At 34.8% G+C, this 576,716-nt stretch overlaps 2 protein-coding genes and 1 non-coding gene across 20 annotated transcripts; 1 reads left to right on the top strand and 2 right to left on the bottom strand.

The window, feature by feature from the left end:
• Positions 1-11,404: 11,404 nt before the first annotated feature.
• On the top strand, positions 11,405-122,861 carry LOC138711792 (uncharacterized). Its single transcript, XM_069843021.1, has 5 exons — positions 11,405-11,777; positions 48,279-48,602; positions 77,444-77,628; positions 105,854-106,026; positions 119,082-122,861. Exons 1-5 carry the CDS (start codon positions 11,501-11,503, stop codon positions 119,212-119,214), a joined length of 1,092 nt encoding a protein of 363 aa, XP_069699122.1. The 5' UTR covers positions 11,405-11,500; the 3' UTR covers positions 119,215-122,861.
• Positions 106,497-106,569, bottom strand: TRNAT-CGU (transfer RNA threonine (anticodon CGU)). The gene has a single exon. It is a non-coding gene; the product is annotated as a tRNA-Thr (tRNA).
• A 70,210-nt stretch (positions 122,862-193,071) lies between the features above and the next one.
• On the bottom strand, positions 193,072-456,340 carry br (broad-complex core protein). 18 transcript variants are annotated; one of them, XM_069843018.1, is made up of 7 exons: positions 454,977-455,125; positions 454,183-454,384; positions 453,789-453,974; positions 452,572-453,340; positions 452,190-452,249; positions 248,638-248,885; positions 244,848-244,980 (listed from the first exon to the last, which is right to left on the bottom strand). In XM_069843018.1, exons 2-6 carry the CDS (start codon positions 454,372-454,374, stop codon positions 248,668-248,670), a joined length of 1,425 nt encoding a protein of 474 aa, XP_069699119.1. In that variant the 5' UTR covers positions 454,375-454,384; positions 454,977-455,125; the 3' UTR covers positions 244,848-244,980; positions 248,638-248,667. The 18 variants fall into 18 exon arrangements, with proteins under 18 accessions (XP_069699118.1, XP_069699112.1, XP_069699119.1 ...); XM_069843017.1 differs by lacking the exons at positions 244,848-244,980; positions 248,638-248,885 and adding an exon at positions 193,072-201,530; XM_069843011.1 differs by lacking the exon at positions 248,638-248,885 and having other exon boundaries at positions 235,949-244,980.
• Between the last annotated feature and the right edge of the window lie 120,376 nt (positions 456,341-576,716).

The following is a 576,716-nucleotide window of genomic DNA, read 5'->3' as shown; positions in this document are numbered from 1 at the left end:
TCTATTGTCTCTGAGGATAGATTTATACTGACTAAAAGAGCGTTCGACGTCACAAGAAGTAACTGGTACATAATTCAATTTCACAATGTCTGCTGGGGATAAGTCCAAGTTAATCTTCACTGTTGATTCACCACTCATCACAGCAACAACCTTTTGTAGTTCTTCATATCCAGGGTTTTTTGAAAGTACAGTGTCCACCTTAGCTCTTACTGCATCTGCAACTTTACCTCTACCACGATTCAGTTGTTCCACAGTACTATTTATAATTTCAAAACTTTCAGATAGTGAAAGGTGCCTATTTTGGAGACTTTTGAGCGTTTTTATGATGCATGAAAATGTATGCTGAATGTGAGCTAAGTCATTCTTCACACTTATGTCACAGGTAACTGTTTTCGCAGTATCAATTGAGACTGCATCTTCAGAGTCCAATGCAAGGAGAACATTGTTAATAGAGTCTATATGTTCGGCATAATATTCAACTGCTTCTAGCCATGTACCCCATCTAGTTAAAATTGGCTTTGGTGGCAATGGAATTTCAGGGTACATTTCTTTCAACACGTTAACTCTACTGGGAGCTTTGAGAAATACTTTTTTCACTGATGAAATCAACAAATCTACTTTAGGGAAATTGTCTCTGACCACTTCTGCCACACGATGAAATGCATGCGCCACACAAGTAAAATGAGTCAATTTAGGATATACAACAGATAATGCTTGTCCAGCTTTGACCATATAAGGGGCAGCATCGCTAATAAAGAATAACACATTATCGTACATAATACCCTTTGGCCACAGGATACCCATAGCTTCGTTGAACAGTTTAACTATAGTTTTGTTATTGCACTTTTCTAGAACATCACAATGTAAAAGAATTCGTTCAGAATATTGTTCACTTAACAAACCGATAACTACATTACCAACAAGTCTACCTTCTTTGTCGGGAGTCTCATCAATGGAAACCCAAATTGAACTATCTTTAATTTCATCTCTTATCTTCTGTATTGTCTCATCGTAGATGGATGGAGCATACGTCTTCCTAAGTGTTGACTCATCCGGGATTGTATGTTGAGTATATTTTTCAAGGAATTCCCTGAAGACCTTATTCTTTAGTTTGTAGAGAGGAATATCAGCAGAGATGAGAGAACGGCACAGGTCGATGTTAAACTCAGATCTTACATTCGATGTTGTTGGTTGTGTTAAAAACAATTGTCTCTGCTTGGAATTTAGTTGTTTGTTGGCCTGATGTTTACTAGTTGTAATGTGTTGTTGCACCAGGAACTTTTGTGTAGATGATACTGCACACTGACACAAATTACAAAATAATATTTTATTGTCAGTTGATAAACCATCTTCTTTAAATTCTGAAATGTAACTTGTTAGTTTTGATTTTAAATTGACTGAATGACGTACTTTTGGCATATTTACCGTCTTTATAGTATGATTTACAAAACTGAACCTATGTGTACTCTGACTGGCATTTAACTGTTGAGCTGCACAACTGAAGTCTGTTAAAAATTTTAAATTAAATTAATACAGTTTTGTAACTTACTTTCCCATTGTTGATAGGACTGCTAATTTTCAAATAACTCTGATGTTAAAGGGATTACTGAACATGTGTTTAAATCTCTATTGTTGAAATGTATTTTTAAAAGTTAATGGAATTTTGTTTTGTTTTATTGTTAAACCTAATATAATATGGACTGTTTTATATGAAATATGGAAAATATATGGAAATTAACGAAAATATGTACTAAACTCTAAAATATGGAAAAATATGGAAAATAAAAGTAGGATTTTTCAACCCTACACATTGTGAAACATAAAGATAATGCAAAATATAAATTATATTAGCTTTATAAGTAAATATGTATTTACATATAAATCCTTTCCCTGATAATTACTAATACTAAATTAAATTACTACAAGAATGAAACACACAAGTATAACGGTTCTGACATAAAATCTCACACATTTCTTTTTATAGAGTGAATGTTTTAATATGTCTTGTGTGGAAGCAAGTTTTGTTATAAATTCCTGATGTCATGGGAAAATTTGTGATGACCATCAACATGGATCTGAACGTTTCTATACATAATCTTGAATGTTGTGATGTCCACATCATGTTCATTGTTCATAGCTGTGAAAACTAATTGTTCCCATTTTTTCCCTGGAACACGTGAACACACAGACCTTCTTCACTTGTCCAACTGTACAGTCCATGGATTTGATACTCTTGAAATCCAACGTACCTCCTTGCAATATAGTTTCCATGTTATTCTTGTTTTGAAATAAAGGAAAACTATAACAACTATGACTGACAACAATGCTTTTTGTATAGGTATTAGTTATGTGTTCGGTAACAGAAGTTCTTCTGCCACTGACAATGGTCAAGGGAGTTTAGCCAGAACCTTTAACAGAAGGTGGTATGGTCGTCAGACGTTTCAACTTCAACAGCTTATCACTTACATCACATTATTTACTTTTCTATTTTTCTGATCTAACTTTTTTTCATATTATACAGAAGGTCGTACTGAAAGTCATGAGCAACACATTGTTATTATTTCAATTTCAACAATGTAAGAAAAACGATTATGCGATCATAATCTACAGACTTTATATTATGTATTAACATATTGTGACGTCATTAACTTCTATCATGTGATCCCAGGCAATGTTTGCAAAATGGTCGACAACGATGGTTCGTTTCGACAGCATGCTGTCATTACATTTCTTGTTAAAGAAGAAAAATCTGCTGCTGAAATTCAGCTCAGACTTCAGTGTGTATACGGAGATGTGTGCATGGGCGCCAGCACTGTTAGGACATGGGTGAAACATTTCGAAGATGGGAACACGAACCTCCAAGATGAGCCTCGTAGCGGTCGCCCTCGAACTGCCTTCACGGATCGCAACAAAGAAAGAGTTGATGAGTTCTGGGATGCATTTTGGTTGAATTTCAAGAACCTTGACAGATCATAAATGCTGTCCGCTATAATCAGACAGTTCTGAAGCTCCGTCGTGCATTGCGCGAGAAACGCCCTGGAAAGATCATCCTGCAACACGATAACGCGTGGCCTCACACTGATTGCGTCACCGTGGAGAAAATCAGAACATTTGGGAGGGAAACTCATCCGCAATGTCCCTACAGTAGCGACTTGGCACCCTCCGACTACCATCTTTTCGGTTCTGTGAAGGAGCAGCTGCGAGGCCAACGCTATGAGACGCTGGAGGACATCCGGAAAGCAATGAGTCAGTGTCTTCGGGAAGATGAAAACGGAGTTCTACAGCAAGGAAATTTTCAAACTTACAGAAAGACGGGAAAAATGTGTGCAAAGAAATGGAGGCTATGTTAAAAAGTGACAGAAAAGTCTGTAGATTAAGATGATGTACTTGGTTGGTCTAAAAAAAATAAGATTTATAACAATGCGTTGGTTATGACATTCAGTATGACCCTCGTACACACACTACACTATACAAAACTCACCTTGTTTAGCGTGCATAGTTGTTACCATTGCTAACTACCCAACAAACTACCTACTTCCACAACAAGCAATTCCACTGTTTCGAATTTAGAACTCTTTGTTTAAATCGGAATTAATAATGAAGCAATACAATATATTTAATTGCCTATGGTAGGCCTCAGTGGCGGCTCCTATATATTTCTTAAGAGGAGCCAATGACACATTCTTGAGAGAAACATGATACAAATTACCCTACATGCATACATGTAAGACCAGATAGTGTTAGAGTTGGCCTTCTCTTTTGTATAGCAATAATCTATTCTTGTAAACTGAGTTTCCTAAATTGTCCAAAATATGTTTTCACTTCCATTCATTGTTGCATAACTGCACAAATTAACAATTACAAGGAAATTAACAAACTCGCAGCATTTTTCGCGCACACTACACCATCATATATGTTGGAAGAGACTAGCTACTAAAACAAAACCAGAACCGTTTTAAGGAAGTGGGAATGGGAAATAATCTGTTAGGAAAGCGAGAACTCTGCACACACCCACGTGATCTGTGTTGCCACATGTACATTTTACAAGTTCAGTAACACATGCTTTTGAAGAAGTCAGTTCTTGTAGAGTCATACTACTATTCTTGTTCAAAGATGCCGGTGGCCGATTAATTTTTTTATGTTAAAAATAATGTAATTTGGAGTACTTTCAATTTCAAATATATCTGTACAAACTGACAACTTGGCTGTTGTCCTGTCTAATAGACAATGAATGGAAGTGAATTTCAGGGGCCAAAAAGAACTGCGATACTAACGTAGAACTACTTCCTCTTTGTTTTATATAAATCTAACTTCAACTTTCAGATATCCGCGAAAGTTTCAAACCATGAATAGTAGCTTATATAAAGTGCAATGAATAATATATTTTGTTTTATAATTTAAAAAAAAGTCTATGTTGTCTTTCATAGCTTTGCGTTAAAATTGTTTTTATTTTGCCTCCTCCTAGATATGTTATAGTCCGGTTGAATGCAGCATCGTTAGATGGCAGCGGTAGCGAGCTTGCTGCACGACCAGTCGGTTTCTATATTTCCTGCCCATGCGCTGATTCAGAGGAGGATCTCTTGAATGAATTCAATTGGAAGAGGAGAATTGGGAGGAGACATTTAAAAGGTACGCAAAACGCGTCCTTGCAAGGGATTCGGGGCTGTAAGAAATTAAATATGTGAGTTCCAAGCCTGTTGGCCACTTGTCTCACTCCGGATTACGCAGCTCCACTGAAGGAGCTCTAGAAAATTTTGGAGGGGAAAAATCGAAAATGGACCTAACCTCTTAGGTACCACATACGCGAGGGGACGGAAATGTGATCAAAGTGATCACGGGACGGGTCGAGGAAGAGATGGCTGGTGTAAATCTGCACATTGAAAGGAACTGTGTCATTTCGCAGTGCAGGAGTCGAGAAGACTCGTTTGTTTGCCGTTAGGATGGCAGGTGTAATCTTGCACATTTAAAGGGGCTTTGCCATTTCGCAGTGCAAGTGGAGTCGAGAAGACTCTGTCGTCTGTTGTTTGATGACAAGGCAGGTGAAGGCCGTCAGAAGAAGCGCCGTGAAATCTAATTCTGCAATTTGAGAGGTTCCCTGTCCTTTCGCATTGCGACTAATTGAGTGACCTCGCACATTTAACAGGCAATTTATAGATTCTGAACTAGGGCATTATGTCGTTTGTTAGAAAAGGGGGAATTTATGGGGAAGGGCATATAGGTCCATGGCCCATTCTCTTAGGGCTCATCCCGACATTTGTCTTACCGCCTTACGAAAACCACGGAAATACCTTAGGCAGGATGAGTTGAAGAGGATCTCCTCCCTCTCCGTTCATTTACTCGCTTTAAAACTCTGCTCTGTCTCTCGCCGCTAGTGCGCTGTTGTCTGTGTGTGTCAGCTGCAGTAAAGGAGGAAAGGATTGACTTTCCTCCACACAAACAATCTCGCATCTTTCTCACAGTTTTCTAGCAGCACGTGAGTGCGCGTCGTTTAAAACTCAATAAACTGAGGTACTTTTATAGCTGTGAACTTAAAAATTATCGAATCTTTCTCGAATTTTAAGGCATATATTTAATTTGGTATTTACTTTCAAAAGAAGAAAAATGTGAGGAGGACGTTCCTCCCTTCCCTCCCCCGAGAAACCGCCACTGATAAATTTGTCTTATTTTAAGAACATTAAAGTCCAAAGCAATTTTTGAGATGGAAAATCAATAGGTTTATGAAGACATATTTTAATTGTTTTCTTCTGTAATAAATAAAGTGGATTAAAATTGGATTTAAATAAGCTACCCCATCCTATAATTCCATACATGATTACCGATTGAAATAGTTGTGCGTAATAAACTTACTGACAAGTAATTCCTCAATAAAACAAAATATATTATTTTATGTACTTTATTACAAAGGTAATTAATATGTTGGTTCCATTTTAAATTATTGTCGAAAATTATGCCTAAGTACTTAACTTCAGAGGACTCCTTAATAAATAATTGGACATTTACATTGTTTAAGGCAACAATGAGAGTAGTCATGTACTTTAATACTTCGTATTTAGATGTAGGAGTTTTGTTACATTTTCAGATAATGAGAATGGAATAATTATGGCTTTATTTTCGTTGATAGAAAGATAATTTACATCAAACCATTTTTTTATTAATTTAAGTCCATTATTTGAATCATTATATGCATTATACCAGGTTTTTCCATCTAAAAGTAAAACTGTGTCATCTGGATATGAACACCATTGTATTGTTGGAAGTCAATTTTTAATAAGTCATTAATATATATTAAAAATAAAATTAATTCATTGTTTCAAACAGTCCATACTTTTGATTCCTTTTTGCATTGCGCACCACTTAATTTAACTATACAGTCTTTCATAATTACATAACTAATCACTAAATTACACACCAACTAACCAATCTAACAGGCTATCATCACTCCACATAATGCAACTGCAAACAAACGTAATAGTTCAAGAGTGAGCACTGTGCGATTTTGAAAATGAGTAAGGATGTTTTGATTCACAATTGGTTGAACGGGTATGCTATATTAAATTCTAAACACACGGCCGAATTGTGCGTGTGTCAATCCTTTTCCATTATTTTATTATAACATTATTAAATGTTATTATCTCCAATTTTTTGTCCTAAATCCATATCACTGACTGTTGTAATGTTTATTGTTTATTGTTAGTAAAATAACAGGTACAAAAATACAATCTTAGTTCTTCCCTGAATGAATGAATGAATGAATTAATTAATTAATTAATGCTACATTTTTATTTTTATTTTTTCTTTGAGAATGAAAAAGACACCGCGCGCAATTTCATAGATGTATTGGTAATCGCTCTTTATAGCATCAAAAGTATTATTTTATTCGTTTTGGGCTTGTTCCAATGTCATAACGGGATATATTTTTTCGAAAAGAATTACATGATACAAATGTTAATACCGATTAAAAGTTTTTTTCCTCTCTCATATCAAAATTCGCTAATGTTTCGGAGGCCCTTAGGGTAAAGAAAATGCAGCCCCCTAAATACTGTCGCCCCGGAACATCTGCTCCGGTCTGCCAAATGGTAAATATGGGTCTTTGTTCAATACCTTCGTCAAAGTATAATTGAAGGGTGAAGAACCAGAGTGGGCCAAGCGCCATTTACTAAAACCGTAGAAAGCAAGTTTTAAAATGGAGTTATTACCATAATTCAATGGAAACATATAGCAAATAATATAAGTATAAACATTCAAACTAAATGATATGTCAATCTTCATTAAACTATGGTAGGCCTATTCATTTAAATTTAACCCTTGCTTTCTCCGATTTTAATAAATGGCGCTTGGCCCGCTATGGCTCGGTATGGCATAGTTGAGCCCCGCGGTCAATTGGGAGGCCTAGGCTTGGTATAGTTGCGCCCCGAAGAAATCAGGTAGTAGAATGGACTTGGCATAGTTGTGCCCCGAAGAAATCAGGTAGCAGAATGAACATGGCATAGTTGCGCCCCGAAGAAATCAGGTAGTAGAATTGACATGGCATAGTTGCGCCCCGATGGGCATAGTACACACGAAAGTGATTTTCATAAAATAAATTACTTTAAAATATTATAATGGTAGCTGCATTGAAATCAGCTAGCATAATGGAGAGGACATAGTACACACGGAAGTGACTGTCATAAAATAAATTAATTACTTTAAAATATTAGTGGTAGCTACATTTTTTAAGAACATGTATCTGTGTCTATTTTACCGCTTCTGAATTCCTCGATCACGTGGTTTAAAAAACGGAGTCTTTCACGATATGTCTTATTATTGCAGTTCTTTTTCAAATTTAAGTTGTACAAAGTTATAGGTTTTTGTTTGTCTATCTTTTAAAACAGTTAAAAATACTGGAAGGTTGGGATGTTTTTAGTAGAATTAGGGCGGGTAAATCACTTTTACCCGCCCTGGTAGAATGATTTGTTATAACTAGCGTGGAATGATTCACATGGATTTGTCGTCAGTTCATTTGATGCTCTGTCACACGCCCAGATTTCAAGAGGAAATGGAGCTTCTGGTGTAGGCCTAATGTATATTTCCAACAAATAATCGCTGTAGGCATCTATTTGTTCATCCACTCATCAAGTCTTCAGTAAATCAACTTTCCACTTCATGTGGAAACAGGAACATCAAGCCAAACGTGTGTTTCAACCATTTTCCTATAAAATGAAACATTATACATAACCTCTCCTGCAATAGGAAGGAAATACTATTATTTATATTAAACATAACAGAAGTAAACTCACCTTTTTCACTCTCAGGATTTTTGTATGCGCTGGTAAGGCCAAGGCTCTGAAATTTTCTGTACCAAGATGTACGATATGAAATCTGTATCCTCTCAGCTTATAGTGCGGCCAGATTCGACGAACTGCAGCGTGAATACTATTTCAAAATCAACAAATGCTTCCTCTGGTTCAAAATCTAATCCAAATTCGGCATATTTACCTTTCACACTAGCCAGAACTTCAAAATAGGCATCAGTCTGTTTTGTAGCTAAAATGCTAAATACTAGTGGGATGTAATGTCCATTTTCGAGTCCGTGGATCGTAAAAAGTTGAAGGAAATATTTTGGGCAACATTTAAATATTCCGTCCATGTAAACGTTCCTCGATTTACACAAAAACTGCAAGTTGCTTTCACAAGAGAACACCACTAACTGTTTTTCTTGGTTATTAACTAATAACGTATCTTCAATTCTGTACGATTTCACTTGCATTGTTTGTAATGCAGAATGAAATTCTTCAACGTTCTTCGGTAATGGCGGTAACGCCTTTCATCTTGTTGAATATATGCATTTCCTAATATTATATATATATAATCAGTTTTATTCAAATTTGTTGTATTTTCATTTGAGTTCAGTTCACAAATTATCAGTTTCATGGGTCTCTCAGAAATGTCGTCCGTAGCTTTTCTTTTAACACTGTTCGATAAACTTTGTCCATCAATGTGTAAGTCCGTAGCGTGGTTATGATCAATTTTGCTATTTAGAATAACACTTTTTTGTCTATCACACACAATAAATGAACTGTATTGTTTGTTTGTACACAGATATCTTAATCTTACGGTACAGGGTTTCACAAAACGAAACTTAAAACCATTGTGAATTATTAACTCTTTACCCTTTTCACTAAACATAACATTCATTTTAAATTAACCTCACTGTACGCCAAAGACGGTATGAAAATCACTAATAAAATGTCAGGACTGCTAAGACCCCATATTCCAACGACTCTCATTTGAATATGTCAGTTAATAAAGTACTGCCAACTTCATGGTGTTCATTTTCACGCTAGGCTATCAATAATCACTGCATAAACACTAGGAAAACAGTTAATAAAATACTGCCAACTTCATGGTGTTCATTTTTACGGTAGGCTATCAATAATCACTGCATAAACACTAGGAAAACAGTTAATAAAGTACTGCCAACTTCATGGTGTTCATTTTCACGCTAGGCTATCAATAATCACTGCATAAACACTAGGAAAACAGTTAATAAAATACTGCCAACTTCATGGTGTTCATTTTTACGGTAGGCTATCAATAATCACTGCATAAACACTAGGAAAACAGTTAATAAAGTACTGCCAACTTCATGGTGTTCATTTTCACGCTAGGCTATCAATAATCACTGCATAAACACTAGGAAAACAGTTAATAAAGTACTGCCAACTTCATGGTGTTCATTTTCACGCTAGGCTATCAATAATCACTGCATAAACACTAGGAAAACAGTTAATAAAGTACTGCCAACTTCATGGTGTTCATTTTTACGGTAGGCTATCAATAATCACTGCATAAACGCTAGGAAAACAGTTAATAAAGTACTGCCAACTTCATGGTGTTCATTTTCACGCTAGGCTATCAATAATCACTGCATAAACACTAGGAAAACAGTTAATAAAGTACTGCCAACTTCATGGTGTTCATTTTCACGCTAGGCTATCAATAATCACTGCATAAACACTAGGAAAACAGTTAATAAAGTACTGCCAACTTCATGGTGTTCATTTTTACGGTAGGCTATCAATAATCACTGCATAAACACTAGGAAAACAGTTAATAAAGTACTGCCAACTTCATGGTGTTCATTTTCACGCTAGGCTATCAATAATCACTGCATAAACACTAGGAAAACAGTTAATAAAATACTGCCAACTTCATGGTGTTCATTTTTACGGTAGGCTATCGATAATCACTGCATAAACAGTAGAAAAACAGTTAATAAAGTACTGCCAACTTCATGGTGTTCATTTTAACTGTATCGATAATGAATAAGAAATCAATAAAGTTGGTTGATTACGAGGCTCGAGTTACCCTAATGTCTTTTTCTCTATCTATTTCATCGGGGCGCAACTATGCCATGTCCTTTTCTCTACCTGATGGGAACGGGGCGCAACTATACCATCCCCTTTTCTCTACCTGCCCACAAAACAAGAACCCTTTTTATCTGCTGCATCTAACCTGACCGTGGGGCGCAATCATGCCCTGCCCCTATGGCTCTGAACCCTTCAATTATGCTAAATAAGATTGGCGACAAGGCACACCCCTATTTAACACCTTGATTTGTTTCTTCCGTCTTCTTCCAAATCAATCAAAAGCTCTATAACCAGGAACTTCAATAGCAACATCTATTCCAGGTTCATGGAAATGATACGCTCATGTTTTATTGTAATATAGGCCAAATGAAGACTATAATAAAATATCTTTTACAAATGCTCCGTAGCATGCAACGATTTATTCTCCTAGAACGGACGCGGATGCGGACACGAGAGTACAATGCCCATAGTGCGAGTGTGTTTATTTCGGAACAAAAGCTCTACAATCCGCCAACATTCAATACAACATGAAACGAGAGTAAACAAAAGGACAAATTTTACCAATTCCACGTAGTACTCATAACTTTCCGTATATTCACTATTGTGGTTACAACTCTGTATTTCCGCGTTCATTGTCTTATATTAATAGAGAGAAAACAAGAGGAAAGACATTCTTGCTGTTATAACCCAGAAATTGATCAAAGGAAAGTGAAATTTATGACTACCGAAAGGGAGCGTAAATTACATTTTCGTTTCGCAATATAACGCAATACTTTTACCTGTATATGACAGAAAAAGCATTGTTGTTAAATGCGTTGCTGTAACTTGTCACAAATCGGTACGGTACATATGTGTGAATATGGTTTCAATTGTCATCAAGACAAATAAAGGACTAAATTGCTCATTGTGTCATTACTGTTAAAATTGTCCCCGCAAGCGTGAACTATTGTCTCGGTCTGAATCAAACAAAGATGTCTCCAAGCGAGACAACCAGGTTGTATAAAAGACAAGAACAGTGAAAATATATCAACATTTGAAGACAGTCTCCAGTAAATTCAGTGCAGAGCCGAGTGCAGTGATAAGTTCATCGAGTGCAGACAGATCTTAGTGTTCAACACATGCGAGACATTGAGTAACATCAAGAAGTTACTATGGCAAAGCGATTCAGATTCATCCCGGCTTGTTTATTCATATGTTACTGCATTTCCGGAAGTGGTGCCATCATCACGAATGGAAACAAGGGTGAAAGCAAAGGTCAAAGCAGCAATCACCCTCCTGCACACTTGATTTCTATCACAGAACCACCGCCGGAGCAAAATCCAACAAGACGAGCCGAATCGAAAGTGGATGCGTCGAGGGATGGCCAATTAGGAGAGCAGAGCGTGGAGAGACAATCACTGTACTCATCACCGTCACACCATTACCCAGGTAAATGAGTAATCATCGAGGCCTCGTCTACTGAATATTAACGCTTTTCCTCCCTTGCGAACTTCGTGCCACTATGCGATGAGCACAAGAGAGTCAAATGAGTTGCTCAAGTAATCTATAGTAATAAGTTACAAATCCAATTACCGCAGCTTCAATAGCCTGCAGGCCAATGGCATTCCTAAGGTAGTTTGCATGTTTACCTGTCGATTCGAAGCTACGCTTGAGCGTCGGTTCGATTCCCACTTGGGCTGATTACCTTGTTGGGCAATCATGAGATTTTTCCCAACTGTAACGTAAATGTTAGGCAATCACATGGCGAATTCCCCGACTCATCTTGACAAATGATATCTCAGCAATTAAAACTAACAATGACTTGTGCAGATAAATACTACTACTACTACTACTACTACTACTACTACTACTACTAATAATAATAATAATAATAATAATAATAATACTTCCTTACTGGATTTTAAAGAACCCTATATGCATTTCTGGATTCGCCCATACGTGCTACATGCCCTGCCCATCTCAAACGTCTGGATAAATGTTCCTAATTATGTCAGGTGAAGAATACAATGCGTGCAGTTCTGTGTTGTGTAACTTTCTCCATTCTCCTGTAACTTCATCCCTCTTAGCCAAAAATATAATAATAATTGTCATATAATCTGCTGTCAAAAAATCTGAAAGTTAGAATATAGAAAACAATTACATTATCGGTTGTTCTGTATGGTTGTGAGACTTGGACTCTCACTCTGAGAGAGGAACAGAGATTAAGAGTATTTGAGAATAAGATTCTTACGAAAATATTTGGGGCTAAGAGTGATGAAGTTACAGGACAAAAGGAGAAAGTTACACAACGCAGAACTACACGCATTATATTCTTCACCTGACATAATTAGGACCATTAAATCCAGACGTTTGAGATAGGCAGGGCATGTAGCACGTATGGGCGAATCCAGAAATGCATAGATAGTTAGTTGGGAGACCGGAAGGAAATAGACCTTTGGGGAGGCCGAAACATAGATGGGAGGATAATATTAAAATGGATTTGAGGGAGATGGGATATGATGAGAGAGAGTGCATTAATCTTACACAGGATAGGGACTGATGGAGGGCTTATGCAAGGGCGGCAATGAACCTGCGGGTTCCTTAAAAGTCATTTTTAAGTATACACAGAAGAAAAGGTACATTTAAATGTAATAAAATAGTGAAAAATCAGTTTCCCTCTTATATTACATTTAAACACAGAAGAAAAGGTATGCATTTAAATGTAATAAAATAGTGAGGAACCAGTTTTACTCTAATATTTCATTTCTTACACAGAAGAGATTCTACGAAGTTCCTTAAATAAACACATTAACCTTTTTAAAATTCTTCACTTTTCATTGCGTTTATAACATTGGACTAACTGAGGAACTGTATAATATTGTGCATTAACAATTATTTCATTCAGAATAAAACCATTTGTTACAAATGAGAAACTAGTTACAGTCACTCCTACTCTTCTTTTCTCCTTCTGGTTGTACTGCCTCTCTCAGGCATTGACCGCCCAGACGATTTTCCTCCATTCATCTTCTCTTCAGCGTCCTCCCGCTCCATCGTGTGACACATGCAGATTTAAGGTCTTTTTCAACCTCTTTCTCTTAGTGGGATCATTCAACTCTTTTGATTCCTTATGGATGGGTGAGGGCATAGTTAGCTTTTTACAAGGACCATTTCCGTAGTCTCTCATGACATGTTGCAGCCGTGTAACTTTTCTTACATTAAAATCAGTAACTTATAAAATATTTATTTATTTAATTAATAAATCTGATAGGATGAAGGCCATAAGGCCTTCTCTTCCATCCTACCAGATAGCACATATAAATATAAAAAAGAAATACAGACGCTGATGAAAATAATACAAATTAAATTAAAGCCCTATAGAGGGTCAACAGGGTCAAAAGAACATTATAGAGCTGTCATCGAGCTAATACAAGAAAAAAGAAAGAAAAACAGAAATAGCAATGATGATAGTAATAACTGATAACTAATAATAATAATAATAATAATAATAATAATAATAATAATAATAATAATAAATGCATTACATATTAATTGTAAATTTTACAACAGCATAGTTACAATATTTACTGTATGTCGTGGATTAAGCCAAAGTTGCGCAACCCGACAGGTGTTGAACAAGCAATTCCATGAACTAGAATATGATTTTTTAATTTAAATTTGAATTTAGATATTGTCCGACAGTCTCTGATATAGTCAGGGAGAGAATTACAGAATGCTGAAGGATGATGAATAGAAGGATGTTCTGTACAGAGGAATAGAGAGAAGGTACATGTTCCGGGTTCGAGGTAGTGAAAGGTAAACAAAACGAGATGCTGGGTAAGAGGGTGTGGAGGTGTGGATGATTTTAAATAGTAATAAGAGGGAGTTGAAGAATCTTCTTTCTTTAAGTGGATTCCAAGACAACAATTCTAGTGACGGTGTTACATAATCGAATTTTCTAATGTTACAAACGAAATGAACGCAGGTATTGTGAACACGCTGTAGTCTATGGGCAAGATCAGTATTTAGATTCGTGAATAGAGAATCGCAATAATCGAATTGGGGCATCACTAAAGTTTGAATCGGGTTCTTTTTAAGGCTGAGAGGTAAAACGTTGGTTAAGTGTCTGAGGGAATGAATTATGTAAAAAGTTTTCTTACGTATGTAGGTCACCTGACTTTGAAAATTTATATTTGAATCTAAATATACCCCTCAATTTTTTACAGTTAGCCAAATCTAAAATACAATTTATTATTACGGTATTTTATTTTCTACTCACAAGAAAAGTACTAGAGTTGTCATAAAGAAATTTTGGAGACTTTTAAGTCATTAGCAAGAGCTACTGATATAGCTGTCGAATATAAAGAGAAACATCTGATTTTTTACTTCCTTTATGCTAAAATCATACTTCCATTTCGGCACGTTTTGTATAAAATTATGCTATGTAATTGTTACAATAGTGAGACGTCAAGCCACTCGAAGTATCATTGTTCAGAAAATGCTTCAAACAACTGGGAACATCGAATTCGTGCCGGTGACTCGCAATGAACACCTTCTCGCAAAACGAATTGAAAACCGAACTTGTTTGGCGATTCGAATGCAATATAGTCCTCTGACCTCATGCCTGGTTTATAGAACAAATACTACCGACTGAAAAGGTATTCGACTAAAACAACGAGAAAGCAACAGATACAAGACCGTCTTCACAATCAGCCAAGTCTCTTGCAGAAGAAGGCGAATCTTCACAATCAACCAAGTTTGTTGAAAACGAAGACGAATCGTCCCAATCAGAATACGTTACCTCGCCGGAAAAGGAAGATCGATCAACTGAAAGGAAAGATTGTTGCTTTTTTTTCAGGAAAAATGATGGAAGACTTAAAAATGTGACAAGAATTCAAGGTCGATTCATTTACATACAGTAAGTAGCTTAGGACAAATCCATCGCTGGAAAAGCAACTCGTTTGAGGTGGTACAGAGGAGATTTGCTGAACAGGTTGCGCTATTTGGTATTCTCGAACTTCGAAAATGCAGTAGGCCTAAATCTTGGTCATCCGATTCATGAGGCCGTCATTCAAATTTGGGCAAGAGATTTCCATATCATTAGCAAGAACTAATGACGTAGTTCTCGAATCTGATAAGAAAAGTCTGATTTCCAATTGCGTTTAAGCAGAGGCGACCTTCACACTTGTCACTTTACATATAAAACAAATCGCAGTGTATGAAGAATTCCCATTTGTTTACGTTCATGCGTTCGACATAGGACTCCAAACATCGCAGAGGTCATCATTTGTAACAGTTGTCATAAACTCATAAAGTACACTTATATAAACAACTTTTTTTTTTTACTAAAGGTGGATACTTAACCGTTGATCGTTTACCCATATCAAACCAGTTGAATACTCAATTTAAAGTCAGAATATTTGTCTAGGGTGCGTCATAGGAGACTGGTCTACGCTCTGACAACTCGAGTACTTCTCTTGTCAACTATCATCTCACAAACAAAAATGTTGTGCTATTGTAACAAATGTGTTTCAATTTCTACTGACACATCTGTATGTCCATGACAAAGCGTTTGCAGAATAATCGCGTGCTAGTTCTTTCACGTCGCTTCTCTAAGTCAAGCTTTCTCAAACTTTACGGCACTATAGAATTTTAATTACAGAGGAATACACGCGAAGTCTATTATTTGTCATGAAACAAAACAATTAGCAAAATAATAATTAACTTCAAATTGTCTAATGATTTCAGTAAATTTCAGAAATAACAGTTATACCTCAAAACTAAATATTACAGAGTGATCCGTTAGGGTATAGATAAAATAAAAACACCGTAAAATATTTACTACTGAACTTCATTTGTTGAAACTTTGAGCATACAACACTGATAGATGGGAGATTCCTCAGAGCTCAACATGACCCTCATTGCGCACCCTGCACAACTCGTAACGATGATGCAATTCAGCCCATGTCCGTTGTGACATAAGAGGGGTGATTTGTTGAAAAGCTTGAGTAAATTTTACTCTCATATCATCAATGTTTCTGGATTTCTGTGAATAGACAATGTCTTTAACAAAACCCTACACGAAGAACTCAGGAGGGGTTAGATCTGGCGAGTTTGGAGACCAAGCCAACAGATAGCTGCTTCTCGTACTGGATTCGCCTGCGACTTCCTGCATGTTCTTTAACATAGAACCTGTTTCTACAAATGTTCCATACCACAACATTATGGAATCGGTACATTACGCACACCATACGCAAGTCGAAATTCCTTTTGAACTCTTTTACCACTCTCAAATTTAGCATACCGTAGAACACATTGTGCCCGCTGTTGATTTGTAGTAGCCATTTTAATCATCTACGATTTTCATTTGTCCTTTCAAATTATGCATTGTTGATTGTCATATATGGAAACTCCCATCTTTTAATCATAACATAACCAGAAAGATATTTTTCCTACTATCATAATAGCTTTGTAATAATAAATTAAAATTATCCATACCCAAACGGATCAGACTGTATATCTTAGATCCTATTACAATTTAAATAAGAAATAACACCAGAAATGCAACCAAATCTGTAAAACTTATATGTTTGGTTGGAACGACTGGAAACAAGTGTGCCGATGAGTTGGAAAAACTAGCTGCCGCTTCTCATCTAGAATAGGCCTGCACAAACAACAATCAACGAGCGCGCACGCTCCTTCAGAGCGGGAGAGCGGTGTTTACCGCTCGACGAAACGGAGAGGAACATACGTCAGAATGACATAGACTTGCTATACGTAGAGGAGAGGGAAACGACCACTCAGTTATCTAGTGGAGTGCAGTGTGTAGGCCTATTCTCAGTAACTGTTTCACGTTGCTTACCTACTGCTACAGTACAGTATGGAGGAATCTAAAAGACGGAACAAAACATTTAACGATTTACAGCTCGAACTTATTGATCTTCAATGTGACCTAAGGGCTAAAAATCGTTTGAATAATACTACTAGCCTGGTTGAGTTTTACAAGACTAAACATTAGCAATACAGTACAGTATGAAGGAATCTAAAAGACGGAACAAAACATTTAACGATTTACGGCTCGAACTTATTGATCTTCAATGTGACCTAAGGGCTAAAAATCGTTTGAATAATACTACTAGCCTTATTGAGTTTTACAAGACTAAGCATTAGCAATAATATCCACGACTACACAGGCTGGCTGTGAAAATGATTGCTATGTTTGCTCAACATTTATATTGAAGAGTCCAGGGGAAAAAGGGGGGATGTCCACTTTTAAACAATTCTCAGGAAATCAATTTTAAAATTTGAAATTCTATCATTCCAAATATAATACTGATAATTTAACCAGCAGTTATTCGGTAACTTAGAACTTTCTTCCCCTTTTCTAAGTGTAGAATGAATACACTTCATATGAAGTACATAAGCGAATGGAAATCTGAATTTTACCTGAAAGTGGATATCCCCCCTTTTTCCCAGCAACTGCTTTCTATAATCAACTTTAATAGAGGCAGACATCGAACATCTGTAACTGATGTTTCATTATGATCAGTAGGCTACTGTTCCTTTCAGCTGCCAACAGCATAAAACCTCGTTTTCATGTACTGATAAATAAAAATATAACAAAATGATATTGTACATTTAAGTAGCTATATAATTTCTATTATTTCTGTAAAATAAATATTTCTTTATTAATTAATAATAATCCAAGATAGTTTTCAAACACTGAACGTGAATTCATTTCATAAGCACTCGTAATAGTACTTCCTTTTGTGTACATTTTGTACGAGATCACTCCTTCGTCCAGTCCACCCTTATACAGAGCGCAGCTAATATCTGCATTCCGTTCATGAGCTGTGAGCCGGCTCGGAGAGCGCAAACCTTGCGCAGGTCTAATGTAGAATTTTTAGTGCATACATTTTATCTTTCCACGTTCGCATTTGAGTACCTCTCGCTGTGTACTGCCGCCTCTGCTCTACTCTCGCGAATGTGAAAAGACAAAATGTATGCACTCTAGTATGTACACAAAGTGCCCTATGACCTATTATGTATTATGTGAAGAAGCCTTTAAAAAAGCGCCTAATAAGAAATGGAATGACTATTTGCTTCTCAACATAAAAGGAGACCTGACTAAAGAATTAGGCTATACTTCCCTATGATTTACAATAAATTAAACACTAAATTAATGCAGTCAAACTTCGTGCAAATTCGATTCTTATCGGGTTGTGGCAAATATGGTAACTATTTCGAAAGGTTCAAGGTAGAAACAATACATTTGTACAAGCAAACAGTCAAATAAATAAAAAATTGTTATTTTCAATGTCAAAATTTATTATTTGAGTGTCACAAATTTGAACTAGTTTGTAGATTAGGTAGGTGTAACACCAAATACTCTCCATCAAAGCATTGCAAATGTTTCGAAGCAAATGCTGTTATAAGGATTATTTACGATGTATTAATTATGTTCGCAAAGTTTGTAAATCTGAACATGAGCTCTCATTTATCTATGTGATTTACCGTAAACTATATCATAAAGTATATTATACTCACTGGATTTATAAAGTTAAGCAGAAGCTTCAATCACCTACTCTAGTAATATAAATGTCATACTATATATATTTAAAAATAAATTAATTTAACAAAATATTAATATATATATATATATATATATATATATATATATATATATATATATATATATATATATATATATATATAAGCGAGTTTTTTTACAGCTGTTGCTGCCCTCGCACCCTAATGTTCATCTTTTTTTGTAACAAAACTTTTAATTTAATTTATTTCAGCAATATTAATTATATCATATTCTATTTATTCAACAAAGATTTATAATTTTAAACATAAGCTTCCATTAATCAATGTAACATAAATTTTATAATCCAGAAAAAGGAAATTTTAAGGTGCGTGTATCTCACAAAGCAGAGTTGAGAGTTCGATGTTAGGCTGCATTAAATTTCGTGAAGTTTACGTCCTACAACATATGTACAGTTATAGTGCAGGCTATAAGGCTAGATAATTGCAGGTAATTCACACTTAAAGCATCATGTCATTAGGAGAAACCCTTTAGAAATAGTCTGTGGACCACATTATTAATATTTTTATTGTACAGTAGTGGCAAAAAAATCGGACCGACCCTTGTAGCTGACTTCAGAGCCTTGTTCACTCCAGAGCACGATAGACTGGTAACTTAGGGTGCTATGCATAGACATTTCGCTAGCCCGCGCTACGAGCGTGCTAAACTAGCCCCGGCTATAGGCTGATTACTTGTACAGGATTCATATCATATCACATCGCTAACACTGGTTTATGAATGCGAAAAACGTTAGTTCGCTGATCATCCACCGGAAGCCCGCGCTAAGAATGTCTATGAATATGGCCCTAAGACTTTCGTATTTCGAATCCTGCCTGGGAAGGAAACTTTTTTTTGTTCCTTATTCAAATTTATTCCCAATACATTTCGATTGCTGGTAAAATTCATGTTCTGGGAATAATAAGTTAATTAAGTAGTAAAATATCGCTGCTATCGAAAATTATTGGGAATAAATTAGATTAAGGAACAAAAAAAGTTTCCTTCCCAAGCAAGATTCGAACCACGAAAGTCTTAGTTACCAGTCTATCATGCTCTGGAGTGAACAAGGCTCTGAAATCAGCTACAAGGGTCGGTCCGGTTTTTTTGCCACTACTGTACATGTTTCGACATTTTGAAATGAAGTCTAAATTATTGTCCTTGTTCCCAAATTCTCACTATGTTAGAAGTGTCCGTTCACTATTTTTGCACTTTTACTTAATAAATCAGGCCGTAACGAAAAATCGATCGAATCGTTTGAGTGATCAAATACGGGTGTAGCTCTTCTGGTTGCTTAGAAATGGCTGCCGGAATGGCTTAAACGTGGTCATTTCTATCTCGAGTTCGTCCGCATTCCTCTCATATTACGCGACACCACATTCTAATACAGTACAAGAAGCAAACATTAACAGAAACTCATTGACCGATCAATGATTCGATCTCTTTGCTTGAGTTAGAGTTGTGAGAGGTGACGTAGTCATAGAAAAATTATACAGCCTACTTTTATGTTATCATCACCCCCAAAGGAGGTCGACAATAAACCGAGAATGAGAACCAAAACGAAAACGGGAAGCGAAGAATGTGAGCGTGAAGATTTTTTTATCCACAATAAACCGAGAACGGAAACGACTATGCATATCGATATGTGTGTCAGTAACGAAATGTAAGATAATTATGAAGACAGCATATTATCCTTGTCTGCCTCAACTTGTAGTGTTTCAGACAGAAAATTCAGTGGATTCGAAATTTAATCCACAGCAGTCCCTTGTAGGCCTACATGGACAAGGTAACTGTCCCCTGTCTTGTGGATTTCGTACGTTTCAAGCAGTGGCCATACATCGTGCTGACTGAAATATATGAACAGCGAGTTTCCCTATTTGTTAGTCTAATATCTAAGGTAGAGGACAAACCAGGGAAAATCTTAAACTTTTGACGATTAATGATAATGATGATGATGATTATCGCTGTAGAGTAACGGTTAACATGAGTGGCCATGAAATTGAAATTAACACACCTCTCGTTAGAGTAATTCGATGGTGCTCGGGTAAAGGGAGTTAAATAATTGTTGTGCAAATGGAGTTTTGTTTCCCATAGAAATACACAAGTTAAATTCTACAAGTGGGTGTGCAAAAAACAAAAGAGTACTAGCATTTGATGTGTTTTATTTGTGTAGAAAAATATTTCCAATTGGGTCCAACGTTTAATTTTCATTTATACGACTTATCTCCCTTTACCCAAACAGCGTCAAATTGATATGAGGATTTTTGTTGAATTGCTGGTCATTAGAAAAGAGAGGATTCCCTCAGTAGGCCCGGGTTCAAATCCTGTTTTGGGCCAGTTACTGGTTGAGGTTTTTCCAGAGTTTTCCCTTAACCCATGAAGAACAAATGCTGGATAACATTCCATGAAGGACCCTGGGTTCATTTCGCTGGCATTATCACCTTCATCTCACTCAGACGCTAGGTAATCATCGCAGTTGATAAAGCATCATAAAATAAGCCACGTGAAATGATATTGATGATGATGGTAGTGGTATTAATAAAGAAGAAAAATATAACGTTGAAGATGAGGAAGACATTTTGCTTTTCAAATTTTAAATAAGTAAAACAAGGTAGTAACTGTGCGGTTACCGAGTATCGATATAAATCGTAATAACGAAATGAGTCCAAAAATTCGTCATGTATTTACCTGACATTCGCCTTGCAACTGGAGAAAATCTCGGAAAAAACTCAAGAAGTCGTGGGATTCGAACACATATCCAAATACAACCTCGGAGCACGAATCACGACCTATGACAGTGGCTGAAAAATATTTTATAAACATGCATTTTGTAATCCTGTACATTTAACTTTAGGCTACGTAGACTACAAGATACGAAACGGTTCTAAAATATTAGACTGAACTCTTGAATCACCGCTTTTGCAATGTTATCAGAATACAGACAGTCATTATGGTGCTGCAAAATCACTTGATGCAGTCTTCCCGGTCGTTTATCTTGAATTGTGGCCTCAAGGCGATTGAATTGTTGGTAATAAATCTCAGCAGTTGTCGTTACATTCCTCGACCAGATGACATCTTCTTTGTCCTGCCATATGCACATCGTTACCTTACGTGGATGGACAAGAGTTTTTTGCACGAGGAGTTGCCTTTTTGTTTGGACTCAATCATTCATATCTGTTCTTGATGTTGCTGTAAAGGCATCACTCTTCGTCATTAGTAACAATCAGACAAAAACAATCGACGTTGTTGACTAGCTGAATGATGACGAGCAAGCAAAGAAGCACAAATGGTAACACGTAGATTTTTGTTGTTTTCACTCAAAACATAAGCCATTTTTTTTAACTTTGCTTACTATGGTTGATTGGTCACAATTCATCTTAATGACAAATTCCCGAGTTTGTTGATCATGGTGAATTATAGAGTTTAAACAGTCTATCTCAACGTCGGACTGTCTTCCTAAACGTGGAAGCTCATTCATGTGAAAATAGTTCTCATTCAAACGAGAAAACCATATTTCGTGCGGTACTTTCCCCAATGGCGTTCTCCCAGCAAATGGCACAAATGATTCTAACGGCCTCTGATGCCTTTATTCCTCGCTTAAACGCAAAGGATATATTGGAAATGTTCTTTTTTTCTACTTGGCATTACCTTAGCCCATTTAACACAAACATTCCCAAAAATTGAAAAATTCAAGAAATATTCTTTAACATAATATCACAGTCTAGAATATACAGGTCCACGCCTGTGGAGTAACGGTTAGCACGTCTAACCGCGAAACCAGGTGGCCCGGGTTCGATTCCCGGTCGGAACAAGTTACCTGGTTGAGGTTTTTTCCGGAGTTTTCCCTCAACCCAATACGAGCAAATGCTGGGTAACTTACGGTGTTGGACCCCGGACTCATTTCACCGGCATTGTCACCTTCATCTCATTCAGACGCTAAATAACCAAAGCTGTTGATAAAGCGTCGTAAAATAACCTACTAAAAAAAGTATATACAGTCACGAAGCTTGAGTTGATGAGGGACTAGAAACAATAGACTGTGCCGGTACTGTTTCATATTGTATGTGATGAGGCGATAGTAGCGATCCTAGTGGTTAGCAACTATCTATGGATGCATATTCCCTATGTACTGAGCTTCGTGACTGTATACTAGATTGTGATAATATTATAATATTAAAGTGACAAATGGCAAATCCAAAAAAAAAAAAAAAAGTCTTACAAAGAGATCCTATTGGCATGGAAAACAAAGCCGCTACAAATTCATGCACCAAGCTGTTAGCAACAAATTCTTGGAGGGAAGAAGAATAAAAAATAAACTTTCACCGCAAGTGTTTCATATTTGTTCCTGTATTAGAGTCTTGTTATCATGTGTACTCCCCCAAAACATGTATCCAACTTTATACATATTTAAGCATCCTAATTTCAGTAAAACCTGAACAAGTCTAGTAGAAACTTCCATCTCGCAGATTTTGTAATAACTTGTTAATAGTTTAATGAAACAGTAATTAGAAAACATAAATTACTTCATGATAATAGTGTAAGAACGGCACATGCTTAACGTATACATGGATACACTTTAAAATTTTAATACGCTGGTAAACCATCAAGTGATATTGGAAAGCAGCCTCTAGGCTATCAATTAGGTGGATTGCTAGTTAGCAAGGCTCGTCTGCATAGTCCAATATGTCCTGAGGCATCAAATGAGATCAATGGCGGAAACTCAATTTCAGAGCCTCTAACAACATTGATTTACCCTGACATTTACTTCCACCAACATGATGCTGATATTTGTTCTTATTACCAACCCCGAGTTTACTCATTCCTGTCTATTTATATTTTAAGTTGGTAACTACTTGACTGACCACTACGAAATATGATTAAAACTTATCATCTGAAGTTATTTCGACGTGTGTAACTTCTTTCGAAATAGCAATGGAACAAAATAATTTGTAAGTCTATATTGTTATTTATAGGATTTGCTTTTGATTACCGATTCTATAAAGAGACTATTGGGAGAAAAGATATGACAGCCATTCGCGGTGTTGCCGACAAGTAACTTGAACCGCCACGTGCAACTGTCTGAACCTTTGCTCTTACCCAAGTCTCAGGCGTAATTACAGTACACGAATTCGGAAATAAATAAAACCTCGTTAATCCGGACCCCGATAAGCCGGACTTCGCCTAATCCGGGCAGGCAAAAAAAACGATGAGTTTGGAAAAATTAAAGAACTTTGTTTTAAGGCTTACTTTTATACATTATAACTATGGAATTGCTGTCCCAAAAGAATATAGACATGTACTTCAAATCAATTTCCGCAGCAATAGTTTCGAGTGATATAGAGCCAGGTCCTCGGGCACATCATCACAATTTTATTATGTCTATCACGTATGTACTGCATTGTATGTATTGCTTTACATTTTACTGTACTGTGTAGTGTATTTAGACCTATGCCCTTTAAACACACCATAATAATCGTGGTTTGTTGCTATAAACGGAGTTTTAATGCGCTTTCTACTATTCTTTTAGGTTATTTTAGTTAATCCGGACTTCTGTAAAATCGGTCAACTTATTCCCTTCCAATTAGTCCGGATAAACGAGGTTTTACTGTACCACATACATAATTAAAATTGTCTATATAAATTACAGTTCACAAGACATGAAGGAATGACATACACTATATGATTGCTTTGCGTTGTCTCAGCAAAGTGATTAAAGAACTTGTTTCCATTCCTTAGAAACACGCGACAATGCCGGAGAATAGTCCGTAAAAAACCTGTAAAAATAGGCAGAAAATTTTCTTTTTTTCAAATGGCAAACCGTTTCTCTAAGCGATCTGAATATTGTACCGCAGCGGCTCTCAACCTTTTTCAACGACATACCACTATTTTGATTTAGGACATTAGCTGTACCACAAAACAAATTTATTATGAGAAAACGTCATATGTTGCTCCCAAGGTTATACTGAACGTTTCTGTGCTCCAATACCAATAATTGATTGCTTTACAGTATTTAGGCCTGTTTAATTAAGAATTTATTCAATGGAGCTCTCCATAAAATATATAGAAAAATGAACAAATGTAGCCCTACTTGGTATAGGCCCTAATTATGAGTATAATAATAGCTGATTGAATACTAAAAAATTACATCATAGGCTAAACGCACAATATCCCTGCTGGTGCTACAATCTGTAACAGAAATAGACATTAAAGACTGGTTCACAATAAACCGGAAACGGAAACGACGAGAACGGGAACGGAAATAATGCTAAAATAAATGTATCTATAGTCCCGTCGCTCTAATTTCTGGCAGCCAATCGCGTTGCAGGTCTGTTACATTTAAACGTGTGCGTCTTGTGATTCGCTGGTGAAGACGTTATTCATTTCTTAAGGCTCAATAAATACTTAATATAATCGCCCGCCATTTTGGCTCTTTCGTTGGCGTTCGCAGAAAGCACACGAAGACGTTATTTGCCGCTCAATTATTTGCTGAATTACAGTGCGTTTGATTTATTATCATAGGAGCTACGACATGATAATGTTTAACGGCGTGGCAAATAGATTCCTCGTATGGTAGCTCGGCAACGAAAGAACAAAAATGGCGAACGATACTATCTACCTAGACTTTATAGAGCCTTCACTTCCTAAGACGTAAGCAAAGAGGAGGAGTCACGCCGGGAATAATAACGTCACGACTATAAATGTGAGCATTCACAATAGTTAATTATGCTCACATTTAAATACATTTATTTAGCAACATTTCCGTTGCACCCTACCCCATTATCTCCTGGCCTAGTTGCCTCATAAGTGGTGCCTTCTTGGTATCACTTGTAAGGTTCATATCTGTCTTCGAACAGTTGTCTAAACAACAACTTGATAAATGTAGCCTAAAGGAAAGGAAATACTGCAATAAAATTAGCATTGTCAAGTGACGTCATTGGATCAGACTCCTCACTGCTTGTGCAATACAGGATTTCGCATAATTAGTTTCTCTATCAGCTGCTTCTACTGACATGCGATAGTGAATTACCGTGACTTCAAATGATATTGGTCCATAACAATTTGAGCCAAAAAGACGTTGATAGTAAATTTTTCCTGTTTTGTTAATCGGTTCATTAAATTCTCATAGGAAGTCTTCTCCAAATCACCTGTCACCATCCCCTTCTGCAATATACCAAAACCAACTTAATAAATTTAATACTTCGCTGAAAATCCAAGGAGTCACATTGGCAGTTTTCTGTTAATCATATTAATTTATCATCTCTTAGTCAATCGCTGTGGAGTAATGGTTAGCATGTATGACAGCGAAACGAGCGGGTTCGGGTGCAAACCTTTGTTCGGAAAAATTTACCTGGCTGAGGTTTTTCCTCGAACTCGTTTCTTCATCATAATTATACAGAGTCTTTCATAAATAACGAGTCCATCGAAAAATCAACTATTTTGCATAATTTTTTTAATTATGTTCATCTTCACGAGAAAGAACATTTCCCGATGCCGTACAGTCGAATTGGAAACAACACCTCCTTCCCCCGTCGCCAGAGGAAGCTATTTATCCATGTATAATGTGCATTTGATGCCAACTTAAAATGACCTGGAGCATGGCCTCCTATACACCAAGGACAATGGCACACGGCCATGCCTGTACACATTGTTGTTATAGACTGGAATGATAAAATTCTTAACGTTATTGCAGAAGAGAAAAATTGCTGCCTGGTTTAAATTTGGAAACAGTGTCGCTCAAATTAAGCGTTTATTCCTTAAACGAAGTGTTTCCAGGCAGGTGGATCGGTCGCACAGGCGCAATCAGTTGGCCTCCGCGAATACTTGATTTGACTCCCTGGACTTCTTTTTCTGAGGATTCATCAAGAATCGTGTCTATGCGACTAGCCACCCATCATTCCTGAACACATGATAGAAATGGTTCTCGGACAGTTGACTAAACAACAAAAAAACGTCTGACATGCTCACCAGAGTCCATGAAGAGTTGATACGTCGCTTACATTTGTGCATTCAGCAGAGCAGAAGACATTATGGAAATTGTACACCATAATTTGTCAACAATTGAAACCGTTTTTATATTTATTTGTTTTAATAAAGGTTTAAAACACTAACCATTCTTTCGTTTAATAGCTGTAGCGTCGAGGGGAGAGGGTGTTTGTTTCCAAATCGACTGTATGGCACAGGGAAGGGTTTTTCCTCATGAGGATGAACATCATTTTAAAACATTATCCAAAATAGTTAATTTTTCAATAGACTCGTTACTTATGAAAGACTCTGTACTTCCTCTCTTTATCACTATCTCCATTTCTTTCCCATATTTCTAATAAGAAAGATAAATATGTAGGCTACTCTGCAGGTAGAAGTTGCAAAAACACAAATTTTTGGAGAAACAAACACTGCACGGCCAGTCGCACGTTAACTATGATCATAGACTTTTATTTGCTCTTATCACCAGTAAACTGAGCTGCATTTGTACACAGGAAGTGTACTAATCTGTACTACTCAACTTCTAGATTATTTTAAGAGCAACATGATTTTTGTGTTTTGATGTCCTTTAGCAAATTTTGCAGGCTATTTATTTGTCCTTGTATGACCAAAAATGTGAGAGCAGCCTATAGTAGAATTAATTTCACTTCTGCTAAATATCCATTTTCTGTAACCGTAGCCATAGATCAGCACTGGACACGCCAAAACTTCAGAATACTGTAATACTAATGTTAGGGCTGTTTAAAAAGTTCATGACCTGACATAAATGCCATTGGATTCGTATCAGCAATAATGTCATTGTCAGCGTTCGTTTTTATTAGATCATGCGCTAAAATTATAATCATCTAGTGAATACATCAAGTGACACATAGGCAATGACAATAGATGTAGGTTTGTTCGCCATATTAAATATGCAGGAACATGGATTTTCCCTTACAGGGACCGATGTCTATAGTCTCGCTTCCATTTTTGCTGAAGAACTTGTCAATATTCTCTGACTGGCTGACAAGCAAGCATTCTGATGGGAGCAGATAAAAAGTTATTTTTTTCACCATGTTAATAACGTCAAAAGAAGTGCTTATAAAACTTTTGGCTACTTGACCGCAATTAAGAGGGCCGTAAAAAAAGTTCGCCAGGGGTCGTTAACAGAAAGAAAACACAATTTAATTAAAAAAATTATTGAACAGACACAGCAATTGTTGAGCTATTTTTTCAACACATTCCACACCGGAATGAGACATTTGTCATATCATGGGATCGGTAGAGAGGTGCAGGCGGCTGTCCAACGCTGGTTTCGATCCCAGGAAGCTGACTTCTACGACACAATGGTACAAAAATTGATCCCATGGTATGACAAATGCCTCAATTCCAGTGGGAGATACGTTGACAATTAGCGCAACAATTGCTGTATCTGTTTCAATAAATCTTTCCATGTAATTGTGTTTTTTTCTGTAAACGGCCCCAGGTAAAATCACTTTCTGGATGGACTCGTAATTACGGTCGAGTGGCCAAAATTTGTATAAGCACTTCTTTTGAAATTGTTAATATGGCGGAAGAAAAAAAATAACTTTTTTATTTGCTCCCATCAGAATGTTTGCTTGTGAGACAACGCTTTCTATCCCGGAAACCAACTGGAAAAGATACTGTTACTTTGACCTTTCAGGATTTTGTTTCATTAACATGTTCATAAGATCCCGCGTCGTAGCCTAAGGCATCCTGCTTAGGACTCGCGTTACGGAATTCGCGCTGGTTCGAGTCCTCATGGGGGAAGAAATTATCTCATGAAATTTGAGCTCGTGTATGGGACCGGTGCCCACCCAGCATCGTGATGCACTTGGGTAACTACGATAGGTTGCGAAATCCGGTTAAGAAAGCCTGCTGTAACGGCTGGGGTGATCATCGGGCTAATCACACGATACCGCCATTTGGTTGGATGATTGTCCATCTCTGCTTCGACATGTAGACGTGAGGCCAGCAGCCGGCTGGTCGATCATGGTCCTTCATGGGCTGTCGTGCCTCGGATTATTATTATAATGTGTTCATAAGCGTTTCAATTTATTTCTGTGTTGTTTTAAGGAAAATTTACTAAAAGAGGAAAAAACAAAAAATAAAGTTGTTGAAAAGTTTCAAACAATCATAATTATGCACTTAGACACTATATTTATGTGTCCAGTGCATAAAACCTCATTCTTTTACAAAAAATTGTTATGAATTTACTTAAAAATAATGGTGGCCATCTATCCCTATATCCTATGGCCATCTCACCCACATATGTTGGGTGAGATGGCCAGTGGCCTATTATATTTCAAACGTATTTTTTTATTATATCAGTGAATTCTATGCGCCCTGAGGCACTGTAGTGGAGAAATATAACCTAGAAGGAACGTATTTGATTTGTTTCGTATTTCTTTACCAATCGGTTACCCTGTTCTAAGTGATTTAAAAAACTATGGCCATCTAACCCGGAATTACCCTAATTGTCAACATTACAGAGGTTATTCTGCAGGACAAATTAATATATCCATAATATTATGTGTAAACGTTAATGATTCATGAAGAACGACTGGCTTGACAGGATTTAAGAATGTGGTTGACAATTTCTTGGGAAATAGGAAACACCCAAGTTTCAAAAACATTATAGAAAATATATTGGTAGCTATGAAAAATTTAGGATGCAATATCAGCATTAAAATCCATTTCCTTCATAGCCATCTTGACTTTTTCTCTGACTGTCTTGAAGATTACAGCGAAGAACACTGAGAAAGGGTTCATCAAGACATGAAAGAAATAGAAAAGCGTTATCAAGGCAGGTGCGATGAAGTGATGATGGCTGACTACTGTTGGTTTATGAAAAGAGACAATGTGGAGCTGCAACATAGAAGACAATCTCGAAGACAGAATTTGCTGAAGAAGAGGAAGCGGTATTGAAAAATGAAGTGTCTACATGATACTTGGACTGAATTGAAATTAAATTGGGATTATTAACAATATTGTGCTGCTTGATTTTGTTTACTGTATAGGCATTTTCAAACATTATTTGATGTTCTCGTATGTATTTAAATGTGTTAATATTGCATGAATGGAGGTTTAAATATGACAATTCTTCATATCATTATAAAAATCTGTGACCGGTAGGAAAAAGATCTTAAGTAAAAATGTTATACTTTTCAGGAGAGCAGTAGAAAGATTGAAATTGGTGTCAATTATAGAGTTTTTTTAATTAGGAGGTTTTCCTGTATATTATTTGTTTAAGTTATATTTCTTCTAAACTAGGTAATGTTGCTCATTTAACAATTTTCTTGATTTCCAAAAATTGCCGCACTTAAGCCCTTTTAAGACTAGAATCCAAACTGAGTAGAAGGGACTATTTAAACATAAAATCTTTTTCATGTCAAAATAAATGAGAAATGTAAACTATTAGGAATGCAAAATGGGTCTTAAACAATTATAGGACTGTTTGCCCTGGTGCTTAAAGTTTTAAAAGGAAAGGGCATCAGTATGTGATAAAATAGCTAAAATATAAGTTAGAATGTTATGTTTTATTTAACGACGCTCGCAACTGCAGAGGTTATATCAGCGTCGCCGGATGTGCCGGAATTTTGTCCCGCAGGAGTTCTTTTACATGCCAGTAAATCTACTGACATGAGCCTGTCGCATTTAAGCACACTTAAATGCCATCGACCTGGCCCGGGATCGAACCCGCAACCTTGGGAATAGAAGGCCAGCGCTATACCAACTTGCCAACCAGGTAGACTATAAGTTAGATCTTTTTAATAGGGAAACATGGAAAGTAAACATGTGATGTTTGTAAGGAATAAAATATTAAATATTAAGTACTTTATTCTGTGTGTGCTCGATTCAAAAAGTACTTAGGACATTTGGTAACGCTCTATAAATCCAGTCAGGAGTCTTATTTGACTTCAACCGTTTTACCAGATTGTAAAGAATTGTTTCCGCTTTCAGAATATATAAAAATCTCATTTTCACAAAAAACTGACTTAAGCCCTTTTCCTCCCGGCCACAGAAATGTTTTCATACGTTAAAGGCAAAGTCTGACTTGAGATCCTTCAACATAAGCCAACAATTAATCAAAATCGATCTCTTTGAACCAAAATTTAATTTAGCAACCCTGTGTAATATATATATATATATAATTTGAACTGGTAATGAAAATTACGGAAAAACGGCTGAGCCGATTTTAATAAATGACCCCTCATTTTGAAGCTTGGAACCCAAAGTTTTTTAGAAAAATAATAGTTTTCAGTGAAATGTAAATTTTCCTACATAATTTTCCTATTTTCCAAAATCCATCTGTCGTCAGTTTTGAGAACTAATGGATTTTTAGAATAAAACAAAACACGCACACTACAATAAACAATATTACACTAAGGCCATGACCTGCAGGATTGCTGACATATTTAGAGCTCAGATTCTCTGACACCATAATTCCAATAGCTACGTCGATCTTCATTTGTGTAATTTTTTTAGAACATCTCAAGACTTACTAAAAATAATTTACAGGTCTGATTCTCTGGCGCGTAATTTTCTGAGTGCAGCTGTGTATTGGATTTTAGAAACTACAAAACTTAAGAAGGTTTGATGACATTATTACATTAAAATTTGAATATTATCACAGTTTATGCCATGATACATTTGTCACTAATGATATACATTAATGCTATTGATATATCGATGATATGAAAGCGAACCCTTTTGAGGTTATATAAGTAGGCGTAGAGATTATCTTAAATTAGTTCTATAATTTACAGAGTAACGGCTATAGTATATATAGAGTTCCTGAAAACTACAAAACTTACGTAACATAACAATATTGCTATTAAAAATTAAATATTTTTACAGTTATTACTGACGTGGTGTGGGTCTTTTTGATATATTTAATGCCTGAGCGGTATAGATACTTATTTGTGTGATTCTCTAATTTTTCTAGGATGTAGTGCAGTAATATGGAAGAGGCATTAGTAAATTGAGCCATGCTTTCTATTTTAGCTGCATCTTATCAAAATTAATTTCATATTCATTTGGTTTAATCGATTAGACCTGAGATCGTTGCCAAGCATATCATTTTGTTGTAGGGAGAACTCAAAGAACTGAAGATAGATGTGTTCAAGGAAAAGTATTTAGCATAAAAAACATTAAAGAGGAAGTTTTTTAAAAGAAATATTTTTGACAGGATTATTGAGTTATTATGTTGCTTTAAATGTTACATCATCATCATTACGGAAGCAAATACATTTCAAAATGTCTGGTAATCTTTCTGGAAAATAAATATGAAAAACTTTTATTTGAACTTATAATTAACTAAATTTGCAGCATTTGTTACACAAGCCACTACTACTGTTATAAATCTTTCCGCGGCTTTTCAGCAAATCAAAACCGAACTGTGCAAGCAAGAGGTTCAGATTGAGTGTGCATCTTTGTCATTTATCCGCCTTTTTAAATCATACATACTGAAGCAGAAATATAATGCACGACACCAAATGTACCTAATAACCAAGTTTCATTACAGTAAGCTAAGACGTAAAATCCCACACAAAACAAATGTTTGTTCATTTGTTTCCATTGCTGTGCCCTGCTCAACGGCCAATGTTACGAGCCCAGCAGCTCGTTCGTTACGATTTAACGGCGGGTCTGAGCGAATATGGCGCAGATTCAACAAACGCAACCCCACAAATCCTCTCTTTCATTAAGAAGTAGTTTAATTGTGCACTTTGGCATACAAAGAGGCACTCGTTTAAAAGCATCCATGTCCGTGTCGATGGAAGAATGTGGCTTAACCAAACTGAAAATGTAATGCCACATCAATTGGACTTACCGACCACGGATTTATTCCAGACAAACTGTTGCGCTTATAGCATGAGTAATACCACGTATTTGGAGCGTGGTATGGATCATATTTTCAATGACGTGCGGCCTTTAAATTATTCGGTATTAGCAAATGTTTGCCTAAAGACTTGTATATAGGCTCTCAGTGTTACCAACATATAAAGATATTTTGTAAGTAACTTTCGAACTATTTGCTCAATTTCTTTTTAACAAAATTCTCATGTAACTGAATTCATTATTCTGTAGTGACATATTATTATGATAATGATACCGATAATGGGAATATATCAGAATAATTACTGCATTAATTTTCACGTTTGCCGTGATTTCGGTTTTATTTTAAAATTTGCCATTTGTAATGGATGTTGGAAATAGTTGTCTACATTTTGTCGATGAATTCCATCATCATCAACAACGTATTAGATCTGACAGATCTAGTAGCCTTTCCATAGATCACCCTTTTCAATTATAAACTTTGCTTTGTAGTGTTATTATCATCCTATTATTATTATTGTTATTATTATTATTATTATTATTATTATTATTATTATTATTATTATTATTATTATTATTATTATTATTAAATTCCTAGAGAAGAATAAAGAAGTCTATATAGTATCTGTAGACCTAGAAAAGGCGTTTCACATTGTGGATTGGAATAATCTGATGGAAATCCTAAAGAAAATTAGCGTAGATGAGAGAGAGAGACAGAGAGAGAGAGACGAGTCTGTTCAGTAACCTTTATATGAAACGAGTCAAAGTCAGGAGAAGATAAGAAATGTCAGACGAAAGTGAAATTGGGTGAGGAGTACGACAAGGATGCCCTTTATCACCTACCCTGTTCAACATCTACTTGGAGGATTTAGTGAAGAACAGTTCTGAGAACATGGGAGGAGCGATAGTAGGAGGAAGAAGAACAAAGTGCATAAGATTTTTTGATGACATGGCGTTGTTAGCAGAAGAGGAGAGGGATATGCCACTAGAGCTAAATGACAGCTGTGAGCAGTATGGAATGAAAATAAATGCCAACAAGACGAAGACCATAGTCATAGGAAGAAAAGTAAAGAAGATAAACTTGCGAATTCTAAATGAGGCAGTAGAGCAAGTGGAAAACTTCAAATACTTGGGGTGTACTATAACAATAACATGAGCTGCTGCCAAGAAATGAAAAGGAGAATAGCAAGAAAGCTTTTAATAGAAAAAGGAACATCTTCTGCGGACCTCTGAAGAAAGAACTAAGGAAGAGACAAGTGAAGTGCTTTGTGCTGAGTGTGGCATTGTATGGGGCAGAAACGTGGACTTACGACGAAGTGAAGAGAAGCGACTACAAGCATTTGAAATGTGGATATGGAGAAGAATGGGGCATGTGAAATAGACAGGATAAGAAACAAAGCAGTGCTGGAAAGAGTGGGTAAAGAAATAATGATGCTGAAACTGATCAGAAGGAGGAAAATGAATTGGCTGGGTCACTGGTTCAGAAGAAACTGGAAGGAATGGTGAACGGGAGAAGAGTTCGTGGCAGAAGATATCAGATGAAAGTCATTGAGATATATGGATCATATACTGTGACTAAGAGGAAGGCAGAGAATAGGAAATACTGGAGATTGCTGGGTTTGCAGTGAAAGACCTGCTCTTGGGCAAAATACTATTAATGAATCAATGAATTATTATTATTATTATTATTATTATTATTATTATTATTATTATTATTATTATTATTTGTGCTACTATGATACGCAATCTGACTTCCAATATTATCCACATTTGTCTTTTAGACTTAAAGTTAGTTACTGATTGGTCAGATGATCTAATTCTTGAACTCTTTGGCGAGAAGTCTTCAGTTGATAAACCAACTACTGAACTTCAATACAGCTTACAATGAATAAACTTAAAAGCACGTTAAATACAAGGGATATGAGGTGGACTTTTTATATTGGGTTATCTTAAGACGCTTTATCAACTGCTTTGGACCACACCTGTGGAGTAACGATCAGCGCGTCTGGCCGCGAAACCAGGTGGCCCGGGTTCGAATCCCGGTCGGGGCAAGTTACCTAGTTGAGGTTTTTTCCGGGGTTTTACATCAACCCAATACGAGCAAATGCTGGGTAACATTCGGTGCTGGAACCCTGACTCATTTCACCGGCATTATCACCTTCATATCATTCAGACGCTAAATAACCTAGATGTTGATACAGCGTCGTAAAATAACCCAATAAAATAAAATAAAACCAACTGCTTTGGTTATCTAGCATCTGAATGACATGAAGGCGATAATGCCGGAAAAGGAGTCCAGGGTCCACCGCCAAAAGTTACCCAGCATTTGCTCTTCATGGGTTGAGGGAAAACCCCGGAAAAAATCTCAACCAGGTAACTTGTCCCATCCAGGATTTGAACCCGGGCCTGCTCGTTTCACGATCAGGGATGGAGATGGAGTAAGATGGGTAAGAAAAATAAGGGCAAATTTCGAAGGACGCGAATCGGTTTGCCAGAGAGTGAGAATTTTGCCCACATAAGCCCAAACTTTTTCCTTCTACTCTTCAATTTATAATTTATTATGGAGACGGTAAATGGGAAGTAACCCAGTTGAACATAAAATATACCAGTTCTTATAAACGCTATCTTTTTAGGAAATGAGACATTGCCGAAACAACACTGGAAAAATATAATAGATACCTACTAAATTTTCTATGATTAATGCATAGGCCTATACGAAAATATTAGTATAACATTCACTCATTCATAGTACCTATACTGCCCAAGGGTAGGTCTTCCACTGCAAACCAAGCTTTCTCCAGTCTTTCCTATTTTCTTCCCTCCTCTTTGTCTTCGTGTATGATCCACATATCTTAATGTCGTCTATCATCTGATATCTTCTTCTGCCCCGAACTCTTCTCTTCCGTTCACCATTTCTTCCAGTGCATCCTTCAGTAGGCAGTTTCTTCTCAGCCACTAAACTAGCCAATTCCTTTTTCTCTTCCTGATCAGTTTCAGCATCTTTCTTTCTTCATCCATTCTTTCCAACACAGCTTCGTTTCTTATTCTGTCTGTTTATTTCACACGCTACATTTTTCTCCATATCCACATTTCAAGTGCTTGTAGTCGCTTCTCTTCACTTCGTCGTAATGTCCATATTTCTGTCCCATATAATGCCACACTCCACACAAAGCATTTCACTAGCCTCTTCCTTAGTTCTTTCTCCAGAGGTCCGCAGAAGATGTTCCTTTTTTATTAAAAGCTTCCTTTGGTATTGCTATTCTTCTTTCGACTCCCTGGCAGCAGCTCATGTTACTGTTTATAGTACACCCCAAATATTTGAAGCTGTCCACTTGCTCTACTGCCTCATTTCGAATTTGTAAGTTTAGTTTCTTTACTTCTCTTCCTATGACTAAGATCTTTGCCTTGTTCGCATTTATCTTTATCCCATACTGCTCACAGCTGTCATTTAGCTCCAGTAGCAATAATTAATGAGCATTATTATGTGTTTCTTTATTTACTTCTATTGCACTATAAATTTTAAAAACATACATACAATATAATATATTGCTTTATCCATCAAAATCTACTACATATTCAAGTTTCTGTAGTATCAAACTCCAAATTTTGTTGCCAGAACTGTTTGGTTATTTTCGCACCCTGTAGTTAAAGGGTTTTCAGTTCAGTCAGATATCAATCTTTTGGTCTTTGCATATAATTATTAGAGTTGAAAATGTTGTTACAATATTTTAGAAGTTGTTGCAAAATGATTTAAAATTCGTCTAATTGTTATCCACATATTAGGAACTAGTAAGCTGGTGCGAGATATTTTTGCAGCGTGTCATAGGCTAAATACAAAACCAACGCTTTCGAGTTACGTACTGTAATAGGAAAGGCACCTATAAGCATCTAACAAGGAAAACTCAGTGCGCAGAAACCAGCGGGCGTGACTGTCTCGCGCAGATGACGTATGCCCCCGTTCCCAGCATGCTCTCATGCCTACCGCAGGGGAGTAAGAGGGGTATAGCATGCGCGAAGCGAGAAGTCCGAGCTGAATTTTGTTTGTAGGATACCTACAGGATGTATTACCAAGACTGTTGTCCAGTATTGATAACGAATCTTTCATTTCCTTCCATGCCTACGTTGGCTCAACAATGTGTTAAATCATTCCGAACTCTAATTTCACTGAAATATTTAGAAGTTCATAATTGTGAAAAAGTGACAAAACACAAATGAGGAACAGATTTGCCATGTATTTTCAGACGCAAATACCTACAGACTATTAAAAAATTTATACAATCAGTAAAAATAACTCCCTACGTTGGTCAAATCAAAGGTCAACGATCCCATTTGGTATTCATGGACCTATTATAACGTGGTGAAAAAAATAATAAAATAAATTAAGTTTGTACTACAGTTATAATTGAAATTGAGTTTCCTCATTATTTGCCACCTCTCTTTCACCCATCCCTATAAAGCTCAATAATTTCGTCCCTTTTCTTCATCGTGTTTGTGCAGATTTTCTTTAAATTATTCAAGCATTTCTTGTAATACAGGATAGTTAGTCCACATTTTTCATTTGCGGATATCTAGTTTTATACGCACAAGTGACGGAACAGTCTCTATTAAAAATATTGATTTATTTCTTGTTTTAATGTCAGGCATCATATTAAAATATGCGTTCCATAAAAGCATTAGGGTACGGCAGGGAAAGAAATTTTTAGGTCATTTTCGCTACTTCTAGAAACATGAATTCAAAGTTAAATTTTTGGCATTCTTTAATTTGTCTCCAGTATTCCGAATTGTTAACTTTAAATAATTATGAAGACTTTTTCGGCGGAAGAAAAATAGGAAAAAGTGTAAATAACACCGTTGAAAGATCAACCATTTCACTTGAGACCCTAATTAATAAATTTAAGCCAAAAACGAATTCTGAAATGATACAAAATGACTTTTATCTCTAACCGACTCTAGGAATAGAGAAGCAGAGAAGCTCTTGTGTGACTGTATAATCATGAATGAGAGACAGAGAGGGAGAGATTCCTAAAAGGCTGGTGAATCCACGAATGCTTATTTCATCACTCTTCAGCGTAAAAATGAAGGCAATTGTGACCATAGAACAATAGAACATTAGCTATTTCGGAACACGAGCTTAGCGTTTCTCATTGTTCATTAATAACAATCGGGCAAAAAAATCACACACACACTGAAAACTGAACATTCCTATATTTCTGCCAATTTTTTTCTATACCCTTCTTTGTGTGCAAAAATCCTACGCCACTATACGTGGCAACACTACTGAGGATTAAAGTTCACATTCACAAGTTACTGAAATTACGACTACCGTTACTACCGTTCCTATGTCGAAACTAATAATAAGTGACATCCAGTAATTAAAAAAGGATTCAGTTGAGCATCTTTCTAAATTCATATTAGGCCTATATTCTTTTATTAAGCATACGTAGATATTATGGGAAGAGTCCATAATTGTACCTATTTTTAAAAAGGGAGACAAGACTAACTGTGGTAACTTTCGAGAAATACCACTTTTGTTGACGTTGTACAAAATTTTGTCCAATATTCTTTTTAGAAGATTAATTCCGTACGTAGATGAAATTATTGGGGATCATCAGTGCGGTTTTAGGCGTAATAGATCGACTATTGATCAGATTTTTTGTATTCGACAGATAATGGAGAAAAAATTGGAGTGTAAAGGTACAGTACATCAGTTATTCATAGATTTCAAAACGGCATATCACTCGGTTAAGAGAGAAGTTTTGTATAATATTCTTATTGAATTTGGTATTCCCAAGAAACTAGTTCGATTAAATAAAATGTGTCTCAGTGAAACTTACAGCAGAGTCCGTATAGACCACTTTCTATCTCATGCTTTTCCAATTCACTGCGAGCTGAAGCAAGGAGATGCAGTATCACTTTTACTTTTTAACTTTCCTCTAGAATATGCCATTAGGAAAGTTCAGGATAGCAGGGAGGGTTTGGAATTGAACGGGTTACATCAGCTTCTTGTCTATGCGGATGACGTGAATATGTTAGGAGAAAATTCACAAACGATTAGGGAAAACACGGGAATTTTACTGGAAGCAAGTAAAGCAAGTAAGTTAGGAAGTAAATCCCGAAAAGACGAAGTACAGTATATGATTATGTCTCGTGACCAGAGTATTGTACGAAATGGATATATAAAAATTGGAGATTTATCCATAGAAGAGTTTGAAAAATTAAAATATCTTGGAGCAACAGTAAGAATATTAATGACACTCGGGAGGAAATTAAACGCTGAATAAATATGGGAAATGCCTGTTATTATTCGGTTGAGAAGCGTTTGTCATCTATACTGCTGTCAAAAAATTTGAAAGTTAGAATTTATAAAACAGTTATATTACAGGTTGTTCTGTATGGTTGTAAAACTTGGACTCTCACTTTGAGAGAGAAACAGAGATTAAGGGTATTTGAGAATAAGATTCTCAGGAAAATATTTGGGGCTAAGAGGGATGAAGTTACAGGAGAATGGAAAAAGTTACACAACGCAGAACTGCACGCATTGTATTCTTCATCTGACATAATTAGGAACATTAAATCCAGACGTTTGAGATGGGCAGGGCATGTAGCACGTATGGGCGAATCCAGAAATGCATATAGTGTGTTAGTTGGGAGACCGGAGGGAAAAAGACCTTTGGAGAGGCCGAGACATAGATGGGAGGATAATATTACAATGGATTTGAGAGAGATGGGATATGATGATAGAGACTGGATTAATCTTACACAGGATAGGAACCGATGGCGGCCTTACGCGAGAGCGGCAATGAACCTGCGGGTTCCTTAAAAGCCAATTGTAAGTATAGGCACCGTGCAAGCTCCTCTGGTGGCGATTGTTGTTATTAACTGCGGGACAGCAGCGATAGAGTTGTGCTTGAAGCGTATGAATATACTTAACATCTCAGGTTAAATGATTAGAAATATGGATAATCCTAAAAAGCGGAAAGATAATGCAAATTGCTGTGTTCTTGAATGTAGTATTGCTTATAGGAACACACCAACCGATGTTGTTTTTATTCATTCCCAAAACAGAAAACTCAGGCGCAACGACGCTAATTGTGGATCCATGCAGTACGCAGACGAAAGTAAATAAGGCTACACTGCTTGTAATCATAGTATTATTAGTCCAGACATCGGATTCTAGGGCAAATGCCTATTTTGTTTCTTTAGGAGAAAAGTAAAAATAATTATTAATATTTGTGTTTCATGGAAATTGAAAGGTATTCAAAGAGTTTTATAGTGCCCTAAAATTCCCTAAAACGGTTATTAGAGCCTAATTTGTTAATATTCGCCTAAAATGCCTAACTCACTGTAAAGTTTCGCATTTTACTCTTACTTTTTATAATTTATACATGCATTCACTGCGAAATTTAAGGCATTTAAAAAGTGGAAAGTTTGCTTCACACCATCCATGAAACCATTGATAAAGGAAATAAAATGTTTTGAATCTCACGACACTCGCAATAGATTTCACCGAATTTAACATGTTTGGAGGCATACATGCCGACAAAGAACCAACCTTAGTTTTGAAGCAGGCAACAATCACAACATGTGCTGCTACCGATTCAGAGATATACTATACTATAAAAATGACTGTTTTCGGTCTGAAACCGATTAGCTGTACTGCCCTTCAGAGTGTCATAAAATCACAATTTTTGGAGAAAGAGTGTTTTTGAAATATTTATGAAAAGTCGTAAAACTGCGAATTAGTAGGGTAAACCATTACAAAATATTTAAAAGAATGGCCCTCCTAGTGTTAACACTACCAGGAAATGCAACAATAAGTGGAACTTTGTATTTTTGTCCAATTGAATCTCAATAACAACGGTTCATTTGAATGCTCGTTAACAGTTGCTCTTTCCCTCACCTTATATGTGTTGAGAAGTTTTGAGCGGTAGGACGTTTTCCTGTGAAGTTTAACGCGATAATGCCGAAAAATATAAGTGCAAAATGTACATTGATCCGGCAATGGCTAACAGAATATTCAGAATTCACTTATGATGGAAAAATAATATTCTGCAAGATTTGTAGCAAACAGGTATGTAACAATAGTTGAAATATATAAATTCTATTAACTTTAATGAGTAGGCCTATAATATTTACGAGTATACATTGACTGAGCTATCCTGAGGTATAATTCTTTTTAAGACCACTACACTTTAACCTTTTAAATTCCGATAGTTAAAGTATTTGCAGGTCATTAAAATTTTGATTGTTCGAACCCACAAACTTTGTGATAGAAATACGGCAATACAACAATTAGGATTTATTTTAATTCAGTTTACTTTACATTTTTAGATTTCGCAAGAAAAGAAGTGCCACCTAAAGCAGCATGTGCAAGGAGCGGCTCATAAGGCTAAAGCTCAGCAGAAAAATCAACTGCAACAAACTTTATTAACACAGCCTACTTCATCCAATCTCAGCAGCAATTTCTATGCTGATTTAACCAGAGCGTTTGTTGCTGCTAACATTCCCTGGAATGCAATTGAAAATCCGGTTTTAAGACAGTTTTTACAAAAATACTGCAAACAAAATATCCCATCTGAGTCGACCCTAAGAAAAAATTACTTAGACAGAATATACAATGAAACTTTAGCTTCCATTCGGGAGGATATAGGTGATTCTTACATATGGGTCTCTGTGGATGAAACCTCAGATCCTATGAATAGGTATATAGCAAATATGGTAGTAGGAAAACTTAGTCCTGATGGACCTTCGATTCTACACCTCGTATGTGTTAAGGAACTTTCGAAAGTGAATAGCCAAGCCATTGCTTATTTTGTAAATAAAGGCCTACAGTCTTTATACTCAGGTAATATAGACGATTCTAAAGTTCTGTTGTTTTGTACTGATGCTGCCTCATACATGGTTGCTGCAGCTCCACTTCTTAAAACATTTTATCCTAACCTCACGCATGTAACCTGTCTAGCACATGGCCTTCACAGGGTTTCTGAAACAATCCGGAATGAATTTCCTCTTGTCAATTCGTTTATTTCTAACACAAAAAAATGTTTTTGTAAAGCCCCATCCAAGATTTCAATATTCAGAGAGAACTTTCCAGATATCCCACTCCCACCTCAGCCGGTTGTTACACGATGGGGAACCTGGATTCAGTCAGTGGTGTATTATTCTAAGTATTTTAAAGAAGTGGTCACAGTTATTGATAAATTACCTGAAACTGATAGTGCAGCGTGTGTGAAAGCAGTGAAAGATTGTCTGAATGACTCACGAGTGAAAAACGATATTGCCTACATAACATGAAACTTTTCTTTCATACCTGCAAGCATTGAACAATTAGAACGTGAAAAACAATCTCTTTGTAGCCAAATAGCAATAGTAAAGGAAGCTCAAGTGAACATACATTCTGCTTTGGGCGAAACTGGGAAAAAAGTTAAAAATAAGTGGGACAACGTATTAAATAAGAATGTAGGATTTTCATTGTTGGAAAAAGTATCAAGAGTGATATCGGGGGAAAGTGTAAATGTTCCAGTAAGTATTGATGTTTCTATTGCACCTAATTTAAAATTTGCGCCTCTCACATCAGTTTCGGTTGAAAGAAGTTTTTCTCCTTTCAAAATGATTCTCAGTGACAAAAGGCAAAGGTTAACTGTGGAGAATTTAGAAAAAATTCTGGTGGTGTACTGTGCAGATAATTATAATAAAGTCTGAGCATGGAACTGAATTTCAATAACTTAAAATGAGTAATCTTGATATCAATAATCATTATTTCATTAGTTTCAACATATTAAATTTGTGCAGCTCTGTTTATAAATATAATATAGTATTCTTTTTTAATGTTTAAACATACTTTTTGTGCGTATTTTAGTGTATAACTAAACATTTCAGTGAAAGAAATAAGTATGATACCTTGATGTGCCTAAAATGCCTATTTCCATTAAAATAGAGCCTAATTTTACAAATTTTGAGCTTATTTTAGGCGCCTAAAACTGCAATTTTTAGTGCCTAAAAATCCGATGTCTAATTATTACATACTAGGCCTGATATAAAAAATAGAATATATATAGTATTATGTTTATAAATAACCATAAAGTTAACAACGACAGGAATTTATCATTTAAATTTCAAAAAGTGCATAATTACTGAGATCTTTACATATATATTATGTATAATATTAGCAACAATAAATAATAATATATACTTATTTTTAAATGTATTCATATCGATATTTAATTCTTAATTTCAAGTCCTGATGGTTCACCTTGCAAACCAACACCCTCAGCAAGAAGTTGCGGTATTCATTTTATTGGGAACGAGATCAGAACGCCCCCAAAACTAGCATACGGTTCCCAGTATTTTTTATAAAAGATTACAAGAAAAAGACTGCCTCATCTCAACTAGCTCCGGAAAGGCACGAAAGAGACGCATAAAGAAGAAGAAAAGAAGAAAATTTAAGTTTTTATGGAAGGCGAATGCTCAACAAGTGTTATTTCGAAAAATGAAGTAGCCATACAGGCAGAAGTAAATGAAACCATTCTTAGTGATTTTGTTTTTTCTTTCACAATTGAATTGTGTGAATTGTCTACTCAAGTGTCTATTCCATTACATGCCGAACTGAAGTCACATAAGAAATGTTATGACAAGCGTTCAGGAACAGATGATATGTTTAATGAAATGCAAGGTTTCCGAGATTATTCTGCAATAAAATATGAGACAGAACTACCAGACTTAATGGGAGTGACATTTGTGGTTTCGGATATATTGTTAAAATTGCTGCCAATTGAAACAGAATCATACCCGTAGAATCAAAATAAGAAATATTTCCAATTCTATCATTCAACCCAAAAATAGCTACCATAGATAGTCGAAACGCCCCAAGATCTAGACCACACATATTATTTTTGCCATTTTTATTAGTGAATCTCACATCGAAAGCTTTCGAAAAATTCTGTCCAAGAGTAAGATTAGTAAAGAAAATCATCTACTCATATTCTGCTATGAGGGTGATGTTCGGAGTTAATCGTACAATTATAATTATAATGTATTTTTACCGCCACTTTAATGTTGTTGACATCCAAAATGGTTACTGTAATTTTGGGTTTAGGCCTAGCAGAGAAAGTATTCAGGAAACAATGCCTGCAATATTGAAAAATGTAGAGTGACAATTAATTGTTCAGAAGTGGAACAGCCACCCAATGTGGACCAGATGGTGGCCTTCAAATCTAAATGCTACCGAGGCAGATCGAGTGACACATTCATAACAACTGATTGCGGATTATTGACTTTATTAGAAGGTGGTGATGAAGTCAGGTTTTCCTGGAATAATAACAAACCTCTCCGATAAAGGGATCATTGCTGTTACTCCACCGTATCTGCACGATGGTAAATTAACAGCTGAAGAAGTCTAAACTACTTACAGCGTTGCCAGTGTTCGAATTCATGTTGAAAGGTGCATTCAGCGAATTAAAATATACAGTATAACATTTTACACAAACTATCAATTGAACTGCTTCCGCACGTTGATCTTGTTTTTTATTCAACTGTCCAAAGAGAAGTCTGAACCTATAAGTGATACCAACAAGGCACCACTTATGAGGCAACTAACTTAGGCCAGAATATCATGGGGTAGAGTGACCAGTTCCTTTTCCCTTCCATTGCATATATCGCCAACTAGCTACAAATTACACTAGTCAGACTTCATATGCATACAAACAATTATTGTTCTTCCTCTGACACATATCGTCGAGATGTACAGCCTGATAACAGATGTACATATCAGCCAGAACCTCAATCAAAGGTAGTATGTTGATGATATTGTTCATTATGTGTTGTGTTTTAGAGAATTTGCAGTCGCCCATTATTCAGGAAGTGTAATTAAGACTACTTTTAGAATTAAATCACATTAAAATACGTAATTTATAGAGACTTTATACACACAAATATTACGTACATCATGACATCAAATGTAAGTATATCAATGTTTTCGTAATATGACTGTTCGCCCTCATTCAATGGTCTGAAATCTGATTTAAATGCCAAACAACTTCACTGATATTTCAGGAACTATGTAGTTACAGTTTTACACTCCTCTAGCAGTACTGAACTTTCCACTGAGTCTATAAAATAATTAAAGGTTGGAGATTGCTGGGTTTGCAGTGAAAGACCTGCCATTGGGCAGAACACTATGAATCAATAAACCCATTCTTACTAATATTACAACTTTTCATCGGCAGAAAGCCGCATGTAATTTCTATATCACACATGACTAGTGAATGACTGCGAGCCTGTAGTTAATTAGGAATTGAGACACTGCGCGGCGCCACCAATACGATTTTGAGACCCATGCACGGTGCCTATAGATAGATGTTATGTGTATGAAAGACATTTAATCAAACTTAGTTGTATGCGTTCGCCTTGAAAATGTAATAGGATAAACAATTGCACAACGAATCTTTAGACATACAGTAACTCTAGACCGTCAGCAAAATCATTCATTCTTTCGTGTGAATGTCCCGGTCATGAATATTACATTTAGTAGGCACTGGCTGGCTATATTGTACAGTACGATAGAAGGCAGGACACGAGTCGACTGCCCAGTGCATATTGTGGTTGTCTCGTAAACGACTTTACAATGCAGTGAATTAAGGACGGAAACTGTTGAAGACTATTCCCTCTACAACACATGGGCCTATTCGAGTTCAGTCCAGGATTTTTTCAGGCATGGATGAGTTCCGTTCCAAAGTATCAAGTAGTGGCTGAATTCCGTCCCTATGCAAAATTAAGTTTTCTTTCCATTTTTCAGGATTGCTAGTAACTTACCATGTACAGTCCATTCACTGCCTTTTCAGCTGGTTAAGACAGAAGGGGAGGGAGTTTGCACCTCTCCTTCCTCCTGTTTCTTATACTCCAGGAGGCGCATGGCAATGCCAGCCTGTAACCAAGAGAGTTTGCAGCGTTGCCAGATCTCGTGTAGTGTGTTCTCGAAATGGATTGTTTTACATCCATACATTGTTACCAAAAATTCAACACAATAACAAACAGATATAGGTATATCTTCGCAATAATACACATAATTCAGAGAAATGCATATTAATACTACGTATATTTAACTGAAATATGTTTAAATTAAATAGTACATTATTGTTGGCGTAGTTGTCACAACACTCAATATCGTTAAATACTAGTGTAGGATTATTGTTGTAAAATGTATTAAGTCAATTTAAATAATTAATTATTGTGAGCGTCCTTCATCAGATATATATATGGCACACAATTCAAACATGTTTATGGCAGTAATGTTAGAATTTATGTATGTATGGGTACAGACATAGACATTGAATTACTAATTCCGTTACAAATAATACATTCGAATCCTTTCCTTCCTCCAATGTGCAAAATCAAAAGTATTTCCCCCTTCCTGGTAGGAAATATTGCGTCACACGAATTAGTACCATCAGTCCATCGACGAAATATACCAGTATGCGTATCGTATCATGTGTCATCTAAGTACAGATCTTGATACTTTTCTGTCCATAAGACGCAATTTTAGTTAGGTACTCGGAACGCCACATTTGTATTTTTCGGGATACAATTGAAGGTATTCGTCTGTTCTTTGCCTTGAATTTAATACCCATAGATCGTAGAATTTTATGTAGCGTTGTCCTGTCATACGGAAATTCATATCCCGTATCGTTTGTTTTGTTCTGAAAGAATGTTATCAATGGTAGGCGCTGTCTGTTGTTAATAGCGTTGGTACATGGTTTACGGAATCAAATCACGATCGAAATCGTCTACTTTGGACAGTTTTTTACACACCCGGTATTTCTTTGTCGGGGTTTCGAAGCCTGACAAGTCTAGAGAAATTATTCTTTTCAATGTCGATAATGGTACTCCTGTCGCATTAACTGTCTCTGTTAGTGGTGATTGGTTTCCAGCATTTTTAAAATATGTGAAAACATTTTGAATAATATGCGCAGTTTGTTTCTGAACAGGCTTTCCCCTACCTATGGGGAATGCATTTGATTGGTACTATTATTTACAGCTACTACTGTATTTCACTTAACGGGTCTTCTCACGGACGCCACATGTTGCACCCACTTCGACTGTGTGCACTGAGTATCACCACAGGACTGCACGTCGCAACGCCGCCTGCTCTGTTTACTACTGTGTTCTTGTTGTGGAACGAACTTCCTAGTACAGAACCCCCTTCAATGTCTTACGCACCTTGTTCGTACACTTATTTGAAGCTGAAACGACAGTGAATGGACTGTACAGTATAACAGTTACGGAATTCTGTTATTATAAATATTAAAAGTATATTCAAAGAAATGTTGAAGCTTATTGAATGAAATATAAATAAAATGAAAACGAAAGTTTACTGTTCGTTATAGGCGTCGTTAATTGTTAGGTAGACAATTTTGAAATTTGCTGACTTTCCTTTTTTGCAACTCCACTTTTTTTTTTTAATTTCTTCTCTCTTGTCTTCTTAATATTAGTAACAGACATATTACGTAGCTTAAATGTGATTGGTTCTGAATATCTTTGAGATTATTGTATAAATACGGATATATCGGGGTGGTCGGAATTGAATAGACTCTACAATTGGAAATGGAAAGATTCACATTCAATTATGATCCTCATTGTATTTCTTCAAAATTCAGCCCAAACTATTGGAGAAAATGATGAATCAGAAAATTAACTAATTTCCGACAATTCATTCATTCATAGTGTTCTGCCCAAGAGCAGGTCTTTCATTGAAAACCCAGCTTTCTCCAATCTTTCCTATTTCCTACCTTCCTTTCAATCTCTGCATACGATCCATGTATCTTATGTCGTATCATCTGATATCTTCTTCTGCCCGAACTTTTCTTCCGATCAACATTGAAACTGCATCCTTCAATAGATGGTTTCTTCACAGTCACTCACCCAGCCAATTGCTTTTTCTCTTCCTGATCAGTTTCAGCATCATTCTTTCTTCACCCACTCTTTCTAGCACAGTTTCGTTTCTTATTTTATCTGTCCATTTCACACGCTTCATTCTTCTCCATATTAACATTTAAAATGCTTCTAGTCCTTTCTCTTCACTTCGTCGTAATGTCCATGTTTCTGCCCCATATAATGCCACTCTACCACACAAAGCATTTCACTACCGTGAATTGCAGAACTATGTGGTTTTGCGGCTACAATGGCTTTATATCTTCTGTGAAGAAATAGTCAATGGCATCGAGAAAGGGCAATTTCAAAAGTCAACTTCAGTTAGTGTCCAATTTCGAGTCATGAAGGACGTAACACATGTCCCCTCTTTTTCCTTAACATCGACTCCATGCTTCTAAATCCAAGCATTACTGACGACTGAATTGAGAAGTGGATCAGATCCCAGAAGGTGTACTTCAGGAAAGAGATTGTAACTCTGTCAACTGGGCAGGCAGGCCAAACAAAGGGACCAGAATTCCACCATAACTTCGAAAGAATGGCACGGAACTCAACCACATGATTTTTATAAAAATGCAGCGAAGACGTTGGCAGTACAAACCTAACCACATCTGTCTCTATTTGCCTAGAATATCATCACTCTGGCCTGAGCTACGGCGGAGGATATGATTTCGGCGGTGGACTGGGTGGTCACAGTGGTGGCGGTGGACTAGGTGGTCACAGTGGTGGCGGTGGACTAGGTGGTCACATTGGCGGCGGTGGACTGGGTGGTCACATTGGCGGCGGTGGAAACAGCTTGGAAAGCAGCATCGGAGGAGGAGAAGGAGGGTATGGGGAATTTCACAAACACCACTACATACCACACCATCATATGGAGCACGGCAAACAACACAACCCGAAGGCCTTGGCTCTCAAGGGGCTCCTTGTGCCTCTGGCTGGTGTGGCATTGCTTGGTAAGTAACTTTAAACTATCCTCTTAGATATATATTATAAATTTAGACGTGGATATGAGGTTTACTACTTTAATTTACTTTACTATTTGGGAGGGTGGCCACTAAGACATAGCACTGACATCTCTATTGCATCTACCCTCCATTTAGGCGTATTTCCAACACCATGATTGGCAAGGTAATTTACTAGGTTTATATGTAAATTACACGTAATTTATTTGACGAAGAAATCAGTCTTGTACACAGATATAAAAATCTAATTTTCTATAGTGCAGGAATAATATAAAAACTATTTTAATTATATTACATTTTAAACTTTAATTTTCTTACATATTTCAGCACGAAATCGTTTTCTAAAGATTATTTATACAGCCATCTACTAATAAATTAAAACATATATGTGTCGTTTTACAGTTTTTTTAATTGAGAAAATTTGTAACAACTAGGCCTACGTCTTGCAGTAGTACTTATAATGACAATTTATTTGGATAGCATTTCAAAATTTTAGTAACAGCTTTAAATTCCTCTAGTGAATTTTCATATACTGTACTGTATATCTGACTTTAGAAAAGAAACAAGCTTGACTGTTACTACCAAAATAATAAAATGCTGATAGAACAGAAATCTTACCTACTTATTTTAAATTTTATTTTCCAACACTAAAACTGCCCATAACAGGTTAACAGTATGTATTTTTTTAATTTCCACTGAAAATGTTGTTATACATTTTAAATATTTAAAATTGAAGGAGTTCCTGCTTGAAGGGGTTGGTTCCAATTTTTGGTCAAATTAATGTTTTGCTTATGATCTTTTAGTGCAAGAACATGTGATTCCGAGAATTTCGTAGTAAGTTACAGTGGAATTGGAGATGAGCTGCCAGTCGTTTCGTTGCAAAAAGGAGGCTATATAGGCCTACAGAAAGAACCGAAAGTAATGTCATCAATTTCAGGGAGTTATTCTTTGAGATATTTCATACACAAAAGTTTAATACAATTTTGCTCGTTTGTGCTTCCTTTTCGAAATAAAAATGATTTTATATGAAATATTTCATAGCATGTTTTGGGAAACTCACTGATTTAATTCCCAGTATGATCAGACAATTTAAGAGAGCACTGTATTATGATAATATGTGATTGAAAGAATTTCAGTTTAGTTCTTCAAATGTGCAGAAATTTCATCCGAACAAACGTAACTTTTCGTTCTGGAAAGGAATTTCAAAATGTTACATTTGTTCCGATCAAATTTCTACACATTTAAAGGAAAAGACTAAAATTCTTTCAATCATTAATTACCGTAATACACTGCTCTTTTAAATTGACTGAGCATATTTGGAATTAAACCAATGGCTTCCCCAAACCACACTATGAAATGTTTCATTTAAAACAATTATTTTCTCGAAACATTTATAATATATCTCCTATGTCTCCTGTTGTAGTTTATGACATTCACACAGTAAATGTTTGTTCAGTACAAAATGTGGCTAATTATATTCCATTTTATTTGCAGAGGGGTAGGTCCATTATTTGTTCATATTTCACAATCCTAAATTGCTGATTGTTGGCCTAATAAATGAGTGAGTGATGAAATGCAACTCCTAGGTACCTAGGACGTACTCCGAAAAAGGAAAGAAGCTCAGTTAAAATTTGAATTTTTATAATGTGTTTTATTGTTTTCCACAACTTTGTGAAAATGGAGCTACCTCGTTTATGCAGAGAGTTCTTCAATTATTGCCCTCACAAGCCTTAATCACTCTAATATCCATCACTAGTATGGTCTTTTTAAGTTAGGGCCTAAGTGTGTAATATATTTGAAGCAGTTTCTTAGAACATTCGAAGCTGAGCCTGTTTCTTCTTATATTATGGAGAAAAGCGTTTCAAGTTGGGCTGAAGATGCTGGGATGTAAAACAACTTCAAAGCAACTTGCGACAACCCCTTATGTTGCCGTTTTGACATCCTTTGCTAACCGCATTATGGAAAAGGACTTTTCCTGTGTGAAAGTGAGGATTAAAACATAGAATAAGACGTGCAAGCATACGAATCGTGATATTTACATAATTATGACGTGGATTTAGTAGTTTGTAATGATTCGCTAAAAGTTAAGAACACATGAATACACGAAAGGGAAGGTTTGTTTCTAAACATTATTTGTTTTCATACAACAATAACAAAAAACCACTGCAAAAGCCATGTTTTGTTTTAATGTTTTCTTATTTTATGTGCTTTAAGTTTCCTACATATTTTACGCTTAATTTACGTGTCACCAGAAAACTATTTTACGCGTAATTGCACAAACTACTCAACCTACACCAGCTGACTACACTACTAAACACGCAGGTTCCGAAAAGGCAACCCCACTAGTCCCCAGACCAATTGAACTTCAACCAATTGAAAGAGAATTGGTGGATAACTTTTGGCGTTGAGTCTCGGATTCATTTCGCCACAATTTATTCACATTTATCGTTATCATAATTATTGCCATAGCCAGATTTAAGTACACGGTGCAACGTGCTGTATTCGTACAAGAGCGCAACCGTTCGGCGACAAACATCATTTTCAGAACAAAAGTGGTAAGCACAATAAGCCTCAGGTTGCGGTGCAAACCTTTGAACCCTCTTCCATAAAAGTAAAAAACAAACCTCGAGGGGGAGGTATCTAGTAATAATCAGATAATTATCTACTCGCTTTATCATTTGTACCCCCAGAAGATTTCGAACAAAATGTTGAAAGCTTGTATGAGATTATAAGTGAAGAAGTTGAGCCAGCTGCTTGATACATGGACATAATGTAAATAAAAGAAACATTGAATTGTGGTAGACGACAAGGTGTTCGTCTCATTACCCACATAACGTCTGGAATGTCTTCGATCTTTTTGTAAATACACTCAGGGACAAAAAAAACCGGACACTTTAATATTTGCTGGTATTTTGCAAAACATTATCTTCTCATACAATATTATGGTAGCCATCTGTTGTTATGGAGACGTGTATACATTGTTGATTGTTTTTTGTTTTATAAACAAGCCATTACAACCAAATATTCCAATTTTGCTTTCGGAGTCTCAGCTATAACAATTTTGTCTCAACCATTTTGTGCTTCATTATCGTTATCATTCGTTATTTCTTTATTTTTACATTTTCTGAGTTTAAGTGGGGTTGTAACATTTGTCTTAAAACAAGATGCGACCTGAAGATGTGGCTCGAGCTGTAGCCCTTTACGCTGATGGACGCAGTGTACGTTACATTGCAAATGTTATGAATATGGCTGGAAGCACAACCCATGATGCCATAAAACGGTATAGAGAGACCCTAGAATATCCCAGAAGACCAGGTTCGGGTCGTCCAAGAGCTACAAATCCAAATGAAGACAGGTATATGGTGTTGAGAGTTCTTAGGGAGCGCAACCTGCCAGCTACTAGTGTAGCCCAGCAATTTGTTGACATGCATGGACGCCCAATTTCGGCCAAAACAGTTAGAAGGAGGTTGAAAGAAGTGGACTGATATCAAGTAGACCTGCAACTGGTCCCAGACTTCTCAGGATGCATCGAGTTGAACGACTGCGTTTTGCAAATGATCACAGGGATTGGAGAAATGGACAGTGGAGCTGTGTTCTGTTCACCGATGAGTCCCGTTTCAATCTGTGCTCACGTGATGGACGTGAAAGAGTTTGGAGAAGGAGGGGAGAACGATTTTCACAGTGTTGCATTTCCGAAAATGTGCCGTATGGAGGTGGTGGAGTGATGGTTTGGGCAGGAGTGTGTACGGATGCTCGAACAGAATTGGTTTCTGTTGAAAATGGAAGACTAACAGCTGATAGGTATATAAATGAATGTTTGGCTGATCATGTTGTGCCATTTGGCCAATTTGTAGGCGATAATTTTGTTTTAATGCATGATAATGCACGGCCGCATATTGCCCATGCGGTCGGAGATTATCTCCAAGAAGTGGGAATCCATGTTCTTCCATGGCCAGCAAGGAGTCCAGACATGAACCGAATTGAACACGTGTGGGACATGCTGGGACGACGTGTTAAGAATAGACACCGAGACCAGAATCGTTACAAGAGTTGAGGTGAGCACTTGGCGAAGAATGGGAACTTATTCCTCAAGAAGACATTGCTAACCAAATTGAGAGCATGCCAAGACGTATGGATGCAGTTATTCAAGCCAGAGGGGGTAATACCCGTTACTAAAACGAGTTTTTAATGTTTAAGGCACCATAAAATGAAAAAACAGTTAGACCAAACGATGCCATAGTTATACGCCCTTTTTAATTTTTTGTAAATTTTCTCATCAGAGATTTTTATTTTTTTCAAATGTTGTCGTATAAGGTGCTAAATGGAACATTATTTTGTTTAAATGGGTTTTGTTTCATTTTGAAATAATTGGCAACAAAATACAAGCAAATATAGAAGTGTCCGGTTTTTTTTGTCCCTGAGTGTAGATTAGATAGGAACGCACTATTGTGTCGAACGGCTGGCATTCTAAGTTCCAGAGATAATGCTGGTGACACATTTTTCTTTGATATGAAAGTTTCTTGAACACAATACAGAGCAAAACTCAAGTATAACGAATTTCTAATAGCACAACTAATGAACAGGACTTCAAAAAATGCGTCATTGATCGAATCAACGGCAGGTCGAGAAAATAGCTTCTGAAATCAAACATACAAGGAACGTGGTGAAATTAACACCCATTTAAATGTTCTTAAGTATGGGTTAAAACTGTGGCGACTCAATGCTAACGATAATGAAGAAGCTTCGTTGTAACCCATCACTGAACTGTAATACCATGCATTTAATAAATGTTCAGACCAGAGTGCTGCAGAACAGCGCTTAGAACCGGTTTATATTCGACCGGTTGCAGATCAACCGGCCAAGTTTGACATTCGTTCGAATATCCGGCCTTGAAGCGGTTGCGCCTGGCTAGACAGAACCACAGATATATAGGACAGAATACCAAGCGCATTTCACCATACAGGAACTCTGATGACATTTTGTAACTGCACAAATGGAGTAACAAATGAAGGAAATTTACTTTTCCTAATTAAAAAAAGTGTTAGCTAGAAATTCTTAGGAAAATATTTGTGGCTAAGAGGGATGAAATTACAGGAGAATGGAGGAAGTTACACAACGCAGAACTGCACGCAATGTATTCACCTGACATAATTAGGAACATTAAATCCAGACGTTTGAGATGGGCAGGGCATGTAGCGCATATGGGCGAATCCAGAAATGCATAAAGAGTGTCACTTGGGAAGCCGGAGGGAAAAAGACCTTTGAGGAGGCTGAGACGTAGATGGGAGGATAATATTAAAATAGATTTGAGGAAAGTGGGATATGATGATAGAGACTGGATTAATCTTGCACAGGATAGGGAACGATGGCGGGCTTATGTGGGGCGGCAATGAACCTGTGGGTTTCTTAAAAACTAAAAATTAAGTTAGCTTGAAATAGGAATGTAATAATTGACTGGACACTTCGGTACATTTATCTTCATAACTAATATATAAATCAACTAATGGACACCGGTAACAACAAAGGAAATATGCGTAATTCTTAGGTGAACTTTGACATGTAAATAAATACAAGAACAAAATAAATTACAATTACTTACAAAATAGAAGAGCAAATATGTACACACTTACTATTGTAACGTTCATACTTTAAACTCAAAATGCATAGGCTAACTCTGAAACAGTAGTTGTTAATATAGCCTACGTCTTTTAATTATTATAAGTGGATGTATTATTATTTCTCTAATAAATCGTTTTTAGGGAGATAAAAAGTTATTAACGAAAATAAAGGCACTCTCAAGTCTAATGATTGCAGCTTCATGTTGCGTGTTTCAATCATTGAGGAGAGAGGAGGAAATATTAATTGATAATCGAGTCCTTGCAACAATTCTTGGAACTCCTGGATGGCTCAATATTATCTGTCTTTCATGATCCAGAGCCGTCCACCCGAGTGAAACTCGGACATTCGTTAAACCGAACATTGGACCACTCCGCGAGATGCAAGAGCTTCGCATACTGTCTATAGCGCCAGGCGTTCAGTAGAGATTGTCTTTTCTATCTTCCGTAACCGGTTGTGCACGACTCTAGTTCAGACATTAGAAATTTTATTCTTGTAGACATTGTGTATAATATGTTGCTATTAGACCTTATATCAGATCAAATTTACTTAGCCGACATTTCATAGACTCTCGGTGAGTAGGACATTACGAATCATTGGACATTGTCCAAACTTACGACCGAATTCAAGAACGTCACTTCAACTTCACTTCATCTTGACTTCAAGTCAGAAATTAGGTCATATAAAGTGAAGTGCCGAATCCGTATTCAGAAGAAAGTCTTATCTTTTCCTTGACAAAGTCAAATGTAGGTGCATTTTTTTTATTACACGTATATATCTCTGCCGGAGAGTGACCAGTAAATTTCAAGTGGCTTATTTTCATTATGGGCGTCAGAACATTAAAAGCATTGCAAATTCTTGCTTTCTCTCTTCCCCTTCCCGCAAAATTGTGACGTAGCACAGAGGTAGAAATGTTATAAAAGAACTATGAAAAGCAAGTGAACTTGGTATTCGACGTCATCATATAAGAAAGTAGAGTTCCATCCACAGCTGCTCCACGCGAAAAGTGTGGAAATCATTCATTCATTCATTGCGGGCTGCATTACATTATTTTCAAAAACATCCAATGAAATGGGAGGAAAATCAGGTGGAGCTATAGCCCTATAACAAAGAACTTGCTTGCAAATATAAAGACGTGGTGAAAAATAAAGGAAAGTCGTTTATGTTTCAGCAAAGAAGAAAATATATCACGGTATTTAGAGTACAAAAATATAAGTAATACTGATAATAGTAATTACAATAGGTATGAAAATTCAATTAGAATCTTCATCTTTTGTTGAATACAGTAATATAATTAATATCAGGCACTACATCAGAGGTTCCCAACCGGTGTGTCGCGAAATTTTGGAATTGGAAAATTAATTTTATGCTATCCAGAAAGTCTCTTTACAACGCATTTTTTTTTTTACAACGAAGTTTTTGATGTGGTACATTTTGTTCTGAGACAGACTTTACCAATGAAAAGTGAACATCTGCAACAATGCTTAGTTTAATATTTCTGTCTGGCGATAATTCGAATGAAAGTGAACATTGAATATTTAGTAATTTGTTTAGTCTTCCCACTTAGTAATAAAAAGAGTTTAGAATCATCAGAACATATTGGTCAGTTTCAGTATATGTAGGCCTACGTGTGAGTAGGTGATAGTGCGAGTATTTCAACAAAGATGCTTTATTTAGATTTTATCATGGACAAATTTTTAATTCGAAGAAGACAATCTCAATCAAGTTCAAAGTTATATGAAGGAGTTCTAATTCAAATAATGTGAGCGAAAATTCCCTTCAGGGTTCACAAAAACGTAGGCCTACTGCACTTCGTAAATATAATGATGAATATTTGCAATATGGTTTTACGTGGCTTAGATGATGAATATAAACAAAATAACGAGTGCTTTATATGCGGAAATGTTTTGTCAAATCAGTTGATGGTGTCGAATAAACTAAAATACATTTAGGCCTAGAAGTGCCGTTTTCAAAGTCATATTTGTTTGAGTCAGCATTCATTTCCTACCATGAAAATAATTAAGTCTAAACAAAAGAACAGACTGCTGCATTTTGAAGATGATTTACGTGTTGTCCAGTCAACCATAAGACCACATATAGAGGAACTCTGTGCAACCCACCAAGCGCAGACTTCGCATTAATTTAAATTTGGAGAATTTTCAAAAAAATCTTTTATCGGACATCCAGCATAGATAGTGTGGGATTTTTGACACATACCTTTGTTTTCCTCTCATGCCACTCAAGTTGCTGCTTGTTCTTTTAGAATTTTAGATTGGGTATTAACATCGATCTATCTATAATAATGAATGTCCGACACTACATAGATGCTATTATCAGTGCTTTTTTCTGACGGAACGCACTGAAAGGCGTTCCGGCATCTTTTTGTTACATTTTGCATCATGGAAACGAAATATGTGTGAATGACTACGTTTTTAATACAATTTTTCTTTGAATTCCGCTTAGACCTTGAAAGTCTTAGTTAGACGAAAAGGAGGTTAAAAACGACAAAATTCCCGTCCAGTGAACAGTAATCATCTTCCCGTCCGCTATGGAATATTCTATACAGAGTTCCTACCTTTTTCTCCAGAAGGGAAGTATTGGTTACTATTATAATATTATTACTATTAATAAAAACAAAAAGGTGCGTCGCGATATCGTGGGCGTTCAGTAAAGTGTGTCGTCTATGAAAAAAGGTAGGGAACTATTGCAATATATCACACTTGACGATATGTGTCAGAGGAAGATGAATTGTTGCATCATCTCATATCTTAGTACGATTAGTGAAGTATGTTACTACATAGTGAGCGATGTATGCAATGGAGGCGGAAAGGATTTGACCACTCTAACCCATTATGTCCTTACTTAGTTGCTTAATGAGTTGATTTATTGGTATTACTTATAAAGTTCCTAACAGTCTTTGGAGTGCCAACTAAATAAACATAAATTCAATATAAGATAATAAAAATTTTTATTCTAAGATAAAATCTTAGTCGAATTAATGCTGACACATTTTTTTAAACTCTACTATGTTACATAAATATTTACAAGTTAAAAAAATAAACAATCAAATCTTCCTTCTTAAGGGGAGTTGGTCGTTATCGCATGCACACTAATGGTAAAAACAGCCTAACTTCAAGCAGTCATAAATGTAATACTATTTATCAGAACTCTTTCATTTTTTAGTGATGTGTATATACATATTAAGCTTTAAAATGAAAAAAGAATGGGTACTCTAGAGCAGGCCTGCACAAACAGCGCTCAACGAGCGCGCGCGCTCCTTCGGAGCGGGAGAGCGTGTTTACCGCTCGCCGAAACGGAGAGGAAGATACGTCAGAATGACATAGACTTGCTATAGGTAGACGAGAGGGAAACGACCACTCAGTTATCTAGTGGAGTGCAGTGTGTAGGCCTATTCTCAGTAACTGTTTCACGTTGCGTACCTACTGCTACAGTGTAGTATGGAGGAATCTAAAAGACGGAACATAACATTTAACATTTAACGATTTACAGCCCGAACTTATTGATCTTCAATGTGACCTAAGGGCTAAAGATCGTTTGAATAATACTACTAGCCTGGTTGAGTTTTACAAGACTAAACATTAGCAATAATATCCACGACTACACAGGCTGGCTGTCAAAATGATTGCTATGTTTGGCTCAACATGTATATTTGTGAGCATCTGTTTTCTATAATCAACTTTAATAAAGGCAGATATCGAACTTAAGTAACAGATGTTTCATTACGATCAGTAGGCTACTGTTTATTTCAGCTGCCAACAGCATAAAACCTCGTTTTGATGTACTGATAAATAAAAATATAACAAAATGATATTGTATATTTAAGTAGCTATAGAATTTCTATTACTTCTGTAAAATAAATATTTCTTTATTAATTAATAATAGTCCAAGATAGTTTTGCAAACACTGAACGGGAATTCATTTCATAAGCACTCGTAATAGTACTTCCTTTTGTGTTTATTTTGTACTAGATCACCCCTTCTTCCAGTCCACCCTTATACAGAGCGCAGTTAATATCCGGTCATGAGCTGCGGGCCGGCTCGGAGAGCGCAAACCTTGTGCAGGCCTGTTCTAGAGTAAATCTTTACCCTTAAATTAATTTTTTAATTCAAAAATAATTTTTTATAAATTCACTACATGCCTGTGATTAGGTACACTCTAAACACTTATCATAGCAGACACTGAATTGAAATTTTAGCCACCTACTGCTAATAGATACTAAAACATACTCTACTAAAATTAGTAATATATATCTGTAATATTACGGGCATAGGGCTTATACTAATCATCTCACCAATAAATTTAAAAAACTCCTACTCTGTTATATCAATAAAAAATGAAAGACTCTGATAAATAGTATTACATTTATGACTGCTTGAAGTAAGAATATATTTACCTTTACTTTGCATGCGATTATGACCAACTCCCCTTAATTGATTTTCAAATGAAAATAAAGTAATAATAATGATAATAATAATAATAATAATAATAATAATAATAATAATAATAATAATAAAACAGTAATGAGAAATTTAAGTTACTTTTAACGACATAACTTCGGAATAAACTAGTAACACTACAGATGAGACTGAGGTTATGACTACATAGGCAGAACTTGAGACTAAAGAAACAAATAATATGACACAGAACTCATAACCCATGAATTCTTGGAAAATGTCATCTTCTAAATCCATTTAACTTTATCGTAGTAAACAAATGTCTCATTCTTTGCTCATCAGTGGTTACCTTAAGCCTCCAAGTAACCCCCAGCAGTGTAGGTATATATGGAGTATAGATCGGCGGCACTCGATCCTACTACACAGTTTAGGTCAGCTGTTCGGTGAACATGTGAAAATAAAACAAAGCTGGGCGATTGGAGATCAATGCCCTAATAGAAGAATATGGTAGCGAGCACTACATTAGGAAAGAAGAAAATGTATTTTATTAGAAAGAAGGAGAAATTGTACGTTTTAAGCACTTAAAATGTTTACAGTCATTGATTGTAATGTGTAGAGACTCGTAAAGCAAGCACTCAAAATTTGCTTTATTTTAAGTTTTTACTGATATTAATTTATTTTCATTTGTTAATTTCAGCCTTTAATCTCTAGTTCCCTCATAAATGATGTCATGCTGGTATCACTTGTGAGTTTCAGACCTGTCGTCGGACAGTTCGCTAAACAACAACAATCAAATTTAAAGTATCTTAATGCTTTTTACTTATTAGGCCTATATTAGCGCCATTTATTAAAAACGGAGAAAGCAAGGGTTAAAGTTAAGTGAATACCATAGTTTAATGGAGATTGACATATCATTTAGTTTGAATGTTTATACTTTATATTACTTGCTATATGTTTCCATTGAATTATGGTGACAACTTCATTTTAACCCTTGCTTTCAACGGTTTTAGTAAATGGCGCTTGGCCCACTATGGTTCTGAACCCTTCAATTGTTTATGACTTCGATTTCTTGTCACTACGACTAATACATAATGTTAATAAAACCGGTTGTAGGAAGAAATTTGAATGTGCTTCTTAGATTAATATTGTTACATTTGTTGCGTATCTCAAGATATTGTTACTACATAGTTTCAATGAAGAGCACAGGGCGACTCTGAGAGGGTGTGTTTGCATTGCATTGATATTTAATATTGTTAAATATATTTCAATAAATGTATCATCTTAGATCGAATGATTTCCTCATTGCATGTGTGGGCAAAATGTGTTGCCTCCCGAAAATAAAAAGGCTGGTTCCTGAAAATGTTTAGTTTTGTTTAATTGTAGTAAAAAATTATCCTTTATTGCATATAAGCTGCCTTTAAATAAGATACTGTATACGAATAGATGTAAAAACACAGTACCAGAGCATGCGGGGAGAGATCCCAGCGTGAAGCTAGTATGATCGAGGTACACCTAACTTGTAGTCAAAGTAACAAAACGCAGGACTCTACAAATCAGACAAATTGTAGCATTACTAGCTTTTGGCTAAGTTACAACTAAAGTGTAAGTTAAGTTGTAATTCTGAATATAAATTCTGTGTTTTATACTTGCTGAAATCGGATGTAAGTGAAAGTGAAGGTGAAGTGACGTTCCTGAGTACGGGCCTTTGTATACTATATGGAGAAACTATTAAAAGAGTATAACAGAAATAATCGGAAGAAGAAAAAAGCGACAAACAATGAGGAAGATTAGAATTAAAAGTATTAGCTATATGAAGTATAACGATTATGTTCGTGTTGTAATAGAAATTCTTACAGTGACACTCTTCTCTTGTAACCGTGTCACTAGCCTCGGTGGCAAGTCATGCATGTGAACAAGCGTGACTGTCACGCTGTTGCACACATTTAAGTCATGCAAGTACACTTCTTAAACGGTGCTAGGGTAGAAACTACGCACTTTTAAACAGATTTTTAAGCAGGATTAAATATTGAAATCCAGTAGCCTATATAAGTTTCAAACGCAATTTTCCCAGTGTAGTTTCTTAGGCACAAACTTGTAAAAAGTGTCAGTAAATGACAAAATGCTATCTCCTTATATTTATTTAGTGTTCTCCGCAAGGAGAGGTCACGGAACTACGACGATCCGAGTGAGCACAAAAAGCGGTACACGTAGCAACGATTTGAAGTCAATATTTCGTAAACGAAGAAAAAGCGAAACGAATGACTATCACCACGTTTCTTAAAGAACAAAAATTAATTTAAATATGTATTTTCATTAAATTCAAGCAGCATGACCTGGGATGGTTTCCTTGTAAGAGAAATACATAGACATGAGTTGATAGTTTTGGACCTTCGTTGTAATTCATAAATAAAAGCGAAAACGGTTACTGTTGAAGAGAGTATTTTGTTTCGTAAACACGTATTATTCCATGTCTGGTGATAAAAAGTTTTTAAACAATTCTATACTGTGAATTTTTTAAAGAACACAAACCTATGTCACATAACAAAAATCAATTTTTAGTTGGTGATGAAGTGCCTATTTTTCAAGGGTGGTCCGACAAAGAAATTTATGCGCATGTGATGGAAAAATTGAGAACTGCCTTTGTATGCCTTCATAAAAAAACTGGGATGCAGAATTTTGAAGAGAAATAACAGGGACCAAAGATGAACACCATGTTGGAAGTCCTGTTTCTGTGACCTCTCAAGAAAATGTTGATACTGTGCAAGATATGGTTTTTTCTACGATAGTGCATAAAGTTGCATTTTATTAACTGTTATCAGTGCCTAAAGTAAGCCTTTAAAACACTAGTGCGTAAAAAAGTAAGTAATCACTTTAGGCACTGCTATTCATTTTACGCACTGCCAAAGAAAATGTAATATTACATATACAAACTTCATTAAGTAAGGAATTAATGCATTACCTCAATCTTTCATTACCTAAATATTAGGCCTACACATAACGTAGCTCGGCCGGACCACTAAAACATTCAAATTTGACAATTTTACTTTCAATAATTGTTCCTTTTAAACTTATTCATGTTTATTTTTTATTTCATCATCCTTAATTAAAAGTTTTCTTGTTTATTTCATCATCCCTAATTAAAACTTTTCTAACACTTGTTTATATTATTTAGGTTATGTTATAACTGTCCGGCCGAGCTACGAACGCACTGTAAGTAGGTAACAAATTTCACTTTCAAATCCACATTTCTACCCTTTATTATTCTGAACTTGCATGTAGTATTCATTGTAAAAAGATGTATCATTCAACTGTTCCTAACCGCTTTGCTGATTACATGGCCAGCTTAGACGGCCATGAAATCGTGAACATGAATAAAACAGGCTGCCATTCCATGGATACTTATTTCTTATTGGATCTGAGTTTAGATGACCATGACATTGTAATCTTATAATCTCTCCAACTTGAAATATTTATTGAATGTGAATTTGTGCTATCGTAGAAAAAACATTGTATGACATATATTCGTAAAGTCATATTTTTTACCCTCGTGTGTTTGTAAAAATCGGTTTCGCTCGTTTCACAAACTTTATACCCGTGCCAAAAAATAACTTTCACGAATTTATCTCATAAATACCGTAACTATTGGAGGATCGACAACTGAGCTCAAATGTGAAATTTTCTATGAAAGTATCTTTCATATTATTGTACATCATGATTTGGTTTAAGAAAATTATCTGCTAAATGAAATCCTAGTTATCTGAATGCTGTTCAGAAATGATGTTATGTTCAGTTGCACATCATTTGAAAAACAGGAAATATTACAGATATCCTTACATGATTATATACTGTATTATGTTCTTATTTCTGTAGATAATGTATTTTATTTATTACGAACTGCCTCCCAACGAAGGTAGATTGTTAAGCCTTAGTATTATCACACGTGATAAAATACAAAGTATAGTAATAGTAATAATAATAATAATAATAATAATAATAATAATAATAATAATAATAAATTTATATAAATACACTAAAGGGGTGCTTGCATTTTTTAAATTTTTTCTGAAATTCAAAATAGCAAAGAATTTTATAACTGGAATGAATATATTCCAATAGCTGAAAAAAAAACGACAATAATAATAATAATAATAATAATAATAATCCAGTAAAAGATACGATATTCCTCAGAGATGGTAACATGACAATAGAGCGATGTTGAAATGAGAAACCCATATATAAAAAAAATGATTTCGCTACCGCTTATTCCATTACAAGCCACAGAAAAACAAATCTTCATGACATCATTAAAGAAGTATATACATATTTATTTAAATTCTTGTCAGTATACGCTGGATTAGAGTACGGTAGTCACAGAATTCATATTATAACATATCATCCTCAGAGTAAATGAAGCGGGAGTTGCAAGGAAACTGCAACCTGATTAGCGATGTGCAGGTTTGGGAAGTTAAGCATAAAAAATTAATTTCTAGACGATGCGCAAAATACGCCTGAAAGTGCGTCATTTATGTCATTAATGTAATAACTGCAATAAATTCAAAAGTTGATTTAATACTTACATTAAATAAACAAAATGTTAAATAATTACTTGAATTCCCAAGTTGCCAGCGTGCATTACCCGCAGTAATTCATTCGAGCTCTTCATATTAAATCTTCATGTCTTCTATCGTTTGAAACAATACTCTCACATCACACTGTGTTTTCGCGTGATGCCTAGCTACTCGCCGCACCGATAAAGACCACAGAATTTACTAGTATGCAAAGAGCGTATTCCGAATCTCAGCGCTGAGCAATCTGATGGCATCACGGTGTTCCGAATTTCAACGATGACGTCACTGATTCTCCACCGATGTCGCACCGTGCCATCAGCGTGCAGATCTGGTGGCAGTCTCATGAGCCGCCATCAGTGAATCTGATTGGTTCTTGTATAGGGCGGGAATTAGCAGACGAATGATATCGTGTACTGTTTTGTCATGGCGGTGTGTTCTGCTGTATTGTTCGCAATGAGCACAACGTAAGAACAATATGATAATGGCTTATGAACGAACATGTCAATGGACCACTTATTACTGCTGGTTCAAGAAATAAATTGTTTATGCTCTCTTTTCTTTGAACGAGATGACAGTACGGAAATTTCGCAAAATCTTGCTAGTGTAGCACAGACAACAACTTGTACAGCCGCCATGAGTCATCGAATCTTTCAGCAGTTTTTTTCCTATTTCGCTGCAGCGTGACGTCATTGTTGTCCACCGGTCCGGTGAGATTCGGAATACGCTGAAAGGCTGCCAACGATTTTCATCATGTGCATTTTGTCATTGTTTCCCGCTGTTCTCACCGGCATCTTTTGTTTTTATATTTTATGTCGAACTTGCATCATTCTGGTATTGGATAGTTTCTTTGTGCTTAATGTCGACTTCGTCCTGTTTGCTGAGGCCATTATTAACAGAGAAAACACAAAATTTGTTTTCCTTTTGAATAAAATAAATTAAAAATTTGTAAGAAAATGGTGAAATTAAATTAATGTGAAAAGACCTGGCGGTTGCACAAACCTACAACATGGTCTAGAATATGAAGTGGTTTGGTGATATTATCACAGGCCAACAAAAAAAAATTTTCTTGGTGCTTTGGTTTTTAGACCTGTTCTTGGGGTTATTTGATGCGCTGATTCAGAAAATGACATTGGTTAGGCCGTATCAGCTCTAGTTTCTTAGATATTGTTGAATTTATATAATAACTAGTGGCTTGTGCAGCAAATGCTGCTGTAAACTAAGTTCGTGAGACGTTCAAATAAAAATTTTTCAGTGAAGAATACTTGACTTTTGAAAGTTATTTGCTTCCATAATAGTGAATCATACTCCCTCTGAATGTTTTTTTATGCAAAATACTTTTACTTGAACCTATCCGTCTTCAGTTCTTGAGTTTCAATGCGAAATCGCAAGTAACAATGTCAGGACGATCAGCGAGTTTTTCATGTGGGAGTAATGAAGTAGTTATTTCAGGTCATTGCGGATTGTAGGTGAAAGTTAAGAAAATGTAAGGTTTGTCATGCTTTGAACAAAAGACTTAGCATCTTGGTATAGCTGCTGCATGTTTCGTGAACTACCCTGAAATGCAGAGGGCAGAATCACTTTTTCCCATTAAGAGATCTTGCTGAGGTGATCAAGAGACTACAAAATCTTGAAGGCCTCTTATTTTATAATTAAGTCTTTTCTTAGGAATTGTAATTTTTGCGCCTCCTCCAGACAATACTGATCTACCAAATACTGCCGGATTAATTTGTGTAACAATGAATGTTATCCCGTATATTTTCTGTAATATAGGCTATTGTGAGGAATTTATTGCTGAGATGCGGAAAATGAGGCGAATGATATGTCAGAGTTGTAGAATCTTATATGTGCCCTAAATAAAATTGTTCATCGTAAATCGTTAGCAGTTTCAGTGTTTCATTTGTTGCTGGTTGCGGGAAATAAACTTACTCATCACGGTAGCAAGAAGTGAAATGGTCTGCTTTTTTCCCTACAACAAAATATGCTTGGCAGCGATCACAAATCTAATCGATTAAACCAAAGAAATATTAAATTAATTTTTATGCAGTTTAAAGACACAGCTAAAATAGGAAGCATGACTCATTTACTACCAAGGAAAATTAGAGATTCAGACATCATATACATATCCATACCACACTGCCATTAAATATATGAAAAAGACCCACACCACTTGATTAATAACTATAAAAGTATTTCATTTTTAATAACAATATTGTTACCTTACATAAGTTTTATAGTTTTCAGTAACATGTATATAGCCGTTACTCAGTAAAATATAAAAATGAAGATCTACTATAAAATATTCTTTCTCTGCGTCTACTTACTTAAAGCACCAAAAGGTTTCACTTTTATATCATCAATATACCATTATGTGTTGCATTAACTATAATATTATTTCATTTTTAATGGTAATAATGTCATCAAACATTCTTAAGTTTTGTAGGTCTTAATATCCAATACACAGCTGTACTCAGAAAAGTACAGACCAGAGAATCAGACCTGTAAATTATTTTTTATACGTTATCAAAAAATTACACAAATGAAGATCGACATATTGACATTATGATGTGAAAGATCTGAACCAACTGAACTCTATGTCAGCAATCCTGTAGGTCATGGCCTTCGTGCAATAGTCTATTGTTTATTGCAGTGTGTGTTTCGTTTTATTCTGATATGCAATTAATTACTTCTCAAAACTGACGAAAGATGGATTTTGGAAAATAGGAAAATGATGTAGGAAAATTGACATTTTACTGAAAACTACTATTTTTCTGAAAAACTTTAGGTTCCAAGCTTCAAAATGAGGGGTCATTTATTAAAATCCGCTCAGCCGTTTTCCCGTAATTTCTATTAATAGTTAAAATTATATATACAGATTATATAATATATATTATACGAGTAATTCTGTTTTGTTACAAAATTATCTGTAATAATGTCTGGATGGTTTTCATGGAACCAAAAAATCATTTTGATGACTTATTTTTTATTGCTAATATCACAGAAATCAATTAAAATAATCATATCCTGATCTACCTTTAGCTATGAGATCTGTGCCGTACTCGTATCTTTTACTATTCCACTCTTCCATGAGGTACCACAGCTCTCAAGAGGATGGATCTTATACGTATGTCTGATGTAGCACAAAGTAAAGAAAATGGCGACAGCGACAGTGATTTTCAAACAGCTTCACATATGAACGCTTTGACCAGAACGAGTTGAGTGACCTGATTAGGAACTGATTCTTTCTAAGGAGTCTTCTGAATTGCTCGCCTACAGACTAAAGGAAAATAATGTACTTCGGCCAGGAATGAAAATTATATTTTACCGAAGGAGAGAAAAATATGTTCTGTCATTTCTTTTTTACTGAAGACAAAAACATAGTATTCTACAGCAACTTCGGAGAACTTTTGAAGAAAATGGGTATATCATAATATACCCCAACTGAATGGCTCCTTTTAATCGACAGTTCAAAACGTAGTTTGAAATGTGTTCTTTTAAACAATGGCAACAAATACGCCTCCATTCCAATCGGTCACTCCATCAGATCAAAGAAGACTACAACGCCTTTTCGTTAGTGTTGGAAAAGACAAAGTCCCAGGAACATCTGTCTAGACTAGAAAATGGTTCATTTTCTGCTTAATCAACAAAGTGTCTAGACAGAATATGCTTACTTTCTATGCCTTTGGGATAGTAGGGCCAAACATGTGCATTGAATAAGAAAGGATTGGCCTCCAAGGGAAGGTATTGTGATTGAGGAACACATTGTAATAAATGCACCTTTGATAGCGCTAGACAGAACCATTCTGTCACCATTACACATAAAATATAAATTAAAGGCTGTGAATAAAAATGGTTCGTGTTTTGAATACATAGCGCATAAATTGCCTGGACTTACCACGGAAAAACAGAAGCAGAAAGTTTCGATAGTCCACAATCAGGCAGCTCATAAATGGCCCACATTTCATAGAATCAATTAATGAAATCTAATCTTGTGTCTGATCTTCATTTCTTCTTGTGAGAACTTCCTTGGCAACAAGAAGGCAGGCGACTATACTAAATTAGTAGAGGATATGCTCTTTCATTTCAACAGGCTTGGATGTAAAATTAGCACTAAAGTCAATTTTATGCACAATCACTTAGATCGTTTTCAGAGAACCTTGGTGACTTAAGCGAAGAATAAAGTGAAAGATTTCACCAATACATAAAAACAATGGAAGGCAGATACCAAGGAAAATGGGATGCACACATGATGGCAGATTACTATTGGAACATTAAACGTGATTGTACTGGCAGATACCACTCTCGGAAGTCTTACTACAAAAGGAGCCTCTTCTGTGGTGTCGAATGATTAGAATATTTGTATCATAAATTCGTGCTTTTCGTTTCAAATAAGTAGATTTAGTGTATTTCACGTTTATTGTAAGTTTTAATGTGTTTCTTTCATGCTACAAAGAGATTAATTGAAACAGTACCATAAACTATTCTGAATTTTGACGAGACCAGAGTGAATAGAGGTATATGGCATTTATGCTGTATCTCAAGAACTAGAGCTGATAGGGAAAAACTGGTGCCATTTTTGGAATCAGGGAGTCGAATATACTCAGGAACAGGTCTAACATTGGAGGCACCAAAATGTGTGTTGGCCAGTGTTATGAATATATTCCCTTTAGTCTATATACCCATATATGTTTTGATATTGTTGTTGATAACAAGAAGGCACCACTAATATGCAGAGACCTGCACAGCGGCCCAGTCCATGGGCTGTTTCCCCATTCTACAACACTGGGCTCCACAGTGTCGCACGGAACAAACTCGTGACGACACCGCACTGGCCGGGCAGGCTGCTTTGCGAATCGGTTCTGTGCGGTGGGCTGATATGAAGCAGAGTCCTGTACATCAGTCTAGCCCATGGGCTGGTTTTGCACTTTAGCGCACTGGACTCCACAGTGTCGCACGGAACAAACTCGTGACGTCACTGCACTAGCCTTGCGGGCTGCTTTCGAATCGGTTCTGTGCGGTGGGCTGATATGAAGGCATCGAATCCGAGTCCCCTCTATTATCAGCTTATTAATTGAGCTTTCGCGGGCTTCTGCTTGCCTATGCATATTTATGCCTACGACATACAAATCTATCTGCATACTCGACCTAACTACACAAATGACGCTATAACTAAAGTTAATGATGACTTGAATTCAATATCCATTTGGTCGAAAACGCATAGACTTAATTTAAATGCAAGCAAATCGCAGGCTATCTTAATAGAACATCAAAGATCGAAGTGTGTGAAACAAAATTTGCCACCGATATTGTAAATAATACTACTATTCCATACAGCTCGACTGTGAAGAATCTTGGTGAATTGTCACCTGGAATGGAATAGACAAGTGAATCACGCTTCTAAAAACATTTTCTATTATTCACTCATTAAAGCGACTGAAGCACTTTCTTCCTGATAAATTAAAATTAATCCTTGCATAAACACTCGTGATGCCACACTTCGATTACTGCGATATTATATTAAGTAACCTACATGCAAATGTGAGCAGCAGGCTACAACGTGTGCATAATGCGTGCGTCCGTTATATTTGCAATATTCGTAAGTATGATCATGTTTCCCCGTCTTTCCAAACTTTGTCTTGGCTAAGGCTAAGCGATCGACGAGCCCTGCATTCTCTTATTTCAAATTCTGCGCACCGCTACCCCAATCTATTTGACTTCTTGTTTTCAAAATTTATCGTCGACCTGGTTGACGAGTTGGTATAGCGCTGGCCTTCTATGCCCAAGGTTGCGGGTTCGATCCCAGGCCAGGTCGATGGCATTTAAGTGTGCTTAAATGCGAAGGCTCATGTCAGTAGATTTACTGGCATGTAAAAGAACTCCTGCGGGAAAAAATTCCGGCACATCTGGCGACGCTGATATAACCTCTGCAGTTGCGAACGTCGTTAAATAAACATAACATTAACATCAAAATTTATCCGCATATCATCAGCTAAGTACCAGGTCTCATCATAACAATTTACTCATTATACCCTACCACAAGACATGTTTATATTCTTCATCCTATACAGTTACAGTTGCTAGAAATTGGATCTCGCTTCCAAGTGATGTAAGGGGTTGTTGGACAATAACTTCATTTAGGTCAAAATTACGTAAATTCTTACTTAACAGATTAATGTAATATTTGTTACTTATAATGAAACTAATATCTGTCCATTCTCATTATTATCATTAATTTCTCTCAATATAATACAAAACCTCTAATGGTAAAATTTCATTACATTAATATTCTCATTATATAAATATATTTTAGATTTATACTTTTTCTCCCTGTAACATAGTTCTAGTAAACTTATATTAAATTAACTCTCATCATTTTACTAGCTATCTCAACTTAATTATAATTGATTGAATTAAATTAGCTCATAAATTAAGTTATTACTTTATCTTATCCCCTTCAGGCCTGGTGTACATTGTAGTGTACATTGTTCTTTCTCTTTTTTGGAATGTCTTCCATACTTTTAAATATTTTGAAAAATTCAATGTGATAGAAATGAAGTATATTATTTTTGAAACATTTCTATACCTGAATTAAAAATAAAATTTAAAATTTTGGGGTCCCAGGAGTCAAAATTGTCCCCAAATTTTGACTTTCTGTGAAGATTTGATTTGGGAATTTTGGATCCCCAGAATGATTATGTGACCTGTTTTTTTTTTTTTCAATTTTTTAAAATATAAATTCAGGTCTGAAGGGGTTATAGGTTTATCTAAATTTAAATAAACATTACTAGTCGTTAAAATTTAACTGAAGAATATTGCTGGAGAATCTTTTAAGTGTAGTGTAAATATTCGTAATTTAAATATGTATTGTGTTGTATTAAGGCTGGTTGAGTGGAAGAGAAGGCCTAAAGGCCTTAACTCTGCCAGCGAAAATAATACATTCTATTCTATTCTATTCTCTGCGGTTCGATCAACGATCATCTACTGCTTCAAACATTTTTGTTTTAGATTGTGATTTTTGTTTTTAAAGATGAGCTCAAATAATAGTGCATCGCAAAGAAAATACAGTCTCTCTAGAGAAAAGTAGTGAAGGAGAAAATCGTACTAGAAAGTTTAAAACAACTGAGCAGGACGGAAATTAAAAAGGACCACTGGGTCAGTTTTTAAATCTGTGTTTGACAGCAGTGGAAAATAATTTAATTTTTGTGTGTTGTTCGGTATGCTGGAAACTGTATGCTTATGCCAGATTCCAGCCCGCGGACTGCCTCGTTACTAGATGCACTGGCTTCACAGCCTCGAACGAAACAAGCCCGTCACTGCACCGCGCGTAACGCATATGTGCCGTAGACTGGTATCATAGCATCGAACCCAAGTTTCGTCTGTAATCAGTCACTCATTTGCATTCGAGCGGGCTTGTTCTTATGTACGCTGTTCAATCAACACCAAATTACTATTTAAAACATTTTTGTTTAGCTTTTTATTTGTTGTTTTTATAATGAGTACAAGTAGTGGTGTATCGAAAAGAAAAGACAGTCTTTCTAGAAAAAAAGAAGTGAAAGAGAAACTCGCCGGAGAGTTCAAAACAGCAGAGCCAAATGTAAATTTAAAAAGTGCCATTTGGACTGTTTTTAAACCTGTGATCGACAGTACTGTAAATACAGTCAATTTTGTTCGTTGCTCAATATGCGGGGAACTATAAGATATTCGGCATAAGTAAAATGTCGATTTTTTTTATATTATTTACTTTTTCTGAGATTAGAAGTTATTTTTCACATCATTATTGAAGAGCATAAATAGTGTTAAAAGTTCATACAGATCCCGTTACCACATTTTCAGTGAATATTACAATAGACGTGAATCGGTAAAGACGACAGGAAATACAACACAAAGGTATTTAGTGGGCCTCTGATCCACTGGCCACGCGCCAAACGTCACCCAGCGGACTGCTTGAGGAGCGGTTTTGTGCGGTGGGCTTGTATGATGGCTCGAGCTCAAGTTTCCGCTTCTATCAGTTACTTATGAATTTAGTTTGCGCGGGCTTGTGCGGTTCGATCAACGCTCAACTACTGTTTCAAACGTTTTCGTTTTTGATTTCTGTTTTTCAAGATGAGTCCAATTATGGTAGGCCTACTGCCCGTGTCTCACGTCCTGAACCGAGAGTTCCCTAGTGCTTATAACCACGCCTCTTAGGTCTGCTCGGAACGTCACGGGAGGTGCAACGTGACGGCACGGCAGCATATTACATGTTCTGAAAACATTATCCTACGCCATCGCAGGGATCTTTACTGGTTATAATACTGCATACTCTAATCGTGGTTACCACTATCGCTATTATCTCTGATGGCGATTTCCTAAAATGTAAGTACACACTAGGCCACTCTTCGTTCAGTTTGGACAACTGCTGAATTACCATAGAGCAGCATTTCTCAAAGTATGTTCTGGGGTTCCGTGAGCCTTATATGATTTTACTTGGTTATTTAACGACATTGTATCAACTACTAGGTTATTTTGCATCGATGGGATTGATGATAGCGAAATGGTATTTGGCGAGATGAAGTCGGGGATTCGCCAAAGATTACCTGACATTCGCCTTACGGTTGAGGAAAACCTTGGGGAAAAAACCCAACCAGGTAATCAGCCCAAGCGGGAATCGGACCCGCGCCCGAGTGCAACTCTGGATCGATAGGCAAACGCCTTAGCCGACTGGACTGCTCCGGTGGCTATTTTATACTTAGTGGATACTATAAAAATATATAAATGTTACGGAAATATGAATCAATAATAACATGAAACCACCGATAATAATGATGATAATAATAATAATAATAATAATAATAATAATAATAATAATAATAATAATCCAAGAATATGCGTAATAATATGTTTAATGCACATCTAAAACGGAAAATACCCATAATATTTATCACTTTCATCACTGGATTCTCTGCGCATCTGTTCACTAAAACAAAATATCGAAAAGACAAAATGCAGAAGTATAATAGAAATGAGACTACAACTTTCCGCCATAAAACCAGATTGCAGGCTTAAAAAGCAAATACATTCGTCCCACTGAACAGAATTATTGAGATACTAGCTTTCACTTGTCTGTCAACTTAAACACTAATAAAATATTACATGGATTCCGCAGTTACACTTTAGATTAAAAGGGGTTTCGCGGTGGAAAAAGTTTGAGAAACACTGCCATTGAGGAAAGAGTATATGGATGTGTACACGTGATAACCGTAATCGCGATTAGGTCTATAATGTCTTGTAGAGACTATAGTCTACAACTGGTATTAGTGTTTAGTTACAGGAATTGATGGGGACATAATCTGTTTCGTGAGGGGACAGCCTATACATTCGCTTGTCAATGGCTGATCTTGCTCCATAGCTGACGAAAGGAATCCTGAAAAGGCCGATGTGTTGAACGTAGGGTAGTAGGCACATGCGGTACGCAGCTCCTCCTACCCTGTCCCTCTGCGTCTCGCCCCGCAAAGAAACAGCTCAGGAAGTGAGGCACGGGCAGTACATGCAAAGAAAATATTATCTCTGTGAGGCTACTTTCACACTATCAAAGTTCTTTGACAAAGAATATGATACAATATTTTATCTACGATCTTTGATAAAAGATAGGATTTGTTGTATATTACACTACATAAAATCTTTTATAAAAGATTTTAGGAACAAAAGCTCTCCCAACACTTGTGCCACAACAGTGATTACTGATTACGTGTTCCGAGGATTTGTTGATACTAATATGTACGCGTTAAGTTTAAAAATTTAAATTATGGTTTATTTTACGACACTCGCAAGTGTATATCAACGTCGCCGGTGTGCCGGAGTTTTGTCCCGCAGGAGTTCTTTTACATGCCAGTAAATCTACTGACATGAGCCTGTCGCATTTAAACACACTTAAATGCCATCGACCTGGGCTGGGATCGAGTAACCTCGAGCACTGAAGGCCAGTGCTATACCGACCACACTACCGAGGCCGACCGTTAAGTTTATAACACCATGAATGAAGAACAGTATTACGCTTGTTTAGCTACAATTAGTTCAATTATTACAATATGCATGTTATTGAAAAAGAAACGCCTGTGAGTTAAACCCCTGATCACAATACAAATATGTGATCAGGGCTGAAACCATGGATTGCAAAACGTGATAAGAGATATATACATCAGAACTTATTGAAACAGCTACTATGCGAGGACTTGAAGAGTTATACAAATTATTACAAAATATTATTATAGAATATTAATATTATGCTATACAAATTATTTATTTACATTTTATTTCCTTCATACTCCGATATGAGAATTTTTGTGGTGGCAACAGTCCAGTTATATTTGCATTCCGCCATATTTATTTCAAGGTATAGAAATCTTTTATGAAAGATAACAAGCTGCACTAACACTTCATAAAAGATTTTTTATCAAAGAAACTTTTATAAAACAAAACCCATTATACTGTCATATATTTTATTATATATACATATATATAATAAAAGATCTTTATCAAAGAACTTTGATAGTTGTAATAGCAGCCCGGAAAACCTTCATCACAGACACCGGCTGTGAAAGCATACATTTAAAAAACAGTCTCTCTAGAGAAGTAGTAGTAAAGGAGAATATCGCTGCTAGAGAGTTAAAACAACAGAGTCGGTTGGAAATTTTAAAAAGTACCATAGAGACAGTTTTTAAATCTCTGTTCGACAGCAGTGGATAATAATTTAATTTTGTAATGTGTCCGGTATGCTGGTAACTGTATGCTCATGTAACATGCCAAGCCAAAACGCAACCAATGCGCGCAAGCAGGAAAGGAGTAGAATGCATCAACTGGTGCAGGCTGAGCAGTGCGGCGGGCTACGCCGCAGAGTGATGGGCTATAGTAAGCGGCAGCGTGAACCAGTGTTGGTCTTGGGTGGGCTGGGCTGCTGATGCATTAGGACTAGCAGTGCTGAGCTGTGGGCTAGTCTGCAGGACTCTGCTTGGAAGCCCAGTGCACTGGGCTAGGAAGCGGCCGCGTCAAGCAGTGTTGGTCTTGGGTGGGCTGGGCTGCTGATGCATTAGGACTAGCAGTGCTGAGCTGTGGGCTAGTCTGCAGGACTGTGCTTGGAAGCGGCCGCGTGAAGCAGTGTTGGTCTTGGGTGGGCTGGGCTGCTGATGCATTAGGACTAGCAGTGCTGAGCTGTGGGCTAGTCTGCAGGACTGTGCTTGGAAGCCCAGTGCACTGGGCTAGGAAGCGGCCGCGTGAAGCAGTGTTGGTCTTGGGTGGGCTGGGCTGCTGATGCATTAGGACTAGCAGTGCTGAGCTGTGGGCTAGTCTGCAGGACTGTGCTTGGAAGCCCAGTGCACTGGGCTAGGAAGCGGCCGCGTCAAGCAGTGTTGGTCTTGGGTGGGCTGGGCTGCTGATGCATTAGGACTAGCAGTGCTGAGCTGTGGGCTAGTCTGCAGGACTCTGCTTGGAAGCCCAGTGCACTGGGCTAGGAAGCGGCCGCGTCAAGCAGTGTTGGTCTTGGGTGGGCTGGGCTGCTGATGCATTAGGACTAGCAGTGCTGAGCTGTGGGCTAGTCTGCAGGACTGTGCTTGGAAGCGGCCGCGTCAAGCAGTGTTGGTCTTGGGTGGGCTGGGCTGCTGATGCATTAGGACTAGCAGTGCTGAGCTGTGGGCTAGTCTGCAGGACTGTGCTTGGAAGCGGCCGCGTCAAGCAGTGTTGGTCTTGGGTGGGCTGGGCTGCTGATGCATTAGGACTAGCAGTGCTGAGCTGTGGGCTAGTCTGCAGGACTGTGCTTGGAAGCGGCCGCGTCAAGCAGTGTTGGTCTTGGGTGGGCTGGGCTGCTGATGCATTAGGATTAGCAGTGCTGAGCTGTGGGCTAGTCTGCAGGACTGTGCTTGGAAGCGGCCGCGTCAAGCAGTGTTGGTCTTGGGTGGACTGGGCTGCTGATGCTTTAGGATTAGCAGTGCTGAGCTGTGGGCTAGTCTGCAGGACTGTGCTTGGAAGCGGCCGCGTCAAGCAGTGTTGGTCTTGGGTGGGCTGGGCTGCTGATGCATTAGGACTAGCAGTGCTGAGCTGTGGGCTAGTCTGCAGGACTGTGCTTGGAAGCGGCCGCGTCAAGCAGTGTTGGTCTTGGGTGGACTGGGCTGCTGATGCTTTAGGATTAGCAGTGCTGAGCTGTGGGCTAGTCTGCAGGACTGTGCTTGGAAGCGGCCGCGTCAAGCAGTGTTGGTCTTGGGTGGGCTGGGCTGCTGATGCATTAGGACTAGCAGTGCTGAGCTGTGGGCTAGTCTGCAGGACTGTGCTTGGAAGCGGCCGCGTGAAGCAGTGTTGGTCTTGGGTGGGCTGGGCTGCTGATGCATTAGGACTAGCAGTGCTGAGCTGTGGGCTAGTCTGCAGGACTGTGCTTGGAAGCGGCCGCGTCAAGCAGTGTTGGTCTTGGGTGGGCTGGGCTGCTGATGCATTAGGACTAGCAGTGCTGAGCTGTGGGCTAGTCTGCAGAACTGTGCTTGGAAGCGGCCGCGTCAAGCAGTGTTGGTCTTGGGTGGGCTGGGCTGCTGATGCTTTAGGACTAGCAGTGCTGAGCTGTGGGCCATTCTGCACGACTCTGCTAATAAGGCAACTAGACCAGCATATAACGAGGTAGGGTGGCCAGTTCCTTTCCCCCTCCATTGCAAACATCACCGACTAGCTACATATTACATTAGTCAGACTTCAGATGTATACAAACAGTTGTTCTTCCTCTGACACATATCATAAAGTGAGATGTACTGTCTGATAAGTAATAGGTGTAGGATACATGTCAGCCAGAACCTCAATCAGAGGCATTTTGATACGTGACTGTTGTATATTCATTGTTGGTGTTCAGTATATAAGGTTTGTTTCAGCAAGCAATTTAGAACGCGTTCCGAACACTGAACTTTCGACGCATGCGCCAGTTGTGTACGATGTCAGAGTTAGTTCGGGATTTTAAGTTGTTGGAACGTTTCTTGAATTCTTCTTTCACGGCCTACGGAGTCTCTTCTCATATTAAAATTATATTCATTTTCCGAATTTAATTCTTCGTAAAATATATCGCTATCGGCTTCCAAGTCACTCATGATGGACTATTTATTTTTTTAATGCTTCCAGACTAGGCAGGTTAAGTATAACTTTGCATTAAACAATCTGCGCATGCCCCAGAAGTTCAGAATTCCCAGTTTCTGCTCTTAATCAAGAACCAATTTCATTATTACCGAACGAGTTCTATAGCACGTTGAAACAGGGAACAGAGAGTTCAGTATCGGTTAGGAATCAGTTCTAGTCTTGTTGGAACACACATTGAGCTGCTGTGCATGAAGAGGCAGTTCAGACTAGATTCTGAACCGTGCTTAACAAACCTATAGATTTATGTTTTGTTAACTTCGAATTAATAATTAAATTATCAACTATAAACCACGACGCAAAGTTTCTAGAAAATCTTGACACAAGCAATTCAGACATTATATCACCTCTTATGCAATAAACATTACAGTTTAAGTAGGAAAATAGTTTAGTAACAATTACTACATGAGCCGTTCAGAGCAGAAGTGGTGTAAGTCAAAAATTGGTAATGAGGGTTAAAGTAAACATTCTGTAAAATACAGCGCAAAGTAGCAATTAATATTCAATCTATTTAAACTATTAGTAGTCAGTGGATAGCAAGAAGGCTATATTAATTGCTACTTTGCGCTGTATTTGACAGAATTTTTAGTTTAATCCTCAGTACCCAATTTTGACTTACACCACTTTTGCTCTGATCGGCTCATATGATGGCTGCTATGGAAATTTCAGTAACACAAGCAATCCGCAAGAGACAAGGTACCACGAAGAGTGAAAGCGTTGAGTACATTGCTTATATAAATCCCAATAAATTATTTCGCATATTTTATTTATTTACGAAAAATAATGTTCTATTTTTTTAAATAATTTATTTTTATTTTTTAGAAAATAGCAGTAATATAAAAACAATAATATAAAATTAATTAAGACCTTTACATCATAACCCACAGATTGATTAGATCATTATAAATTCTATAACTTTCCCATATTTTCTTAATCAGAGATTGGAACGTAAATAAAGAATTAAAGTTCGAAATTACCAATAAAGGAATGTAACAGATTCGAAACTAAGATTCTCAAGCTTCGTGATGACTAAAGTAAGCACACTATCATTTAAAAACATCTTGGACCTTCACAACTCTACACTGGTTTTGGCTTGCAGGTGCTGCAGCTGCCTTGGTATCGAACCCAATTCTTCTGCAACTTGGAGTCATTACCGGCAAGAAGAGAAGGCGCCGCAGCAGCGATGCCGACGCATCCCAAGTGCCCAACCTCAGCCCAGAGGAAGCAGATGCTGTGCAACAGAAATTAAACGAGATCGCCTTGCTGGAACGATTCATGGCACAGGTAACCACTTCCAATGTACTTCTATATAACTGCCAACCACGAGCACATGTCGATGAACATTTTGTAGCAGATTGTAAAAAAGTAATGATTTTTATTTAAAAAATAAAACAATAATGTTTATTTTAATCAGATTTATTTGATTTAAATCGAATTTTTTAAATTAAATGTTTGCTTATATAAATCATTTGAAATTATTCTCAGATTGGTGTATACTTCAGTCCTTATGAAGTACCTAGAATGAATAATGAAGAATCAATCTACATGCTGTGTTTTAACAATAATTTAAATTGGGATGTGATACGTTACAACAAATTATTGAACCAGTTCTTCTGCCTTATAGCTAAATATACATAAGGAGCTGTTTGTAGCATAACAGAATTTTGCAACTTGTTTATCTAAGTCAGGGGTCGTCAGCACAGAGCACGCTGGGGCTAGCCTCGCTTACCCGCGGAAAACGCAGTGCACTATAGTGCTCTCTATCTCTCCCTGTTGCACGACGGTACACACGGGACGGCACCGTGTATACCCATTTCACATTTCAGCGAGTGCTGAAAGTTCTCTTCCTGTTTTACACTTGTTCAGACGACAAAGCTGACTTCGTTTAATTTTCAGAGATGGACTCACAATGGATAGGAGATCCGTAACTAATGATCTCTTTTGTTTTGATACTGAAGATGCAACTATCTCTAAATTTTTATCTTCATTGTCAGTTATTGGGGTAGGCTTATCCTAGTATCTTCTTTATTTATTTTTATGCTGTTACATATATACTAATAATAAATCTGTAACCAAAATTTTTCTGGTAATTTTCGCTTTTCCAGAAATAATTGGTGTTAACATGTATAATTAACCATCCTGAGTCCGCAAATCGCTTTTTTTAATGTTTGTTTGTATGTCTATCTGTCTGTCTGGATGTTTGTTACCTTTTTCACGCGATAATGACAACCGATTTATATGAAAATTGGAATGTAAGTTTGTCCTAACTTACAAGTAAACATTCTGATGGGGGCAGATAAAAAAAGTTAATTTTTTTTTCTACGATGTTCATAATGTCAAAAGAAGTGTTTATACAAATTTTGGCCACTCGACCGCAATTACAAGGCTGTCCAGAAAGTGATTTTCCCTGGGGATGTTTATAGAAAAAAAGCACAATTGTATGGAAAGATTTATTGAAGCAGATACAGCAATTGTTGCGCTATTTGTCAACATATCCCCCACTATAATCGAGACATTTGTCATATCATGGAATCAGTTTTTGTATCCTTGTGTCAAAGAACCACCGTTTGACAGCCGTCTGCACCTCTCTGTTGACCCCATGGTATGACAAATGTCTCAATTTCGGTGGGGATATGTTTACAAATAGCTCAACAATTGCTGTGTCTGTTCTAATAAATTTTTCCAATGAAATTGTGTTGTCTTTTTGTTAACGGCCCCTGCAAACTTATTTTTTACGACCCTCGTAATTGCGGTCGAGTGGCCAAAATTTGTATAAGCACTTTTTTGACATTATTAACACGGTGGAAGAAAAAAAATTAACTTTTTTATCTGCCCGCATCAGAATTGTTAGATTTTAGGCTATATATCATTCAAAATACTTTATTTAAAGGGGAGTTATAAGGGGGCCTGAATTAAGTAAATCAAAATATCTCGCTTATTATTGATTTTTATGAAAAATATTACATAACAAAAGTTTCTTTAAAAACGATTTCCGATACGTTTTACTCTATACAAAATTTTGATAGGACTGATATTACTATGATGTACCGAAGTACATAATATTTCCGTGCAGGAATTCTGCATTACCATATGGCGAGATATATCTGTTTTAAAATAACAATGCTTTTTATATCACTGCCGCCTCAGATAAATATACGAGTAATAAAAATAAAACAAATGACTCTGCATTTATTTAAGGCGGCCTTGGGCAACAATCGGATTAATATTTATTTAACAACTCTTTTTATACGATGATATTCATACTGTATATTTTTATAAACAGAGAGTGTTTGTGTGTTTGTATGAGGATCAACAGAGAGGTGCAGAGACGGCTGTCACACTGGTTCCGATCCCAGGCAGCAGACGACACAGGTTACAAAAGTTGATTCCATGGTATGACAAAATGAATGTCTCTATTCCGATGGGGTATATGTTGAAAAATAGCTCAACAATGGCTGTATCTGTTCCAATAAATCTTTCTATGAAACTGTGTTATCTTTATGTAAATGACCCCAGGGAAACTTATTTTTACGGCTCGTAATTGCGCTCGGGTGCCAAAACATGTATAAGCGTTTGTTTTGACATTATTAACATGGTGGAAGAAAGAAAAATAACTTTTTTATCTGCCCCCATGAGAATGTTTGATTGTGAGAGGCAGCTTTCCCTAAAGTGTATTTAATCTTTGTTTTAAGATTATCAATATTCTGGGTCGCTGTGTATAGACATCATTCCTCACAAAACTCCAAACAAATAAATCCGGTGGCGGTGGATCTGGAGAATTTAATGCCATGTAATTAGTCACCACAATCTAACCAGTTGATGTCTAATTTTATTCACGAAATCTTTTCCTAGATAAAATGATGAGTCATCCTCCTGGAACACCATGCTCATGTTGTTTTGCTATTGCAGTTGTAATATGAGAAATGTTATCCGTTTCTGGAGATCCACATCGAATAATGCTTGAACAAGTTGCATGCGATATACATACAAGGATTGGATAAAATTTATGGCAACACTTCTGCCACATGACGATGGTGCGTTCGAGAGCTGCCAGCAGTGTGGACATGGACAAGGACTGTTAGATGAGTTAGTGCAGCCAGCGGCGACAGTACTCTATCAATCTACTGCAATGTGTAAAACGCTGACTTTCATAGGAATAGTGCGAGTGCCCTAAGACATGTTTGCAAAACTAGAGCAACGTTCCTGCATCAAAATTGAAGTGCCATGAAGTCATAGTGCACAAAATGTTATCAGAGACTGCGTGAAACACCACCACCTTCGTCCACCGCTCAGGAGAAAACGACGACACTTGGTGCTACAGAACCCCATCATTCTTCATGACAATGCAAGGAGTCACACCGCTGCTGCTGTCAAAGACCTTTTGCGCCATTGGCAATGGAAGATTTTGTAACATCCACCGTAGTCACCCGATATGAGTACATGAGATTACTATCTCTTCGCCAAATTGAAAGAACCACTGTGAGGGACCCGGTGCAATACCAGAGATGAACTTATCTATACTATAGGGCTGTCAGTATGGAACATCAACAAACATGGACGCGCTGATGGTGTACGACGCCTTCAATCATTTGGCAAAAGGTGATAAATAAGGGGGTGACTATATTGAAGGTACGTAAATGTTGTACCCTTGTGAATAAAGCCATGTCAGACTTATCGAACTGTTGCCATTACTTTTTATCCAACCTTTTGCAGTTTTCAGATACCGTTCACAAGTCTGGCACAGCTATCTCTGCGGTCAGTCGTATAAGATTCTTTTTGGGGTTTGCTGTCGTACCAGTGTTATAGAAACTTCGGTTTCGAAAACATGCACATGGTTAATACATTCTGCCATGTTAACAGATCCACTTTCCTCAGACATGGGGTAACATAACCTTATCGACTTATAATTTGGACTCTCCAAACACCATAGTCATGGCTAAAACGACCTTGAACTGGTGTCACATTTTAAAAATTTGAAACCACAACTCACCTTTCGCTAGCTGCCTTGCAGTACACTGCATTTAGTTTATTCAGTCGTTGCTAATGACAATCTGAATTCTTTTGTTCGTAAAACAATGATAAAAACTTCCGTATATCTTTAAGTTTATTAATACACAACTTAACATTTGTAGTCATATGGCGTGTTAGGATCTGTGGTATACCAGTAGGCCGTTGTTGCTGTTGTTGAGTTCCAGTCTCTGTTGTGTGTTGTAGATGGCTTGTGTTCATGTAACTGATTTAGATGTTTTATTAATGTTTATGATATTGGTGAATGAGGCGGTGATGAAACGTGGTGTGTAAATTTCCAACCCGGCATTTGCCTTTGTGACTGAGGGAGACTATTAAAAACCCCAGTCAGATTGGCCGGGAGACTATTAAAAACCCCAGTCAGATTGGCCGGGACTTTCCGAATACGGCCACAAACAACGCTGCCATCAGCGCCAAGTCGTTCGGTAACTCCCGTGTTTTGACGTCATATTCGAACAAAATAATATTGTTGTATCTCTCCCGATATAATTTCATACAGATTTTACTTTAACACTTCTAAAAAGGATCAGTTTGTATAATTTGTAAAGTGTAAGAACTAACATGAAATTAACTTTTCTCAGACTTGCATATAATAGTTATGTTTTGTCCAATATTCTTTTTAGAACATTAAATCCATATATAAATGAAATTATTGCGGTTTCAGAAGTAATACATCAACTATTGATCAGATTTTTTGTATTGGACAGGTATTGGAGACATACCGGGAGTATAAGTGTACAGTACAGTACATCGGTTTTTCATAGATTTCAAAAAGACATACAGCTTCGCTAAGAGAGAAGTTTTATATAATATTCTTATTGAATTTGGTATTCCCAAGAAACTAATTCGATTAATTAAAATGTGTTTCAGTGAAACTTAGCAGAGTCCGTATAGGCCAGTTTCTTTCTGATGCTTTTCCAATTCATTGCGGGCTAAAGGAAGCAGATGCACTATCACCTTTACTTTTTAACTTCACTCTAGAATAAGCTATCAGGGAAGCTCAGGATAACAGAGAGGATTTGGAATTGAACGTGTTACATCAGCTTCTTGTCTATGCGGATGACGTGAATATGTTAGGAGAAAATCCACAAACGATTAGGGAAAACACGGAAATTTTACTTGAAGCAAGTAAAGCGACAGGTTTGGAAGTGAATTTCGAAAAGACAAAGTATATGATTATGTCTCATGACCAGAATATTGTACGAAATGAAAACATAAAAATTGGAGATTTATTTTTCGAAGAGGTGGAGAAGTTCAAATATCTTGGAGCAACAGTAACAAATATAAATGACACTCGGGAGGAAATTAAACCCAGAATAAATATGGGAAATGCCTGTTATTATTCGGTTGAGAAGCTTTTGTCATCTAGTCTAATGTCAAAAAATCTGAAAGTTAGAATTTATAAAACAGTTATATCAACCGGTTGTTCTGTATGGTTGTGAAGCTTGGATTCTCACTTTGAGAGAGGAACATAGGTTCAGGGTGTTTGAGAATAAGGTTCTTAGGAAAATATTTGGGGCTAAGAGGGATGAAGTTACTGGAGAATAGAGAAAGTTACACAATGCAGAACTGCACGCATTGTATTCTTCACCTGACATAATTAGGAATATTAAATCAATACGTTTGAGATGGGAAGGGCATATAGCACGTATGTGCGAACCCAGAAATGCATATAGGGTGTTAGTTGGGAGACCGGAGGGAAAAAACCTTTGGGGAGGCCGAGACGTAGATGGGAGGATAATATTAAAACGGATTTGTGTGAGGTGGGATATGATGATAGAGACTGGATTAATCTTGCACAGGATAGGGACCGATGGTGGGCTTATGTGAGGGCGGCAATGAACCTGCGGGTTCCTTAAAAGCCATGTGTAAGTAAGTAAGTATCAGTCAGTCAATAAATGCAAATATCATTTTTTCTCTTTCCTAACATTTGTAAGACTTTCTATGCGTAAATTTCTAATAGCTCTATTATAACACCTGTTGAAAATAGGACACATGATTATATCAACCTTTTTACTCGGTATAATTTGCTCGTATGTAGAGTGAGTACTTAGTGTTTTTTCTACAATATCTAAAATAGCGTGCGTGCTTACGTGCTGTGCGTGCGTGGGCGTGTATGTGTAGCAAAATCTCTAATATGATAAATAACGATCCAGCTGGAACAGTAATGTGTATATGAGCTGTTATTTTCATGGTTTCAAATGATGTAAAAATTTAAGAATACTGGATAAAGCTGCTAACAGTATTTTCGCGTATAAATATTAATATGTAAATTATTTTTTCTTCTGTTTCTATCAAAAACAGACTAATGTCCTTTACACTGTGTGATAAACAAATGTTTGTCATATAAAAATATGACATGTCTATCTACATTTTAAAATAATAGACCATTCATTTTGAAAAAGAATACAGGATAGCCCAATTAACTCATTCACCTCCGATAGCGTATGAAATATTTAAGATATACGCAAACCGACAATTACAAGTTAAATTACATAGAAGGGGACATCTGATATACGTAATGTATTATTTGTACATGAAATAATTTTCAATATATTAGAGTTAACTTTCTTTTTTTAAATACCAGTAGATACAAACTATGTTTTGTAGTGTAAATGTTGCGTTAGCTCTTTCTAATAGCAAGTGGCTACTTCACTGAGGCCCGGTTTCTTCAACCTTTGTTAAAATGCACCTAACATAGCGTTAATTAACTGTACGTTAAAAGTATGAATTGCTGTTAAAAAGTATTGCGTTTCTTCAACTTTACATTTCACATTTTAACATTCTGTTTGTTAACTCTCTATTAGAACCACAGATTCTAGAGTTTAACCATAACCTATAACCAAGTATAGGCTCACTTCTGTTTTCTGAACTCTGACAATTGCGATTCTCGCTTGTTTCCGTTGTTTTATTCATAGAGGATAGAAGTCTTTCTATTCTCTCAGGTTTGATTTCTGCTTCTTTCCGTCGTCTGTATCACAGTAGCGTGGAGCGGCGTATTGGTATTGCTATTATGAAATGGAAAACACTGGAACAAAAATAAATCTTGGGACTAATTTTTTCTTCGTTCGAAAGAAACCTTCTGCTGGAAATTATTTCGCAGTATAAACCAATTAATGAGAATAAACAAATGAATCTAAGTTGAAAGCGAAAAGTGAGGATTGGAAGTAAATAGCCTATACCTTTGTATGAACTTCTTGTCTGTCAAATCACAGAAATCATCCGCTCTGTTTATGTATTCATGGATATCATTTTCTAAATAATCCAGATATATATATATATATATATATATATATATATATATATATATATATATATATATATATATAAGTTCAGCATCTAACGCACCAGCCATATTGGATACTTCTACAGTATTCTAACAGAGAGTTAAATGATTTAACTGCATGAAATTGGGCAGTTAAATTAACATAGGTTTTAACAGCCTGTTAGTTCTAACAGTAGTTGAAGAAATGCTTCAAATGTTAAGTTTACAGTTAAAATGGAATAACACACTGTTACAATTTAACAAAGGTTGAAGGAACCGGGCCTTACTGTTTGAATGTCACCGGTAAGAGTAAACATAAACAATGTCTGATCAAGAATCGAACAGAGCGAGGACAATTCTGGTTAAAGTTGAGCGTTAATTAAATCACAATCACAATGTACTGTACGTTTTAATACTATGGAAATGTTGCACAAGGTGAAGTGAGACATAAAAGTAGTGTACAATAAAAAATAAACCATTATTCTCAAAAAAACTAAACACAAAATCTCCGGTGCAAACAGAATCATTGTGTGCAATCAAATGCTTAGAAATGATTGACAGGTTAAATTGATTTCACGTTTAAAACATTCATACCAATTAATTGTACAATGCACCAGTGAAATATAGCTTAACGTACCTTCACATATGTAAACTTTCTAAAGAGCCGTTCCCAAGTACATCGCCGATGTTTTTTAGGTTATTTTACGACGCTTTATCAACATCTTAGGTTATTTAGCGTCTGAATGAGCTGAAGGTGATGATACCGGTGAAATGAGTCCGGGGTTCAGCACCGATAGTTACTGAGCATTTGCTTTGCTCATATTGTGTTGAGGAAAAACCCCGGAAAAATCCTCAAGCAGGTAACTTGCCCTAGTTTCGCGGCCAGACACGCTAACCGTTACTCCACAGATGTGGACTCGCCTATGTTTTATCGTTCAATTGTCCAGTACAGAAATAAATAAATAAATAAGAGTTAATATTGGATAGTGTACAGTAGTATGGGTGTGTTCCATCTTCAATTACGTCAACATTATGAACTAGACACAAGGAAGGGTGCGTCAGATATTGTTTATGTTTACTCTTACTGGTGACATTCAAACAGTCGGTAAAGTATTTCAGTTATTATTAGACAAAGCAACATTTGCAATACAAAACGTAGTTGTTCCTATTTAAAAAAATAAAGTTGACTCTAATATATTGAAGATTATTTCATGTACAAAAAACACATTACGTGTATCAGATATTCCCTTCGATGCAATTTAAATTGTAATTATCGGTTTGTGTACTGTACATCTGAAATATTTCACAAGTGAAGTGAAAGAGTTAAGTGAGCTACCCTGTATAGTTTACATTAGCATACAAGATTTCAGTCCTTTACCTTAAGTACCTAGTTTCTGAGTAAATGGTTCCTGAATTTAGAACATTATTTCTTTTAGATAATCTATTTTTGCCATTCCTGTATTAAAACAATGAAAGATAATAATTTGTTTCTTTGACCAGCTCACAAATCGTCAACTTTTGTTTATCACACGGTACAAAGGACATTAGTCTGTGTTTGATAGAAACGGAGGAAAAAATAATTTATATATTTATATTTATACGCGAAAATACTGTTACCAGCTCTACCCAGTACCCTTAAACCACTACAAACAAACGCTTAAAATTACACTGTAATTTAGACCCAAAAGAAATGCATACAGAAGGATGAGATTTCATTTAACATGGTTCACGTATGATAGACATATGAGAGAGTAATTATATTATCATGAACAACTATACTGTCTTCATGCAGCCAAGTGCAAACTGACACCTCACTCTTTTCGTTTTTACTTTTCAAATCCACAAACTGTGACAAAGTTACAACTCACGACATGAACAATTAAAATAACTCACGTGATGCATTCTATGTCGGTTGCGCTAATATTAATTTCACTTTACTGCCAGTTTCTCCATAACTTCTGTCACAACAATTAGTCACACTTTTTCTCGTCACTCTTCCTAATTGTCCGGAATATTTCTCCATAGGATACAAACTGTACAAGACATTTACATCAAATTATCACCCCCTATTTTACTATAACCGGTAATTCTATTAATATCTTCTTTCGTTCAAGTTTACTTTCTCATTAGCTACACAAAGAATTTTCATACTGCAAAAATCGATTTTGAGATTTTAGAAGAATTACACTTTTCAGCATCTGAAAACTTTCTGCTAAACTATTGGGACGATTTCGTTAATATTCCTGTATCTGCGAATTTCATTCACTACCTGCAATGGAAAATGACCAATCTGTACTTCTCAAGTACAGAAATATTAGTAAAAATATCTAGAGTTCTTTATTTGAAGTGAAAAATACCTAATAGCGATTCATTACATGTAAAACTAGATTTTTTCATGATTTTATGAATACCTTACAGCAATGATTCTCAATATTATATCGCACAAATCCATGATTTTATTTTAATAGTATCGCACATTTTCATGGTATTATTTCAATAGTATCACACATTTCCATGATTTTATTTTAATAGTCTCACATTTCCGTGGTTTTATTTTAATAGTGTCGCACATTTCCATGGTATTATTTTAATATTATCACACAATTCCATGATTTTATTTTAATAGTCTCACATTTCCGTGGTTTTATTTTAATAGTATCACACATTTCCATGATTTTATTTTAATAGTCTCACATTTCCGTGGTTTCATTTTAATAGTGTCGCACATTTCCATGGTATTATTTTAATAGTATCACACATTTCCATGATTTCATTTTAATAGTCTCACATTTCCGTGGTTTTATTTTAATAGTGACGCACATTTCCATGGTTTTATTTTAATAATATCGCACATTTCCATGGTATTATTTTAATAGTATCACACATTTCCATGATTTTATTTTAATAGTCTCACATTTCCGTGGCTTTATTTTAATAGTATCGCACATTTGCAAGGTTTTATTTTAATAATATCGCACATTTCCATGGTATTATTTAATAGTATCGCTGATTTCCACGGTTTTATTGTAATAGTGTCGCATATTTAAATGATTTTATTTTAATAGTATCACACACTTCCCTGGTTTTATTTTAATAATTTCACACATTTCCATGGTTTTATTTTAACACTATTGCACATTTCTATGGTTTTATTTTCATAGTGTCGCACATTTCCATGGTTTTATTTTAATAGTCTCACATTTCCATGATATTATCTTAATAGTGTAGCACATTTCCATGGTTTTATTTTAATAGTATCGCACATTTTCGTGGTTTTATTTTAATAATATCGCACATTTCCATGGTTTTATTGTAATAATATCGCACATTTCCAACCTTTTATTTTAATAGTATCGCTGATTTCCATGGTTTTATTTTAATAGTGTCGCATATTTCAATGATTTTATTTAATAGTATCGCAAGCTTCCATGGTTTTATTTCAATAATATCACACCTTTCCATGGTTTCATTTTAACAGTATCGCACATTTCCATGGTTTTATTTTAATAGTAACTTATCGCACATTTTAATGGTTTTATTTTAATAGTAGAGCACATTTCCATTGTTTTATTTTAATAGTATATCAAATTTCCATGGTTTTATTTTAATAATATAGCGCATTTCCATTGTTTTATTTTAATAGTATAACACATTTCGATTGTTTTATTTTAATAGTATCGCAGATTTCCATGGTTTGATTTTAATAATCTCGCAGAGTTCCAAGGTTTTATTTTAATAGTATAGCACATTTCCATAGTTTTATTTTAATAGTATAAGACATTTCCATAGTTTTATTTTAATAATATTGCACATTTCCATGGTTTTATTTTAATAATATCGCACATTTCCATGGTTTTATTTTAATAGTATCGCACATTTCCATGCTTTTATTTTAATAATATTGCACATTTCCATAGTTTTATTTTAATAATATCGCACATTTCCATAGTTTTATTTTAATAATATCGCACATTTCCATGCTTTTATTTTAATAATATTTCACATTTCCATGGTTTTATTTTAATAGTATCGCACATTTCCATGCTTTTATTTTAATAATATTGCACATTTCCATAGTTTTATTTTAATAATATCGCACATTTCCATGGTTTTATTTTAATAGTATCGCACATTTCCATGCTTTTATTTTAATAATATTGCACATTTCCATGCTTTTATTTTAATAATATTGCACATTTCCATGGTTTTATTTTAATAGTATTGCACATTTCCATGCTTTTATTTTAATAATATTGCACATTTCCATAGTTTTATTTTAATAATATTGCACATTTCCATGCTTTTATTTTAATAATATTGCACATTTGCATAGCTTTATTTTAATAATATCGCACATTTCCATAGTTTTATTTTAATAATATCGCACATTTCCATGGTTTTATTTTAATATTATCGCACATTTCCATGCTTTTATTTTAATAATATTGCACATTTCCATGGTTTTATTTTAATAATATTGCACATTTCCATGGTTTTATTTTAATAGTATTGCACATTTCCATAGTTTTATTTTAATAATATTGCACATTTCCATGGTTTTATTTTAATAATAATGCACATTTCCATGGTTTTATTTTAATAGTATTGCACATTTCCATAGTTGTATTTTAATAATATTGCACATCTCAATGCTTTTATTTTAATAATATTGCACATTTCCATGGTTTTATTTTAATAATATTGCACATTTCCATAGTTTTATTTTAATAATATCGCACTTTTCCATGGTTTTATTTTAATAGTATCGCACATTTCCATGCTTTTATTTTAATAATATTGCACATTTCCATGGTTTTATTTTAATAGTACCCTATAACACATTTCCATGGTTTTATTTTAATAGTATCGCACATTTCCATGCTTTTATTTTAATAATATTGCACATTTCCATAGTTTTATTTTAATAGTATTGCACATTTCCATGATTTTATTTTAATAATATTGCACACTTGCATGGTTTTATTTTAATAGTATCGCACATTACCATGCTTTTATTTTATCAATATTGCACATTTCCATGGTTTTATTTTAATAGTATCGCACATTTCCATGCTTTTATTTTAATAATATTGCACATTTCCATGGTTTTATTTTAATAGTACCGCACATTTCCATGATTTTATTTTAATAATATCGCACTTTTCAATGCTTTTATTTCAATAATATTGCACATTTCCATGGTTTTATTTAAACAGTATCGCACATTTGCATGATTTTATTTTAATATTGTTGCATATTTCCATAGTTTTGTTTTAATAGTATTGCACATTACCATACTTTTATTTTAATAGTATCGCACATTCCCATGGTTTTATTCTATTATTACCGCACATCTCTATGGTTTTTATTTTGATATTATCGCACATTTCCATAATTTTATTTTAATAGTTTCGCACATTTCCATGGTTTTATTTCAATAGTGTCCCACATTTTCATGGTTTTATTTCAATAGTATATCTATATCTAGAAGACATGTTCTCATCCAGTCTTCTAAGCTGAATTACTTCAATAAAATAAAGAAAAATTTGACGTTACCTTTGTCGCATTCATCAGTTTCCACTGATAAATAGTATGCGTTTTTAACCATTTCAGTTAGGTTCAAAAGTGAAGCTATGCTGAGACATTCTCACGAACTACTGCAGCGTTGCTTCTTCTTAGGGTCATTTCTATAGCTATCTTAGGCTCGTGAAACTCTTATTTAGTCTGGCTGTGTAATCCAAACTTCGGAAATAATGACAATCCTTAACGGAGTGATACATCTATGTCAATTCTGATGCTACTGTTTCATCAGCAAGAGTTAAAGTAATTGACTTCAAGAACAAATCAATGCATGAGCTAACCACACGATATCTCCTTTCTGGTTGGATGATTGGCTATGCGGCCAGCAGTTGGCTATTTGACCCTGGCTGTCAGTGGGCTATTGAACCCCATATTTACTTATTTTTAAAACGACTCGATTATAGATCAAGTCTGGATAGCCTATAACATTTACAATATTCACATTAAAATTAACGCTATCAGAACAGGTACGTCAAATAACTTTCCGCATATCTCTCAATCTCTTTTTAAACACATTATTTGTCAGTTTTCACAGTCAGCTGACCGTTCTTTATGACTAAGTCCTGAAGACTCTGCTAGGGCCGTTGCGTTGGTACAGATGTACGCAGTCTATGTTGCAGATGTTTCACAGTAGTGTATACCAGGCTGTTCAAAGATGCAATATGCATAATTTATATACCCGGGTGCCACGTACTGCACGTAAGACATTTGTGTGTGATAGCCGTTTTCTCGGGTTTCAAATTCTTCGTCATCGCCATAAAACAGTCGTGAAAGCAAGGAATCATCTGCAACAGGTACGTCGTGTCAATATAAGCAAAATCACCGCAAGACGAATGTGAAGGCTACCACACAGAAAGCTAAGTTAAACTAAGCTAAGCTAAGCTACGCTAACCAATGCTAAGCTATGATGTGCCATGACAAGAAATGGTAGCTAAGCTAAGCTAAACTAAGTAAAACAGATGTTTTAAGATGGCTGGATTACATTCAATTACAATATTTGAAGAGAAGGCAATTTTATTGGCTGTTGTCATTGAAAACAAAGAAAGAGAAAGAAACAGAACTAGGAGACGATTTTGGATATGTAAAGTTACCATTTTACAGTGATCGATGTGGGTGCCGAAGGAAGACATAATGACGGGGCGTTTTCTCAAATAGTTTACTCGGGAATAAATTGAAAGTTGGGTCTTTAAATCTGCAATGGTTGGGAAAAGTGACATAAGTCAGTTTCAACAAACATTTTTTATTAATTTATTGACAACTTATGGAACATCTGCTCACTTGGGAAAAGATACGGAAGTATTTCTCCCATTACAATAATTCAAACAGAAGAAAATCAAATTGACATAAACCAGTGTGAAGACTGTTTTTTTTTATTCTCCTGTAAAATGAACATTTTTTACTTGTGCCACTTTTTCCGAGCACTACAGAAATATACCTGAAGATAAGCCATTGGTATCACATTTGGTGAGGATGAGGCTTTCCCATTGAAGAGATATCTCATGCGACCTTTTCCCCATGATCAGGTTCACAACAATGAGCCAAAAGGTGTGTTCAACTACCGACACTCAAGAGCCCGCCGTATTGTTGAAAATACATTTGGTATTCTGGTTCCACAATGGGGGGTTTATGAAGAACCTTTTACATGCAGGGCGGAACTAGTTGATAAAATTGTAAAGGCAACGTGTGTTCTTCACAATAATGAGGCAGAATATATACGTGACACCAGTTGAACAATGTGAAAGTGTAGGATGCAATGCTACGCAAGAGGCTTTCAATGTTAGGCAAGAGTTTATGTGTTATTTCATGAATGAAAGAAGTGTACATGGCAAATAGCTTATGTTCATAGACGAAGAAATCAATATTGACTGATCGAAATGAACTCATTAAGTTAACAAGATATGTACAATCAATCTCGAGTGTTTTACTTATTTCTTGCCAACAGTTATTTCCTGGTTGTGTCTCTATAGCCTGAAAATTTGAGGTTGTGTCGTAGAGACAGGGATATATTTGTATTTCTTCAATCAATATTTTTCTCCTTTGGTCTACCTTTCATGGTAATTAATACACAGCACACAACCATCTGCTAGATGTCGGGAAAACAACTGATTATGCGCATGCGCAGAGCCAGTTACAACTATGAAAATCGCCTCCTAGGCGATCTGTGAAATTTAGCTTAGCTTAGCGTAGTTTAGCTTATCTTAGCTTAGCATAGTGCTCTGTGTGTGCCAGTCCATGTAACTACATTAGAGCTATTCTTTTCCTTAGCTTGCATAGCTTAGCTTGTCTTTTTGTGAGTAGTAGCCCAGATCACATTTATATAACAGATTGCTCATCCCTATGTTAAAATCGGTAGCACTTTGAACAGAACAACTGCCAGGATCGCCACCCGTCCGCCGTAAACGAACACGAGATGGCAGTACAGTTGCTAATGGAATTCAAATTGGAGTTATAACGTGACTCCTTATGTAAAAATTAGATGACAGCATAGTAAACCTGACAAAAGTTGTTACCGTCAAAGCCTACAAGGTCGAGCAATCTGGGATATATGATCTAGGGCAGTAGCCTTAAAGGTGGAAAATTTGCAGCCAGAAGATCTGCCACAGCGTCACATCTCACGAGAGAATATCGCACGACTTCAGCTTGCTCATGACCATGACCATGAGAACTGGAACTTGAAGCGCTGGGATGCAGTACGGTACTTTTACTGATTAGTCTAGATTCTGCCTTAAATCTGTAGCTGGGAGGGAGAAAGTTTAGAAGAGGCTAGGGGAACGTTACTTTCCTTGCACTTTCAAGTACAAGAAGATTCTGTTTAGAGGAGAGTCAATTATGGCCTAGACAGGGATTTTGGAAGCTGGTACGAACATTGTCTTTATCGCGAATGTCTGTCTAACAGCTCCTCGCTAGTTGAGGAGATTATGTGATACTTTTTGCTCCTTTCATCGGAAAGAAATTCCTCCTGATACACGATAATGTTCGACCTTCGACCTCATGTTGCTATTATAGGCCTGTGTCACTGAGTATCTGGACAAAGTAGGAATTCAGAGTGTGATATGGCCATCCCTCAATCAAGACCTAAATCCCATTGGGAATCTGTGAAACATGATTAGTATTAGTGTTATTAGTATTATTTATTAATAGTTCAAAAGTATATAAACTTAGTATTAAAACTGATACATGCACAAATAGTAATAATACACAATATTTACACAATTTAATAACAAATTTTCTATCATATAACTATTCAACTTGGTTTAACTTACACTTACTTCTGGGTGAAACATGATTAGAAAACGTGTTAGGGAACATGTGCCTGACAAACTTGACGATCTCCGAGAGAAATGGAAACTCATCCCACAAGATGATAGCGCAAACCTCGGTAATATGCATGAAAGTGAGTTTGTACTCATGCTCAATAAAACTGAAATCTACACTTTAAACTGTATGAATAAAAAATTGAAGTTTAAACTCACTTCAGAGTACAAAACAATTTCTGGAGTCTATACTCGAATAAGGAGCATAAACATATAAAAGCGAGTTTATGCTCATGCTCAAGATAATTGAAGTTTATACTTCAAACTGTATGAATAAAAAATTATTTCCAAGTATGAAATAATTTCTGGAGTCATTACACGAATAGGAAGCATAAACACAGAATATGTATGAATAAAAGAAAGTATAGGCTACATTCTCAGCGGTGAGTTTATTCTTAAGTTCGATTGAGTCTAGTCATTAGCAGACTCAACTTCACGCTATTAAGAAGTGTTTCATGTGATGGCTGAATTTATGACTGACTTACGTGCCAAGAAAATGTATTCTGTGCGTCGTGATGGAAATGAATTTACAAATAAGACTTTCTACAGATTTGAAAGACGAAATGTTGAATGGTTGGCAGAACATTTTTGGGTGAAATTAGGGAAACTAGAGGAGGTGTTTATCATCTGAATAAAGACTATGCACTTTTCTGAGGTATTTGGGTGACCCAGAGTTCCAGACGTAGCCTATACATCAATCTACTAACAAGGAGAGGACGTGCTCTGTATATCACAGAATTAAATGAAATTTTGTGACATGAAAGTATAAGACGTACTGTTTAAAGTCATACCTGGTATGGGTGGCCAATGACCCCTCGTTTTGAAAATATTGGCTATTGTTTGTGACATAATTCCGTTAGGTTTCTACTGTAATAGGAAAACATTAGACTGTCTAACGGCGTAGCTCATATGGCTGGATGCTGAGTTGTCATCCAGGCAACTTGAGTTCGAATCCTAATGCCTTCTCATTTTTTAAAGCTTGATATTATTATTATTATTATTATTATTATTATTATTATTATTATTAATTTTTTTTATTTTTCTTATTCGCTATATTCAAAGCCATGTTGAAATATGCGTGGTATGTATCAACATTAATAAACGAATGAGAAGTGTTTGTGAATGTGAATTATATCTGTTTCGCAGTAGAAGTGCGGAAAATGTGTGTGACTGTGGACAACCTTCTTTCATTTGCTGTGCATGGTGCAGGAAATATGTATGTTTTGTGTGTTTTTATGACATTTATCATAATGAATCGGGACACAATGAAGTGGAATATCTGCTACAGAAACAGAACAGACACCAGTGACACATCTTACCTGCCTACATGAGCAATATTTCATTGTTTATCCTTTACAATACAATGTTAGCTAATTATAATTTGTTTAAAACATGGTGAAGAGTTCAATACATTGAGAAATATGATATATGTAAATAGATTACTGTGATCACAATATTAATCATTATTAAAAGAAAAAAAAAATAGGACCAGTCAAGATTCGAACTCAGGTTGCCTGGATAACAACTCAGCATCCAACCATATGGGCTACGCTATTACACAGTCTAATTCTTCCCTATTTAGCACCTAACGGAAGTATGTCACAAACAATAGCCAACATTTTCAAAACGAGGGGTCATAGGCCACCCATACCAGGTATGACTTTAAACAGTACGTCTTGTACTTTCATCTCACACAATCTTATTCCATTCGGTGATATACAGAGCGTTCCTCTCCTTGTAAGTGTAAAAAAATGTCTACTAATGTGTGGATTAGATTTCTCAATACTGTCGAAGCTGTTGAAAATGTCAAAGAGTGGTAAAGAAAATATTATCTTCCATGTGCTATAGGAGCTCTCGACTGTACTCATATTCCAATTCCACGGAGATGAGTACGTAAATAAGAAGCAATTTACTGGGATCAGTGCTCTCCTCTTGTGAAAGTAAAGATACATTCACAAGTATAGATGCCTCATGGCCGGGATCAGTACACGATTCCCGCAAATTTAAGAATTCAGATGTATATAGAGTGATTAAAGGGAATAGAGCTCACGTTCTCTTAGGTGATGAAGAATTTGGTGTAACTCCTTCGCTAATGATACTCTTCAGATATAATTTAACTCCACTGCAACATGCATAATAATGCACTGCACACAAAACAAAGGATCATTCTCGAAAGGACAAGTGAAGCAGAGATTTCCCATTCTGAAGCATAAAACGACAGATATGTATCTGATATTTTTATCACGAATAAACACAGACTTGACTTGACTCCCTTCAATACAACAAAGCGATACAAAGCAAACTAGTGTTAGTAAACAGGCAAGCAGCAACATAAAGGAAGCAATAACAATGCAAACGCAGTCAGGTTTTGAGGCTGTGCATTGACTTTAAACTATTCATTAGTGAATTAAAGAAGCATAAACTCTGAGTGTGAACTTATACTCATATGAAATAGGGACATTACGACGAAGCGTTTCAAATGTAGATGTGAGAAAAATGGAGCGTGTGAAATGGACAGACAGAATAAGAAATGAACCTGTGCTAGAAAGAGTGGGTGTAAAAAGAATAATGCTGAAACTGATCAGGAGAGGAATAGAAGGGTAAGCAGAAAACGTCTATTGAGGAATGTACTGGAAGGAATGGTGAACAGAAGAAAAGTTCGGACTGGAGAAGATATCAGATGATAGACAACATTAAGATAAATGGATTATAATTATGCGGAGATTAAGAGGAAGGCGGAAAATAAGAAAGATTGATGAATGCTGGGTTTGCAGTGGAAGAAGTGCCCTTGTGAAGAAAACTATGTATGAATGACATTTGTATTCAGTCATTTTTTAGTTTAAACTAAAACAAAATGCTCATACTCTGGATTTATACTCTCAAGTTTAAACTCATTTTTATTCATATTATCCAATGTCTCACAGAATTCAACGAGTGCTGAAATCTCCAGTACTGAATTTAAACACGTGTGCAGACCGAATACTTTATTTTCACTGTTACAGTTTCCAATGTTTCCGTGGCTCAAGTTTCGTAAGTGTTTCATCGTTTTTATTACCGTTGTATTGCATACTGCAATTATCCTATGAAAATAAGAAGTGAGAGACTGCTAAGAAAGCATGTAACATGAACATGATGTCTTAGTTGTATGATGTTACCATTACGTTAGTAATATTAGACATTTGAAATAGGTAAATTCTAAATTTTTCAAGATTCAAGGTGCTTCAATTTTTTCTGAACATCGGAGTAAGAACATTTAAACTGGTAAGTTATTCGGACTTCTGAGATATATGAATATTTTAAATTTGCATTAGCAAAATGAATCAAAAGTCTGGAACCATATAAATATCTTCCATATGCTTGATTTTCGATTACTATTGGTGTTACCAGTATCGCGGCCAGATGCGCTAACCGTACTCCACAGGTGTGGACTACATACATACATACAGAAGAAAATGTATAAATATATTGTTTAGTCAATTGTCCGTAAGACAGGTCTCAACCTCACAAGTGATACCAATATAGCACAACTTATGAGGCAACTAGCCAAGAGATAACGGAGTAGGGCGGCCAGTTCCTTTCCCCCTGTATAAATATATAGTGATATATAATTTAAGACAATAATATAATCAGTCTGTAACATCTATTAGACAGAATCTTTAGTATTGTTTATATGTTTATCTAAAAAATGTTTCAAAATGGCGTAACAATGGAAAATTGTCGCAATTCTCTCCTGGAGAACGAAATTCTTGTCATAACAGTTCGAATTAGCTGCTCAGTCAATTGTTGTCCGTGGTGTTAACAACAATCATGGAAGCGCCTGAATTATAAGTTCGTGTACCTTGTAATATAGACCTAAATGGTATGTCTGTATTTCATTTAATTACGTGTTTGAATATTTCATGTACTTCTTTGGCAATGCATTTCCCTTCAACGCAGGAGGGAGGGGGAGTGTACGATAGTTCTGAGCTGCTAGTACGATACTTTGGTCGTGTGAGTGTGGCAACAGTGGTTGTGATACGTAGGTTCAACGTTCTTTTCTGACTGAATGTGGAAGGAAGGCTCCAACTAGAAAGCGGATTACGAACTGACATAACCAATTTGTCACTTCCGGACGTTTGTGCTCACAAAAAAGACCGGAAGTCCAGTTTCAGATTAGTTTGTTGAGGGTGTATATCCTATCTTAACATGTTCGGGTTGGTGTCGCAACTGAATGGCGATACTGATCATTATCTATACCAGCAAGATGTAGCACCACCCCACTAATACAGTCAAGTTCGTGTCTATCTCAATCACGCACTTCCAGAAGTTTGGATAGGAAGAATGGGAAATGAACCAACACGTTCATGACTTGGCACCGCGATTTCCTTGACTTAACTCCATGCGATTTTTGTGGGGTTATATAAAGGAGGTGGCTGGGTTGGTGGAGCATCTAGTTACGAACTGGGAAGTCCGGGCTTCGATCCTGAGTAATGACCAGGCAGCGCATTTTCGTTCCCAAACAAGTTAGAGAAGTTATCGGTTAATACATCCTGGCCGTTCAGAGTTCAAATTATGACGCTAAATGCTAACGTCAGGACGCTACAGTATATAATAATAATGAATCATGACAACAAGTGGATTGCTACTAAATTGAAATGGTCTGTACAACTACTTTTTAACCACATAAACGCACTAACACTGCGAAACTAGTGCTTCACAAAATATTAGTGCTACATATGACAGAAAATATAATTATAGCCCCGACGCTGTTATTTCCGGCGTGACTCCGCCTCTTTGCTTACGTCTCAGAAAGTGAAGGCTGTATAAAGTCTATGTAGGTAGTATCGTTCGCCAGTTTTGTTCTTACGTTACCGAGCTACCATACGAGGAATCTATTTGCCACACCGTTAAACATTATCATGTCGTAGCTCCTATGATAATAAATCAAACGCAATGTAATTCAGCAAATAATTGAGCGGCAAATAACGTCTTCGTGTGCTTTCTGCGAACGCCAACGAAAGAGCTAAAATGGCGGGCGATTATATTAAGTATTTATCGAGCCTTAAGAAATGAATCAGCGAATCACAAAACGCACACGTTTAAATGCAGCCGACCTGCAACGCGATTGGCTGCCGGAAATCAGAGCGACGGGACTATAGATAATAATACTGAACTAGTATATAGAAGATATATGTATTATACAATATAATAGTAAATATGATATACATTAACTGTAAATACTTTATATACAATATATACAATTAATTCATGTAACAAAATCAGTTGTGTTATGGTGAACAAAACATATATTCTGAATTATGAAATTCACATATTTTACCGTAATAATTGTCAGAAAAAAATAGTTTAAGCTTAGAAAATGTTTTTCCTACGTTACATGACGTTACAGGAACACAATTATAATAACAAAAATCAATGTACAAATTGATAATATTTATATTTTACACAATATATACAAATAATTCATTTATCAAAACTAAACGCATTGCAGTGAACGAAAACATACATTCTGAGGTTATTAAATGCAAATCTTTTACGAACGTCACATAAAATTTGTTTGAAATGAAAGAATATTCTTTCTGCGTCACATGACATTACAGGGGCATATTTATAATACATTACATCACAGCACAGATCATCATTTCACATAAATCTCAGTACGTTTCCATTTCTTATGCTGAAATAGTCCTTCCGAAATTCGAATATAACCAAATGTAAGGTAGATCTTGCTGGAGGTATTCTATTGAAAGAGAGAAAATAAAGAAGAAATAAATATTGTATATTTTACAAATTGAGTTAAATTAATTTATACTCTATGGAATGGGATAAACTTGTGTTCAGAAACGAGTCCACTTAGAAAATTATTTAAAAAATATAAATCAAAATTAAACACAGTATAACATAGGCTGATAAATTAAAATAATATTAACACAAAAGTCTGAATGAAAATTTAACTTACTCAGTATTAGAATCAGGTCACAATGTAGTTGTAACTTAGTGTTTTACATAAACATGCAGTAATTGACTATGGAGCGTATGTATTGTACATACTATAATTCATAGTCTATGCGTACGTGTTTGCTATTCTATCCTTCTTATGAATCCACGTGACGTAATAGATGTACCAGAAGAAACTACTCGATCCTCTGTACGTTTGGAAACACAAATGACAATTTTATCTTTGCCCAACTTCCAGACCGGCCCCAAAGTTCATTCAAACGTCTATCAAATTGAGTACCGGGTCTTTCTCGGGAATAAAAAGGCGTTCGGATCATAGTGGCGGTCGGCCTGGGAGGCGTAGTCGGTAGAATGCTAGTCTTCTGTGCCCGAGGTTGCGGGTTCGATCCCGGCCCAGGTCGATGGTATTTAAGTGTGCTTAAATGCGACAGGCTCATGTCAGTAGATTTACTGGAATGTAAAAGAACTCCTGAGGGACAAAATTCCGGCACACCGGCGACGCTGATATAACCTCGGCAGTTGCGAGCAACGTTAAATAAAATATAATTTTATTATTATTCATGGTGGCGACCACACTAACTCATTCTATTGCCGAGATCAACAAAGCGTGGTGTTCTACCACCATGCCCCCAAGTGTCTTCTTGGCATGTATAGGATATACTTTTATTCATGCAAAGGACTGTCTCTCTTTGTCGATTTTAGGTAACCTGCGCGAACTGGAAATGAAGACTGAAGAAGCCACAGCTATGTTGATACTTAACATGTTATCAAAAGTTTGGCAGGTGTTCGAATACCGCGTCGATGTTTGTCGTATCACCGCGGCACTCACATAATATTCACTGATATATTAACGAAACTTGGAGACTTTCTACATCATATGAGTCCCAAAACAAAACCTAATGCTCTGTAGCATTTGAATAATACATTTCTGAAAATGGGACTTTCTTCATGGCATCCGGTATTTCTGTAAAAATTTGTGTAAATTGTAACATGATTTTTTCAAGTTACTTTCTGTACACAGCATGAAATCAAAAAATAAAATGCAGATCACTGGGAGTTCCTTTGTTAAGAGCTTACTTCACTTTTAAGGCTGCTATTACACTATCGAAGTTCCTTGACAAAGATCTTTCATAAAAATAATATATGACAGTGTAATGGGTTTTCTTTTATAAAATTTTCTTTGATAAAAAATCTTTTATAAAATGTAAGTGCATCTTGTTATCTTTGATAAAAGATTTCCATACCCTGAAATAAATATGGCGGAACGCAAATATAACTGGACTGTTGCTACCACAAAAATTCTGATATCGGAGTGTGAAGGAAATTAAATGTTGTGAATAAATAATTCTTATGATGCAATATTAATATTATATAATAATAATATTTTATAATAATTTGTATAAATTTTCAAGTCCTCGCATTGTAGCTCTTTCAATAAGTTCTGATCGATGCCTCTCTTATCGCGTTTTGCAATTCACGGTTTAACCCACGGTTTCTTTTTTCAGTAAAATGCGTATGTAATAATTGAACTAATTGTAGCTAAACAAGCATAATACTGTTCTTCATCCATGGTGTTATAAACTTAACGCTAAGTATTGGTATCAACAAATCATAAACTTAACGCGTAAATATTACTATTAACAAATCCTCGGAACACGTTTTAACTGTTGTGTAACAAATGTTAGGTGAGCTTTTGTTCCTAATTTTAGGTTATCTTTTATTTTATAAAAGATTTTATGTAGTGCAATATGCCCCAAATCCTATCTTTTATAAAACATCTTTGATAAAATATTTTATCATATTCTTTGTTAAAAATTTTGACAGTGTAATAGCAGCCTAAGAAACAGTCTCTATTGACTTAGCCAAATAAGATGCATAATATAAAACATTTTAAGGAAAAAAATCAATCAAAAGCATATACAAATCAAATATTAGAACAGTCCTAGGCAACTCAACCTACTTGTGACGTACAGCTAGTGACGTCTTCTGAGTGCACTTGCGGTTACGGTACGATGTAGGGAATTCAGTGTAAAGACATTGCGAGTGTTCAGTCGTTGTAAGCTACGAAAGTAGACATACCTTTGTGATGGCTTCTAACCAATCAGTGCCTAGTTTCTTGTCAATATGGCAGAATCTTTTCCTTGTTGTGTTGTGTGGTGCAGAGGCAAAAATGTTTAGTTTGTGGCAAGGAAATGCACTGTGTTAAAAAGTTTAATCTACAATGGCACTATTTTTCATGTCACGCAAGTGAATATGACAAATATCAGGGAGATGAACGTGATGAGATGATAAAACAGATAAAGGAGATTGCTGATCATCAAATTAGCAGATATTCTGTTCGCTTGAGCTTCAAAATTACTCTACCTATAGAGTAAAATCATAAACATTAAAAAAAAAATTCCAAGGTCATTTACTGATGAGAATTTTACTAAAGTTGTTATTGTGATGGCTGCAGAGGAGAAATGTTCAAATCTTGTAGATGATTTTGAAAGTGTAAGCTTGTCTTCAAAGACAATAGTGAGAATTTAAAAATCCAGAAAATCTTCGTAATGAAGTTCAACTGGTGTATTAATTAATATAAGAATTTAATTCAGTCAATACTTAACAGTGAGAAATACATAAAATTTATGTTATACCAAAAGTAACATTATATATATATATGTATATATATTAAACGACAAACGTTTTCGCCAATTATATTGGCATCTTCAGGTCGAATATAACATGTTAACAAATTGGTGCCTTTGAAATTGGTTTATTAATGTTTAACAGTCACACTTTCTTGAAACAAGAAGCCAATAGGCCTATTTATTTTAATTTTGCAAAGAAAAATTTGTTTCAGTATTGCTGTGAATAATATCATGTGCTGTATATACAATATATACATGATTAGATTTACCTTATATTCTTCAGTTCATTTTTTTTTAGAAAATTTCGGACAGGAATATTTATTTAATTTAGCTAGTGAGTAAAAATTAAATTTATAAAACAAAAATGTTTCTAGCTACTACCGTAAGAGCCAGGCTCATGTACGGTGTGGTCTTAGCCAATAATATAACATAAAATTTACAAGAACAGTTTACTAACTACAGTAAGTAACTTAATTCAAACCAATAAATAACACACAAGTGCAAAAAAAAGAAGAAGAAAGAGAAAAAGAGAGAAAAACATATTTAATATAAATTGACAATAAGACAGAAGCCAGTGATATTCAATAAAAATATGAATATAGTCGACAGGAAAAAAGGTAAAAAAATACATTTGTTAATGTTATTTATCATGAACAGTTATATAAATTTCTTTTCTAAAAGCTTCAATTTTAAAATATTTCAAATTTGGAAAATGGTTTTTAATTGTATTATAAAGTCTTGGGCCGAAACTAGCACCATGTTTAAGAGCTGCACTTTTATGACATTTAGGCTCAATTAATGGGAAAGTGGACTTTTGTCTTCGACTGCGATATTCATGTCGATTAGATTTATGTTTTATTTGATTTCTGTGGTAGTAAGTTAGTAAACTACATTTATAAATTTCTTCAATAGTTAATACTTTAAAATCTGTATAAATTAAATTTGTTGCGTAATCTATATTTATTTTTTGGTCAGGCAAATTTTTATAAATCTGCTGTGTAATAAAATTAATGGATTAAATACAGATGATGCTACTCCACCTCAATTTATTATACCATATTGTATTAATGATTGTACTAAAGTTAAAAATATTATTCTCAATGCCTCCTTAGTGACAAAATTTCGAAGTATTATGAATTTATAAATTGTCTTTCTTATACTTGTACACATGAAATCAATTTGTTTATCCCAACGTAAATGTTGATCTATAATAATTCCTAAATATTTAACTTGTGTGGAAGGTGTTGGATGTGGACCACTACAATAATTATTTGTTAATTCATTATATGAAATATTATGTTTTACTAAGTGATAATTATTCATAGGAGGAATTAAACCTTTTGTTGTTAAAGAAAATGGAATATAGGTAGTTTTATTACTAGTATTTAAGGAAAGGAGATTAGAGTCAAGCCAATTTTTCACTACTTTAATTCCATTGCTAGCATTTAAATAAGTGTTATCCCAATTTTCCCCATTAAATGTTAGTACAGTATCAACTGCAAAAGAAAATATATTACCACCATATTTCTTTAGATCAATTTTCAACAAATTATTAATATATAGACCTATTATAAATAAGATTGGTCCTAACGCTGCACCTTGTGGAATTCCATTATCGATCAATTTATAATTGCTATTATAATTGTCAATTTTTAAAAATATTATCATAATTTAATCCTTATTATTAGTTACCCATTACACAAATTCAAACAGTTTCTTTACAATTAGTTTTATTTGTGCTCTGTCTGGATTAACTTGAGTGCATATTTTACAGTTCGAGTTGTAATAATTTTAATCTCCTGGACAACACTAATGCAAGTCGTATTCTCAGTTATTACATTCGTCCTTCTTTAGATCCGTGCAGACCTTGTCCTTATCCCTCCTTCAATCACCACCCCTACACTACTTCATGTCAAGCCTTCCTCAATCACCACACCTGCAACGCTCTTAACTCGTTCATAAAGCGCAGAGTGAGAATAAGTACAAGGTACTGCCACAGTTTAGTATATACAGTTGCGAAGCTCAATACTTACTAAATATGCAAACAGACAGTTGAAATATTCATCCATAGATAGTTGCTAGCCACCAGGATCGCTACTATAGCCTCATCACAGACTATTTCCCTAGCAGACGATAAAATGTATTGTACTTTCGATATCGTGTTCTTTTGAAAAATTAACACCTTCCTTCCACGATTGAAATACGAAATACAAAAGGTTTATATATTATTTTCATAAAGTATATATTATATTTTATAAACTCATCTTCCTGGATCTTTCGGAAGAAGGATAACTCTGACCTCTTTTTCTTAGAATTTATAGTGCTACAAACGTCTCCTTGTCCCATATTATTATTCAAATTATTGTATTTTAGCCATTTACAGTTATTACAACGGATAACAAACATTTCACAGTTTACACAACTTTTCACAACAATGCGAAATACGGCACAGTCAATGCCTTTTCGATCTAGACCAGGCCGTAATATATGTTCGGGTTTTCTATTTCAGTGTATGGAGCTCAGTGAATTATTATATTATAACTTTATTGCGCATCATAGCTAAGTTTTATTTAGTGTAATGTGTCCATAAGTTCCCTCTACTTCTTGTTGCATAATAGCCTAGTTGCAGAAATAATTACAAAACTGTGTTATTTTAATGTGAAGAGAATTTTACATGTTAATATAATCTTTTCGCATCAACATTTTAAGTTTAGAATGGAAGCTATTTTGAGGTTTAATAAAAAAGATGGCATAATCGCAACGACCGATGTATTTATATTGTGATTTAATATAGCACATCTACCTTCCTTAATAAAGACAGAAAATTTATCATACCACTCTTATGAAATTAGTGTACGTACGATTGTTACTTCGTCTCTTAGGTAGTAGATAAATACAATAATTCAATACTCAATTGTAATATTAAAATACAGACAAATTGAATGTGCGGAGTATCATACATGACATTATGCTTAATTATAATGTATAATTGCGAATTTAGGAATATAAGATATAGTAAACATAACCTATAATATTTCCATATGAATGGCAGGGCATTGGATACCATTAAAATTAGACAGAAAGGGGCAACTGGGACAGTAAACATAACCTATAATTTCAACATATTAAATATTCGTGCGGTGCAACTGAAAATTATTGAATCGTGCATAAATTAATGTACAAGAATTTCGCAATATTTAATCGAAATAAAGGCAAGTAGGCCTATTACACATACGAACAACGTAATTTTCACACCAAAAATAATATTTCATCTTAACTCGCAAGTGATTTATGTCTGAAGTGTCTCATAATCATTGTTTTAAATTTTATTAATGCAATTGCACTATATTTTAGAGAAATATATGTTACTCTTTATGCATTCCAACTAATTTATATTGTTGAAACGCTGCCCTTCGTGATCAGGTTAAGCGAGTTACATGGTCTGCCTTACGGCCTGTATTAGATCACAATGGCAGTGACACAGTCTATTGTTCCTAGTACTCACAGCGCTCCAAGCGGCTAGCAACTATCGCGAGAAATGCAAAAAATCATCCCAAGCTTCGCAACTGTATATACTAAACTGTAGTACTGCAAAAGAACAGAGCATATAACTTCTTCCCCTGTATTAGAACAACCAGGAGGAAGAAAAAATCTATGGCCATAATAATTAAGTTACACTAAATTAAAACTAAAATAATCACAAGTTTATATCATAAATTGCGTATGTATTTTAACAGATTCCGAAAGAACAAGCAGTAACTCAGGAGAAACAGCTGTTGGCTAACTACCTGTCGTGTTCGGGGTCAATGAATGCGAACAGCACCTCGGGCACCTGTCTGGAGAGGCTGACATGTGAACTACACCACCCCGGCTCTGACGTACCTCAGCTCGAGAAGCACGTAATGAGCATGTAAGTATGGAAGTCTCTTCGCACGTGGCTTTCTCGGCAGAATTCCAGATTGAAGTGTCGTTTAGTTAACACAGAACGAAACTCCTTTCTCAGCGTACTTCAGTTTGTCGGAGATTTGATCTTGAACATATTCTGTGATAAAATGACTGAGGCAGATTTTTGGTTTGTGGTATATAAATCCCACAAAATTGAGCAAAATATAATTTTAAATTATCTACAGATAAAATCATAGTAATAGCGTTGAGCTGAAAACGTACTATCAGAAAAAATTGTACCGGTACTATTAAATGGGACGTCTTGAGAGGAAGCAAAAATATGCACCATCTTATTTGGTGAGTGTGGATTTCAAAGGTAGACATTCAAATACAGAACTTAAAGAACTAAGCAACAAAGATTATTACAGATTTATTAATTTGTCCTACAGAATTTATCTGTAATATTGACACTTAATATTTGAGGAGAAAAATTCGCTCCGGCGCCGGGGATCGAACCCGGGTACTTGGTTCTACGTACCAAGCGCTCTGACCACTGAGCTACGCCGAATTCAATCCACAGTACCGGATCGAACACTCTTCCTTCGATGTTTCCCTTTGTGGCCTGACTCCAAGTTAGGCATATATATGTTGACGTGTATATCCAATGTCAACTGCCATTATACTAGGAGCGCACTCAGCTGAGTGACTTGTTGGCCGGGAATCCGCAGTTATTACTGCACTGCTAGCTATGAGAATATTATAGATATATTAATTTGTCCTACAGAATTAATCTGTAATATTGACACTTAATATTTGAGGAGAAAAATTCGTTCCGGATTGAATTCGGCGTAGCTCAGTGGTCAGAGCGCTTGGTACGTAGAACCAAGGACCCCGATTCGATCCCCGGCGCCGGAGTGATTTTTTCTCCTTAAATATTAAGCAACAAAGAGTAAGTAATGTGGGTGATGGATGGAGTACTTACGTAAACTTTGAAATACTGCAAAATATCTCATTATTATTTCACAGGCATTGCAATGACCATGCAAACAATACCTAATTCTAGATGCAATGGAAAGGGTGAAAAGCACTTGAAAGTGTAAAATACTGACACACTAAAGATTGGTCGTTGCATTGCCGAAGAACAGAAATTGAGGAGTTTGACGCCGTACTCACCTGACCTAAACCCCTGTGATTTTTCCTAGTGGGAGTATGTTAAGGACAATGTTTACTTTCCTTCTTTGGCCAATAATCTACAGAAGCTACAACGCCGCATCATAGTTGCGGTGTAAGCAGTAGACGATGACACACTGCGCAGAGTGTGGGAGAATTTAGAATATCGCGTAGATATGTGTAGTCTGACCAAAAGTTCACATATTGAGAACTTGTAAAATATTACACAAAACCTGGAAAGATCAACTGTCTAATGGTATTTACTGTGTTGTAGGATTAATAACACTACGGAAAAAAAATGCTATACCTCCGGAGTGAAACTAGCTAGTTCTTATGGGAATCCATGTGCTGATTCTGAAATTCCTTTGGATTTTTCCTAAAACTCATAGGATACTAAGAAAAATGGAATAAAATAAAAGTATGCAATTTTTAATTGTCAATTTAAATGTTAATTTAAATTTTCAAAATTTTAAAGACCAAATGAAAGGTCTTTGTTAGACAAAATAGCAATAAAATGAATTTATATAAACCGCTTAAAATAGTTTCAACAGAAATAATATAATACCTGCATAAGTCCTAAAATGCTTGTTATTGGTGGCTTTCTCTTGTAGTCAAAATAAATGTTCCTCTTCAGAAACTAGCAACAATTCCCGAACATTACAGGATCCCAAAGACCTTGATAACGTTTTCCATTGTAACAATGTCCTGAAAAATTCTCTTCCAGTTCATTACTAACAGCATCCAACATTTCAGGGGAAACGTCTAAGTGAAAATGTATAAAATGCACTTTCAGTAACATCATACAGCTCATTTCCTTATAACATTGTAGTAATGCGTCCACTAAAGAGTTACATTGCACATCCTTCCTATAGCAAAGAAACCCTTTCACCACGGCCTTAAAAATATGCTAGGCCGCCAGTTCCACATTTTGTTAACTTCCAAAAACTTCGTCTTTTAAAAGCTTCCTTGTCTGTGGGTTAACGAAAATACTCTCCTAACTTTGCACATGCTCAACTGGTAAATATTCCTGCAGATAAAAAAAACCACTACTTTCTCTTTTTAATCCTTTAATAAACTGTTTCATTAATCCAAATTGCATGTGCAGAAGGGGTAGGAGAGCATTTGCGGGATTCACAAGTGTGTTATGCTCCACATTACATTGATCAGGAATGCATTCCTGTCTAGTTTCCAAACGTTTAATGTTAAAATCTCTTGGAACACAATTTTTATCTTGATCACCAAAGTAATGAAAGTAAGTTTTAGTAATTTTTATTGATTTTTTTTTCATTTAGAATTTTTATGTGAACTTTCCACAAACATAACAAAAATTGTCTGGATGATTACGGCACTGGCAGGTATTTTTACCCATGTTGAGCACAGAAATAAATAAATGTTCCTCTTCAGAAACTACCAATAATTCCGCAACATTACAGGATCCCAACGACCTTGATAACGTTTTTCATTGTAACAATGTCCTAAAAAATTCTCTTCCTGTTCATTACTAACAGCACCCAACATTTCAGGGAAAATGTCTAAGAATAAGACACTACTATCTAACTTCAAAGAGCAACAGCACTAGACTAATTCATCAATCCAAACGTCCAAATGAAAATTTCACCAAGAAAAATTTTAAAGAAGGCAATCAAATATTTATTAGTATATTTATATTTTAAGATAACATTTCTTTTAATACAAAACAATTTAGTTCTTCCCCTCTGGCGCTCCCATTTCAGGCAAAGGATATCCGGTAATAAAGAAACTTTTTCCTTACATTTTTATTGTACCTTGTTTCTTGACTATACCATGCAGACACGTGCTTATAAACCGAGGTGACCGTCGGAACGCTCTCGCTGTGCTGTGTGCAGTCTGAAGGGACACAACATTCAGTTGCTGTGTGTCTGTTGCCGTCGTAACATAGAGTGGTATAGTGTGTTTCGAAGACATGGTTGCTTTTTATGTGCAACAGAGAGCTTTTCTTATTGAAGCATACTTCAAGGATGGAGACGGAAACTGGAAGTATAACTTTGAAGACTGTGAAGAACAGTTTGTTTCTCGTTTTTCTGATTACGTAATCACTGAAAACTTCCGCATAAAATAAATATTAATAATTTGGTTAGTAAATTTAGAGAAACCGGATGCGCAGAACGGAAAAGGTATGTTGGAAAGGCTACAAAACTAATAGAAGATTTAGTTGCAAAAGTAAAAGAAAAAGAAAAAATGCAGAATACTCCTCGTAAATCGTTAAAGAGATTGGCTGCAGAAGCGGGAATTTCTTACGGAATTCTTAAATTAATTCTTAATTCTTAAATTTATAATCTCGAGAGATTCATTTTGTTTGTTTACGTAATTATGTTAAACTTTTATTTCATATCCACATGTCGATTTGAGGCACATAGCTTTTTCGGTTTCTCCAGACTTAAATGTTTGTGGATTTTGCTAACATAAAATAAAATGTGTTTTGTTGATTTCTTAATGACTCACTGTATCACTGCATTTTTATTCCAATATCAGTGACATACCTTTTGCTCATCCTATACTTTCATCGGACGCTCGGCCTCATGCTCTATCTGTACAGTAGCTCCCACGAATCGTGTGTAGCGCATGCAGATAGACAGTATTCCCTATGCTAAGGGGTGACACTGAATAGGTAAAATAAGGGAATATAGTAGTTAAAAATGCAAGGAAAAAGTTTTTGATATCACTGTACCTGCCTCCGTATATGACACACACACACACACAATAGGTGTAGGGATTAGTAAACCCACCAAGAACAAACATTATGAATTATAATAATTATTAGAGCCCGGATATTTAGGCATTTATAACAATTAAAATAGGCAGGCAAAAAAGCAATAAAAGGTAAAAAAAAGGCACAATAATCTTTGAAAAAGGCATTATAAATTTTAAAAAGATATATTTTAGCAATAAATTTAAATCATATCAACATAACTCTGTTTTTAACCTGTCATTACTCAAGGGGTCAAATACAGTAACTCGGTTTAGAATACAATATTATATATTTATATATAAATCTGTTACTGAAAAGATACTATATAACCACTTTTTATAACGATTTTACGTCCATTATATCGTATAGACGTGGTTAACGCCCGCCATATGTAGACAGTATGCAAAAGACAATCCCAGCATTTGGCAAGGGAGCCGTTTGGCAACAAACGCACGAGATGTGGTAGTTGCAGATAAACTCTTCTTACTCAATTCTAAGATACAAACTTTCGTAACTATTTAGTTTTGACACTGCAGCTTGATGGCACGATTGTAAGTGGTATTATTATTATTATTATTATTATTATTATTATTATTTGAGATTCATTCTCTGGAAATCATCTTACATATTTATGGCAGGAACTGTACATGGACACATCAGTTACGGTAGCTAAATCGCTTTGAAGCTATCTTGTCAGCAATTATGCGATGTTTTCTTTCACAGCAAGCTTAAATGCTCTGCGTCATTCGCATTGAAGATCTTACGATCTTTGAAGTCATGCTATGAAGTCAGTCTGTTGAACCATGCAACATTGTAGCCGGGTGTGTTTCGTTCCACTGAACTGTGTTTTGCTGTGTTTGAAGCTGTAATTATTCAAGCTAACCTTGACACGGCTCAAAACATAAAACTCTATATCGGCTGTGGTGTATGCAAACACCTAACACACAGCCATGGTCGAGGGCTCCAGTCATTTGTCGGACATGAATAAATCTCCAATTACGATGAGATGTTGCGTGTTGTGTTAAGCTTTAATGAGCTAACCATTACGATGCAATGTTGCAGCTGCATAGATATTCCCATATTAGTTCTAAAGTTGAGAAGCAAATAACATATTCAAGACATAATCATGTTCGAAATTGCGCGAATAAATGTCTATTTGCTATGTCGTGTCACATCCTAATCAGCGCTACATTATGTTACAATGTCTACTTGCAATGAGATGTGTTGTTGTGTTGTGTTACACTCTAATGAGGTTACATTGCGTCACAATGTCGCCAGTGCATACATATCTCCCTATTTTATCTAGAGTTGTGAAGCAAATAACTTGTTGAAAATGTCTTTCTTAAAATTGCAATACTGTACAGCAAATGCCTAAAAAAGAAGCGAACTCAATTTCCTTGCTGGTGATGGCAAATAGACGAAAGCACAACCAATTCCTTGCCATTCTTACCTGTAGCGTTCATTCATTCATAGTGTTCTGCCCAAAGCCACGCCTTTCACTGCAAACCCAGCATTCTCCAGTCTTTCCTATTTTCTGTCTTCCTCTTTGTCTCCGCATATGATCCATATATCTTAATGACGTCTATCATCTGATTTCTTCTGCCACGAACCTTCTCCCGTTCACCATTCCTTCCAGTGCATCCTTCTGTATGCAGTTTCTTCTCAGCCAGTCACCCAACCAATTCCTTTTTCTCTTTCTGATCAGTTTCAGCATCATTCTTTCTTCATCCACTCTTTCCAACACAGCTTCGTTCCTTACTCTGTCCACTTCACAAGCTCCATCCTTCTCCATATCCACACTTCAAATGCTTCTATTCGCTTCTCTTCACTTCGTTGCAATGTCCATGTTTCTACCCCATACAATGCTACACTCCACACAAAGCACTTCATTAGTCTCTTCCTTAGTTATTTTTCCAGAAGTCCGCAGACGATGATCCTTTTTTTATTAAAAGCTTTCTTTGCCATTGCTATTCTCCTTTTGACTTCCTGGCAGCAGTTCATGTTACTGCTTATAGTATACCCCAAGTATTTGAAGCTGTTCACTTGCTCTACTGCCTCATTTAAAATTCGCAAGTTTACCTTCTTCACTTTTCTTCCTATGACCATGGTCTTCGTCTTGTTGGCATTTATCTTCACTCCACTCTTACAAATACTGGTAACACCTATAGTAATCGAAAATAAAGCATGTGGAAGATATTTAAATGGTTCCAGACTTTTGATTCACCCTATATTTTAAGAAAACTATATTACTAAGGACAATGAAGTTTCTCCATGCGTCTGGACAGAAAAGTCATCAAGCTCAATGTTCAGAACGAATGCCTGTGAGACATTTCATTCATACTTAAGTAGCATGTTCTATCATTCTCACCTCAACATAGATGTTCTTTAAGGTATGCCAACAGACACATCAAAATGAAAGAAGTCACAATTACGAGGTGCCTCGCAACGGCAAAGTAAGGAGATGTCAGTGCAGGCAGTCATCAGTGACGACTCTAGGGCAGTGATGTCAAAGCAGGCGCATTTTTCTGACCTTGAAGTCGTGCGAGGGTACGGAAGATGGAAGGAAGGATTATGTATATGAATAAGCAGCCTGTTGGATTAAGAAAACAGTAGTGTGCAAACTTCAAACGGAACGTGAAATTTTATGTCGTTATTTTTATATGGCTTCTTTCTGTTTGAGATTATATATATTGTGTGTAAAACAAAAGTACTAATATTGCAGTTGTGTTTTAAATGTTAATAGCATAATAAATAGTTAAGAAGGAATATTCACATAAATCCCATAGTAGTATAACTGTACTTTACTAAGTGAATTAAACACATCATATTTTATAAAGTGATATCCCAAAGAAAGAGATTGAGTATGACATAATAAGTTGGAATTTATTTTGATGGTATCTTTAGCCTTACAAAAGTAATCAAACTAATCAAAACAATATTATAGTATAAAGCAAACTTACCTAGGTATATGTTTTAACTGTACTAATATTGCAACAAAACTCGTATCACATTATCCTTTTAAGGTGAAATTGTGCGCAATTTCCTATCGTCAGAATATTAAATTATTTTCTCGAATTCTCCTGGACCTATTACATAGAGCTGACGTTTTACCAACACATGGGCACATATCACGTTCTTCTGAGATACCGCAGTGGTGAGTGTGTTTTCTTAACACAAAACAATGTTCAAAATGTATAGCGTTATTTCTGGTGGGGCTTTTAATTGGAATTCTTAAAATCTCTTGTGGAATTTGAATCATTTGTCTGTGTCAACCTGTTTATCTAAACACATTTCCCCCCAAACCTCTCTTTGTCACGCGCTCGCTTTTTCTGTCTTGCTATTCATCTCTCTCTCTCTCTCTCTCTCTCTCTCTCTCTCTCTGACTCACTTCGACTACGGAGTGTTAGCTAACTGTTTTTATAAAAGTTCCAAGTTTATCAGTTACATAAAAGTAACAGTTAAGAGCAGCAGTTACAAATTATAACTTTTGTCACTACAGCATATTATAGGGCTATTATCGAAACAAGGTGCTTACGGTCGAGCTCAAACTTCCTGAACAATTAGGGAAAAACATATTCTTAGAGAGAGAATGGAATTTTTGCTTAAAAACGGGATTATCAAGCACATAAAACTTACTATTATTTTAAGATTCATTTTAATATTAATAAATATGAAAGCATGCAAGTATTGAAAGTTTAAAGTCAAAAGAGATGTATTGTCTGATAATAAATGTTGTTGTTTTCTAATGACAGGCGTTTGACAATAAAGTCATTTGACCTCTTGCACTCCAATATTTTTCAAAGATATTATCATGGTCAGCCACTGAAGCACAGATTTTGAGGTGTTCCCAATCCATTTCTTGGTTTGAGTTGTACAATGGGCAGTTTGGGGACTGATATATTCCAATTCTATGCAGGTGTTTGGCCAAACAATCATGGTCTGTTGCCAATCTAAATGCAGCTACGGACGATTTTCGTAGTAAATCGGGAATTAACTGTGGATTATGATGCAGAGAGTTCCATTTTTTCCCTTGACATTGTGTTATCAAATTTTGTTTGTTGAAGTCTAAATATGTAGATTTAATAAATATTTTCACAGAGTAATACGTAGATTTAGTAATAGGTCTGTAAGTAGCAGTGCTGCCTTTCTTTGCTGAAGCATCCGTATTCTCGTTTCCCAGGATTCCACAATGGGATGGTATCCATTGGAATCAATTCTTTTTTTGAGTGATATTAATTGAGAGAGCATTTTAGTTATTCCTGCTGTTTGAGATGAAGGTGTGTGTTTAGAGATTACTGATAGAATAGCTGCTTTGGAGTCTGACAATATAACGGCATTCTTAAATTTATTGATGTGGCATAGAAGATTCCTGAGACTTTCACTTATTGCAATGATTTCTCCATCAAAACTTGTTGTTCCATATCCAAGAGATCTATAAAGTGAGAAGAGACAGCACGTAACACCTGCACCGGCACCTTGTTCTCTGGAGATCAAGGATCCGTCGGTGTATAAATGAAGCCAGTTTTGTGGAGGGTACCTAATATTAATTGTCTCTAAAGACAATTGTTTCAGTATTTCAGTGTTTACTTCTGATTTCAGTATTTCTTCTGTTAAATTTAGATTATATTCTATATTAATAGAATTAAAGGGTTTGGTTTAATTTGTAAGTTTTCTTTTAAATTCGGGATATTGATTTTCTGTTTTAATTCTGATAATAAATGTAGACTATATTACATTCAGCATTGCATAGATGATCCATGCGTCGCGACGCGTTATTGTCGCTCGCGGAACGTCTGGAGATTTCGACTCACTGTACATGTAGTTACATTAACTTGGACTAGACCGCTAAAAGAAACGGTTCTATGAAGCTGTTGTAATTATATTCTGACAAATATTGAGTTGACAACTGTTAACATCTCACAGCGAAATATGTTCCTTATCTCCTTTGTGTGGTGCATCGTTAGAGCGAATAGAGCGTTGGCTTTCCACGTTTGTAGCCAGGACTCGAATCCTGGTGGATTCAATGAAATTTGTGGTACAAAAAGGTTCTTGGTGATAGGTTTTCGCAGGGTAATCCCGTTTCCTCTATCGGCGTTTCATAATTGATTATCATGCGGTGTTATGTGTGACATGATGCACCGAGCAACGCTTACGATGACTATTTCATTTATATGACGTCATTTCATTTTCGACCAATGAAGTGTAATGAAATTTTGAATTCCAACCAATCACAGTCACACTTTGCGATAATTTTTGCAGCTAGATTTATCGATATCAATTAATGGCATGGTCGTTCTTTTGTTTAGTCGTTGTCACCAACTGTTTCCCTGTAAATTGATGATCATGAATACATTAAGCTGCAACTACACGGTTAAACTTTTCTTTCAACTTTAAAGCAATGATTGCAAGATTGATATTTAATATTAATTAATATATTTACGCAGTGAAGACGACGTTCAAAACAGCGCACCACGTAGACACAAAATCTTCATGCATCTTAATTGAACGTACCTTTTAAACTTGATTCTTTCAATATTCTTCCCAGATTGCACGCATACGCGATTGGAATATTGAACTGTGTAGATACAGCTATAGTTCCGTTACACACTACAGCGAGAATGCGTTTGTCGAGCTATAAAAATGCTTTCGTGCAGCACTGATTGTAAGTAACTGTCGAAATAAGGAACACAACTGACATTGGTCCTGCTTCCACAGGTAACAACCTATAATTGTAGCCTATAAAATTGTATTTTGTGAATGAAATGAAACAATTAATAGAAAGTCAGATGTTCAAATTTATGTAACATCATCGCATATCAAACACAAAGATCTTGCATAGTAATAATAAGGTCTTTGATCAAACTGCCTTCCGCATGGCGTAATAAAATTCGTGTTTTAATTAGGTCTATCTATACAGAGATGGCTTCACTGTGTAGCAACATGTCTCGCTGTGAATACATAAGCATTGGTATATAGCTGTCCTCACTGTTACTGTTAAATTAAATTATGATTTCAGCAGATAATGAAAATGTATTTGTTATAATAATAAGAGAAAAGTGCAATACATGTAATTAACATTGTTAAACCTGTATTTCGCTTTTCGCAATTGGCATTACTGAATAATAACATCGAATTTCTTTATTGCAGTAACTGATATTCATCTACGAGTATTTCAACTTCACAATGTCTGAATAGCTTAAGTATTCGTTAATATACAATTATTAATATTTTGTGATCGAATTTTAGGTATATATTATTTAAATTTTTATTTTATTCACGAAATAGTCCTAATAAATGTCACTTGAGGTCTGAGATTTCCCAGATAAATATCAGACCTCTCATAACATTACTACAGATAAAAAACTAGGCCTACTGCTTTAGGACGTCGCTCATAGATTAAGAACGTTGGGTGAATGACGCAAAGTCAAGTACCTTCTTATGTTTTTAAGCAGCAAGGATATGGCCACAGCATGAGTTTATATTTATTGCAATACTTTAATACGAAATTTGTAAATATTTAATGTTGTTTTAAAGATAAATGTAGACTTTGTCATAGGAAGATTAGTTTTTTTACTTCGTTATTTAACGACGCTGTATCAGCTACTGATTTATTTAGCATCGATTGAATTAGTGATAGCGAGATGGTATTTGGCGATATGAGACAAAGGATTCGCCATAGATTACCTAATATTCTCCTTACGGTTGGGAAAACCTCAGAGAACCCCAACCAGGTAATCAGCCCAAGCGGGAATCGAATCCACGCCCGAGTGCACTTCCGAATCAGCAGGCAAACGCTCTATCGCCTGAGCTACCCAGGTTGCTGGAAGATTACTTAACGATAAATAACATTGTTAAAATCACTAATAACATCAGTGATTTTATTTAGGCCTACATGTGAATTTATGTTTACCACAAGACATCTTTAATACAGTATATTCTTCATCCTATACATTTTCAGTTGCTAGAAATTGGAATTCGCTTCCGAGTGATGTAAGGTGCTGTTGGACAATAACTTCATTTAGGTCAATATTACATCAATTCTTGCTTAACAGATTAATTACTGATTAATATTTGTTACTTATAATGAAACTAACATCTGTTCATTCTTATTATTACCGTTAATTTCTCTGAATAGAATACAAAACCTGTAATGGCAAAATCTCATTACATTAATATTCTCATTATATCAATATATTTTAGATTTATATTTTGCTCGCTATAATATAGATCTAGTAAACTTCTATTATATTATTTCTAATCATTTTAACCAACAAGCAACTTAATTATAGTTCTTTACATATTGGATATAGACTCAATTGAAATTAATTATTAGCTCATAAATTAAGTTATTACTTTTTCTTGTAGGTTTTCTCTCAATTTAAATAAACATGTACTAGTCATTAAAACTTAATTGAAGAATATTGCTGGAGAATCTTTTAAGTGTAATGTAAATATTCATAATTTAAATATGTATGTCATTATTGTATAGATTAAGGCTAGTTGAGTGGAAGAGAAGTCCTTATGGCCTTAATTCTACCAGCGAAAATAAAACATTCTATTCTATTCTATGTTTATATGGTTAATTTTAAAATTATTAGTAGAATTTTTATTTTAGGTCTTAATGTGACGAGTAACCGTTAACTTGCCAAAAACCTATTGTTAATTATTTAATAATTTAATTAACCGTAGTCGATTTCTTCGAGCACTTAAAATATTATCTTCTTTCCTGTTTAGTCTTAGCGAAATTTAAAGAAATGATGCCAAATATATTCCGGTAGAATTACTCTTTAATCGATACGCAATTACTCTCAACCGTACAACGATCTGTTTATATTCGTTACATCTTGTAACAATCTGAGCTATTTGATTATGTTGGTATCGCCGTGAAGATGGTGACCGAATTTGACTGTGACAAGAAAAAGACTTATTAAACGAATACACAAAAAGTAATGTATCGCCACAAAAAAAGCAGTCTATGTCTGTAGAACAATTTAAGAAATGAAAAGCAAAAGCCGAAGTAAGAAGCTGAGTGACAAGTTGTTCGTTGCTATGCTGCTCATCTTTTAAAACACCAAGGGTGCTATGCATAGACATTTTGCTAGCCCGCTCTACGAGCGTGCTTAACTAGCCCCGGCTATCGACTGATTACTTGTACAGGATTCATATCATATAATATCGCTAACACCGGTTTATGAATACGTAAAACGTTAGTTCGCTGATCATCCACCGGAAGCCCGCGCTAAAAATGTTTATGAATATGGCCCTAAGCCTCCAAATTGAAGTACAGTTAACTACCAACAGCTTTTGTAACTGGTTGTACCAGTCTTCTACAATACGTTATTAGTCCTACAATCACCGTCCAGAACTGTTGTATAGACATTATAAGTCTCAAATGGAAATCTTGGAGCTTCAGGTTTTCTTCTGTCTCTGTCATTCCTTCCACAGATATTCACTCTCTCAACATAACCCATTAAGTCGTCTCAATTTTCTTCCGATCCCTCAACAATGTAGTCTACTCAAGGATTTCATTTCCATTTTCCAAAGGAACAAATGGAAGTCCGAACAATGTGGATGCACTCTATGATTTTAACCTACTTTCTCTTGTCATGTACTCGCGTGTTAGATTTAAAGGAAATATTTTTCGCTACAGCGATTACCAGAAGTGAAATAAACACCATAATTGAGCATTAGGAAATAATTGAAGAGTGCGATCCCAAAACGCGTTAAGTCCATTTGGACTGAGTGAGTTTTGGGATTATGCTCTTCAATTGTACCTTATAATTGCATTCATATTTACCAATTCAAAATCCTGCATGCATGCTGAAGAATTTAGGTAATTTTTTCTCGACAAAATGTTATGATTTATCATATATACATAATACACAAGGAAATTTAAAAAGACGGAAATGTAATTAAAAATATTATAATGAAATAACAGTCCGTGAAAATGTGTTTATTGTGTGAACATAATGCTGAGGAAAATGTTAATTATTCCACAGTTTATTGTTACGCTAATTACGTTGGGGTGTTCATTATTTTGTATGGACACACTACAATTTCTAATGCCGTCTAAGTAATCTTGAAAAACTGGCACTGAATGTTGTACTGTACATTAGTGAGCTTCGCTTTTATTAGGCCTACACTGTGGAAAAATATTATTTTCTCTGTTTGTTTCATTTCAGAGTAACATCAGAAATCCTTACAAATGAATATGTTCCCGACTCCGTGAAAGAAAGAGTGAAATCGGCTGCAACAACTGGCTCACAGTCTGGCAACTGTAGTGAATTTCCTTGCAACGACTTGGAAGGAAATTAGTCCAATTTCATAAATGAGTTTAATCATGACACATGTTCTAACAATGTCTGTCATAATATTCATAGAATTACGTGTACATACATACGTTAATGTTAGGTACCTGGACGCCAAGAAAATTAAAAGAACAATACACCTTCACAAGACAATTATTAACGAAGGAGATGTTTATTATTAGGAAAGTGCTCAACTATTCCTGCCTATCCCCAGTGCTACTACAAGAATATATTTGTTACGAATTAACTTGAAAAATTCAATGTTAAATATTACTTAATAATAATAATTAATAATTGCAATACAGAAAATAATAACATTCAATTTATGAATTTAAAGAATATAGTTTATAGTAGATTTTATACAGAGTATTAAAATAAGTATCCAATATTTTAGGAGGTTATAGTATGCATCCAAACAAGAAAAAAATGTCTAATAAACATAGGTCCTACAACACATACTTTCTGAGATCTGAACACTTGTTCATAGAAGGTGCTCAATGTGACGTCCATTTATGGCAATCCATTTTTCTGCCCTACAATACAGCAGGCTACCAGATAATCAAATCGTAGTTGACACCCCTGGCATGGAATACTGATACGTCGCAAAGAATACTGAAAAGTTTGGTTGCGGATATAAGCGGGGTTCAGCAGAGATGATGATGTGAATTTTCGTAATCAGCATGTGTGGGCTGATGAAAATTCCCATGTATTTCAAGAAACAGGTCATCAGCACATATTCTCAATCAACGTATGGGCAGATGTTCTTGGCGATAGATTAAGAGCCATACGTGCTACCACAGAGATTAACTGGGGCTCGTTATCAGGACTTCTGCCTAATTAATGTATTGCCTACCTTGCTGGAGTATGTGCCATATCACCAACGACTACAGATGTGGTTCATGCATGATGGCACACCAGCACATTTTTTTCCGCAATGAGCGTGAACACCTCACGCTGACATTTCAGGACCGCGGGATTGATTGGGGAGACCTCACCCCTAGGCCTGCTCGTTCCTCAAACCTAAATACCCTAAACTTTTGGCTATCAAGAACAACCAGGTAAGTTTCAAAGAGTGTGTGATTCCTTACGCCGAAGGGCAGAGGAATGCATTGCCATGAACGGACGTCACATAGAGCACCTCATATGATTAAGTGTTCAGATCTCAGAGAGTATGTGTTGTAAGAACCATGTTTATTAGGCATTTTTTTCTTGTTTTGATGCATACTAGGATCTCCTAATACATTGGATACTTTTTTTAACCCCTGTATATTTATTTATCTGCTATAAAGCATTATTATTTCATCAATTGATAGTAACAATTTTTCACAAAAATTCAAATTCAAAAGACAACTATACTAATAAACTCATATGAAAACCTCCCGTCAAACTACACACATTGTTAGATCGCCACAGCAGACAAATAGACAAATTCAGCTGCCCATACTAATTAGAGTCACTAAATTAAATGTTAAATAAAATATTATAGAAAAATTTAGCAAACTCGTAGCTTGGGCAGATAGTGCTTATTCAGCTGCTATTAGCTGACGAAGCATGTTGAGTGTATGAGCTTATCTCGCATATCACGTGACCTGATTGACGTTCATGAGTATGGCAACTCAACTATTTTCTTTAAGAACGTGCCCTGATTTTTTAGTGGTAACATTCAAAATAAGTTCCCACATCCTTAAAGTTAGCATATGTAGATATTCCTTTTATATTTGTCTGTTTTCTGTGGACATCTGTGTGGGCAGTTTAAAGAGAAGTTTCTACACCAGGTCATTGGCAGTCCCTTTGATTGTCGCGTGATTTCTAGCAGCTTAAAAGTAGACATTTAACGATATTATGCCATAGTTCTTCTATAGATATCCAAGACATTGTACACCTTCATCAACACTGTAATTTATGTCTGTAGTTACTTACTGGCTCTTTTAAGGTACCCGAAGGTTCATTGCCGCCCTCACATAAGCCCGCCATCGGTCTCTATCCTATTTATGTCATGTAGCTACTTTAATACAGCCAACCGAGGCAGATCTCTACAATATCAGTTGCTTGAAAAAAATACGTATATTTTAACGTTTATGCATCTAAAAATAGATATAGTGAAACCTTTATCTACTGTTCTGAGATGTATCGTTTTTAAAACTGGTATAAATTATTTCTCGATTTACAATTTTCCCATATTTATCAGTCAGGGCTCATTCAAGGCTTATGGTTCCTAAGAATGTTAATTCCGAACTGATCGATATTAAGAAAGAGCAACACATGCACACATACATAGGTAGTAAGTATTGTATTGTATTGTATTGTATTGTATTTGATTGCCAACATTTACATCCATGTAATGTGGACCTCACAATTTTTGTATCCGGTGCCACAATTACATTCATTACAGATATACCTTTTGTAGACGCTCTTATAATTTGACTTTAGACCCTATTTAAATTGATCATTATTCCCACCTTTAAAAACCTAACAACTTGATTTAGATCATTCAAAATTGCCACTTTTACGACTTTGTTCTTGATTTTCAATACACTTATATCGAACACATACTGTTTCTAATAATACTTGTTACTAAAACATACTACCCCATTGTCCAAAAAGTTCATTTTTATGTCTGTTTGTTGTGTGCATTTCATTTTCAGATCTCACTAATTTTCTACATATTATACTTACTATCCTAGCTAGCCTCCCCCGCCATACTCCTCACCTATTTTCGGTTATCTCTATCGTTTTACTTAACTTCCTGTTACACTTCTCTAATTCATTCACAATTGACACTTCTATCACTCTGTTCTTGATTTTCAGATCAATTAGACTATATCGAACACACACTGTTTCTAATAATACTTGTTACTAAAACATATTACACCATTGTCCAATATGTTCGTTATTATGTCTGTTTCATGTGTACATTTCATTTTCCGATCTCTCTCATTTTCTACATATTATATAGGTAGTAAGGAGTAACAGCGGTTGATTCCATGTGTCCATGTAGGTCTCAGCGTACTCTTCGAAAAAAATTCAAGTAAACGTAATTGACATTGAAAGTTTATTTTCAGTTTGAAAAGTAAATGTACCGGTATCACTAAACATGAAGATCAATGGCTCTTTTTAGAAACGATGCAAATTCGACGTGACAATAGAAAACATAATATTTTTGGAGAACTTTTTTAAATAAATAGATATAGGTAAATCTGAAAGTTTTTATTTAGTTTATGTAGGCCTCTACAGCTATCGTTTCCTCGTACCCATCAATTTATTCTTCGTCTCCTGGCGAAAACGGTGAATTGAAGTTTCACTGTGATACAAGTACAGTATTGCAATCACTCTTCAGCAATAAGATTAGATAGATTTTAGAAATGCTACATGGAGCATAACTTTTAGGCACAAAATATACTTTATGGTACATCATTTTCTTCTAAACTGTATTTGTATCAATTTGGTATGGTAGAAAAATAGTAAAAAGTCATATTTTTTGTTTAAATTGAGTATTTTCATTTGTTTTTTTTTTCATTAATCGAGAATCATATAAATGCTCTGTTAAAAGTATGTAATATTATGGAACTTAATTGTTAAATAAAATTAATGAAAGCATTTTAAATAAAATGTTATTTTCATTTGAAATAAAATGTTATTTTCATTTTCAGCTGCTCATCAAAATACACTAACCAGCCTATACATATATCAGACGTATTGTCATCATACAGATAATGATTGCAACTGGACACAAAGGTTTCAGTCTGAGTTGATAGTAAGTTATATATCTGGCCTGGGCACTAATAACTCAATCGAGTCATTGCAAATTTCCCCTTAAATCCTGCTCCACCTTCCCGGCTCCGACGAGTAAACAGGAAGGTAAGTATTGCTCAGTGACGGATTGTATGCAGGCATCATAGCTTTTGCGAACTTTCGGCTCTCGCTGGTTGCCTGAAATCCATCACTGATGCACAGTGCCTATTGTGCGCTGTTTATAAGACAGTGTACTGCAGTGATGTCAAAACAAGCGCATTTTCCTGACCTTGACGTCGTGCGTGGGCATCAAGCGCTGGGTATGGAAGGAGAAAGGATTACGTATATGAATAAGCAGCCTGTTGGATTAAAAAGACAGTGGTGTACAAACTTCAAACGGAACGTGAAATTTTATGTAGTTATTTTTATATGGCTTCTTTCTGTTTGATATTATCTATATTTCTGTAAAACGAAATATTAACACCAATGTATTAATATGGTAGTTGTGTCTTAAACGTTAATAACATAATACAAATTTAAGAAGCAATATTCACATAAATTCCATAGTAGTATAACTATACTGTACTATCTCTCCCAAAGAAAGAGATTGAGTATGACATGATAAGTTGGAACTGATATTGATGGTATGTTTAGCCTTATAAAAGTAATCAATAAACTAATCAAAACAATATTATAGAACAAAGCAAAGTTGCCTAGGTATATGTTTTAACTGTAACTAATATTACATAACAAAACTCTTATCACATTATGCTTTTAAGGTGATGTTGGTGCGCAATTTTCTATCATCAGAATATTAAATTATTTTCTCGAAATGTGCTGAAGCTACGAAGCTGACGTTCTTACAACACATGGGCACATATCTTTTGTTTATGATGTAACAGTAGTTGCTTTGTTAATTAATTTTCTTACAAACATTTTCCATGCGAATATTTTCAAAATTTTCAGTACACTATCTTCAGTAATACGTATTTACGTTATATTACATTTACAAAAACATTGTTTCAGTACCTGTAAGGCTACTAAATAAACATATCTGAAAATTTCACTTTTCTGTAAAAAAAAAAAGTGAGAAAATATTCCTTTTGAATAAAAAAGCAAACTTGTGAAAAATGAGCATTGAAATTAAAACTTACATTCTTATAGTGTACTTACAGTTCTCAGACAAATCTAAAAATTAACATGAATACAGTTTTAGTAAATTCTCTTTTCATTATCCATTGAATCAGTGTTGGCCATCCCTGTACACAACTCGACCAAGCGGCATATACCACCTCTTTCGTCTGTCTCTTTCCTTTCCGCTGTAAAGCGCTCAGGCTCTCCTGGGCTCTAAAGCGCGCGCTTGCTCCTATGGGCATCAATTGACATGACTGGCGTACTGTAAGCGAAAAGACATGAGGGGGGTTCCTGAGTTCCGTTTAACTTCCCCGTTGTGCCCAGGACAGGTATACATAATGTAGGTTGGTGTATTCCAGCCCCAACGTAAATGAGTTCTTTTTTTTCGGCACAGTATAGTACACACTTAAAATGCTGATGTAGATATTATCTTTTTTTATTTTCAATAGATTCACTTTAATTCATAACATACTCTTAATTCCCTCTCTTTTGTTTATATTCCTCAGTCGCGGTCCCTCGGGGGAGGGAAGGGAGGAACGTACTCCTCACATTTTCTTCTTTTGAAAGTAAATACCAAATAAAATATGTGCCTTGAAATTCGAGGAAGATTCGATAATTTTTAAGTTCACAGCTATAAGAAAAACTCGACTGATAGAGTTTAAAACAACGCACACTCATGTGCTGTAGAAAACTGTGAGAAAGATGCGAGATTGTCTGTGTGGAGGAAAGGCACTCCATTCCTCCTCTACTGCAGTTAACACACATAGACAACAGCGCACTAGCGGCCAGAGAAAGAAGCAGAGTTTTAAAGCGAGTAAATGAACGGAGAGGGAGGAGATCCTCCTCTGAATCAGTCATGGGCGGGAAATAGAAACCGACTGGACGTGTAGCAAGCTCGCTACCGCTGCCACCTAACGATGTTGCATTCAACCGGACTATAACACATCTAGGAGGAGACACCATGTAAAGACACCATGTAAACTTTTTTTAATTATAAATAAAAAATATTCATTGCACTTTATATAGGCTACTATTCATGGTTTGAAACTTTCGTGGATATTTGAAAGCTAAAGTCGAGTTTATGTAAAAACAAAGAGGAAGTAGTTCTACGTAGTTGGCCCCTGAAATTCACTTCTATTCATTGTTTACTAGACAGGGCAACAGCCAAGTTGTCAGTTTTGTACAAATATATTTGAACCTGAAAGTAAGTACTCCAATCTACATCATTTTTAACATAAAAAATTAATCGGCCACCGGCAGCTTTGAAGAATAATGATAGTATGACTTTACAAGAACTGACATTCTTCAAAAGCATGTGATACTGAACTTGTAAAATGTACATGTGGCAACACAGACCACGTGAGTGGGTGCAGTATTCTCGCTTTCCTCAGATTATTTCCCATTTCCATTTCCGTAAAACGGTTCCGGTTACGAGTTAGTAGCTAGTCTCTCCCAACACGTGTGATGCTGTAGTGTGCTCGAAAAATGCTACGAAGTTGTGAATTTCCTTGTAATTGTTAATTTGCGAAATTATTCAACAATGAATGGAAGTGAAAACATAATATATTTTGGACAATGTAGGAAACTCAGTTTACAAGAACAGATTATTGCTATACAGAAGGGAAGACCAACCCCAACACTATTTACATGTATGCATGTAGGCTAATTTGTAGCATGTTTCATTCAAGAAGGTGTCATTTCATGCTGTTAACTTCTTTCCTCCTCTTAAGAAATATGCAGGAGCCGCCACTGATATTTCTCCACCCGAAGGAGTAAATCTGAGTTCAATACTGCACAAGACGGACCACGATGGATTTTCCGTCAAGTGAAGCCGTACGACTCGGGTATTCTAAGACAGTAGGAAGGATCACACTGACATGGTCTTTTCTGGATTAGAACAGACGACCATGATTCCCATGCACAGCCAAAACAGCAATTCAACCGTGCCGTAGACGATGACTGAAATTAACCCTTATTATAATATACACACGGGGATAATATTCTGTTTATTTGATAATTTGGGTACCAAATTAAACGAATAGAATTATCTCAAGTTATACTATAACAATCTCGAATTCTCAAGTTATGCTGTAACAATGAACTATTCATAATTCGTCATATGTATGACTGCAGTCCGACGAAAAAAAGTTAAAAAAGATCTATATTTAATCATTCGAATAATTATGTTAGAGGTAAATGAATATTTTAAAAGTTTTTGAGATGAGATGGGTTCTCGTGAACATTATTCATGTTTGTACATTAATTTAGTTTATTTCACTGCCCTGTATTAATTTCGATAAATTATATTGCTGAACAAAATATTTTACCACCGAGTTTGCTTAAATATTCTTTTGGGTAGATCTTTCACATCTACACTGAAATTTCATCCTGGTAGTCTACTAAGTTACCCTTAAAGATAACTTAATACCTACCTCGTCGCGGTCTAAGGCATCCTGCCTAAGACTCGCGTTACGGAATGCGCTCTGGTTCGAGTCCTCATGGGGAAAGAAATTTTCTCATGAAATTCCGGCCAGTGTATGGGACCGGTGTCCACCCAGCATCGTGATGCACTTGGGGAGCTACGATAGGTAGCGAAATCCGGTTGCGAATGCCAGTTATAACGGCTGGGGGGGATCATCGTGCTAACCACACGATACCTCCATTCTGGTTGGATGATCGTCCACCTCTGCTTCGACATTTGGGGTGAGGCCAGCAGCCGGCTGGTCGGTCTAGGCCCTGTAGCGCCACGGATTATTATTAATACCTACCTCGAGAGATCTGCGTATTAAAAATTACTGATTTATTCAGACGCATCGCATGAACAAATCTATCAATCAGTCCACCCGTCTATATCTGGCTATTATTTTAGCCGTTTCCAATCGTTACTAAATTTACAATAAAAGCGCTGAGAGAGAATTTCAACGGCGAAATTATTACGTGTTCACCCATAGTTTTGTTGTGCGTGATGCCTAAACCAATATATGAACGGCTTAAGTCAGACACACGGTACATAAATGGCCAATACAATGGAACAGAGGTTCTCAACCTAAGGTACGCGTACCACTGGTGATACATGAGCTACTGCTGGGTGGTACTTAAAGCATGAAATAAAAATATAAATTACTATAATATATAAACATAATTATAAAGGGTAATTCACAAGGGGTTACCGCCACTTACGAAGCTTTTATCTGAAGACATTCTGAGCAAAAATTTGTCATGTAAACATGTGTCCTATTCTCATATTTTCAGAGTTACATTAATTTGAATATGTTAAAAAAATACATTTTTTTTAGTTTTAAGGGTAAAAGAATGTTACAAATAGAGAACTACAGTACCAGGTGGCCCGGGTTCGAATCCCGGTCGGGGCAAGTTACCTGGTTGAGGTTTTTTCCGAGGTTTTCCCTCAACCCAATACGAGCAAATGCTAGGTAACTTTCGGTGCTGGACCCCGGACTCATTTCACCGGCATTATCACCTTCATTCCATTCAGACGCTAAATAACCTAGATGTTGATACAGCGTCGTAAAATAACCCAATAAAATAAAAAAAATATATATATATTTTAATTGGTTAGTATTCTGAAGCTAAAAATGTGTTTTTAATTCCCTAGCTGCTTCGTACAGATTTTTAACTAAAAATTACATCGGAATATGTGTAAGAACTTTCTTGTGTTAAATTTTAACGTATCTTGTTAACATGTTTCGACCTATTTTGGGTCATCTTCAGAACTGGTCGTTGTTGGTCCTGGCGCCTCTTGTTTCCTGTAAGGGTGCGTTCGTAGTGTAGAGTCAAAGAGTGTATGTGTTTTGAAATTGAGTTGTGTGTTGAGAATATCGTTGGGGTGTGTTTTCATGTGTCTGTATATTTCATATTGTTCTACACACACACTAGAACAATATGAAATATACAGACACGCGAAAACACACCCCAACGATATTCACAACACACGACTCAATTTCAAAACATAATGTACACTCTTTGACTCTACACTACGAACGCATCCTCACAGGAAACAAGAGGCGCCAAGACCAACAACGACCAGTTCTGAAGATGACCCAAAATAGGTCAGAACATGTTAACAAGGTACGTTAAAATTTAACACAAGAAAGTTCTTATCATACATATTCCGAAGTGATACAGTGTTAAAAGTTGTGTAATCAAGATGTATAAAAATTACATTATTTTTACACACTTATCACAACAATTGTTACATATCACGCGACTTCTAGCAACTTGATTCTTTACAGTTCAATTTTGCATCCTAATCTACAGTCTTAAAGAGTTTAAAAGAATGATGTGATTTGTTGCAATTTTTCTGATAAATGCGTAAAAAAATGTAACTTTGTGGTTAAAAATTGAACAAAATTTCCGTACAAAGCAACTACGGAATTAACAACACATTTTTACCATCAAAATACTACCCAATTAAAGAAATACAGTAATTATACTTCTTAATAGTTAATTCCCTAATTGTAATACTCTTTTACCCTTAAAACTAACGAAAAAAGGCATTTTAACAACTTCAAATTTTGTAACTCTGAAAATATTGAGAATAGGACTCAAGCTTATAATTATGACCTTTTTTGCTCAAAATATCTTCGAGAATATGCTCCATAAGTGATGGTAACTTCTCGTGAATCACCTTGTATATCATTGTTTTCTCTTTATTTTATGGAACACTCCATTAAATAAATTCAAATAGTCGTCGTCTTCCTAACAAGTATTAGGCCGAGTGGCCTGTTCGGTCTCAAACTAAAATTTTCAGTCCATCTCTTCTTCGGACGATCTAGAGATTTTTTGCCATGGGGATGGTAATGAAACAGTGCTTTTGGAAATGTGCATCGATCCATTCTTTCGAAATGACCCTTCCACTGATATTTGCTGATGAACTGCGTAATGGGTTCTATTTGAAGTTCTTGCATTATGTCCTCATTTTTTTATGATCCCAGCGATTATATCCAGCTGTTGCTCTCATGAACCTCATCTCACTTGCTGTTATTCTACTGACATCTTTATTCTTCACAGTCCACGCTTCACTACCATAGCTTAATACTGGCTGTGCTAAGGTTTTATACAAGCCTATTCTTGTACTAATGAAGGTTTCATGATTTTCTTAACGATCCTCATTGTTTTATTATATTTACATATTTTTTCAGCAATATCTATTTCATCATAAGGTGATAGTGTCTAGCCAAGGTACGTGAAAGTATTTACTCTTTCTATTATTTTATTATTCAAACAGATTTTACTTGGTACAGGGAATTTCCCACAAAATGACATGATTTTCGTTTTTTCAATATTAATTTCCATGTTATATTTTTCACTGACCATATTTAAATTGTGTACTGAATATTGTAAATCATCTTCAGTTATTGCTATGAGAACTAGATCATCAGCGAAAAGTAAAGCATCAAGCTGCAAATTTCGATTAATTGGAATAAATCCATGGCGTGTCTGTCGCCAATCTTGAAGGATTCTGTTTATATATATATATATAATATGTATAATAGTAACTTCCTTAATTAAACACGCCTAATAAAGCACTCAATTGTCGGTATTGGAGCATAGAATAGTAATATGCGTTACAAGAGCGGTATGTTGCAGTTTTAATGTTCGAGGAAAAGTTTGAAAAAGCGAAACGTAGTTGAGCTTTTTAATTTCCGAGAATTGAAAGAAAACATACCGCTCGTGTATCGTACATTATTTTGTGCGAAGATCGCTTATTACATACCTGAAAGAGGAATTTCTAATTAGTTGCAATGAAATCTCCATCTTGGTTTCTGTTCAATGACGGCAAATTTGCAAAACAAAAATATCTATCTTCAACATTGTTGCTTTAAAATGTTTTCTGTGTTTACTATACTCCAGCAGGCCGTGATATACGTCTGTCTTTTTTTTCCCCCAGTCTATGATGAGTCTGGAATCTTGTTGATTTTTTCACGGCTTCCTTAATGTTACTTGCATCACGAATGCAGTAACTTTAATGGAGTTGTAGAGTTTACTTAATTTTTGCAAATATTTAAAAACAATAATTAACAGTGCAATTTAGGTGAAATTGCAGTGGTAAGTTTCCAATTTATAATTATTACTATACTGAACGTCTCTAAAAATAATATGTTAAAAGCCTAAAGCAGTAAAATCAATATGTCACTTAAGCGGTAAGAAGAGGGAAATTGTTATGTGTGTTGGTTGGGAATACTGAATGTGGAATTTTAGACTTTCAGCGGATTGGTTTTGTGCGGAAACCATGCAAATACGCACGATCTCGCACAAAAGTTTATTATGACCATGGGAGCGACAATAGACGATTTTCCATGACAAATTTGGTTAGTGATTCAGCTAATGTCCTAGATTGAAAATAGTGGTACGTCACTGAAAAAGGTTCAGAACCGCTGTAATAAAATAACCGTCTTAAAATACATCAAACCGTACTGTGCATATAATTACAAAAAATATAATTAGCAGGAAAATAAATGTACATAAGCAGAAAATATGGATAATTTCTGTATGAACAAGCTGAAAGAGAATAGTAAGGATAAGTAGAAGAAGATGAAGAAAGAGAAGAAGGTGATGCTGATGAAGTCGATGATGATATAGTATAGAAGATGCTCTCGACAGAAGAGAATTAAGACCGACAACAAAAACAACACTAAATGGGTAACACACTTCGTAACAAATACATTGTCAAGTTACAGAGCTCGTACAAAAACATCTCGAACGTCACACAAAGAAATCTAACAAGTGATAATGTAAGTAAAGAACTTGTTGCTTTGCCACAAAACAGATATTCGAAGCAATTCCATTCTCCACGGAAGCTTTGTTTCAGGAAGTGTTAACTAAACTACGACGGTCTAGGAGACTTGCCAAGTTTGAGCACAGCGACGTTCGTCGACTGTTAATCGATATTTGAAACTTTCTCAATTCAAATGGATCCACCATGACTGCTACGCAAAAGCAAGAAATGAACTATAATTCCAACAAATTATAACTGTTGCCATAAATTTACTATAAAGTCCCTTAGTGTTGTCAAATGAAGTGAAATTTCTAGATCTGAAGGCAGAAAGGGACGGATGGAAAATCAGTATCCATACAGAAATTTTCGGCAAATTGCTAAAACCTTTCGAGGATCAAAACGCCTTTCATCATTTCGTTTATCTTCTTTTTTTCTTTCCGAGAAGAGCCCGAAAGCTAATACACCCGACATTCTTATTATGGATTTTTAGTAGGTTATTTTACGAGCTTTATCAATATCTTAGGTTATTTAGCGTCTGAATGAGATGAAGGTGATAATGCCGGTGAAATGAATCCGGGGTCCAGCACCGAAAGTTACCCAGCATTGCCCATATTGGGTTGAGGGAAAACCCCGGAAAAAACCTCAACCAGGTAACTTGCCCCAACCGGGAATCGAACCCGGGCCACCTGGTTTCGCGGCCAGACGCGCTGACTGTTACTCCACAGGTGTGGACTCTTATTATGGAATAATTGCTGAAGTCCTTAGGACAGCAATCCCGTAAATACGTGATTCACTGCATGGTAACACGTTATCGATTCAGCTACTGCAAACAGGTATGACGAAAACCTCGTGAAGAGGAACTTATCTCCGTTTTCCTGTTGGTATTCTGCAGCCTCCTCACATGGAATACATCTGTTCACAAATCACATATTATTCCTGTTGCATATTGTATTGACCTGAACAGCGAGATAATGCTGGGTAACTTTCGGTGCTGGACCCCGGACTCATCTCACCGGCATTATCACCTTCATTTCATTCAGACGCTAAATAACCTAGATGTTGATACAGCGTCAGTAAAATAACCCTATAAAATAAAATAAAATAAATTGAACTGAACATCGCAGCACCGTAGATATCGTGATTCACCATTGTGCCATATGTCCGAGGGAGTTACAGACCTCTGATAGCCCTTTGGTCTACAGTAGTTTACCATGGATGAATATATAATAGGATGCGAAACTTACTGAGTTTCCCGTAACACATACTAGAGGCGCTGTTGTAGAAATTGATCTTGTTGGGAGGAGGAGCGTTAATACATCTAGCAGCGCACCAAGTAGCGAAAAGAGTAACTAATTACTCCATGCATTTAGCAGCAAAATGTTAAACTGTGCAGCAAGTATTCCCTCCCACCCTCATCGATATTCAAAACTAACCCAATTTAAAATAAAACATTTACATTTTTATTCCTCATAGCATCTTCTACTGAAAATTCTTACCGGAGCCAATAGAAAGATAAAAGAGACGATCTATTTTACATTACCCAATTAAAATATAACCAGACAGAGACAAAAAATAAAGCAAAAGGTTAGGTAATTGGGATTGTATTCTTTGGGTATTTATTGTACAGCGCAATGAAAAAGCCTGCAAGAGCTACTTAGATAGTTCTATTTATTATATTACTATTACTTTACAATACATTCAACAACACTATTTTTACATCACTGTTTAACATACACTGCTTATACACACGTAGTATTACTTTATGTTCACTTATTAGCTTCTGTCTGCCATCTTGTCCTTCGAGCAATATCTCGAATGGATAAATAGAGAACTCTGGGTAATGTACCTAACACGTAGTTCTAATGTTCACCACCTACGACGTTGCGCGCTGATTATCTTATTTCAGCCCCCCGCCGCCAGATGGTACTGACCTCAGTTTCGCATCCTATTATATAATTATCCATGAGTCCACTGTGAAAGCCCGGGATCTATACAGCTCCCCAGGATGTCATCTGTAGGTGAATCACGGTACCACGTCTACTGCATCTGCTGGCCGAGTTGAAACTATTGTTTCCCTCATGTGCTGGTGGAGACTAGCAAGGATAATGCATGCTGGGCTCTGTGTTTTACGAAATCTCTCGCCATACAAACGCAAGGCTTCTCTGCTATTACACAGCTCCGCCGATTTACTACAATGCGATTGAGTCTAAAGAGAGCAGCAAAACGGTACAACGTGCTCTGATGTTGTGAGGTGAATCCAAGCCCCTGCATTCCGGTAAGGCATCATGTCACAAACACGTTCACGTCTGAGTATTTCTAACAAAGTAACGTGTTATTCAACGCCTTGAAAACGGCGCAAATATTAAGGATATTAAGATGAAACTTCTGCAGTGCTTGGGAAAAGTGACATAAGTCAGTTTTCACAAACTTTTTTTGATAATTTATTGACAGCTTACACTGGTTTATATCGATTTGATTTTTTTCTGTATGAATTATTGTAATGGGAGGAATACCTATGTATTTTTTCCAAGCGAACAAATGTTCCGTAAGTTGTTAATAAATTATCAAAAAAGGTTTGTGGAAACTGACTTGTATCACTTTTCCCGAGCACTACAGATTTGTTTATTTATTTCCTTATTCATTCATTCATTCATTCATTCATTCATTTCATTTATTAATAACTCATTCATTTACCTATTTACTTACATATCTGCCTTTTTTTTTTAAGAAGGCCCGCAGGTAAGTATCTCAGCCTTAGGAATATTGTGCAAGCTTCTTATGTTGGAATGATTATTGAGTCCTTAGGATCGTTTCTTTCACGCACATGATTCACTGCATGGTATCATCGTATCGATACAGCCACAGCTTCCCTTTCTGACGGGAGACCTGATCCTCTGCCTGCCTATCATGTTATTCTGCGTCCTCCTCAGATCAATGGCATCTGGTCGCAATTCATGTGCCTGAATCTGCTGTATCCTCAACCAGAAGAACATGTCGCCGTCGATTCCACGACTCACCAAGGCGCCATCTGTCCAAGGGAGCTACACTCCCGGTCACCCGCAGTCCGCTTACTAAAGCTCCTGCGGTTTCGCTGGATACGTGCAGCTCCTGTACACAGATGCCAACTATAGGCAGATCCTGGAATCACGTCCGCCATGTCCTCCTTTTTTTTATTTTAGTAGGTTATTTTACGACGCTTTATCAACATCTTATGTTATTTAGCGTCTGAATGAGATGAAGGTGATAATGCCGGTGAAATGAATCCGGGGTCCAGCACCGAAAGTTACCCAAAATCTGCTCATATTTGGTTGAGGGAAAACCCCGGAAAAAAACCTGAACCAGGTAACTTGCCCCGATCGGGAATCGAACCCGGGCCAACTGGTTTCGCGGCCAGACGCGCTAACCGTTACTCCACAGGTGTATGTCCTCATGATCAATCTGTAAATTACTGAGATCATTAATGGAAATGATGCTAATGAAGACGAAATGAGTCCGAGGTCCAACGCCGAAAGTTTTCCAGCAATTCCGCTTAGAGTGGTTGGGGAAAAACCTGTATTTATTTACCTACTTATTTATTTATTTATTTACCTAATTATTTATTTATTTACCTACTTATTTATTTACCTACTTCTTTACTTCTTTATTTATTTATTTATTTACCTACTTATTTATTTATTATTTACTTATTTATCTACTTATTTATGGGTAGCTCAGTTGGTAGAGCAGCTGACTACGGAATGGAAGGTCCGGGGTTCGATCCCAGATGGTGACAGGATTTTTTCTCGTTGCCAAACTTTCAGAACGCCCCCAGGTTCACTCAGCCTCCTATAAAATTGAGTACCGGGTCTTTCCCGGGGGTAAAAGGCGGTCAGAGCGTGGTGCCGACCACACCACCTCATTCTAGTGCCGAGGTCATGGAAAGCATGGGGCTCTACCTCCATGCACCCTAAGTGCCTTCATGGCATGTTACGGGGATACCTTCACTTTTTTTTACTTACTTATTTATTTATATACTTATATATTTATTTACCTACTTATATATTCATTTACCTACATATATATTTGTTTACCTACTTATTTATTTACATATTTATTTATTTACCTACTTATTTATTTGTTTATTTACGTACTTATTTATTTACCTATTTATTTATTTATTTACTTATTTCTTTACATATTTATTTATTTATTTACCTACTTATTTATTTATTTGCCTACTTATTTATTTATTATTTATTTATTTACTTATTTATTTATTTACCTACTTATTTATTTATGTATTTCCCTATTTATTTATTTACCTACTTATTTATTTATTTGCCTACTTATTTATTTACATATTTATTTATTTACCTACTAATTTATTTATTTATTTTTCTACTTATATATTTATTTACCTACTTATTTATTTACCTATTTATTTATTTATTGACCTACTGATTTATTTATTTACCCACTTATTTATTTACCTATTTATTCATTTATTTTCTCATTTATTTATTATTGTGTTTTACAGATAGATATAATCTACAATGTAAAATTAATTCGTATTAACGTTGTATCAGATTCACTTTTCATAATGAATTAACAACAACTCTTAAATGGCCATTCCCGTATGATGCATTTTTTACTGTGCATAATATTCCTTAACTTTCATTCTCTTCCTAAACATGATGCTTCCCGATTGCAGGGGACTTGCTCCGTGTGTTATATTATCTAAGTAGGTAAACATTGGCTTTCTCCTATATCGACGGAGCAGTGTACTACGAGCTTCCCCGTAAACAAAATGCATTTCGACACATTCTATAATATTATGTGAACCTCTCTATTTCTACTGTAGAATAGAAAAACTATACACAAACTTTGCGTAATCGCGTGCATCACAAGTACACTAGGCAAATCAATTAATATTTACGTAAACTAGCGTTGCAATAAATCGTACAAATGTGTAAAAAGAATTGCTTAACATGTCAAACATCTCAAGTCGCCTTACAAAGATAAAGACGTCCCAATGGAGCGACGCGACACCGAGTATGGTTCCATTGGCGAAAGTTATCCTTTGTCACATCTTGTCTGTGAATGCCTACATTTCTTGAATACGCAGCTATCCTTGTTCTAAATTGAGATATGAAGCTGAACCCAAATTGGCGCACAAGCTCTCCGTGGTGTAATTCCTCGTCACAAAATATGAGCAAGTGTAATGCAACGCATATCCTGTGGGATCTGGTTTTTAAGATCAGGAGCCGGCAAATGGGGGTAACTATCAAATAAAATGCTATGCGCATTAAGAAATTGTAAGTTTTCAAAGCGTCCTCCGTCCATTTCAAGTCATTTGGAAATGCTACACTTTTAGTATATAGTTAATGAAACAATGGGCACGAAGTTAATTCTCATCTTATAGCATTCCTATATAAATACAGTATATACAGTCTAACCTCCGTACAACGAAAAAACAGATATAACGATAAACCCTGTTCCAACGATAAATTTGATCGGTTGCGACGTATTTCCTATAGTTTCAATATGTTTTATCCATCATTTCAATGATGGTCAAGTTTTGGATAAACCTGAACTCCGGTGGAACGATAAAAGCATTGTAATTTTACCTCTTGATTAAACAAATTTTAACACTATAAAGTATATAATATGGCTTTCATTTCAAAACTTCCCAGTCTAAATAAATAATTATTTAAATTGAATGAATTTAAACAAAAAAACACGTAAATTTAGATATTGAGGGGAAAGTCTGAAACCAGGCTTAATTGCATTTTACATTTTATCCCCACCCCCCAGTCACTCCCACTTTGAAATGATTTAAAATGGCATCCCTATATTTTTATACTTAAATATAAAAGAGTTGTTTATACACCTCATTCATTTATTTCTTTTGCTTTATTTCCTTGCCTGGCAACGTTGATTGTTGTTGCTGCTGATTAGAGCTGAATCTACATATACCATTGAACATTTCTTGTAACAGTTGTGTTGGTGTATTAAATTATTGTAAAATGGTGTATACCAGAGTGCTGCATTGGAGTTAAATCGCTCGCCTGAACTCGGTCGAGTGTTGCACCCTCGAGTGAGATACGATCGGTCGTGATACGCTCGTAATAAATAGAAGCACAGTACAAGGTCATCTCACCGTCATGTCTTATCTTGTATGGAAGGCGACAGATAAGATACACATATGTTTTGCTCACACGGTAAAAATAAGGCTTTATTCTGCGTTTATGACAAACGTTTAATGGAACAGTCAATGGAACGTACCAAAACAGGAACATGAAGTTATAAATAAAATAGTATGAAAAACTTCGATATACAGTTATTATTGCTAATTAATAATTATTCAATATTTCATTTACCACATAAGTAATATGATAGGTTCATACATAGTGTTCCGTCTATATGCTGCGACAATGTAGAAACGTTTTACAAAATATTATTGATACAGCAGTAGATTAATAACAATATTAGTACAGAGATAACATCACAGAAAATATAATAAAACGAATAATCATGCTGCACAACTGTTACAGACGCAAAGATTGATACACTAATTATTAGAGATTATTATTATTATTATTATTATTATTATTACTACTAGAAAACTTGATACAGTTCTTGCATTATCGTGATTGTGTTGTTACATTTATATCCAATAACATCTATCAGATGTGGCACAAACAAAATCACTCCTCTGTGGGGGGGGGGGGGAACATTTACCTACAACATTTATATTACATTTTAAAGCAAGTTTTGTAGTTGTACTATGGAAAGGTTAGTTAAACACTGCAAAGTTTTGAAATAATAAACATCTATGATGTTACTACACAGTTCATCACTGTAACAAGAACGAATGACTAACGCTCGGCTTATACCGTTCGAGGATTTATCGCTCGTGACAATTTTACCCATCATGCATGTGCGCTACCTATCGGATTATGCTATGAACTACTTGGCGCTCGAGCGAAAACGTCCGATGTAGACCTCTGGTGTATACCCTTCAAGAGAGAACAGAAATCATTTATTTATGGAGCTGAAAACCGTTGTGCTCGTAGAACTTCTAGAGCTTTCAACGAGAGGCATCCTGGGAAAAACGTAAGTCACCTATATGTCTATGTTCTTACGGAATTTGGAAGAAACTGGTTCTGTGTGCCATGAAGCAAAAGGCCAACCTAGAAAACTCGATTAAACTTCGGAGATTGAAATACTAGATCATTTCATTAATGAATCCACCACCTCCATTCCAAGAGTAGATGCTATAACAAACATTTCGGTTGGTTTCATGCATAAAGTGCTACAAAATACAAAGTCACCAACAGCTCTGCGAAGACGATTTTGATAGAAGAGTAGAATTTTGTGAACAGACGTCTCAGAGAATTGAAGATGATCCAAATTTGACACATATTTGCTTTAGTAATGAAGCGACTTTTTTCTTAAATGGGTTTGTCAACAAACACAATTGTAGGTACTGGAACATTGAAAATCTTCATGTGTTTCCTGAAGATAATACCCAGTTTCCTCAGAAGATCAATGTGGGGGCTGGAATTTTTGGGGATGATAATGTTGGACCGATTTTTATTGAAGAAAACCTCACTGGAGAGCTTCATTTCAGTTAAAATTTGAATTTTTATAACGTTTTTTGTTGTTTTCCACAACTTTGTAATTCCCGGTCGGGGCAAGTTGCCTGGTTGAGGTTTTTTCCGGGGTTTTCCCGCAACCCAATATCAGCAAATGCTGGGCAACTTTCGGTGCTGGACCCCGGACTCATTTCACCGGCATTATCACCTTCATATCATTCAGACGCTAAATAACCTGAGATGTTGATAAAGCGTCGTAAAATAACCTACTAAAAAAAACAACTTTGTAAAAATGGAGCTACCTCGTTTTTGCAGGGAGCCCTTCAATTGTTGTGAATATTTTGTGCTCTGATTCTGTAAACGCCCTGAAATTCTTTTAATATGAAATGGGGTATAGAAGGAAACGCATTAAAGGGGGGGGGGGAAACACTGACTTATTGGCGATCAGTTAAGATATACTTGAGAGGTACCTAGGAGTTGCATTTCATCACTCACTCATTTATTACAACATCAATTTAGGAGGATAAAATATGAACAAATAATGACGCTAACGTCTTCTTGCAATAAAATTCGATATAATTAGCAATATTTTGTACTGAACACACATTTACTGTGCGAATATCATAAACTACAACAAAGAGACATGACAGATATTTATTTTATGTTTCGAGAAAAAAATTGTTTGAAATGAAACATTTTTCATAGTGTGTTTTGAGGCAGCCATTGATTTAATTGCCAATAAGCTCAATCACGTTAAGAGAGCAGTGTATTACGGTAATAAATGATTTGAAGAATTTTAGTTTTGTTCTTTAAGTGTAGGCTTACAGAAATTTGATCGGAACAAATGTAATATTTTAAAATTCCTTTGGAGAAAGAAAAGTTACCTTTGTTCTGATGAATTTCTGGACATTTGAAGGACAAAACTAAAATTATTTCAATCACGTATTACGATAACACATTGCTCTCTTAAACTGAATGAGCATTTTTGGAATTAAATCAATGACTTTCCCAAAACATGCTATGAAATGTTTCATATAAAACAACTTTTATCTCGAAAAGAAAGCACAAACGAGCAAAATAGTACTAAAATTTTGTGTCTGAAATATCTCAAAGAATAACCCCTTGAAATGAATGACATTACTTACAGTTCGCTCTGTGTATAGCTCCAGGAGCTGCCTCCTTTTTCCAACGAAACGATTCCACTGTAACTTACTACCAAATGCTTGGAATCACACCGTTCTTGCACTAAAAGGTCGGGCATATTTTTTAAAGTATGAAAGAAGCAAAACATTAATTTGACCAAAAAGTGAAGCCACTTCTTTTTTGCAGGGCGCACTTCCATTACATTAAATATAAGTGATGGAATGGATTAGGTTGAGCCATTTATATCAGCCCCGCAAGGAAATCATTCTCATCATCTTCTCCCGTCTCTTAACCAGATCATGGATGCAGATTCACTAAGAATCTGGAACAGGATGCAACCAAAAAGAAAATATACAGTAATATTAAAAGAGAAAAAAATATTACGAAAACGTAGTTTGTTATTCTAATAGTTTAATAATGTAAGAAATTTGAACAAAACCTCTTATTAATAAAATATTTAGCTATCAATACAACAGGAAATATTTTTATAAAAGAAATTGATGCTGCTTCTGGCTAAGTCTTTAAAAACTATTTCAGAAATAGGACTTTTCGATAGTCTATAGCGGTGATGTCAAAGAAAGCGCATTTTTCTGACCTTGACGTCGTGCGCGGGCATCAAGCGCTTAGTATGGACGAAGCAATAAGCAGCCTATTGGATTAAGAAAGCATGGTGCACAAACTTCAAACGGAAAGTGAAATTTTATGTCGTTATTTTTATATGGCTTCTTTCTGTTTGATATTATCTATATTGTATGTAAAACAAAATTACTAACACTGATTTCGTAATATTGCAGTTGTGTTTTAAATGTTAATAACATAAAATAAAGAGCTAAGAAGGAATATTCACATTAATTCCATAGCAGTACAACTATGCTATACTAAATGGATGAAACACATCATTCATAAAGAAAGTGATTCCAAAAAAATAAAAAAAAAAGATTTGAGTATGACATGATGGGTTGGAATTGATATTGATGGTATCTTTAGCCTTATAAAAGTAATCAATAAACTAATCAAAACAATATTATAGTACAAAGCAAAGTTACCTAGGTACTATATATGTTTTAAGTGTAACCATTATTCCATAACAAAACTCTTATCGCATTATACATTAAGGTGACACTGGTGAGCAACTTCCTATCATCAGAATATTAAATTATTTTCTCGAAACCTGATGAAGCTATAGAATTTACGTTTTTACAAAACATGGACATTATCTTTTGCTTATGATGTAACAGTAGTTGTTTTGTTAATTCATTTCCTTAAAAACATTATTCATGCGAATATTTTCAAAATTTGTAATACACTATCTTCAGTAATACGTATTTACGATATATTAGATTTACGAAAGAATTGTTTCAGTACCTAGAAGGCTACTAAGTAAATAGGCCTATATCTGAAAATTTCACTTTTCTATAAAAAAACTTCAGAAAATATTCCTTTTGAATAAAAAACAAACTTCTGAAAAATGTGCATTAAAATTAAAACTTACATTCTTATAATGCACTTATGCTTCTCAGACAAATCTAAGAATTAACATAGATACAGTTTTAATAAGTTCTCTTCCCTTTATCTATTGAATCAGTGCTGGCCATCCCTGTAGATAGCTCGACCAAGCGGCATATACTACCTCTTTCGTCTGTCTCTTTCCTTCCCACTGCAAAGCGCTCAGGCTCTCCTGAGCTCTAAAGCGTGCGCTTGCGCCTATGGGTATCAATTGACATGACTGGTCTATAGTATACGGGAACAGCTTGAAGTCTCAATTCAAATGGACAGGTAAAAACCTCTGTATTTTCAACACACACACAGATGAAACTAAAACACATTACTGAATTAATATTTGAATAATTATTACGACCACTACTTACTTATGGCTTTTAAAGAACCCTGAGGTTCATTGCCGCCCTCACATAACACCGCATCGGTCCCTATCCTGAGCAAGATTAATTCAATCTCTGCAATCATATCTCACTTCCCTCAAAGCCATTTTAATATTATCCTCCTATCTACGTTTCGGCCTCCCTCCGTCTTCCCAACTACCACTCTAGACCTATATGCATTTCTGGATTCATCCATACGTGCTACATGTCCTGCTCATCTCAAACGTCTGAATTTAATGTTCCTCATTATGTCAGGTGAATAATACAATGCGTACAGTTCTGCGTTATGTAACTTTCTTCATTCTCCTGTAACTTCATCCCTCTTAGCCCCAAATATTTTCCTAAGCGCCTTATTCTCAACTACCCTTTACCTCTGTTCCTCTCTCAAAGTGAGAGCCCAAAATTCACAACCATACAGAACACATTATGGAGATCAAAGATGAACAGACTCAAGACTCTTCGTTTGGACGAAAATATTTTTACTTCGTAAGAGAAGTAGCTGACAGAAATGAGATTGTAAAAAGCTGGCCAGATAAGATTTGAACACTGATAATGTCAAATTCCCATTCATATTTCGATTTATTTTCGTAACATGACATAAATGAAATACACTACAATTGCTTTGCTAAATTTATTAGAAGCTTTCTTTATTTATGACAAAATCAGCCAATATTCTAAAGAATTCCTTCATGTACACATGCGTAGACCAAATACTACATCTGCTTTACTCTTCAGCTTCTTGTTTCATTGCCAAAAGAGAGGGGCTTTTTAGAGAAGAAATCCATGTCTTCTGATATATCGCCGCATGGCGCCAAGAGTTCGATTACAGTAAAGGAATGGGCTCAGAAATAGAAGAGGGCAGGAAATATTACACAAGAACCTTTATCCCTACAGTTTCCTCTCCCAGTGCGAAATAAATAATTCTGCGATTGATCAGATACAGTTAGTTCAGTGATTATATTCACAGGGCACTCTTTAAAGGGTATAATTGATGTTCTGTTATGTGAGGTATTGTATCAGTGAAGAAGTGTGTTGTGTCAGTGAAGTGTGAAGTGTGTTGTGTAAGTGAAGTGTGTTCGTGTCAGCAAAGTTTTATAGTTTATAGTGGTAGTGCAAAGTATTTGAACAGTGAAATGTTTTTGAAGTGTTAGTGAAATCAGGATAGTGTCAGTGAAATGTGTCGTAGTTCCAGTGCAGTAAGTGACTTGACAGCGAAATGAGTGTAGTGCTGAAAGGTAGCCTACTTGTGCAGGTATGAACATATCATACTCGTGGGTTTTAGTTCGAACTTAGGGTTAAGATACAAATTAGATTTACTTTAGATGTTATTTTAAGTAATCGTGCTTCATTTAATTTAGGATGCTGTTGTTGTTATTATTATTATTATTATTATTATTATTATTATTATTATTATATTAATTGTGTTTATTATTAATTGTCATTATTTAGTGTAATTAGTTACCACTGCCACCGGGTATTTACCCATTTGCAGTGTGAATAAATACATACACATATATATGTGGTATTTTTCTTGTTCAATTCTTTGCAGTGTCTCATATTTTTATAACTAAGTCCACTTAAAATTATAATAATAATAAATATACAGAGTGAACCATAATTCGTGAATCACGTACGTCGTTGCTTTCATAACCTCGTGGTAACGCGAACGTTTTCATATCAAAGCACTTGTCCATTGACAAGTAAATTAAACAATATAGCCAAAGTTTTTACTCGGTCCGTAACATGTGTTCTCTGTCGCACACATTCACTGTCCTTGTCGCACTGCTTCCAAACGTGTATCCCCACTGCTTTCCCCTCCACGTGCCTCTTGCGCCGGTCACCGGCCATGGATAAATATATGATAGGATGCGAAACTGCGGTCAGCACCATCTGGCGGCGGGGGGCTCAAATAAGATGATCAGCGCCCAACGTCGTAGGTGGTGAACATTAGAACTACGTGTTGGGTACATTACCCAGAGTTCTCTATTTATCCGTTCGAGATATTGCTCGAAGAGACAAGATGGCAAACAGAAACTTGCTAATAAGTGAACATAAAGTGATATTACGTGTGTATAAGCAGCGTATGTTAAACAATGATGTTTATGAACGTTGCAAAAATAGTGCTGTTGAATGTATTGTAAAGTAATAAGCAGTAATATAATAAATTGAACTATCTAAGTAGTTCTTGCAGACTTTTCCATTGCGCTGTACAATAAATACCCAAAGAATACAATCCCAATTATCTAATCTTTTGCTTTATTTTTTTGTCTCTGTCTGGTTATATTTTAATTGGGTAGTGTAAAATAGATCGTCTCTTTTATCTTTCTATTGGCTCCGGTAAGAATTTTCAGTAGAAGATGCTGTGAGGAATAAAAATGTAAATGTTTTATTTTAAATTGGGTTAGTTTTGAATATCGATGAGGGTGAGAGGGAATACTTTCTGCACAGTTTAACATTTTCGTCACCAGGTGCTCTGCTAAATGTATGGAGTAATTAGTTACTCTTTTCGCTACTTGGTGCGCTGCTAGATGTAAAAACTCCCCTCCTCCCAACAGGTGGCAGCAAGATCAATTTCTACAACAGCGCCTCTAGTATGTGTTATGGGAAACTTAGTAAGTTTCGCAACCTATTATATATTCATCCATGCACCGGCCTTGACTATGCTCTCGGTCTGTACGTCATGCAACATATTCCTATTCACAGTCGTTACAGATGCATGAAGCCGTGTAACAAGATCCACCGGGCTCTGAAGGGGTTTATTATTTAAATTAAGTACATAAAAAAACAACTTGTTAGCGGACTCGAACCACTGAACCTCATGTTGCAGTTCTACACTCCATCACTTTATCTCTAGACCAGTGGTTCCCAAACATTTTGAAGCAGCGACCCACTTTCGGGCAGGACTTCTGCTTCTGTATGCGAACCCCACTACCGAACTGGCAGGGCACTTAATCCTTTTCGAAAAATAGAAAGTCCTGTAAAATCGAAAACAACGATAATTTTACTCAAAATTTGTGGAAACGACACAAAAAACGACCAAAAATACAATATATATATGTGCAAGCACGACACAAAATATTACATGAATCTCGTAGTAGCCTACTTAGCTGACATTTTCGAACACTTAAAACACTTTGAATAATAATAGCAGCCGGGATAAAATCAAAGTAAACCTGAATTCTTGTCTATATCGCTTGAAAAAAGGGAATGTGATGCATTGCAGTACATTAAGTGAAAAATTTATCTACGTATGATTCCACAAATATTGAGTTTATTCCGGCGAACATGTAGTTAAATTCACACAATTCTAAACAACAGCTTTTTTAGTATTTTCCGGAAGACACTCAAAAGAATACTATAGTTACAGGTGGATACTAAATCCATTTTTGGATTTTTGCCTTTAACTGACTGTAATAAAAAAATTTGTACTTATATAGCGATGGAACATTGAAAATAGGCCTTTTGCAGAGTGTAGACAGTTGCCAGTTGTGGTTCAAAAGAATACATCAATGCCTAGAGCTTGCAGAAGAAGTACCTACATTTTTTATAAAATTTTCAACCTCATATTTATGCAAAATAAGCCTCTCATCTATGATTGCAATTAAAAAAGATGAGAAATCTCATTGAACTTGAAAGTGATATCGCTATATGTGTACCGAATACAGAATCCAGATCTGAGAGATACTTTTTTAAAAACAGGCACATTTGTCACAGTATTAAAATTATTTTTTACTTTAGTGTATAATTACTGAAACTTTTTTTTTTGTTGAATATTGTTTCTACACACATAGTATGTGTTTGTTAATAAGACAGTTTTTGTTTTATTTTGTAAATAATTTCGCGACCTCCTCAGCTCTTTACATGAAACTTATGGGGGTTGCGATCCCCAGTTTGGTAACCACTATTCTAGACTATCAGAACACGTAACTGAAGCAGGTAAGTAATGAATAATGATAGGTTGACTTTAAATTCATGCTGGCGTTTATCCAGCGTTGCCAGATTGTGTAATTTGAACTCAATTTTTCTCTAAAAATTAGGACCCGGACGCAATTTTCAGGAAGAATAATTTGAACATAATTTGCAATGGTAAAGTGCGTGGTGGCTTGCATATGCGCGAATTATAGTTCACCTGTGTAAAGGATATTCAAACTAATGTCTACGAACATTGAGGGCAGAGAATAGTCATAAAAACAAGAAAAAATTCTTAGTAATCATTGATCCTAAAATAAATAGTCCACCGCTGTGGAGTAATGGTTAGCATGACTGACCATGAAAAGATCGGAATGGGATTCAAATCCTGGCTGGGACAAGTTACCTGGTTGAGGTTTTCCGGGTTTTTTCCTCACTCCATTAAGAGCAATACCGGGTAAATTTCGGCGCTGGACTCAAAACTCATTTCGCTGGCATCAACTTTATTCCACTCATAAGTAAACATTCTGATGGGGGCAGATAAAAACGTTAAATATTTTTCTTTCACCATGTTAATAATGTAAAAAGAAGTGCTTATACAAATTTTGGACACTCGACCGCAATTACTGTACGAGGGCCGTAAAAATATAAGTTCGCCAGGGGCCGATAACAGAAAGAAAACACAATTTTGTTGGAAAAATTTATTGAAACAGACACAGCAATTATTGAGCTATTTTTCAACATATTCTCCACTGGAATTGGGATCGACAGAGAGAAACAGACGGTTCTCAAACTCTTGTTCCGATCCCAGGCGGCTGACTTCTACGACACAAGAATACAAAAATTGATCCCACGGTATGACAAATGTATAAATTCTAGTGGGGGTTATGTTGACAAATAGCGCAACAATTGCTGTATCTGTTTCAATAAATCTTTCCATGCAATTGTGCTTTTTATCTATAAACGGCCCCAGGCAAAATCCCTTTCTGGATAGCCTAGTAATTGCGGTCGAGTGGCCAAATTTGTGTAAGCACTTCTTTTGACATTATTAACATGGTTGAACAAAAAAAAAAATAACTTTTTTATCTGCTCCTATCAGAATGTTTGCTTGTCAGACACTCTCATCGCAGTTGATAAAGCGTCGTAAAATAGGGTATCAGTTATCTTGTTGTTTGGTCAAACTTTTTAAAACAATTATTTTACCCATATCTAATCCAAAGCAAGCTCTCATTCATCTGAGCAATATACAACGGTAACGGTTACTAATGGTGATAAATTCAGCTTCATTTTGAAAATAATCAAATAAAGAATCTGTAGTTTCTAGAAAGGCTTCTTTCACCAAAGATTCTTTTTCTAAAGGTTTTTTTCTTTGTTTGTGCAACAATTTCGGAAAAGGTACTCGATAAAACGAATAGTAGCGGCTTAAGTAATGTGAGTACAGCTTGTTGTGAGCTGATTTTTTTAATTACATTAACTTATCTTTTCTTATCTGACTAAGGGCCGTTTGTATAAACCATTTAATCTTAGATCAGAAGTTAAATTGATCCTCGTTCTAGCTGAACTTGGAATTTTGTGTTGTATAAAGTCTAATCTGAGATTAATTTGTCTTAAACTAAAGTCAACTTTGACTGAAGAAATTTCTCCGATTAAGTTAGATGATCCAAGTTCAGTTATTTCTTTTCTGTTTGAAATATACGAGTGGCAGATTGTGAAAAAATAATCATTATTATTAAATTTAATAGATATGGTATGTACATTTATATATATATATATATTTTTTTTTTATTTCTTGCCTTAATACACAAACATTCTTATATTTTATAAGGCTCCATCATGTTCAGCAGTATCAAATAACATAACCTATAATTATATTATGTTTATAACAACCATTAATTATTAATGGATATGATAGGTACATTAATTTTCAATTAACTGTTTTACTAAACGAAAATTGTCGTTTTATAAAGCTTTATTATGTTTAGCAGTATCAAACACCATAACATGATGACAATTTGGAGAACGGTCAACCTTCTTATTGTCCGCTATTATTTACAATGCACAAAACAAACCAGTGTCTCCAACAGAGTGTACGGAAAGTCGCCAAAAAGTAATTGGAAAGTCGCTAGATTTCTCACTATCAACAAAGAAAGATTAAATTTTGTCACTATTGGGTGCTAAAAGGTCGCTAAATCCCTATTTAAGCCATATAAAAGTTAAAAAAAAAATTGTCGTTGAAAAAGAGTTAAAGTCGCTACATTGGCAACACTGAACAAACCTGTACAACATGGCCCGCGCATCACATACTTCCTGTTTATGCGATGTTGCCAAATCCTTTTCACTTGAACTTAGATCGCATTTGAATCAAGGTAATTTGATCGCAGAAAAGTTTTAGATAATAGAAGAAGTGTCTGAACTTGGTTCACTTTCCGATCTTCGATTTTATACAATTGGGCCTAAGAGAAATACGATGTTTATTTTATAATGAGTTTCTTTGAAATGTCTCTCAACATTATCTTTTCTAGCAAGAGCAAGAACTACTAGAACTGCATAATAGACAAACAAAGTGTCCCTTCACTTCAGTAAAAACACAATAGGATCTAATGTTCTCATTCAAAATAAAAATGACGAGTCTTTTAGTTTTGCTTGAAATCATTGTTGCATTACACTTAAATTATGTAACTAACAAAATAATAAACGCTGAAACTTATAGAAATAACTGGGAATTTTAATTTCGTCACTAGACAACCATAGGCCTAACATCAAGAAAACAGACTACTGCCACAGTCTAGTATGCAGTCACGAAGTTTGAGTTGTGAGGGTGCTAGGAACAATAGACTGTGCCGGTATTATTTCGCATTGTCTGTAATGAGGCGATATTAGCGATCCTAGTGGTTAGCAACTATCTATGGATGCATATTTGCTACGTATTGAGCTTCGTGACTGTATATACTACACTGTGCTACTACGTCGATATCAACTCTCTCTTCCGTCAGCCAGTTGTTCTCTCTACGAAATTCGTAATTCGGTCAGCAGGTAGTGCCAGTTATCGGGCGCAAGATTCTCTTAAAGAGATCGTCACGCTCTGGGAACACTAACTACAAACATTCCAGGAAACTAACAAAAACAAGTCCTCAACATTGACTAACTGGAAATACAATTTCAATACATTTTTGCTGGAATCGATTAAGTGTTTTGTGATCTGCCAGATCCACCTCCGCGATCGACTGATAACCGACCCCTGTTCCAGTGCAAATTCGATTAATTCTGACTTCACATTGCGCTACCAGCTAGGTAATTATAAGTATGGACACTTCGTGTCGGTACCTTTGATGTAACAGGACTGATTTCAATGACCTTCAAACCAGTTTGAGCGTGAGATTCTGCTTTCTCCCTAGAGTTGGCGCTGACATCACACCAGCTAGCAGTTGATACAGCAGAAATATAACACATACAATTAATATAAGTAGGTACATTATGTTCTGAAATAAAATAAATTGGACCGATGAAATAATAAATCCGTCATTATCTGTAATGTCTAGACTCTAGAGCAGCGGTCATCACAACACTGCACCCTCGGGGTAGCGTCTCTTACCCGCGGACAAGACACTGCCCTAGCGTGCATTCGTGGCTGCTGGCGGGTATGCTGTCTCCCTATTCGCACGACGGAGCATATTTCCTTACCCTCCATGCGCTCTACCCATTTCAGCGAGTACTGACGACTAGAGATGGGAACAATATATCGGTTTTTACGAAATACCGATATTTTCGTTTTGATATATCGATATCGAAATTTTGATTCAATATATCGGTTTTCTCATTAATTTATCGGTTTTATTTATATTTGTTTTTGTGGAATTATAATGAACAACAAAATCCACACTAGTTAACTCCTATAATTCCCTGAGAGATGGCGTTAATGAAAGTAGGCAGTTACATAATTGTGCAATCTTGATATATCCAATCCAATCAATGCCTTTCTCTGATCGGCTGGTCTAGAATTCGAATTCAAACTATTTAATATGCAATACCAAATTCAAAATTCAACGTGTGCGAACGTGAGACTGAGACGGGAGGTTTATCTACTATTGTTTTAGTATTAATTTCTCCAAGGCAGGAGCAACTGCCACTCTGAAAAGGAACTGTTTGACTTCAAAACTTTTATTTCTATGTTTTTAAATGGAAAGAGAAACAAGGATGTAATACTGGTTTGAGATTTGTTTACGGCTAGGATTTCTATGCACAACCTAGTACTGACATTGTTTTAGTAGATAAAAATTTTATCCCCATAATCACCATCATCATTATCATCATTATCATCATCACCACCACCATTGAGATTTTGAATGTTGGAGTGTAACAATAACTTGCAATGGGAACTTACTATAGAAGGTTTATATCAAATCAATTGTGAAGTTTGTTAAAACTTGTAACATTCTAAGTACTATTAGTTACATTTAAAAATGAATACAAGTACTGTCTACTGACATTTAAAAATGAATACAAGAACTGTTTACTTACATTTAAAAATGATTACGTTGTTATTTAGAAAAGAGCATTATATTTGTATCCTCGATTGAATCCTATATAAAATTAGAATAATTGAATCGTGGATTGGAAAAAACTGATGGGGATCCTAAAGAAAATTGGAGTGGATTGGAAAGAGAGAAGACTTTTGAGTAACCTACAAATGAAACGAGTCAAAGGAGAAGAAATGTCAGAAGCAAGTGAAATAGGGAGAAGAGTACGACAAGGATACCCTTTATCATCTACCCTGTTCAACATCTACTTGGAGGATTTAGTGAAGAACTGTTTTCAGAACATGGGAGAAGTGATAGTAGGAGGAAGAAGAATAAAGTGTTTAAGATTTGCTGATATGGCGTTGTAAGATAATACTAAAGCAGCTATGGGGACTATAAGCAAAGTAGGGAGGGAACGTTCCTACCCACCCCACATTCGTTTGATTGACAGGCGAGGGGTAAAGCAGCTGTTTTGCTAAGGCAAGTGCAGTGGTGGATTCGACACACCTTGCGCGTCAGTAATTTCTCCGCTCTTATTTCTTGTTTCAAAATCTTTACAGTATTTTTTTATAGGAAGTACACGTATCATACAATAATAAATTATGACGGCCACCTACTATCATTGGGCAAATTACATATTTTTCAATTGTATAACTACTCCTTTATCATGTGCACAAAAAATTCTTGAACTGCCTTGTGATCGACATAATAAAGGATTCCTTTTTAAAAAACAATAAAGAAAAAAGCAAAGCTCCCTTGTCATTTAACTGCACAATATATTAAAAGATACAATGCTCAACATAGTAAATGGTTTCTTTTTAAAACTAATAAAGTACTAACTAAGCTCCATTGTCATTTAACTGAAAAACATATTAAACACAATATAATGATCAACAAAATCAATTGTTTCTTTTTATAAATACTAAAGAAAGTAAAACTAAGCTCCACTGTCATTTAACTTTAAAATATATTAAACAAAATACATGAGATATGAATGAAATGAAATACTACTGTAGGCCTATACTGCTGGTTTTCATTTTTTTTTTTTTTTTGTTCATTGCCCTCGAAATTTCTTGTTATTAACTAAAAAGAATATATTTGGCTCTAAAATAGAACAACTCAACCGTAATACTGAAACTAAATGCATGTCTGTGATCCTAGACCTGGAGATACTTTTGGTCATATTCATTTTGAAAAGAAAAACAGCTCACAACAGTAAGTTGAGCCAAACATAGATACCATACGCATTGCAAATGTGCGCAGATTAGGGAATTGCTCCTCTGGTAGGTAATCCATTTTTTCCTAAACACTTTAGTGGCGTGCTCTTTTGCATCTCTATAGTGGCTCTGATGCTTGGGTAACATCAAATACAAATGGATTATTGAACAGACACATTTCCATGTCCATTGCAGTTCTTTTGAAAATCTTTCTTGGAAAGAGAACGCATCAAGTATGCCTAATATGAACTCAAAGTTTTAAATAAGTTCAGTTCCAGATACTACTTAATAAAATAACAAGTATCTAAATCCTGAAAATACCATAAACATATCTTGTTTTGTATCTTTTCACAAATATTACGAAAATAGCTTTCAAAATTGTAAATAAATACTTGTAAGATCACCGAAGTCAGCTTTAGCTTATGCTTCCGATGAAAGTGGCGTTTAATATTGAAGCGTTTTATATGCGCAATTTTAAACCCACATATTAAGCAACAGACTTTCTTCTTTTTGTAAGTAACAAAAAATTCTTTCTGCCGCTCTTCCTGAAACTGACGTCCCGAGATCGAAGCCATACCCACCACTGAATGAAGCGTGTCTAGGGAAGCACCAGGCGGAGGAGAGAGTCGGTGGAGTGGGGCAAGGCGGCTTTGAGTGCAGTGGCCCTTCGGAGCCATTTTTCCCCATGGTTGTACTAAAGGATAAGCTACTGGAGCTAAATATGACAGCTGTGAGCAATATGGACTGAAGATAATTGCCAACAAGACGCAAACCATGGTCACAGGAAGAAAAGTAAAGAAGGTAGACTTGTGATTTCTAAATGAGGCAGTAGAGCAAGTGGACAGCTTCAAATACTTGGGGTGTACTATAAGCAGTAAAATGAACTGCTGCCAAGAAGTCAAAAGGAGAATAGCAATGGCAAATGAAGCTTTCAATAGAAGAAGGAGCATCTTCTGCGGACCTCTGGAGAAAGAACTAAGGAAGAGACTAGTGAAGTGCTTTGTGTGGAGTGTAGCATTGTATGGGGGCAGAAACATGGACATTACTAAGAAGCGAATAGAAGCATTTGGAATGTGGATATGGAGAAGGATGGAGCGTGTGAAATGGACAGGCAGAATAAGAAACGAAGCTGTGTTGGAAAGAGTAGATGAAGAAAAAATGATGCTGAAAGTGATCAGGAGGAGGAAAAGGAATTGGCTGAGAAGAAACTACCTACTGAAGGATGTACTAGAAGGAATGGTGAACGGGACAATGGTTCGGGGCAGAAGAAGATATCAGACGATAGACGACATTAAGATATATGGATCATATGAGGAGACATAGAGGAAGGCAGAAAATAGTAAAGACTGGAGAATGCTCTGTTTGCAGTGAAAGACCTGCCTTTGGGCAGAACACTATTAATGAATGAATGAATGTTTCAATGTCAAATACTGACCCATATACAGTTCACTTTACACTTTCCCATGGTATCATTTAAGTTCATCTTACCTCCACCATAATTTTGATTTAGGTTAGGAACTATATAATAATAAAATTATGATATTGAAAATGTATTGTTTATCGTTGCAATTTTACATTTAATCTTTTGATTGTTATGATGTTAATTTCAATTCCAATAAGGAATAGGGTATTAAAATTTAAGTTTATTGTAATAAATGTACGCCCACAAATTTAATTGCATTAGTAGGCCTATCTATTAATTTGCTAACGTGATAGCGATATATCGAATCGTTTCGATATACCGATATATTTTATGCAATATATATCGTTTATCGAAATTAGGTTTGCAATATATTGCAATATCAATATATCGATATTTAAATTATTTCCCCCATCTCTAACGACCACTGCTCTAGAGTTCCTTTATAATGAGAGTTGAGACGTTGACCCCATCATCAATTAAAATATGTAATGATTTGATAGCACTGGCAATGGAAAAACAAAACTCCTATGAGAGGTAAAACCATATTATGCCTATATATTACTTACGCACTTAATTACAAATGGCTTTTAAGGAATCCACAGGTTCATTGCCGCCCTCACATAAGCCCGCCATCGATCCCTATCCTGTGCAAGATTAATCCACTGTCTATTATCATATCCCACTTCCCTCAAATCCATTTTAATATTATCCTCCCATCTACGTCTTGGCTTCCCCAAAGGTCTTTTTTCCTCCGGTCTCCAACTAACACTATTCTGAGGTTTATTGTATGGATTCGTAACAAGCTGTTTTTTACGGTGATGGGTTGTCAGCCCTTCGCCCAACCCCCAAGCTGGAGGACCACTCCTTATCGGCTGTCCACGACTGCTTATTCAATATAATCGCAGCTACCCTCCATATCTGGAGGCCGTCTCCTCTATCCGCAACCTGAGGACGCGCCATGCCGTGATGATAGGGACCCACAATATATGGCCTATATATTGCATACAAATATTAAATGAATTTGATAAATAATTTGATAATATATTTTTATAATATAATTTATTATATATGAAACATAAAAATTATTGTTACAACTAGTTTATCACTGAGAAATAAGGAAAAGCTGTTAACTTGAATTTATTTGAAGCAAAGCCATTACTAGATTATGCAACAAGGTAGACGATGTTTGGATCCTGTGTCTCAACTCTTATATTCAATTATTATCGAGGAACTCTAGCGTGTGCTCGATTACACTAAGCTCTAGCGCTTGAAAGTGGAACTAAACGCCGATGGAGCATATGCGCACAAAAAACAGGACAGGCAAATTCGCTCAGTGTCCATTATATGCAATCGCTATTCGCTGGCGCTACTGTGACAATTGTCAGCGCATTTCGAACTGGCGGATCAAGGTCAAGCAATGGACTGCATTTGCCAAGCGTGTTACCCCATTCCTGGACCATTCTCCTCAACTAAAGTCAGCTGGGACAGCCGGGATTACCAGTGTTTCAGTTCATAGTTTTCAATTCAGTGACGCGTGCATGGTTTGTATGTGATCTTGATCCGCCATGCCAGTTCAAAATGCGCTGAGTTTTTTTTTAGAAAAGCTGTATCAGCAGCAGCGTAATACCAGCAGGCCTAAACATGACGCAGGTGTTGCCAACTTTAGCGACAAGTCGCTAGATATAGCAGTTTTGAGGGGATATCTAACGACAAAAATTACGAAATAGCGATCAACGACTTTTTTTGGAGTTTTTATTAATCATTTGGCGACAAAGTTAGAGATTTTTACGTTTTATCTTTTTAACTGTTTTTAATAAGATGTATTTGGAAATATTAATTTTGTGTTTTGACATTTTTAATATTATTACAAAGAAAATATTTTCCTTGGTACAATTTCAAAAGTATATAAGAACAACTCTGCAAAACGTATCATGACATCTTGGGTAATCCCCTGCATCATCTTTCCTTTAACGAATTCTTGGCGTTAAATGGTGCAGTATTTCATTAACAGTAAATTTTTGGGGTGAGGTATACCAGTACTAGAGAGGAACAAAACTAACTGTCGCTCTCGCTCGCTGTGTTCGTTGCATTTGTCATTCGAGTCTCTTTAAAGGACCCACAAAGCAGAATTATTTTTGTTTATATTTATATAACCATGGGTAATATGTAATAGAACCAGAACATTTTGATAACTAAGATCTAAGATACTGTTCTATTTTGTCCTTTTGTCACATTTATAATGTTATTTATATCAATGATGTATGTTATTCAAAGTTACGCAATCTTTCCACGCCGACAAAATGCTATTTCGAGAATGATGAGCGAGACTCGAAGCGCACGAGAATGACAAGACGAGACAAAGTCGGGAACAGAAAAAGGAATTGGCTGGGTTACTGGCTAAGAAGAAACTGCCTACTGAAAGATGCACTGGAAAGAATGATAAACGAATGAAAATTTCGAGGCAGAAGGAAGTTTCAAATGATAGACAACATTAAGATACATCCAATCGGCCTGGGTCGCGCAGTCGGTAGAGTGCTGGCCTTCTGTGTCCGAGGTTGCGGGTTCGATCCCGGCTCAGGTCGAAGGCATTTAAGTATGCTTAAATGCGACAGGCTCATGTCAGCAATTTACTGACATGTTAAGGAACTCCTGCGAGACAAAATTTCGGCACACATGCGATGCTGATATAACCTCGGAAGTTGCGAGCGTCGTTAAATAAAACATAATTTAATTTAAAAGATACATCCATCGCATATGGAGACTAACACGAGTCCACACCTGTGGAGTAACGGTCAGCGCGTCTGGCCGCGAAACCAGGTGGCCCAGGTTCGAATCCCGGTCGGGGCAAGTTACCTGGTTGAGGTTTTTTCCGGGATTTTCCCTCAACCCAATACGAGCAAATGCTGGGTAACTTTCGGTGCTGGACCGGGACTCATTTCACCGGCATTATCACCTTCATTTCATTCAGACGCTAAATAACCTAGATGTTGATAAAGCGTGGTAAAATAACCAAATAAAATAAAAAATAAATAAAGACTAACACGATGGCGGAAAATAGGAAAGATTGGAGAAAGCTGGGTTTGCAGTGAAATACCTGCTCTTGGACAGAACACAGTGAGTGAGTGAGTGAGTGAGTATTGAAATAAAAATGTAGAAATTTCTTACGTATGTTTCTTCGAATAATTTTTTGGTAGGCTATGTATTGGTTGTGAACAAATTTCGTTCAATAATTTCAGAATAAAGACTGCTTGCGGATATACGTAATTATATAATTCTGTAGTAATTACACGAGTGCTGTTTCACACGAAAGGTTTTTAGCTACATATATTTATTACTTGAAGTTACAGTTATTGAAAACGCAATTTTCGAAGTTAAATTTTGTTTGCATTTCTTGATTTTCTGTGATTGACCACAAAGTATTGTAAGACGCTGGTGAGACGCTTTCTTACATAGCATCTTATCAAGAAACACAACTGTGATTGGTTGATTTTAAGGCGGTTCTGAAACGTTATTGGCCAATATCGCAAATTCATCTTGCAATGCAAAATGCCAAAAATCTTTTTTATATCAGGGTAATCAAAAGTGGAAAGATTTCCGTCAAAATCCATAAATCCATTTTTTTTCACAATAGGCCCTACTTGAACATATTCAGTAGGCTATATAATCAATCCGAGTCATATGTTTACATTGTTAATTCCGGAATACCTCAAGGTTCAAACCTTGGCCCACTATTATTCTTGATTTATATTAATGATTTGCCTAAAGTAATTACATATTCAAAATGTTTACTTTATGCTGATGATCTAAAGACACTTAAATCAATACAAAATGTATCCGATTTAGAATTTCTACAAATTGATATCAACAATATTTATCACTGGTTTTTAAATAATGGGTTCAATTTTAATACAAAAAAAAATGTTGTTATATGACTTACACAAGGACTACATCTTATTTAAGAGGTAATTATACAATGAATGATGAATCATTACAACGAATATATTTTGTAAAAGATCTCGGTGTAAATATTAATCATAATTTGACTTTTCATAATCACATATTTAATATAACAAATAATGCTTTTTAAAATCTTGGTTTTATTGTTAGAAATTCTAAAACTTTATAAAACACTTCGACTTTGACACTCCTTTTTAATTGTCATGTTCGCGCTGAATTGGAATATGCATCAGTAATTTGGTCATCCACTTGCAAATCATATAGTAATCAAATTAAAAAGATTCAAAAACGATTCTCAAGATATCTGTATTTTAGAAAAATATCATTATTCGGCCCTCCGTAACAAAATTTCGTACAACAATCTACTTGATGAATTTAATTTAATGTCTCCTGGAAGTCATAGATTAATTGCTGAGCAACTTTTTATTATATAAAATATTCAACGGTCTACTGGATAATAGCGAAATATTGTCACAAATCCAGATTAACGCTAGAACATCACATTTAAGAAATCGTCAATTGTTATAAGTTATAAAAAAATCAAACACTTCAGCACATAAAAATTCACCAGTGTTAAAAATGTGTTCAAATTTCAATGAAATATGTAAAACATGGGATCTAGATTTCAGCATTTCTTACATGAAATATAAACATTTTCCTATTAATATACTGAAAGTAGTTGATTTTAAATAATATTTCTATCTATTTGTTATTCTGTAATTTGCCATTTATAGCTGCATTTTACATCTGTTGATTATGATATCTATACTTATCTATTTTTCAGTTATTTTTATTTTGTATTTTTATTTTATATCTACATCTGTGTCTTTTATTTAGGTAGTATCTATTTGTCTGTTCTATTTTTCATTTTTAATTTGTATTTACATTTGTATCTTGCATTTGCATCTGTTTATCTCTTTTTTCATGTTATCTCCAATTTTACATTTTAAGCAAATACTTGTACTGTCTATTGTAATTGGGGCTTTGCCCTGTTATAGACATAAATAAATAAAATAATTAATTAAAGTGACAAAGCTTCTTTCTTGTCCTGAAAAATCTTTAAAAAAGACGTAGTATATTTTGGAGGCGCAGCGATGATATATATATATATATATATATATATATATATATATATATATATAATGCAAACATTAGTAATCACTAGTTTAAATCGAATGTTTACCACAATATTTTCACTAACCATTACGATTTCCCGTCGCCTGCACCGCGCTGTCTTTACGGTTTAATGACCTACCGCAAGGCCTCTCCAGTTTTACATTCAGCGTGCGAAGACTTGGTCATTGACTGCAGCCAAGGTTGCATCGGAAACACATGAATTACCGTGTCACAAAAATTATCTCTCAAAAAAACTTTTAACAAGCCTATATGCGAGTACATTCTCCATAACTATGGCACAATCGTTTCTATAACCCTGTACAATCGTATGAGAGCTATACATTCTGTATTATACTTTCCTAACATTTGTACTGCCGGTATGGTATAAATATATTTCTCCTACATTACAACTTCTTTGTAAAATTTAATAACGTTTTAATAATTGCAGCACACGATAAATATTCAAATATAAATAGAAATTAATCAAATGTAGAACTTAGGTTGTTCTAGTAGTTCACGTTCTTGTACTCATACGCTTGTTGAATAAATCATAACTACAGACTAGCTTTGTAATAAAATGGGATTAATAGAACAGCCGGCTTCGAAATTGTGAATCATGTCAATCTTCACACTAGCAATCGGATACCAGTGATGTCTTATTTAATTGATAAATTAATATTAGGCAGATTAAGCATTTTACAACCATTACCATTAAAGTTATTTGGTTAGTTTCAAACGAAAACCTACTCATGCCTGCAACCGCCACTGATAACGTGTCGAAAAAAAAGTTGCAATCCGAATGCAATTGCTCCTTTTGCTGACACAGTACACTGAAAAATAATGCTGTTTTCAATAGTTGTTAATTTATAATATCCTTTATAGATTATTAAGTCGTACTAACACTTGCTTTACATACAGACGCGGGAATTTCATAACTCTAACTTAATGCAGCAAATAGGGTGTTAGTTATCTTTATGTGCAACTACACACAACGTGAATTATTTTTCAATTGGTGGTTTGCTGTAAACGTACAGTAATATAACCATACATCAATTGACAATAACAATATATTATGTCAATTTCATACTACGAAATAATTTCAAAATTAAATTGATAAATCTCTTACCTGGATGGAGTGTGCGGTACGTAAAAACTATGTTGTCTTCTACGGTTCCACATATATTGGCACTTATAACACTTGTAACATTAAAAACCTGTGTTTAGATTGATTGTACATTAATCAAATAGCTAAATATACTATTTATATAATGTAACAACACTGAACATGTTTTAAACACAATTCGACACCCAGTGTTTTGACAGCTGCATTGACAGCGACCGTGTTTTGTCTAGATTTGCAATAGTACCAAAAATTGCCACTGTAGTTCATGGCGTTGTCGTGGTAACGTTGGTATGACAAATTCACCTTTCAAACAACGAGCAAGGTTTTTGCCGAGTGGTATAGATTTTCGCATCTCTCTAGTTGAATTAATAGGATCCACGACTCATAATAATAATAATAATAATAATAATAATAATAATAATAATAATAATAATAATAATTAATGACAATTGCATCTGCAAAATATTACTAAATTCGTGGGCACGTAACAACACGAATACGACTTTACTATATTTATTTAATGGACAACAATAAATTAAAAAAGTGAGGGGATTCATAGAATCCGTGTAATATCGTGAAACATTTTATGTTCTCGGTTGGGTGTTGCGAATTTAGATTTTTAAGGAAATGGCTCTTACTTATAAGGCTTGTGAATATGATTGAGAATGAAATTAATATAATGCAGTTAAATTTGTGTTGTATTTATTTATTTATTTAATATATACCATATATCCAGGGCTCAAAACTCACGTCTTCACGAATCGGAACGCTGGTGTGGATGCCTACAACATAGGAATTAAGGGGTTAGGTACAGAAAATGTATTGAGATATCATATCTAATAAAATACCAAATTAAAACGAACAGGAACGGACCATTGGCATTTCTTGCGAGACGGAACGGAAATGTTTCTGAAATTCACGAACAGAGTTCCGGTCTGACCCGATCTATTCCCTGCATACATCTATACAAGTATTTAAAATGTAATTACTGTTTCATCTGAATTGATCTGTTGGAGAGCCGTTAATTTTTTTTTTTTAATTTTATGTTTTATTTAACGACGCTCGCAACTGCAGAGGTTATATCAGCGTCGCCGGATGTGCCGGAATTTTGTCCCGCAGGAGTTCTTTTACATGCCAGTAAATCTACTGACATGAGCCTGTCGCATTTAAGCACACTTAAATACCATCGACCTAGCCTGGGATCGAACCCGCAACCTTGGGCATAGAAGGCCAGCGCTATACCAACTCGCCAACCAGGTCGATTGAGAGCCGTTAGTATGGATCTATGATAAGATAAATAAATTATATTTCAAGCAAGAAATTAAGTTTATCCCTCTAACAAACTCCATATCAATGTAAGAGTTTAATCCGTTGCTAAGCAAGTGACGTCAGAATAGTACGACCTACGTAACTCATTGCCGTTACTAAGCAACTGACGTTAAATGTTGAAATTTTCGTAATGTTTTATTTATTTGACACTCGAGTATAAACGTCCCACTTTAAAAAATGTAACAAGAGAGTTATGAAATATCTTGGGTTGTTTGAAACGTCTCTGTAGCCTATTTGTATGTTGAATAGAACGCTTTTGTTCTTGATGTGTAATTTTTAGATTAGGTAAGGATGGACTGAAGGATTAAATAACTCGTACTATCATAAGCAGGATGAGGCAATGAAAGAAGGTGAAATTGGATGAAAAATAAATGAAAAAATATGAGATCGCGCGTCCTTGTAAAGGAATTTGGAGCTGTGAGCAGGAATCTATGTGAGCTCCAAGCTGTTGACCATTTTTCTCACTCCATTGTTCACCGCTTTGTACCATAAGGAAAACTTCGAGGCCGCATGGAAAATTACGTGACACACTTCTGTTTCCATGGTACCACAAATGACGTCAGAGTGAATCTTTCATGTCAAACAGTTTTTCTCTGCTGGTAGTTCGAACACAGGCATTTCACATCAAAGACATGGACATTACAACCCCAATGCACAGTGGTCCAAAACGTAAATACAGCATGCCAAAATTAATAACTTTTCTCTTAAGTAAAAGAATCTCATGAAACTTTGTACAGTAGTTACAAACAACATATTTGTTTTGCATATAAACACTCATTACGTTTGCGTAAAAGAAACTACCCCATTATATGGGTGAATTTACACAAAATTATCAAATCTTCTCCTATCTAACAGATTCTCATCAAAACTTTGTACAGTAGTTACAGACAACATATTTGTTTTCTATACATACTTTGGTCTACCCCGAGACATCTCTTTGCTAGTACCAGAAATTGGTTCAGTATGCCAACTAATGTCGAATATTATGCTTTCATTCAGCCATTAATAGTTATATTTCAAAAAAGGACTACCTATAGCAACTTTTCGCCCACCGTTTTGTTAAACTTATTGTCAAATTAAATGGGTGTAACAATATTTTATTCTTGCCAGCTTTATAAATGGATAATAGTTCTCCATGTTTGTTTTTCGAAAATTGATATAAATATTGACGGGACTCAATATTCTGTGGCTGTAGTTTGCCTCTGCTTCTCAGAACGTCGAAGAGTTCCTTACGCATCACAGAAACCTCGACTCCTGAAATGCGGGGTAACTGCTAGGAAAGCGACTAAAGACAAATGAAACTTATGGCAACATGAAGCAGAGATATCTCCGAATAAAATAGTAGGCCTATATAGCTTATTAGAGTAAAATTGAATATATATATATTAAATCTCAATGTAAAGTTAGAAATGTAAGAACACCGTGCTGCACGGTGAACATGACTATGTTAATGATTAATAATAATAATAATCCGTGGCGCTACAGCCCGTGAAGGGTCTAGACCGATCTCCCGACTGCTGGCCTCACGCCCACAAGTCGAAGCAGATGTGGACGATCATTCAACCAGAATCATCCAGTGTGGTTAGCACGATGATCCACCCAGCCACTATAGCTGGCATTCGCAACCGGATTTCGCTACCTATCGTAGCTCCCCAGGTGCATCACGATACTGGGTGGGCACCGGTCCCATACACTGGCCGAAATTTCATGAGAAAATTTCTTCCCCCATAAGGACTCGAACCAGCGCGCATTTCGTAACGCGAGTCCTAGGCGGGATGCCTTAGACCGCGACGCCACGGCGAGGGACTTGGTAATGATTACAATGGCATTTTAATTAGTGCTGGCGAAATGGTTCCGAGCATTGGGTTGTAACCCTCTCATAGCCCCGATCTCACTCCATGTTATTTTTATTTGTGGGCCACCGCTGTAGAGTAGGCCTAACGGTTAGGAGGTCTGATCGTGAAACGAGCGGGTCCGGGTTCAAATTCTGGTTGGAAAAAGTTACCTGGTTGAGGTTTTTCCGGGGTTTTCCCTCAACCCATTAAGAGCCAATGCTGGGTAACTTTCGGCGCTGGACCCTGGACTCATTTCGCTGGCATTATCACCTTCATTTCACTCCGACGTTAGATAACCATAGCAATTGATAAAGCATCGTAAAATAAACCAATTATAATTTTATTTGTAGGCGAACTTAAAAGACAAGGTTTCTAAGAAGAATAACCCTCACAGAACAGAGAAACTAAAAGAATATATCAGTTGAGAAATTGCTTTAATCACACTTGAGGACTTATGTGTGTTAAGGAGAATTTTGTACGCATATGTCGAGAATGTGTCGTTGCTAAGGAGCATAAGTTTCAATAATTCTTGTAACACAGTAGCCGTAACACAGGTTATTTCTCAGCATTATCAGTTCTAAATATCAATTTACGCTTTCAGTTAAAATATAGTTATATTACGCGACATCATTATCAGCGATGTTGGCTTCCTTTTCCAAGTTGCAATATGAAATATAGCTCAGGCATGAAACGAATTTTGACTGTCTCGAACGCTACTAACAGTACAACCGTACTATATACAGGTGTCCTATTTTTCTTGTGCACCTACTATAACTTTTTTTGTTTGGATAGGTATTGGCATTTTTGTTTTTGAGCATTATGTTAGAGCAAGGGGCTAACATGAGTGTGGAGATTTGGTGAATGTAACTACATTATGGTAGAAGATACACGTGACATCATCAATTTTTCAAATAACACTACATACTTTAATCATGTTACATTGATTACACACATTAAGACGAGTTCAAACATGTATCACAATGAACCGTAAGTAATGTCACTAATTTCAAGAGGTTATTCTTTGAGATATTTCAAACAAACAATTTTAATACAATTTTGATTCCCTTTCGAGAAAAAAAAAATATTGTATATGGAACATTTCATAGAGTGTTTTCGGAAAATCATTGATTTAATTCCCAATATGCTCAGTCAATTTAAGAAAGCAGTGTATTATGATAGATGATTGAAAGAGTTTTATAGTAGTTTTGTCCTTTAAAGGTAAGCGTTCATTACATCGTATCGCACTCATCGGACGAATCGCACGGATCGGAAAAAGACAATCTTTGCTGTAATTGTTATGTAACCGCGTTCACTACATCGTATCGCACGCATCGGCTCTCGGCAAATCCGTCCACGTTTCTCGGGTGAGCAACTTTTCCGATGCGTGCGATCATAGCCTTCTTTAATAAATCAATTTTAATTGCTCAACTGTTACTATTATGTTGTGCCATGTTTAGTGTCGCGCCAAAATGACAGACGGAAAACTTATTTCGCTTGTAGAAAATTGCCAAGTATTATATAATTTGAGGCGTTCCCTTTACAGTAATCAAGTCGTTTCTTACATATATATTATTATGTAACAAATATCTCTTTTCTTTCTCCCTCTTCAATTAAGACGCATGAAGCAATCACAAATTCTTCATTCGCTTATACTCATAATTAATAGACCTAACCTCTGTTTACAGCAATGTCAATACCGTACGACGTCATGTTTTAAACGGCTCATAGGGAATCCGATGAGACGATGAGGTAGAGCCGTTATAGTGAACGCACTGCACTTAAAATATCCGTTGCGTGCGATTCGTACGAGGAGTGCGATACGATTTAAATGTGCAGAAATTTGATCTGAACAAACGTAACTTTTCGTTCTGCAAAGGAATTTTGCAATGTTACATTTTGTTCACATCAAATTTCTGCACATTTAAAAGACAAAACTAAAATTCTTTCAATCATTTATTATCATAAAACCCTGCGCTCTAAAATTAAGTGAGCGTATTCGCAATTAAATCAATGGATTTAGCAAAACACGCTATGAAATGTTTCATATAAAACAACTTTTATAATGAAAAAGAAGCAAAAACGAGCAAAACTCTATTACACTTTTTTTATTGAAATATCTCAAAGAGGAACCCTCTCAAATTAATGACATTACTTACGGTTCATCCTGCATATACAGCCTATATAAGGACCCATGAATTGGACTCCACGTTCTCCTGACATCACGTCCTTGGATTTCTTTTGTGAGACTACGTGAAGAACAGGTGTAGATACGCCACTAAGTGCGGGACCTTCGAGTTTTAATTTTGTCCTTTAAATGTGCGGAAATTTGATCTAAACAAACGTAACTTTTCGTTCTGAAAATGGATTTTAAAATGTTACATTTGTTCGGATAAAATTTCTGCACATTTAAAAGACAAAACTAAAACTCTTTTAATCATTTATTATCATAATACAATGCTGTCTTAAACTGACTGAGCATATTAGCAATTAAATCAATAGCTTCCCGAAAACATGCTATGAAGTGTTTCATATAAAACAAATTTTATCTCGAAAAGGGAAAACGAATGGCTTATTTGTAACCCACTTCTGAGGTTGGGGCGCCTGGAAGGCGCAGTTACGCTGGCCAGATGATGATGATATTATTATAGGATGATTATGAAGTGCCAAGAGAGGTCTTACCGAAGCCTAATCTAATTTCCAGAACATAGACGAACACAGGAACATTCCTCTTTAAGGAATATACCGGTACATTAATATAAGGCTGTAAAAATGTCACCAACGTAACTCAGGCGGCAAGTACGTTTGTCTGCTGAACTGGAGTTGTGCTCGAGCGTGGGTTTGATTCCCGCTTGGACTCATTACTTAGTTGCGTTTTTTCCGAGGTTTTCCTCAGATGTAACGCGAATGTCAGGTAATCTATGGCGAAATCCTCGACCTCATCTCGCTATCACAAACTCCATGGACACTAAATAACTAGTATCTGATACAGCATTACTAAATAACCAACTAAAAATGCTGTAGAATAAGTAAACATTCAAGTCACGTGTAATTCTTTTGTAAAAAGTTTATTTTTTAACACAATGTAATTTACATTGCTTTGTTTGTATATCAGATATAAATGGCGAATCTAGGAACTAAACAATGTAATCTTCTAGCAATACATTTATTCTAATGTAAGTAAACATATATTAATTTTCAGTAATTTAGCAATAAAAATAGTGCTTAGGTATACGAAGCATCCAATTATTGCAGAACCTTTGTAATGTAGTACCAAATAAAAATAAGTTTACATAAAATGTTAATAACTTCTAACTCTTAAAACACAGTTCACAAATTTTAAAATATCGTCATTGGTAGCCTATATTACAGTACATGTCGAAAACTATCTTCTGAATTATTGTTCCTCCTGTTATAGAACTTCTTCTTAAATGATATGTCAATTAAGTGGCCAGTATAATATAAAATGCTGTTCTCAGTAGCTATGCTTCGCAAACATTTAATTTATTACACTGAGAGAGAAACTAGGTTGTTATAAGCTTAGTAATGATCCTCTAAATATATGCCTATCTAGGCTATTCATGTTATCATTGCCATATCATTAGAGTAAAAATAATCTAACAAACAAAGCAGCTTGGCGGGCTGAGGTTTCACGAAATGAATTGTCCTCGCTCATAACAAAGCAAATACATATCCGCAATTCTTTAATATCTTCACTAGTGGCTTGTGTTCAAGGCTGCATGTACACTATACCGTGTTAACAAGCTTAAAAATGGATAATACGTGAAAAGAAAATATCTGACACTCCATTTTTAACGCAGATTTCCTCTCATGCTTCCCTGCGGCGTGCAAGTTGGTTCCTGTACTCTTTGTCTAATGGATAGTGTATGGTGTAGACCCCTACTTCCTCACATGTTCAATAAACTTCTCTATCTTATTCATATTCACGATACAGGATTAGACAACGAACAGAACACATCTGATGCTTTAACACGTCTGACGAAATCTGGGAATCTAATTTTGATCTGACGTGTTATATGGTGTGTTGTGCTAGATGCCGCAATAACACGACATATAACAAACTCAACTTTAATATTAAAAAATGCTCACACATTACCTTCACTCGTAATGCTAACTCTCTGGACTATACATACAGCATAAATAACACAAAATTAGAAAGGGTCACTTCAGTAAATGATTTAGGAGTGGTAATCTCTCATGACCTATCCTTTTTAACGCATATAAAAGCAATTGCGAATAGAGCCTTCAAACCTGTAGGTTTCATCTACAGTAACTCAAAAGATTTCAGGAATGTTGAAACTGTCTTAAAAATATATAATAGTTTAATACGAAGTAAATTAGAGTACGCATCTATAGTTTGGAACCCTCACTATCACTCGCACTCGGTCATTCTAGAGAGAGTACAGAATACAATCCTAAAACTGCTATATATGAAAAAACATTCATGTTACAACATATTCCAATCTTATGAATCCATGCTGGTTGAATTTAATGTACTATCTCTCAGTAGTCGCAGGATAAGAGCACAACAAATGTATTTGTTCAAAACCATAAATGGCTTAATAGACAACCCTGATCTTCTACAGCTAATTAGTTTCAATATTGGTAAATCAAATTTGAGAAAGCGATTTCTCTTTTATTTACAGACAACAAAAACAGTATCTCATAAAATGTCTCCACTTTTATTAATGCTTCGAACTTACAATCATCTATCAAACAAACAGGATTTAGATTTTTCGTTATCGTACAATATGTACAATAAAAAGTTATGTGAAGCATTTACTTGAAACACATGTTCTGTGTTGGTGAGTTTTTTTAATAAATTAACTGAGCCTATTGGGCCTGCTGTGTAGTGCTGCATATTGAATTTATTAACATGGTGTTGTATTTGCTCTGCAATTTGCCAATTATAGCTAAGTACGCCTACATTTGCATTTTTGGCTGTGATGTCTGTACTTGGCTCTTTTTGATTTGTTTTTTTTTTTTTGTGTTTTTAATTTACATCTGTATCTGTCTTTTTTATTTAGATGGTATCTATTTGTTTTTTTTTTCCTTCTCTTTTCCATTTTTAATTTGTAATTACACTTTTATCTGTTTTACCACTTTTTTCGTGTTGTATGCAATGTTTTTTTTATCTGTATTGTCTATTGTAATTGGGGCTTTGCCCTGTTATGGACATAAATAGATAAATAAATAAATAAATAAATAAATAAATAAATAAATAAATAAATATCAGAGCAATATAAACACTCTCATTGAAATATAGGGACCGGTATTTTTCCTACATACAACACGTGTTAAAACGTTACGTCAAATGACGTGTTAACACGGCATTTGGGGTTCAGGTGCTTACACTGCTCTGACGTTCTGTCGTATCAGTTGAGTAGATTTCACAAGATGTGTATCATCGTATTGGAATGGAGGAGATATTGCTGGATGAACTTGATCAGGAGACGAAGTATGCAGTAGGCTACCAATGTGCATCATCATTGCAGCTCAATATGAAAGAAGAAGGATATGTGTATGTCTTATAAGTTAATGCAGACAGGCGGGTTTATAGCGAGCTTCATCACCTGATTAAACTTCTAGCAGATGAAGAGAGATCTTCATTATAATTTAAGATGTCGGAAGATCCGTTCTATGTCCGTCTGGAAATAGTTGCAACAAATCTGGAGAAATGTAACATTTCTCTGCCTTATTCATATTTACGATAATATATACGAGTGGATAATAAAGCCTTAAAGCGTCTGACGAAATCTGGGAGTCCAGATCTTGATCTGATAGGTACATCAGATGTCGTGTTGTGTCAGATTGCGCAATAATCCGCCATAACACGACATATAAGAGCAATATAAATACTCTCTTTGAAATATAGGGTCCGGTTTTACTATATGACACTTGTTAACATGTTACATCAGATGACGTGTTAACATGACATCTGGGGTTAAGGTGTTTACACTGCTCTATCATGTTGTGTGGGTTGAATAGATTTCACAAGTGCATCATCGTGTTGGAATGTTTGAGATATTGCTGGATGAACTTGATAAGGAGGAGGGGTGTGTAGCAGCAATGTGTATGATTACAGCTCATTATAAAACAAGAATGATGTGAGTGCATCCTACAAATGCAGACAGGCGGGTTTATGGCGTGTTTCAATTTCAACACTTGACGCCTCAACTTCTCGCAGATGAAGAGCGACTTTCATTGTATTTTCGGATATTGAAATATCAGTTTCTGGAAATCGTCGCAGTAAAGCTGGAGAAATCTAACACTCAACTGAGAGTATTTCTACCGAAGAAAGACTCCCAGTATGTTTATAGTTATAGAAAGCACCATGATAATATCTTCGAAAAATATTGGAGTGCAAGAGGTCAAATGACTTTATTGTCAAACGCCTGGCATTAGAAAACAACAACAACAGTTATAGAAAGCAATATATTTTTTCGGCAGTCTTGGTTCTTATATTCCTTGTCAAAAAGTAGCTACAAAATGGTGTACTTCCTCACAAGTTCAATAAGCTCCTCTCCCTTGTTCATATTTACGATACAAGATATGACAATGATGCCTTAATGGCTTAACACATCTGAAGAAATCTGGGAGTCCAGACCTTGATGTGATATGTCAGATGGCGTGTTATATCAGATGCAGCAATAACACGACACATCAGAGCAATTTAATATTCTCATTGAAATATAGGATCCGGGTTTTTATATAACATGTGTTAATGTGTGTTAACACGTCAGCATAGTGTGCACGCAGCTTAAAAATTAAATTGAATGTCAGTTCAAGATTTAGATGAATAGGTATAAGTGATAGTTTATATTTTGCTTCAACATATAGGCCTATTTATATTGTTATTATTCGATAACTAACTGCGTCATAATATCTAACATGCTGGGTAACTTTCGGTGTTGGACCTTGGACTCAGTTCACTGGCATTATTACCTTCATCTCATTCAGACGCTAAATAACCTAAGCTGTTGATAAAGCGTCGTAAAATAACCTACTTAAAAATATATATATCTAACAAAATTACACATTGCTTTCTGTATTAAAAATATTTTTCTAGAATAAAAAAAAATGCACATTTGTACACTTTTCAGTTTATTAGAATACCCCAAAAACTTCATGTTAATTTATATTTTACATCATGTTAATTATTTATAGTTTATATGAAGCAAACAACAAATCTAGTGAACTAGTAGGAAGATTTTATATCATTACAAGATTAATTAAGGAACTTCACTTCAATGTTCATATAATGATTACAGCACAGAACATAATTAAGTCAACCAATATAACAGGCTAGTACAGTAGTATTATAAAATATATCGTACACCTATTTAAATAACTTTAAAATTACTGATCAGCAAGAAATATGGAAAGAGATCAAGTATAGGAAGTGGAGATGGATTGGGCATGTGTTGCAGAGAGAAGAGAGTAATATCGCTAGGACAGCTTTTGAATGGAATCCACATGGAGCAAACAGGAAAGTTGGTAGGCCTAGAGTCACCTGGAGTAACACTGTTAGAAGAGAAGCAGAACAACTTGGATGGCATTGGAATGAAGTCAAACAGCGTATTCCGAATCTCACTGGACTGGTGGACAACAATGACATCACGCTGCAGTGAAATAGGAACAAAACTGCTGGAAGGATTGATGGCTGTCATGGCGACTGTATAAGTTGTTGTCTGTGCTACGCTAGCAAAATTTTGCGAAATTTCCGTACTGCCATCTCGTTCAAAGAAAAGAGAGCATAAACAGTTTATTTCTTGAACTGATAGTAATGACTGGTCCGTTGACATGTTCACTCATAAGCCATTAACATATTATTTTTACGTTGTGCTCATTACAAACAATACAGCGGAACACACCGTCATGACACAACAGTGCACGATGTCATTCGTCTGCTAATTCCCGCCCCAATTCCCATTAGATTCACTGATGGCGGCTGATGGAGATTGCCACTACCTCTGCAAACTGATGGCACCAGTGCGACACCGGTGGAGCATCAGTGACGCCATCGGTGAAATTCGGAACACAGTGATGCCATCAGATTGCTTAGCGCTGAGATTCGGAATACGCTCAAAGCTATGGCTAAAAATAGAGTAAGATGGCGTGTTTTCACAAGGGCCCTATGCTTCCTGGAGGAGTGAAAGGACTTTACTACTACTACTACTATTTAAATAATATTTTACATTTATCTAGCACTAAGATTATAAATAATATAGGTATACTAGTAGGACACGCTCATCATGCTGATAAAAGTGCTTATATAGTACATATGAGACTGTTCGTACATAACTCCAAAGGGAATTATAATCAATAAAACGTAGAGCTTGTTAAATTTATAGTGAAGAAAGTGGAAAGTGACGGAGAATAGCTCAGTGCTAGAGTGAAGAGCATATCATTCCGCTCAATTCCATTCCCAATTTTCACTGGAGTGATATTTGTGGTGGAAATGTTCGAAGGGTCAAATTTTATAGTTTCCATAATAATACCAGACGTAAATAGGCAGTCAGACACTGGTACAACTTCCTCTGTAATATTCACAACACTATGGACCAATGCCAGTCAGGGACTTCTTAAGCAAGACCAAATTTCTCTATTTGGAGTTGTTCAGTAGATCTGGTGACTGTTAGGATCCTATTGATATTGATATTTCTGGCGTTACAAATCTGCATGCTGAGTACATTTATCTATTCCATATCCTCCCTAAGTGAGTATCTACAATAGACTATACTATCACAGTCAGTGGCGATTTCTCTTAAGGAGCACAGGAGCAGTGAACCACCTGTTCAAATAACACATATTTTTACATTTATATCAATGAGCTGCAGTAGACTATGTGAGTGACATAATTCTTTATTATAATACTATGTAAAAATAACATTGCATGTGTACTGTTCTTATTGACGCCTGGGACTTACGTTTACCGCTCAACACTTGCGGCACACTGTTCCATTCGAGCATGTGCAGTAGTACTGTTTCACTGGCAGGCTTTGGAGCATGGTAGAGAGGCAGTACAGTGTGCGTAGGAGGGGTTAGGAGCACTTTCAGATGTGTTCTCAAGCTCGTTCCATCATAAATGTTACAATGAATAGTGTGCAAAATCTTTTAAATGTGTAATTTTCTATAAGACCTTTACACGAAAAGATCAAAATAAAGAAGATGGGTAGACCTACACATTAATTAAAATTATAAGTGACGAAGAACAGTAATAGAGAAGTGACAAGAAAATTCAACATTCGGACTTACGAAAAATGCAATATGCGGCTGCAATGTAAAAGACGCTGTATTTTGTTTTTCTTGCCTGTTGTTCGATGGCGAACATTTACAAAAATAAGTATGTTTTATGAATTTTATTTTATTTTATTTTTTTTTTGAATTTAGGACTGTGCGTAGTAACTAAATAATTTTGATTATCGTTCTTCAAATATGATTGATTTGAAGCACATGAATGAAAGAATTAAAAAACACGATTCTTCAGCTGCCCACATCAACAATAATGTTAAATTAGCAGTGTTGGGTCAAACAAACATATAGACACAATTGGATTCAATTGGATTGTTGCACTTCACAATGATAAAGTTGCCAAGAACAGATATGTGCATGCGGTTTTGTGGAGCTTTTGAGTTCGCTAAAAGGTCACGAAGATGGAAACTCATCTTTAAACGCTACCGGTAGTATTTTTCTTGGCCTCATCAATTTCAGTTCTGAATTAGACGCACTCTTAAGGAACATTTGGAAATAGGAACACTGTTTAAGAGCACATCAAACACTATACAGAACGAAGTCCTTCAAGCCATTTTGATGCATGGCATGATGAGATTTCAAAGAAATAAAGAAAGCTGCTGAGACAACACACGTATCGAATGCTTGTGAACGTGTGAAATGTGTTATAAAACGCAATATAGCGAAAATAATATTATTAACGGTATGCTGCAATGGAAATTGAACACTATACTTTGCTATTACTGGACTTACATAGGAAACTGATTAACTGCAATTTCTTGACTAACAAAATTATGTAAAACTATACCTACATAACATATATTAATAGTTATGTAGTAGTTAGTACCTATAATAATAATAATAATAATAATAATAATAATAATAATAATAATAATAATATGATAATCATAATCATAATAAATATTTGTGCACCACCAGGATTATTTATCACCACACGCCACTGATCACAGAGCTTTGTCCTCCCTCTCTGTCAGACAAAAGAAAAAGTGGATGAAGGCAGATTTTCTTGTGACATTCTTATTCTACTATTGCTGAATTATCACCATAAGACTATGTGATCGATTCTGATTACTGATTGGTATTTGAAGTTAAACAAAAACTATCTACCTATCTTTAAAAAAATAAGATAAGATATTATTAACCAATAACTTCCTGGTTACATTTTTATTTTCCTTCACAACTGCTAATAATTAGAATTTAACTATTTTCGTATTAACTGCCTCATTTAAAATACATACTGGTACTGTTTACTAGTTGTATGTTACAATGTTGATGCGTTGGGCCAAACGGTCTGTGTTATAATTAAAAAAATCGAATTTTTAATGAAATAATGCTATATATGGTCTTACACAGCTGTCACAAAAATTGTTTTCCAATATCCGTACCAGAGACGTTTTTACACGAGTAAATACAACTAACAACAACAACAACTTCTGAAACATAATTTCCATGTCTTCATATTCTTGTGCAATTACCATCTGATTGTCTGCAGACAGTAATATATACAACATATTTATTGATTCATCTCCAACAGGTATTCCCATTCCTGAACATTTCTTGGTCTAGTTTGACAATGCTCTCTGTAGAAATATCTTAAATAATGTAGGTGTCATGCAACATCCTTGACAAAGGCCCTTTGTTACTCTAATTTCTTCTGACCTAGATTTTCCTTTTTTTACTTTAGATACAGCTTTCTTATATACGGTACATTTTTTATTGCATTAATAATTCTTGTGTCAATTTCCATATCAATTACTCAATCAATCTGTCAAAGGACATTATGGAGCATGTCGACTCCATGTCGATTTCACAAAACACTTCCACTCTGTTCTGTCTTTTGCTAGTTCCTCTTAGTTGGTAATTCCCATTTCCATGCATTCTTTCTGAATTTCATCTTTCCATCTACTTCGAGATCTTCCCAGTGACCTTGTGTTGTTAAAGGTGTTAATATATATTCGTTTTGCACTGCTGGAGTCATCCATATGTGTAACATGTCCTGCTCAATTTAATCTTTTGTCTGTATTACATCTAAAATTGATGGTTGATTATAAAGTTTGTGAATATCATTATTATGTCGAATTTTCCACTTGTTTTCAAGTGGGTAAAAAATTGGTCCAAAAATTTTCAATACTGTGTTTTCAAAAACCATTAATTTGTGTTTTTCCTTTCTAGTTAAGATCCATGTTTCTGATCCAAATGAACTAATGTCTCCCATAATTTTTTTAGTAGTACATTGTGGTTTGTAAGCCTTTTCTAAATCTACGAATATAAAATGAGTATGTTGTCCCACACTATTGATTTACTCAATTAACTGTTTCATCACAAATACATGATCTATTGTAGATCTTCCTGACCTGAAGCCTGCCTGTATTGTAATAATAATAATAATAATAATAATAATAATAATAATAATAATAATAATAATAATAATAATAATAATGATGATGTTGATAATAATAAATAATAATAATAATAATAATAATAATAAATTTAAATACTATTATAGTCACAATCATGCCATGGTATGAAAGAAAAATTTCACAACCTCGAGCGGGAATCGAACCTGCGACTTCCTGTTCTCCGGTCAGGCACTCTACCACTGAGCTATCGAGTTCGTCTCACGCCAAAGGCTTGGAATTATCCTTTCATACTGGCGACTCTGTTATAGAGTACTGTCCATAGCGTCTGATCTAGTCAGCACTGCTTATGGCTTGAAAGAAACTTTACAAATGTAATCTTCATCTTACGATGTTTGGTGACGTATACACGTCCGTTGATGTGACATATTAATGAATTTAAATACTATTATAGTCACAATCATGCCATGGTATGAAAGAAAAATTTCACAACCTCAGACGCTATGGACAGTACTCTATAACAGAGTCGCCAGTATGAAAGGATAATTCCAAGCCTTTGGCGTGAGACGAACTCGATAGCCCAGTGGTAGAGCGCCTGACCGGAGAACAGGAAGTCGCAGGTTCGATTCCCGCTCGAGGTTGTGTTTCATACCATGGCATGATTGTGACTATAATAGTATTTAAATTCATTAATATGTCACATCAACGGACGTGTATACGTCACCAAACATCGTAAGATGATGATTACATTTGTAAAGTTTCTTTCAAGCCATAAGCAGTGCTGACTAGATCAGACGCTATGGACAGTAAGTACTCTATAACAGAGTCGCCAGTATGAAAGGAGAATTCCAAGCCTTTGGCGTGAGACGAACTCGATAGCTCAGTGGTAGAGCGCCTGACCGGAGAACAGGAAGTCGCAGGTTCGATTCCCGCATGAGGTTGTGAAATTTTTCTTTCATACCATGGCATGATTGTGACTATAATAGTATTTAAATTCATTAATATGTCACAACAACGGACGTATATACGTCGCCAAACATCGTAAGATGAAGATTACAATAATAATAATAATGCTCAACAAACGTGCAAAATGTTAATACAGAAATGAAAGTACTCTATAACTTCTTGACTCAACACAGTCCCCTTTTATTGTTTCTCTTTCAGGGAAGCAGTTTGAAATCACCACTAGTAAATGAAAGCATGCCTGAAAACGAAGAGTAAAGAAAATATCATATTGAAATTTATTCGTCCTATGTTCAGCCTCTGCAAACTATTCAGCAAGACTAGAACGAAGAGGGCGACCAAAGCACTGAACGAGAACCAACTCCTTGAGCAGGCAGTTTTGCTCAGGTTTCAGAATAAGAGAGTATATCCAATGAGTGAACCAAGTACTTGAGAAAGTCCAGGAATTCAGTCTAATTCTCTACATTGCATTTACCGACTACAAAATTCATTCGACTTACAGTCAGTAGAACAAGAAAAATTACCGAATGCATTAAGTAATCAAGACCATAAAGGAAAATATATCAGTATACTAGACAGAATATACACAAATTCGCAAGCTAAAGTCAGGCAGGACACAGAGGGAGACGAATTTCCACTAGAGAAGGGAGTCAAACAAGCAGACCCAATCTCACCAAAGCTATCCACAAATTACTGGAAGACCTCTTTCGAAAACAAAAGTGGGAAAAGCACGACAGAAAACTAACAAGCCTCTGCTTTGCAGATGACATTATCTTGTTCACAAAATCTACTAAAGTGCTGACAAAAATACTGGAGAACCTGAACAATATAAGCCAAGAAGCTGGGCTAGCCATGAACCCGAGCAAAATGAAGTCAAAATCAGTGACGTAACCCTGGAGTAGGCTATGTCATAAACTACACATACGAGTACCTTGGACAGACGGTGTCCTTTCACAACACATGCACAAAAGGAAATCAAAGGGGCCATAGCCTCGGCTTGAAAGACATTTTGGAGTTTTAAATTCATAGTAACTGACAAAATACCAAACTCTGACAGTGAAAAAATAATTTCTGGAGAAATTTGTGATCCCTGTTCTCCTATATGGTTGCTAACAGAAAAGGAGGAGAAAATTCTTCACAGATGTTAACGGAAAATGCAGCACATTATTACAAACCTGAGGAACAGAATATACACTAGGGTGTAGTGAAATTTTTTTTTTACTTATATCAAAAAGCTTGGGCGTGCAAAAGTTGATGCATTATGAGAATATTTACCAGCTAAATTTATTTCTTAATGGAGTCATATCTTCAGTTGCCACAAGAGCCCCAAAAATTATATATTACATTATTAATATTTTAATTTTTTACGTTCATTATCATTTCAAATTTCATGTAGGTACCTTGGGTTTTAATAATGTTAGTGGAAGTGTAACTAGTAAGAAAAATTATCTTCTCTGAAACTCAACTTCCAAGTGCTAAGAGAACACTGAAAAATCAGGATTTTTTATAAGAATGTTAAAAAATCACAAATATGGTACAAATGTCTATTGGATAATTGGTTATAGTTGAAACAATATCGTTTTTGAAAAGAAAAGATATTTATTTAAATTAAAACTAATTTATGAACATGAAAAACAAGTATGCTCACGTCAGAGATCAAGTACATTACAGTTCTTAAATGTAATTTGTGATCCTAACTGAATAACAAATAAACTGTAAAGAGCTATTAACTTTGATTACATTAAATATGATATTCAGTTTTTTTGTTGAACTGAGACATGACAGTCCTAGATTTCAGTCTGACCCTGATGTATCAGTCTCTTTGTGGTTCACAAGCTGCTGAAGTGGCCTCAGTCACTAAACGAACACATCGTTCTACTGCTTGTGCATGACTTTGGAAATGTCAGTGGCTCATTATCACTGATATGGCTCTCGATATTTTCTCCGCAGATCGACTGAGTTAAGGGTGATTTAGTACCGATGTAACTCTCATGACTTATCATTTCATAGTAGTCCGAAGTATTGAAGTTCAGCTTATATACCTTAAATTTTCTTATGTTCTTTCTGGGTTGTTAGACTCTGGTCCTAAGTATACGAGAAAAAGCTAGCTTCCTGATAGCTTCCCTTGCATCAGATAGCATAGCTAACTTTTCTTGATTTTTCACAAACGCATCTTTCATATGTGTTGCATTTACAGGCCGCAATATCAAGTAGTTCTTTTTAATTAGCTTTAAATTCTGCTACCTGTTTCATGTGTCCTGCGCCATGGCGTCGTGATCTAAGGCATCCTGCCTAGGACTCGCACTACAGAATGCATGCTGGTTCGAGTCCTCGTGGGGGGAGAAATTTTCTCATGAAATTTCGGCCAGTGTATGGGACTGGAGCCCACCCAGCATCGTGATGCACTTGGGGAGCTACGATAGGTAGCGAAAATCCGGTTTTGCAAACCAGCTATAACTGCTGGGGGGATCATCGTGCTAACCAGACGATAACTCCATTCTGGTTGCATGATCGTCCACCTCTGCTTCGGCATGTGGACGTGAGGCCAGTAGCCGGCTGGTCGGTCTTGGCCCTGTAAAGGGCTGTAGCGCTATGGATTTTTTATTTTACCTGTTTCATATAATTCGGAATCACAGATCTTTGTTTGTATGGTTCTAGAAGATTGCGATATTTTTTTATGATAGTCACGAACTATTTTCAGTGATTCTTTCCTTGGAAAGAGTCCGCACAGAAGCTTTTCTCCAAAATCCCTGGAGTCATGGTATAACAATTCCAGCCACTTCAGAAAATGTTGGTTCCTTCTGTTGTTCACTGATTTTAATATTGCATCATCGTCTTCTTAGGTGGGTAAAATATTCATGTTGAATGATGCTCCAACTCCAAATAAAGGACAGAAATCCTTTGCACGAGTTGAGTATTGATTGGTCGCCATTTTAAATTAATTAAAAACAATTGAACTGCATGAAGCATGAAGCAACAAAAGAAAATCAATTAAAAAAGTAGCTAAAAAAAAAGTAACCAACTTCACGATATCAGTGTTACGGGATTGATGTTTGGAGCAAGAGGAACGATACCCAACTTCTCTTCTCAATTCTGTAAGACCCTAGGACTGCACAAATCTTTTCTGAACGAACTGGCCCTCCTCATAATTAGAGAGTCAGTCAAATTTTTACGGAACCACGTATATGGACTCTAATTCAGTGTATGGAAAAAATTGACGCACCATTATCATTTTTCTTTTTCCTTCTTAGCTTTCATTGATTCTTTACTTGAATTTTTTTTTTCTTCTGTAAACTACCATTGTTTGTTTGTGTATTTGTTTGCCTTTTTTTTTTTACTCTTTTAGCTCTCATCATCTATTTGTTCTTGTATTGTTTTGTATGCTTTGTCTAATGGCAGCCTCTAATTTGAGGAAGCTCTGATAAATAAATAAATAAATAAATAATTATAATTCAAACTTATAGTTTTAAAATCGAATAACCAATTTTATTGAAAAATAATGAAAACTCTATGGTATTGTGAAACCTCAAAATATTCAATTTGAGATGAAATTTTTTTGTTTAGGGAACAACAGTATTGTTATAAAGACCTTAAACATCCAAATTTATTAAAATACAACAAAATAAAAAATAAATAAAAATAATAAGAGAAGATATTTTTTTGTATTATTTAAAAATTTTAAGGCCATTGTGGCACCTCAAGATAGCATATGATTTTCATAAAATTTTCAGGTCATGTTAGGTATAAAATGCAACAAGTTTTGCACACCCAAACATTTTCAATTTCTAAAAAAAATGAAAAGTCATACATTTTCACTCCACCATAATACACAGCACTGATATAAGGAAGAGGGCGAGTATGACAGCTGTAGTGATGGCAACATGACTGACGTAGAAGTGGGGTGGCCACGTATGCAAACTTCATCCGACAAGGTAGGTGCTGACAACAGCGTGGGAACCAAAAATGGGAAAGAGAAATATCAGAAGTCCACAAGCATGTTTGGCGGACCTCTTCAAAAAGGAGGCAGGTGGACAACGGACCCAAGCAGCAGTAGTGGCTCACCATAAAAGAAAAGTGCTGTTCACAAACACAAATGCATAAACAGTTTTACCAATACAATGAGTAGGCCTACTATTCGTAAACTACGTACAATTTTAATACTTCTATAACACATGCAAACAGAAAAACTAATTTATTTCAGGACTCACCCAATTTCTTGCATACCGAGTCAATCCTCCTATCTTTTAAAGTAGCAAACCTGTCGATGATGTCTTCATAAAATGTCTGAGTTTAACTGAGGGTGGGCAGTATACATCTATGCAAAGCTATGGGGCTAATGAGGAAAATCTCTCCTGTGATGTAGCATTCCGAGTGTAATTTTTAATCTCTTCAAACAGAAAATATTCTTTCATCGAAAATGTTTTTAAAGTTATTTCATACAACTTCTTTATTGTCTTAGCACTTGTTAAGACAAAGAACAAATGGAACTGTAGGTCGTCCAGAATTTAAAACATTTTTCTTATCCTCATATTTAAGTCTACATAACGGCATTTCTAATAACAAACAGTGTCATTTTCGGGATACATATTTCGCACTCATTTATCAATATTTTCTATGTACTGGTACCGTAAAATGGGGTGAATAGGATCAGTGGGGGTGAATAGGATCAAAACTTTATTCTTGGTTATAAAGTTTGTTATAAACTGCAATTGAGTGGGAAGACAGTCATTGCTTACTAGAACAATAATAGTAACCAATGACTGTGATCCCGCTCAAGTACAGTTTATAACAAACTTTATAACCAAGAATAAAGTTTTGATCCTATTCACCCCCACTGATCCTATTCACCCCATTTTACGGTACCTAAGTATTTGTATAATAGCACTATAGTGATTAAACATATAATATGCACTATGATGTAGGATTAGTACAATATGTACACTTATCACTAATATGCTCTAAATATATTAAATAATAAGTTAATATATACATACACAGTATTAAACTACATGTTTACATTTACGCGCGTGTTAAACTTTCAAATACAAGAGCTGGAACAAAACTGGCAAATTGATGGTAAGAAATAATACACGCAGCGGAAAACAACTTTTAAACTTTGCGAATGTATGTTGGGTGTATTTCTGATAAAATAACATAGAGCTAGCTAATTTACCACTGCAGAGATGTCTGCTTCGACACAAGGAATGAGGATAGTATTTTCGAGTCAGGTAGTACATACTCTAAAATTTCGTAGCCCTTAAACAATAGCCCCCGGCCTTGGAGACCAGCTGCAACCCTTCTCTACCGTTAGATCTGCAAACTGGTTACTCCACCTACAACAAGTCTGACAGTTCTCCGTAACTGACTCAGAAACGCACTTCACTCATACAATCTTTCTTTAATGCGTGACGTCACGTTACCATGGAAACCAAGTGCTGTATGAGAATGGGAGCCCAAATAATTTCACCTTTACAGTATTGTAAGTTCCAATAGCCACTGCTCGGTGCTCGTAACAGTTGACATTATTCTATTCAGCGGACGGTTACAGGTACTATTTATACAACTAAACACTATTCATAACAACTAAAAATAGAATTTTTTTTTATTTTATAAATATGGTACCAGTAATAACTAGAATTAATTATTAGTACGAGAAAAAATTGTGTTTTACGCGTAAATAGGTGAAGTCGCACTTCACCTACTTCACCTGAATAACTGCCCCTGCCAAGCAGCTAAATGCAGAACATTTTCGAGAAAACTGGAAGACAAGTAGGCAAATTAAAATATGCTAGGGTCTACAAACAATACTGAGAAGACTTGCAGACAGAGTTAACAGGAAAGTGAATAAGCCTTACTAGGAGTAGCTTCCCTGGCAAGTAACAAAGAAAGCTAGCCCTGCGCATTCAGGAGGCCCTTGCCCTAATGAGATACTGTGGACTTATCTTTTTTTTATCTTTATCTTTAAATTTATCTGTCGTTATTTAATTGATTTGGTTACAGATCCTTACCAAGGAAACTAATTTCATTCAGCTATTGCTACATTATCATAATATAATATGCCGGTACATATTCATGCATACATTTTTGTTTTCCAGAACAGCGTTCCAGTCCAACTAAACCATTGCTCATTCATTAGTAAGAGAACACAATGTTATGAAAATATCCACATAGCCAGGGTCTAACATCTCCCCAAATTGCAATAAGTGAAAGTCTCAGGAATCTTCTATGCCACATCAATAAATTTAAGAATGCAGTTATATTGTCAGACTCCAAAGCAGCTAATCTAACAATAGTCTCTGAACACACACCTTCATCTCAAACAGCAGAAATAACTAAAATGCTCTCTCAACTAATAACACTCAATAAAAAAATTGTATTCCAATGGATACCATCCCATTGTGGAATCCTGGGAAACGAGAATGCGGATGCTTTAGTAAAGAAGGGCAGCACTGCTACTTACAGACCTGTTACTAAATCTACGTATTACTCTGTGAAAAGATTTATTAAATCTACATACTTAGACTTCAAAAAACAAAATTTGATAACACAATCTCAAGGGAAAAAATGGAACTCTCTGCATCATAATCCACCATTAATTCCCGATTTACCACGAAAATCGTCTGTAGCTGCATTTAGATTGGCAACAGGCCATGATTGTTTGGCCAAACACCTGCATAGAATTGGAATATATCAGTCCCCTAACAGCCCATTGTGCAACTCAAACCAAGAAATGGATTCGGAACACCTCAAAATCTGTGCTTCAGTGGCTGGCCATGATAATCTTTGAAAAATATTGGAGTGCAAGAGGTCAAATGACTTTATTGTCAAATGCCTGGCATTAGAAAACAACAACAACAACATTTCCCCAACTATTTACAATTATATAATTCAGAGCAGTATTGTCTTCTTCATCTCGATGAATTTTCCATTTCAAAAGGTGGTTTATAACGCTCTTATACCTCAGTATGCATCACAGATTGTCCTCAGCAATAATATTATGCCTTGGTAATGATTTCGTTCTTAACCCTGGTCATATCCCAGGCTGTTGCTTAGTGGTACTACAATTCTATAGACTTCTCAGTCAGTTTGAAACTAAAGTTTGTCACTTAACTTGCTTTTTTTAAGTTCAGAAGAAGCTACAGTAACAATAACTTATAATGAAGTATGGGTAATGTATTTCTGTCAATGACTGACATTATAGAATTATTGCACACTGACGCTACTGTTCAGAGAATATTCCAAATGTGCAGAGATCCGAACATTTTCTCTACAAGTTCTAGTACAAGCATCAGAAAAGGAAAGGAATATATAAGTCGGGGACTATCAGACTTTCTGAAAGTTTAATGGAATCACCATTCTGCATGTTGGGAATATTTTCTGACAGTAAAAACCATTGACATCAGACACTCAATACACTTCGCTCTTTTTATTAAAGAAATTGCTATTGTAACTTCTTCTGGACTTAAAGCATGTAACATAACAAACATCATATTTATGGGATATGCCCATTTCAAGCAGAGATGGGCAATAGTCACTTATAATAGTATCGATAGTACTATCGACTGTTGTTCCTACTATCAATAGTTATAATAAAAATTATCAATACTATTGATAGTCATTACAAACTTTTTTGTTAATTGGTTATAAACTGAATATATATCTGAATTTATGTCTAAACACGTACTGAACTATTAAGTTCATAATATATACTGAATTGAATCTGAATTACATACCGGTACTAATAACACACAATATCATAATCTGTCCTTAAAGTCCCAACATTAGCCATCATTATAATGTTTTTTTTTTTTAAATATGTGACCATTACTTCAAGGATAGTCTAAGTTGCCCATTAAAATAGCATTTCCACTTTGTAGGGATGCAGATGGTTTTGCTTTTCATTGATTAAGTTTTCAGTTTTGAATAACAGTCTTTCCAAGGGAACTGAAGATCCCAGTGAATACAGATACTTCCTGACCAAATTACTTAGTTGTGTGTATGATTAAAGAAACAGATAAGTGGAAACAAAATACTGGATTTGCTTAGTTAAATATGAAAAAATGAGTTAATGCCTGAAATTTGCGTAGTAGTTAAATTTAATGTAAAAATTGTACTTTATAGTAAGATTGAGTTTATAAAATTGTTGTTGTTCTCTAATGGCCGCAATTTGGGTCATTTAACCCATTTTGCTTCTTGCTTCCTATTAAAGGAGTTTATAAATTATAATTGAGGATAACTATGAATATCTTCCATAATTTTGTAGATTAATGGAGGTCATGAAAACTGGTTCCAGCCAATCAAAAAGAGACAATCCAATGTCTCAACTCTCATTATAAAGGGTCTGTATCCTTCCTGGCCTACTCTTCAATCTATGCGAGATATGTAGAACCCTTTTATTCTACCCATGTTTGCAAAGTGCAGAATCGTGTGAGTTGTTCGTTTATGATTAAAAAAGTACTTGGAATCATAGACTGAGATGAGTTCTGAACAAACCATGAATGAATCATTACAAATGATTCATAATGTCTGATAGAATCGCTGAAAAATAATCGTGTGCCCAGCTCCAGTTTGAAACACATACAGTGTAATATTATGAATGATCTTCTCATTTTTCGATACTATCAATAGGCGCCAGCAGTGGCGGCTCGTGAACTTGTGGATTGGGAGAGCTGCAGTAGATTTCGGTACATACAAATTTCACTTCTTGATACCATTACTAATAAGTATAGGACAAAAATAAATGCACTACATATCGAAAAACCAAAACTTCCTGACTTAGTTGGGAGATGTCTGTAGGACCATTTGCCAATCCCTAAGAAAAACTAATACCATCGATTTCAGTCTGAATTTCAGATCGGCAGACACTCAACTTACAATCTACCAGTTCATTCTGAATTGTCTTAGAATAACCTTAAACAGTGACATGTTCCAAATGATTTTTGAGAGGCTCGTTTAGATTACTCACGAATTGTAGCAACCCACGAAACACATCAGGGTTCTTCGAATCGTTTTTTCATCATGTCCCCTAAGGGGAAGTTCATATTGGCCACAAAATTGATACTGTATAATCATTTTTTTTTAATAGTTTCACGATTTTTTATCACTTCTTGATTATGTTTGAGAATGTTTGTTCTGTTCGTTTCATTTAATTGCACAGCAGTATGAGTTGCGTAACATAGCCAATGAAACAACATTTTTCAGGTGAGATTACGAAGATTCGTGCATTTTGCTTTTTAGGGGCAAATGTCCTAAATTTGTCACACCACTCCTAGTCCATGCAGTATCACCACCGAAGAGGAGGCAAGGAAAACAAAATACAGATTTTTTTTGTTCACATCCACGTAACCACAAATGCTTAGCGTAAATTTAATTGTTATACTTCCTTACATATATGCACTATTTTGGCTGGATGAAGCTTAAGTAAGAGTTAAGTCGGGTAACAGACGACCCTTTAATTTCACTTCATTACATCAATATTCTCCGCAAGGGAAAAATAAAATTAATATTCTGTAATTCACACAAACTCATGCTTGCACATTTGCACTGGTTAAGTTACGGTATTAAGACGTCACACCAAAGCAACACTCAGATATACTGATGGTCAACAATTTTCTAAAACTGGAAAAGAAGTCTCTTTCCTATTTTGCGTGCTATATCAAAAGGATTCTACTCGTGCAATCATTTTGAGTTAAGGCAAATATTAGGTTCTGCTGGAGGCTGGATATATACGTAATAATAAGGCAAAAGAGAATATTAATTTCGTTATATTAACTCGATAAGATTTTACAACAATAAGTATGTGAAAAGAAAAGAAAAATTTTGTCATTAAGTTTCAAGGGAATAGGAATCCATTTGACGCAGCATTACAATAGCGGTGTGGGAGGAGAGGAAAGATCCCTTGTTGCCTGGCTCTGCAACCACTCCAGCGAAATATGGGTTTTAAACAGCGGTAGTTTTCCTCTGCTCCCCTTCACCTCTCTACCCCCTGACCAAGCAAGAGACACTCTCTATGAGCTGACCACCCTGCAGATCCCAGGACGACTTTGAATGCAGTGTCAATTCCAATACAGTCGACGCGCAAAAAGATTATGCATAAGATAATAGTACATATTCCCGGCCAGATGAAATATAAAGCAATTTACCAATAAAAACTGTAACAATTCTTCTAAAAATTAAAATAAATATTATTTCTATTTTCCTGTCAAAGCAGGGAGTGCTGCAGCTCCGCAGCTCTTATGGACGAGCCGCCCCTGGTCACCAGATCTATCGACAGTATTGTAAACAATTTAAATATCGATAGTTGAAGTCATAACTATTGACAGTATCGATAGTGCTGTACTATCGACTATTGCCCATCACTAGTTTCAAGAAAAGAAATAATTTCTACTTCCAATCTACTTTTTAACAATTCTAAGAAATATAATTTCATGTACCACCTGCTGGCATTTCATCATTACCAGTACTCCGTTAATCATCATTATCATCATCTTCTTCTTTATGTGATGTTGTCTAGTTTTCCTTCCATAGTGCAACAAAGGCAATGCTAAAGCAGCAGAAACAAAACTACATCTTTGGTGCCTCACTTGTAGATGGAAATGTTTGAATGAATGACGTAGAGTCAAGTCATCATTAGAGGAAGGAGGAAGGATAGCATTTACTGCAGAAACAGTTTGGGTTATAAGAGGATCATAAACCACCATTTGAAATGGAAAATCGTTCAAGAAGAAGATATTAATAAATACTGATATTTTCCTACTAGTCAATGTATGCTGGCATACCTGAATAAACCGTCCATATGATTATATCAGCTGTAGATGGCCATCTTTCCGTCTTATGCTGCTGGAACTTATAAGAAAAACACTATTTGGAGATATTGGCTTTCCACACAGTTCCCAAGTTGTGAAAAATCATCTCTTATGAATCTCCTGCTTATTAAATAACAAATTTAAAGTAGCATCTCAAATTTCTTATGAAAAACCTTGCAAAAGAAATTTGAAAATGCGTAAGTAAATACAGTAAGTTTCACTGGTATGATAAATACATAGTTGCAAACTGACATATTATGTGAAACGTACAGGGAACAATATCCACCACAGCTCTGCTATATTTTTCTTCACAACCACATTGATATTCAAGTATATACCGGGTGATACAATATTCCAGGAATTGATGTCTGATAACATTATGACGAAAAAATTCATTTAAATGTTATGGCATATTTTTAAAATTGACTAAGTTACACACTTCTGAAAATTGAACATGATAATGGAAATTATGAAGGTATAAGCATTAAATATCTAGGAAAATGGTAATGCATGAATTATAAATTAAGGGTCCACAGAAAGAATATGCTAAGTCACTTTTCTTAAATTTTACAGGGGTGCATTTCTTAACTCTAATACACTGATAAGATATCATTAGTTTAGACCTCATTTAGTTTAAGTTATCATGTTACAATGCAGGCGTTTTGCTAGTCTGATTTACTTCTAAAGTTGTTGTTGTTGTTTTCTAATGCCAGGCATTTGACAATAAAGTCATTTGATCTCTTGCACTCCAATATTTTTCAAAGATATTGTCATGGTTAGCCACTGACGCACAGATTTTGAGATGTTCTGAATCCATTTCTTGATTTGAGTTGCACAATGGACAGTTAGGAGACTGATATATTCCAATTCTACGCAGATGCTTGGCCAAACAGTCATGGCCTGTTGCCAATCTAAATGCAGCTACAGACGATTTGCGTGGTAAATCGGGAATTAATGGTGGATTATGATGCAGAGAGTTCCATTTTTTCCCTTGAGATTGTGTTATCAAATTTTGTTTGTTGAAGTCTAAGTATGTAGATTTAATCAATCTTTTCACAGAGGAATACGTAGATTTAGTAACAGGTCTGTAAGTAGCAGTGCTGCCCTTCTTTGCTAAAGCATCCGCATTCTCGTTTCCCAGGATTCCACAATGGGATGGTATCCAATGAAATACAATTCTTTTATTGAGTGTTATTAGTTGAGAGAGCATTTTATTTATTTCTGCTATTTGAGATGAAGGTGTGTGTCTAGAGACTATTGATAGAATAGCTGCTTTGGAGTCTGACAATATAACGGCATTTTTAAATTTATTGATGTGGCAGAGAAGATTCCTGAGACTTTCACTTATTGCAGTGATTTCTCCATCAAAACTTGTTGTTCCATATCCAAGAGATCTATAAAGTGAGACGAGACAGCACGTAACACCTGCACCTGCACCTTGTTCCCTGGAGATCAAGGATCCATCGGTGTATAAATGAAGCCAATTTTGTGGAGGGTACCTAATATTAATTGTCTCTAAAGACAATTGTTTCATTATTTCAGTGTTTACTTCTGATTTCCGTATTTCTTGTGTTAAATTTAGATTATACTCTATATTTAATAGTGTTAAAGGGTTTGGTTTAATTTGTAAGTTTTCTTTTAAATTCGGGACGTTGATTTTCTGTTTTAATTCTGGAACCATGGATATGAAACTTTTTTGAGTTTTTAATCTACGGAGAGGACTGTATGAATGCCAATTGTTTCCTGGTAATCTGTTACTTCTAAAGTAATTCACTTTATAAGCTAGTAGATGGGACCAAAAAACAAAAATTAACAAAAAGTGACTTACTGGTACCTTGTTCTTTCTGTGGACCATTCAAATGTATTAAAAGACATTCGCATTATTACTCACCAGAAAATTTCGTATTAAAGCTGGTTTTCAAAGACCCTTCCATCTTCTGCAGCAATGCATGTACAGTAGTAGTGTGAGAGTGAACAGCATGTATCAACATAGTACATATGAGGCATATAGTATCAAAACCGGCCAAGTCACAAAACTTAAGAAAATGAGTTTTAATTAAATATATTATGGTTTATTTAATGACGCTCGCAACTGCAGAGGTTATATCAGCGTCGCCGGTGTGGCGAAATTTTGTCCCGCACGAGTTCTTTTACATACCACTAAATCTAAATGCCATCAACTTGGGCCGGGATCGAACCTGCAACTTCAGGCATAGAAAGCCAGCGGTATACCAACTCTGCCACCCAGGACGACGAGTTTTAATTATAAACTGAAAGTAGTAATGTATCTCTATTTGGTGAAACAAGAATTTGCTACAAAATCGGCCATGTCATCGTATTACAGATCACTGGATATAGGGTCATCCAACAAAACAGACCAAGTCACTCAGATAGTGAATTCAAAACTGACCAAGTCAAGGAGCTACTTAGCATCATCCTACTGCGATGTTGTTTTGAATTCTATATTGCTGGATTACATAACAATGTTACCAAATCAGTAGACAATATATTTGCCTATTCTTGAAATCCTTATATTTCATTTTTGCGAAGTTGGCAACAAAAATTCTGAAGGTTTTGCATCTTCCAGAGTTTTGCATTCATTATTTGGAGACGAGATTTGTTATGTATGAAGGATCTTATTGGAATCACCAAAACTAGCCGAATGGCTCGGTCTTAGAGGACTCTCATCTTACCTGCTTTCTCTCCGTGTTTTTTCTCAGATGCAATAATTAATTTTGAGGTATTTTGCAGGAATATTGAACTTCAGATCCACTTGTCTTCAATGACCAAACTAATCTTTATTACCTTCATGGTTCACAAACAAATTAATTTTTTAGCTGACAAAATCTTGCCATGATAGGAACGATTACATTTGCAATGGTGGAACTCATTTCAGTCGTTGATTTGAGTTCCAATGACTGTGGTAGATAGCACTACCTACAGATGACCAAGGCATGCCTCAACTCTGCGACTGAAGAAACTGTGCTTCATAGACTAGGTTTAGAAATTGGCTATGCCACTTCTATGTTTCAATAGATTATAATTTCTGTTAGGTTTTTTCCTTCAAATTGTTAGTGAATCACGTATTTAGCAAATTTAATACTGTCACACAAATTCAGATCATTTTACCAATCACAGGCCATTCGTTTCTATTTTTTTATTTTTGTAGGTTATTTTACGACGCTTTATCAACATCTTAGGTTATTTAGCATCTGAATGAGGTGAAGGTGATAATGCTGGTGAAATGAGTCCGGGGTCCAGCACCGAAAGTTGCCCAGCTTTGCTTATTTTGGGTTGAGGGAAAATCCCAGAAAAACCTCAACCTGGTAATTTGCCCTGACCAGGAATCGAACCCGAGCCACCTGGTTTCATGGCCAGATGCGCTAACTGTTACTCCACAGGTGTGGACCATTCGTTTCTACCTCCAGACCTTGTTTTTGGGAGGATTGAAAAAAAAAACAAACGAGATCCTTAAAACCCTAAAGAATATGAACAACTATTATCTCATAGTGGAACTGTTTTTCATCTGGGTGTGGCTTGTAAATTTTATGATTGTAAATCTAAGACTGAAGCCTCCTTGTGATTGGCATTTTACTTTAGTCAAGGCAAAAGGAATTATTAAGAAAACACAGACAACACCATTTACTGTCCTTGCAAGAGGTGAGGTATTCTACAACAACAATACTGTGAAGTATCAAAGTTTGTGTAAAAGAGGTAAACCGTTGGCTGAAATGAATTGTAACACAGTGAGTGAAAGAATTTCTCTTTCTGTATCTAGAACCAAAGACATAAAAAATCACATGGAGAAACATTTTCGTCTAACATGGGAAGATCTCCCCAGTCATTTCAGTTTTACAAGGCCATAATCTTATCTAGTGTAAGATTTTCCACTGGTCATGAGAGTTCCAGTGCTGTCTCTGATGTCCCTAATGTCTTTGCCATGATTCATGTGAAATACCAGATATTGTAATCTAAGTGAGGGCTAGTTGAGAACTTAAAAAATATCAAGAGTATGTGTAAACAGTGTCTATCATATACTGCTACTACAGCAGACTATTCTCTGTTTATATGCAAGTTTTTAACATTGTGTTTAAGTTTTAAGTGAATTGCGGTTTTAGAGAAAGAAAAATCTTCTGTGAACAGTAGGCTTATTTTTCTAATTTTTATAAAGTTTTTAGTCGGGGTTGTTCTGGTCGGAGACTTGAAAGCACATACATGTCCTACTAACTGGTTGCTAGCCGAGGAGTAGTAAGTTCAGTGGTGGGGTTGCCACCTTATAGCCTCTGAACCGGCTTTGGGAATGGCATTTCCTCCATTCTAGATGGAACGGTTATACCGCCGTGACTTGGTCCTCAGAGTCTCGTTAGTATTAATAGGTTGCACCTCGAGAAGGTGAGGGTGAGAATTGGGTAGGAGAGGTTATAGACATCACATCACTACCCCTTGCAACCACTATAGACAAAAATGGCTTAACCATGTCAATAGGATCGACCGTTCCAGACTCCTGAGACAAATTCTCTGCTATATACCACATGGAAGACGATCTTTGGGATGCCCCCTGAAAAGATGGACAGAAACAGTAACAGGCCACTAGGCCTAATACCTGCAAGGACGATGATGATGATGATGATGATGACGATGATGATGATTATGATGATAAAGTTTTTAGTAATGTTTCAATAGTAATTTTAATACTATAATACAGTTTTTATTATTATTATTATTATTATTATTATTATTATTATTATTATTATTATTAAGAAAAGTCAAATGGTAATGTATAATTCGTGTAATTTAAGGAAATATTAGCCTTTTTTCTTTTAGAATGTTATTTAATGACGCTGTATAACCTATTAGGTTATTTAGCGTCAGTGAAATTGGTTATGACGAGATAAGACCCAGAATTCGCGGTAGATTACCTGACATTCTCCTTACAGTTGGGGAAACCTCGGAAAAAACCCAAACAGATGTAATGAAACTAACGATTTCACTTGCATTTATTGATATTTTAACTGTACTAGTAACGTTGAGCTTATGGTCTAGACAGAGTATGTGAAGATTTCAGTAGTCTAGTCCACAATATTTCAAATTCACGTCCCAATTATTCTGTTTTCCTTAGCAAAGAGTTTTGTCTCATTCCTCATTTAGAGTGTCTGTTGTATTCCATTTAAAGGTTTCACCCCATCTGTAGAACCATAAAATATCTTCCACACCTGTGGAGTAACAGTTAGCGCATCTGGCCGTGAAACCAGGTGTCCCGGGTTCGATTCCCGGTTGGGGCAAGTTACCTGGTTGAGGTTTTTTCTGGGGTTTTCTCTCAACCCAATATGAGCAAATGCTGGGTAACTTTCGGTGTTGGACCCCGGACTCATTTCATCAGTATTATCAGCTTCATCTCACTCAGATGCTAAATAACCTAAGATGTTGATAAAGCGTCGTAAAATAACCTATAAAATAAAAATAAAAAATGAACTATCTTTATTGAGTCTAGACCCTAACAGGAGTCTAACCTCTAGATCAGGGAAAATGACGATTCAAAGGTTACTTTAGGAATGGTGCTAAAGGCAAGCTTCTCCCACTTATCAGCCTGCTGAAATCTATAAAATAGCTCAACACAATGTAACAACGCTTACTTGGATAGAAATTTCAGGCAATAAAAGTTGTACCGGTATTTGTCCATGCTATCACATTAGTTTCTGCATGAACTCAGTACCCACGTCTGTCTGTCTGTCAACTCGAGGGTTACAGACATGACACAGGCAGGGCTGGGCAAAATACTGACATCCAAGTATTTGAAATACAAATACAAAATTCTTTAAAAAATTGTATTTGAAATACAAATACAAAATACTTTTAAAAAATTAACCAAAATACATTTGTATTTCAAATACTCAAAATACATTTGTATTTGAAATACTCGATACAATATATAGGCTAAAGAAATAAGAATATTACTGAAAATCTAAAATATTATATTAACATTAAAAGTATTTTTACCTCGAAATTTTATGTAAACACTGTAACTGAACATTCTTTCTTTTCCCAGTCAGCAATGAAATTATGCTACATATGAATAATTACTGCTCCCTTTAAAAAAAAAAAACAGTTCCTCAAGATGTTTAACAGATAAGGATCCCCTTGCTTGTGAATGAATAAATCCTGCAAAACAGAACAGTCTTCCTATAGGTGCAGAGGTACACAAACTTGTATTATACTTTATAAAAGCTTGTTTCACTGTTGGGTAATTCTCTAGAGTGCACAGGGTTGTCCCTTTGCCATTGAAGATGTGATGGCTCTCTGAAACTGCCTCACCAAATGATAAGAAGAGGACATAGAATATGTGTGTGAAACCAGATGAACAGTTCTCTGTTACACCTGTTTATATCATGTTTGAATTGCAATATTTGAGAGACTGAGTCATGAAGAGAATTCCATCGAGTTGGGCAAGGAAACTTTGATGAATATTTCAAGACATCTGATATTTCTGAGGATTTGGGTCTCCTAGACGCATTCCATAATGCTGACCATTTAGCAAGTGTTGGGTGATCGATCCTTGATGTTGTTGGAGATTTCTTTAAGGCATTAAGGGAATCAATCAGTTGTGGCAAGAAAACTAGCAGATCTGAAATGGATAGGCAAATAAGACAAAAGTTCATTCTTCAAATCCAAATCCAAAACTTGAAGGACAAGAAAAAAAAAAAGTATTTTAAGTATTTGAAATACAAAATACATCAATTTTATGTATTTAAATAAAAAATACAAAATACTTGCGAAAATCCTTACAAATTACAAAATACAAATGTATTTCAAATACTGCCCAGCCCTGGACACAGGTAATCAGCCCAAGCAGGAATTGAACCCACATCTAAGCGCAGCTCTGGATCAACAGGTGTGCTCCTCTGTCGACTGAGCTATGCCGGTGGCTGATTTAGCCTTTTTCAGAAAACTTGTAAATAAAAAACAGTAAAATTGTATAAATTTGCAACAAAACCAGGTAAGTCAAAATTATAAACTAATAAAAAAGTATATAAATTATGAAATAGATTTTAAATGTGAAGAGAAACTAAATGTACAACAATTAACTATGTAACAATAAAGAAACAACTCTTCTGATTATTATCAATTCGTCTCTGGAGGTTTTTGGTTTTTGCTTAATACTGAAAAATTTACCTTCAGTGACTTGGTTGGTTTTGATACTACACATCTCAGATACTTGTAATAAATCAAACAGAATTGTCAACAAGGGATCCAATTCGTAATTCGTTGTGAATTCTTACGAAATACTCTGTCCTTTGTTCCAAGCAATGTGAGTTATTTACAGTACAGTACATTCTAAACAATGGAGTAAAGTTCACAACATCTATGTTATGGCAGCAAGAACCGTGATTATTTTCAGAACTATTCAAAATCGGACACATGTATATATGAACTATTTCCTTCACAATAATATCAGGAATGAGTTCCTAAAATATTACATGATCTTCGTGAATCACTCTGTATTTATCTAGCCTAAGTTTTCAGATGATGATGACGTCAGAATAATTTGGAAATTCCCCTAGGTACCTCACTCCAAAATATTTGTCCATCAAAAATTACATTTAGATTCACTGGAATCTGCATGTACCAGTAAGTTTTCAGTGTGAAAATTGATAATTTAGCTATGCTACACCATAACTATTTATCACAGTATCACTTTTCAAAATCCTGTTCAAAGAAAGTTATGTTTTCCCTATCGTGAAGATGCTTGAAAAGTGATCTTTTAACTCATTCATCATAAGAACAGACTGACATCACAAGGTTCAAAGTGGAGACAAGTATTCTAAAGTGCACATTAAATATGTCCAGGAATCTTGTTTACTGTATCACACACATACACTGTCACTATTACATCCCTTGCCACATCAGTACAAACATTTTTATTGCAATACAAAATTCATCCTTTCTTTAATATAGGCCTCACTTTTGTTGTTTTTTTTTTTCTGTCCCTTATTACAATGGTTAGGAAAATGTAAGTTTCTATGATAATCATGTTAGTGGCGTGACATATTCACAAAGTTTCATGAAAAGAAGCTATTTGGTTGAAAAGTCATTTAAAAGCCATGAATAGTTTTATTATAATCTACAATCACACTACAAAAGGCCACTGTCCTTGATGGTGTGTTGACAATACCTACCGGTACTATTCTGATCTCCTCCATTATGAACAACATAGTTTCCACAGACTTAACTGTGTTTATCCTTTTTATGAAAACTTGTTCCTTAAATTTAAGTACCGCTATACTGATAGTTAAAATTAGTCCTGTGTATTACATCTACACCACTATATGGCTACATGTATCAATATCAGACATATGAACTATGATGTTTTCCACTATTTGATCAAATTTAACAAAAATGGAGCGAGATATGAAGCCACACTAGAAGGTTTCATTATGTAAGAGATAAGTGCAGCCACTTCGAATCGATTCACATGCAAAGCAATTCAATGTAGAACACTTGAAACCTATTTAGTGAAAAAATTAAATATAATACCTTGATGAAAGTATCAGTACTTAAACATGTCAAAAGAAAACAAATGTGTAGGGATCGGATTTTTATGTAATTACATATTATATTCCTTTCAACCTAACCGTACATAAATAGCAAATCTTTGCGAATCTTGTAATTACCATTAATATATTAAAATTTGATACTACATATTTTTACATATTTACCCCACATTAAATATTATGGCTTGATATTACATAAATCTACATATTTAGGGGGTTTATTCATTTTTACTTCTCTAACGGATTTCTGCTGGAGAAGTTTACAATTTGAAATACACAGATTTAAAAACCCTTTTTTCCCCTATCCAAGAAAAGATATTATAATTGTTCTGCACAATCTTAACAAGTCGTTCCCATGCAATTTGCAACCTTACTCACCCTCTTCCTAATCCTTCCTAATGTCAAGTCTGACATGAGCCGCAATAAAGTAGCCGACTTTTGAAAAGAAGCTGAAGGAACACACTTGGAAGATGTTGAAAGATTAAAATAAATAGCTTTTCAGGTTATTGCTCAATCTCTTTACTTTAAATTTAGTAGACCTATACGAAAATGGGATTTTCCGAGCAATTAGAAAGTATGGTTCTCGGCTGGAATAATCCTTCTCTTCTGAATGAGACAGGAATGTCACTTTTCAAACAACAGTTTGTAAATACCAGTACCTATAGTTTGAAGTTTTAGTAGGTACCGGTACTTTGTTTCTTACAAGAAGCAGCTAAAATGCATGTGTCCATCTCCTCTTATTTTCTCCTAATCCAGTAAAGCGAAACAGTGCTTGCAGTACTGTTGTTCATTCATTTCACTCAGTTCTCTAGTTTTAGTACTTACAGTATGAAGTGCGAGTTTAGCTACTACTTTTAACTAACTAAAATGACCCCTGTATCTTCAACCCTAATGACACAAACAAAATCATGGATTGCGATGGACGAAGCTTTCACTACAGATGGAAAAATAGTAATGTGTCAAGTGTGCAGTAAAAAAGTCAGATGCTCTATGAAATCACGACTGGAGAGTCTTACCTATCCTATACCTCCCAGACATTGATATTAAATATTTTCATGATTTTACATATTTTGGTACATATTCAGCTTATTTTTCTTACATAAATATGCACATATTTCACACCTTGATATTACATAAAAATCCGATCTCTACAAATGTGTGTTAAAGTTACTGCAAAATAATACATCATAAATGCAATATGCTAAAATTGTATAAACTAAGATGTTAAGGTATTAAATAAACGAGGAAACTTTTGTTTTAAGAAATCAAACTTCTGTTTTTCTTGAACATATGAGTAAATACCCTACACAGTCATATTAAATAATAATAACAGATACTGCATGAACTGATGTTGGCTCAAGTCAAACTAGGTACTACAAACTCAAAAGGTTTGGCCACAAAATCTGCTGTACATCATTATTAGGGATAAAGTGGTGTATGCCAGTAGTTCACACTTCTTATTCTGTTTCATTACTTATTTCACAAAACTACTGAATAATACTTTTAAATTAACTAGTAGTATTTTCTTTCATAACATTATTATTTTCATCATAACAAATGACCTCTGTAATTGAAAGTCAGTAATGACGCAAGCATTACAAAAAATTATTTCTTTCTTTATGCATAATACTAGATGGTTCAAAATGAATGGAATAATTAGACAATTGAAAACAATGAAATATAAAGGAAACACCACGTTTCAACAATGCATGCTGCAGTTGTCTTCCTGCCTGTAAAATAAAATAGCAACCCAACATCAAAAACCTCACTGTTGTTTATGGCTTGATGAGATGAAATCCATGACTATAGTTCAACATAAGGTTCGTTCCAACAACAGTCAGGAACCATCCGTAACCATCGTGAGCATGTGCAGTATAGAAAAAGTGTTCCAACACATTCTGAACAGTCCTGAACCGGAAACATGTTGTACTGCAGTCGGGCGTTCCAACAAGCTTTTGACACAGGTTCGGAATGGTCAGAAATAGTTCGCGGATTGAGGCATGTACGGAAGAGTACGCGAGACATGCATGCGCATAAGCTCACCAACGTCTCCTGGATACTGAAGAAAGACATGATTGACTGTTCACATCAATGAGGTTAAAGATGAAAAGTGACAGTACAGACAAATAATAAAACTAGAGATTTAGTTTAAATTTTCGCCAAAAAGAAAGGGAATGGAAATTATTTGGGTATTGAAATAGTTAATTACAATTTCAACATGCAGCTTTGATTAAAAGTATAATAAATAACGTGCATACATTAATAATTAAAAAAAGAACTATTTTTAGATGAGAGTCTCCCAGTACACAACACTGAATTAGCGGAATTCTTGCCTTCCATATTTTTTGTCATCTTTTTATAGAAAATGATCGAAATTATATTTTCTGCAATTAGAATTAGCTGCGAAACGATAATAATAAGCATCCCATTCTTAGCAAAGATGATCACAGTTATAGCATCTCTGGATTTAGTACATAACGATCCGCGAAAGTGTTCCAACAGCATCCAGTCCAGTTTCGATCCCATAGCAGATGCTCAATTAGCACATGCGCATAAGATAGTACAGGAACCGTGCATGAACTGATCCATGAACCGCTTGTTGGAACGAACCTATGGTTTCCGACTGTTATTAACAACCCAACCAATAAGAGATTAATCCGACATTGGTATTTTGGTGTTCACTCAACTGTCCGAAGACAGGTCTGAATCTCACAAGTGACACCAAGAAGGCACCACTTATGAAGCAACTAGGCCAGGAGATAATGTGGTAGGGTGGCGAGTTCCTTTCCCCCTTCATTGCATACATCAGCCACTAGTTACATATTACACTAGTCAGACTTCAGATGCATACAAACAATTGTTCTTCCTCTGACACATATCGTCAAGTGAGATGTTCTGTCTGATAATAGATGTACATATCAGCCAGAACCTCAATCAGAGGGACATTGGTATAATTACTTTTAAACAAAGGCCACATCCGTAAGAGTGGAAATCGGTCGGCCATCTATTACTGATGTGGAGTGAGTTAGAGAATCATTTGTCCCAAGTTCTCACAAGTCAACTCGAAGCATCAGTAGGAATTTCAAATAGAACAGCATAAGTAAGAGACTGCATTTTAAGCCTTACAATTTAAGCAATAACTATTTGAAGTTGATAAAATGGAAACAGTGGCCTTCTCTAGGAAACTTGTCTACACTTATGGCAAGAGACGAGACTTTAGAATTTGTTTCTTGTGTTTAGCAATGAGATATATTTTCAACTTTGTGTAAATGTAAACAAACAAAATTTGAGGATCTGGAAAAGCGAGAAACCTTACGCTAATGTGAAATTCGTGAGCAATTGATCAAATGTGAATGTTTTTATGCTGTTTCAAAGAGCAAAATTTATGGCCCCTTTTTCTTTTTTGGAGAGAAACATTACTGGCATGATTTATCTGGACATATTGAAGAACTAGTTGTGGCTCAGGTGAAGCAGGACTTTCCTGGATGAGAAAAGAGCATTGCCATATTTTCGCTTAGAAACGAGATAAGGAGCACCAGGAAATTGAATAGGCCAAGGTGGTTTGATACTTAGTCAATAAGTTCATCAGATACGACATTTCTTGTCGTTCTTTGGGGGTTTTCTAAGGACAATATGTACACTTCACCAATGCCACAATCTCTGGGAGAGCTTCAATATCGAATTTTAAAGGCAGCTAGCTGTCTGAATCAGTGCACAGATGTTATATCATACGTCATACATCGGAGGAATCTGAGTACTGCTTGGATGTTTGCAACTCAGGGAACACACATAGAACACTTACGAAGTGATTCTGCACATGAGCTATTCCATCTCAAATCGACCGAAATATAGAGAAAATTGACCTTACAATTTCTAAATACAATAAAACTTTTATTGTACGTAGAGAACTGTGATGCAATGCTTTGTGCAAAGTTTGAGGCATCAGAAGTTAATAGTGTTTAAATTAAAAATATTTAAATTTATCGTATTTTCATAAAATGTGCAACTTTAAACTGTTGTAGCTCCGAAACCCTTTCACCCAATGATCAAATCATGGTTTATTTTGATGCTGAGAAATTAAAGTTTATATTGACATATAAACAAATTTTCTTACTTTTTATGGAAATGGAGAAATTTAGATTTTTCCTCATTAAGACACCTTTGCCATGGAAAAAATATTTTAAAAATATATAGGCCTAGTTAGATTCCGCATTGAAAGTACAAATAAAACACATATTTTTTACTGATGGCACGTTGATAAGAAAGTATTGAAAATATCAAATAAAGAAAATAAATAGTATGCGCGTGAACTAACCAGCTGACTGTGAGGTGGGAGCTAGCCAAGGTAAGCAAGGCCAGGAGACATAAACACGTGATGTGTCGTCTAGCAGTAATGACTGTGCTAGCTTTATCACAGGTTTTCATAAACACAGGAGTATAATGATGCCCAAAGCTCGCTTATCTTCAGTTCTCAGCCTGTGTGTGCGGTACTGCGCTGTTCAAGTCTAGGCATGTGAAAATAATCTATTTAATACCCTCGAAACTTATTGCCATACCACTAAGCAAACAGTGCCGAATTCCTCTTAATAATGCAAGGTTTTTTCTCAATATTTTTTTTACATTTTTACAAATAGCCAAAAAGCATAAAAGCAAGTAAAATCAAATTATCTGTCTCTCTGTGTAAAATAAAAATAAGAATTACTTCTTAACATAACCTACCAAATGTCAGCTTCAAAATAAGCTCTCGTTCAATGTTCTGCAGTAAATGGTTCCAGAGTTCTGAGCGCTGAAAGAGGCTTGTTTTTATAAAATACGCTAAATTTGTCGCTCAATAATACGAAAACCGTTTGACTTTCGATAGTATATTTTTGAAAATGCACTGTCCTCAGCACCTTGTATAAATAGGGAAAAAATTAGAGTATAAAAAAAAGCGAGTTTTTTTACTGATCGATTTCATATGGAATAGCCCATATGTACAATACTGCTTCACAGCTCTAACTTACATATTATATAATTAAATAAAATTTGTAGTCATCCCATTCATTTCGGACCACTCTGTACATGGCTTATATTCTAAACATTATCACTGATCTTCGCTAAAATAGCATGAAAAGAGAAATAAAAATTAACTTTAACATAGGCTAAATATATTTTTATCAAACTTTCACGCAACTTACATACTAACTAAGTTTTTATAAACAAAACTGTAAAAGGATAGTATATTAAAACTTCTTATACGTATCTAATTTAGAAGAGACACTATTTCGATCGCATTGTCAATTGGTCTACATATCCATATCTAACTGGTCTACAATTAATAGGTTTTTAGAAGGGAGGAAAACCGGAACCCACTATTGTTCAGTCTACCAATATGTTGCAATCAGTTACAACTGAAAATGAAAATTCCCTGTTTGTATTTCATTCCTTTATAAGTATATTCAACTGAAGACTTCAGAAAATATGTCTTTGTTGACTCAATTTTTATACAAATGGCTGCTAATATTATAGCCAAAATTTTACAAATATATGTCACAATTGGAACTATATAATTTTGTGTATTTTATTTCATAATCTTTATATTTTAGTCTACTTCTCAATATATCTGTGATAATGACAAATTTATTCACTAATTTATTTAGTTTGTGATGAATTCCGCCTTTTTGGTGTGAGATATGGCCATCGAAGCAACTAAATTCGAAAACTTCCTGGAAACTCCCTCTATTATTCTACTGAAAATTATAATTTGTAATCTACAACTGAAGAGCGTGATCCCAAACTGCGTTCAGTCCATTTTTATGAAAGAACTGGCTAGACTTTTTATCCACTGGTCTACAGACTGAGCGAGTTTTCAAGTGACATGCACAATATCACAAACTGTTAGGTAATGATTGGCGTTGTTTAGGAAGAAAAGAAACTTAAAATATGACAGAGGTCTCAAACATAATCACATATATGTAAAAATCATAAAATTAGTCTGAACGAGTTTTGGCATCACACTCTTCAATTGTTTTTACAAACATCATAACTTCTGTTTAATATTTTTCTATCAATAACTTGTGTATTGGTTTAGCTGAGACAACCTTAACAACCTGTGAATGCTCATAAATTTATAAGTTATTTAAAGTACAGTAGAGCATCAATTATCGGAATACCGATCAACCGAAACATTGGTTAACTGAAAGTGTTCCAGTCGGAAAATTCAAATTTGCGCGAGATTTGGCGGCAAAAAAACCAGTCACCTCTGAAGGAAAAAAACAATTGGACTTCTTTTTCTAAACTGTATATATATATATATATATATATATATTTTTTTTTCTAAATTATAGACATCAGCTCAAAGAATTTGAGTGACCACAAGGGTCCTGAATACAATAAACATGTACAATATAATGTGATGTGATACATTAAAGAAAAAAGAAAGTTAATTGTTGAAGGCAAATATAAGTGGATTAATTGAAATGATGATGATGATGATGATGATGATGATGAAGATGATGATGATGTAATATTTGAAGGGAATCCTTGATAATGTTTATAAGGACAGACATTATATAATCAAAAGGAATGTGAAGTTCCTTAAGATAATTCCATGTGAATTTTGTAATAGAACCTCTACTGCCAAACACAAACCAATGACAGACCATTGTTTAAGAGGGACGTTGTACTTTTGAGAAAGATGAGGCAGACAAGGTTCATATATAGATTTCTTCTGGATAGTAGGGTCAAGAACAAGAGCCTGTTTTAAGTGTCTGTTAATAGCAATAATGTCTGCCCGTCTAAAAGAACCATCTGATGATACACAATGTACTGTACTTCCTCATGAATCTCCCAATTTAGAGTTTTTAACGATATCGCCAAAGCATGTCGTACACGATAATGTCTAGCATTGATCAGCAGCTCGCCTTTAGGGCATTGTCCAAGTGTTTCAAGTTCGCTACAGTCTGGATGACAGCAGCGGGTTGTGCTTAGAGTTCTGCCCCGTATTGCGCAAACTGCCGAAATATTGCCATTTTGAACTTGTCAACTAGGCTAGTCAGTTCTCTGTGTTATTTGTAAGACATGTGATACAAAATATATACTGTATGTACAGTTTTGTGTTTAATATCAGTGTTTCTTTGCTTCATATTGCTTCTATGACACGGGTACAATTTGTTTTCGGAAATGATCGGTTATCCGAAAAATCAGTTATCTGAACACCCCTTGTCCCCAATTGTTTCGCATATCGATGCTCTACTGTACAAACATAGTCATAAGTTTTTTTTAAAATATATGTAACTGCAATTCCTCGATAACTTCGCCATCATGAAAATATAATAAAACAAGATATTATACGAAATAATCTTTGCCTGATTCATACTAACAGTTTTCTTTGTAATACTTCTATATCAATTTTAATGTTTATTTACAAACATGACATGTTTCATTCAAAGTTTCTACTGCTTTATAAAAATACCTTTGTGAACTACTGACACAAACAGTGAATACTGACGACCTGCACATTCACTGCCATGTAGTCACACGATTGGTCTTATGATAGGTGTAACGGTGTTTATTAAGGCTGTTCTGCGTGCTGTAGCTCCTTGCACACAACTGACACCTGAAGACACCTACAGGAACACTGTGCTTGTCACTGATATGTCTGCGGAGACTTCCTCGGGAACTTAAGATCTTTCCACACTGCAGACAAGACAGTCCATGCTGAACAGATGAATTCTCTATGTTCGGATACACCATATTCTCATGAATCACTGTAAACAGGACGAAACAATTACAATTAGAAATGGATTTCTCACAAAATACTGGAATATTTTAGGGTGTGAAATGAATGAGCACTAGGGTTGCCATTCCTGGTACTTCATGAATACATTTTGTATGCTAGTACTTTTTATTGAAATCTAGTACAGTAAAACTCTTAAACAAAATCCGGCTTATCCGAAACGACGTAAAAAAACAGCCAATGTTTTGTTTATCCCTGCAATATTTTGTTCATCCCCTATAACATGGCTACATGGCTACAAGTGTCAATGTCCTCTCAGCAATGCTACATCTGTTTTCCACCTCCATCCCTCAAATACTTGTTTTGTATAGTAACCGGGCGCGGCCAGTCCCATTAAGTGAGATGTTCTTTTTGCCCCCCATCCTCCCACCTACCCGGTATTACAGGATTATGGTCTATGCATTCGAGGTAAGTTTCCAATGTCTCATTCATTTTACCTGTGTTGCAGTTATCACGTTATCGGTATGTCTTATTTTTTAGTTACGCGAGTGCGATGTCAAGTAAAAGAAAACATGTTGTTGTATTAATAAAGGATAAGTTGGAAGCCGTGAGATGTGTGGAAAGTGGCACAATCTTTGCGAAATGTTGTTTCCGATTATGGAGTAGGAGTATCAACCATCTCTGATTGGATTAAATGCAAATCCAAACTTTTAAAACATTCCCGCAAAATACCGAAATAATAATAATAATAGTAATAATAATAATAATAATAATAATAATAATAATGGTTTATTTAACCTGGCAGAGTTAAGGCCATACAGCCTTCTCTAACACTCAACCAGGAGTAAAACTGCGATACAAAAAACACTACAAATTTACAAAGAAAAGTACACTACAATTTTACACACAAGACTGAAGTAGATAATCATAATATAATGTAAACAACAAATCAGTAGAAATCAGACTTAATATATAACATATAGAAAGAAAAAAAAATGCATAATAAAATGTGAATAGTAGGTCAAAATAAATGTGATATACAAAGTATAAATAAGACAATAGTAATAAAGGCACAGGTATCCCCGTAACATGCCATGAAGGCACTTGGGGGGCATGGAGGTAGAGCCCCATGCTTTCCATGATCTCGGCACTAGAATGAGGTGGTGTGGTTGGCACCATGCTCTGACCGCCTTTTACCCCCGGGAAAGACCGTGTACTCAATTTTATAGGAGGCTGAGTGAACCTCGGGGCCGTTCTGAAAGTTTGGCAACGAGAAAAAATCCAGTCACCACCTGGGATCGAACCCCGGACCTTCCAGTCCGTAGCCAGCTGCTCTACCAACTGAGCTACCCGGCCACAAGACAATCTTACTAACAGAAATATTTCTCATCGACTATCCAAAAAATCATGTTATCCGAAATGACTCCACCACCTTTATTTCGGATAAACAGGGTTCTACTGTACCTTTCTGGACACACCAGAAATAATTAAGTTATTAATGAAATTTTGTAAGTCTGTCCTTCAAATTAAAAATTACGTAGGCGAATGCATGTTCCCAATTTTAACAAAATTTGTGAAGACAGTGCTGTCTCTCCCATATTCTTCTGCAGCATCAGAGCGTGATTTCTGTTGTTACGATGGTATAAAAAAAATTGAGGAACAAACTGCAAACTGACATGATGAACTTCTCCTCCTAACAAAGGAAAAGCTGAAACTTACATCTGCCCATAATTTCCATATTTCCAAAGAACATATTCACTTGGCAAAATCATTCAAGTATTAATTGAATACAGTTTCGAATTTAAATATTGGCTACTTACAAATTACAATCAAGTTCGAAGTAATAAATTTTCTTAATATTCTTAAAATTGAATCATCTAATTCATAACTCAGCAAAAGTGAATATTGTGAAATGACTATAGTACAGTGCACGATGAAATGTGATATACTCAATACCAAGAATATTTTTACTGCTATAGTTGGCTTTTTAATCTTGATGGTTTCAAAGAGTTATAAATGATATGTGTGATTAAATTACAATCTTTAATCTATGGTGTACTCAGCTTAACTCTGAGATTCTATACTCTCAGGCTCAAATACTTCCCAATGTGGATGATCAACTTCTAAATATTGATTATATTACAATAGAATTCCTCTTAACCGGTATCAAAGGGACCAGGCTAGTTCTGGATACAAGATTTTGCCAAATAATTGAATAAATTAAAAAAATATATAGCTGCACGTATTTTATGTCAACTGTTGAAGCTTATTTCTCAATCACTTGATTATAACTAAATAACATAAAAACTGATGGATTTTCTTTATTAAAACACATCACACAACAGATAATATACTAATTTTAGATTCGAATATTCACTGAACATGAAAGTTCGTACAAATTTTCTAATGTGGCAACACTGATGGCCCAGGCTCTGGTAACACAGCAGATTTAATTTTTTTTTTTTTTTTTTTTTTTTTTTTTTTTTTTTTTTTTTTTTTGGCCCAGACAAAAATAGACCTACTGTTGTTTGGTATTGCCAGTTATGAGGGATTTTACTGCACTGGTATTAAGCATTACGAAATTCACATATGCATAATTATTTATCTGGACTTTCCATGTAATTTTGTATAAAAATGATGCCTTATGAACACAAATCGTCATATAGCTACTGTCAGAGAAAAATTAATCTAGTATGTTTTTTATGATATAGTAGCCTACCTTTTACCTCTGACTGAAAGTGAAAGTTGTGTCAAAATAGTTTAAATTGAACTGCTGGATCTTTATTATACAAAATTTTAGTGCTAAATTTTTCTCTACAAAAGTACTATGTTGTAGTTTAATCAACAGCTGTCCAAAGACAAGTTTGAACCCCATAAGTGATAGTAATAACGCATTACTCATGAAACAACTAAGCCAGGAGATAATGGAGTTAGTTAGGGTGGCCAGTTCCTTTCCCCCTCCATTGCATACATTGCTTAATAATGCAGACTTCTGATGTATACAAACAATTTGTTCTTCTTCTGACTTATTGTCAAGTGAGATGTACTGTCCCCTGATAATAGATTTGACACAACTTTCTGTTGGAACCAAAGTTTGTGGGTTCAAACTTGGTCAAGTGTGAAAGATTTTAAAGGTTAATAAAGTTCTTAGCACGGCTTTCTCTGAGAGGAAGTAAGGTCCTGTGGTACTGAATCGTAAATTTGTACATTATGTCACATAAAAGAAAGCTTTTCCTGATACAGGGCTCCAAGCAAAATTTGTTGGCCATTTGAATTTCGATGCTGAATAACCTTAGTTATTGAAAAAATTGTTAAATAAAATATTACTGCAATAAAACTCCAATTATCCGGACTAATTGGGGATTGACATGATCTATCTGGATATACAGAAATCCAGATGATCAGGTCAAAAGTGAAAATCATTCCACCATGTTATTGTGAAAATGCAGTACCGGTATTGCATGTATTAAAAAGAACAAAAGTCATATATAATATTTAAACACAAAACGTATTTGAACAATTTCAAGGGAAAAATTATTCCAAGGCCTCGTATCGATCCCGGGAGCTTTGGCTGAATGCACCAATGCTCTACCGACTGAGCTACCCAGAACCCTTGCTGAATACAACAACGCTCTACTGAATGAGCTACCCAAAAGCTATGAATGCACCAAAGTTTCTGGGTAGCTCAGTTGGTCGAGCATTGGTGCATTCAGCAAAAGGTCCCAGGATCGATACCCGGCCCCGAACAATTTTTCCCTTAAAATTATTCAAGTCTGCTTCACAGACTGAAAGCTACATCTGCACAAAACATATTGTTTAAAGAACTAAAGTTACAAATATTTTAACATAAAACGTATTTTTTAAAGTATTATACATAGAATGAAACTGTTCTGTGTGGGAGTGAATACGTTCTGAAACATATAGAACAGATTCTTGGATAACGAGAAGTATTTTCTATCACACAATATATGGTTTCAAAATTTCCTGAAAATCAATCCGGATAATTAGTGATTTGGTTTTCGAATAATTGGAGTTCTATAATCTTTTCGCTGTAGGAAAAATCCTAATGTAAACAATAGCACGTGACTGAAGTGAGGCTTCACTGGCCGCTGTTTGGCGCCATAGATTCTCAGTACGTGTTCCCGCCTACTGTTGTACATTCTGTTTCATGTTAAACATTTCCCATTACTCATTAAATAGGCCTAACCTCACTACTATGTATTCGTTTGCTTACTTTATAATTACTGCAATTAAATTATCACATAACTTATTATATACCTTTAAGACTATTTGTTTTTCCGCTTTTGAGAGGGTTTCTAATCTTATGACTAATAAACACACACACCGAGCACACAGAAGCCATACTTCAGTCCACGTGCTTACGTGAACAACTACGAGCTCAAGTGACGCCAGCTTGTTACAAGAACAGACTACATCGGTGTTACTGTTGGTATTCATCTGCGTTCATAGTACATAACAAAATATAAAAGCAGTTTTTTACATAGCGTTTGACATACGAGTGAAGTTATATGTTTCATCGTATTTAACAACTAGAATTAAATTTTTTATTCTCAAATAATACAAGATTATGGTTTCCAAATACGAACTATATTTTCCTGCATCATGTGAGTGTTTCGACTGGTAGCCAGTCACGGGTATGACAGCAACGTGCTTATGTTTACATTAGGATTTTTCTTACAGCGAAAACAGTATACTGCACCACTACAAAACTCCACTTGGAAAACATGAAAGAAAGGGTTGTCAATGCATTTTGCTGAAGATGAGAACAATAGTTTCGGAAAAAGTGTCGAAAGAACTTTCTTCCTATAATTTATGAGTATCCCTCATGAATTCTGACATGCTGTAAATGAAGAATAATTGTCTAATAAAAAAATATATTGCATATTCTTTTAGAGAGAATAATATAGTAAGAAGGACAAGTGTGGGCTTAAAAAAACAGATACCATAGATTATCATTTATTGACGGAAATCTACCATATTACCTGACGGATCACTTGAAAATGCATTATTAAAATTATTTTAGTACAAACATAATATGTTTGTCCAGTGGCGGTGCATCAATAAGAACACAAGAGCACGTGAACACCTTGTTTCCATTAATACACGACTAGTTTTATAATTTCATACCGTATTGACATAGTGGGGACGTATACTATCAGAAACGAGTATTTTAAACTTCCCGCATCTTGCATAAACTTCTTATGTAAATTTGGCAACATATGTTCATGTACAAGCCATGCTCTTTTCAAGGTTACAGGAATTACACGCATGCGCGGGAGAAAATTGTCTTTCACTGGCCGCTTATGACTCGTCAAGAGCACAAAGCATTAAGTGAACAGTGAATCTATCCTACAGATGTCAGATGCATCTATGCCTGTTGTTCACCTGCTATATATCTCGAGGAGGAAATTTAATAGTCTGTATTTTAGCCTGTAGGTGTCAGCATTTCTCACTGTCAGAATGTTTACTTTATGTGGGTGTGTGTACAGTGCTGTTACAGTGTAGTTTGTGAATTACTATTAGTGTTAGCATAATAGCATAGTTTCGCTTTCAAACACGTGCCATAGATAAATTTATAATATAATTAATATATAAAATATATATTTATCCATGCACGTGCTGACTGAATGTGATAGTGGTACAAATTTAAGTATCTGTATGGTGGTGTATATTATTTAAGAATAATATTTACTGGCATGTATTCATAGTAATCAATCTATATGAATGGGATTACAGTACTGGAATAGGCTATGGTGTATCAGTGTGTTGTGAATCAAAATATATTACTGAACACACGCTTTTGTAAATAAAGGCACTGGGGTATGTATTAATTTTTAACAAATGTAAACAATGAACTCTGCTCAAGCAATTTTGAACAGTAAAGAACTGGGTAAACTGACTTACCAGGAAAAATTGGAAATAAAGGACTGGGTTTCATCATCATTATTATTATTATTATTATTATTATTATTATTATATGTTTTGAATTTATATACGGTTTTTTCAATACTTAAACATTGGAACCATGACATTTCATATTAGGCTAACGTACAAATTCAAATTCTCTTCGGTTTTGGAACACAAAATTGTGAACACACGTAATATTTTATCACGAGCCGCCACTGTGTTTGTTAATTGAAACAGACAGAAACTATACAGCTAAACAATATGACTAACCTTAATGAAAGCAAAATTATTTTATTTTGTTGTAGTACAAACTGGAATTGTGCATGCTTCACACGAGATAGAGGATTAAAAACTCGTAGGATTAAAATAGCAACATACATGGTTATGATGCATATCATGACAACAGCACTGAACTATACTTCAATGGTCTCACTTAGATATCAAAAACGTGGAAATTTCCATACTGTTATAGAGTTACTGGACTAGGGAAATGAATGATTTTTTTGAGGAAGGAATTTTTTGGAAAGGATAAGTTTTTCTAGGTTTAATTACGGTAAAACTGAATGTAAGATAAATGCAAATTTTTCTTTAATTTTATTATTACACCAACTATCATAGAACAATACAATATCTCTAAAGTGAAAGCGCTTAGCGCTGAAAAAGTATGATATGCCTATCTTTATCATCATAGATTTTATATAAAAACAAAATACTTAAACTGAACAATGGCTATTTCATGTGTATTATTATAAAAAGAAGCATAAGTACCGGTATTTGAATGAGGTTACCTATGGTCATGTTGATATCTGAGGCTATATGAGGTATACAAAAGTATATGATTATAATGTCCATTTGTTTGTATGTATGTTATTAATTGGCAAGCAATGATAAAGTGGTCACTCACGGATACTTGTACTGATATAAAGGCATCTCGTTTGCAGTGATATTGTTTTTGTAATTTCTCTCCATTATTTTACTGAACTATTGTGGTGCATAAAAATTATTAGCAAATTGAAGCAATTTTTTTTTATATATTCCACTGGTGTAATGAACCACGTGATTAAATCATGTTAGAAAAATCATAGTATGGGCTAATGTGTTCTGTTAAGTTAGCCAGTTTATATACAACTTTTAAAATGTATGCTACTTAAATATATGAACAATAAAATCATTTTAATTTGATGGAAGGCTTTTTGTTTGAACTAATAATCCAGTATCTATCAGTAACAAGACAGCACAAGAGATGTGAACACCATTCATATACTGCTGCATTTCAGGCTAGGTAGTTACCTGTAAGTACTAGGAAATGTTGAACTTTAACCCAGGTCATACAACTTCATGATTATTAGGATCCAGACAATTACTACACAAATACAGCTGCAAAACTTAAAGTTATGTATTGTAAACATAGCTCTAGTCCAGTTCTTTTTCTGGAGCAAAATATCATATACTGAAACCTATAGTATCTAAATATTAACTGGCATTAAGACAAGAAATTGTACAAATCCACATAACAATTATGGTGGGTTCTTGTTTATTCATCTATTATTTCATCTTCAGAATAATATCGTTAAGTATATAGCCAATGAGTTACTTTACACATGTAGGAATAACCTTTATAAAAACAATTATTTTCATTGGAAATATCGTATTTGAAAATTACAGAATTAAATGTAGCTTACAAAGTACGGTACTTTGTGTCATTTTGTGATGTAATTTTAAAAAAATTAATAATTTACGAGACACATAATGTAGCCTAAAGAGAACACTTTTGTGTTAAGTACTTTGAAACAAAATCCTTGTATGGAGACTGCTTAATTTTCAACTATGCATCTACATTCAAAATTTCGTCAATTCTAAGTTGGATGAATTTGTGAAATATCTCCTTAAACCATTTATAAGTTTCTCATTCTGAATTGAAAATATCAATTTATAGAAGTCACTACGATAATGCATAGCATGACCTCAGTGTCAACTTTAAATTTTCATCCAAACAATAAAAAAATTATTAAAATAAATGTTTAACAAACCTGCAGAGTAATAAATTAACTTAGTTCCACATGAATTTCGTCATTAAGATTTGATAAACAGTCATAATGTTTCATATGAGTGGATGAAAGGATATGACGAAGATATAATGCATAACTTGCATATCACATTATACTTCACAAGAGAAGCTAGGATATGCCTGAATTATCTCATAATTAAATGAGAAACCATTATATAATATATGATAGATAACATTAACATATATATGGATCATATTACGCGGAGATGAAAAGGAAGACAGAAAAGAGAGAAGATTGGAGAATGCTGGTTTTTACTCTTGGGCAGAAAATTATGAATGAAAATGAATGATATAATTCCAACTTTTATCATAATTTGATTGGTCTTTTGAGTACGACACTTTCATAATGATGCTTAATTAAACTGAAGACTTGGTTTTCCCACTGCAATTTCAATGGCTGTACTGTTACAATTCCTGCCTAAGGTATTATTTCAATATATACACTTTCACTACATGGTAATTATTAGTAAACAATTTTTACCAAACGAAAGAAGTTGTACTGATTTAGAAACTAAAGTTTAAAAATCTTAAATGCCCAGTATCACATTAAAAGATTATCTTTCATTCCTCATTAAACTTTACTTAATATAAAGATGAAATGGAATATGACTCCTTAAATAAAAGGCATCTAGATAGTAATCTGGTACAGATTGTAGGATTCAAAGAGTGTCGTATGAAAATTAATAAATTTACTTTACATGAAATAATATTTCACAATGATAATAATTACTTATATAGAATCAATCAATCAATGTTCTTAATGTATCCAGCTGTTTGCTGACAACATAAAGTCCACTATAGTCTATTTAGTTTTTGTTTTTCATGAGAAATGAGGGGTATTTTGATCGGTGTTATAGATGCCTGTTGCTAGTAGCCAGAGGTGGGGTGTAGTCAATATACTGCAGGGCTGTGTCTTCTGCAACTGCTACTGATGATTTTAATTTACTTCTTTTGTGGTTTATGGATGGACAGTATAGAAGAATGTGTTCCAGATCTTCATCATGATTATTAAACCACAGACAAGTAGGATTAACAGAAATGTGAAATCGGTGTAGGTACAATTGTGTGACAATGTGACTTGTTCTGGCTCTTGTTAAAAATGTTTGAACATGTCTGGATAAGTTTTTGTACATTTCCAGGTCATTTGGTTTCTTTTGTACGGACTGTAAAATTTTTCCTTTGTTAGAAGAGAACCAATTGTTGATCCATAGGTTTATATAATGAGACTTTACTGAAGCAAAAGCACTGGATAGTGATATCACTTGAAGAGGTCTTAGTTGCAAATATGTTGCCTGTTCTGCAATATTATCAACTTTCTCGTTTCCAGGTATACCTCAATGACTAGGTATTCATTGAAATGTTATATCCTTTTGAAGTTTTTTTTAGTTTATTTAGTTCTTTCTGAATTGGAATAATTCTATGTGTGTATAGGTTTGGTACATATTTAATTATATTAAATATAGTCCCCTTGGAGTCGGTAAGTATGCAAATAGATTTTTCAGAAATTTGAGTAACACACTGAAGAGCAGCATTAAAAACTAGCAGTTCAGTGTCAAGACTGGAAGAGGATGAGCATGGTACTTCTATAGAAGTATACTCCCTCATGGGTACTCACCTTGTCATGGTGAGGGCGCTTAAACTTGATGTTTAAGCTAACAAGTAACAAAGAGGTACCCACAGAAGCTACATTAACACCAACGCAGTCCCACTATATTTTTCACTGCTTACGATACTTCCATAGATGAAATTTATACAAAAGATTTAAATCTGGACACTACTGGGGATCAATAAGTTGATTCACTACCATTTGTTATATAAAATGTTCAAAGAATCTAGCACGTGAAAATGAAACATTACCTAACCAAATTTGTGCAAATATTAAGTTTAATTTATATTACTGTACCACTGTCTCATTTGTCTGGATCCTAATAAAACAATGCAGCCACATTCAGTATATTTATAAATATAATTAACGGACTGATAGACCATTCATGTCCTTAATATAAAGTCTTCCTTCCTGAAGTACCATCTACAAGGCATTACACCTATTTGCTATTATCAAAATCGTCATTCTTTGTACAACCCGGGATACAAACCTACATCTTAAATGACTATGTGCTTATGATACAAAGTCCAGTAAAACGAATAGCAGTCATTTTCTTTTCACACAAACATCATTCACAACAGACGTGGTGAACACAAGCAATTACCTAACAATCACAGATTTCTCAGATGTAAGTTTTCCCATCATATTCAATGAGTCCAACTGTTAAGGGCATACTGTCCAACTGAAATTAAAAACTTATATTATACACTAGTACCTAGAGTGCAATGCAGAAAACTGTATATTTCCAATAAAATTGGTTTCGTCATTTCTTGAAGTTCTTATACATATGCATGCTTAAGAAACTCTTATTTTTAGTGTCAAATCAGTTCTTAACTGCACGTATTCAATCTTAATACTACATAATTATGTTGGTAAAGTTCCACAAAAATGAAAATATCTGAAAGAGGATATTACTCTAAAATTATGACTAGCCACACTGGTTCATCAGCGTAATGGAAAATACAATTTATTACTCCGCCATCACCTTTAATAAAATAAAATAATTACTAATTAAAGCTGTACATTTTGTAATTATATACAAACTTAAATTTACGGTAATCAATTTGTTTGCTGCTTACAGTAACATTTATTCCATGCATACATGACAATTTATTTCCTAATTTGTTATGGAAGACAAAATAAATAAAAAAAGAATTGTATTAAGAAAGCAAAGTAAGACGAGAAAATGAAAAATTCCTCTATTTCGGTAACATAATCCAAATATGTTTTATGCTGTATTCGTAACAAGATTGTTACAGTATCTTACATCAACATATATTATATTATCAACTGTGGAGAACATTCTTCACACGAAATTATTATATGCTTTCAATTATCACGTTAGTAAAGTCAATAATTTATATTTTACATTGTGATTTCTAACGGTAACTACAGTTCTATTAAGTGCATTCCTCCCTAGAAGGGAACACTTAGGTCAAGATTATTAATTAAGTACTAGCCATTCAATTGAAAATAAATGTCCATACCACTCAAATTGAAGTTCATGTTGAGTTGCAAAAATAGTTTCTTAATAAAAAACACAGAAGGATAGGATACCGGTATTAGTTAGGCTACCTTAAAAAAAAAATACAGCTAAAACATCTTCTGAATTTCATAAAAGACAATGAAAGAAGCTTACACGTAAAGCTAAAGCCAATGTTTATTGTCTTATTATAACATCACTGTCATTATCAGTCGTCGTTGCCATCATCATCATCATCATTATCATCATCGGCAGCAGCATGGAACCTCTTGCCACACAAATCACTGTATAAAATGCCTAGTTCCATATTATAACTATGGTATAATAAAATATAAAATAATATTGTCAAATTACACAAACCAACGTGAAGAAAGTAGTTAGCAAGCTGAAAATTATGTTTCAGAAATTCGTATTTTTTTCCTGTGTATGATCAACGAAAAATAACAACTTAACATAGTAACAGCCAGATATAATGTGACTATTGGGGGACATAGGTAACTTCACCCCATGTTAGAGCTTTATTGTGGTATAACAGAAGGTGATCTGTAGAGTGACAAATGATGGGATGGGGGAGAAAAGACTATGATATAATGGACTCTACATTCAACCCCAAATTTAGAAACTGCAACACCTTTGTGCCCAAAAAAAAAAATATGTGCCGTCACAAACTTACTTTTGCAAATCAAATATATGCAGCAGTCAAACTGTAAAAATAATATGGCATGTAACAACAATTTACTATTACCTAAAGCTGGCGTCTGTGAAATAGGAAAACATCGAACATTTATTTCCAGCTCAATTTTTTTTTTTTTTTCAAAATCTGATTGCCCTGGGCCTAAGCCTAGATCCATGTTGAGCTCCAAATATAGTATTTCCACGAATAAATAATATAATATATTGATTATTACCACCTTCATTGACTCTTCTATTAGCAAGAAGTAGTCAGGCTCTTGATTTAAGATCGAAACCACATTCAAAAGGAGATCTTTTTTCTCAATGTGTAAATACAGAACTGACTACATTATGTCATTTTATGTCATACAACTCACAAATTTAATGAAAAAAATGTCCAGTCATAGCTATACCTTTACTTACAGCACATGAAACAAAAAATACAATACTGAACAACAGTAAGTTTATAAACATTATGAATTAATTTAATTTACTATAATATATTTATAAGTGAGAATTTCAAGTGAGCTTGTATAAAACTTACTGTTCTACAATGTATATGCCATACATGACGGGGGGGGGAAAAAAAAAATAAATAAAATAATAATAATAATTGGCTGGGTCACTGGTTAAGAAGAAACTGCCTACTGAAGGATGCATGGTGAACGAGAAAAAAATTACGCCGACAGAAGAAGATATCAGATGATAGACAATAAGATATATGGATCATATACGAAGACTAAGAAGACAGAAAATAGGAAAGACTGGAGAGTGCTGGGTTTGCAGTGAAAGACCTGCCCTTGGGCAGAACACTATGAATGAATGAAAATAAGAATAACAACATTATGTGCTGAAGTTAAATTACTTTACCGAATTCACTGATGATATATATATATATATATATATATATATATATATATATATATATATATATATATATATTTTGGAGGGGAAGACATTTTCTGTCACATTATATCCAAATATGTAGTATATCAGTCTGCAGTACATTTTGGTTTTTACGTACTTCTAATGTTTAAAAATTTCAGATATTCAAACAACTGGCTCTGTATTTATTGCACCTCAGAAAAATAATATGAAATAAAAAAAAAAATAAACACCATAACATACTGGTACACGAAAATATAAAAAATCTCCACTGCAATATGTTGCAATGCCACAAGACAAATATATTTTTTTTTTTTTTAAGATAAAATATTTTATCACCTATGTAGTTGTAATTATGTAGAGGTTTCAGGGTCAGGTATTTTTGTGATACTAAAATAGCAAACACTCTTCACACTTCTCAATCTAACGAAAATATTCCTTACACAATTAGTTCAGTAAATTAAAAATAACTGCTGATGAACCAATCACGGCCTGTGACCATATGAAATATTATAAAGTTTAAATAGCTCAATAAATTTATTAGTTAAGATTTTCATTTAATTAATAACATTAAAGAGACGATTTAAAATATGTTTGAGGCTTGCATTTCGCAATTGAAAGATGTTCATTTGTAGAAAGGAAAAAAAAAAAAAAAAAAAAAAAAAACAGAACGTTTAGTCACGTAAATTAAATTTTGAGTACACTGACAATCTTACAATGAAAATATTGTTGTTCTAAGTCCTTATTTTCTCATTCACAATATATCAGTCACATAATACTGCACTTAAAAGGACTGCCATATCATATATTCTTATTAGAATTATATGCCTTTAACAGTTGACGTCTGCAAAGTAAAGTTCATCTAATTAGCATGGAACACTGTATCATAAGCATACTGTACAAGTACAATACATTTATTTACAGTTAACTTTTTTAAACAAAACTCATGTCCTACTGTAGGTTCATACAATACCAATGATACATAATCACACGACAATGATATGTCCTCAAAATACAATGATACTCATTGTTACATGACAATTACTATCTTGCAATACAGAAAGTATATTACCATATCAGATTTATTTTAACAGCATCCTTTCCAACAAGTTGTCATTACGTTACGTAAATGAAGGCCAGCCATATTATTTAAACAGACACCTCTCGATGATATGAGACCAACATTATAGTAAAACAATTTATATTCCACAGTGTTACGCTACAAATTATTAACAAATAAAAAACATAATTCAATAAAATAATTTTTGGGAAAAAAGAAGAAAAATCGCAGTCCTAATACCACATCACTGGTTAAAAAAGGAAACTTTCAAAATCATCAGTTCAAATGACTAATAAAATTACATGACATCTCTAAGTCTTTTAGGCATTTTTTTTTTCAAAATTCTCCTTATCTATAATATTTTTGATACAAAATAAATGCAATTTCTTTGGTACACAAGTATCACAAATAAAATTTTACTCTTAAAGGAAAAGGGTAATAAAACCAAAATGAAGTCTTTTTAAAATAAAGGAATTTTCACAGCACTTTTTTGTCCTCCACTAATTTTGTAAACACATCATGGAGTCATACACATCACCTCACACCCAGAACATTAAATAAAATCTTACGTGTAATGTTTATGCAACATGTAAGTTTAAGAATGAAACTAGATATGTAGAAAGATTTATTTTCTGAGCTCATCCTGACAATATTCCCCCAATACCACATAAAGTAAGAAAATAACCTGAATATTGATTTATGAAGGCTGTTATTGATAACATTAAGATGAATAAACACCAGATTCTGTGTGGATTCTTACAAAGAATTATGCTGTTTTATATATTATTGTGAGATTTAGTGTAGTTCGTGAAGTATAAGTAAACATAGTTTACGCGAAAAAAAGTTATATAAATAAGAAAGCACACCTGAGTTAGTTCAACATTATTACCTGATAATAAAAATCAACCTAAACTACTTTTAAAATGAATTTATTCTAGTTACTGAATTCACCTGAGAAGCAACTGGTCATAGACCAGAATTCCAATAATAATACTACACAATGTAAATGTATAGGTATATTAATATTGATTCAACAAGCACAACATAAATTTTACAATTCTTTTTTTTTTTCATTGGGCTGTGTGTGGAACTTTTATGGACAATTCTTACATATTGATTTAACTTGGTCACAGCTACTCTGCTCACGAATTAAGAGAAACATACTTTCCTATTATACATATTATGGAGCAATTAACATAACCACAACTTTAAGCACAGGTTCGTCAAATTAATCACAATCTCATTATTATAGATTTCTTGTTTTTAGAAAAGTCATAAAACCTATTGTTGGACTATCCTTCCTGCTCTAACCCTTAATTCAGAAATGAACAACACAAAAATAATAATGGTGAAGAATGCTTCCAATCTAGACAAACTCTCAGCTATAACTGTTGACATGGCTGATAACCAGCTAAGACTTAAATCACGTGGAACACAACTTTGCGATTATTTTGCAGTTATGTGTGGTTGTGCTGTGGCCAATCAGGAATTAGTATGGAAACAGATGATAGTAACTCACAAAGATCACAAATTGAAGTCATTGTCGACGTCTGTTGCAATGAATGATCAGTATCACCCATAGATTTGTCGCTGTCAGTGGTCGAATGCAACTCACACAGTGCGACATGTCGACCACTTGCTGCTGACACAGTATCCTTGGAAATGACAGATGCTTTACACCGTATCCTTGAAAAACGACAGACGCTTTCTTAAACTGCCGACAGCAAATAGCTAAGCTTGTGAGGTGGTTGTCTGTGGTTGATATGGACTTCAAGCACCCACAAAAAAGAAGTCTGCATATGGTCAGTTCTGCCGACAGCACAACCACACAAAACTGCAAAATAATCGCAAAGTTATGGTCTGTGAGAGTTTAGCCTAAGATTTCAGGAATCTTGTATATTAATTAGCAAGAAAACATAATATTACACAGAGTTTAACATAAACTTCGTGTATGCAATGGAAGGACATAAACATTTTGAGACAGAATACTGCAAGACATTCCATTTGCTTGCCTAACTTGCCTCAAGGCCACTGGCATAGCTCAGTCGGCTAAGGTGGCACGGGTTCGATTTCCACTTGGACTGATTACCTGGTTGGGTTTTTTCCTAGGTTTTCCCTAACTGTAAGGCAAATGTCAGGTAATTTATGGCGAATCCTCAGCCTCATCTTGCTATCACAAATCCCATTGATGCTAAACAACCTCGTCATTGATACAGCATTGTTAAATAAAGTAGTAAAAAAACTTGCCTCGAGTCTAATATGGTCGAGCATACCACGCTCATAATGGACATATTTACATCTAGTTGACTTATCTTATCGCCACGCTCAAGGCTACGCCAATATTGGTCTCCTACACTGTCATTTTAAAATGCTAGTTGGCAAGGCATTCTGTGTTCAACAGAACTTTCTTATTGGTTATTAATGAGAAAAATTCGCTCCCCAGTTCTTTGCACTGGGTGCTCTAACCACTGAGCTCTGCCAAGGTTCAGTGATTAGAGCACCAATCCACAGTTCTGGAGAGTGATTCGATCCAGTGCTGTGGATTGACCCTTGACATAGCTCAGTGGTTAGAGTGCCAATCCACAACACCAGAGACAGATTCTATCCAGTGCTGTGGATTGAGCCTCGGTGTAGCTCAGTGGTTAGAGCGCCAATCCACAGCATCGGAGACAGATTCGATCTGGTGCTGTGGATTGAGCCTAGGTGTAGCTCAGTGGTTAGAGCACCAATCCACAGTACCAGAGAGAGACTCGATCAGGTGCTGTGAATTGAGCCTCGGTGTAGCTCAGTGGTTAGAGCGCCCAGTGCGTAGAACTGGGGACCGGGTTCGATCCCTGGTGCTGGAGCGAATTTTTCTCCATTAATAACCAATGGTAACCATAACAGATAATTCTGTAGGACCAAAAAACAATTAATCTTTACATAGAACTTTCTTAGTTAAGTTATCCACTTCTGTTATGTAATATCAACGTTTATGACAGTAAAAGAAAAAGGGTGTAATGAGATACTTCACAGCACCAATGCAATAAAGTGACAGTGACATAATTACCATAACTAATGGTTTTCTTTAATTTTAGATTTTTTTATATTAAAGGTGGGCATTTGACTGATCATCATTGACCTATATGAATCAGTTATGTAGACCAATTTCTGACAGAGTCATTGCCCATACAAGGCTGGTCTACTCTACACCTGCAATGAGTAGATATTATGGAGATTTGTTGGAATATCACAGGGGAACCAGAGTTCCTGGAGAAAACCCCTTCTGTTACCTGTACAAAGGACTTGCCCAACACAAGTTATAAATAGAGGGTGTGTTGGGGATCGAACCTGGGACCACAGGATTATAAGTTCAGTGCTCTAGCTACTAGACCACGTGGCAGCTTCCATAACTAATGTAAATTCAATTATTTCAATAATCACATTATAAACAAAATCCTGTCACTTCTGTCCCCTGAGAGATTGTCAAATCTAATAACTATCAAAATTTTAGACTAAATAGTGAAAAGTGTAATAACAGTGAAATTTCATAGTAGGTAAAGGGTTGTACAATATGCGTACCGGTACTGTAACTCACATTACTATATCTGATGGGTTATCAAACTTGGCCTTAGGTCTCATTTGACAATTTTCGCATCTTTTATTGTAATCTGATGCATTACATTACATATATTGTAAATAACTATTAGGCTTATCAACTGATTATATAAGCAACAAAAGTGACATATACCCTAATATTATAGTAATAAATTCAACTCGTATCTTCAGCTACTTTATTTTCAATAATAGACTAGTAAGTTGATTTAATTATTATATTGTTTTAATCTGTTCAAAAAACCAGTATGGATAAGCGCAATGGAAAATCTACACCAAATCACAATTTTTAAAATATAATGTTTTTCCGTGAAAATCTCGAAAACAATTTTTGTAGCAACGCAATACTTGTCTTAAAAATTCTCATAATGAGAAAGTGAAATAAGTGTACTAATTAGAGTTGGAAAAAAAAAACCTTTTTATATGAAGATTTTAAAAAATCGAACTAAGTTCTTTATGATCACTTGCTCACAAGCTGCAAAGGCATGTGAGCAGGCGTCACGAAACAACTGTACTTTTAAGTATGGCTTGTTAAAATGTATAATAGGAACAAATTCTATTAGAGATTTTAGTAAAGAAATCTTTTGACAAAATAAATACCAGCACAATTTTACATAGTTCCTATCAGCTCCAATTGTTTCAGTTAGTCTCTTTAACTCCATTTATTTCAGTTATTACATTTATGCTGCAGAATTGACCATTTTAATTAGAGAAGGGAGGAAACACTTTTATTCCCACAATCTAAAGAATTGGAAATAAAAAAAAGTCCAACGGCAATAAGTTCATTTCAAGTTTCTTTCCATACATAATTCTTTGTAAATAACTGTTTAAGGCAGTGTTTGTAACTATAATTATTATTAAACTGAAAGGACAAAACTGCAATACCTAAGTTTTCGCAAAGTTAGGCACATAAAAATTAATTTAATGAAAACTTAAGAGGAAATGTTACTTACGTTCTCTTTTTATTAAACAATATTTTTATAATATTTAATTGGAAATTCATTTGAAAATGGGGTTTAATTTTTATGCATTAACTTCTTTTCTGGTAGTTTGGTGAGTCTCCAATAAATGATAACATTCACGTTCTTACAAATAAAAGAAAAAAATCCGATATTCTTCACCTGATTTAGAAATCCTCACACTGCACAATCATGATTCTGTAGTCATAATGAAATTGCAAAATGAGTCATTCAAAATAATGCATTGCTGCAAAAAGGAAATAGTAAACATATTATTGACTGTGCTCCTACATAAAACAAAAGTTTAACAGATGTAAACAATCTCTTCAAATATTGTAAGTGTATTCCCGTCTCTCATAACTGCAACGATTTCCATGTACTAGTGACTGTTTTCAGTGTCCTTTATGCACATCAAAAAGGTGATATTTTTTGTGCCCATTCTGTTTTAAAATGTTTCAAATTAAGCAATTGCTTTAATATGAATTCATAATCGAGTGTCTGCATATTAATGCGCAAATAATTTATACTATTTTAGATCTGTTTAAATTTACAATTTTTCAAATTCATGTTATGGTGATACAATACTGAAAATAGTCGAATTTTGGCAAGTTTTATCATTTCTTTTTTTTTATTTTCGCGCTGAAAAATGTACAGTTTTAAGAAAATTTGATCTCAATACCTTAATTATAAGTATACTTTCATATAATTGATAAAGTTTTGTTAATGTACGAGTTACGTGTAATCAAAACTTTAAATTTAATTATCTAAACAAAGAAATTTTCTATGTAATCAACGACAAGTACTCATTTTGTCAGTGGTCAAAGCCAGAGTGATGGAACTTGGTACACTTATTCATTAATATCCTGTTGTGAAATGGAGCATTTGATTGGCTGTATTCAGAATAACTGTATTGTTAGAGAATTATATGTAAAGCAGTACTGTTTTCCTATTAATGTTTGAACATTGAAGAAATTATATTTTTTTATAAATGAACAAATTAGAGTACGGCATTACTGATGCTCCATTGCACAATATGCAGTGTTACCTTCAAGAAAAAATTAGATTTAAAAAATAATAATTTGTTTTGAAATAGGATTTCCACTAAGAAAAAAAAAAGTTTAATTTTTTTTTTTTTAAAGTATTTATGAGAAACGACTGAAACTTACAATGTGTGATTATGATATTGATATGCAGATTCAGTAAAAATTTCAATCTCTAGCTCAAATATTGTGGATTTTAGAAATTTCAGTAGTGCCTTAACAAGAATTCTCCTCCCACACTCCACACCAGCATAAACAGAATGGGCCAAAAGACATGATCATATACTGTAGTATTTATGCTGCAATAAGATATTTATTGCAAGTGAAAATCTCACTGAAGGCTTCAGAGCTCTTCAAATGCCTAATGTCGTAAGAGTTCCTCTCGTTTTTAATAGAGTTCAGTCAAATGTGTGTTTGTCTGGTCATTACTGTCACGTCATTTAACTTGGCTTGCCTCCAATGCTTTATGCTAGCATGTATTGTCATTGTGAATTATGTGTTGATTAGGTTAAGTTATGTTGGTGATTTCTTTGTTTTGTAAGCCAAAAAGGATATCTAGTTAGGGTTGCCAGATGTATGGTTTTACCCGGAACATTACGGTTTTAGCTCTTTTTATTCTACTTACGGTGCGAGTCTTGAACTGTACGCCAAATGTTCCATTTTCAAATTCCAAATCCCACATACAGTACCGGTAATTACGTCACATTTGCAGTGTGGTTGGTGGCAGCGTAATACTAGGGTATGTATGACAGTACCACAGTCTAATACATACAGTACCAGAAAAATTGGTGTGTATTATAGATTAAATTATGTGTATTAAAGTTCTTGCTACGCTTTTCCCCATTTACGGCGATTATTTTCAGTAACAGCTACAAAATGGAAGGATGAAAAGAATAGAATAGGTCTACTGTAAAAGTTATAAAAAAAATGAACTTCTTGTATAATTCAAGAATGATGAAAACTGTAGTGAATTTTACAAGAAGATTTTGTTATATAAGTAAATAAATAATATAAGGCAGTACAACACCTTATTTCAAATGGTATTGTTTGGTGACAAAGCCTTCTTCCAGCTGAGAGTAACGACCTTCAGTTCTTACAAATATATTCTATTTCAGACGCTGATAGGCCTAACATAATACCAAGCTTAAAAGTAGAATTAATTGAACAACTCCAGAATCTAATGCATGGTAATAACAGTTGCATTCATAGTTCTAAATACAATTTTGAAAGTCATTCACGAGCAAACGATTTATAATTGATAATAAATTAATTATTCACTAACCATAACAAAGCTGTATTTGGAAATATAACAGATTTAAGCCAATGAGTCCACACTTGTGGAGTAACGGCTAGCGCGTCTGGCCACGAAACCAGGTGGCCCGGGTTCGATTCCTGGTTGGGGCAAGTTACTTGGTTGAGATTTTTTCCGGGGTTTTCCCTCAACCAATATGAGCAAATGCTGGGTAACTTTCGGTGTTGGACCGCGGACTCATTTCACCGGCATTATCACCTTCATCTCATTCAGACGCTAAATAACCTAGATGTTGATAAAGCATCGTAAGAATAACCTACTACTACTACTACTTTAAGCCAATGATATTTATTTATAACAAGTGCAGCGAAGCGCACGGGTACGGCTAGTAAATAAATAAATATGGCATATTCAAGTGGGAAATACATATTAAATATAGGAATATATAACATGAAAGAGTAGTTCACAATATAATTATATGATGTAATAAATAATTACAATATACAATGCATAAATCATAATAAGATTAAATGTATTAATTAATATGTAATACATTGGTTGGGTCACTGATTGAAAACAAACTGCCTACTGAAGGATGCACTGGTAGAAATGATGAAAGGTAGAAAAGTTCGGGGCAAAAGAAAATATCAGATAGATGATAGACGACATTAAGATATAGGGATCACATGCGGAGACCAAGAGGAAGGCAAAAAATAGGAAAGATTGCAGATTGCTGGGTTTGCAGTGAAATACCTGCATTTGGGCAGAAAAGTATGAATGAAATTCTCTTCTTATACACTCAATGTTTTTTCTAAGAAACCGCATGTGGATGAAAGGTGTTCCTTATTTCCCCATCTCAAAATCTGGCAATCCTATATCTAGTTGTTATATGGATTCCTGAAAAGAACGAACTGGCAAAATGGATGAAGAAATCAGAGAACAATTTTTACATCGTTTCAATAAACCATTTCCAAGTGAGGCTAACCTGCATATACTCGAGAAGAAAATTTTCTCAAGTGGTTCTGTATGCAAGACGTAGTGGAAGACCCCAACAATATTGAACTCCGATTCGAGAATGGCTGGGCAGTCTGTTTTCAGTGTGGATTGGACGAGGTGGGCCTTTCCAGACCTGATGATGTGTCCTACACGAAGGAGAAGCTTGGTGGGATTCGGATCAACTCAGCTGAAGATTTTACAGGAAATATTCACAATGTCTTCAGGACGATCAGTAGCAAGATGTTCATGCAGATAAGCAGACACCACATCAGTGAATTCAATTATTATGGGTGGAAAACGACAATCAACATACCAAGATGTTACGTGACTGAGGGCTACAATGACACGAGTATTTAAGTTATTATTATCAAATTGATGTTAATCAATGTACAGCATCTTCTCGAGAATTGATTGATTTCATATTCTGTTATTTTGTAACGCAACATATAATATACAGGATGATTCACGACTAATGATTCGTGCTTTAGGAATCAGTTTTATAGGTCATTTGAGCATAAAATGTCATATGAACATGTGTCCGATTAATATTAGTTTCAAAGTTATTCATAAAAATCCAAACATCATACTGTGACTCAGGCTTTGGAGTTACTTGCATTGTAATACAAATATTGGAACATAAACTAAATGGAGGGCTATGCTGTTATGTGAAGTTCGGAGGCTTCCAGGTTATAATGTCCATAACAAAATGTCCACAAGTACAAAAGGTCTACAAGAAAATGTCCATAAACTAAATAGTCCAAGATTTAAAGTCCTACATGCAATTAGTCCATGGAGTAAAAAAGCTCAACATCTATTTGGTCCACCATATTATAAAGTCCATCATAAGAAATCAATTCTTTCAGCTTTTCACAGTGCATGGAATTGTTTGAGGTTTTGTATTTCCTTTAGTGTATTGCCTAACTGCAAATAAGATTGAAAATACTTACTGCACTATATGTAATGAGACAAATTATTCAGCACATTTAAATCTCACTTGCAATCCTACCTATACAATGTCTGATTATGAAATCGCCAATATGAATGCTTGTCAACATAGGCATAGTGTCTTTTTCACTTCAATCAAGCAATACGAAGAAATGTAGTCGAATAAATGTCTCAATGTTACAGCCACTTTATACAATAAAAAAGTATCGAAACGAATTTGCAAAACTGACTGTTAGTTAAGTACGGTCCAGTTAAGAGAATGCTCATTCAGCCTGGATGAAAATAACCGTTCTATCCACTTTAACCTTACACAGACACAGTGATAAGATTACATAATTAAGGTAAATATCATCAGTCTCACTTTTGTAAGATACTTGTATTTATTCAAACTTTAATCGTCCAATCTCTTTGACTATATTTGTTCAATATACCTCCTAGTAAAATGTTTCAGATTATATGTACCCTTTTATAAGTCAAAGACTATACAATAATTGATTAATAAAAAAAGATTCTAATCTGTAGAAGACAAATGTTAAGTGAAACAGAAATAAAATTGTATTTTAAAATGTGTATTGATTTACATTATCGCAAACAGTACTAGTGTAAACCTGTACTGCTGTATAATGCACTTCTGAACTCATAAGAAAATGGGAAGTATTGCAGTGTCCTTTCAAAGTAATGATTTCATGTTTATATATTTGTACTTCCCTCTCCCTAGTGTGACTAAAAATGTACATTATATTACATGAAAATCTGATTGTAACTTCGAAGAAGAAGAAAAGAAACTTAGCTACACTGAGTGTATATTTGATTATCCATTAAACACTATTTTCAGGTAGTGAAATGAAGTTCACAATTTCATACTTACTAAAAAAAAGTACACTGTTTATTTGTACATTAGCTCCCGTAATAGTGAAAGGCCTGAGTTTGATATTTTTCTAGTAAATCTAATAAGTGAAACTATGAATACTGATAACTACAATAAATCACCTGACAGCATATTCTTTGTAAGATACAATAGCTTTCAGCTTTGGAGCTACCTCGTGAGTTATGCGTCCTGACTCACTGGAAGAGACTACTTTTATTGGTCAGCAAAGGGCAATAACCAAACAGCATGCCATATGTTAAAATTTGAGCAGCATGCATATATATCACAATCTTTTATATATATCTATATATATATATATATTTTTTTTTCAGTCACCCTAAGTCAGCAAGCACATCTCAAAATTTCACACTTTAGATGCAATCATTCAGACTCTTTAACTATTATTCCATTCAAGTTTAGAATGTAGAATGAAGATGTGAAAGTACATAAGTACAAAGGTTGGTATTTTTATCAGTTTGCCAATTGGAACTTATTAATATTTCAGCAAACAATTTAATTTTTTTTAATTGCACATAAAATAATCTATGAAAGCATAATCAGAAAATGTTTCATAGTCAATTACTTTCATGTTTGTTCACAAAAATAAGTACCAGGTAACAAGCAAAATAGAAGCCAAAAAACAACAAACAGTTTGTCAGGTACATTGTATTTTTACATTAATCGTCCATGTATATTTGTATACTGGTACTAATATTGTAGCATAACAACACATATTTTATATGTCTTTTAAACATTAAAAATCAACAAGAAATACCTTTTACATTTAGGTAAAATAACAATTTATTATGGGATTACCAGTATTAAAGGGTTAGTAAAATTCGATTACTTAATACATATGAAATTTGTAACTTCAAATATAAAGTTCGAGTAAGTTTAGTATGTCAGTACATGTACTCAACAGTTTAAATTTTCTGATGTAACCAAAACAGACAGAAAAGTTTTTTTTTTAATCTGCAAAATTATATTAATGGTACTCCAATGACAGATATCACTAATGTAATATAGATAATTTTGAAGAGTGATCTATAGTGAAGTTTTCTTGTGTTACAGACACCTGAATATGCATGGGTTCTGGTATTTTCGTGAAAACTATTTTTGTTAGGTTAGGGTGCAATCAAGATATTCCCAGGCTTGAGTTCTCATTCTCCTGCTTATGACCCTTTTTACTACCCTAAAAGTTTATAATATGTCATTAAAATACACCATATAGAACACAAAAAAGACAAGTGATTACTACCTACCACAATCATACCTATTTATTTTTATATCAATGGATTTCATAAAAATTGAGTGAAGTTATTCCATTGAGTCCCACACAGTAAAGGTAGGTTAAAAGAATGATGTCCACACCTGTGGAGTAATGGTTAGCGCATCTGGCTGCGAAACCAGGTGGCCCGGGTTCGAATCCTGGTCGGGACAAGTTACCTGGTTGAAGGCTTTTCCGGGGTTTTCCCTCAACTCAATATGAACAAATGCTGGGTATAGTCCGCATCACCGTTTTTGGCGTGTGAAGTAAGTAATGGGAACGTTAAGTGCTAGTGTTTTACATTTGCTGCAGTCAGTCTGACAACTGTTTGGCAAATGACTGATGTTACGTGTATAGGAAGTGGTACCATTCTCAGCTGCACTAGCAACATGGTCACAAACTGGGCACTATAATATCTAGGACACACGCCAAAAACGGTGACGCGGACTGTAACTATCGGTGCTGGATCCTGGACTCATTTCACTGGCATTATCACCTTCATCTCATTCAGATACTAAATAACCTAAAATGTTGATATAGCGTCGTAAAATAACTACTAAAAAAAAAAGATGATCAGTACAGTGCTGTACAAAATACTGTGAAACTTGCGTACTGTGACATGTGAAGAACAGTGCAACTCAGAAAGTAGTGGCTACCAAAACAGACGACAGCAACTTTTTTCAAGCTCAGAAAGATAAGCAGAAACAAACAACAACACTGAAGGTGGTTCTAATAACAACACGACGAGCAACAAGCAGAGGAGGAAACCACTGAGCACAATAAGGACGAGGAAGAGAAGAAACTCGAGAAGAAGAAAAAACAGTGGATATGCAGACAACTAACATGATGAAGACAACAGCAAAGACCAAGAAAACTGAAGAACTGCAGAATGATTGAGGAAGAACACCCGCATTTCAGGAACCAGGGAGGCCAACATAGGGTGACCAGACGTCCTCTTTTGTCCGGACATGTAACTTGTGTGCCTGATATTTTGAAATTATCTGATTTGACGCCTTTTTCAAGTAATTTGCCTGTAGGTGGCAGCAGCATCGATGGAATGATGCCAATGATCATACCTCTCTTTGCTATTCCTTGTTATGGTCATGCTCAGAGGTAGCTAGTAAATCGAGAAATCGAGGTGCGAATGTAAATCTAAATAGATATTTTCTGTTCTCTTTAATAATTATAGTTCCCTTGACTTTCATACATAGCTAACTGTAAAATTATTATTATTAAGTTTTTCATAATTATTTTCTAATAAAATAGATATTAACATACTTTTGAGTATAATATAAACGTAAATCTGTAAAAAGGTAAAGGTATCCCCGTAACATGCCATGAAGGCACTTGGGGGGCATGGAGGTGAGCCCCATGCTTTCCATGACCTCTGCACTAGAATGAGTTGGTGTGGTCGGCACCACGCTCTGACCACCTTTTACCCTCGGGAAAGACCCGGTACTCAATTTTATAGGAGGCTGAATGAACCTCGGGGCCGTTCTGAAAGTTTGGCAACGAGAAAAAATCCTGTCACCACCTGGGATCGAACCCCGGACCTTCCAGTCCATAGCCAGCTGCTATACCAACTAAGCTACCCTGTAAATATTTTGTAATAAAGTAGACATTGACGTAATTTAAAGTATAATATAGGCCTAAGCCTAAATCTAAGTACATATTTTCTGTCCTCCTTTTTCGAATAATGTCCTCCTTTTTGAAGCTTTATGTCCTCTTTTTTATCGATATGAATCTGATCACCCTAAGCCAACAGCAAAGCTCTAAGAGCCAAAGATCAAACAGCATGGCTGTACGTCAAATAACTAGATGAATCAGTGAAGAAGAAAAACCTCGTGACATATATGACAGGAGGGATCAAATGCAATGAACTGAACACGGCAGATGCAAATAGAGCATACCGAATAGGAATCCCCTTTGAATGCAAAGATTGGGTAGAGCAGCCATGGTTCTGGCCAAGATGTATTATTGTAAGACAGTACTATCTCTTTCAGTTGTATTCATTTGTTGACAAAATGGCAGTACAAAATGTAACATCTAAAAACAAAATGGAAGTTATGAAAATACTAGTTAAATTACATCATTGTTAAGATTTCGCAAATAAAACAAGGATTGCTGAAATTCTTTAAAAAATTCGAATTAGGTTTTTTTTGCATTATTATACGAATTCGCATTATTTCTCGTTACAAAAATGTGTTTTTAGGGGTTATGGGAATGAGAAAGTGTAAAGAATGGTGCAAAAATTGTCAAAATGAGAACGATTCGTATTATTGCATCTCACATATCACTAGTAATCATAGTTCAAGTGTATTTTCGAATATGTTTATCTTCAAAAGTGCTTCTTAATAGCTCTCTCAGGAGAGTGACCAACTATGGGCTGGAAGAGTTTAGTTCAAGTTCAGACGAAGAGGTCTGTTATCACAATATAACATCCAGAGAAGTACTGGAGTTCACATGCAGTTGGAGCACAGTGTTGACCACATATCTTCCTTCTAGTATAGATGTCAAGAAAACATTGGAGTTGTACTTCCCATCTTCATCGTTTACCCCATAATATGGCTATTCAATGTCTGTGTGAATTGTTTCAGGCTTTCTTTTAATATTATACACATCTTATCTGTTGCAATGGTACATATTACTGACAAAATTCTGTTCGTAAATATAAGAAACGAAGATGCTAATATTAATTTTTTTTCTGCAAGTTGAAGGATATAATTATATTCAGAGTAACCTTATATACACAAGATGAATTTCATGTTAAATCCCGGCAATTTTTGTGAATAAATGTGGTTTTGAATTTTTGAAACATATACTTATATAGTGAACTTACTTTTTTTTTTTTTGCACAATTTCAATACTTTTCTGTGCCATCTTTTTTTAATTTCTGCTGTATGTAAATATATAAGTTCTCACTACAAATATCAATGTACCATGACGTAATATTAAGTTATAATTGGCAAACCAATAAAATCACGGACGAAGTTTGTCCAAAAACAATCTCCATTCAACTATCCTCCTTCAGGCTCCTATTACAATATGATTAGTTTAAAATACTTTAAAGGTCACCTGGTATTATTAAACAAATTCTTACCATCCTCACATATTTCTGTACCAAAATTCCTCAAAATTACTTATTTAAATACTGTAATGTACTTCGTAATGGTTGAGAGTCATTCAAATCACAACACCAATTCCATCGTAATTGCACATACTCAAAAGAATTTACCATCTTTCGTAGCAAGTATCATCACAATACATTACTTATTTACGAGAAAAAAGTTTTCAAAGTTAAATACATACATCTCTAAAAATGTTAAATTTAAAACATTAAATAGTACACATATTCAAATATACACTTTTTTTTCCTTGGCACATGATAATATTGGGTTATCTGGAACCCTGAAACATTTGCTTTGTGGTCTGTTATGTTGAATGTTGCTGTCTAAGATATCTGGGACAATCAAATTGTACTGAAACCCTAAGATTGTTTTGTACTTTTGTTCGGCAAGGCTGAGAAATAAAACTACGTCTCTACTACAATTTTGACGTGTAAAGGACGATTTTCAACAGTGTAAAACAACAGTGATGGGTGCCTTCTTCTAGAAGTTGGTCAATCTGAAAACATTGACACATTAGATGAACATTACGAAAAGTACTTTCCTTGAAGTTTACGACTGTTAAAAGCCAAAAAACAAAACAAAGAAAAAAAGTTGTTTCAACATTCAAGTTACTATCTACACCTTAATGATGTACCACTTACCGAACCAAACACAAGAACATCTGAACATTTGGAATGGATAATCTTTTCACTTTTCAAAGTTAAACTTCTAATCTATGCTAGCTCTCTAATTGCTAAACACTTAACAAATTAGCTTTACTCATTACGCTCAATATAAGATGACAATCCTTCAACTTCACAAACATTACAAATTTTACTCACAGATTTCCAATCTTATTAAACTGGAATTAACGAACTTGTGGGAAGAACGATGTAAGAGACATAATCATACCACAGATTATCTCATTATATTTTATAGTTTTGAGACATACATATGAGAATAGATTATGAATACATAAGAAATTATTTTCTTTTTACTTATATCTATTTGACATACAATAATATATATGCTATTGCACCTCAAAAAGTCTTGGTGTATGAAGAAAAGCAAGAAATGGTTCAGTGTCTATTACTTCTTTGATGTGGCTCAAGCTCTTTCAGTTTTGTCTCAATTACACATTATCATAGATGCCAAGAAATTTCAGGTGCAAAATATAATGCATATAATAGTATTTAAATATGTAAACAACATTTAAAATAATACAACTTTGTACTTTGTGTGTAATGTTATCTGAGGTGTTTTAAACCTGAATATATGTGCTGAACATTAACCTGCGATCTGAAAACATTTCCATGACTGCCACATCATGGACACAAAGACAAAGCTTCATTTATTAACATATTGTTGGCTATTGACTTTATGGCTGCACCAAAAGAACTGAAGACCAAAATGTGAGAGAGGACATTCAGTATATTCAAAACTTTACCATCATCATTCCAAACTTAAATCTACTTTCTTCCCGATTTAACCAATCAAAAGCGAAACATTGTCAGGTTGGGAACCATTTTCGGTAAACATGTATGTACATACAAGACAATCACTTATAAGACAAAAGAAATGAGGTAAATCTAATGTTTGTTGTACTATTAAGCACTGATGTGTTAAAAAAATTACAACGAATATAATATTAGTAAATGAATATGAAGTGAAAAATACTTGAGTTTTCTTAACTGTTAGAAAACACAAGTTTATAGTGTTCCCAAAATGAAATAATTTGTCCCATCTTATTTCAATAGCCTCATCACTTGACTTGAAAGTGACTCTTCAACACAGTGTCTTTGCTTTCATATACTTACTTCCTATGATATTGGGTTTAGGTCAAGGCGAACAGAGAAATGTACTGTCTAATATTTATCAAATTTATTAACATTTCACCCAAAACAGGTAATAAATGTGTCTTTGGTTACGACTCTCAAGTCATTCATTTAAACAAAAACACAACAAAACAATAATTATAAACACTTGATGCAGCCTCAGTCTAAACCCTGTCAAATCATTGCAGCACTTCTCTCCTGCACCATTTGCAGAGAAAACTAATACTTAATCATGTCAATAAGTAGCAAATTCATTGAACTGTCAGTAAGAGCAGAATCCTACTTAGTTATTCCCTGCAGTCAACGTAATTGGAAATATAGTTCTACATTACATCCTACCTTATCACTTGTTCACACATCATATTTTATTCATACCATATCACTGTTCAGCATTTTCTCATCATTGTAATTATCATAGGTTCGGTACACTTCTCAAACTTGTTTTACTATACAATTTATAGCATTTAAGATGTAACTGTGTCTATAATTTCTACGACAACATACTAGGTCTTGTATTTCAGCCAGTGATTTTAATATTATCAGAGCTTGTTTTAACATTTTTTTTAACCTAAAGGCTTTTCTAGAAACAATGGAAGTTGTATTATATTCTCAACTGTTTCCCATCTTGACATAACCACTGCTATGTGTACGAGGTACAAATGAAGTAAAATCCTCGAGTCTTTGAAACCAAGATAATTGGACGCCTTGTTCAGTGTAGGCTCAACAGCAATAAGTACTCTACTGAAAACAAATCCATCAGTCACACAAGTGTGTTCAGGTTTGTAATTTTTGGACAATTCTGTAAGACCATACTTTCACCAATACTGAACAGAAATGCATGATATTACCACCATTTTAAAGAGGAACATTTGCAATTTAATACTAACCTTAAATGCATTCGATATATATGTCCCACATGTCACATGGTGGATGTCCACGAACTTTGTTGAGCATGTCTTATGTGATATTCCCGATGGCGGTGATGATGTGCCTTTGCAACTCCGACAGTCTCGTTGGAAGTAGACATTGTCTTTGACGAAACCCCACGCGAAGAAAGCACACAGTGAGGTCCAGTGACCAGGGTGGCCATGTGCAGAAGGCATCTGTGACTGCTGCACGATAATTTTTAATAATGAAGTGGCATTTCATTTATCTGGAAAGGTCAACAGGCACAATCTCTGGAACATCTATTGGTAAATGAACACTTCTGTCCCTCTTTATCCACGAGTTTTGGTATTAACCACTTTTCCAGCATGTGCAGATCATCTGTCCCGTGATGCTGTTGTCCATAAAGAAAAATAGGTCAAACACGCATCTTCTGGAAACAGCACAGAACACATTCATTTTGGAGTTGTTATATTCCATCTGGATGACAGCATAGGGATTCTAGGCTCCCCATATCCACATATTGTGCCTATTGATCTTTTCAGAGAAATGAAATGTCACTTTATCACTAAAAATGATGGTGCAGCAGCTGCAGGCAACATCTTTTGCACACGGTCACCCTAGTTACCCGACCTCATAGTATGCGATTTCTTCCCGTGGAGTTTCGTTTACATTCCTCCACTTTCAATAACATTGCTGGAATTGCAAAGGCCCATTAACAATGCCATGAGGAAAGTTACACAAGATATGCTTGAGAGGGTTTGGCAAGAATGAGAGTATGATCTGGACATATGTTGTGCCACATGTGATGTGTACAAAGGGCACTAGGAAAGTTCTGCAATGTAGGGAAATCGGTGGCCAGACACAGCTGGCAACATAAGGGATGAAAAGGGGGGTTAGAAACCAGTCTGGGAGATATTAGGTTGTGACTGCCTGCATTCCTTGCTGAGCAGTGAATGCATTGTAAAAATGTTAGGGTGGTAGAAAATTGAATACTGGGCAATTATTTGCCATAATTTCACTCGCAGATTTGACATCTGTGCTGGATGAAGGCTGTTCACATCAGGTAACACTATTCCAGTGGTATAGGGAGTTTAAGAAAGAGAATTTTAACCTTGAAAAAGCCCTCGTTCTGGATGACTCTAAGAAGCAGTGACTAGGGGGAAACATCGAGACTGTGAGGAAAATGATCCAGCAGAATAGGCAACTGACATACCAGCAGACAGAGGAGATTTTTCACATCCTTGCACCACTTGTTTGGACGATCTTGCATGATCATCTCAATGTGAGGAAGCTTTGCAGTATCACATTCTGTTCCTGTAGAGAAAAAGTATATTTCGTGGAATGGTACTGAAAAATGCTGAAGCAATTTGAAAATGGGACGTCACGGAACATAAAGAGCATTGTTACGTGACTTTATTAGCCTATTATGACGTTTCAACCAAGGTCTAAAACCAAGTGTGTGTAATTGAATATAAGAGTGCATGAGCATTTGCGAAGAAGTTCAGATCAGTGAAGAAGTAGTTAATTGCGGTTTTCTTCATTTTGCAAGGCATTGTGGAGCGAAATGTATTTGAAATACAATGCACTGTGACTGCTAAGTGGAACAGTGAAGTGTAATTCAGGGTCTCAAGAACTTCAACCCAAGGTCACAGCTCAATACTTCACTACTACACCATGATAACGCACCTGTTAACAGAACTAACCTCACATCAAAATTTCTTGTAAAATCATGATTGATTGTGTTTGATCATCCTCCATACAGCCCTGATTTTCCTCCATGTGACTTTGGACTCTTCCCAGAGGTGAAGATGAAGCTCAAGGGCAGGAGCTTCTGGCAGCATGGGATGAGGAGTATGCAAAATTGCCACAAGAGATATAGTAGAGTTCGTTCAGTGACTTGTATAGATGAATGGAGAAATGTATTGTGTGATAGAAATTATTTAAAAAAAGTGTGGTAAGTATTGTGACATTGAAAAACATTCCCAGTACTCTTGTACATCGAATATGCATTGAAAGTCAGTATGAAAATGCAAATATTCCTCTTTCAAATGGTGATAATATCATGCATTTCTGTTCAGTATTGGTGAAAGTATGGCCTTACAAATTCGCCCAATAATTTATGCACATTGTGTGTGTGTATGTAATATATATAATGTATTGTATTCTGATTCATTATAACTATATGAATGTCTTCGTAACTGGACCAGTATTTCCCTAGTAGACAACATGCTTTTCTGAATTCAGTCTTATTTAATAGATTTACACGATTATAAACGTCAGTTTATACCTGAGCTATGAATAAAAATGTAATAAAATTTCTAAATAATTACACACAAATACGTACTTATATTAAACATCTGAAAACTAGCATAGAAAGATTAATTCATTAGCATTAAGTACAGTTAGATACTGTATACATTAATTTACTGATGATGAATAACTATAATACCAGTACTTCATACAGAACTGAAACCATAAATGTTTCTTCTAGAAACTCTTATGAACGAAATTCCACAAAAGAGAGAAAAATATCATAAAATGACAGTTCACATTTGAGATAACAATAAACACAGTACTGTACTGAAAATAATTTGCTACTTCATACACATTAGTTCTCATTTCGAATTCCATAGAAAAAAACAGGCTCTGTAAAATAAATTTTAAATGTATAATATTTCATATTTGTTGTTCTCCAAAGTTCTGGCTACTCGTGGTATTGATTGGGTTTATATCAACGTGAAGGCAAAACAGATGTCAGATGTCCCAAGAAAATATGGTGTTGAACGAACATAATGTGAAGACAGAACAGATTTAATGCCTTAAACAAGATGGTGAATTTTTTAATAACGTAGAAATCCAAACCACCATCTGCAAATGATGCTTTTAACTTTAAGCATAATTTTATAAATTCTAGTTGGAATTTTGATTGGCACAGTTCTTCAACATTGTTTTAGAGCAGTTTCAGAGAATGTAATGAAATTTTAGATTTCACATATTTGGTAGTTGATCAAGTGAACAGAATCTTGGTGAGAGTAGGAATAAATGTTTTCGTGTCCTTCTCATCCCCCAAACTTCAGATTTCTCATACTGGATGCTAGTCTATAATAGATGTTTGCAATTGTGAACCAAATTGCTGCTTACATATAAACTTCACTCATAAAACTGTCAGACGACGATGTAACAATCTTATACATGTAAATTTGCCAATGTGAATTTTAGGTTGTATCTAGTTTTTCATACAATTCATAAATGACTGCATTTGAAACAACATTTTCCACAGACCTTTTCATCCTTGTTTCATAAAAATTTTAATGATAATGTCTTGGAAATGAAAACAAATTGTTTTTGGCATAAAGAAAGAACTCCTTAAAAAAATTATTATACTGTATCTATTATTAATAACAGCATCATGATAGTCATCTTGTATAATATCCAAAAAGAAGTATAGTAACAATGGTGAGCACATTCAAATTCTTCATTATAACAAGGCCAAGGCCATGATATATTAAAAGGTTAAAGTAAATCCGTAAGTCAACAAATCTACAAATATTTCCTCTGTGAATATCTTCCTTCAAATTTTTATCTAATAAAATTACGGTATTTAAAGATACTGTCTTCCTATTTGTAACTGACAAGTGCAAATATATATATATATATATTATTATTACTATTGTATAGCAATGATAGAATTGGTTTAAGTCAGTGTTTCTCAAACTTTTCTGAAGTGGGGACCACTTTTTTAAGTCAGAACAGTTCTGCGGACCACCTTACTCTTGTTCCCTTCGAAAGCAAATTTATAATTTTTTAATATACTTTAATATCAATATACTTACATTTTAAAATAAAATTAATTCATTAAAATTAATTAAATTAAATTAATTTTATATTAGTATTAACTAATTAAGCTAATGTTAATAGAATAAAATTCATTTTTGTTTCTTTAATAATTCAAGGCTATTAGAGTTTGGATAACCTTTAACTTATTAACAAAAAAAAAAAAAAAAGAATAATTAATGAGATGGATGAGTCTGCCGATTCTTGCACAGTTGTTCTATATTTGGACGTATGCTGGTAAGCTTAAGTTGGAGATCATTACATACATAGAGTCGATTTCGGTAGCTTAACTTTGTTTTTATTACAGTTAATGATGAAAACCCTTTCTCACACAGATATGTAGAAACAAACTGAATTATAATCCCTAAAGCACCATTGTACAGTTCACTGTATTCTCTTTCACTTGTGATGCAGTCCAGAAATTCACTGTATCTTTCGCTTGGCATTTCATTTCAAGTGTGGTGTCATTCGAGAGTTCAATTAACTGTTCTCTTTCACTCAATGAAAGTTTGTTAGTTTCAATATCGCAATGAAAGTGATCACGAACCCATGAAAATTGGTCATAATTACTCGGAAAATATGTTTCAAATTGTGACCTCAGAGTTGTATCATTGGTGTATGACGTACTGTACCTGACCATTTCAATGTGTAGGCTGGGTGTCTGCAAAACTATTAAGAAAGTCATAAATACATGAAAAGGATCGGTCCTCTTATGAATTTGGGTGGTCCCTGGCTGGGTTACAGGGGCAGCGCCAGATAAGCAGGGAAAAGATGGCAAGAAACAACACGTTCATAGTGCTTTAAATTCCACTTTTGTTGCTGGGAGTAAAGTGGGACATCAGTGGACGGATAGGGTAATAAATGTCATAAAATATCAGTACTGAGAGAAAAAGTAAAAGGCGATTGCCATGTATCATTTCCAGCTGTAGAGTAATACGCAATTCGTTTGAATATTATTTTTTCTCCTGCCTTTTTTGATGGACCACAATAACAGACCTCGAGGACCACAGGTGGTCCGCGGACAGTAGTTTGAGAAACGGTGGCTTAAGTCAATGCAAGAGCCTGAATTGTGACAACTGCCTGCATGATACTGGGAAACCAGGAAGAAAATGATGTAGATCAACTACTCCCCAGTGCCAATGGAGAATAATAACAACAGCAACATTTTCCTTCTTACTTCCTAGAATATGTTTACTAAGTCTTTTTCTTTCTGTTACTTTGGACTTGCAATGCACAAGATTATGTTTATTCACGAATTCATTAGTAATGCATAAGGAGCACCTATTAGCATGCTTTAGCAACTATATGTTGATACATTCTTCAAGATTAATAAGCCAGAGTCCTTTAAACTCTTTTAACAAGAGTTTCACTAAAACAATGACATTATGTCCACTGAAGATTTATCTTCCTTTAACGCTGACATTTTTCTCAATTGCTATACAACTGTACGGATAAATAAACGTAAAATTTGTTCCAACTCAAAACAATATGATTTTTATGTTTCCGCAATATGATTTTGATGTTTTCGTACCCATCTTTCAATGCCATTTGCTGTTATGATACTATGAAAAAAAAAAAAAAAACAGAAGAACCATGTCTTGGACTGCTATTTCTGTTTAACGCGAATTTCTAGCTTTATGCGTAAAAAAAATCCATCTTCAATTCAGATTTTCCTTCAATATCTGTTAAGCATAGTACAGTCAACTATGGATATAGTGAACCTCTGCGGACTTGCATATTTCGTTCACTATATCCGAAGTGTCTCTCCCCTAACCTTAAATGACGGAAATGAATGAAATTGTGAACAAGAAAATAAAATATTTAATTTTTGTGGAATGGATTACACTGTATAGTGAATTCTGTTACTCGCAGTTGATCTACTTAAACTTTGCTGTTGGCTCAAGTCCGCTTGCGAAAGACAATGTTCAATGTCACTTATAATATTCACCTTATCTTCCAAAGAAAACACTTTACGCTTCCACATAGAAATGACAAATGCTGTTATGGTGTTACTGTGTACTCAGCCTTGGAATTTCCAGGGTCACTTAATGGAAACAGGGAGAGGTTTGATGGAGTTTGAAAGCCACCAAAATCTTACCTTCATTTATGCTCTGGACATAATGTCTGTCCCCTTTTAATAAAAGAAGGTAATTTCATTTTCCGTTGTTTCGATACTATCCATCATAATGGAAATGTTTCTGAGAACAAAAGACAACTCTTTGCCAGTGGAGAATTATAAATAACAGTAGAGTAGAGTGCCTGAGAACAGAATGTCAAACCCTTCGACGGTGGAGTGAGGCAAGGTCGTCACGTGTTGCCTGGATTTACAGTAACTCACAGCTCATTGTCTAGGAATCACTAATCCTATCTTTGTCCTTTGACTAGAGGGGTAAGAACCTTAGAATGTTGTTCTCAACACATTCTTTCAATTTTATACAAGAAGGTTGACTTCAAATAAGAATTTGTCAGGATACAAGGTTCACTATAACCAAAGTGAGGGTCCACTATAAACAGAAATATTAATGTACTTTTTAATGTATGCGGGTCGGGACCAACGATTTAGGTTCACTATAGCTGAATGTTCACTATAACCGAGTTCACTATATCCAGAGTTGACTGTAATTCTCTTCTGATTCCCAAGCCACTTCAAAAATAGGTAGCAAATAAGGGATTGCAGATCTCTTCCACTAAGACTGGAATTTCCTCAGATTGTCAGTTTCAATACTCCAAAAAGCCCTACTTAATTTCACACAATTAAACAATCTCAAAAGAGACCTAAATCTTACAAAAAACCAAGCTGACTTATGAGGTTCTGGATTACAAGTATGGCAGCTATAATCATGTATTAAAAGTATCAACCTATCGCAAGCATCATCATATGATGTAATATTTTTTCTAAAATGGTGAACATGTTTACTGTAGTGATGTAAATGGAAATGGACTTATGTCTCAGTTAGATAGGCATCTCTTCATAAACTCCTGTAAGTCAAAACTAAAAACTGTACACAATGGAAAAATTTATCCCTCAGTACTAATGGCTTATTCTGTATCTATGTAAAAAAAAAAAAAAAAACAGAGACATGATATTCAACTGGACTTCTAACTGGAATGCAGCCACGATACAACATGTTTTCTTGTTTTTAATGTAGGTGAAACAGCTGGGTAAGAAATCATTACAAAATCAAAGAGTGGCCTTTAGTGCCGGAAGAAACAATTGTGAAGTACACTTGAAGGTTATCCTCTGATTGAGGTTCTGGCTGATATATACATGTATTATCAGGCAGTACATCTCACTTGACGATATATGTCAGAGGAAGAACAACTGTTTGTATTCATCTGAAGTCTGACTAGTGTAATATTTAGCTAGTTGGCAATGTATGTAATGGAGGGGAAAAGGAACTGGCCATCCTACCCCATTATCTCCTGGCCTAGTTGTCTCATAAGTAGTGCCTCCTTGGTATCACTTGTGAGATTCAGACCTGTCTTTGGACAGTTGACTAAACAAGAAACAACTTGAAGGAGGTTTATTACAGCACTGGACAAGAAAGACAGTGGAAATCAATATTTGAGAAAAAAGCTTCCTAAGTTGAAAATTAAGAGGGCATTTTCACTGACCCTCAAATCTGCAGTCATGGGCAGCACATTTCGTTCGAAGAAAAAAATCACTGAACCTGATCACTGTGTGATCAACTTTCCTTGAAAATTTTAAAGCAGATAACTATATCAAGCTAGTGGAAGAAAATATGCAAACAATATTTGAGGTAATAGGCTGCAGTATGTCCCTCAAAATTCATTTTCTGTACTCTCATTACGATTTTTTTCCACCAGGATTCATCTCAAATTGAAAGGTTGGCAAAATGATTACTCAGCATTCTTGCTGGCTATTGTTTCTTTCTTGGTAGAAGTTCAGGGTCCAGTTACAAATGAAAAACTATTTCAGAAAATCATTTTAAAATTTTAATACAATTGTAAGTTTTTTGCAATTATATGCATGCAATTAATTTTAGTGACTGAACTTCTGTAACATATTTGTGTTCTGCATTTCCTTTTGCAATTCAAATACAGTAAAACCTCGATAAGACACGCCCGCTTATTACGCTTTTTTTTGTCCGGTCCTGCACATTTCATATATAACGCATTTATAAAATACCCCGTTTGTTGCGCTCAAGTCCCGCATAATATGCTGATTTTGTGGAATATTTTCGATGTAATTTTCAGCAATGTACTGTAACAGCAATGAAACACCTTGGTCATTGAACTCACTGGTGCCATTAACCTGAAAAGTATTGGTATTCGACCCTTTACCTGCGCATTTAAACCTTCATACTTTATACCTTAGTATACCCCACCCTCTTGTTACGTTCTCTTATTCGACTCCTTATCTGCGTAGTTAAAGCCTACATACAGTTACAATACCTCACCCTCTTGCTAACCCTCTCTCTCAAACAACATTCCTCACTCGGCCATAATAAAATTCTGGAAATTTTTGCTGGGCAGTTTGTTGTCCTTTAGTGTACTGAAGTGTCTGTGAATATGATTACAATGAGTGTTAAATGAAAAGCCCTTTCTGTGTGGGAAAAATTGGAAATGTTACGGAAGTATGATGAGAACAGTACTCTTACTCAGAAACAACTCTCTGATTCATTAGGAATCCCAACATCGATATTAAGAACGATAATAAAACATCGCGACTCAATCACTACAGCTGCGACGTAGGGAGGATGTAATCACAGAAACTGAAGTGTGGTAAACTTGAGGACTTGGAGAACACGCACACGGCAAACAACTATAAATGACTTTTTTTTTCGAAAGAATTAAGTACAATACATATTGTAAATGTCTTTGACGTACAGTACAGTAATTACATAATGGAGTAATGCTGTATTACCTTTCATGAATCGTGTATTTCAATAAAGAAAAATGCTAATAGATACTGTATATAAGTCAAAATTAGTATACCCGCCTAATACGCAGTCCCGGTTAATATGCGTTTTACACCTGGTCCCAGTTAATACGCGTTTTACACCCAGTCCCGGTTAATACGCATTTTACACCCGGTCCCTTGAACAGCATCTTATCGGGGTTTTACTGTAGACCACTTACTGTGCTCAGTGAGACAAAATTTTCTTCTGAAAGTGAAAAATATGAAGAAATAAAAAGTGTTATTTTAGAAAATTACAAACAGATTTTCCCGGAAAATGGTAAGTGATGGGGTATTTTGGAATTCAAATTTGGATTCAGGGCACAAGAATAAATAAAAATCAGCTACTTATGTTTCTGACTACACCTACTGATGCAATGAGACTCCTCACTCATTAGAGACCTCTGATACAAGATATTGAAGACCAAGCAGTAATCCAATATGAAAAATTAAACAGATTACTCAATAGAAACTAGTGGAGAAAATACAATGCTTTACCACAAAAATTAATTACACAAAAAGAGTTCATTCCAAAGTACAAAAACTTAAAAAACCACCTCAACTTTCCCAATGAAAAGCTTCAAATAAAAAGGAATCCATTAGAATTCGTTAATATTAACTCTGAAATCAGTATTATGGAAGAATTTAAGAAAGGAGACTTTCATGTAACTCAGTAGTGTCAGAGTTGTAAGCTCCAATACCGGTTGTGGAGCTAGATCGGAGCTTGAACTTGCTTATGTCTGTGGAAACACCAGAGCACGCAACCAGTCTAGTGGAGCGCTCCGCTCCGTTTAGTCCCTGTCTGACATCGCTGATGTAACGGAAGTGAAACAATTAGCACTAGAAACAATTATTCTTCTGAAACCTGGCTTCATATTTATACTGATGGTTCTTTACTGGACTGTCATGATGGTGCAGGAACAGGAGGCATGTGTAACCTTTTTTCATTTTACAAAGCAGTTGGGAAAGGCACCACAAACTTTGATGGAGAGATGGAAGCCATTTATACTATTCTTAACAACTTAGTTAAAAAAACTAAAACATTCGCCAGAATTGTTATTTTTACTGATTCCAAAGCTGCTATCTAGGCAATAGTCAATAATGATTCATCTTAAACATCCAAAGCATATCAATGTAGTTACATGATTAAACAGCTCCATAATCGTAATAAGAAAATAGTTTTACAATGAATTCCAGTTCACTGTGGAATTGAAGGCAACAGCAGATTAACTTGCTAAGAAAGTATGTTCCCAACTACAACACCATATTACAACTCAACCTTTCATTTCTGTAAAATCAGATATACATTCACTGTACAGACAAAGGTTTATAGATACAGTAAAGGAATCATCTAAAGATCGTTCTACTCAACCCCAACCTCATACCAGATCATCCAAGGAATTCTGCTGTAGCAGTCTTTTGTCTCCTGATTGGCAAAACATCTGCATAAGATTGGCTTTTTTCTTACTTTTGTTAAGTTTATTTATACATGCTTAACATCTGTGGTCATAGCGCATTTTTAGGGTCTGTGGGATACTGGAGGCCATAGTTACTATTGTTGAGTTCCTGTTTCTATTGTGTGTTGTATTTTTTTTTTATTTTATTTTATTCGGTTATTTTATGACGCTGTATCAACATCTAGGTTATTTAGCGTCTGAATGAAATGAAGGTGATAATGCCGGTGAAATGAGTCCGGGGTCCAGCATCGAAAGTTACCAGCATTTGCTCGTATTGGGTTGAGGGAAAACCCTGGAAAAAACCTCAACCAGGTAACTTGCCCCGACCAGGATTCGAACCCGGGCCACCTGGTTTCGTGGCCAGACACGCTGACCGTTACTCCACAGGTATGGTCTGTGTGTCCATATAACTGATTTTTAGATTTTGTTTAATATTTATGATATTGGTGATTGAGGTGGTAATGAATCATGGTATGTAAATTTCCAACCATGAAAAACCCTGTCAGATTGGCTGGCCATGGGGTTTGAACCTAGGACTTCCCGAATATGAGTCTCAGACACTACCATCTAAGCCAACTCGCTGGTAAGATTGGTATTATTCCGTCACCAAATTGTGTTCTTTGTGGAAAAGCTGAAACGATGGACAGAAATTATCTAGTTAACTGTAAGTCTCTTCCAAACACTCCTAATATCTACGAAAAATATTCGACTGCAAGACAGCTGATGGCTTCACTGCTAAAATAGCTGAGCATTGAACAACATGTTTCCAAGCAAGATAAAAAGTTAAAATTTGTTTAGTGGTATCAGTAGTGTAAATATTAATATAGTGTAATTCCTCATATCAGGCACCCAAGAGCCAGTAAATTACAAACTGAAGTAGCAACCTAGGTTTTTTTAATGAGGTGCCTGAAGGGAGCCTTGGATGACAACAACATGTTTCCAAGCAAGATAAAAAGTTAAAATTTCTTGTTTAGTGGTATCAGTTAATATAGTGAGATCCCCCACATCCAGCACTCAAGAGCCAATAAGGTACAAACTGAAGTAGCAACCTAGATTTTTTTAATGAGGTGCCTGAAGGTATCACTGCTAGACAACAGTATTATCAATGTGGCACAAGCGAAACAAGAAAGCAGCAGTTGCAAGATGGCAGAACCTCTGCAAGAGTATACCACTGTCTCTAAATAATCTATATAACTATTTTCCAATTAACCAGCAAAATCGGTTACCCAACACTAGCTTTCTGTCTCACAGTTGCCGGACAAGACAGATTATACTGTTAAATAATTATGTGTTGTTATATAAACCACATATTGTACAATAATTCCTGATAACTGTATACTTCTAACTCAATACAGGTAATGAAGATGTAAGCGTGACAAGACAGAGACAAAATTAAATGGATATTTGTTTTTATGTTGTTGTAGCGGTAAAACAAATTTTGAGTTACGAAAATTATCACAAATGATACGCTATTTTAAATCCCCTCGTTCTTGTACTGAGGATGTTTTTACTCAGCCTTTAATGATCTTTTCATTCGCTCACTCGGTTTTCATGTTGGTATAGCGAAAGACCAATGTACCATCAGCAAAACAGCTGGAGTTAAGCCTTTGTATGCTAGAGACTTACGTTCAAATCTCGGTAGTTAATGAAGATAATGTTTGGATTAGGTTTCAGTGAGGTACTCCCGTTTCTCCAACAGGATTTCACCATAACTCTATTAGCCTGATGTAACAGAAAACCACCACCCTCCCATGGTTTACCATGAGCATTATCTACGACAACCAAGTGATCTAGTTTTGATGCTTTACTCCTACACAGAATAGCTGGGTTAATTATGAAAATTAAAGTATCCACCAATGAAATAAAAAATAATAAACAATGAAGAACCAATAAAAATAAACTGGTATTCTTCACCCAATCCTTTGTTTCAAAATATCTGCATTCTAACTTCTAAAATTCTTTATACTATACCAATGATACTAAAACAAACTACTTAATTAGGCTATTCTGAAAGAATCATATTTTTCATTCAATCCTTTCCAAGTAATGTAAAATTATTGTCAATAATAACATATTTTTATTAATTATATTGGTATGATCATTTTCTCACAAGAAAGCAGTTCACCGTACATTTTAAGAACAAGAAAAGGTTCTCACTGTTTAACATTTAATGAATAAGATTACTGGAAATCTGTGACAGAATTATGATAGTGATCATATGTTCGATCTCATGATGCAAGGAAATGCATGTGGAATACTATATGGCAAAATATTTGGAAGGATCTTGGGTGTAGAATATATAGCAGAGAAAATGAGAATGGTTGAACTTTGTCCCTGAAGTTTATATTATACACTGGAGAGCCTACATTATGCTTCATCACACAGAGCAGTGGTTATAGAAATATTCAGACTTATAGCTGCAATAAAGATTTCTGGTAATCATGGAAGTTGATAGCCATGTGATTGAGCAACATGAATGATGCTAACACACAAGAATAGCTGCTACGTGGTTCACTGGTTCTGAGGAGGTTGCTGTCCTAGGACATTCTGTATGGCTGAGTTCTTGAGCAGCCTCTTGAGCATTCCACTGGAGCCTCGATGCTGAAGACTTTTGTGAGTGGTCAAACTATTCTTGGTCCGATAGCGGCGGCTGCAGAACTCACACACATAAAGTGTGTCTGACCGTTCATGCTTATCCTGGAAGTGGCGTTTAAGGGAGTAATAACACGAGAAGGTGCGGCGACAGTATGGACATTCCTGAGGTTCATTTATACCCCCACTGGTTGGAGGGGGGATTCGATAATGCACACCACCACCTGTAAGCAGGAGGAAAAAATCATTCTGTACTAATTTAAGTAATTACAAATTGCTGTAATCTGCATAATTACGACTATAAAAATATAATGAACGTAATTTACACATCCAATTAGGAATTTTAAAATATTAAAAGCTTTTCATTTTACCTACCTATATACAGAATGGAAGGTGTTCAATGACAGTTAAGGAATGAATTCTTAGCATAGTATGAAATGAAAAGTCCTCTACCATTTTCTTCCTTTGCACTTAGATTTCCCAGAAATAATAATTTTACATGATAATTTTTTATCCTATTACATTTAGAAATACTAATTTTATAAAGATCTTTACATTAGAGTGTTCAGTTGCAACAAATATTTTCATACTGTTTTTGTCACTTGTATGGTTTAAATGTATTTTAATGCTTTAATTATTAATAAATCACTTTAAGTAAAGAATGTTTGGCAATTCTGGTACCGAAATGTAGATGTGTGCTTCACCATAAGGCCACAGTTCTACAGGACGTATATCAAACTGCGAGTAAAGCATTTTGCAAGGTGGAGCATGTAGCAGGCAGTATTTCTTTACATCTATTCCTCTCAGTGCTGCAGAGAAGGGGTGCAAGTGCTACAGAATTTAATGTGATGTTGCGTTTTTTCTCTATGAAGTCGATTTTCTATTAAATGAATAGAAATAACGCTAAATGGCAAAGGAAAATTCTGTTCCCTTCTTCTTAAGAATTTACTCTGTGACGTTACTGTCATTGAACACCTCTTGCCCTAAATAAATATATATATAACCTAGCATGTAAATAAATACTATTAAAATCAATTTCACTTATAATGTCCATATATTATTTGCTTCCTTATAAAAAAATGTAAAGGATGTCTATGCACTAAATATGAGTAAATGGTAACAAATCGGTAAATGTAAAGTACAGAACTATTAGTGATAAACATTGTATGTTATGTTTCTATTTGCAAATAAAGGCCACTACACAGAGAAACAAAATGACATATCCCTCATTAATTTTGTAAAAGAAAACTATCAGTACAGCTCTATATAGATAAAAACAGACAAATTATTATTGGTTTGTACTTGAACATATAAATATCTGTAGTTTCAACTGATAGGATTATAATTTAGTTCTAGTTCAATATTAACAGAAGCCGTGTTTTTAAAATGACACAATCAGGTTTCTATGGTCAATTCATGGGGATTTTGAAATTATTTCCTCACCTATGGGCAGCAAGAAAATCATATACACTTCTGTACAAAGTAGATTAAGCACTATTCATGCATAAAATGCTTTGAAGATGTTACACTCGCCTTCTGTAGTACTGTAATTCAGTTAAAAGTATTTTCATACGTGAATTTATTTCAAAATAATATACACAATGAAAATAAAATTAAAATTATAAAATAAATAATTATCTTCAGGAAAAAAAAAATGTTTGTATGTAGTATTATACTAAAACATCACGAGTATAACATAAGTACTGCATCAGGGCATGTAACAGAACACTTTTACTTTGTGTATCTGTAACTGTGCTTTGCAAGAGGTACATGAAACCTTTATACGCAGTATAAAATTACATTAAATTTATCTACTGTATGGAATATATATACATATATTCAAATAAAAAACTGGGGACATATAGTTCCAAGCAATGAATATACAGACATTATTTAATTTTTCTTCAGCAATATATTACAGATACAACTATGTAACTCTGACTTTAAATAGTACTAGTATATCTTAGAAATGATGATTCACTGTAGGAACAAACTTTAGAATATGTTATAATATGAATTTTTTCACTTTCATAGGCCACAATTCGAAAATCTACCAGTATAAATACAAATCGCTTAATCAAGAACGTATTTCAGTATTATCTTTGCTGAAAGATTTGCAGGAGTTTAATCTCATTCAATTGATGTAGTGAGGGTTATGTTTGCTACATAATGAAATGTTGTATCATCGCTTCTAACCCAAGCCATTACGAAATACAAGATCAATAATTACACTTTACTAGTATTCGCAATGACAACTGAACAGTATAATATTCAGCATTCATGTTACATGCACCATAATTTTGAAAATTTACAAATCCCCTCCTGAAATATGAGACGCACTGAATAATTGCAAATAAAAATATTACAATTTTGAAGAGAGATGAGTTAAGAATATAAAATTATGTTTTGATGTTTTTAAAAAGTAGAGACCTGTTAGTGTTCTCAAATTACGTTACATTCAATGCAAAATTTCTTACCATACAATTTTTACAATATTCATTTACATTAACTTATTATCTTAAATATGTAATGTAGAAAATTTAAACGCTATTATAAAGAATATTATGTACATCTAATGAAGCTCAATTTAAAATTTGGTATGGTATCATGCCAATCAACACTATCTTCCAATTAGAACGTAGAAGAATCAAACATGGAATCAATCCATCCTCAATCATTGAAATAAAATTATTCTTAATTTCAGGTACATTGTGACACACACAGTTTACTTAAAAAATGAAATAAAAATATAGACACATGAACTCAGCTTCAAGAATAACAAATCCAACCACCTATTTTTAGACAAGTATTAGCACTCTTCTTAACAAATTTTCTTTCAATATCAAAATTAAAACCCAAAATACACACTGATTTCTTGAGGACTGCTAAATTCTACGCAATGCAAAATGACAACCTAAAAGCAATATGTCAAAAGAATAAGCATCGTAAGTTTCATATTCTTTCATCATATGCAAGTCACTAAGAGTAGTAGAAGATGGGGCATTATCAATACTGCAAACATTGGCATTCACCTAAACAACCACTAAAAGCAACAGTTAAAGTGCAAGCAGAAATTAAATAGACAAAGAATGGTGAACACAACATAGAACCATACACAAACTAATTAAATAATGGTACACAAAAGGAATGGAGAGTGTGGTAGAAACTGTACACAGGAATTTCTATAGGTAATGGCCCTTAAGAAGTCCTTTGGGTCTTGCACATCATTACAGCAAATGTAGCAAATCTTAAATGGGAAGTGGATGATTTCTTCAGTGGCTATTAAGGCAGGTACCAATTTACATATTACAATTATTAGGATATATATATTTATTTATTTGTTTCATATGTTCTGTACACAGCAGTCTTAAATTTTTCGCTACTCTTAGGAGTTCGTAGACATCATGAAGTACATAACTTTCAATTACATTATACCCAGGAGAATACATTATCTATTTTCTTTTTATAATACATGTTCACTATGTCCTGTTATTAACTTCCACTTTGTAAATGATAATGGGATATATACATATTTAGGAAAACAAAATTAAAGAAAATTCAAAACAATATTGCATTCAGGAAAGTTGACTGCGTATATTCAAAGAATGGCATCGTAATTTATAAATTTCTTATACAGTCATCCCATATTGTTCATGTTTAAGACAAAAAAATACTTGAAAGTTATTTTAGAACAATAATTTTTTTTACAACCTATAAATACATTGTTATTTAAACTAATTGAGGAAGTTGTAGACTGCATTGTTCCTGAGAACAAAACACCTCCAGATCTTCCTCAAGGCTTCAATCCCAACGGACTTCTTATTTGCCTCTATGTAACTATAGCCGAAGAGATTATAACGTGAAAATGTTTATGTAAGTACCTTGGAAGCAAGTTTATTTTAAGAAAATTTTTAAAAGAATTTAATGTCAACTTCTCCGGGTCGTGTTTTGTGGTAGGTGTAGATGTGCGTCATGAGACTGTTGCGCGAGCAATAGACACGTTCACAGATGATGCAGCGGTACTCTTCCTGGCGCTCTGCATGCTTGTCTGCAATGTGCCGCTTGAGGCTTGCTTTCGAGCACAGCACTTTGCCACACAGCTGGCAAGTAAACACTTTCTTCGGTGAGCCTGCAAAAACATAACACGTAAAAGAAACAATGGACTAAACCATACGGAACTAAATGAAGTAAGGAAATAAAATAACAAAACTTCAAAAATGAAAACAATGGTAAAAGAAGCATTCGTCTTCAATCTAGAGTTTTAGCCATCACTTCGAAAGTCTAGAGATAGAAAGAGAAGTTTCAATGTATGACAGAGAATGAACATTCCTTCAGCTTTTGGTAAGTCATGCCTCTACAAACTTCTTGAGAGAAACTAAAAACAGAGCAAGAGAGACTTAAAATTAAAAATAAGTGAGATAAACATAAATAATGAAAACTACAGAGAGCAAGCTCTCAATGCATACTCAGCATCAAACACATACATTACAAAAGGAAAAAGAAATGAGCCTAGAACCTCACTTAAAATTCAAAACAGAAAAGATATGAGGCTAGAACCTCACTTAAAATTCAGAACAGAAAAGATGAGACTATAACCTCACTTTAAATTCAAAACAGGACTATTATTACTTTATCTTTGTAATTAATAGAAAGCAGAATATGATAAAGAAAGTTAACAAAAACTAATAAGTGCAGGAGATAAAAAAAAATCCATTACATTCAGTGATGAAGAGGATCAAAATAAATCAATACATAATTAAAAGATATAGGAGCACAATGGTAGAGATAAAATGAAAATGTAAAGTACTGGTAATGCTTATATTAATATTTTGTCTACTTAACACTCCTGTTTTAAGGTTTCTGATACTCATTCACTTCATATTTTGGTAGAGTCCAAAGTCACTGATGATGCAATGATGGAAACAATCCGCATTTCAAATATACTTCTGTGTCAAATAATATCCTTATTTCATAGTGGACCAAACAAGATCCTATTTTCATTTCAAGTAACTTCTATGCGATTTTATACTCAGGCCGACATAATAGTAAAACAATTTAAAAATTCAAAGCAAGTAGAAGTTAGTAAGAAAGAAAAATCAATATAAATATTGAAGGAAAAAAAAAATCACACAAGAAAATATATAATTTAAATAATACACAGTAAATGCTGCAACTGGTCAGAAAGAGAAAAAAGAAATCGGCTGGTTCACTGACTAAGAAGAAACTGCCTACTGATGGATGCACTGGAAGTTTGTAGTGAAAGACCTGCCCTTGGGCAGAAAGCTATGGATGGATGGATGGATGGATGGATGAATGAATGAATTAATTCAATATTAAAAAATAGGAATTATATCCTCCATTATTTGTGTCTACACACAAAAAAAGTATTTCATTATTCATTACTGTCATGCTTTCAAATTTCAGATGCCCTTATATCTTAAGAATGTTTCCTTTTTCTAGAACTAGAAATTCTTATCACTTATATTCCTATAATAGACATTGCAAGTAACTCTTAGATATTGTGACGGAGGGTTGCACTGGCTGCTAAGATCAGACATTTTCTCTTAAGGCAGTGAAAGTATCTAAGAATTTTGCTGAAAACTATCTCCACTGTCCAATACAAACATCATGAATACATAAAAACAACATTCTTCCCCCACCCTACGCTACAGAGAAGAGACCTTAAATCTTACACCATGGCCTTTATTTGAAATGGAATAATTTAGCTAACAGTATGACGAAAAAGGAGCATTCATTTGAAATATTTATCACAATTGGAACAGGGTGGAGGTAAACTCCTGTAATCTTCAAAATTCTAAATTTGAAGGACTATATCCATCAGCAGAGGTGTAAAGTAAGGACATAAGACAATAAGTGAATTCTCATGATTTTCGAAGGCTTAATTAGAAGGAATATATTCATTAGCAAAAGCGTATTAAGAATACACATACTACCCATCTGCTAGTCGAATATAAAGTGTTAAATATTCTTATAATTGAAGAACATATAAAATTAAGTACAAAAGTTATGACAACTTTTTTTCTGACATAAACTGCAAATTTTTCTTGTAGTCAATTATTTGAGAGGTTATTATGATCTCAAAATTGATGTAAATTGCTCATCTATTTATATTTAGTTTTTACTCAAATAAGATATTTAAGAAATTATTAAATTATGACATAAGATTTGGTGGATTGAGAAGGTAAAGAATGAAAAATAATAGCTCCAATTTTAAGTAACAGCAAGAGATTCTTCGTCATTATTTTTCATAGTAAACGTTCGAAACCATCCCTTTGCAAAGGTACATTCTTTCTTTTTTCTCTGCACTAACATTTGCAGTCTTTCAGACACCTTTTGGCACTTTATTTGAAATGTATTTATATAAATTAAAACTGTAAAACACATATTTGTTCGTGCACATTAGTATATTCTCAGCAACATAAAATATATAACTGCATCTCTAAATTTGCTGTTTTGCAGAGTTTGTATTCAGTCTTAAACAATGAAAATATATAAGGTCATTCATAAATCACTTTACAGTGCTGTAAATATTTGAAGTAGGAAACATTAATGATTAGTACTTTTACAAGAATTTTCAAGTTCTAAGCCATGGTTGTATCATATTTATTGAGACACAGCTGGTACAATGCTACTATGAAAGCAATGGGAGACTTTCTTAAGGTCTGAGAAATTGTAGAACACTTAATAATTTACGAAAAGGTACATGTTCCATTTAATTAGGAGATTTGAGGAAACTGGTACTGTTGCTGATAAGTACAAATGTGGAAGATCAAAGGTCATCAATGATGTCACTACTGATGAGGTGCTTCAGACAAGCAATGAAATAAGAACCATAGTAATAATTATTATGGAATTGGAATTAATAGTTAATCAGTTGTCCAGGCATCTTCAAATGAGTTATAGCATGGTTTGAAGAATTCTAAGCAAACATCTTAGTCTATATCCACATAAACTAGAGTAAGACCAGTGTCCCCACTCAAAGAAAATGATAAGCAGAAAATATGTGGGGCAGTCAAATGAAAACGGGTCAGATGCCAAAAAGTATAACAGAACATTTATTACCTCAAAAGTAATCTCCAAAATTGTTTATACATTTATCCCACTGCAAGACAAGACGATCAATCTCATTCTTGAAAAACTTGTGAGCTGTCTACCGAACCAGTACTTTACCCAGTCACACATGTTTTCATCCAATGCAAAACGAAGTCCACGAATATCTTTCTTCAACTCTCCAAAAATGTAAAAATCGCATGGGGAGAGATCTGGACTGTATGGGGTGTTGAAGTGTTTCCCAACCAAATCTCTGAATTGTATTCCTCACAGAGTTGGCAGTAGTATGTGGGTAGCTATTATGATGAAGAATGATAATGCCGTTCAATAGCATTCCAGGACGTTTTGACTTTATGGCACATTTCAGTTTCTGTAAAGTTTCTTCACAATGCTGTGCATTGAGTGTGGCCCCATACTCGAGAAATTCAATAAGCAGAGGACTCTTAGAATCAAAGAATAATGTCAACATGACTTTACCGGAACTTGTGTGTATTGCTATGGACTTTTTTGGTGGCGGACAATTCATGTGTTTCCATTGTTACCTCTGCCATTTGCTCTCTGGATCAAAATAGTGACACCATGATTCGTCCCCACTGACAATACGAGAAAGAAATGTATACTCTTCCTCGTGGTATCATTGCAAGTGATCCAGTGAAGCAGCCATTCTGTTTGCTTTTTGTTCTTCTGTCAACTGATGTGGAACCCATTGCACGCAGATTTTTCAGTAATGCAGATGCTTCATTGCAATGACGTATATGGAACCGTAACTTATTCCCACCAAACGACGAAGTTCTTCCACAGTGATCCGTCGATTTTCCCATATAAGACTATCAACCTCAGCAACAACAGGAGTAATGGCACAATGAGCCTGTCCTGGGCGAGCATCGTCTTGCAGTGACACGCGTCCCTCTCAGAATCTCTTGTGTCATTCCAGTACACGCGAACATAACATGCTGTGTTCGCCATAAACAGCAGACATACAACGATGGATTTCCCATCCTCCTACTCCTCTGACAGTCAAAAATCGCACTACACCTCGCTGTTCTTCCTTACCTGCCTGCATTAATGATGTTGGATGAACACACGTATCTCTAACCACACTTCCAGCACAATAAATGGACTAGTGTGTAAGCAGAGGTTGTAACTGTGCTTTCGTGAGTCACCACCAGATGTCAGTTCAGCAATCAAATTCTAGTGATACTAACTTGCTCGCCGTGAGATATATGCATGGTGACCCATTTTCATTTGATTGCCCCTCATATAAGATTTTGACTTGTACTAGCAGAAATTCAATTTAATAACTATTGGTTAGACAAAGATTTCTGGACATACGAAGTACACTGCTTTCTTAATGGTGAAGTTATTACACATAGTAGCAGAATTTGGCCTGAAAATGATCCCAGGTTTCATTTCAACATGGTCTTCATGATTTGAAAGTCACTGTAATGTGTGGCTTCACTTCATGTTTCAGCATTGGTTCATATTTCTTCGAGAAGACAACAGTAGAATAACGGAGAATGTCACATCACAGTAAACGAGGAGTGCTGCTACAGTATGCTACAGAATTTTATCATCCATAGACTGAGGAATCACAATCCGGGAAATTTAATCTTTATGCAAGATAGAGCAACAACCCAAATTTACACCCCATAAAACAATTAATTATACGGATCTTCGGTGAGTGTATCATCAGTAGATATCTTCCAACAATATGACCCACATGATCTCCAGATTTCAATCCAGCCAACTTTTGAATGTGAGGCTACTTATCGAGTTTTTGTGGCACACTCAACAATCCTAGATAAGATAAGATAATAACTGCCTCCCATTGGAGGTAGCCCAGAAGGACTCAGTATACTCTCCTACATGAATTTTAAAATATTAAATGTTTACATAAATTTTGTAGAAATAAAATTAAAATAAACATATATGAATATAAAGTGAATAAAAAAAATTAAACAGAGTGAATATGATGACTCAGAATTTGGCAAGAGTGTTTCAAAACTGAAGTTATGATGTCAGCAGTAAGTGTCTGTGGTAGTTCAAAAGTCTTCCTGAAGCTTTCAAAGAACTTGAGAATCATACCACGAGCTCCAATAAGAAGACCAATCACCTCAATGTCTTCAAGCTGGTATTTTGCCTTGAAGTAATCAACTGTTGACTGAAAGACTGGTATTTGCTGAACAAGGGAATGGCAACATATTTCCAAAATTTGTAAAAACCAAACCCCACTGTTTGTCCAATGCAGTAATGTTTTTGTTTTTCTACCTCAAATATTATGTTATAATAAGTTTTAAAGTTTGAAGTGACTTTTGAATGATCTTATATTTATTTATTTATCTATTTGTTTGTATGCTTATGAAGTTATCCTTATGCAAGTATTCAAATAATGGTTATTTAATATATAAAGGGACATATAAGAGATTTTGATGTAAAGCCTGAGCTTCTCTAAATAATATATTTAATTCGCACGATTTAAAAACATGCAAATATTAAAATACACACTACATTTGCTGACGGTACAAATATCCTACTTCAATTCTATTAATTTGTCAAACGCTAAATATGTAATCATTCAGTAAAAAAAAAAAAAAGGTATTTTCCAAATTTTCATTCAAGCCTTTATACAATATTTTAGGTATATGACTTACTGTGAAACTCCTTAAATTCTCTGAACAATACAGAGCAGTCAAAATGATTTTCACAGGTTTTTATTTTTAACAAATAAATGTAGGTTTGTTGTAGTTCATTTTTGCTTTGCTAACCATCCTTTTTCAAATGTATTCTTTTAGTATCCTTCCTGACTATGTTCTTGTTGGAACCAAGTAACAGATTTTTCAAATATGTTTCCAGCCTAAAATGTATGTTCGGATAAAGATTTTCCACACACATAAATCTTTATAAACAATTCACACATCAGAAAACACAATACATAAAAAAGTAATAAATAAATCTGTGGTATGACAGCCCATGGAAGTCCAAGGCCGACCAGTTGACTGCTGGCCTCATGTCCACATGCCTCAGCAGAGGTGAACGACCAACCAGTGTGGGAGTAATGTGTTGTCAGCTTGATGATCTCTCCAGCCATTATAGCTGGCTTATGAAACCGAATTTTTCTACTCACTGTAGCTCCCAAAATTCATCACAATGCTGTGTGGATACTAGTCTCGTACATTGATTAAAATTTTAAGAGAAAGATCGAACCAGCACTTACTCTGTATCACTAGTCCAAGCCATGATGCCTTAGACAATGTAGCTATGGTTCTGAACAAATTGAATTTACGAAGAGAAATTCTCAAGTGATGGATTAATTATATGATAAGTTGTAGGATAGGACGAGTTCTTTCATAAAATAGTATTTCGTGAAGTAACTAGTTGTATAAATAATATTACACATTACCTAATGAACAGACAAACTAAGAATGTATGGAAAGCAGCCTCTTCTCAGGAAAGAGTAACAAAGGACTCCGAATAATGCTTTCATATTTCGAATTCTGAAGTTTATATTTATAATTCGACAACTACAGTAACTTAATAATTACAATTTTAAATTCAATTGCACTTTTAAAAACTCACAAATATATATATATATATATATATATATATATATATATATATATATATATATATCAACAATAGAATTTCATAAAATGTTTAGTATGATTATATATTTCATGTGAACGAATTAAAGAAACTGAGTGATTTATATGATAACAGTATAGCAAATAAAGTTCCTCAAAAGTAATTCAATGTTATTTCAATATATTTAATGTACCAGTACTGGTATTCGCAAGAATCCAAAGTCTGTGTTAGTAATAAACTTTAATACAGGTTCAAAGAGAATGTTACACAATATAAAATTAGAGGGGAAGGTAGAATGGAATTAAAAAGATAATCATAACAGAAAATAAAGACAGTTCCAAAGCTCAAGATATACTGACAGATCTTCTTGAATACAATAATTACAGTACGAATAAATAAGATGGTGGTGAAAATTAAAATACCACTAAAAGCATGCAAATAAATAATATATAAAATAATTATTTACTACACACATAAAGTACACATGAGTTTAGAAAAAACTTTCAAGAAAAACTTTCCAAGTTTTTCTAACACAATATTTCTCAGGTATACATTTAATAAAACATATAAAAGTGGAATGAAATTGCATAACTGTAGCACGTTTTTATTTTACCCCATCTTCTACTATTCTACTTTTGCAAAATTCATGGCACAATAGAATGATACATAAAAAAGTAAGTTATCAGTAAATTAAAATTTTAGAGTCAATATACATAATATTCCAAATTCACTTTAAGAGGTGTTCACTTCGTTAAGAAAGACATTATGTTATTAAATATATGTATTATGGAGTTGCAGAATGTATTTACATGCAAAACTTACAACATTCAGAACAATATAAAGTTAAGATGAGGTTACTCCAGCATCTCTATATTTTCTAAATTAAGAATGTCTAAGGGCACACATGCGATCTGTGGTACATATTTATAGAATATTATACCTAAATCAAGTTTCGACATTATTTCAATTAAATTTCCAGGATTTATTTCTGACTAAAATTTTGTATCATCCTAGCTGTATATAACTAATATTACTTTGATCTACTATGTAGACACACATAGAGATTTATTTCGTTAAAACTGTGAGAACATGCAGACGGTTCTAGTGTAAGCAGAAAAACTCTGAATAGAAACACATGTCTGTCGAATTCAAATTGCAGCACAGTCACACTGAAACCATTTTGCAGAAGAAAATACATTTCATCCTTGCTTTAAATATTTCATACACATATCATCCCTTATTTAAAATTACATCAACCTATACCTGTTTTCAAGTTATTGTAAAGAAAATGTGATATTGTGCATATGATATGATGATATGATATATTTTCGTCACAGCACTTCTTTACGTGTAATGGTGTACCTTACATTTCTCTGTATCCGGTGCCACCATTAACGTATTATTACAATAACACATTATTTGCAGTACACGTTTACACAAATACTCCCATTTACCTTTTTATTACTTGGTCTAATTTCCCCTTCAGTATTTCTCCTACATTTCATTTGCTATTCTCTATTTGTTCATTAATCCTCATATATCTAATATTATATACTACTTTCAAACCCCCTTTTTCCTCCCAACTACTATTCACTAAAATCTCAATTTCATATTTTCTCTATAAATTATCATATTGAATTATTTGTCCTATTTGTTCTTTGACCTTTTATTCTATCTTTCTCTTATATTCATTTACTGTTCCAACGTTCAAATGTTAGTCTAATTTTATGCTGTCACTTGTTCACTTCTCTTAACCCTTTTTTCACTCATTCCTATTTGCGCTCACTTTCACTTTCTCACTATTCAACTTACACCTAATCCTTTCTCACTATTCTCACTTCCTATAAATACTTATATTTTAACTCCACACATCTGATTATGCACTTCCTCTCTCCCCTATACTTCTCGAGCTTTTCCAGTTTTACTTTACTTGAACTTTTTTGATCACATCCCCACATTTTTTAATCATATCTAATACCTCTGCCATATCCTCAGCTGTCGCAGGTTCTGACCTTTCTTTACTGTTCGTCTCTGCCTTATTTTTATCTCTGTCTTTCTTTCTATTTATTTCTTCTTCTTTTACTCTTTTATTTTTTCCCCCCACACTTTCACTTTCACATACTAGATTTCCACTTACACTCGAACCCTTATTCTTTTCACTACTTTCTTCCCTATCACTTCCTGACTCTTGGTTTCTCTTTTTATCCCCACTCGCCTTTTTTCTAGCGCCCGTGTTTCTTGTTCCATTATTGTCAGCATATTGTGCATAAATAATTGAAGACCGCCCTGGAATATGGATGTAACCAACAAAACTGTAATTCATGTTTCAGGAGAAAGGAATATTTCGTTAGGCCTGTATTTACTAGCACAACCACTTGACTAATCAAGGATACTGTACAGGTTTATTCAAATATGGAATCTAATAATTTATTGTTATAAATAAATGCTTCAAAGTTACTTTTTCCACTTCAATCACGTATTTCAATAATTTGATATTACATCCTTTTTTCCAAGAAGGTCTGCAATTGGTGACGGATTTTTTCTGCACTCTCAGAGGGTTCATGTTAAGTACAGATATTGTCTTCTGACAGCCTAACACTAAACAAATCACATGGTGTACCTAACTCCTGTGATATCTGATCAGCGTCTCACTAGGCCTGCACAGGTACGCATAAATATTTAATTATTGCAAATTTATCACAAAGTCCACAAATGGTTCAGGTGTGATAGTGCCAAAAGACTCACAAGGGAAGGGTTTCGACTCGAACAGGAATTTCATATCCAAAATTTGTATACAGGCCCATCTTTATATCTCTGTAAAGCTCACAAAAGCATCCGTTTGTGTAATGTGTGGTTTGTCTGTTAGAGCACTGTACAAGTTGAGGGGTGGGGAGAGTACTGCACAAGTTAAGAGGGTGGGACACCTTACCTGTAAGCCTAGCCTAGCCTAGAAGCGAGTGTGAGTGGTAAAATGTCTAAAGCCCATTTATGAACATTTTTCTCCAACGTTCTGTCTGAAAATATTGCAGCTAATCAAAAGTATATACTGTTGTGTGAGTCATTGAATGTGCACAAGGACGCAACCTTAATAAATGAATCATTCCAAGGCTAGGACATGGAATATATGATCATTCCACCTAAAAAACAAACTAAATATATCCAGCCTCTGGATATCTATTTCCTTAGACAATACAAAATATATGCTCGGAGGAAAACACATTACATAAGGACTCTTGCTGAGAATCCAGAACTTAACTTGGGAAATCGAGTGTTTACAATGAAAATGCACTCTGTTGTTGATAACAAGTTGTCTGCTCCAGTGTACCACCCTATGCTTCAGTATTCCTGGCAGTCAGCTGGTTACGTGAATCCTGAACAAGTCTCGGACTTCAAAAATTTAATTCAGGTAGCATTTGATTTTTCAGCACTGGATTGTGGTTCAGAAGATTGTTCAGGTGTTGCTTCTGTATGTTGTGATTATTACTCTGCTCCATGCTGTTCCATGCATTTTATAGAGAATCCTCATGTACATTTTTAAAGAAGTGTATTGACCAATAACAACCAAACGGAGAGTTACACAAATGAATGCTTTTACGGTCTTCATCACTATTGTAAGGTAAGCATCTGTACAAATTTTTAACCAAAAATTCCTGTTCGAGCCGAAACCCTTCCCTTGTCAGGGCGCAACAAGCTAATTAGAGTGAACAAGGATTTCTATTTATAAATGTTCACTTGGAGCCCTGTGCACACTACCGAAATTTTGACCAATCATTCAGTACATTTCTTATTTCGCCATGTACAAGTTGGGGAAAGGAACTGACCACCCTACCCCATTATCTCCTGGCTTAGTTGCTTCATGAGTGATACCTTATTGGTGTTACTTATCATGTTCAAACCTGTCTTCAGACAGTTGACTAAACAACAACAACAACAACGTGTACAAGTTCTGTAAAGAACTTACTCTCAACAATTAAAATGACACATTACATACAAAGATGTCATGACGAATGCAAACTGATAGAATGGAAATAACTTTTATATTATGAACTGGAAACTTCTGGAAGCTAAACATTATGTCTAGGAAGTACTTCAGTCAGATCAGAGTGGATGGATGTGAGACTGCAAATTTATTACAAAGTCCACAAATTGGTTTAGGTGTGATAGTGCCAAAAGATTCAGGGCACCACAAGCTGATCAGAGTGAACAAGGATTTCTTTTTAAAATGTTCACTTGGATCCCTGTGCACACTACCGAAATTTTGACCAATCATTCAATACATTTCCTATTTCGCCATGTACAAGTTCTGTAAAGAACTTACTCTGAACAATTAAAATTACACATTACATACAAAGATGCCATCACGAATGCAAACTGACAGAATGGAAATAACTTTTAAATTCACATTCAATACATTATGAACTCAAATCTTCCACAAGCTAAACATTATGTCTAGGAAGTACATTTCAGTCAGATCAGAGTGGATGAATATGAGACATTCATTTTGGGCAGATAATGAATGTAGGAGTTAAAATCAATTATTGTACTAATGTAAAGGCATCAAAAGAAAGTAAAAATAATCCTCCATTCTAAGCAGTATAATGTTTGTTCCAACATATACCCAAAATTATGTTCTATAGCATTGGGGAGAGGAAAAAACTTGTTTTAATAGAATTACCAATATGTTACTTTAAGTTAGAGCAAAAGCTTAGCATATTTACATGGAATAACACCAAAAAAATCTTATCACACTCCAATTTTCAAACTATTGTAATCCTACGAAGAAAAATAAGCATAGTAGTTAACATTTGAGTTGCATTAAAAAGTATTAATTAATTGATTAAATGGCGATCTTACTTGTGTTAATTGTGTAAGCATGTGCGGCTTACACCTGTTTCGGTGCTTCTTCACACCATCCTCAGAGCCTACTAGATCTCGGCATCATCTCGAATTTCGCTGCCTGTTGTGTGGGTGCATTCGATTGTTGAAAAGTGTTGAAATGTGGTTCAACAATCGAACGCATCCACACAACAGGCAGCGAAGTTCGAGATGACGCTGAGATCTAGTAGGCTCTGAGGATGGTGTGAAGAAGCATCGAAACAGGTGTAAGCCGCACATGCTTACACAATTAACACGAGTAAGATCGCCATTTAATCAATTATTTACATTCAAGTGTTAAAAGTAGTGTACGAAAGATTCAACATGGAGTATTAATTATTCAATTTATGTTAAATAGGAAGCTGGCTTAAAAATTAATATCATACATTAAATAGGAAGCATTTAATTGCAGAGTAATGGAATTCATTGCTACAGAACCAATTTGAGCAAAAATAATAATACGATCATTCTCACTGAGCACTGAGAAAAGATAATCTAGAACATATTAAAATAGCAGAAATATTGATAAAAAAACTTTGCATTATTAAGAGGGATTCGGCATTGTTTGCTTAGTGGCTCGGCAATAAGTTTCGAGGGTATTAAATAGATTATTTTCACATGCCTGGACTTGAATGGCACAGTACCGCACGCACTGGCCGAAAACTGAAGATAAGCGAGCGTTGGGCGTCATTTTACTCCTGTGTTTATGAAAACCAGTGATAAAGCTAGCACAGCCATGCGCTACTAAACAAAACATCACGTGTTTGTCTCCTGGCCTTGCACGTCACGGCTAGCTCCCACCTCACAGTCAGCTGGTTACTTCACGCACATACTATTTATTTTCTTTATTAGATATTTTCAATACTTTCTTATCAACGGTGCACCAGTAAAAAATATGTGTTTATTTGTACTTTCAATGCGGAATCTAACCATATATTTTAAAAATATTTTTTCGTGGGCAAAGGCGCCTTAATGAAGAAAAATCTAAATTTCTCCATTTCCATAAAAAGTAAGAAAAATAGTTTACATGTCAATATAAACTTTAATTTCTAAGCATCAAAATAAACCATGATTTTGATCATTGGGTGAAATGGTTTCAGAGCCACAACAGTTTAAAGTTGCTAATTTTATGAAAATACGATAAATTTAAATATTTTAAATTTAAACACTATGAAGTTCTGATGCCTCAAACTTTGTACAAAGCATTGTATCACAGTTGTCAACGGACAGAAAAAGTTTCATTGTATTTAAAAATTGCAAGTTCAATTTTCTCTATATTTCGGTGAATTTGAGATGGAATAGCCCATACAGTGACATTCATTCTCCTGATGGATCGACATTAATATAGAATAATCTCCCAAAATATTATGAAGAAACTTTACAAAAAATTAGGTAATTTTGTGGAGGAAAAAAAATATGGTTGAGCATTGACGAAACTACCAACTCAAGCAGTAGAAAAATAGGTGAACATTGTTGTCAATGTGTTTAAAATTGATTAAAATAATTGAATTCATTTTTGCTAAAGAACTGCCTGTAGCAAATCATATGACAATTTGGCTATTCAATGAAGCTATGCATCTATTATGGATAACAGGTGTGAAATACGACAATTTATTGTTGATCCTTACATAGGCATAGGCCTATATGAAAAAAACAATCAAAGGTCTTTCAATAATCTTTAAAAAAAATAATAGGCACATGTCACATGTGTGGTTCATGCTTTATGGAGGTTATGCGAAAAATATCGGAATCCTGTTTAACGTGGATAAATTAATTTAAAATGGAAAAAAAGTTTTCATTAAAGTGCCTTCAAAAACTGATCCATTTAAACAGTAAAATTATGGGGCTCAGTGGAAAAGGGGACCATACCTCAAAAACGAATTTTTTTAGGAGAAGCATTTATTCCACTGAGATTCTCTCTCCTCAAGTGAATAAAAGACATTTATAAATCCATACCATGTCCACTAGACACATGCCAAGAGACTGGAAGTTCATAAAAGAGGTCCTAGACGGCAAGACCTAACAGATTATCGAAAGATTAAAAATCAACAGGAATGTGACATGGGCCCTTTTCCACTGGCCTCTCAATTTTGAAAGTTTTACATCTATTGTAAATAAATCTGACAGAAATGATGCATTGTCGATTGAGATCCTTCCAACATTTATTAAAAGATTTGTTTAAAAATTGACTTGGCATTCATATTCACTTTTCAGAAAATATTAGAAATAGAAACCTTCTTTGCAAAATGGTTAGAGAGACGCAAGTCGTTGAAAAAACAGAACTCAGTATCAGATTCAAAAGTACAAGTGATGATGATGATGATGATGATAATAATAATAATAATGATAATAATAATAATAAAAATCATTTTAAAAACAGTGGATATAAAACTATATCTAAAGTTGCTCAAGTTTTGGAGAGTGCAACTGTAAGTGAAAAAATGATGTGCGTATTTGTGACCTCCCACTCTTTAAATATGCAAGGATGGAGTCCTGTGACGTAGAACAAACATTTTCGCAGTATAAGGCATTGTCGAGAGACAATCGACGTGCATTTAAATTCAATAATTTTAAGACTACATTTGTTATACACCGCAACTCTAATGGAATTACAAGCAATTAATGTTTTGCTGTTATCAGTGCATACTACAACCTTTCTCTTATAAAATAAATATTTCTAATGTTTTAGCAAATGCTTTTGTATTTTTTATCACATACAAATAATTAATTTTCAATTTTTAGCACATAAAAATGTGCTCCCTCAACTCAGTCATTAGAAAAATAGAGTAATATTATTCCTTAATCCCAATCAAACTGATTTTGTCTGATTGTCTGAGAGGATTCCTTATGCCAGATAGAGTGTTAAAAATTTCAAGTAGCATTTCTGCCATTAAGCAGCATGAATTATTGCTGTGATATGATTAAACAAAATATTGAACACTGATATCTGACATCCTATTTGGAATTAAGACAATCAATTTTATGAATGTACTTGAAAAAAAATTCCAAATTTTTAGATCTTGTGATTTTCATTTTACAGACTGTTAATAATAATAATAATAATAATAATAATAATAATAATAATAATAATGTTTTATTTTCGCTGGCAGAGTCAAGGCCATAAGGCCATCTCTTCCACTCAACCAGCCTTAATCAATACAATACATATTTAAATTACAAATATTTACACTACACTTAAAAGGTTCTCCAGCTATATTCTTCAGTTAAGTTTTAAAGACTAGTAGACTACATATTTATTTAAATTTAGATAAACCTGTAAGGTAAAGTAGTAACTTAATTTATGAGCTAATTTAATTCAATCAATTATAATTAATTTAAGATTTGAGATAGCTAGTAAAATGAAAATTAATTTAATATAAGCTTACTAGGACTATGTTACAGGGAGAAAAAAAAATATATATATACATATATATATATATATATATATATATATATATATAAATAAATCTAAAATATATTTCTATAACGAGAATATTAATGTAATTGCCATTAGAGGTTTTGTAAATCTATTTAGAGAAATTAATAATAATAATAATAATAATAATAATAATAATAATAATAATAATAATAATAATAATAATAATAATAAGAATGGACAGATGTTAGTTTCATTATAAGTAACAAATATTAATCAGCAATTAATCTGTTAAGTAAGAATTTATGTAATTTTGACCTAAATGAAGTTATTGTCCAACAACCCCTTACATCACTCGGAAGCGAGTTCCAATTTCTAGCAACTGAAACTGTACAGGATGAAGAATATAAAGATGTCTTGTGGTAGGGTATAACGAATAAATTGTTATGATGAGATCTTGTACTTAGCTGATGATATGCAGATAAATTTTGAAAATGAGAAGCCAAATAGATTGGGGTAGCGGTGCACAGAATTTGAAATAAGAGAACAAGAGAATGCAGGGCTCGTTGATCGCTTAGCCTTAGCCAAGACAAAGTTTGGAAAGACGGAGAAGCATGATCATACTTACGAATATTAAAAATATAACGGATGCACGCATTACGCACACGTTGTAGCCTGCTGCTCAAATTTGCATTTAGGTTACTTAATATAATATCGCAGTAGTCAAAGTGTGGCATCACGAGTAAACGTGTGGCAATAATTATAGGGAAGAAAGTGCTTCAGTCACTTTAATGAGTGAATAATAGAAAATATTTTTTGGAAGTGTGATTCACTTGTTCATTCCATTCCAGGTGACAATCCATATAAATACCAAGGTTCTTCACAGTCGAGCTGTATGGAATAGTAGTATTATTTACAATTATCGGTGGCAAATTTTGTTTGTCACACTTTGATCTTTGATGTTCTATTAAGATTGCCTGTGATTTACTTGCATTTAAATTAAGTCCGTGTATTTTCGACCATATGGATATTGAATTCAAGTCATCATTAACTTTAGTTATAACGTCATTTATGTAGTTAGGTCGGGTATGCAGATAGATTTGTATGTCGTCAGCATAAATATGGTGTCGACAGTATGTTAGATTAGAAGAAATATCATTAATATAAATAGAAAATAGTAAAGGTCCTAGGACAGAGCCTTAAGTATTTAAGTAAAGTATTTCTAAATATTTTATTGTAGGAAATCGTAAATTGGATATAATAAAAATAACACATATTATAAATGCAACTTCTTTATTGTGCTAACTGTAATCAATATAAAACACAAACCTTTTCTATGTTTTTACACGTTATTCAATTATATTTCTCAAGCTTGCAATAGATATAGGTATGATGACATAACATAAAAATATGTGGTAAGAATTTATTTTGTAATTATATATGAATGATATACTTTTTGATGCTCCTCATTCTTTGAAGTCTATACAGTTTGAAACCTTTGACAACAAAATAGTGTATATTCTATCAACTTGGTCTCTGTGTTGCATAAATAAAATAAAAATATACAGGGTCCAGTAAAAAGATTATTGATGCCATTTCAGTTGCAATGGATCCGTGGAACACATCACATCGGACATCTGTTGTGGAGATTTTTTCAAAACAAATGATTCAGCAGTTCTTACGTAGCATAGGTTCCGACAATATTTCAATGTGGGTCGACATGGGCGAGTTCCCAGCTGTAACACAATTTTATTGTGAGTAAACAATTTCAGAACGACTTCTTCAGCATCAAAACTTAAGTCAATAGGAAGGCCAAGGAGTGCTCAAATGCTAGAGATATGGTAGGGAGGACAGTGCTGAACTTCAAAGTTAGGCTCTAGGAGTGCATTAGAAAAAAATGGACGTCATTTGAAGCGTGTAATGTTCGAAATCTAATTTTATTCTTTTGCATCAGTATATGGCAATAATGCATCTTTCCAATCAAAGAATAAAAACCAACTTACATTAAAATAAAACAGTTTTGTTTCATTTCAAAAAATGTCAGATCGTTTTGCCGGGCCTTGTATTTTCATAATTTTCATGGCTTGTTCTGTTACAGATCTGTTTTGCTTTGTATTGCGTGTTTCTTAATGCTAGGTTGTCGTAAAAGACAATAATGTCAATGAATAAATCATTTACAAGTGAAAGAGTAACTAGATAGTGAGGGGAAAAAAAACAGTTTCATGCTGTGATTTATATTTTTTTCGTAATCCTGCATAGTATTGGAATATATCAGTCCCCTAACTGCTTATTGTGCAACTCAAGCCAAGAAATGGATTCGGAACATCTCAAAATCTGTGCTTCAGTGGCAGGCCATGATAATATCTTTGAAAAATATTGGAGTGCAAGAGGTCAAATGACTTTATTGTCAAACGTCTGGCACTAGAAAACAACAACAATAACATATTTTTTCGTAAATACTACTAAAAAAAATAATGTACGCAAATAACGGAGAATGATCATTGTTTTCTACAATTTTTCGTGGTTATAATTTTAACAGAGAAGTGGGGAAAATCTGTGCAGTTTAAAGAGTATTGAGGATATGTATACTGATACAAGAAAGTGTGGACTAGTATGTGCTCCAATATTTTTACCACCTTAAAAATACACACCTATACCAAAGAAGACAACAAACTTAGCTGACTTTTAAGAAAACATACCATGCAAATTGCTTTTTTTAATTTCAGTAATGTGGAAAATTCATGACTGCCGAAACATTACAGCAGCTCTGAAGGACAAAATTAATACAAAATTCAAGTTTGTACTCTAAAAGATTCATTTCAAGAAATATTCTATGATCACAAATTTCCATGTAATATACAGTAGCGTGCAAATTAATCCGAACACGACATATTTCTACATTTTCTGTCATTGTTGGCCTCACAGCTGCTCATACCGCTTTAATTGACATCTGTAGTACGTGTAATTCCATTGTTGAAGGTCTGTCATTATTTTTTTTATAAAATGTGATATTTTGCCTGTCGTTTTGTACTTATAACCATTTCAGTTGTGTTGAAGACTTAATACTGCAATCCTGTGTACATTCTATCGTCTTCACAAATGGATACAACTCCACGAAAACGGTCTAAAATTATAACATTAGCAGAGCATTCTTCTATGACATAGAGGCAAATTGCTGCAGAATGTCACATCGGTTTTGCTACTGTTAATTCGATCATAAAACGATACAGGGAGACTGGATCCATCACACCCCAGAAAAAAGGAAACTGTGGCCGGAAAAGGAAGACTTCACCTGCAGATGATCGTTTAATTGTCAGGAAAAGTAAATTAAATCCTAGCCTAACTGCTGTCGACTTAACCCGCGAGTTAATGGCTACCACTGGGGCGAATATTCACGTCACAACAGTACGGCGTAGGCTTTTGGAAGCTGGACGAAGGGCTCGTAAGCTTATTAAGAAGTAACTGCTAATCCCTGTTATGTGCAAAAAACGCTTAATGTGGGCAAAATTACATCAACACTGGACAGTGAATGACTGGAAGAATGTACTTTTTTCCGATGAGTCTCATTTCGAGGTCCACGGCCACCGTGTTTCTTACGTACGGAAAGGATCCGAAAAAGTAACAGCAGCTCATCTCCAACAAGCACCCAAATACCCCCCTAAAGTAATGTTTTGAGGTTGTTTTACACATGAAGGGCCTGGAGCATTAATACCTATCAAGGGAATGATGAATTCTGACAAATATATTCACTTATTGGAAACCAGAATCGTACCCCAGCTGCAAAAATCATTTCCGGATGGCAGAGGTGTGTTCCAACAAGACCTGGCATCATGCCATACGTCTCGAAAAACTACAGAATTCTTCAACAAGAAGAATATTCAGGTACTCCCCTGGCCAGGCAACTCACCCGACATCAACCCCATTGAGAACTTATGGTCAATTTGCAAAAGAAGAATGCAAAAAATGGATTGTTCTACAAAGGAGAAGATGATTTCTGCCCTCATTGGTGTATGGTTTCGCGATGAAGAAATGAAGAATATTTGTGGAAAATTAGTGGAATCCATGCCAAATCGTCTCAGAGCTGTTATTAGGAACAAGGGAGGCCACATAGATTACTGAGGTATGTCTTAGATCCTTTTTTTTATCCCGTTTGAGTGTTTTTGCATAAGTAATTACGTTGTTCGGATTAATTTGCACGCTACTGTAGTTACCGTATATATGCGAATACTCCACACATATTTTTTCCGGAATTTAGCAAAGAAAACCTGGGGTGCGAGCTTTATTTGAAACACAAATTACAGACAATTTTATTACTTTCTTTCCTAGAATCAGGGTGAGCAGATTATTCGATGGCGCAGAATATTTGCATATATATGGTATTGGAGAATAAATTTCGTGAGACAGGGAGTATTGAAGTGTTTAAGGTGTTCATACATACACGAATATGGCATGCGAATCCATCTCACCGAGCGTGACTCAGGCTCGGATATATTTCACCACACATGCATGAGCAGACTCCCGAACTTCGCTCGTATATTTCAGTATCCAGAATGAGTGCATCAAAGCAAGTTTCAGCAGTAGTGATAATATTTAGTTGAATGTGGTGTGCTATATAAATATCTAGGCCTAATTTTTCATAATTTTACAGAATGGTCATTGAACACTGTGGTAATTTACAACAGATTAGACATGCTTTTCCCTTGTCAAGACAAATTTCTACAGCATCTCAACATTTAGCAAAAAAGATTTTAGAACTTAACCCTTATGCTCTAAAATATAACTTAATGAGGAAATGTGTTTATAACATAACAAAATGTTTAAACAATACTGATTTGAGAGGTGTGTTCTGTAAAAGAATTGTAAGTTTTTCTACCAAACTAAATTGCTATGAAGGGTTTACTAGAACGCTTTTGTATACAATTTATTTCTGAAGGATAATTTAGGTCGAAATTAAAAGGAAGAAAAAAGTAATATGTACTTTCAAAGAAAGATATTTTTCTTGGTTTCTTATTTTAGAATGGCCACTGAACATTGCGGCAGTTTACAGCAGGTACGCATTTTCCTTGTCAAGACATAAATTCTGCAGCATATAAACATAAAGAAAATCTCCTTTTTACTATAAGTTGGTTATTTAACGACACCAAATCAACTACTTGGTTATTTAGCATCGATGGGATTGGTGATACCGAGATGAGGCCGAGGATTCGCCGTAGATTACCTGACATTCGCCTTACAGTTGGGGAAACCCTCGGGAAAAACCCAACCAGATAATCAGCCCAAGCAGGAATCGAACCCGCACCCGAGCGCAACTCTGGATTGGTAGGCGAAAGGAGGTTTAAACTTGAGTCTTATGCCATAAAATACAACTCAAAACGGAAATGTGTTTATAACATAACAAAATTGTTAAACAACAATTATTTGAGAGATCTGTTCTGTAAAAGCATTGTGTTCTTTTTACCAAACTAAATCGCTATGAAGGGTTTATTAGAACGATTTTGTATACATTTCATTATTGAAGAATACTTTAGGTCGAAATTAAAAGAAAGAAAAAAAATATGTGAAGAATCAACAGAAGGAGGGAGGGAGAGAGAGAGGAGGGAGAGGGGAAGAGAGGGATTTATAAATATATATATATATATATATATATATATATATACAGACGTGGACAAATTATTACACTTAATTAATTATATGTTCAACGAAGCTCTATTTATCGATAGAAATAATGAACAAAAATGTATTTTGCACAGAAATAATGAACAAAAATTGAATCTTGAGATTATTATTTTGTGAACATCCCTTATTCTTTATTAACACGTTGATTTTGTCAGGGATGCTGGAAACCAAAATTTGACACTTCCTTTGAATATCAGCATCATTTAGCCAGATATTAGATGGTGCTTAAATGAGTCCATGTTTTGTTGTAAGCCTCTTTTTGTTCACTTTCTTCTTCAGTATAGATCGCAGATTTTCAATTTCGTTTATATCCGGTCTTCTTGCAGGCCATGGGAGAATATCTTCTGCAGTGTATAATTAAAACACCAGTAGTACCAACATAGCCATAAAAAATATACTTAACCATTGGAAAAATATACCAGAAGACGTAAACAATCATATTTACAACAATAGAGACTCTGTGAATTATACTGATGTTGATATGACGAATTATATTATGTTTCCAAGAAAAAGTTTTAGTCTAATAATTTGTCCACGTCTGTATATATATACTGATTTTTAGGTGGGAAAATTATCATTACAGATTTCTTACTAACAATACAGTGTCAATAAATATTGCTTCCCTTATGGCTTATGTACATACAGTCCAGGTGAAGTTGCACCATGTCATAACTCTTTTCAAAATTTATCTTCCTTTCGCATGTACTCAAATCACGTGTGGATACACGAGCTAGCTCGGGATCACCCACACATGTACAGATCCAGAAACAAAATTCAGGTGGTTCAAATTTTGTTTGGGTCTGTACAAGCCAATAGCGAGCTGGTGAAGAACCAAGCCCCACGAAAGGTCCTGGCGAGTCCAGCTGGACTTGCTCAAGTCCAAGTCCAGCTCATGGAGCCTCACACATGGATGAGTTTGGCTCATTGGAACAAAGCTGAGTTAGACTCGTACGTGTATGGGCTTCTTTAAAGACAACAAGCCTAGACTTCAGCACAAAGTCCTCACCAAAGAATGTTTGAACGACATTACTTATATCCTAGCCAAATCCCCTACAAAATCACTGCTACATCTTTCGCAGCAAAATTATTTATTTATTTATTGGTTCTGCACGTATTGCAATTATTATGAATAAAACTGTACAAAGTTACCGTAGTGCAAACACTATCACTGATGATTCTGTATGCAGGCAGCAATTTTGTGAGTGGGTTCTAAGGCATGATAGAAAAATTGACCCTAATCTTCTTAGTTTTCAGATGAGGCTTTGGTTCTGTACCATGGTTATGTAAATTCCCACAGCAATCACTACTAAAGTTCCAAAAAACCTGGCCACCTCCTTCATGAAGTGCCTCTGCATGATTCAAAAGCAGAAGTAAAGTACGATTATTTAGTCCTAACAGTCGCCAGAGATGTGCGCCTGGGTCAGGCAAGTCCATTTAGTTATGCCAAGGGGTATTTGGGTTAGTCACTAGCTTGCCTTCAGAGCGATTGGATGTCATGCATGCGGTAGAGCGGTATGTTTCTAGTACAATTAAGCTGTACTGCATTCCTTTACCAACTGCTTGCCCTTATCTCTTCTCCGGAGCTCTCCCCACTACTCCTATTACTTCCCCTCTTTTGTGTCACTGAGCTGTCAGGACTAAATTATCGGTCTGTAAGCCTATAATGTCTCATTAGTGACAAGAAAGAAATAGTGTCAATTACTTTTAAGGAAACTTTCAATGCCAATATGGATGTGACAATATCTTGCATCTCTTTCTTGCTAAGTTAAGTGACAAAGACCGTAATTTTGCATATTTCAACAGGATTCTCCCAATGCACATAAAAAATCAATGTTTTGGGACAAGCAATTCATTAAATGTTTGATAATAGAATGATCAGCAATGGTGTGTGTCCCTCTAGTCTCTTTTAGAGTCCCTTACCTATTGCAATAGCTCTGGTGGAAAAAGACCAAGTGCACAAATCAAATCCTTGCAACAGGGAACAACTGAAAAACAGCATAACTGAAAACAATGCGTCCAACTCTCGAAAGAAAAGGAAAAAAAAAAAAAAAAAAAAGAGAAAAAGAAAAAAAACAACAAATAAAGGTAATTTCTTACACAAATGCAAAAATGTTTAAAAATGAAGTTCCAGCATCTATTTGGTTAATTTTGTAAGTATGTAACTTTTTAAAACTCATTTTTAGTACAGTAATATATTGTAGGCTATAGTGTTTAGTCCATTTCCATTAATGACTAATTGGTCCTTGAAGATAGTGAATGGAACTACGCTCACTGACAAGATGAAAGCCAGTTGGCTTACAAAAAACTATTCAACTGTTCACCCTGGATCTTCTTATGACAGAATGTTGACTAAAACAGTGCGAATTTTTAGTATTTGCAGCATGGCAGTGAAAGAAGATTCTGCTATACAGAAGGTCGAAATATTAAGTTGTTTTGAAATGTTAGATTAATATTCCTTACACCCTTCCAAAACACTGCAGTAATGAAAATAATTTTCGCTAGACATACACACTCTCAACATAAATAATAATGAATTAAATTGCAGAGTTAGGTCACCTTTGAATGTGAATTTAATCAATGTAAAAAGAAAAAAAAAAGGAAAACAGTATGGCACAGTTTTGACTAACTGTTCAGTGAAACGTACAGCAGAGTTCGTATAGGTCAGTTTCTGTCAGATGCGTTTCCAATTCACTGTGGGCTAAAGCAAGGAGATGCACTATCACCTTTACTTTTTAACTTTGCTCTAGAGTATGCCATTAGGAAAGTCCAGGATAACAGAGAGGGTTTGGAATTGAACGGGTTACATCAGCTTTTTGTCTATGCGGATGACGTGAATATGTTAGGAGAAAATCCACAAACAATTAGGGAAAACACGGGAATTTTACTGAAAGCAAGTAAAGAGATAGGTTTGGAAGTAAATCCCGAAAAGACAAAGTATATGATTATGTGCCGTAACCAGAATATTGTACGAAATGGAAATATAAAAATTGGAAATTTATCTTTTGAAGTGGTGGAGAAGTTCAAATATCTGGGAGCAACAGTAACAAATATAAATGATACTCGGGAGGAAATTAAACACAGAATAAATGTGAGAAATGTATGTTATTATTCGGTTGAGAAACTTTTATCATCCAGTCTGCTGTCGAAAAATCTGAAAATTAGATTTTATAAAACAGTTATATTACCGGTTGTTCTGTATGGTTGTGAAACTTGGACTCTCACTTTGAGAGAGGAACAGAGATTAAGGGTGTTTGAGAATAAGGTGCTTAGGAAAATATTTGGGGCTAGGAGGGATGAAGTTACAGGAGAATGGAGAAAGTTACACAACACACCTGACATAATTAGGAACATTAAATCCAGACGTTTGAGATGGGCAGGGCATGTAGCACGTATGGGAGAATCCAGAAATGCATATAGAGTGTTAGTTGGGAGGCCGGAGGGAAAAAGACCTTTAGGGAGGCCGAGACGTAGATGGGAAGATAATATTAAAATGGATTTGAGGGAGGTGGGATATGGTGATAGAGAATGGATTCATTTTGCTCAGGATAGGGACCAATGGCGGGCTTATGTGAGGGCGGCAATGAACCTGCGGGTTCCTTAAAAGCCAGTAAGTAAGTAAGTAAAGCGATTACAGTAAATAATTAGTAAGATGTAGTAATGATGAGTATTCAAATATTATGACATCTCGAAGACGAAAATGATTTCCAATGAACACTTTTACCAATTATGGCACATACAAAATGTCGTCCAGATAAGTATTAGTACTATCATTTTCTGCAACAGAGTAATAAGAAAAATGTATATATAACATTATAGTGCAACATTTATATTACAACTTTGCACGTAAGCTTAGAGTTAACTTTGATCCATCAGTGTTCTTTGTCATTTTTTACAGTCCTACTAGTTCAAATATCTGAACTTCGTGCGATAAAATAAGGAAGAAACACGAACCTCATAATGAACAGTAATTTACAGTAATGCTAATGTAAGAAACAAAACAAAGACCAATTAACGATTGTTTGTGGAAGATTATACAATAAGACTTGTTCAAGAGAACTGTCAGTTTGTTGTGTAAATAATTAGAGGAGGACATACATAATACGACAGTAAAATTGGAAAATAAATAATAATAATAATAATAATAATAATAATAATAATAATAATAATAATACTGTACACTGGAAAAGTGCCAGAACCCGAAGTACAAAAAACAAGAAAATTGGCATCAAAAGAGAAACTAATAGTGTCATTAGTAAATTTACAGTAGAAATTATTTCAAAGAATCTTCACACTGACATAAGGAAAAAATTAAAAAAATTAATATCTATTAAGATATGCAGCTTTCGTATTGTAATGGCTACTGTATTGTAATCTGAATCATTAAATCACTCCGCTACGTACTACATTAAAGCACACTACTGATAAACATTCTCTGTACAATAATAATAATTTCCTACAGACTTCGAACTTAAATTTACATTTAATGAAATTAATTAATAATGAAATATTTACCTCTTAAAATAACGATTAACAGACTGAGTCTATGAAAGTTTAATATTAATTACAGTTTTTCTCTAACACAAGTACCGTAGTTAAAAAAAAAAACACAGAAATAAAACAACCTAAATATTAAATTTTTCAAGAGAAGTTGTCGTCATCTTCCTAACAAGTATTAGGCCGAGTGGCCTGTTACGGTCTCAAACTAGAATTTTCAGTCCATCTCTTCTTCGGACGATCTAGAGATCTTTTGCCATGCAGGTGGTAATGAAACAGTGCTTTTGGAATTCTGCATCGATTCATTCTTTCGAGATGACCCTTCTGCTGAAGTTGATATTTGCTGATGAACTGCATAATGGGTTCTATTTGAAGTTCTTGCATTATGTCCTCATTTTTTTTATGATCCCAGCGAGTATATCCAGTTGTTGCTCTCAAGAGAAATAAAACATTATATATGTTCGATAACTTCTTGTTAATATGATGTTCTCTGTTATATCGATACATAAATATGAATATTTTAAAAAATAATTTAAATACAAAACGAAAAATTCTTGTAAAAACAGAAAAATTGAAACCTACATCATTTAAACACTACGATGTTCATTTGCATTTTAATCTATATTAATTTATGAACATATCACCATAAATAATTTCTTTAGCTGAAAAACTGTGTACCTAATGTTTACCTGAGAAGTGGTTATACTGTAATTAATGATAGTTTAAATCAAGTCTAACGCAGAAGATTTTATAAGCTTTTACAGAAGAGTTGAAGGACTGGAAATAAGCAACCTCTTATGCAGGAAACGTAAAAATGAAAACTGCAATAACACTCTTTAAATATATTTAATAACTATAATATAATGTAGAGTTCTTATTTTCCATGATAAAACTTATGCAGTCTTTATACAAGACAATACAGAAAACTCACTAGTAAATAAAGATGTTTTATGTAAAGAGAAATATTGGAAGTTATCAAAGTCCTTTTACATTATGTGATAATAACAAGATAATTATGTATCAAGTTCTTCTTAGTGCTATTTCCATCACCGTGAACTACAAAGCATTTGGTATATAAACACATCACACGTAGTAAGTCTTTAAATTCTCATTACACTTTCATATTTCTTTCTTGCAGCAACAGTAATACGTGAAAACTTGTCAAAATCAGAATGTAATAATCATCAACATATTTAAGGTAAGTGTTCACTATGTCGTATCGCACTCCTCGTACGAATCGCACGCAACGGATATTTTAAGTGCAGTGCGTTCACTGTAACGGCTTCACCTCATTGCCTCATCGGATTCCCCTATCAGCTGTTTAAAACATGACGTCGTACGATATTGACATTACTGAAAGCAGAGGAGTTGAAGTTAGGTCTATTAATTACGTCTGTTAGCGAATAAGAATTTGTAATTGTTTCATGCGTCTTAATTGAAAAGGAAGAAACGAAAGAAATATTGGTTACATAATATATTTGCAAGAAATGACTTGATTACTGTAATGGGAACGCCTCAAATTATATAATTCTTCGCAATTTTCTACACGCGAAGTAAGTTTTCCGTCTGACATTTTGGCGCGACACTGAACATGGCACAACATAATATTAACAGTTGACCAATTAAAATTGATTTATTAAAGAAGGCCATGATCGCACGCATCGGAAAAGTTGCCCATCCGAGAAACGTGGACGGATTTGCCGAGAGGCGATGCATCCGATACAATGTAGTGAACGCGGTTACATAACAATTACAGCAAAGATAGTCTTTTTCCGATCCGTGCGATTCGCCCGATGCGTGCGATACAATGTAGTGAACGCTTACCTTTATAATACACTACAGCACTCCTGTTCGTCACAGATTATACATAAGATCTTACTAATACTGATTAGTTAAAAATGTTTTAAGAGAGTACTAAATCTTAATTTTCTAGCAAATTTACAACCCCTTTCACTCTTCTGTGATAAATGCTCCTATGATTGTTGAGAGAGTTCATGGTCCGAAACACTTTATTACACAGGTTACACACAGCATTATGAAGCGGTTGGAGATGCTGTTGCTCTTTGTGTCTCTTTAAGGTGAGCTTCGTACTTAACATCTTGCCACAAACATCACAGCGATGGATAGACCCTGCTGCTGCATCCACATGTGGGAAGTGTGGTGAAGACAGAAAGGGAGGCAACTGACCACTTGGAACTTCTTCCGCACCGAGAACAGAGAGAGACACAAAGAGCACGCATTATAGTCCATCCCTAACATAACTTCTCATAGAGATGTATAACCAGCCAGATACATACATTTTGTTCTTAAGTTACAATCAATTATAATACAGGTGGAAATGCAAAAAATAAATATTATAGAAAACTTAATTTCAGCTTTCAAAATCCAGATGTATGATTCTCACTCTGTTTACAAGGGGAGGTCAGATTATAGTAAAAACTATAGGTTTTCCCCCACTACACATTATGCGTTGAGACTTCAGGATGTAAATACATCATGAACTATAAGAACAGTAAATACTAAATGAAATACTAGCACGATAAATTTAGAAAAGAAACCGAAGTTTAAAACTGAGAGGTGGAAATACAAAGACCATGCACTCCAGTATAAAAGCATTAACATATTACATGTTCTGAAATTAAAATTACTGTGCAAAATATTAATTAATTATATGGATTCCTTTACACAAAACTAAATAAGGCATTTATTCCTGAAAATACCAGAGAGCAATCTGGTCATATGTTTTCTGACAATGTTTTGTATTTCAATTTAAATCTTTTTTTAATATCAAAAGTTTGCATGTAGTAGGGAAGGTGGAGTACATTAATTTGAAAGTAAATTACGTAAATTTGTTAAGAATGAATGTAAAGTCTCTTTGATATATATAACAAAGACAAACACTATGAGAAGGTGTGAAAATCTGACATTCTGCTACAAGAGTGCCTTATCACGGTGAAGATATGCTATCTATTCATAAATATCCTTCTCATTTGCAAATGTTAGGAGTGTATAAAATTCCATCCAACACGTTTTCGTATTTTAAAACTGCCAACAGATCAGTTAAGAAAACAAGACAGAGGAAGCAGACAATCAATACAGATTACATTACAGTATAGTTATTAAACTGGCTGGCTACTGTTCATTATTGACGAAGTATATTTTTCACATCTTTATTGAGAAGTTACTGTTTGGGTGACCATATTCTCTTTGTTCTCGATCTAATACTGTTGGTGAAGCATTTCTAACAAAAACGTAAATCATGTTAAGGAATCAATACAAACGCATTTCCCTTTAAATAATCGTGCAGGTTGCAAACAAAACCGGTCATTTCCACCCAAAATAAAAAATTAATTTTTTACAGTTTCAGTATGTTTAGAGAAGCATCTTTCTGAATACGTTACTGTTTTTATTCTAACTTGGTAATTTCCATGAGAAACAGTATGGTAAAAACAGTATTTTGAATCAAAACTGGACAATTCCATTAACATACTAATGCCATTATTTTCATTGTCTTTTTTGCATCAAAATCGAACATTTCCAATATTCTGTATGTGATGAAATTACCAATCCATTAAAAATCGGCTATTTCCACTTCTATGTGCAAGAGTGATATTATCTTATTGCTAATTGGAATTATTGTAGAAGTGTTACAATATAGGTATTCATTTTTTCATAATACACAAGAGCTATTCAGAAATCAACTTCAGATTGTCGATTGTGGATTACTAGATCATTGCAGGAAGATGGTGCTTGCACAGTAGCTACGAGTAAAGATGTAATAATAATGCTCCCATGCATTGCACATTCATTTCTGTTCAGTACCCTAGTCTGTGAGAAACAGCTGTTGATAATGGACGCGATTATTACTCACCCCGCGAGTTGTGAGGTCCGTTCGGTTATTTGATTTCTTCACGCAGAAGGAGTTAACGCTGCTAAGATTCACCATCGATTGTGTCGTGTTTATGGCAACATTATGAGCGATAGTGCTGTACGGGACTGGTGCAGAAAATTTAAGAATGGGCATGAAGATGTGAAGGTCGACAACATTCAATTGTGAATGATGAACTCATTCAACGAATTGAACAAACTGTGCGTGAAAGACGTCGTTTCACAATTTCTGGATTTCTGAAAATTTCCCACAAATTCCAAAGACAAGTCTCTATGAAATTGTTACGGCAAGGTTAGGTTTCCACAAATTTTGTGCACGATGGGTGCTGAAAAATCTCATTGACCAGCATGAAGCTTAGAGAAGGACCTCAGCCTTAATGTTCCTTCAGCATTACCACAATAAGTATTTAATATATTTTGTTGGAGTGATGGGAAGAATATATATATATATATATATATATATATATATATATATATATATATACACACATATATATAGACACACACACACACACACACACACATGGGCTATTCCATATGAAATCGATCAGTAAAAAATCTGGCATTTTTTATACTCTAATTTTTTCCCTACTTATACAAGGTGCTGAGGACAGTGCATTTTCAAAAATTTACTATCGAAAGTCAAACGGTTTTCGTATTATTGAGCGACAAATTTAGCGTATTTCATAAACACAAGCCTCTTTCAGTGCTCAGAACTCTGGAACCGTTTACTGCAGAACATTGAACAAGAGCTTATTTTGAAGCTGACATTTGGTAAAGATGTAATCCTTATTTTTATTGTACACAGAGAGACAGATAATCTGGTTTTACTTGCTTTTAGGCTTTTTGGCTATTTGTAAAAATGTAAAAAAAATATTGAGAAAAAACCTTGCATTATTAAGAGGGATTCGGCACTGCTTGCTTAGTGGTATGGCAATAAGTTTCGAGGGTATTAAATAGATTATTTTCACATGCCTAGACTTGAACAGTGCAGTACCGCATGCACTGGCCGAGAGCTGAAGATAAGCGAGCGTTGGGCGTCGTTTTACTCCTGTGTTTATGAAAACCTGTGATAAAGCTAGCACAGTCATGACTGCTACACGACACATCATGTGTTTATGTCTCCTGGCCTTGCTTACCTCGGCTAGCTCCCGCCTCACAGTCAGCTGGTTAGTTCACGCACGTACTATTTATTTTCTTTATTTGATATTTTCAATACTTTCTTATCAACGTGCCATCAGTAAAAAATATGTGTTTATTTGTACTTTCAATGCGGAATCTAACTATATATTTTAAAAATATTTTTTCCTTGGCAAAGGTGTCTTAATGAGGAAAAATCTAAATTTCTCCATTTCCATAAAAAGTAAGAAAATCTGTTTATATGTCAATATAAATTTTAATTTCTCAGAATCAAAATAAACCATGATTTTGATCATTGGGTGAAAGGGTTTCGGAGCTACAACAGTTTAAAGTTGCTAATTTTATGAAAATACGATAAATTTAAATATTTTTAATTTAAACACTATGATGTTCTGATGCTTCAGACTTTGCACAAAGCATTGTATCACAGTTCTCTACGTACAAAAAAAGTTTCATTGTATCTAGAAATTGTAAGGTCAATTTTCTCTACATTTCAGTCGATCTGAGATGGAATAGCTCACATATACACAAACATTTATTTATGAATAGCTGATCCATTTGATCAATTTCTGGACAGATTCGTGACAGGAGATGAGACATGGGTACAGTTCGTGAATGCTGAGACCAAAGAACAGTGAAAGCAGTGGATGCACACCCAATCCCCAAACAAGCCAAAAAAATTCAAACAAACATTCTCGAACCAAACGATGATGGCTACAGTTTTTTGGGATCAAAAAGGAGTATTGTTGACAGAGTTTATAGTACCTGGAACCACAATAACAGCAGATGTTTATTGTGAAATGCTAAAGAAGCTTCAGAGAGAAGAAGCTTCAGAGAGCAATCCAAAATAAACACCGCGGATTGCTCTCCAAGGATGTCATTCTTCTCCATGACAATGCGAGGCTCCATACTGCTGCTTGCACAAAGGCTTTATTGAACAAACACACATGGGAAACTTTCGAACATTCCCCCTACAGTCCAGACTTGGCACCGAGCGACTACCACCTCTTTCCCAAGATGAAGAATTGGTTAGCCACTCAGCGCTTCAATGACGAGGAGTTCATGGACGGAGTGAAAACCTGGCTAAGTACACAGGCAGCGTCCTTTTACGAAGAAGGAATACACAAGCTAGTCTCATGCTATGACAAGTGCTTGAATTTATATAGCGACTATGTTGAAAAAAAGTGTCACTATCCAGGAATGCTTTCCAGGCAATAAATAGTTTGTAACATTGTTTGTATTCTTTTCGTAGCCAATCGGAAGTTGATTTATGAATAGCCCTCGTAGTAGAATGAAAGTGAAGGGTATCTAGGGAGATAAGCTATTCCATTCATATTTTTATTTTCATGCAATGTGCATTCACATAGTTGAGCTAAATGTTTTTCTTCAATTTAAATTATTGTAAAAGTGTTACAGTATGGGTAATTATGTAGTAAGCACTGGCTAGGCTGTCATCTTCTCACAATATAGGTCGTGAGCACATATTTTCCCATTAGACTGCAAAGGGACTCAAATATGCTAGTCATAATAAAAGTTTCAAAATTTAACTAAAATATATGTATATATTTGGTAATTTAAGCCTATATGCTCTGGACTCCTATTGTTGAAGATTGCCTGGCCTATTACATAATTATTATGTAATGTTATACGTATTTGTTACTCCATGATACAGTTGAAGTGACGTGTATGTTTTACTGTTATAAATTTCAAACAGCTTTTTTTCGAACAAAAGTGAACATTTCCCTCATATTTCCAAAATATTTTGGTCTATAAAATGCACAGAAAAAGGCTAAAATCTTGATTATTGGCACCATTAAAACAACGGACATAACATGCACGACACATAAAATTGTCGTTCACTTTGGGGTAATATGAAGGTTCGGTACAGTTTTTTCTACTTCCTGAAAAAAATATTATTCTGGACATGACTGATTTCGCTCACAACCTCCACATATCTTTCTCCTGCTATACTCTACAGTAAACTGATCAATATTTTGCAAACTCAGTATGGATTGCGAATGTGAAAAGTTGATTCAATTTTTATTTGTATAAATTAACATAAACACATTTTATTATTATTATTATTATTATTATCATTATTATTATTATTATTATTTTTTAATTTTGAAGTTGAAATTCAGAAATAACAGTATAGTCGAAATACAGAAATAACAGTATAACATAGAACTTTGAAGGAAAAATGAATACATTTTCAATGTTCTAATATGAAAATAAATAATGAATGTGCTTTCCACAAGATGGGAATGAAAATATCTACTGAGAATATGCATGAATTGTACATATTGTATTTAAGTGACAATTTTGTTACAGTCATCGACAGCTGCATTCGGCGTGACATTTCATCAGCAAAATGCTGCACGTAAGTGGTGGATGAAACAATCTAAACTTGTTAACAATGTACAAAGAACAGACTAATGTACACTGAAATAAAATTTATTTCTCAGTAGAGCATATTATGTTATGTTAATAAAGAAAGCAGCTGAAGTGCAGGTTTTGTTCTAGAACTTTGATTTCTCTTGTGATTCTCATTCTATCATGTTTGCTCCATTACCACCCTATCATTATATCTTTCGTGTTCAACTTCTCCACAGTTTAAATATATTGTTAAAGGAAGATCTATATTTGCAAGATAGCATTCTACAATGAATTTGTAAGTACAGAGTGATCAGTGTTATGAAAAAATAATGCAGCATCAGCTGCCCACCCATGCCTCTACGTCACATTTGAAACCCAAGAAAATCTGTATGCAATGTGGTCTGTTTGACTTGCTGACTGACAAATGACACAATTTTACCACACTTAAAATCTAGCTTTCTATCACTAAATGCTGGCACGAAGGATCACACAGAACTATTCTACTTCTTCAATGTTGACAGTTGTCTTCAACTGCTCGACCAACAGTTGATTGATGTTACAGGAATGATTAGCTTCTAGAGCCCGGAATTTTAGGTGCTAAAAGTTAATATTGTTTCTCGCTATAGTTTATAAATATACAAGCCATGTCCCTACTTCTTTGAAATGTCATTCTTGTCATTCAGTATTTTCCTTTTGGTACTGTTAAAAGTCTTCAACCCTCTTAATACCACTTACGAATTAGCGCAAAATTCACATGACACATTGCCATGCCCCCACTTCTTTGAGATGTCATTCAATATTACTGTTACTTACTTACTGGCTTTTAAGAAACCTGGAGGTTCATTGCCGCCCTCACATAAGCCTGCCATTGGTCCCTATCCTAAGCAAGATCAATCCAGTCTCTATCATCGTATCCCACCTCCCTCAAATCCATTTTAATATTATCTTCCCATCTACGTCTCAGCCTCCCTAAAGGTCTTTTTCTCTCCGGCCTCCCAACTAACACTCTATATTCATTTCTGGATTCGCCCATAAGTGCTATATGCCCTGCCCATCTCAAACATCTGGATTTTATGTTCCTAATTATGTCAGGTGAAGAATACATTGCGTGCAGTTATGTGTTCTGTAACTTTCTCCATTCTCCTGTAACTTCATCCCTCTTAGCCCCAAATATTTTCCTAAGCACCTCATTCTCAAACACCCTTAACCTATGTTCCTCTCTCAAAGTGAGAGTCCAAGTTTCACAACCATGAAGAACAACAGGTAATATAACTGTTTTATAAATTCTAACTTTCAGATTTTTTGACAGCAGAATGGATGATAAAAGCTTCTCAACCGAATAATAACAGGCATATCCCATATTTATTCTGAGTTTAATTTCCTCCTGAGTATCATTTATATTTGTTACTGTTGCTCCACGATATTTGAACTTCTCGACCTCTTCAAAAGATAAATTTCCAATTTTTATATTTCCATTTCGAACAATATTCCCGTCACGAGTCATAATCATATAGGCCTACTTTGTCTTTTCGGGATTTACTTCCAAACCTATTTCCTAATTGTTTGTGGATTTTCTCCTAACATATTCAAGTCATCCGCGTAGACAAGCAGCTGATGTAACCCGTTCAATTCCAAGCCATCTCTTTTATCCTGGACTTTCCTAATGGCATACTCTAGAGCAAAGTTAAAAAGTAAAGGTGATAGTGCATCTCCTTGCTTTAACCCACAGTGAATTGGAAACGCATCTGACAGAAACTGACCTATACGAACTCTGCTATATGTTTCACTGAGACACATTTTAATTAATCGAACTAGTTTCTTGGGAATACCAAATTCAATAAGAATATCATATAAAACTTCTCTTTTAACCGAGTCATATGCCTTTTTGAATTCAATATTACTGTTACAGGTCTTTAATCCTCTTAGCTACTACTTACAAATCAGCACATGATTTACAAGATTCATTGTCCAGACCTTGTGACTCTGTTGTCTAATATTGTGTATCGGACTCTTGTAAACTAGACTTAAAAACTTCCTCACAGACACCACATCTATTCATCTACACTCAGTGTCATTCTAAACTTTTAGCACCTAAAATTCCGAGCTCTAGTCACTGCATCATTTTGAACTTCTTATGCATAGCAATAACAGTTCTCTTTCTACTGTCTAGTATACACATGTGCAAGCAGTCTTCTGCTGATTAGATGCCATTCTCAAAACAACTGGGATACAAGCCTTAGAATCTGGTGTCACTAAAAATAATACCTATACAAATTCATGTGTGCTCAAATATGTAACAAAACAATTATTTGACAATTATGAGGACTTGAAGAATAAATTATACAAATTTGAAAACTTGTGTGACACCATAAAACGCACTTCCTAAATCAAAACAAAGATTGGGTTGATATAATATGTCAAAATTATACAGATATAAATACATTTTGAGGTATTTAGGAGTGATAGGGCCGATTTTCATTTTGCCTATTTTACGAATAAGCGCCATTATTATTATTTTTTTTTTGAGAAGAAATCATCTTTGGAATGTGGCTGCTGAAATATACAACCAGAATCGTGCTTTTACCCATCATTTGTAAGAAGAGGAAATTCATAGTGAAACATAGTGGAATGCGTGTTGTCAGCAAATGGCTGGATACACTATGAAGATTGATTGAAGAAGAAATTGCTATTCTATTTTAACTTAACAACACTTAATTGTCTTCAATTTATCCTTGTCACGTGAGGTTTAATGTTGACTATCCTACAGATCTAACCCTTCACAGAACTTATCTCATTACATAAACGAAATTGAAAGAGGCAATAAGGAACAGAAAACATACGATGGGAGAATTAGTTAGAAAACTAGAAGGTGGAGATGTCACTATACAGGAGATAAAATGAAACAGCAAATTCCAGCAACCAGGAAGAGAGGACAGCGACCAAAATGAAAATGCAAAGTGCAGCAAAAGCGGCAGATGGAAATGACGTCAACAAGCGATTGAGGAAGAAAGAAGAGACTTGCACTAAAATAATGATGATGCCACCATGTAGACAGGGGAGAACCGAAATACATCGAAGAGGAGCTGAGAACAGCAATAAGAGTTCAGTGAAACCAGCAGGAAGATTAAATATGGGTCAGCAGTTACAATAGGGATCGAGAGAAGGAGAAGAAGAAGAGAGATAAGAAGTCAAGATTCGGTAAGAAATGGGAGGGAAGTAACGTTAGCGACACCAAATAGAGGTACATCAGTGGGAAGAAGTATGGGACAGAAAAGTTACAACTTAAGAGGTTGGTGCATGAGTGACAAAATATAGTCAAGTGTTAAAGTGGAAATGATGATGGTGACTGAAAAGACGGCAAGACAAAGAACTAGTAGTGAAAAAGAATGAGAAAGATACGAGTAATAGCCAAAGAGTAATGATAAGTAAATAGTGATCCATATATAATAGATAAGTAAATCGTGATCCAAATATAATAAAGAGAGTGAGAGTGGAATTGTAATGAAATTATAGAAACTAGTTCGTCGGAATGGGATAAGTATCAGTGAGTGTTAGTGATTCAATTGAGTGAATAGGATGAAAACTATGGAAGAGTTCAACTTAATGTAAACAATGTTAGGAACAATTGGATGAGAGACTCGAGATTTGGGCTTTGCAATGGTAGTCTATGAATGGTTCCTCCTTCCCAGTAAGATCGAAGCGAGGTGCACAACGAACTACCTGAAGAGGAGGCATCATTCAGGCTATGAGGGAAAGGAGTGTTGATGAGGGTTATGGACCGACAGAGATGCCTGGAACCAGTTATATGGGGCAACTGCTGACAAATGGAGGTGCCGAAGAAAACAATAAAAGTAGCATGTGTGTGTGTGTGTGTGTGTGTGTGTATTATTTTGTCTGATGGGCTAACCCTTACTCATTTAAAACATTTTATAGTTCTTATCTTATAAGATTTTTAACTTTATTTAAGTCACACACACACACACACACACACACACACACACACACACACACACACACACACACACACACACACACACACACACACACACACACACACACACACACACACACACACACACACACACACACACACACACACACACACACACACACACACACACACACACACACACACACACACACACACACACACACACACACACACACACACACACACACACACACACACACACACACACACACACACACACACACACACACACACACACACACACACACACACACACACACACACACACACACACACACACACACACACACACACACACACACACACACACACACACACACACACACACACACACACACACACACACACACACACACACACACACACACACACACACACACACACACACACACACACACACACACACACACACACACACACACACACACACACACACACACACACACACACACACACACACACACACACACACACACACACACACACACACACACACACACACACACACACACACACACACACACACACACACACACACACACACACACACACACACACACACACACACACACACACACACACACACACACACACACACACACACACACACACACACACACACACACACACACACACACACACACACACACACACACACACACACACACACACACACACACACACACACACACACACACACACACACACACACACACACACACACACACACACACACACACACACACACACACACACACACACACACACACACACACACACACACACACACACACACACACACACACACACACACACACACACACACACACACACACACACACACACACACACACACACACACACACACACACACACACACACACACACACACACACACACACACACACACACACACACACACACACACACACACACACACACACACACACACACACACACACACACACACACACACACACACACACACACACACACACACACACACACACACACACACACACACACACACACACACACACACACACACACACACACACACACACACACACACACACACACACACACACACACACACACACACACACACACACACACACACACACACACACACACACACACACACACACACACACACACACACACACACACACACACACACACACACACACACACACACACACACACACACACACACACACACACACACACACACACACACACACACACACACACACACACACACACACACACACACACACACACACACACACACACACACACACACACACACACACACACACACACACACACACACACACACACACACACACACACACACACACACACACACACACACACACACACACACACACACACACACACACACACACACACACACACACACACACACACACACACACACACACACACACACACACACACACACACACACACACACACACACACACACACACACACACACACACACACACACACACACACACACACACACACACACACACACACACACACACACACACACACACACACACACACACACACACACACACACACACACACACACACACACACACACACACACACACACACACAGAGTCACGCATGCACAACTTGTTTTTGGACTCATATTAAAACTGTATGATTTGAGGCTTTCTCGGCGTTGGTTCGCTAATATGTTTTCGCGGGATATCAGCCGAGTTAAGATTTTGGAATGCTCCAAGCTTTCGACTGCTATCTCTGCAGCCATCTTCAGGGAAGTGATGTCCGAACAGAAAGTCGAAAGGTTATATAGATGTGGCTGTCTCAGGTGAAACGGGATTGGTTGGCGGATCGGCCAATCCGGGGCCGGGAATTGTCATCGCTCGTAAGCTCCGCCCCTCCCGGGATTACTGCGTGAAGTTTGGCGGGCGGCGAGCCCTGTTCCGCCGGTTGGAATCGGTTGCCGTCCTCGGTCCGTGATCTTCATGACCTTGATTGTAAGAGGGCCTGAGTTGGTCTAAGGCCGGGGTCCATGCCTGACTGAGCTGGAGTCCACTGTCTCTGTTAAAGTTGGTTTTCTCCAGCTTGATCTCTATGGCCTCCTTGATTGTACGATCCCAGTAGTGGCTTGATTTGTTAATGACCTTGGTGTGGTCAAACAGTATTTTATGCTCCTTTTCTATGCTGTGTTGCGCCACTGCAGATTTTTCCGGGTAATACAGCCTCAGGTTCCTCTTATGTTCTTTGATTCTGTCTTCTATTGTGCGGCCAGTCTGCCCTATGTATACTTCGCCACACTCGCATGGAATCTTGTAAATCCCTGGAGTCATATTAAAACTGTTTTAAATAAAAGTTGTTTGGTAACAATTATCTAACTTAAATTTGGAAACATATTTCATTTAACTCTACACTAAGTAAAATATTTTAAAACAGCTTCAGATATTTTTTAATTAAATTATACATTTGAACTCTTTAAGAAGAAATAAATTATGACAAAAAGAACCTTCATTTGACTGTCTACTTATTATGAATTATGAATCATTCAATAAGTGAATAGCATGTAAAAACAAGTAGTGGCTACAAGTAATTTCGCCTTATCTGACATCATCAGGTAGCATAAGAAATTATATGCATGAACGTAAAAATAGAAAGTGCTCCAAATAGTCATCTTAAAGTATCATAAAAACATATTAAAAGACAAGTTCAAAGAGCATAAACAACACTGAGTTAATAAATGTGTACAATGTGTGATGAAACATATAAAATTGTGAACTTGTGAGATAAGTTAAAATTAATTAGGAATACAAAACCATTAAATATTAGAATATGCGTCACTGTTCACGTGAAACATAATGAATGTACATGACTTAGTATCAATACATTAAATATTCAGTTTGTGAGTTAGGATGTCGCCAAAGAAAAGCTTAATGACAAATATGTTACATAAGTTTACATTGTGTGTAGATAAGCTAATAAAGTATGGGTCTGCATGGGCCAGAAAGTTTGGTTTGACTCTCAATGCAAGAAAATCACAAGCAATCCTAGTGGGACATCAACGTTTATTATGCAATATTACTCCTGCTATTCCAGTCAAGTTAAATGACACAATAATCCCTTTTGCTTCCTGTGTTAAAAACCTTGGAGTTTACTTTGATAAGCATTTAAACTGGAATAACCACGTAACTCATATTACCAAAAAAGTGCTTTCCATACTACATTCCTTAAACATTCGAAAATTCCTTCCGCTATCACTCACGAAAATACTAGTGGAAACACTAGTAATGCCCCACTTCGATTATTGTGATTTTCTACTGACCCACCTCAATGTCAACCAGTCGCAAAAATTACAACGTGTTCATAATTCTTGTGTTCGCTTCGTCTGCGATGTCCGTCATGCTGACCACATTACCCCATCCTTCCAAACTCTAAACTGGCTATGTCTTAACGAACGTAGAAATTTTCATTCTCTTGTTCTCCTTTTCCAAGTCCTTCACACTTCTACACCTACCTACCTTGCCTCCCGTTTCAGTTACCTGTCATCATATCATAATCTCTTCACACGCACGCAAAATAGCTGCATACTAGCCATACCAACACATAAGACATCATCATATTCATCATCATACACAATCTCGCTCTCGCGCTTGTGGAATACTCTACCCAGTGACATCAGAGACTATCGGAATTTAGTAGCATTCAAAAGCAAGCTTATTAAGTATTTTCTTACTGCATAGAGTAGGTTTAATTTTTACTTAATCAATAAAAGAAATGCTTCTCTCTTCTTAACTTTTACAATAAACTGTCTAGCTTTTATTAATCAGTTAATCTTTTAGTACTTTGATTTTTATTGTATTTGTAAATTTAATATTAATTGTAATTGTATTCTTAATATTGTAGTTGTAATTCCCTGGTAGAGGGGAAGAGAAGGCCTGATGGCCTTATCTTTACCAGGTTAAATAAATAAATAAATAAATAATAAAGTATGGTTGTTGAAGTGTGGTGGAAACATGTTCTGTAACGTAAGAGAAGAAAGATAATTAATTACTTTAGAAACTAAGTAGTGAGTGTTAAGAGTAAAAATTATTATCATATGCAAATGTGATTTTAAAAGATGTAATGTGGAGCAGAACTTACGTGTGTTGCTAAACAATGTTAAGTATTATACAATGTTTTGCTATAACTGCATTCAACAATTGACTCAGACAAATATGGCGTTAAAGATAACGTACATATGGAGGGAGATTCAAGTTAAAAGTTATTTGTCTGAAGGCCCACACCAATCAGCCAGCTGCTGGCTTCACATCCACATGTCGAAGCAGAGATGGACCATCATCCAACCAGAATGGAGGTATCGTGTGGTTAGTATGATGATCCCCCCCAACCATAATAGCTGGCTTTCTTAACCAGATTTAGCTACCTCCGTAGCTCTCCAAGTGCATCACGACACTAGGTGGACACCAGTCCTATATACTGGCCGAAATTTCATGAGAAAATTTGTTCCTCCATGAGGATTCGAACCAGCACACATTCCATAATACAGGTACTAGGCAGGATGCCTTAGACCACGATGCCATGGCACAGGACAAAGTCATATTACAGCTACTAATTAAAAGAACTATTATTGCCTACTGCTGCACAAATCACAGTGAATCAATTTTATTATTTCTCTTCAACAATTTCACAAATTTCTCGTTTTCTCTTTGACATATAGTTAGATGTTAGAAAAATATAAATATTTCTACTCATTTCTTATGTACATTTTATAAGATTTGTTATTTACTCAGAAGAAAATGAAATTTCAAATAAAAAAATTCTTTCAATAAATTATTAACAATGTCACTTCTGTTATTCCTTATTAGAAGACGCACTATCAGAAAAACAAACCAAGTGTAACATAACCATTTAGCAATAATTTTCATCTTAGATACTGACTTTTATCATTGTCAATACAGAAGAACCCTGATTATTCGTCACCCTATTAACCGACTGGGGGAATAACTGTCTTTCTTTCTCTTGCTTTTTTCTGCAGAAATATATGAAATACTGTACATTGTACTAGCAGGTTTTTTGTAGAGTGTGTTATCACAAGCCTTTTCCCGTATACAGTATTGTCTATTATTCGAATTGTCGTACTGTATAACTTCTATATGAAATGTTTTCTATGGGTGTCAAAAAAAACACTCATTGTGCTAAAAATCGAAAAATAATTGAGTCATTTTGGGGAAAGATAAACCGTGGCTCATCTTGCATCAGAATACGAGATCAGAGTGTAGAAAGTATGTAAATCTACAACACGAGACCTCCAACACTGATATCTTTCCACAGACAGCCATTGCAAGAAGTTTTCTTGGTCCTTAAAAACCCGTCGTTGATAACCAGACTTAAATTAGTGAACTTACTATATGATCCGCTATCTAGTGTTAAACGCAACACCAGCAAAACCACGAAGGTAATTACAAAAGTGTAAATATTATTCGCTAAATTTACGAAAATCCTTTATGGTATGGTTTATCCGATTTTTTCGATTAACCATTCAGCCCACCCCTTTCATTACCACGGACAACAGAGGTTCTACTGTATATCAATAAGGAAGTCAATAATCTTCAAATATCGTTACTGACTCCTATAACTTTCAATATATCAATAAGAAACTCATCAGTTTTCAGATATCGTTGGTTGATTTACTAACACCTTCCAATATGGTTGATGAAGACCATTCTAGATTGAACTACTCTGAAAGTAAGAAGGAATCCATTCCACAGGTGGGGCACCTATAAGAGTTGTGTGACAATAGAATGTTGGGTGATAATGATTAGCAAAGTTAAATTTGACGTGAGTAAGAAATGGCCTATAAACTTTCCTTAGAGACTCTCATTCACATACAATCTTTTCACGTTTGAGCCTATGAACTTGTGATCTGATGACAACCATTGTAACAATGACTTCAAAGAACGATCAGTTTTCAAAAATAAAAGCAATGAATTTGCTGTATCAGTAACAAATGTCCTTGGTCGTCTTTTATCATGCTTACCATTAGATCTGAAGAGTTCATGGGTTTTAAAACCCATGTGATGGACGCTCAGAATCTATGTTGTTGTGTCACCACCACATTGCACAACTGTGTACCAACTGGACCAAACCATGATCCTCTTTAAAAGACACTCTGGAAGAGAGAATGTATAAGCAAAATAGCATTCTCCTGGCCACACTCTTTCCCATCCATCAGAAGAATGTAGAGTGAGCCTGGACTTGTTAGTGGATAAGATATTAGCTGTTGATCTCTGTCCAGTTGGTTTGCAAATTCAAGCTGTGCAATCCAATGATACTGTAACAATAGAGGTCCTGTGGCAGGTCTTTGAGTGCAGGTTTGACTCCTGGTGACATCTCCCAATCATCCACACTTTCATTTCTGCTTGGTGGGTTTTCCAAAGTTGATTTTTAATCTTATTGATATTATATGTCAATTTGGTAGCATCGGAAGTCTTATGAACCTGTCATCTTCTGGATTGTAGATTTACTCTGAACACATCTAACAGATCTGTGGATGCTTCCATTTGACACTCAAGCCTTTCTGTGATGTAGCAATCAGACCTTCCTTCTTTGATCACTGCAATGGTTCTTGCAAAATCTTCTGATTTAACAGCATGTTACGGGTATTCCCATTGAAACCATTCTCAACTGAATCAAATAATGAACGAAACATGTCTTCCTCATAGTACTCTTAAAAAAACCATAATGCACTCTCATAACATGGAAGGGTAAACTGTAAAACGTTTACACACTGGTATGGTAATAGCAATAACCTCATTCAGGTCAAACACAGTGTCAAGTATAAGGTGATAGTAGTAATAATGATAATAATAATAATAATAATAATAATAATAATAATAATACTTAGAGTCCAGATTTTATGTAACTGCATATTCTATTCCTATATATGCAGGTATAAGAAGAGCTAAAATGTTGGCGAATCTCACCAAAGGGATCATTATTCCGAAGTTTTAAGATACAAATTTTTGTGCATAATAAATATTTTGGCATATATTGCATATTTACATATTTTGAAGGATATTGGATATTTTGAAATACCCGGGAAAATACCAGGTTGCAAGCAAAATTTATTTAAGGGGTTAGGTACAGCTTACAGCAGTAAAATTTTTCGAAATATTCAACATTTTTTTCCTCCATCACCGTATCTTGTACAATAATGAAAATTGGTGTGTGTAAAACACTGCCCTTCTGCTATATGAAAAAAATATTTTTACAATTTAAAAAATATATATATTTTTTTTTAAATTCAAAATGGTGGCAGTTCACTGTGCAGTAATGAAGCGTTTCCCTCATAATTTATAAACTTGTTAACTTTTTCATGTTCTCTCTCCTTTATTTTATTACTGAAACTCATGTTTATAATATCATGCTCTTTCAACTACATTTCTTAATAAATAATATTTTTTTTTTTATTTTGTGTTAGAAGAAAGTACTGATACTTGACCATTTTTTAAATGATTTATTTTTTATCAGACAATTCTATCAAAGGTAGAGAAATGATCTTGCATCATATTGTAGATATGACATGCATAAATACACACAAAAATTTTCATCACAGAATGTTGGATAGTTTTGAGTTATATGGGAAATGCTTTATCACTGCACAGTGAAATGAATTTTGAAAAAAAAAAAAAAAAAAAAAAAAAATTTAAATCGTAAATTTTTTTTATATATATAGCAGAAGGACAGTGTTTTACGCATTCCAATTTTCATTATTGTACAAGATACAGTAATGGAGGAAAAAAATGTTGAATATTTCCAAAATTTTACTGCTGTAAGCTGTACCTAACCCCTTAAACAAATTAATAGAAAGAGTAAATGAGTTTACGTATCTTGGCTATAATTTAACATTTTTTGGTGAAACAGATATAACTTCTAAAGTTTGCAAATACAATAAAACAATGGGAAGGGAATAATCAACTAAATTATGAAGCCTTCCCAAGTACAGCGACACACAAGAATATGTTTGTATAAAACCTTAGCTAGACCTGTATTATGTTACAGAAGTGAAGCATGAACAATGAGAAGTATGGATATCAGCAAAATAATGGCTTGTGAAATTAAATTTATGAGAGCATAGATATAGGATACAGTCATTTGGACCACAAAAGAAAGGAGGATATCATGCAAGAACTTCAATTACAGCTAGTCTCACTGTTTATAAACAAGTACCAGCTGCAGTGGAAAAATATGTCCAATGAATGAATTAGAATAGACTTCCAAAAGCCATGCTTCAATACCGTCCCCAAGGGAAGAGATCGTTAGGCCATCCAAAAAAAGGTGGACTGAGAATGACTCACCGAGACTGTAACAGGCCTTGGGCCTCATAATTATTTGGATGATGATGATGAAAGCATACTTTTTTTTTTCACCAATTTTTCCTTGACTTAACTCACAAGTTATATGTTTTAAAATTCATTATAAAGCTTGTTCCTTCGTCTCTAATGCATAAAAATAATTTAATAATTGAAAATAATAACATTCTGTCAAGAAAAATGGACATCCCTTCGCCATGCTAACATTTTATGTATCTCTTAAGAAGTAACGGTAATAGTAGTTCTTTCAGCTTTCTTGAAAAGCTTATTCTGACATCAGGTAGTACAGATACAGCTAGCTAGTCTACTGCTATGGTTCCAGTCACATTCAAGTTATAAGACTGGATTCCAATTGACGATGCCTTTACTAGTGACGGCAAAATCATGCTGTGCAAAGTGTGTGACAAACACATTTAAAAATTGAACCTTCATGTTACAAATTAAAAAACGTGCTCCATCAAAAAAACAAGTTCTTCTTAAACAACTGGTACTGGAACCTTATTCATCTTCTACCAGGGAATTTAATAAAGATTTTGCATGACAATGGTTGCTGCAAACACACCATGGCATAAACTTGGAGCGCCAAAGTTTCAAGCATTCCTACGCAAATACTGAAATTTCAATATTCCAGATGAATCAACACTCTGGAAAAATTATTTAACTCCTGCTACACTGATACAATGGAAACGATTAGAGCTTAACTTAGTGATTCTTATGTATAGGTTGCCATTAACGAGACAATCAATGATCACAGAAAATATGGAATAACATTTAATTATTAATTGCGTCTCCAAAGAATAATTAAATGAGGTTGAATCACATAATCACCTGTAATTTTTTTTATCAGTGTACAAAAATACATAGCTTAGATTTTAAATTACATATTTTTTTATTTATTATTACATATTTATCTACATATTTTGCCATTTTTAGCTACATATTTCTTATTTTCGTTTACATACGTAAAATCCAGGCTCTAGTAACAATCTATTGTTAAGTGATGGTTTCCCAAGGTCACTTTCTTTCAAAAACGCAGATCGAAGTCATAAATTCTTAGGTGTTACAATTACGAAATTATGTACAACTTGGAAAATGCATACAGAATGAAAAGACTGCTATCATATCTTAATAGTGTTTTATGAACAAACAGATAAAAAAACGGAGACAAAAACTAAAGTTTAACTCTAATGTTAAAAGTATTGTCGGACCATCAGATCTGTGCCCCCATAAGATATAAGAACTGAACCCTAATTCCTTCTCAGCCTCGGTAATTCATTTCTCTCCCTGCATTCCTATCTCTCTCTCTTTCCCTCTCCCACTACTCACAATTTTGAGCCTTCTTGCCGGACAGTTTATTAGCATTTGCAGTCCAGTGTTGTCAATTCAACATGAACACTGTAGCAAGGAGTGGCGAAAGAAATATTATTAAGCAACTACGTAATAGCATTTTGCGATGAAGAGAAACAAACAGGTCAATATCTCTTTCCTATAAATAAGGCAAAGAAAAGAGCAGCTGCGATCACTGGTGAGGCTTATTTTACTTCAATTGATTATGTATTAAAATTACTTACTTAATTAATACTAATACAACATGTTATGGGCAGGTCAGAGTGCCTAATAAAGGAAATGAGGAGAGACGGAGTCTGTGCAGGAGATGAAAAGCTAGAATCACCAAGGAAGAACAGATCAAGGGAACCTTTAATTCTCGTAGATGATATGAACCGATGTATATTTTAAGAAGAAAGATACAAAAATTTTATACTGTGCAGAAAGAAGTTCCGACATTGAAGAAATTACTGAAGGTTGCGAGAGAACCAATAATTTCCACGGTTGGAGAGAAACGCTATGGAAAGTGATTCGAGACATGGGATTTAGGTTTAAAAAATGTAGAAATACAAGATGTATTTTGATTGAAAGAAATGATATTGTAGCATGGAGGCCCAGTTATTTATGACACCATTTGACGAAAGTTTGGCAACATCCCTATTCGGCAAGGTTCGTGGCCTGCTGTTTAACGTGGTGGGAAGAAAGCGGGTGGAATGGAATGAGTACAGGTGTTAATTTTTCCAAGAATGACGACAGCGCTGAAGGGGTACAGATCCGATGGTCCAACAATACTGCTTTATATGGATCAGAAACTTCACAATTGCAAGTATTAGCATGGTGCTAGTAGTGTGTAGCAGATACACCACTATCAGCAGACAAGAGTACAGTGAGACGATCTTGACATTTGGAGAGAGAACATTAAGTGTTCTACTTCATACATTACCAGAAAACAGAAAAGAGCATTGTATTAACAACAGTCGAAATTTGAGAGGTCGCATTACCAGCTTACATGAGACTCAACTTTCTGTAAGGGATGTGGCTGAATGTGTTGAATGCAATACTTCAACAGTTTAACATCTGTAAAGCACACACACCCATAGATCTAGCACAGCGATGTCAAAAACAAGCACATTTTATGAACTTGAAATCATTCGCGGGCGCCAGGTGCTAGGACACGGCCAGGAGTTGACAAGGTGAATCGTGTAGAAACCTGCTGCAGACTATATCAGTTGATACATCACACACAGTCCACATAAGTGGGTTCAGTTGAAGAATAAACAGATTGAAAATGGTTCATAAAATCTTCACATATTTCATTCAACAATGACAATTTTTTCCCCATTATATTCCATACAATGCAAGTAATTTGTGTTGTTTTTCTTTTTATTTTTAACAAAATTCTAGAAATTATTAAAATCAAATAAAATTCTGTGGCCGGGAGAAAAAAGGTCTTAAGTCAATTTTCTGTGAAAATGAGATTTTTATATCTATTCTGAAAGCGGAAACAATTCTCTACAATCTGATAAAAGGGTTAAAGTCAAATAAGACTCCTGACTGGATTTATAGAGTGTTACCAAATATCCTAAGTACTTTTTGAATCGAGTACACACACAATAAAGGAATTATGAAAATTTAATACTTTATTCCTTACAAACATCACATGTTTACTTTCCATGCTCTCCTATTAAAAAGATCTAACTCGTATTTTAGCTATTTTATTACATTCTGATGCCCTTTCCTTTTAAAACTTTAAGCACCAGGTAAACAGTTCTATATTGTTTGAGACCTATTTTTCACTCCTAATAATTTACAATTTCCATTTATTTTGACATGAAAAAAGTCTTATGTTTAAATAATCCCTTCTTCTCGGTTTGGGTTGTAGTCTTAAAAGGACTTAAGTGCGGCTATTTTTAGAAATAATCAAGAAAATTATTAAATGAGCAACATTACCTATTTTAGAAGAAATATAAACACATAATATCCAGGAAAACCTTCTTAATTAAAAGAACTCTATAATTGACACCAATTTCAATCTTTCCACTGCTCTCCTGAAAAGTATAAAATTTTTACTTAAGACCTTTTTCCTCCCGGCCACAGAATTGTACTGTCTATTTTTCGTGAGACTCCAATAAAATTCATACATCAGTAAATAATATTCCGAAATATGTTCTTTCTTTCTAAACTTTTCTTTTAGTTTTATGCTTTTTATACCACTATTATTAAACCATAAAAGATACTTATTTTTTATATGGTTCAGTTCTGGGAACACACCGATCAATAATAAAATACATTTTGGTACAGAATATATGAACAGCAAGATCAACATCCTCACAAAGATAAATATTTGCCCAGTCACAGTGTTGTAGAAGTCGATATAATTTCTCAAAGTCAGCTTTATGAAAATTATTGTCCAGATTGACTGACTGACAAAATTACTAATTTAACTAATTTAAATGTTACAGACAATGCAGGATGGTTAACATCTCTCTGTACTAAAGACGGAATTTCTTCTTCAACATCTAAACATTCTATATTGCTTATTATGAGATCAAGAGTTCTATTATTTATATTAGATATTTTGTTATGAGATTTTAAATTGAATAAATTGATAAATTTCATTACCTCTCTTGCTTTAAGCAATCCTCTCTGAGATCATTAGTAATTTCAGGTATGTTAAAGTCTCCCAAAAACAAAATTTTACTGTCAGAAAAAATTGTATAATTTTTATGAGTTTTCAAAAAAGTTATTTTAAATTTCAGTAGTTGAATTGGGTGGGAAATATACTACACAAATTAAATATTTCGAATTATTATAAAATCATTTAACCCAAATACATTTCAAAGTATTTTCTGTTTCGAAATGCACTCTCTCTCCCCACCACTTTTTTTTACTCAAAACTAAATCCCCATTCTGGGTTAAATTAATTACTGCATGTAACTTACGTACGCATTGCACACACCTAGCCTGTGGCTTCCACTAACCGCTATTAGTAGACTAGCCTGTTCGTTTAGTATTTCTTGTCTAATCTCCCGAAGAGAGCTGCGGGCACACTAAGCTCTAAAGCGCTCGCTTGTGCCTATGGGCATCAATTGACATGGCTGATCTAGCATAAGAGCATGCAGAAGAACATCAGAGGAGGAGGATCGATGCATTCTTGAGATGACACTTATGAACCATACAGCAACAAAGTTCCTCAAATTCTAGCAATTGTGACATTTCATGTTACATGACAAACAATTATTGGCAATTGTTTCTTTTTTTCTAAATAAAGTAATAAACTACAGTAAAACCTCGATAAGACGTGCCCGCTTATTAAGCTATTCCGTGTAATACACTTTTTTTGTCCGGTCCCTGCACATTTCATATATAACGCCTTTATAAAATACCCCGTTTGTTGCGCTCAAGTCCCGCATAATACGCTGTTTTTGTGGAATATTTTCGATGTAATTTTCAGCAATGCACTGTAACAGCAATGAAACATCTTGGTCACTGAACTCACTGGTGCCATTAACCTGAAAAGCATTGGTATTCGACCCTTTACCTGCACATTTAAACCTTTATACTTCATACCTTAGTATACCCCACCCTCTTGTTACGCTCTCTTATTCGACTCTTTACCTGCGCGCCTAAAGCCTACATACAATTACAATACCTCACCCTCTTGCTAACCCTCTCTCTCAAACAGCATTCCTCACTCGGCCGTAATAAACTTCCATTGTCCTTTAGTGTATTGAAATGTCTGTGAATGTCATTACAATGAGTGTTAAACGAAAAGCGCTTTCTGTGTCGGAAAAATTGGTAATCTTACGAAAGTACGATGAGAACAGTACTCTTACTCAGAAACAACTCTCTGATCCATTAGGAATCCCATCATCGACATTAAGAATGATAATAAAAAATCGCGACTCAATCACTACAGTTGCAACGTCGCCGGGAGGTTGTAATCGCAGGAAACTGAAGTGTGGTAAACATGAGGACTTGGAGAACACGCACACGGCAAACAACTATAAATGACTTTTCTTTTTTAGAAAGAATTAAGTACAGTACATATTGTAAATGTCTTCGACGTACAGTACAGTAATTACATAATGGAGTAATACTATATTACCTTTCATGAATCATGTATTTCAATAAAGAAAAATGCTAACAGATACTGTATATAAGTCAAAATTAGTATACCCGCCTAATACGCGGTTTACACCTGGTCCCTTGAACAGCGTCTTATCGGGGTTTTACTGTAGTAGCAATTTAGCTGCAACATACACCATAATGAAAATGATGACTAAGCCAGTTCCTAGAATAATAAACTGATTCTTAAAGTGTCCTCTGACTATAAAATCTACTTGTGATTAAGGCAATATGGATGTAAAAATGAAATTTTGAAATCCTAAATTTTGAAGAAGATTTATACACAAGATAATTATTTATGATGGATTACTGTAAGTCCCCGGCTCAGGTCGATGGCATTTAAGTGTGCTTAAATGTGACAGGCTCATGTCATTAGATTTAGTGGCATGTAAAAGAACTCCTGCGGGACAAAATTCCAGCACACCGGCGAAACTGATATAACCTCGGCAGTTGCGAGCGTCGTTCAATAAACCATAATTTAATTTAATTTAATTACTGTAAGTCCTCCTTTTCTCCCCGTCACCTCCTCATTTTCAAGATTTCAATTCCTGCGCGGGAAGAATTTTCATAATCAATACAAATGTCAGGAAATTGAACTTGTGGATGTAATTTTTTAAAATACTTGCCTTTTAAAGGCAAGGTAAGATTTTCAACATACCTAGCAGCTTTGTTTTATTCACGAGCTCAGAATGACAACACTTTTGCCTATGTAAATTGTTCAGACAAGTTTTCAGGTAAGTTCTTTGCCATGCTCACTGAGCATTTTGCCATTTCTTTAATTCAAATGCAGTGGTCTACGAGATGAATCATCTTGTTGTGGAGTTAGTGAAAAGATTAGCCAAATAAAGTACAACTTCCATCATTTTAGTTACGTAGCATTTCCTTCATACTTGCTAAAAATTGCTGACATTTTAATTTTTTTTTAATTTTAGTAGCTTATTTTACGACGCTTTATCAACATCTTAGGTTATTTAGCGTCTGAATGAGATGAAGGTGATAATGCTGGTGAAATGATCCCGGGGTCCAGCACCGAAAGTTACCCAACATCTGACATTTCAAAGAAAATCAGATCAACAGAGAAATATTAATGGATTATTCCAATGAAGTTACCCTCTATTGGAACATGTGTATCTGAAATTGACTGAACGGTGAAATTCATTGTTTTTATGTAGTCTATTTCTGTATGCATACTCAGATCATAATAATTTAGAAATTAGGTAGGTCTATAAAAACATGGAGCATACTAAACTTTTGAGTTCATTTTAGTTGTCTGAAACTGAAAAACTTTGTTTCACTGTGCGTATTTATATCTGTAAGATGTTACTTAGGAGTTAGTAGGGTCCCATTGGTGTGGTGTCCTCATTTTTACATTAATAATGAGATCATGAGTTCAAACTCTTTGTCTCCTAAAAAAAGGGGAGAAAAAAACTGTAAAATACAGAAAAAGAACTATCCCTTATGACCAAGTCCACCAAATGGTGCGAACATTATGCAGTGAGGAATTTTTACTGATGTGAAGTGAGAAATGGAATTGCATGCGATCTTGTTTATCTGTTTATGTGCTAATATGTTATTATAGTAATTTGAGAGCAATTATGTTCGTTAATTTATAATCGCATCTTTACACCTATTCAAATACTAAAGGCAAAATTTCCTGAAAACTGTCATTTAAGACTTTTTTTTCTATCTGAACTGGCAGCACATAGAACTTATTGCTTGTTGATCCCACCCGTAGCGCTGGCAACACAGTGCCACAATTGCAACTGTTTAGAACTGACTTGTTCCTTTAATAATGATAAAAAAATATATACAGTGAACTGTAAGTAATGTCACTAATTTCAGAGGGTTACTCTTTGAAATATTTCAAACAAAAAAAAGTTTAACACAATTTTGTTCATTTTTGCTTTCTTTTCAAGATAATAATTGTTTTACATGAAACATTTCACAGCATATTACGGGAAAACCATTGATTTCATTCCCAATATGCTCAGTCAATTTAAGAGAGTAGTATGTTATGATAATAAATGATTGAAAAAATTTTAGTTTTGTCCTTTAAATGTGCAGAAATTTCACCCGAACAAATGTAGGCCTAACATTGTAAAATTGCTTTGCAAAATGAAAAGGTACATTTATTTGGATCAAATTTCTGCACATTAAAAGGGCAAAACTAAAATTCTTTCAATAATATATTTTCATAATACACTGTTCTCTTAAATTTACTGACATATTCGGAATTCAATCAATGGTTTTCCCGAAACATACTACAAAATGTTTCATATAGAACAATTTTCATCTGAAAAAGGAAGCAAAAACAAGCAAAATTGTATTAAACTGTTTTGTTTAAAATATCTCAAAGAATAACCCCCTGAAATGAATGACATTACTTACAGTTCCCCTGTATTGCAATCTCCCCCCCCCCCACCAATGCCAGCAGGTTGTCTTTCGACATTTCTGATCTTCTCTCCTGGCAGTGGCTTAGGTATAACCCACTTGAGGTTGGAACATCAGAAAGGCGGAGTTGCATTACCCCGATGATATGAGAAAATGATCATGATTGAAATCTAGACCCAATAATGTTATTCTTGGTTATGAAACTTTATATAACAATCGGTTCACAAAAACTAGTTTTATAGATAACAGAAACTAGTAATGTTATGTATGTTTGTATATTTATTTTTTAAAAATTCGCATTGGAATATTTAGAAAATAAAGTAGTGCATAATGCAGCTTGTTCTTAATGTTCATAATACACACTATTCTATGACACATAATGCTGAACTCAAAGTGTGTCAACATTGTCCTACCTTCATAGTTTTCACACACATAAAAAAATAAATATTTACTTAGTGTTCTCTCCACATCACAGAAGTTACTTGGTGATGAATAGGGCTCGGAAGTTCATGATATATCATCTTTTTTCAGAGAATCATAGACAATGCAAGATGCAATACAAACTTGTTTCACTTCAACACGAACTAATATAGCCTACTTTTATTTTGCATATTTTTGCATTTTTCAGTCTTTTATTGTCTATTGGTAATTTCTTAGGAAATGTTCTACTTTTTGTTGCATTTTTGTCCCTTTCTGCTTATGAACGGATATTTTTTTACGGTATACTTGTAGTCTATATTCAAGATACTGCAGATTAATTTAATTACTATGCAATTTGATTTCGTCTTACAAGAATTTTCCTTTGCATCTGCCTTGACTCTTGCTCACTTGTATTACATGCTTTCCTTTATTCAACGCAACAAAACAAATACTGCAGCCACAGTGCCCACAGTCAGCATATTGCATTGCACAAGTGAAGATGTAAAAATGCCGAAAGAAGAACGAAGCAGAGAAAGTTTTTTGTGACAGTTGGTGACTGAGTTTGGTGAGAATGTCTTTTCCACAGATGGGATAATACTATTATTTTGTTTGTATTTTACTATTAAAATCATGGTCTTTTTTTTTATTTTAATCTCATATTTTCAGAAATTTAAGGTCATTTTTCTGCGATTTTTAGGTCATCAACTTTCGAGCCCTAGTGATGAATGATATGACAGTCAATAGAATGAGAAATGCAAGGATAATTAAATTATTCAGAGGAAATCATAATTCAACCACGTCATTTTAAAATTTGATCCTTTATTCATGTGGCAGGCTCTTGGCAAATACAAAAATTAACTTAAGAAAAATTTGAATTGCTTTCTTGAAAGCAATTCAACAGATATGCTTATCTAATTGCTAAAAGAACATATTTAAGTAGAAACAATACAAAACTACTTCTTTTATTAAATATTATGATCATTATATATTTCTAGTGACATCTATGAACATCACTGAAATGTGCATAGTTACACTGTAGACTATAGAAACATCTACTGTCAATCCAGCAAATTAGTATAACTTCAAAATAATACTTGTGTTGGAAAATCATAACATGTGAAATTCTAATGGTATTTTACAAATCCTATTTTGAGTCAAGTATTAAGATCCATGAGTTTAGCATAACTGAAAGAATTAAGGCAATATTAATATCCGATTAAGAAAGCAATTCAACAGATATGCTTATCTAATTGCTAAAAGAACATATTTAAGTAGAAACAATACAAAACTACTTCTTTTATTAAATATTATGATCATTATATATTTCTAGTGACATCTATGAACATCACTGAAATGTGCATAGTTACACTGTAGACTATAGAAACATCTACTGTCAATCCAGCAAATTAGTATAACTTCAAAATAATACTTGTGTTGGAAAATCATAACATGTGAAATTCTAATGGTATTTTACAAATCCTATTTTGAGTCAAGTATTAAGATCCATGAGTTTAGCATAACTGAAAGAATTAAGGCAATATTAATATCCGATTAAGAAAGCAATTCAACAGATATGCTTATCTAATTGCTAAAAGAACATATTTAAGTAGAAACAATACAAAACTACTTCTTTTATTAAATATTATGATCATTATATATTTCTAGTGACATCTATGAACATCACTGAAATGTGCATAGTTACACTGTAGACTATAGAAACATCTACTGTCAATCCAGCAAATTAGTATAACTTCAAAATAATACTTGTGTTGGAAAATCATAACATGTGAAATTCTAATGGTATTTTACAAATTCTATTTTGAGTCAAGTATTAAGATCCATGAGTTTAGCATAACTGAAAGAATTAAGGCAATATTAATATCCGATTTTTATAATAAGTATTATTATTATTATTATTATCATCATCAGAGTAATATAAATCTGTTTAGAAAAGGAATTTAGTAACTTAGAAGAACAGTGCGAATTCAGAGTAAGGAGCTCATGCACAACTAATATCTTCACACTGAGGCAAATTTTAGGGATATTACCAAGGAAAAAATCTCAAACAATAGGAATGGTGCTTATTGGCACTGAAATAGTGTTCCAAGACCATTATTATAGAAGGCAATAAAGCAAACATCTGTAAGTGACGTTATAAATATTCCGAAGTCAATATATTCAAAGAATAGATTCCAAGTCGAAGTAGAACAACATTTAAAGAAGTTTTTTTATACTACCTCAGAAAGACTCATTCAAGAATGCTGTGTGTTTTCAGAATTTTTAAAAATATATAAGATATGATTCTTAGAAATTGGTCCAGGAAATGCCATTGGATGGAATTTCATACTGACGAAGATTTTTATCTCCATAATTTATTCTTTATTAATGATCAAGTTAAATCCCGGAAAGACAAAGTATATGATTATGTCTCGTGATCAGAACATAGTACGAAATGAAAATATAAAAGTTGAAAATTTATCCGTTGAAAAGGTGGAAAAGTTCAAATGTCTTGGAGCAACAGTAACAAATATAAATGACACTCTGGAGGAAATTAAACGCAGAATAAATATGGGAAATGCCTGTTATTATTCGGTTGAGAAGCTTTTGTCATCTAGTCTGCTCTCAAAAAAAGCTGAAAATTAGAATTTATACAACAGTTATATTACAAGTTGTTCTGTATGGTTGTGAAACTTGGATTCTCACTTTGAGAGAGGAACAGAGATTAAGGATATTCGAGAATAAGGTGCTTAGGAAAATATTTGGGGGTAAGAGGGATGAAGTTACAGAAGAATGCAGAAAGTTACACAACACAGAACTGCATGCATTGTATTCTTCACCTAACATAATTAGGAATATTAAATCCAGATGTTTGAGATGGGCAAGACATGTAGCATGTAGGTTATTTTAGACGCTTTATCAACATCTTCAGTTATTTAGCGTCTGAATGAGATGGTGATAATGCTGGTGAAATGAGTCCGGGGTCCAGCACCGAAAGTTACCCAGCATTTGCTCATATTGGGTTGAGGCAAAACCCCGGAAAAAACCTCAACCAGGTAACTTGCCTCGACCGGGAATCGAACCCGGGCCACCTGGTTTCGCGGCCAGATGCACTGACCGTTACTCCACAGGTGTGGACTGTAGCATATATGGACGAATCAGAAATGCATATAGTGTGTTAGTTGAGAGACCGGAGGGGAAAAGACCTTTGGGAAGACCGAGACGTAGATGGGAGAATAATATAAAAATGGATTTGAGGGAGGTGGGATATGATGGTAGAGACTGGATTAATCTTGCTCAGGATAGGGACCGATGGTGAGCTTATGTGAGGATGGAAATGAACCTCCGGATTTCTTAAAAGCCATTTGTAAGTAAGTAATGATCAATTATTAATGCAGATGATACTTCATAAATGGTAAGAAAACTAGTGGAAAAATAAATATATTTTAAAACAGAATATGTAGCATTCGATTTGAAGGGTCTGAAACTATAGAAAGTAGCAGCACAAGTACACAACAAATAGAGAAAAGAATAAATAATGGAAAAGAAGTAACTGGAATGTTAAATTCTGTATTATGGAATAAAAACATTCTTCATAAAATAAAATAAAAAATTCATTTCTCAGGCCCTTTTTCAGTGTGTTAATGTAGCTACAGCTCAGAAACTCGGACAATCAATATATGGCAAGCAAACAAATTACTATTGAATTGGATTACTGGAGAAGAACAGCTAGGAAATAAAAGACAAGGTGCAAAATAATGAGGGAAATAAAAGTGTGGATGTAAAGAAGAAGATTTTAAAAAATAGACGAAGGCTAAGATGATAAGTGCCAAATGAGAGAATAATTACGGATATTTTAAATTGACAAACAAAGGAGAAAAGAAGAGAAGACCCAGAGAGAAATAGATAAAAGATGTGGTACAGGATATAATGTACATTACCATGCCTTAATGGAGGAAGATCCGGAGACAATTATGGCACAGCAAAATTATATAGGCTAGCTAAGGGTGAAGGAAAACCATTGTACTGTGCAATACTCCTAAATAGAAATTATTATTTATTATTATTATTATTATTATTATTATTATTATTATAAACTAGCAAACTAAGCATATTCCAAGAGTGTACAGCATATACGTATGTTTGTGTAAACAAAATACAGAATATCACTCGTAACTTTATAACTTTTAGTCTTACCATAAAATATTATATACGAAAGTATTTCGGAAATAAAATAATATTATGCCAGTGTTCTGGAAAAGAAAATTATTCAGGTAGTTATACAGGGTGTACAGAATTTTTTTGACACATTATACAAATTTTTTCGTATTTGAAATCTGCGTTAAATTTTGCCAGACTGTGTCCATTTTAAATCGAAAAAGTTCTGAATTTTTACATGCATATTCTTTAAGTATCTACTTAACAATATTACTAATAAAACTGTCACATAAATTGCAATCATTACAAAAAATTTTCGAAATAAAAACTATTCATAGATAACCTATCATGAAAAATGTCCATTGTCTTCCTCATAATCATAGGACTAATCCATTACAACTCATCTCTAATTCCTTCCTTCAGATCTTCAACGTTTTTTTGGTTTATCCAGATACACATCCTTGACTCCAAGCACCCCACAGGAAGAAATTCAGCTGGTTGAGGTGAGGTGATCTAACTGGCCACTAATGTATCCTGTCGACCTAGTTGGCGAGTTGGTATAGCGCTGGCCTTCTATGCCCAAGGTTGCGGGTTCGATCCCGGGCCAGGTCGATGGCATTTAAGTGTGCTTAAATGCGACAGGCTCATGTCAGTAGATTTACTGGCATGTAAAAGAACTCCTGCGGGACAAAATTCCGGCACATCCGGCGACGCTGATATAACCTCTGCAGTTGCAAGCGTCGTTAAATAAAACATAACATTTTTTAACAACTAATGTATCCTCCACTTCCAATCCATTTTCCAGGAAGCAAATCATTCCTTCTGTCAAAATCATCTTCACTTAATTCTTGCAAAAGTCGAATTTTGCATGGATGCCATTTCTCGAGTTTTAACAACTCCCAATACCAATACACAATTAACACTGTATTCAAATATCACCTGTGTTGAAATTTATACACATATTCTGGATGGATATCATCATAGCATTTTCTCCTCTGGAAATCTTTGGTGCTACTGGCCTAACTTAGGCGTGAGTGGCATTTTCCTGCTGATTCACAGGTGTGCTCAGGGATGGGTTCAATTCCCACTTGGGCTGATTACCTGGTTGGGATTTCTTGAGGTTTTCCCCAACTGCAAGGCCAATGTCAGGTAATTCCATGACGAATCCTTGGCCTCATCTCGTCAATACCATTTCACTATCACCTTTTTGACAATAAATAACCTAGCACTTGATACAGCATCGTTAAATAACAAAGAGCCTTTGGTCTTCCAGATTATTATTTATTCAGTATACTGTTTCACTGAATTTTTGCACGATTTTCGAAAACTGTTGTATTTTTTTATCTAATTTATATTGTTTTTAAAATAAATCATACACCCCATGTTGATTCCTCTTTCTGTCTTCATAACTATCATTAGGACTTTTGTTCTTTCCCTTTCAGCAAGGAAAACTATGATGAACGATTTTCAGCTTAGAAATGAATAATTTTTATTGTTGATTTATTTTTGTAATTTTTTTGTTCATATGATAGGTTTTTGTTTAGTTTCATGGTCCAACCTACATGAATACACCGTGTTTTGTATAAGTTTATATGACCAATGAAATGAACTTCATTAATATTCAAAAGCATATGCAGTGTCATGAATGAAAGCTTGTTTTCATGCATATAAATTTGTTTTCTAAAACACTGTCATGATGTATAAATATTTGCTTTATTTATTTCCAGTGACTTCTGTATGTAATATTTTATAGTAAAACTAAAATTCATGAAGTTACGAACCAAATAGTCATGTTATTTTTCTTCTTTCTTAATACTATATTTTGGTAATGGAAGAAACCAAATTGATACCATTATAAATTCCAGGGAATAACTTCCCACACATGTCAGCAAATTATGTGAGACTACTATTTGAATATATGCTATTTATTATGCAATAACTTATACACTCTTTTGTATAAACGTATGAAATTCATGCTACAGATAGCAAATATTCTTAACTACATATAAATGTAAATATTACATAATTTCAATTACAATTTGCATTTTCAAATGATGAAAGGTCAAAATAACATTGTTACACTGCTCAATTTTTTATCAGTAATATGAATTATTCTTCTGTTCTATTTCCAATACTTAAAGCCATAAATTATCACTAATGAATATAAATCTAAATATTAAAATATACACAGCCACCTATGGGTTTAAAACATTCCTGAAACTATAGAGAGATTATTGGAAAAGGGAGGGAAGAACTATGAAAATGTATTGCTTACTAAATCAGATGTAGACACAACAGTGATACTTTTTTGTATTGTCCCACATATGTATGTACATCTATTAAAAGCATCATTCTAGTCTTGGAAATAGAATTTTCCTAGAGAGCTCTTTCATGCATATATATATGAATTCCCATCAAATAAAATAAGCAGCATACTGATACATATATAACACTGTCTGTTATAAATATGTTTCAAGCCATGAAAGCATGAAACAAAGATAAATTTCAATGTATTATTCTCAATACTATATCAAAGTGTTACGTTTATGTTTCAATAGCTTTATCTTCTGGATAAAAGGGTTGAAAAGCCTACTATATCATAAAGTATCACAAAATAGGAAACGAATAAATTATCAGAATTAATATCTGACAATGTTTCTTGTGGGAAAGATATTGTGAAGCTCTACCATCATTGACCACTATAAGAATTTGTTTTCATTCCCTTCATTATAGCACAATATCTTCTTGTGATTTCAGATTTAAAAGGAACAATGTCATAAATCTCAGTAAAATCATGAAGATTAATGGGCTGATGTATGACTGAGTGTCTTTATGTTGATGAATCCTGGTCTGGCAAATCAGTATGTTGTCAATTTGTGATCCTTCCATTATGTTGAATTTCACTGCTGTTCTCTTGTTATAGACGAAGTCTTTTCAGCACACAAAAGTTGATGACTGCAACTTCCACTAGAAGCTCTGGATCTGTCATTTAATTGTCCCATGAAGTATGATCTGATTACTGATGTCACCACAGATACATTTACTTCATGCAAGAGTTTTCATCAACATAATTTTCCATAACTGAGAATATTTGTGCAATTTCTAACAAATAACTCTTTTGTTCTTTATTGATGTTTTCTCTCAAAATCTTGTGGCTGAAATGCTGTACTGGTATCAATTCTCTGGTATTTGTTTGCTCTATGATATATGCTCTTGTGATTCCGAAGACTGTTCAGCGTACTATAAACCTTGTTACAAATGTTGCATACAGGTGTCTTAGTTGGATGGGTATGAACATTCTGAACATGGCGTCGTAACCTCTGAAGAGAGGTCAGATTTTTCCCACACGGCTCGCAACGATACTCGTCTCCCGCCACATAACCTGACGACAAGAGAGACAACCTCCGATTAGGGAACCAATAGGTTTTCTATATGTATTTGGGTTGGGCCTTTACATCTTATGATAAAACTATTCCTTAGCATAGGCTTACGAAACTTGTGATTTAACAAGTCATATTTTTGTGACTAATCTATTCAATTTATTCTTTTCCACTAATGACAGCCACATAAATATGTCTGCTTCAAATAAGTCTTGCAATTACTTTAAACATTGCAATTTCTATTACACAATGATATTCATTGTGCTGTTTCAAAATCAGATATTTCTTAGACATCACATTAATCAAATTTTTATACAGAATTATGTTAAAATGTAGTATTTCTTTAATTTGTCAACTGTTAGTATAAATAATGTAAGTTATTAAGAAAATAAAATCAATCATGTTCAATACAATTGTACCAACAACAGAACTGAGGTCCATACATGCTCACATAAGAAATGAGGGGTATTTGAATTGCAATATTGTTTGTATTCTTGGTGCAGGTGTGTAACCATTTCACTGTTTCCTAATTAGGAAAAAAATGGTATATTAAAAAAATAATTTTAATCATCCTATAAAATTTCACTACCATATAACACACAGTGCAACTGCAACTTAATCTCAGAACAAAAAAATTTTAATTGCCTGTCTGTCAAGTTTTTCATGTATAATATAAAGATGAAAAACAACTTTTCCTTTGAACATAACTTCAAAATGTAAGTTAGTATTTTTCAAATAAAAATATCTTCTTTAATGATGTATAAACCTAAAAAGTATCGTCATTTGAATGAGTCCATAAAATTCCTATCTCAGAAATTTATAATTTCACCACTTTCACACATTGGGAGTATGAATGTAGGTACTGAACAGCTATGGAGAGGTGATGATAAATTCACTGGCAAATAACCATAGAGTTCATCCATTTGACTCCGTATGTTTTAATTAAGGTACACCTTTCATGACGAGAAGTAACAGACTAACTTGAAAAAAAAAGAAAAAAGTAAGTGCTTAAGTTTGTGCAATTGTATAAATTCCGCCAAAGAATATAGAGTTCATTCTTTCGAATAAGCAGACTGACGAGCAAACAAACAGAGTCAATATAAGCTCAGAAAAACACGACAGAAACATTACATAAACTAACTTTCATAGATACTAATTTGGATTAGTGAATATTAAGAAATTAATTTACCTTACAAAATGAATAATAACGTATTTAAGAAATTTTATCTGCAATGCAGATCTTAAAACAACATGGTTTCTCATTACATTTGCTCGGTAACCTGTTGTAAAAAAATGTGCTAGGTGAAAGAAAAATTATCACAACCTAATATTGACAGTTAACGGCTCCATACATGCAGTTAAGTCTGTACAAACCTAAACCCTCAGGCAAATCTCCTTGTGAATGGGCGAAAAGTCTCGAGACTTTTGGCCTTGAGATAAGTCTCCAGAATTCAAGAGCTGCTTGAATTTTTCTGACTGTAATGCTCTCCAAATTAAGCGAGAGAAAAAAGAGAACACAAAAACGAATTGCACTACATGCATGTGGTCGAAATTTCGTCATAAATCGTAGTACGATGACACAAAATTACAAGGTCATACAAGAAAGAAGAAAAGACTCCATCAAAGGGGAATAAAGTATCTAAAGCAGATATTCAATTTCTCAAAATCAAACACTACCACTATGTTTTCTGGAGCAGATGATAACACAGTGCTTTCACATTATGTTGCCTTTAAATCCAAGGGTTTTTAGAATACATGGACACTTGGCAGGAGATTAACAGTGACACTTGTTGCAAAGCAGAAACAAAATACGGAAGGACAATACAGGATTAATTTGATCACAATACCTTTGAAAGACTATTTTTTTTCTCTCTTTTTCTTACTTATGCAATGAAGTCAGAAGATACAATTGTTCTTATCATATTGTACCGAGGAAACAATCATTCTTATAGGAACAATCGTTCTTATCATATTGTACTGAGCATTACTCAGACATGAAAAAAAAGACAACATTTGTCTTGTGTTTAGTTTCTAACTTTACATTTATTGTATTTATAATGGAAAATGGAACATCCACAATTGGGAAAAATTCTCAATTTCTCCATTACCCAAAGAATTTTTGGAAACTTATCAGAGAAGACATGAAACTTATTGACAAATGGATATTATGGCTGTGGGATTTACCTATTTAGCCTAATAAAGAAATTGTACTAAGGATATTTCCCTCAACATCAACATCGTCATCACTATTGTCATCCTCATAAGTAGGGCTAGGATTCTGATGAAATTGCATCTTTTATCTAGTAAGCCAGGAACATAGCTGCTTTAGTACTTATATGTTATGTAATAAACTGAGTGTTTTAAGACATATTTATTAGGACATTTTTTTTGCATTTTTTGCCTGTTTCAACTCATAAGAGCATCTTTTGTTTTATTCGGTCATTTTTTTAGGCATTTTCATTTAATTTTGGCCGTAAATCCCCATTATTAATGTAAGGTAATGTTTATTTCCTTTGATATTTTCTTTATATATTTTGTCCATTAATACCCATTATTTTGTATAATATTTTAATCGTTTTTCTACACAAATATTGCCATTTTAACGTAGTACACCCCGTGCAATGGATCAATCCAACCACCCCTTCAATATACACTCCTCTATACCTGCTAGTTCAGGATAAGAGTGGCCTTGTGATAGACTACATAGAAACTAAAAGTAAAGTAAATCCATGGCACTACAGCCCATGAAGGGCCAAGACCGACCAACCGACTGCTGACCTCACGTCCACATGCTGAAGCAGAGGTGAACGATCATACATGGAAACTATATAAGGTAAAATATTTAATTAAAGTGTACTACTTAGAAAAAATTATGTAAAATTTAATTTAATTACTAGTTTAAATATTAAGTAGTACAAAAACCTCTTTTCCTACTAAGCCAATTATGTAAGATCAATTTTTAGGGCATTTTAAGGGCATTTTTGATAGACTTTTAGGTCATAAATGCATTGTTTTTAGGACATTTTTTCATGATTTATAGGTTATCAAAATCCTAGCCCTACTCATAAGTAATGTTGAACCAACCAAGTGCAAGAGAGATGAGTGATGAGTCCAACACTGAATAAAGCAGTTGTTGGGCCACTCTAAACCATTACTTGTCCAATGTTACCCCATACATACCGAAATATACCGGTAAAGGTAAAAAATATGGCTGTACAGATTATTCGAAATGAAATTGGTAACATTGCTCAATTTTTCCTCCTATGCAACTCTTAAGGTGGTAATCCATGCAATTAATTACCTGTGCAGGTATTTTAATTATTGTTAACATTGTTAAATGGTTTGGATTAGCAGTACATGTGTCAGAATCAAGTTCAAGTGTGAAAGTGTATAGTTTGTGTGTCTTATATTTTCAATTCTGAAAATTAGAACCAGTAAAGGTATGAGGTCGAGATTGTTCACTTACAGCATTATCAAAGATGCCAAGGAACATGGAAATCATAGACATATGCTATTAATGTTGAAGGATATCATTTGAATGACCGATTAAGCACAACTGATGTGTGCAGTGCATGCACATAACATGGGTTTCAAATGCGTCCTGTTCCAGGGTAAAATTGATTTACTTATTGTTAACTGAACTGTGGTTGTGTTTAATGGTTTTTAATTTGTCGTGACTATATTTGTTGAAAGTTTTATTTTTGTAATTTGTGTTTGTTTTATTTTTTACTTTTCAAAATGGAATGCATGGCTTGTTCGAGGGCGTGAGCTAAGAGAAAATATGATAACTCTAATTTTTCTACAAGAAATCTGATTACACATTTTAAATAAAATGTAGCATAATTGCTATTTATGTAACAAACTGCGAAATGTATTTTACACACGAGATGTGAAGACTGTCCACCAAAATACATACAGAGTTTTTGCACATGTTGCAGATTTTATAGTTATTTCAGTAAAGAAAAATCAAATAATTTGTGTACAACTGTCATATTATAGTGACTTTCTAGTTGTCATTCTCCAAAGAATGATCTACTTCCCATCATTAATATAGAACACATTACTGAAAGTGAAGCTCATGAAAAATAACAGAAGACTCTCATGAAAAATGGGTAATGTGACAAAAAGTCAAAGATATTTACGGAAAATAAATTACTTAAAGTTTGGAAGCTGGTGTAAAAAAAAATCTAACTTGCTATTACAGAAAAAGTGGTTTAGGCAGAGTTTTCGGAGGCATATTTCTTATGTAAGCCTCTTACTTTATGGAGTAGCTATTCGATGCTTCGAACCACAATTATTTAACTAAATAAAAATGTGAATATTAGTAAATATACCAATGTCATTGTATTATTGAAATGAAAATTGAATGGTTATGAATACAAAAAGTACAACATATTTTCGAAGAGAGAATTTCAAAGATTCATTAAAGACAGAAGATAAAAGGTATTTATGGGGAAAAAACGTATTACAAAGGCCACAATCCAGACTGGTTGAATGGCATGAATGTTACCATCAATATACATGATATTATACTGTATAATGGTGTTACAGTCAATATAAAATATGTTTCCAACCAATAAATTTACAGACAATTTTCGTAGCAACGCCATATTGTACTTATGGTTCAGGTAAAATATTTGTATAAAAAAAAATACAAATATTTTCCATGTACTAAAAATGAAATACGAGGAATGGAGAAATTACATCATTTAATTTACTTCAGTAGCATTTACAGCTTATCGATAATAATCAATTACAGCCTTTTGAAATCCAATTACTAAAAACAACAATAAACAGTTATTTTCACTGACTTTTTTGGTACACTATTGACTATGTGATGGGTGGCACATATAGTACAATATGCAGCAAAACAAACGACACTAAAATGAGGTGTATAGTTCCAAAACCCGATATTTGCTTTCTAAGTGGTTTAGAGTAAAAGCCAAAAAACTAGTTGTCGTATTTTCAGTGATGAGATATGAAGGAGATTTTTATAATTGCCTTTAATATTAAATTCAAGTATAAAATTACATGTTTGAACTAAAAATATGTGTTTTCGTAAGTATTACTAGATTATTAAATTTGGACATATTGTGGTTTGGAATTGTACATGTCGGATTTTGGAACTAATAATAAAATATATATTGAGTTTTGAAACTAGCAATAAAATTAATGTCGGATTTTGGAAATTCTAATAACATTATTTTTCATAAATAATCCATATTTAATACTAAATAGCTATTAATTTTTATGACTCCATGGAATGTAGTAAGCAATACTCATTTAAGTATATCATCAGAATGTTGTATTGTTGAATCTTCTTTAAGTGTAAATTTTAAATTCTCAAATTGTTTTCTTACTGTGATCCACAGATAGTCATCTCCTTCATCCTCCTCTTCGTCATAAATACGGTTTGTTGTATTCTTGTAATCTTCCAAGGTTTCCAGTTATCTTAAACATTTTTTTCAAGTGATTTGTTAACATTACTTAGTTCTTCCTTTTCGATTATGCATGTCTTTATGGGCAAGTGTGATTTTCCATTGCAGAGCATTTCATTTGTATAAATTTACAATATACTTCTATAGTTTTGTTCACCACTTATCACAACTACATCTCTTTATTTCTTTGTCTTGATTCTTTTACAGAATTCTAGTTTGAAATGTCAGCCACTTGGTGGTTTGAAAACATTTGGTATATTCGTTTTCCAGCCATAAACTGAACAGTCCATACCTAACTTGCTTACAGTGCCATTGTTGTTGAAGATATTGCAGTAATCTTCAGGTTTAATAATGGTGTCCAGCTTCTTTGTCTCCTTCTCAATTCTAACAAAAATTCTATCTGTTGTGCTCATTTATTTTTTCTAATTGTTCAATGAAGTCTTTCATAGCATATCTTTTCATTTCATATTTCTTGCTATGTATATCCCCTTTTCGTTTTTTACTGATGGAAGTTCAGTTTCTAAATGTCGCTTACATAGAAGTTCCACCAAATCCTTTTACACTTGCAAGATTTCTAAGAAAGTTTATTGATAAACTGGCAGAACACGACCTGCTCCCATCCCTGGATGTCTCATTGTTCTGTTAACAAAAATGTGTTTTAGAATAATCAGCTGCTGTGTATTCAGAATGGATGCATCTTGAACCAACTTCTTAGGGATGCTGTAAAAAAAACTTTGTTGATATCATGTTGAGTTAGGAAACTGCAATGGAATATTCCTGTTTTGTTGTTACAGGTTGGAGTTCTGGGAGAGCTTCTCGCAGGGTAGGCTACTAACACTTACTGGCTTTTAAGAAACCCAGAGGTTCATTGCCGCCCTCACATAAGCCCGCCATTGGTCCCTATCCTGAGCAAGATTAATCCAGTCTCTATCATCATATCCCACCTCCTCAAATCCATTTTACTATTATCTTTCCATCTACATCTCGGTCTCCCCAAAGGTCTTTTTCCCCTCCAGCCTCCCAACTAACACTCTATATGCATTTCTGGATTCGCTCATACATACTACATGCCCTGCCCATCTCAAACATCTGGATTTAATGCTCCTAATTATGTCAGGTGAAGAATACAATCCATGCAGTTCTGCATTGTGTAACCTTCTCCATTCTCCTGTAACTTCATCCCTCTTGGCCTCAAATATTTTCCTAAGCACCTTATTCTCAAACACCCTTAACCTATGTTCCTCTCTCAAAGTGAGAGTCCAAGTTTCACAACCATAAAGAACAACCGGTAATATAACTGTTTTATTAATTCTAACTTTCAGATTTTTTGACAGCAGACTGGATGATAAAAGCTCCTCAACTGAATAATAAAAGGAATTTCCCATATTTATTCTGTGTTTAATTTCCTCCCGAGTATCATTTATATTTGTTATTGTTGCTCCCAGGTATTTGAATTTTTCCACCTCTTCAAAGGATAAATTTCCAATTTTTATATTTCCATTTCGTACAATATTCTCGTCACGAGACATAATCATATACTTTGTCTTTTTGGGCTTTACTTTAAATCCTATCGTTAGGATACTAATAACCAATAAAAAAAAATTATTTATCAAATACAAACATCGAACAATCAATGTAAAGACAAACATTACAGTATCACAAACTCTCCTTCTTTCATGGTCTGGCTCTTAAGGCGAAATTTGTACGTGCGATTTTATGAAAATTTTACTTCTATAAAAGGCTCACACAACACATCAACACGTTGTTAAAGTCAACACAGCTCTGATGTACCAAGATAATAAAGCATATTCTTGTTCTGTTAATGTTCAATTGTCGATTTTCCCAGTAAGTTCCACGCACTGAAGAATTAGGATATTCTAAAAGCAAATACTAGTGGCACAAAGACATCACACACTTTCTTTGTCCTGAGGAAAGATGTCGGCTTTTGGTGTGTTACTGGCCTTCATAGTTCACACAATGTAAGTGTAAATGTCGGACTTTGGAATAAACAGCATATGGTGAGTTTTGGAACAATACCTTAACAAATAAGTCGGGTTTTGGAAATAACTCCATAGTTTAAAGCTTGATTCATGTTAGAAATATCAAGTTTTGGAGGATGCAAAAATGTTTTTCCAATGCAATTCAACCCAAAGATATAAGAAATGATTGTAACTCATTTTTCATAAAAATGGCAGATGTCGACTTTTGAAACTATACACGTCAAATGTTATGTAATTGCGTTGGTATTGTATGTGTTCGAAATGTGTACCATCACAGACCACACATTATTCATAATGTTTCTGAAGATTATTACTGAACATGTTGATGAACAAAGGTTGCTGTAAGAACACAAAAAATGACGTTATCTTCTCGCGTAATTCGGGGATATATAGGTGGGTCATCTGTAGGGACTGGATTTTTATGTAATTACATATTATATTCCTTTCAACCTAACCGTATATAAATAACAAATCTTTGCGAATCTTGTAATTACCATTAATATATTAAAATTTGATACTACATATTTTTACATATTTACCCCACATTACATATTATGGCTTGGTATTACATAAATCTACATATTTAGGGGTTTTTATTCATTTTTACTTGTTTAAAAGGAAAAAGAAAACTTCTGCTGGGGAAGTTTGCATTTGAAATACACAGATTTAAAAAGCCCTTTTACCTACCCGAGAAAGGATATATTTCGCGACGAAACATAATATCTTAGTTCCAGGAAGTAAAAGAGGCACTCACCCCTTACAGCCCACTGTAAATATGAATGAACAAAAGGCAACCTTTCTCATACACCTACTTTGTATTGTAAAAATCAAGAAGGAAATAATTTCATACACATAAGCTGACGACATAGCAGTAGGGTCTAAAGACCTTACAAAGTTACAAGAAACAATAAACATCATGGTAAAATGGCGTAATAAAAACAAATTTGATATAAATGTGGACAAGACAGAAATGATGATACTCAGAAACGGCAGAAGAGCACCAGAAACAGTAGAAATCGTCATGAACAGAAAATTAAAAATTATATCCGACTACAAATATCTAGGCTTAACAATACGAACTAGAGCACATATTGATATTAAATATTTTCATGATTTTACATATTTTGGTACATATTCAGCTTATTTTTCTTACATAAATATGTACATATTTCACACCTTGATAATACATAAAAATCCGGTCTCTAGTCATGTCTTGAAAACTGATTCTTTCAACATGTCTCATATGTAGGCATCTGGGGCCATGAGATCCAGAGAGCAGGAAGGGTACAGGAATGGAGTTTCACGAGAAATTAGGCAATCTCCAAAGTATTGTTACAGAGGGCAAGTGACTCCCCTGCGATGTGGGCTGTAGTTTCATCTTGCTGCATCCATTGTTGTTAGAGGAGTAAGTTTCTGGTACAACAAAAATGGCGCAAATACCGCATGAGATCTCTGCGACAAAATAAGTGCCCAAGATTCTATGACCGGACATGGTGCACCAAATCGTAACTCGCACACTGTGCAGTAGTTTCTGTATAATGATATCAGGCCGTTCAAACCCCAAAAAACGAGTTGTCGGTTGATGCAGCCAGCAAGGTGAATATGGTGTTGCATATGGATCCTGATACTGTTCTTTGATCAGAAAATAGGGGAATTATAATAGGGGAACAACTCTGGTCAAAGAAAAGCTGATTTATAACACCTGTGCAGACTAGAAGCAACGTTCACACAACATCCTTATATGGTAGTTACATAGTGACTACTAGATGGCAGTGCTCATCTCAGCCCCCAGAGTCCGTGCATATACCAGAGTAGCGCAATCACCGAGTCGGCCGCCATTGTTAGTCCTTTTCAACATACAAGGGATAGGAATATTTAAAGTAAAACTCAGATATTTTTAATTTGAAGGGCAAAAACGTCTAAAGGATCTTCTTACATTATAGAACATTACTGTCAGGCAACATACTAATGTGTAAAAACTTCATTTAATAATTATTACAGCATAAATATACATTTAAGTGTTCAATATACTCCTTCATAAACATCACAATTATAGGTATTACAGCAACATGAACTTAATAAATTACAAGTAACAAATGAAAACAACAATGTTGCAAATAAAAAAGCAATAAATCTGAATATTTCCAACTGCTTTCCTCGTGCAAACTCTTCGGTTTCCGCATATAAGGGGACACTATACTGAAATTTCTCGAAGTTCATTAGTTTTAAGAGTTCACAACAGTGAAATCAATAACTACCATACTTACGAAGCTAGATTCACCAAATTTTGATCACTGGTATATCTGCTTAATAGTGACAAGTGTACAAAATTACATCCGCCTATGATACGTGGTCTGCATTTTATTAAAATATTGAACTGCTTTATATAAAAAGTCGCTTGCACTACAATTGACATCATGCTTAAGTGATTTTCACTTATATGGCTCCTTACATACATGGAATCAAAGCCTACTATAAGGTTTTCCTGTAAAATTAATAAGTGAATTACTAGAATTTTTATTATAAAAAATAAAATTAAGTCATAAAAATTCCTTGTAATTTACCCATTCGCTGTACAGAAAATTCCAATAGTAATGTTTGTTCCAATCTATATAAAGAATCTTATAAGTGAATATCAATGAAAAATAACGTAAATTGTGACGCAAGGGACTTTTTGCATTAAGCAGTACACTATATAATTAAGTTATTAATAAAATGCAAATCCCTTATCATAGAGACGAAATTTTGTACATGTGTTATTATCAACCAGATATACTAGTGATAAACATTTTGTGAGTTTAGCTTTAAAAATATGGAAGTTAGTAGCCTAATTTCAGTATAATGTCCCCAAGGATACACTAATGAGAGATAATGTTATTTTTGATAAAAAAAATAGTTTCTTTGTTTTTATCTTTATGATCTAAAGATGACCTCTGCCAATTTTCATGACCATACGACCGGTCTATTAGCTGTTTAGGGTCACATTTTTAAAAGGCTGTGGGCTCTGACTGTTAATTTAAATTCTCCGTCCACGACCTCCACTCTGAATTCTGCGACGCTATATTTCATACATTATGTATTGTATTAGAGTTCCAATTGAGCCAGTGTAGCTTCTCGACTTCTCGAAATGTTTCTTCATAGAATCCAACAGGTGTTAGACCTACTTCAAAGGCTGCTTTCCTTTAAAAGATATTCAGTTACAAAGGAGAGCACAACTCTTGTCTAAAGGAAAATTCCACTTGTTGCTAGTAGCCATAACAACGTGTTTTCCATGCTTGGTTTTTGTTTATGACACAGGAAATATTTGCAAGTTTCTAACAGTTTTATTGTTAGTGTTATAATAGTGTCTACAGTCCATAATGATTTGTAAATATTTATCTATTATAGTGTTTTCATAAGATTACATAATTGTTTAGTCATCTTTATTTAAGCCGTTCATAGCAGAAGTGGTGTAAGTCAATTTTGACTTAGACACCACTTTTGCTCTGAACGGCTCATATAAACTAGGCTAATGATCGGTCGTTATTATACAAATTTAAATGACAGGAATATATATTTTGCCTGTAAATGTATATACGAAGAACAGAGAGATTGTATTTTGTATTTATTTGAGCCATTCAGAGCAAAAGTGGTGTAAGTCAAAATTAACTTACACCACTTCTGCTGTGAACGGCTCATTTACTAGTGTAGGTTAGGTGTGCACTGCGTGGTAGTGTATATAAGGATAAGTTGTGTATATAATATGCTAGTTCTATATGTATCAAAATGCCTAGAAAATAAAAAAGACAGAGACCTGGTTCATTATTATTATCCCAAACTTTTGAAGTCAATTTTCTCCACTTTAATTTTCTGTAAATTTTGCATTGCTAAAAATGCTACTCTTTCTACAGATTCTGTACTACATGCATGATTTTTTGTAGAGGTTTTTGAATATGTTCTTAACAAAGCTTACTATCACTATTATACCTAACACTCGTTTTTTGTTGTTGTTGTTTAGTCAACTGTCCGAAGACAGGTTTGAACATCATAAGTACCACCAATAAGGCATCACTCATGAGACAACTAGGCCAGGAGATAATGGGGTAGGGTGGCAAGTTTCTTTCCCCCTCCAATGCATATTTCGCCGATTAGTTACATATTCCACTAATTGGACTTCAGATGCTTACAAACAATTGTCCTTCCTCTGACACATATCATCAAGTGAGATGTACTGCCTGATTATATATATGCATATCAGCCAGAAGAGGTATTTTTTTTACGCTCGAGTTGAATTTTTTCTGTTTTTACACTTTTAGTGCATTAAATATTTTTAATTATTTTTTTTTTAGTAAAATAAAGAGGAAAATTGTATAGTAGGCCTAAGTTTCGTTTCTGAAGGTCTGACACGTATGTAGACAAAAATTCTGGCCAAAATAGTAGCAATTTTTGAAAACCTAAATTTACACAATTTAAAATTACAAATTAAAAGTACAACATTTCATAGATCTACCTAGAATAGTTTAGAAAATTGAAATTTCACGTCAGTCTAACCTTAATAGGGTTTCTAGTTTCTACAGTCTTTGTATTTTCCAATCGAGCCAAACAATACAATCTTGTCTCAAGAATGAATTCAGAACTTCACAAATATATTATGTAATTCTTACAAATAGCAAATAGGATTAAATTCAGAAATGCTTGGTTTGAAAGGGGAAGACGGTAAAAATTTGACTCTGATCCTAATTGGTACATGATTTTCATTTGTTTTATGTGGAAATATCATTGCTGAAACAACTTAAATTTTAGATTAGTATTATAAAAACATGTTGGGGCCCAAATTTTGAAAAAATGAATATAAAAATACAGTCATTCATTAATCTCACAATGTATGCTCGCTTAGGTAGTGGATCGTTCCCTTTTATATTTATAGTCACTTCTTTCCTTTTTCCTTATTTCTTTCACCTTGTCACAGAGAAAACAAATGTGCGCTTTTTTCAGTTCTTTGTGAACAGTTCTGAACACAGCAGCACTGCATTTTTTCGCACTTACATTACATTCTTTCCCTATACAACTGTATACTGCATAGCGCGCGCTGGACTAACAATGGCGGATTTGTCGGCATTTGCCAGCTCAAACGATTGCGGTACTCTGGATATCCACAGAGACTGTCAGCCTCAACCCTTTGTATTGTTGTAGCACTATGGTGTTTAGTTTAGTGTTAATATTGTGATTCAGTCACAACAGTGGTATTTCTCTATAAGGATTTCGTGAGACATTTCTTGGCTGTACACACAACCTCCAATCTGAATGGACTTTCATATTATGGGTACAGTTAAAAATATCAGTCCTATGTTTAATTCATTAATTAATGCAGCAACAAATCCAGAAAATTCAGTACTTTTTACTGGAATGGTACAAAGTAAAGAATAATTTTCTTGTGACAAAATGCACTTCAGTTTATTGACATTAATCATTCGAGTATTATCTTTCATCATGTTGAGCCAAATAATTACAGTATAGTCCTGATTATCTGGCCTTTCATGTTATCCAGATTGCTTTTTTTTTATTATTACGGTAGTGTAGGCCTACGTATATATAGCACCGAACAATAACAAAGTTTTTTTCTTTTTTAAATCAATTACATACTGTACTGTAATATGAATAAATACTCGTTTATTATGTACAATTAATGGCAAAAAGAATGAGCTGCTGACAATTTCTAAGTTCCAGAGACATAACATTGCGCATGCTCGTCTCGTCAAAGCCATAGTTCATCAGGTAACACATAATTAAACCATTTAAATTTGCTGTATTTAGTTTAAGAGTCTAAAATATGTTATGAAATGGAATGGAGGGTTGATTTTAGATACATCAGAGCCTCTGAAGAGTGAAATAATAGTAAAATTGATAAATACCAAATCAACTGAAGCGAATATGAACAGGAAAACCACGTATTATGCCAAAACGATATTAACAGTCTGAGTAGTGTAAGTCATTATGGCATTGGTCTATTGAACGAGTTAATAGTAGTAGCTCAAGGTACGAATCTCCCACACTTTTTTTTTAATTGCAAATTTGTCATCATATATGTCTTGCAAAGCTATATTTATGTGGCGACATCTCTAAGAATATGCCCAAACCCTAATAAATAATAAACCTCCCTCTCTCTTCCAATCAATACTCCTGACTATTAATAAAACATTCTGTCTCATCATTAAGCTTGAAGATGGCAGAGAGACAATAGAGAGCGTGGCATACAGTGTCGTCGACCTGTGAGGAGAGAACATTTGACAATGGAGGATGCCGTGGACAGTCTAGCCTAGAGTATGCTACTCTCCGACAGGACTGCAATTGGAGAAATGTAATTTTTTTCGACGAGGTAAATAGCAACGATGGTCCTGTTCTAGTTTATCGTATGGTTGGCCACCGATCGATGAACGCTTCGTGGGACGACTTAACAGGTCGGGTCGCATGAGCGTCGTGTGTTGGGGGTGGATGTCATACAATGAGGTAGGACTTCTCGAACGCATCCACTGTCGGTTTATGGCAGAAATCTACAAACACATTTTGGCAAATGTAATGATCCCTTCTGCCCGAGAACAATATCCAGAAGGAACATTTTTCTTCCAGCAGGATAATCACCTGGTACACACCACCAACCGGATTCAAAGATGGTTTACGAGGAGGCCTGATGTCAACCTGGTCGACTGGCCTCCAAAATCACCAGATATGAATCCGATTGAAAATTTGTTGGCTACAGCCAAATGGATCCTACACTCTAATTGGGCAGAACAACCACCTGTTCGGACAGCTGATGAATTTTGGGACAGAGTTCTAGATGCGTGGGAGGAGGTGGCCATGAATTTAGACCTGTTCCATAATCTTGTGGACTCCATGCCACGCAGAATGAGGGCAGTTGTTGACGCAGGTGGTTTGTGGACGAGATATTAGTCCCCACCACAGGCCTTTTTTTGTTAATATATTAACAAATTGTTTATTTAATCATTTATTTATGTTTGATATGTGTCCGATTTTTTTAGGATGTGAAAAGTGTATATTTTGTTTATACAGACCAGGTCTCGCCTATTAATAGCCAACAGGTGATGGGCAATAATATTTTTACAAGGGAGACGTAATGAAGTTTATAAACAAATGCTATTTCACATTTTAAACTAGTAAATTAATTAAAAAGTAAAAAAAAAAATAATAATAATAAAATAATAATTTTACTGTAGCGGGAGGTGAACTCACAACCTCTGGCACGAAAGTCAGAAATCTTACCACTAGGCCACACATAGCTCGTAAGATTGTGACTTGCAGTGTGTTATGTTTACACGAGTGAACCGCGGGATAGAACTTAGCATTTCTATCGACCAAGAGTCGGCACATTCTTTTTGCCATTAAGTGTACATGTGAGTAATGCCTTCCTACATTACTGGGTCCAACCTTAGTCCCTTTAAGATTAATCAAAAACCACATAATGCTCTCACCCTCTGTATTATCCAAATTTTTGCTTATCCAGATTGCCCACAGCATGTATAGTCCAGATAATCATGACTCTATCTACTGAATGAGTGATGAGTGATTCATCTGTTGCCTTTTCGAGGTGAATAGGCCCAGTTCCTCTTTCTTAACACTCCTTTTCACATTTGTCACCCTTATCTATAAAATAATGTCCAATGTTATACTATAAAACTACTGTTTGGGATGTATTGAAATAAGAAACAATACATAGTAAAAAAAAACCTTCAGACAATTTACTTGCAACTCTAAGATACATACAGTATACTCATGTTAAATATTAGGCATATAATTTTATACTTAGAAAGTAGAAATAAAAAAAACTGTACAATATTAAAGCTATTCTATAACTGCCAGATCAGAATTCGTACAGACACAATGTTAGTTTCTCACATTCCAACTACTCTACACAATTTAATGTTCTCTTCAAAGGAAATAAAACCAATCCTCTTACCAAAATCAGCTTTTAGCAACAAATTGATACCTACAGTGTCTTGTGACATTGGTTAATCATTATTTCGGTAAAGAAAACAATTATATGTTATTTTAAAACAAACTAAGTTCGAAACAAAGTTTAGACACCTAAAAAGACTTGTGTCTAGAAATTATTACAAGTGCACATTTTTTTGTGCATCTAAAACAGAACAATTTCACGTATACTTTAAAATAACTCTGTAGATAACAACAGACAATTTTAAACTGGTAATGCACAATACATGAATGACATGAGAGTAAGTTCATTTTTGTTTGATTAGAAATAAGTATAGTAAAACCTCATCATGATATCTAGTGTGATATAATAAAAACCACAATATTCAATGATGAAAACTACACAGATCAGAAAAGTTATTTCCAAATGACAAGTTGTCACTTTCGTCCCTTAAAAAGAAACAGTTTACATTTCACTTAGTTATCAATTTTTAATGCAATTTTTATTTCAATATGAAAAAAAAAAGTTAAAGAAAAATACAGAGGACAACATATCATCACACTGCTTACTGAGTCAGCAAAGTCTGGGAACTTCTGTTTTGTAAAAATCAAATTTTTAAAGCACTATCATAAATCAAATTCATTGGTAGCAAACAATATGCTTTTCAAATTGAACCATTTTCGGTGCCAAAAAATTAGTACCAATCAGTAAATATACAGGTAATTATTATTAATACATTATTCTTTACAGCAATGTGAAAACTGTTAGCACAATCTTCATGGAAAATAGCTTTTTAATTTTAACTTTCAAATGACAGTGTATGGATAAGAGATGATATTACTTGTTATCAAATCACATGTTTCACTACAAAGCAAATGAACTTATCATTCTTTCCCGTAAAAAGTATCTTCATTTACTACTGGTACCGCAACAAAAAGTTTGAGTTTTTTAACAGTTTTGCATATGAAAAGCAAGCCTTTTCTGTACACCATAAAAAAATGTTATTTTATTGCATACACTTCATGTCCTGCTCTATTTTTCACCTGTCACTGCAGAAAGAGAATGATATTAAAAATCAATCCATAACCTACTACAGATTTTGTTCTCTTCGGGCATCGTAAGATACATTTTTATTAAGAGATGGAGAAATTTTTTTCTAGAAAATGTGTCTTTTTGTTTTGGTGATAAATAAAAATAATTATGAAACTTCTATGTCGTGTGAACTCTTATGTAATTTCACCCTATTAGTGCAAAAAAGTTACACTTTACACGTAAGTTGCAAAAATAATACCTAATTAATCTAACATCTTTGTTCCCAATTTGGAAAACATAAATATGAAATATTTTATAGCACTGTATCATCTACCATATTGGTGAATATAACTAAAAAAAATAACATATAATTCTACATATTACATGTGTAAGGACCACCATAAAGGTGATGGACTGGGTAGTTAGCACAAATAGAAGTCTGTGTACAATTTTTAACAATAGGCTACAACTTAATCAGCTTTAAAAGTAAATGTATCATAGCAGAGGTAATGCATTTGTTCAAACAGATAATCATACAGCTGACAAGTTCATTAACTTTTTTTCTGAAATTTTTACTTATTCAATATCAATTGTTCAATGTCATGTGGAAAATTACATCCTTCAAATAACTTTCTGATCCATGTTGCTCAATACCAATAGAGTATCATTTTATAATAATAATGATAATAATAATAATAATAATAATAATGATAATAATAATAATAATAATAATAATAATAATAATAATAATAATAATATGATAAAATAATATCTCCAGAAGAACAGGATTGAGGTTTCATTGCATGATGTGTGAAAGTAATGGTTGTAAAGTGAGAAAAGTTACACATAGAAAATAAATACAGTACTGTATTTTGTAATAATAGTTCTGAATTAAAACTCTCATATTCTGGCAGTGAATACAAACTTATTTAAGCATATCTCATGACTGCTTTATCTTTAAGCATGTAATTTTATCTGTAGAGGAATGTTATATATGCTTCGAGACAATGTCTATTATAAACGCTTTTAAAAAAATATACACACAGACCAAACAATACTTTTAATCTAAATATAAATAATACAAATAGTAAAAAATAATCATCTTTATTAATTGCCTACATAATATCACCTAAGCATGTATTCTGTACATTTAATACCAAAATTTTTCATTGAAGCACTAAAAAGGAGTCCATTAGTGTAATTAAAACCTGCAACTTTAAAACCATATCCAACTATGACTTTCTTCGTCCTCATCCTCTCCTACTACTCCTGGTCATTCACAGAATATATTAAATATGATAAACTGAGATATCTGTGTAGCACACCTTAAGTATATGAGACGTCCGTCCTTTCTGGGCTATAAACATTTCTAAAATGTATATCAATAAGGAACCTACACACACCTGTTAGTTACTTAGAGTAGCTACACGTATTAGAATATATTGTAAAATTTTTCCCTGACATAATTTCCTTTATTTATATGCAATAAATCGTTAGTATCTAAAACTGTGTAACACTTCATTTAGTGACTTTGAATTACCATTATTCATGTTTTGGAATAACTCCGAATTCTAAGTAGTGGTAATACTGTAAATATATATTTTTCTTTAAAGCAAATGTGTCTTCTTTTCGAATTAATACTATCAAGATGGACGAAAAAAACATGCTAACAAATTTAAGGCCAATAAAGTTCATATTTCACCATCTTTATGAAGTTCACAATGACGGAAGGAAAAATGCTAATGATATAACAACACATTTTCATTCAATAATTTTAGCATCAGTTTAAAACTTGACGAGCTAGTCAATATCAATTGTAAATATTTATATCTAAATGAGAACAAGGCCAATGGCACAGAAGTAGTGGAGTGACACTGTTGAACATTATGGTTTGGGGTTATGTTTGCACACAATTTAACACATATCCTGGTTAGATCCTAAATTCTCAACTGAGCGTGTTGTGCTCACCTGATACAAACTTTCACTAATAAAGTTATCTAAATTAAATGTATTTAGTTTTCAAATTCTATGGATCATACATTTGCTTGTAAATGAACCTACAAGATCAGCACAAAATTAATTATTCAAGAAGTATACTATATATGAACACTTTCATTGCTGAGTAACATGAACATTCTCTTGTATTAGTATGAGTGTTCAGCAAGTATGAATTGCTTTCACATACCTCATTTGAATAGATCGTTACTTTTGAGAACAGTCTTATCCTTATAGTTATTAAACACCTCCATTTCAACATGAAGCAAAGCAATTTTCATTCATTTTTAATTACTGTAACTATACACGAATTTTCTTGAACTGATTCAGTTAATGATACAAACAGTTTAATATGTGAGCATGTGCAAGTACTGTATATAGTAAAAAAAATCACTTTATAAGGAATAAATAAATAGTTATTCCACTCTTGCTTGCCTCAAATTTACAAGTATAATATTTAATTTCAAATATAAGATTATTAAATTATTACCTATAATTAAAAGGAATATGTGATTACATTTTCTTGTATAAAAATCACTAGTACACGTATAGAATTTAAGTTACGGTACCTACAAAGACATGATGTCAACACTTAAAGCAATCCCTGTCAAAGAAGTCATCTGTTTCTACATGTATAACAAGAGCATTGACAAATTGTAGCTATTCTACACTGCTTAAGTCTAGCCTCTGAAATAATGATGATACATTATTATAAATGTAATGATCAATTTTTCACCTTTGCAAGTGGCTATCTTACTTATGGCCTTACGAAGTCGAATCATCTTTATGTTATTTTAGTGTATACAATGCAACAAACAAAACTGAACAGACTAGTCTTACCTTAATAAAACGTTCAATACAGGTATTAGTTGTTACAGAAGCTGACTTCAAAGTCTTATAGTATCATGTTATAATCTCAATGAGAAAAGTTGAACTTCTTTGGTGGCTTTTATGTGCCAGGAACTTTACAGGTAACAAGCATGGCCAATTATCAGAAACTTAACTCTGATACTGTGTCATTGATAATGGGGCTACTGCTGGAGTCTTATTTTTCTGGTGGTACTTGCACAAGTGAACAACAAGGCTATTCTTTGTACGGTAACATTTGCGACAAACATTACACCAGAAACGTTCTGTCTGCTCACGATGCAGATCAAGAACATGCCTCTTGAGAGTGATTGGGCTGCGCAGAACCTTCCCACATTCCTCGCACACGAATCCCCTTTCTGCTTCCATACGCAGCTCATTTTGGATTTTCTCTCGCATTGGCAACCACATTGGTACAGCCACACCACCTATGGAAACCAGGGAGAGAGAGAGAATAACGAATATTAGGGACTGAATTATCTGCAATATTTTTACCTCTTCTCCCGGTTAATATTAAGGCTGTATGAATTAAGTTCAATAATAATTATAATAATACCAATGGCAGTCAAGTAATAAGTAAATAAGTACGACCTGTTACTTGGGAGAATGAAATCCAACTAACTTTATCATTCAATTTCAAATGAAATTGTTTACATAACTAAAAAATTGTTCCCTTCAATTTCGCACGGTAACATTTTTTAATAATGCAAGATTCTGAACAATACACAGAAAAATATCCAAAGTGTTCAAGATATTGTCCTAACAGTTATCTAGGGGAAGTAAGCATGAAGGAAGGGGATGGGAGCAAATAGTTTTAAATATTATATTGCAAACTTTAACTATAGTCTGGCAACACACATTTCAAAGTGCGCAGGAACTAAGTGCTCCTATTGGAGTGGGAAATAAGTCATGTAGAACAATGACGTCATGCGCGAGTCAAGAATAGAAGTGTTATGTTTTGAATGTTGCCTGGTTATTACAATTTGTTGTTGCTGTTATTATCATTATCATCATCATCCTAATCTAATACAGAACTCAATAAGCACAATAAAATTATAGTGTTTAATCTCTCCCATGGCCATATTTTATTAAAAAAGCAAAATTGGTATTACTTATGAGGCTCAAACCTGTCTTCGGACAGTTGAACAGTTGACTAAACAACAAGCAAAATTACTTAACAGTTGAACCGATGCTACTTATGAAAGCATACCAATTATAATGGAGTTGTGAACAAAATGTAAAGCCTATTACTGGGAACTTAATTATTCACAAATTATGACTGTTTTGTGGCTTATCTTGAAATATATTTTTCAACATGTACTTTCGCAAATGATTGTAGACCATGAAATTGAACAATACTTTTTACACTTAAGATTCTGTCAGGTTAACTTGGATTGGTGCTAAGTTTGTAGCGTTTTTCTGTACTTTCATTCATCTGCTGTCCATGTTTTCATAGCAACCTAATATTTATTTACACTACGAACTTAAGCACCTCCAATAAATTAAAATTTGAAATTCCTTTGAACTTCGGAAGTAAAAAAATCATCTAAATTTAATAAAGGATATAAACATATTTTCACAAAGTCCATATAAATGACATATTCAATAAGGTTTCCAAATTTCAAAACCAAGAAACCGAGACACGAGAAAATTTGGGAGGAAGGAGGGTGTACAAAGAAAAGTTTGTGAAGCTATATGCACAAGGTTCAATAAAGACGGGGAGTAACTTACATTTTCGGTAGAACGCATGTATCAGCAAAAACTATTGAATGAAATAATACATCAACACTAGAAAGAGTTACATTTAACAACTGGTGCTTACTGCAATAGCAATACTTCTCTGATGAAAAGATTCTTTTCTACAGAATTTCCTGTTCCTAAGCATGTGAGAAAGGCTAATAAGGAGAGTCAACATCCTCTAATAAATTATCCAACTCAAGAAATGGATTGTCGTTGGCATAGTGGTGTTCATTACGACAGATGATGCTGCCATCACTTTCAAACACACATTTATAGGCCCAAAAAATTTTTAAGAAGTCATCATTCCCAATACTAGCTATGTCAATCAAACATGTTCACCTATAATAATATGCGTAGGCCACCCTACTAACTGCTCTATATGTATCTGTATCTGAGACAACCTGCACAGAAGCACGTGTTGGGCAGAAATGTACAGATAAGACATGTCTGGATATGTTTCTGCTAGTATATGTACAAATCACAGGCCAGTAGAGCTGTTCGTTACTGAGTAATTGTACTCATACTAACATATGTCTGCATTTTAGTGTTGATGGAAAAATGATTAATACGAATTTACAGCAGCACATAAATTTCCATCAGGTTTTGTATGAAGATCGGCAAAAATGCTAGTGAAAATGTCAAGCGTTGTTAATAGTGAGTATAGTAACAATAGGCCTACTTCGAAAAAAAAAATCAAATGTTTTTGAGTAACATAAAAGATTCAAGGTGGGGCGAGAAAATATGAATGACGACAATAGAAGTGAGCAGCCAAAAACCAAAGAGCAGATGAGAATGTGAACGAAGTGAGGATTTTGATTCTGTCCATATGAGTAAGTGTGCAATTAAAGACTGAAGAAAAAATTATCAACAGAGGAACAGCAACACATATTTTAACAGAGGAACTGGGAATGTAACAAATTCCTGTAAAAATGGTGCCTTGAATCTTGACAGATGAAGACATACAACAATGCCTTAAAGTTACAACTTATCTTTTGGCAAATGAAAAGTTGTTTGACAGGGTTATTAGTGGTGACGAAACATGTTGTTTCCAGTATGACTCAGAAAAAAAATGCCAAAGCATGTTTGTGTGTGTTCTTGATCAGAAGAATTCAACGCAAAGGGACAAACAGTTAACCTACAGTGTTATTCAGGAATGAAGGGGAAACTGTTTGGAGGAAGAAACCTGAATCGTGGACTGACAAGTGGATCCTTCATCATACTCCAATCATTATGTGTTCAGTGTTCACAACTTTCTGAAAATGAAGTTTTACAAAACTAAGTCATCCATTCTATTTACCTGACTTAGTCTTTGTGATATCTGGCTCTTTTCTAAACTAAAAACTGTCTTGAAAGGACAGAGATTTGCAGAATTTCTCACATTCAGCATCATGCGACAAGAGAATTGAAGTATATTCTAAAAATAAACTCCAGAAATGTTTTCAACAAAAGCAACACCAACTAACCAAGTGTAATGCTGCAGGAGAAAAGTACTTGGAAGGTGATGGAAGCAGTTAAAGCATAGATAAGCAAATATTTCTGCAGCTCCATTCTGTGAATTAAATTGCCACACCTTTTACACATAAATCCGAAAGTGAATAAACCGAACATACAGTCCAACATTATTTCATTGCCTGTGTATTACTGATTTTATAGTTTTCAATTGCTTACCTAGTTGCTTGTTCATTACTATAAATAAATCAATTCTCATAATCATCGTAAATCCATTTTTTAATACCTTCATATTGTCAAAATCAATTTATATATCAACCTACTCCATAGTACACAATGCACTCCTAAATTATCTAATCACACAATACTTCAAGCCTTAAAGATCAGAGATGTAACCAGGATACATGAATTTTGTTTGTTGTACCTCTTATGTGACCATCAAAAATTGAAGTTTGTCGTATTAATTCAAAATCATCCTGTATAAATAAAAAGGTGATGTACTGTACACTGAAAACAATAAGTGATATAAATAATACACAAGTCAACCACTAAATTTCAGGGGCGGCTTAAGGAGTATGTGTTGCAACCAAAAATTTTAGAAGCCGTAAACTGCTTAAAATAAGAGTTGGAGTAATTTAGTTTTGTCTACTAGATCATAGGAACATGATTAGTCTGCTTTGGAGAATCACGCGAATCGTTTGCAGGAGCCTCATCACTGACTCACTGGAGTGAACGAACTTACTTCTTACAGGAACAGGGTGGATCTTAGGACCCTTCCTGAGACGAAGGGATGAGGTGGAGTTTCTCTAGCACAGCTTGAGAGTAAAAGAAATTCTAAGTTCTCAACATATGGGACAGGGGGCAGTAGCTATCAGCTGGGTTAGGGGCTGAGGAGTGGTGGTGAGCAAAATAGGTTTTCCTTCACTTAATCTTGGTGGTATAATCAATGCTTGAAGGTGACTTTCATATTTTACTGCAATACCGCAAATTTGTTTATTATTATTATTATTATTATTATTATTATTATTATTTTCAGCGCACACTTTGGAAGAAAAATCTTAAGATTAATTGACTTGGCAGACCAACTTAATTTCCTGAATTTTCAAAATATGTTCAAACAACGACTAGTCGTTTAACAGATATTTTAATCCCGATGTAAAATACGAGGGTGGGTCGGACAGTAACGCACAATTTTTTTCTGCGCTGGTATTGCTGCTGGGATGTTAACATTTCACCGAGATATAGTTTGAAGTTTTCACTACAGACACAATTTGTTTTGCATGTGCGTGAACTACACAACAAAGATGGCGTGCATGTTACTGTCGTCAACTTGTGAAGACCAGCAAAGTGTTGTGCGATTTTTGTGAGCTAAAGGACAAAACCCGAGTGAAATTCACAAGGACATGCGTGGAGTGTATGGGGAAGACTGTATGGACCGTAGCAACATCTCCAGGTGGTGCGCATTCTTCGCAGACGGCAGTGAGAACCTTTGTGATTCGTCATGTTCGATCATGGCCACTTGCTCACTAATCGATACTCAACAGTGGCATCATAAGAAAGCAAAAATCGAGATATTCTGTTTGTTTCGGAATGTGTCTTTGTATTTCTGTTGTGTGACCTAAGTAGTAAATGGAAAATTCAAAGTAATCGGTGTTTTAAGTACGCTGTCTAAATATTTAGGGAAGCAAAATTCTGATAATGAGGAACTTTCATAAAGAGATGGAAAGATGTGTACAATTGGCTTGTGCCCACATGGAATAATCCCTCTTAAGCTCACAATGAACCACAAATGATCAAACAGCAGGAACAGATGCCCCACTGTTTTAATGAGATCAGAATTATAACATTGTGCCAATTCAAAACTGGACTGTCAAGCTTTTTTATAATGTTGTAAAAATAATTTCTCACTGTTACTAGATGACAAATCTTCAGAGAAATATAAACAATCAAACTGAGGTAAATTTGAAAATATCATTTTTTTATGAAACTCACCATTAAGTTTCATAAATTTCATTTTTTTTTTGTTAGTAGGATATTAATTTAAAAAAAAATAAATAAACTTATTTAATTTAATAAACAGCACTATAAATTTAAAATGTCTAAAATGCTGGTTTCCCGAATTTTGCTTTAAAAATTTGGAATTTCGCTAATCTTTACAATACCCATCTGACATGTTTAATATATATTATTTTAGTAGGTTATTTTACGACGCTTTATCAACATCTTGGTTATTTAGCATCTGAATGAGATGAAGGTGATAATGCCAGTGAAATGAGTCTGGTGTCCAGCACCGAAAGTTACCCAGCATTTGCTCATATTGGGTTGAGGGAAAACCCCGGAAAAAATCTCAACCAGGTAACTTGCCCCGACCAGGAATCGAACCCGGGACACCTGGTTTCGCGGCCAGACATGCTACCCGCTATTCCACACACATATATATATATATGTCAAATTTATCACTTTCAACAGTTAAGAGATTGATCAATTCAAAATATCAACAGTTTTCACGAAATTTCAAATAATAATAAAAGATGGGAGAGTTCAATATACGAGTACAAAATATAATTCCTGAGTATCCAAAGTAAAGTGCAGTTGCATCCTTTTCATTACTCACAGGGTATGACTATTTGTCAAAACACTTGAACAAAATTGGAATTTTTTTCTTCACCACTTTGTCCATTGTGCAGTCTTCAGAAAGAAATGGATCATATCCAGCCCTTTCCTCTACACCCACTGTGTGTGAAAAATATAAGGAGCAGGCTAGTTAATGGTTTTATTGCCAAGAACTCAGCATTAGTTAATGACGACGACATCAAGAACACAATTAAAAAACGCACTATTTCATTGCAGCATAAAAAAGTTAAAAAAAAAAAAAACAAGTCTTTTTATTTTTTTAAATAAAACTTCCCCCCCCCCCCAACCCTGTTAACAAAGGACAGTTTGTAGGATGAGACTCAGATCCTGATTTAGAAGAGGTTTCAAGTGACTTCATTTAGCTCTGGAAATGAATGTCTGGGTTTTGACAATGAAGATTAAAAGTTAGATTAGATATTTGATGAAAGTATACTTACATATTACTTTATATTTGGGATACTATAAATGCATTATAAAATTCAGTGATAAAGTTTTTCACTACAAAATGTGTACAAAAGGAGATGCATTTTATATGCCTGTAAATATGATCTGTAACCCTCTGATTGAATTTCTGGCTGATATGTACAGTTTCAGAAAAAAAAAACAGTCTGCTAGAATTTAGTTCCAGATTCAATGCACTGTGCATGCTCAGTGCTCCAAAGTAGTGGTACACATAAGATCGCTTTGGCAGTTAATGAAATTCAATTTACTTCGATTGTTGTCATAACCCGAAAGACATTTGAAAAGATGCGATAAAACTAAATCTATTCTTAATAGTAGATGAATATTTATAAATTATGCAGTAAAATAGAATGATGGCTAACGAAGTTAACCTACATAATTAATTAAAAAAGAAAATTCTTTCCTTAACACTATCCAAACCCTGAACCTTGTAGTCCAAAGCAAGCATGCCTGCACAGACAGAGCTAACGAAATGCATGCAATGAAATGTCATAATCAGGTTGTCGTACTGTATCCTGTTTGTTACATAAAGACTCTTAGGCATTAATTTGATCTTATTTTCAGATTACTTCCGTGACTTTTCCATTAGTTGTGAAATACTTTCCTTTAATACTGTTCAAATAATGCTGGATTGAAAACCGTTATTAAATCATTGCAGTGTGAATTGTGCTCTATAAGGACCTTTAAGAGTCTGGCTATTTTTTTTTCTCGGACTGTACATCAACTGTATTATCAGACAGTGCATCTCATTTTACAATATGTCAGAGAAAGAACAAAACTGTTTGTATACATCTTAAGTTAATGAAATATGTTACTACTCAGCGATACATGCAATGGAGGGGGAAAGGAACTGACTACCCTACCTCATTATCTGCTGGCTTAGTTGCCTCATGAGTGATACCTTATTGATGTAATTTATGAGGTTCCAACCTGTCTTCCGACAGTTGACTGAACAACAAACAATATGATCTGTATAGTGTATCCATGATGCAATTAGTGGTCACTGCTGCCAAGCTATGCCAATATAGCATATGATGTTGGTAACTTAAGTTATCATGAGGTAGTATTAAAGTTAAAGAATTGTGGTTAATTTAAGTGTTTATAAAATAGTAAAATGTATCGAGTTATTGCACGCACTATAAGTAATTCTTTGAAATAAATATTAAATTTTTATCCTCTGTTTTTTTAGGAAATTATAAATTTGATATTTGAGGAGAAAAATTCCCTCTGGCACCGGGGATCGAACCCAGGTCCTTGGCTCTACGTACCAAGCGCTCTGACCATTGAGCTATGCTGAATTCAATCCACAGCACCGGACCGAACTCTCCTCCTACAGTGTTTCCCTTTTGTGCCCAGACTCCAAGTTAGGCATATAATTTGACGTTTATATTTCAAGTCAACTGCCATTATATAAGGAGCGCACTCAGCTGAGGATCCGGGTTCGATCCCCGGCGCTGGAGCGAATTTTTCTCCTCAAATATTAATTGTCACTATAACAGATATTATTCTGTTCGACCAATTAATAACATCTTTAGTAAAATGTAAAATTGGTTTCCATGTTTTGCTCAATATGAATCCACTGTTCTGGTTATACCAACCGGACAAGTCTGCAATAGCAGAGCATTGCATCAACCCTGGACACAATTTTGTTTGATAATACCAGCATCCTAGCTAGAAAATCAGGCTATTGGGGATGTGTAAAACTGATTTTACAAGTTCTTAAAACACAGGTGAGAAAAATTCAATATGCAAGCCTATTCCAAAAAATTACTTTATACATTTTATTATATTATAAGCACTTAGTTCATCCACAACTCCTTAAATTTAAAACTTGAATCACCTCACAATTCCTACATGTTACCAACATCATATGCCATATTGGCTTAGCATCGCAGCAATTGCATCATGGATATACTACACAGACCATATTAACTGTTTATTTTTGAGACTAATGATTGATTTTTTTTTCTCTGTGCTTATAACATTATTAATTAGTTTTATTAATTCATAATAGAATTATTTATAGTTCTCTTTTACAAATATTTATATTACAATATATACTCTTGTTTTTTCAGTCTCTCTTTTGACTTCGGAAATTAGATTTCCTATATAAACAAAAGCGAAGTATTATCTGTGCTCAGTCATCTAGAGTAGCCAGACATAATGAGCCAAACAGAACAGGCGAGCCCTAGTCTTACATATTTGTCCTGATGATGGAACCTGTATGTAGTTCTGAAAAGTTGTTCCAGGACACGGTGGAGTACCTAAAAGCCTATCTGATCACATCCACCATGAATGCCTAAAACGCATGTAACATTTGCTGCTGTTACTTAGCTAATTTAAATTTTCTTACATTAATGACATCACTATTGTGCTGTATTTTGCTTAGACAAAGTGTAGACTGGACTTTTTCTATTGTTGGCGATAAAAAAAATTATATTTAGATGGTTCAATCTTCGTCTTCAGGTGATCACAAAATCCAATCTAAATCTCAACTTGATAAACGAAATTTAGTATGGGAAAAATGGGGAAATATGAAGTTGAGGCTTATTTTACAGTATACAGCTCCAAAATTTGTAATAGTATTAGAAGTTACAGAAACGTATTAAAATTTAACTACCATATTTATCAGTTATAATTACTCTAATAACTAAATTGTAGCAAAGAGCTAAATGTTAATTACCATAGAGCTCTGAAACAAAACACGACAGACATTTACATTTCCAAACAGCCTGCTACATGGTAGTGTAAGTTAACATATCTCGTGTAGATGCATAATTTTTACTACAGATTCAGTCAGAAGTATTTTTCAAAATGAGGTTAAAAATAATAAAAAGACAATAGAGATAAATAAGCGGCTCTCACGTATGTCTTAGTATCTCAGATGATAAGCGTAGACAAATGAAAATACAGTTTTGTTGATTCAAAACCTGGAAAAATTAATTCATTTCGCCTCTAATATGTACAGAAATAAAGAATTTTAGTGTAGAAAATGTGAAAAATGAGAAAATGGAGCAGTACACAACAGGCAACACAAGTGAGCGACGAAAAGGAGCCGCCTGTCAGAGAGAACATTTGCAGTGGAAAAAGATCTTTCTATTTCTACTGAAGTGACTGGAGCAAACTTAAAACAACTTATTTCAGAAGGACTTTCTTTCAGAGATCGGGAAAAACCAACTGTATATTGTCTCAAAAAGATGGATGTGAGAAGGGATTAGAGACTTCAAAGTATGCGTGATTTGTGCATGCAAGCGACAACAGCAACGGGACCTGGAGACTTGCTTTTAATACTTCCCTCTTCCCCTTTCTTTCGCTGGTAAACCCCTAAGTGACCTAAGCATTGAGGGTTATACTGTTCAAACATCTTTGTTAAGTGACATAAAAGATGGAATTGGTAGGGGAGAAAAGTTTACGACTTCTAGGAAACATATGTATTGCTGGAGAATAAGATTCTCAGCAAATATTTGTGTGAGCTGAATATATATTTTTAATTTTACAACTGTTCTTTTTTGTTTTTTGGTATAATTTATGTGCGCTTTATTTTAAATGCATTAAAAATATAGAAAATGTACAATGACGACGTAAAAAGGCTAAAAAAAAAAAAGGCATTTAACCTTTAATCCCGTATGTAGGCGCACATTTTGTGAGTGGATTCTGGAAAATGTGATGAATAATTTCTTAAAGAGATCCAAAAAAATGTGTGGAGAATGAAGGCGGGCTATTTCAACATCTCATTTGATAATTTGGTAAGTAATGAGTTTCTTAAATTTGTTTGTGTATTGTTATATGGTTGGTTCGTTTAATTGTTTTACTCTCCCACTAACCATAGAGACCCGGCTACCTGGTTAATGAGCGGCACACTCACCCATAGGCAAAACACTCCAGTGGAAAGCAAAATTGATAGCACTGTACATTAATTATAGTATAGTAAATAAATATTAGAGTATAATTGAAAACGTATATTTCAGACAATACACACTTATGAACTTCATCTATAATGCTGTTCTGAGCAGACATTCAGATATGTCTGATGATAAAGAGACAACATAAATATTTTTAAATATAGCGATCATTTACTAAAATTCGGCATTTGTAATTATTTTACACATTATTATAATGATGATGATGATGATGATGATGATGATGATGATGATGAAGAAGAAGAAGAAAAAGTCTTTGTATTCTTCTTGTAACTGTGAGAGTAACATGATAATGAAAGGAAACAGGCAAGTTTTAGATGCCAACTGTACTTCAACTTCATATGTTTAGCAATAAGGAACAATCATACTTTATTTCTGGAAATGCACAAAACTGAAATGTGCTCTAACCATTCTACAATCTACTGCTTGTTTTCTTTTACTCTCAATGAATGGTTTACAATGGTGTACATAAATTCGATACTGAACAAGAATCGCCATGCTAAGGGTAATTTTGTAAATCAGTGTATGTTAGAAGAGAACATGTTAATCTGTAGCTGTATGTGTTACGCCTGATCATAATATTATAGATTGATCAGCCTAAGGCACTTTCAAGACAACTTTTATCAATAATTTTACTACAGATCTGCTGCCATCTAGCAACTGCAAAAAAAGTCACATTATAACCCTGATGGAATTGCTTGGCGTAATAGCTTGTAGCAGTACTTCCATCTAGCGGTCGTTACCAGAAATTCATTTTCGACAGTGAAGATCCTGGTGGTGGTTGTTGTTGTTTAGTCAACTGTCCGAAGACAGGTTTGAACCTCACAAGTGATACCAACATGGCACCACTTATGAGGCAACTAGGCCAAGAGATAATGGGGTAGGGTGGCCAGTTCCTTTCCCCCTCCATTGCATACATTGCCAATTAGCTATATATCAAACTTCAAATGCAAACAACAATTGTTCTTCCTCTGACACATATCGTCAAGAAATACAGATCCATTACTAAGCTATATAATATTAAGATTATTAATTATGACCCAAACTGCATTATTAATTCTAGAATCCGCAGTAGCCATTATTCAATGATATATATTTGCAGTATTAAGCACCTTATATTCTAGAGAAGTAAATTAATGACAAGACACGCAAACCACCCATTTCATTTGGTTGATCAAAACCTGAGATGTACTGCCTGATAATAGATGTACATATTAGCCAGAACCTCAATCAGTGGTACTCCTGGTGGTTGTTCTCTTTTATATATTGCCATTTCATAACTTGGGAATGGCCAATCCAATACAGATATGTGATCAGGGGTGTTACCACAGTCTACTATATACAGTCACGAAGCTTGAGTTTTGAGGGTGCTAGAAACAATAGACTGTGCCGGTACTATTTTGCATTGGCTGTAATGAGGCGATATTAGCGATTCTAGTGGTGAGCAACTATCTAATGTTTGCATATTTACTATGTATTGAGCTTCGTGACTGTATATATTAATTAGACTGTGGTGTTACTACTTCACATTTTGCACAATTTATGTCCCTACTTACTTCAGCTCTCTTTCACATAAACTGTTAAATGTCAACAATATTGCTAAAAACTAAATTAGGAACCAATTACGCCTATTATGTGTATTGTATTTAAATTATAACGAGAAATAAAATGGTTGTATTTTTAATATAACACTCTTACAACGAACGATTAAGAAATTACTAATATAAATTCAGAGTAAAGAATGTTACAGTTTCAAATCATTAGCACAAGGTGAAACATGATTGTTATCCTACAACGAACATAAATGGAATTAACTTTTTTTATTATGTATTACCAATTACAGAGATTTATCTTAAAATGGCGTTTCATTGCATGCTTGGTGAAAAACCTCTATGTGAGTATTAAATGGATAAATTGGCAAAGTGAAAATATAGAGAGATAAATTTAACGGATGGAAGGATAAAACATATTTTCATCAACTATATATTTAAGTGTTGTCTAAATTTGTAATATTTATTCCTTAAACTACAATGGTAAAACCAATATCATAGCTTTTCTTAAAATGAGTAGTACAAAAACAAGCATAGTATCAACTTCATTATCATAGGCAAAAAAAAAAAAAATTAATTCTAAGATACGGTACAGAAATAATATCTAAAAATGGTATGAACTTCATTTTTCCTTTCTATTACAGACGAAACATTTTAATTCCCTTAACACATACACGCACAATGACAGGCCTAATTATTTTTAAAAGCCCCATTTTGAAGAAAGATAATTAAAATCTATTTTTTATAACAAACGTACTGGTAACAAGTTGTGAGTAGTCATATCAAAAAATTCTCATCCATTTCCTCTCCCTTATTCTGTTCTCCCCGAAAATAAGAATTTAATTTTAGTAAGCCATGGTGAGATGACTGAGATATTCCCCACCAACTTCAATGGAGGGTTCTCGCATCCACTGGTAACTGTAGATCTTTTTGCCTTTCTAACACTGTTCTTGGTCAACCATGGGAAATGAACTCAATAAGATACCAGTATAAAAATTATTATTTCAAGACAATGGCAATTTCACAACAAAGAAAACTGTAGACGGTACTGGGTGAACGATTCTCCATGCACCCACTTACACTGCTTGCAGGTCTTGGGCGAGTCAAGCCAATAAATGCAGTGAATGGGTGTCAGGAAGTCCGCAGTAAATCTAGCTACAGTTTGTCGCATACTTATTACTGATAAACACTTAAAAAAAATTAAAGGCTAATAAACACTTAACCCATTTAGGTCGAACCACGCTTCGTCCATATAGAAAATTATACTAGGGTTAATTTCTCTGTCGCACACTATTCAAAACTCATCCACAAAATCTCCTCCTTGATACAGGGACACCTGGTTTAATTTCTTGCACTACAGCAATTTTATAGGGTTTTAACTTCAGTAAATTCGTAGCCGTCTGAACAGAGCCATAGAAAATTTCCATTCACTGAGAAAGACTTCAAAGTGATTTTTCTAGGGGAATTTTCCAGAGCATGTCCAATTCTATCTACAGTTTCTTCTATGAATACTGTATGTGGCTGTTTCACAAATTTATTTATCAATCTTTAAATTGAACTTCGATTTGGAACTTGGACATCAGGGAATCTCTCTTAAAATAATCTCCTTTACAGCACAACCCAATTCTGTATGCACGGATGAATCATACATGAATACTCTTTGGGGAATAGAATACCTGAATTGAGCCACATTAACTTAATTGGCACGCTGTAATTATGTCGCCTAAGGAACACATGCTTATCGCACAAGAGTATAATTCACACTGATACCTGACATCAACACGGTGGAGGGAAGCCTAGCAGCTGGTTCCACTAAGTTTTGAGTAACCAAATTAATGTAAAACGTGCAATATACCAAAAATAAAATTATAAAAAAATTTTCAGAACCTGTCTGTACCATGTTCTTGGAAGGTGGCATAATACAAATTCCCTATAAATACAGTATTAAATGTGAATTCTACCATCACATTTCATAGTAGCTGCTTATGTTTCCATTATCAAGTGTTTATTTTGCATTGTCTTACATGGTGACCTTGCAAATTCTCACCTCACAATAAAAGGCTCCTGCTATTATTTTAAAGTCTAGCAAGTAGATTCTAGGCTGTGAACAAGGAAGCCCTATTTGTCCATGAAGGCTGAAAAAAAAAACTAAGGCATATAGTGTGCGCAACTACTTTACTTGTAATTGTACAGACCCAGAAACAAAATTTGGACCACCTGAATTTTCCAAGTTTCAGTTATAACATACTAAGCACTGAGCATGTGTAGTATGTTATAACTGAAAATTCAGATGGCACAAATTTTGTTTCTGAATCTGTACAAAACAGACTTGGAATTCCCTCCCCCTTCTCGGGGGCTGTCAAAATTCAATTAATAAACCACCTCACTATCATTATATGTAAAATATAATTTGCCTACTCATACTTCTATCTTCTTTATCTCTTAATGTTATCATTTGTAATTATTAGACTTAATGTTGCTAATTATTGAATAATATCATTTACTTCTTAGTATAGCTTATATTTTTAGGTTAAACACTTTACTTGAATCACTTTATGCTACTGTCGTGTAAGATTATACTGTATCTATTTTAGTTTATTATATCAATAGGCCAGAACTCAAAATTTATAAGTTTTGAGAAAACTGCATTTTAAAGTTTTATGTTGCTGTGAAAAGTACAATTAACATCACTCTAAATTGAAGTCTATAGCATATCGCTGGCTCAATATTACAAGGTTCTATGTCTATATCAGAAATATTACTACATACACCCTTGTAACATTTAGCCAGCGATATATAAAACAACATTAACACAATAAATTTGGAATAATTCGATGGTGTTTGGATAAAGGGAGTTAAGTCATTTTTTGTGCAAATGGAGTTTTACTCCCCAGGTGAATATAGAAGTTAAATTCTAGAAGTGAGTATACAAAAAACAAAATAATACTAGCATTTGATGTGTTTTGTGTAGAACATTATTTGCAATAAGGGTCCAAAGTTTAATTCTTATCTTAAAACTCATTTTTATGAAATTTCCCTTTACCCAAACACTATCGAATATCAGCGATCCTTGGGTTTTTCACAGCAATATGAGACTTTAAAATTAAGTTTCTCAAAACTTTAAATTTTGAGTTGTTTCCCTCTTGAACTGGCCAGTCGATATTATATTTTATATTTTTTGTAACAGTTCGTTCTGGTTGAGGGGGAGAGAAGGCCTAAAGGTCTTAACTCTACCAGATGAATGAATAAATAAATAAAAAAATAAATCTAAAACAACTACAACTACACGTAGGAGCTGCTGTCAGATATCTATACGAGCTATTGAAGAATAAGCAATTACACTGATAGTAACGACAGTGAAAACTTTGCAACAGACCACAAAATTCCAGTAATCTCAGAATGAAACAACAAATTAAAATGAAGACGGGAACAAACAGTCATAGTGTTCTAAGGAGAAATCCACCATATTATACCATTTTAAATATTCAGCTAAGGCATGAATCTAGAAGGCTAAATAATCATGTGTTTCTTTACATGGTCACTGTATTCCAGGCTGTACTTGCGGGTTATGCTTATTTCTAGAAATCATCATCATATGACAGGCACCATCTCCTCTTTTTGATTACCTGCGCCGATCAAGTTTGTGAAGTCTAAACTATAGCCTAATATTGAGAAAATTCTGCAACAATAGCACTGCTATTTTATAAATTAATTTACTTCAAGTTATGAGAGAAAAATGTAAAATGAAATTTAGTTTTTGTACTTGGATGGTGAAAAGCATTTCATATACAAGTTAAACAAGCATGTTCTGGAGTAATGAATCGTTAATAATTCTTTTTGGTGTGCACATTCAGAGCGCGTTTCAAAAGAAGATAAGTAAGACTATCTTGGAATTTCCTCCCAAAAACATAACACAAAGAAACATTAGCAAACAACACAAATCATTTTTAAAACTCATATTAGTTGGTGTATGGTGGTGTTCTGTGCATTTTAGCCATCAAATAAGAAATTACACTGGCCTGCAAAGGTTTCTTTGTTTTGGTAATTTAAGAGCTTTTTTCCAAACTCCTCTAAGCCACAAAGAGTCAAATAATACAATAGCGGTTTGTTCATACAGGTACTGTATGTGTCTCGCTTCCTGAGCTATTTCTTTGCGGGGCAGGGTGCAGGAAGGAAGGGTGGGAGGTCCTATAATGCGGTGTGCAGTTAGTACTACTCTACGTATCAGCCTTTTCAGTATTTCTTTCGTTAGCTATGGAGCAAAATCAGAAAACGATAAGCAAATGTATGTTGCAAACGCCTCTAAGAAGGAAGAAAGCATCAGTTATTCACAGTGGTGAACAGGCTATAATAGTAAATGTCATTAAAAGGTGTGACCAAGAAAAAGCGAGAAGTTTATCAGTAATCTGAACAATCCAACGGAAAGAGCCGCAACATAGACAGGAAAGAGTGCAAGTTCCATTAAAAAGATAAAAAGATACTGTAGTGCAGAGAATTCTGAAGAGGCACATTCTACCCCAGGAAAAACAAAGGACGTCATTGTCATAAAATTTTAACGAAGGTAGAATAATTGTTCAGCATCACGTCAGTAGCACAGAAACACACAAAATTAAGTCTATTGAAGTACCGCTTTAATTTATTAAACATATATTTCAGTCTACTGACTTATCTAGAAATTACAAAAACAAATATTTTAACATATAAAAATTTGCTTTTCTTCTAATATCTTATGCTAACGTTTTCACCTAATGGCATAATCAGGCTGTAAATTACATACATATAAATGTTTTTATTCATTAACAAATACATTCTTAGCGCGGGCTTTCGGTGGATGATCAGCGAGCTAACATTTTTCGTATCCATAAACCAGTGTTAGCAATATATGATATGATATGAATCCCATACAAGTAATCAGTTGATAGCCGGGGCTAGTTTAGCACACTCATAGCGCGGGCTCACACTCGTAGCGCGGGCTAGCGAAATGTCTATGAATAGCACCCTAAATGTTTGGTTATAATAATGATTAACAATAAAATACATGCATGATTGACAATAAGATAAAAATATATTAAAACAACCAATGTAACTATTGTTTTAGTATGTTTTTATCTTTTTGTCAATCACTTGCATGTATTTTATTGTTAATCATTATTGTAACCAAACATTTAAAAAGTAAAAACATTTAGATATTGTAATATACAGCCTGATTATGCCAATAGGCGAAAATGTTTGCATAAGATATTAGATTAAAAGCAAATTATTATATCTTATGATATTTGATTTTGCAATACTTAGATAAGTCATTAGACTGAAATACATGTTTCATTAATTAAAATATTACATTAAAGTTATTGAAAAAATACTATTATAATGAATTTTAAGATTTTTTAAGTAGGCCTACAGTATAGTGTACAGTGCTAAAAATTACTGTATATTGCTTCCAAAGTTTGTAATAAAATGTAAATATCATGCAACAATATTTTGAACATGTACTTTTGCAGAAATTTGAAATCTTCTTTAAACTGTCGTATTGTACATTTTCGTTTTTGGTGACAGGTAGGGTCTACCATTTATAACTGGTACAGTAAAATATTTGCAATTTAGACCTAGATATTTTCATACAGTGAAACCTGTTCAAGATGAAAGTCACATGGTCCTAAATTTTTTTTCTGTTGTTAACAGCTATCTGTATTATTCAGTTAAAATGTAATATTTCATCATTTTTGTAACTAAAAAACAAAACGGCATTCTGAAATAAACTGAATCGTAAATACTATACATAGTCCATTGTCGAGTAATGGTTAGCATATATGAATGTAAAATGAGGGGGCCCGGATTCAAATCCTGGTTGGGACAAGTTACCTGGTTTAAGGTTTGTTCTGAGGGTTTCCCTCAACCCATTAAGAGAAAATGCTGGGTAACTTTCAGTGCTGACCCTGGACTCATTTCGCTGGCATTATCACCTTCATTTCACTCAGACGCTAGATAACCACAGCAGTTGATAAAGTGTTGTAAAATAATCAACTTATATATTGCGCATAAACATTACTCACTTACGAAATTATAATAATGAGCATTGTGATATTGGACCCTTGAAGGGACAATTACAAAAATTAATTGCTTCTATATAAACTGTTCCACCCATGACATGTAATTTTTTTAAGCGTCATATATCTGAGTTTTTCAAACTGAACTTCAACATTATTTCTCGTACACTTCGTTTCTTATTATTCTTTAACTCGGTAACTTTTACTTTATCACTTAATCATAGTACCACATTTTTACGTGACATTTTTATTACGAAACTACTCTTGCACTTTGCTCAGACAAGAAAAAACAGTTATGTGACGAATGGAAAATCTTTGAAAAGGTTTGTCTGCCTAGCAAACAGGGTAATGAAATTTATGACAGCCCTATGCACCCTAGTTTTTATTTTAGTGACCTAAATATTTCGTACATTCTTTGAAATTACACAATATATAATTATTCATATGATCATTATTCACATTATTATTATTATTATTATTATTATTATTATTATTATTATTATTCATGAAGTTTCATGCTATTATTGATTCATATTTCCGTGAATTTTATATACATTTTATAGTATATACGAAGTATAAAATAAAATTTAAAAATCATAGGACTTGCAGAACCCCAGGAACGTACTTTGAGATGCTGCTCTATGATAATACAGCTGATCTAAATGAGGGGTTGGAAAGCAATGGTGGATCATTAATGTTTAGGTGAGGGGTTTGGACTTTTTCCATTGCTGGTCGTCACAATCAAAAATTAAGACACGACGTTTCGAAGGGTGGTTCTCCCTTCGTCTTCAGGTGGAAGGAAGGAGAGAAAGGAAAAAAAAAGAAATCAGTACAGAAGGATCAGTCATACAGAATAGCTGTAAGTAACAATCCCAACAGTAGGTTTTTTCCTTTCTCTCTTTCCTTCCACCTGAAGACAAAGGGAGAACCAACCTTCGAAACGTCGTGTCTTAATTTTTTATTGTGACAACCAGCAATGGAAAAAGTCCAAACCCCTCCCCTAAACATTAATAATACAGCTGTTGACTAGACGGGACCAAGCGTGGCATATGCCCATCTGCATCAATGTTGGTTATTGTAACCCCTGGTTAAGCTTTTTTATGGTGCATCAACCTTGGTTAGGAGGACTTTGGTTAGTAGGCCAAGTAAAACAAAATGGCAGCCAGATCCACAGATGATTATTTCGAAGACTATTATCATGCAGTACTTGAATTACATGGTAGAGGTGATAGTGAGCATAAAGTTTGTTTAATGAAAAGGGAATTCTTACGAGGAATTAGGTGACAGAAAATTTCAGGAGTGATTTCGGTGATCAAAATCTACAGTGTCATTCTGCTGCAACAAATGAGTCACTTAAAATAACACAAACAGTCATATTTGTCCTGGTTGAGTGTTAGAGAAGGCCGTATAGCCTTAACTCTGCCAGGTTAAATAAATCATTATCATTATTATTATTATTATTATTATTATTATTATTATTATTATTATTATTATTATATTTCTCTAATGGAGTGGCTGCTTATATTACGATTCTATGCAACTGATATTTCCTGTATTTTAAGAGCAACATTCAAGTCTCTTTCTCTATGTCACTGGCTGAACGAAGAGAGGTTAGGATGGATCTTAGGATAATGCACAGTTCCCTGCTATAAATGGGGTCCTAGATTATACACACATTCGCACTGATCTTCAACCTTTTCCTTTATGGATATTCCATCTATTTCATATATAATATATTTAAATGTAGTATTAAGTCTATCAATACTTCAAACTCAGTTGGGATGTAATTGCTTTTGCATTTAATCTTCCATTTTGTACGATTTTAACCTAACAGCACTGAAAAACAAAGAAATGCAACTCGCAAACATAACAGCACCCAAAGGCAAACAAATGCAATGCAAAAATGTAGGACACGTTCGTTTCGATGTAGAATGGAGTAAGCACAGTCGTTTTTAAACATTGACTATTACCTTTACAGAGAAATGGATGCTTTCCTTTAGTCATTTTGTAGAAACAGTGTACCATCATAGACTTAACGCTGGTTAGATGAGGGGTCAGCTAACCATGTTTAAGTAATCAGTGATTATGAATGGCGCACAGAAATTACATTTTAACCATGGTTACTGTTTAACCATCGTTTCGTAATCTATGATTATTGCGTTTTTAACTGAGGTTGATGCACTTCACTAATAGTGTGTACACACATTTTCGGAAATCACCATCAGAGATAATACGATAGTGGCAAACACGATTAGAGTCTCCAGTCTGTCACTAGTATTATAAACAATAAAGATAATGCTTTCAGCACGTGTAATTTGCTACTGTGCTGCACACTGCAGCTACCATGATGGTTTGAGCAGATCTAAGGGCCATGCCTATAAGCATTAGGGAGTTCTCGGCTCAGGAAGTGAGACACACACAGTATCATTTACATTTCCAACTTGTGACGGAGGTTTATTTCAAACTTCATTTATGTTTAGAAATGATTAGTTTTAAAAATAAATTATGTATTCTAAAACTCACTAAATCACGTGTTTGTTTCATTCCAACCACCACCAAGTCACAATGTCGCACAAGACATGCTTGATACTGTTTGGTGAGTGTGGGAGTACCACTCAGAAGTCTGTTGTACCACATATGGGGTGTACATCAAATGCAGTCAGTATCAAATTGCAAATATCCCTCCTTCAAACAGCTGTAATATCATGTATTTCTGTTCAGGATTGGTGAAAATATGGTCTTACAAAATCATCCAATAATTTATGCACACCTGGCATTAATTCATAAAAATAAATTTGTACATAAATATAAGCTTAATCTGAACTCTTTCTTGTTTTGTAATTTGATAACCACTGCTTCTAATAATTACTTATTGCTGCCAAAGTGAATAAGATGAAATTTTCTCTATGTTCTATTATCTAAATTGGGCAGTTTGTTTTACTGCTTTGAAAATAACTTGCATGGTGTCCATAAGTTTTTCGAATAACTCTGAACATGGAATTAATTATACTGTTATTTTTATATCGAAATTGCATTCTTCCTGAAATGTATTGTTCACACAAGTACTCATTATCTTCTAAGTTAAGAGAGGAAAAAAACTGTAAATTATTTTGTGTCTTTAGGCAAAACATGTATTTGTGTCAATATATAAAGAAAAATGCCTGAATAACTTTATGATATCTTTACTGTGTTAACTTTTACAATTTACCTGGCTGACTCGTTTCGAAGTCATGAAGGGATACCACTTCGAAACTAGTCAGCCAGGTAAATTTCAAAAGTTAACACAGTAAAGATATCATAAAGTTATTCAATGATTATACGTGTTAAAAGAGTGTATCGAACAATGAATAATAAAGAAAAATATTTCGTGAACTATGAAAAATACTGATGTGATATGGGAAAACTATTTTTTTTTATTTCAATTCACCATACTTCAATTAACTTATAACACTTTTTAAATCTCAAACAACAGAAAAAAAGTTACATTTTGCAGGCCAGTGGTTTCTCATTGCTGTTTACCTAAATAAATTAATAGTTGTGAAGAACCTGTTGGTTGACAAGCCAGATCACCAGATTTGAATCTTCTTGAATTTTATGTGTGAGATCATTTTCAGTCATCTATATATCAATGATTATCCAGACAGACGAGAACTGTAGTGAAAAATTTAATACACCTATAAATCTACTGCAAATGAAATGATTTCAAGGAACCTGTGAGACTGCAAAATCACTGAAATGATAAGCATATTTATGTCTACTACAAGTCATCAGTGTGAACGTTTATTACGAATGTTGTATTATTACTGTTGTCGTTTACGAAGAAAGTATTTTTAATGTGTATTGTCCGTTACTGTTTCCTTACACTATAGTTCTGAAATAAAGTATTTCCAGAAGAAATATCACAAGACCTTCAGTCTTATTTTGATACCACTATTGCATTATCCTCCTAAAATTTTTACAGTTCCTTTAAAAACATCTTGCTTATACCAGTAACATCCTATAGATGAGGGGGCAAGACCTGGCATGTGAGCTGTGCGAGAGGGAAAAGAATGAGCTACCAGAAAGAGAGTTTGTCTCATGATGGTTAATATTATATGAATCTACTGGTATGGAAGTTCATCTCAGACTAAAATCTATCTACCCCATATCCACTGGTGATAATAGCTATGGCACATGATAAGATTCAGGACAGGTCTTGCCTCCTCTACTATACCTGCAATTAAGCCACACTCTGTTGATACATGTTAATTAAATCGTTCTAGGTTTCGTACAATAACTCTGTATTTGCAGGTCACTTAATGACTGCCTATCCTGTCCATTTAGCAATGTTATGAAATCAAAATCTAGCTTTTTTTTTGACAGAGTGGCAGAGATTAACTTGACATCAACAGTCACAAGTGATGATTTCAGTTAAGACTACTTTGTTTGCCTGTAGTTCAGAAAGCAGTTCTCTCCTTATTAAAGATTCTCTGTCAAAACATTGATAAGATCCAATGTCATTAATATTAAGGTCAATTTAAAAACAAATGTATATGAAGAGAATCTGTATTGATAACAACAAATTCTGCAGGTAATAAAATCCTCATCAGATCGTTACTAATTTAGATACCGGTAGTTTCCAATACACCACAGTAAGTAGTCCATGAGATTACTTATTCAGCATTTGTAAGTTATTTCAATTAACACATAATTAATCATTGCAAATTTATCAACATAAATTAAAAGGTTTTCTTGTATTTTCAATTAATCTAATATGAACTTTATATTGAAAAACTGAATAAAAACCTAGTCGTGATTGATGGCTATGGATACCTATATTTGTGAATTAGAAGAGTGCTATATAGAGGTTCATTAATAACTAAAAAATGAAGCCTATAGATATGGAATGAAGATAACACATGAATCACGCATGTGTTAAATTAATTCAAGAGTGGAAGTTATGCAAAATAATCTATATAGACATGTAAATACTCTCGTTTTCAGACAATTTCTTTCATCTGATAGCAAGTACTTTGATTCTAATCAAATGTCATTCTCCAGGGCACCATGTAGATCACATAGTCATCATACGCCTTGCCCATGGTGCACCATGGAAGCTGAATCTATGTTTCACCAAATCAACTGATTAATGAAGAATCTGAGGAATCTTAGCAGGGAAAACAGCAGTACCCTGAGAAAACCTGCCCAAACATCGCCTTTGTCCACACAAATTCCATTTAGATTTGTTGAGTTGGACCCCTGGCATGGAAAGTCAACACTAGCTTTTTCGCCAATTGGTGTGTCCTAATCCTTGTTTAAAATGAAACAAAGTCCTTTCACACTCTGGTTTCATTCCCTGTACTAGTATAGGTCATGTGATTTCTCTAGGTAGATTATGGACCACTATAATATACCATAGTACCTTAGAAAAGTCAACAGTTAAAAACTAAACAAAACTGAATATAAAAATCAACTGAACATTATAAATATTTATTAAAAATATTTAAAATGTTAGTTCAAGTGTTCTGAATTTTTACCTAAAACACTGTAGGTAATTTATTACCATGTCTACTGTAGTTCACAAACATTGCACTTACCAATACACTGGAGATTCATGTTGCCATATAATAAAACCACAGTCCAGTATATAGTCACAAAGCTCAATACATAGTAAATATGCATCCATAGATAGTTGCTAACCACTAGGATCGCTAATATCATCTCATTACAGACAATGCAAAATAGTACCGGCACAGTCCATTGTTCCTAGCACCCTCACAACTCAAGCTTCGTGACTGTATATACTAGACTGTGATAAAACTCTAGTAAAACTAAAATTTTCTAGAATCGAATAGTTTAGCAAACTTATATGCAAATTTAATATGATACGCACAATTAGAATCTAATTTATTAAAAAATGAAAACTGATCGAGATAATACCATTTCTTTCGAATATTAGAACAGAAGATTTTTCAAAGCCATCAATATTGTTATTAATAGGCTTAACTCAAGTGAATGTTATACAAAACATTTCTAGATATATTTCTGATAAACATGCGAGAATATCATTTGCCTTGTTCTTTTTGAAATCTTAACAAAAGTATTCAAAAATAAAAAATAATTTAATAATAAATTTAATAAAATACTTAAATAATATAACTTAGCAGTAGCAATTGCAGATAGCACGTAGAAACCCTAAGTAGGGTGAGGATTGTGTTTACATTACCTCTCAAACATCGAGAGAGAGACTACAGCAGCAGCAGCAGTAGTAATAGTAATAATAATAATAATAATAATAATAATAATATTCTTCCTATACGAGCAACTATGCAGTTTCAGACCATCTTTACACAGCTCACGACATTAGCTATGACTAGTTGCATTATCTTCTGGAACATTTGGCTTTGCTAAATGAAAACTACAGGCAAAAATGCTAATTTTATGGCTAAAAGCAAGATGTAATCTCGTTTCACACTCCTTAATTACCGACACTATTCATCAGAATGCTAACATACAATGTGGTCCCTCCGAGTTGCCTCACACAGGAAAATCTCACAAGCCACAATAATGGCACTTCTCAAGCAGCATGTTTTTATATACAATGACAAAGTTCAAGCAATGGTGAAATGCTAATTCGTCTCCCCTCCTTCAACATTCCCTCTCCCTTCCCAGACTGATGACATTACACTGGCCAAACCAGCAGTAGTTTCCCTCTTCCTATGGTAGCGACTCATATGCACCATGAGACTGTTCCTGGTACGGTATTCGCGGTTGCAAAGCGTGCACTTGGAAGCATACAGTGGTTCCTGATGCATATGTAACACATGTCTGGCAAGCGTGTCTCTGTTCAGCAAACACTTGTCACAGTGTGGACACTGCAGACTGCCCTTGCTGGGTCGCCCGGAACCCTCGCCTCCCCACCCACCATGACCCATACGCCTGGACGATGACATCGTCATCATGGCAGATCGACCGGGGGGAAATGAACGGGACCGCACTCCGCCACCTAGCAACAGAGAACCAACAACGGGAGGTTAATTAGTTCCCGGCCTGCCAAAGTGGCGCAGTGCAGTGCTTTTGTGTAATAGTAATGAACAATAGATACATTTCATATGGTTACTAAACTTTCTTGCAGTACCTGATCACTGAATCTTGTAGTCCACCGCCAGAGATATAAGCTTTTCCAAGAATTATCCTTAATGAATTAATTATGTCTGACAGGACTCTCTATTCAATAACCTTGTCATCAAACAACTGAGGGAAATAATGATTACCGATTACATTTTAATTCGAAGTACTTTCATATGATTTTTAATAAAATGATCTGACTCAAATGATGATATCACTCTTTAACATGAAAATGTGACAAAAGAATACTAGAAGTCAAAATGACAGATTTCCTTTTAAGTTAGCTTTCTGAAAAATAAATCTTTCAATTAATCTTACAATATCTCATAAACAGTGTGGTATGGACGTTCCATTAATACTGTTAAAATTATGCTGAAAACCATCACACAAATTGTGCCATTCTAAATATACTGGTTCTATGTATTCATATACAGTGAAACCTGTTCAAATCGGAACCTGAATAATTCGGAATCCTATCTATTTCGAAGCAATTTATTGGTTCCAGCGAAATTCGTATGTATTATGTGTAATTTTCCCTTAATAAAACGGAAACTGTCCAACGCAGAAGCGGAGACTGCCTGCTACTGTTCAAAACAGAAATAATATTTTGGACATACTATATTCTGTAACTATTTTGAAACAGTGTATAATTTCAAGGAATACACGAAATATGTAGGTCACTAAGATAAAAACAGGTTTTCTTTGCAAAATGTTAGAGGGTGCGAGGGTGTGTTGGCCCATCGGTTATAAATTTTATTACCCTGTTGACTAGGCAGACGAGTCCCTTCAAAGATTTTCAATGCTTCACACCCATAAACTGTCCTAGCTAGACAGAGCGCAAGAGTAGTAATTTCCTGGTTAAAAAACAAAAAAGTTGCGTAAAATGTGACATTAACATTAAGTGATGAAGTAAAAATTATCGCGTTAAAGGAAAATTAGAAACAAAGTGTATGTCAAATAATATTGAAGTTCAGTTGTGGAAAACTCAGGTGTGACACTTTAAAGATAAAGATCATAATGCAGCCAATATTGGTAACATATTGTAAAAGAAACCAAAAAAAACATCTGTTTATGTGGAAATAAATGAACTGTTGTGGGAGTGAGTTCTTCATGACCTTTCAAAGAACATGCCCATTTCTGGATCTATTCTGCAAAGCAAGCCATTGAACTGGCAAAGAAATTAGATAAACCAGAATTCAAGGCTTCTAATGGATGGTTCCTAGTCCAATTAGTTAATAATGTGCAGTGATATACAGTACAGTATTATAGTATAGTGTTAGATATTAAACTGAATGAGATTAGTAAACTTCAGTAGTGTTCAATGACTAATGAGTGAGTTATGATAACATTTATACAGAAAATGATATTTTAATCAAGATGATTCACCAACGGAATAAGTGACAGAAAGCTGATTTAATGTGATTAGTGTTAAACGGAATATTTTGTACTTCTTGCAGTTTGCGGCATGCCATTTTGTTTTTCATGTATACGAATGATAAAATATTCCATCTTAATGTAACACCTGAATAATACGGAAACCTGTCCACAACGGAAAAAAAATTAGGACCATGTCACTTCCATCTTGAACAGGTTTCACTGTATTTCATGAATTGAATTTTGTATAAATACAGTGAAACTACTTTAAAGTGAATAAGGATGAAACTAGTGGAATTCAAACCAATTTTCTGGTCTTGCTAGATGGAATAGGCATTGCAACGTTATTTATTTTCTATATTGCAGAATCTGCTCAATGCAGAAATGAAGATCAATATTTCAAGACTTCATAAAAAAATTACTTATATAATAAGATAAGAAATTAAAAACTGATGTACTGTATTGTTGCTGTATTCTTGTACAGCCTAACTTTATCATTTGGAAATGCTACACAAAGAACAAGGTACAGTATCTGTCTCTCTATTGTGCCCAGAGAAGGACAATTATAAAAACTGCCAATGAAATCTTTCCAATACTGATGCTGGCCGTGACTCGAACAGGTTTTCTCAGAAAAACACGAAGAGGATTATAAAACTGATAGGGGTAAGCAACAAATTGCTGTTTTACTAATGCTGAACCTTACTGTGTTAATGTCCAACAGTTAAAGGGACAAAGAGAAAACAAGTGGGGGGAGGGGAGAATAAAAATATCCAATTCTTGGAAAAAAAGGGGTTATTGGCCCAAACTATACAATACACACCAACAGGAACATATGTGTAAATATCTGATGTAATGAATTGCATAGTGTGATAATAATACTATATAGTAACAACACAGTAAGTAATAATAATCATCATCCTCTTGACATGTACTAGGCCTCTACTGGCTTGTTACCATCTTCCTAACGACTGTTTTCCCTTGGGTTGGTAATTCAAAATTTGGCATGGAATTCGTGAGGTGTCCATTTGTAGCTCATAATTTTTCTATACATTTCCATAATCATCTATGACCTATGTGGTCCAGAAGTGGTCGAATTCGTAGTTCTTTCCATTCATTCATTCATTCACGGCATTCTGCCCAAGGGCATGTTTTTCACTGCATGTATTCTCTAATCTTTTCTATTTTCGGTCTTCCTCTTAGTCTCCGTGTATGATCCATATACCTTAATGTCGTCTATCATCTGATATATTCTTCTGTCCTGAACTTCGCTTCCGTTCACCATTCACGTTGTGAAGAATAATCACATGGCAATGAATTAATGTTTTTTAAGCACCTCAGCTTTGCAAACTTCCCTATCACTAGAAAGCGCAACTTATCAGTTCCATTATTGTTAGTACACAACAAAACAGTAAGTCGCTCTTTACTTAGTTTACTGCCATGACAGTTTTCACTTTTGAAAACCAGACCAGGCATAAGTTTATATAAGAGACTGAACTCATCAGCATTATAAATGTCACTTAGAGCATAAACCTGTGTAAGATTTCTTACAGTAAGGGAGGTCCAAGAATTGACGACAGTTACATCAACTGACTCTGCTTCCCCACTGATCTGGCAAAAAAAAAACTATGCCATGACGTAGTCAAAACCATTGAAGCCAACCATTAGATGCACTAAAATCTGTAAAGCAATTTACGGTATAAGTAAACATTATAATGACCCCTTAAATTAGCTCCAGATCCGCATACTTCCCTGACTTCAACTTTCTCCTTATGGCAATTCCTAGATTTGCATTTCCTCTATTTTTCTTCAATTTCTTACTATCATTTGTAGGGTTGAAGCTGGGATGCTCAATGATGCAGCAATTTTTTTTTTTTTTCACACAGTGTTTTATTCTCGCTGTATTTTCTCAAAATTAAGCATTTTTCCAAAACAGAAAATTACTTTTTTGTCCTAGCTATTGCTACACAAAAGACATTTCAAACAAAACAAACAACACAGCTAAATGCAAGGACTCACTAAACAGTTGTATATGTCTCTGTGCTCTGGAAATGCTTCATTGCTTCTCCCTGCGCTGGAAGGGAGGGACAAGTAAGACTGAACTTTGCTTCATGAACCAAGGGACCAACAGAGAGAGCACTGTATCCATGAAATATTATATGTCATCGTGTTACATCGAGATTTTACTATATTTCTCGAAAACTATTTATCAGATTCATATTAAAAAAAATACGACTTTAAACTTAAAAAATTAGAGTAATTTATAACACTGCATTTAAAAAACGTCAAAACTGACCATTTTTGGCCATTGTGAGTGTTAAGTCCACCAAATGGCTGTTTCCACAAACTTTCCTGTACACAGTTACAGTACAAGAAATTACAGGCATTGGAAAAGCCTGCTATTGCCTCTATATTGGCCTAGCAATTTAATAATTATACAGAGCTAATTCATATGCACACCAATGAACTAGTTCAAAGTTCAGGAGTCAAAATATTAACAAACATTAAAACATTTCATATAAAATGAACTAAATAAAATAATCGTTATATATTATGTTTGATAAAATATAATTTTCAACAATGTAACCCGATGGAAATGAAAACTTTAATATCAGCATTCAGCTAGCATAATTTCAGACGACATACACTTACAGGAACTTGATAAACATGCAAATATTAATGGCTCTTTGCTTTCCACCAGCAACACTGTTTGGCCAAGCAAAATACAGAATACTAACAATATGCACACACTAATAATGAACAGCTCACGCACATCACAACTGCGAAGTGTAGGGCTATGTTTCACTACACAAACGATGTCAGAGACTATGAATGAATAAAGATAGTAGGCCTATACTTCGATTTTTAATTATAAGAAGAATAAAAGAAAAACTTTTCTTAAGATGTGCTTACAGTTGTTACATACAGTATACACCTTGTCTCTGAAAATGAAGAACATTTCCTATGGCAAAGTCTATAATCCCATCCCTTCCTAAGAAAGATAAGCATATGGAAAAACCAGAAAAACAGTGCTGACATCTCAAGAGTTTTCAACAACAGCCACTGCCATGTGCTACTGTTGAAAACTCCAAATATATAATGCCTTATGCCTACGACACACTTTATGAAGTAAGTTACACCTATTATCCTTAAGTTGTAAGAAAATTACAAATTCTTAAAAGACAATGATAACAACTCACTATAGCCATGCTTTGCGTGTTCTCAGTGAGATTAATACTTAATCACATTCTTCTGTTCCTTGGAAAAGTGACACCAATGGAAAGGTGCCACAGTAACATAAATTTTCTAATGTGCAGTAATAAGAGTATGCAGGAAGAAAAATAAAGAAGGCAAACTTGCAAATTCTAAATGGGGCAGTGGAACAAGTGGATACTTACTTACTGGCTTTTAAGGAACTCGGAGGTTCATTGCCGCCCTCACATCCTATCCTGAGCAAGATCAATCCAGTCTCTATCATCATATCCCACCTCCCTCAAATCCATTTTAATATTATCTTCCCATCTACGTCTCGGCCTCCCTAAAGGTCTTTTTCCCTCCAGCCTCCCAACTAACACTCTATATGCATTTCTGGATTCGCCCATATGTGCTACATGTCCTGCCCATCTCAAACGTCTGGATTTAATATTCCTAATTATGTAAGGTGAAGAATACAATGTATGCAGTTCTGTGTTGTGTAACTTTCTCCATTCTCCTGTAACTTCATCTCTCTTAGCCCCAAATATTTTCCAAAGAACCTTATTCTCAAACACCATTAACCTATGTTCCTCTCTCAAAGTGAGAGTCCAAGTTTAACAACCATATAGAACAACCGGTAATATAACTTTTATAAATTCTTACTTTCAGATTTTTTGACAGCAGACTGGATGTTAAAAGCTTCTCAAACGAATAATAATATGCATTTCCCATATTTATTCTGTGTTTAATTTCCTCCCGAGTATCATTTATATTAGTTACTGTTGCTCCCAAGGTATTTAAATTTTTCACCTCTTCAAAAGATAAATTTCAAATTTTTATATTTCCATTTCGTACAATATTCTCGTCACGAGACATAATCATATACTTTGTCTTTTCGGGATTTACTTCCAAACCTATCTCTTTACTTGTTTCAAGTAAAATTCCCGTGTTTTCCCTCATCATTTGTGGATTTTCTCCTAATATATTCACATCATTCACATAGACAAGCAGCTGATGTAACCCGTTCAATACCAAACTCCCTCCGTTATCCCGGACTTTTCTAATGGCATACTCTAGAGCAAAGTTAAAAAGTAAAGGTGATAGTGCATCTCCTTGCTTTAGCCCACAGTGAATTGGAAACGCATCTGACAGAAATTGACCTATACAGACTCTGCTGTATGTTTCACTGAGACACATTTTAATTAAACGAACTACAGTAGTTTCTTGGAAATACCAAATTCAATAAAAACATCATATATAACTTCTCTCTTAACCGAGTCATATGCCTTTTTGAAATCTATGAATAACTGATGCACTGTACCCTTATACTCTCATTTTTTCTTCATTATCTGTCGAATACGAAATATCTGATCAATAGTTGATCTATTACGCCTAAAACCACACTGATGATCCCCAATAATTTCATCTACATATGGAGTTAATCTTTTCAAAAGAATATTGGACAAAATTTTGTACAACGTCAACAAAAGTGATATTCCTCGAAAGTTACTACAGTTAGTCTTGTCCCCCTTCTTGAAGATAGGTACGATTATGGACTCCTTCCATTGTTCTGGTATAATTTCCTTTTCCCAAATAGCAAGTACAAGCTTATAAATTTTGTTAGATAATGCGCTTCCACCCTCTTGTATTAATTCTGCTGGAATTTGATCGATACCTGGAGACTTATATTTTTTCAGATTTTCTATCGCAATTTCGACTTCAGAAAGTGTGGGTTCGGGTATAAATGACTCAGCAGTTTGTATTTCAATTTCGTCCCGATCATTTCTATTTGGCCTATGTATATTTAGTAGGAACAAGTGGATAGCTTGAAATATTTGAGATGTATTGTAAGTAGTAACATGAGCTGCTGCCAGAAAGTCAAACGTAGAACAGCAATGGCAGAGGAAGATTTTAACAGAAAAAGGAACATTTTGTACGGACTTTTGGAAAAATAACTGAGGAAGATATTAGTGCTCTGTGGAAGCAGAAACATGGATACTGCAGGCTGAAGCAAGGAGATGCACTATCATCTTTACTTTTAACTTTGCTCTAGAATATGCCATTATGAAAGTCCAGGAAAATACAGAGGGTTTGGAATTGAATGGGTTGCATTAGCTACTTGTTCATGCAATGACGTGAATATGTTAGCAGAAAATCCACAAACTATTGAGGAAAACACGGGAATTTTACTTGAAGGAAGTAATGAGATAGGTCTGGAAGTAAAACCTGAAAAGACAAAGTATGATTATATCTTGTGACCAGAACATTGTAAGAAATGGAAATATAAAAATTGGAAATTTATCCTTTGAACAAGTGAAAAAAATTCAAATACTTTGGAGCAACAGTAACAAATATAGATGATACTCGAGTGGATATTAAATGCAGAATAAATACGGAAATGCCTGCTATTATTCGGCTGAGAAGCTTTTGTCATCTAGTCTGCTTTCAAAACAAACTGAAAGTTTAGAATTTATAAAACAGTTATATTACCAGTTGTATGGTTGTGAAACTTGGACTCTCATTTTAAGAGAGAAACAGAGGCTAAGGGTGTTCGAGAATAAGGTGCTTAGGAAAATATTTGGGTCTAAGAGGGATGAAGTTCAGAAGAATAGAGAAAATTACATAACACAGAACTGCACGCATTGTATTCTTCACCTGACATAATTGGGAATATTAAATCCAGACTTTGAGATGGGCAGAGCATGTAGCACGTATGGGTGAATCCAGAAATATGTATCAGGTGATAGTTGAAAGACCTGAGGGAAAAAGACATTTGGGAAGGTAGAGACGTAGATGGGAGGATAATATTAAAACGGATTTGAGGGAGTTGGGATATGATGGTAGGGCTGGATTAATCTTGCTCAGGGCAGGGACCACTAGTGGGCTTATGTGAGGGAGGTAATGAACCTCCAGTTTCTCTAAAAGCCATTTGTAAGTAAGTATATATTCCAATTCTGCAGAGATGTACTGCCAAAACAGTCATGTCCTGTTACTAGTCTGAAGATAGTCACGACTGTTGTTCTTGGAATCAAATCTTTCTTTTTTAATTTCACACCAAGATTTATTTACACTAACTTTTTTATTATTGGTATTCTTTAATTAAGATACACTGAATTAGGTCCAAATAAACAGAACATTTCTTCAGACTGTAAAATAGCAAGTGCCAACCTCTGAAGTGGATTATCCATAATCCCCATTGTATTCTCTCTTTCCTTTTCGAAAAAAAAAATCAGATCTGAATCATAATTATACAGTAACTAGTAATTACATGTTACCTGTCAGTTCTTTTGCAATAAAACATTCTTTGTGGCATGTTTTGCATCTAGCAGTTGCATTTTTTGCAAACAGATAATACAATATACTATTTAGTTCTGTAATATCTCGTTTAGTGGAAATGGTGTAATATCATGTGACACCCCATCTTGTACATAGTATTTCGTCACACATCATGTATATGGTGGTTGTTTAGTCAACCGTCCAAAGACAGGTCTGAACCTCGTAAGTGATAAGAACAAGGCACATTACATGATATTATAGTTTTTGTATCATGATTTTCAAATGAAAGGGAAAAACTCCACTGGCAGCAGTTAATGGCAAGAGAGAGAGAATCCAGTTCATGAGCAAACCAATACTCATTCATGTCATAATCACTTATATCAATTTTAGCCTCTGTTGTATAATGCTACAATCCAAAACTACTTCGTAGGAAAAATGTTATTGTTTAGTGTATTATGAATTAATTTCATTATGTATCTTCATATAACTGCTGGCTACTTAATGTGCATGTCATGATCCAGTTTCACAGAAAACTTTTTGTAATATATTATTTTACGAAATTTTAACATAGAAACAGCATGTCCAAAATAATTACATGCAATCCTTAACATGAAATTAAAATTCAATTCTAGTGGTTTTTCCAGTTATTGTCTTACATTCCGACCTATCTCGTCCTTTGGCATACAATTAATGCATAATTTAGAAGTAACTATATTCATGTACAGCAATTACCCTAAATGTAATATTATTTAATTGGAGTTGCAATCATAATTACCAGTTTAATTTGAATTAAATGAAAGTTCTATTTCTTTATCTAATTGGACAGTAATTGGATTATTATTATTATTATTATTATTATTATTATTTGGGACTAGAGATTGTTTCAAAATTTACTCTCAATGCGCTGTAATCTTTAAAAATCACAATTTTTTAAACTGACCATCAAAGAATCATTGCAAATTTTACAACATAATAACTTATTTTTGGAGAAGAATGGAATGTGTGAAGTAGACAGACAGAATAAGAAATGAAGCTGTGTTGGAAAGAGTGGGTGAAGAAAGAATTATGCTGAAACTGTTCAACAAGAGGAAAAGGAATTGATTGGGTCACTGGCTGAGAAGAAACTGCCTATGCAATGGAAGGAATGGTGAACAGGAGAAGTGTTCAGAACAGAAGAAGATATCAGATGATAGACAGCATTAAGATATATGGATCATATGAGACAAAGAGGAAGACAGAAAATGGAAAAATTGAAGAAAGCTGGGTTTTCAGTGAAAGGCCTGCCCTTGGGAGGACAATGAATGAAAGAAAATTGATTTTTAATAGTTAATTTATGCATATCAATTAAATGTAATAATTATGTTTTATTTTGTTAAAATGTTTTTATAGGTTATTCCACAGTGCAAAAACTATGTAAAGTTCACTATTTCATAAGTTTTAGTTTTATAATATTCATTCATTCTCCTCTTCTGCTAACAGCGCCATATTATCAGCAAATCTTATGCACTTTATTCTTCTTCCTCCTACTATCATTTCTCTCATATTCTGAAAACACTACATCCTCCATCCTTGACATACTCCACTATTTCTTAAAGTTATTGTCTTATATTTCTGGATCCCCGAGGTCATTCTCTACATGAGAACAGATTATTTATTATTTAATAAATATTTGTGTGAAATTCGAAGTCCACAAAATGAATATAGCAGTAAACCTATGCCTGAACTGGTGAACACAACATGCTAGCCAATGAATACAAGTTTCACTGGTTCAATCCTGGACAAGGGTGGTGAATTTTAAAGGCTGGTGAAATTCTTAGCATGGCTTCCTCTGGGAGGGAAGTAAATCTGGGAGGCTCATTTCATACATATGGCACGTAAAAGAAGCCTGTCCCTGATAGAGGGCTTCAACCGAATTTTGTTTGTTGTTTCTCACCTACGTTGAATTTCGATAGTGAACAAAGTGTAATACAATAAAATACTACTAAAAGGTCTTCCAATAAGTGTGTCCTACTTTTAACATATAACATGTCATGTCTATGAAGCTATAGCAGTCATATTTTTCCCATGGTTGACAAATAATCAATCCACAATCCGTTGTAATCATTAAAATTTATTATAAAAAAAAAGTCTTCCATTCACAAACCATTCCATGCATTACGTGAAGTGTACGGTGTGTGTAAGATATTGGGCCATGATAAAGGATTATTTTTGGCTTCAATTGGAAGGTATGGATCTCAGAACCATCTCGTTTCAGCAAGATGGTGCCACTTGTCATACTGCTCACTAGACAGTCAACCTTTTGAGGGGGAAGTTCAGAGGCTTAATCATTTCACATGGTGATGTTAACTGGCACCTGAGTTCATGTGATTTAATGCCGCTGGATTACTTCTTATGGGGTTATGTTAAGTAACGGGTTTATGTCAACAAGCCAGAAACAGTTAATGACCTAAGGAACAATATCTAGTGCGTTATTCGTGAAATTGAGCCTGATTTATGTTTGTTATTGAAAATTGGAAGACCCGTATACACACAACCAACAAAGGCGCGGCAGCCATTTAACTGACGTTCTCTTCCATACGTAATGACATTAAGTGTGCTTCAAAATAATATTAATTAATTAAATAGAACTCTTTCATTTATACAATTTACTTCATTTTAAAAGTGTAACACTCTTATTGGAAGACCCTTTACTATTACTACTAACACTGGTATTACTACACTTAACTGGTAAAAAAAAACCGATCACTTTGTAATTTTAAGTTTAAACACAATTTTGAATGGAATAACATATAATATAATCATATATAGGTAACTGTTTTACTGGATTAGCTAATGACTGAATGCGTTGTTCCTTCTTCTCTTCAATTCCTTCCCCAGCAATACAGTATATGGTATGTCAGATCATCATAAATAATACTAGGTGTTTTATCAATTTACTGCCTCCTTCCTTTTGGAAAGGAATAACTTCCTTTGCAAATGGTTATTATTAAATTTGAATATTAAGTTTAGTTTATGTAATGTCTCTGACACCAAAAGATATTGTTGTAACCCTGCATAATAAAGGGTACAGCCTCTGTTACAATGTTGCTGCCACTGTGCCTCACACAATATGGTGCAAAAAGTTGTGAGACGGTTCTGAGAATTGGATCTGGCAGGAAAAGGAACCTTTCATACCGAGATAATATTCTCGTTGAACAGGTCTTAAGAGATTGCCATACTACAGGAGTTAAAGTTTGGACTCTACTGCAGCATGTGTTAGATGTTAACGTGAGCAAGAAGACTGTTCAGTCAACATCTTTGAGAAGGACGCCTACTATCACGATGACTTACTATAGAATCACAGCACCGAATCATCATCTTCAGTTTGCCCATCAGCATGTTCAATGGTCTGTGGAGCAGTGTGTTGTTCTCTGACAAGTCTAGGATCTCCCCGAAATCTACAGATGGTAGATAGAGAGTCTGGAGATGATCTAAAGAGCGATATGAGGAGTGCACATTCTCCGAAAGGACACCATTCTACAGAGGTTCGAAAATGATATGGACCAGCATCTCTTTGGGGGCTCATACAGAGTTGGCATTTGTTAAAAACTGTAATCTCAATGTCATTAACACATGCTGAGTTCTTCTTCCCTAATATAGAAACGTGATGCAGCAAAAAGAAAAACTATAACCATTTTAATGTAGACACCATATTTTTACGTTATGGTGATTATATCACTTACATGCAACATGCCATTGGTTCGCAGGTCCATTTAGCAGGGAAGATTGTCAGGCAACTCCACCAACCATATCCCCTCTTCGCCACTTAGGAAACGCTTATGCATACCATTGTAGATCAGCATGCTGAAATGGTATGTCCTCCATTTCTGATGGAATAGTTAACAAGGTGTATCTAGATTTTTTCATAAAATATTTAATTTATGCAGTATTTAGTCTTGTGTTAAATCTTATTACCGAAGTGTCCAAATTTTGCTACCAAAATAGTAAAGTTGGAACAGAACTGTTATTAAGTGTTGTTCTACTTTGTCTCCCCCCCCCCTCTGAATCAGATTAGGTTTGAAAATTTTACTTAATATAATACCTTATATATATACTGCTATTTGACTTTTGTTTGGAAATCTCTTTCACCTTCCTATCATGATAATTGGCATCCTAATAAATGGTTTAATCCACATACTGGTAATTACTCCTATTATAATATAGTTTTCTCTATTACTATTTTGTTGTTAGCTCAAGACGTCCTTATTATGAAGTCTTTGTATCTTTGTTTATTAGTAGAAAACAAAGAACTAATCAATGATCACAATCTCTTTATCTTACAAGAATAAAATTCTGCTTCTAGACCTCTGAAATTTTGCTTATGTCTCATGTGTTAGTGAACTTTTTCATAAGAGGATTGCCAAGAGGACAAAGTATACTCTAAAAATGTTTTTTTGTTTTTAGAAAAAAAATTAATGTTACACATATAAGCTTTTATCGAAAACTAATAATGAGCACAACAAAGATTTATGCAATTAAAGAAATAAAGAAATTTAAAGCTATAAGTTATAACAATGATTTCTTAGGAGAGCTATGGATCCTTTAAGAGCTAACAACACAATAAATTTTAATTTATGGATTTTTAGATTATCTGTTTGCCAAAATAATTTTACAAAATGAGGAATAGTTCCTCTGGCTCCCATCATAAGACCTATTACTTTAATTTCTCTAAGTTTATATTTTTCTAAATAATAGGTATGGTGGACTCATAAATAATTTTCTTTTCTTTGCCAACAACATCAGGTTGACCGCTGCATCTTTCAAAGCAAACAGTTGGGTCGATCACTAAGCCAATATTACAATTGCTTTTATAGGCCAATATAACAATTGAGGCAGTCAGAAGCAAAGAGGTGTAAGTCCACTTACGTTATTTTCCATAAAATGTAATTGAAAATTACTAAGCATTCGTAAATTCCGTGAAGTTTTAATTTTAAATGTTAATATGTGATGTGGTTAAAAGATATATCCCTTTACCACTTTAATTTTAAATGCTTTAGTTTACCCTGGATGCACTTAAATCATTTTTTAGAAATGTCACTTACACCCCTTTGCTTCTAACTGTCTTAATTGTTCTATTGCTTCCATTTTCCATGTAACTAAATAGTTCCTCATGTACTGTGAATCCTATAGAGAACACTTTTATGGAAAAACTAATATTTTAATTATTGTGCAACTGTATAATCTTAAGTTCACCACTACATCAACGAGATTCTCGTCAACTACACTGCACCCCCCTTTACTCCATTTATAAATCAGTTCATATTCATGCACAATATTAGTCCACATGCTGCACAATGCATTTGCAATTTCTTGAAACGTTGAGAATTGTTCAGCTTGACTGGCTGGTCTAAATCTTACAAAACATCTCTGAGATAAGATGAGTGGATACATTCTATGTCGTAATCTTGTTTTGGAGATTTTATATTGTTTGTGCAGGTGACACTCCAGGACGAATGGGTCAATACAGACCAGAGACACATCACTGAAACCATGGCCGAAAAAATGACTGCTGTAATTAGCGTCAGAGAGGGGGGGGGGAGATACAACAAATACTGAGTAGACCTATTTGATTTATGTTCTGTAATGCGAACTTAAGTTGTATGTATCATCATTTTCAGTGAAGTTTAATGGATAAATATCCGACTGGGATATTTGAAGTGAAGGTTTCCTACAAAAAGGTTTTTTAACTTATAAGTCATTGTTCCAAAATTAGTGCAATTTGATGTGTCACAAATTCATAAGTAAGCAATCCTTCAGTTGAGTATGACTGCAGCAAGGTTATTGTTAGAATAACATAGAAATAATATATACATTAAAACTTCACTTCCAAATTATCTTTTTTTTTCTTTTATGCATCAGTATATTAACACTCCAATAAATCTGCGAAGCGTACTGGTATATGAAAAAGCAATTCCTCAATATAATGCAAAGCACTGCAAATTTTATTTGTGAACTATATCGTTTATTAGTATAGTGATTAGACAATAGCCACTAGTCCCAATATAGGTAATACCTTAATAAATTAGCCTTTTGTTGTATTGCAGCAATGTTTTCACGTTATACTATGCGAGCCGTGAGTATTCCTGATTCAAGAGTTTTGACAAAACACTACTTTAGTCATGTGTGAAGTTTCCAGGCTACAAATTCAGTGAAAAATTTTACTATACATTATGTTCTATTATAAATACGTAATCATCTTACACTCAACTATCTTTTCTAGGACCTTCATAAACTTGTGTTTTCTATTGATTCTTCTGGGTATACAATCTCATGGCCAAAGTGTATGAATAAAATATTCCAGCAAGCATCTGCATTGTTGTGCATTTCATCAGCAGAAATTTCATAATAAGACCTGCAATTTATACCAACATTGTTAACTTATTTAACAAGTACAATGGTTGCGAACTTCAGTTTCTGAGTTCACCAAGCAGAATTAAGCTTTCAAAAAAGGCTCACTTTGAAGGCCTATATGAAATTTCTTTATTTCTATAAAAGTCATCTCCTACTGTGATACTCAAATGAATTTAAGAATTATACTGATTTCTGATATCATGTGTACGAAACTATATATAATTAAATATACTTAAAAAAAATAAATCTCAATATGACAGAATACATGACTGCAGGTAATGATGAAATGGAAACTGTAGGATACAAAATAAAGGAAGTTCAAAATTTTTAATATTTGTGTTCAGTACTGCAACAAGATAAGCAGATATGTTAAGAGAAACGAGCTACTGGGATGTTGAATCCATTAATTTGGAGCAACAACATACTGACCAAAATAAAGGAAATCATTTATAAAACAGTAGTGGAGAATATAATGCTGTACAGAGTAGAGATTTGGACAATAAATAGGGTACAAGAAGGAAAATTAAGAGCCACTACAAAGGACTTTTGAAGAAGAACAGCTAGAAAGTCAAGGAAGAAAAATAAAAGGGATACAGTAATGAGTAGGGACCAGATTTATAGGTTTTACCTATTTTTTTCCTTACTTCTAAACTCATAATTTATTAAATAATTTTCCGAATTGTGATCATAGGAGTCATATCGTCGGTTTCTTGGTAAAAGTGACCTGGTCCAAAATGCAAAATTGTTGGGAAGAGGCATTTAAAGGTTTAATGACCCATCCAAAGATAAGTGTACTTCTTTAGATGTTAGTAATAAGTTATTTTGAAGGTAAATGTGCATATTATTAGTTTTTAATATAAAATTATGTCTTAAATTTTCATAATGTTTGGAAGCCGTGGAATGTGACTTGGTCACTTTTACTAAGAAACCGACGATATATGTAAATTCTGTTGAACCTAAAGAAACCTAAATTGAACCTTAAGAACTAAAAAAAAACTAAATCATAATTAATATCTTTTTTTCTATATTTATTGCGTTTTATATAAATGTATTTAGAAATTTCAATACATCTTACCATTTTTATTCTTTTCTGTACTAGAGAAAGTCAACCGAACTCCAGCCTTTATCCTTTCAGGCTTGTGTTGTTTTGTATAAATAGTTAACAGGGAATTCCACTGATCGCAGATGTGACATGCCACTAGAAGGGTATGAAGTGACTGAACTTTCTCTCGAGGTGAATGAACTGCGAAAAAGTCGCATTGTTGAAATTGGTGAAGTTTTCAGTCATGCTCCCTGATAGAAGACTCTGATCTTGCATGTGCGAGTACAAGCTGTGAACTTTCCTCAGGTCTCTGTGCAGTCTATCTTATTCTAGTGCTTCTGATGTTAACATTGAATTTTTATAGTTTATGTTTTGTTAAGTTATGCCAAAATAAGTGAAATCACATTTATTACGACAGTGGATTGGAAATGATACCAGTTGGCCTTGGTAGCGTAGTCAGTATAGTGCTGGCCTTCTGTGCTCGAGGTTGCAGGTTCGATCTCAGCCCAAGTATATGGCATTTAAGTATTTTTAAATGTGACATGCTCTGTCAGTAGATTTACTGGCATGTAAAAGAACTTCTACAGGTCAAAATTTTGACACACCAGCAACGCTGATATAACCTCTGCAGTTGCGAGCATCGTTAAATAAAACATAATTTATTATTAAATGATTCCATCTTTACTACTGAGGGAAAAGTTATGTTATTTAAAATTGACTGTAAGTGTGCATTTTTAACAATTAGGTAATTTTTTGCGACTCCTTTCATAGTTTGGACATAAAATCTAGAAAAATAAAAAGATTTAATCTATTCCAATAACCTAAAATGAACTTCTTAAAAACCTAAAGATCCAGTCCCTAGTAATGAGAGACAATGAAGGTAGAAAAGGATGTAGCAGAAATTATAAACGAAAAAAAAAAAATTACAATTGTACTGGTATGTAACAAGAATGGAAGATGGAAGAATACTGAAGGAAGTGCTGCAATGGGAACCACAAGGAAGGAATAGGAAAAGAAGACCAACTGAAAAATGGATGGAAGGAGTGAGACGGTGTATGGGGCTAAAAGGATTACAAAATGCTGATGCATTAGATAGGGAACAGCGAAAGAAAAAAAAATTAAATGAACAATGATATTTTATGATTTCCAAGTTTGTTTAGTTGAGGAAAATTACAACATTGTAGAAAATTCTAAATTAAAAAAAATGATAATAAAATAAAATATATGTAAACAAGTGTGTCTACCATTGAAATATTTTATTATGTACAAACACTAATTACTTTATAATTTATTTTCACTAATTTATATCACAGTTTTATTTCTATTTTTAAGTACAGCATGAAACTGGGATTTATGAGAAATGAGACTACTTCTTGAACTGTACACTCGTTGGCATATTTCACAAGTAAATGGTCTTCCAGCATTCTCTCCATGAATATCTTCAATGTGTCTCTGTAATGACCAAATACGTGAAAATGATTTTCTACATATATAGCAGTAAGGCTGCTGTATAGTACCCCCACCACCCATCACTGAAGTATCACTTGTATCTTGAAAAACAGAACAACCCCCTCCTGGTTCCCAAGTATGGCCTTCTACGCCTTGGTGTACATTGTAAACTGCTCGTTTTGACGTGTCTAGTCCTTGTGATGGGGTAAGGGGTCCCCTTCCATCCATCTTTATGTGTACATTCTGCATAGGAGAAGTGAAATCAGCTGCATGCATGGCTGCAACCAAGAGAAAAAGAAAAATTCTGTTGCTAACATTTAAAACCCCATAAAATGGACCACTGTATACGAATTTTACAGATGTCATAATTATTATTCAACTCAGAAACATCTTGACGTGTGACATAAATGTTATAAATCATGAAGGCCATAACTTATATAATTACTGAAAGAATGCTTGTTGTCTGACGGCATTATGAGTGCCAGAAACTTTAAGGAAATAATGAACTGCAAGGCAATACTGAAGTAAACCCATCTTGTTCATTATTTAAATCAATTATGTATTGTGACATTATAAATATCCATTAGAAAATGGAAGATAAATGTACCTGCTCAAAATTAAAATGTTCACGTAATTCAAACTCTGCAGCAAAATTTGTTCTAAACAAATAAGAACATAGGGTGCCATCATGGCAATTTCTAAAGTCACATTAATAAAGTCTAAAAATATAATCCGTTATTTCATTTAATATTGGACAATTTTTATGACATCCCAAAAGAAAACTTCACTTTTGGAACTCTTTACATTAGTTGGAATGCTTATTCTATTACATATTTAAAATGGGTAGATATTAATAGAAATATGAACGATTTCAAGACAATGAAACTGTTAACTGCGTCAAAATTCCTAAACCACCCACTGATCTTATATTAAAATCGGCAACCATTAAACTACTTTTGTACCAAATTACAATAAACTGTTATGTATTACAATTTACAAATTGACGACAATTTAAATGTGTTAAATCAACACACGAAGTTAATACTGCATGTTACTTACATTTCCTCAAAACTTTCTATATAATGAATTTGTCTTTATTTCAATTTTTAAAAGTAGAATAGTACTTAGAACTCATTCATCCGCAAACCGGACATTAAATCTGAATGCACGAAATTTTAATAATTTAAATACAAATCCACTGGGTTAACAGATGATATTAACATTAGAACAGAATGGGAGACAACATGTCCAAGGGTACACTAAGAAGCAAATGTTGGATTCTTGTAGGTTTGTTTACTTTTAGTCTCAAATTACACACCATACCGATCTTTAAATTTAAATAAAAGGCCCAAACCAGGTAAGAGTTTGAACAGTTCTGAACCTGATTCCGAAATTGCCACTATTGATGTGTCACCAATAAATAGAGATTTAAAAACACATAGCAGAAATTTAAGTGATCAGCATAAACTACCTACCAAGAAACAATGATAAGGACTATGCTGCTACTGGGGGGGGGGGGGGGGGTGAAATAATTCCTGAGAGGAAAACACACAATTACCAGAATGTTGGATGGAATGTAAGGACAGGGTTACAGATGCTGAAGGACGCAGATTGTTTCATGAATATTGGTCAATGGTGGACCATGACAAGAGAATTTCGTACATAGCTAGCCTCATAAGAACAAGAGAGAAGACCAATTGTAGGTTACGAGGTGTGGAAATGAGAAAAGAAAGTATCATTTCTCACTCATTCATACATTTTAAATGTGTAGAGAAAACGTGGCTGTATGTAAGGTATGTTTTCTGCAAGTCCTTGGGGAAACAATTCATTTATTGAGCAAGTATTAAAAAAAAAAAAAAAACAGGGAAGTACAACAAGAACAACAGAGTCAGAAAACAGAGGAAAAACTCCTTCTGTAAAAAATTGTCCAATGAAGACAAAGAAAATGCTCGACAACATAACCTTTCTTTCCCTGTATACATAAGTTGCTACTCCAGGAAATTCATACAAAGGAAGTTTTTGCCTTCACACCTAACTACTGTGTGTGTCTCACTTCCCAAGCTGAGAACTCCCAAGTGCTAATAGCCATGCCTCTTAGGTCTGCTCGGATCGTCACGGTAGTTGCTGCGTGCGACACAGTAGCATATTATATGTGCTGAAAACATTATCCTATGTCACCTATGCTATTCCAGGAATCTTTACTGTTTATAATACTGTAGACTCTAATCGTGATTACCACTATTGCTATTATCTCTGATGGTGATGTCCGAAAATGTATACACATTAGGTCATTCTTCGTTCAGTCTGGACAGCTGCTGAATTACAATAGAAGAACGTTTCTCAAAGTATATTGCCAGGGTTCCGTGAGTCCTATATGGTTTTAAATTTTATTTTATACTTAGTGGAGACTATAAAAATATACTGTATAAAAGTTACAAAAATATGAATCAATAATAACATGAAATATCACCAATAATAATAATAATAATAATAATAATTATTATTATTATTATTATTATTATTATTATTATTATTACTATTATCATTATTAAACACCTAAAATGGAAAATAATACTTATCACTTTCATTACTGGATTCTCTGCGTATGTATCCATAAAAACAAAATACCGAAACAGACAAAATGCAGAAGTAGAAAAGAGAGAACTTTCCGCCATAAAACCAGATTGTAGGCTTAAAAGTAAACACATTCGTCCTACTGAACAGAATTATTGAAATACTTTCATTTATCTGTTAATTATTAAATATTAATAAAGTATTAAGCTTACAAGAATTCCGCAGTTACACTTGAGGTTAAAAGGGATTTTGGGGTGGAAAAAGTTTGAGAAACACTACCATAGAGGAAAGAGTTTATGGATGTGTACACATGACAACCGTGATTGTTATTAGATTGATAATCTCTAGTAGAGACAGTGTCTCCCACTGGTATTAGTGTTTAGAATTAATAAGAAGGGCATAATTTATTTTTGCGAGGCAATAGCCTATACATTCGCTTGTTGATGATTGATCTTGCTCCACAGCTAACGGAATAAATGCTGAAAAGGCAGATGTGTTGAACGCAGGTAGTAGTTGTAGGGCCTCCCACTCTCCTTCTCTGCATCTCGCCCCGCAAAGAAACAGCTCAGGAAGAGAGACACAGGCAGTATTTCAACCATGTACAATCATACTGTGAAATTACAGGGAACCCAGTTATTAAAACTGTTTATGAGACAATCTATCATTTAAAAAAGCCAAATGTGAACTTTACCAGAGGAAAATAAAAGTGCTTCAGAATGATTAGAAGAATGTTACCAGCCTTCAGCGCAAGTTTGCAGAACACAAAAAACAAACAGATGAAGCATACAAGACAAAGAAGAGCAACAAGGAAATGGCAAAAACAACTCATCCTATAAAGCAGGCCTGCACAAGGTTTGTGCTCTCCGAGCCGGCTCACAGCTCATGAGTGGAATGCAGATATTAGCTGCGCTCTGTATAAGGGTGGACTGGAAGAAGGGGTGGATCTCGTACAAAATGTACACAAAAGGAAGTACTCTGCCAGGTTAAATAAATCATTATTATTATTATTATTATTATTATTATTATTACGAGTGCTTATGAAATGAATTCCCGTTCAGTGTTTGCAAAACTATCTTGGACTATTATTAATTAATAAAGAAATATTTATTTTACAGAAGTAATAGAAATTCTAGAGCTACTTAAATGTACAATATCATGTTGTTATATTTTTATTTATCAGTACATCAAAACGAGGTTTTATGCTGTTGGCAGCTGAAAGGAACAGTAGCCTACTGATCGTAATGAAACATCAGTTACAGATGTTCGATGTCTGCCTTTATTAAAGTTGATGATAGAAAACAGTTGCTCACAAATATAAATGTTGAGCCAAACATAGCAATCATTTTCACAGCCAGTCTGTGTAGTCGTGGATATTATTGCTAATGTTTAGTCTTGTAAAACTCAACCAGGCTAGTAGTATTATTCAAATGATCTTTAGCCCTTAGGTCACATTGAAGATCAATAAGTTCGAGCTGTAAATAGTTAAATGTTATGTTTCGTCTTTTAGATTCCTCCATACTGTACTGTAGCTGTAGGTAAGCAAGTGAAACAGTTACTGAGAATAGGCCTACACTAGATAACTGAGTGGTCGTTTCCCTCTCCTCTACCTATAGCAAGTCTATGTCATTCTGACGTATCTTCCTCTCCGTTTCGGCGAGCAGTAAACACCACTCTCCCGCTCCAAAGGAGTGTGCGCACTCGTTGCGCGCTGTTTGTCCAGGCCTGCTATAAAGTAATCATATTTGATTTACCAGTATCCCCCCTCTCCAAATTCAACAACTAACGTATCCTTCTACAAATGCCAACTCTGGACATACAATTTGACGACTGTAACACCAAAGAAGTTTTTTGTTATATGTGGCATAAGGGAATAGCTGCGAGATGTGCAAATGAAGTAGCATTTTATCTTTATAAGTTATCTTCCAACTCATGTATGTGATGGCCAAGACAGGTATAACCACATTGTGGCAATGTTCACTACTGCTATGTAAAAATTAGAACACCTGCAAACAATAATCACAAATATATAACATCAGGCCACTCATATCTAGAGTGTGACTATGACCATTCAGTAATTAAACGAAAGAAGAAATGCACAAACCTAAAAATATTCCACCCACAGGATTGGTATCAACTTGTGCATATTGCTTTCTACAAAAAATCCATTTCAAGTCATTGAAATGCAACAAAAGGATTTTTTAGAGTTTCCTACAGTTTTAAAGCAATTACTTGTGGTGAGAAAAGTAAATGAAGAAAAGGACAAAAGCTCTTGTGGAATAGTATAAGCTGGGTAAAATACATGAAAAGTTATGGCATAATCCTCTACAAGAATTCTTATGAAGAAATGGGTGCCTTCCATGAACTGAATTTCAGGCATCGGAGTGTTCCAGCATTTAATGGCAAGTTAAAATGTTGTTATAATGGACGAATTCTATTTTACAGAAGAAAAAGAAAGATCTAGTTGATCTACTATTAGTATAACGATCCATATCCAGTTTCATCTCATAAAGATGAGTAAAGTTCACAATAAGCGAGTAGCTTAACATTAAAGGCAGACAACTGTAGTTTTCATAATATTTTTATCTAGGTGCACTACTTTGTTTTAATGTATGTTTTTGATACTGTTAAATCCTAAATGCACATACTTCTGTCCATTTATTATACAGGTAAATACCACTACTATAAGAATACAGAGTTATCTAAATTTCGATTTCTAGATCAGATGTCCACCTTTGAAACTGCTCATGTACTCAGGATTTTTAATAACACTTTAATACGGAGAGACTTGATATTGTCCACTTATATTTTGTTCAACTTTCATAATAATAATTTTAAAACTAAGTTCAAAGTAATGTGTTACAGTATATGCATTATCACATTATTAATTCTTCCCTATAAATATTACATAAAAAAGTCTTTCTTTCAGTATTTAGTGATGGTGTAATAAAGCTCAAGACAAGAAAAGTCAATATGGAGTCTGGACAAAAAGAGATGACACCTAAAATCAAAACCAACTATTAAATTTTTATTCTGGACATTTCTCACAAATAATTGATAAGTGTTGTAAATGGATGGGCTTTCAAATCACTTGTATGCTCCAATTAAAAAATAAATAGAAAAAGACTCTCCTCAAAAATTATATTTTTGTACTTATCTGGATTTTTCTGGGGATGAGTGATGTCGGTTACTATATTATAATTCACAACACACATCATAATCATTCTCGAACTTAAATAAGTGGATAAACTAATTAATTAATTAATTAATTAATTAAATAAATGAATAAATACGAAATGTTAAGAAATGTACCTATTTAATGTTACGAAAATACAAAATTGAATACACATATTATTTTACCTCCGCCATTAATACCAAAGAATGTAATACACGAGGAAACGTAATTTCTATGTATCTATTTTTAAGGTGACGGTAGCAGATAAAGGAGAAAAATGCGAGAACAAAACTCTTCAAACAAATATATTTATTACTTTATTAAAAGTAGACCATAAATAAAAAACGAATGTATACTTCATGTGTAAATTTTCCAAAATTGGAAGGAAAAATAATAAAACTAATATCTGTAACTTGTAAGATAAAGATATTTTCTCTAGTCTGTCTATACAAATAGTTTGTATCTAGTTCTGATTTCTGGAACACCAATCCACAATAACTTACATTACATACAAGTATAACAGTTCAAAAAGTATACACAACCTAACGATACACAACCTAAACAATTATGGTAATTTACCTAACACATGAATCAGATCTTTCTTAGTACGAAGCACTTTCACGTTTCTGAGATTTCACCAGTATAAATTTACTGATTCACATTAACTGTTCTTACTAACCATATTCACAACAGACCAAACAAACAGTCTGGTAGGACAAATCTCATCACAGAACAAAAATTCAACACTTAATCAGCCAACACTAACATTAATATGCTAGCATTTTCATTTATAGATGTTTAACTTGAATATCTGTTATCATCATTGCTGTACATTAAAAAAATTTAAAGAGGTGTTATATCAAGAGAAAAGTGATAAACCTGACAAATAATACTGCAATTCGTGAATATTCCTGAGAATATAAGCCTGTTGTTCCAAGTATTGTCAATATTTGACGTAGTTTGTAGTTACAATGTAAAAAAGGTTTTGATTCATCTGTAAATGAATTATGTGGATGGGATTATGTGGAAGACTGCTTGCTACAGTAATGTTATCAGCTTCATGTCCATGGAAACAAAAGGTTGATTATAACGTATGAAAAACATCCTGTTGCATCAAGCAATACTTAATACACAATATAAAATTATTATTTCATATAACTAAAACACAATGCTAGCAACTGTCATTTCAACTCTGCATGAAAACTTCCACACAGAGTATCCTACAATTACATCTTGTATCACACACGTCAGTCTCGTTCAGCAAGAGAGTTGAGCCTACACACAAATAATGTTCCCTAAACTTTCAGCACCCTTCATTGATCTTTTATCATTTACTTTTTCATATACGATAGTGAAGATAAAACATTGTGATACCATGATAGCAACTACAACATTTTAATGGATGCAATGAAATGAAAAAGTATATAAAAGTTGTTTTCAACATGCCACACACTACAAATAGTCAATAACATGAAAAATGCACTATTCATATAAGCTCAAATAACCCACTTCAAATGCTAGACACTGTTCTACATAATGTATCCCTGGTAGAGGGGTGGGAGAAAATTAAAATATAGTAAACATTTTGGAAGTGTGTATATAACTTCAAGTTCAAGGGGATACATACAGCAACTGGGGACAAAAAGAATATTATTTTATTATAGCTGAGACAATCTTCTTCGTTAAAGTGCGAGACTTTAATAAATATGCAGTATTTTCAGAATTATGTCTTAAAACATACACAATAAAATCCTAGTTTTACATTTCCGCAATTTAATTTTTTGATCATTTACACAATTTTCTACAGTCCCTGTAATCTACCAATGTTTACAAAGCATTCTTTACCCTTCATTTAAAACAACAAAATTTCAATTTTATCACAATTTACACAAATCTCAAGTTTCAGTCAATGCAACTCACAGAATAAAGTGATAATAAACTACATACAATGCACAATTTATGTAACCAATGCTATTACTTGTGATAATGTGACATACACGTACTTAGTGGTTCCTAAGAAACCTTAAAAAACAGAATTTCTATTTTCTAATATTTGCTCAACCACTGACACTGACAAGTGCTGTAGGCTATAATGCTGAATGGATCCTAGAATACAGAAAGTAAACTACCTGCAAATATCAACATGTTATGAAGAGAGTCATATCTTTACTGTAAGATTAAATTATTTTTCCATGCTCACAGCTGTATATAATTTATTGTGTCTCATTTTATTGTTCAGTTTTATTTTTTAATTTTGCATGAAATTATTTATTGTAATAATTGCAATTTTTATTTCATAAGTTATGCGAATTATTGTGTTAATGATTAATTGTGCACCGTGAGAAAAAAACACGTCTTGCTATAGAGCCATTACGTCATAACTTGAAAAGGAAAAGGAATTGGCTGGGTCACTGGCTGAGAAGAAACTGCCTACTGAAAGATGCACTGGAGGGGATGATGAATGGGAGAAGATATCAGGGCAGAAGAAGATATCAGATGATAGACAACATTAAGATATATGGACCATATGAAGAGACAAAGAGGAAGGCAGAAAATAGGAAAGATTGGAGAAAGCTGGTTTGCAGTGAAAGACATGCCCTTGGGCAGAACACTGAATGAATGGACTTCAAAATTGGAGATAGGATATAAATGTCTGTATATCCCAATTGAAATTCAAGTACATGTTTTAATTCTACATGATAAAATTCTACTTATAGTCGTATTCACGACAAGGAATTAGATGTGCCTACAAAATAAGTAATTCTAAATAGCCACTTTTGTATTTATAGAAGGAAAACAATGCCAAACGTAACAGTAATCTCGACCTGAAAGTAAACTTGTCTCTGCATGCTCTAAGAACCTAAGCTATCAAGGAAGTGTAAATTCATGTCTGAGAACAGGAAATATAACATTTAAAAATATTTTGGCTAGTTAAGAGCATAAATTTACAAAGGCACTACAAGACTGTATCAAATTAGGCCTATAAATAGTGTACAAACAAGTTAATAAATCTTGGGCTTAAATAATGGACATTACTTCGAAATGGATAAAATGAAATTGAGGGGTTGCGAAACACAATTATGTCTGCTTTGGGTGTCAATGCCAAAATAATAAATAACAAAGAAACATGATGATGGTTTTGCTGTCCGTGATAAATGAAGAAAACAGCTAAATCACAGAACATTAGGTCCAACTATTAAATACAGAAATTATTTTCTTCTTACTTAAGACAGATTGAATAATCAATACTTTTTTAATGCAACCCAAATTTCACATTTATCTCAATTATTGATGAATAATGAGAGTGACGATGATGTGTACATATTTTAGAGCTAAAATGTTTTCCACAATATACAAAAAATTACAATTAAATCCAATTTCATAATAAAATTTTAAGTAATTTCATACCTTACCAATACATGAATGTCAATAAAACAATGCTATATCTCCATAAAGATTGTCAAGAATTAGTTATTTAAAGTTTATAATGTATACGAAATATTGAAACATTTTCTCATGATAACTTAGATATTTTGTTCTGGCAACTGTTTTATGGCAAAATAAAGGCAGGTTGACAATTTCAATATTCATGTTTTCAATCATTTAACATAATATTTCTCCCAATTTCTAGCATTCAGAATACCTACTGAAAAATCGTTACTGAAAAAGAAATGTGTACTGAAGGCAGCATCTATGTCCATCATACTGAGAGGGATATAGTCATACAGATCAATAATTGCACCTATATTTGAAATCAACACAATGAACATGTACAACCTCAAATTCTTGCGCACTCGTACTAGTGTCAATTTCAGTATAAACTAAAACAATAAAAATGTAAAAGTTGAAGAGAAGGCCATCGTTATTTAAATACAAATAATTTTATGTTAACAAATACAGGAGTATCAATGTCCATCATAAGAAAAGGGAGACATTTTTAGGAAATCTTGGACTGAATTCATATTTGCATACACTCACAGTACAGAAACCAATTACTATGAAGAAAAGAAATTTTCTCTCAAATCACAACAATCACATTATCACAATAATTTCTCGAATAAACTTCGAATTGGAATATCTACTGGAGAGGATAGACGTGATAAGATTTATTACGAATTTAATTTGTTTCACTTTTCAATTATTTCTGTTAATGATATACTTTCTTCAAATTGCATTTTGACATTGTTCTTAATCAGAATTGATAAGGAGGCAGTTCTGAAACTCCTACTAGGGACAATTATATTGTATTTTATGGGAATGTGAAGTTTATGAAAGTAAGCTAATTCAATTTAAGTATAAACAGCCATTACTCTAAAAAAATTTCTATTCGAAACTAATAATTCTAGCAAGTCGGAGATTCAATTAAAATAACGCACATTCCTAAACACATTTTGTAAGATTAACTGCTTCTGTACAAATTCACAATGTATTTATGAGGCATTTACAACTAGTGGTCATTAATTTTTTAATAAAAAGAGGGCCTTTACATAATTAGTCATCTGGCTGGAGATGGTAAAGTATAAGGATAAAATCAAAATTACAATCAATTCTGAATGTAAGAAATAATTTTTTTGAAGAGATGATTCTTCTTTTAATAAGAAATGTTACATTTTGCCACCTTATACTACACAATAACAAAATCAGGAAGAAAATCGTTAGATTTTGTTTGAATTATATTGCCAGTGTGTATTTTGATTTCAAATAAAGAAATGCCCGTTATCTTTTAACTAAATTCATATTTCATAGGCATCACTTCTAAATAAATTTACTCATAGAGACTGAATATCAATCAAATCAATCAAATAGTTTAGGAAAAATTGTTGCACACATATATAGATAGATGGAATCCCCAAAATCCACTTCTGGTATAAGACATGCTGGAAACTTACATTTCCATGTAAATCCCGAAATAAATTTGCAACATCACAATACATTCTGTTTATACTTCGTACAATGATAAAATATAAACAAAATTAAGCAACTTCCTAAGAATGCATTGACAATATTCTTTATGTTACTTATGTGATATAAAAAAAAAACATCTTGTGGAAGGTGTATTATTGTAACCGTCATTTTGAATTTATACATACATAATAAGTGATAAAGATTTGTTAAATTCTTAAAGTTGTTTTATGACGAGTAAGTATTACACAAATAACAGATAATAAATATACCTTCATTGAACTTAAGAATTTAAGACTAACAATTCAATATCAATGCTGTTTTCTTACAAGCTGAAGCTGTATGTATCACCCTTAAAGAAAACCTATGGATTTAACAGGTAACTTAGTTAAGCACCTGTTAAATATGTGAACTCTTTTAAGAATTCTTTTAATTAATTAGTTTCGAATTGTTAGTTTTTTATGTCCTACAAAATATGTTCTTGTTAAGTTACTTTGGCAATGTGAAAAAATTAAATTGGTGCGCTTTATTAAAATACTACAATGATATGACTATAAATAAACTATACTTGTTAAACTATGCTTTTGTTTGTGCATTCTACATAGAAAACCATCTATCGTATATGAGAAAGTGTGTCCAATATACTTGCACTGCTTATTTACAATGCATTCAATATTTGTGAGATCATTACATACAATATTATAATATTATATTTTCAATACTGTTTGTACAATTTTGCAGCCAAAATTGTATTATTTTTGGCTGCCTTAAATAAAGTGTTAATGGTTGTGTTGCCATATTTTATTCAGCCTAAAAACCATATTGTGCAGCTAATTTAAAATACATGGAAACCATATGAAATAAATAGTGATATTAGCAATTCGGGAGTACCGGTAAGAATGCATTTAGTTTATGACATTTTATCCCACACCATTGTAGTTCTTGGATGATGATTAAGAAAGAGTCAGTCATGTATATTCATATCATAGAAATGTAAATTAATGAAATATTGCTTTCATATAACTATGACACAACAAGTAATATATTCTATTTTCTAATTTTCGTTGCATTTTACTGAATTTCTTACTATTATTTTATTTAGCAACAACATTTGTTACTAATCTTTTATTTAGTATCAACATATTCAGAATATAAGGTGATTTGTGTCTTACTTTATGTTAATATACCTTATGACATTTAATTTCAGGAACCAAAAGATTGATGTTTTCATCCTCATTAACTCATTTAGAAGATACCTTAGCACATGTACTGGGTTTTTGTTGGAAGGGAGAATTACTAAGAATTGCCCATCATAATAAAATCCGCTCAATGATTGCCAATGAACTTCACAGGGCTGATAGGCACGAGGTGTACAAGGAAATTGGGTGCCTTTCTGCTGACAGATCAATTCGAAGAGCAGATATCATTGTTATAGACCGAAAAAAAATTGTGGACTCAGTCTAGATCCCACAGTCCATTTTGAGAAGAGTGAGAAACAACCTAGAGAAGACTGCGAAGAAAAACGAGCACTTTATCTGTCATGCTGGAGTGATCTGGGGACCAAATATAACTGCAAGACATGGGACATTATAGGAAATATAATAATAGAGAAAAGCGCACAATGTGCATAATAGTTCAGTGTTCATTTTCGCTGTTGCAAAACTTTGTTAAGGATTCTAGATTGTTGGTGCAGTCTAGTGCATGGTAATTTCCACAGTCTTTCCCACACAATGAGCACACGCATTCTGTACTTCGTTCAAGCAAAGTTAAAAAGGATAATCTTATAGCCTTGGCAAATATAGACTCTAAAAGTAAAATTGTGCCTGTAGCGGATGTTTTTTAACATTTCTGTTGGAGCAAGGCTATCTGTCATATGTAGGAGGCCATATAAGCAACTTAATAATTGCAAATAGAGAGATTGAGAATGAATTTGTCGACACTCTCAAACGCACTTACATTACACGGTACGAGATGGATGAAACTGTCATTGATGACTATTCTGATTTATTTGTAGAACTGTTTTCTTCTACTGAAAAAGATCGTACAATGTTTGAATCTGTTTTGAGTGATGTACAAGAGAAACTAAAACACTTATTGTCTGATGAAATGTTATCAAACATTGGCAAACTAAACCATGCAGTATTGCAACAAATTCTTTTTCTTCCACTATATAAAAGAAATTTTGTGTGTAGTAGTGAAATTAAGGCTCCATCGAAAACAAAACCAGGTATAATTATGTATAAAGAGAGATGTGGAATCATTATTGAAGTGAAATATGCTGAAACGAAAAGTGATTCTAGAAACACTGCCGATAGAGGTCATAGGAATTATGATTGGGACTAGAGGCACAATCCCACGAGAGTCCTTAGAAGTATTCCGGAAATTGAAAATTCCTTATAGCACTCTGAAGATGATATCCTCCACTGCATTGAAGTCATGGTTTTCATAATTAATCATCATTTAAATTCGTTATAAAATGTAATTTGTGTTGTAGTCTAAACTGTCTGTTGTATTTCCAATAAATTTTTCAATGATAGCCTACCTAACTAGGGTTTCTTACTTACTTACTGGCATTTAAGGAATCCGGAGGTTCATTGCCACCCTCACATAAGCCTGCTATTGGTCCCTATCCTGAGCAAGATTAATCCAGTCTCTACAATCATATCCCACTTCCCTCAAATCCATTTTAATATTATCTTCCCATCTACATCTCGGTCTCTCCAAAGGTCTTTTTCCCTCTGGCCTCCCAACTAACATTCTAGGGTTTCTATTTAAAAAAAAAAAATCGAATGTAAATTAAATTTTCATTCTGAATTGATTAGAAATTAAACCCTGGTTGAAATGGCTATCAAGTATTTATCCGTAAAAAAAAAAAAACAGTATAGATGTCGAGCACAACCAAAGCAAGCAATCTAGAAGTGTGACAAGTGAAACTCCACTACAGAAATTAAGATGTGTATTGTTTCTTTACATGAATGTAAACTTATAATGTAAAGAAAACACGTAAACTGATAATATAAAGAAAACAATCAATTGGAATTACCCGTCTTTAAGCTATTTGTCTCTACGATGTACCCACCAAAGAAGTTATTTATGGCAGAAGCTAGAAGCAGCACAGAGAGAGTAAGAAATTACCGTCATCAAAATACACGAGTATTCTATCAGAACTGAAATGTGTTAAAAATATTAAATTTTACACAAAACTAATGAATAAAAAAAAGCACCGACATATTTTGTTCCAAATAGCATTCTCTTCCTCTCTCTAGCATTGAGATACTCGATTTCATTACATATGTATATACATACATATACACATTCATTAGAAACTCGAACCATTCTGCAGATTATCCACTATCAAAAGAAGGAAGCATTTTTTAGGTGGTAGTAATAGTTTGCATTGCTCTTTTCTATGAGCAGTGTAACTTCGCTGAATAGATAACTTTCGTTGTTTCTCTGTTAAGTTTAAATAAACACTTTCACCCCTTTTGGATTACAAAAATTTCACTTGCTCAAATATTTCCAAGCATCAGGAAGCCTAGAGTAGACATAAATAGAAAATTAGTTGCAGTAAATAGTAATTGTCTTTCTAAAGCTTCTTAAATGGCACCAGATAGATTTAAGTTGGTTAAAATTGATAATATGGATTATCCGTTTTTTCCTGTCTATTAAAATGCATTATGAGGCAGTATTGTAGAAACATAAAAAAATTTGCTCGTGTTGTATAATTATAAAACTTAACTATTTCCTTGGAAGGAAACTTTCTTTCACATTGGGATCAACATGAAATGATGGCCTTTATGCACAAATTACAATCCTTATAGTTATGATGAAACAAACAGGTATCATAATAAACTTCGTCTTCATTATCATATTCTTTATACGTACATAGAAGAAACACGATCTAGGAAAACATTTCTGAATCAAACTCTGTATACACAAATGTATGAAAAAGTTGCACTAGTGTATATTTCTTCTACAACAACAGTGCCAAGAAAATCCCCCCCCCCTCTCTCTCTCTGGGTGTCTATGAATTATCTTCCCAAACTTTGTAGAGTTTTAGAAGACTTTAAGCTAACAAGTTTGGCAAATACTGTACAAGTCGGAAGTGCATCCTTATGAAGTTACAGAAGTAAGTTCAAATTAAATAAAGCAGTGCTGTTGTATGGTTTCTTGTACTGCATTAGGAAACCAGTTATAATCGTTATGCCACAGTGTTTAGTGTAGCATACCAAGCTTTGTGAGTCATTTGTGTTTGTATGGTAGAATGAAGTGGTACATTCACTTCGTGTACAGAGCTGCTTAAGTAACAATAGGAAAGCTCTAAGAATTTATCATGAACTTCATCCTGACCGTGCATGTCCGGATCATAAAACATGACTCAACACACAAAAGTACTATCCATTTCTAAGGCATGTGTTGCCAGAACTACTGAAAGATGTGCCCTTTGCAGTCAGAAATGATATGTCGTTTCTTCATGATGGAGCTCCACCTCATTTTTTTCAGCTGGTACGAAATCATCTGGATTATTGTTGGACTGAACGAGGTGAACCTGTACTGTGGCCTCCTAGGTCGCCGGATCTCATGCTGATAGATTTCTTCTTTTGAGGCTACATGAAAACCCTCATTTATGAAACACATTGATTTTGAAAGGATTCTCGACAGAATTACTGCAGCAGCTGAGGATATTAGGAATATTACACACAATATTAGCATCTTAGAGCACATGACAGAAGTCTCGTCTTTGTGTCGAGATTTCTGGTTGTAATTTTGAACATTTAATGCAACTGTGTGAATTGAAACACAAGTAATAAACATTCTTTCTAACACATGTTTCCTTATGTATTCTTTAATTTCGTAAGAATGCGCTTCCTGTTTATAAAGCATCGTAAAATAACCTATTAAAACAAACAAAAACAAAAAAAAAAAAAAAAAAAAAAAAAGAATGCGCTTCCAACTTACACAGTATTTTACAAAACTTGTTTAGTTCAAATTCTCTAAAATTCTACAGTTTCGGGAGCTATTCATAGACATCCTATATATGCTGCATTTCATAATTGCCATTCCCGTGTTTTAGGAACTCACATTCACTTTAATATACAACAGAAGTAGCATCACTACATAGCAAAACAACCTATGAGCCATGTTTCTAGAGTTAGGGTGAATAAAAGAAATTTAAGACTTCCGCCGACGGATGCTGCCATGTCTAGAATACTTTCCAACAATAACCACGTGATCTTCTTATGCCCTATTCTTGCGAAGAACGAATGTAAATAACAAATTAAAATTATATGTTCACCAGTAGTTATGCTGGCTTCTAATGTTCCTAACACATGCAAGAAATTATATGATCATGTATCAAAGTCAACTAGTGTATTTCCGTGATTCATCATAAAACATATCATCAGCAGATTCACAATGACAGCACAATATCAGCTATTAAGCCTGATACTATAATCTACAATTTAGATAAAAAAATCATTCTAATCACTTGTACCATACAATGACAATTCATTCTCAAAGGAGTTAAGTTAAATGTGACATAACAGGACAGAAACTGACCCAATAAATTGGACCTCTTAGCTAAATGCCATGTAAGCTATGACAAAAACTTAAAATTACCATATTAAGAAATATATATGGGAAAGAAACAGTGTGCTATTTAGAATGGACTCTATATTTTATTTATTATTTATTTATTCTGGTGTAGTTAAGGTCATCAGGCCTCTTCCATCACGCCTTCTGTTGGAGAAGAAATCTAGACTCTCCATATCTGCTTGTATGGAAGTTGGATGTGAATGAGTCTTCCAATACATAAATAACAAATCATACTTGTAGAGAAAACCAGAAGAGAATGAAGGTTTTGACAGTTTTTTTTTTCTTTTGGAATGATGGTAATTCCTTGCTACTGAAGGTAGATAATGAAATACTGCAATGTATATAGACAGCAAAATTGAAGTGACTCATTTAACCACAATGGAAAGGTTCTTAATAGCAACAGAATATGAAGTGTTAGACTTATGTAAAAGATATACAAAAGTACTTGAAGGAAATAGTGATAATACATTTTCTGTGTCCAGAATGATATGATAAAATAAAATAATGGAATGTGAAGAACTTCAATTAATTTAAAATTTATTATAAACCTTTATATTCAATTTCAATGTCAGGAAATGAAAAAAAGATCGAGACAACTATTCCAATTTTTAGACGAAAAATTGCACTTTTTGACATAATTTAAGTCAACGATCAGAGAAGGTATTACTACACAGAATGCTAATGAACTACCCAAACCTCATAATGGAGCATAAGCAATTTTGCATAAAGCTAAAATCACGAGCAAACAAATAATGTAAATATCCTCGAAAGTTTTAATTTTATTTTTGTTGCATAAAATATTTCTGATGTAAAGAATAGCAGTAATGTAATCTAGAAAATAATTATGTTTTGCATAAGCTTCAAACTGAAATGTGTTTCAAAATTTCAATTTTATTTGCATACCAAATTAAATTATAGACCTATATCATTTTTAAAGGTTTAAAAAATTAAGAACTTTGAGAAGTTAATAAAATCAAAGATACAACAAGAAAATTTGATCATAATTTGTTTAGTTTCTATGGCAGAAATGAAATTTCTAGAACAGTGAAGAAATTATAAAGACAAACTAAACAAGGAAAATATAAGACAAAATTAAAACTACTGAACATATCCTGTGCCAATGTACATAAAATATAGAGTAAAAGACTTGCATTTTCTTCTATATAACTCCAGATTTTCCATCAATTAAAACCTATAAACAAAATTAATCAACTTTAATTCTGCGGCCAGCTTTCAGCCAAAATTGATGAATATAACCACTTCTAAGCAAGCTATGGATGTATGACGAAGCACATTTTTACCTGAGTAGCTTTGTTATCAAACAACATTTTCGCTACTGGTCCATAGAAAATTTTCAAAACTACATTAGCGACCTTGACAGTCAGAAAGTAACAGTGTGGCGTGAAGTCTTTCCACAAAGGATTATTGGTCCCTATTTTTATGAAGGTGAGGATGGCCCAACTACTGATTGCTACTCGGTATGTTCAAATGCTTGAGACTTTTTTCACCCTGGAACTTTGAGATTTTCCTTGAGGCAAGATGGTACCACATCACATACCAGTTCTACGTCTATGGCAGCTGTTATGTTAGCTCTTTACAAATCATACCATCTGTAAGTATGAGGACATTGCTTAGCCTCTGAGTACTTTCTCTGGGGATTTCTGAAGAACAAGAAAAATTCACGTCATCCACAAAATCCTGAAGAACTGAAAGACGGGATTCGAAGAGGAAGTAATGCTATTCCAGCTGAAATGCTACAACATTCATTTGATAAACGGACTGGCTGAATGTCACTGCAGAAATGAGACCATTTGCGAGACATAATTTAAAATACATGTAACATAAAATTGCATACTATTGACTCAATTTCCTATTTTTGTTAATTTCTCTATTTAATAATATCCAGTTGAAGATCTCTACTAATAAGATTTGAATCTGACTGGGGAACTGGCCACTCGGTGATGCCAGATTTACGCAGATAGCACGACAATGGTCCGCAGTCTGAGCCATATGGATGTCTAGTGGGAGTTCACATGTTCATAGTCTTCTGTGTAGACTGTGTATAGTTTGGAGTTTGCTGTGTGTAGTGAGTTTCTGTTTTAGTTTTAGTGTTAGTGTTAATGGCATTTACAATCAAACAGAGTGTTTCTCAGCAGAGGCGGGAAGCACGTTGCAGGAAGAGAAGCCGCTGAAAGAGACTACTTCGACCCTTAGCTGAATACACCCTTTTTGATCACAAAAGAAATGAAGAAATTAGACAAACATTTAAAGTAGAAAACATTTGCAACAAAATTATAACATACAGAACAAATTGGTTTCAACATAAAAAAAAATGCCCCACACAAGATCTCAAACAAAGTACTTATTACAAAGGCAAGGCAGATGATCCAGAGGACGCCCCAAGATCCATTCGAAGGACCAATCTATGCTTCAGATTTCTGAAGACAGAACAGACTAACCAGTTTAACCTATGAAGAAATTGAAATGATGATGATGATGATGATGATGATGATAATTTATATTTATTTTTCCCACAAACTTCAAGTATTTACATATAAATATAACCTTTTCCCAAGCACACCCATTAAAAATTCACATATAAATATGAAAAATGATGTTCCACTTGAAGAAACATGATACCTATTCAATAAAATGCGTGATTATAAAGATAAATTGTACAATAAATGAGGCATTATAGAGCATATGTTATAACAGTTGCAGTAACTAATGGTAATAGAAATTGGAATGTAAAAAATCGAGTTAAGTGTTACAAGATGTGGGGGGGAAGGAAGAAGAGAATTTTCTTACAGCTTTTTCATAAGAAATGGACATCTCGTTTTTAGAAAAGTGAAATATCCACAAAATCTGCATCAAAATGGCTTTCATCTATTTCAATTCACAGAGATTTGAACCAGAGTTTTCGGAATGGAACCTAAAGATTTGGTTTCATGGTATGCGAGATGTGATACTGACCTCATTAATTCACTTTCAATTTCTCGTACTGATTGATATAAAAAGTTGAAGTATTTTCAAGTAAACATACTGAATCAGGTAAAGTAAAATACACATTTAGGAACACTCAAAAGTGACTTTTGTACAATGCAAAACAAATAATGTACAAAAAACCAGAAGTAAATAGAGTATTTAACTGTGAAAAGCAAGTTACATCTTAACAACTCATGGTGAAAACATGCAGCCACTCAACTTAGTGCTATAAATGTTACTACCGTATTTAACAGTTGATAAGAACTGGAATGACCATGATTAGCAGAATAATGCACTTTAATATTTTTAAGGTGTGTTTGCAAGAAAAAATAAACAATTCTTGTAAGTTTTTACTGACGCATCTTAGAATTAATCACCCAATATGATATGTTACAGTATACTGTTACTTAATAAGAGTTGCAATTGCCCTGTATAAGAACTTGCTCCAGTTCCCATTGAGAAATGGAGGAAATATTCCCAGATGGTATATTTCATTCCTTTAGGGAGTGTGCACTATTTCTGTATACTTTGTCTTTTAGAGTTCCCCACAAATAAAAGTCACATTGGGTGTGGTCAGCGAATGAAGGGGGCCAATGAGATGACTTACAATCTTACATGCAGGGCTGTTACTGTTATCTGTGGTTGCGACTCCCACCACACGTGTTTCATTCATGCACAATGCATTTTCATTCAGTAACCTGCATATATTGTGGGTGTGATGAAGTTAATACACACTAAGTGACAGTGAATAAGCAGAAAGTACAGAAAGTACTGCACAATATTGTATTAATACTTTCGCACAATTAATTTCAACTTTATACTAAATCTATATTTTTCTGAATGTATAATAGCACCATATATTTCCTCATTACACACCTCCACCTACCAGTCACTGGCCAACTCGTCAGTTCCTAGCAGTACTGATAATTCTATCCTTGAATATTCCATGAAGTTTGTCCATGGAATAATGGAAGTAATTATTTTCCCAGGTGCTATTTTTCAGTTATTCCAGGGAATGTGAAATGCCTGTCCACAGAATAGACATAAGTGCTGTCACAGAATCCTGTTTGAGAGGGAGTTCCCCCCCCCCCTTATACAACAGGATTTTGCGACAGTACTTGCAACTGACTATTCTATGGATGAACATTCCATATTCCCCAGTTAACTGAAAAATAGCAAAATCATCACTCAACTTCTCAACACGGACTGCAACAAGTGATATGTCGCGTCTTGGACAGAGGTGACAAATGTTTGGAACAAGGATACAATTTCAATATCTTCTTTTTAATTTGGGAAAGTAAAAGATGTTTAAGTGCTTATATTTACTAATATTTTACATTAATAGTTTGTTGTGTGTCGAATTACCGATACTGTGCTGCACATCATCAACAAACTCTCTGCATGATCAAAGTATGCAAGTGTCTCAGTCAAGAGCCAAGCTGCCACACTCCTGTTTCTCTAGTCGTTTAACACCTTATAGTGAGAGGTAATCAATTAAGTTAACAATAAATTTATCTTGACTAGAATACACAGAAGTTCTCGAAATGTCTAGAATAATATCAAGAATTCTAAATTTACCTATTTTTTTTTAATGAGCAAATACGTACAGGCCTAAGTAGAGCAATTTACACTTCAGACTCTCAAAGGTATAAAATGTAACATAGGATTTAAGGATTTTCCAAGACTGCATTAAATATCTTTAGTCGAACTGAAGTAATAAAATATATGTAGGCCTACTTTCTTTAGCACTATACTGCAATATATTTTATTTTATATTCTTGTATATATACTAATCCATATACTCAACATATCCAGGACTGTTGTGTGAAAAACATCGAGGCACATTAAAGAAAGAGCAAAATGAGACAGACTGTGTGGAAAACCATTGACACTAAGTTTCCATAGTACCGCAAGTGACATCATATTACAAGAAAGTGGAATAACTTTATCCATATAGGGTTCCACAAAGTTGGTCACACACTTCGGTCTCCTGGGTTGATTTCCAGCTTATGGAGTGCACACTGAGCAATTTCGATGGTATTTGAGTGAAGGGAGTTAAGTCATAAAAATTAGTTTTGATATAAATGAAAATTAAATCTCGAACTCTTATTGCAAATAATTTTCTACATAACTAAAAACACATCAAATGTAGTATTATTTTGTTTTTTTGCACACCTGTATGTAGAATTTAACTTGTGTATTCACCTAGAAAACAAAACTCCAGTTGCACAAAAAATGACTTAACCATCTTTACTCAAACATCATCGATTTGTACTTCTTTGTCTACATCCTTATTTAGGAAGAAAAAGAACGTAGAGTTTTTCACGTTAAAGAGTAAGTAAAGCTTTTCCTATTACAGGCTATGGAGGCCCACATGGTAACAAAAGTTAAGACTGTCACCTTTGTAATGTTGCCAATCCCACATATTTGCCTCCTTTATTCTCTAGAACAGCAGTTTCCAAACTTTTTCAGCCACGGATCCCGTTTTGAAGTAAAAGTTTCTTGTGGAGCCCCAAGAAATGTTTACATGTACACCCAAAGTTAATGTGAAGAATGTGCCTGTTTCTTGCGACAAAGTTTGTCAAAGTCCTGTGCCACAGAAATCAGTTGAAGATGCATATTGTCTTCTGCATCCAAACGAGCTCGATATTTTGTTTTTGTAGCCGTGTACTTCGAAAAGGCCGTTTCACACAGGCACGTAGTACCAAAAGGCAGTAAGAGCAATTTAGCTTTTGAACTTAATATCGAAAGATCCTCCTCTAACGGAGCCCAGTCCGGGAAGTGGTTTGCTTTTAAATCATGCCTGATAATGGCTGTCCGGAACCATGTCCATAAGGACCTTATATTCTGCCGAAGTGTGGGCTGTTGGTTTTGACTTCAGTGAAAATGGATCTACAATCCACTCATATTTCTTTCGAATCAATTCCCGAGTGTTCCTTGGAAAGTATGAATTCATATTTTGAAGCAAATTGACAAAGTGTTCTTTTATTATTGCTATGAATGAGTCATTCACTGTTATATTATTTTCTTCTATAACAAAATGGCTTCCGGAAGGGCAGATCATGCTGTGATGGATATTTTACAATGCAAATTTCGATTGAGAAGCATCGAGAATTTAATATAGAAACACATTTGGCATTTATTGATTTTATAAAAGCATTTGATAAAGTGAACAGAAGTTTATTATTCGAAATTTTGACAAAGGATCAGATCCCAAAGCAGATTATATATAATATTTATAACCTTTATAAATCATACCTTATTGCAGTAAAAATAAAAGAAAAAAATAACTCATAGGACGGAAATAAACTCAGGAGTCAGACAAGGTTGTGGTCTCTCTCCTTTGTTTTTTAACGTTTATATGAATGCCATTGTGAAAGATTTTAGAGAAACAAAACACAGATATATCACTATTAATAGAAATTTAAAATTGGATGTAGGCCTAATAACGTTTGCAGATGGTCTTGTTTTACTAGCAACATTAGAAGATGATTTGCAATAGTCAGTACATAATTTAAATTTAATAGTTCAAAAAATATTCAATGGAAATATCCATTAACAGAACAAAAATAATGGCCTTTTGTGGTAAATACCCAATACCAAGCAAAATTTGTTTAAATAACACAATTTTGGAAAGAGTTCATGAGTTAATTATTTAGGATATAAACTTTCTTTTGTTGAAAATTTGGATTTATCAGAGAAAATTGTAAAATTCAACAAATCAATGGGCATCATTAATAGAGTTTCAAAACCTTCATTAGTACAAAAATCAACTCGTACTTGTGTTTATCAAATAATAGCTCGACCAGTCTTATTTTATGAGGTGAAGCATGGACTATAAGGACAAATGATGAAAGCAGACTAACAGCTTGCGAGATGAGATTCATGCGCCAAACACTAAATGGGATCAAAAGAAAAATGAAAATATCCTTCAAGAACTTAATATGTCATCAATACTGGACTATACCTCCAGCTATCAGTTAAACTGGAAGGAACACGACTCAAGAATGGTTTCATCCAGGATCCCTAAGGCAATAATAAAGTATTGTCCAAATGGGAAACGGTCACTTGGTCGACCTATGAAAAGATGGCAAGAAAATCGCTTTTTCAGGCAGTAACAGTTCTTTTGGGACTAGTACTTGATAGGATGATGATTATGATGATTATTTTCTTCTATAACGTTTGAATTAATTAAACATGTCAGATCCTTATTCTTGATGCTTTCCATGTAGAATGCTATATTTTTCTTCAGCGTGGAAATTTTGTCATTAGCATCGAATATAGAAAGTCTTTCGTTTCCCTTATATTAATGTGCTGAATTCGTTCATTTTTTAAAAAATGTCTGCCAAGTAACATAATTTGCACAACCATGCCTGATCATTCAAATAATCTGCTAGCAAATTGTTTTGGTGAACAAATTTCCGTTCGAAGTTCAAGTAAACGGGACAAGCTTTACCACGCGACAACCATCGCACTTCACTGCAAAGGTTGTGCCTTAAGAAAGTTGGTAATTTTGACGGCATTGTCTAGTACCTGTTTTAATAACACTGGCATTTTTTTTCCATTGCAAGGGCATGTCGGTGTAGTACACAGTGTTTATGTTTGCAGTTTTTTTTAACTTTCTTGATCCTTGTAATAGCCCAGCAACAGGACTAGATAGAAGCAGCCCAGAGAACTCCGCGGAGCACACTTTGGGAACCGCTGCTCTAGAAAAACTCCCTGGTACTCATTTCTGTTATAGGCTAAGTCAACCTCAGGATCAAATGCAGTTGAAAAGCTAGGCCAAACGCAAAAATCCATCAACCCATTGAACCTTAATATCCTAATTAGGAACTGAATTCCAAATTATTAATCTTACAAGACAATAATCAAAACATAATAAATTTAATTAATTCACATTTCAACACCACATTAAACACTCAAAGTATGCTAGCAAGAGAAATAAAATATCTTTGTGTAACTCTTGTCTAGTTTCGAGAATAAAATTTCAAAGCAAGTTAGTCATTAACACTTATAAACCTACATTATACCAAATATAATTTACGTTATAAGCATTGTTGTGAAACATATTAATAGGTTGGGAGACAAGGGATGGTTTAAGTACATGAACCAAGACACGCTCCAAAGTCAAAGTCAATATTTTATTATAATTTAAGTGGTTAATTATTGTACTCAAGTATATTTAATTAACTTGCTGTTAACAATGTAAATATGGTATATACGGAACTGCAAACCTATTGCATTTATTAAACAAACATCTCACTTTATATTGATTTGTTCCAGATAATTCACATTGATCTCTTCAATTCTCAAGATTTTGTCTGATGAAGACCTGAATTTTGTGAATACTAGAGCACTTTATTATACAAGCAGAACAATCCGCCATTTTGAATTCTACAATTAAGGTGATATAACAGTTTTAACATAAGATTATGTGCAAGGACAAGATTATGTATGCATGTTTGAAGTTGGGTAATGTAACAATTACAACGGTATAATAAATCCAAGTAAATGAATTAAACTTTAAAAGAATATTGGAAATATAAGTAAAGTAAATCCTATGTGTATTAATTTAAGTGGAAATTAATTAAATCATCATCTTCTTCATCTTCTTCCTCTTCTTCTTCTTACCACATATTAAGCCTGGTGGCCTGTTATGGTCTCACTCCATCATTTCAGCGGACAGCCCAAAGATCTTGTTCCTAAAGGGTGGTAATTTAGTGCTTGGTGTGGTATCCTTGTCCTAGGCATCCTGAGTACATGAGATTTCCATTTCTGTCTATAATTTTGAATTTTCTCTAAAACTGGGTCAATATTTAATTCTTTCAAAATATCCTAATTTTTCTTCTGTCTAATCTAGTATAGCCAGCAGTTCTTCTTAAAAACTACATTTCATTGGCAGTGATTCGGTGCTGATCACATTTACATACGATCCAAGTTTCACTTCCATAACAGGTCTCGCCAATGTTTTATAGACTTTAATTCTTGTATGTTTTTGAACAAGAGAAGGTTTGAAAATGTTATTAATGGTATTCATTGTATAGTTAAAGTAATTCAATTTTGTAGAAATATCATTTTCTTGTTCAAAGCTCAAATAATAATCCAAATATTTGAAACATGAGACCTGTTCTACAGGTTTATTATAAAGGCAAATTTTGCTGCAGAGATGTTTTTCTGATGAATCCCATTGCTTCAGTTTTATTTACTGAAATTTCCATCCCGTATTCCTCAGAAATTAGTTGTAATTGGAAAACAGAACCTTGGAGGCCTTCTTCAGAATCTGCTAATAATATTACATCATCTGCAAACAGTAATATATCTAACTTTAAATTTCTATTAATTAATTTAAAAATATAAAATATGAAGGAAAGTAGACTCTGTGTGTGTTAATATTTAGATGAAAATTAATTCAGTAAGTAATTCAAAAACGTATAGTAATGTAGCCCCTTTGCAAATTAATGTTTCGATGAAAATTAATTTATTACAAAATATTAAGGTAAATGCTATGCCAATTAATGTTTCAATGGAAATTAATCAATTAATTTAAAGATAGAAAGCAATTACAACTAAAAAAAAAGTTGTACAAGACTAGAACATTCGAAATTCCGAGTTAAATAAAGACTAGACTACCATGGACAACAATGAATTAAGCTCTCTATATGAAGTAGTGTAGTCTGCATAAATGTTTCAATGAATGCACTTAGAATCCCTTGACGACTACTGAATGCAAATATTGAAATCACATTTCATTTCTTGGAATATTCCACCATAAAGTATGTCGAATCATACTTAAATTACAAAGGTAATTAATTATTTATTGTTGGCGTCCAATTCCTGTGGCTCGAATTTATGAGCCATTTCTTTCTTTGTCAGCAGGAAAACAGTTTAATGTTTAAAACTAAAATGTATCCACATGTCAGGCTTCCTACTTTCTGTATTGTTGTTTCCGTCACACAGATGTCACATCATGTCACTCGCATGGAATTCAACATAGCGGATTGGTCTGCTCGGGGAATATGGTTTTACTAAATGCATTTACGTCATTATTACTTTGAATCAAAAATGTTTGGAGGCATGGTCTACACTATTCGACATTCTTTATTGTGCAAAAATATCGTCAAAATTATATTTATAAAAATCTGCTACAGTGAGTAATTTTAAATGTGAGCTATTTTAGAATAAGAATTATGGTATTTCGTGTGCATACTTCCTCAATAACTTGACTCGTAAGTAGTTTACGAAATATTTTTCAGGATTAACAGGGAATACATACACAGATAAAACAGACAAAATTCCACAAACTATTTAATAGTTCGGATGTTGAAGAAGAAGAAGAAGAAGAAGAAAAAAAAAAAAGCATCTCTCATTTTTTATTTAGAACATCGAAAATTTTCACTGAACTCGTGTAATACTAATTTTGATACCCCTTTAGATATTAGCATTCCTAATAAAAGGCATAAGACTAATAAAATATCTTTGTCTTATGAATAACGGAATATAGGTCCTTCACTTTCAAATAATGTGGATATGACTCAAAACAGCTTTTGCTATCAAAACATACACACTTCTTTTCAAATTGAATACGGACAAAATTATTCATCTCCACTACATTATTTGGATATTTTACCATTTCCTTGTATCACCATGAAAGTAATCGTAATCATCAATGAATTTGATTCCATTACTTGTTTTCATTAATTTATCATTTCTATGACTGCTCCGTAATAAATGTTCTTATGAGATAGACAGGAAGAGCATTCAACAGTAAATGTTCGACATCAAAAATACAGTTTCTTTAATTTGTATTTCAATACTCTTCACGAAAATGGATAACAGGATATTCAATTTTTGTACTTCTTGTCTGATGCAAACTTAATGCTCAATCAGTAACAATTCAAATTAAAGTAGAACTGAGAGGAAAATGAAAAATTTCTCTTACGTAAGTGGAAATTATTTGCTTTACACTAATATCTGAAGTACTAATTCTGAAGTTGAAATAATTGCCTTTCACTATTTCAATTCCTTAACATGAACTGATAACTTTGTATTTCAATGTATATGTTAAAAAAATCCTGAAGACAAATGTTACCACATGTATAAAATCTACTATTGTGTCCCAAATAACAATCAGCTGACACACTCAAGAAATTCATTCACTTTCTCCTCTATCGTGTTTCTCCCCCTTAATCATAAGATTGTCATTTTCAACAGATGATACCACTTCCTTCGATGAGGAGGCTCTGCTACCAGAAGCACCTCCATGGTACTGTGACTTGTGACTCACGAGACTGTTGCGCGAGCGGTATGAACGACCACATACGTCGCATTCAAAGCTCTGCGGCACGTAGAAGTGTGTATCCGCCATGTGCCGCTGGAGGGACCAGGCACGCGTGAAGCTCTTGCGACACAGAGGGCAGTATGGAGGACCACTTACTCCGCCACTGCCACTGCCAACCCAGCCCCTTCCTAGTAGCTCTGCAACGAGACGAGCAAAGGAAGGGGCTGAGTATGGCGGGGAAACCAACCCCCACATTTATACAAAAATTGGATTAATTTTAACATTAATCTGAATAGTTAAGTAAATATATTTTTTTCAATAATGATGGTGTTGGTGGTGATACCAAATGATTCATGAAAAGGAATCCTACCTTTCACTTTAGCAACATGAGTTGCCCCTTCCATTTTTCATACATTTCCTTTGTTTCAACGACAAAGAGAATGACAAAAAAAATCACTTTACTTATTATTCTTCACTAAAAATGTTAAGATGAAATGAATTAATTAATTAATTTAAAAGCTGAAATCCATAATTTTTTTCTTCAGTATTAGAAGAAAACTTCTCACTAGTAAGAACATTTCATTAAGGAACTTGGCTAAACAATATTCAACATTCAAATTTTCATAAAAATAATACTTGTCCTGTTTCTTCCCATTTCATAATGGAAACACGTACAAGTTATTATTTATTTCAACAATACCAACACTGCACTTAATATTAACACATATCTTAATTTTCTCTCTAAGAAATAAAGTCACACACATACTTCGTTGCTGAAATGAAGCTATGAAGACTAATTCAGGTTGTAGTTTAATGGATTGTGAAAGGTGAGGATATCTGGTCAGAATTAGAAAAACAAAGTATACTTGAGATACTGAATAATATATTAATGGCATAATGTCATACGAAGCTGTATTCTGTTGCAAATATATATTTTAAAAATAAACTTAACAGCAAAAGAGATTGGAACAATCCAAAATGTGCTCGAAAGATGATTCCTGCAGAAGGAAAAAGCTAAATAACTTTAACTCCAGATGCATGCTAAGATGAATATCATCATCATCATCATCATCACCACCACCACCACCACCACCATCACTATCCATCATCAACATCGTCATCGCCAAACTATTACCTAGTAAGCCTATATACAAGCTATCGAGCTTAAAAGGTGGTACAGTACAGCCCACTGAACAAAAATGTCTAACAATATTTTGCTCTAATTGTAACTTGTAGAAAAGTAGTTTTTTTTTTTTTTTTTTTTTTTTTTTTTTTTTTTTTTTTTTTTTGTAAATAACAGTGTAGGCTTGAGAAACACATGTAAGCAGGTCACAAGATACGAATTCATAGCCTACAGGTTCGATAATATCAGTCAGTGAGAGTATGTCACTTACAATTATATGAAAAATATGAACAATGTCACAAAGACAGTACAGCACTTCAACTTTAGCAAAAATGTTTTCTGCAGTGTCTGCTTTCCTGCACGTCAAACATTTTTTGCTGCTGCACAAACATACAGATTTAGATTAAGATGGACTCAGTAGAGTTGAACCTGGTTACAGCAACCAAGGTTAGTGTGATATCTTGGCTACACCAACAGTCATTAAAAAGTATGATTTTTATCTATATTAAACAAATGTGATTTTTTGTTTTTATAACGACACATTTTTAATAACTAACTCGTTTATAGTGACATTTAGCAACAATGTAAATTCTTTAAAACTTCATGTTCTACGTATATTAAATAGAAACTATCATTGAGAGGAATTCGGAGGTAGCCAGTTATGCCATTAATGGCTAATAGTGTTTTCATTTACTATGAAAAAAGCACTTTAGGAATCAAGAAGTGGAATTCTAATAGAGACTGTCCTTCAAAGGAATTCACAGGTAGCTGACAGGGGTATTACATAGGGCAAATATTTTGTGCCAACAATCCTTTACAAACAATAACAGATATTATGACATACCGAAATACATTGATATTTCCGTGCAGATATTCTGCGTCATCATATTATGAAAGATGAGTGGAAAAGAGAAAAATTCTCTCCGGCACCAGAATTTGAAGCCGGGTCTTCAGCTCTACGTGCTGATGCTCTATCCACTAAGCCACACCGGATTCCCATCCCGATGTCGGATCGAATCCTCTCAGTTTAAGTTCCACCTCTTGAGTTCCCTCTAGTGTCCTACCCTCATGCACTGCGTCATAGATGTATGACAGTGGGACCATGTCCACACACATGTGCAGAGATGCACTCGTTATGAGTGACTAAGTGGCCGGGATCTGACAGAATAAGCGCTGTCTTAGTGATTTACACAAAAACTGTCATAAAGGCCATGACCAACTAGAAACATTAATACCAAAGAGATAAACCAATTCGGCCGTGATGAAACAAAAGAAAATGCGACAGATATTTTAGTTCGAGATATAATGCACACTTTACAAGACATAGTGAAACGTTTCCAGAAGGAAATGACAGAGAGGTACAATTCTTGCCTGTCTGAGTATGCGCGAACTGGTTAATAAAAACCTAAATTACCAAACCTAACCTTCGTATATGCAAGGTGTGTAACCAGAGCAAGAAGGGATCTTCTTCATTTGATCTGCAAAATAAATTCAAGTAAGGATCACGTTTCCACTGCACGAGAAGTTTGCGCATGCGCTACAGCAAGACTGTTTCTGTCCCGAGCTTCTCATCTAAGCCACGTAATCTACTCGCAATATTTACGCAAATACACCTTGTCGCTAACAGTGGTGCTATCTCTGAGTAATGTTCAGAACGAAGGAGGTAGGAAGAAAAAAAAAACAAATTTGTCCTTCTAATGATGCCACACACCAATGTCATGTTCTTATGTTGTCGACATTGTGTATTTAGTTAAATTTGGTGGTAAATGTAATGGCACAGTTCAAAGCTACCATGCTAATTCTCCAGTATAGAAGAATTCCCTATTTATTGTCAACTGTCTTTAAACGTCAAGCAAAAGCACACATAGACAGGAAATTACATGAAATGTATGTCAGCACAGCTTTAGATCAATGTAGAACAATGAGTCAATGCTAAATGGACATAAAGGGACCGAGGGGTATGTTTTTGTTTAGCCTTCAAAACAATGCTAATTAAAAACAAAAAACAGTTAACATAAGGCACATGATGGCATTTTTTCTTTTCAGTGCCTGATATTCAGCAGTTTTAAATGGAGTTAACCCTGGAAGGCGTTTTGACTAAGGTCATTAATTCATGTAAGTGATGCTATGTAAAGATTCATCTTTTGGGATGAAGAAAGCTTAGTAAAGACAGTAATTCGTTTTGGTTTTCTAGAGTTCAGTTGCTGAGATCTCCGTAAGTCTAGAAACAAAAAGGAAAACCCAACCAGCATGCACATGCACACATACCTACTGCAATGAAGTTTAAATATTATATTTGTTATTTATCAAATCAAAATTTTCAGTATAAATAAGAATTTTTATATTTCCGAATTCATTTATCTATTTTGTAATGACAGTAGGAACCAATCTTGCTCATTAGCCTTTCATGTCAACAGATGTTTTACGAGTAGAAATGATGCATAAATCATGGCAACTGAACATGAACATCATAATATTATAAAGTTAAGCAGTATTTCAGATGTCTAAATTACAAAGTTTATGTAAGCAAGTAACATGTATTATACGGGACTCAGACCTGTGAACAATGAAATGGTATAGCCGATGACAATCTTCCTTCATACCACTCCATTACATCTTCAGTGTTGATTTCTCGCGATTTACTTCGATATACAGTGTATGAGTACTATAAAAAGGGAGTTCACCCATAGTGGAAATGCGTACAAAAGTAATGGAGTGAATATTTATGACCTTCCTTCCAGGAGATAAGGCCGTTATGTTTTGTCATGAAGTATACTACATACTACTAAATCTCATGTTGTCCTGAAACTATTGAATGATGACGACAGGTAAGTTGAAATCAATGATGGTGAAACGAGTCCGAGGTCCAATGCCAAAAGTTTCCAACAATTCTACTTCAATTGGTTGAGGAAAAACTTAAGAAAAAACTCCAACCAGGCAACTTGTCCTAAACGGGATTTGAAGTCAGACCTGCTTGTTTCACAGCCAAACATGCTAACCATTACTCCACAGTAGTGGACTCCAAAATGATGATGTTCTCAGTACTAATTATATAATTTCAATTTCTCCATTCCTTTCTTCTCCAAGATGTATGACGAAAATACCTAATACATATTATGTTGTGAGGAACATGTTGTTTTCCACATACTGTACCTTTACTTAATAGTTCTCGTCCTTTTGAATGATTTTGTTCTCTTTTGAAGGACCCATATTAATTCACTGCATCAGTGCTGCACAACAATATGAAAAAAATTTCTATAACAATTAACCTACGAACACTTGTGCTATTAAGTTCAATCTAACATTTTTATACTTGCTATAATTTCTTTGTTTTTAATTTTGAATTGTTGTCCTTAAAAAATTTCTAGTTCGATTATTTGGCCTTGCTGTGGTGTGTTTGTCGAGTAGATGCGATACTTGTGAGGGGAGAAAGGAGTGGGGGAAGCAAAGGGTGACGCAGCATGTTAGTTCTTGTCTCAGGGAGAGCGATCTACTGTGAGGAGAAATCTAACTGCACGAGTGATAACATGTGTGATATTACATGACAATACGAGTGTGAATTTAACGTTATGGTTTAATTTAATTGAGTCTTATTGTTATTCTACTTTGAGGATTTGATGAACTGTTTTCAGAACATGGGAGGGGTGAAAGTAGAAGGAAGAAGAATAAAGCGTGTAAGTTTTGCTGATGATATGGCATTGTTAGCAGAAGAGGAGACGATATTAAGGGATATGCTACAGGAGCTAAATGACAGCTGTGAGCAGTATGGGTTGAAGATAAATGCAAACAATACGAAAACCATGGTTGTCGCAAGAAAAATAAAGAAGGTAAATTGCGAATTCTAAACTGTCAGTAGAGCAAGTGAACAGCTTCAAATACTTGGGATGTACTATAAGCAGTAACATGAGCTGCAGCCAGGAAATCAAAAGGAGGATAGCAATGGCAAAGGAAGCTTTTAATAGAAAAAGGAGCATCTTCTGTGGATTTCTGGAGAAAGGAGGAAGAGACTAGTGAAGTGCTTTGTGTGGAGTGTGGCACTGTATGGGGCAGAAAAATAGACATTACGACGAAATGAAGAGAAACGAATAGAAGCATTTGAAATGTGGATATGGAGAAGAATGGAGCATGTGAAATGGACAGACAGAATAAGAAATGAACTTTGTTGGAAAGAGTGGGTGAATAAAGAGATGCTGAAACTGACCAGAAAGAGAAAAAGGAATTGGTTGGGTCACTGGCTGAGAAGAAACTGCCTACTGAAGGATACATTGGAAGGAATGGTCAATGGGAGAAGAGTTCGGGGCAAAAGAAGATCTCAGATGATAGACGACATTAACATACGTGGATCATATGCGGAGACTAAGAGGAAGGCAGAAAATAGGAAATATTGGCGAATGCTGGGTTTGCAGTGAAAGACATGCCCACAGGCAGAACATTTATGTATATATGTATTGCTATTCTGGACATCATGAGTCAAAGTACCAAAATCATTAGTTAGAAGAGGAATCGAACAATGATCAGTACTCTATACCAGCTCCTGTTTCTGACTTAAATGGAGATACTGCATACAGTGAACACAATATGGCTTCAGAACAGTCAGATGAAAGTGATATTGACATGTCGAATCAGAATGTTGGAGCTGAAAGGCCAAGAACAGTAAATGCCATTTATAGTGGCACTAGTTATATTGAGCCTATGTTCTGTTTATTAGATGATAATGATGTTTTATAAATAACAATTTTGAGTGCAGAGTTGTGATATTTGTATATTCAATAAAATAAAGAATATTAATATCACACAATTAAAACAATAAAAAAGTTATACATTATGAATTTTATGATTTATAAAAAAATTGCCAGATGTTAGGTCCCACCTAACAACGTGAGTGGTCGCGTTACACAACAAAGCATGAGTAATGGCGGATTAATACATAAATGACAGTTTCGTTGTACACCATACACACACAATTAACACATCCAAGTCACGTCTGCGGCTCAAGGCTAATACATCCTGACTCAAATCTTGGCCTGGTTGTGGTGGAATTTGTGGCGAAAAAAGCAGATGTTGTAGGTAGATTATATTGAGACACTTCTATTTTACCCTCACATTCTATGAACTTTCTCTCCTCCCCCTCATTTCACCTATCATATGCAATAGTTAAAAACAGGCTAGGATGAAGTTTTGGGGGTAGTAGGGCTAACACAGGATTTAAAGCACTTTGGGTTTCATGCTCTGGTTTATCAGGTACCCATCTGGAGACGGGAATTGGTTCTGTCAGGGCTGAGGCAGAACAGTCTACCTCTCAGTGTCAGATTCATGACTGCCACTCTGGCACCTGCTGGACTGGAACATCAATCACATATAGGTCACACGATAGGCCACCGTAAGCCTATATGCATGGATCCATCTCGAAAAGTCAGCTACCCAACATAATTCAAGCCTCTCACATTTTATACAACATATTTCTTATTTGACATCACGTAGCAAGCTGAAATCTGTTACCTGTAGCTTCTATGGCGCTCTCAACCTGTTTACTTACAGAAACATACCTGGCTGGAGTAATAATCAAAGCAGATCATCATTAACAGTCATGAGTTAGGCCTCTTGGCCTATTCCACTTCAGATTGCTTCTACAGCCATTCTAGATCTCTCTTTATAAGAGGTCTGTAATTAAATACTCTTTGGAGTAGTCTCTGGATAGGCATCCTTAATATGTGCTCATGCCACTTGTTTTGGCAATTCTTGATGGTTTTAGTGATGACTGTTTTCAACTATTGTCATTCCATTTATAGTCATAGAGGGAATCTGCCAATGATTTTAACATTCTCATTTCAGCAGCTTCTATTCTTTGCAGCTGATTAGATGTTACAATCTACATTTCGGAGCCATATAGCAGAGTCATAGTTTATCAAATTTTAGGACTGTCTCTGGTTGAACTTTTTTTTCAGTGCTGTTCTTTTCACTATATCTAGAATATGTCGAAATTTGACTAATTTGATACCTGTTGTGTATATAAAATATATTGCAACTGAGATAACTGAAGAGGCAACTTGCTCTATAGTACTATTACTAATAATTTTGAATCTGAGATGGTTTTTCCTCCTAAAAGCCATTGTTTTTGTTCTGTTTATGGAAATGTTTAAATTTTATTACAATCACTTGCTATTTTGAACAATTTATGTGCTACCCTTTGTAAGCTGTCTTCAGAGTTGGATAGAAATGTTACTACCGGTACTTGAAAAATAAATGGTTTCTGACAAAATAGATCCTGCACATATAGTATATTACTGTATCACAAATCATCAGAGAATTTAATATACCCATACATAAGGCATTTATTGATTACCGCAAGATGTTCGATAAAGTGAATAGAGCAAAGGTTAGGATACCGGTATCTTATTTGAAGTGGGAATACCAAAATTTAATATGTGCTATTCAAAGTGTACAAAATCAAAACTAAAATTAACAACAAAACAATTTTGAAGATAGAATAATAAAGCAAGAAGTAAAAGAGGATTGCCCAATGTCACCAACTTTATTACATACAATACACAGTGACACACAGTTAAAAATTGTATTTACGTTGAAAAGTTTGCAGTGTAATTCGGTATAATCTGAAAATTATATAAAATTGATGTATACACCCTTTGAAATAATATATCTCATTAATGAAAAAAGCTGGATATACAATTTTTGTGGTACATAATTCAGATGGCAATCAAAAACTTAGCAATTCTCTCGCTTATTGCAGGCATTGTAAACAAACATGGTGGAGTGCAGTTATTGTTCAATGTAAGTGTTAATGGAAAACAGAGAATAAGATCGAGGTTCAGTGATGTTGGAGAACTAAATTTTGAACACCATCACCACCACCGAGGATAACAATTACAAGAATCTGTGACACATTTGAAGTTAATGGAACGATGCAAGATGTGAAGAAAGGATGGTGCAGAAGAAAGAAAACTTTGATGGACAACGAAAGTGTTACTTCTATGATGCAGACTTTCACACGATCTTCAAAGAAGTCTGTGAGACTTGTGGACTGGTATCAATGAAGCTGGTGTTCAAAGAATTTTGCGAGCTTAAAAATGGAAGCCTTACGTTCTGAGACTTCACTATGCACTAAACAATGACCCAGATAGGCGACTTCAATTTTGTGATTCATCAGCATGGGTGAAGCAAGGAAAGGTTTCAAAGATTCAATTGAGACCCGGAATCCAAGAGGGGCCCAAGTCCATTTCATCAAACTTTTGGGAAATTGAAAAAAATGTTTGCTGTTGCTACAAAATGCCTCTGACTAATTATTTTTTGTTTCGTAAGTACATCTCCATTACATCTTTTCATATAACCATGGCAACAAGCTTCTACTAATTATTTTGCATGAGAAATAAATTTTGGAAGTGATTAAATATTGGGCCCCTCTTGGATTCCGAGTCTCAATTGTTTGGTTGGATAAATTCACGTTTAAACTTGTAATGAAACAATTAATCAGCACAACATAACTGTGTGTACTGTACTAACCAAAACACGTTAATCTACCAGGATTATCAGTATGGTGTAATTTGTCTTCCAGAGGAATGATTGGACTGTACACCTTCAAAGGGACTGGCACAGGTGACTCTTGCCTACGAATGTTGCAAACCATTATTACTGGTCTTAAAGACCTCTTTAACAAAGAAGATGGGTGTTCTTTCAACAGAATGGGGTGCCACCTCACTTTCAACTCAATATGAGGGATTTTCTCAATTCCTGAGAGATGGATAGGATGAAGAGGAAGTATTGCAGAGTACCCACTTCGACCTCTGAATTTGAACCTATGGATTTCTACCTTTGGGGATCTGTAAAGAACACAGTGTATGCTACACAGCCACACACACTGCAGGACCTAGGACAGTAAATTGAACATTCTTGTAATGCTACTCTATCAGCACCAATAAAGTCGGTATGTCGCTCTGTTCTACATTGTTGTCGACAATGCACTGGGGCAAAAGGTGCATTGCAACATTTACAGTCTTAAGGTACACAAAAACTGTGTAGCTATCTATTTAAATTAACGAAACGAACTGTTTCAAAAATTGCATATCTTTTTGACACACTACATGATGTTAAAATAAAGGGGGGAATAATATTTTGAGGGGTGGTAGTACAAATCACAACAAGAAAAAAAAAGCCCAATAAATACGAGTCCTAAGATTAATAGTTTTTATGAAAAACTAAATTTAAAATTCATGTGTTGGTACCAGGTTGATAGGGCCACACATTCGTCCCTGCAGATTAACTAGTCCTCAGTATCAGCATCTCTTAGCAAACCAATTGCCTGTCTTGTTGGAGAAAGTGCCATATCATCAAACACTACAAAATAAGTGTGGTTTATGTATATGTGTGTGTGTGGGGGGGGGGAGGCAGAAAAAATCTGCTTACCTTGTATCTTTTTATAGAGCAGATATTTATCGGCTTTTCAATCAAAATTCTTTGTTGCACAGACCCCACATGAAGATGATGATCACTCATTTTCACCCCATAACAGAATACACATAAAACAATATAATTTTATTTGTCTCAGAGCACTCTGTGCCAAGGATATTTCTTATACCATGAAAACTGAAAATTTCTATTTTATCTTACTCAACCCGCTATTTTAATATGTAAATGTGGTGTCTAACTCCTATCTTTGTAAGCATATTTTGTTTCATATGTCCAACTTGAAAACGATTTCTCTTTTAATTCTCAATGTTCTCTCAGTATGAGTCATTTTACACAAAATTAATATGTAACTCACACACATGCATTTTTGATTAAACTCAACTCAACAACGCAGCACTTTCAGAGAACACCAATATAGCACGATGTAATATTGTGATGGAAGGTTAGCCTCATCCACTATGGAGAAGTAGTGAATCGATAATGCCTCTCTGATCCCCTCCCCCTTTAAGCTTGCAAGTCAAGGTTGTAGCCATGCCTTTAGAGGCTTTTTGCCTTAAGCCTCGCTGCTTGCACTGCTCTCTCCATACTGGAACGACTGCCAACAGTGAACTTAATATATGGAAGGATTGGAGTGCAACCAATTGTTACGATATATCATTACCAGGGAAAGGATTTATATGTAAATACATATTTACTTATAAAGCTAATATAATTTATATTTTGCATTATCTTTATGTTTCACAATGTGTAGGGTTGAAAAATCCTACTTTTATTTTCCATATTTTTCCATATTTTAGAGTTTAGTACATATTTTCGTTAATTTCCATATATTTTCCATATTTCATATAAAACAGTCCATATTATATTAGGTTTAACAATAAAACAAAACAAAATTCCAATAACTTTTAAAAATACATTTCAACAATAGAGATTTAAACACATGTTCAGTAATCCCTTTAACATCAGAGTTATTTGAAAATTAGCAGTCCTATCAACAATGGGAAAGTAAGTTACAAAACTGTATTAATTTAATTTAAAATTTTTAACAGACTTCAGTTGTGCAGCTCAACAGTTAAATGCCAGTCAGAGTACACATAGGTTCAGTTTTGTAAATCATACTATAAAGACGGTAAATATGCCAAAAGTACGTCATTCAGTCAATTTAAAATCAAAACTAACAAGTTACATTTCAGAATTTAAAGAAGATGGTTTATCAACTGACAATAAAATATTATTTTGTAATTTGTGTCAGTGTGCAGTATCATCTACACAAAAGTTCCTGGTGCAACAACACATTACAACTAGTAAACATCAGGCCAACAAACAACTAAATTCCAAGCAGAGACAATTGTTTTTAACACAACCAACAACATCGAATGTAAGATCTGAGTTTAACATCGACCTGTGCCGTTCTCTCATCTCTGCTGATATTCCTCTCTACAAACTAAAGAATAAGGTCTTCAGGGAATTCCTTGAAAAATATACTCAACATACAATCCCGGATGAGTCAACACTTAGGAAGACGTATGCTCCATCCATCTACGATGAGACAATACAGAAGATAAGAGATGAAATTAAAGATAGTTCAATTTGGGTTTCCATTGATGAGACTCCCGACAAAGAAGGTAGACTTGTTGGTAATGTAGTTATCGGTTTGTTAAGTGAACAATATTCTGAACGAATTCTTTTACATTGTGATGTTCTAGAAAAGTGCAATAACAAAACTATAGTTAAACTGTTCAACGAAGCTATGGGTATCCTGTGGCCAAAGGGTATTATGTACGATAATGTGTTATTCTTTATTAGCGATGCTGCCCCTTATATGGTCAAAGCTGGACAAGCATTATCTGTTGTATATCCTAAATTGACTCATTTTACTTGTGTGGCGCATGCATTTCATCGTGTGGCAGAAGTGGTCAGAGACAATTTCCCTAAAGTAGATTTGTTGATTTCATCAGTGAAAAAAGTATTTCTCAAAGCTCCCAGTAGAGTTAACGTGTTGAAAGAAATGTACCCTGAAATTCCATTGCCACCAAAGCCAATTTTAACTAGATGGGGTACATGGCTAGAAGCAGTTGAATATTATGCCGAACATATAGACTCTATTAACAATGTTCTCCTTGCATTGGACTCTGAAGATGCAGTCTCAATTGATACTGCGAAAACAGTTACCTGTGACATAAGTGTGAAGAATGACTTAGCTCACATTCAGCATACATTTTCATGCATCATAAAAACGCTCAAAAGTCTCCAAAATAGGCACCTTTCACTATCTGAAAGTTTTGAAATTATAAATAGTACTGTGGAACAACTGAATCGTGGTAGAGGTAAAGTTGCAGATGCAGTAAGAGCTAAGGTGGACACTGTACTTTCAAAAAACCCTGGATATGAAGAACTACAAAAGGTTGTTGCTGTGATGAGTGGTGAATCAACAGTGAAGATTAACTTGGACTTATCCCCAGCAGACATTGTGAAATTGAATTATGTACCAGTTACTTCTTGTGACGTCGAACGCTCTTTTAGTCAGTATAAATCTATCCTCAGAGACAATAGAAGAAGATTCACTTTTCAGCACTTGAAAGAAATGTTTGTAACCTATTGTTATGGTAACAGACAATAAAAATTGTGTTTTGTTGAAACTACATTGGAAGATAAGGTACGTCCATTATATTTTTTGTTTAGTTTGATTAAAATGTACCAATATTTAACGTACATAGTCATTTTTTTATAATTTTAAGTCCATATTTAATTCCATATTTTGGTAAAAATCCATATTTAATTCCATATTTTGGTAAAAATAACTACATATATATTTACATATTTCATATATTTTTAGTCCATATAAATCCGTTCCCTGATCATTACAAACTTATGGACCCACTGTTACTAGAAATAATAACTCAAATTTTTTGGGTAGGTTAAGCCTCAAAAGCCTCTTAAAAGCTACGCCACTGATATGTGTAACAGTAAAAGTAAATTCTTGCTACCTGCAGTCTTTCAGCTTAATACTGATATGGAAGCCACAATACTCCTTTTTCAACAAAGGAACACACCGTGACACATGATGTATGCAAGAAGCTCCTGTAGTGCACTTCAAATCGTTTAATTGCTTTGTACCAAGAAGAAACCCCTTAAATGTCTTTACTGCTCTTTGGTCCACAACAGAAAGTGCTGCAAGTTTTGGATTAGTTCTAGAGCATTCTGTAAGAAAGTAATACGCTAATAATACAAGCCGATATCAATTCTGACTGAGAATACTAATGAATGCAGACAGTATATTGTGGTGAAGGGGGCATTAACTACCCAATACTGCCAATGTTAAAAAATGACACATTATCTCAGGAACTGCTGAAGATATCGTACTGAAGTTTTTACAGGATAAAGGTACAATATTTCTAATCAAATAGACGCAGACATATCATTTATAGTTACTGAGAAAATTGGCCATTTGCATAAAAAAAAATAAAATCGACATTCTAAAAATTCAAATATTTTTACAACTTGTATCTGTTTCTTGATAAAACTGAGTCACTTTTCTTAAAAACTTGCATCTTTATCCTATAAAAATTTCAATATATCTTCAGTGGTTCTAGAGATAAATTACAAATTTAACACTGGCATACTGGAGTTAGGGTAATAACACAATTTTTTTTTAAATTGCATTGTGTAAATTCAATACATTTTATTCTTTTGTAAAGCCCACATTATTGCATGATCCATGAAATTATTTTTTCACCAAAGTGTGGCACAAAAGTTGAAATTGAAATTAATTTCAGCACAAAAATCCAATGGGTGCTGAGGCACTTATAAAGTTTTTTTTTTTTTTTTTTTTTTGTACATCATACAGTAGAATCCCTCTTATCTGGTACCAGAGAGACCAAGCTAGTTTCGGATACGAGATTTTGCCGGATAATTGAATAAAAAACTGTCTGCATTTTCCTTTTTAAAACACACCACATAACACAATACACTAATTTTAGGTTCGAATATTCACTGAAAATTGAAGTTCGTGCAAACTTCCTAACATGGCAAAACTGAGAGCCCAAACTTAATTAAATAAACATAAAAGCTCTGTGGATTTTCATTATTAACACACTTCACACAACACAAATAATACACTAATGTTAGGTTCGAATATTTACTGAAAACAAAAGTTCGTGCGAACTTCCTACTGACGACAACATAATTAAATAAACATAAAAACTGTGTCGATTTTCATTAAAACACATAACTCAACACAAATAATACACTAATTTTAGGTTCGAATATTCACTCAAAATGAAAGTTTGTGCGAACTTCCTAATGTGGCAAAACTGATGGCCCAGACTGTGGCAATGTGGCAGATTAATTTTTTTTTTTTTTTTTTTGCCCAGTCGAAAGTGCCGTTGCTTCGGTATTGCTGGTTATTTGGGTGCCAGATACGAGGGATTTTACTGTAATATTGTGTTCATAAATTGTTGTATTTCTGTATTATAATGGAACTACATCCTAACATGAGCTTTGCTTATAAGGGTGCTCCTGAATTTTTTATGCTTTGTATAATTAATTTCGTACGATATCAAATATCAATATCTGTTGCGTGCTTGAGCTCCAGAGCACCCATGTAGTTGGAGCCTATGACTGCATGAATGTTTAGCTCCTCCCCTATTCAGTTGACAGGTGCTGCCATGATTAGTCATGGTATTATAAAGGCTCCGTGATGAGTTATGCTACAAGGCGCGTCCAGAAAGTAAGTTTCCCTGAAGCCGTTTACATAAAGAAAACACAATTTTATGGGAAGATTTATTGGAACAGATATAGCAATTGTTGAGCTATTTTTCAACATATTCCTCATTGGAATTGAGAAATTTTTCATACTGTGGGATCAACAGAGAGGTGCAAATGACTGTCACACACTGATTCCGATCAGAGGCAGCAGACTTCTACGACAGGGATACAAAAGTTGATCCCACGGTATGACAAATGTTTCAATTCTGGTGGTGAATATATTGAAAATAGCTCAACATTTGCTGTATCTGTTCCAATAAGTCTTTTCGTGAAATTGTGTTTTCTTTCTGTAAACAGCCTCAGGAAAACTTACTTTCTGGACGGACCTCGTATATTAGTTAACCTGAAGGAGGAGACCAAACCATAGCTGAGGATCTGGATTAGGCTATCCCTGTCTGTGTATCACCAGCTTGCAATTAGAGAATTATATGGAATGTGAATGGGATGGGGATCAAATGGAACAGTATTAATGCCTAACATAGAAAAACTCGAGAAAAACCCAAATGAGACTCTGTCCACACTGGTCTCTCTCACTGTGGTCTCCCAAGTTGATTTTTAGTCTATTGGAGACTGCCTAAATGCTATAGTTGCTGTTTACACACTTTGTGAGGAAGAAAAAGCGACCTTATCCTCCAGAAGCGTCACTCTGGATTTTTCAGTGAAAAGCCCTACTGGGACTCGAACCTAGACAGACTGCATGACAGATCAAAGGTCTATACTATGCACCACTTCAGGGACTTATGAATTTTGTATTTTTCTATTCAATTGTATTCTTTTTGCCTTTCATACCTTCTGATTCATAATAGACTGAGAAAACCCAATGCCAAAAGGGTAAAAAGAAGAAAAGATAACTTTTGATAAAATATTGCAGCAGTTCTTAATGTCGTTACGAATATGAGGACCATTACTATTCTTACTCATTAATTATAAATTACTTTCATCTACAAAAAATATTATCAGTGGCTGTACTGCTTTCAGCTTGTATTCTGGTAGGGAAATGCACTTGAGGTTATTGAGTGTCGAGAAGCAAGTTTAATTTGCTTTACGGAAACTTTCTGAAACATAATCTATATTTATGTCACACAGATCACAAATTCCGTAAGTTGTTTGTGAAGTCTTTTCATTAATAAATCTAAGTTCAATAATTTGTTTTAAAAATCTCCTTTGGTGCCCTATAACCACACAAGATAGTAAAACGTGATACTTGATCAACTTGGATCCCACATACAGTAGAACCACAGTCTACTATATACAGTCACGAAGCTTGAGTTTTGAGGGTGCTAGAAACAATAGACTGTGACGGTACTATTTTGCATAGCCTGTAATGAGGTGATATTAGCGATCCTAGTGGTGAGCAACTAACTAATGTTTGCATAATTACTACGTATTGAGCTTCGTGACTGTATATACTAGACTGTGGTAGAACACCGATTATCCGTCACCCTATTAACCAATTGTCGAATTATCCGACTGTCTTCTCTTGCTTCTTTTTTCTACAGAAATATATGAAGTTCTGTACTGGTACATTATATTAGCACGTTATTTTTTCGAGATAGGATTATTACAAGACTTCGCCCTTACACAGTATGGTCTACTGTTCAAGTTGTCGTACTGTATAACTTCTTTATAAAATTTCTTCCACAGGTATCAAAAGAAATCGTGTTGTGCTAAGTATGAAAAAGTACAAATAGAGTGGTTTGGGGAACGAGAAACTGTGGCACATCTCAGAATACTAGAGTGGAATCACAAATGCATGCAATTTAATAAAAATCAAGGTTAAAGTGTATAAAGTACCGGTACGTAAATCTACAACAAAAAATGTCCACTCTTCCTATCTTCCGACAGACAGCCATTATAAGGAGTTTCCTTGCAACTTAACAACCCGTTGTTAACAACCAGACTTAAATCAGTGAAGTTCTGATCCACCACCTAGCATATTCAATACAAGACCACAGGAGAGCTTATGAGCATGTAAGCATATTCACTAAATTTACGAAAAATCTTTTATGGTATGGATTATCCGATTTCTTCGATTAACCTTTCAGCCCACCCCCTTCATTAACACGGATAATAAAGGTTCTACTGCATTTCAATTTCTTGTTCTCTATAGAAATCAGATATATTTATTTTACTAAATAACAGATCTCTAATAAAAATACAAGCACCCCTCTTTTTGAAAGACATGTCTACAGAAATTACAACCTAATATGTGTCCATGTAAAGACAGCTGTAACATTTCCAGTTTTTATATGATGTTCAGTTTTACATAACAGTCATTTCTGAACAGCATTCAGGCAGTTAGGGTTTCATTTAGCAGATAATTTTCTTATAACAAATCATGATGTATTATGTGAAAGACATGTTCACAGGAAATTTTACATTTGAGTTCAATTTGTCAATTCTCAAAAGTCACATCATGCACAGTATCGATATTTTCTAGGATGGTCACAAAAACAGATCTTCCAACATGGTATTCACCTTCGATCTCTGTTATTCCTCTCTTAAATTCCGCAACCCAACGATCCTTCAATGTATCCATCACATGTGCATTAATATCCTTCCTTGCTGGACAATCCTTTCAAAAATGGGTACTTTATCACCAGCTAATTCTCAAGTATGTCAAAATTCCATTTTTTATCTGACATAATTTCTTTCAAAACTTTACAACACAGAATCACCTAAACTTTTAACCACCAAACATGGAATACCTATTTATGAAACAACATACTCTTTTCCTTGGTAACTACTTTCATTAATGTTTATAACAAAGATCCAAGGCTAACAAACTACCAATACCTCTTAATATTTCTGAGACAGACATTATAGCAAGTAAAGAACTCCTACAACGAGAATTTTACGAAAATAAATAGAGCTTTAATAATTGATTGCAAAAACCTTTTCAATAGGGCAAGTACTGGGCTCCTATGAAAGACCATTCCAGTTTCGAACACATGTAATTTAAGTTCTATGAATCTGAGGTGCATGAAAATAGTACCAATGAAAAGAGAAACTCAAAGTTCAGTTCCTTAACTTAAAGATGTTCAATGTGTCCCCCCTTGGTGACACAGCACACATCAAGCCTACAGTCAAGTTCTACATAGGTAGGTAGGATTCTGAGGTTATGTCTGTTCATCTCATCAGAAAGATGAAAAGTAGTTTCACTAGAAAACACCTCGGAACAAATAAATTCATCATCTTTTTCAATTAAAGTCTGCATGCTCATGCAGAAATTTCTTTGTAGCACTTTGTCTTCTAGTTTTAGGGCTTGCAGCAACTGTAATCTGTACAGATGAAATCGCTACCACTTGCGAAGAATCTTGCCTTAAAATCAGTGTACCATTTACGGATTGTAGGCCCACTGGGTGGATCTGCACCAAACTTTGTTTGGTAATGCCATTGCATATTAGTAACCAACTGGTTCACATGAAAATTAAGCACACACAAAGCTTTTATGCCCTCTATAACAGCTATTTCGCCTCAACAATGAACAAATTTGTTTACATACGCTATTATGAGGCAATGTTACCAACTAGAGAAACATTGTTGCCACAACTAAACTTTTTGAGTTTCTCTTTTCATTGGTGCTATTTTCATGCACCTCAGATTCATAGAACCTAAATTACATGTGTTTGAAACCAGAAAGGTCTTTTGTAGGAGCCCTGTTTTATAATTGCCATGTAAAGAGATAGCACGTATCATTGCAGTGTTATTTAATGACACTTCACCACTGGCGCCTAAACCTACAGTACATTGAGAAGAACAGCCTGTGATAAGACTCAGATAATGGATTTCAATATTAAATCGAGCTTACAGATCTGCATAAAAGTGCCGTAGATCCTATCCTAGCATCGTTCAAGAAGCACACTTGCATGACTTAAATGTGTGCAACAGCGTGACAGTCACGCTTGTTCACATGCATGACTTGCCACCGAGGCTAGTGACACGGTTACAAGAGAAGAGTGTTGTTGAAGGGGTTCTATTAAATTACAAACATAAACATTCTACTCCGTATACTACATACTATCTTTTAATTCTTGCCCCTCTCATTCTTTGACTCTGTCTTCTTCTGGTTATTTCTGAATAATTTCAAGAGAAAAATTGTTCTGGGGCCGGGTATCAAACCCGGGACCTTTGGTTAAACATACCAACGTTCTACCAACTGAGCTACCCGGAAACTCTACCAGACACTGATCCAATTTTTCCCTCTATATCCACAGACCTCAAAAGTGGGCTGGCAACCATCAAGCAACCAACATTGAGTGCACACTAACTCTGTGTGACTTTAATTGTGGTTTTCTGTTAACGAACAGTGACGTGTATTATGCAAATCAAGCTTTCAGGTATAACTCCCTATAAAGTTGATTTGAATAATTTCGAGGGAAAAATTGTTCCGTACCAGGTATCGAACCCGGGACCTTTGGTTAAATGACCTACCAACTGAGCTACCCGGGAACTCTACTAGACACCGATCCAAGTTGAGATCCACTGCTAGAGTTCCCAGGTAGTTCAGTTGGTAGAGCATTAGTACGTTTAACCAAAGGTCCCAAGTTCGATACCTGGCCCCAGAACAATTTTTCCCTCGAAATTATTCAAATCAACTTTACAGGGAGTTATACCTGAAAGCTTGATTTGCATAATACACGTCACTGTTCGTTAACAGAAAACCACAATTTAAAATCACAGAGTTAAGTGTGCACTCAATGTTGGTTGCTTGATGGTTGTCAGCCCACTTTGAGGTCTGTGGATATAGAGGAACAAATTGGTTCAGTGTCTGGTAGAGTTCCTGGGTAGCTCAGTTAGCAGAGCATTGGTACGTTTAACCAAAGGTCCCGGGTTCGATACCCGGTCCCGCACAATTTTTCCCTCGAAATTATTGATATCGACTTTACAGGGGGTTACATCTGAAAGCTTGATTTGCTGGTTATCTATTACATACTCTTAATTTCTCGGTATATACATAAAATATATTAATGGTAAACAAATTCCCATAGCTCAATTTGAATTATTTCGAAAACCTCTGATTACATTTCGATTATGTGTATATGTGTGTCACTACTGATACAATAGCCTACTATCAATAAGGGTGATTCTTTTAACAAAAATTTTTTGGAACCCACTTTTTAGCATTATGTGGCACTTTCACAAATGACAATAGTAAAGGATAATTCCTCGCAGATTTCGTGCAGTGTGATATAGTAATCAGATGACCTGCTAATTAATTATATATCTGCTGGAAAGATCAGGAATGTAAAGTTCGTATATTCTTTTCTATATCAAGTTCTAATGCTTGTTCTAAGAAAGTTTCTATCCTAATGTTCGGATTAATAAGTGCAAATTTCTATGCAATATGATTGAAATTATGTTAACACATCTATTTGAGCCTTCTATAGGAATACAATGAACTTCATCTAGTTCCCAGTTCATTTTCCAGAAGACATCAGCAATTATTGTTTGGACAGTACCGTGCCATAATACCATTCCATAAAACTGACTTCCTCGGGGCAGATCATAGAGTTTTACTAGTTAATGTAATAAAAACAATTTCATCAAGCTGCAGCTGATATAATACTAAACATTTATCATATACGTGTAAGAAGAATTTTTACATCATATACATACATGTAGTAATGCTTAACTCGTAACTACAATTTAAAGTTAAGTACTTTAAGAACGACTTAAATAATATAGAGACCTACTATCAAGCAACATAAACTGTTTCCTTATTTGTTTTTATGGTCTTAGGTCCATATTTTTGCTTGTTATTTTCGTTAGTTCTGGTATGTAGATGTTATATAATATGACGGTATTATTAAAATGACTCTAAATGAATTTTTTTTTTAAGAATTTGACACTGCTAAAAAATAAGATATATTTATTACAAGGCATCTTTCAGCTTTCGGAGCTGGCATTTTTATTTATTATATGCAACAGCTATGATACAGCTTTATCGAAGGATGAATGGTTCAGTTTTAGATTCGAGTTCCATGTGTGACATGTGTCCCATGAAGGTTTGACAGATTTGTATTAATTAGAAATACCATCATGTGTTATCTACAATCGGATCTATAGGGCAACTTATCTGCAAATACCTCATTTACCTTTGTGAATATCACTGCAAAACATTATTTTAACCCTAAAAACATTACATAACCCCTGCGGTGGCTGAGTGGTCTAGACAATGCATCTGTTCCAGGTTCGAGTCACAGTAATTCCTGGAATTTTTTATTGAAAATTTACAGTGACAGTGTGGTTGGCAAGGTTAAGTTGGATTCTTTCTCAAGATTCTCCCATTTTCCCATGCCAGACATAAATACCATTTCATCCAATCCTCCCTTCCATTATAATTCTGTAGCATTCCATGATCACCAGCTAGCAAAGCAAGCAAGGGGCTGAGCAGGCAGAGTTGCCTTTTCGAAACTTGTATACGCAGCAAACATTAGCGTAGTCAGCTGGTTGAGGGTTGGAAATAAGCCTAGCTGAAGTGTAGGTGCAACAGATCTACTAGGTGTGAGTGCTCTGCAGTAGTAGTAAAGTAAATTAAAGTAATAAACCTCACATCAACGTCTGAATTCATAATGTAAAGGATAATATAATAAATTCGGTACAGATATCGAAACTCCACATAATAAAGCATGACACTGTAAAAATAATGTATCAATCTACACAATGAAGAGTCTTTTATTGACTTGCCTAAAACTAGTGAAGATAGAAGGCGTTAAAATCCATAATTTACAATAGGCCTACCCCTTCAATAATTATAATGCCCACAAATTCATATTCAGAAGTACGATGAACTTCATCTTGTGAGTAAGGATGTTTGCTAAACAAGGTCCCAGGCCGAGTATAGCAAACCTACAAACAAAATAAAATCATTTTTAACATATGTGTCCATACACTATTTTTTAGAAAGGCGTTCATCAGTGCTAGTACAGATACAATTCCCCCAACTACTCCATTGTTGTATGACCCTCAATGTAATAATGAAACTTTATTACATTAACAGCAAGTGGTGATATAACTCAGTGGCAGAGCATTTGACTGCAGATTGGAAACCCCAAGTTTTTTATAATAAATATTTAATTCCATCAATAAAATAGTGTTGAAGCAATTTATTTAATTTGTGTGTTTCTTATCCAAACAAAATCAGTTTTAAAGGTAGGCTTTCCATTGTTTAAAATGTTTCATGAATCAGTTGCAATTGTTACCAAGTGACATCTGGTGGGAAACAACAATTGGCAAAAATAGTTGAAAGTCGATGTTAAAAATATGTTTTTACTGGTGTTAAAAGATCTACTTTCAAGCATGACTATATAATTTTTTTTTTTTTTGTTTTCATTATTAATTTTTAGTTATTTAACGACGCTGTCACTGTATCAAGTACTAGGTTATTTAGCATTGATGGTATTGATGATACCAAGATGGTATTTGGCGAGATAAGGCCGAGGATTTGATATAGATTACCTGACATTCGCCTTACAATTGAATTGGTCCATACAGAAAGGGCTTCAGTCACAAATTTAAAAAAACGAGATATAGATGGAAATCATATCTTTATGGGTGGCTCCATCGGCCTGTGCAGAAAGGTATTCAGTCCAATGTTTGGAAAGATAGAAACTGAAGCGTCAGGCTCAGAGTTCTATGCAGAAAGGAATAGAGTAAGCATTTACAGAATGTTTTCTTTAGTTTTCTCAAAACTAGGTCTAATGGACTAAAGCCCTTTCTGTATGGAGCGATTCAATTGTAAACAACAAAAGAAAAACCCAACCAGGTAATCAGCCCACGTAGGAATCGAACCCATGCCCAAACACAATTCCAGATTGGCATGCAAGCACCTAAACAGGCTGAGCTATGCTAGTGACTTTACCATCTTCCACTTTCTTTTGAAAGTTTAGAATAATTTTTTTATATATTCATTAGTTATTTTTTCCCTCATTGACTCTTTGTAAGTATCTATGTTATAATAGTATATATGAAACAAATTTATAATGATATACTTTATGGCACAAATCAATGTTTAGGAAATTAGTGAGTTTTATAATTTTGACGAGTGAAATAACTCTATGACATTACAAACGTGTTTCATATGTTAATATTTTGCACGACAGCATTATAAAACAATCAGAAATAACATCAAATTTGTAATGATGGATAGTTTTATATTAAGATGCATGAAGAAAGAGGTTGCTATGACAATGTATTAAATCGTTTCATAACATTAATATTTGTATTTTTTGGGATATGGATTTTTACTATTTAATATTTTTACTGTGTAAGGTTATTCGAAAGTCACTTCAAATTTTAAAGCGTAATAAATATTATAGGCTTAATATTTGAAGTAAAAAAATATATATTACTGTGTTGGGTAAACTATGGGGCTTTTCGTTCGTTACTTTTTTGGATTCCCACTGTTAGCATTCTGTTGATTAAAACATCATTATTATCTTCACTGGCTGCCTGTCAAGTAATATGCCTAGTGACCTGTTACAATCTCTCACCATCTTTGGAATGGTCGACCCACCGATCTTCCTCCTTTGGATAAATTTTGTCTATAGCCAAGGAGATATTCAGCTATAGGAATTATTTTTAATTCATTAGCTATTTCTTCATTTCATTAAAACATGAATGATTTTATTAGCACTATTATAAGAATTTTGCTGTTTCAAGCCAATGGCTCTAGATTAAATGTCAAGATACTACTGATTCATTACTATTATGAAAGCAATAAGGAGCCTTTCTCAAGCTCTAAATATAACACTTTACAATTTAGAAGAATGCTCATGTTCCATTCATAATAAACGTATGAGGATTAATTAGAGGGTTTGAGGAAACTGGATCTGTCACTAATAAGTGCAAGTATGGAAAACCAAAGTAATCAATGATGTCATTACTAATGAGGTGCATTAGACAAGTAATTAAATAGTTATCATTATAATGTAATTAGTAGCCTCTAGGCATCTTGAAATAAGTAACAGCATGGTTAGGAGAATTCTAAGAAAACATCATAGCCTCTACCCATATAAACTAAAATCAAGTTTGCATTCAAAATAAAGTAATAAGCAGAAAAAATATCGTTTTGCTTCATTTGTACTTTCAAAGATTCAACTTAATTAATAATCATTGGCTGCATCAAGTTTTCTGGACAGACGAAGTACACGTTTCCTATCAGTGGAGTTAACACGTAATTGTAGAATTAGAACTGAAAATAACACTCAGGTTTTAATTCAACAAAGTTTTCAGGATTTGAAAGTCACTGTATGGTGTGACTTCACTTCACAATTTATCACTGGTCCATATTTCTGAGAAGAAGACAACAATGGAATAATAGAGACTGTCACCTTAAACAGAGACACCTACTACAATATGCTACTTAACTCTGTTATCCCCTTATCTGAGGAATCACGACCTGAAAAACATAGTGTTCATGCAAGATGGTGATCACCCCACATCTACACCTCTACAAAACAGTTAATTACAGGGAACTTTGGTGATTGTGTCATTAATAGGCACTTTCCAACAATATGGCCTCCATGATCTCCAGACCTACTTTTATACAGTCTTTAATTTTCAGCTGACTTCCCTCTATTACAAGGACTCATCCAGTGATGTCAAACTTCCTTAACAGTATCTAGTTATAGCAGATAGTGCTAGTTTTACTAGGCAATGCTCGTCACTCATTCATTTCCGAGTAGATTACGTAACTCTTGATAGATGGCAGCAAGAATATGCTTTGGTATTTGCAGTATCTAGCATAGATTTGTTGAACTTTGTGTTACATAAAAAATATTGAAATACTGTGATAATGTGAACAGTAAGTGCTATGACAAATTTCAGATTTGGCATGCAATACTTCTATATAATTATATATTTCGTCACAGCAATTCTTACATGTAATGGTGAACCTCATGGATGGAAAGTATAGTCGGTGACTCAGGAGACGACGAGAGCGGACTGAGGAGGAAGGGATGTGAACAGATGACGTATGACAACACGTGCAATATTTGTACTGCAGTAAACGGAAACATTAGGTCTCCTTCTGTTCAACTTAGCTTTAATTTCTATACGCATTGTTACTCATGTTTCCTGCACGAGTAATAACCTGGCTACTGGGATGCTTATCTGAGCGATGTTTATAATAATCAACAGCGATGGCCAAGAAGGTCACATTCTTTCCGCTCGTCTTCTCCTGAGTAACGGACAGTAGCTACATGCTAAAGTGCACTGAGCTCATTCTTTTCCTATACCCTTCAATTGGATTTCACGTTATCTTTACTCATTAAAGTATTGTGTCTTACAGACTGTATCATAATAATAATAATAATAATAATAATAATAATAATAATAATAATAAATGAATTTCACATTTATCATATCATAATAGAAAAGAAAACCGATGTTTAATCAGACAAGAATGAAAAGAACTTTGTTTGTTCCAGTTACTATTTTATGCCACTGTATTGAAAACAGAACATGGATAAGTAATTAATGAATGGGTCCTTACGAAGTTCTAGGAAAAACAAGAGTGTTTGAGGGGAAGTAATTTTCTCTGCTGCAAGCCAGTACTTCGAGCCAACCAAACAACCGACAGAAGATATCATTCTAGCAGTATGCAATAGAATGTCCCATAGAGCACAACGGAAAACTGCAGAGACAAGGTTATCCAGCTGAAGTGAAGGAGCTTAATTTATCCTCTTCAAAAGAGGTAATAGATTTTCAACTTATGAATTTGATTTTGACAAATGCATTACCTATACATCAATTCTTAAGATATTATGAAAATGATAAAGAAATCCCGACATTATAAGAATTACACGTCCTTTGCAAGAAAGAAAATTTCACATGCTGCAAAGAAACACCGAGAAAAATCGTCCACTCCAATAGGATTCAGCTTTAAAAAATTTGAAGATAATTGTCGACTTCTTTGTGAAAGAAACGACATAATTGCAAAATGAGACCTTATCTCTGATTTCTATGGAAAAATGAAATGTCAGAGCAAAAAAGGCCAGTGGTGTATTTAGACGAGACGTGGATACACACACATTACGGAGTAAAAAAATCTTGGCAGCATGATAGTGTAATCAGTGTTTTTTCCAACAGTAAATGTGAAGATAATCGTAGACTCATTTGTGAAAGAAACGACATAATTGCAAAATGAGCACCTTATCTCCGATTTCTATGGAAAAATGAAATGTCAGAGCAAAAAAAAAAAAGGCCAGTGAGGCCAGTGGTGTATTTAGACGAGACGTGATACACATTATGGAGTAAAAAAATCTTGGCAGTATGATAGTGTAATCAGTGTTTTTTCCAACACTAGCATAGGTCAATAATTATTATTGTGCATGCAGGAGGGGATATGGGCTTCATCCCTGGTGCCTGTCTTATAAATTATAGAAAAAGCAGTACCTTCGACTATCATAATGAAATAGATAGTAAGAATTTCCTAAATTATTTACAAGAAATGCTTATTCCTGGATTCTCTAAAAGATCCATTGCTGTCTTAGACAATGCACCGTATCACAATACACAAATAAACAAACCACCATCTTCTAAGTCTTAAAAAAAGCCGCTGGTTGGATGGTAATGCAATGCAATATGACAGGTCGTTTACCAAACCAGAACTTCTTACATCAGTAAAATAACATCGACAGACCCCCAATTACTCAGTTGATGAAGTGCTGGAAGGAAAAGGTTTTGTTCCACTTAGTCTTCCTCCTTACTCCCTGAATCTAAATCCGATTGAACTAATATGGAATTTGGTAAAATAGCGCACAAGAGAACGAAATGTTTATAGAGTCTCTTTACCACAACTGAAAAAAATGACAAAAGGAGTCTTCACTCATGTAACAGTAAATGTGTGGCAGCAATCTGTGAAGAAAGTCAATGAAATAGACAACTGGCAGAGGGATACGTTAATAGAGGAAATGGATTCTATAATAATTAGAGTCGGTATGGATTCTAGTGAAGATTTAAATGATTCCTCTGTTGACGAGGCAGGAGGTAAACGCAGTTCAACAGATTCATGTGGCGAAACAGCAAGTGACAATGATGACAACAGTAGCACTGACACAGCAGACAATTGAATGAAGTATGGTTATTACTTTCATTTTTTTCATTGCGTGTTTTAATTCGCAGTTTCGTAGTTAATTTTTATTAGTGTATACTATTAAGTAATTCACTTAGAATGTTGTGCATTATAAACATGTTTCTATGTTAAATTATTGAACCGATGCTATATCACTGGACTGTACTGCAGTACTAAGCACAGAAAGGGTAAGTGGCATTTTTGGAGAAAATGAGTTAAGACTAAGTTACCACGTGAATCAGAATTACTTTTTGCATAGTTTTCTAGGTTTTTGAGGCTGTAAATGCTTGGTAAATGTGAAAATAACTGCTATTTTATTACAGTCGTATCTGCTTTTTGTTCTCTACTACTAAACAATGTTGGCATAACTAACAAACCCTAGGCAAATAAAATAGTAGTATCTGCTGTAGATATGGCCGAATTGGCTTCTGATATTGTACTTACTGCTGAGAAAGCTTAGTATATTAGCAATAATTGTTTTTAGTCCTCTCACTAGTAATGACATACAGAGGACTGAAAATCATGACATAAGGGAACATCCACCCAACCAAAAATTCTACACAGTAATTTATCTGTGAATTAATGTAAGCCTACGATTATTTATGCATGCAGTGTTCCTACAACCTATACCAGCCACTGTCAGATAGCACGATTCTGGACAGCAGGCACATTTCCCCACTGCGGGCAAAGGAGGGGAGGTTACATTGTGTAGAAATAATAGGAATAACTGCACAATAATAAACATCATAGCCGTAGGATGCCTGACCTTGATTCATTTACCCCATGCGGGCAAGTATCTAGAACCCAGTAAGGCACTGCAATGATGGAGCCTGATCTATACCATACTGAAGTTCAGAAGTTAAAATATCTCTTTAGTGTGAGTGTGAATTATGGGCGTTTTTCAATATGCATCCCTATTTAAAAGATGATCTGCAGATAGACTGTGAAGAATATAAAAAGGCGAAAGCTGCGAGAGATCATTACAGAGGAGATGCACAATATGTCAGATGATAACAGTATTCATTCTGTAGAACTGGAGACAGTAATGATCCTCCCTCACTGTGACATGTTTATATCAGTCACATCACCCAGATTTTGGCCATTTATAATGAGAGGTTCGTTCCAGTGAGTAAAGGAAGTACATTACCATCTGTAGCATGTTTGTTGCATGAAGCAATCCGTGGACGGAAGAAACAAGATATGATTAGTTCATTTCAAAGGTTCCTCTCTACTTTAGCTCATGAAAACTGCAGTTTTATGGATGGACAACTGCACAATGCAGTATAAGAATTGGGTATTCTTTACCTTACTGTGTACCGCATCAATAATAATTAGGAGATTAGCCTATAACGATAAAATTGAAGTAAAATACTTTGGTGCAGCTTATGTCTTCATCTTGGCTATCTTCTTCCACTACCATGTAGAGAATTCTTTACAGACTATGAAAAATATGTATGATTTTAGTTATTTTAAAATGACAGTAAAAATAAATTTTACTCAAATGTTGTAATCACTGATATGGGAAGGATTATTCTTCACTTTACCAATTGCCATATATTAATGACTAATTTCATATGTTGTTGCGTTGTCGCCATCCCGGCTGCAGCGAGACAAACACTTGGCCACATACTGGGGTTCTGTAAGAAGGGAGAGCTACTGCGTAACAGACACCATCATGCTCGTACAACAATTGCCAATTTGCTAAGAAACAGAGGATGGGAAGTACATGAGGAGATTCACTGTGTGTCTGAAGATGATTCTTATAGAAGGGTGGATATAAGTGCCCTCAATAGAAGAACTCAGAAAGCGATGGTCTTAGACCCTACAATTTGCTTTGAACGAGATACAAATCAGGCACTGCAGATAAATGTTGACAAGTGAGCTTCCATATCTCAATGAAAAATATGTCATTTCACTTTACAATTGGTATGTTACAGGCTTACTATTTGGAGTGAGGATTGTTTACCAAAATTTACATGTAATATCCTTAAATCCTTTAAAATTCCCTTTTATGAGGTTCAGAAAATTGTGATGGGAATTCTGAAGGCCTCTCTTCAAATTCTACACTATCATTTATATGTTAACACGTAAATTTTTGTTTTAATGTACAAATCGAATAATTATTTTACTCGTTTCATTTCCCTTTATCTTTCTATGTTTGTTAATTCCGGATCTTCAGGACAGATGATTTTAAATAAATCTTAGTAGTATAACCAATTAGCACTTATATTGACTTCAGTTGAGTTATAATTACATATAATTAAAAGGTTGAATAAAATTACGATACAGGCTTAACTGTCTCCTCGTTAGCTCGTTATAAATGTTATTACAACTTTTAAGCTTAGTAAAAGGTATATATTCTTTATAATAATAGTATAATTAGTAAAAGATGCTAGAACAACCAAAAGAAATTTTAACTATATTTAATAAATGAAGCTTTATATTTATGGGCTCAATTTTAATAAAAACAGATTTATTGCATAAAAAAATCATAATATCTAATAACAAATATTTTTTTTGATAAATAACAAAATGTCAACTATAGGAACAAAAAATATGAATTTCTCAGTTTTAATGAAAGTGCAGTTACCCCTTCCCCTTCTGTCATTAGTATGGCAGTGTACAGTATTCATAAATAATTGTTGCAAGTTTCCTATGAACACTGCCATAAATGGAATGGAATTTCGGGAGGGGGGCACTATGACTCAGCACTGCGACCTTCCACGATCTATTGCACTAACCCTCAAGCTAGGCACATTCCTAAACCCACACCAGCTGACTACACTAAAGTTTGCTGCATACCCAGGTTTCTCGAGTAGGCAATCCTACTCATCCCCTCCATGCGTCTCCAGCTGCCATTCAGGGAATGCTATGGAATGACGAAATGAAGAAATGTTGGCGGAATGATGTAGATGCCTAATATGGGGAGATGGGAGAATCTGGACAAAAACCTCAACTACAACCTTGTCTGCCACAAGTGTCACTAGGGACTCGAATCCGGACCACCTGTGTGACAGCTGTAGGTCTGACCACTCAGCCACCACAGGGGATAACTGTCACGTACACTACTGTATGTACTCCATTCTGTGCTATGTCACGTGTAATAGAACCAGATTATAAACTACACTATGTTTTTCTCTTTCCCTCAGAGTAACAATATAAGATAGCAACACCGCTGTTTATATCCCACATATAAAATGATCATCTTATATGAAGGTACTGACATAAACATAGGCCAATTTCTTATGTCCTTATGTATCTTAAGATTTATAGATGGACAGACAATAAAAGAAAAGTTGTTTTGTGAACCAATGCTTGATTGATCAATTTCAAATAAAATACTTGTAAACTAAAACCGGTTTATGAAATACATTACAATATGTGTTGGTGCAATGACTGGGAAATAATGAGGTTGTTGCCAAAATTAACCACTTCCGCTCTAATGAGTCCATTTGGAATCACTAACACTTCTGCAATCTCTGACTCATATGATTTGCCTGATGATTTCATCTGGTATCCTCAGAAGTAGTTTTGCTCTTCACCGACAGAGTGCAGAATCCACCAGTTCCTTGGCCAGCTGTTGTTAGCAGGAGGATTGCTTTCCCCCCCCCCCCTATGGTGTCTCTATGACCTTGTGCACCCATAATTGTGGAAAATCATGAAAAGTATGTAAAAATTCAGGTCAGAAAGGTCAGAAAGGGTTAAAGAGTTGCTCTTCAGGCTAAGTCTGTAGATTGTAGCATTTATCACGAAGCTTTAGTTACAAGAAGTATGCCAGTTGGTCTGAAGACAGCTTTGAATAAATCAGTGAGAGCTCTGCAGTGAAATGTAAGCTGAGCATGCTTCACTTCTCATTCACAACGAAGTTAAGTGGCTGTTGAGGGGGAATGTATTCAGTTGTTCATTTCAACTTCGTTCAGAAGTGCAGATTTTTCTCTCTAACATGTTTTCAGACTTAGGTTGATGTGGATGTTCAGAAGCAACTCCAGTAGTCACTCCGTAAGTCATTAAGGTGTGTCTTAGGAGACCGAGTACTCATACTCTGAACTGCTTTGAAGATGACAACACAGCGGTCGAAACATCAGCCACCAACACCAAGACAACGCGGTAGAAGCCCCGAAGCTTATCCACAGACCATGTACACCAGCCGCAGAAGCCTACGCGAACACTTAAGCTTTTTCTATACTTGCTCAACTGGACTGACAGTTCATTCGAAAATTCCCTATCCCCCAGTTCCTAATGATATAGGATTTGCTCTTTCAACCTATGTGCCTTGTAGCATCCCAATACACAGTTTTCAGATCTTTCTCAAAATTGCATAATGTACCACATGTTAACATCTGGTCTTAACTCAATGGGTTCGTTCTCTTACAGAAGGTGAATATGGCTGAATCTGAAATTTCTAATTTTTTGCAAATGTTCCCTCAGCAACACAAAAAATATCCAGTTTCGGCAAAAACTTTATTCAAGAAAGTAGTGCACATAATTTATGCTTATTAAGCATTTGCTATCACCTACATACCTACACAAGAACAGTCAAATCTTTTGTTTCAAATATGAATCAACATTCTGCTAGCTATTGCCACTTTGAAAGCACTATGACAGGCTCATAAAAATTTACTGCACAATTATATAGATGTTTTAGCACAAAAGTCTAAATGTCAGTTGAAAAAACTTTTTAGAAAGCAGACTTCCTTAAGGATTTATAAATTCTAGCCTAGTTTTATCCAAAGCCCATGTCTGGGTTTTTAATTACGCTGATCATGGACAGGATAACAAAGTTACCTAGTCACTATGCAATGAATGAAGTGGCAGTAATGACAGGAATATTCATGAAGCATAGTTATTTCCTGACATTCTGCAATATTTGTTAAGGTATGTATGGGCCATTCAATGTCAAATCAACACAAAAAAGTGGACTTTTCAACCTGACCACCTCAGATTTTCATTAAATTTGGTGGGATGGTAAAGAACCTTAAGTTAATTAATTATGTAAAATTTTAGCCGTCAATAATGCACGATATCCATACAGCAATTCTGTCAATATGAGAAAAATATAAAAATGTTGCATACTATGTCAACAAAAATAATTCATAACTTCTCTTCTAATTGAGGTAGAATCTTAAACTTGGACTTATTTTAAAGCTAACGAAGCATACTTTTCAATAAAAATAGGTTTGCATCGAAGTATCGAATTCTTTATTGAATGGTCACGTGAATCACATTTTAACATTGAATATCTAAAAATGCGGGGCACAAATTATTTCGCGAAAAATATATGTTATAGAGGTAAGAGCATTCTCCCCTTGGTGTAAGTTTCATTTTGGGAACGTTTCAGGAATATCAGTAAAAAAATATATCAATGTCTTGGTTTGTTGCACTTAAACCCATCTTACACCAACACTGCATGCGTGCGAGTTCATACTTGTCTGATTATTATCTGAGTCGTGGATCTGTCAGACCGTCATGAGTGGCAGTTTATACAGTCTTCAATTTATACAAAACATGCGATCTGTTTCAAGTGCAGTTTCGTTAGTTTTTTTAGAATGTGGTAGTTTTGTGCGATGTAATGGAGTCGCGTTTTAAGTTATATGTTTGCTGCAATCCCTTCGAGAAATCAGGGCATTGTAATTAGAGGAAAAATTTAAGAAGTGTTATATAGTGGAGGCTTAATGTATTTCCTGATTTAAAACAGGAACAAAAGGTGTGCGCTATATGTCACAAAGAAATAAAAAAAATATAATATGACGCTATTACGCAGAATCCTAAGAATGACTTCAGTAATGAAGAATACGTCAATTCTACAGCAAATGTAAGTTCATTAAATACAAGTCTTTTTGACCAAGGTGTGTTCCTTATTGAACAAAAAAAGGCTACAACAAGATAAATATAAGAGACAGAAATTTGAAAATATTGAAAAAGTCTTAAAAGATAAAGTCTTCGATATTAAAGACTCCGAGGAACCAGGACCTTCATCAAGTCCTGATTCTGAAATTTTGTCTCAGTTGTACGAAAATTTTCAAAATTCAGGTAAAAGTGAGAAAATCACCATTTTAACACTACTACCTAAAAGCTGGAGCATAAATAATATATAAAAAAAAAGTTTCTTTCAGCTTCCGAATACATAATTCGGAAAGCCAAAGTCCTGGCAAAGGAAAAGGGAATTTTGTGTTCACCAAATCCAGAACCTGGAAAAACCCTTGCCCGTGGCTGTTGCCGGTAAAGTTAAAGAATTCTGTTGTTCTGACGAGATTAGCAGAATGATGCCTGGTAAGAAATATTTGTTATGATTAAAGAATCGGGGAGTAAATCACATGAGCAGAATTGAATTATATGCAGCATTTAAAAATTCTAACCCTGAAATGAAGGTAATATTCTCCAAATTTTCAGCTCTTCGACCAAGAAATTGTATTCTAGCTGGAGTTAGTGGGACTATACTGTCTGTGTTTGTGTCCTCATCAGAATGTAAAACTCATGCCGGAAGCAATTTATTAAAGTTTCAGGTCTATGTGTATTTCTAGAAAATTTTTCTTTATACCTTCCAACTTATCAACATTTCTTGGCTACTATGGTGTGCAATCCTCCTCATATAAATTGCTTGTTCAGGAAATGTACAGAATGTCCTGAACCATTCAAAATAAGAGAGGGTTTAGAGAAATGTTTCGAATAAAACTTCAGTGAATCAGTGACCTACAAGCAGTGGATGACGACTGACTGATCAACGCTTGAGACCATAGTGAAACCCAAAGACAAATTTTTCGACTGTCTCTTGGAGAAACTTGATGATTTACTGACTCACTCATTTATATCACCTGAACAAAGTAAGTTTCTACGTGATATGAAATCATTTCTACAGCCATGTTGTGTTCTGCGACTTCGCTGAAAACTATTATTTCGTAATCCAAGATGAAATTCAGTCATACCACAGGACTAGTGTGCAGAAAACCATTCATACTTTCGTAATATATTATAACGAATCGTCATCCGATACAGTCTCTATTAAAAATCTGGTAATAATTTCACACTACCCGAAACATGACACTACAGCTGTACATCTGTTTCAAAAATATCTAATGGAGTCATTAAAACAAACATCTATAATTCACCACAAAAGTTATGTATTTCTCTGATGGATTCTCTGTTCAGTATAAAAATAGAAAAAAAATATCCTGAACCTCACATTACAGGAAGAAGATTTTGGATTTCCAGCAGAATTGCATATTTTTGCATATCGCATGGCAAAAGAGCATGCAACGTTGTAGGTGTTTGCGGCTCGTGCTAGTTTGCACAGACCATCCCTATAAACAAATAACTACACCTAGGGAATTGTACGACTGGACATTGGATCATCTCCCAAACATTAATACCATTTATGTGACTGAGAAAGCTATACTGAAGAGGAAAAAGTGCTTGCTCTTTGATTTGCAAAATCCGCCGCAGTGCCTGGAACACAAATTTCATACAGTCCTGCTGTTTAGTATGGGTATTATACTTGTTAAGCAGTTATAAAATGCAGCTGAAACAACGGAGCATCCTGTCTGGAAAGATGATCAGGCTATTTCATCTCAGCAATGAAAGGTAAGCATTTCTTACAGAACTTCAGGTTTAACTAAATCCATGTGACAATAATTTATTTGAGGTAATACTTAAAAAAATTCGAATTATGTACTACATGTTAAATTACATAGCGACATTCAAGAATATGATCAAATATAATTAAATACAACGAATGTGTGGGACATAATTATCGCGACTTATACGTTAGCTTACGCTTGCAGTGACATAACAATTTTTATGCTCGACCATGCCAAAATGTAGTAATTATACACCTGGTAGCAGACCTTTAATGCATGTCATTAAAGTACACCTACTCATTAAAGGTCAGGTCTTTCAGCCAATGACGACTCAAGTTACAACTGTTCAGCCAATGACAGGTCAGCTTTCTACCATTATAAAACCGCAAGTATCGATTATTCTCGGATATGCAATCGAAAGAGAATTAGCGAAAAGTCACGGAGGCTGGAAATCCAATACTGTCGCAGAAGGTTTATGTTGTTACTATAATAATTAGCGTTAATTGTAAATAATATTCAATTAAATTCAATTTGTCATCTCGTTTTTCAATGTCTAATTTAATTTCAATGTTATCTCTGTTTGTTCTTATGGCCTAGCAAGGTCAATGTGAACATCTGTTCCTCGGAAAAAATCAATACTTTCGCGTCTGCCAACATCTCACAACATATGGGACATTGGTCAAGGTCAGATACAAAGAAAATTAATAATATCAAGTTAGAAATATGGTCGAGCATAAAAAGTCGTATGAAACTCGCCTATAATGGTAATTAAGAAGCTCGTTGCATAATGTACTATTATCTTTGTAACCTATGATGATTCCAAGTTGAAACTTATCAGTTCATTATATCACTAATTGAGGCGTACTATATATTTTTTTGCTTAAAATAGAACCCCCGCATTTTTAAATATGAATATATGAAAATTGTTTCACCATGTTTTTTTTAGTGTAATTGAATATATGCAGAAAACAATATAAGCAATAAAAACTATCACATATTAAGAATGTATCACTCAATTTTTGTAAATTTATCTGGAGACATTGTTGAGATATATAATTTTAATTGAAGCGGCGTGCTTACAAAAATAAGATTTTTCTTCATGCTTGAAACGCCACTGACAGAAAACGAAAAGCACAGGACATATGAAACTCGGCAGTTTTAGTTAGCACGGCAGGTAAAACAAACCCTAAAATTTTGAAAGAAATCTTGAGTCGGTCGGGTTGAGCGCCTTGTTGATTTGATAAGGAATGACCCATATATCAATATCTTTCAATTAATTTGTTTCAAAATAACATTCTTAAATGCTACCTACAACCTCCAAATTTCTTTTAAAAACTTACTTCTCTTAAAAACAATGTGATGCAAGTAGTGAACATTCCACACATTTCTCCTGAAATAGTTTTTCTAAATGAGGCAAAATTAAGATAAACTACACTTTACTATCCACCAATACAGGCTGACCCTATTTTTAGAAACTGACTTCGAGCAAAATAAGAAAATTACATCAACTTAATTCCATTCATGTATAAAGGTGGGCAAAAAAGTCTACAAATCTATCCTTACAATATGAAAGATGGCACTATTTCACTCTAAGTTCGTGTTAATGTTATTTCTTTGAAGTTTTATATAGTTCCAAGAACATATTCTCATACTGTAACTTTACTAAAGAAAAATGGAACTCTGCTTGGAAGACAAGAAGATAATGCTGAAGTAATTGAAACAACTAAGTATAATTCTGATCTGGACTAGGAAAGTTCCAAATTATTGTTATAAAAACAGGGATTAAATATGTTTCGCAAGAACTATTCTTACCAAAATCAATGCCATCCAAATTTGAAATTAAACCCCTCATCAAGATGTCAGCAACAGGTTACTACTTACTTTTCAAATGTTGAAGTAAAGTCATTTAAAATTAAGAATTTCCTAAGTTATATTCATCTGATATAGTTAGTAAAAAAAAAGAAAAGGAATAAAATATCTGTCCCGGAACATGTTATGTGATCATGAAAACTGAACTTGTAAAAATGAGCTAAGAGTGTGCATGTAGTTATTATTTAAAGGTAAGTCTATATCACCATACAACTTCATTACAAGTTTACTTTCACGCCACTCGTTTCATTAAAGCTATATTTTTCTGTGCAATGTATGACAAAAGTTAAAATAAAATACAGCAATTACTTGCTTTCAATTATTGTACCATACACCACTTAGCTAAAATACATAGAGACCTCTGAATGCAAACATTGTATTTTTGTCATTGAATTGTTAAAAATATATGCTGAGTGAACAGTGCATCATATATTTAAAATATTAAATGGAAATTTAAACTACCCTACGAAGAATATTAATTTTAAATCATAACAATGGACAATTATAAAACTTTAAAATCATACAGCATTAAATAATAATCGAATACTCCTAGCCCCAAGAATAAGGATCTAATGTACATTGTTTCACAACTGACATACTCTTATTCCAGGGGGAGGGGTTTCAATTATTAAAATGATAATGTAAAATGATATGGCAATGAAGCAATGATGTATCCAGCATTTTCCCAATATTTTGAATTAAATTCTTCTGTATATTCCTATCAATAAAAGAGAAATAATTCTCCAATCGCAATTTGAGTATTTATATACCCATTAATGTCAAAAAATAAACTTCCTTTCTGTAAAGCACCATAAAAGATTTCTGAATTTTGCTAACAAATACATAACATATTAATCAAATATCTGTACTTCAGGAAGGTCCCTCACAGATGTTTCCTAATTTTAAAGTTATTAAATTTGCGATGAAGTTAATAGAAGTGAGCTGTATTGATAATTTACTTGCAATTTATGACATGAAGTTACATAAGACACCTACTGTACATTCACTGCACATAGATAAGGCCCTGAAGTTATCTTGAATATGTTATCTCGACATGATATTATTAGATATATAAATAATAAAATTCTCCGTGCTGAAAGTGATATGGATTTGTCTATTTCGAATGTGTACCACAATGACTACAAGACTTATCTCAAAATCTGCATATAAACGTACTTCGTTACTTTTGGCATATTTCTTACTGCTATGTTGTTTTTATAGAGTATTAAACGCGCAACTATTACGATATTCATTCAATATTAAGTAGCTACATTAAAACTAAAAAAAATTCTACAATGCTCACTTTTCAGAACCAATAAACAGATTAAATATCTTAATACTGCAATTCCATCATACAAAATATAGTTTAATGACAACCTATCTTAGTAAACAGATGCCTGTAGTCAGTCTACAAAATTAATTTATAGAACCCAATAGTCTGATGTGCTTTGAATTCACAGAACTTCTGAGATATATTAACTGTTGCTAAGGACCCTTGTAGCAATACATATCCAACAAATACAATATGTATAATACAAATCCACAGGAAAGACTAGAAACTTCCATGCTAACCTTCAATGTCAAAAACGTTCTCACAATTCCAAGACATTCCAAACAATATGACATTACAACATTTACTACTACATAACAAAAACAACTGTACAGTCATTTCCAATTCGTCTTAAAACTATTAAAAATGAGATAAAAAAACATGCATAAATATACATGAAGCAAACTTTCAGTGCTAACTTAACTCATATTTTATCTCCAAACATGCCCAACAATGCATATGATGAAATTATGAACCGTGTTGCGCTGCAATTTTTTTGTGCATCATTTTCTTTTTGAATAATGAAGTAAATTAAAATAAGAGTCATTTAAAGTAAGCACATTAAGTGCAATCACAATTTATTACACAAACTCAAATCTCTCTAAATAAAAAAATGCATACAAATCCGTATTTTGATGTACATACGAAATAATTTATCTTATTTTCGTATCAATTTCAAATTATTTTTGAAATAACAAAAACTTACAGTAAATATATTTTGTACCTACCTTTCTGTATCAGCAAAATTTACAATTCAATTACGATTTTTACGTTACAGTACTCGAATTTTGAAAATACCTCCAGGACCTTAGTAGTAATTAAAAAAATTATCAGAATTCTAGTGCTACTAACATTTGTGTGACCTAATTCTTCCATTATTATTACTATTTGGTAGTAATGGACACGTATATTACTTTTCACATAAGATTGACCTCAAATCTAGATCCATTTTGTCCCTCATTTTCAAGTTAAGTCACATTCTAGTAAGTTCTGGCCCCAAAATCAGTCTCTTCTACACATGACTAGTTTCTCAATAAAAAAATAATAAAATAAAAAAAACCTTACATTTAATAAAATTGAAAAACAAATCTTAGACACCAAATCCATAATACATACACAGGTTTTCTTTAACCAATTAGAATTTCTTATCAGTGGTTTCCAAAACATTTTTGAATAAAGATTAAAGTATAAAGAACAGTTTAAAACATATTAAAGAATATAATAAACTCATGTAATCCAGAAATCTTTATTTTTACATGTTCTCATCTATGTCAACATAACGTCACTTTATTCACGCATTCGAAGTCCATCATAAGTTCGTTCCGACAAATTTATGATAACTAAGATAGAAATCTAAAATTCATCTAATTTTTATCTGCCAAGAGCTGTGTCAATTTTATGTAATGTTAATACATTTTGGAAGAGCAATAATACATATTCCAACTCCAATTAAAATGTAAAGAAAACAAATGTAAACCTCAATATAAAAATCTTATCTTTTCCTTTTAAATTTACTAGGTAGTGGTTTGTCCTTTCACACACAATAATTTACGTAAGACTAGTTCATAGTCTTCCTGCTTCGCTGTCAGTATGATAAACATAAATAGAAATGCTAACGTTTGCTGACATTACGAATAATTGATAATCATAATATACCTCAGCATTCATACTAAGATACAGACTACAAATTCAAAGATAAACTGACGTTATCCAACACTGAGTAGTTTAAAACAATGGCTGCATAGAAAGCTTCATCTATCTAAGACAATAATTCGAAAAGTTAACATGAGATTTTTCTTTTCTTTCACCTAAGAGGGACCTAAAAGCTTACAATGCAGCCCGAGACTTAATGTGTTTACCACTCCTATTGTAGCAATGATTGTTGAAATCTGCAGAACCGCGTTCCTGTAAGTATCATGGTTCACTATTTTGTGTCATTTATCGATTCAACTTACACAACACTCAGTTCCAGTGAAGTCCATGTTTAAAGCCCCTCCATCCTCCTAGAGTTGTGCATCTGTATGTAAGTCAAAGGTACTACATCCTGCTACATCCTTTATTGACCAGAAACTACTAAATAAGTTTAAATTAATGATGACGAAAGGAGCCTAAGGATTCAACACCGAAAATTGTTCTGCATTCAATTCAAATTGGTTGAGGAAAAACCTAAAAAAAAAATCCCAACCAGGCAATTTGTTCCAACCAGGATTTTAACTCAGGCCACTAGTTTCGTAGTAAACATGCTGACCACTATTCCATAATGGTGGACAACGGGAATTTAACAGTGCTGGAAGTTTCCTTTCTAGTTGATACATTCACATCTAATTCCTTTTTCTTTCATTTAGTTGTTTGGTACCTCTCTTGGCCATCAAGATTCATAGGATTTTATACACAGAGTACGCTACGTATCACAGAAAATGATTCTTTCTTTTATTTCCTAAAAGCTTCTGAAAAACAAAATGGAACTACTGAACATAGCACAAAATTCACCTAACAATTTTGCTATAGATAGTGTACATTTCTTGAATAGTACTAACAAGGGCTATTGTTGTTAATGAAAGATCTTCACAGAATATGTACAATTAAAAAAAATTGCTCACACTAGCATTAAGCATCTGAAAATTTATTCTGAATGTAGACTGAAGAGGATAGCAGCTTCCAACCTCCATAAATCCTTTCGCTGCCTGTGAAGTGAGATGGCACTATCTGTTCATGGCTGGTGGCTATTTGATATACTTTCATTCAAACTTTAATTTCGCAACATTGTAGTTAGTATTGACAGCTAATTTGTTTGCATTTGTCTATCTACTGTAAAAATTAACATTCCACATAGTTTGAGGGGAGATTTCGATACAATCTCATCAAAAGTTCTCTTGAAAACTTAGCTGAAATTATTTTTATTTCAATATCGAGTATTCGACATTTTTAAAAATGAAATCCTATAGTACGAATAACATTATCTCAAATATTTAATCAGACCAAAATATTTAATGACCAGTTATTGGAATGCCCTCAATATTACAGAATTAAAAATGTTACTAGAGTGCAGCTTTGTGATTTTAAGTTTTGCTGCTAAATTTTCAAGCTGAAGTATACAAGTGCTACACAATTTTAATAGCATGTCAAGAAACACGAATCTGACGATTTTGTATACAGTAATTTTAATGCTGAAACGACTAAGAACATGTAAATTTGGCACTAACAAAGAACTACTGGGATTTCAGTGTTAACAATTTGTTTTATTCTGTATCCACATCACATGTTATTCTAGACCTACCATACCTATTGACATGGATACAAACATTACAGTTCAAGGGAAGATAGGATCACGGAATTAAGAGGAAATTGTATAAAACCATATGCAAAAATTGAAATGCATCTTTTTTAATTCAGATGCAATATATTTAAATAATTAGCTAATATATGGCTGACGAAATGTGTACTTTGTAGTAACAAAAACCAACAAGGAAGTAATGAACTCATTTTATGTCAAACACAAAGGGCACTTTAGAGATAACATGGATTATATAATGATTTGACCGAAAGTATCCCCAAAGATTTCCCTCAATTCCATACAGCCTTAACATCTACAAATTGACAGACTGTCATCTTATATTTAGCTATCAAGCTGGTTTGTTTCCAACCCATTGATATTTGATTCTAATTAGTTTATACTAGGAATGTACATTTTCTTTTCAAAACTACAATTATACATCCAAGAGCATTTTCTTCCTTAAGATTGTACAAACAATCAACAAGTAATTTTTGTCTTAAGAAACGACTGATTGGAATACTGTATCTTTAAAATTTATAAATTACTGTTTTTAACTAATTATTTTTTATTTTTACATAAGATAACATTACTTTCAGTAATATGTGGAGTTATTACTTATATGAGAGGGAATGAAAAAAAAAAAAGAAAAAAAGAAAAAAAAAAAAGAAAACCATTAGAGCTCTCTTACGAAATTTCTATTATTTTCGTCTATGGACTTAAAATATTGCTCTTATAATTCAAATAAAAGTTCCTAAAATATTTTTTTCGTAGTTTTCTGGACAGAATGATTTATATTCCTGACTATCAATAAAAAATTATATGCAGATGATGTACAAACTGACAGACTAACACAATGAAAAGCTAACAGACTGAATGATTCTGTACCCATGTAAGAATCAAGGAATTTAATATCTGTATTGCCGTGAAACTATTTTCATGCACTTGTATTCATTTTATTGGCGACTTATTTATATTTCACCTGATGATGCTTTCAATTACAAAGCTAAATCAGTATTGACATCACACAGAATGTTAGCCGAACATGATACTTTTCAGAATAATTTTAATATGGGTGAGAAACCGACAAATTTTTTTTGGAGTCTTCACATTCATAGACTTGACGTCATAACTCTACAACAAATTCCACAATTTGGGACATCTGGCCGAAATCAACGGCTGACCACTAGGATCCAGAATACAAAGCAGAGGTTAAATGAAAAATACAATATGATTGCGGAGAGAATATGGAACAATGATAAATTTAAAAATAAAGTACAATTTGAGTTCTATTCTTACACCTCTATTGATGAAAGCCATGCTAAGGTTTATTTTCCTTAAAATTCTATCATCTTAATCTGTTTGTTACTTTATATAATGACAAAGAAAAAAGCTAATTTGTACCTTCTATCAGTACCATAATATTTGAATCAGAAAAGCCACTTTATTCGACACATCATATTTGAGAAGCTTTTTTCTACCACAAAATCTTAGTCTCAATCTCAATTACGTAATTCCAAATGTGTACATTACATTTTTATAACTTGTAATTAGTATTTCCATTTCATATTGCTCTTAAACTGTAAGAGTATTGCTGCGAAGCAAACCATTTCTTTTCTATGTGTACATAAAAATGGGGTGATGTAAACTGCCTCCAAGGGAGCTGCTTACCTTTTTATAAGTACGTAAATTACCTCCTGCTTACTAGAGACGTACGTAAATTGCCTCCCATTTGCCTAGAATGTCGAATCTTCAAATCTGCCACTGAGTGCTTCTTGCATGGCACTACTTGTTCATTCACCGAAATGATGTCTTTCCATAGAAAATTTAATAGTCTATTCAGTGTCAGCCACCCAAATATTTATCACTTCATTAAGTCCTTCAACAAATAGAGAACGACACTTATGTGCCGCTTAGAAGCCTAGGCACAAGAAATAAATCTGTTTTGTGCAAATAATTATTTTTACAAAATAAAATACTTGCACTTGGACAAGAACAGGTTACTCGACTTGAGTTCGTAAGGGCTGTTTGTTTTAAATTCCGGGCTGTTTGTTTTAAATTCCTGCCTGTTTAATGTTTTAAACACATTTTACATTTTATGGCAAAATTTTTCTAACTACATAGGTTGGATAAAAAGTAATGGCAACACTGCTGTCATGTGACGATGGTGTGTTCGAGAGCTATGTGGACATGAACAAGGACTGTTAGATGAGTTAGTGCAGCCAGCGGCGACAGTACTCCATCAATCTACTGCAGTGTGTAGAACGTTCACTTTCATAGGGATAGTGCGAGCGCCTAAGACCATCCTTACAAAACTAGAGCAACGTTTCTGGGTCAAAATTGAAATGGCACGAGGTCATAGTACACAAGAATGTTTTCAGGGACTGCGTGAAGCATGTGGTGATGCAGCGTTGCCATATCGCACAGTTGCACGATGGGTTAAAGTGTTCCAGGAAGGCCTTGTTGCACCGGTACCAAAGGAAAGGTGACGACTTTCTTGGACAAATCATCGCTATGGACGAAACCTGGACTCGCTCGTATGTACCAAACTTGAAACGCCAATCAAATGAATGGAAGCATCCCGGTTCTCCTCGTCCAAAGAAAGTGCGCCCTACACAAAGTGCTGTGAACGAGATGTTCATTGTGGCGTATGACATTGATGGGGTAATACTGCACCACGCTGTACCTCCAAGACAGACGGAAAACGCGGACTACTGGAACATCCACCGTACTCACCCGATATGATCCATGCGACTACGATCTTTTCACCAAAGTGAAAGAACCACTGCGAGGGACCCAGTACAATGCCAGAGATGAACTTATCCGTGCTTTAGGGCGGTCAATATGGAACATCGACAAACATGGATGCGCTGATGGTGTACGAAGCCTTCCAAACATTTGGCAATAGGCAATAAATAACGGGGGCAACTATATAGAAGGTACGTAAATGTTGTACCCCTGTGAATAAAGCCATGTCAGAAATATCGAACTGTTGCCATTAGTTTTTATCCAACCCATGTAAAGCTGACCAATACCACATTTTTAATCATACCAGTAAATTGTGCGAATTATGCATGTATTCCTGACAGTCCTAAGTCTGCAAATGGGAAGGAAAATGCTGATTATTGTGGTGTATTTACAAAGGAGAAGTGCGTTCACTCTCTCAGGAAAAGAGGAGGCAATTTACATATCGTAGCTCATGTAAATGGGAGACAATTTATGTAATTTTTTGACCTGGGGAGGCAATTTATCATCTCTGATAAAAATTGTGTAATGTACGATTGTATAATGAATTACCTGCAAATCAACCACATTATTCATAAAAAAAATATATGAACAAGTATAAAAATAAAATACATTTTACTTTGCACAATCAAACTGAATAGAAATAGGATGCAGCAAGTCTTTAAACTGCCATTGTTTGGAAACCACTAACAAGGAAATCCAAAACATGCAACCAAAATCAATTCCAATGGTATTTAAGTCACTTTCCAATAAAATCGACATTTTTATTATGATGTTTTAAAACAGAATTCAAAACGAGTACTACATCTTGAAGTATAATACAAAAAATAATTTACACAGTCCATATGTAAAAATAATAAGAATGCATTGTAACATCTTGTAAACTATTTCATGAAATTAATTACTATAAATTCTGTGTTGCACTGTATTATAATGAATTGTATATTTAGTTGGAAATAACTGTACATTCAAACAAAGAAATGCTGTTTATGCTTAACAGGTATGTACTATTCTTCAATTTACATCCATTAAAAACATCATTTTAATTTAAATGACATATTTTTTTTGACATACCTATTAACATAAAACAGTTATACTTAACGTCTGAGAAAAACTGATTTAGAAAACAACCAAATCAAGGATTGACATCCTACATATCAACATAATTTTATATCTACGAGCATTTACATATACACAGAATGTCCTGTTGCTCTACAATTAAGTTTTTCTTAATAAAATTTAACAGTTCTGTCTTCACAATATCTACATGACATCAAGTTTGCGTTTTCATTCCTCAAATGTTGCATGTTATAACACAGTTTGGATTGATTTGTAATGTATTACATACAAAATATTAAACAATAAAAGACTTTAAGGCAAACTGAATCTATAATGTAATAGTACATTATGCAACGAGCCTATAATGGTAGTAATTAAGACGCAAGTATGTTTATGAAACGAGCGCAAGCGAGTTTCATAATTTTCATACGAGCATCTTAATTACCATTATAGTCAAGTTTCATACGACTTTTTATGCTCCACCATATTTCTAACTTGAAATTATTCATAAGTATTCATGTTATTCTTATCTGGCTGAGGAGCGGAACTGATCTTGTGCAATACCTTGTAAATTGTGAGATGTGCGCAGACGCGAAAGTATTGATTTTTTCCGAGAAACAAATGTCGACATTGACCTTGATATAATCTAGAGAGTAAAATAAACATTAATCTTGATATAACCTTGAAGCTGAATTAGACATTGAAAGACGAGATGACAAATTGAATTTATTTGAATATTGTTTACAATTAATTATTATAGTAACAGAACTAGTTGTCGTTCGATTGCATATCCGAGAATAATCGATACTTGCACTTTCATATTGTTACAATGGTATTTTCTGATTGGTGGAACACCTGAACTTTAATGAATAGGTGTACTTTAATGACATCCATTAAAGGGCTGCTACCAGGTGTATAATTACTACATTTCGGCATGGTCGAGCATAAAATTATTTTACAACCTTACATAAAAAGCTTATTTTAGGTATATAATAGAATCTCGTTCGTTTTTTTGAAGATTTTTACATCTAAATTAACGTGAGGATGGGATTTTATATAATACGTAACAAAACCTTAACAATGAACACTGAAAAGCAATGTATGGTTACAAAATATTTTGTTCAAGTTGTCAGTCATAATTTTTGTTCAAGTTGTCAGTCATAATTTTAGGGAATTTGTGTTCTTGGTAATGAAAACAACTGTCAGGAGGTTGAAAAACATTTGCCTTCACAGTCTATATTAAGTACTCTCCCCCTCCCCCGGAACTTTGTTTTCATAATATGTATTATTCCCCTCCGCTTCATACACTATGAAAGAAAAGAATATTTAACTGATAATTTCCAAGATATGAATACATATGATCAATACAACTTATGTAAGTGAAAAAAAAAAAAAAAAAAAAAAAAACGGCAAAAAGGTAAATTTGTATTGAAAACACCCCATCTAAGGCAGCAGAGCCTGAGCTATTTCTGATTTATCTATCAAAAGTTGACAATAAGTATAAACATTACTAGATTTATGAAAATGTTTTCACACCATGATTTTTTTTTGTTTGTAGATATTTTTAATTTGAATTATCTATAATTTCTTACATAAAGGCGAAAATTGAGAAATTATACTTTGAGTTAATTCACAATTGAACCAAATTTTGCAAGAAAACTACTTTTAGTATTAGATATGCTGAAAATACATACTTCTGCAATAATCACAGTTGATTTTTTTATAGATGGCTCTATTACAAAACATTTTCTCTATGCTTCATATAAAAATAAAACAAATTAAGCCTATTGCGAAATTTCATTACACACTTTATACACAAAAAAAAAAAAAAAAAAAAAAAAAAATTCATTACCAACAAACCGATATAATAACAAATCATTTGGTCTAAGACATGGATGAATAAGGATAATACAATAAAATCCCTCGTAACCAGCACCCAAATAACCGCACTTTTGACTGGGCCAAAAAAAAGTTTAAATCTGCCACAATGCCACAGTCTGGGCCTTGTTTTGCCACTTTAGGAAGTTTGCACGAACTTTCGTTTTCAGTGAATATTCGAACCTAAAATTTGTGTATTATTTGTATTGTGTGATGTATTTTAATAAAGAAAATCCTCACAGTTTTTATGTTTATTTAATTATGTTCAGGCCGTCAGTGTTGCCACATTAGAAAGTTCGCATGAACTTTAATTTTCACTGAAAAATTAGTATATTATTTGTGTTTTATGTGGTCAAAGACACAGATAATAAAAAAATCATACACCTTTACTCTCGCGAACCATACACTTAAACAGTGATAAAAAAAATGAAGGACTTTTCTATTGCATGTCTGTAAGTGAGAATTTCAAATATGGTTACATATAATCATTCTACATTGTATACAGCAAATGTATGTAAGAAGCAAAAATAAAATTCTCGGCACAGAAATTAATGATTTCACTGATAATGATAATTTTCTTCAGGGGTAATACTTTCCAATGTAATATATCCAATTCACAGTGCATCAGTGTGTGCTGTATTGGGCTTTTAGTGTATGAAATAGAATAAACTGCCAAATGAAACAAGAAAGTTAGTATTGATGAAGAAATATTTTGCTAAGAGAAATTATGTATCGGTATGGTATTATTTCTACTTTTCGTTGATAATTTTCAAAGTTCCAAAATGACGCGCACGCCCTGCCCATGTGCGCGCACGAACGCACACACTTATTTATGGCTTTCAAGGAACCCGGAGGTTCATTGCTGCCTTCATATAAGACCACCATTGGTCCCTATCCTGAGCAAGATTAATCCAGTCTCTACAATCATATTCCATCTCCCTCAAATCCATTTTAATAATATCCTCCCATATACATCTCATCCTCCCAACTAACATTCTATATGCATTGAGGTTTCGTAACAAGTTGTTTCTTGCGGTGATGGGTTGTTAGCCCTTCACCCAACCCCCAAGCTGGAGGACCACCCCTACCCTCCATATCTGTACACACGCACACATGCACGCGCGTGCACGCACGCACGCACACACACACACACACACACACACACAAAAAGAGTGTGTCATTGTTCATGGATTAGCACACCTTCTCATTAATATATTTGTTACATGTGATGGAACCACTTAAGGTTTAATATATTTTTCTATTTTTTCCAATGACAGAGCCCTTAACTTCTCAATTATTTGCCCTGACTCTACGAGTGTGTTCATAGATGTTGCTAGTGTTGCTCTCAGGCCACATCAGAGACTATTAAGATTAACATCCTTTTAAATGCGATTTTCGTAAACAGAGAAATACACTCTGTTCAGCTTAAAATATCAATAAAACCAAAGTTCATTAGTTCTAATAAGAAATATATTTCACTAAAACTGTCAACTTTCTCTGATACTTTCAAAGTTGCAAATTCAATCTTTAATAGATTTTAATATGGGTTGCAAGAAGTAGTGAAGTGCATTCCATAACCTTTCCTACTCAAATCCCATCCTCACCTTCCAGTCTGTTTTTTAACGAGGCTCTGGGAAATGAAAGAAATGCCATTCCAGCATGCTGACCTACCATGGCATGCATGAGCGTCTCCTAAGTGGTAAAGAAGGGATATGGTCGGCGGAGTTGTCTGACAATCCTCGCAGCTAGGTCATATGGAACCGCTAACCAACAGCAGGTGTGGTCTTTCAAAAAGTTTGGGGGTTGAATGTAAGTGATAAACTGACATAACATAAATATAAGGTTATACTATATACTACTCCCTAACGTCCACACCTGTGGAGTAACGGTCAGCAAGTGTGGCCGCAAAACCAGGTGGCCCGGGTTCGAATCCCGGTCGGGGCAAGTTACTTGGTTGAGGTTTTTTTCAGGGGTTTTCCCTCAACCCAATAAGAGCAAATGCTGGGTAACTTTCGGTACTGGACCCCGGACTCATTTCACCGGCATTATCACCTTCATTTAATTCAGATGCTAAATAACCTAGATGTTGATACAGCGTCGTAAAATAACCCAATAAAAAAAAAAAAAACTACTCTCTAACAATATGGACAGCAAGACAGTTAATGGCTTTATTGCCAAGAAATCTACATTAGTTAACAACAAGAGATTTTAATATGAGTACCACAGGTAGCATGGCCGATGTCGAACCCATACTCCACCTTTAATTGGCTCTTATGGTGCACCCTGGGCAATAACTGTCAGTAAATTGGTCTACATAACTGGCTTCATATAGTTGAATAATGAACAGTAAAGTACCCTCCAATAATATAAAAAATAGGCCTACTGCAAGGAAGTTGGAGTTGCAATTTTGCTTGTCTAACGGATTTTCTTGGGCTTCTTGTAAATGGAATTCGAATCAATGTGTTCTTCAGAAACTATTCGCTTTGAATGCTTACTGGTTTTAAGGGCTTAGCTTTTACAGTTTTTGAACTTTTTATCTCAGGTCATTATTCTCTTACAGTCAGATATGCAGTCGTGTCTTTGAAGGTTAACTCCTGACAAAACCAGCACTATTCATGCTTAACAGACTTTGATTCTTTTCACCAAAGAAAACACAAGATTTTTTCCTGAAGCATCCATTTGGCTGCAGCTTTATAGAATTACAGTTCGTTCATTTTTCAATCCTGTTACGAATTCATGAGAACAGCATCATTCTTATATAAATTGCAAGCGGTACATCACCAAGACTCATTTTTATTTCTGTTTGTGGTATATATTTTCAATTAATTATAACCATTTATTTTATTGGTATTTTAAGCTGGACACGGTGTATTACAAATGACAATGTATGCATGTCTATTTAATATAAATTTGTGAAAAATTAAATACATACATTGTAACTCATCTACTTTAACTTAAAATCTATAAATGAAGTCAAGTTTCATAGTCTTATGCCCGAGTGCACCTTGGTATTCAGTATACTGTGGTAAAGCCGTACTTCTGTTATATCAAACTCGCTTTATATATACACAGTAATATCGTCCACAATACACCTATGTTAAAAGAACTGAAAAATCCGTGGAACATATAATGGAAAAATAATTTGAACTTCATAACACTCATTTTTTGGGGAGGGAAAGGTATAAATATTGCACACAATTACGATTACGATACTATTGAAAGCATACAACCTATACTGTATGATGTAAAACCATTTTTTGTGTGTTCAAGTAATGATAGTTGAGGGCTTTACCATGGGGGAGGGGGGAGGAACAAAGAAGAAAACTATTAAGTTGATTTTAAGTAGCCTATATTATATTCAACTACTGGCTTGTGCAGCAAATACTGCAAACTAAGTCCATAAGAAGTTCAAATAAAAATTGTTCAGACTTATTTTCAATGAAGAATATACCAGACATTTTGAAACTTATTTGCTTCCATAATAGTGAAACATACTTTCTCTGAATGTTTTTTATATTGTTACCTTACGCAAGTTTTATAGTTTTCAATAACATATAGCCATTACTCAGTAAATTACAGAAATGAAGATCTAAAATATTCTTTCTCTGCGCCTACTTATATAAAACTCCAAAAGGGTTCACGTTTTCATATTATCAATATAGCCTTAATGTGCATAATTAGTGACATTCACATAATTGCATTAACCATAATAATATTTTATTTTTAATGGTAATAAGTCATCAAACATTCCTAAGGTTTGTAGTTCTTAATATCCAATACACAGCTGTACTCTGAAAACTACAGACCAGAGAATAAGAAATGTAAATTATTTTTATACATTATCAAACAATTACACAAATGAAGATCAACATATTGGCATTATGATGTCAGAGAATCTGAGCCATCTGAACTCTAAATATGTCCAGGAATCCTGCAGGTCACAGCCTTCGTGTAATAGCCTACCGTTTATTATAGTGTGTTTTTTTTATTCTCAAATGCAATTAGTTCTCAAAACTGACGAAAGACGGATTTTGGAAAATAAGAAAATTATGTAGGAAAACTAACGCTTCACTGAAAGTTACTATTTTTCTGAAAATCCTTGGACGCCAAGCTTCAAAATGATGGGTCATTCATTAAAATCCGTTCAGCCATTTTCCCATAATTTCCATTACCAGTTCAAATTATATATATAGATGTTATCTTACGTAAGTTTTGTATAGACTACTATATAGCAGTCACTCAGTAAATATTATAGAAATGAAAATCTAATTTTAAATATTCTCTACACCTACTTATATAAACCCAAAAGCTTTCACTTTAATATCAACAATAAAGCATTAATCTGTATAGGCTAATTAGTGACAAATACATCATGGCATTCACTATAATAATATTTCATTTTTAATAGTAATAATGTCATCAAACATTCTTAAGTTTTGTAGTTTTTAATATCCAATACACAGACAGCTGTACTCAGAAAATTACACACCAGAGAATCTGACCTGTAAATTCTTTTTAGCAAGTCTAGAAGTTTTTAATAACCAATATTACAGAAATGTTCTGAAAAAGTTATACAAATGAAGATCGACATAGGCCTATTGGCATTATGTCAGAGAATTTGAGCCATCTGAACTCTAAATATGTCAGCAATCTTGCACGTCGTAGCCTTCGTGTGATATTGTTTATTGTAGTGTGTTTGTGTTTTGTTTTATTCTGAAAACCCATTATTTCTCAAAACTGACAACAGATGGATTTTGGAAAATAGAAAAATGATGTAGGAAAACTGACATTTCACTGAAAACTACTATTTTTCTGAAAAACTTCGGGTTCCAAACTTCAAAATGAGGGGTCATTTATTAAAATCCTTTCAGCCGTTTTTCGTAATTTCCATTACCAGTTCAAATTTTATATTATATATATATGCTGTGGGATTAAACAAACCATGTTTGCTTTTACATGTAGAGTAAAAACTCTCAATGTTTCATGTCAGCATTTCCACAATATAGTAATGAACAAAATATGTTTAATTATTTTCAAAGAAAGGCTATGTATTATAAACACATATGGTCAAGTATTTGTCAGATGTGTGAGCATGCAGCCAGTCAGACAGTAGCGGACAGTGGGTTTGAAAGTTGAGGAGGCCAAGACGTGAATGATGAGAATATAAAAATATAAGGTCTGTGCTGTATCTCATTATCAAGTGCAGAATTTATAGATTTTAAGAAATTAAAATTAGTTTTTCCAATTTATGTTTTAGAATTTTAAATGTTATGTTTAGGAATTTATATGATTTTATGGGGGAAAAAAATAAAAATAAACAACATACTGTTAATAATCACAACGGCTTGGTAAAGATTGCCACTCTTTGGGACACTTTTAAGTCCTAACCTACGAATTAGGTCTTTTTAGGTCATATTACATTTAAGAATGTTACTCTTTGCTACATAAAACGAACAAGAAAAACAATATTTCGAGAGTAACGAGATAGCAATAAAATTGATTCAAACTTAAGAATCCGGGGCTTGCGCATCACCATTACATAGTCTAATTTTACAGCAAATTAACTGGACGTTCCTCTTTCTTCACAAACCGATCAAATAGGTCACAACATACTGAATAACTTCTACTAGAAGAAGCTAGAAACAAATCTGCATTTGTTTCTAAACTCTCGATATATTTAAAATACTGTATAAGTAAATACATCTCGTAACTCAAAAGAATAAAATAACAAGAACACCCGCAAACAAGAAAAAATCTAACAACATAAATGAAAACTTTTACGCAGAGAGAGAAAATTAACAACACATAACTCAATTTTCTAAAACCAAGAAGAGAGAGAGAGAGAGAGAGAGAGACAGCTTCCCAATACAGCCGAAACTGGCCATGACTATAAGCAGTACAGTAAGTTGTCAGTGGTGGGTAGGACGTCTCCAAATCAGCTCCCTTTGCGCGTTCTAGTCAAGTTTAAACATTCTTCTAACCAGCTATCTCATTGGTTGAACTGCTGTTGTCATGGTTATCAGGGAGTAGTGTCACGTAGCCGACTCCTCTCTCCCGCTCTCGCATGGACACTGCAGGCTGCTAGATATCGACTATACAGGTTACACCGCTGTTATTTTTCAGTACGAATTATTTGTACTATCCACAGTATAGCGAGCAGGCATCACCAACTGGATGTGGTCGACTTTACGTAACTTACTTCTTAGTTGTAGTGAATAGTAAAATTAATATAAAAGGAAAAATGTTCGTCATTTGCTATAACTTGTCTGTGATCTTAATTCAGCTGAAATTATTACTGCCATATTGTGTTCTGGTAAAATATTAGGGGAGGCTCGCCCTCCCTTGCCTCCCCTGAAAATCCACCGCTGCAGTCAGACAAAAGCAGCTTGTTCAGGGAAAAATGTAGTTTCCTGCTTTCTGGGGGACTGACAACATGCACTCCACTCAAAATTTTAGAAACCCATTTCCTGCCACATAGTTTCAACATATTTCACTCTTACAATTGAGGACCATTTTTACAAAACTTGCTAATTGAAAAAGCTAAATTTTACAGGAGAGACAAAAAACTGAATGAAGACAAATAGGTTATAGGTGCAACCATCACACTTTGACACACTATAATGAAGAGAAATAATTCAATTTTACTAAGATAACTTTAACATCGCGTAGAGCCCTGCTTTATGTTAACGAATCCACCAAAATCTGAATTTTGCAAATTTTGCAGTTAGCAAGTTTTGCAAAAACGATCCTCAATTATACATTGTCCATGGCAGTTTATTTGAAACCTTTTAAGGGGAATTGGTCGTTATCACATACAAAATAATGGTAAAAATAGCCTATCTATCTTCAAGCAGTCATAAATGTAGTACTATTTATCAGAGCTCTTCCATTTTTTACTAATGTCTGAGATCAGGTGTACTCTATTCACTGATTATAGCACATTTTGAATTGAAATTTTAGCCACTACTGCTAATAGATACTAAAACACACCCTACCAAAATTAATATATCTGCAATATTATGAGCATAGGGCTTATACCAATCTTCATCGTCAATTTTTTTTTTTTTTTTATTTATTGGTGCTGATTTGTACAAGCCCTGTGCCCATAATATTAGATATATATTAATAATTTTAGTAGGGTATGTTTTAGTATCTATTAGCAGTAAGTGGCTAAAATTTCAATTCAATGTGTGCAATGATAAGTGAATAGAGTGTACCGATCAAAGGCATGTAATGAATTTATTAAAAAAAAAAATTATGTTCAAATTCAAAAATTAATTTAAGGGTAAAGATTTACTCTAGAGTATCCATTCTTTTTTCATTTTAAAACTTAATATGTATACACACATCACTAAAAAATGAAAGAGCTCTAATAAATAGTATTATATTTATGACTGCTTGAAGATAGGTTATTTTTACCACTATTTTGAATGCGCTAATGACCAACGCCCCTTAACAGAAGTGAGCATAAAACAGCAATTCTGCTCTATTTTTTTCTTCCTTTTCTCCATTCTTACATAGGAACCTTCTGTAGGCCTACATGAAATAAGATGGCAAAAACAAGTTAAAACAAATAACTAAAAACAGAGCCTGATGGCCAAAATTCATACAAGCTATGCTCCACGTAGAAATGAAAAAGACGAAAAAGGATAAAAGAAAATGAAGTAGAGCGAGCAACTGAGATGTAGGGCAGTCAAAGTCAAAAACAATTTTGAATGGAGTAGGAGTCAAAATGTACAGATTCCACTGCCTTCAACATTATTGTCAATTATTCAGAGTTCATTCCTTCATTTCAAATAATCTTCCACATAAATTAAAGATGCACTGTTTTGACTTAATCATTGTGCAGATTTTTTTTATTTTTATTAGGTTATTTTACGACGCTTTATCAACAGCTTTGGTTATTTAGCGTCTGAATGAGATGAAGGTGATAATGCCGGTGAAATGAGTCCGGGGTCCAACACCGTAAGTTACCCAGCATTTGCTCATATTGGGTTGAGGGAAAACCCCGGAAAAAACCTCAACCAGGTAACTTGCCCCAACCGGGAATCGAACCCGGGCCACCTGGTTTCGCGGCTAAACGTGCTAACCGTTACTCCACAGGCGTGGACTCGTGCAGATCTACGCCATCATACCACTGAAAGCATGATAATACCTATCTTTGAAAAGTAGCGTATTGTAAATATAATGCAAATACAGGAAATAAAATCAGGTTCTCTCAGACGTTACCAATAATAAAAAAATATCGAAAATTCTCTTCTTACCTTGTGATGACGTCCCTGCTGATCCATCTGCATTTCCTTGTAGACCCTGACCAGCAATTCCTACAATCAAGAATAATATAATGAGTCATGTGTAGAAGTTATGAAAATCATTTTACAGGTAAATATATTAGAATATTCGCAATATTCAATGTAGGCTATGGTAATAATAAAAAAGGACAAGCCTTTCAAAGAAATGTTTTAAGCAATTTATGCAGAACACAAGTTTCAAGAAACTGCTAATAATCCACAATGTTAATAGTTACGTGAGACAACCTACACTCACTTAGTTTAGGTACTTATTAGAAGTTATTATTAGCACACGGTAGGCCCTAATATAAATTTCCTCAGTTAAATTCATATCACAAAGTAACACTTTATTTACCTGACAATCCTGTAGGATCGGCAGCTAATGCTGCCATACTGAAGTTGAATGATCCTGCCGAGGTAGCTGAAAAGAGTTTGCTCTCTGGTGTAGAGAGATAAGCAGAGCCTGGGTGTCCCTGAATACTGTCATGATCATCATGATCACCAGCCGAAAGTGAAGATTGCTGATGACTTCCTGCTGGTATATCACTACCAGTGGCTTCTACAGAATCATTACTATTATCCATATCTGCTGCTCCACAAAGCATTTCTAAAGGTTCCGATTTAACGCCATCCAGCATTCCAGAGGTAGGAGAAGGTGATGATTCGCCATCACCTGAGGCTGCATTGCCATCTGATTCTGTCTTCCGGTTGTTATTTGCTGTTGTGGAGCCTTGAGTTTGTTTGGAAGAAAAGGGTGATGAAGAAAAATCTGTAGCTGACACCTGATTAGTTGAAGCTGAGGTAGTTTCACCATTATTATGGTTGCTATTTTCAACATTAACTGACGTTCTTGCCCTTTTGCTTGGAGTCGAATGCTGAGACTGTTCTGATGAATCGGACTGCTGCTCAGCGGAATTATGACGTTCCCGTCGGTTTGATGATGAAGCTATAGCTGCTGCTGCTGCACGTCGCAAGAGTTGGTTCACCGTCGCTCCACCCGAGGTAGTATTCGAGTGCTGAGAAGGTAGAGGTGGCGATGGAGGTGACGTGAATAATGCATCTTCTACCAGTTTGTCAGAAAAGCTTTGTTGGTGGCCACGAGAACCTTGCAGCTGTGCAGGGAACTAAAATGCATAGAAATACATCTATGGTTATTTCTTCTAATAATATAACACAATTTTTACATTAAAGACAATGAATGATTATTCTCCAGAAAATACAGGTCTAAATTTTCTTGTGTCAGCTTCATCTATCAGTCTAATGACAATCTCACACAACAGTTCGCTTGTGAAATCATTAGCCTACAGGAAAAGAACTTTAAGAACAGAGTTTTCACATAACTTAATCTGAGCATTCTATCTAGCTCTACAAACTCACAGCAGACCCCTGTAATTCCTATTCAATAGGCCTACAATGTTAAAATTAGAACTTTCCATGAAGTTACTGCTGGGTAATCTAACACACATCAAACACAATATGTTTGAAAAAAAAACTGCAGTAATTACAATCACATTTCTCTAAATTATAGTGAGTATACACACTTAGGTACTTTTAAGCTTAGTGCTTTCTTACCTCATCTCTGTCTTCGGCTTGTTGGGTTAGCCCGCTCACCCTTAATACTTCAGCAGTCTTCAAAAATGAGCTGAGGTTCCGTTGATGTACATTTACTTCACCATGATATATGAATTCTACTAATGCATGAAGATCAGCAAAAGCCACATCCTGCAGCACGATCACCGGGTGTTTACATGGTGTACTCTGTTGTAAAAATGACTATGTTAGAAAAGTACGGTAACATTACCTATAACCTTATTCACCGGTATGTTATATATTCATTTAAGTAGGCTATTTAAAATATATTAACATATGATTATAAAATGTTAAAATTCAATACACTCTCAGTCTGAGTGTAAGTAGCCTAATTATATAAACTCATGATAATAAGCATTCACTTCAAATTTCTCACCTTAAGTAGTTCTCTAAAGTAAGGACTACAAGCTGAAAGAACCACACGATGGGCTTTGAGGCTCTTTCCATCACAAGCCAGTGTTACATCAACAAAATCTTCATCATCACGTAAGTTCTCGAACGCAGAAGTAATACTACTTTGATAATTGTTCCAACGAAGGCAAAAGTGTTGTGTATCTGCCATACTCATTTTCGTCTACCTGTAACCAATAAAGTGAGGTTAAAAATACCACTTATTCCAATAAGAACGGATGAAATAATCACATACACATTAAAGAATGAATGACATATTGAAATCATGAAGCGTATTCATGCATATACAGTACATATTTACACACGATATAAAATAATAAGTAATTGAACATAACGTACATTCTTTCATTATAATGCGTATATATATGTAATATCGTAAACTTGTCAATAGGCCTCAGGGTTTAATTACATTTTTTTGTCCTTGAACGATTGAAACAAAAGTGGAGGAAAATGGCGTCCTCAAAAAATAGCGCAATGGATTCATCATCACAATTTTCTTTCACAAATTCATAACATCACCAATATCACAGTACACACCCTTAACCACAATAAAAGAACAACACAAAAATGAGCTACAAATCAATAACAGCGTCATCCAAAGTAAGTTAAGTGATAATTGTCATTACTATTTTTGCCTATTTTTCTAGTAATTGACATTGACATTGTCTAATGTCATACAAATGCCGCTACAAAAAATGACGTATCAGATTCACTGGTAGATACAAAATGAAAACCAAACAATGATGTGAAACAGTTTACCTTTATCGACGATAACAGCAGTTAATATTTAGAAATAAGTATACAAAAATAAGTTATTACATTCTTTTTTCCACCGGCCTCATCGGCCAAGCGTAAACGCGTACAGTACACAACCGCGTCCAAAAATTGGGATCGCGGGCGGTTCTACGATAGCCGCGAAATACAAACAACTTTAACTGTCGGCAAGCTTATTTCATACACAAAATGTGTGTGTAAATAATTGTTGTTACCTGTTTCGTCTCTTCAACCAAAAGTTACAATAAAAAAACAGTTTCATTACAAAGCATTCACAAAAAACAATCCGCAAAAAACTCGCACATCAGATAATTCTTTATCGGCACGTGAGACATCTGTCGTAATAACTCTGCACTAAAAATAGCGCGTACCCTGCAAGACGTGTAATGAAAATGCGGAAGGATACAAAAACGGAACAATTGAGTTCCAATAAAAAATACATTCAAATTATAAAAAAATATTATAATGTAATATTTAACCCTTAATGATATTACACTCACGTCTCTAGCCGTCAAATGACAAAGTAGGAATGAACTGAGTTTCATGGGAAATTATAATTGAAACGAAAATACAATAACAAGAAAAATTGTATATTCATGCGCTAATGAGCTATGCACCCCCACCCCTGTTTAATCCATCCCCAAAAAATCATTACGTTCATCCGCGGTTAGCAAACTGCGCATGAACAAAGTTAATTCGTTTCACACAGTAGAAGAAATACACTTGTGTAAATCAACTATTTTTCCTCCATTGTCTTGTATCGATTGAATAATCAATAACATAATAAAACCACTGCTTTAAGCGACATGCAATTCTTGAGAAATGGTAAGGCACAACCATCCTTCTGAAATCCGTAGAACGATTCAAATCATTTACACTATCAATGATCACTATTTCTTGCTTTTCTATCACAAGTTCAGCGTAAAAATACTACGTAATGTGTATTTCAATAAAATCACATGACAGCGACACATTATATTAAATTCACAAAATGCACTCATACAAAATAAAGAAATGTTATATAAAGACTTAAAAAATAGTCGCACACTGATATTAAAGAAGAAACTACTCCAACCAGCCTAACGACAAAACTGCTCCAGACACTCGACAAGATTTGATTATATATTATTAACAATTTTTCATTGAGAGAAAATTACTCTACCTATCTTATGGAGACGTTTCGAAAAGCTTCAACTAAAGTAATTGAAAGACACTGTATGTACTAGTCACCAATATATTCTTCACTTTCGTCAAATTTGTGGATAGGAAAACAAGTAACTATCTCTCCGAAGCCACAAACAAAAATATCTGTCTTCATTTGATAGTTTTAAGCAGTTGCTCTTTTGTTCCGACTCAGCAGAGTTGAATCAGTTTCAAACTCGTGGAACAACTTTTTATTGAGTGTCGCAAATTCAGAGGAACCTTAACCAGCCTATAATGCCCTCACCCCGCCCGCCTACCCTCGCCTTGGCTGCCTAAAACTGGAAGTACAGCTTCGCGAATTTCGTTCGACACACTTTGCAAATTTTTGCCAATCCAGTCTCCATGTAGATTGTAACATATGGATAGAAAAAATCAAGTTGTTATCGTACTTATACATATTGAGAGCTCATGCAGCTCGTTTTTTTTTGTGTGTGTTTATATTGTATTACATTTTTCATAATGAAGTGATTCACATCCATATTGCACGTGAAAGTACTTGCATGCATAGCATTCTACTCTGCTGCCAACCAAGGACTACTTACTACATCTGCGTAACAAAGCGCTGCCGAAGTCATGTTTACACTGCAACGTGTTAACTCATCTTGAACTTAGATAATGCGTAATATATCATTATTTGTCAGCTTATAACTTGGGAATGGGAACAATATGTGATATTAACAATTCATACTAAATTACACAGTTTATTAGGTTTATACAAAGTATTGTATGAAAGTATTTCATTTTCATGTTTTTAAAATCATGCTGAAGAGTCACATAAACATTTCTTAGCAATAAAATACTGATGACTAACATCTTTTAGGCGTTACATAAAATATTACTTTAAAATTTAATAATTTATTTCATGTTTCAATATATTCACGTATTTAAAATTATTTTATCTCATTTAAAATGTGTCTTGACGTAACCATTTTGCAGTAATTCACTAAATGTTGCTGTGTAATTAAAAAAAATTAAAGGTGGAGTAGTAATTAATCAAACATCTTAGTTAATTTAATTTCTTATCCGTAATAAAAAAAAATATTTACGCGTATGATACAAACTTACGATGGATGTCAAGCAATCATCCTGTTAAAGTCAAAATATTTACTCTAAGCTCTTGGTTTATGTCTTTTTCTTTCTTTACCTTAGTTTAACCTCTCCCTTTTAGGTTCATTTATACGACCCACGCCACACGGGCCTAAAGGCTAGTTCACAATAAACCGGGAACGGAAACGACAACGAGAACGAGAAAAATAAAGTTAAAATAAATATATTTAAATGTGAGCATACACAATAGTTAATTGTAAATGCTCACATTTAAATATATTTATTTTAACAATATTTCCGTTCTCGTTCTCGTTGTCGTTTCCGTTCCCGGTTTATTGTGAACCAGCCTTTACAGGGCTACGACTTGTCGGGAGAGGAATTAATTTATTGGATCACATACATATTTTTTTGACCACACAAGGACGGCTTAGGTATTTTCTTAATGAATGTTGATAAGCGGCCATTCAGCCAGAAGCGATTTGGGCGGTGTGATGAATTTTTTACACTCTCTTTTTACATTGTTACGTTGCAATGACAAAGTAGGCCATTATTAGACAACAAAATGGGAAAGTAATACCGATACCGGTACATCCATTCCGAATCATGAATTCTTGGTTAGTTTACAAAAAAAAAAAAAAAAAAAAGTCACATTCTACTTCAAGATGATATCCTCGGATTTATTTAAAAGAATTACAGAGGCCATATTATGTTTGATAAAGAATAACTGTTTTGTTTTGATTAGCATTTATTAAAATTAATGGCAAGAAGTATCGTTGGATATAATTCGCGAATGTTTGTCTAAAAAAACTTTAAAAAGTATTGTTTATTTTGAAGTTTATATTAGTTTCATTGAATATTCGTCAAGACTGTATAGGCCTACTTACTTTTAGGAATCAACACTGAAATTTACTGAGAGAATAATTTAGGTTAAGTCGCAGCCCTTGACGTTGAGTAGAAATTACAATAATGACGGGAAGAATTTTATGCACTGTCGATGACGTAATGTTCTGTGTCTTAAAATAGAGAGTCGGATGTTATGCTTACCTGAGAATATTGCCACTAGGTCTGTATGTAGGATTAAAATTACTGGAAAAGGCAAAAACCATATTATTCTGGCAAAGGTAAAATTGTATGAAAGAGTAATCTTGCATTTCTTTTATATATATATATATATATATATATATATATATATATATATATATATATATATATATATAAAACGTAAGGTGGTACATGTTTCTACTAGCTGTCCCGTGCTATAGTGTCCTGGTGTAACTGCCTCGACTGGCGTTATGGAATGAGCGCTGGCTCGAGTCCTCATGGGGAAGGAATTTTCTCATGAAATGTGGGGCAGTGTATGAGACCAGTGACCACCCAGCATGAAAGTAAATTTGGGAAGGTACACTGGGTAGCGAAATCCGATTATAAGCCTAACGGCTGGGGTATCATCGTCCTAACCACATGATACTCTTGTACTGGTTGGATGATTGTTCACTTCTGCCGAGATATGGACGTAAGGTCTGCAGTCGGCCATGGTCGTTCATGTGCTATCACGTAACGGATTACTTGCATGTTTCTAGCTGAAATTAAATGTAGAGCTATGGTTTTCAGAGCTAAAATAATAAATTAAACTTCTAATGATATATATTCCAAATTTTAAAAATACGTTTCAATAACTGGATAAATGTCCTCTTGCAGAAAGAATACGTCGCACACTATACCGGAACTCAGAAAATACCGTTCAATCTTAAATTGAATAGCAAATTATTTTTCACTGTAATTTTCATATCAAAATCTTTATAAAACCAGCAATATTCAGAAAAGTGAAAATGAAATTCGGGTTGGAAGTTTAATGGTTGGCTGCAATTTTATTTATGAACATAGTGTGCAAAGCTATGTATTGTGGGTCCCTATCACCATGGCATGGCGCGTCCTCAGGTTGCGGATAGAGGAGACGGCCTCCAGATATGGAGGGTAGCTGCGAATATAGAATAAGCAGTCGTGGACAGCCGATAAGGGGTGGTCCTCCAGCGTGGGGGTTGGGCGAAGGGCTAACAACCCATCACCGTAAAAAAATAGCTTGTTACGAAACCTAACAGTAAGCCTCGGAATGGGACTGATTCTCAGGCACGACCACAGCAAAGGAAAAAGGTTATACGATTTGGTACATGGAACGTAACTAGTCTTTATAGAACAGGAGGGGTAACATTAGTAGGAAAAGAACTAGCTAGATATAGAATAGACTTCGTGGGAGTACAAGAGGTTAGGTTAGATGGGAATGGCATATCACAAATAGGCGATTACTTATTGTATTATGGGGAAGGAAACAACAATCACCAATTAGGAACAGGATTCTTTGTTCATAAAAGAATAAAATCAGCAGTAAAAAAGGTCGAATGTATCAGTGACAGGTTATCGTATTTAGTATTTGAGGGTAGATGGTGCGATATCGTAGTTATAAATGCTCATGCCCCTACAGAAGAGAAAGACGACGATATAAAGGATAGCTTCTATGAGGAATTGGAACATACTTTTGATCAGTTACCTAGATATCACATGAAAGTTTTATTGGGGGATTTTAATGCTAAAGTAGGACGGGAGGATATTTTTAGACCAACTATTGGAAAAGAGAGCCTACACGTAAGTAGTAATGACAATGGAGTTAGGTTAGTTAATTTTGCCACATCAAAAAATTTAATTGTCAAGAGTACAACATTCCCCCATAAGGATATACATAAATATACGTGGACTTCTCCAGACGGAATGACACATAACCAGATAGATCACATCTTGGTAGATAAAAGAAGGCACACTAGTATAGTAGACATTCGAACTTTCAGAGGGGCAGACTGTAATTCTGACCATTATTTGGTAATTGGAGAATTAAGAGAAAGACTATCAGTAGCCAAGAGAGTAGAGCAACGAGCTAATATTAGTAGATTCAATATTCTGAAATTAAAGGACGAGGAAACTAAGCAACGTTATCAGGTTGAAATTTCAAATAGGTTTGCTGCATTAGCAACTGCTGACGAAGCTGAGGAAGAGTTAGATGTTAATAGTGTGTGGGACAATATCCGAGATAATATCAAAATTGCAGCTGAGCAGAGCATAGGTTATCATGAAACTCAGAAAAAGAAACCATGGTTTGATGAAGATTGTTCCATTGCAGTAGATAGAAGGAAACAGGCAACATTGAAATTCTTACAGGATCCAATTGTGGAGAATAGAGATCATTATTTCAATGAAAGACGGGAAACAAGTCGTACACTTAGGAATAAAGAGAGAGATTACTTGCAGGAAAAACTGAATGAGGTAGAAACAAATAGTAAGAATAAAAACATTCGAGATTTATGTAAGGGTATAAAGGAATTTAAAAATGGATATCAGGCAAGGGTAAACGTGATCAAGGATGAGAATAGTGATTTGCTTGCAGACTCTCATTCAATCCTGAACAGATGGAAAAATATTTTGGGCAACTACTAAATATACATAAGCCAAATAGAAATGATCGGGACGAAATTGAAATACAAACTGCTGAGCCATTTATACCGGAACCCACACTTTCTGAAGTCGAAATTGCGATAGAAAATCTGAAAAAGTACAAGTCTCCAGGTATTGATGAAATTCCAGCAGAAATAATACAAGAGGGTGGAAGGGCAGTATCTAGCGAAATTTATAAACTTGTACTTGCAATTTGGGAAAAGGAAATTGTACCAGAACAATGGAAGGAGTCCATAATCGTACCTATTTTTAAGAAGGGGGACAAGACTAACTGTAGTAACTTTCGAGGAATATCACTTTTGTTGACGTCGTACAAAATTTTGTCGAATATCCTTTTGAGAAGATTAACTCCATATGTAGATGAAATTATTGGGGACCATCAGTGTGGTTTTAGGCGTAATAGATCGACTATTGATCAGATTTTTTCTATTCGACAGATGTTGGAGAAAAAATGGGAGTATAAGGGTACAGTGCATCAGTTATTCATAGATTTCAAAAAGGCGTATGACTCGGTTAAGAGAGAGGTTTTATATAATATTCTTATTGAATTTGGTATTCCCAAGAAACTAGTTCGATTAATTAAAATGTGTCTTAGTGAAACTTACAGCAGAGCCCGTATAGGCCATTTTCTATCTCATGCTTTTCCAATTCACTGCGGGCTAAAGCAGGGAGATGCACTATCACCTTTACTTTTTAACTTCGCTCTAGAATATGCCATTAGGAAAGTTCAGGATAACAGGCAGGGTTTGGAATTGAACGGGTCACATCAGCTTCTTGTCTATGCCGATGACGTGAATATGTTAGGAGAAAATCCACAAACAATTAGGGAAAACGCGGAAATTCTTGTTGAAGCAAGTAGAGCGATAGAGTTGGAAGTAAATCCCGAAAAGACTAAGTATATGATTATGTCTCGTGACCAGAATATTGTACGAAATGGAACTATAAAAATTGGAGATTTATCCTTCGAAGATGTGGAAAAATTCAAATAACTTGGAGCAACAGTAACAAATCTAAATGACACTCGGGAGGAAATTAAACGCAGAATAAATATGGGAAATGCCTGTTATTATTTGGTTGAGAAGCTTTTGTCATATAGTCTTCTGTCAAAGAGTCTGAAAGTTAGAATTTATAAAACAGTTATATTACCTGTTGTTCTGTATGGTTGTGAAACTTGGACTCTCACTTTGAGAGAGGAACAAAGATTAAGGATGTTTGAGAATAAGGTTCTTAGGAAAATATTTGGGGCTAAGAGGGATGAAGTTACAGGAGAATAGAGAAAGTTACACAACGCAGAGCTGCACGCATTGTATACTTCACCTGACATAATTAGGAACATTAAATCCAGACGTTTGAGATGGGCAGGACATGTAGCACGTATGGGCGAATCCAGAAATGCATATAGAGTGTTAGTTGGGAGGCCGGAGGGAAAAAGACCTTTGGGGAGGGCGAGACGTAGATGGGAAGATAATATTAAAATGGATTTGAGGGAGGTAGGATATGATGGTAGAGACTGGATTAATCTTGCACAGGATAGGGACCGATGGCGGGCTTATGTGAGGGCGGCAATGAACCTACGGGTTCCTTAAAAGCCAGTAAGTAAGTAAGTAAGTAAGTAAGTAAGTAAGTAAGTAAGTAAGTAAGTAAGTAAGTAAGTAAGTAAGTAAGTAAGTAAGTAAGTAAGTGTACAAAGTTCTTTCTATACAATGCTGCACTGATCCTTTGTTGTGTACAAATCTTAGAGATTGCACAATTTAAAATCGTAATATAAATGATTTTCACGTCTCTCTTATTTTATATTACCAACTCATAAAACTGCAGAGATTCTTTTTTTTTCTTTTTTCTTTTTAATATGAGTGACGTGGTCTATGAATTTTGAGTGAGAGATGAATTAGAAGAAAACGACATATGACAACAGTTTTCATTATAGAATTTAAGTGAAGAAGAATTTATTAAAACGATTCTTGCATTTATCTCCAATCACAGTGAACATTGGTTCTACAGAAATCAACGAAATTTACTGAAGTGGAAGTTTACACATAAAACCATAAAAACGAACTAAATAATATTATTAAGTAGGCCTAATCTAATTTCACCTCAAAAAATTAACGAAATGACTTTAACAGTCTACAAGATGTCAACAAAAATGATCACATACGTAGTTTGAATTGATTAATTCATCATTCATATAGATTCTATGTTTTGAAATATTACTTTTATTAATATCATTGTTAAACACTGCAATGTATCAATTTAATGCTTTGTTTATTATAATTTGTTAGGTTTATAATATTCAGTTTAAGCGCTTAAAATTAAAAATGTTAAGTTTTTGTTTTCCACTTCGATAATTTCTTGAAGGCCTGTATTTAATAATGAGATTTAAGGGGTTAGGTACAGCTTACAGCAGTAAAATTTTGGAAATATTCAAAACATTTTTTCCTCTATTACTGTATCTTGTACACTGTCCTTCTGGTATAATATGAAGAAATATTTTTACTGTTTAAAAAAATTATTTACATTTTTTTTTTCAAAATATAGTTCACAGTGCAGTGACGAAGCGTTTCCCACATAACTCAAAAACTATCCAACAGTCTGTGATGAAATTTTTTGTGTGTAATTATGCATGTCATATCTACAATATGATGCAAGATCACTTATCTACCTTTGGTAGATTGTCTGATAAAAAATAAATTCATTTTTAAAAATGGTCAAATATAAGTATTTTCTCCTAACAAAAAATAAAAAAATATATATTATTTATTAAGGAATGCAGTTGAAAGAGCATGATATTGTAAATATGAGTTTCAGCAATAAAATAAGAGAGAGAGAACATGAAAAAGTTAACAAGTTTATGAGTTATGAGGGAAAAGCTTCATCACTGCACAGTAAACTGCCACCATTTTGAATTTTGAAAAACTATATATAAATAATTTTTTAAATCGTAAAAATATTCTTCTCATATAGCTGAAGAACAATGTTTTACACATGCAAATTTTCGTTATTGTACAAGATACAGTAATAGAGGAAAAAATGTTTAATATTTCCAAAAATTTTACTGCTGTAAGCTGCATCTAACCCCTTAAGAGCATGTTGATTTTAGAATTCGGATGCAAAAACTGAGAAAAATTATTTACACGCACTTCCGTAACAGCTATGTTTTAAATGTTATGGGCAAGTAGATGATGCGTTGCTGGGTGTAGACAATTTTCAGCAGGATGCCAAAATGTGCATGACGAGGAGCGCAGTGGGAGGCCAACTTTCATCACAGACGACCTTGTGGAGCAACGCACCATCTGCTTGCTCATGACGTTAGGCCCATAGACCTGGCACATCTGGCGATAAATTTCAATCGGCGCTATGCCCTGTGCATTCAAAAACGTGCACTTCACACTCGGCGGGAGCTGGAATAGGAACGTCCATCTTCAACCAATGCAACGAAGCTACTGAGAGCACTCGGGAAGTTCCGCTAGTGCATGCGCCATGCCAGGACATTACTCTATTGCTTACACGCAGTCGCTTCGCGCAACATATGGTTTGTTAGCTGTGGGAAGAGTGGGAAAGTTACTTTATGACGCGCCTCGTATTTAAAATATGATTTTTACTTTTATCGAAGGTTAACAATTATATAAAATAGATTACACTTCTGGTCTACAATAAATACTGAAACCAGTCGCTTACTGACAAATCAAGCATCACAGCACAACAGTTCTATGGCTAGCGTGACTTCTGAATCGAACCACGATTCCCGGACCGTGGTTTTTTCGTGGGTTTCCACAGTTACTTAGGTAAATGTCGGGTTGGGATTTTCATTGCCACGGTCCATTTTCCCTTCTCCCGTGTAGAAAAAGAGTTTAGATTTTCATATATCATTTATCTTTCTCATCTAATTCAATAGCCATATTCAAGTCAAGACGCATGTCTTTATCCGCTTACGGGAGGGGGCGTCCTCTCTACAACCGTTCCTGAGTTCCTAGCCTTCGCAATATCTCTGCCAGGATTCATTCCCTAAGAGGACTTTCAAGGGCGCTTCGACACCTTTGGAGGGGGAGGGTAGGAGGCCCCCATTGGGTGAGCGGATGAGGGGTCACATGCGGCCGGTGGGCTGATACATCCTCATCCTCATTCATCCCATATACTTCGGAGTGCACAATACGCCTCAGTATGGCCGACGTGCAAAGGGTCGTCCCAACCAGACCGTAGCCACCCTAACCTAACCTACCCTAACCTAACCTATTCTAACCTAACCTACTCTTACTTACTTACAAATGGCTTTTAAGGAACCCGAAGGTTCATTGCCGCCCTCACATAAGCCAGCCATCGGTCCCTATCCTGTGCAAGATTAAGCCAGTCTCTATCATCATACCCCACCTCCCTCAAATCCATTTTAATATTATCCTCCCATCTACGTCTCGGCCTCCCTAAAGGTCTTTTTCCCTCCGGTCTCCCAACTAACACTCTATATGCATTTCTGGATTCGCCCATACGTGCTACATGCCCTGCCCATCTCAAACGTCTGGATTTCAAGTTCCTAATTATGTCAGGTGAAGAATACAATGCGTGCAGTTCTGTGTTGTGTAACTTTCTCCATTCTCCTGCATCTTCATCCCGCTTAGCCCCAAATATTTTCCTAAGCACCTTATTCTCAAACACCCTTAACCTATGTTCCTCTCTCAGAGTGAGAGTCCAAGTTTCACAGCCATATAGAAGAACCGGTAATATAACTGTTTTATAAATTCTAACTTTCAGATTTTTGGACAGCAGACTGGATGATAAGAGCTTCTCAACCGAATAATAACACGCATTTCCCATATTTATTCTGCGTTTAATTTCCTCCCGAGTGTCATTTATATTTGTTACTGTTGCTCCAAGATATTTGAATTTTTCCACCTCTTCGAAGGATAAATCTCCAATATTTATATTTCCATTTCGTACAATATTCCCGTCACGAGACATAATCATATACTTTGTCTTTTCGGGATTTACTTCCAAACCGATCGCTTTACTTGCTTCAAGTAAAATTTCCGTGTTTTCCCTAACCGTTTGTGTATTTTCTCCTAACATATTCACGTCATCTGCATAGACAAGAAGCTGATGTAGCCCGTTCAATTCCAAACCCTGCCTGTTATCCTGAACTTTCCTAATGGCATATTCTAAAGCGAAGTTAAAAAGTAAAGGTGATAGTGCATCTCCCTGCTTTAGCCCGCAGTGAATTGGAAAAGTACCTAACCTACTCTAACCTCATCAACTAACGTAACCTAACCTAACCTCTCGATCACTGACCATGATTCGGAAACCAGCCTGTCACTCTATTTGGTTTGAGGTTGAATCGTAGAATTTAACAAATGATTCAAATATTCCGAAAAATGTAGGGGAATAGTTTTGTACGAAAAGTTTGGAATAAGTATGGTGTCATGAAGCTGACTACATTTTGTGTACAGAATGAATGAACGAGGTTGCCAACGAAGAAGTTCTCTCCCCAACAGCTGCACGAACTCTTTCCACTCTCTTTTTCACAGTCGATGAATGTCCAGTCGATTTTCTCTTACAAATGCAACTCGTATCTTTAAATTGTGCATACAACTTACGAATTGCCTTTCCACCAGGTGGGTCTATCCGACATTTGCACAGTGGTCCAAATCAGCAATCTGGGCGGCCAAAACGAGTTGCTTGACTGCATGTTAAAAGTGTACCATATGAAAGTAAAAAAAAGCAAATGATTATAGACTATGTTTCTATCATCGTTGACCATACGACTTTTGTTTCAACTCGTCCTACTGTTACGTTACATTATTGATGGAAAGTCTGTCTATTAACCGACAAGTGTGGATTTTTCCTCTAATTTGTCTGGACTTTGTATAAGTTGCATACATTTTGGTGAATTTGATAATAATAATAATAATAATAATAATAATAATAATAATAATAATAATAATAATAATATTGTTACTGCTTATTATTACCCTTATCTCTGGCATTAAGCATTAAATGTTTATGAGCAGAGACCGGAATCATTAAAATAGGCAGACAAAAATATATCATAAATAGCTAAAATAGGCAGGCAAAAAGTCATTATAAATAGCTAAAATACGCAATAAATGGATTTCGGCAGCAAAGAAAACTTTACACAAGTCGAATGCAAATTGAGATTTTCGACTCGATGTTGCAATTACTGTTGGAAGCAAAGAAATCTTCTTCCCAGTAGCCTTGGAAAGTGCATTTTTGTGTTTGGTTGTACTGATATGTTGCGATATGAAATATTTAGCTCGCTACAACAACGTCTCAATGAAAACTGAAAGAAAAATAACCGTTAAAATTAACGTTAGACCGACACTCATTGTTGCCTTGTCAAATAAACACAAGCGATAATTAAAACGCTTACTGTCATACATTTTTGCACGGCAGCACTCATTGTTGCAAAGAGAATATGAACTGACTGAAAGACAATAATATACATTCTGTGAAGTCACTTTCATTGTAGCGGTTATAGAAATAAATTAAAATATACCTGTAGGCAATTTTTAATAATACATTAATAAATAATGGATAAATAATCAAATAAAGGCAAAAAAAAACATTTATTTTGTAAATTAGGCATTTATATTAAAACAGACAGAAAAGGGCAATATAAAACTGTGACGTTTCAATCACAAAGGTATAATTCGTACAGATTTACTATCAAAATGAAGATAGATTTAACACATTTAAAAAGGTATTCTACCAAATTTCCGGTCTCTGTTTATGAGCAGCCACTGTCGGAGTTATTATTATCAATTATTCTCCGTTCACAAATGGATCAGAAAAAAATAACGCTATTTTTTCTCTTATGTGTACTATAGTTTTCTTGTACTCATCTTTCTTAATCTTCTTTATGGTTTTAGTCAGTCGTCTTTCCTCTTCCACAGTTTCCTTAATGGATAAACGGCTATCACACATGAGTTATAGAACAGGCATAGTTTCAGCAGGAAGCCGTTCTATTTCGCGCTAACAGTTTGTAATCTTATGCTAAACGACAACTTTCCAGGAAGGTTGATTGGCCGTGGATCTCCAACATCGTGAACTTTACCATGGCCTCCACGAAATTCCGAATTGACCACACCGGACAACAGCCTGCAGGGATACCTACACGAGATAGTGGCTGTAAATCATTACGAAACTGTGAACTAGGAGCTGCTGTGAGAGCCGTCCTCGCAACCTGAACGACAGCAATGCTATTACTAGGGGGCGGATGTTGATGACCTAAAGATCTACTTAAAATGATCAATAAAATGTCCTTAAAATAAAGCAAAAATGATATAGCAATTAAAAGAAAATGACATTTAAATATTATTCACCGTACTTGCACCACAACTTCTTAAAAATTAGTCGTCTTGTTTCAATGATTGCCCTGCAAATGTCGGAGAGTGGAGGCAAACTTCCTGGAATTTGACTAAGATAAAGCAAAAGACCATGCAATAAAATGAAAGGTTTAAGGGAAAACTATCGATTTTAATGAGGGTTTACAATGTGTTTCAATCAGGGGTGGTCCATGTCAGTGTCTTCATTCTCCTCCGCTCTTCACTTTTGTTACCAAACCTTCCAGATGGAGAGTGTAAATGACAAAACAAATTGTGGGCGCAGCGTGAATTCTTGAAATCTTCGTGTTAAAAATACTGTCTACTGTAATACATCCCTTCTAAACCAAATTGGGAACACAAAGTCCTATTGTCCAGGAAATGGTGAATGTTTCCCTTCTTCCAAACATACATTCTAAAGATATCCGCATACCGACAAGAAAACAGTAGCCCTCACTTAAACTAAGCTGTTGTCAAGCATTTTATATTATTCTGTTTTGTGGGGTGAAGCCTTCAGTGAAATGAGGGCTGAACTTTGTTCCAAACTATAAAATTCAAACCTCATTATTCACTTACTCAGTAGATAATTATTAGTAGGGCCTACTACTTATATGATTGCTTAGAAAAAGATTTAACATGTATATAGTCCACACCTGTGAAGTAACGGTTAGCGCGTCTGGCCGCGAAACCAGGTGGACCGGGTTCGATTCCCGGTTGGGGCAAGTTGTCTGGTTGAGGTTTTTTCCAGGGTTTTCCCTCAACCCAATATGAACTGAGTAACTTTCGGTGCTGGACCTCGGACTCATTTTACCAGCATTATCACCTTCATCTCATTCAGACGCTAAGTAACCTAAGATGTTGATAAATCGTCGTAAAATAACCTACTAAAAAAAGGTCTATATGTAAAGAAGGAGTAAAATGTATCTAAAAGTTCTTCGAAATATTGAAAATGATAAAAAAAATGCTGAAAAAATGTAAAAATGACTTATTTCAAAAACGTCAAAAATGCAATATAAGAAATTATTTTTTTTTACTTTGATATTATCATACAAAGGATTTCTATATTCATAGTCATCGTCCTAATGTGAAAAATAAGAAGATGACTTTTCATCAACATCCGCCCCCTAGCTATTACGAAGGATCTAGAGACGTATGCAACTCTGCAGTGACATCTATGGCGCTCACTCAACCCATTAGATCAATTAATAGGTATGTAGAGATACGGCGATTTATAACTCATCGGTTTTCTGAGTTACTCTTAAAATGAAATAATTATGCTGGCTACGCTCTCCATTCTTCAGAGTTCACGAAAACAAACAAGAAAATGTCTTGGGGAGAAAGTGATGATAGCGTAAACATAGAAAATAGTCGTGCGCTCACACTCAGTGATAGTGGTTGTGTATTACAGTTGTATTCTTCTACTGTGACTTTTATTGAAGTGAAACGAGATAGGAGCTTATCTTCAGGGTATCGTCGATCATGTAAAGTGATTGGCAAGTGTTATTAATTGATAGTTTGTGGTTTATATAAAGTCTTTATAGGGCGCATAAAATCTCACTTTTTTTTCTTACATTTCTAATATTTAACCGTTATTCCTCATTTCAGGAGTCGAGGTTTCTGTGACGCGTAAGGAACTCTTCGATGTTCTGAGAATCAAAGGCAAAGTACAGCCACAGAATGGTTAGTCTCGTCAATATTTACATGAAAATAGATATGGGACACTATTATCCTTTCATAAAGCTGGCAAGAATAACATATCGTTACAGCTACTTCATTTGACAATAAGTTTAACAAAAAGGTGGGCGAAAAGTTCCGTACTGTAAATACTTTTTTGAAAAATAACTATGAATGGCTGAATGAAAGCATAACATTCGACATTAGTTGACGCACTGAACCAACTCCTGGTACTAGCAAAGCGATATCTCGGGGTAGATCAAGGAAACCTTTTTCCGAGTCTTCTGAAAGAAATTAATTTTGTCTAATTTCGCTTTCTATAATGGGGCAGTTTCTTTTGCACAAACGCAATGAGAGTTTGTACACAAAACAAATATGTTACCTGCAACTACTGTACAAAGTTTCATGAAAATCTGTTAGGAGGAGAAAAGTTATTAATTTTTTGGCCACCTAGATTTGCGTTTTGGACCACTGTGATTTGATCCGAAATGCCATTGAACACTGAAGATAGAGTTGTTTGTATGGCAATCAATCACACAGAAGGCTTTCTGTTCTTCAGTCGCCGCCATTTTCCTTAGCTGCTCCTGGAGGCCGACAACGGAACTAACGCGGGAATTTAAACTTTGAGAGTTTTTCTTCCGAAGCGCATAGAGTCTATGTCACAGTATGATATATTAATTAGATTTTACTCTATATTGAAATCCGGTCCATCACTTTAACTTTTCCTGTACAGTTATCTCTATTGCAGGTCATAGAGGCTCATGGACAGCGGGAGTTCAAGGCGCACGCACGCACGCACGAACACAAATTGACATCAGTATTGATAGCGATGGCAGTTCTGCGTACTTTCCGCCTTTGCTCTCAAGGAAATGCCCGATATTCACTTATGTTACCTGTAGACGGTCTGTGAACCCGAGAATCGGAGTTCGGCCGGAAAGGAGAAAGAGCATGACCTTACCGGAAATATAACCCGCGACCTTTCGATTTGAAGATCAACGCTTTAAGCGTTGCGCCCCTGATATTTGACTTATTTGTGACGTAAGTAAGAGTCCTGTGAAATAGAATTATTTCCCAAACATTCAAAAGGAAACAACGACCACCACAGCCACCATTGTCACCACAACCAGGGTTATGTCCTGTTGTTTAATTCTTTCCTCATTCTGGGGAGTAGCTCAATAGCGCGAATTTATCTTCTAATGGGGTCAATTTTGTTTCTGTGGTCGATAGAGTAGTAGTAGTAGTAGTTTTATATATTTTAGTAGGTTTTTTACGACGCTTTATCAACATCTTAGGTTATTTAGCGTCTGAATGAGATGAAGGTGATAATGCCGGTGAAATGAGTCAGGGGTCCAGCACCTGAAGTTACCCAGCATTTGCTCACATTCGGTTGAGGGAAAACCCCGGAAAAAACCTCAACCAGGTAACTTGCCCCGACAGGGAATCGGACCCGGGTCACCTGGTTTCGCGGCCAGACGCGCTAACCGTTACTCCACAGGTGTGGACAGTAGTAGTAGTAGTAGTAGTAGTAGTAGTAGTAGTAGTAGTAGTAGTAGTAGTAGTAGTAGTAGTAGTAGTAGTAGTAGCAGTAGTAGTTTTATTTTGCTTGGCAGAGTTAAGGCCATAGTACCTTCTTTTCCACTCAACCAAGTTTCAATAATATACATGAAATACAAAATTATGCAATGGAATACAAAACAACGCGAAAGAAGATACCTTAGAGACTACATAAAATTTAGTAAAGTACAGGGTGTAACAGGATGTCACCGACAAACTGACCAGTATGGTTGAAGTTTCTTCCATGGTTTTCCACAAATGAATACAACTAATGTTCAGTTAAAATAAAGGCGAATATCGGAATGGATCCCAATTACTAAAAAAAAAATAATAAGAGCTGTTTTCAGAGCATGGTGATAGTATCAGCAAGAAGAATAAAGTGCATAAGATTTGCTGATGATATGGCATTGTTAGCAGAAGAGGAGATGATACTAAGGGATATGCAACTGGAACTAAATGACAGTTGTGAGCAGAATGGGCTGAAGATAAATGCGAATAAAACAAAGACCGGTCATAGGAAGAAAAGTAAAGAAGGGAAACGTTCGAATTCTAAATGGAGCAGTACAGCAAGTCAACAGCTTCAAATACTTGGGGTGTACTATAAGCAGTAACATGAGCTGCTGCGAGGAAGTCAAAAGAAGGATAGCAATGGTCAAGGAAGCTTTTAATAGAAAAATGACCATCTTCTGCGGGCCTCTGGAAAATGAACTAAGGAAGATTCTAGTAAAGTGCTTTGTGTGGAGTGTGGCATTGTATGGGGCAGAAACATGGACATTACGACGAAGTGAAGAGAAGCGAATAGAAGTATTTGAAATGTGGATATGGAGAATAATGGAGCGTGTGAAATGTACAGACAGAATAAGGAATGCAGCTGTGTTGGAAAGACTGGGTGAAGAAAGAGTGGGCCACTGACTGAGAAGAAACTGCCTACTGAAGGATGCACTGGAAGGGAGAAGTTCGGGGCAGAAGAAGATATCAGATGATAGACGACATTAAGATATATGGATCATATGCGGAAAGTATGAGAAAGGTAGAAAATAGGAAAGATTGGAGAATTACAGTAAAAGAGCTGCCATTGAGCAGAACGCTATGAATGAATGAATGAATGAATGAATGAATGAATGAATGAATGAATGAACAGCAATAAGCATTCCCAGCAGTAAACTACAGTCACGATAAGATTATGAGTTAAAGCGACTATAAATAAATAAAGCTAAAAATGTATAGGCCTATTATGTTACGAATAGGCCTATTTTATCATCACAGCGATGAGTTGCGTGACATTCTGACGTCACTTGCTTAGCAACGGATCATTAACATAAAACAGCAATTTTATTATAAATACTTGTAAAGTGGATATGTGTTCTTTATTTTTAAGTAGATTATTTTACGACGCTGTATCAACATCTTAGGTTATTTAGAGTCTGAATGAGATGGTGATAATGCCGGTGAAATGAATCCGAGGTCCTGCACCGAGAGTTACCTAGCATTTTTTTTCAAATTGGGTTGAGGGAAAATCCCGGAAAAACCTCAACCAGATATCCTGCCCCGACCGGGATTCGAACCCGGGACACCTGGTTTGCGGGCAGACGCGCTAACCGTTACTCCACGTGTGGACGTTTTGTGTTATGTATTCAATGAAGCATAAAGGAAAATAATCAATAATACTTACTTGCTCACTTACTTATTTACTTACTTACTTACTTACTGGCTTTTAAGAAACCCGGAGGCTCATATTGGTCCTGAGTAAGATTAATCCAGTCTCTATCATCATATCCTACCTCCCTCAAATCTATTTTAATATTATCTTCCGATCTACGTCTCGGCCTCCCCAAAGGTCTTTTTCCCTCCGGCCTCCCAACTAACACTCTATATGCATTTCTGGATTCGCCCATACGTGCTAGATGCCCTGCCCATCTCAAACGTCTGGATTTAATGTTCCTAATTATGTCAGGTGAAGAATAAAATGCATGCAGTTCTGTGTTGTGTAACTTACTCCATTCTCCTGCATCTTCATCCCTCTTAGCCCCAAATATTTTCCTAAGCACCTTATTCTCAAATACCCTTAACCTATGTTCCTCTCTCAAAGTGAGAGTCCAAGTTTCACAATCATAAAGAATAACCGGTAATATAACTGTTTTATAAATTCTAACTTTCAGATTTTTTGACAGCAGACTGGATGATAAAAGCTTCTCAACCGAATAATAACAGGCATTTCCCATATTTATTCTGTGTTTAATTTCTTCCCGAGTATCATTTTTATTTGTTACCGTTACTCCCAGGTAATTGAATTTTTCCACCTCTTCAAAGGATAAATTTCCAATTTTTATATTTCCATTTCGTACAATATTCTCGTCACGAGGCATAATCATATACTTTGTCTTTTCGGGATTTACTTCCAAACCTATTTCTTTACTTGCTTCAAGTAAAATTCCCGTATTTTCCCTAATCGTTTGTGGATTTTCTCCTAACATATTCACGTGATCCGCATAGACAAGCAGCTGATGTAACCCGTTCAATTCCAAACCCTCTCTATTATCCTGGACTTTCCTAATGCCATACTCTAGAGCAAAGTTAAAAAGTAAAGGTGATAGTGCATCTCCTTGCTTTAGCCCACAGTGAATTGGAAACGCATCTGACAGAAACTGACCTATACGAACTCTGCTGTACGCTTCACTGAGACACATTTTAATTAATCAAACTAGTTTCTTGGGAATACCAAATTCGATAAGATTATCATATAAAACTTCCCTCTTAACCGAGTCATATGCCTTTCAAATAATCAATAAAGTGTATATATATATATATATATATATATATATATATACCGAATTAAATTTATATCACTCTCAATCATATTCACAACCATTATGAATAAGAACCAATTTTATTCGTTAAAAATCTAAATGAGGTGATAAGAGAACATAAACGTTTCGCACGATCCTATGAATCTTCAGAATTTTTTAATTTCCCTTCCACCAATACTCTTAACATTTCATCCTAAATTACCCTAATTTCACACAATGTCATTTCATAAATATGACGAAGAGTGACAAGTGAGTTTAGCTGGCACATGATGGAGATAACTTGTTAGGTTAGAAAGTCTTCACTGTACGTCTGTATGCTATATGGGTAATATTCACGGTGTTGGTCGCGAGTACCTGCCTACGTAGTTAGCTGAACCTGTTGGTGTAGGTCATACGGTTGATCTGGGTATCCGCCTCCTCTGTCGATGTGAATAAAACGAGAGAGTCTTCCTGACCATGTGCTGAGCGTGGAGTAGGTAATCATTTAAGGCAACATAGCACGAATAAAATACAAGGTGAAGGATTAACATCAAGTCCTTGGTGATAGGTGGAAGCGAAAACATGCCTTACAAACTTACTCCTGTATCTCTTCACCACAACAGTTGGAAATAATTACTTATTTAGGCTACATTTATAGAATATTTGTTGAGACTAGCCATGCTTGGCTTTGTAAAGGAATATTACTATGATGTACCGAAGTACATACGGATTCAGTGTCGGATTTAGGCCTAGGCAACCTAGGCAGTTGCCTAGGACGGTAATTTCCGGGTGGGGCGGCATTTTCTCTCTTTCTTCCTTTTTTTCATGTTCATTTTACAGTGAAATTTGTTACTTCATTACATGAAATATTATGTATTACTAAGTGATAATTATTCATAGGTGGAGGTAAACCTTTCGTTGTTAAAGAAAATGGAATATAGGTAGTTTTGTTAGTATTTAAGGACAGGAGATTAGAGTCAAGCCAATTTTTCACTACTTTAATTCCAAATGCCTACCCACTTCACTTTTGCGTGATTCGGGTTCCGGATGGATGACAGGACTGTGACCATTTTCAAATTGCTCATCACTTCGGCGGGCCACGTTATGCATGATATGTATCTGTAAAGAGTTATGTAATGTACTAGGATGAGTGTATGTTAAGTGTTCGTGTAAGTGTAGTGTAGGGAATGGGTGAGGATGGTGATGGTGAGGAAGGGAGAAAGGAAACCCGGTGCCGGCACGTAGCCTACTCCTGTCGAATCACTATCAACAGTGACATATGTCTTCCCTTTATGTGCACTGCGGAGAGATTTGGAATTTAACCCAGACATATTGGTGCATAATTTAGCGATTAGAAGTTGTGCACCGCCATCTCTACTAGTCCCAAGGTAGAAATTTTACAAGAATCGGACCGGCTAGTCTGGAGGCAGACACGCTGCCATAGAGCTAACTCGGCGGACGGAATCCAGAAGTAGTAGCACAGTCTAGTATATACAGTCGCGAAGCTCAATACGTAGTAAATATGCAAACATGAGATAGTTGCTCACCACTAGGATCGCTAATATCGCCTCATTACAGGCAATGCAAAATAGAACCGTCACAGTCTATTGTTTCTAGCACCCTCAAAACTCAAGTTTCGTGACTGTATATAGTAGACTGTGGTAGTAGTGTGTTTTCTTAACGTCTCTTAACCATCTTCTCACGTGATATTTTTGTCAGTTTACCGAAATTACTTGCATCGACCACAACATTAAATGGCTTATAATTGTCTACACGTAGTTTTACTTTATGCCCAAATTCCCCTTTCGGTTCTTGAAAGCATACAATGTACAGTCATGTTTCTAAACTTCCATTTGCATATCTTTGGATTAGGACGGTGTACGAATAAGTGGAAAATGCCATGGATTACACTATTACTTTATCAATGTGAGTTAAGAGAAAACAAACTGACTAGAGCATTAATGCGAGAGCTGTAATACGGTGTCGCGGAGCTATGAGGATCCGAGTGCGCACAAGAAGTGGTATAAGTAGCAACGATTTTCAAGTCAGTATATTTCGTAAACGAGGAAAACGCGAAACGAACGACTATCACCACGTTTCTTAACGAATAAAAATTAACTTAAATATGCATTTTCATTAACTTCAAGCTACACAACCTGGGACAGTTCACATGTTAGAGTTCAAGACTCACGTAGGCCCAATTGTATAAATCTCCCTGACTAAAGATCAACTTTGATCGACGATCGAAAAGTGAACCGAGTTCAGACACTTCTTCTATTGTATAAAACTTTCCTGCGATCAAATTACCTTGGTTCAAATGCAATCTAAGTTCACGTGAAAAGGATTTGGCAACATCGCATAAACAGGTGAAAAACGTGATGCGCGGACAGGTTTGTTCAGTGTTGCCAATCTAGCGACTTTAACTCTTTTTCAACAACAATTTCTTTTAACTTTTATATTGCTTAAATAGGAATTTAGCGACCTTTTTAGCACCCCATAGTGACAAAATTTAATCTTTCTTTGTCGATAATGAGAAATCTAGCGACTTTACAACTACTTTTTGGCGACTTTCCGTACACTCTGTTGGAGACACTGGTTTTTTGTGCAATGTAAATAATGGCGGACAATAAGAAGAAGGTTACTGTTCTCCGAGTTATCATGTTATGGTGTTTGATACTGCTAAACATAATAACGCTTTATAAAACGACAATTTTCGTTTAGTAATACAGTTAATTGAAAATTTATGAATGTGCCTATCATATCCGTTAATAATTAATGGTTGTTATAAACATAATATAATTATAGGTTATGTTATTTGATACTGCTGAACACAATAGAGCGTCATAAAATATAAGATTGTTTGTGTATTAAGGCAAGAAATTGAAAGAAATATATATATATATATATATATATATATATATATATACCTATCATATCTATTAAAATTAATAATAATGGATATTTTATTTGCACAATCTGTCACTCGTATATTTCAAACAGAAAAGAAATAACTGAACTTGGATCATCTAACTTAATCGGAGAAATTTCTTCAGTCAAAGTTGACTTTAGTTTGAGACAAATTAATCTCAGATTAGACTTTATACAACACAAAATTCCACGTTCAGCTGAAACAAGGATCAATTTAACCTCTGATCTAAGATTAAATGGTTTATACAATCGGGCCGTAGTGTAATCTCTTTTCTTACTTTCTCAACGTGTTATTCTAAGTTTCCCATAGAGGTAGAGATATTTCTCTTCTATTCTTAGTGCTACACTGAGTCAAATAAGTACGTTACAAGTAGCGACCTACATTTCTGAATGAGGCGCCTGAAGCTATGAAATTGAATAGTGCCGGCGACAGGTCTTCGACTGAGACAGCATGGGTCAGGTCGCCATATCCCTACAGATTGGACAAACATCTACGCTTTAGATGAAATACGAACCTACGTCTTTGGTTTCTATAGGTCGTCAAACCTGTGCAGTGGTGTATTTCTTAGAAAAAAAAAAGTGCCCTGGTTCTGGGATTTCGAAGCATAAGTTTCTGGGCCATTCTGCTTGGACAGAAACAATTGGTTGCGTACAGTCATATAGAAAACAAAAATTGGAGCAACATCCTGATAGCAAATATATAGAGGTTGTTAGGTCTGTAGTACAGACTTCACTATGGAATTGTTTAGATATGTATCAAATATGACGTATAAAATACGACTTTTTATAAATGCAAAATTTGACGATAACATTAAAATCAGAAAAGTGTCCTGGGGACGCCACGCTTCGAGAAATAGCACCTAGGCGCCGCCAGCGCCCGCCAGGCTTGAAATACACCCTTGCGTAGGGGAGTAGTGGGTACAGTGAGACACAAAATATTAAGACTTATGTATGCAAGTGAAATTTCAAGTATTTTAAAAATAAAGTGCAATGGAAATATACATTAACCCTTTCTTGCCTATAGATACCATATGGCAATAATTAACTTTATAGCATTTATATACTTTTGTGTTACATATGAAGGTAAATTTTGCTATTTCAATACATTTTCATCAATATAGTTTTGTTTCAAATGTTGCCACTCCCGTAACTTGGTCACTGAATTGGTCCTAATACAGCTATTTGTTTCAACATGGATTGCTTGTAAATTTAATTTGTGTTAGAAAGGGTTAAAACATGGAGTACAATAATACATAAACAGAACTGTTAATAGATAAAGGACATAATATACAATGCGTGTTTGTCAAAAAAAAATGCAAATGTCTCACTGTTCCCTATCAGGAGGGTACAGTGGGACACCACAGTGTCTATTAACGGACATTGAAATGATTTACATTTATTTCAAAAGAAAAGAAAGCTTGCTGTCTCTTTATCTTGCCATGTTCTGTAGAATCATTTAAAATCATTTTGATGTCTGACTTCGAAACCATTGAAACATCTGGAACATTTGGAAAAGTGAATTTTCCATGACTTTTCAAACTTTTGCGAAAAAAAAATAAATTTTTGGTGACAACAAACCTTATAATGATAAGAATTTAATTTAATCCTTTATTATTTTTTAATATTTTCTTCAATTTTGTGAATAATTTTTTATTTAAGAAACCATTAAAATGTAATGTATCCATTATTTTAAGCTATAGTTCCTAAATTGGTTACTAGTATGTTCATTTTTAATGTTAGTTACCGGTAAATGTAATATAATTACAGTTTGTTTTTGCAAATCATTGATAAATGGGAACAATGAGACCTCTCAGTATACCCTTCAATGTCATGTCTCACTGTTCCCTTTGCGCATAGTTCGTTTAAAAATGACGCCATCACTTCAAAATCAAAACAAGAAAGACAAACTTTGCCAAACATAACTTCAAATACCATAGTATTAGGTAGCAATACATTCATATTTCTATTTCATTTGTATATCCAATATAACCTTCATTAAACACAAGCCAAAATTTTACTTCTAGAGTGAAAAATTACGAATTATTTTTTCATCACTCACCTTTATAACTAGAATCAAATCGAGTATGAAAATACTGTTACTTTATTCATGCAACATACAACTCCACCAATACGAGCAAATGCTGGGTAACTTTCGGTGCTGGACCCCGGACTCATTTCACCGGCATTATCACCTTCATTTCATTCAGACGCTAAATAACCTGAGATGTTGATACAGCGTCGTAAAATAACCCAACATACAACTCCACGGTTACAAGCATTTCAACATCAAAATTTACCATGTAACAAAAAATGTCTCAGTGTTCTCCCTGTCTCACTGTACCCATTTCTCCCCTATAGGCCTACCATATAATAATGTTAACAATAATGCTGGGTTGGTGCGTGAGTGTGTAGCTTTTTTCGTTGCTATGGTAGAGTCACTACAGTAGCCACTATTAAATGAATGGAAGTACAGGAAAATGATATGAATTTATGCGCTAATCCAATAGTAAACGTTAAAAAATTGCGTCCTAAAATCCAGTCTATCAATAACTATGGACGAATTAGAAGGCAATATAGGTCTAAAAGTAGAAAAGCACAGGAATCGAGAGAATAAAATGTATTAAAACGCGCAAGGATATTATTGAAATTAAGGCTTTTATATTTTATTAACTTTATATTTCATTATTATTATTATTATTATTATTATTATTATTATTATTACTTACTGGCTTTTAAGGAACCCGTAGGTTCATTGCCGCCCTCACATAAGCCCGCCATTGGTCCCTATCCTGAGCAAGATTAATCCATTCTCTATCATGACATCCCACCTCCCTCAAATCCATTTTAATATTATTCTCCCATCTACGTCTCGGCTTCCCTAAAGGTATTTTTCCCTCCGGCCTCCCAACTAACACTCTATATGTATTTCTGGATTCGCCCATACGTGCTACATGCCCTGCCCATCTCAAACGTCTGGATTTAATGTTACTAATTATGTCAGGTGAAGAATACAATGCATGCAGTTCTGTGTTGTGTAACTTTCTCCATTCTCCTGTAACTTCATTCCTCTTAGTCCCAAATATTTTCCTAAGCACCTTATTCTCAAACACCCTTAACCTATGTTCCTTTCTCAAAGTGAGAGTCCAAGTTTCACAACCATAAAGAACAACCGGTAATATAACTGTTTTATAAATTCTAAATTTCAGATTTTTTGACAGCAGACTGGATGATAAAAGCTTCTCAACCGAATAATAACAGGCATTTCCCATATTTATTCTGTGTTTAATTTCCTCCCGAGTATCGTTTATATTTGTTACTGTTGCTCCAAGATATTTGAACTTCTCCACCTCTTCAAAAAATAAATTTCCAATTTTTATATTTCCATTTCGTACAATATTCTCGTCACGAGACATAATCATATGCTCTGTCTTTTCGGGATTTACTTCCAAACCTATCTCTTTTTATTATTATTATTAATATGATTACTATTATTATTATTATTATTATTATTATTATTATTATTATTATATTTACCCGACCATTCTTTTTGTAGAACGACAGTCGCTTGTACTGCATTGCGCGCCGCTGTTACATCACCTGTGCACTACGGTCGCTTCCTTATTCTAATCATAGACTACAGAATGTCTTTCTCTCTCGCACAGAGTAACAACATAAGATCGCAGCGCCGCTGTTTACGTTCCACATACAAAATGGTCACCTAGTACATACATACATACATACATACATACATACATACATACATACATACATACATACATGCATACATACATACATAATTACATACATTACTCGTACATACATATCAAATAATTTACAATGTAGAGGTACACTTTCATTTGGTGGATTTATTAATATACAAGAAGATGAGATTTTAAATAAATTTATAAATTATAATATGATTAGGGCTCGTCAACTATCAACAAGAATTTCAGGCAAAGAATGAAGTAAAACCATAAATAATGTTGCAAAACTCCATACTCAAACTTATAGAGATGGTAGAGGAGCCCAAAACAAAGATTTTTTGTTATATAATCATAGGTCGGAAAGCAATAGTTACGTCAATTGTCACCTTGGAACGCAGACATTGCTGACAGACATTGAGAGTGTGGTAACCATTTAAAATGGTTTTGGTGACATTCTGTTTACAGGTATTGTTCAACCATGCGGCCTCCTGCTTCAATACATGATGTGCAACAACGTGGTAATGCGTTTCTCATATTATGTTGAAATACTCCATGTTGATGAAAGTGATCGGGAGCTAAAAGAATCCGAGTAACGAGGTCCTTCTCTAACACAATTGGCGTTTCATACACTGAACTCTTGAAATGTCCCCACACAAAAATATCGAGTAGGCTAAGGTCAGGAGAACGAGCAGGCCATGCAATGGGCCCACCACGGCCAATCCAATGTTCACCGAATGTGCCACGTAAAAGCTGTGTGCAATCTGCTAATTGTTTCTACTCAGCAATGAGTTCGAAGAGGACGACTGACGTAACTATTAGTTTTCGATCTATGGTTATTTAACGAAAAATCTTTGTTTTGAGATCCTCTACCATCCCTAGAAGTTTGAGTATGGAGTTTTGCAACACCCTGAGTATATCAAATTTCCCAACATGTGCAGGCGTTGCAGAATCCGCCTCCTCATCGGCTTTAAGTACTATAACTGTCTAGCTCATCACTCTCATCGCATCGGTATAATACCAAGCCCAGTAAGCACGCTGGTCCTCTGCGGTGGCTGAGTGGACAGGTCTGCAGCCTGTCACGCAGGCGGTCTGGGTTAAAGTCCCGATCAGGCCTTGGATTTTTCATAGTGACATTAGTGGCGGACAAGGTCGAGTTCGAGTGTTTCTCCGGGTTCTCCCGTTTCCCCATATTAGGCACTTACATAATTCCGTCAACATTTCTCCATCAGTCAACATTCCACAGCATTCCTCGAACACCGGCTGGCGACACACGGAGGGGGCTGGCCTAGGAACGAGTGGAGTTGCCTGCTCGAAACCTGGGTACACAGCGAACCTTAATGCGGTCAGCCGGTATGAATTTGTAATGCGCTAAGCTTAAGGTTTAGCGCCATAGATCTAATAAGGTCACAGTGCTGGTCATAGTGCCACCCTCCTTCAAATTCAGTTCAATTCAATATGCATGCTGTGTGAAACAATCTAATATACTGTTACCACCAAAGCCACCGTTTTTGGCGCGTGAAATAAGTATTGGGAACGTTACCTTTGCCGCAGTCTATGTGTAATATTGACAGATTTTCTGACGTGACTTGTGTCTAGAAAGTGGTGCTATTCTCAGTTATACTGGCAACAGATGCTCACAGACTGGGCACTGTACTCAAGGACACATGCCAAAAACGCTGGCGCCAGCTTATACTATTATTTCTGGCTAATGTTAAATATATTAAGAGTATACGATGAAAGAGTAATGGAACGGATAAAAATTCTCTCCGGCTCCGGGATTTGAACCCGGGTTTTCAGCTCTACGTGCTGACGCCTTTTCCACTAAGCCACACCGGATTCCACCCCGGCGTCGGAAGAATCGTCTCAGTTTTAAGTTCCAACTCTTGGGTTCCCTCTAGTGGCCGCCCTCTGCACTACGTCATAGATGTCTATGAACCTAGGACCGAAGTCCACGCATGTGCTGAGGTGCACTCGTAATGAGTGACTAGTTGGCCGGGATCCGACGGAATAAGCGCCGTCTTAAATCACGAAGAGCTGAAAACCCGGGTTCAAATCCCGGCGCCGGAGAGAATTTTTCTCTGTTCCATTACTCTTTCATCGTATGATGACGCAGAATATCTGCATGGAAATGTCATATGTACTTCGGTACATTATAATAATACATATTAAGAGTACATTAATTCTGTACCATAAAGTATATTTTATATAAAACAAAAGAAGACTAGTAGATTAATAGATACTGCGAAGCTGGAAGTAGAATGAATGAAAATTTTATTATGGTCATGTCAATTGAGTAGTAGTAGTAGTAGTAGTAGTAGTAGTAGTAGTAGTAGTAGTAGTAGTAGTAGTAGTAGTAGTAGTAGTAGTTTGAGAATAAGGTGCTTAGGAAAATATTTGGGGCTAAGCAGGATGAAGTTACAGGAGAATGGAGAAAGTTACACAACGTAGAACTGCACGCATTGTATTCTTCACCTGACATAATTAGTAACATTAAATCCAGACGTTTGAGATGGGCAGGGCATGTAGCACGTATGGGCGAATCCATATATGCATATAGAATGTTAGTTGGGAGACCGGAGGGAAAAAGACCTTTAGGGAGGCCGAGACGTAGATGGGAGGATAATATTAAAATGGAATTGAAGGAGGTGGGATATGATGATAGAGACTGGATTAATCTTGCACAGGATAGGGACCGATGGCGGGCTTATGTGAGGGCGGCAATGAACCTTCGGGTTCCTTAAAAGCCATTTGTAAGTAAGTAAGCAAGTAAGTAGTAGTAGTAGTAGTAGTAGTAGTAGTAGTAGTAGTAGTAGTAGTAGTATAACTTATCATCATAATCTTCTACGGACTTCTGGAAAAAGAACTAAGGAAGAGACTAGTGAAGTGCTTTGTGTGAAGTGTGGCATTGTATGGAGCAGAAACATGGACATTACTACGAAGTGAAGAGAAGCGAATAACATTTGAAATGTGGATGGATATGGAGACGAATAGAGCGTATGAAATGGACAGAATAAGAAAGGAAGCTGTGTCAGAAAGACTGGGTGAAGAAAGAATGATGCTGAAACTGCTCAGGAAGAGAAAAAGAAATTGGTTGAGTCACTGGCTCAAGAGAAGCTGCCTACTGGAGGATGCACTGGAAGGAATAGTGAACGGGAGAAGAGTTCGGGGCAGAAGAAGATATCAGATGATAGACGATATTAAGATATATGGATCATATGCGGAGACCAAATAGTAAGGCAGAAAATGGGAAAGATTGGAAAAAGGTGAGTTTGCCATTAGTTTTTGCACATAGGCTAGTCTCTATCCTATCCTCGTATATTTTAATCACTTATAACACCAATTTTTACTTACGGAAATCTGCATTTAAAAGTAATATAATATCAGAAGATATTAGTGATTTATAATGAAGTTATAAGCGTATTGCGTTCTTTTCAAACTCAGCAAGAAGTACTGTCATTCAGGCAGACCTTTGTAACAAGATTCTGTGGAAATTCACCCACGATTAACAAGGGAGTCTTGCAACTTGTGGCCATTAATCCTTTAAGAAAAAGAGGAGCTCCCTTCCCTACCTGTGCAGTAGTGTGACAGAAGAGCATGAGAACTTAAATCGAAATCGCAACGTAAAATTCAATTACGGTAATAATTATGTCTATAGTTTATTACTCGTAAGAAATTATTCTTTCTTCTATAAGAAGTGGTTTATTGGTTTATTTTACGACGCTGTCACAACATCTAGGTTATTTAGCGTCTGAATGAAATGAAGGTGATAATGCCGGTGAAATGAGTCCGAGGTCCAGCACCGAAAGTTACCCAGCATTTGCTCGTATTGGATTGAGGGAAAACCCCGGAAAAACCTCAACCAGGTAACTTGCCCCGACCGGGATTCGAACCCGGGCCACCTGGTTTCGCGGCCAGACGTGCTGACCGTTACTCCACAGGTGTGGACTATAAGAAGTGCACTGTTTCATTTTTCACGCTATTTCGCATAATAAAAATCACTAAGCAATTTGTTAGGTTATGTTTAGACAAGTCTCCATTTGTGATTTTAATTTCAAATGAAGACCCATTATTATTTTATTAAAGTTTATTATACTGTATGTCGCGGAGAAGTTGACTCGTACGTACTGATCTGTACCCTGTACACAGATAGACCGAATGCCCAAAGCACTATTTCGGAATCAGAAATAAGTTGCTAGATTAAATGGGAAATAGGTTTGTTTCTGCAGATGTTTCCAACCGCCATGAGCATGCGCACATCGACTTTACTATTCGTGCAGCGAAAACTTCAAACTCTGACTACTTGATGATTGAAGTCAGGTGTTCTTGCAGCATATCAAACCGTCACCAAACCATTTTCTGAAGGTCAGAAAAATGTACAGTTTCCCTGGAAAAGGATGAGACGATTGAATATTCCTAAGTCTCAGATGTAAGACACTGCGCATGATCGGAGACCAGAGCACCGATACATAAGATAACGAATATTGAGTTACTTAAATTCAGGCTATTTGGTTTGTTACTAGCATCGTTCCGAAATTCAATTAAAAAATTGCAAAAAATATGATAATATTACGTAAATAAAAGATAAATATATACATAAATCGTGTAGTTAAATCGACAATGGACCTTCATGACTAGATCGACACTCCGCACAGAAAGGAAAGCTTTCATGTCGTTTCCATAGCTCAGACGGTAAGACTTCTGCGTGTTGTGTAGAAGAGTGCGAGTTCTATTCTTAGTCTATACAACAATTTTTTTTTTGTCTAAATAACGTTGAAATAGCTAAGTCACGTTGAAATATAGTTTTACAAAGTCCTGAGATTAAGTGTTAATGATCGCAAACAATACAAAATTACAAGTTATAATATTATAAACGTTAATCTAATGAATGCATTTATACACACACATATATACAATGTAAATGCATATATATTAAAAACTAACAATTAAAATGAAATTAAAAAAATGTATAATAATAGACAAACTTTTACAAAGGTTTAGAGTCCTTAGGCTATGTCATTTGTTGAGTAATTATTACAATAATTTATTAATAGCTTTCCCATATGTGTAAGAAATGCACTCGCAAAAAACAATTTTTGTTAAAAGTATGGCTTTGGATTATTTCATTCTCACCCCTGCAGTTAATTTTAACTATTTTATCTACGTGTTTGCATTCAATTTTATTCATGTTATGATTGAATGTATAAGCACTGTTGCAGTTATACTAATTACATATATTAATAATAATTATTAAATACATCTGTTAAGTAACCAATTGCAGTATCTTTTGCAAAATCTTGAATGTTTAAGTTGTCAATAATATTTCTGTACTATATACTATAATACGTTAAAAGAATTTGCAATAGATTTGGGATCCTCACTTTATAATCATTGGTTTTAATGAAAAAAAAAAAAAAATTTTTCTTAGGATATCTACAAGTTTAAATTTAATAATATTACGAATAGGTTTAATTGCATTATCTGAATTTTGTACTTTTCTACTCAAATATATTCTATTTCCCTCTTTCATAATTTTTGATAAATTACACTGTACTTCTTGCAGTATTTAAGAACATGAAGATCATTACATTGCAACTCATTACATATAGATTCTTCTTTTTAATACATGAGATTTTGAAGTCCCTGCGTTATCTACATGTTTTAACTTTTGAATTTTTTCACAACATTGAGTGGAGAACATCCACTGAAGTGATTATGAAATTAAGTGAAAAATTCAATATATTTACTCTTAATATCAGTAGTACCAGTATCATATATGTTTTTCCAAGATTCATTTTGTAGACATAAATGTAAATAATCACTAGATACAGCAATTACGATCCTTTCTTAGTTTTTAAATTAATATTTTGAAATTGTTCAGTGATATTGGAAACACATAGGATTTGTTTATCATGGTCAGACAAGCCATTGATTATAGGTTCTGTCGAATAGGAATTCAGTCTAATTCTGTGTACAAAACGTTTATCGATGGCTGTGTTACTTCAGCTTGTATGCTATGGGAAAATGACCCTACGAATAAGGTTTCCAGTTTCAAGGAGTGAATTTAATTTACTTTTACGGAAAAGTTCCGAGAGATAATCTATGTTTATGTCACTACAGATCACAAATTCCATATGAGATTTCTAAAGTCTTTTCTTGACAAATTCAATGTTGGCTATAAATATTAATAAATAATGTAAGAAATATGAATGATTGTAGTTATAAGTCTGATTTACATTATAAAAAGCAAGAAGTTACATTCCTCGGCAAGATTCGAACTTTCGATGTTTGGTTTTGTCGTCCAACGCACAACCACGGACCTATTCAATGCTTATGTTAATAACGACAATTTAGCTGTAGCAATGTGGTGTCATAACTTGGGGTTTGTTTATTTAATGTAATTAGATTTAATTTGATTAGTTTCGCAACAATTGGACTTCCTGTTATATCCTGTTATTTAGATATTTAATTTAGGGTTGATTTATTAACTCTTACTATGCAAGATGCCTCTTATTTCAATAATTCTATATCATGTTAAATAGTCATTGTCTACACTAAAGTATTATCGTCATCTCTCATTTCTCATCGTAATGGCGAACCGACGTGACATGAGACAGCGAGTTATAGCTCTAGTTGAGGCTGGATATGGGGCTAGATCTGCTGGCCGTTTGGTCGGTGTTCCTGGAAGAACAGCCGCGAGATGGGTTCATCGTTACCAAAATTTTGGGGAGGTCGAAAATCGCCCTATTCCTGGGCGTCCGCGGATGCTCTTTTATTCGAGACAGTTCGACAGGATCCCTTTCTGACTGCTAACGAAATAAGAGCAGCATCTAACTTTCCCGGCTCTTCACAGACTGTGATCAGCAGGTTGAGGAACCGCGGTATTAGGAGCCGGAGGGCTGCGCAAATGGAAATATTGGGGGAAGCACAAGCTGTCGATCGTCTTGCCTTCGCTACCAATCGAGTGGATTTCGATTGGAGAAATGTAATTTTCTCCGACGAAACAACCATCTCGAGTGATTACGAAGGTCCTGTCCGTGTCTGTCGTGAGGATGGTCTCCGACATGATCAGCGCTATGTGCACCGACGTGAAAGATCGGGGCGCTTTAGCATATCGTGTTGGTGGTGGATGTCTTACGATGGACCTGGCATTATAGAACGCATCGATGGCCGGTTTAATGCGGAAACTTACGAGCACATTCTGGAAAATATATTCCTTCCCTCCGCCCGAGAACGTTTTCCCGAAGGAACATTGCTGTTCCAGCAGGATAACCATCCCGTGCACTATGCTGCAAGCATTCAAAGATGGTTTCAAAGGAGACCCGAGATCGAAATCATTAATTGGCCTCCGAAGCCACCTGATTTGAATGTCATCGAAAATTTATGGGCGGAATTGAAAAAGAGAAGGATAGCCACCTATGCCCACCGACGCCCTCGAAATCGAGACGAATTGTGGGATCAAGTTGTTGACACCTGGGAAGATCTCGCCGGGGATCAGAACTTATTCCACAATCTCGTGACATCCATGCCGGATCGACTTAGAGCTGTAATAGAAGCTGATGGCATGTGGACAAGATTTTAAGTTAACAGGTCTCTTTTTGTTTCTTATGCTTTTTGTTTGAGGAAGAATACTTTTAACTTCCAAGTAAGATTTATTTTTTTTTGACGAGGTTCAACCCACTTGTAAGACCCAGAAATTGGGCATAAATTATTCCATATTTTTCGACAAATTAGACATTCGAGGAGCTCTGAACAAATTAATTACACCTCAATAAAAAAAAGTTTTACCTGGGATCGAACACGAGACGTTTCGGTTATACAATGGAACCGGCACGCTACTATATGAGCTACCGAGACAAGTCAGTGATAGTAGCAGTCCAGAATGTAGATCCCTTAGCAGGCATTTGCCATTCGGTACAGTGAAGCAATGATATTTTGGGACTCGAGCTATGTTGTGAAATCCTGGCCTTAAATGGCAGTCTTCTTCGTGATCCTTATTCTGGTCCTTGTCCTTGTTGTGGTCCTTGTAACAATTCTTGTACTATCTGTCTTGTTATGTATCCCTACGTCGATATCGAGTGAACCGCGCTGTAGAACTTTAACTTCCGACGACCAAGAATCGTCTCATTCTTTTTCAGGGTAACTGTACGTAAACCAATCCCAAATCAGATTGACGCATGCGCATTAAGAGAGTTGTGCTTTACTTTTATCCACTGGACTGGCACACACGTATGTTTTGTTTTGCATTAATATTTTATGTTTCTATGCTTATCTAATGTTAAATGTTATGTTTTATATAACGACGCTCGCAACTCCGGATGTGCCGGAATTTTGTCCCGCAGGAGTTCTTTTACACGCCAGTAAATCTACTGACATGAGCCTGTCGCATTTAAGCACACTTAAATGCCATCGACCTGGCCCGGGATCGAACCCGTAACATGCTTACCTATATTTAGTTATTAAAATGTACTGTAAAATTTAATTACATCTTCATAGTAAATTATTTTATAGTACATGAGCGTTCGTGCAGGGATTTTGAATCAATTGAATTGAATGAATTTAATTTACGTGAAGGGGGCACTATGGCCCAGCACTGCGATCTGTTACGGTGTATTGCGCTAACCCTCAAGCTAGGCGCATCCCCAAACCCACATCGGCTGACTGCACTAGATTCGCTGCATACTCAGGTGTCGAGCAGGCAACCCCACTCGTCCCTAGGTCAGCCCCCTCCGTGCGTCGCCAGCCGGCGATGGGGGAATGCTGTGGAATGATGACGAAATAGAGAAATGGTGACGGAATGATGTAAATGCCTAATATGGGGGAAAACGAGAGAACCCTGAGAAAAACCCCAACTGCGGCCTTGTCCGCCACAATTGTTACTAAGAATTTTTCAACAGTAATCTCACTAGAGATTTATCTAGAGAAAATCAAAACTCGAGTGGGATTTCATTGATTATTACACGATTAGAAGAAAGTGTATAAAGATTAGAAGAAACAAAGTACTCCAATACAATAAAATATTAATTGACTTACTGAAATTCTATTTCACTAATGTTAGCTTCACCAAAACGTTTGAACGGAACCGCCATTTTAAGTTGACTGTCTATGTTGTAATCAAATGATGATCGCAAATCATGTTTTATAGTACCGTAAAGAATTTGCAGTTTGAAATGTTGGCAAACAAAAAAACAAATGGTAGGAAGGTGATAAAAACAGGAGAAAGTATATGAAGATTATAAGAAATAAAGTACCGGTACTCTAATACAAGAAAATAGATACTGACTTACTAAAATTCTATTTCACTGTTACCTTCACCAAACTGTTTGAACGGAGACGCCATTTTCAGCCGACTATCTATGCGGGAAACAAATTTCGATCGCAAAGCATATTCTAAAGTACCGTAAAGAACTTTCAGTTTGAAATGTTGGCAAACAAAGAAACAAACGCTATGGTAGTGATAAAAACAAACAAATGCTAGGGTAGCGATAAAATTAAATAAATGCTAGGGAAGCGATAAAATTGTGCGATAAGCAGTCATGATTGGTTGACCATTTTATTGATAATAGTAGTATGACGAAGTAAAAGTGTAATAGTCAATGAAAAATCCCAGACCTGACCGGGACTCAAACCCGGGCCGCCTGCGTGACAGGTCAGAAGTCTGACCACTCAACCACCGCAGGGGTCTTGTGCAGGGATAGTTTAAAATTAATTTCAAAGCGATCATCGCAGGAGTTGAGGTTGAGGACTACACGGCAAGAAGGTTGAATAAGCATTCGAGTGCATGATGTTCCTTGTGCTTTTCTTGCGCGGAGGAAGGAGCGGCAACCAAGGAGCGTCCCCTACTCTACTACCCTCCTACTCCTGTAGTAACTCGCAGCAAAGAGCAAAGAGTTCGCAATGCATTAGTACTTTGTTATGATGTAATCTCAGTCTACCATATACAGTCGCGAAGCTTGAGGTGATTTTTTGCAAATCTCGAGATAAAGCGCTCCAAGCGGTTAGCAACTAGAAACAATAGACTGTCCACGGTCGATTTTGGACTGTGTCGTATTTCCATCGAGTGCTAGCTCGTTGCGTATTTCACATTGATGCTTGTGAAATGTTCGTTATTGGTTGTAATGAAAATGTTAATGGCTAAAATACAATAAATGGAATAATAATATTTTACTAGAGACGTAGAAAAATTAAGCTTGTTTTAACGAAATTTATTCATCACGTTTTATTTTCAATTCTGGTAGGATTATTATTGCATAGGCCTACTTTTTTTTTCAAAGGATATGTTTTTAATTATAACTGTTAATTTTGTTGTTATTTTTATTTGTTACTTTACTAGAGACGTAGAAAAAGTCTGTTACAATAAAATTTATTGATCACGTTTTATTTCCAATTCTGGTGTGATTATTATTGCTTAACCTCATCCCACTTTGTTAACTACGTAAGCCTACACTACAAGTGCCGGTACACGTAAGTTACTCCATTAATTCATATTTCCATTATTATTGTTGTAAAGGGAAATGCAAATTAATATTTATTGGTTTCATAGTTAACTATCGCTATAATCTTGAATGAGTGAAGCGATTATAGTAAATTTCAGTTCGTTTTGCACAAACAAAAATAATATTAACCTATTTCTTGCAGGTATCTTCGAGTTTATGGTGGAATTTATTAAAATAATAAATTAACTTTATGCATTTAATATTTCAATAACGGAAGGAAGGTGTTAATTTTTCCAAAAGAACACAACGAAAGTGTAACATATTTTGTCGTCTACTAGGAGAGAGATCTGCGATGATGAGGCGATAGTAGGGATCCTAGTGGTGGGCAACTACTCATGTTTGCATTTTTAGTACATATTGAGCTTCGCGACTGTATATAGTAGACTGTGATGTAATCATAGGATCTATGGTATTTAATGCATACAATTACAATAGGATAGGCTATTAATTAACTCAATAACTATTAGAGTAATATAATATATAAGAGAAGAGAATGAATAATCGAGTTAAAGAAGAAAACCAAATAAATTGTTATAATACAGCCTAATAGCTATTTAAATCAAGCCTTTAATGAGCATAAATTCTTAAGGAAAAAAATATTAATACGCTCTAGATGCTTTGATACAGCTAATGCATAATGTAATAAAGGGGCACTAGGTACAGTCATAAAAATAAATTCCCATATAAAAACAAAAGTTGATTGACTGTTGAAATTATACTTACTTCCTCTTATGAGGGACACTTCTGAAATATTCATTTGCAGCAGCTAAATTACATTATAGGAAGTATTTTTATAAGATAAGGGTATTAAAATCTGACAACATGGACGAAATACCAATGTGTTTGAAAGCATTCATTTCCTTGCATGGGATCTCTTACAAGCGCGTTCAGGTACTACAGAACTCTCTCACGTCTACAGGTATGCCACCTAAAGATCAACGAGGCAAACATCGCAATCATCGTAACAAAAAATCTGATGATGTATTCGAAAGTGTGCTCAACCACATTAATTCATTCAAGGGAAGGAAAAGCCATTATGTTCAGTCAGAAACTGATCAAATATATCTTCCCGACAATCTCAACATAAAAAAGTTATGAAATGTATATTTCACAAGGTCGTTCCGAAGTGTTTATGAATACTAAAGAAAGATTTTCAACGCCAGATTTAACATATCATTTGGATATCCACGCCGTGACCTTGCAGTACATGTGACAACTTTCAGTCTGATCTCAAAGTTAATAAAAATAAACTCTCTGATAACATTGTGTCTTTTCTTCCTGTACGTCAGCCGTGGCGAAAATGTAACTCACGAGCACATTGTGGCTCGCAATGATCGCTGTGCATGTCTCTTGCTCCTCCAACCCCCACCCTCTCACTCACTGGAGTCAAACTCCGTTCCATTTGTATTTGTCTCTGACCTGCGAGTGGCGTATCGTCGCAATGTCTCTCTCGAAACCATGTACCTCTACATAAACGAAACTTTCAAGTAGGATGGAATGACGCATTTTTTTCCTGCCAATATGGTGAGAATATCAAATGTATGATTTGTTCACAAGTATTACGAGGAAACGGTTGTATAACATAAAACGGCATTATACTACGTTACTCATGAAACATTAAAAGGTTAAATATTATTATTATTATTATTATTATTATTATTATTATTATCTCTGTACGTCGATCCTTTTTCAGCAGATGTACGAATAATGCGGTTAGGTCTTCAATTTAAACTCACAGATTTACAATGTAATGTTACAATGAAAGCTAGATTTGAAAAGTTCAAAATTTGTCAAGGACTTGACAAATTTTGAACTTTTCAAATCTTTGCCAAAAAATAAATATCCGAAGCTTCGTTCTTTCGCTTGCTCTGTTGAAGCCATGTTAGCTACAACTTACGTTTGTGAAAAATTATTTCCCAACAATGAGAATAGTAAAAATCTACTGTAATTTAGATTACGACTGATAGACAAATACTTTCGTGATCAACTACGACTGGCAGTAAAGTGACATAATTCTTGATTTTGAAACTCTGTCTCAGAGACATTCTGAAGACAGTTAACTTTAGATTGTGATAATGTGTCCTATGTTTTCTTGTTAATTTCTTTCTTCGTTATACGTACTAAACATTAGTATGTAACCTTATACTCTATAAAATTATATTTAAGTGCTTGACGTAAGGAAAATGAAAATCCGTTAATAAGTCAGACAGTTGCTTCACTTCCCCTTCGGTGTCCACCTCCCTCCATAGGTGCTGTGCACGTTGCAGGTTACACAGTGGCTCGGCGCACGATTACAAATTCGCCACGGCTGCTGTACGTGAACGTATACTGTATACTCGTAGAATGACGCTGTATTTGCTTTGTTTCTGTGTTTACGTACCAGTTAGGTCCGGTCTGCCTTCTAAGTTTCGTACAACAATGGCATATGACGCTGAATGTTATGGGAACTCTATTTTTTATCCTTTTTGCTGTGTATAGTTCAAATCGATTTGTTGCGGCGGTGCAATATTTTCCCGTTATATTTCATGTAATGAAAAGAAAAATAATAATTTCAAAATATACTGATTGAAATGTATATTACAGATGTATCGTGATGTCTTGATTAAAATAGTTTTGCCTTGATACGAGTATAACGAAGCGTTAACGTTAATTTAAAAAGCTACTGCAATGTTCGCTTTCCTTGACTTCTGCGAAAAAAGCTGGGGCAGGGATCCAAGACTCGCTACTCGGTCAGCTGCTATGCAACACCGGTCGTCTTATGTAAGCAAGATAACGGAATGCTATCAAATACGTATGAGATACGAAACAGCAAAGTTTGCCCGAGGGAAACCCGAGATGCGTACAGCGCTATGTTGGTAGATGAAATGGGATAATCGTGCAAGAAACGTGAATAAAGCTTAGGTTATAATTAAGTCATATCATAGTAGTAGTAGTAGTTCAGGAATGGTGTAAATACATTATTTGGAGTAACAGTACTTTAGCCTCACGAGAAATAATGAGTATCCAAACCATGAAATGACTGTAGCCTAGACCTACTAAAGACAAGCTTCCGCCGGCAATGATATAAGGTTGAACGCTGAATGGAAACAACGGTCGCGAGTTCGAATAAGGGTTTAAGCACGTCTAGTATATACAGTCACGAAACTCAATACGTAGGAAATATGCATCCATACATAGTTGGTAACCACTAGGATCGCTACTATCGCCTTATCACAGACAATGTGAAACAGTACCGGCACAGTCTATTGTTCCTAGTACCCTCACAACTCAAGCTTCGTGACTGTATATACTAGACTGTGGTTTAAGCCCCAATCGCATTTGTCGCATTTTGCTACTCGACTTCTAAAAATGCAACAAATCTTGAATGGAAATGTCCAAAAATGCGACAACCACATTGCAGTTCAGAACCGAAGATGATAATCTGAATTTCAATGAAATGCTAATGGCATAGGCAATGTCCAAAAAGGTATTGAGCAATAGATGTTAGGGAATTGATTTCAAGGAATTGGTGCAATTCATGTAAGTTAAGTGAACAATCTCTTCTGATTGGTTTATATAATTCCATCGCATACTGTAAATTGTGAGCGAGGATTCAGTTGCACGAATCTTGTAAAAACTGGAATTAGAAACCGCCATTCAGTAAAAAGAGTTAGCACTCTGCTTAACAATAAATCTTGAAGGGCCTACTAGTAAAGAATTTCAATGTTTAGAGTGCCCATAAAATAACGTATTTTAATGTTATGTAAATTCAGCAGTAATTGATTCTAAACATGTCTACGTCTAATGATTTACTTACATAAGTATATCTAGAATGTGGTAAGATGCATTGACAGTAATAAAACTCCAAGAAACAAATTACATAAATTTTTGTTTCTACAAATCTTATTAATTTTATCTTTTTTTTGGTACAATTATTTAGAATATTGCGCAAGCTTTTCGCAATTTGCACCAATATAATTTTTCATTTGTGCATTTTTGCGACAATTATTTATTTTCTAGCTTAAACCACAATCTAATACATACAGTCACGAAGCTTGAGTTGTGAGGGTACTAGAAACAATAGACTGTGCAGATACTATTTCGCATTATGTGTGATGAGGCGATAGTAGCGATCCTAGTGGTTAGCAACTATCTATGGATGCATATTTACTACGTATTGAGCTTCGTGACTGTATATATTAGACTGTGCTTAAATTCTGGTTCGAATGCTGTTTAATGCATGGATGTGTTTCCGTGTCAGTGTGATATCCGGGAGATTTCTTGGATGCACTTTATCCAGGGCTTCAACTGAGGGGAAATACAGATGGAGACGTGCCTCTCCTATTTTTCTGTTGCGTCACTTCTTATTAAAATTTGTTTAAATTAAGAATTGACATAGGTACTATATATTATCTATACTCGTAGGTACACAACATTGTTATATTACAGTTAGGCCTAATTGATTATAATTTTTATTATAATAATTTATTGCCGAGACTGTGGCTACAGTGCTAGTGCACTGACCTTCCATATAGGCAGCCCGAGTTCGATCTACGGTCAAAACTGGGTGGAACAGACATAGATGGTTTTTCTAGGGAACTCCTGTTTCCCTCTATCTTTCCACCAACACACTCCTCATTTTATTTATCATGTGTAATCGTAAAAATAGGCTGAGGTGTTGTCTGGGAGCAGTTCGGTAGGTTGTAAGGGTTTGGGGCTGCGGGCTCTGGGTTGTGGCTCGTCAGTAACCGATGGAACCTTATCTGTGGGGCTCAGGAAGGATGGCCCGCCTGTCAGCGTCGATTTTTTATGAATATCCGGAAAATCCGTTGGACTTACACAATCACACGTAGAATAAAATGGGTCTAAACTGCATAAGTACAAGGACATAGCCTTCGTGAAATCAATCAATCAATCAATCAATCAATCAATCCTAATTTATTGCTGATGTCCAGGGATGGAGAGAAGTTGCATCAGGTAACAAACGATTGTCAGTTTTTCTCCACATTTACTAGACCTAGAGCTCTTTATTATATAAGCTGACCAAACTGTCATGATTAATCCCAAGCGAGTGACGTGCATTACGGGAATCTCTATTATCTCAATGAACTATATTACTATGGCAACGGATCCAGTGCCACCTAAAATAATTGACTGTGGGATTCAACATAGAGGATTGGTCTGCTCGGGAAATGTATTGCTTTAACTAGACCTATTGCGTAATAATGACCTTGTCTATGAAGAAAAGCGCTGTAATAAACACACAGTTCCTTTAACTTCGGCATATCGAAACAGAGGAACTTAAACTTAATCAAAAGAAAAGGAAACAAATGGTGGCAAGATATGAGAAACAAATGACTGAAGCTTGCATAATTAGGCTTACTACATAATATATTATCAGCTTATAATAATACTACTACAGTAAGCAAATCAATGATAACACAGTAAAGGAAAATGACTGAGAATCAAGAAATCTCACTTTTATTTTGAAAATAAATAAAATTAAAAAGCGGGATTTTATTTTCGGAGATATAAGGTTTCTCTTGAGAGCCGGGAGATTTAATTTGATTTAGGGAGACTCCTAGTTATTCCGGGAGAGTTGGCAAACCTAGTTCGAACAGTTGTCCGTGTAAAAATGTGTCAGGTTTAGGAAAATTAAGATACGAATTTCGGCCAAGATTGCATACAGTATCTAATTATAGAATCACAAAAACAAATACTAAAAATAGATGGAGACAAGTATGAACACCTGACGTACCCAGGTCTCATCGAGTGTTTCATCCAGCATTTTCGAGTGTTTTAAACCCTAGAACACTTAACGCATAGGTCATTCGTTATCTCGTGAAATCTAATGCATTCGTACATCGTAGCTCATAGTAAGAACACAGTCTATTATATACAGTCACGAAGCTTGAGTTGTGAGGGTGCTAGGAACAATAGACTGTGCAGGTACTATTTCGCATTGTCTGTAATGAGGCGATATTAGCGATCCTAGTGGTTAGCAACTATATATGGATGCATATTTTTTACACATTGAGCTTCATGACTGTATATACTGGACCAATGATGTCAAAGGAAGCGCATTTTTCTGATCTCGACGTCTTGCGCGGGCATTAAATGCTAGGTATGCTAGGAGGAATAAGCAGCCTGTTGGATTAAGAAAACAGTGGTGCACAAACTTCAAACTGAACGTTAAATTTTATGTCGTTATTTTTATATGGCTTCTTTCTGTTTGTTATTTTCTATATTGTCTGTAAAACAAAAGTACTAACACCTATTTCTTAGCCTAATATTGCAGTTGTGTTTTAAACGTTAATAACATATTATTATTATAGTACAAAGCAAAGTTGTCTAGGTATATGTTTTAACTGTAACTAATATCTATATTAAATAATAAATCTGTAGCCGAAATTTTTCTGGTAATTTTCGATTTTCCAAAAATAATTGGTGCTAACATATATAATTAACCACCCTGAAACCGAAAATCGCTTTTTTGAAATTTTTGTTTGTCTGTCTGTCTGTATGTTTGTTACCTTTTCACGCGATAATGGCTGAACGGATTTCGATGAAAATTGGAATACAAATTAAGTTCGTTGTAACTTAGATTTTAGGCTATATGGCATTCAAAATACATTATTTAAAAGGGGGGTTATAAGGGGCCTGAATTAAATAAATCGAAATATCTCGCTTATTACTGATTTTTTAAAAAATGTTACATAACAAAAGTTTCTTTAAAAATAATTTTCGATAAGTTTTATTCCTTGAAAAATTTTGATAGGACTGATATTTAATGAGACAAATGAGTTTTAAAATTAAAATAACTGCCATCTAAGGCCGTATAATGAATTAAAAAACAAATGACTTCGTCTATAAGGGGCCTTGAACGTCAACAATCAAAAGCTATGAAAGATAGCCTACAGAGAATGTTTCTGTGTTTGTATGAAGTAATATCGGAAGCTAAATTAACCGATTTGTATAATTAATTATTATTTCACCATTGGAATGTGTAGTTTCTCTAGATGGACATAATGCTATAATGTTATTACAGTAACTTCTGATATAATATAATATAATATAATATAATATAATATAATATAATATAATATAATATAATATAATATAATATAATATAATATAATATAATATAATATAATATAATAGGGGAGACTGTTGTACCTCTAAACACTTTTTACATTTTATTTTTTTTTATTTTGGAAAATGAAGTATTTTAAATAAAAAAATGCTTGAAATAATTATTGAAGATTCCTTTACAACTTCCTGTATGTATTTTCCTGTTTTACAGATCTATTAAGGATGGAAAAAATAAAATAAAGGGATATGTAATGTCTTCAAAGGTACAACACGTTCATGTACCTTGGAACATACTGTCTTGTAAGTTGGAACACATGGAATATAGGAGGGAATATAAGCTGTAAAAACTGACAATCATATTTAAAATGTATTTGCAATCATAAACCAGTGCAGGCTTCTCTGATTCAGATTTTATTTCCTAGAGGAGCAATAACTGCTTCAACAACTTTCTTCAAGGCATCTGTATCAATTAGGGGCCTCTTAACTCCAGACTTACTTCGTGAACGATCTTAAAATAAAAGAAAAACAAAAACTGATAGTATTTTGTACCTTGTAACATATTCCATGGTACAACATGTTTTGTGTTCAAAGGTACAAGAGGGTGCACGTTTAAACAAATATGGCTCCCAAAACTAGAGATTCGAATAAATGATGGAAATTAAAATATTTTATTACTCACCACGTGATAGGAAACACACTGTACTTGAAAGATATTAACAAATAGACTGCAATCTGGTTTTGTGTTAGAAAACATATATCAATGAACGAAATAATTGAAAAATGAGTTCTATTCAGTCAATACTTAACATAAAACACAATAAAACATGTTATAATAATATTTACACAGATTTAAAAACAAACGTTTTCGCCAATTTTGATTGGCATCTTCAGGTCGTTTAGGTCGAATGGAACATGTTATAAAAAAGTGAACACTTGGTATATGACGTTAAAAACCAAAGTTACAACTGTAATATCACTTAAAAACAGAGAATAGAATATAGCAAAAAGCCTCCACGATGTGTGAAGAATCACTGTGTTGAAAGAGGCGTGTGTGAACCAAGGAAACAGCAAAACTCTTCTGTCATTGCAGATACAGTTTTCAAGATAGATTTGAGGCTTTTTGCTATATTCTATTCTCTGTTTTTAAGTGATATTACAGTTGTAACTTTGGTTTTTAACGTCATATATCAAGTGTTCACTTTTTTATAACATGTTCCATTCGACCTACACGACCTGAAGATGCCAGTCAAAATTGGCGAAAACGTTTGTTTTTAAATCTGTGTAAATGCTATTATAACATGTTTTATTGTGTTTTATGTTAAGTATTGACTGAATAGAACTCATTTTTCAATTAACATTGAACTTAACGGAATCAATATGCCTTTGAAATTAATGAACGAAATGTTTACTTTTGGTATTAAAAACTTCTTTTGTCTACAGAACTCACACTTTGCAGTAAATCAAACTGAAACTACGACCAGAGCTATTTAGCGGCTTTCTCTACAATCTACTTCAGTTTGAGTCTTCTAGGTAGCAAAAAAAAAAAAAAAAAAAAAAAAAAAAAAAAAAAAAAAAAAAAAAAAAAAAAAATGTTCAAAGGTGCACTATGCTAAAGGTACAAGTCTCCCCTATAATATAATATGTAATATTATATAATATAATTTAAGTTATTTGAAGGGTTCAGAACCATAGTGGGCCAAGCGCCATTTACTGAATACGTAGAAAACAAGGGTTAAAATTAAGTTATTACCATAATTCAATGGAAACCTATAACAAGTAAAATAAAATATACACATTAAATCTAAATGATGTCAATCTTCATTAAACTATGGTTGCATGCAATAAAAATTAAGAAACATGTTAAAGGAATTGTCATTGCACCAAATGAGTGTCTCTGGACAAAATTATCGCATTTTAATTATTAAAATACAATTTAAATTAAGTAACATATTAAACGATTTATCCTTCTATCAAACACGAATGTTCCTTGGATCAAATGTCCTATTTTAATTATGTAATTACATTATATTTATTTCTAACGGGTGCAGCGGAACGCAAGGGTACGGCTAGTTACATAATAAAACTCTCATCGCATTATGCTTTTACGTGATATTGGTGCGCAACTTTCTGTTATCAGAATATTAAATTATCTCGAAATCTGCTGAAGCTGTAGAGCTGACATTTTACCAACACATAGGCACATATCTTTTGTTGTGATGTAACATTATTTGCTTTGTTAATTCATTTCCTTAAAAACATTTTCCATGACAATATTTTCAAACATTTTAATACACTATCTTCAGTAATACGTATTTACGATATATTAGATTTACGAAAACATTGTTTTAGTACCTGTAAGGCTACTAAACAAACATATCTGAAAATTTCACTTTTCCGTAAAAAAAAAAGTTGAGAAAATATTCCTTTTGAATAAAAAGGCAAACTTGTGAAAAAAATGAAGATTAAAATTAAAACTTATAATGCACTCATACTTCTCAGACAAATCTAAAAATTAACATGGATAGTTTTAATAAGTTCTCTTCCCTTTATCCGTTGAATCAGTGCTGGCCATCCCTGTATATAGCTCGACCAAGCGGCATATACTACCTCTTCCGTCTGTCTCTTTCCTTTCCGCTGTAAAGCGCTCAGGCTCTCCTGGGCTCTAAAGCGCGCGCTTGCTCCTATGGGCACCAGTTGACATCACTGTACTAGACTATGGTAAGAACATTATGGTGAAGGTAAGCGAGATAGCTTGCTAGTCGAAGTGTAACGATGGATGGGAGCTTCTCAGTCCTGTTTTTCCTTCCCCCCACACGCACATACTTACGTCCATAATTCGAGCGTCAGTTACCCAAAACGCCAATTATTAGAATCCTCATTTTCTCCATTATTTTTAAAATATAAGTACCGTACATTATTTATTTTTCCCTCACTCTGTAATATATTGAGAAACATCGTAGAAACGACGTAGGAAAACTAGAATAACATCATTGTATAGAGCACATCTAGGTCAGAAAGCATGGGTAGACATAACGGCTCGGTTAGAAAAGCCAACGTACTATGGTAGGAACGATCATGATTTTAAAATCAAATGTAGGAAACAGAAAACGGATGTAGGTAAATTCTCATTTTTAAATAGAACTATAAATGATTGGAATGACCTACCTGCAGCGGTCTTTGAGGGCTGTCCTTCCTTAAGGAGATTCAAGAATAATTTGAAGAGTTGTGTATAAAGTGAAAATTAAAATTAAGGTGACATTCAACATTTAATTTTTTAAGGTGACATGTATTTATCTAGCCTTACGAGTTTACTTCCTTGGTTTGAATTGTAAATTATTTAAAAATAGCGTGTAAGAGGGCCTTAGACTAGAAATGTTTAATTTAAATGTAGTTCTGTTTATAAGTATGCATAAGAATGCAATTATTTGACTTATTTGAACTGTGGTATCAGTGAAACGAGGTGAGTCAGTGAAGTTATGGTTTTACAGTGCAGTGAACAGTTCCGATCAGTGATAATTTATAGCGTCAATGAAATGTGTTCTATAGTGTCAGTGTAATGTGTTACAGAGTGTCAGTGAAATGTGTGCTAAAGTGTCAGTGAAATGCGTCATAGTGCCACTACAGGGAATGAGATGCGAGTAAAGTGAAAGACTATTGAAACTTATGTAGGACCTATACATAATTATGTAGGTTGTGTTGTAAAATTAGGTGTTTTATTTTATGTTTTATTGTATTGTGTATTCTTATTGTATTGTGTATAAAATTGTATATGTGTTGTAAATTGTATTATGTATTGTAAATTTTATTGTGTATTGCTTATCATTTTAACTGTGTATTGTTAATATTGTAAATACCACTGCCACCGGGTGCATGCCCACTTGCAGTGTGAATAAATACATACATCCCAGCCAGCAGAAATAACAGCCATGGGATTTTAACCTAATACAAGACTTCGATTAAACCTATGTGCTATAGATCTTTCTCGGAAATTCTCAGCGAAAGTTTCTTGACGTAAATCATCACCTTCGAGTCGGTTTCACAAAGCTCCGACACACAATCTCAGCTTTCCAAGTCCTTCCACTGATCTTCTTCAAGACTTAGCCCCTTCTCACCTCTTTGTTGACTTCTTCCATGCAGCTTTTGCTTGGGATTTCTTTTTTTCTTCTCCCTGGTGGACTTCATTGTATAGTTTATTTTGGCAGGCTTTCGTTACTCATTCGTTGAACGCGTCTATACCATATTAGTTGTTTTTATTTAATTTGTAATATTGTGTCTGGGACTAACATAATTTCTCTTATCTTAAACGTGGAATCTATTCAAATACCGTTCGTAAAAACGGGAACTGCCAGTTCCGTCCCCGCTGTATGCTTTTATGGGTACTAAAAACATAACAATGAGTTCCGTGTTTCGAAGCTAGCTTATGCTTGGCCTGTCCAGTGTCTGCCCGGCTGACAATGTTTATCCACGTGCGCGCGCATCACGCAGAAGTACACCTTCCTTATTAAACTTGTTTTTTTTTTTCTAAAGATGGGACATGCTATTAGTGCTGCCATCGGAAATACAAATGAATATCACATAGCCTGGAAACGAGACGTTAATTGGAGGTTTACATACCGAATAATCCAGGGCAAACCTACGTACCTAAGAATTATCAATCAATCAAAAAGCGTATATGCAAGGCATATCAAAAGGATGAACAAACCAAACGTAACTCTCAATGATCCTCTACCTTAAGAACACTGTTTAAGAAACTATCACGCTAATAGTAAATAATATATAACAGCGAAATTCAGTATGTAGATCTCCAATAAAAGTAATGTCTTCTGCGTGGAAGGCCTCCTGCTATGGTAACAACGGCTGAGTTGCCAATGTTACAGTTTCCACATGGTGAATGATCAATAGCTCTCTTGGCGCCATTCGTTGAGCACACATTGTCAGCTCTTAATACGTTTTGTGTTTTCTTCCCTGTCGATTTTTGTTGTGTTGTCATTTTCTCCAGTCAATCGTCAATGTTAATGTTTTAACGTGAGGGGCCATCTAACGTCAGCTCGCATCAGTTGACGCGTGGTCATCCATTTTGGCAACATAGCGCTGTAGTTCCAAGCATAGCTGCTTAACAGTCATGTCCCATCTTTTGAAAAAACAGGTAAGAACCTGATTCACTTTACAGTTCAGTCGTCAGTCGTAATGCATTTGGAAGTATGGAGTAGATGTTGAAGAAAAAGAGACCTATGAGTGTACTTGTTGTTTAGTCAACTGTCCGAAGACAAGTCTGAACCTCACAAGTGATACCAAGAAGACATCACTTATGAGGTAACTGGGCCAGGAGATAATGGGGTAGAGTGGCTAGTTCCTTTCCCCCCTCCATTGCACACATCGCCGACTAGCTACATATTGCACTACTCAGACTTCAGATCCATACAAACAATTGTTCTTCCTCTGACACATATCGTCAACTGAGATATACAGGTATTTACACATTCTCAAAGACATTCAGGTCGAATCAAATCTAAATCTGCATAATATAGTAGTTAATAAGGAGGAAAGAGAGAATGAACAGTTTCTGAGAATAAAATTGGCAGAGTTGCAATAACGGAAAATCAGCAAGTTTCAATTTCTTACGAATTATTACCAATTAAAGTATGAGAACATTCAAACTGAGGTTTTAGTGTTTTAGTGTCCTATTATAATGCGGAAAATTGGTGTGAATTGGAAAGAAAAGAGATTCTTCAGTAATCATTATATCAGGGCTGGGCATCAAGAGCAAATTCTACTCTCTCACGGGGAGCCTTATAACTTCTCTTCAACCCCTCTCTTCCCCGCCGAACAACGCGAAGCGTTGATACCGTGACGGATGAATATTAAGTGTCCCCGTTTAGAGTTTGGATTCGCTTCCGGTGCCTAGCCCTGCATTATATGAAATAACTGTCAGAATAGGAGAAGAAATGTCAGATGTAAGTGGAATAGGGGAAGGAGTACGATAATCACGTACCCTGTTCAACATCTACTTGGAGGATTTAGTGAAGAACTGTTTTCAGAACATGGAAGGGGTGATAGTAGGAGTAAGAAGATTAAAGCGCATAAGATTTGCTGATGATATGGCGTTGTTAGCGGAAGAAGAGGTGATATTGAGGAATATGCTACTGGAACTAAATGACAGCTGTGAGAAGTATGGGATGAAGATAAATGCAAACAAGAAAAATATCATGGTTATCGGAAGAAAAACAAAGAAGATAAACGTGCGAATTCTAAATGGGGCAGCAGAACAAGAGGACAACTTCAAATACTTGGGTTGTACTGTAAGCAGTAACATGAGCTGCTGTCAGGAAGTCAAAAGGAGGATATCAGTGGCAAACGAAGCTTTTGACAGAAAAGAGGAGCATCTTCTGCGGACCTCTGGAAAAAGAACTAAGAAAGAGACTAGTGAAGTGCTTTGTGTGGAGTGTGTCGTGTGGCACTGTATGGGGCAGAAACATGAACATTACGACGAAGTGAAGAAAAACGATTAGAAGCATGTGAAATGTGGATATGAAAAGGAATGGAGAGTATGAAATGGACTAACAAAATGAGAAATGATGCTGTGCTAGAAATAGTGGGTGAAAAAAGAATACCTAATGCTGAAATTGATCAGGAAGAAAAAAAGAAATTGACTGGGTCTGTGGCTAAGGAGAAACTGCCTATTGAAGGATGCACTGAAAGGAACTTTGAACGGGAGAAAGGTTCAGAGCAGAAGAAGATATAAGATTATAGACAACATTAAGATACAAGGTGTGGTGTCCAATGTTCGTCCCCTTGCTTAAATTCGTCCCCACGGTTTTTTCTCCTATAACGTGTCGTATCCCTCTTTATACAGCAGCAAGCGTGCGTTCAGTTGGAGGGAGTATTAATGTCAGTTTCGCTGTTAAGTTTTAGTATCTGTGAATTTGGAAAACTATTCTTCTTATATATTCTCGGCAGTGCTTCACAGCCCAAGTTACATATTTCCGTAATATTTTTTATTCTATATCTAGATTAAAGTGTCTAGTGTAAGATTATGCAGTCAGAGAACCGGATATTGCAGTGTAATTAGGACAAGATGCTGCCGTACGTTTATGGTGCACATGTCTATATTTTGTCCCCAGAGTCTGTCTAAATTTTGTCCCCGAAATGCTATTCCCATCGTGTGGAATTTTAAGAGGGTTGTTGTCATTTATATTTTAGGTCGGACTTAAACGCATTGAACTATTTAATTTCGGTTTAAACAGTGTATAATTTTTTCAAAGTGTTTAAAAATATCAAATAAAAGAGGTTTTTTTTTTTTTGCGAAATGTCATTAAATTAATTTTTAGAATGCTGTGTTACATACTTTCCATTACCGTTCATTCTATTTCTTTTAATGTCACTTTATTATTAAAATAATTTCCACTGAATGTGTTAAAAAGCATAGGGGACGAAATTTAGACCGCTTCATTGAAAAAAAAAAAAAAAAAAAAAAAAAAAAAAAAAAAAAAAAAAAAAAAAAAAAAACATAAATTCATTCTTCATGTTTTATATTCCACTTGCTTCCGCATTTATAAATTTCGAATTCTGTACATTGTAGCTAAATGTTGAAGGATCTTAACTACATAATTTTCAAGTCTTCAACTTTAATTACCTGTGAAAGGTAAGCAAAAATCAAACGGGGGACGATAAATGAGCACCTTACCTTATGGATCATATACAGAGACTAAAGATAAGCGTTCACTACATCGTATCGCACTCCTCGTACGAATCGCACGCAATGGATATTTTAAGTGCAGTGCGTTCACTGTAACGGCACCATCTCATCGCCTCATCGGATACCCCTATCAGCTGTTTAAAACATGACGTCTTGCGATATTGACATTACTGAAAACAGAGGAGTTGAGGTTAGGTCTATTAATTATGACTGTTAGCGAATAAGAATTTGTAATTCCTTCATGCGTCTTAATTGAAGAGGAAGAAACGAAAGAAATATTGGTTACATAATATATATGTAAGAAAGGACTTGATTATTGTAATGGGAACGTCTCAAATTATATAATTCTTCGCAATTTTCTACAAGCGAAATAAGTTTTCCGTCTGCCATTTTGGCGCGACACTGAACATGGCACAACATAATAGTAACAGTTGAGCAATTAAAATTAATTTATTAAAGAAGGCCAAGATCGCACGCATCGGAAAAGTTGCTCATCCGAGAAACGTGGACGGATTTACCGAGAGGCGATGCGTGCGATACGATGTAGTGAACGCGGTTACATAACAATTACAGCAAAGATAGTCTTTTTCCGATCCGTGCGATTCGTCCGATGAGTGCGATACGATGTAGTAAACGCTTACCTTTAGAGGAAGAAGGAAAATAGGACAATGCTGAGTTTGCAGTGAAAGACTTGCCCCTGAGCAGAAAAATAAGAATGAATGCACTCTATCTATGTAATCCTATATTTAGATTAGTGTTTTACTTTCAAAGTATAGCCGTTATCATTATGGTGTCCCAAACTGTTTCGGGTCCTCCGACGTCATGTTCATCTCACGCCACGAGATTTCTATCGTGTTTATATAGGCCTAGTGTTGGGTCGCGAAAACGTAAAGAGTTGGAATTATGCCAAACATAAGTCGCTGTATAGAAAAGAGAGAGAATAATTATTTTATGTGCGATTACATTGTCTGCGGTATTAAGTAAGAACTCTTTATTAAAAAAAAATTAGTTTCTTTAAATTCATGCTCAAGATAAGATAAATGTATTACAAGTTATCTACACGTAAACCTCTTGTTCGATGACAAGCGAATTTTTACGTCATTTAAACGATGAAAGAACCAGACAACAGTATAGGAGAAGGTGGAAATATGGGCTACCTCGTTTTTTACTATATATGGTGGTGTTACTAGCGTAAAAGCTCTGAAAGTACATCTCGTGTCCATCAGTCTGCGTGCATAAAGAGACAAACCAGTTGCCTCTGTGGTGTGGGTGTGGTGTGTCCTTTGTGTTTTTCATCAATTTCAAAGTTTTTGCAAGTGTGTAGTTTCAATTTTATTGAAAAATATATATTTCGTGTTTAGAAATCACGCTTGATGTGTTGCACTGATGAAGAATAGCTCTATCACATGGAATGAGAGTAATATTTATTTAGGACAACAATTGCCATACATAATCTTAGAAACCTTCTTGAGTCGATGCTGCTAATATGGTCTACCGCTATGTGTCAAATATGGGATGGGTAGCCCATATTATCAGCACGTCAACACATCCCGTATTTTCACTGTAGTGATTTGCGTTATTTGTTACAGAATATTGCCATTGATGTCACACAGGTTTTCTACTGATGTTCCTTTGTTTTTTCCAATTTTAATTTCAAATTTTTGTGGTAGCCCATATTACTAGCACGTTAACACGTCCCGTATTTTCACTGTCGTGATTTGTGTTATTTGTTACAGAATATTGCCATTGATGTCACACAGGCTTTCTACTTATGTTCCTTTGTTTTTTCCAATTTCAATTTCAAATTTTTGTGGTAGCCCATATTACCAGCACGTTAACACGTCCCGTATTTTCACTGTCGTGATTTGTGTTATTTGTTACAGAATATTGCCGCTGATGTCGCACAGGTTTTCTACTGATGTTCCTTTGTTTTTTCCAATTTTAATTTCAAATTTTTGTGGTAGCCCATATTACTAGCACGTTAACACGTCCCGTATTTTCACTGTCGTGATTTGTGTTATTTGTTACAGAATATTGCCATTGATGTCACACAGGCTTTCTACTTATGTTCCTTTGTTTTTTCCAATTTTAATTTCAAATTTTTGTGGTAGCCCATATTTCCAGCACGTTAACACGTCCCGTATTTTCACTGTCGTGATTTGTGTTATTTGTTACAGAATATTGCCATTGATGTTACACAGGCTTTCTACTTATGTTCCTTTGTTTTTTCCAATTTCAATTTCAAATTTTTGTGGTAGCCCATATTACCAGCACGTTAACACGTCCCGTATTTTCACTGTCGTGATTTGTGTTATTTGTTACAGAATATTGCCATTGATGTGACACAGGTTTCCTACTTATGTTTCTTTGTTTTTTCAAATTTTAATTTAAAATTTTTGTGGTAGCCCATATTTAGACCCCACTACCTGTAGAGGACCAGTTCGTCTTTCTTTCAAAAAGCAATTATATACAAATAACCAGGGAACGGATTTATATGGACTAAAAATATATGAAATATGTAAATATATATGTAGTTATTTTTACCAAAATATGGAATTAAATATGGATTTTTACCAAAATATGGAATTAAATATGGACTTAAAATTATAAAAAAATGACTATGTACGTTAAATATTGGTACATTTTAATCAAACTAAACAAAAAATATAATGGACGTACCTTATCTTCCAATGTAGTTTCAACAAAACACAATTTTTATTGTCTGTTACCATAACAATAGGTTACAAACATTTCTTTCAAGTGCTGAAAAGTGAATCTTCTTCTATTGTCTCTGAGGATAGATTTATACTGACTAAAAGAGCGTTCGACGTCACAAGAAGTAACTGGTACATAATTCAATTTCACAATGTCTGCTGGGGATAAGTCCAAGTTAATCTTCACTGTTGATTCACCACTCATCACAGCAACAACCTTTTGTAGTTCTTCATATCCAGGGTTTTTTGAAAGTACAGTGTCCACCTTAGCTCTTACTGCATCTGCAACTTTACCTCTACCACGATTCAGTTGTTCCACAGTACTATTTATAATTTCAAAACTTTCAGATAGTGAAAGGTGCCTATTTTGGAGACTTTTGAGCGTTTTTATGATGCATGAAAATGTATGCTGAATGTGAGCTAAGTCATTCTTCACACTTATGTCACAGGTAACTGTTTTCGCAGTATCAATTGAGACTGCATCTTCAGAGTCCAATGCAAGGAGAACATTGTTAATAGAGTCTATATGTTCGGCATAATATTCAACTGCTTCTAGCCATGTACCCCATCTAGTTAAAATTGGCTTTGGTGGCAATGGAATTTCAGGGTACATTTCTTTCAACACGTTAACTCTACTGGGAGCTTTGAGAAATACTTTTTTCACTGATGAAATCAACAAATCTACTTTAGGGAAATTGTCTCTGACCACTTCTGCCACACGATGAAATGCATGCGCCACACAAGTAAAATGAGTCAATTTAGGATATACAACAGATAATGCTTGTCCAGCTTTGACCATATAAGGGGCAGCATCGCTAATAAAGAATAACACATTATCGTACATAATACCCTTTGGCCACAGGATACCCATAGCTTCGTTGAACAGTTTAACTATAGTTTTGTTATTGCACTTTTCTAGAACATCACAATGTAAAAGAATTCGTTCAGAATATTGTTCACTTAACAAACCGATAACTACATTACCAACAAGTCTACCTTCTTTGTCGGGAGTCTCATCAATGGAAACCCAAATTGAACTATCTTTAATTTCATCTCTTATCTTCTGTATTGTCTCATCGTAGATGGATGGAGCATACGTCTTCCTAAGTGTTGACTCATCCGGGATTGTATGTTGAGTATATTTTTCAAGGAATTCCCTGAAGACCTTATTCTTTAGTTTGTAGAGAGGAATATCAGCAGAGATGAGAGAACGGCACAGGTCGATGTTAAACTCAGATCTTACATTCGATGTTGTTGGTTGTGTTAAAAACAATTGTCTCTGCTTGGAATTTAGTTGTTTGTTGGCCTGATGTTTACTAGTTGTAATGTGTTGTTGCACCAGGAACTTTTGTGTAGATGATACTGCACACTGACACAAATTACAAAATAATATTTTATTGTCAGTTGATAAACCATCTTCTTTAAATTCTGAAATGTAACTTGTTAGTTTTGATTTTAAATTGACTGAATGACGTACTTTTGGCATATTTACCGTCTTTATAGTATGATTTACAAAACTGAACCTATGTGTACTCTGACTGGCATTTAACTGTTGAGCTGCACAACTGAAGTCTGTTAAAAATTTTAAATTAAATTAATACAGTTTTGTAACTTACTTTCCCATTGTTGATAGGACTGCTAATTTTCAAATAACTCTGATGTTAAAGGGATTACTGAACATGTGTTTAAATCTCTATTGTTGAAATGTATTTTTAAAAGTTAATGGAATTTTGTTTTGTTTTATTGTTAAACCTAATATAATATGGACTGTTTTATATGAAATATGGAAAATATATGGAAATTAACGAAAATATGTACTCAACTCTAAAATATGGAAAAATATGGAAAATAAAAGTAGGATTTTTCAACCCTACACATTGTGAAACATAAAGATAATGCAAAATATAAATTATATTAGCTTTATAAGTAAATATGTATTTACATATAAATCCTTTCCCTGCAAATAACTATTGCAACTATTGACCTTTATGACTGGAAAAATTGTATATCCTATGAATAATTACTTTGTATGTCAATAAAGATTTCCAAGCAAAATGCCACACCATTTTCCATTATTATGAGGAAAACAAAATGGTAGCCCATATTTCCACCTTCTCCTCTACTGAATATAGGTATTATATGTATTATTTAGATAATATAGCTACACCTTGTCCACATCTAGATGTACTAATTTAATCTGTAGTTAATGATTTCTCAGCTAGGGATAAGAATTCGATCCCCTTCTTAGTGATGGGAAAGTCCACCACTGTGGAGAAACGGTTAGCACGTCTGATCGTGGAACAAGCAGGTCCGGGCTCAAGTCCTGGTTGGGGAAAGTTATCTGGTTGAAGTTTTTCCGAGGTTTCCCCTCAACCAATCGAAGCAGAATTGCTGGGTAACTTTCGGCGTTGGACTTCGGATCATTTCACCATCATAATTACACTCTATTTTATCATCATCATCATCATCATCATCATCATCATCTCCGTTTCTTGCTCCGATTTAGTTGATTGAGGGCTGCCGCCGAACTTGGACCCCTTGGATATAGGTATGGTCATTCGTTGTTGGTGGTAGCGCTGTGCACCGTGGTGGGCTCTCCACTGATAAAGGATTTCTGCAAGCTGTAGGGGAGTTCGGCGGCTGCGCGTACGGAAGCTGTAGCGCGGGAGGCCTTAGTGCATGCACACCATTCCAACCTGGTTAGTACAATGGAACCATCCGAGCGGCCTGCGTGCGAAGACAGTCCAGTTCTTGCCCTCCCTGAAGGGGGACTAATAGTGATGGGAGAAGTCGTTCTTTTCCGGAACTGTCCCGAGTGTTCCGGTTCCAATGAAGTACTAGTTCCAAAGTACAGTTCCGAAATAAAGCAAGCGTTTGACACACCGTAATTATCACCAAGACATGCATATCATGCATGACCAAATTTTTTTGTTATTCCTCTCGGAACTAGTTCCGTTAAAAAATCCCAGACCACCAGACTGCACCAGAAAGACATGTTTTCTTGTGCTTTTCCCATATTTCAGTGAAATCTTTTGCAATGGGTGGATTAAAAATAACCGTAAAGTGAAACGTGTAAGCGGAAATGAATTGAGTGGTGAAAGCAAAGTAATATCTACTCTAAAACAAATGTTTGATGTGTTTAATTAATGTATACGATCGGAGATAAGTGCTAAGTGCATTACAGCAATCAGTTCAGTTTGACGCATTCAACGAAGAGCTGTGTAAGGCTCTATTGCACTATCAAAGTTCTTTGACAAATATCTTTTATAAAATATACGGTATATTATAAAATATATGACAGTGTAATGGGTTATCTTTCATACAAGTTTCTTTGATAAAAGGTCTTTTATAAAATGTAAGTTTGTTATCTTTGTCTTTGATAAAAATTTATATACCTTGGAACAAATAAGGCGGAACGCAAATGTAACTAGAATGTTGCTACAACAAAAATTCTGACTTGCATATTTCGTTCACTGTATTCGAGGTTCACTAAATCCTAAGTGTCACTCCTCTAACCTTAAATGAGAGGAATGGATGAAATTGTGAAGAAGAAATTAAAATACTATACAGTAACCAAAATTTTCAATTTGTGGGATGAATTACACTGTATACAGTACTATTACTCACAGTTGATTAATTTAAACTATGCTATCGACCCACGTCCGCTTGCGAAAGACCACGTTCAATGTCACAATATTCGCCTTATATTCCAAAGAAAAAACTTTACGCTTCAACATTTTTATACAGTAGGCCTACATTCACTGTTCGAACACTAGAAACAGACTGATCAGATAAAAATGACAAACACTGTTATGGTGTGACTGCGTACTCAGCCTTGGAATTTCCCGGGTCACTTAATGGAAACTGGGAGGGGGTTGATGGAGTTTGAAAGCCATCGGAATCTTATTTTCATTTATGCTGTGGACATAATGTCTATCCCCTTTTAATAAAGGAATTCAATTACATTTTCCGTTGTTTGGATGCTATTCGTCATAATGGAAATGTTTCTGAGAACAAAAGACAACCCTTTGACGGTGGAGGATTGGAAATAACAATAGAGTAGTGTGCCTGAGAACAGAATGGCAACCCTTTGACGGTGGAACGAGGCAAGGTCGTCACACATTGCCTGGATTTACAGTACAGCTCATTGTCTAGGAATCACTAATCCTACCTTTGTCCTTTGACTAAAGGAATAAGAAACTTAGAATGTCGTTCTCGACACATTCTTTTAATTTTATACAAGAAGATCTGACTTCAAATAAGAATTTGTCAGGATACAACTCTTGTAACTTCAATTTTTAAGGTTCACTATAACCGAAACGAGGGTTCACTATAAACGGAAATATTAATGTACTTTTTAATGTATGCAAATCGGGACCAACAACTTGACTGTAGTAGTAGTAATAATAATAATAATAATAATAATAATAATAATAATAATAATAATAATAATAATAATTTATAATAATTTCTATAACTTTTTAAGTCCTCGCATTGTAGCTCTTTCAATAAGTTCTGATCGATACCTCTCATATCACGTCTTGCAATCTATGGTTTAACCCACAAGCGTTTCTTTTTTAGAAACATGCATATATTGTAATAATTGAACTAATTGTAGATAAACAAGCTTAATATTGTTCTTCATTCATGGTGTTCTAAACTTAACGAGTAAATATTAGTATAAACAAATCCTCGGAACAAGGGTTAGAAGAGCTTATGTTTCTAATTTTAGGTTATCTTTGATTAAACAAATATATATATATATATATATATATATATATATATATTTTATGTAGTGTAATATATCTCAAATCCTATCTTTTATCAAAGATCTTTGATAGTTTACGAAAGAAAATTTGAAAACAACACAGGGTGAAGTATGTAATCTAAAGAAGGAAAACGAACACTTGCGAAAGCAAGTAGAACAGCAGTACACGCATAGAGACAACTGGTATTCGGGGTTCCGGAAACTTCGAAAGAATCTGTTCCAACGATTGTCGAAAATATTTCGGAAGTCATCGGAGGACCGGAGTTTGTAGCTGTGTGGTACCTAGGCCACCTGCGAAACCCGGCTAGACAAAGCCTATTGTCGTCAGATTTAACAAAAGAACTAGTCGAGACACATGGCTCCAGAAATTCAAGACGGAAGCGAGGAAACACCCAGAAGGGCCAGGAATTCCACTACAAAGGATCAACCCTCTGCTACCTGCTGGGAGGCTTACTGCCGGAGAACATTTTTTACAGTTGTTAACCATCAAGAGGCCGTTATATTATTAGTCCTCTTGTTAACCATGACCTACTTAATAGAACAAGAGAAGAAGCTAGTCAGAAAGGGTACCGATTTGTATGGACGAGGGACTGTAAGGTATTCGCAAGGATGAAACAAGCCCTGCTTATATGATCAATTCTGTTCAAGATTTAATTACATTGTAATTGTCTTACTGTTCGGTTTTTGCTTCCTGTTAATATTAATATTTCTCAACAATGGATGGTCTAATAAATGAATCGGTCATTTGTAAAACCACACGAGTCCTCATTTTTACGAAAATGAGTTATCGGTACTATAGGAAGAACTATGGACAGACGCATCATTTCCAGTCAAAACAACATGAGTCTGATCATTACTAATCATTCAATAAAATCTTAAAATATTGAGTTCTTTCAAAACCACATTAGTCCCGGACTCATGTGGCTTTAACGCATGTGCAGCCATGACGCATTTACTATCATGCACTTCTTTGTCAAGGTGTTGGACGGTGAGTGCAGTTCCAAGAATTCTGTATAAGAAAAAATAATGAACAGTGTTTTATGAAAGTACCTGTACCAGATAGAATAGACATTTTAAATAAAACTACGTCATTTGAAAGCAAAAATGAACAAGATGTGTACCTGTGTACCTTCAAGGACTTGTAGAAGTGCATGATATAAAGAGAAAAAGTCCTCTAAGAGAGATCCCAAAGCAAGAAACATCGTCTTTTTTGGAGGGATAATATGCTATTTATGTTAGTTTCTTATTGTGAACTAAAGATATGTCTGTACGCATACATTGTCATTAAACATGTGACACACTGGTATGAAAATTAATGACTCCCGAATAACTTTTTTAAAGTCGGGTATAATATTTTGAATTGAATTTGTGAATGATATGAATCATTTTGAATATGAAACAAAAATAACATTATAAATTGATTAAAAAAAGTGTATAATAAAGTATTTCACACTACAACAAACAATACACTCCATATTTTGTCAGGATACTGGAGTCGTTATTATTGGTTATTGTTATAACAACATGAGTCCAAGAAATTAAAAAATATTTTAACGTGATATGACATCATGAGATAATTAAGATACAATGCTTTTGTAATCAGACATATTAATGTATGGTTCTCCTGTAAAAATTTCACAGACCTAACAGAAAATCCATTAACTATAGGCAGTTTTTTTTCTATTTTTCTCGAAACTTATTTTCTGTGACTCATGTGGTTTTACAAATGACCGATTCAAATAAGCTAAATTCTTATTCCACCAATAATAACCCTCGTACAGCAGTTTTGGAAGACTTTGACTCTTGCAACAGTTATATTAGTAACTATTTACACGATTTTAAATTACTTCACTTAAATATACGCAGCTTAAATAAACACTACTTGGATTCCTGTGCCACTATGCAAAATTTTAGTAATTCTTTCGACTTCATTATATTGACGGAGGCCTGGTTAAATCATGACTCTGGGTACGATTTACTAGGTTGTAAAAAGTTTGTCAAAACTAATAAATATAATAAATGCGATAGTTTAGTTATCTACTGCAAAAATAATATTGATGTCACAATAGTAGCCCTACATGTAGATATCACGCAATGTAATTCTATTCGTCTTAATTTTACATTTAATAATACTCCATTCGCCATTGTGATACATTGATCCTCAAATAAGTATAGAATGAATTTTTAGACTATTTTTTAAATCTATTTTTGTCTAATACTAAAGACACAAGCAATGAAATCATTGTTGGAGACATTAACATACAAATTCTAGAAGACAAATTAGACAGTACTGGCAATAGATACATGAATATTTTTACACGAATATGGATGTCAAATTTTTAGACTCTATTACTCGGCCTGATTCTAAGTCTTGTCTTGATCATATTTTTTAAACAAAAAATAACTGGAAATTTGTACTTGCAGTTTTTTGTAGCGCTATTACCAATCATTACCACAAGAATTACAGTTAATGTTACAACAGTTGTGCTTACACAGCAAAGAAGCAGGCCTGAAAATGAACATGCTAAAAACGCAGGTAATGTCAAACGGACCAACAATCCCAGTATCAGTGGATGGACAACCACTTCAATACGTGGATGAATACACTTATCTGGGACAACTAATCTCTTTCAAGGACAGAACAGAAAAGGAAATAAATAGAAGGATCTCGCTATCCTGGAAGGCATTTTGGGCCCTTAAATTCATTCTGCTTGACAAAACCTTAAGCAGAAAAACTGAAATACAGGCACTGGAGACCTGTGTTTATCCTGTATTACTTTATGGGTGCCAAACATGGTCGCTAACAGGGAAACACAGGACCAAACTACAAACATGTCAAAGGAAAATGATGCGCAAAATTATGGGCGTATCACTGAAGGAGAAAATCCCAAATGCGACAATGTACCAACTAGCAGATACGTAGGACATCACACATGCAGCCATAACATCCAAATGGACAGAGCTACCATGTGGGACCCCCGTATAGGATGGAGACTTCAGGGCAGATCTCGGCGCAGATGTGCAGACTTCTTCAGAGAACAGGCAGGTCAATAATGGTCTAGAGAGGCAAGAGACAGAAGAAAGTGGAAACTACTCGAGGGACATTTGTGCATAGACAGGAAGCTGTGAAAGGCAGTGAGAGAACCACTGTTAAAGAAATTCAAGTTCCTAGACTTAAATATCACGTCTAACGTGAACTAGCTCATCACGTTAGGCAAATAGAGAGTTCTCTTATTTAAGGAGGCCTTTGCTCTTCATGGGACACAATAGACAATCTTTATCTTTATCTTTATTACCGAAAACTATGCAGTTATTGCATTATTCGAAATTGGAATTAAAAACCCGAATACATCTCATAATCCTCTCCATATGAGGAGAAATATAAATTATAATCAGTTAATTTCGCTTATAGAAAAATAAAACTGGAATTCCGTCTTCAAATGTGAAAATGCTGAATTATGCTTTCAAATATTCCAAAATGTAATATCTCAATATATAGGCGTAAGCACAGATGTAACTGGATTATCCAACACTTGATCCATTCCGAATTTAATGTTTTTAGAACTGACCAAATTTATAATCACTCTTTAATAAATTCTATCATAAAAATCGAATAAAATTTGTAGATCAACCACGTGATTATAATAATACACGACGGAATGAAATTCTCATTTTAGTTGAACCTAAATTCTTTAAATTTGCTGCTTTACTACATAGTACAAATTGTGGTCCACGTCTATATATTTCGATAATAAAATTTCATCCAGAATTAGCTACTTTAAGCAATTAAATTTTCAAATTCAGAATTAAACAACTCGTATGACAGACTTCCCTAATTTATACATATAATACCACGTATTGTTGGATTTGAGGGAGGTGGGATATGTTGATAGAGACTGGATCGGTTTTGCTCAGGATAGGGACCAATGGCGGGGTTATGTGAGGGCGGCAATGAACCTTCGGGTTCCTTAAAATCCAGTAAGTAAGTAAGTAAGTAAGTAAGTAAGTAAGTAAGTAAGTAAGTAAGTAAGTAAGTAAGTAAGTAATACCATGTATTGTAAAGCATGTTTACTTCTTTACTAAGTAACTTACATTATTTCTCTCAATTTTATCTTTGTTATTGTATCAACATGATTTGCTACTAACTACACTAATAATAGTAGTAGTAGTAGTAATAATAATAATAATAATAATAATAATAATAATAATAATAATAATAATAATGAAATAATAATAATAATAATCATCATCATCATCATAATAATAATGTGAATTTTATTAGTAACAACAATGTAATTTATTCGTCACAACAATAATTCCTTTCTACAATTCACCTTAAACGCTCTCGTCAACAATTGGATCTTCACTCAACACAGTATTCGTTATAGCACTCCACCGACGACAATGACAATTTACTTGGACTATTACGCACAACAATGAACTGTTAATCTTAACTAATATTTACATAGCACTATTTACAAATCAGAACTATCATTTCTCAGTTCACAGTTCTTCTATCTCAGTCACTCGACTTCACAGTATCTCGAACCACAGACCTTAAGAGACAGTTCACTGTACTCGAACTCGGGTCCCTCCAACTGCGGCCCCTGCACTCGAACTCAGGTCCCTCCAACTGCGGTCCACTGCACTCGAACTCAGGCCTTCGGATGCGGACGCACACTCGAGTCGAACTCCGGCTGGCTTGCTTGATCTGGCTTACTCACTGACTGAATAACTGAAAAACTGCTCGAGTTCGCTGGCGCTTCTTCTTTTATAGCAAAATCATAGTTGCGAGAAATTTCTACAGGTGTGTAGAGAATTATCTAGATATCTCCACTTCGACGGATTTCTCGAAGGGTCGGGAACGTCCGTTTCCCATTCACTGCGTTAAGTAGCAGCTGCGCGCGCAGCCTCCCCTCGCGTGTAGGCCCCTTGCCGCGCGCCGTCCCCCCGTGCTCCGCGCGATCTGCTTTCTTGCGGGACGCTGGTCGTGAGTTCGATTCTCACGTCGCTGTCACAATATTATTATTAATCCATCATCAATCTCAACGTCATCTCTTTTTTCACTCTGAAATTATGGTATAGATAATCTCAATTATTACTAGTATTGTTGTCATTAACTTTATTATTATCATCTTTATGTAGCATACTTCTTAAGTATCTTATCCTGGTGTTTAAATGTTAGTTGACAACTCATTATCATCATCATCATCAGCTAAGTTTTCACAGGGCAATGTGAAACTAGTTTCAGGAAGAACTTTCGCGACAACTTCGTCACGCTGGGGCTGCAAAGAAACATTTGCCAGTGTGAAATTTTTACTAACCTCGCAAGAATCACCACACGACTTTTTACTAAAAAAATGGTAAAACTGAGCTTTGCGGTCGCTTAGACATATCAAAGAACCCGGAACGATAATATGAACTGTCAAATGCATAAAATGTTAAACGAACTTTTGACAATAAAGTCAGAACTAAAACTAACGAACAGGTAAATAACCCTCTTAAAATGACTCTAAAGTCGACAAATGCACAATTATTAACATCTGCACTGCGGAACTGTGAAAACAACCTTTTCAATATGTTTCATAACAAGTTAAATTTCATATTGTGTCGGCTTCATTTTATTATAAGGTCGGTAGGTCTCTCTATAATGAAGATGGCATTGTTATAATTCGAACGTGCCGAAGCTCCAAGCACAGTGATTATATTGAAGAGGGGAGGAGGACTACGCCTTATGTCGATGTAGATTTTGTTACTATGACAATGAAAAATTAGAGAACGGAAAACGATTATGAATAAAAAAATATTCAAATCTAAATATGTTATTTTTTTCAAGAAGTTCGAGGGGAGAGTTCAAACCCGGTAACCTCCCCTTGCGCACGCCTCTGGTCTACAAAGTATGCAGACTATATCTGTGATTTATGTATGTTTGTGTCTATCTATTCTTCTTAGGAGTGTGATACTAGTATAAGAATTTTAAATTTTATTTTAGAAACAACAATGAATTTTATTTTTGTGAATTATGTATAGTCCTAATCTGTGTAATGCACTAGTATCAGAACTTTAAATTTTACTTCAGGAAAAACAGATGTCGTGGTTCGAACTCCATTATTTATTTATTTAATAATAACATATCATACATAAAAACGCTACATGAAAGTATCCCGAAAGAGCAAAACTCGTGTTCGGGGACAGTTCCGTTTTCATTAAAAGACATGAAAATTACATAACATTTAAATGATTCGCAAACATATACGGAACACATTCGGAGACTAAAAGGAAGGCTGAAAATAAAAACGATTGGGAGTTAACAGTGAAAGACCTGCCCGTGCGCAAAAAACTATGAATGGATGAATTAATAAACAACGGTTCACAATGGGCATCATATGCTGATTTGGTTAATATTCGTATAAATTGTTTGTAATTTTAAAATCTTATAAATTCCAGTACCAAATTGTTATATATTTACCATAAGTCATTACCTCAGCGGTAGCTGAGTGGTCAGACCTCTGGCCCGTCACGCAGGCAGCCCCAGTTCGAGTCCCGGTCAGGTCTGGAATTTTTCATTCATAGTGGCAATTGTGGCAGACAAGGTCGCAGTTGGGGTTTTTCTCGGATTTCTCCATATTAGGCACCTACATTATTCCGTCATTATTTCTCCATTTCGTCATCATTCCATAGCATTCCCCGAACGCCGGCTGGCGACGCATGTAGGGGGCTGGCCTAGAGACGAGGGGGGTTGCCTGCTCGACACCTGGGTACGCAGCGAACCTTAGTGTAGTCAGCTGGTGTGGGTTTGGGAATGCGCCTAGCTTGAGGGTTAGCTCAATAGATCGTAACAGATCGCAGTGCTGGGCCATAGTGTCCCCTTCCGTAAATTCCATTACCATAAGTCATTACAGAATTGAAAAAGGCAAAATAAACAATTTCAAGCTAATGTTCATTTACCACAGATCTTAAATGTCTTAGAAAAAAAAATAACTCTTGATAACAACAAAGGGAATATACAGCATATAAGGTTGCCATGTTAGTTTGGAGTCAATATGAATGCCTAATAATTTTACATGTGACATCGCCATATCCTCAATATCATGGCTCAGACGGGAATCGAACTCAGATTCATCACGGTGGAAGGCAAAGAGGTCAACCACTCGACCAAGAGCGACCTCCAAAGGCACTTTATTTACTAAGAATATAGTCAGGGTCACGTAAGAACAGCCTGATAAGGTTTATCTTGTTTCAGTAGCAATAAAACCAAGTCCCTTCAAATGAGGGTGGAGATTATAGGAGGGTTGTAAATTTTCAGGATTCCTTTCAAAATCTTGTTATTGTACAGACAAGCTCAGTGACGGAACTATTGTCGGACCATCGGATCTATGCCCCTTCAGCGCTGTCGTCGTTCTTGGAAAAGTTAACGCCTCTACTCACCCCATTCCACCCGTTTCTCTCCCACTACGTCAAACAGCAGGCCACGAACTTGCCGAATAGGGATGTTGCCAAACTTCCGTCAAACAGTGTCATGTCTCTTGAATATTGCTTATAATACTGTAAGGTTAATTATTACTTGTTCATAATTTAATTTAAGTAGATCTAATTGACTTATGCAAAATGCTATTACTTGCGTAATAATATTTCTTTCACCACTCCGTGCTACAGTATTCATGTTGAGTTGACAACACTGGACTGCAAGTGCAAATAAATTGTCCCGCAAGAAGGCTCAAAATTGTGAGTAGTGGGGGAGAGAAAGAGAGAGGGATAGAAAAGAGAGAAATAGGAATACAGGGAGAGAAATGAATTGCCGAGGCTGAAAAGGAATTAAGGTTCAGTTCGCATATCTTACGGGGGTACACAGTACGAAGAGAGATATTTTGTTATTTTATTTTGCGCTACAGAATGTATCAACTAGTCCCTTCCGCCACTGGATGGATGGACGGTACCGCTCCACTCCCTCATCGCCATAACAACACAGACGAAGTAAGATATATCTCTTTTCTCTCTCTTTTCACAGTGAGACAAGATACATCACACAGCCTTTAAACAGCAAATATTGCCGTCTTGTCAGTGTTGTCAACTCTTACCAGATAGACTATCATACGATCCTACATACTAAATGACTTATTTACTTACCGTACTTTATGTTGGAAGGTTATTCTAAATAATTCAATAATTTGTAACATATTTTAGTAGGCAAACTATACGAGAAAGGGATCAACATGTTAGGTATTTTGTCTGGCAATATGCAATTCATTGGTTTGACTAAACAATTGATTCACGAGACCGAACCTAAAAATGTATTTTGTTTGACTACATGAAATTATTAGTACTAACTCCGAAAACTTACCTGACTATTGTCTTGAATTATAACAACAACGCAACACATAAAATAACTATTATGTATTGATATTAATACTGATATTAATTAATTATTGGTATGTTCAAATTTCACTAGCTTCCAGTAACCGGCTCAGAAATCTAGTTACAAAATCACTACCATTTGTAGTATTTGTCAATATCGAAATTCGAAACGAAGTTGGCAAAAGAAAGTTCAACCTGCATACTAGAAAACCACCATAATCCACTAGCATATGTAGTAATGGGGGAAAAATGGTTAGATTTCACCAATTGTAAAAGGAAAAGTTTAAGGTATTTATCAGTGATGATGAAGATGATGATGATGATGATGATGATGGTGATGATGATAGTAAATGTTTCGAGAGCAGAAGTAATTCTGCGTCAAAATTCAGTATGGACGAGAAATGACCGAAAAACTGTTCCAAGAGCCCTATATCAGAGACAGAGCTTTTTACCTACTCTAAATCTACGAGACGGCCTCCCAGTTTTACTTTCTTTCCGGAGAAAGTCATGTTAAGAATGATGATGGCGATAACGACTAGCTAGTGTGTTGATTTCCATGCGGAAGGCTCGAGTTCAAATTATGGTTAGTCCAATTCGGATTGCCTTGCAGAAAGATGGTGTTGTGGTAGATTTCTTCGAATTATTTATTTTTCGTTACAATGATTCCATGAATATTATCCGTCATTCCCTATATCTAATTAATCAAGGAAGTCCACCGCTGTGGAGTAGCGGTTAGCATGTCTGACCGCAAAATGAGCGGTTGGTACATCATTTATTTTTACTAACATTTCTAATATTAACCTGGCTATACCTTTGAATTGACGATTGAGAACTGTAAACACTGTTTGCTACCCCTTTTCACGACTGGAGTTCGATGATACTGGCGAAAAATACAAACAAATCACTTTACTAGGCATAGGAGGGAAGAAAAGTACTGTAATTCATCCATTTACGTAAAGTAGGAAATATCGCGATTTTGAGTTTGATAATTTTCATTAGGTTTTTCTTTAATCAAAATACAGTACCACATTAACAATAAGTGTTTTCACTCACGAACTGAGCTATCTATTCGGACGTATTCATTATGCAGTATATATTATACTATCTTCAGCACATTAGCGTACAATATAGAAAATTGAAAAATAATCATAATATGAATATTTAAACACAATTTTGAAAATGGTGGACGTTCATTTCGATACAGGCTTCATTTCTTTTCTTTTTTTTTTTGCATATTATCGCACTATAGACTATTGTATCTAATTCCAATTAGCAGTTTCGTCCTTCGTACTAGTAACTCATGTTGAAATAATTCTGTACCTACTCTATAAAAGAGTGCCTTACGTACTGTAAATTCAATCTTCACTTCTGCCCGATCCGAAAAGATAAAATTACTCAGACATTCTATCTAATGTCCGTCCAAGTGGTTTTGTCGCAGGGTCGTAGAAAGGAGGGAAATCAAGTGACAATTAATTAACGAGGCCCTTTTATTTAAGTTATTTTAAACAGTTGTATAATATTACGGAGACGTCCAATTCCTAACAGAAATTAGTGTTTTCAGAAAAGAGCTAATACAGCCCAGTCACTAACCTTTACAGAGGGGCGAGCAGAAGCGGGTGGGGGAAATCGGGATGCGACATAGGCAAACGGACTACAAGAATATGATTCAATATTGAAAGCTCTTTCGTCACCGGAAAACGCGAACATAATTCTTGAACGTACTATACTGACTATCTCAGTACTGTTTGTGTTTACTATGACCGTAAGGCGACTTTGACTGTATATGCTTGGTTCTGTGTGGAGAACGGGTAGAAGTTTACTAGTAGAGGGGGTGGGAGTGAATTACATTAAAAAACTCAGGTACAATAAAAATTGAAGTAAAAATAAAATTATGTCCCTGTACAAGTTACATGATTGAGATTTTCCCTCAACCCATTAAGAGCAAATACTCAGTAACTTTCGGCTCTGGATCTTATTTTTTTTTTACTTGATTATTTAACGACGCTGTATCAACAACGAGAGTATTTAGCGTCGATGGGATTGGTAATTGCGAGATGAGGCCGAGGATTCGTCATCGGTTACCTGACATTTGCCTAATGGTTGGGAAAAACCTCGGAAAAAACCCAACCAGATAATCAGCCCAAGCGGGAATCGAGCCCGCTCCCGAATGCAACTACGGATCGGCAGGCAAGCGCCTTAGCCGACTTAGCTACGCCGGTGGCTGGATCTTGGTTTCATTTCACTGGCATTATCACCTTCATCTCAGACGCTAGATATCCATACCAGTTGATAAAGCGTCGTAAAATAAACCAGTTTAAAAAATGAAGGCAGTAAATGTCACTGTGTTATATTTTTGGATCTAGAGTTGGATAGAATCGTTCATTCGAACGACTAATAATAAAGAATCTTAAGAATCGATTCGTGGTATGAACGAATTTTCGTTCGAAAGAATCGTAAGGAATCGGCAAGGTATCGTAACCAACAATACGATTCTATTTACTTGCTTGAGGTAACCTGTTAGCGGTCATTTCCGAACCGTGCCGAATGTTCCCGAGCGATCAAAGGAGAAGGGCGTGTGTTATTTTAGCAAGGTCAGGTTAAATATCTGATGTTACCATGATACAGATGACACACTAATGCACAGCTGATAATAAGCAAAGAGTTCTAACACTTCTGAACCGAGTACCGTACTGTAGGCCTATGTATGACGAAAGAAAGATACAGAGTAGAAACAAAGTACTGTATTTGTTAAGAATGAAAAATAATGAATACGTGCCAGAAATTTGCATAGTTAAATAGAGATGCAATGCAAAAATTGTACTTGAAAGTAAGGTTGAGTTCATATACTATAACTAAGAAACACTATATTGAGTAATTTTGTAGATTAATAGAGGTTATGATAAATGGTTCCAGCCAATCAGAAAACCAGCAGCATCCTAATTCTATGAAAAATTACAATGCGGAGACCAAGTTTCCTAGCTGAATTATAAACCTTGTTCATTTTAGTTTATTAAAGTATGAGATACCTCTGACTGAGGTTTGGCTGATATGTAGGCTACATCCATTATCAGGCAGTACTTCTCACTTGACAATTTGTGTCGAAGGAAGAACAATAATTGAAGCGTTTCGCTGAATAACGGTCTATGTTACAATGTTTCAAAATCGAGTTTTTAATGGAATAATGCTCTGTATAGTCTTACACAGCTGTCACAAAAATTGTTTTTCAATATCTGTATCAGAGGTGCTTCTACACGAGTTAAAACAATGAATTTCTTGGTTGGAACAACGGTCTATGTCACTAGTCACTTCTAGCGTATCCATTTGTTTACAGCGTATCGGGAGTTATTGCACGGGAGTTTGTTATCTTTACGAATACTGGGTACTTGAACTCTGTGTATCAGATTTCGGTTGATCTATTATGTAAAATGGACGACTGCAAGACAGTGACGCTTTCTACAGTAGATAATTATTAACCGGTTAAATAAATCTAAAAACAAAAAAGGACCCAGACAAATTAATATTAATAAGTGGAAAGATGTGTCACGAAGAGATAGTGGTCTTGAGTGTACAACAAGGAAGACAAAGTCGCAAGTTTGTGCGAAAGGTCCTCAAAATAATGTAAGTTCCTGTCATTTTTGCTGTATTTTCTTTATTCTTTTGTTATTGTTACAACTTTCATTAATTTAATGGTGTCCCTACATCTCAATACTGCAGTTATTTTCTAATGATAGTGTTATTATTTGATCAATATTGTATGTTTATTCATAATATGACATTGACATAATAAATTACATGGTGTTAATTCATATTAATATATAGCATTTAAAATATTATGTCATAATCATTTTGTTCATAATTTAACCTTTTTATTGATTTTAAATTTCATATATTCTGATCGTATAAAACTGTTTATTGTCTGTATTCCCCAGTAGCATTTCTGTGGAGTTAAAAATGTTACAAACTTCTATGATGTGTAATATGACTTTCAATAACATACAATCGTATACTTTACTTAGTGTACAAAACATATTGATGGAATAACGGTCTATGTTGCCCGTACGATAGTAAATTTATGAGCGGAATTATGATATAACATTTTTGGTCCTCTTGCACAGTTAGCAGATTGTAACATAGACCGTTATTCGGCCCAACGCTTCAATTGTTTATATACATCTGAAGTCTGATTAGTGTAATATATAGCTAGTCGGCGATGTATTCAATGGAGGGAGAAAGGAACTGGCCACCCTACCCCATTATCTCCTGGTCTAGTTGCCTCATAAGTGGTGCCTTGTTGGCATGACTTGTGAGGTTAATGCCTGTCTCCGGACAGTTGACTAAACGACAACAACAACAACAACAACAGCAGCAGCAGCAACAACAACAACAACAATGACAAAGTATGAGATGCTTTTTTTCTTCTACGTTGATTTTAAAAATGAGACTGGTATGGTGTGACCATAAAATTAGAAAATTTTCTATAGATTCTATGCTGAGAATTTCTTCAAAGAATTTATCCCTTATTTTGTAGTTTGCGCCGGTTAGCCTACAGTGTATAGGACTTTATTTATTGGTTATTTTACGACGTTTTTTAACTGCTATGGTTATAATAGCTTCTGAATGAGATGAAGGTGATAATGCCAGCGAAGTTAGTCCGGGTTATTATTACTGTTATCCAAATATTGATACCCTATTTTACCCTTTGGTATATTAGGGTTGTAGTTTGTTACATGTTAAATACATTATGTAGAGATAATATACAAGTTTAAAGAAGTTGTAGTAGGAACGAGTCATAGTTACAATATAAATACATTAATTAATAGACAGTAAACAATACTAAATGTATTATACGGGTTCAGGGCCGAAAATTACCCAGCATTTGCTTTACTGGGTTGAGGGAAAACCCGGAAAAACCTCAACCAGGAATAAAAACGAGCTCGCTCGTTTTATGGCCAGGCTAGTGAAAATAAATGAAGAAATAATTTAAATTCTAGGAAACATCATCGTAGTATCAGTCATTATCATTACAATGCATTGTAAACAGTCTATGAGGTCTAGTTTTGAATCATGAACAGAACGTCAACTTTAGTACAAACAAGATGTTGTGGCACGCGTCAAATATGACGTCACGTCAATACAGTCTATGAACAGCTAACCTTATATCCGTACGCTCTGGGACAAAACAGGTCCCTAATTATTAATGTTCACCATTTTTTCATTAAAATTAAACTTGTTACGGAATTTAAAATAACCGTTAACAACATTTAAGTTTCAGTGAACTTTTCTTACGATGATCGCCGTCGCTGGTGTGTGCTTGTTAGGCGATTACTGTGATTAGTGATTATGATGCAACTATTGATAATGGATAAATTCTTAATAAAGAAATCTGTCCAAAATAAAACTTCAATGAACGGGAACAGAATCATAAATTGTGTTGTAGTAGATGCAGTAACACTAATAGCTCATGTTCGTCATCGCTGTAAGGACCAATAATGAAGATCATTAAAGAAATCATCCACACCACAGACATCATCACAAAACAAAACTACTTCACATACAATAACAAATATTACACTCAAACGAAAGGCCTACTCATGGGATCACCCATTTCCAGCATACTAGCAGAAATATTCTTACACCACATAGAACAGACATACATACTAAACAAAGACAACAACAAACACGCAGACAACATCATATATTGGCACAGATACGTAGATGACATACTAATACTATACAAAGGAAACAAAAGACAGATCCAAAACCTACATCAACACATAAACAAAATACTCCCAAAGCTACACTACACATTAGAAATTGAAAACAACAAATCAATAAATTTTCTAGACATCACAATAACAAAAGTAAACAACAAACACACATTCAAAGTATACAGAAAATCCACAACAACAACAACAACAACACACATGCACAACACATCCAAGCACCCCATACAACACAAACAAGCTGCATTCCGAACAATGGTACACAGACTACTCAACATACCAATGAACCAACAGGATTACAACGAAGAGCTAAACACAATCAAATACATAGCACAAGAAAACGGATACAACCCCAAAATAATAGACAACATAATACGTAAGACAAAACATAATCACAAAAATCATAAGAATACAACACAAACACAAGAACACAAAAAATACATGACACTAACATACGAAAACAAACACACACAAAATTGCAACCTCATTCAAGAAATTAAATTACAACATCGCATACAGAACAAATAACACTCTACAAAAACATCTCAACACACAAACAAACAAATACAACCACATAGGCGTATACAAACTCAAATGTAACACCTGCAACAACTTCTACATAGGACAGGCAGGCAGATCATTTCAAAACACGTTACAAAGAACACATCACAGCCATAAAAAAATTACAAAACACCTCCACACATGCAGAACACATCACAAATGCTAACCACACCCACAGAGACAACAACACAGAAATGGAAATACTACACATCCAACCAAAAAGCCAGAAACTAAACACACTAGAACAATATGAAATATACAGACACACGAAAACACACCCCAACAAAATTCTCAACACACAACTCAATTTCAGAACACATACACTCTTTGACTCTACATTATACCACACGAACACACCCTCACAGGAAACAAAACAAGAGGCGTCAAGACCAACAACGACCAGTTCTAAGGATAACCCATAAAAGGTCGATCATGTAAACAAGGTACGTTAGAATTTAACACAAGAAAGTCTTATCATACATTATTCCGAAGTGATACAGTGTTAAAAGTTGTGTAATCAAGATGTATCATCAATAAAGGGTGAACAAAGCAGTGAAAGGGAAAAATAGTGCATAAGGACCTTATTCTTCAAACATATTTAGAAACAGGAATTAAAGCTTTCTCCCAATTTTGTGCAGATTCCTGCCCCCCCCCCCAATATTTCAAATATGTTGGCGTCTATGGCTATGTATACTAAGAAAAAAAATCAAGCTTTTTTTAGATTGCATGACATTCATATACGATTACGTTCTATATTCTAATAATGTATTAAATTAACTTACCATAAATAATTAAAAGGAGCCTCACAGCAGAAGCTAGAACTGAATGAGGATGCACACTTGTAGTTCACTAACACCACGGAAACATCAGATGACCGAACCCATCTCAACCGTGCCTGTGATCTCGAGGAGATACTGTAAAAATAAAGTATTAAGTTCAACAACTTGTTTGCAAATATGTAGACGCTGAACTGGGATCCGTTGCTAACTGGTTTCTTACAAGAACAATTTTTAAGCCGCACATATTTTATGTAATCGGGTAATCATCGCACCATCACTGTCACAGTAATAGGGTTCCCTCCACTTGAATTAATCTTAAACGAGTACTAGAAACAAGAGCATAAATGTGCAGGAACGCTACAGTTATTTGTCAATTGTCACTAAGATTAGCGAAGCACAGCTTAGGATTCCAATTTCGCATTCCAGACGAAAGGATATGATTTCAATTGCAATTACTACAACTGTTATTTATTTTTATTTCTTATTTATGTCTTATTCGCTCCTTGTCTTCCGCCTTCTCATTTTCATTTTTCGAAGTATTTTATGCTCCTAGTGGAAATTGCTGTAACTACTGCTTTGGTTGAAAGCTGCGTTTTATCTATTGCGTTCATAACCGACAGCGAAATTATTTAATTATTTAATGTCCTTCTCTAAATACGGAACGTAAAGTTTATCAACTAATGACACGGACATACAGTCACGGACAGAAGTATAAGCGCAGAGGAACTCCAAACATTAACTTCATGCTAACGTTCATGTAGAGCACGGATGCGATACCTACTAGTATTTCAGAGCGCGAGCTTTTTTAAGCTCTCTCCATAAGCGCGGAGCTTTTCTACCTGAGGCACAAGGGTGTATAGCACATACAACGTTGCAGACCATGACATCGCAAGCGAGATTACAATACAGATTTTAATGATAAGTAGAAGGTTCAGTTTTTATATAATGAACATGGCGGTGAAGTAGAGTGTTTAATAAGTAAAAAATATATACTATATTATTTGTAAAAAAAAAAAGTCAAACGTCAGTACGAAACACAACACAACACAGATATGGACATTATTCTGGAGAAGAGAGAAATTGATTTCAGGCAAGAAATAATGGTGAAAAATTAAGAAAATCCGAGTTTTTTTTGTCTTTATAATCGCAATTATATTTGAGACTGTTTTAAATGATTTAACCATATAATCATATAGACCTATGGCCATATATGCGGTGCGTGAGTTGAGACGATTTTTTTATGCTGTTTTCTCGACTTTAAAATTTTAAGCAGTTTACTGAATGAAAAGTTCCTTGCACAACATTTATTGTCATATTGGTTTGAAACTTCTCACAAATATCAATTATGTTGATAAATAAAATTTAACTAGCATTTGTATGAAATATTAATATTAAGTTTCTTCGGGGAATATTATATTGCACTTAGATTAAATATGCTGTAATGGTAAATTCATAAAGTTAAAAAAAATTATTGAGTCTCTCTATTTAGACTGATCTCCAAAGTTAATTAATTTTTATTCCCATGACTATTTTCAGACTTCGAGCAAATATGAGCTAAAAATTTTTAAAACTTTGACGCAAGGAGCCTTTTCACAATATAAAATATATTTAAAAAAATATATAATTTCAAAACTATTAGACTTAATGACACCAAATTGTGTACAGATTTTATAGTATTGTAGATCTGTTTATATAGTTGAAATTTCACAAATTTTGGCCGAAAATTGTAGAAGTTTTAAAAACCATACATATCCCCTTAAATGATTGACCCCAAAAATTACGATGGCTCTTCAATGGCGGAAATGCAATGAGCGTTTTGAGTACTCTTCCCGAGTCCAGTCCTTTGGATGAACTCTTTCTCTTGTAAAATTTATTTAGTATTCCGTATGTAAATATTTGTATTTGTATTTAGTTTTATATACTGTATTGTTCAAATTGTATAATTTATTGTTAAACTCATATTTTTAATTTCGGGGAATAGTTTTTTTTATATACAGAGAATATTTTTTTCATTTTACGAAGTATAATATCTTATTTTACGATTCTATTTAATTACTGTTTTGATATATTGTATAATTACTTTCATTTCTTTATATTATGAAGTGAAGTATTTACATAATAAACAATTTGCTTTTAACAAGGAAACGGTTTACAAACAATTAACTTTTTCCTATTTCTCCTTTTGTTCTTAAAATCCCTTGCCTTTGCGATTTGTTTATATATGTACATGTATATTAAACAACTGAATAATTTAGTCCTATTACTTAGCCAGAAATTTAGCAACGCAAGTTATTGTAATAATTGCTGCCTTTATTCGCTGCATGTGCATGTACATCCCTGATGTCTACGTTACGATGCTATGTAGTGGATGCGCTATGCGCTAGTGATCAAGGTCGAGCTCTTCTACCGTGATTGGGAGCTAATATCGTCTCATCCCTGATGTAGAGTGTAGCCTATATTATGTTACATTTAAAACCCGAAATCCGTCAAAACCAGTTTCAACCATTAAAAACTAGTATAAGGAAATATAGATAGATAAAAGCGAGTTTTCGTAAGATGTAGAATCAGTGACAGGTTAGGTTTGGTTTGTTTAGGCTTTTGTTTAGTAAAAGTCTAAACAAACTAAACCTAACCTGTCACTATGACTAACAGAATCACTTCTGACTGCCTGACTGACTGGAATTTTTGCTTTGACTAAAAACCTGTCCAATAACACCTGCTTTTGCCTCTTTTGAGAGTTTTAGGGAAATGTGACATTCCGTTGTTGTTAAACAGATTTATCGCACGCACTGCTAGGACCTTATCAGGTTAGTGAATTTGAACAAAATTTTGTAGCTATCGATCATAGTAAGGTTAGTCGGTGGGCAAGCAGATTATCTTGTGAAAGAGGCCACGCCAATATTCGGGATATTGCTTGCAGTGGAAGACCCTGCACTGCACGAAGACCTGACGAAGTGCAGCGCTTTAAGTTAATGTACTTATTCGTTCTATTCTCATGCAGCAGTCGGAATTTTACTGTAAACATTCAATGTCGTATTCCTTACACCATGCACCATAGGCGCTCAGACGGGCAGGAATCGTATATGGTTCTTAACTTGGTGTCCATGGACCCCTTGGAAGTACGTGGATGGACTTCAGGGGGTTCGTGAAAATGACATAAAAATTAACATGTATATTCCCTATATTATTTTAACGTAGAAAGCAAAAGCGTACTTACCTAAAAATATTTGTCACTTCTTTTTTTTTTTTACATATTTCTAGGGAGAGGGTCCATAGCTTTCGCCAGATTGAAAGGAGTTCGTGACTCAAAAACGGTTAAGAACAACTGTCATAGTGGGATTATTACTTACTTACTTATGGCTTTTAAGGAACCCGGAGGTTCAGTGCCGCTCTCACATAAGTCCGCCATCGGTCCCTATCCTGAATACAATTAATCCAGTCCCTAGCATCATATCCCACCTCCCTCTAATTCATGTTTATATTATTCTCCCATCTACGTCTCGGCCTCCTCAAAGGTCTTATTCCCTCCGGCCTCCCAACTAATACTCTATGCATTTCAGGATTCGCCCATACGTGCTACATGCCCTGCCCACCTCAAACGTATAGATTCAATGTTCTTAATTATGTCAGGTGAAGAATAAAATGCGTGCAGTTCTGCGTTGTGTAACTTTCTCCATTCTCCTGTAACTTCATCCCTTTTAGCTCCAAATATTTTCCTAAGTACCTTATTCTCAAACACCCTTAACATCTGTTCCTCTCTCAAAGTAAGGGTATAAGTTTCATAACTATACAGAACAACCGGTAATAAAACTGTTTTATAATTTCTAACTTTCTGTTTTTTTGATAGCAGACTGGGTAACAATAGCTTCTGAACCGAATAATAACAGGCATTTTCCATATTATTTATTCTGCGTTTAATTTCCTCATTTATCATTTATATTTGTTACTATTGCTCCAAGATATTTCAATTTTTCCACCTCTTCAAAGAATATAATCCCAATTTTTATATTTTCATTTCGTACTATGTTCTGGTCATGAGATATAATCATATACTTTGTCTTTTCGGGCTTTACATCCAAATCAATCTCTTTACTTTTTCAACTAAAATTCCAGTGTTTTCCCTAATATTTTGTGGATTTTATCTTATCATATTCACTCATCTGAATAAACAAGCAGCTCATGTAACCCGTTCAATTCAAAACCCTCTCTGTTATTCTGGAATTTGTTAATGGCATATTCTAGAGCAATGTTAAAAAGTAAAGGTGACAGTGCATCTCCTTGATTGAGCGCGCAGTGAATTGGAAAATGATCAAATAGAATCTGGCTGATACGGACTCTGCTGTACTTTTCACTGAGACACATTTTAATTAATGGAACTAGTTTCTTGGAAATACCAAATGGCAATAAAATATTATATATAATTTCTCTCTTAACGGAGTCACATGTCTTTTTCAAATCTATAAATAACTGATCTACTGTACCCTTATACTCCCATTTTTTTCTGCAATATCTGTCGAATACAAAAAATCTGATCAATAGTCGATCTATTACGCTTAAAACCACACTGATGATACCCAATAATTTCACCTACATATGGAGTTAATCTTCTCAAAAGAATGTTGGACAAAATTTTGTACGTCAACAAAAGTGATATTCCTCGAAAGTTACTACATTTAGTCTTGTCCCACTGTTTAAAGATAGGTACAATTATGGACACCTTCATTGTTCTGGTACAATTTCCTTTTCCCAAATAGTAAATGCAAGAAATATTTTATCACTTTATTTCAGCAGGTACAGTTACCCTGAAAAAGAATGAGACGATTCTTGATCGTCGGAAGTTAAAGTTCTACAGCGCGGTTCACTCGATATCGACGTAGGGATACATAACATGACAGATAGTACAAGAATTGTTACAAGGACACAACAAGGACAGGGACCAGAATAAGGATCACGAAGAAGACTGCCATTTTATGCCAGGATTTCACAACATAGCTCGAGTCACAAAATATCATTGCTTCACTGTACCGAATGGCAAATGCCTGCTAAGGGATCTACATTCTGGACTGCTGCTGTCACTGTCTTGTCTCGTTAGCTCATATAGTAGCGTGTCGGTTCCGCTATATAAGCGAAACGTCTCGTGTTCGATCCCGGGTAAAACTTTTTTTTATTGAGGTGTAATTAATTTGTTCAGAGTTCCTCGACTGTCTAATTTGTCGAAAAATATGGAATAATTTATGCCCAATTTCTGGGTCTTACAAGTGGGCTGAACCTCGTCAAAAAATCTTACTTGCAAGTTAAAAGTATTCTTCCTCAAACAAAAAGCATAAGAAACAAAAAGAGACCTGTTAACTTAAAATCTTGTCCACATGCCATCAGCTTCTATTACAGCTCTAAGTCGATCCGGCATGGATGTCACGAGATTGTGGAATAAGTTCTGATCCCCGGCGAGATCTTCCCAGGTGTCAACAACTTGATCCCACAATTCGTCTCGATTTCAAGGGCGTCGGTGGGCATAGGTGGCTATCCTTCTCTTTTTCAATTCCGCCCATAAATTTTCGATGACATTCAAATCAGGTGACTTCGGAGGCCAATTAATGATTTCGATCTCGGGTCTCCTTTGAAACCATCTTTGAATGCTTGCAGCATAGTGCACGGGATGGTTATCCTGCTGGAACAGCAATGTTCCTTCGGGAAAACGTTCTCGGGCGGAGGGAAGGAATATATTTTCCAGAATGTGCTCGTAAGTTCCCGCATTAAACCGGCCATCGATGCGTTCTATAATGCCAGGTCCATCGTAAGACATCCACCCCTAACACGATATGCTAAAGCGCCCCGATCTTTCACGTCGGTGCACATAACGCTGGTCATGTCGGAGACATCCTCACGATAGACACGGACAGGACCTTCGTAATCACTCGAGATGGTTGTTTCGTCGGAGAAAATTACATTTCTCCAATCGAAATCCACTCGATTGGTAGCGAAGGCAAGATGGTCGACAGCTTGTGCTTCCCCCAATATTTCCATTTGCGCAGCCCTCCGGCTCCTAATACCGCGGTTCCTCAACCTGCTGATCACAGTCTGTGAAGAGCCGGGAAAGTTAGATGCTGCTCTTATTTCGTTAGCAGTCAGAAAGAAATCCTGTCGAACTGTCTCGAATAAGAGAGCATCCTCTTCCAATGAAGAAATCCGCGAACGCCCAGGAATAGGGCGATTTTCGACCTCCCCTAAATTTTGGTAACGATGAACCCGCCTCGCGGCTGTACTTCCAGGAACACCGACCAAACGGCCAGCAGATCTAGCCCCATATCCAGCCTCAACTAGAGCTATAACTCGCTGTGTCATGTCACGTCGGTTCGCCATTACGATGAGAAATGAGGGATGACGATAATACTTTAGTGTAGACAATGACTATTTAACGTGATATAGAATTATTGAAATAACAGGCATCTTGCATAGTAAGAGTTAATAAATCAAACCTAAATTAAATAACTAAATAACAGGATATAACAGGAAGTCCAATTGTTGCGAAAATAATCAAATTAAATCTAATTACATTAAGTATACAAACCCCAAGTTATGATACCACATTCCTACAGCTAAATTGTAGGTAATTAATAAGGAGCGGATTCCTTTGTAATTAAATATTCTTTTTGCGTGTGATAAAACACAATTAACAAAGTTAAAATTTCCGAACATGAAGTTTCAAGTTTAAAATCCGAATTTTATTTCACATAAAAACACATATTTTCACAAAAAATTATGTAAATACATATTTTCAGGAAATCTATTATAAACACATAAATCTTGGAGTTTTTTACTTAAATAATTTTTTACAATAACTTTTAAATTTTTTAAAACTAAATGAATTATATCACTCTGAAGTATTTTATTATTATTTTTTTTTTAAGAATTCATGGTTGCTTCGTGTTTCTAACGCTGTGTGGTGTATCTGTGATCTATTTTCGTAATAGTATCGCCTCAAGTTCTGAGAACTGCTAGGCAGCATATCAGTGTTGTCATTAGAGAGGAGAGATCTTATAACACAAAATCAGGAATGTTTTTGTTGCTGAAGATGATTTCATTCCATGCTTTGTTTGTGAAACACAACAGATAAGAGCTCGGGTATGAACATTATTTAATTTAAACAAATGTCTTGCCTCTCGCTCATGTCTATCAAGTAAGGCAATTTATCTTGTTGTGATTCCCTGTTATCGGGTTTCGTCAATCGATATCCTTCAAGATACACTGAAAGATGGTTATTAAAAACACGATTTGGCTTTCCTATTAGCAAATTTAAGCTTTTTGTGTGGCACCATAAAAAAACTCGAAACATCCAAAAACCTGTTGTCTGAAACAGGGAGGTGCGTGCCGTGCATTTAAACTAAACTCGCTACCAGGTCCAGAAGCACAAGTACTAAGGGACAAATTCCAGAATGTGTTTGGAAAAACAATGGATATAAAAATGTGTGAAGTTGCTCAAGTATTGGAGGGTGTGCCTGTAGGTCAAATTGACGGTGTATGTGTTTGTGACATTCCTCTCTTTAAATATGCACGCCTGACGTCCTGTGGTGTGGAAAGATCGTTTTCACAGTATAAGTCGTTGTTCAGAGATAATCGGCATGCATTTGTGAGGGAGAATTTAGAGAAGACCTTAGTTGTTCACTGCAATTCTCGGCCAACTACTAGCACTCAAGTGTGGTTGATGAGTACCTATTAACACTTTTTTCAAGCTAAGTAAGGTATTTTTGTCATATAAAAAATATATTTTTATTTTTAGCAAATATTTTCGTACTTTTCAGCACATAAAAAATAAATATATTTAAATTTTTTAGCACATAAAAATCCGCTCCCTAGTTATTAACATAAGCATTGAAAAGGTCCGTGGTTGTGCGTTGGACGACAAAACCATAATCGAAAGTTCGAATCTTGCGGAGGAATGTAACTTCTTGCTTTTTATAATGTAAATCAGACTTCTAACTACAATCATTCATATTTCTTAGATTATTTATTAATATTTATAGCCAACATTGAATTTGTAAAGAAAATACTTTAGAAATCTCATATGGAATTTGTGATCTGTAGTGACATAAATATAGATTATCTCTTGGAACTTTTCCGTAAAAGTAAATTAAATTCACTCCTTGAAACTGGAAACCTTAGTCGTAGACTCATTTTCCCACAGCATACAAGTTGAAGTAGCACAGCCATTGATAAATGTTTTGTACACAGAATTAGACTGAATTCCTATTCGACAGAACCTTTAATCAATGGTTTGTCTGAACATGATAAACAAATCCTAAGTGTTTCCAATGTTACTGAACAATTTCAAAATATTAATTTAAAAACTAAGAAAGGATCGTAAATGCTATATCTAGTGATTATTCACATTTATGTCTACAAAATGAATCTTGGAAAAACATATATGATATTGGTACTACTGATATTAAGAGTAAATGTATTGAATTTTTCACTTAATTTCATAATCACTTCAGTGGATGTTCTCCACTCAATGTTGTGAAAAAATTCAAAAGTAAAAACATGTAGATAACGCAGGGACTTCAAAATCTCATGTATTAAAAAGAAGAATCTATATGTAATATGTTGCAATGTAATGATCCTCATGTTCTTAAATACTGGAAGAAGTACGGTGTAATTTTTTCAAAAATTATGAAAGAGGGGAAATAGAATATATTTGAATAGAAAAGTACAAAATTCAGATAATACAATTAAACCCATTCGGAATATTATTAAATTTAAACTTGTATATATCCCAAGAAAGAAACTATTTTTTCATTAAAACCAATGATTATAAAGTAGAGGATCCCAAATCTATTGCAAATTCTTTTAACGTATTATAGTATATGGTACAGAAATATTATTGACAACTTAAACATTCAAGATTTTGCGAAAGATACTGCAATTGGTTACTTAACAGATACATTTAATAATTAGTATTAATATATGTAATTAGTCAATAACTGCAACAGTGCTTTTACATTCAATCGTAACATGAATAAAATTGAATGCACATTAAATTAAACACTATTGCAAACACGTAGATAAAATAGTTAAAATTAACGGAAGGAGTGAGAACGAAATAATCCAAAGCCATACTTTTAACAAAAAATGTTTTGTGCGAGTGCATTTCTTACACATATGGGAAAGTTATTAATAAATTATTGTAATAATTACTCAACAAATGACTTAGCCTAAGGACTCTAAACCTTTGCATAAGTTTTCTATTATTACATATATTTTTTAATTTCATTTTAATTGTTAGTTTTTAATATATATGCATTTATATTGTATATGTGTGTATAAATGTATTCATTAAATTAACGTTTATAATATTATAACTTGTAATTTTGTATTGTTTGCGATCATTAACACTTAATCTCAGGACTTTGTAAATCTATATTTCAACGTTACTTAGCTATTTCAACGTTATTTGGACAAAAAAATCGTTGTGTAGACTAAGAATCGAACTCGCACTCTTCTACACAACACGCAGAAGTCTTACCGTCTGAGCTATTGAAACGACATGAAAGCGTTCCTTTCTGTGAGGAGTGTCGATCTAGTCATGAAGGTCCATTGTCGATTTAACTACACGATTTATGTATATATTTATCCTTTATTTACGTAATATTATCATATTTTTTGCAGTTTTTGAATTGAATTTCGGAACGATGCTAGTAACAAACCAAATAGCCTGAATTTAAGTAACTCAATATTCGTTATCTTGTGTATCGGTGCTCTGGTCTCCGATCATGCGCATTGTCTTACATCTGAGACTTAGGAATATTCAATCGTCTCCTTTTCCAGGGAAACTGTACGTTTCCCAGTTTCAACTGTTACTCCCATTGGGAATCTGAGTCATTTTAAATGTAGTGCCGGCACATGTTTTGTTATCTACTGTATCAGTATCTATCCACGGTATCCTATTCTAAATATGTGACCCTATCCATGTTACAAATAATGTTACAGATTGGATACGATAGGTTTGAATGCGCGACAGTGTCGGTTTATATTTAAACAGATTTTTTGCACCCGCCCGTCTACTGCACTGGGCGCCCACTGAGCGATATGCCCGCCGTGAGCACGTCTGTTTACACTATCACCATGTGATTTAAATTATACATTTTTCATTTTGGTAATTTATGATACAAAACATATAGAACTGTCTGATCGATCAGTTATATAACTTGTCGCAATTAATGTAATTATTGAAGTAAAAATATGACTAACCATTTTCACTATAATAATAATAATAATAATAATAATAATAATAATAATAATTATTATTATTAGTAACCAAGAATTATTTAAGAGTGTAAATATGAACTACCCTTGTACAGAACACTGAATAATGAAAATAACATATTTTATAATATATTTTGCTAAATTATAAAACAAACCAAACATTTCTCAGGTATAAAAATCGGAACTGATTACTTCTCTGTTTGCTTTACTGCAAGCTGACACCTGCACTGTGGCATTTCTTTCCTGCAATCTTGTCAAATTCAGGTTCTGTCTTCGAACAGCTAACACACAATAAAGAAACCAAATGTTTTTTTTTATTTTGCTTGGCTATTTAACAACGCTGTATCAACTACGAGGTTATTTAGCGTCGATAGAATTGGTGATAGCGAGATGCTATTTGGCGAGATGAGGCCGAGGATTCGCCATAGATTACCTGACATTTACCTTACGGTTGGGGAAAACCTCGGAAAAAACCCAACCAGATAATCAGCCCAAGCGGGAATCGAACCCGCGCCCGAACTCAACTCCGGATCGGCAGGTAAAAGCCTTAGCCGACAGAGCTACGCCGGTGGCTAAACCAAATGTTTAGGGGAGAGTCGGGTAGTATCGGACATCGGGTAGTATCGGACAGTGCGTTTCTTTCATCTACCACCATATGGTAGTATCTGAATGACATGGTTACGTTTCTCTATGCGACATCACAGATACGGAACCATGTCAATCAGGTACTATCATCGTCTGGTAGATGAAAGAAACTCACTGTCCGATATTACCCGATGTCCGATACTATCCGACTCTCCCCTATCAGTAATTTTGCTTCGTGTATTGTTTTCCTGATAATTTAACCTGCTGAAAAACTGTTCACAAGTATAAACTGAACCATAATGTGCAACAATGCGACTTCGGATATCTACTTTCTTATAATGCACGGTACAGTTTCAACACTTTCAACCCCGTCATTCCAGATGTATAGTCCGGGTCAGCTTACTTAATACCCTAAGGGTGAAACCTAACCATTTTTCCCTATTACTAAATATGCTAGTTGATTATAGTGATTTTCTAGCTCTCAGGTTGAATTTTCTTTTACCAATTTCGTTTCGAATTTCGGGCACTGACAAATACAGGGTGCGTCAGAAAGAACGGATGGATTTCACATGGCAAGAAAATTGTAAAGATTCATCAAATCAAAAATTTATTGTTATCAACAAATTCACCAATACATGCAGTTTATTTATGTAAAACAACATTATCCATATCATGTCCTTGGCTTTCAATACAGGCATCGAGGCGTTTTCTGATGTTCACAGTCATAGCTGGTGCAATTGCCACGATTTCTTCACGAATCGCTGTCTTCAGTTCGTCCAGTGTATGTGATCGATGTTTACAAACTTACGCCTTCAAATGGTCCCAAAGAAAGAAGTCGCAGGGCGCGAGATCTTACCGTAGCCTCGGACAATCTCAGTGCAATAGAATTTCGTCCAGGCGATTTCTTCTTTAATGTTGAACCTGTGATACGAAATGAAGCCTTCCACCGCAAAATTGTATTCCGAGTTGGAATCCTAGCGTGACATCCGATGTCGAAATGAGTCCTGAGTGGCGATCACAGACTCTTCATTTTTCAAAAATGTCTCTACGATGAAAGCACGTTGTACACCAGACCAACACCATGTTCTCAACTGAAACTGCATTCTCTGGCTGACCCAACAGTCGTGGTCCCCCTCACTATGTCTCTCTCCTCGTTGCGTATCGATAGTTTGAAATCCATCCGTTCTTTCTGACGCACCCTTTACAACTGGCAGTTATTTTCTAACTGTTACGTTGGCATCAATAACTTCGGTTTGCAATAAAGTAAACTGATGAAAATGCAAGTAACCAGGCTTGTGAATTAATAATTAATTAGTACTACCGGCATTAATATTAATATCAATACACAATTCAGTTCTTTTTCGTTGTGATTCCAATTCAACTCTATATTCAGGTAAGTGTAATTAAATAAGAAATAACTGATATACCTAAATGTAAATATAATGACATTTTAATGGAATTCTTTTGTGTTTAGATTTTTATTAAAATGTTCAAGAGGAAATAGCATGGTAGCGACTTCTCCAAGAAAGAAAATTTTTTTACTAGGTTATTTTACGACGCTGTATCAACATCTAAGGTTATTTAGCGTCTGAATGAGATGAAGGCGATAATGCCGGTGAAATGAGTCCGGGGTCCAACACCAATGGTTACCCGGCATTTGCTCATATTGAGTTGAGGGAAAACCCCGGAAAAAACCTCAACCAGGTAACTTGCCCCAACCGGGAATCGAACCCGTGCCACCTGGTTTTCCGGCCAGACGCGCTAGCCGAGAAGGAAAGTGCATGAAAGTATTTTAAGTAAGCTATACATTTTAAGTGGTGTTCTTTTTCGGAATTCATACTAATCATTTCACGTGATCAAACTACATTTTTAGGTTAGCTCTCGTGAATCGTAAACTGTTTAGTTAAAGCAATGAATTTCATGCTCCCAGACAAAATAAATTTTAATACTAGATCATACTAATCCTAATTACCAACATAATGTGCGAGAATTCCAGAAGGAAACTATACTATTATATAAATTATTGAATCATGTAGAAAATACCTCGCAACATAAAGATGAGATGTGGTAAATAAGTAAGAAATGTAGTTATTGTTATTTACATTATTATTACTATTATTATTATTATTATTATTATTATTATTATTATTTCAGTGCGTAGCATTGTGATTTTTCCCTCTTTGGTGAAAACTGGTTATTAGTTGGCAAAACTAAAGAGCCGGCCAAATTAGACTTTTAGGAAATACACTTACGTGATTCTCACTTTACCCAAAGATATATTATTTTGGAGTTCAGCTCAAGCTGTAATTATTAATAAGTATTTAATGAATTTCAATCTTAAGGCATATAAACTTGCAAATGTTTATTTGCTATTTAATAACAATATATGAACGTTTTGGCCGTTTAGGGCATCTTCAGATATAACAAAACATATTATCTGGACCTATGATAACATATTATGCAAATAACAAGGAAAATAGAGAACAATATATGTGGTACATGAAATTCATGAGCTTTATGTAGATATAACATGAAACAGGATGAATATTGAGATAATCTTTGAATTTGAACTTAGACTGGACGAATATTTTATTTTATACATATAGCTCATGTTACAATTAATATACAATGTTTAAAATTTGTCAATGATGTTAATTTTAATTTAAAATGATGATAATAAAATATTTAAAGTAATCATGGCTGAAAGTTGTTGTAAGTTACAAGATAGTATGCGTAGTTAATGTTCTTGTGTTTTGTAATTATTTCGCTTAGAGAGGCCGTTGGCATTTGAATGAATGTTGTTTGACGCTGATGACTACTTTACAATTGATATACAGTGATTAAATTAGTCAATGTTAAAATTTAATTTTATAATGAAGATAATAAAATATTTAGAGTAATCATGGCTGGGAATTGTTGTAAGTTCAAGATAGTTTTCGTAGTTGATGTTGTGTGTTTTGTAATTGTTTCACCTGAAAATAGAGATTAAGAGATAATAATAAATGCAAATATAGACAAGTTGTTATATAGAGACGCAGATAATTATTATTATTATTATTATAAGATTACTCGTTAAAAATGTTGTTTATGTTAAGGAATTACTGTTGGGTGTAATTAGTTGAGATATTGAATAAATGCTCGTTGATTGTGAATGTAGTGGAATGTACGATAAATTTCGTAATAGATAAGTCACGAGTTGGGTATGATTTTTAATCATTCATTGAAAATTAATAGAAAGATCAATATTATAATTAGTAATAATTAGATGAGCTATAATACCAAATATATGTAAAAGATTTTACGGCAGCAGTAATAATTATTATAAGATTACTTACTTAGAGGTCATTGACTTTGAAATGGCTACTCTGATGTGATGACATCCCATTACGTGTTCTCAGGTTTATTGAAGTATAAATGAAGAAGTTCTATAACTGAAAGAATATTAACTATTAATTTACTTTCAATTTTGATATGGGGATATAATTGTTTTAATGAATTTTGACGGCATTCGAATACTTACATTTGTGTGTACTGGTGTTGATGTGTTGGAGGTTTTAAGAGAACTGAAGCCTAGATAATCGTGTGTATTGAGGCATGTAACGGCGCAAGAATATGAAAGGAACTATTTGAATGGCGTATTAAGATCAATCAAGCTGTAATGCATGAGCAGCATCGATCACGCTGTAACAGAACAGGTTAGTGAAAACTTCCATCCTTGATCCAACGTTTTGAGATCTTAAAAATTCACAATATACATTCAGTTGTTCTTCCATTTTTCCTTTATATTCATGCGAATAGTTTTGACTCATCCTGTAGAAGAGAGGAATGGAAAATGATATAAATAATTGTGATCAATTTAGTACATCCACAACTTCAATTTATTCATAAAAGCTATCGAATTATCTATCATTGCAATTGTCATGTTGTCCTTTCCCCGTGAGGACTCGAACCAGCGCGCATTCCGTAAGCGAATCCTAGGCATGATGACTTAAACCACGACGCTACGGTGTGTGAAAAATACTAATATAATGGTATGAAAAAAAAAACAATATTTGATGAACAAAGAAAGCCGCTACAGCGACTGAACATATGATTTAATTACCGGGAATTGTATTAATTAATGGCAGCGGTTTGTGCTTTTTATTTTTTATCATGCAATAGCAATCCGATTTCAGGATTCGCGCTCCCAGATTCGTTTATTATTTAGGATAAAATTCCCATACACAATCCATGAAACTTTTAACAGCATATGTACTCACTTAAATGTTATGGGAAAAATACAGAAACATCCGAGAGAGAGCAAAACTTCTATTCTCCAGGAGGAAACTACACCACGACGAATTGTTGATGAATGACTGTAGCCTATTTAGTACTAACATTTGCCATTCAGATTTGAAACACCTACCTTGATAGGTTCTTTCTCTTACAAAACTAATGCTGGAGTACAGTTTTAAAGGTAATTTTTTGTCATTCTATCTTTAAAAAGGGGGACAAGACTAACTGAAGGGTACACGGGAAAAACGACCAAGGTTCATAAAAACTCGAAATTGAGTTAATAATTCTATCTTATAGTGGAAAAGAAGTACTATCATGTGGTCTAGCTAGTGATAAGAAATCATCCTTCTTGACATTCCACTACGCCAATTTCTATTAAACACACACATAACAAAGTATTAAGTCAAACTTTAAAATTCGTTTTTCTCGAAACTTTCTAAAATGGACCTTGATCGTTATTCCCGTGTACCCTTCAACTGTAGTAACTTTCGAGGAATACCACTTTGTTGATGTCGTACAAAATTTGTCCAATATTCGTTTGAGAAGATTAACTCCATACGTAGATGAAATTATTGGGGATCATCAGTGTGGTTTTAGGCGTAATAGATCAACTATTGATCAGATATTTTTTATTCGACAGATAATGGAAAAAAAAAGAGAGTATAGGGGTACAGTGCATCAGTTATTCATAGATTTCAAAAAGGCATATGACTCGGTTAAGAGAGAAGTTTTATATGATATTCTTATTGAATTTAGTATTCCCAAGAAACTAGTTCAATTAATTAAAATATGTCTCAGTGAAACATATAGCAGAGTCCGTATAGGTCAGTTTCTGTCGGATGCTTTTCTAATTCACTGTGGGCTAAAGCAAGGATATGCACTATGACCTTTACTTTTTAATTTTTCTCTAGAGTATGCCATTAGTAAAGTCCAGGATAACAGAGAGGGTTTGGAATTGAAGGGTTACATCAGCTGCTTGTCTATGCGGATGATGTGAATATGTTGAGAGAAAATCCACAAACGATTAGGGACCATACGGGAATGTTACTTGAAGCAAGTAAAGAAATAGGTTTGGAAGTAAATCCCGAAAATACAAAGTATATGACTATGTCTCGTGACCAGAATACTGTACGAAATGGAAATATAAAAATTGGAGATTTATCCTTCGAAAATTCAAATACCTGGGAGCAACAGTAACAAATATAAATGATACTCGGGAGGAAATTAAACACAGAATAAATATGGGAAATGCCTGTTATTATTCGGTTGAGAAGCTTCTATCATCTAGTCTGTTGTCAAAAAATCTTAAAGTTAGAATTTATAAAACAGTTATATTACCGGTTGTTCTATATCAGGGCCGGGCATGAGAGCGGCTCAGTCTAGTCGGCCAGGGTTGCTCTCGCTCCGAAAGGCACTTCAATTCCAAGCCAGAGCAGAACGCTCACGCAGTGGCGGACTCGCATTACAGCTAAACCTTCCCTGCATTAATGTAGCAAGAGCCACGGTTGTTCTAGTCATTCAGTCTGTCACTACATAATAGTTTATAAGGATATTACATCAATCCATTGTACATTACAGACTTTATAACACTCTTATTAATTTAATGAAATAAACTTCGCTCTATGCACACACACAAATCATTAGGCTTATTTACATAACCCATACGCACATACTGCAATCTCCTCACCACGGTTCTACGAGACAGGCGTATGGCTTCCACTTCCCCTACTTGCTGTGGACAGAGTTCATCTACCAGTATAATTAAACATCGCTTGATGAATTCACCTTCGTTGAATGTTTTCAATTCCTTTGAAATTTCGTGGCAAATTTTGTAGCTAATTCTCATAGCCGATTTAATAAGTGCATTATTGTCATCCTTTTAATATATAATATAATATAATATAATATAATATAATATAATATAATATAATATAATATAATATAATATAATATAATATAATATAATATAATATAATATAATATAATATAATATAATATAATATAATATAATATAATATAATATAATATAATGCGATATATGATATGATATGATGTGATATATGATATGATATATGAAATGATATGATACGATATAAGATATGATATGACCATAAATCAATACAACTTAAAGAAAAAGTTTCTCAGGTACATTATATTAGAGTATCTATTCGAGATTTATATTGCATTATAAGTTATTATAGTACATTTAGTAATATATAATTTTAAATTATAAAAATATTATAATATATCATAGTATAGTATATTATATATTATGAACTGTAATATACTATACTATGATATATTATAATATTATCTGTCAAGCTTTCGTATTTGTAAGAGATATTGAATAAACGTAACGTAAAAAGCGTCTCGAAAGTACAATGCAAGAGACCTTTCTAAAATTACATCGAAGGAAAATAATTTTCTACTTAGAGAACCCTGATAAAGTGACAAAAATCACTTGTAGTCCCTCAGGCAATTCAGTACAGTTCAGTCGAGTTCAATTCAAGCAGTCTACCTTGTCACTTCAGTTAAACTTTTACTGAAAATCAACGCCTCATGTGTGAACAGGCTGAGACCCAGCATAGCGACCTTTGAAGCGGTATGGCACAGTTACGCCCCGCGGTCAATTGGGATGCCTAGGCATGGCATACTTGCGCCCCCAAGAAATCAGGTAGCACTATGGACATGGCATAGTTGCGCCCCGAAGAAATCAGGTAACAGAATGGACATGGCATAGTTGCGCCCCGATGGACATAGTACACACGAAAGTGATTGTCATCAAATAAATAAATTACTTAAAAATATTAACAAAACGGTTCTAAGTTTCGATTTGCGAAACCTTGTACCGTAGGGTTAAGATATCGGTTTACAAACAAAAAATGCAGTTCATTTATTGTGTGTGTTCGATAAAAAAAAGTGTTATTTTAAATAGCAAATTTCATCATATGCTACCTGATTTCAGTGCAGCTATCACTATAATATTTAATTTAATGAAATAATAATGATAATTGAAGAACTGAATTTAATAATTGAATTGGAAGTTATACAAGGTGTTTCAAAAATAGAGGGCATAATTTCAAGTATGTATTCCCCATATGTAGACAATACAAAAAGTTCATTACAACATTTGTCTGGAAATATATATCATAATACTTGTATAATTTAAAATTATATATTACTAAATGTATAATAACTTATAATGGAATGTAAATATCAAATAGATACTCTAATATAATGTACCTGGGAAAATTTTCTTTAAGTTGTATTAATTTATGGCGTTCATTACCAACATATTTGTCATATTCAGTAGCGTGTTGTAAAGAATAATGTCATAGGATATTGAACTTCTTAATTAGTGGGAGTGTTTTATGCCAAATTAAACACTTTGCTAATCTACGAAAAAGACCTCCTCCTCCCATGATACATTAAAAGCATTGGGAGTAGCGGGACGCTTTAGTGTATGAGCGGAAGCTCCGTCTTCAAACTTCGCCGTCATACTGCACAGTCACCACTGCACCGACACTGAATGACGTACAGTATGCATACGTCACACCGCTCGCGAGACCCGCTCTTTAAAGCACACAGCGCTAATTTCTCAGAATCACGTGATGTGCCCAGCCCTGTTCTATATGGTTGTGAAACTTGGACTCTGACTTTGAGAGAGGAACATAGGTTAAGGGTGTTTGAGAATAAAGTGCTTAGGAAAATATTTGGGGCTAAGAGGGATGAAGTTACAGAAGAATGGAGAAAGTTACACAACGCAGAACTGCATGCATCGTATTCTTCACCTGACATAATTAGGAACATTAAATGCCGACGTTTGAGATGGGCAGGGCATGTAGCATGTATGGGCGAATCCAGAAATGCATATTTATTTATTTATTTATTTATTTATTTATTTATTTAAATTCAAATATACAGAATAAAGAAATATAATTACAAAAACAAACAAAGATAAATACAAATAAAATAATACAAGCAATATAAAAAGAAGATACAGTAGTATTAACAAAATTTGAGACCGAATGAGCAGCGCTCGTGCTCGGTCGCAGTTCAGATATAATATTAAAATAAAAAATAATAATAATATAAATAAATAAGTAAAATAAAATAGGAACTAAAATATAATTATATATAGAGTATATATATATATATATATATATAGAGTGTTAGTTGGGAGGCCGGAGGGAAAAATACCTTTGGGGAAGCCGAGACGTGATGGGAAAATAATATTAAAATCGATTTGAGGGAGGTGAGATATGTTGATAGAGACTGGATTAATCTTGCTCAGGATAGGGATCAATGGCGGGCTTATGTGAGGGCGGCAATGAACCTCCGGGTTCCTTAAAAGCCAGTAAGTAAATAAGTAAGTAAGTAAGTAAGAAAGTAAGTAAGTAAGTAATTTTTTGTCATTATTTTATCATGTTTTGGTTCAGTTTCATTTATAAAGCAAAGCAAGTGATTAGTAAAGTTGTACTGCCACTACAATGCATCCACGAATGTTATTTCAGCGACATGTACATTTTTCCATAGATATAAAGATGTAAACGCACTGGAAGGAATGGTGTACAAAACAAAAGTTCGGGACAGAAGATATCAGATGATAGGCATTAAGATATATGGATCATATGTGGAGACCAAGTTGAAGGCGAAAAATAGAAAGATTGGAGAATGCTGAGTTTACAGTGAAAGACCTGTTCTTGGATAGAAAACTATGAATAAAAAAAATATGCATAGAGAATATATATATATATATATATATATATACACACACACACACACACACACACACACACACACACACACACACACACACACACACACACACACACACACACACACACACACACACACACACACACACACACACACACACACAGTGTTCAAAAAGTATAGAATATTATTTATAACCAGAGCTAGGAACTTCGTGCCCATCCCATTAATCAGGATGCGAGCAGCCAGGAAATAGGCATACAAAACGGACGACCTGCGCGACCAACGGCAGCCTTGGAGTGCTTCATGTTCATGTTAAGAAATCTTACTGCATGCAATAGGGTCACATCGGCACGTTCCGGTGAATATCACTGTTTTGAAGGCCATAACTCGGAAACCAAGAATTTCCAGACACATGTTGTAATGAACTTTTTGTATTGTCTACATATGGGGAATACATACTTGAAATTATGCCCTCTATTTTTGAAACACCTTGTATAACTTTCAATTCAACTATTCAATTCAATTCTTCAATTATCTGTCAAGCTTTCGTATTTGTAAGAGATATTGAATAAAAGTAACTTAAAAAGCGTCTCGAAAACACAATGCAAGAGACCTTTCTAAAATTACATCGAGGGAAAATAATTTTCTACTTAGAGAACTCTGATAAAGTCCACACCTGTGAAGTAACGGTTAGCGCGTCTAGCCGCGAAACCAGGTGGCCCGGGTTCGATTCCCGGTCCGGGCAAATTACCTAGTTGAGATTTTTTTCCGGGGGTTTCCCTCAACCCAATATGAGTAAATGCTGGGTAACTTTCGGTGTTGGACTCCGGACTCATTTCACCGGCATTATCACCTTCATCTCATTCAGACGCTAAATAACCTAAGCTGTTGATAAAGCGTCGTAAAATAACCTACTAAAATAAAAATAAACTCTGATAAAGTGACAAAAATCACTTTTAGTCCCTTAGGCAATTCAGTACAGTTCAGTCGAGTTCAATTCAAGCAGTCTACCTTGTCACTTCAATTAAACTTCTACTGAAAATTAATGCCTCATGTGTGAACAGGCTGAGACCCAGCATTGCGACCTTTGAAGCGGTATGGCACAGTTGTGCCCCGCGGTCAATTGTGAGGCCTAGGCATGGCATAGTTGCGCCCCGAAGAAATCAGGTAGCAGAATGGACATGGCATAGTTGCGCCCCGAAGAAATCAGGTAACAGAATGGACATGGCATAGTTGCGCCCAGCGGTCAATTGGGAGGCCTAGGCATGGCATAGTTGCGCCCCGAAGAAATCAGGTAACAGAATGGACATGGCATAGTTGCGCCCCGAAGAAATCAGGTAGCAGAATGGACATGGCATAGTTGCGCCCCGAAGAAATCAGGTAGCAGAATGGACATGGCATAGTTGCGCCCCGAAGAAATCAGGTAGCAGAATGGACATGGGATGGTTCCGCCACGAAGAAATCAGGTAACAGAATGGACATGGCATAGTTGCGTCCCGATGGACATAGTACACACGAAAGTGATTGTCATAAAAGAAATAAATTACTTAAAATTATTATAGTGGTAGCTGCACTGAAATCAGGTAGCATGTGATCAAATTTGCTATTTAAAATAACACTTTTTTATCGAACACACACAATAAATGAACTGCATTTTTTGTTTGTACAACGATATCTTAGCCCTATGGTACAGGGTTCGCAAATCGAAACTTAGAACCATTTTGAATTATTAACTCTTTACCCTTTACCCTCATAACGAAGTGGCAGTGGGGTGGTCATGTAGCAAGGCAGCAACAAGGCAGATGGGCGCGAGAAACCACCATGTGGGACCCGTACATAGGAAGGAGAACACAAGACAGGCCAAGAAGATGATGGGCAGATACATTCAAGCAGCAGCTGGGAGGGAACTGGTCAACCATCGCCTGCAACAGGAACGAGTGGAGACCAGGGGCGTATTTTGCGGACTACCGGGGCTACCGGCGGTAGCCCAAGGAAATTACAAAAGAAAAAGTTTATAATATAACATAATGTAATAATTTTGTATTACCTTATTAGTTTTACCACAGTAATTAAAATTAAAGTAATTGTTAGATTTATATGCGCTCTCTGCTCTCGAAAGAAACAAGTTGTCAAGGCGGCATCACTAGAGAAACCGCTGCTACGAAGGGTAGCCTGTGACGGTTCCGCTCACGTCGCACAACTGCCCGTCCCCTCGCTCCCTACTGTTTCCATCGTGCACTGTAGGTGGGTGAGTTGCCGCTCTCGTGATCGGTTTCTTGGAAGGCGAGAAGCAACAATATGCTTAGTACGCTAGCTCATTAATGTGATTGTGTTCTTGCAGTGCAGTATTTTAAATTTGTGATTTGTTCGAGTGTCTAAGAGTTATATTAATTGTGAATTATTAGTTTTTAATTTCCCAATTAAGTGATATTGTGAAAAATATGGCAGAACAAGTTTCTGGAGAGGTTTGTGTTGAAAATGACTGTGTAATAGAAGGTTTATTAAAAGTGCCTTTTAACCGTCGTACATACAACGAGAAAGTTGAAATTGTGAAAATAGAAAGACCAACTCCTGAGTTAAATTTGTCCATGGACGTAAAAGAAAAACAGCGTGAGTACACACGCCATTTCACTTCAACATCATATGATAAGTGGAATTGGTTGTGTGGTAGTTCTAAACTGTCTAAACTATTTTGCTGGCCATGTTTGTTATTTAGCCGCGAAACTAATGTGTGGTCAAAAGAGGGGTTTTCTAATATGAACTCCCTTCGAACGGCAGTCCTAAAACACGACAAATCAAAAGCTCATATTTATAGTAGCATGAACTTTGCAAACTTTGGGAAGACAAGAATTGATTTACAGCTAGATAAGCAAAAAGTTCTACACATCAACCAACACAATGCTCTTGTGAAAAAAAATCGGGAGATTTTACTGCGTCTTATTAACGCAGTCTGCTTTCTAGGAAAACAAGAATTGGCTTTTCGGGGTCATAATGAGAGTGTGGAATCAGACAATAGAGGAAATTATATTGAATATTTAAGTTCCTTAAGTGAATTTGACCATTTACTGGCCAATCATCTTGAGAGTTCAACAGTATTCCGTGGTACTTCTCCCGCAATTCAGAATGACTTAATATTTGCTATAAATGGGGTTATGATAAAGAACATAAAATCTGAAATAGAAGAAGCACCTTTTATGGCCATTGTTGTTGATGAAACAAGTGACTGCTCTAATCAGAGTCAATTGTCCACTGTTTTAAGATACGTCGACAGTACTGCCAATGTTCAAGAACGGTTTATAGGATTCACAAATGTCAGTTCGGGCAAAACTGCTGCTGCTTTGTTTCAGCATGTGGAAGGTGTTATAGCAGAATACAATGTCGGCAATAAGTTAATTGCACAGACATACGATGGTGCTTCAGTTATGGCGGGAAATATTAATGGCTTAAAAACAAAAGTTCAAGAAAAGTATCCTCAAGCACTATTTGTCCATTGTTACAGCCATGTTCTCAATTTAGTTTTGCAACAAACTACTTTATCCATTCCAGAATGCCGCATTTTTTTCAAAACACTGTCGGGTTTAGCTGCATTTTTCTCATCATCTCCTAAAAGATCAGAAAACTCAAGGAATTTATGAAAAAGAAACTCCCAAAAGTAGCACCAACTAGATGGAATTTTACATCTCGGCTTGTAAATACAGTAAAGTAATACAGAGAACAACTGACTGCTTTCTTTGAAAATATCATTTGTAATGACTCTGAAGAAAACTGGGATGATGATGTAATTGTGCAGGCTCAAGGATATTTGTATTTTTTCACACAGTTTCAGAATATATTTCTTCTTGAAGTCTATGCTAGAATGTTCGCACATACAGATGTGCTCTACAATATTCTTCAGGCAAAAAGTCTAGACATAGCATACTGCTTGCAAGAGGTATCAAAGTTAAAACATACTATATCCGAGTTCAGACGTAGTGGGTTTCCGTCCATATGGAGTAATATGGAAAATGAAAATTCTTCAGACAATACAATGGAACTACCATTAAAGCGAAGAAAAGGAGATGATGAATTGAAATACAGGCAGCTGTACTACAGCATACTAGATCGTATGCATATGGAAATTACTGACAGATTTTCTGATTATGGAAAGCTTTAGTTCACACATCTTCTAGATTCTCAAAAATTTTCTGCTTATAGAGAAAACTTCCCGAATGAGGCACTAAACAAATTATTTCAGTCCTATAACAGTCACTTTGATCAAGTACGTTTGAAAAATGAATTAAGTGTAATATATTCAGCAGAAGTCTTTGATTTTTCGAACAAACCTATCCATGAAATATTATCTACCATATATGAAAACCAGCTGAACCAAGTTATTCCTGAAGTCCTTAAATTGGCAACATTAATTGTGACAATACCAGCTACGTCAGCATCGGTAGAAAGAACATTTTCTGCATTGAAGAGAATAAAATCCTACTGTAGATCAACTCATACACAAGAACGTTTATCCGGCTTGGCACTGATGTCAATTGAAAAGTCATTTCTCCAGAAACTTCGCAAGCGGCCTAACTGTAATTTCAATAACGAAGTCATCAAAAGTAATTTCGTCCCAATCAAGACGTCTGGAATTCACATATAAATAGATAAGGAATTTTATTATAGGGTTTTAAAAATATATTTTGTGTAATAATAGGGTCAGTGGTAGCCCAGACCCTTAAACCAGTATACGCCACTGGTGGAGACAGATAGTGAAAAAACTCAGATCTAAAATTTGACAAACTCTAGTGTATCTCACATAGTGAATGTGAATGTAAATATTGTTCACGTGAAATAGCTAATCATGTGAACCACACCAACCGAGCTTCCCCTCCTGTCGGAGGCCCTAGCCCTTCATGGGACACAGTGGATTCATTCATTCATTCATTCATTCATTCATTCATTCATTCATTCATTCATTCATTCATTCATTCATTCATTCATTCATTCATTACCCTTTTCACCAAATTTAACATTCATTTAAATTAACCTTACTATACGCCACAGACGGTGTGAAAATCACTAATAAAATGTAACGATTGCTAAGGCCCCATTTCCAACGACTCACTCACTTGAATATGTCAGCTAATAAAGTACTGCCAACTTCATGGTGTTCATTTTAACGGTATCGATAATGAATATTAAATCGAATAAGAAATGAATAAGGTTGGTTGAATACGAGTCTCGAGTTCCCGTAATGTCTTTTTCTCTACCTATTTCATCGGGGCGCAACTATGCCATGTTCCTTTGAAGATCTATTGCGCTAATCCTCATGCTAGCGCATTCCCAAACACACACCGGCTGACTACAGAAGATTCGTTGCGTACCCAGGTTTCGAGCAGGCCACCCCACTCTTCCCTAGGCCAGCCCTCTCCGTGCGTCGCCAGTTGGTGTTCGGGGAATGTCATGGAATGATGACGGAATGGAGAAATGTTGACGGAATTAAGTAGAAGTCTGAGGAAACGAGAGATCCCCAAGAATAACCCCAACTGCGACCTTGTACACCACAAGTTTCACTAAGGATTTTTCAATGAGAAATCCCAGGCATCACAGAGACTCGAACGCGAACCTCCTGCGTGACACGCTGAAGATCTACCAGCCACCGTAGGGTTGCTTGTGTGTGAACACGACGTGCAGCATTTTCAGCTGCAGTAGAAAAGCTGCACAGCAAAATTAGCGATGTGTGACTGTACCTTCAATTAACTTGACCTTCGCAAGTCTATTGCGGTCTTACACCGCACCTACAAAGTCTCAGTTTGCGCGAACAGATTTTAATTATATCAGAGGCGAGATTACGTTTGAAATAGCGTGGGTGATAGACCTATTTCAAGACTCTTTTGTAGCTTCTATTAGCTGTTTTTATTTACTGAATAACAACAGTTGGCGATGAATCCTACATTTGTATGTTTGGAATTTCTCAAGCCATTTTTATGCATGTATTTATATAGACCTATGGTGGACAAACAAGGTATTAGATAAATACCATGCACAATGTTTGCAAATGCCGGAGGCAATGAATGGCATAAGGTCGTTTGTTCTCGATATTAGGGAAAAGGACAGCAAATGTCGCTCTAAATAGATTTGCGAACAAGTCTTTATGCTGTAACCTCAAGGAAATGAAATATTTATTTTTTTTATCTAGTGCCCATTGGATACAATTTTAACCGCAATCATTTTTTCTCTTAATCATTGTAAACTTATCTCTTGCAGTAACTGAATAAGTGAGTTAGCGTAATATGTGTATTACGTGAAAGCATTTGAACAGATAAAGCAACATATGTTTCTTACATTATTTATACCTATAAAAGCCTTCTTTTCTTCATGGTAAGCCATTTTCTCCATCTTCTCTTTATGTGAAGATAAAAATATTCGTTGAATTTGAAATTAATTACCATAGCTAGGAAGTTCGTACCAAAGTAGATTTCAGTTGAGTACAGCGAGGAATATAGATATCACCCACTCCTCGCCCTGCTACCACTCGCTACAGACGATACACAATGTTTTCACAAACAACGCATAGTGGCATTCTGTTGAGCTGTGTAGAGTAGTGAATAGTTTGAAGAATATTGTTAATTTATATTAATACTAACCGTACCCGTGGGCTCCTCTGCACCCGTTAGAAATAAATATAAAGTAATTACATAATTAAAATAGGACATTTGATCCAGGGAACATTCGTGTTTGATAGAAGGATAAATCGTTTAATATGTTACTTAATTCAAATTGTATTTAAATAATTAAAATGCGATCATTTTGGTCCAGAGAGCACTCATTTGGTGCAATGACAATTCCTTTAACATGTTTCTTAACTTTTATTACATGCATCCATACTTTAATGAAGACTGACATATCATTCAGATTTAATGTGTATACTTTATTTTACTTGCTATAATGTTTCCATTGAATTATGATAATAACTTAATTTTAACCCTTGTTTTCTACGTATTCAGTAAATGGCGCTTGGGCCACTTTGGTTCTGAACCCTTCAAATAACTTAAATTATATTATGTTATACTATATTATATCATATTATATTATATTATATTATATTATATTATATTATATTATATAAAAATGTGTTGATAACGGATGTACACCGATAAGTAAGTTTTTAATTTGTTAGGGGGGCTCTTGAATCTCAGAAGGAACAAATTTCATTTTATAACAGCGCAACATAATCTGCTTGGCTCATTACCCAATTTTTTTGCATTGCATTTAATGCATATGTATTTTATGTATTTTAACACGATTCAATTGAGCATAGTTAAAATTTGGATTATAAAATAATGGAATGCTAAGCTAACACATTATTACTGCATACTAAATCAATACACTCTTGTGGTTTGTTAATTCTCTGAGATATTATTTTAAGAAATACAGGAAACGAATACACAGAATAGCCTATCAAGTTGTTTGTGCATAAGAAGCTATTTTAATCTTACCTGTCCTCGATTCACTCAGAAGCTACTGTAATAACATTATAGCATTATGTCCATATAGAGAAACTACACTTTCCAATGGTGAAATAATTAATTACACAAATCGGTTAATTTAGCTTCCGATATTACTTCATACAAACACAGAAACATTGTCTGTAGGCTGTGATTCATAGCTTTCGATTGTTGTTGACCAAAGCCCCTTACAGACGAATTCATTTGTCTATTTCATTACACCGCCTTAGATGGCAGTTATTTTAATTTTGAAACTCATTTATCTCATTAAATATCAGTACTATCAAAATTTTTCAAAGAATAAAACTTATCGGAAATGATTTTTAAAGAAATTTTTGTTATGTAACATATTTCATAAAAATCAATAATAAGCGAGATATTTCGATTTATTTAATTCAGACCCACTTACAACCCCCCTTTTAAATAATGTATTTTGAATGCCATATAGCCTAAAATCTAAGTTACAACAAACTTAATTTACATTCCAATTTTCATCGAAATCGGTTCAGCCATTATCGCGTGAAAAGGTAACAAACATACAGACAGACAGACATACAAACAACAATTTCAAAAAAGCGATTTTCAGTTTCAGGGTGGTTAATTATATATGTTAGGACCAATTATTTTTGGAAAATCGAAAATTACCAGAAAAAATTCGGCTACAGATTTATTATTAGTATAGATTTTAGGTTCTAAACAAAGTGAAATATTTTGTTATTATTGTATTATTTATGATTCCAAAAAAGTAAACTCATCTGTTATTAAATGATTATGAAAACAGGAATGTGTAACACGTTTATTTTTTCCCGCATTATTCTTCGTTAAATGTTGACGTCTCATGCTGCTATGCATTCGGTTGCGTTACAGTCCAAGTTCAACATCGGAATTAAGATACGAACTTCCTAGCTGTCATTACAATAGAAACGAAAAATGTTCTTGAAAACAATTACGGGTTTAATATTATATGCCGCATACGAGATACACTATTAGATTCACAAAGTAGTTGTTCACCTGACGATAGTAATAAATACTGTATCATATTTCGCATTTGCTCCGGTAACGTCTTGTGACGTAGAACGAATATTTTCAGAGTATAAATATTGTTTTTTTTTTCTGAACCTAAAAGGAGTATTTCTTTTGATAAAATGGAAATGTTCATTGCTATTTTTGTTATAATGAGGCTAGAATCATAATTGTATACTTTGTATGTGATTTTTACATGTATGGGTAAATTAATTTAGATTGGAAGTTACGAACTTTATCATTAGAAATTGTTTTTTTGATTATTTTCTAGTTCTAAGGCTGTAGACGATTGGACACCTATTAAACTGACGAGCAACCTGAGGTTGGTCCATGCAAAAATGCGTATAATGGATAAAACTGGTTGGATTTCTAAAACATGTTAGTGACACAGGGTAGCGTTGCACTCCTGAAATGCAAAATAGAGACGTGAAATTGTTTTGAACCTTCGCCTGAGTAATTTATGTAGGATTTCGCCTCCGGTTATAATAGTTTTTATAGATTTTTTTTTTATTTTGAACTGCTTATTTTATTTCAGATGTCAGAGTTTGATGGTTTTCAGCCAGGCAGGAAAATTGCTTATTTATACGACATGCAAACACATTAATTGCTAGGTGATGGAGCTGCAAGTGAGGCTCATATTCGTATTCGTATTCCAATACAAGTTCAAGGGTACCGATATCTGTGTTGAGGATTACTGGACGCACAAATTTTGACTCTTCGTGCTTGACAGATAGAGATCCCTTAACGTAGGTTAGCACGACGTCAAGTTCCCAAGAAAAACTGTCAAACAAACAGATAGACATCAGTGTACCACTAGACGGACATCATACCTAAACTCGTGACTGAAGTCAGTATTCATCGTAACAAATGAACATCGGTATACAAATAAAAATGACAATTACAGACCGCTAGTGTAATAGGTGAAGTGTCGGTTTGCTAAGAAGTCGAAGATCGGAGTTCCAACCTTGATGAGTTTCATTTGGAATTTCTCGTAGGCAAAGTCGGTTTGAGTACAAATTTTCTCGAGTTAATGTCATTCTGTCTGTCATAATTCTATAATTTCTCCTTTCAGTATCATGAATTAATTAAAATGGATAGGCTATATATAGGCTATATAGGGTGGAAGTGAAATAACCTTGTAGATTTTCAGAACGAATAGCTCGTGTTGTATGTAATAGAAACTATAATATCATATTGGTGGAAAGTTAATAGTTCTTTTTTTTCAGAAAAAAATGTTTCTTCTCCAATGTTTAACAACCTCTTATTCAGTTAACTATTGCGAGTAGGATCGTGAGTTTGTCCATATCGATAGAAAATCTAATAAAGAATAATTTATCCCTCTAGCGTATTTCAATAATGTGGACGGTTTTAGAGTAAATTTAATTAAAAAAAAAAAACCTCTAATTTCAAGCCACTGTACGATGCAAGCAGATTGCAACGTCGGGCCAGAGAACAGCTCACCTAACGAGACACACCGAGTTCGTTGACCTCTTACATCTGTATCACGAGATGAGTTTGTTAGCGGCGATGTTGCCGACTGCTGGAAATTCAAGCTTAATTTTCTAATTAATCGTGCATTTAATTACAAAACGTAATATAGGTTTTCATTCATTTCAGTATACACTATCGTCTCTTTCAATCTCCAAGGTTATTTCACTTAAGTTCTGTATTATATATATATATATATATATATATATATATATATATATACAGTATATACATACACATGAAAATGATCGAATGAGAGTCTTAACCACCACCACCACCACTACTAATAATAATAATGATAATAATAAATTAGTCATAATAAAACTATTTATAACTTCAACAATGGAGCCATTTTCATTCAATTCTTTTGTAAAGGGTGGAGCGACATCATTTTGCATTGAGACCTTAAGGGCTATTATACTTCCTGACTCCCTTGCAAGAGAGGGGTGGGATGAAATTCTCACCAAATGAGCCCTCTTGCGGAAGAAATGAGTTCTGTCAGAAATTCTACTACTTTCAAACACTTTTCAGGAGGCATCACCAACAAACGAATTCACACAAACCGCAAACAAAATACAACAAAATCACGTACTTGACAGATTGCTGACGCTTCAGCTTAGAATAAGGGAAACAGAAATGTTGATAGGGGATATTAGAATCAGATAGGTAGGGATGTTTGGGAATACTTCTTATTGTGCAGTATTTAAATGGAACAAAAGCCGGGAGAGTTTGTTCTAGTTTTTCCAGAGCTACCTTTTACTCGTATATGCAAGAAATGTATAGCTATCCAGCACAAAAAAAGCTATATGCTGACAACTAGACAATTCAGAATATTAGTTTTTACATTATAGGCTTAAGAAAAATTTGGAAGTTTTAAAATCCTGAAAATATGCTAAAATATATACACAACAATCTATTATAATGCAGGAATTGCTGAAATATGTAAAAATATGAACGATTACATTTACATACATATTCGTCATCACAGACGTTCAAAACGTTTCCCATGACTTTCAGCTGACCAGTAAAAATATGCATTTGCATAAGAATCCTGGTCTAAATTGATGCTGATGACAAATATAAATTGGATTTTACTATATTTTATATTGGGTTATGGGAGGTAAGATTAGTGAGATTGAAGATTTGGAATTTGATCTTAGTATCAAATATTTTCTTTGATAGAAGCTGGTAAATTTAGAGGAAGTGAATGGTTCGCATTAGCTCTTTGTAGAAACTAGTATCGTGAGTTCGAATCCGTCTACTTTATGACTAATTGTCATTACCAATTTACTGTCCTATTTCGTTTTAAGTTGAAACCAGGCGCAGTTCCCACTACATGTTATGAAACTTCCGACAAGTATTTACCTATTTTGTAAGATTGTAAAGCTGCAAGATTATAAAATCACTTTCTTTACTCCTAGTAGCCTTGAATATAACCAATTAATTAGATATGTGGTGTTCGTTTCCTTTCGCAATATTTTATTGTAGAATATCCTCCGTCAATGTCAATGTTAATGTTCAGTGTAAGCAGAGACAACGTTTTATTTTATATCTGACTGCACATCATTTTAATTTTGTCACTCATTATCTTTGTATTATCCATGATTCATAAACCATTGAACTGGAAATATCGCTGCTATAATTAATTGTTGTCCATAGGATCGTTATATGTTGGTATAATAACATTTTATTACCTCATCTAACGCATTTTAATAATAGTGTACGTAATTTATTGTGTTATCAAAACTATCTCATGAATGTTTTATTTATTCTGGTAATTTCCTCATATTCATAAACATCACATTGGAATATACGTGATTTATAGAGAGATAAAAATATTATGTTACTGTATTCCTCAAATGTAGGTCCTAACTTCAATCTAATGTGTCAAGATTTAGCTTCCTATGGCTGTGTAACTTCTTTACGTCATTAGCGTCTCCTGCTTGTGTTGTTCTTTAAACGTCATTAACTTTTCCATGTGATAATTCTTACAGGTCATTAGCTTCTTCTCCATGTGTTGCTCATTATACATCATTAGATTTTACTCCTTGTGTTGCTCCTTATACATCATTAGATTTTACTATGTGTTGCTCCCTATGCGTCATTAACTTCTTCTCAGTCCTGCTCCTTATACGTCATTAGCTTCTTCTCCATATGTTGCTCCTTATACATCATTAGATTCTTTTCCGTGTGTTGCTCCTTACACGTCATTAGCTTCTTCTCCGTGTTATTCCTTATACATCATTAGATTTTACTCCGTGTGTTGCTCTTTATACGTCATTAGCTTCTTCTCCGTGTTATTCCTTATACATCATTAGATTTTACTCCGTGTGTTGCTCTTTATACGTCATTAGCTTCTTCTGCGTGAGTTGCTCCTTATACTTCATTAGCTTCTTCTCCATGTGTTGCTCCTTATACTTCATTAGCTTCTTCTCCATGTGTTGCTCATTATACGTCATTAGCTTCTTCTCCATGCGTTGCTCATTATACGTCATTAGCTTCTTCTGCGTGTGTTGCTCCTTATACTTCATTAGCTTCTTCTGCGTGTGTTGCTCCTTATACTTCATTAGCTTCTTCTCCATGTGTTGCTCATTGTACTTCATTAGCTTCTTCTGCGTGTGTTGCTCCTTATACTTCATTAGCTTCTTCTGCGTGTGTTGCTCCTTATACTTCATTAGCTTCTTCTCCATGTGTTGCTCATTGTACGTCATTAGCTTCTTCTGCGTGTGTTCCTCCTTATACTTCATTAGCTTCTTCTCCATGTGTTGCTCATTGTACGTCATTAGCTTCTTCTCCATATGTTGCTCCTTATACTTCATTAACGTCTTCTCCATGTGTTGCTCCTTATACTTCATTAACTTCTTCTCCATGTGTTGCTCATTATACGTCATTAGCTTCTTCTGCGTGTGTTGCTCCTTATACTTCATTAGCTTCTTCTCCATGTGTTGCTCATTGTACGTCATTAGCTTCTTCTGCGTGTGTTCCTCCTTATACTTCATTAGCTTCCTCTCCATGTGTTGCTCATTGTACGTCATTAGCTTCTTCTGCGTGTGTTGCTCCTTATACTTCATTAGCTTCTTCTGCGTGTGTTGCTCCTTATAATTCATTAGCTTCTTCTCCATGTGTTGCTCCTTATACTTCATTAACTTCTTCTCCATGCGTTGCTCATTATACGTCATTAGCTTCTTCTGCGTGTGTTGCTCCTTATACTTCATTAGCTTCTTCTCCATGTATTACTCCTTACAGTTCATTAGCTTCTTCTCCGTGTGTTGTTCCTTATTCGTGATTAGCTTCTTCTCAATGTGTTGCTCCTTATACATCATTAGCTTCTTCTGCGTGTGTTGCTCATTATACTTCATTAGACTCCTGAGAGGAACGTGGTTCCGACTAGCCCAGCGTGGTACTGGAGTGGAAGAGAACAGTGACAGCGGCAGTCTGGAAGGAAGTACAATTATACTGAAAAGATTTTACTCGTATATAGAGTACCTAACACGTGCACACAGTCACACACTACTACAAACTGAAGACTGCATATTTTTGGACGATTAATACTTCCCACTCCGCTCGGCTCGGCTTGGCTGTAGCAACAAAAGAAACTACCTGCAACCCCCCCCCCCGCACCGATTGCAAGAAGACCTCAGGTCCCAGCACTAAACTCATAGGAGGAAGACAGTACAATGTCTTATTCGCGGGTAAGATACGCTAACCCGAGGGTACACTGTGCTGATGACCGCTGCCGTAAAGAGTGTGTCATCTGAAACTTAGGCACAGGTCTTTTCTGTTATGGAAGCATATTGTTCTGTCATATCGAGGATCATTCGGCGATCCGCTGACATGATTACTGTATTCAGAGGAGGCAAAACCTGTCCTGTGACCTTACCATGTACCGTGACTATATCACCAATGGGCGTGGAGGGAGAAGATAGGTTTTAGTCTGAGATGGACTTCTGTGTATGTAGATTCGTATCATTTTAACCATCATGAAACATATCCTCTTTCTGATAGCTCATTCTTTCCCTTCTCGCAAGGCTCACATGCCAGGTCTCGCCTCCTCATCTACATATATATATAAAACTCACTTTCAACATGTCGTTCGCTCATCATTATAACATATCGACAGTGGTGAACAGCAAACTCGTATGTCAAAAAATAAAATTCTACAAGAGAGAGGAAAACATTTTATTATCTTAATAACGGACAAATGTCTGGCATAAGATAGTATTTAAATCTATTCTTGTGAAGCTTGTATCGATGCCTTGGCTTAAGATATGTTTGCAGAAGGGTCGGGAAGACTTATTTAATAGAAATAAAGTTCAATCTCATGTTGTTAATTTTTTTACATACAAGGTTGCTATACAACACCATCGAGCTCAGTTGGCTAAGGCGCTTGCCTGTCGATCCGAAGTTGCGCTCGGGCGCGGGTTCGATTTCCGCTTGGGCTGATTACCTGGTCGGTTTTTTCCGAAGTATTCCCCAACCGTAAGGCAAATGTCAGGTAATCTATGATGAATACTCGGCCTCATTTCGCCAAATATTATCTCGCTATCACCAATCCCATCGACGCTAAATAACCTCGTAGCAGCGTCGATAATTATAACAAAAGAATAACACCATCGATATGCCTAAAGACTTCATATCTGATCAACAGTGAAAGCTGAAGAGGGACCGTTAGGGTACGAGACAGAAAATACACAGTGGACCAAAAAAAAAAAAAAAAAAAAAAAAGGCACAAAATTAGAAATACTCTATTTTCAGAAATATATAACATTAATTTATAATGCATACACTGTTGGAAAGAGTAGACTTTAAAGATGAGCAGGACTTTTTATTATGTTTTTTGGAGGCTCAATTATAATATATTTTTAGTTGGTTATTTAACGAAGCTGTATCAACTACTAGGTTATTTACAGTAGCGTCGATGAGATTGGTGATAGTGAGATGTTATTTGGCGAGATGAGGCCGATGATTCGCCATAGATTACTTGGTATTCACCTTACGGTTGGGAAAACCTCGGACAAAACCCAATCAGATAATAAGTCCAAGCAAGAATCGAACCGGCGCCCGAGCGCAACTTCAGACCGGCAGACAAGCGCCTTAACCGACTGAGCCACGCCGTTGGATATTAAAATCTTATGGAGGTCAATACACAATGAAGCGAAAAATACGGTTTTTGAAGACAATTTATTATTTCAAAATGCAGAAACTGAATGTTGGTAAAATTAATAATAATGAATGATTTTTAAAATAATTAAAATTCACAATGATGCTCTATGTGACTGCCATTTTCTCGCACAATCATTTGTAGGCCTCTTTTCCATTGTCCAATAGCACTGGATATGTCTTCGATCAAGCCGGTCCCAACATTCAAGGCGCTGTCTTAAATATTCAATTTTACGAATTCTTGTTTTGTAGTAAACTACTTTTAGTAGTTGACTCCATACAAAATAGTCCATAGAGTTAAGTTCTCGTTTGAAACTCCAGCGGAAACCATCAGAGAATCTGAGAAATGCGATCTTTCACGCAATAATCTCTCAGGAGGGATATCATGTCCGTATCTTGCTACTCAATCGTTTTACACTTGAAATAGACCATTCTCGCTGAGCGTAGTTCCTTACAATTTGACCGGTAGATAAATTATCATATTGGTGCAAATGTTTAATGAAAATCTTGTCTTCGTTCGTTAAGCGACCCATTATTCACAAAATGAGAACTCGAAACGGAAGAAAAGAAAAATGATGATAGCACAACAAACGGCTTGGCCTGCTGAACTCGTAAGACCACAATGCTTAGTTCGGCATAAACGACCGATTTTACGCTGCCTTGCAGAAATTAAAAAATAATGTTTAATAAATGGTAAAAAATTAAATATTACAGTACTTTCCCGGTCTGCAAGGACTGTGAATTGAGTTGAATTGTGAAATTTGCCTGTGAAATAAACTTTCAAGTGAAATCATTAGCTACTGGAATGTAACCATTTAAATTTTGTGCTTTTTTTTCCTCCACTGTGTATATTTATATTTGATAGTGACAGCTAGCATATCGGTATAGTGCCGAAGTCAGTGGATGTTCTGTATAGAGTGTCTGGTGTGTTTCCAGGATATCACATGGTGAAACCTCGCTGAAATGGAACCAACACGACATCCGCTTACTATCTGATACAATACAGGACATACATTCATGTTTAGGAAGAATTTCAACCAACAGCATCTTCAACTCAGCGTTACAGTTGAAGATGTGACGTCATAATATAAGCTGTTAACCTCAACGCCTCTGCCCTACTTCCTTCACACACTAGTTGTAGTAGCGCTGACATGTATTCGTAAGTTATTGATTTTGAACTTGGTCTGGGAATCAGTGGTCCTGATTTCACCTTAAGCTATTCAGCATCGAACTAATCTCATAAAGCTGACGAAACTGAACCGCCAACGTAGCTAACATTCTTCTATCTTTTATTCCTTTCAATATGGAGAAGAATGGAACGTGTGAAGCAGAGGCAGACAGAATAAGAAATGAAAGCGTGTTGGAAAGAGTGGGTGAAGAAAGAATGATGCTGAAACTGATCAGGAAGAAGAAAAGAAATTGGTTGGGTCACTGGCTGAGAAGAGAGTGCCTACTGAAAGATGCACTGGAAGGAACGGGGAACGGGAGAAGAGTTAGGGGTAGAAGAAGATATCAGATGATATACGACATTAAGATATAAGAATCATATGAGGAAACAAAGAGGAAGGCAGAAAATAGGAAAGACTGGAGAAAGCTGGGTTTGTAGTGAAAAACCTATCTTATAACAGAACACTAAATGAATGAATCAATACTGGAATGAAATTCTCACGGGTTTGCTCCCAAGAAGACATAATATTTCTACATAAATCCTAAAATAGTTATAATTTGTTTTATTTCTTCTTGATGACAACAGAAGTTTTATACAGGGCCATCATTTTATTTTTACTTCAATTTTTATTGTACCTAAGTCTTTTTAATGTACTTCACTCCCACCCCTTCTACTAGTGAACTTCCATCCAAGGCCGCATATGAAGCCAAAGTCGCCTTACGGTTACAGTATACAGTATTGAGTGAGTGAGTATAGTACGTTCCAGAAATATGGTCGTATTTTCCAGTGAATAAAGCGCATTCATTATTGAATCATATTTTCGCACAGGTACTGTATTCGTTTGGTTACGTCGCTTCCCTGTTTCCAACATCTGTTTCTACTGACCCCTCTGTAAATTCTAGTGGCTAGACTGTCTTAGTTCTTTCCCCATCTCACTCGACAATGTCTACTTCATTACCACAGACTACATTGTTAAGCAGCACGTCGTTTTTTTCGCCTCTTTAAAACTATCGCGGGCTGACAGTAATCCCTTTCAACAATAGAATGGGTTGGTTTATATTTTAACAGCAAAATTCAAACTGACTGCCAACGTTCCATATATTTATTCGGTTCGTGTGTTTCATGGTGGTTTGTTGTAATATTCGTTATGTCTAAAGACAAAAGTTCAAGTAGTACTCTTCTGAAAAGCTAGATTGATGGAGAGAAGACTTTAATATCAGACGGAAAACGTATATTTTGTCAAGTTTGTTCGAAGAAAGTAAGCTTCTGCACTTTTTAAAAATATTTATCCACAAACACTTTTAATTATTTTATTTACAAAGACACATTATATTACATACAGTTGCGTATTTTAAAGTTTAATAATGTTTTAATTAATAGGTGAACTGCACAAAAAAGTTCCAAGTGGATCAGCATTTGCAGACTGCGTCTCACATAAAAAATGCAACGAAAAATAATTACCAGCCTTTACTTAATTTGAATCCAAAACAAAATGAAAATGATACATTTAGTGCGAACCTCTGTGAAGCCCTAGTAGCAGTTGATATAGGCCTACCTTGGAGAAAGCTGGATAATCCATTTTCGCGGATTTTTGCAGAAATACACTAAAAGACAAATTCCTGGCGAGTCCACATTGAGAAAGAATTACTTGATCCACTGTATGAAAAAGTAAGTTCAGTTATTTAATAATGTTTATTAAAGTTAATTGCTTAAAACATTTGTGTAATTGATGTGTACTTTTAAATAGTTGTTTTCGTAACTATTAAAAATAAATTATATTTTAGGTCCTCCAAGAAATTAGAAACGACATAGGAGATTCACTTATTTGGGTTTCCGTGGATGAAACTACAGACTCCTGTGGGAGGTATGTAGCTAATATAGTTGTGTGGAAAATGGGATCTATAGACGTTGGATATCCTCTCTGATTATGTGCACTGTCTTAGAAAAAACAAATCATGCTACCACTGCAAGGACAGTGAGAGATGCATTGCGTAAATATATTATCCTGAAAATGAGTGAAAAAATAGAGATATTAGAGAATGACCTGAGTGTCAATTTTAATTTGTTTTTAGGTTTACTCTGGCCAACCAAAGAACGTGAGAGATTCTTGGCATTCTTAACTGACAGTGCAGCATATTGCACTTGCATTTCAAATTTTCTACCCAAAAATGATCCCCAATACTTGCATCGTGCCTACATCGTGCTGCTGAAAACATTCGTTCACAGCATCCTAAGGCTAACAATTTAATTTCTTCGGTTAAAAAGGTGTTTGTAAAGGTTCCGGCAAGGACTGCACTATTCAAACAAGAACTACCAGAAATTCCCCTTCCACCAGAGCCTGTATTAACTAGGTGGGGAACCTGGATAAATGCTGCACTCTACTACTGTTCGCATATTGAAGATATTAAGAAGATTGGTATTCTGAGTTACCTAATTTCTTCATCATCATCATCATCATCATCATCATCATCATCATCATCATCATCATCATCCGCCATCATATATTAGACCCTTGTGGGTCTGTTACGGTATCGTGGCACCTATTTTGGGTTTTCCAGTTATCTACGTAATTTAAGTTTAAATATTTGTGTTTTTCATTGATGCATAGATCCAAGTTTCACTGTAAATACATTTCCATAATTTAAACAGATAAATTATATAAATAAACTAAATAGTAAGGGTTTTTATGCACTACACTGCATTTAGTTTATATTTTCCTCGTTTACTAGATAAACAGCAATTTATTTTTATTGAATTTCAATAATAAATTGTTTGAATATATTGAAATACTAGATTTTAATACTAGGAGGCAGGCCTACAATGGTCCTTATTTTCTTCATAATTAATTTATTATATGCTTGTTCTTAGGTGCTTCATTTACTGAATCCAGAAGATGCGGCCTGTGTTAATTCAGCAATATTGGCAGCAGATGATGTAGGAATTCAAAGTGAACTTTCGTACATAGGTGCACACATCAAGACACTTCCTGAAACAATGACTAAACTTGAGGAACGTGGTCTTCAGCTGACTACTGCAGTGAGTTTGTTGAACACTGTCACAACATCTTTCAACAAATTACCAGGGTCATTGGGGAGACTTCTAACAGAGAAGATGAAGAAAATTGAGGAACGAAATCCAGTTTTGGAAACAGTGAAAAAGATTAGTGGAATTCTACAAGATGAACCACAGACTGTTCAGAATTACACACCTAAAGAAACAGTAGCTTTTAAGTATTGTCCCCTGCATTAATGTGAAGTTGAAAGAACATTCTCTGTTTATAAGAACATACTTGCTGATAATCGAAAAAGATTTATATCTGAAAATTTGGAGAAATATATTGTAATCTGTTGTAATTCCAATAAGCAATGAAGTTTAATGTTAATGCAAATTTACATCCTCCAATATATGGATGAAACTTATTGAGTCATTACTTTATTTTTGTAAAATAAAATACTTTTGACTGCATATCTTCAAGTTTTAATGCATAATTTCTTAATTTTTTTAGCATATTTGCATGCATATTTTCACTATTAATACTAACAATACCATCCCATCGCACCTCCTCATACTCATCCTCTTTCACAATAGTCCTGCCAAGACTCTGGAATTCGCTACCTGCTAGCATCAGGGACTGTCGAAGTAAAATTGAATTCAAACGCAAACTTACTAGGCACTTGGTCAGTAATTGATTTCTTGTAAATAGTTTCCTTAATCTATCACAAAATATTTCAATATCCAGTAATTTAATTAGGCCTACTATACAATTGTGTTATTCTAGGTTTAATTTGTAATTCAGTAAATATAAAATATTGTTTGTTTTTCTATGACTATTACACTCTTACTACGTCATACTACTTTTGACCAATAAAACGGTACGAAAAAGGACGTATTTCAACCTATCATGGCTGCTTATCGCACAATTTTATCGCATCCCTAGCATTTGTTTAATTTTATCGCGTCCCTAGCATTTGTTTCTTTGTTTGCCAACATTTGAAACTGCGCTAGTCTGGACGTCAAAAATATATATAAAATTACAAACCACTCCAGTCGATGCACAGCAGTTTCAAATATGACTCGCATTGGCATTCAAGAACAAGAATTAATAAAAATCACTGATCATACCTATGCATCTTCTGAAATCCGATTTACAAATAAATGAAGAGCACCATTCGGAAATCCTGAATAAGTTGAATACACGATGTAGGCCTAAATCAACGAGTTCCACTTCTATTATGCACACGTCCAATATAACATCAATTGAACCACCAACCACATTCAAATTTTAAAATTGTACATTCAATAATTATTCCTTTTAGAATTATTCATTCCGAAATTCTGAATAAGTTGAATACACCATGTAGGCCTAAATCAACGAGTTCCACTTCTATTACGCACACGTCCAATATAACATCAATTGAACCACCAACCACATTCAAATTTGAAAATTGTACATTCAATAATTATTCCTTTTAAAATTATTCATGTTTATTTTTTATGTCATCGTCGTTGATTAAAACTTTTCTAACACTTGTGTATATTAGTTAGGTTATGTTATAGCTTCTGCTCTGAGAGGATAAAAAGAACTTCTGCTATATGATATTATGGATAATCCCGTATCAGAGATTGTTTAATATTAAGATTTATTGAATAGTAATCATTACAGTGTCTGTATAAAGACACTACTGCCATCTAGCATGCATCTAGCGTAATATTTGTAATGTTGAGATGGTTCAATAATACATTTGAAGACAGTTGTATTTTCGTAAGTCAATTAATATTTTGTTGTATTGGAGTACTTCGTTACTTCTAATCTTTATATACTTTCTTCTAATCGTGTAATAGTCAATTAAATCCCACTCGAGTTTTGATTTTCTCTAGATAAATCAAAACGTCTAGTGAGATTACTGTTGATAAATTATGTAGCTTTAATTAGTCAGGTAATCTTTTCGTACTTTGATTTTTATTGTAATTGTAATTGTAAATTTAATACTAATTGGAATCTTATTTGTAATTGTAAATTTAATACTAATTGTAATTTTATTCTTCATATTATAGTTGGAATCTCCTGGTAGAGGGGCAGAGAAGGCCTGACGGTCTTATCTCTACCAGGTTAAATAAATAAATACTAATACTAAATACTATTTTTAGTGTATATAAATCCGCAGCCTACTGATAAGACGCCTCGCACAGTACATCAGTGTCAATCACAAAAAATAAAGAAATGAAACGAAATCTAACTTTGAAAATTGCGTTTTCAATAACTGTAACTTAAAGTAATCAATAAATGTCTGTCAAAACCCTTCATTTGTTTATTCTGTTAATGTAAATTTCAACGTATCTTATTTTTATGGTTAAGTGTTGTTTCATATTTCTGCTCTGAGTAGCTGGCAATAGTATTTACATGCTGTGATAGATAGTTTGTTTTTAAACTACATTAAAAGGAAACATAATAATGTATTATTCCTGTGTTTTATGATAATAAGTAGTATCATTATTTAAGTAATTTGGGTTTTCGTTGAACAATCTTATTAAATTAGGGTAAGGTTGCCTATATTGCACCACTGTAGCATTTATAATTTTTATTGAACAATACAGTTTTTATTTTCTACATTCCTTTACAGAAATACATTCCCAGAACATTTACCTTTCATATCAAACGGCATCCTAGAATTAGATTTAATATTTTTTAAATTAGAATGACATTTTCGAAACATTTGTCAGTGGTGCCATTTAGGCAACTAGTGTCCTAAATAGCACCTGCGGTTTCTTAAATCGCACCTCTTTATCTGCAGGGAACAGGATGAAAGAAAGCTTTTAATATTGAACATATTGAACAATATTTAATATGAATAATATAATAAATGAAAATTACAAGTTTATTGAAATTAATGAAATGGAATAACGTTTCTTGAAATGAAATTGAAAAAATAGAGCATAAATTACCTAACATTTAAACTGCCTGAATGCGTTTTTTTTTTTGTTACACATTTGCCATGTGCTTCACCAGGCAGTTCAGACCGTAAACGGCGTCACCTTTTCTCCACGATTATCTCGAAGCCACCGAAGAATTGCTTCATGGTAAACGCTGTCTAAAATGGCTTGAAGATAGAAATATCTAAAGGCTGGGCCTATGAGTATTATGATGAGGAAGCTGAAGCAAGAGCACACCATTTTCCTGAGATAATCTAACAGCTTCTAATTTTTTGGAATGGATCGTATAGGTGGACATATAGAAGCAGCATTTTTTTCTATGGCAGATTTTAGTGGCAAATAAAATGTTTGAGCTATTCGACAAATAGTTCACTGTTGATGTAACCTGACTCAGAGGAAACAACTAACGATCCTGGAGGAGCACCAGCCGATAATGTAGGAAGCACTTTTTGAAGTTTAAAAATTATCATAGGTGGCACAAAATAGCCTACCTAGTACAACATATACTTACCCTTCTCACCACTTTATATTGCACCCACTTGATGATTTCCTCGTTCAGCTAAAGTTTTTGGGGACTTCTTTTGTAAGGTTAGAATTGCTACAGTTTCTCATATCGCACTGGTGGGAATTAGGCATCTAAAAATGGTGTGAATTGAGAAATTACGTCATAAGTTATTATTTCCTTCATTCTAGCCTATAATCATCACATGTTCGAAAGTCATACAAAATTAAATGTTTTTTAATATTTCTGTAATCCAGTAACATCTTAAGTTTATGTATTGCTTTGCATACAAATCCGTTATTTAGTTACAAAATGCTAGCTAAATATATATTCAACTGAGCGATTATATTAGATACACTATCACCACGCTGCAGACACCACACAGAAGTGGCAGAAATCAAGTGACATGGTGGAAGTTCATGTGGTAGATTGTAACAATACCACTAAATGCCACATTATTACAGTAACTTGTTTTAAACTAGCAGTGGTGCCATTTAGGAAGCGGTGCGATTTATGCCACTCTACCCTACACTCATGCATTACTATAGATAATACCTGAATTCCATCACTGCACTGTTTCAGACAGTATCTCGAAATTGTTGCATAACCTACTGTACATAGAGAGCAAGTAAAACTCGTCAGTTTACATACTGTATACTATGTTTGTGTGATACGGTCATTAAGAAGTGTTAATCAATGAACCGAATCAGTGTAAATAAGACCAGCATTGCCGGCATGCAGTGGTGACCTTGAATACGGTAGTCGGGTTTCATTTAACATTTGCACGTGTTTCTTGGTATCGCGAGCTCCCTAACTGGAAAATAAAATTATGTTCTGCAACCTTGTCCTTCCTCTCGCTGCTGTAAAAAGTACAGTCACTATCTTGGAATTAACTACCGTCTTTGCGTTATAAATTATAAATACTGTACACATACATACATACATACATACATACATACATACATACTCACATGTTATATTATAGATATTTATTTATTTATTTATTTATTTATTTATTTATTTATTTATTTATTTATTCTGGTGTAGTTAAGCCATCAGGCTTTCTCTTCCACACCACCAGAAATACAAATACAATAATAGAAATAAAAAGGAAACAAATACACTATAAACAAAGTAAAGCCACACACAAATATACGCAGGTGGCAGTCACACAAACTTTAAATGAATGATTAAATATCATAATTAATTGTATCCTAACTAATTAACTAACATAAATAAGAAACTTGCAATTTTAATCTAGAGTAAAAAATAAAAAAAAAAAAAAAAACACACACACAAATCAATACTTCTAGCAATACCTAAAAAGCATTAAATAACACAAAATTTTCCAATTTAATTTTGAATTGTGATGAAGTCCGGCAGTCCCTGACGTCATTAGGTAACGAATTCCAGAGGCGAGGTATTTCTACAGCGTAGGAGGATGAGTATAAAGACGTTCTACGATGAGGGATAGAAAGAAGTGCTTGATGCCGGTTTCGAAGAGTTGTAAGAAATTGAAAGCACGATAAGAGATAATTTGGAGTAGAAGTATGTATGATTCTAAATAGAAGAGACAGTGAATGTATTGTTCTTCGTTCCTTAAAACGCACCCATGAAAGTAACTGGAGGCAAGGTGTTATATGGTCAAATTTACGAGTATTGCAGATGAATCGTATGCACATATTTTGAACACGTTGTAGTCTCTCAGCTAAGAGTGATCTTACATTAGTTAGTAAGGAATCGCAATAATCAAAATGGGGCATTACAAGCATCTGAATAAGATTCTTTTTTAGACTAAGTGGTAGAAATTCTTTCATATGAAACAAGGAGTGAAGTTGAGAAAATATTTTTTTACAAGTGTGTGTTATTTGAGTGTTCCAATTTAGATCGCTATCCTTAAAAATGCCAAGATTTTTAACTGTTTCACTGTATTTAACAATAATCCCATTCAATATTATATGTGGTATAGTACCATTATCAAGAGTGCTTCGTAGACGCTTTGTCCCATTACGATTGTTTGCGATTTCTCTGGATTTAACCTTAATCCGAATTTGTGTGCCCACAGTGAAATCGAATTAAAGTCTTCGTTTATTTTATTTACTGCGTCACTAGTCTCGTCAGGGTGGAAATGCAAATAAATTTGCAAGTCGTCAGCATACATATGGTATCTGCAGTAGTTTATCATTTTAGTCACGTCATTAATATAAATCATGAAGAGTAAAGGTCCGAGAACTGATCCTCGTTGAATTCCAGATTTCACGACACACCATTTTGAAGAATATCGAACTCCCAGTAAAATAGTGTCGTAACTCGAAAATTGTCTTTTGTAAAAATATGCTATTTCCTAGTAAAATACTGATGCGAAAATATTTTAATAAATAGGTGCCGAAACCTTTAATAATTACGATTTTTATTAGCATTTTATACCTCCAGCTAGTAAAACAGCGTTGAAAAGATTTTACGAAAGTAATATGTAATTTTAAATATACGACAATATTTTACTGGAGGTGCTACATAGAGTATACAATTGCAATGTGCGAGTATAGACGCAACAACTGTGGCTTTAGGAGGAAGAATGTGAAATTATGAATTGAATTCTTATTAAACAAAATATGTCTTGTTACGAAGCTAACCTTAGTAAAATAGTGACTGAAATCTCCTTGACAATGAGGATACTTTTATGTTAATTATAGGTTAAAAATAAAGTCATTGGAAAATGCCGTAGGATTTACTCTAGTAAATTATTGTTCGTGATAATAACAAAACTATTGTAGGTCTATAACAAGCTAGAAGTTAAAACACTTCATGTTGCGAAATCAGGTCAGCGCAGCGTGTACTTTACTCCAGGACTGAACCTCAGAGTTCAACACAGCATCCTCACCTCTCTCCCTCTTCTCTGGAACCTATCCTGGGAGACATCGATCCAGTTTACACCATCACACCTAAGATGCCTTATTATTATACTCTGACATCTGCCACGTCTTTGAAATGGCTGCTAACAGGCTTTCTACTGTGTTTCAAATTACCATACGTACTCGTAAAATTCGCTACCGTTATACTTAAAAGATCGGTAGAAATAATACGTTGAGTGGTGTTATATTTGACTATGGGAGTGATAAAAACAAGACATTGTAAAAACATTAACATTCAAAGTACAATTGTACATCTACATTCACAGCTTAGGCAATGAACTTACGTCTGGTTCCCGCTGTGAAGTAACGGTTAGCACGTCTGACCGTAAAACTAGCGTCCCCGGGTTCAAGTCCTCGTTGGGAAAATTTACGGGTCGCTGTGAATTCCTACAAAATAATAGCAAGTATAAATATTTGAGAAATGGAGATATGTTAGTTCCTATAAAATCAGAAAAATAGAATTATGTTAACTCCTACAATTTTGAAGGGCTTGCCAAAGAATGTGTTACTGGTGACAGCGAAATAGGAAAGTGGTTGACGTACTTGTTTCAATTGCCATTTATTGATCAAGGAGACGTAAGTGAATGCTTTGTTGAGGACTTGATGTCTCTGAACCCTTAGAACCAAACATTAGACGAATTCTGTGATTATATTGTAAACACAAATGTCAGCGAAGATAGTACTTTCCCACCACAGATGTTGGGTAGTATGAATAAAGTTTAAGTACTTTCTCAAGGTTTATACTTTGGAGTATGAACACTTCCTGTGATTATATACTCGTAACCACTAGAACATACTCATATTCGTAAGAATAAAGACATTCTACCTAACGCGAATATATACTCAACTCTACAACCTTCTTGATCGTTCAAAAGTTAGTATGTACTCTGTTACCTATCCTCTTTGATCACATTGCACCGTGATGCTCAGTTTTTTTTATAGACTTTCACATGCTATCCGCATGCTGTAGTGGTTTGTGTTAAGCAAGCAAGCAAGCAAGCAATAAATAGATAAATAAATAGATAGATAAATAAATAGATAAATAAATAGATAAATAAATAAATGGATAAATAAATAAATAAAAATAAATACATGAATAAATAGATAAATAAATAAATAAATAGATAAATAAATAAATAAATTCAATAATAAAATAAATAAATTAAATAAACAAATAAATAAATAAGTAAATAAATAAATGAATAAATAAATAAACATGAAAGAGAGAGTGAATAAGATAAGTGACGTTAATAAATAAGAAACAAGAAAATAGTACTGGGAAATCATCATTATGGGATGTTGGATATTTCCAGAATTCCAGTTATGCTAATTCTATTTTTTATTATAAAGAGTTTTATATATATATATATATATATATATATATATATATATATATATATGTATATGTAATCTAAAGTTACAAGTAGTAGCATTTTGCAATTCAAATTTTACAAAATAAACTGTAATTGTTAATTATATTTAACAATACAATCTAACCTTATAATTTGATAGCCATTCATGTTTTTATAGGTTATGTTTTTTATGAATAACAAATACGTGTTTAACCTTTTTCACATTCACTTTTGTGAAGCGTTAAACGCTTCTGAAGTTCACGTCTTTTTCTATATTTTTCCATGAGATACTACATCGTTCATAAATTCTGCCATTTTTTTATTTAACTTTAAACTGAACACAAATCAACAAATATTCAGAATTGAGCCTGCTACAAACCATACTCAGAATAACATGAGAACGAACTTATAAATATGAGAATATACTAGCTTTTATTCTTATCAAGCATGAGTATATATTCTGTACAAGATGGACACTTGAGTATATTCTACTATGCTTCCATGTTATGAGTATGTAATCAAAAATGAGTAGGTACTCAAATGTTTTTATTCTTAGAAACAAGAGTATATACTAAAAAAAGTCCATTATATACTATATACTCATGTTTATTCTTATCACGGGTTGTATTTTTTTCTTCACACTTCCTTCACACTACCAATGCCTGTGAATCTTTCCATGCAGACAACTGCTAATTTTTATCATCACCAACCCCATATATTCACATTTTTAGAGGTTCTGAAGACAATGCAAACAAACACATACGTCAACTTCGCAGTGCAGCAATTAATAATATCTCTCTTAGAAAAAAGATGAAGGCGTTGAAGAAAGAAGCATTTATGCAAGAGGTCATCCATGAATATTCAAGTCAGTGCATCAAAAGATTTGATTACATTAAGGAAGTGTCCTACAGAAACAAAATACCAAGTACTTGACATAGCCTATTTCTTTCAAATAAAGTTTTGACCTAGAACTATATGCCG

Source organism: Periplaneta americana, chromosome 13, assembly GCF_040183065.1.
Source record: "Periplaneta americana isolate PAMFEO1 chromosome 13, P.americana_PAMFEO1_priV1, whole genome shotgun sequence".
In the NCBI taxonomy this organism is placed as follows: Eukaryota; Metazoa; Arthropoda; class Insecta; order Blattodea; family Blattidae; genus Periplaneta; species Periplaneta americana.
The sequence above is the reverse complement of the archived record's forward strand: the minus strand, read 5'-3'. Positions and strand labels throughout refer to the sequence as shown.

What these genes read in the sequence shown, in the direction of transcription:
- LOC138711792 (XM_069843021.1), top strand. Translation starts at nt 11,501, where the DNA reads ATGGCAAAGCGATTCAGATTCATCCCGGCTTGTTTATTCATATGTTAC. An exon ending in ACCGTCACACCATTACCCAG is followed by an intron (nt 11,778 to 48,278) that starts GTAAATGAGTAA and finishes CTATTTGCCTAG; the next exon opens with AATATCATCACTCTGGCCTG. An exon ending in TGGAACGATTCATGGCACAG is followed by an intron (nt 77,629 to 105,853) that starts GTAACCACTTCC and finishes GTATTTTAACAG; the next exon opens with ATTCCGAAAGAACAAGCAGT.
- br (XM_069843006.1), bottom strand. Translation starts at nt 454,374, where the DNA reads ATGAGTATGGCAGATACACAACACTTTTGCCTTCGTTGGAACAATTAT. An exon ending in AAGCCGAAGACAGAGATGAG is followed by an intron (nt 453,341 to 453,788) that starts GTAAGAAAGCAC and finishes TATGCATTTTAG; the next exon opens with TTCCCTGCACAGCTGCAAGG. An exon ending in CGATCCTACAGGATTGTCAG is followed by an intron (nt 452,250 to 452,571) that starts GTAAATAAAGTG and finishes TCTTGATTGTAG; the next exon opens with GAATTGCTGGTCAGGGTCTA.